General features: G+C 45.2%; 1 protein-coding gene and 1 pseudogene across 1 annotated transcript; one reads left to right on the forward strand and one right to left on the reverse strand.

The window, feature by feature from the left end:
- Positions 1 to 5,527: 5,527 nt before the first annotated feature.
- Positions 5,528 to 484,282, reverse strand: bcl9 (BCL9 transcription coactivator). The gene is made up of 11 exons (XM_078545908.1): positions 484,152 to 484,282; positions 288,211 to 288,309; positions 287,476 to 287,768; positions 252,983 to 253,311; positions 223,417 to 223,542; positions 191,602 to 191,800; positions 146,230 to 146,338; positions 112,075 to 114,355; positions 78,869 to 78,988; positions 51,824 to 52,075; positions 5,528 to 7,648 (listed from the first exon to the last, which is right to left on the reverse strand). Exons 2-11 carry the CDS (start codon positions 288,262 to 288,264, stop codon positions 6,510 to 6,512), a joined length of 4,902 nt encoding a protein of 1,633 aa, XP_078402034.1. The 5' UTR covers positions 288,265 to 288,309; positions 484,152 to 484,282; the 3' UTR covers positions 5,528 to 6,509.
- On the forward strand, positions 17,713 to 19,608 carry LOC144683087 (proteasome subunit beta type-1 pseudogene; annotated as a pseudogene).
- Positions 484,283 to 540,678: the final 56,396 nt, after the last annotated feature.

The raw sequence follows: 540,678 nt of genomic DNA on the forward strand, positions 1-540,678 counted from the left end.
AGACGGGATTTTGTCTCCACAGGGACTTTGCGGTGGTCACTCCTACCAATAGTTGTCATGGACAGCTACATTTGCAGCAGGCAGGTTGATGTAAGGAGATGACTAGAACTGCACATAGTACTCAAGTTGTGGCCTAGCTAATGTTTTATATAGTTCCAGCATAACCTCCCTGCTTTCATATTCTATGCTTCAATTAATAAATGAAAGGATTCATATGCCTTCTTAACCACCTTATTGACCTGTCATGCTACCTTCATGGATCTGTGAATATTCACTCCAAGGTCCTTCACATTCTCTACACCTCTCAGTATCCTCCCATTTATTCTGTAATCCTTTGCCTTGTTTGACTTCCCCAAATGCATCACCTCACACTTCTCTTGGTTGAATTCCATTGGTCACTTTTCTGCCCACCTTACCAGTCCATTGATATACAAAGAACAAAGAAAAGTACAGCACAGGAACAGGCCCTTCGACCCTCCAAGCCTGCGCCGATCATATTGCCTAACAAACTAAAACATTTTGCACTTCCGGGGTCCGTATTCCTCTATTCCCATTCTATTCATGTATATGTCAAGCTGCCTCTTAAACACCACTATCGTACCTGCTTCTACCACCTCCTCTGGCAGCGAATTCCAGACACTCACTACCTTGTGTAAAAAACTTGCCCCGCACATCTCCTCTATAGTTTTCTCCTCTCACCTTATATCCCCTAGTAATTGACTCTTCCACCCTGGGAAAAAGCTTCTGACTATCTACTCTGTCCATGCCACTCATAATTTTGTGAACTTCTATCAAGTCGCCCTTCAATCTCCGTCGCTCTAGTGAGAACAATCCGAGTTTCTCCAACCTCTCCTCATAGCTAATAACCTCTAGACCAGGAAGCATCCTGGTAAACTTCCTCTGCACCCTCTCCAATGCCTCCATATCCTTCTGGTAATGTGGTGACCAGAATTGCATGCAATATTCCAAGTGTGGCCTAACCAAGGTTCTATACAGCTGCAGCATGACTTCCCAGCTTTTATACTCTATACCCCTGCCAGTGAAGGCAAGCATGCCATATGCCTTCCTGACTACCTTATCCACCTGCGTTGCCACTTTCAGTGACCTGTGGACCTGTACACCCAGATCCCTCTGCCCGTCGATGCATTCAAGGGTTCTGCCATTTACTGTATAATTCTGTATTAGACCTTCCAAAATGCATTACCTCGCATTTATACGGATTAAACGCCATCTGCCATTTCTCCGCCCAAGTCTCCAACCGATCTATATCCCGTTGTATCCTTTGATAATCCTCTTCACTAACTGCAACTCCCCCAACCTTAGTGTCGTCTGCAAACTTACTAATTAGCCCAGATACATTTTCCTCCAAATCATTTACATATAATACAAACAGCAAAGGTCCCAGCACTGATCCCTGCAGAACTCCACTAGTCACAGCTCTCCATTCAGAAAAGCACCCTTCCACTGCTACCCTCTGTCTTCTATGACCAAGCCGATTCTGTATCCATCTTGCCAGCTCACCTCTGATCCCGTGCGACTTTACCTTCTGTACCAGTCTGCCGTGAGGGACCTTGTCAAAGGCTTTACTGAAATCCATGTATATAACATCCACTGCCCTTCCATCGTCGATCGTCTTTGTCACTTCCTCGAAAAACTCGATCAAGTTACTGAGAAACGACCTCCCCTTCACAAAACCATGCTGCCTCTCACTAATAAGCCCATTTGCTTCCAAATGGTAGTAAATCCTGTCACAAAGAATCTTCTCCAATAATTTCCCTACCACTGACGTAAGGCTCACCAGCCTGTAATTTCCTGGATTATCCCTGCTACCCTTCTTAAACAATGGAACAACATTGACCATTCTCCAGTCCTCTGTGATCTCCCCCGTAGCCAGTGAGGATACAAAGATTTCTGTCAAGGCCCCAGCAATCTCCTCCCTTGCCTCCCTCAGTACTCTGGGGTAGATCCCATCTGGCCCTGGGGACTTACCCACTTTAATATTCTTCAAGACACCTAACACCTCCTCTTTTTTTGATCTCAACATGATCCAGGCTATCTACACACTCTTCCCTGGACAAATCGACCGCTAAGTCCTTCTCTTTGGTGAATACTGATGAGAAGTATTCATTTAGTATCTCTCCCATTTCTTCTGGCTCCACACACAGATTCCCACCTCTGTCCCTGGGTGGGCCTACCCTTTCCCTGGCTACCCTCTTGCTTTTTACATATGTATAAAAGGCCTTGGGATTTTCCTTAATCCTGGTTGCCAATGACTTTTCATGACCCCTTTTAGCCCTCCTGACTCCTTGTTTAAGTTTCTTCCTACTTTCTTTACATTCTCCATGGGCTTCATCTGTTCCCAGCCTTCTAGCCCTTATGAATGCTTCCCTTTTCTTTTTGACTAATCTCACAATATCCTTCGTTATCCAAGGTTCTTGAAACTTTCCATGCTTATCCTTCATCCTAGCAGGAACATGCTGGTCCTGAATTCTTATCAACTGACGTTTGAAAGCCCCCAACATCAGTTGTTGATTTGCCCTCAAACATCCGCCTCCAGTCTAGATTCCTCAGTTCCTGCCTAATATTGTTATAATTAGCCTTCCCTCAATTAAGCACCTTAACCCGAGGACTCCTGTTATCCTTATCCACCAGTTCCTTGAAACTTCCTGAAGTCTACAGCAGTCCTCCTTGCTATCTACCATGCAGCCAATTTTTGTGTCGTCTGCAAACTTTGATTATTCCCCTTATGCTTGCATCCAAATCATTAACATATACCACAAACAGCAGGGGGCCCTAATACTGAGCCCTGCGGAACCCCACTGGAAACAGCCTTCTAGTCACAAAAACATCCATCAACAATTATTGCCAATGACCCAATTTTGCATCCAACTTGCTACATTCCCCTTCATCCCATGTTTTTTATTTTTTAACTAGCCTGCCATATGGGACCTTGTCAAGATTTTAGAATTTTCTCTACTACTCTTGTCAGGTTAACAGGTAGTCTGTAGTCCCTGCTTTCTCTCTCTCTTCCTTCTTAAACAGCAAGGTTTCTAAATGGGGAGAGAATTCAGAAATCTGGAGTGCAAAGGGACTTGAGAGTCCTAGTCCAGGATTCTCTTAAGGTTAACTTGCAGGTTGAGTCAGTAGTTAGGGAGGCAAATGCAATGTTGGCATTTATTTCGAGAGGACTAGAATATAAAAGCAAGGATGTGCTGCTGAGGCTTTATAAGGCTCTGGTCAGACCACATTTAGAATATTGCGAGCAATTTTGGGCCCCATATCTCAAGAAGGATGTGCTGGCCCTGGAGAGGGTCCAGAGGAGGTTCATGAGAATGATCCCAGGAATGAAAGGCTTAACATATGAGGAACGTTTGAGTACTCTGGGTCTATCCTCGATGGAGTTTAGAAGGGTGAGGGGGGATCTGATTGAAACTTACAGAATACTGAAAGGCCTGGATAGAGTGGACGTAGGGAAGATGTTTCCATTAGTAGGAGAGACAAGGACCCGAGGGCACAGCGTCAGAGTAAAGGGAAGACCTTTTAGAACAGAGATGAGGAGAAACTTCTTTAGCCAGAGAGTGGTGAATCTATGGAATTCATTGCCACAGAAGGCTGTGGAGGCCAGGTCATTGAGTGTATTTAAGACCGAGATAGATAGGTTCTTGATTGGTAAAGGGATCAAAGGTTATGGGGAGAAGGCGGGAGAATGGGGTTTGAGAAACTTATCAGCCATGATTGAATGGCAGAGCAGACTCGATGGGCTGAATGGCCTAATTTCTGCTCCTATGTCTTATGGTCTCTTATGGTTACACTTGCTACCTTCCAACAGGCACCATCCCAGAATCTATTGAATTTTGAAAAATGATCATCAATGCATCCACTATCTCTACATATATAATATGGGCAAATGTGAAATTGTTCATTTTGGCAGGAAGAATAAAAAATAAGCTTATTATCTAAATGGTGAGAGATTGCAAGACTCTAAGATTCAGTGGGATCTGGGTGTTCTAGTGCATGAATCAACTGATTGTATTTGGCCTGGTTCTCACTTGCAGAATTCACCTGACATTCACCTTAGATATTTTTTTTAATTTCATCATTATGACTCAATCACCCAAGGAGGTTTTGATTCCCCTTTTGTAGATCAGAAGCATGCATGATGCTGATGTAATAATGATGTAATATGACATGGCTGAGAAGTAAGTGAGATCTTGAAGACAACAGAAGCTCTTACCTTGTGTGGAGGCCCAAATGTGTAAATACTTGCTGTAAATAAATACATCTGGTTAAAAAGACTATGAACTCCAGCAGCATACTTTTGGGAGGCGAAGCAATTCCCAAACCCTGTCTAAACTCCTACTACATAACAGAACATCTTTCACCCTAGTCGGAACGTACTTAGCCTGTACTTGAAAAATCTCCACCTTAAACAGCACCCATTGTTCTGTTAGTTTTTCCTGTTAACTTTTGGTTCCATTTTACCCTGCCTAGATCCCTTTTTATCCCATTGAAGGTAGTTAAGAGGAATAACATGCAGAAATAGGCTTAAAAATGTAGAATGAGGAGGTTGGGGTGATATGGACATTAGGATGCAGTTGAATATCTCATTTTACTCCTATTTCCTGCCCTGATTAGATAATTAAACTGCTTTCAGTGCTGTGTTCTGGAGCAGGGCATCACACGCCTGTCCCTAATCTCTTTGACAATTTCCAGCCACCCTGTCTTGCTCTCTGAGGCTGCTTCTTCCATCAATAGGGAAGGGCATTTACCTAGGTATCAGGTCTAGGAATGCACAGCCTTACCACATTGCAAATCCATTACTGCAGTTGCTTCCTCTGTTACCACAGCTGCAAAATCCTTCAATTGACATCTTCACAATGTTCCTTTATTTCCTTAAAATAGTTCAGCTGAAATATACTCATACTACTCATGTCATCGCGCCTGCTCATATCAATTGGCCTGCAAACCCAGATGTCAGATGCAAATATAATGGTTGAGTTAAAAAGCCATTGACAGACATGTTGCAGAACATCTGGGCTTCCGATGCATTACCAGGCAATCCCACTCCCAGCATGTTGCCATGTTCAATTTCCAACCAATATCTCGATTATTAGATAGACACATTCTGTGTGGCATCAGAGATTCTGTTTTATTGGACAGTATCATGAAGTACTATTGCAATAATTAGTTAGAAACCTAGAAAGAAAAATATTTAATAAATGTTGGATATCCAAAATATAATCAGGAGATGGTGGAGGAGGTCTGTTAATATCTGAAAGTGGTTAATATTTTGGTTGTAACCCCTTCATTGGAAACAGAGATAAGCAAGTCCCCTGATGGAGTTGAACTAAGAATGGGAAGGGATTCAAAACAATCAGAGAAAATACATCAATAGGTTGAATGAACTTAAAAGATTTATAAAATGATGATATTCGGACATACAATTATATGATAATTGCATCATTATTCTGTTGCGGTTCCCAATCCAGACCATAGGATTTTAACAATTACTGTTCAGACCACAAAAGATAGGGACAACCATCATTATAAGAAACAATATATTTATTTTTCTTCCAACACCACAACCCTAGAAAGTGATTCTGCACCAAAGTTCACGGGGCATATGTAATAGTTTAAGATGGGGGAGAAGAAAATTTTTAAAATCTCAGATAAACTTGGATTTTCAATATTTGCTTTGCATTCCTACAGAAAATGCTGTTTGGGGTTTATTATAAATGATAAAAGGATAAAATATCATACTACGGTATGACATGATATCATGGCACAACCATTTAAAACAGAAAACACACCCCAACACACCACTGTCAATCTGGGATAATGCTTAACATGAGGTGCAACATTTATCTACTCCATTCTAAGTCAGGCAAGTTGCAGAGGTACCAGAGGACAAACGGCTATTCCTAAAAGTTCTCAATGTTTGCCCGATGTAGAGAACAATGGAATTTTTTTTATTTGACTTTTTGTGCTTTTTTGTTAATACTTTTCTGTCAGATATTATAATTTGGTTTAATATATTCCAGAGTTGGAAACGATTTTTCTTTAAAAATGCTGTAAACCAAACATGAACATGTAAACAAGACTGATACTTTGCAAGTCCATGATGTTCACCTCTCTCAAACACAAAATCACAGTTGAAATCCCTTTTACAATGTACTACAGCGCACAATGAGAAGACATTTCTGGAGAAATAGTCCACAAAAATAAACATGAACAGGTCCAACTTGCAATGAACTGTGATCCACAAATTACGACCACAGTTTTCAGAAGTACTCTACCAAGTTCATTAGAAATAATTAAAAACATAAAACCCACTGACCGAGTAATGCAAGCTTCATTTTAAAGGCTCTTGTAAAATTCTAAACTTTCTCAAGCTATTTCTTTTATATGAGTTTGTCTTGCTCATGCACGTAAATCCCAGTGCATTTCAAACACCTCTGTATGTATCACAGCATTAGGATAAATTTTCCAACTGTAATGTCTGTAAGCAGCTAAAACATCATATTCCCTAAGTTGCATGGTCCTTGATTAAAGTCCATGCCTACATCAGCAGCTATACCTCTAGGCCTCATTTGGGTTGGTATCATCATATTCTGCTGAGGTGCCACCATCCCTTGTAGTGACATCATCATGTTGTGCTGAGGAGATCCTACTGTGCCGGGGTGACTATACATACTTTCAGGGACTCTTTCCTTTCCATGAATCATAATTGCATTTGGATTGTTCACCTGTGAATACATGCCACCTTGTGGCGGTGACATTATCCGATGCTGAGGACCCACCATGCCTTGATGCATAAAGCCAGGTAGTCTCATGGGATTATGGCCTGGGATGGAGGCAGCATTACCCATAGCCATTCCCTGAACTCCAACAACATTAGGTCCTCCTACATTAGGTATTGGTAATCCTATTCTGCCTGGATTTGGTTCTCCCATCAATCCTTGCATATGCGAAAAACCAGGACTGGGAACTTGCAGCTGCTTGTGACCCTGAACATCATCACGGGGAAAATATTGCAGTGTCTGGCTAGGCTTCTCTGATGGAATGATTCTAGAAAGGTCAAACTCAGGGATTCCAGAAGCGCTAGTGCGGATGACGTCTTGCAATTCAGGGTCATTATAGATGGAAGGCATGTTATTTCCCATAGCAGTGAAAGAGTCTGACACACCTGGTGGCACTGACTTACAAAGATTTTGGTCTGGAGAAGGCCGAGTATTCGGACGGCCAAGCAGTCTTCCTTCTATAGAAAATGCTATTCCTGGTGGAAAGCATCCCGGTGCACCAGGGTCATTTGATGGAAAGGAAATCTGATGAGTTGGTGACTGCACTGACTGGAAAACTTGCTGTCCTTGAGAAAAGCCCATGAATCCTTGATGTAACATCTGTTGATTAGTTATTGATGGATCCTGGGTAGTATGTGGCATCATGGGACCATGAAATATCATGCTGGGTCCCATCAGGCCATGTGATGCAATGTTGGGCCCAATGGGATTTGGAGAAGACATTTGGCTTGTCAGGTGATGGGTAAGAGGATGTCCTCCAAGAACACTCATTCCCATTGGGCTTAGGGAAGGCATTTGCCCAGCTGAATGAGGGGCCGACAATCGTGCTTGGTTTAAGTGACTCACACCTGAAAACAGAAACAAAGCAAACTTTCAGCATTCACTATTTTTAAAGTGCACTCTTTATACCTGGACAGGCATGATACAAGAATTAAGTGAAATGTTTTCCCCACCATTTCTCTGCTTTACTACTTCAGTACTTTTAAGTTAAAATATCCTAAATTACTTCACGTGTTCTACTGTAGTTGAGCTGAATTTTGGCAGCATGTGATACTAAGAAGTTAATAACTCTTTAGGTTGTATTTTCTGCCCATGAGTTAGAGAAAGATAAAGGCAGCAGCAAATGCAATTGTAAGGCGAGGGAGAGAGATTTTTAGCTTCTACAGATCCGACAAATGAATTGAAGGTACAAAGCCAAGCAACAGGGGCAATAGAATGAGTGGATCACACATCAGACTAGGAAGTTGAGAAATTGGAAAAAGGATGTAGCAGGAATGAGGAAGAACGTGGATATTATTTGGGCAATTCTCCAGTCAATGGGGTTTCCATTCATCTAATGCCATCAATAATTTATCAGATTTTGTGAACATAATTTCAGCAATTTAGAACTTTCATTGGGGAAAATTCTGGCATTTTGAAACTGCTTTCAAAACTTTAAAAGCAGGCTTTCAGGTCTCCCTATGTAATTAATAAGTTAAGCTCTTCTTACAAATAGTGTTGAACATCATTTCCATTGGAAAGACAGACTAAATTAGTAATAAAAACTAAATAAAAACCTTCAATTACAAGTAACAGCAGAAGGTTTCCAAAAACCCCTAAAAGGAAAATTTTGACTGGCAGTAGTGCCTGAATATGACGTGGATTCAAAACTGGCTTAGTTGTAAGAGATAGAGGGTGATGACAGAAGGATGCTTTAGTGACGCCAGTGTCCAGCGGCATACCACAGGGATCTGTGCTCGGTCCCCTATTATTTGTCATTTATATAAACTATATAGATGACTATGTGGGGAGTAGGATTAGTAAGTTTGCAGGTGACACAAAGATTGGCCGGGTGGTTAATAGTGAGATTGAGTGTCTTGGGCTACAGGAAGATATAGACGGGATGGTCAAATGGGCAGATAAGTAGCAGATGGAATTTAACCCTGAAAAGTGAGAGATGATATACTTTGGAAGGAGTAATTTGACAAGGAAGTATTCAATGAATGGCATGACACTAGGAAGTTCTGAGGAACAAAGGGACCTTGGTGTGTGTGTCCTTCGATCTCTGAAGGCAGAGGCGCATGTTAGTGGGGTGGTGAAAAAGGCATATGGGACACTTGCCTTTATCAATCGAGGCATAGATTATAAAAGTAGGGAGGTCATGTTGGAGTTGTATAGAACCTTGGTGAGGCCACAGCTGGAGTACTGTGTGCAGTTCTGGTCGCCACATTGTAGAAAGGATGTGATTGCACTGGAGGGGGTTGCAGAGGAGATTCACCAAGATGTTGCGTGGGATGAAACATTTAAGTTATGAAGAGAGGTTGGATAGACTTGGGTTGTTTTCGTTGGAGCAGAGAAGACTGAGGGGCGACCTGATCGAGGTGTACAAGATTATGAGGGGCATGGACAGGGTGGATAGGGAGCAGCTGTTCCCCTTCGTTGAAGGGTCAGTCACGAGGGGACACAAGTTCAAGGTGAGGGGCAGGAGGTTTAGTGGGGGATGTGAGGAAAAATTTTTTTACCCAGAGGGTGGTGACGGTCTGGAATGCACTGCCTGGGAGGGTGGTGGAGGAGGGTTGCCTCACACCCTTTAAAAAGTACCTGGATGAGCACTTGGCATGTCATAACATTCAAGGCTATGGGCCAAGTGTTGGTAAATGGGATTAGGTAGGTTGGTAGGTAGGTCAGGTGTTTCTCACATGTCGGGGCAGATGGACCAAAGGGCCTCTTCTGCATTGTGTGATTCTGTGATTTACAAGCTGAGCTTATATGGGAGACTTCTGTAGTATATTTCCGATGTCATAAAAATACAGTATAAATATGCTTCTGAACCAATTGCAGTTAAAGCAAAAATCATGCTTCATTATTAAACTTTAAAGTGGAGGCTGTCTGCAAGTTACAGGCGTGTATTTTTGGTCAGTTTTTGTGTGTGTTCTTTTGTGTCAGCCATAGCTCATTTGGCAGCGCTTTCACTTCTGGAGTCAGAAGATTATGAGCTTGAGTCCCATTCCAAGACTTATAGGCCAGGGTATTGAGGTCGGTGAGCGGGGGGCGGGGGGCGGGGCCCGCTCGCCGATGCATAAAATGACGCGGGCTGACATCGGGCGGAGATCCCGACATCACCCCGCATCATTTCAATTTTCAGGTCGGCGGGGGCACAGCCAAATTGAGGATATTTAAAAACTAATTCAGCTAGTTAATGGACCTGCCCGTCCAACCTTAAGGGAGCTCTGGTGGGCTTCAGAAAAAGCATGAAACCTCATTCACAGGCAGGATGAGGTTTCATGTAGGTTTTTAAAAAATTAATAAATTTTTAATTAAAAGCAATGGACATGTCCCAACTCATGTGACAGTGTCACATGAGGGGACATATCAGGGAAATTTTATTTCTCTACATTTACCATTTTTGAATTTGGTGCGGATCTCCCTGAGGCAGCACTTAGCCTTAGGGAGATGAGTGCACTCTTTCATGCGCATGCGCAAACAAGCACACTCTCGGCTGAGGGAATCCTGGTGGACGTCACACTGTAAAATGGTGGCGCGCCCTCAATCGGAGGCACGCCTGCACGCGCCCGATCCTGAACTCCCCCCGCCAACAGGGGGAAAATTCTGCCCATAGAATCATAGAATTGGTTGCAGCACTGAAGCAGACCATTTAGCCTATCATGTTGATGCTAGGTCTCTGCAAAAACAGCTCACCTATTCCCACTCCCCTGCAGCTCTGCAATTTCTTTCTCTTCTGGTACTTATCTAATTCTCTTTTGAAAATCATGATTGAATCTGCCTCTACCACAACCTCAGGCAGTGCATTTCAGATCCTAACCACTCAACGCGTAAGAAAGTTTTTCCTCGTTTCACCATGGGCCATTCACCTTATATTGGTGACCTCTGATTCTCAACCCCTCGGCAATGGGAACTGTTTCTCTCTGTCAATTCTTCTGAGTTCCCTTATAGCTTTGAATAGCCCTATCAAATTTCTTCTCAACCTTCTCTTCTCAAAGGAGAACAACCCCAGCTTCTCCAATCTGTCCATGTAACCCAAGTCCTTCATCCCTGGAACCGTTCTCATAAACCTTTTCTGCATTCTTTTTATAGCCTTCACATACTTCAGAAAGTGTGGTATCCAGAATTGAGTACAAAACTTCAGTTGAGATCAATCTAGTATTTTTATAAATGTTCATCATGACCTCCTTATTCTTGTACTCCATGCCTTCATTTCTAAAGGTCAGAATGCCTTTTTAACAACCTTCAGCAATTTGTGCACATATACCCCCAAGTTTCTCTGTTCTTACACTTCCTTAGAATTGTAACCTTTATTTTATATTGCCTCTCTTCCCAGTAAAAATCAAGGCTACCACTCCAGTGCAGTCAAATAGAAAAGCTAGTGTCATAATTGCTGTCTTTTGGACAAGATGTTGAAGCCCTGTCTGCCCTCTCAGGTGGAGAAAATTCTATGGCAATATCCTGAGACTTCTCCCTAGTGTTCTGGTCAATATTTATCCTTCATTCAAAAAAAAAAATTCTGGTCATTATCACATTGCATTTTGTAGAGGCTTGCTGTGCTGGCTGCCACTTCCATACATTGCAACAGTAACTACAGTGAAGAGAAGTGAGATATGAAAAACAGCGTATCAGAGAACTATACTTCACATCTCATCTGCTTAATCATTAGAAATGGTTCATGTCCCAATTGTCTGACCTTTAAGCGTTTGTTCAATCATCTATTGAGGCTGCTTAAGCAATGTAAATTCAAACAGCCCTGTGATTCAAATTCACTTTTTTTTACATTATTTCAAATACAAAAGGAGCTTCCTGAAAGGTCACTCTCCTAAGAGACAACAACTACTGAAAAGTTAAACCAGGCGATGTACTGTTAGCTTCTCATTACGTCTTTCTGCTTTTGTGAATATGGCAAATGGTAATAAATTCAGGCAGTAATTTAGCCTGAAATTGACAGTTACTCAAGTGTGGTATTTACCACCATTCAGATGGATGTTTGAATATTGTAGGCCTTCTGTGGGATCTCTGGTGTATTAGCATCAGAAGTAAAGGATAATCATTATTCCCATGATACACTATTTCACTCACAGTAGTGGAGGGAAAAGCTTCAGTTTATAAGTGGACCAAATTCAGTAGGAAACTTCAGGGGAAAAACTTGTTCAGGCTCAATTTTGGGAGCAGGAATTGCAAAGTGTGATCACCCCAAGTCCAGTCCTGTTGAGGCAGGCAGAATACAAACTTAGTGCTGCCTCCTGATTTCAATTATTTCAACATGCAACTCAGTGTGAAACAAGTTGCTAACAGGCAGCGCACTCAGCAAGGGGCCAAGTAGCATGTGTGTATATAGTGCACCATGTCTAGCATGCACCTCTTAAAGGCAGCATGCCACTCTGAAAGGAGGCTGTACTCATTACACAAAAGTCGTTGCCAAAAAGAAACTGTCTGCTGCAGACTTAGATAAAAGGAGAAGCATACCAAATGGAGCAACAGGCAAGAGGGAGGCCTCCCAATTTTTCAGGTGTGGTGCTGGCAGTAACTTTGCAGCAGGTGGAAAGGAGAAGAAGCACCATAATTCCCCAGAAGGCCCTCAAAGCACACCCTGAGCAGGGAATGGGAAGAGTTCCCATTTCACCCACATTTTGCTATCTGGCATTAAGTGCGAGCTGCAGCTACAGCTTCTTGCTTCTGCAAGGGCTTCTTGCTTTCCACCCCACTCCCTTCCCTCACTCCAACCACTTCCCTGCCTTCTGAATTTATGCACTCAGATACCCAATAAATGATGCGTGGCTAGACACTGCAGCCTCATGATGAAAGACAATATCTACGCCCTCTGAGGAAGAAGCAATCACACCTGACAATCACAGTAGCCCATTCAGAAACTAGCACTTTGCAAACCTTAGGGGATAATTTAGAGTCAGTATCAGCATCTGGTGAGTCACTGGGTATGAGGGAGCTGCAGCCAGGCCAGGGTAAATGATAACTTGTGTGTCAGCTCACTGGGGGGTAATGTTGCTGACGTGCTCCGCAGAGGACTCAGATCTCCATTTTGGTCATTAATCAGCCCCACCCCCTCTCCATTTTGGTCATTAACCAGCCCCACCCCCTCTCCCACCCTTTGTCTATCCTCTTACTATTTTTTTATGTTTGATAAAGGCTTTTTGGCTCTGTTTTATGTTACCCACTATTCTAATCTCATGCATTCTCTTTGCTCATCATTCTCTTTTCCAGTTCTCCTTTATACTTTGTATTCAGCTTGTGCTCAAACAATTCACTGTAAATCAAAAGACTAAATTGTGAACTTGTGTATTGATAGGTACATTTTATTGTTATGCCAACAAATGATAATCACAGAAGGACCAATTTTATGAATGAAAATTGGCATTGACTCTCAGGTGGGAGCATCTTCAGAAAATCGAGGGCATGCTCTTCATGACTTTGCCTCCATTTCTTGGCATGCATTTGTGCAAAGTATAGGTTAAATGTTCAAAATGTGAACAAATCATTTTTTTTTTTGCGATGTACTTGCCATTGTTGAAAGTGTACTTAACCCAAGAGCATCAGTTTGAGTGGTGTATGACATCCCAACAACCTGCAGTTCATGATTGAGAGGTTGGGGTTTTTGCTAAAAAAATAACAACTACAACTTCAGTAGGACATTTTTATGTTCTTCTGGGGAAAATAAAACATTTTCAATCAAGGGTTGAGAGGCTGTGGAAAATATTCAGTTCATCTTGGCCCAGATCTTCTGGTTATTATTGATGCTGTGCACACTTCTGCTGTTCACAAAGATTTTGCCAACCGACGTTTTTGCACACATTCAGCCAGGACTTCGAATCCTGGCTGCAGCAATGATGGGGTAGCTCTGCCATCCCCACAAAAGACTGGCACGTGTAGATGATGACCGGCAAAGAGAGTGGTTGAGTGAGTGGATGAATGAGCAAAGCAGGTGATTGAGTGAGTAGGTAAGTGGGTGAGAGTGAGTGGATCAGTAAGTAGGTGAGTGGGCAGTCATGTAGTAGGATTGGGTGGGAAGTAATCGGATCGGTGGGGGGCGGGGGGGGAACTCAAGTAGGGGAGGTAGTTGGATCGGGCCAGAGGTGGTCAGATTAAGGTAGTCGAGTGGAGGTGTGGTCAAGTGAAGGTGCAGTTGGGTCTGATCAGGGAGGTAGTCAGGCAGGGGTTAGGCAGGTGGGTTGATTATAGTGCTCAGTTCCGTCATACTGGCTAATCTCTGTATTAGGGCAGGTAATACCCAGCCTAACATCCAGGTAAGACCCACATATCTGCCTCCAGTCTCTGACACTGAGCTCAGTGTCAAAGTCATTCACGGTAGGTCCTGGGCAGTAGATATCAGCCCATCGGAAGTATAAACTTCCCAGACAATTTCATCACGTGTGTGTCAGGAATTCTGTGGGGTCTTGACCTGCTTCTCCCAATTTAAGTCCAAATTTCGATGATACAGATACTGGAAGATTTGGACCAATATTTTGTCTTCAGGATATCCTGCCTTGTAAATTTGCAATGCCATGTTATCTATTTCTGTGCGTTTAAGCACACTGGAAGCGTGCAGATTGCTGGAACAGTGACCATCTTACCATCCTTACACCACATGCTAAAAGTAAAGTAAGTGGTTGGTTCACCTAAAAAAAAGGTCCACCTCAGCCTTGAAATGTAACTGAACATGCAAATCTAATGGACAAAATTGAGTGCAGTGAGGGGAAACTAGCCTGGGACTTTATAATGTTTAGCATTATAAAGTGGCTGATTTGTTCAGCTACAATTGTCCCTCCCCTCCCCAGGGCGGAATGGTCCCAGGATTGCACTAAGTGCGGTAGCAGGTCAGGAGAAATGATGTTTTACCCACTGGCCGCAGTGGCGGCAATGGCCGTATTGGCCCAACCCACCAGATTAATTATGCATTCCCGTTTCAATGGTGGGCGGGCCCTCATTTGTCAGCCACACCATCACCTCACCTCGCCGTGCGCCACATTTCAAGTGCAGCTGCGTGCACACCTCTCAGTGCTTCCAGCCGAGGATTGCTGCACAGGAAAGGATGGCCCCAAAAGGCAAATCGCTTAATGACACATTCCTCGAGAGCCTACTGGACGCAGTGGAGGCCCGTCCTGATGTCTTCTAACCCCACTCTGGCTGCAGGAGGGACAGCTGCATCAATCTGGCTTGGGAGGCAGTGGCAGTGGTGGTCAGCGCCAATGCCCTGCAAAAGAGGACAGCCACCCAGTGCCGCAAGAGGATGAATGATCTCCTCCATTCCGCCAGGGTAAGTCACTCTTCTCATCAATCTCAACTCACAAACCATCCACAGGACAGTCAATCAATGCCAGCTCAAGGGACATCACCATTCACTCTCTCACACACACCTTCATCCCATCCATGAGACCACTCACCACCCACATATGCTAGGCATACTTATCATTTAGCCTGGCAGGCTTACACTCTCTCCATCTTTATTCATGCAGGACAAGCTGGCACACAAGGGGGAGAGGTCGCAGACTGGTGGAGGAATGCCTTACATCAAGGTCCCCAGGGACTTTGAAAATAGAGCCTTTCAGCTGGCCGGTGAGGATCTGGACTGTTCCTGCACTGACAGTGAGGTCGGCAGTCTCAACGAAATGAGGACCCAGCAGTGCAACATCCATCAGGCAACGATGATGTGAGCAATGTGTCCTGTTTCACAGGCCACTGCCATGCACTAATTATCTCCCCTTGCTTTCACAGGCACATCTGCTAGACAGCAAAGAGAGTCCACGTCCCAGAGCCTCAAGCAAGCCCCGAAGGAAACTCAGGAAGGAGGTATCCACTGAAACCCTCCTTGAAGACGCATCACACTGCTCATCCACGCCCTCCACCAGCGCAGAGACACACATTGGGTAGACCTAGCTTTAGAACAGCCTCGGGGTCACAACGTGGTGAGCACATCGCACTTTCTGATCCACAGTAGATGGTGGCAGGGGCTTCTCAGGTCCTCGGCCCTCAGAACTGCAGGAGGCCAGAAATCTGCTGAGTGAGTCAAATGACGAGCCTCTGGACTCGGTCATGTCACAGTTGCTGGAGCTGCAAAGGCAAGCTCGGGAACAACAGGAAGGGATGTCCACTGCACTCCTCAGATTGTAAGGCACAATGGAGGAGTCCATCCACCTTCAGACTGAGGTGATAGCGTTGGCACCGAGGCCAACACCGGTAGGATGGCGACCTTGATCCAGGACATCGCTCCTGCAGTGCTGCGTGGGCTGAACTCCATCGCCAATGCCATAAATTGGCCTCCAACAATGTGTACATGAGAGAACTACAGGGTAGCCCGATCTCACTCCAGCTACCTCTTCTCTTCACGGAGTCAGCCAGAGGCCCTCGGACACCCATAGGAAGGAGGATCGGCAGGTGTATCCCCGGAGCCATCCATCCAGGTGACTCTGGGAGTGTTGGCCCATCCGAATCCCCTTTTCCTGTGACCTCAGCAGCTCCAGCACCACAGGCCGCAGAGGGTACCATTGCCACTGGACAGGACCCCGAAAGCAGACCGGGGCCCTCAAAGTCTTAGCCCTCCAGAGGATGCTTGCCAAGATCATCGCAGACAGGGTATAGCAGTCAGCAGGCTGCCTCCACCTCCACTGTGGATGTCCAGAGAGCACCGAGATGTAGCAGCAGGGTTAGGAAAGTTAAGATGTAGTTGCACAGCCTTGTTAATCACTTCTACACAATTGTACATATTGCAAGTAAACTCCCAAGAAATGTCTCCCTGTTCTGATGAGCAGCATTCTTGTCTCTCAGGTGTGAAACATTTCTGTACAAGATAAAGGCAGGTGTGTCTCAGTCCAGGGCCTCTTCTGTGCGCTTTGTGCAGTCTTCAGACCAAAGTGATCGTCCCTGGACACATTACTGATGCCTGCACCTCGATGGTGTTTGTCATTGCTGCCAGAATGTCGTGGGCAGGCATCACAGAGTTCCGTCATTCTGTGTGCTCTCAGCACCTTTAAATATGGGTTGGGCCCTATCTCTTCAGCATCTGTGACTAGTGACACTGTGCTCCTGAAGGGGCCACTTGCTGAAGGCAGACAAAGGATCAGACGCTTTAAAGTTTCATGGATGCAGCTCCATGATATGAGGAGGGAGGCAGTGGTATTGTCACTGATTAGTATTCCAGGTAATGCCCTGGGGACCTGGGTTTGAATCCCACTATGGCAGATGGTGAAATTTGAATTCAATAAAAATCTGGAATTAAAAGTCCGATGACAGCTATGAAACAATTGCCGATAGTTGTAAAAACCCATTAGGCTCACTAATGCCCTTTAGGGTCTGGCCTACATGTGACTCCAGATCCACAGCAATGTGATTGACTCTTAAATGCCCTCTGAACAAGATCAATTAGGAATGGCAATAAATGCTGGCCCAGCCAGCGACGCCCACATCCCATGAACGAATAAGAACAAAATCAAAGTGCAAGCAAGCTGCCCTCAGCCAGACAGGAGTCAGACATTCTCAGAGGCTGTGTGAAGATCTATGGAGTGTCCTCACTGCTAGTCGTCATCATCCTCCTGCAATCAAATGACTATTAGGACCTCCACTCTGCCTGAATGACAGGAACATTATCACAAAGCTACCCTCTGTGCACTGCCATAAGCCAGACTGGAGTCAAATGTTCATAGATGTAATGTAAGTATCCATGGTGTCTCTTCACTGCTTGTCATCATCATCCTCCACGAATCTAGCAGTTATGAGAGTCTCCTGAGCACATTTGCCTTGTCTGGCCAGTGTGATGGCCTCATCGCCGTCATCGTCACCTGCGAGGACCTCCTTACCCTCATCATCGTTGACGTCCTCCTCATCAGAGGAGGCCTCCAACTCCTGCATCTCCTCCTCAGCCAGCTCCTCTCCCCTTTGCAGCTCCAGGTTGTGAAGGGTGCAGCAGGCAACGACGATGCATGACAACCTCTGTGGACTATGTCGCAGGGCTCCACCAGACTGGTCCAGGCACCAGAGCATCATTTATATCATCCTGATTGTCTGCCCCATCAAGGTGCGAGCTACAGCATGAGCCTCATTATACCTGCACTCTGCTGCAGTCTGAGGCTGCCACACGGGTGTCATCAGCCACATCCTCTGCGGCCCTTGTCCCCAAGGACCATCCCTATAGCCTCTGTGGACCCTGGAAGACGTTAGGGATCTGTGACTGACTGAGAATGTAGGAGTCATGCACACTGCCTGGGAAACGTGCACAGACCTGCAAGATCCATTTGTGGTGGTTGCACACCAGCTGAATATTCAGTGAATTGAAGCCTTTGCGGTTGGCATAGTTGGCCCCTTGTTATGATGGCGATCTGAGGGCCATGTGAGTGCAGATGATCACATCCTGCACTTATGGAAAACCCAAGATCTGGAAAACTCCAATCGTTCTTGCATCCTGGCTCTCTTGGTCCCAGTGAAATGCACCATGTTGTGTGCCGTTGTGAAGATTTGTGATGCATTTGTGGGTGGAGGCTTGTGATTTCCCACCTGTGGAGCCCTGAAAGTGTCTGCATGCTGCATACGAACATATGAATTAGGAACAGGAGTTGGTCACTCGGCCCTTCAAGCCTGCTCCGCCATTCAACAAGATCAAGGCCGATTTGACTGTAACCTCCTGCCTACCCCCAATAACATTTCATCTTGTTTATCAAGAATCTATCCAGCTCTGCCTTAAAAATATTCAAAGACTTGCTTCCACTGCCTTTTGACGAAGGGGGATCCAAAGGCTCACAACCCTCGGAGTGAAAAAATTTCTCCTCAACTTATTTTTAAACAGTGACCCCGAGTTCTAGATTCACCCACAAGAGGAAACATCTTCTCTGCATCCGCCCTGTCAATAACCCTCAGGATCTTAAAGGTTTCAATCAAGTTGTCTCTTACTCGTCTAAAACTTCAATGGATACAAGCCTAACCTGTCCAACTTCTCTTCATAAGACAACCTGCCCATTCCTGGGATGAGTCTAGTAAACTTTTGCTGAACTGCTTCTAACGCATTTACATTCTTCCCTAAATAAGGAGACCAATACTGTACACAGTATTCCAGTTGTTGTTTCACTAGTGCCAGAGACAGCAGTACTTCAGCTCGGGAGGGAAGTGCCACATTCATACGGGTACATGGGAATACCAGCACTCAGGGCCTGTGCAGCATCGCTTCTCCCCTTACACCTTCAATGGAGGAACTGTGTTGGTCTTAGCTGGCAAAGACTGTTCCGTTGTTGCTTCAGATACACGACTGAGTGAGGGTCACTCCTTTCACAACCGGGACTCACCAAAATTCTACAAACTGACAGACCAAACAGTGCTTGGGTTCACTGGATTCCATTACCAAAAATATTTGATGCAAGATTAAAGATGTACAAACATTTAAACAATAAGACCATGACAAGTGGGGCAATAGCACAATGCTCTCTACAATTCTGTACTCTTGACACTTTTCCCCTTATTATGTTTACAAGATCATTGGTGGCCTTGATGAGGAAGGTAAGGGTGCAGTGTACAGCTTTGACCCTGTAGGATCCTATTAGAAAGACACGTACAAAGCTGGCGGTTTGGCCAGTGCCTTGCTCCAGCCACTTCGAGACAACTAGACTGGATTCAAGAACTTGGAGAATGTGGAACATGTCCCTCTTACACTGGAAAAAGCCTTACAGCTGGTAAAAGATGTTTTTATCTCTGCAGCCGAGAAAGATGTTTACACCGGCAACACTCTGAAGATTTGCATCATTACAAAAGATGGAATTAGACAGGAATCACTGTCTCTTCAGAAAGATTAAGACCAAAAACCTTTCCTGTGCAGAACAAGCTTATCGTTGATTTGAAGTAGTAATTTTCCTTTCACACCAGTGGTGTGCCTGTGCTGGCAAATCCTTTTTGTATGTTTTGTTGTAATATACTAAGAAATAAACTTTCACGCAGGTAAAAAAACACTGGAAGCATAGCCTCCCTACTTTTGTATTCAATTCCCCTCAGAAAAAACAATAACATTCTACTAGCTTTCTTAATTACTTGCCGTACCTGAACACTAGCCTTTTGTGATTCATGCACAAGGACACCCCGATCACTCTGAATCTCGGAGCTCTACAATCTCTCACTATTTAGATAATATGCTTCTTCTTTATTCCTCCAGCCAAAATGGACAATTTCACACTTTCCCACATTATACTCCATTTGCCAGGAGTTTGTCCACTCACTTAACCTATCTATAACACTGTAGCCTCCTTATGTCCTCTTCACAATTTAAAGTCACGGGGCTGAATCTTCGGCTCGGCGAGCAGGGGCGGGGCCTGCTCGCCGAGGTGTAATATGACAGTGATGTCACAGCACATCCTTCAGAATTTCAGTTCGGCGGGCACGCACCCAAGTTGGCTGCTTTCCCACCGAACTGTCAAGGGCCTATTAGCTCTCAATTAAAATAATTAATGGAGCTGCATGTCCAACCTTCAGGCTGGCGGGCAGGCGAAGAGCCCAGGCGGCCTTCACATTTTTCATGGAACCTCATCCATGGGCGGGATGAGGTTTCATGGATGATTTAAATTTTGACAAAAACTTTTATTGAAAGTAATTCACATGTTGCAGCTCATGTGACAGTTTCACATGAGGGGACATGTCATAAAAATTTTCTCGCCACTTTATTAAACTTTTTGGACTTAAAGACTTAAAGCTAATCTCCCTGAAGCACAGAGGTGCCTCAGGGAGATTTCTGCGCTCTTTTGCGCCCATGCACAAAAGAGCGCACTCCCGACTCAGGCAACCCACCCCCAGCCCATACAGGGAGTGCAGCGCATTCTGGATGTGCATCACGCTGGGCAGGCCTTAATTGCCCCGCCCACATAAAATGGCAGTGCGGACACAATCGGGAGCGCCGATTGGGTATGTGCCCGCTCCCACCCGACAGGCAGAAAATTCTGCCCATAGAGTCAGAGTTATACAGCACAGAAACAGGCCCTTCAGCCCATTGTGTCCATGCAAGCACCTATCTATTCTAATCCCATTTTCCAGCAATTGATCCATATCCCTGGCATTTCAAGTGCTCATCTAAATACTTCTTAAATGTTGTGAGGATTCCTGCCTCTACCACCCTCTCAGGCAGTGTGTTCCAGATTACAACCGCCCTCTGGGTGAAAAATCTTTTATTCAAATCCCCCCTAAGCCTCCTGCCCCTTACCTTGAATCTATGCCCCCTGGTTATTGACACCACCGCTAAGGGGAAACATTTCTTCCTATCTACACCCCTCACAATTTTGTATACCTCTATCAGGTCCTCCCTCAGCCTTCTCTGCTCTAAGGAAAACAATCCTAGCCTACCCAGTCTCTCCATTGTTGAAATGCTCCAGCCCAAGAAACATCTTGGTGAATCTCCTCTCCTCCGTGAATGTCATCAGCAAATTTAGAAACCATACCATTGGTCCCTTCATCCAAGTCATTTACATAAATTGTAAAAAGTTGAGACCCCAGAACTAATCCCTGTGGAATGCCACTTGTTACAGAATAAAACCCATTTATGCCTACTGTTTCCTGCTAGCTAGCCAATTTTCTATCCATGCCAATATGTTACCCCCTGTACCATGAGCTTTCATTTTCCGCAATAACCATTAATGTGTCACCCCATCAAATGCCTTCTGGAAATCTAGTACATCCACTAGTTCCCTTTATCCACAGCACATGTGACTCCTTCAAAGAACTCCAATAAATTGGTTAAACATGATTTCCCTTTCACAAAACCATGTTGACTCTGCCTGATTACCTTGAATTTTTCTAAGTGCCCTTCCATAACATCTTTCGTAATAGCTTCTAACATTTTCCCATGACAGGTCTTAAGCTAACTGGCCTGTAGTTTCCTGCTTTATGTCTCCCTCCATTTTTGCATATAGGAGTTACATTTTTGCTATTTTCCAATCTAATAGAACCTTGCCTGAATCTGGGGAACTTTTGAGAACTAAAACTAAAGCATCAACTATCGCACTAGCCACTTTTTTTTTTAAGACCCTAGGATGAAGCCTGTCAGTACCTGAAGATTTGTCAGCCCGCAGCTCCAACAATTTGCTCAATATCACCTTCCCTGGTGATTGCAATTTTCCTGAGTTCCTCCCTCCCTTCCAATTCCTGATTTCCAGCTATTTTTGGGATGTTGTTTGCATCCTCCATAGTGAAGAACGATGCAGAGCACCGATTCACTTCATCTCCACCTCCCTTTTTTCTATTAATTCCTCAGACCCACTCTCTATAAGACCAATGCTAACAATGTTAACTCTTTCCTTATTTAAATACCTATTTAAATACTCTTACCACCTGTCTTTATATTTCCAGCTAGCTTTTTCCTCATACTCTAATTTGTCCCTCCTCAGTAATCATTTTTTGTCATTCTTTGCTGTTCTTCATATTCTAGCCAATCTTCTGGCCTGCCACCCATCTTTACGAAATTACAAATACTTTTACTTTAAGTTTGATACTGTCTTTAACTTTTTTAGTTAATTATAGATGGTGGGCCCTCCCCTTGGAATTTTTCTTTCCCATTGGAAATCATCTATTCTGTGTATTCTGAAATATCTGCCTTTGCATCTCTATTTACCTATCAATTAACCTAATTTGCCAGTTCACTTTAGCTAGCACTACTGGGGAAAGTGGAGGCGATAGTGTTGGGATGGTCTACATCTGAACTGTACTGGGGCTGGTGTTCTAGTGAGCCGCATAAGTAGGAAAGTGGAAAGGGTTTTAAACTAAATAGTGGGGGCAAGGGAGCCTTAGCCCTCATGATTGCACTCACTTAAGTTTAAAATCAAACCAAAAAACCATAGAAAAGTTACAGCACAGAAGAAGGAGGCCATTCAGCCCTTCTTGTCCATGCCAGCCCGAGGACACCCAGGTGCCCTTTCTAATCCCACCTTCCTGCACCCGGCCCATAGCCCTGCAGCTTACAGCACTTAAGGTGCAGATGCAGGTACTTTTAAAAGAGTTTAAAGTTTCTGCCTCTACCACCAACTTGGGCAGCAAATTCCAGACACACACTACCCTCTGCATAAAAAAATTCTTCCTCATGTACCCCCCTACACCTTCTGCCACTTAGCTTGAATCTATGTCCTCTGATTCTAGAATTCTCCACCAAAGGAAACAATTTTATCCTGTCCACTCTATCTATTCCCCTCATAATTTTGTACACCTCAATCAAGTCACCTCTCAGCCTTCATTGTTCCAAGGAAAATAACCCCAACCAATGAATCTCTACTCGTAGCTACACTTTTCTAACCCTGGCAACATTCTTGTAAACCTCCTCTGCACTCTCTCCAGAGCTATTACGTCCTTCCTGTAATGTGGTGACCAGAACTGCACACAATACTCCAGTTGTGGCCTCACCAGTGTTTTATACAATTCCAACATTATATCCTTACTTTTACATTCTATAACTCTACCAGTGAGGGAGAGCATTCCATTTGCCTTCTTTACAACCTTGTCTACTTGAACTGCTGCCTTCAGGGACCTGTGTACTTGTACGCCAAGATCTCTCACTTCATCTACCCCTCTTAATAAATTGCCATTTATTGTGTAATCCCTGTAACTGTTTGACCTCCCTAAACGTGTGACCTCACACTTCTCTATGTTAAAATCCATCTGCCAATTTACCGCCCACTCCACCAACCCATCTATATCATTTTGGAGATTATGGCTATCCTCCACACTATCCACTACTCGGCCAATCTTTGTGTCATCTGCAAATTTCCTAATCTTGCCCCCCACGTTCACGTCCAAATCATTAATATATAACACAAACAGCAAGGGTCCCAACACCGAGCCCTGTGGAACACCACTTGAGTCAACTTTCCATTCGCAAGGGCATCCATCGACCATTACCTTTTGTTTCCTGTTACAAAGCCAACCTTTTATCCAGTTTGCCACATTACCCTAAATCCCATGGGCCTTTACTCTCCTGACCAATCTGCCATGTGGGATCTTGTCAAATGCCTTGCTAAAATCCATGTACACAACATCCACTGCACTACCTTCATCAACCCTTCTTGTCACTTCCTCAAAGAATTCAATCAAATTTGTGAGGCAAGACCTTCCTGACCATCCCTGACTGCTACATGCCTTTCCACATGATAGCTAGGTTTGATTCTACTAATTTGCTCACCACCGATGTAAGACTAACTGGCCTATAATTGTTTGGCATTTCCTTTGATCCCTTTTTAAACAATGGAAATATGATTGCATTTCTCCAGTCCTCTGGTACCTCCCCTGTATCTAGTGAAGATTGGAAAATCATCCTCAGAGCATCTGCTATCTCCTCCCTGACTTCCTTCAGCAGCCTCAGAAACAATCCATCTGGCCTCGTGACTTATCAACTTTCAAGGATTTCAACCCTTTGAGTGCTTCCTCTCTCTTTATGACTATCTCGTCCAATATCTCGCAGTGTTCCTCCTAGACTACTATACCTACATCCTCCCTTTCCTTTGTAAACACGGAGACAAAATATTCATTCAAAACCCTTCCCACAGACTCTGCATCTACACACAAGTTTCCATCTTCATCTCTGAAAGGTCCCACTTTTTCCTTAATTAACCTTTTAGCACTAATGTATTGCTAAAACATCTTTGGGTTATCTTTAACTTTACTTGCTAATCTTTTTTCATGCCCTCTCTTTGATTTCCATTTTTACTTCATCCCTGCACTTCCTATATTCATCTAGGCTATCTGCAGTGCTTAGTTCTTTGTGCTTATCATACGCTTTATTTTTCTGTTTGATCTTCCCCTGTGTTCCTCTAGACAACCAGGGGGGTCTAGATTTGGCAGTACCACTCTTATTTTTGTTGGGGACATGTCTACTTTGTACAATTAGGGTCTCACTTTTTAGTGCTTCCCACTGGTTTTCCACTGTTTTATCCTCCAGCAGTGCTGTCCAGTCCACCTCAGCCAAGTCCCTTCTCATTTCTGCAAAACCTGCCTTCCCCCAGTTCAAGACTTTTACTCCTGCCATATCTCTGTCCTTTTCCATGGTAATGCTAAATCTAACTGAATTATGATCACTTTCCCCGATATGGTCGCCAACTGTCACTTCACCCACTTGCCCTTCTTCGTTCCCCAAGACTAGGTACAGAATTGCATCTTCTCTTGTTGGGTTTGTCACTAATTGGTTGAAGAAATTTTCCTGGACACACGGCATGAATTTTTCTCCCTCAGTGCCCCTTATATTGTTTGAATCCCAGTTGATATTAGGATAGTTGAAATCTCCTACTATTATTGCCCTCTTGTTCTTACAAGCAGAAATTTGCCGACATATTTGTTCTTCTATCTCCTTTTCACTATTTGGGGGTCTGTAGTATACTCCCAGTAGTGTGACTGCCCCTTTTTTATTTCCAAGCTCAATCCATAAAGCCTCGTTTGTTGACCCATTTAGTATATCATCCCTTCTCACTACTGGAATTGATTCTTTAACCATTAGTGCTACCCCCCACTCCTTTTTTATCTCCTACTCTATCGTGTCTGAAGACTCTATAACCAGGGATATTAAGCTGCTAGTTTTGTCCCTCCTTTAGCCAGGTCTCCGTTATAGTAATGACATCCTGCTGCCATGTGTCTACCTGTGCCCTTAACTCATCTACCTTGTTTGTAATACTCCTTGCATTGAAGTGCAAACAGTTTAACCCCGTCAATTTCCCTTGCTGGACACTTTGTAAACTTTGCTTCTCCTGTAACTCCATGCCTATCACAACGTCCCTAGCTAATGTTCTACCTCTGAATCTGACCTATCTGATCCTACTCTTGGGATCCCATCCCCCTGCCACATTAGTTTAAATACTCCCCAACAGAACTAGCAAAAGTCCCCGCAAGGACAACGGTCCCAGTTCTGCCTGGATGCAGCCCGTCCGGTTTGTACAGGTCACACCTTCCCCAGAACCGGTCCCAGTGCCTGAAGAATCTAAATCCCTCCCGGCTACACCATCTCTCCAGCCATGTGTTCATTTGGTCTATCCTCTTATTCCTGCTCTCGCTAGCACGTGGAACTGGGAGTAATCCTGAGATTACTACATTTGAGGCCCTGCATTTTAATTTATCTCCTACCTTCCTGTACTAAACTTGCAGGTCCTTAGTTTACCTGTGTCGTTGGTACCAATGTGAACCATGACCACTGGCTGTTTACCTTCCCTCCCCAGAATGTCCTACAGCTGCTCCGTGACATCCTGGACCGTGGCAACAGGTAGGCAACGTACCATCCTTGATTCACGTTTGCGGCCACAGAAGCATCTGTCTGTGCCCCTAACTATTGAATCTCCTATCACTATAGCCCTGCCACTTGTTTTCCTCCCGCCCCTCTGAGCAGCAGAGCCACCCACGGTGCCGTGAACTTGGCTGTTGCTGCTTTCCCCCTGAGAGGTCATCCCCCCCAATAGTATCCAAAGTGGTATATCTTTTAGAGAGGGGGATTACCACTGGGAACTCCTGCACTACCTTCCTGAGTCTTTCTGTTCCTGATGGTCACCCATTCCCTTTCTGCCTAAAGGTAAAATTCAATCATATTATGATTGCTGCTACTTCGGGGTGCCTTCACTATGAAGTTATTGATTAATCCTATGTCGTTGCACATTACCAGGTCTAGCACATCCTGCACTCTGATTGGCTCCAGGACATATTGTTCGAAGAAACTACCCCAAAAACATTCTGTAAAATCCTCATCTACACTTCCATCTGATTCTTCCAATCTATATGCAAATTGACTATTGTGGTACCTTTCTGACAAGCTCCCATTATCTCATCCTTTATAATCTGTCCTACTATGAAGTTGGCAAGAGCCTTCTCATCATTTCCCATATCAACCCAAACTGCATCAACATCCTGGTTTCCTGAACTTAGTTTATCCCTCTCTCAAGTGCTAAAACCATAATTAATTAACAGAGCCACCTCTCCACCTTCTCCTAGCTTCCTGGCATCCTGAATGTCATGTAACCTTCAATATTCATGTCCAAATGTATGTCATCCTGCAGCCATCTCTCTATAACGGCTATTAGATTATATTTATTTATTTCTATTTGGGCTATCAGTTCATTTCTTTTGTTTCAAATGCTACTTGCATTCAGATAGAGAGCCTTTAGTTTTTTTGTTCCTTTTATTATTTTTGTAATGTCTAGCCTTAGCTGATGATTTATTCTTAGATTAGTACTCTCTGTCCCTTCCTGTCATGGTGCATTTATCATTTTCCATATTAGTACCTGTTTATCTTGCTTTATCTCTACTCTTTGGTTTACCACATCTTCCAAAATTTGCTCCATTGCCCCCACTATTTAGTTTAAAACCCTCTCCACTTTCCTAGTTATGCAGCTCACTAGAACACTAGCCCCAGTACTGTTCAAACGTAGATCGTTCCAAAACTACCGCCTCCACTTTCCGCAGTAGTGGTGCCGGTGCCCCACGGGCCAGAACTTACTTCTCCCACACTAGTCTTTGAGCCATGCATTCATTTCTCTAATCTTATTTCCCCTATGACAATTTGCACGTGGTTCAGGTAATGATCCAGAGATTATTACCTTTGAGGTTCTGCTTCTTAATTTGGTGCCAAGTTCCTCATATTGATTAAGCAAAGCCTCCTTTTCATTCTGCCTATGTCGTTGGTACCAACATGGAACATGACACTGGATGCTCCCCCATTGTAAGTTCCTCTCTAGCCCTAAGCAAATGTCCCAAACCTTGAAGCCAGGCAGGCAACACAGCCGCCTGGACTCTCTTTCCTGCAAAAAACAGTGTCAATCCCCCTCATTGTGCTGTCCCCAACTACTATTACATTTCTTTTGGCTCCCCCAACTTGAATGGCTTCCTATACCAGAGTGTCACGGTCATACGAACATGTGAATATATGAATTAGGAGCAGGAGTAGGCCACTTGGCCCCTCAAACCTGCTCTGCCATTCAAGAAGATCATGGATGATCTGAATGTAACCTCAACCTCACATTCCTGCCTACCGCCAATAAACTTTCACCCCCTTGTTAATCAAGAATTCTGCCTTAAAAATATTCAAAGACTCTGCTTCCACCGCCTTTTGAGGAAGAGTGTTCCAAAGACTCTCAATCCTCTGAAAGAAAAAATTTCTCCTCATCTGTCTTAAATATTTTTAAACAGTGGCCCCTGTTTCTAGATTCTCCCACAAGAGGACACATCCTCTCTATTTCCACCCTGTTAAAACACCTCAGGATCTTAAAGGTTTCAATTAAGTTGCCTCTCACTCTTCTAAACTCCCATGGATACAAGCCTAACCTGTCCAGCCTTTCCTCATAAGGCAACCAACCCATTCCTGGCATTAGTCTAGTAAATCTCTGAACTGCTTTTAACACATTTATATCTTTCATTAAATAAGGAGACCAGTACTGTACACAATACTCCAGATGGGATCTCATAAATGCCCTGTATAACTGAAGCATAACCTCCCTACTTTTGCAATCAATTCGCCTCACAATAAACAATGACATTCTATTAGCTTTCTAATTACTTGCTGTACCTGCATACAAGCCTTTTGTGATTCATGCACTAGGGCACCCAGGTCCCTCTGAATCTGAGCTCTGCAATCTCTCACCATTTAGATAATAAGCTTCTTTTTTATTCGTCCTGCCAAAATGAACAATTTCACATTTGCCCACTCACTTAACCTATCTATGTTGCTTTGTAGCCTCCTTGCATCCTCTTCACAATTTACCTTCCTACCTATATTTGTGGCATCAGCAAATTTAGCAACCATTCCTTTGGTCCCTTCATCCAAGTCAGTTATATAAATTGTAAAAAGTTGAGGCGTATGTAGCACACCACTCATCACATCCTGCCAACCAGAAAAGGCCCATTTATGCCAACTCTCTGCTTCTTGTTAGCTAGTCAATCTTATATCCATGCCAATTGGTTATCCCCTGCACCATGAGCTTTTATTTTCTGTAATAACCTTTGATGTGGCACTTTATTAAATGACTTCTGGAAATCTAAGTACAGTACATCCACCGGTTCTATTTTATCCATAGAACTTGTCACTCCTTCAGAGAACTCCAAGGTATTGGTTAAACATGATTTCCCTTTTACAAAACCATGTTGACTCTGCCTTGGATTTTACCAAGTGCTCTGCCATAACATCTTTAATAATAGCTTCTAACATTTTCCCAACGACAGATGTTAGGCTAACTGGCCTATAGTTTCCTGGGCCTGAATTTTACCCTTGGAGGGTGCACGTGATCGGCAGGCCGAGGACTGGTCGGGAAACGGGCCGCTGACCACGATTGGCCCCCGACCGTGATTTCACGCATGCTGGCAAATTAACAGGCCAGCCAGTATGAAACGCACGCTGAAAAGCTCAGCAGTGCCGGGGTGGAGGTGGGCGATAGTGTCACCGCAGGAGCAGGTTAGTGCTGCAAGAGAGCTCCATGTAGGCAGACAGCTGCCTTAGAGCTGCAGGCCTTCAAATGATCAAATAAGTGTTTAAAAAGTTGCAAAAAAGGTCCATGCATCACAATCAAGCACCTGAAAATATACCTCACAAAAGTGCTGTCCACAGGTATTTATTTTTATTTTATTTCATAATGGAGATTTCATCCCGCCCTTGAATGAGGTTTGATGAAAAGGTAAGGGCTGCTTAGCGGATTCGCCCATCTGCCAACCATAAGGTTGGATGGGCGACGAAAAATTAGAGCCAATTGCACTGTTACTGGGCTGAATTGCCCTCTTAGTCAGTGTACGCTTCCAGACTTTTGCCAAGCAAACTATCACACGAGTATGCAATGATGTCAGAGCGGTTGACCGATATCATCTTGAGCGATTTTATGCCCAATTGGGTCGGGCACGCCTGCCCGCGGGACGTAAAATTCTGCCCCTGCTTTCTGTCTCTCTCCCTTTTTGAATAAAGGAGTTATATTTGCTATTTTCCAATCTAACAGAGCATTCCCCGAACCTAGGGAATTTTGGAAAATTTAAACCAGTGCATCAACTATCTCACAAGCCACTTCTTTCAAGGCCTTAGGGTGAAGTCATTCCGGGTCTGGGGGAGTTGCCAGTCCGCAGCCTCAGCAATTTGGTCAATACCACTTCCCTGGTGATTGCAATTTTCCCCGAGTCCTCCATCCCTTCCATTTCCTGATTTACAGCTATTTCCCGGATGTTACTTGTGTCCTCACTAGTGAAGGCCAAAGCAAAATACCAGTTTAATTCATCCACCATCTCCCGACTTCCATTATCGATTCTTCAGGCGCACTCTCTATAGGACCAATGCTCACTTTGTCAACTCTTTTCTTATTTAAATATCTATAGAAACTCTTACCACCAATTTTTACATTCCTAGCTAGCTTCCTCTCTCTAATTTTCCCTTCTTATTCATATTTTTTGTCATTTTTTGCTGTTCTTTATATTCTTTCTAACCTTCTGATCTGCCACCCCTCTTTGCGTAATTATATGCTTTTTCTTTAAGTTTGACACTGTCTTTAACTTTTTTAGTTAACCACGTATGGTGGTCACTGCCCTTGGAATTTCTCTTTCTCATTGGAATGTATTTATTCTGTGTATTCTGAAATATCCCTTGAAATGTCTGCCACTGAATTTCTATTGACATATCCCTTAACCTCATTTACCAGTTCACTCTGCTTTCATGCCCTCATTTAAGTTTAAAGCACTAATTTCTCCCTCCAAATAAATGTAAATTTCAATCATATTATGATCGCTGCTACCTAGGAGGTTGCCTTTACTAGGAGGTTGTCAATTAACCCTATCTCATTGCTCAATAACAGGTCCAGTGTAGCCTGCTCTCTGGTTGGCTCCAGGACATGCTGTATTAAAAAACTATCACGAAAACATTCTATGAACTCCTCATCTATGCTACCTTTGCCCATCTGACTTTTCCAGTCTATATGTAGATTAAAATCCCCCATGATCAATGCTGTACCTTTCTGTCAAGATCCCATTATCTCTTCCTTTATACTCTGTCCTGTTAGTTACAATTAGGGGCCCTGTACACCACTCCCACAAGTGACTTATTGCCTTTTATCATTCCTCATCTCAACCTAAACTGCTACTACATCCTGGTTTCCTGAACTTAGGTGATCGCTCTCTAATGTGCTAATACCATCATGAATTAACAGAGCCACCCCTCCATCTTTTTCCTAACTTCCTGTCCTTCCTAAATGTCACACACCCTTCAATATTCAGGTCCCAATCTATGTCATCCTGTAGCCATGTCTCTGTAATGGCTATCAGATTGTACCTATTTATTTCTAGCTGCACTATCGGTTCATCTGTTTTGCTTCGAATGCTACGTGCTTCTTGATACAGAGTCTTTTGTTTTGTCCTTTTATTATTTTCATAGTGTCTAGCCATATCTGCTGATTAACTCTTAGATTTATAGTCTCTGTCCCTTCCAGTCACAGTCTGTTTATCATTTCCCATATTAATACTTGTCTCTCTTGCTTGTCTCTACTCCTTGGTTTCCCAAATTTCCAAACTCTTGCCAAATTTAATTCCTTGCCTCCACTATTCAGTTAAAAACCCCAGCACAGTTCAGGTGTAGACTGTCCCAACCGTACAGATCCCACTTTCCACATTACTGGCGCCAGTGCCCCACAAATCGGAACACACTTCTCCCACACCAATCTTTGAGCCACGCATTCATTTCTCTAACCTTATTTGTCCCATGCCAATTTGCATGTGGCTCAGGTAATAACCCAGAAATTATTACCTTCAAGGTTCTGCATCTTAATTTGGTGCATAGCTCGTCATACTAACTATGCAGAGCCTCCTTCCTCATCCTGCCTATGTCGCTGGTATCTACATGGATCATGACCACTGAATTCTCACCCTCCCACTGCAAGTTCCTCTCCAGCCCTGAGCAGATATTCCAAAGTCTGGCACCGGGCACGCAACAAAGCCATATGGTCTCTCACTCTTTGCTACGTAGAACAGTGTCAATCCCTATTTCTATTCTGTCCCCTAACTACTACTACATTCCTTTTTGGACCCCACTTTGGATGGCTTCCACAGTGCCATGGTCAGTTTGCTCATCCACCCTGCAGCCCCCACTCTGATCCAAACAAGTGGAGAGAACCTCTAACCTGTTGGACAATTGCAGAGGCTCACACTCCTGCTCTCTGGGTCTCCTTACCTGCCTCATTCGCAGTCACATCCCCCTGTCCCTGGCCACTGACCAAAACAGAATACCCTATCCTAAGTGGTGTGATTGCCTCCTAGTATAAAGCATCCAGGTAACCTACCCCTCCCTGATTGTTGCAGAGTTTGCAGCTCAGCCTCGAGCTCAATGAATCTGAGCCAAAGTTCATTAAGCCACAAACACTGCAGACATGTTTGCCCAGGATCACAATGTTATCCAGGAGCTCCCACATACTGCAGTCGTGACACATCACCTGTACTGCCATCCTTAATGTGTCTTAAATAACTACTTAATTATATTAATCACTTATTTATGTTGCTTTCTTATATATTCTATTAACTTTACCACCAAATTGTGTACTATTTTAAACCTTAGGGATAGAATAGAACTTACCCACTTCCCAGATACTCACCAAACAGCTAGCTCCTTTCCCTGTAGTAGAGCAAGAACCAATTTCTATGGGGTTAGAAAGGTAACAAATAACTCCTTATTTAAGTATCTATAGAAACTCTTACTATCTGTCTTTATATTATTAGCTAGCTTTCTCTCATACTCTAATTTTTCCCTCTTTATTAATATTTTTGTCGTTCATTGCTGTTCTTTGTATTCTTTCCAATCTTCTCACCTGTCTGCGTAATTATATGCTTTTTATTTAAGTTTGATACTGTCTTTAACTTTTTTAAGTTAACCATGGATGGTGGACACCCCCCTTGGAATTTCTCTTTCTCATTGGAATTTCTCTTTCTCATTGGAATGTATATAGTGTGTATTTTGAAATATTCTTTGAAATGTCTGCCACTGGACTTCTATTGACATATCCCTTAACCTCATTTGCCAGTTCACTTTAGCTAGCTCTGCTTTCAAGCCCTTATAATTGCTCTTATTTAAGTTTGAAATACTAGTCTTGGACACACTCATTTCTCCCTCCAAATGAATGTAAAATTCAATTAAATTATGATTGCTGCTACCTAGGGGTGCCTTTATTAGGAAGTTATCAATTAACCCTATCTCATTGCTCAAAACCAGATCTGGTATAGCCTGCTCTCTGGTTGACTCCAGAACATGCTGTACAAAGAAACTACCCTGAAAATATTCTGTGAACTCCTCATCTATGCTACCTTTGCCCATTTTATTTTTCCAGTCTATATGTAGATTAAAATCCCCCATGATCGTTGCTATACCTTTCTGGCAAGTTCCCATTACCTCTTCTTTACACTCTGTCCTGGTGTCTAGTTACAATTAGAGGGCCTGTACACCACTCCCACTAGTGACTTCTTGCCTTTATCATTCCTCATCTCAAACCTCTCTAATGTGCTAATATCATCATTAACAGAGCCATCCCTCCATCTTTCTCTAACTTCCTGTCCTTCCTAAATATCACGTACCCTTCAATATTCAGGTTGCAATCTATATCATCCTGTAGCCATATCTCTGTAATGGCTATCAGGTCATCCTTATTTATTTGTATGCTCTTGGTGTTACTGGTTGTAAAGGTCTTTCTGTGCACTGGAATGGCACTAGGGGACAGAAAGAATGTGGCCGTGTCCTGTTGCCTGCACCTTACTCCTCCTGGAATCTTGTAATTATCAGTGTGACACGGGCACTTCTTCCACATCATGCTTCTTTGATGGCATCCTTATGTGGAAGCTTACCCTCACCTCCCTCTTCAGATTCCTGCCCTTCCTGCTTTTCATCGATTGAGGAGCTCTCAGCCTCCTCCATGTCTCCCTCGGCAATGGATCCTCCCTTTGAAGGGTCAGGTTGTGAAGGATGCAATACGCTGCGACTATGTGGTACACCCTTGATGGAGAGTACTGCAGAGCTCTACCTCAACGGTCCAAACATTGGAAGCGCATCTTTAGGATGCCAATGGTCTGCTTGATGATGGATCATGCCGAGCTATATGCCAGTTGTATTTCTCCTCCAAGACAGTCTGAGGATGATGCATGGGTATCATGTGCCATCGTTTGAGGGGTATCCCATATACCCAAGCAGCCCTTTGAATATGTGAGGCACCTAGAGGTGATGTAGGATGTATGAGTCATGGGAACTCCCAGAGTACCTGGCATAAACGTGCATAATGTGCTTCTGATGATCATGCACAAGTTGGACATTCAGGGAGTGGAACCCTTTCCTGTTAATGAACATCTGGGGCTGCTGCCATGGAGCCCTTAAAGTGACATGTGAGCAATTGATTGCACCCTGCACTCTAGGGAAGGCTAAGATAGCTGCAAACCTCAGATATCTAGCAGCCAGGCTAGCTTCATCGAGTGTGGACTTCACATAATGATGAGCCTCACTGTAGAGGACATCTGTTACCTCCTTGATACATTTATGTGCTGAGGACTGTGAGATGCTGCATAGGTTCCCTGTGAATCCCTGGGAACATCCTCAGGCAAAAAAATTGTGTGCGGTGGTGCCCTTCAGGAGCACTGGCTGGGGAAGTCCTCCCAGTTCATAGGGCATTCAATCCTTCCGCAGAATGTAACAGGTATGATCCACCATTTCTCTTGACAAGCACAGATGTGCGCAGCATTGTCTGTCACTCATCTCCAGATAGGAAAGTCTTCTTCAGTAGATGCTTGGTCATGCGAGTCACCTCCATGGGATGGGCCTAACCTCCTCATCCTCTGGGTCTCCCTGGGACTTCCCTGGACCATAGGCCTCAAGCTGAGCTTCCACTTGAAGCTGGGCTAGGTGGCGCCAGGCCCTTCTCCTCTTCCTCAATCGGATCGCTGCCAATAACAAGGCACCATTGAGTGCAGGCTCCATTAGTCAATCCTCCTTCTCCCTGTGGATTGATAGATCCAACAGATTACTGAACATTGGGCAAAGATAATTGACATCTCACTCGCAAACAGAAAGCCAATGTCATGCCCCAGAGCCGTATCAGCGCTACTAGCCTTTCACTGAGATAAAAGCAAAATACTGTAGATACTGGAAATCTGAAATAAAAACAGAAAAGGCTGGAAAAACTCAGCAGGTCTGACAGCATCTGTGGAGCGAGAAACAGAGTTAATGTTTCAATTTTGAGACTCCAAGCAGTTTGAAGACTAAGAGGGCCCTTAAAGACACCCTTAGTCCAGCCCTGGGCTCCTCCCACACTGACTCAGACTCCTCCCATGCAGATTCTTTTGTAATTTTGCTTTCAAACTGCGTGACAACTTTGGGATTTCAAGATGGTGGTGATGCATTTTTATTTTGAGACCAGCTTCAACCATCCCCCTGTCAGTGTTCAGGTCTCTTAAATCTTCCTGGAGCCCCATGATGTACAGATAGTGCTCTCTCCAGTTATTCTTCAGCCTCCCCTAGTAAGCCTGTATCCCATTGTAATTGTAGTGGGCATTCTAGCCCTCCCCCCTGAACCCAGCAGATGTCACCATTCCCCGTGTGGACTTCACCCCCCCCCACCACCCGATCACCCCCCAGGAGAGCTTCAACTACAGAGGGCGGTAGTGAGAAGTGACTGAGAAGCATTCTGGGAGAAGTCAGCACAGTCACCGCAACTCGGAAGGGGATCGAGGAGGACCCACTGTAAAAGAATAGAATAGCCCCAAACATTACATTGCTGTAGTGTTTCCATCCCTCCCTCCTCCTCAAACCAAAAAAGAAGAGAGAGACTACCTTCAGGAACGCACCAGACCTGTGAGGGACACTCTTCTGAAAGTGAATTTTAAAAATAGCAGCTGATGGGTGAGTAAATCCTGGTGAGTTTTATTTCTCAATCTATTAAAGTAATTCATTGCTTAATACTGCGGTAGGAGCTAAAAAAAAAGCATAGAGTAGTACTGTACAAGTATAATTAGTCAAGAAACAAGGTTCCTAGCCAACATAAATAAGGCCCTGAGCTAGCGTATTTTTTAAGGGAGTAACTAGCTTAATCGAGAGGGACGTCTTGGCAGGAGAACTCAGACCTGTGATATGCTCCTCCTGCAGGATGTGGGAAATGAGGGACACTTCCAGCATCTCTGTTACCATATGTGTGGAAGGTGTGTCCAAATGCAGCTTCTAGCTAACCGGATTTCAGAGCTGGAGCTGCGGGTGGACTCATTGTGGAACATCTGCGATGCTAAGTAAGTCATGGATAGCACGTTTAGCGAGGTGGTCACACCATAGGTGAAGATTACACAGGCAGAAAGGGAATGGGTGACCATCAGGAACAGTACAAGACTCAGAAAGGTAGTGCAGGAGTCCCCTGTGGTCATCCCCCTCTCTAACAGATATACCACTTTGGATACTGTTAGGGGGGATGGCCTCTCAGGGGAAAGCAGCAACAGCCAAGTTCACGGCACCATGGGTGGCTCTACTGCTCAGAGGGGCAGGAGGAAAACAAGTGGCAGGGCTATAGTGATAAGGGATTCAATAGTTAGGGGCACAGACAGATGCTTCTGTGGCCACAAACGTGAATCAAGGATGGTATGTTCCCTCCCTGTTGCCAGGGTCCAGGATGTCATGGAGCGGCTGCAGGACATTCTGGGGAGGGAAGGTAAACAGCCAGTGGTCATGGTACACATTGGTACCAACGACATAGGTAAACTAAGGGATGAGGACCTGCAAGATCAGTACAGGAAGTTAGGAGATAAATTAAAATGCAGGACCTCAAATGTAGTAATCTCAGGATTACTCCCAGTTCCATGTGCTAGTGAGAGCAGGAATAAGATGATGGACCAAATGAACACATGGCTGGAGAGATGGTGTAGCCGGGAGGGATTTAGATTCTTGAGGCACTGGGTCCGGTTCTGGGGAAGGTGGGACCTGTACTAACCGGACGGGCTGCATCCAGGCAGAGCTGGGACCGTTGTCCTTGCGGGGACTTTTGCTAGTTCTGTTGGGGAGTATTTAAACTAGTGGCAGGGGGATGGGATCCCAGGAGTAGGATCAGATAGGTCAGATTCAGATCAGGAAAATTGAGGTAGAACATTAGCTAGGGACGTTGTGATAGGCATGGAGTTACAGGAGAAGCAAAGTTTACAAAGTGTCCAGCAAGGGAAATTGACGGGGTTAAACTGTTTGCACTTCAATGCAAGGAGTATTACAAACAAGGTAGATGAGTTAAGGGCACAGGTAGACACATGGCAGCAGGATGTCATTACTGTAACGGAGACCTGGCTAAAGGAGGGACAAAACTAGCAGCTTAATATCCCTGGTTATAGAGTCTTCAGACACGATAGAGTAGGAGATAAAAAAGGAGTGGGGGGTAGCACTAATGGTTAAAGAATCAATTCCAGTAGTGAGAAGGGATGATGTACTAAATGGGTCAACAAACGAGGCTTTATGGATTGAGCTTGGAAATAAAAAAGGGGCAGTCACACTACTGGGAGTATACTACAGACCCCCAAATAGTGAAAGGGAGATAGAAGAACAAATATGTCGGCAAATTTCTGCTTGTAAGAACAAGGGGGCAATAATAGTAGGAGACTTCAACTATCCTAATATCAACTGGGATTCAAACAATATAAGGGACACTGAGGGAGAAAAATTCATGCCGTGTGTCCAGGAAAATTTTTTCAACCAGTTAGTGAAAAACCCAATGAGAGGAGATGCAATTCTGGACCTGGTCTTGGGGAACGAAGAAGGGCAAGTGGGTGAAGTGACAGTTGGCGACCATATCGGGGAAAGTGATCACAATTCAGTTAGATTTAGCATTACCATGGAAAAGGACAGAGATAAGGCAGGAGTAAAAGTCTTGAACTGGGAGAAGGCAAATTTTGCAGAAATGAGAAGGGACTTGGCTGAGGTGGACTGGACAGCACTGCTGAAGGATAAAACAGTGGAAAACCAGAAAAGCACTAAAAAGTGAGATCCTAATTGTACAAAGTAGACATGTCCCCTACAAAAATAAGAGTGGTACTGCCAAATCTAGACCCCCCTGGTTGTCTAGAGGAATACAGGGGAGATCAAACAGAAAAAGAAAGCGTATGATAGGCACAAAGATAGCCTAGATGAATATAGGAAGTGCAGGGATGAAGTAAAAAAGGAAATAAGGGAATCAAAGAGAGGGCATGAAAAAAGATTAACAAGTAAAGTTAAAGATAACCCAAAGATGTTTTACCAATACATTAATGCTAAAAGGTTAGTTAAGGAAAAAGTGGGACCTTTCAGAGATGAAGATGGAAACTTGTGTGTAGATGCAGAGGCTGTGGGAAGGGTTTTGAATGAATATTTTGTCTCAGTTTTTACAAAGGAAAGGGAGGATTTAGGTATAGTAGTCCAGGAGGAACACTGCGAGATATTGGACGGGATAGTCATAAAGAGAGAGGAAGTACTCGAAGGGTTGAAATCCTTGAAAGTTGATAAGTCAGCAGGGCCAGATAGATTGTTTCCGAGGCTGCTGAAGGAAGTCAGGGAGGAGATAGCAGTTGCTCTGAGGATGATTTTCCAATCTTCACTAGATACAGGGGAAGTACCAGAGGACTGGAGAAATGCAATCGTACTTCCATTGTTTAAAAAGGGATCAAAGGAAATGCCAAACAATTATAGGCCAGTTAGTCTTACATTGGTGGTGAGCAAATTAGTAGAATCAAACCTGAGAGATAGGATTAACTGTCATGTGGAAAGGCATGAACTAGTCAGGGATGGTCAGCATGGATTTGTTAAAGGAAGGTCTTGCCTCACAAATTTGATTGAATTCTTTGAGGAAGTGACAAGAAGGATTGATGAAGTTAGTGCAATGGATGTTGTGTACATGGATTTTAGCAAGGCATTTGACAAGGTCCCACATGGCAGATTGGTCAGGAAAGTAAAAGCCCATGGGATTCAGGGTAATGTGGCAAACTGGATAAAAGGTTGGCTTTGTAACAGGAAACAAAGGGTAATGGTTGATGGATGGCCTTACGAATGGAAAGTTGTCTCAAGTGGTGTTCCACAGGGCTCAGTGTTGGGACCCTTGCTGTTTGTGTTATATATTAACAATTTGGACGTGAACGTGGGGGGCACGATTGGGAAATTTGCAGATGACACAAAGATTGGCCGAGTAATGGATAGTGCACAGGATAGCCATAATCTCCAAAACGTTATAGATGGGTTGGTGGAGTGGGCGGTAAAGTGGCAGATGGATTTTAACATAAAGAAGTGTGAGGTCATACATTTAGGGAGGTCAAACAGTTACAGGGATTACACAATAAATATACTAAGAGGGGTAGATGAAGTGAGAGATCTTGGCGTACAAGTGCACAGGTCCCTGAAGGCAGCAGTTCACGTAGACAAGTTGTAAAGAAGGCATATGGAATGCTCTCCTTCATTGGCAGAGGTATAGAATATAAAAGTAAGGATATAATGTTGGAATTGTATAAAACACTGGTGAGGCCACAACTGGAATATTGCGTGCAGTTCTGGTCACCACATTACAGGAAGGATGTAATAGCTCTGGAGAGAGTGCAGAAGAGGTTTACAAGAATGTTGCCAGGGTTAGAAAAGTGTAGCTATGAGGAGAGATTGGATATGTTGGGGTTATTTTCCTTGGAACAAAGAAGGCTGAGAGGTGACTTGATTGAGGTGCACAAAATTATGTGGGGAATAGATAGAGTGGACAGGATAAAATTGTTCCCCTTGGTGGAGAATTCTAGAACCAGGGGACATAGATTCAAGATAAGTGGCAGAAGGTGTAGGAGGGACATGAGGAAGAACTTTTTTACGCAGAGGGTAGTGGGTGTCTGGAATTCGCTGCCCAAGTTGGTGGTAGAGGCAGAAACTCTAAACTCTTTTAAAAAGTTCCTGGATCTGCACCTTAAGTGCTGTAAGTGCAGGGCTATGGGCCAGGTGCAGGAAGGTGTGATTAGAAAGGGAACCTGGGTGTCCTCGGGCTGGCCTGGACAAGATGGGCCGAATGGCCTCCTTCTGTGCTGTAACTTTTCTATGGTTCTAAGTAGCCCCCACTTTATTACATTTTCCAGATTTACAGGCTGCAGATGCCTCCCCTAACCCTGACCATTGTACCACAGCCCATTACCAAGCCAGACAAGCCCACGGCCATCGACGGTAAGAACATGAACATGCCCTGCACAGCAAGCTGCGCCTTATCCCAGTTGAGCACACAGGCCTTGGAGCAGACTATGATGTGCATCCCATGCATAGCCCTGTAGCCTGGCCCACAAATCCCCAGGACCTCCTTTTATCTCTCACCCTGACTGTGAGGTCCACAAAGCCCTGAGACTGCCTTTAATCTCTCACCCTGACCTCTTGGCCCCAGACTAGGGACTGTAGCTATCTTCCAATGATCTCTCCTGTTCCTTCTTTACTGATCACAACACAGTCTCCCGTCCCCCACCCCACCATGAGTTATTGTGCAACCCATCCCTTATGTGCAAGCTTTTCGCCTTCCCCACTTTCATGCATCTCTCTGCAACCTATCCCCCTTATGCCACATTAACACAACAGCTTCCTGCTCTATATTCTGGAGTTTGCATTCACCCTCCCCCCTCCATTTATACAGTTCAGTTCCCATCCACTTCATTCTGTGTCCACGTTCTAGTGTTCCATGTCAGTGTCCAGATTCCCCACCTTCGGTCTCCCCTCTGCCTGCCATTGTCACATTCCCCTCCAACCCCATCATAGCCCATTGTCCGCAATGTCTCTATCCTCCTTCCCCCATCCAACCCCAGCAGGTCCCATTGTCAGCCTTGCCTCCTTCTTCCTTCCCCCATCCAACCCCACCATAGCCCATTGCCCCCACGTCTCCGTAATCCTTCCCACCCACCATTACCCCTACCCCGGTGGCAATGCTGGTCTCTGTCTCACAGTTCAACCCTGCCTGAGCCTGGCAAATAAAACCCTCCCGAGGTACAGGGGAACAAGTGAGCAGACCTACCCCACACCCCCATCGATGTAACGTCTCAGTGGCATTGGTGAGAACCCAGAGCAGTGCTATTGCAGGTGGGCTTTGAATGTTACACTCACCTCAACGTCACGAGCAAAGTGAGGGCTGACATCTGCACACCACTCATTTCCAAATATGATTTAAACCAATCTAATTTCCCTCTGAAAAAATTAGGATGGGGAACGTGATTCTGGCGAGTATGGTTTTAAAGAGCATTCATGACATGATCGTTTATGCAATTGGTGCTGCTGCCATGGATCAGCGGGAAACCTGACTCGCCATGAAAGTGGTGAGGGAAAAATTCCAAATCGATTTTCCACAAGCAGAAGTGCGATTTTTGGCCTCTCTCTGCATTTTCTGCTTCTGCTCGTCACGAAATCCACCACTAGTGGGACTGGAAAATTCCGTCCATAGAATCCCACTTTGGAGGAATAGTTGTGGAAATCAGCACCTCTGAGCTTCTAGTTATTAAAATTAATGATCAGCAAATCACGAATATCACAAATCAGTTGTACTAACTTCTGCTGCTGAGATTTTGTACTGGAAGAAGTTGGGGGTGGCGCCAATCCCGCTTGGCCTGAAGGATGCCAGCCTTCATCACGTGTACTCCTCCCAGCACCAGTTTTTTGTACCCCTGGCCCAGGAGGAGTGCATCAAGGGGGGTTTTGATGTGAACTTTGATGGGACCACTTATCACCTTTTTGGTTGGCAGATGGCATGCGGTGCCATGCCTGCGAGGGGATGGGGCATGTGAGGAAGGACTGCCCCACCTCCAAGACCACCAATACTATCCAGGTGGCTGTGGCTGGCACCGCTGCTCCTCCCCCCACCACCACTCCACCTTCCTCCCCGCAAGGGGAGGTGCTGCCAGCAGCCACCGCTATCTCGGCTGCCAGTAAGGCAGGGGAGAGAGTCCCCACGCCACAAGAAGTAGCAGACAAAGGCCCGCCACCTGGAGGCGGCCCCCAGGCCCCCCAAACCCACCCTGATCTCTAGATCCCTGAAGACACTGGCTCGGGGGGACAAAAATCACCCGGCCCCGGCATTGTGAACGCGTTCGCTCCTGGGCCTGTGTGCACCTCAGCGCCATGTGCCAGGCCCAAAGTTATCCCTGCGTGGGTTCCCAACTCCAGCGGTGGTGGAGTGCACGACCCCAAGCCGGTGGATTTTCCCAAACCCCAGAGGGCAGAGCACCCGCAAGGGCTGGACAAGGCGGCGGGAGCCTCGCAGATGGAGGTCTCCCCTGTCTACCCTGGAAGAGACGCCACCCCTCGGCGGGGGAGAACCTTGTGACTTGTGGGGTCAGATGTGTCCTCTTCCCCAGTGACATGTTGGTGGCGTCTCCGCCCCGTAACTCCTTGCTCTGCACTCTGGAGAGAGCCCAAACCCCCGTTCCCTTGCTGCAGTTCCCTGAGCAGGGCCTCTTGGGGGTCAGTGAGGGTATCAACCTTGCTGTGGTGTCCCACCCCGACCCATGGTGTACCCTCGAGATTCTATCTGGCCCACCAAGGGACTGCAGCAGTCCCTTCATGGCCCCGGCCGCTGGGTCATCGGGTGGCGGTGGTGAGGGAGGCCTCCCGACTCCCTCCCAACCTTCAGCGCTGGGCGCCTCCATTCTAGGTCCGGAGCTTTTTCCAGACTCGCCGGGTGACCCGGTGCCTGGTGGGGGGGAACGGGGCTCTGACCCACCGCCACCCTCTGACCCCAATCCCCAAGAGAAGAGCAGAGAGGACCCCTCGGCCCTTGACCATGGGGGTGGGATCGAGGTGGAGGTGGAGCCAACTGGCAGCTCCAAACCAGCCGGGGAGGGATTGGATGCTGGAGGCAACGACCTGGAGGAGGATGGAGTTTTGGTGGTGAGCACCAGGGATGACTTAGAGACGTTGTCAGGTGAGGTGGTGGATCCTCTAGTGCCCCCCATTGATTCTCCCCTCATCCTTTTACAGGAGCTCCAAGGTTCTTTAGTGAGTAATCGTGGTCATCGAGACAGGGTCCAGTTGGCCCTGGACCGGTGGCATTCCTTTCCTCTTGTGTTCTGGTCAGCCCGCAAGGCCCACAAGGCCTCTGGGCTGGACTGGAATGCTAACAGGCAGGAACACATATTTCTTGCTGGGCTCCTGAAGGGGAGGAAGGATTAAAATAGTCATCTCCTTCTTACACTTCACATTAGGTGATGGCAGCACATATTTCTGACAATGAAGACTACTATAGCCAGCCTCAACATCAACAGAAGCAGGGACTCACAGCACAGGTTCCAGAACTTCTCGGTCCTCCGGGACGGGAAGTATGCGGTGTGCTTCCTGCAGGAAACCCATACCATTCCGGGAGACAAAGCTCCTGGAGTGGCGAGGGGGGGGTCTACATGAGTCACCTAGCCTCCAATTCTGGTGGGGTGGCTATCTTGTTGGCCCCACATTTTCAGCCGGAGATCTTGGGGGTCAAGGAGCTGGTGCCAGGCCGGTTGCTGCACCTTATTGTGCACCTGGGGGATGTGGCACTTCACTGTGTGAATGGGTACGCTCCCCTGGGCTCGCAGCAGCAAGCGAGTTTCTTTGAGAAAGTGTCCACTCATCTCGGCTCCATCGACGTGGGCGAGTGCATCTTCCTTGGAGGGGATTTGAACTGTACCCTCGATCACATTGCCCAGCACTGTTCATGAGTTGTGAGTAAGTTGCTGGATCTGATCGGTTCCTTTGACTTGGTGGATGTCTGGCGACATCTCCATCCTGACTCCAGCGTTTTCAGTTCTGTGTCACCTGGAGTTGGAGCGTCCAGTCTCGGCTGCCTTTATGTTTCCAAGGTGTTCGTGTCCGTCGGCTTCTGTGCAGCAGGTGCCGTGCACGGACCACAGTCTGATGTGCACAGAGCTCGCTCTGTTCTGTTCGGACGGGATCTGCGTATTGGCATTTTTGCAATCTGCTGCTGGAGGACGAGCGGTTCCTGGACCAGGAGAAGGCATTCAACAGGTGGATCACAAATATTTATTCAAGAATCTGCAAGCATTCGAGTTTGGGATGCATTTCGTCGCCTAGATCTGACTTCTGTACGCTACTGCAGTGTCTAGTTAAGGTTAACGGGTCCCTGATGGCGCCCCTTCGCTTCGAGAGAGGAGTGCATCAGGGCTGCCCCCTGTCTGGCCAATTGTATTCTATCTGCGTGGAGCCTTTCCTGCGCCTCTTGAGGAGGAGGTTGTTGGGATTGGTTCTGCGTGGAACGGGAATCGGGGTGGTCCTTTCAGCTTATGCCGTGATGTACTCCTCGTGTTCACTGACCCGGCTGACCTGCAGAGGATGCGCGAGTGCCAGGAGGTCTACTCTGCCGCGTCCTCTGCCAGGATCAACTGGGGTAAGTGCTCTGGACTCCTGGTCGGCCTGTGGCAGATGGATCCCCTACCCGAGAAGCTTAGGCCTTTCACCTGGAGCCGGACCAGCCTCCTCTACCTGGGGGTCCATCTCTGTCCTGCTGAGGAATCCTAGCCGGCGAACTGGCCGGAGCTGGAGGCCAAGGTCACCACTCGCCTGAGGTGCTGGATAGGACTGCTCTGAGTGCTGTCTTACCGGGGTCAAGTTCTGGTCATAAACCAGCTGATTGCCGCCATGTTGTGGTACCGGCTGGTCACTTTGATCCTTCCCCTGGATTTTGTCACAAAAATATGGAGAATGCTGGTCGACTTCTTCTGGGACAAAAGGCTGCGCTGGGTCGCTGCTGAGGTTCTGAGTCTCTTGCTTAGGGAGGACGGTCAGGCGCTGGTGTGCCTACGCACCTAGGTGGCGACCTTCCACCTTCAGGCCCTGCAGATATCTTTACATTGAGCCCTGTCCGAGATGGTGTGCCCTGGCGACGTATTTCTTCCGCCAGGTGTGCGGCCTGAATTATGACGTACAGCTCCTGTTTATAGAGTTGGGGGGCCTAAGTGGCTCCTTGCAGGCATTGCCTGCCTTTTACCAGGACCTGATCAAAGTCTGGAACATGGTCGCCTCGCGACGCAACTTTCCACCGTCAGGAGTAGCGGCTATTGTTAGAGAGCCGCTGCTCAGGAATCCGCCCCTCCGTCCTTTTCAGTGGCTGGCGGAGAGGAAGGCTGTGGCTGCTGGGGTGACCAGGATCAGGGACGTGCTGGGTGGTGGAGGAGTGGGCTGGATGCTCCTGCAGGAGTTGGCGCGTCGTGCGTCTGTGAGCGTCCGGCTCACGGCCAATGCCATTCAATACCTCAGGACAGTCGTGTTCGGCCCCGACGTTTTACTGGGTCTCGAGGTGGCCCAGGTGTGCGGTGGTCTTCCGCCTGAACGTTCCCCTGTTTGGATGGAATTCCACATCGGCCCCAAGCCCCGAACCCTCCCTCGGGTGCTGGTGCCCCACAATATGAGCCACCTCGGGGAAATGCCCTCCATGTCCTTTAGCACGGCGCAGAGGAGCTTCCTGTACGGACTGCTGCTGCACACCCTTCACTTCCTTGCCCTCGCCCGCCACCCAGATACGCCCTGGTGTGCCTTGTTGGCATCCGGTGGTGGAGTTCCCCAGTGGGGCATCCTCTACAGGGGTGTCTTCCCACTTTCCATCAGGGACCTGGGATGGAGGGTGTTACATGCAGCAATCCCAGACAACTGTAGGTTGTGTCGGTTCACAGACTCCCAAGATACTCCCAAGATCTTTTGCGGGCTTGTGGAATCTGTGGACCATGTATATGTTAATTGTTGTAGGCTGCACTCCCTTGTTAGTTTCTTGAAAAACCTTTTACTGTTGTTTTGTTTGCACTTCAGTCCCATGCTCCTGACCTATGGGTACCCAGTGCGGAGGCGGGCCGGGAGAGCTGGGCACCTGGGAAGTCCCTGCCTCTGCCTGCAGTGGATCAGAAAGTGCGATGTGGTCACCAGATTGTGATCCCAAGGCTACTCTAAAGCTAGGTCCCACCGAGGTGTGTATCTCTGCGCTGGTGGAGGGTGTGGGTTAGCGATGTGACGGGACTTAAAGGCGGCTGCCTTTAGATTCCTCTTCAGAGGTTTCTTCGGAGCTTCCTTGGGTCACGGACTCTGTCGGCTGTTTGGCAGATGTGCCTGTGAAAGCTAGGGGAGATAATTAGTGCATGGCAGTGGCCTGTGAAAGAGGACACATTGCTCACAGCATAGTTGTCTGATGGAAGTAGCACTGCTGGATCCTCACTTGGTAAAGCAGCACTAACCTCACCGTCAGCACAGGACCAGTCCCGGTTATCGCCGGCCAGCTGGATGGTTCTGTGTCAGAACTTTGATTTCTGGCATCCCTCCACCTGTCTGCGACCTTTCCCTCCTGTTGTGATTCAGTTTGTCCTGTGTGGATAGAGATGGGGAGGAGTGTATCAGGACTCCGGCCAGGCCAGATGATAAGTATGCCTGGCCTGTGTGGGTGGCGAGTGGTCCCATGGACGGATAAGGACAATGATGGTGTGTGTGAAAGAGTGAATGATGATGTCTCTTGCACTGGCAGTGAGTGAGGGCCCTGTGGGTGTGTGATGGGTTTGTGAGTGAGAGAGTCGGGAGTGATGAAAAGAGTGACTTACCCTAGCTGAACAGAGGAGATCATTCATCCTTTTGCGGCACTGGGCGGCTGTCCTCTTTTGCAGGGCATTCGCACTGACCACCGCTGCCACCTCTTCCCAAGCCAGGTTGGCGACATTGCTACCCATCCTGTGGCCAGAGCGGGGGTAGAGCACATCTCGGTGGGCCTCCACGGCATCCAACAGTCACTCGAGGGGCCTGTCATTGAAGCAGGGGGGCTGCAGTCTTTTTGCCTTTGCTGGCCATGTCTCCCAGACAACGGTGGTGAGCTGGTGGTGATGAGCGCTTTGCTGGCGGCTGCCTTTTAAAGATGGCGGCTAGTGTGATGCAACAGCAGGGTGATGGCGAGCGGGTGAATGAGAGCTTGCCTGCCATGGAAACGGCGTGTTTCACGGGAGTGAATATATAATGATGCGGGCTCGGGAAGAGACACCGTGAAAACCCACCATTTTCATCGGCGGGTAGGACTCCATTTTACCTACCCGCTACCCCACTTAGTGCAATTCTGCCAAAATTCTGTTCCCAGTTTGGGTTCTGTCAGGGCCACTCGGCTCCTGACCTCATTACAGCCTTGGTTTAAACATGGACAAAAGGGATGAACCCCAGAGGTGAGGTGAGAGTGACTGTCCTTGATATCAAGGCCACATTTGACCGAGTGTGGCATCAAGGAACCTTACCAAAACTGGAGTCAATGGGAATCAGGGAGAAAACTCTCCATTGGTTGGAATCATACCTGGAACAAAGGAAGATGGTTGTGGTCATTAGAGTTCAGTCGTCTCAGCTTCAGGACATCACTGCAGGAGTCCCTTAGGGTAGTGTCCTCGGCCCAACCATCTTCAGCTGCTTCATCAGCAACCTTCCTTCCATCCTAAGGTCAGAAATGGGGATCCAAAACAAAAACAGAAACAGAAATACCTGGAAAAACTCACTTGTCCCAACAACCCTTCCCCCCGCCTTAAACCAGCTTATATTTCACCCCTTTCCTATTTTTACTTAGTTCTGTTGAAGAGTCATGAGGACTCGAAACGTCAACTGTGCTCTTCTCCTCCGATGCTGCCAGACCTGCTGAGTTTTTCCAGGTATTTCTGTTTCTGTTTTTGTTTTGGATTTCCAGCATCCGCAGTTCTTTGCTTTTATCTCAGAAATGGGGATGTTCGCTCATGATTGCACAATCTTCAGCACCGTTTGCGACTCCTCAGATACTGAAGCAGTCCTTGTCCAAATGCAGCAAGATCTGGACAATATCCAGGTTTGGGCTGAAAAGTGGCAAGTAACATTGCGCCACCAAAATACCAGGCAATGACTATCTCCAACATGAGAGAATCTAGCCATCTTTTAATGGCATTACCATCACTGAATCCCCCACTATCAACATCCTGGAGGTTAGCATTGACCAGAAACTGAACTGGACTAGCTTTATAAATACCGTGGCTACAAGAGCAGATCAGATGTCAGGAATCGTGCGACGAGTAACTCACCTCCTGACTCCCCAAAGCCTGTCCATCATCTACAAGGCACAAGTCAGGAGTGTGATCGAATGCTCCCCACTTGCCTGGATGAGTGCAGCTCCCAAAATACTCAAGATGCTTGACACCATCCAGGATAAAGCAGCCCACTTGATTGGCACCACATCGACAAACATTCAATCCCTCCGCCCCGATACACAGTAGCAGCAGTGTGTACCATCTACAGATGCACTGTAGGAATTCACCAAGGCTCAATAGACAGCATCTTCCAAACCCACAACCGCTTCCATCTAGAAGGACAAAGGCAACAGATAGATGGGAACACCACCACCTGGAAGTTCGCCTTCAAGCCACCCACCATCCTGGCTTGGAAATATATAGCCGTTCCTTCACTGTCACTAGGTCAAACTCCTGGAACTCCCTTCCTAACAGCACTGCGGGTGTCCGTGCACCACATGGACTGCAGCAGTATCGGAGGCAGCTCACCACCACCTTCTCAAGGGCAACTAGGGTTGGGCAATAAATGCTGGCCCAGCCAGCGAAGTCCACATCCCATGAATGAATAAAAAGAAAACATCATGTAGAGCTGTTGGAAGCCTTCAACAGAGTTGCACGCGAGTTGGAGGTGTGCGTCCGCCTGCTCTCTGATGAATTGGTGCCCTCATGTGCACATATGGAGGTCTCCATGGGACGGATGGCAGACAGCATGGAGACCCTGGTCCAGTAGAATGTGGGGGTATCCGTAGACCTGCATTCCATCCTGGTAGTCATGGGTGAGTTCCTGCAGTGAGACTGTGAGAGGGAAACAGGGCACCTCAATGTCTCTCCAGGTGCTCCTCCCCTTCAAGGAGTCAAGCCAGGACCCTTGGGCACCCGAAGGGAGGAGGAGCAGCAGCTAACCATCCCTGGGTCATCCACTCAGGAATCTCAGAGGCTGTCCGCTCCCTCTGAGTCACCTTTGCTTGTGACCCCCCCCAACCTCATCCTCTGTTTCTCTCACCGCAGAAGGGGCAGATGGCCCACAGGAGAACAGCCAAAGCAAGCTGCGGCTCCCAAGGCCTCGACTCTCCAGAAGATGTATGCTGAAGCCATCAGAGGCAACAGGACCAGTAATTGCACATTGTGTCTCCATCCCTGCTGCAGATGTCAGGACAGTACCTAGAGGAAGTGGTAGGCCTAGAAAAGTTAAGAATTTCAGATCATAAGTGGTCGCACAGGTGAACACATTTTTCACTTTATAATCTGAAAATATATTCACCTTTACTAAATGATGTGTTATGGTGTCTTTCAGTTTCATTTACAGGCTTCGCGAGTCCTCCCCCTCTAGCAATTCAGCTTCACGCAGCTGGACCAGAAGGGATTCTGGAGGGAGAAGTTTGTGTGGCAGGGCTTTTCGGAGCCTCATGCAAGCACTCTCCCACACACACGGAGCCTTCCCCTATCACACTCATCTCAATGTCCCAAGCATGTTCAGTGCTACCTACTTGGGTTCTCTTTCAGTTGTCCATCTGAGCTGACCTACATCTCCGCCCACACACTGACCGCATTCCCATGCAGCACCTGTACCCGTCCAACATGAGGCTCCGCTCACTTTTGATTTCCACAACCATGGTAGTCATTAAGTTTCTTCTCAGCTCCCCCATCCTTTCCCCTTCCCCAGTCCCCTATATCAGTTGCCCCATCACTGAGGAACCCCCTGGCGTCACCTTCCACCTCCCCACCGTCACCTACCAGCCAGAACGCTTTTCTTTCCAGGATGTCCAGGTGAACGTGTACATTCCCTACCTCCCTGATAATTCCACCTCCATCCATGTTGACCTCCCCAAACTCCACCTTCCCAACCCCAGGGTCTGTGTCTGCCTCCGTGTCTCCACCAACCACTGTTGCCATCCATTCATCCACTACTGTTGCACATTCACCCTTCCACCCTACCGGCTCACTCTGCCCTCTCTCATATTCACCTACCCCTTCCACCATGCCCACTCTCAGTTTACTCCCCAGGAGGCAGTCATTGACTCCATAGATCCCTGCCTTGCACATTCACCTGGGTATCTCCCTCTTATTCTCTCCTCCACCATTACTCACTCCTCCACCCTTATTCCCTCCTCAAAGAACAAAGAACAAAGAAAAGTACAGCACAGGAACAGGCCCTTCGGCCTGTAATTTCCTGGATTATCCTTGCTACCCTTCTTAAACAATGGAACAACATTGACCATTCTCCAGTCCTCTGGGACCTCACCCGTAGCCAGTGAGGATACAAAGATTTCTGTCAAGGCCCCAGCAATCTCCTCCCTTGTCTCTTTCAGTACTCTGGGGTAGATCCCATCTGGCCCTGGGGACTTACCCACCTTAATATTCTTCAAGACGCCTAACACCTCCTCTTTTTTGATCTCAACATGATCCAGGCTATCTACACACTCTTCCCTAGTCAAATCGACCGCTAAGCCCTTCTCTTTGGTGAATACTGATGAGAAGTTTTCATTTAGTATCTCTCCCATTTCTTCTGGCTCCACACACAGATTCCCACCTCTGTCCCTGAGTGGGCCTACCCTTTCCCTGGCTACCCTCTTACTTTTTACATATGTATAAAAGGCCTTGGGATTTTCCTTAATCCTGGTTGCCTCCTCCAGGTCTCCTTCCTCCCTTGGATTCCATCCCGCTCCAAATGCCTTCTTCTTCCTGAACTCCTTCCTCCCCTTGGACTCCTCCCCGCCCCGAACTCCTTCCTCCCCCCAAAGTCCTAACTCTCTCTGACCTCCTTCCTCCCCCAAAGTCCTTACCCCCTTTGAACTCCTTCCTCCCCCTGAAGTCCTTCCCCCTCCAAACTCCTTCCCTTACACCTTCCTCTCCCCGTACATCTACCTCCCCACTTGCCGCATTCTCCCCATTACACCCTTCTCCCCTGTACTCCCTCCCCCCTCCCAACCTCAATCTGCCCCCAACACATTTGTTTCCCCCTTCCCAACCTCACCCTCCCCTTGTACACCTTCCTCTCCTGTATCCCCCATCACCCTGGTACACCTTCCTCTTCCACCCCTCACCGTGCATCCATAGCAACCCATGGCCAAAACCTTGATGTCCCGAAGCAGACCCCCAGACATCAACGGATGTCCCTCCCTCCCCGCTCCTCCCTTCCGTGAGCTGCTTTGCAGCAGAGCCATGTCCATGAGAATCCACTCAACATGTGACACACATGTTCCCTGGTAGCTGTAGGGCTCCAGCATCCTCTGCTCCTCAGCTGTCAGCGACCTGAGCAAGGCCCTAATGGTAAGTCCCAACTTCTGCATGTCCAGATGTGTTCTGGGCCGGTGTGTTTTCCTGCTGACGTGGGCTATAAATTTGGCCAGGGGGGACGATTCCAGTGAGCAGACAAGATGATGAGATGCAAATGCATTGAAATTAAATTCCCGATGTTGGATGATGGAAAAGGCAGCTTGCTGTTGATGGGTGGAGTATACGATCGTGTGAAACCTATTTTTGGCCTTCTTGCCATATTGTCCGCTCACACGCGCCATGATGCCTGATGCCAATGGGGCCGGAAAATTCCAGCCCAAGGCATTTAAATTGCATAGGAAAATGGATAAGATCATGGAACACCATTACATAGATTAAAATCTTGGAATCCTATACTATAAAACAGAATTTGATTTATTATGTGGATTTTCCTCTGGTGAGCAACAAGTATGCATTAGAGCTGCAGTTTACATTTATGTCCAACAAGGCTCCAAACTGGCAGCTGTGCCTTACAAAATTACTAGTCATAGGGTACCAGTGAATTGGATTATAATTTAACTCCTTCCTGAGACTGTGGCCTGCAATAGCTCACATCCACATGCATATAGAACCAATTTGGAGTTTAATAACTCTTCCTTGCTTTTCCAAAATTTTTCTATAATAACTACATTTCAGTTACTGCTTCAACACTTTCTTCCACCATGAAAGATCAGCAATTTTCTCAATCATTTCCAAGAATATAATCTGCACCAAGCAATAGACATCAAAAAAATAAGCCAGCTTCCATTGAAAACATCTCTCAGCAAAATGCTACTGTCCTGTGCATTTTTTATAGTGCAGTTGTAAGAGGATTATTGAATATTCACCTGGCACATGGTTTATGGATTGAAGGTTTGGCGATCGTGCAGGTGGTGAGTCATCATCTGAGCTGGCAACTGCCTTGATTGCATCATGGTATAATGGTGTGGAACTAGGCATGGCAAATTTTGACATTCGGGACATCATGATAGATAAGGGATTTTGGGAAAGGCATGACTCGGGGGGCACTGAATAAGGAGTGTGGGATGGAAGACTTCCAGAAAGATTCATCGAATCTGACTGCCCTGAAACTGGAATACCTGGGAGATAGGAAGAGAAAACACAATAGAAAATGAAAATTAAAGTGTTATTAAAACTAGAACTTTTAAGGTAGGTCAAAGATGGCACTGTCATTGTTCCATCTTCACATCATACACAAATTGTAAGTGTATTGCATTATTTGAGGTAAACTGCAGAAAATTTTACTTTTGTATTTCACAGGGCACTTATTGGCAAGAATGTTACACAAGGTCATAATACCCTCGGTGTGCATTTTTGGTAAAACATTTCTTGAGGGGTATCACTCATGGTACATGAACAAATTAATTGCATCAGAAGCAAATATAGCAAACACTGCATCTGTGGAGAGAGAAACAGAGCCTTTCATCATTGACCCAAAACATTAAGTAGTCGCAGCATACTTTGTTTTTGTTTCACATTTCCAGCATCCACAGTATTTAGCTTTTCCACTATTGAAATAAACCAAGTCTTATCAGTTGCATGGGAAAATGGATAGAATCAAGGAACACAATTACATTAATTAAAATCTCGGAATCCTATTTTATAAAAGGGACCTCATTTATGGAGTCCATTTTGGGTGAATTCAGGAAATTGCACAAAATGCACTTGAAATTGCACCTTTTTTTCCCGATTTGAAGTTATGGTTCAAATTCACACCTCAATTCATTTACATGAAGTTGAACTTAAAATTTCCTATGAATCAATGTACCAGCAGCATAAACAAGCATGGGCAATTATTCATAGAGTCATAAAGGCACAGAAGGAGGCCATTCAACCCATTTGGCCCATGCCAGTTCTCTGTAGAGCATCTACTCAGTCCCATTCCCTACACTCTGCCCCCTATCCCCGTAGCCTTGTTAGTTTATTTCCCTTAAACAGTCATTCTATTTCCTGTTAAAATCATCAATTGGCTCCACATCCACCACCCTCATGGGCAGCCAGTTCCAAGTTGTGCAAATAAAAACTTTTTCACATCCCCGTGCATCTCTTGCATTACATCTTCTTCTCTTCGACATAAACGTACCAAACACACAAAGGAATTGGTGAAACAGTAATGTGGGTTCCATATTTGAAGATAAGACTATATACAGATAATGTTCACTAGGAGGCTACGGATTATACATCTAATCTCTACCCTGCTGCTTGCAGATTGACTACAAACCATAGGATTATTACGTCATATCCTGTTGAGGTAGTTGGTAGATTGATAATGGTTTAAGATATGCCCCCTTAAAGGTATATGCATGTCATCATATCACAATACTGCTCAAAACCTTAAAGCTGTGACCCATAGTTTCTGTACTATCAACAAATGGAAGCAGTTTTTCTTTGCCTACCTTATCTAAACCTATCATAATCGTACACACCTCTATTAAATCTCTCTTCAATCTCCTTTGCTCCAAGGAAAACAACATCTGCTTCTCCAACATAGCCTTGCAACTAAAATTCCTCATTTCTGAAAAGATTCTAGTAAATATTCCTTGTGCCCACGTACAAGAAACACTGTAAGTTAACATGCAGGTACAGCAAGTAATTAGGAAGGCAAATGGCCTGTTGGCTTTTATTAGAGGGGATTGAATTACTGGAATAAAGAAGTCTTGCTATAATTGTACAGGGCTTTGGTGAGACCACACCTTGAATACTGTGTTCAGTTTTGGTCTTCATATTGAAAGAAGAAGGCAGTACAGTGAGCATTCACTGGATTGGTTCCTGGGAAAAGTCCTATGATGAAAGGCTGAGTAAATTGGGTCTATATTCTCTGCAGTTTAGAAGAATGAGAGGTGATCTCATTGAGACATACAAAATTCTGAAAGGGCTGACAAGGTAGACACCCCGACATGAAAACTAACTTTGCACACAACAGTGTTAACTTGCACTCAGGTGCAATACTTAATTCATTATTAGACATCTGAAAGTGATCAAGTGAAATCATTGACCTGAAATGAGTTCGTTCAGCACTCAAACCATATCAGTTGCATACATTAATTTATCTGCAAGCGGCAGCTGACATCATTGGTGTTCAACTGATATAGAATGATGCCAATTCAGCTCTCAGCTTGCTTTGACTGTGCTCAATTTACAATTTACTGCAGTGTGGTTTAACTGCAGGTACTAGCAATTATTAGAGGTGTCAGCTGTGGCTCAGTTCATAGCACCCTCGCCTTTGAATCAGAAGGTTGTGGGTTCATGTCCCACTCCCGGAAACCAAGAACTGTGAATGTACTCGAAAGAGTTACATGCGATCTGTTGATAACTCGAAAGAGTTACTAGCAATTATTAGAGGTGTCAGCTGTGGTTCAGTTCATAGCACCCTCGCCTTTGAATCAGAAGGTTGTGGGTTCATGTCCCACTCCCGGAAACCAAGAACTGTGAATGTACTCGAAAGAGTTACATGCGATCTGTTGATAACTCGAAAGAGTTACTAGCAATTATTAGAGGTGTCAGCTGTGGTTCAGTTCATAGCACCCTCGCCTTTGAATCAGAAGGTTGTGGGTTCATGTCCCACTCCCGGAAACCAAGAACTGTGAATGTACTCGAAAGAGTTTCATGTGATCTGTTGATAACTCGAAAGAGTTACTAGCAATTATTAAGGACCGGCCTCTAATGAACTTGTCTGCCTCCTAATTTTCAGTGTCACGGAAATGTACCCACCAAATCCTTGACACACCCCTACTCTCCACGACTACCCCCCAACTGACCACCTGAACCCCCACACCTTCTGAACCTTCCCCCAGAACTGCTGTGGAAACCCATACCCCTGAACCGTGCCCCCAAACACGTCCCCCCCAAACATGGACTTCAGATAGTTCCGACTTTCTGTAGAATAAAAACAGAAAAAGCTGGAAAACTCAGTTTGTCTGGCAGCATCTGTGGAGAGAGAGTCCAATATGATTCTTCTTTAGAACTGACCCACTGAGCTTTTGCAGCATTTTATTCAAAATCCACAATGTTTTGTTTTTAATTTCTTAACCCCTCCTCACGCACTGAACCCAACCCCTGAACAACTCTCCTACCCTCTTCCAGGTTGGGGCTGGCCAGAACTGAAAGTGATGTCAGGGCCAACTGGAAATGGCATTAGTGACATTTCCAGCCTGCTTGAAATCAGAAAACAGGTAAGTTTTGAACTGTGGAGACTGGGAGGCTGGAGAGGAAAAAAAAGAGGGAGAGAGAGACAGAGAGATAAAGTGAGACAGAGAGGGAGACATAGAGAGAGACAGAGAGAGAGAGAGAGAGAGAGAGAGACAGAGACAGAGAAGGGGGCTGAGGAGAGAGAGAGGGAGCCTGGGGGAAGAATATAGGGGCTGGATGGGAGAGGGAAGGGGCCTGGGAAAGAGGATGGTTGAGGGAGAGAGAGAGGGGGAGGTCTGGGGGTTTTAGGGAGAGAGAGGGGGGCTTGGGGGAGGGAGACAGGGAGGAAGAGAAAGAGGGGAGCTGGGGGAGAGGGGGGTGTGGGGGAGAGAGGAAGGAGATGGGGGGCAGAGAAAGAGAGACAGAGAGAAAGGAGGTCTGAGGGAGAGAGAGTGGTCTGGAAGACAATGAGAGAGAGAGAGAGAGGGGGAGCATTGGGGAGGAGAGAGATGGGGGCTCAGGGGAAGAGAGGGGAATCTAGGGGGAGAGAGGGCGGAGCTGGAGGAGAGAGGGGATTACTGAGAGGAAGAGAGAGTGGGGCTGGGGAAGAGAGGGGGTGGGGGCTTGGGGGGAAGGGAGAGGCTTGGATTAGGAAACACTGGACGGGAGTAGGCAGAGTATGTTAGGGGCATGGGCTTGAGGAATGGGGAGGGCAAATGCCAGAGGCTTGAGATAAAAGCAAAAAACTGCGGATGCTGGAAATCCAAAACAAAAACAAAAATACCTGGAAAAACTCAGCAGGTCTGGCAGCATCTGTGATGAGGAGCACAGTTAATGTTTTGAGTCCGAATGACCCTTCAACAGAATTAAGTAAAAATAGAATAGAGGTGAAATATAAGCTAGTTTAAGGGGGGGTGGGACAAGTAGAGCTGGATAGAGGGCCAGTGATAGGGTGGGTGTGTAGTCCCGAAGCTTGAGGGGGTGTTAGGGGAAAGCCCCAAGACTAGGGTGGTGGCTAGCACACAATCCGATGTAGGTTCATTTTTGGGGAGGGGAAAGGTCTGAGCCATGAGAGCTGGGCGCTGGATGCTGCTAACTTAGGGCAGGGCAGGGAAAGAGGGGAATGGATTACAAAAACAGAGACTTATGCTTCAGTTGTACAGGGCACTGGTGAAGCCACATCTGGAGTGTTGTGTAGAGTACTGGTATCCTTATTTAAAGAAAGATGTAAATGCATTAGAAGCAGTTCAGAGAAGGTTTACTAGCCTAATACCATGAATGGGAGGATTGTCTTATGAGGAAAGGTTGGACAGGTTATGCTTGGATCCACTGTAGTTTAGAAGAGTAAGAGATGACTTGATCGAAACCTTTAAAATCCTGAGGGGTCTTGACAGGGTAGATGTGGAGAGGATGTTTCCTCTTGTGGGTGTATCTAGAACTAGGGGGTCACTGTTTAAAAATAAGGGATCACTCCTCAAAACAGATTAGGAGACATTTTTTCTCTCAGAGGATAGTGAGTCTTTGGAACTTTGGCAGTGGAAGCAGAGTCTTTGAATATTTTTAAGGCAGAGATAGATAGATTATTGATTAACAAGGGGGTGAACGGGAATCGGGGGTAGGCAGGAATGTGGGGTGAGGTTACAATCAGGTCAGCCATGATCTTATTGAATAGCGGAGCAGGCTTGAGGGTCCGAGTGGCCTACTCCTGCTCCTAATTCGTATATTCGTATGTCGGGGAAACCTGAATGGAGGGGTTGTACTGCAAGCTTGTCATTTTTAACCATGCATTGGGTGGTATATTTTTCTTTTAAATTTTTTTGATTCATGTTATATTTTTACTTTTTTCTGATCTTTCCCCTTCAGGCATAAACTTTGCTGGGCTGTCTGGTTTTCTTGGGCAGTAATACAGCCTGGATGTTCGGGAGGACCCCGCCCTGGGCTATGGTGACTCCTCGCGGCAGCTTGTTGAGCTCCTCATCATTGAGGATGGTGAGCTGCAGGTTGTAGAGGATGATGTGAGTCTTCTTGTTGTCTCAGGTCACATTGTTCACTAGCTCCTGGATCTCGGCGACCTGGTACTCAAGAACAGCGGCCAAGTAGATGGGGGCTGTTAGGAAGGGAGCTGTAGGATTTTGATCCCAGCGACAGTGAAGGAATGGCGATATAGTTGCAAGTCAGGATGGTGTCTGGCTTGGAGGGGAACTTGCAAGTGGTATTTTCATGCATCTGCTGCCTTTGCCCTTCTAGGTGTTAGAGGTCGCGAGTTTGGAAGGTGCTGTTGAGGAGCCTTGGTGAGCTGTTAGCTTTCTTACTTCATTATATACTTTTAAATTTAATTCCATTGCACTGTTACTTTTCAATGGTGCCACATTTACTTTGTTACCTAAATTTCTGACTATCGTGTTGCCACGCAACCCCCCCTGCCAACCCCGCAAGCGAAGTATCCCTTGTTTTTCTCCCCAAGTGTTGGTGACTCTGGTGTAATTGGCAATGCAGAGGCACCAGAGAATGATCAGAAAGGAAGGGGTAACATGTCAGCTGAAATAGAACAGGAGAGAGAAATTCTTCAGAAAAATTTTGAAAATAAGTGGTAAGATTTATTTATTCTTTCCATCATAACTTTTAGAAAGCTGGACTGATATCATCCTGATTGCTGTGATGCATAATGATCACACTAAGTGCCTATAAGATCAAATAATTACTTCCAAACACAAATGATCGCTTCCACAAATTTAACAAACTGTGATGGCTTTTGTTGAGTGCTTCAATAATCTGCAATCAAAACTCATTCCAAATTACACCATTTGATATCAGATAGTACTGATTGTTTCAAGCTGAATTGATGTCAGATCTTTTGGTTAGGGACTGAGAGGTTGTTTTCACTGGCAGGGAAAGTTAAAACATGAGGAAACAGTCTCAGGATAAGGGGCTGATCATTTAGGACTGAGATGAGGAGAAATTTCTTCACTCAAAGTGTTTTGAAACTTTAGAATTATCTACCCCTGATAGTTGTGGATGCTCCATCGCTGAATTTGGTTAAGCGTGGGATAGACAAATACTTGGTGTCTCAGGACATCAGGAATATGGGGAGCATTCAGGAAAGTGGAGTTGAAGCCCAAGATCAGTCATGATCGTAACTGAAGGGTGGAGCAGCTCGATAGGCAATGTGGTCTACTCCTGCTTCTATCTAGTGTTCTTTTGTGTTCTTATGCTCCTAAAATGCGGGGACCAGAACTGGAAGCAATACTCCAGTTGCGGCCAAACCAGAACTTTATAAAGGTTCAGCATAACTACCCTGCTTTTGTACTCAATGCCTCTATTTATGAAGTCCAAGAATGCATGTGCTTTGCTAGATACTCACAGTATACACATGAACCCCAAGCCCCTCTATCCCTGTACACTCTGTGCCATTTAGTCAATATTGCCTCTCCCGAAAGCTTCTGCAAAAACGCATCAACTCACACTTCTGTATTAAATTCCATCTGCCACTTGTCTGCCCATTCTGCTAACCTATCTGTTGCAGTTGGTTGGTATCATTCTCACTGCTTACCACACTTCCAAGTTTGTTATTATCAACAAATTTTGAAATTTTACTTTGCATTCCATATACACATACACTTGATGGGTGGAATCATCCCAAATTTGCACTAATTAGGGTATCGGGTGTGGAAAAAAACATTTTACCCGGTGGCCGCAATGACGGGTTTTTACACCATATCGCCCACTTCCCGCCTCATTAATTATGCAGGCAAACACGCCGTCTCGCTGGCAAATGGCCTCTGAATCGCCCGCCATGCCGTTACATCACCCATTCCTCACTCCGGGTGCCATATATAAAGAGCAGCCACGCATACAGTTCTCGATGCTTGTAGCCCAGGACTGCTCCAGTGAAGACATGGCCCTGAAAGCCGGAAGGAGTCAGTGACCTATCATTGGAATGCCTTTTGGAGGCCCGCCGTGAAGTCCTGAGCGCAGCTCGCCAGGTGCACATGACTTATGTACAGTTGTGAAGCAAGTCGGCGGCCCGGATGATCCAACGTGGGGGGATGATTCTGACTAACAGGGCTTATAGTGAAATTTTAAATTAGGTTCCTGAAGTGTGGCGGTGGAAAACACGGCCCGCCATTGACAGGCGGAGCGGATGATCACAAAGCAAACTGGTTTCACGACAGCATAAAACCAATTTTTGTCCTTCTCGCCATATTGTCTGATCGTGCCCGCAGTGACATCTATTGCCAATGGGAGTGGAAAATTCTGACCATTGTCTATCAGTACCCAACTGTATACAATGCATGACTTCCCCTGGAAGTTAGTAAGGAATGCCATTAGTTAGGAATCCACACCCAAAATAATTTGAAATAGAACGTACAAAGTCAACAAGCAGCTTCCAAAGTCAACAAGCAGCTTCCAAAGTCAACAAGCAGCTTCCAAAGCATCCAAGGTGCTTGGGATCAAGAAACAAAATTGCCATCACTCTTCAACTACAGTGAAGCAAATGCTCTACCCAACACTAGTCAGGACACAAATTGAGTATGGCGTAGCCACTTGGGATCCATATCCTGCTAAAAACCATTACTCTCCTTGAGAAAGTTCAATACTGGGCAGCTCGCTTTGTTACAAATAATTACTTGCGAGATATCAGGTCTCCCAATTGGTCATGTCGCCAGGCTGGCACGGTCTTCAGAATCAAAATAAAATCCACAGGTTGACACCCTTCTATAAAATTTCGAATGGACAATTAAATATTTCGAAGCAGTACATCAAGCCCAAAAGTCACCAAGCTCAAAGAGTTCATGACAAACAACTCCAACTTTATACACCCAAACATGCTTCCTTTGCTGATTTATTTTTCCCAGGAACAATTAAAGATTAGAAACACCTTCCACAAACGTTAATCTCCATGCCCTCTAAGGACTCATTTAAGGAAAATCTGCTTAACTTTCTTCTAATGAATGCAACCATTGACAGCAATCATTGTGCACCTCGTGTGAAATTTCCCTAGTAGAGGACTATGTACCTTACCAAGTACCAAGTAATTATCCGGATGAGATGACTTGCCAATTCTAAACATAGTCAGTACATCCTTCCCATAACTTTGCACCCCATCCATTCCCTCTACTTTCTCCTCTTTGACTGATTTTTTATCAGCCTCCTCTTCCTTAGCAAACACTGATACAATGTACTCATTAAGTATTTTGGCTTTGCCTTGCACCTCTAAGCATACATCACCCCTTTGTCTCTGATAGACACGGCCCCACCTCTTACCATCTGCTTACTATTTACATGATGGTAGAAAATTTTTGGTTTTCATTTTATGTTAACTGCCGTTCTATTCTCATATGCTCTGTTTGCCAGTTTTATTTTCCTCTCCACTTCCCCTTTCAATGGAATATATTTGGCTTGCTCTTGCTTAAAGAATTCACCATGCATCATACAGGCTGAGATTTTCCAGCCCCGCCGTGGTGGTACCCGCCGCAGGGGTTGCAACGGCCCAACCGAAAGGTGGGACGGAATATCCGGGCGGCAGCAGGGCCAGAAAATCCCGTCCACTTTGGCTCAGAGCTGTTGAGCTGGAGTCTGAGCTGCAGACACTGTGACACATCAGGGTGGGGGAAAATTGCCTGGACACTGTGTTTCAGGAGACAGTTACACCCCTTAGATTAATTACATCAAATTTGGACTGTGGTCAGGGACAGGAGGGTGTGACTGCAAGTGAGGCAGTTATGGGGATCCAGAATTTAGCTTTGGTGGTGCCTCAGCCAGTGCCTTGCCTAATAGGTACAAGGTTCTTGCTCCCAGTGTGGACAAGGGCACAGGCTGCAGCGAGGATCAGCGAACTGACCACAGCATGGTGGCAGAGTGCCATTCAAGCGGGAAGAGAAAAGAGAATGTAGTAGTAATAGGGGATAGCATAGTTAGGGAAATAGATAAAAGCAAAACACTGGGAATGCTAGAAATCTGAAACAAAAACAAAAATAGCTGGAAAAACTCAGCAGGTCTGACAGCATCTGTGGAGAGGAATAGTTAACGTTTCGAGTCCGTATGACTCTTCATCAGAACTAAGAAAATATAGAAATGTGGTGAATGTAGTTCTGATGAAGAGTCTTACGGACTCAAAATGTTAACTGTATTCCTCTCTGCAGATGATGTCAGATCTGCTGAGTTTTTCCAGCTATTTTTGTTTTTGTTAGGGGAATAGATATTGTTGACTCCAGTAAAGACAGAGAGTCCCGTAGACTGTGTTGCCTACCTGGTGCCAAGGTTAAGGACATCTCTTCTGGGATTGGAGAGGAACTTGGAGTGAGAGGGGAAGAATCCAGTTGTCATGGTCCACATAGGTACTTACAACATTGGTAGGACTGGGAAAGAGGTTCTGCTGAAGGGCTACGAGCAGCTCGGGGCTAAATAAAAAAGCAGGACCACAAATGTAATAATCTCCAAATTACTACCTGAGCCACATGTAAATTGGCATAGGGTAAATAAGATTAGAGAGGCTGAAAGATTGGTTTGGGAGAAATAGGTTCCGATCCATGGGGCACTGGCACCAGTAGTGGGGAAGGAGAGAGCTGTTCCATTGGAACGGGCTTTATTTGAACCATGCTGGGACCAATGTCCTGGCGAATCGTATAACTAGGGTTATAGATAGGACTTTAAACGAATTAGTTGTGGGGGGAAGGCGGGTTCAATTGAAGGGAATTTTTAAAAATCAAAAAGAAACAAGAGAGCAGAGGTGCAGGGTAGTGAAGAGGCGAACAATAATCAAAGTGTGACAGGAAGGGGCAGAAAATATAAGCAGAAGCATGCAGCAGAAATTGGAACCAGAATGGGTGAAGATGGTGAAAAGTCATAGCTTAAGGCTCTTTATCTGAATGTACACAGCATTTGGAACAAGATAGATGAGTTGACGGCACAAATAGAAATATAAATAAATGTATATGACTTGATGACTTGCAGAGACGTGGTTGCAGGGTGACCAAGACTGGGAACCAAATATTCAAGGGTATTCGACGTTCCGGAAAAATAGGCCAAAAGGAAAAGGAGGTAGGGTAGCTTTGTTAATAAAGGAAGGTATCACCTACTATCTGCCTGTGAGGTAGGGCCTGTGGGGTCATTTCCTGGAGCATACAATCCAGGAAACTCTCATGCTCTCTAAGGCTCCACAGTGACTCCAGCTGCTCCTCAAGCTCGCAAATCTTGAGCTCAAGCTCACGGAACCAAGGACACTTCAACACACGTGTTCCCCAAGAAATGTACTGAAATTCCCACATGGCACAGGAATTGCAAGCAACAAGTCTTAGCTAGCCATCCATGATCTAAGATTTCTATTCCCTCTTTTGGAATCTAGTCAATACCTTGTATAATCCATTAATTTTGATTAATGGCTTTAGGCCAGCTTTGTGCGAATAGTCTTATTACTTATCTCTTCACTGTTATACTTACTTTGAGTGAAATTTTACTAATTAGTTTAATATTGCTAAAAAGAGAACCATGTTGCCAAAGCTTTTCAGCTTGCACTCATCAGGACAAATGCAAGAATGCCAAATTTCAAATGATCACAAGTAATTATACTACAGGAGCAGAGGGTGCTTATTGGTTGGGCTAGTTGACACTGATTGGTCCAGATGTTGCCATGGAAAGCAATGGGGAACTATAGATTCCCCAAGCTCCCTGGTAATTCAAAAAGATGCAAGGCTTGAACATATTCCTCTTGTTTATTGAGAACAGGTTCTTGCATATGAATGTATGTTGCTTCTAATTGAGCCACATTACAAACTCAACTGATTATCTTAAACTGGTTGTTAGTGTGGCTATGAGCACACTCAGGGTTGTTTAGTAAGTGCTGTCCAATCACAGAATCATATCTAATGACAGATGTTTTGTTTTGGGTTTTATAAGCGCAGGCTGGTTGAATCTGTACTCTGCCTATTACAAATAACCAAAGGAACAGGCTGTTTGATGTGATCAGCCAATCACTGGGATTTATGGCCTACATACCTGGCATCACACCAGCACTGGACGTTATACATGCTGTTGCTCAATTGTGTGGTAAGCAGAGTATCTTTTTGGACTGACAACTGTAGCAAAAGGGTCTGATACATCCAGGGTTAATGTGGGACTGAGTAAAATACCACCACACAGAGATGTAAGATGGCACATGACCCAGAGCTAGGGGCTGTTTGGTGTTGGACAGAGATTTGTAAAAACCTTGGATGGAGACAGTTCCATAACTGTACATTTTACTCTATATGTGTATATAGTTACAAGTAGCTAATAAAGACTTATTGTTAACATACAGAAGACTACGAAGATTTCTTCATGGTGGCAGCTCTGGCAGCTGAGAAAATTTGCCAGACAAAGCTCCAAATAGAAGAGCCTGCAACCTAAAAGACAGAGGTTTTACCGAAGCAGAAGATTCCATTGAATGTTCCTTGGAAGTCCAACTTCAGCAAACAGCTTTCACAGCCTGGAAGGGTGAGAAAAATTATTTTATTTTCCAGGGCAGCCAGCTCTGAGAAGTCCTTTTTATTAATTCAGTCAGAAGCGCCGTTTGAATGAGACCCATTGCTAATCCCAAGCCTGTTGCTGAACCTCAACGTGTGACTTTTAAGTTTAAAAAAATGTAAAGTTTAATAATTAATTTACTCAGCCTCTCGGGAACCTCACAGCCGTCCAGTTCCTTAAACAGCAAGCCTGTGGTTCTTTTAAACACTTCATTAAATCAGGTCAGCAGCCAGTTGATCTGCGCAGCCAGAGTGGAAACTTCTTCTGCCTGAAGTGTGCCGCAGCCATTTTGCAAAGCCTGCCAAAACTGGCAAGCGTGGGAAATTCATTGATCAGCAGCAAATGGCAACACCATCTTTGAAGCCTGCAAGCTCTTAAAGCTGTACCCACGCTTTTAAATTCTTCAAAATGGATCACAATTCCACACTTTCACATCACGGAGTCTCACCCAAGGCCCAGACCAGTTACAAAATTCGAGTCTTTGGAGGAAAAGATGTTTAAGATACGTTAATTCTTCAGGTTGAAATAAAAAGTCAGAAGCAGAACAAGTAAACACACTTCTTTACTCAATTGGGCCAATTGCAGCCAACATCATTGAATGACAAGCTATTGACCAGTCATCCACCAAATTTGAGGAGGTTTTAAAATCCTTTAATGTTTATTTCAACTTGAGATCCAATAAAATATTGGCGAGAATGAAATTTAATAAGAGAGTCCAACTGCCTGGAAAAACTAAGATAAAAGCAAAGTACTGTGGATGCTGGAAATCTGAACAAAAACAAAAATATCTGGAAAAACTCAGCAGGTCTGACAGCATCTGAGGTGAGGGACACAGTTAATGTTTCGAGTCCGTATGACTCTTCATCAGAACTGAGGGAATATAGAAATGAGGTGAAATATAAGCTGGTAGAGGGGGGTGGAACAGATAAAGCTGGGTAGAGGGCCAGTGATAGGTGGAGGCAAAGGAGAGATTGCCAAAGATGTCATAGACAAAAGGACAAAGCGGTGTTGACAGTGGTGATATTATCTAAGGAATGTGCTAATGGGGACATGAAGGGTAGCAAGCAGGACAAGCTAGTGGCAGATGGCCCTAGTGGGGGTGGGGTGGGGGGAAGGGATCGGAATGGGCTAAAAGGTGGAGATAAAACAATAGATCGAAATAAATTTAAAAATAGATTTAAAAATAGGTGGGAAAAGAGAAATATATAATTTTTTAAATTATAAATTATTGGAAAAAGGAGGATCGGAAAGGGGGTGGGGATGGAGGAGAGAGTTCATGATCTGAAATTGTTGAACTCAATATTAAGTCCAGAAGGCTGTAAAGTGCCTAGTTGGAAGATGAGGTGCTGTTCCTCCAGTTTGCGTTGAGCTTCACTGGAACATTGCAGCAGGCCAAGGATGGACATGTGGGCATGAGAGCAGGGCGGTGTGTTGAAATGGCAAGAGACAGGGAGGTCTGGGTCATGCTTGCGGACAGACCAAAGATGTTCCGCAAAGTGGTCACCCAGTCTGTGTTTGGTCTCTCCAATGTAGAGGAGACTGCATTGGGAGCAGCGAATGCAGTAAACTAAATTGAGGGAAGTGCAAGTGAAGCACTGCTTCACTTGAAAGGAGTGTTTGGACCCTTGGACGGTGAGGAGGGGGTAAGTAAAGGGGCAGGTGTTGCACCTTCTGTGGTTGCATGGGAAGGTGCCATGGGAGGAGGTTGAGGTGCAGGGGGTGATGGAGGATTGGACCAGGGTGTCCCGGAGGGAATGATCCCTGCGGAAAGCCGCCAGGGGGGTGAAGGGAAGATGTGTTTGGTGGTGGCATCATGCTGGAGTTGGCAGAAATGGCGGAGGATGATCCTTTGAATGCGGAGGCTGGTGGGGTGATAAGTAAGGACAAGGGGAACCCTATCATGTTTCTGGGAGGGAGGAGAAGGCGTGAGGGCAGATGCGCAGGAGATGGGCCGGACACGGTTGAGGGCCCGGTCAACCACCGTGGGTGGAAAACCTCGATTAAAGAAGACATGTCAGAGGAATTGTTTTGGAAAGTGGCATCATCAAAACAGATGCAACGGAGGCAAAGGAACTGAGAGAATGGGATGGAGTCCTTACAGGAATAGGAGTGTGAGGAGCTGTAGTCAAGGTAGCTGTGGGAGTCGGTAGACTTGTAATGAGTATTGGTGGACAGTCTATTACCAGAAATTGCGACTGAGAGGTCAAGGAAGGGAAGGGAAGTGTCAGTGATGGACCATGTGAAAATAATGGAGGGGTGGAAATTGGAAGCAAAATTAATAAATTTTTCCAGATCCAGATGAGAGTCTTCCAGATTTAATATTGAGTTCGACAATTTCAGATCATGAACTCTCTCCTCCATCCCCACCCCCTTTCCAATCCCCCTTTTTCCAATAATTTATAATTTTAAAAAAATCTATATTTCTCTTTTCCCACCTATTTTAAAATCTATTTTTAAATTTATTTCGATCTATTGTTTTATCTCCACCTTTTAGCCCATTCCAATCCCTTCCCCCCACCCCACCCCCACTAGGGCCATCTGCCACTAGCTTGTCCTGCTTGCTACCCTTAATGTCCCCATTTGCCCATTCCTTAGATAATATCACCACTGTCAACACCCCTTTGTCCTTTTGTCTACGACATCTCTGGCAATCTCTCCTTTGCCTCCACCTATCACTGGCCCTCTATCCGGCTTTATCTGTCCCACCCCCCTCTACCAGCTTATATTTCATCTCATTTCTATTTTCCCTCAGTTCTGATGAAGAGTCATACAGACTCGAAACGTTCACTGTGTTCCTCTCCGCAGATGCTGTCAGACCTGCTGAGTTTTTCTGGATATTTTTGCCTGGAAAACCTGTTGATTCCTTCATAAATGATCTCTACAGGATGGCGCAGGGTGTGAACATGATGATTTAAAGTCCAAACTCAGCTGAAACAGAATTGTGGTGGGTGTTGCAAACAATCCACTCTCTGACCTCCAGCGAACTAGAGTTAATCTTACCCTAATCCAGTTAGTTAGGCTGCCTGAGCTATGGAAGCAACACAAAACCATCCTAAGGGGAAAGAATCCAACATGGGGCAGAAACCAACCCTCAGTCCAGCTTATCAGGTGGCAAAGACACAGGGACAACCCAAGTCAGGAAAAGAAATTCCTGAATTGCCCAGCAGAGCGGCCTTGCCAGCGTTGCAGTACGAAGCGCTCTTACAGGCCTGATGAGTCTGAAGAGTAAAGGTAGGACATTCATAGAACCATAGAACCATAGAACACTACAGCACAGAAAACAGGCCATTCGGCCCTTCTAGTCTGTGCCGAAATATTATTCCGCTAGTCCCATTGACCTGCACCTAGTCCATAACCCTCCAGACCTCTCCCATTCCTCTCATCAAAAGCTGGCATGTGACTTGAGTTAGCTGATTGAATGTTTTAATGCATTGTTTTTAAGAGTAGGAGTAAAAGATCTCATTCTGCACATTGCAAAATTGATTTAAGGAACTGCATTGAGTCATAGAGTTCTTGAGGACACAGAAGGTGATCTTTCAGCCCATCAAGTCTATGCCATCTCTAGTTGATGCAATCCAGTCAATCGCATTCCCCCATTCGATCCCTGTAGATCTACAAGTTTACTTCCTTCAAGTGTCCATCCAATTTCCTTCTGAAATCATTGATTGTTTCTGCTTCCACTATCTTCATGGAGAGTGAGTTCCAGTCATTACCACTCGCTACATAAAACTGTTCTTCCTCATGTTCATCTCGCCTTTCTTGCCCAAGACCTTAAATTTGTGTTCCCCCAGTCATTGTAATGCGGATAGGTTTTCTTTGTCTACCTTACCGATCAAATCTCTCCTCAATCTCCTTTGCTCCAAAAAGAACAACCACAGCTTTTCCAACCTAACCTTATAACTAAAATTTTCCACTTGCTTCCCAGTTCCCCCTGTTTTTTTATTTATGGGATGTGGGCGTTACTGAATAGGCCAGCATTTATTGCCCATCCCTAATTGCCCTTGAACTGCTGCAGTCTTTGAGGTGTGGGTACACCCACAGTTCTATTAAGGAGGGAGTTCCAGGGTTTTGACCCAGCGACAGTGAAGGAACGGCAATATAATTCCAAGTCAGGATGGTGAGTGACTTGGAGGGGAACTTCCAGGTGGTGGTGTTCCCATCTATCTGCTGCTTTTGTCCTTCTAGATAGTAGTAGTCATGGGTTTGGAAGGTACTGTCTAAGGAGGCTTGCTGAGTTCCTGCAGTGCACCTTGTAGATGGTACTGTGTATCAGTGGTGGAGGGAGTGACTGTTTGTGGATGTGGTGCCAATCAAGCGGGCTGCTTTGTCCTGGATAGCATCAAGCTTCTGACTGTTGTTGGAGCTGCACTCATCCAGGCAAGTGAAGAGTATTCGATCACACTCCTGACTTGTGCCTTGTGGATGGTGGACAGGCTTAGGGCAGTCAGGAGGTGAACTACTTGCCACAAGATTCCGAGCCTCTCACCTGGTTTTGTAGCCACAGAGTTTATATGGTAAGTCCAGTTCAGTTTCTGGACAATGGTAACCCCCAGGATGTTTATAGTGGGGGATTCAACTATGGTAATGCCATTGAATATCAAAAGGAGATGGTTAGATTCTCTCTTGTTGGAGATGGTCATTGTCTGGCACTTGTGTGGCGTGAGTATTCCTTGCCACTTGTCAGCCCAAGCATGGATATTGTCCAGATCTTGCTGCATTTGGACATGGACTGCTTAAGTATCTGAGGAGTCACAAATGGTGCTGAACATCGTGCAATCATCAGCGAATATCCCCACTTTTGACCTTATAATGGACGGAAGGTCATTGATGAAGCAGCTGAAGATGGTTGATTCCATGAGCCTCAATTTTGTTAACCAGCTTTCTATGTGGCACCTTGTCAAACAGTTTTCCTTATCCACCTGGCAACGCAGGTGGATAAGGTGGTCAGGAAGGCATATGGCATGCTTGCCTTCATTGGCAGGGGTATTGAGTATAAAAGCTGGGAAGTCATGCTGCAGCTGTATAGAACCTTGGTTAGGCCACACTTGGAATATTGCGTGCAATTCTGATAGCCACATTACCAGAAGGATATGGAGGCATTGGAGAGGGTTCAGAGGAGGTTTACAAGGATGCTGCCTGGTCTGGGGGCTATTAGCTATGAGGAGAGGTTGGAGAAACTCGGATTGTTCTCACCAGAGCGACGGAGATGGAGGGGCGACTTGATAGAAGTTTACAAAATTATGAGTGGCATGGACAGAGTAGATATTCAGAAGCTTTTTCCCAGGGTGGAAGAGTCAATTACTGGGGGACATAGATTTATGGTAAGAGGAGAAAACTATAGAGGAGATGTGCGGGGCAAGTTTTTTTACGCAGAGGGTAGTGAGTGTCTGGAATTCGCTGCCAGAGGAGGTGGTGGAAACAGGTCCGATAGTAGTGTTTAAGAGGCAGCTTGACAAATACATGAATAAGATAGGAATAGAGGGATACGGATCCCGGATGTGCAAAATGTTTTAGTTGACGGGGCAATATGATCGGCGCAGGCTTGGAGGGCCGAAGGGCCTGTTCCTGTGCTGTAATTTTCTTTGTTCTTTGTTCTTTGTTCTAGTTTCTTAAAATTCATATAGGCAACATAGATTCCCTTCATTAACCTTCTCTGTTCCTTCATCAAAAAATTCAATTAGATTGGCCAAGTACAATCCACCTTTTACAAATCCATACTGGCTCTCCATAGCTCACTCAAACCTCTCCAAGTCGATTTTATTCTCTTATTATTGTTTCTAAAACCACTACTAATGTTAAACTAATTGGCCTGTGGTTCCTAGGACTTATATCCTTTCTTAAATACATGTGCCACTCTCCAATCCTTTGGCATCTCCCACACATCTAAGAAAGATTGGAAGATTATGGCAAGCCCTTCCACTATCTTCACCCCCTTCCTTTCACAACCTGGGATACAAGCTTTCCGGACCAGGTAACTTATGTATTCTAAGCATAACCAGCTTTTCCAGTACCCCCTCCCTTTCAATTTTCACCCTACCCCTTTCTTCTAATATCACCGCTTCTACTGAAATTTTATCAGATTCCTATTCTTTAGTAAATATCAATACAAAGTACTCATTAAGTATTCTAGCCTTAGCCTGCCCCTTTAAGCATCCATCACTGTCTTTGTCCCTATTAGGCCATACTCCACCTGTTACGATCTACTTACTATTTACATGCTGGTGGAAGATTTTTTGGGTTCCCTTTTATGTTGCCTGCCATTCTGCTCTCATAATCTCTGTTTGCCAGTCTTATTTTCCTCTTCACTCTCCTCTCAAACTATTGTGTTTGACCTGGTTCTCAATGGAAAAATTCAGCTGATGTGCATCATACACCCTGCATGTTTCTCCTGAATATGGGAGGAGTGCATGCCCAGGGCACATAATGACCCCTCAGAATGATTCAGGGCCAGAGTGCTTCTGAGGAGCTGTTACTGCTAAGTCTGTTGCTAATGAATAGGAGCAGATGATATTGGTCATATAGGACAGCAGTGCTTTCTCTCATTCTCGTTTATTCTTGCAGGATAGAACGGGCACATAATACAAAGAAGGAGCCCAAATGGAAGGTGGTGTTCCCTACATTCAGGTGGTGACCTCCAGGGAGGATTAAGTGATGGAAATAATCAGAATCGCTGACCAGAAGGAAATTGGTCTGGTAAAATGCGTGATCATGGTGGAGATGGTGATTACAAAGGGCAGTATATTAACTAAGAGGTTGCAATGTATTCCACCAGTTCTGATAGCATGCTGAGCACTAAGCTGTATTGGGAAGCCTCAGCACTGCAGAGGCTTCCGCTACATGTCTAGCTCTCATGATCATTTCTTGTGTCTCCTGCAGGTGCAGATGTCCATCCGCTGAGATCCTCCCAAGCAATGGCCAAAGCAGTAGCAAGAAACAGAAGAAACAATGCCACATCTTACAAGTGCACTGTCCACCAGTGAAGAAACCTTTAGCTCAGTGGGTCCTCTTGGTTAGAGTTTGGTACTGGGTGAGGAATATGGCACAAGTGGGCAGGAGGAGGTGCCAGAGGCAGAGAAAGCAGTTGGAAACCCTGCTTGGAGCAGGACCTGGGATAGAAGGGGTGCAGACAATGCCAAACACTGGGGCATGGGGGCCTGAGCTCATTGCTATAAATGGAGTTTCCTTTAGTCCCTGAGGCTGAGCAACCAGAGGCAAAGCTGCAGACCTGAAAGTTGGACTTTTAAGAAAATCCAGACTTTGGCTGAAGTTCTGATTTTTTTTTAAAGCTGGCCTGCCAGTGTCAGGTCAGTTTCACTGAGTTGCTGTGCTGCTGCTTCTGACCATCGGGCAGTTCCATGGTTCCATTTTTTTTTGAAAAGCCACAAAAACCACAAAACTACCCGAAGGTTGGAAGCAGCAGCACAGAAACTGAGAGAGCCCTTACTTGAAAAATAGCAAGTGAAATCTCGATTTTAGAGACAAGTGGATGATGGAGGATGGGGGGGTGTGGAGAAATGATCAGTGGAGGCTGGGGGTGTTGGAAGGATGGAGGAAGGTTGGGGTATTGGAGGGGTGGGTGGGGAGGTGCAGGGGTGGAGGGGAGGTTGGGGTATGTTAGGGAGGTGGGGTGGCATGGGGGGAGGTTGGGAGGTGAGGGAGTATGGCAGGGGTGGTGTGGGGTGGGGGCTGTCACTTTTTTTGCTGTTGGAGTTTCTTATTTATTAATTCCATTTTTCTGTTTTAGGCGGTAAATTCACAGTGCACAACATAATTTGTATGACAGCTTCTGGGGAAGGGGAAACAATCATGTTCTTGTGTTAAGGCCTCACTGAATATACGTATCATGTTCATTCTTTGAAAAATTCAGATCAAAATTTCAATCAACATTTTTCCTAAGCTGCTGATCTGATTGACAAATCCTGGGTATAATACCATTAGTGTAAAAAGTATATTGTGGGTTGGTGTCAGGGAAGTCAGAATGGTAAGTTTGTATTAGATAAAGGAGTTGAACTGTTTTGTAAATGTAGTGATTTCTTTGTAGCCTAACATCAGTTGATTGCTCTGTGATTAATTATCCTTAGAGAATCAGCATTAGGCCTCCAATTTCACCATTGCTACAGTCACACTGCCTACTGCATGCAGGTGTAATGAAAGAAAGATAAAAAGTACATTTATATGGCACCTTTCACAGTACCCTAAATTGTTTCACAGCCAATTAAATACTTTTGAGTTGTAGCCACTGGTATAATGTAGGCAATGTTATCAAATGGCAGAGTAAGTTCGAGGGGCGGAATGGCCTACTCCTGCTCCAAATACGGATGTTTGCATGTAATTCTGGATGGATGAGATGAGCTGGGCGAGATGACCTTTGTCATCCATAATTATCTTGCTAACAGACAGTGGAATCATGGCTGGAGTTCTGTTTATTTTGTTGCTTATGGAAGTTTGCTGTGAGCAGGTTTTGTGGGGTGAAATTGCTAGGATAGGAGTGCGTAATGGGCTCATAGTGAATCAGTAACCTGCTTTACACTGCACATGATTCTCAAGAATCTTTTCCATTGACTTCAATTTTGTCCCTTTGTCTACTTACCTATTATCCCACTCTATCTTGGTGCTTTTTATGAGTTTTTTGAGGTATTTAAATATTGTGATAAAGTTATTTTACAGAGTGGATATTGAAAATATGTTGTAGTGAGAAGTAGTGATAAGCAGAATCTTCAAACTTGCTGATCAAGAAAACACAGATACAATTGCGAAACAGTCTTTGTCCTCTGACCTCTTAAAAGTTGTGTTCCACCAAGACACCTGAGGGCTTCAATGCTTTTTACTAACAGTGAAGAGCATCTTTGTTCAATCATTCCACTCTGTTGCTCAGGAGTCAGTTTATCTTTGTACCCTGTGAGATTACTGCTAAAATAGAACCCAATTACATCCCTTGTATAAAATAATTACATTGAATAATATCATGCACCCAGGCAGAAGGAAGTCTTCTAATTCATCTACAGAATGGAAAAGAACTTGTGCAATTTATCTAGGTTGCAAGTATTGAATCTTTCCCCTAAATATGAATTTACTGTCACCGTATTCATGGAATATGTTAACGGGGGCTGAGGCAGTCACCGAAGTCAGTGTTATCATCTGCACAATGTTGTAAATAACAAATAGGATATTTTTCTGTCAAATTAACAATATTGCATGATGCTGATAAAGTAAAAATTGTACTCTCTTGTTTGTTTAATAGTCACGTTGGGATCATCAGTAGGACAAACTAACACTGCATTAAATCATTGCTGTTCTTAATATTAATGACCTATGCTGCATATATAGTTGACAATATTTGTAACCAGAAGCAAACAATGGGTGTTATCATTTTATTAGTACCTTTCTGTGATTGGTGAATTGATTGGTGAACCTTGAAAGGGGAGAAATATCATGCATAATAGAGGGGGAGGGTTAAGTGGGGGTGCTGGTCGGGTGGGGGGGTAGGGGTTGGCGGTGGGGCCCAGAAAGAGAGGAAGCACCAGGGGCCATGATTTCTCTCCCTGCTCCTGACTCGGAGGGGGGAGCACAGACACAGCCCAGCTCAGCTTAGCACATATGTAGGGCCTCCAGAATCACAAGAAAGGAGGCTCTACCTAGAATAGCAGTAACAGACGAGCTCCCACATGCCAGTGATGCAGTGCAAGGCTGAGAAGCTCCTCCAATTCATGTGCACCACCATGGTTCAAAGCTATGATGGCATGAGCTCCTTCATTGAGACAGTGGCCAATCTTTTGGGGAGATATATGAGGAAACATTTGGAATGAATGCAGAAACTGCTCACTGATGTCCACAGGATTCATTCCACACTCTGTAGACTGCTCAGGAATGTGAAGGGTTAATCTCTTTCTAAAATCTAGTCAAGTTTGCATTTAATATTTAACTACAATTTACTGTTAAAGTTAAATTTCTTTCAATCTTAGCCAGGGATAAACAATCCCACTGCTGGAGAGGCAGCTATAGTTAGTTAATTTGGTAGCTAATTCACGCTGGTTTCTCAAGCCAGCAGTGCCTGACTCAGCTCTGTAGAATTTCAGCTAGCATAAATACAGCTGATTTTGCCAAGCGCACAATGGAAGCAAGCACAAAGATAGCAGCTCCTGACTGAGTTCAGTTTGGGACAGAGTGTAAGCTTGGGAATTTGATAAGTGAGGGAATTTGGTGCAGTGAGGGAGCAGGTGCTGTTTTGACCTTTTCCTGAAAAAAGAATGGCCAGTGACTAGCAGCAGGATGTGAGAGCTGAAGCCAAGGAGCATTAATATGGTGAGCAGGGAGGCAAATGGTTGGTGAGTTGTAAGTTTTTTTTTCTCTATCTATAAATGGAGGCAGTAGTTTAAACTAGTACTGGGGAAATATAAGTATTGCATTAAATTTACAGCTTAAGTAGTTAAACGTCTTGATATAGCTACAGATAATCATTTAGTGGTATTTCTAAACCTAGTTTCTTAGATAAAACACAGTAAAGATGGTAGGGCAGATGACGTGTTGCAGCTGTAGCATGTGGATGCTGGTGAACACTGGTGTAAACCACAGCACTAAATTTGCAGTAAGTGTCTGCAGTTCGAGGAACTTTAGCTCAGGGTTAATTAGCTGGAATCTGAGCTTTGGACACTGTGGTCCATCAGGAAGGGAAGAAGTTACCTGGACACCTTATTCCAGGATGCAGACACACCCCTTAGGCTAGGTACTTTTAATTTGGTCTGATGTCAGGAACAGGAGGGTATGATTCTGAGTGAGTCATGTATGGGGATCCAGAAAGTAGCAATGGAGGAATCCCAGCTCTGGCCATTGTCCAATAGGTTTGAGGTTCTTGCAGGTTGTGCAGGTGAGAGCAGGGATTGCAGGGAGGATGAGTGAACTGACCACAGCATCATGGTGCAGGGAGCCATTCAAGTGGGGGATTAAAAAGAACGTAATAGGGGACAGTATGGTAAAGGGGATAGATATGGTTTTCTGCAGCTGAAAGCGTGAATTCCAAAGGAATTCTATGCCCAGTGCCATGGTTAAGGACACCTCCCCAGGGCTGGAGAGGAACTTGGACTGATATGGGAGGGATCCAGCTGTTGTGGTCAGTGTGGCTATCAACAATATAGGTAGGGTTAAGAAAGAGGTTCCGCTGAGGGGGTATGAGCAGCTAGGAGCTAAATTAAATAAAGCTAAATAAAGCAGAACCACAAAAGTAATAATCTCTGGATTACAGAGCCACAAAAAAATTGGCATTGGGTAAAAAAGGCCAGAGAGTTGAATGTGTGGTTCAAAGATTGGTGTGGGAGAAATAGGTTTCGATTTATGGGCCACTGGCACCAGTATTGGGGAAAGAGGGAACTGTACTGTTGGGATGGTCTTCTGCTGAACCACACTGAACCAGGGTATGGGTGAATTATATAACTAGGGCTGTAGAGCGGGTGTTAAACTAACTAGTGGGTGGAGGGGAGGGTTCATATCACAGAATCACAGTACAGAAGAGGCCCTTCGGCCCATTGAGTCTGCACCGACACGTGGGAAACACCTGACCTACCTACCTAACCCCATTTACCAGCACTTGGCCCATAGCCTTGAATGTTATGATGTGCCAAGTGCTCATCCAGGTACTTTTTAAAGGATGTGAGGCAACCCGCCTGCACTACCCTCCCAGGCAGCGCATTCCAGACCGTCACCACCGTATGGGTAAAAAAGTTTTTCCTCATATCCCCCCTAAACCTCTTGCCCCTCACCTTGAACTTGTGGCCCCTCGTGACTGACCCTTCAACTAAAGGGAACAGCTGCTCCCTATCCACCCCGCCCATGCCCCTCACAATCTTGTACACTTCGATCAGGTCGCCCCTCAGTCTTCTCTGCTCCAACAAAAACAACCGAGTCTATCCAACCTCTCTTCATAACTTAAATGTTTCATCCCAGGCACAGTTTCTTAGAACAATACATTCTGGAAACACCCAATGAACAGGCTATTTTGGGCCGGAGATAGAATTATTTAAATATTTCATAGCAATAGACCCTCTAAGTAAGAGTGATCATACCATGATTGAATTTAAAATACAGTTTTAGAGTGAGAAATGTGGGTCCATAACTAGTGTCTTAATCTGAAACAAACGCAAATACAAGGGTATGAAGGCAGAGTTGGCTAAAATGAACTGAGTAAATAGGTTAAAAAGGAATACAGTAGAGAAGCAGACTCAGGCATTTAAGGAGATATTTTATAACTCTGAACAAAGATATATTCCATTTAGAAAGAAAGACCACCAGAAGGATGCACCATCCGTGGCTAACTAAAGATGTTAAGGGTAGTGTCAAATTGAAAGAAAAGGCATACAATGCTGCAAAGATTAGTGGTAGGGCAGAAGATTGGGAAAGTTTTAGAAATCAGCAAAAAAAATAAGATGAGAAATTGGAGAATGAGAGAAAATTAGCAAGAAATATGAAAGTAGACAGTAAAAGCTTCTACAAGTTTGTTAAAAGGAAAAGAGTAGCGAAAGTGAGCACAGACCCCTTAGAGGGTGAGACATTTGGAATTAATAATGGGAAACAAAGAAATGACAGAGGCTTTGAACAAGTAGTTTGTATCTGTCTTCATAGCAGAAGGCACATAACGCTTCCCATGAATGGTAGAAATCAACAGGCAGAAGGGAGGGAGGGAGGAACTTAAAACAATCACTATCACTTACAAAAAAGTAATGGGAAAACTAAATGGGACTAAGGGCTGACAAGTCCCCTGAACCTGATGGCCTGCATTCTAGGGTCTGTAAAAAAAGTGGCTGCAGAGATAGTGGATGCATTGGATGTAATTTTCCAAAATTGCCCAAATTCTGGAAAGGTCCCATCACTTTGGAAAAACACAAATGTAGCAAATGTAATCAAGAAACAAGGGAAACAGAAAGTAGGAAATGATGGGTTAATTAGGGCATTTCATTGGGAAAATGCTAGACCCCAGTATTAAAGAGCAGCAGAACATTTAGAAAATTACAGTACAATTAGGCTGAGTCAACATGATTTTGTGAAAGGAGAATTGTGTTTGGAAAATTTATTAAAGTTCTTTGAGGATGTAACAAGTAGAGTGGATGAAGTAAAACCAGTAGATGTAATGTATTTGGATTTCCAAAGGCATTTGATAAGGTTAATACTTAAGATAAAAGCTTACAATGTTGGGGTAATACATTAGCATGGATACAGGATTGGCTAACTCATGGGAAACAGAGGCCAGGATTTTGTCAACAGTGTGCCATTAGGTTATGCGAGTGAGCAAAAATTTGGCAGATGGTGTATAATGTGGGGAAAATGTAAGGCTGCCCACTTTGGCAGGAAGAACAGAAAAGTAGCATATTATTTAAATGGAGAGAGACTACTGAGGGATCTGGGTGTCCTTGTAGATGAATTACAATAAGTCAGCATGCAGGTACAGCAAGTAATTAAGATGGCAAAAGGAATGTTGACCTTTATTGTAAGGGATAGGGAGTATAAAAGTAGGGAAGTCTTCCTACAACTGCACAGGGAATTGGTGAGACTGCACCTAGAATACTTGTACAGTTTTGGGCACAGTACTTAAAGAGGAACAGACTTGCATTAGAAGCAGTTCAGAGTAGGTTCACTAGGCTGATTTCTGGGATAAGAGGTTTGGCTTATGAGAAAAGGTTGTGCAAGTTGGGCCTATACTCATTGGAGTTTAGAAGAATAAGAGGTGATCTTATTGAAACATATAAGATTTTGAGGGGGCTTGTCTGGTTAGAGGCTGAGAGGATGTTTCTTCTTGTGGGGAAGCTAGAACAAGGAGGCACAGTTTAATAAGTAAGGGTTCTCCCATATAAGATGGAGATGAGGAGGAATTTCTTCTCCCAGAAGATCATTGATGTTTGGAATTCTCTTCCTCAGCAAGTATTGGAGGCTGGGTCATGGAATATATTCAGGGCTGAGTTAGACATATTTTTGATTGACAAGGGAGCCAAGAATTATGGGGGTAGGCAAGAAAGTGGAGTTAAGGGCACAATCGGGTCAGCCATAATCTTATTGAATGGCTGAGCAAGCTCGAGGCCGAATGACCTACTCCTTTATTATGTTTTTATGTTCCTTTGTAGAGGGAAACCCCCTGCACTGCTGCACAGCTAACTCTCCCTGGCACTTGCATAGTCCCAAGGGTATTTTTTTATCATTGGCTGCGTAACCCTCTGCACCGTTTAATCTTTTATGGACCCTGGGTAATTGTCTGGGTTGACCATGATTAGCTCCCACTCTAAATCCACCTCCCTTCACCTGGTTTGCCTCAGATAGTGCATGTAGCATGTGTGCCCCTGTGAAAACTCAATAATCCCATCATACTGTTAGCAAGCTTTTAATGAATTCTCCAAGCACTTTAATTGGCCTTAATAGGGGATGTGGCGTGATCACAATCCTGGCCTTCTCCCACCATGGTGAGCATAGCTACTTTGGGGAATGGCATCAGGAAACCAGCACACTGGTTGGTGCCGATATTATTGGGCCCCTCCATCCGTTCCCACCCATGGCGGGGCCAGAAATTCATTAACATTTTTGAATAATAGTTTGTCATTTCTACTTTTCTAAAGTTAAAATTTTTGTATAGTTGTTAGAGTTAATTGTTTGCACTTTTTGAATAATAGTAAGTTGCATCATTGCACCTTTACAATATTGAATACAATTTAAACATTTTTGTACTTCTATTTGTGTACATTTTTTGAATAAATCATCACACTCTTGTTGATTTGTCAATTTATAAATTTTGGTTATATAAGTGAATAATTTGTTCTGAGATGATGATAAAACTCAGAATAGCGCTGAAGAAGTCATATGGACTTGAAATGTTAACTCTGTTTCTCTCTCCACAAATGCTGTCAGACCTGCTGAGTTTTCCCAGCATTTTCTGTTTTTATTTCAGTGTAGCCCCCATTTATTAGGTGCTTTCAGTATTCAGTGGTTTTCCAGTTCCACCTTCTCTAATGGACACATTCATTGTGATTCATTTTTGGTGGGCTAGTCCTCACTTAATTTTAATGGCGTAGCCCCTTTAGGGGAAGCACTTGTCCAAATCCTACTGAGTTTAGGTTTACCTAACCCGACACTTCCCAATGGCCTATTAATGCTGTATTCATGTTTTCAGATAGCATGCTAAATTCACATTTTCTCATCTCTCCATGCCCCAGACAGTATTGAAAGCAACCTAAATGATAATTCCGCTTTGAGCATGCCCATCCCCATACCTTTATATTCTTTTAGTTCTTCTGATTTTCTCTCCACGTTCTCATTTGTTCTCACACATAATGCTGCTTCAACTCCATCTCTTTGATCGGGCCTCATTTCTAGATCCCTTGCCCTTGGTGCTGGAAAATTTTTTAAAAATCCCTAAGTGTTATTGTTGTTGCACAATTGGTCTTAATTCTCTGCAGCAGAACTCATCTGCGACCTCACCCCCCAGTAAGCAAGCAAACAAACAACTTATATTTATATAGAACCTTTAACATAATGAAACATTCCAAGGTGGGTCACAGGAGCATTATAAAACAAAGTATGGCACCAAGACACATATGGTGATATTAGGTCAGATGACCAAAACATTGGATGAGGTTGGTTTAAGTGTCTTAAATGAGGAAAGCAAGGTAGAGGCAGAGAGATATAGGGATGGGATTCCAGAGCTTGGAACTCAGGCAACTGAAGACATGACCATCAATGTTGGAACAATTATGACTGGGAATGATCAAGATGCCAGAATTTGAAAAGTGCTGATATCTCGGAGGGTTGGGTGGTTGGAGGAGATTACAGAGATAGGGAGAGGCAAGGCCATGGAGGGATTTGAAAACCAAGATGAGGATTTTAAAATCAAGGTGTTGCTTGACCGGGAGCCAATGTAGATCAACAAGCACAGCAATGATAGGAGAATGGGGCTACAAGTTAAGTCACAGGCAGCAGAGTTTTGGATGGCCTCAACTTTATGAAGAGTAGAATATGGCAGACCAGCCAAGAGTGCGTTGGAATAGTCAACTCTAGAGGTAACATACGAACATATGAATTAGGAGCAGGAGTTGGGCACTTGACCCCTTGAGCCTGCTCCGCCATTCAATAAGATCATGGCTGCTTTAATTTTAACCTGAACTCCACATTCCTGTCTATCCCCGACAACCTTTCACCCCCTTGGTTATCAAGAATCTATCTACCTCTGCCTTAAAAATACTCAAGGATTCTGCTTCTACTGCATTTTAGGGAAATGAGTTCCAAAGACTCATAACCCTGTGAGAGAAAAAAATTCTCCTCATCTCTGCCTTAAATGGGTGACACCTTATTTTTAAACAGTGATCTGAAGGCATAGATGAGATTTTCAACAGCAAATGAGCTGAGACAGGAATGAAGTCAAGCGATGTTACAGTGATAGAAATAGACGTTCTTAGAGATGGTATGAATATGAGGTCAGAAGGTCAACTCAGAATAAAACGTGACACCAAGATTGGTTTATAATCTCAGACTGTTGCCAGGGAGAGGGCTGGAGTTGATAGTTAGGGAACAGAGTTTGGAGTAGAGACTATAAACAATGGCTAGAGTCTTACAATATTTAATTGGAGTAAAACCAGTACTGGATGTCAGATAAGCAGTCAGATAATTTAGCAACAGTGAAAAGTGGTGGTGAAGTAGAATTTGGCGGCACCAGCGTACATGTGGAAAGTAATACCGGATGATGTCACAAAGTGTTGGTGGGTGGGTTAAGTGGTTAAACCATAGTGGAATATTACAATGAAGTCTCCTTACACCAGTAGCAGACAAACCTGCGCTGTCAGCTATTGTGAAGGAAGAAAAACAAGTACCATAAACAAACTACCAAGAGTCCTTGAAACAAAGTTAGGATATCTGTTATCAGCACATGAGACAGGGCCTAGTCATGTTGTCTGTCCAGATGACTAGTCGCCAGATGGACTACTCAAGGTTTTGTGTAACTACTCAAGGTTTTTGCGTAATTATAAACTAATTATAAACTATAAATTGTATGCATGCCAAAGATAAAATTTCAATGTTATGAATTACTAAGGGTCAAGCAGCTTTTGTAATTTGTATGACCTCTGTTACGCACGCTTTTACTATAACTATGTGTGTACTTCCTCAGAGTGCCGGCTAGCTCCGTTGTATGCTGCTGGGCTCTCAGTGGTATCACAATTCTATAAAGGCTTCCGAGACAAACCTCCTGGGTCTGAGTGTTCACTCCGTTTTCCGCGACACAAGGTATGTGCAGTGCCAGAATTCAACCTGGTGGCTGCAAGTGTCAGGTCAGTGTCATCAGTGGTGTGCTGCTGCTCCCTCTATTCCTCATTGAGATGCTGTAATGATGCGGACAACAGTTCTTGGATGTTTAAAAGCAGGAAATCAAAAGGGGAAGAAAAGGGTCAGGATGCGGTGGAAATCAAGAGGTCCATTGTTAAACCATGAGCAGATTGCTCATCAAACCAGGTAGAGAAGGGGCATCAGACAGGAGCATACCCTGATTCTCAATGTTCTCAGTGACACTGCATGCCATGGGTTCTGAGAGCCATCTCTTCCATAGGACTCAGAATATGTGGGCATTTTTGCCACCACCAGTTCTCTTCTGCTCTCTTCTATTGTGTGCCACCTTATCCTGCAAGAGAGAGACCAGAATGTCAGTGATTGGGTAACACTGTATTTAGGTGATACAGGTTAGACCTGTATTTAGGTCTGTCCTAGCTGCACAGCTGGAAGTATATGAAGGCAGTAGGAGGGTGTGCTGAGAGTTGGATGAGTGAGAAAGTTAGGTGAAGAGGGGTAGGAGGTGCTACTTTGCTTTTTCTAACTTTTTCACCCAATAGGAATTGGTTCTTACTTTACTACAGTGAAATAAGCTAGTTTGGTGAGCATCTGGTGAGTATCTGGTAAGTGGTTTAAGGTCTATTCTATTCCTAAGGTTAAAAATAGTATAGGAACTGGTGGTAAGGCTAATAAAATATATAAAAAAGGAAAATAGCTAATTGAATAAAATAATTAAGTAGTTAATTAAAACACCTTAAGGATGGCTGGACAGGTGATGTGTCATGGGGAAGTTCCTGGATGCCATTATGCTCCAGGGCAAACATGTCTGCAGAAAGTGTTTGAGGCTCAAGGAGCTTCGACTCAGAGTGATTGAGCTGGAGGCCAAGCTGCAGACACTTGGATACATCAGGGAGAGGGAACACTTGTACCAGGAATTGGTCACAACCATTAGGAGAGGGTTTTTTGATTTGGTCAGTGGTCAGGGACAGGAGAATGGGACTGCAACTGAGGCAGGTAAAGCGGGCAGGAAGGCAGCCTTTGTATTGTCAGACAGGCTGAGGTTCTTTCAGCTTGTCTGGATGAGAGTGGGGGCTGCAGGGTGGATGAGCTGACTGACCATGGCACCATGATACAGGAAGCCATTCAAGTGGGTGGAGCAAAAGGGAATGTAGTGGTAGTGAGGGGGTTTGACACTGTTCTCTGCAGCAAAGAGCAAGATTCCAGAAGCCCTTCTTGCCTGCCTTGTGTCAGGGTTCAGGCCATCTGCTCAGGGCTGGAGAGAAGCTTTGAGTGGAAGGGGGAGGGTCCAGTCGTTGTGGTCCATGTTGGTACCAACAACATAGGCAGGACAAGGAAAGAAGTCCTGCATAGTTGGTATGAGAAGCTAGGCACCAGATTAAGAAGCAGAACCTCAAAGGTTATAATCTCTGGATTATTGTCTGAGCTGCATGCAAATTAACGTAGGCAAATAAGATTAGAGAAATGAATGCATGGCTGAAAGACTGGTGTGATAGAAGTGGATTCCGGTTCATGAGGCAATGGCAACAGTACTGGGAAAAGTGGGAGCTGTACCATTGGGACGGTCTACGCCTGAATTGTGCTGGGACCAGCGTTCCAGAGAGCTGCATAGGGAAGTAGAGTGGATTTTAAACTAAACAACAGGGGCAAGGGATCAAATTTGGAAAGATGTGGCAGATCAAAGTGTAAAGTCAAGGAAGAGAGAAAGGTACTAATATGGGAAATTAAAAACAGACTGTGGCAGGAAAGGATAGAGAGCAATAATCCAAAAGTAAATTAGCATATAAGGCTAGAAGTTGCAAAGATAATATAAGGACAAAGTTAAAGGCGCTGTATCTGAATGCACATAGCATTCAAAACAATACAGATGAATTGATAGCGCAACTAGAAATAAATAAATATGATCTGATAGCCATTACAGAGACATGGCTGCATGTTGCTGGACATTTCTGCTGCTGGTCATTTTCCTGTGCATCATCCACTCGAGGTACAGTGGTTATGAAGGTTTCTGAAGGTTTAGCTGGTCTGACCAAAGAGCAGCGTCTGCCACCAACAAAGAAATTGGACAAACTGGTTCCACGAAGAGTGAAGACAATTCAGAGCTGAAGTCCCAGTCAAGAGTCTCTTTACTGGTGGTCCTCTCAGGAACTTGCAGCTCTGTGTAGTTGATGACCGGATGTCTTGAAGTCTTGTGTTATTTTAAGAAGGTTACAGGCATCTCTGCTTAAGAGAGAAAAAGACTGGTTGCGGGTGATGTACATGACCTTGAATATCTGCTTGTGCCCATATCCTAATGGTTCTAGGATCATGCCTATGGCCAGAAGTTGATTCCTCCAGGCCTGTAGAATGGTGTGTCTGTCGTTCATAGCCAAACATCTCTCAGCCATGGTTCCTTATCTGAGAGGATCGTACCACCGGCTCCCGTGTCCAATTTGAAGTTGGTGAGGTAACCATTTGCTGAGATGTCTGCATTCCAAAAAGACAATCCAGGATCCTTGATCTCAACCAAGAAGCACAGTTGGATCTCTTCCTGGTATGGTACCTCAATCTCATGGATTGCCTTGGGATCCTCTGCCTGTCTGGGGGCGGAATCGTCCCAGATTTGCACTAACTGCGGTAGCGGCCGTGAAAAATGACGGTTTTACCCATCGGCCGCAATGACAGATTTTCACACTGTACTATCCCCTTCCTGGCACATCCTGCCTCATTAATATTGCATTCATGGGACACTGGTGAGCAGGCTCGGGTTTGCCCGTCATGCCATGACCTCAGTGCTTCCTCGCTCTGGGCGCCATACTTAAAGTGCACCAGGGCGCAAACCTACTCATGTCTACAGACCAGGACTGCTCCAGGCAGCACATAGCGCTGAAAATAAAGAAGACGGCAGCCCCCAAATTTAGTGATGCCTCTCTGGGGAGCCAGCTAGAAGGCCACTGCGATGTCCACTACCCCTACTCCGGCCGCAGGATGTCCACCAGGGTCACCAATCCAGCCTGGGAGGCAGTGGCAGCGGCAGTCAGCACCACTGGAGCACAGAGGAGGTCAGCCATCCAGTGCAGGAAGAGGTAAGTCAAATATTTCATGCAGTGCCATGTGTCCTGCTCACACTCTCTCCACCTGTTTTCATGCAGGAGGAGCTGGCTCACAACAGCAGGAAGAGGTCCCAGACCGGGCATGGAGTGACCCATATTAGGCCCCTCACTCACTTTGAGGAGCGTGCCACCTGATGCGGATGTGGACTGTGCCTGCGGTGACGGTGAGGTCGGCAGCGAACACCCACGTGAGGATTCTGCACCACTTCATTCCTTTCTCAACGTAACTGTGAGTGCTCTCTCTCCTGCTTTTGACTCTGCTGCTATGCACTAATTATCTCTATTTTGGTTCACAGGGAGCTCTGGCCAAGTGACCAACACCCTCAGCCAGCCAGTCCCTCAGCTCCATCCATGTCCTCATCTCCAGCCAAGAAAACACATCCTCCAATGAAGAGCTGGAAATAAGCAGCCTGGAAGACCCATCACAGCGCTTACCCACACCCTCCACCAGCGCAGAGACACACGCCTCGGTGGGACCTAGATCTAGAGCAGGCTCAGGTTCACAATCTGGTGGTCACCACACAGACACATATCTGCAGCAGGAGGAGGCAGGTTTACCCAAGCTCCCCAGCACTCGGAGGACTGCTGGGGAAGAGGCATCTGTGAGGTCCAGGTTAGATAACGAGCCTCTAGATTTGGCCTTCCCACTCATCCTGGAGAGTCAGCAGAAGGCGGGGGAACATCATGCAGAGCTGTTGGAAGCCCTCAACAGGATGACACGTGAGTTGGAGGAGTGCGTCCACCTGCTCTCTGATGAACTGGTGTCCAGATGTGCATGTATGGAGGTCTCCATGGGAAGGATGGAGGACGCCATGGAGACCCTAGCACAGTAGAACGTGGAGATGAGTGCAGACCCGCACTCTGTCGCATTTGCCATGGCTGAGTTCCTGCAGTGGTAACACAATGGGGAAATGGGGCATCTCAACATCCCTCCATGAGCTCTTTCTCCTCAAGGAGTCAGGCCGGGGCACTCAGGCACCCAAAGAGAGGAGAAGCAGCAGCTGGACACCCCTGGGTTATCCACTTAGGAATCTCAGAGGCTGTCCGCTCCCTCCTTTGTCCGTGAGCCCCTCAACTTCGTCCTCTGTCACTGTAGAGGGAGCAGCCAAAGCAAACTGAGGCCTTCAACGGTTCAAGGTGATTGAAGTTATCAGAGGTAACAGGGCCAACCATTGCACAGACTGTCTCCACCCCTGCTGTGGATGTCAGGGCAGCACCTAGAAGAAGTGGTAGGCCTAGAAAAGTTAAGAAATTCTGACCACAAGTGGTTGCACGGGTGAACACACTTTGTCACTTTATAACCTGAAAATATATTCACTTTCACTGAATAATTTGCATTGGTGTCTTTCAGTTTCATTGACAGGCTTCACTTCACGAGTCCTCCCACTGCATTCCTCTCTACTAGCGGTTCAGCTGCACACAACCAGACCACAAGTAATTCTGGAGGGGGAAATGTGTATCTGGCAGGGCCTTTTGGAGCCTCGTGCAAGTACTCTCCCACACACATGGAGCCTTCACTCTCCCAAATACACGGAGCCTTCACTCTCCCACACACACGGAGCCTTCATCCATCACACACGTCTCAAAGTCCTGAGCATTTTCAATGCTGTCTGTTGGGATTCTCTTTCAGTTGTCCGTCTGAGCTGACCTGCACCTCCGCCCACTCACTGACCGCACTCCCATGCAGCACCTGTTCCCGTCCAACAAGAGGCTCCGCTCCATTTCGATTTCAACAACCATGCTCGTGGTCAGGTATCTCACCATCTCCCCCATCCTTTCCCCTCTCTGAGTCTCCCTTATCCTTTCTCCCATCATTGTGGGCTCCCCTGGCATCACCTTTCAACTCTCCACTGTCCTACCAACTTGGGCCCTTGTCATTCCAGGATTTCCAGGTGAATATGCATGTTCCCTACCTTCCTGAGAATCCAACACCATCCACATTGACCTCCCTGACCTCCTCCTTCCCACCCCCAGGGTCCATGTCTGCCTCCGAGTCCCCAACAACCACCCTCACCATCCCTCCTACTGTTACCGATGCATCCTTACCCTCCCACCCTACCCTCTGCCCCCTCTCACACCCGCCTTTCCCTCCTACCATGCTACCCTTAGTTCGTTCCCAAGGAGGCAATCATTGATTCCACAGACCCCTCCCTTGCAAGTTCACCTGGACAACCCCCCTCACTTCCTCCTTCCCCCAGACACCTTTCCCCCTCCAAACTCCCTCCTTCCCCCCAGACATCTTCCCCACTCTGAACTCCCTCCCTATACCTTCCTCCCCCTTACAACTATCTCCGCACTTGCAGCATTCTCCCCCATTACACCCTCCTCCCCCTGTATTCCCTTCTCCCCCTGTACCCCCCTCCTCCCTCCTCCCACCCAACCTCACCCCCCCCGGCACCTTTGTACCGCCCCAACCTCAGCCCCGGACACTTTGTGCCTCCCTCCAAACTTCATTCACCTGAAATCTTCGTTCCATCACCCCAAACTCACCCCCCCCAACACTTTTGTGTGTCCCCCCAACCTCTCCCTCCCCACTCCAGTACATCTTCCTCTCCCGCTCACACCTGGACCTTCCTCTCCCCGCTGTTGCCGATCATCTGTAGCAGCCCATGGCCAAGACCTTGATGTTCTGAAGTAGACCTAAAGCATCAACAGAGATCTCCCACCCTCCAATAGTTGCTTCATGGCGGAGTCATGTCTATGAGGATCCACCCACTATGTGATGCATGTGTTCCTCCAGAGTCCAGTAGCTGTTGGGCTCCAGCATCTTCTCCTCAGATGTCCGTGATATGAGCAAGGCCCTAATGGAGTAAGTCCCGATTTCTGCACTTCCAATCTGTATAACTTGTTTATGAAAGAGTCAACCAGTTCTCCAGGTTGTTGAACACGTTTGTTGAATTTTGCTCTCTCTAAAATTGTGTTGCTCCTTAGATTAAAATCGAATGATTTTAGAATTACTTCAAATTTATCTTGGGATTCGTTTACTCCTTGCCTCACAATAATATCATCAGCAATTGGACCTACTAAATAAAATAGTTCATTCATTTATTCATTTTCAGTCTTTTTATATAATCCTGAAACTATCATGTATTGTAAGAATCTTTTCTGCCAAAGGCCCAACTTATTTGTATGGTCTGGCCTTTGGATCAATCCAAATTGGTCTGGTAATGTTGAATTGTTGTCCATGGTTGTTTTAAAGTTCAGGTGAGTACAACTTTAAATGCTATGCAGACTTTAAAGGTGACTCCGCAGTAACTGTTTCAAAGAGCCTCTGTTTGCTGCATTTTCGGCAGGCTCCCATGGCGATGGCAGTCCCGGGTCGCTTTAGGGTTTAGTATTTGCAGCAATTTGTTAAATCAATGATTTGGGGCCTTCGTTGCAATACTGGGGGCTTTTCAGGTATTTTACAATCAATTTCTGATTTTTTCTGATGTTTTTAAACCTTCCGATTCTTTTTTTTTGCAACAAGCTCGGCGGCCAGGTGGTATGGTGCCTATTCTGAACCTGGGCTGACTGTGCTGCTTTCAGAAACAGGCTGCTCTGACTTTTTAACAGCACTGAAGCCTTTTAAACTAGTCCTGGCTTAGAGCTGAATCTTTTTGCTCACGCCTGCTAGGTCCTTTGACTCTGCACTCTGTGCTCACTCACAATGGGCCTCCATTATGGAGTCCTCAGCTGCACAGTGGAGTTTTTCTTCTGCCTTTCTGCTTCTAATTCGGCAAAGGAGTTTCTTTCAGGTGATCTCCCTCTCTGTCTTCACTTCAGGTGCTTTAAGTCAGGTCAGAATGCTCTCTTTTCATTTTCTAGCTTTTGAATTTCTGCTCCAGCTCCTCTGTAGTTCTGTTTTTTTCCATTAGCTGTTTCCATGTTGCATGTTGTATGATGGTCTCACAAAAAATTTCTGAGTCTTGTATGGTTGAACATTAACTGTTTATTGATAACACATAACTATGCGTATATATACAGGGTATAGCCTGAGCTATGAGCTAACTCCATGCTTGTTTTTACACATGTCTCTGTCCAGTCCACAACTGACTCTAGTCTCAAATCACTTATTTCTTCACATCACACCATGAGTGTGATTCTGTTGCCTAGTCCAACATTATCCCTTGCTATGCCAGACATCGTTACACTACAACTCAAAGGGCAATTGGCCTACTCTTGTTCCTAAGCCTGTTCCTATATCTGACATCTGTTGAAAGACCCTTTTCCAAATTAGTCAGTAATGAGTGGGGTTGGCACTGAGCCACGAATTGCAAGTTGAAAAAAAGTACACATTTCTATAGAACCAGGAGGAGTAGGATTCCTCCTGACCCCATGGGTGTCTCAAATAACTTACCTACACACCCCCACCTCAGCCAAGGAATAAACCCATAGATTCCCGGTCTGTTTGGTTCAATGGCCCATCGCAAAAACTCACTAAAGCAGTTGGGGAGATTGAAATTATGCATTTTAAACATGTTGCTGTTTATTATCAAACAATGAATGGCAGACTTAAATAATACTGGAAACTATAGGTCGGGACAAAATCAATAGTCACTTAGACAAGTGCAAAATAATTAATAAGATTCATTAATAATTAATAAGGGAAAATCATGTTTAACTAACTTGCTGGAGTGTTTTGAGGAAGTAGCAGAGCAGGTTGATAAGGACAACACTGTTGACATGGTGTATATGGTTTTTCAAAAGGTATTTGATACAGTGCCACACAACAGACTTGTGAGCAAAATTCTAGCTCGTGGAATAAAAGGGAAATTAAACACTTGGATAAAAAATTAGCTGAGTGACAGGAAAGAGAGAGTCATAATAAATGATTGTTTTCAGACTGGAGGAAGGTTTGTCTTGGAGTTCCCCAGAGTCAGTGTTGGGACCCTTGCTCTTTTTGATATATAGTTGGTTTTAAGGGCATGATTTCAAAAGTTGCAGATGATACAAAGATTGGAAACATTGTCAACTGTAATGAGGATAGTCATGAAATTCAAAAGGATATAGACATGTTGGTGGATTGGGCAGACAAGTGGTAGGTGAAGTTCAATGCAGAGAAGAGTGAAGTGATTCATTTTAGCAGGAAAAAAATGGAGAGACAGTATAAAATAAAGGGAGAAACTCTAAAGCAGGTGCAGGAATAGAGGGACCTTGGTATATATGTACATAAGTCACTAAAGATGGCAGGGCATTTTGAGAGACCAATTAATCTGAGGCTTTATTAATAGGGGCACTGAGTACGAGAGTAAGTAGATTGTGTTGAATTTGTATAAGACACTGGCGAGGCCTCATCTGGAGTACTGCATCCAGCTCTGGGATAAAGAACTGTAGCTATGAGGACAGATTGGAGAAGTTGGGACTGTTTTCCTTGGAGAAAAGTAGGGGACTTGATAGAGATATTCAAGATCCTGAGGCGTATGGACAGGGTAAATAGTGAGAAACTGTTTCCATTCAAGAAAACATCAAGAACTAGAGGGCACAAATTCAAAATAATTGGCAAAAGGAGTAATAGTGATGTGAGGAAAATTTTTTTCATGCAGGGGGTGGTTGGAGTCTAGACTGATCTTCCTGAAAGGGTGGTGGAGGCAAGTTCAATTGAGGTATTCAAAAGGGAATGGGATTACTATCTGAAAATAAAGAATGTGTAAGGTTACAGGGATAAGGCAGGGGAATGGGACTAGGTAGAATTCTCTTTCAGAGAGCCAGTGTGGGCTCGATGGCTGAATGGCCTCCTTCTGCACTATAATGATTCTGTGAATAAAATCTGCTTTAATCTTCTACACAGGATAGTGTAATTTTTTATGTTAAAAGGCATTGTATTACACTTTTTTACCATTACTATTGGAGAGCTTTACAAATAAACATACATTTTTAGTCTAGAATAGTGCTGTCCGATTGTTGCACTTGCATACTCTAAATATACAACCTGCAATGCCTAGACATGTTGGAGAGATTACTTACTCCAAGGAAATAGCCCTGTTGCAACTAGTATCTATTGTTTGATCCACTACAATCCTCATAATAGATTTATTATTTAAACCAAACCCAGTGTCTCCACATCTACAATAATTTTCAAAATGGTCAATGTATGTACAATAAACTGGATAAACAAAAAATCCCAGGATTGGCTGTATCTCCCGCAATGCTCCTTTTTTCACTCTATCCTGTGATCATATCTAATTCTAGACACGTGCCAGAGTAATGTGACATCAACTTATTTTCTGTTCATTGCCAAATTTTTCCATTGAGGAACAGATGTCCTTGATTCTGGCATCTGCTGTGTTGCAGCATGCAAAAGGCAAGGTGGGCACTGTACACCAGAGTGCCTGGGAAATCACAGCCAAGTTGGTGGGGGGGGTGGTTAATATTCTGGATCCTACCCTCCTGTGCTGCAGCTGCTATTATGTGAGGTACTGGGAATGGATAGGGGCTGTTAGTTGATCTTCTGAATCTAATATACCATTGGAGTGAGATGTCTAGGGTTGACAAGTCTGGTTGGAGGCATTCTGCGAGATTTGATCTTCTGATGATCTGACCACATGACATCTGACCATGTGACAAGTGATTATCTGACACTTAATAATATGACACCTGATCACAAGTCCCCATTCCCCAACTCCTGCCAATCCTAATTCCCCAGTCTCTCCATTTCTTTCTGAACAATCAATATCTCTCCCCATTCCATAGTCTCACTCTCTCCCCAGCCCTCGATTCCCTAGTCTCCCTCTCTCCCCTCATCACTCCATCTCTCCCTAAGCCTTCATTATCCAGTCTCCATCTTTCCCTAGCACCCATTCATCATCTCTGCCCTGCCTTCATTCCCCACTTTATGCCTCTCCCTGAATCCCAGTTCCCAAACGTCAATTCATAAACTCCCTTGATTCCTGAGAGCCCACAATTCTCGACCCAAGGCTTCAGATTTTTAATTCTCCAAGGCACCTGATGGCTGACTCCCAAGGCCACTTAATTCACAACTCCTGTTGTCCGCGGATTCCCACAGGTCCCCAACTTTGATGTTTCCCTCAATTCCTAAGCATATCCTGCTTCACAACCCTTAATTGTTCTCAATATCTGTGGTCATGTAACTCAATATTCCCCAGAGTTCTGAACTGCCAGTCTCACCCCTTTGCATTGGTAGGGGTGATGTGCTCATGCCGGAAATTACATAGTGTAGCACAGTGCAATGGGCACCTGAATGTAAACTGAAGGTGATTTAGTATGGGGAGCTCTTTGCCCAGCATCCATAGAAACCCCTCTATTGCTGTGATATAGTCATGCAGGCTTTCAGACCAGAGCTAGAATAGTTTTTTGCTGATATGTGTGCTTGGTAAGTGTTATAGACTTGATTTTCTCTACAGCAGTTACATGCTTCCATCAAGCTCCACCAAGAGAAGAAGAACTGCCAATCTAAGGTTTCCTGCGCTTGGAGCTGATTCGTTTATGTGATACTATACAACACAAGTTTTAAAGTTACAGTCACTACATTCCTCCCCTTTAAATTGATTTGTACAGTTTGTATTTACAAGGACATCTACCTTCATGACATTACAAATATATACATGGGTCATGGAATTATAAATTCAGTGTCTCAGGTGGTTTCCTGATCCGGGTGGAATGTCCTAGCTCCACAACTTTCGAATCTCTTACAGGATCCACATTATCTGGAATCGCAGCAACATCAGGTACTTCTTTAGATACAGGCAGTTCAGTGTTATCTACTCTGACAGAGGCATCTAGTATGTCTATCCTTGGTTGAAAAATTTCAACAGGGACCACGGGTTCTACAATGACTACAGGTGGGACGTCTTTTTTTATTCATCCATGGGATATGGGCTTCTCTGGCTCAGCCAGCCTTTGTTGCCCATCCCCAATTGCTCTTGTTCAGAGGGCATTTAAGAGTCAACCGCATTGCTGTGGGTCTGGAGTCACATGAAGGCCTGACTGGGTAAAGTCATTAGTGAACCAGATGGGTTTTTATGACATTCATTTTATGGCAATGGTTTCACGGTCATCATCAGACTTTTAATTCCAGATTTTTATTGGATTCAAATTCCACCATCTGTTGTGGTGGGATTTGAACCCAGGTCCCCAGAGCATTAACCCTGGGTTTCTGGTCCAGTGACAATACCATGCAGCCATTGCCTCCCCCATTTTGTTGGGGTATCTCCCTTCTTCTCAAATGATCCACATGTTTGCGCGTGATCCAGCCCTCCACTTCTACGTGGTACGATAAGGGTCCAGTCACCAAAACTATTACACCAGGGCCAGGACCTTCGGGTTAGCGAGCGGGGGCAGGGCCCGCTGACACATAAAATGATGCGCGGTGATGTCGGGCGTGCGTCCCGATGTCACCATGCATCATTCAGATCTTGAGTTCGGCAGGCGTGCACCGGAGTCGGCTGTGCGCCCGCCGAACTGTCAAAGGGCCTATTAGGGCCACTTAGATAGTAATTAAACTAATTAACTGAGCTGCCCATCCAACCTTAAGGCCCAGGTGGCCTTCGCATTTTTCATGAAACCTCATCCACAGACACTGTCACATGAGGGGACATGTCTTAAATTTTTTTTTTCTTTATTAAAATTCTCAAAAGCCTAAATAACCTCCCTGAGGCAGCTCTGTGCCTTAGGGAGATTTCTGCGCTCTTTCGCACGCAGAGTGCACGTCATGCTGGGCAGGCTTTAATTGCTGTGGGTCTGGAGTCACGCCCGCTCCCGTCCAACCACCCCCCATCCCCCCAATGGGGAGAAAATTCTCCCCCAGGTAGCCGCTCGCATCTTGGATAGTTATATGACTTTTCCTTTCTATACCTTTTTAGCTTCATTCAGCTGATTCTTCAGTTCTTTGTTTACCAGACAGGTTTCTCATGAGAAACATCACACTTTACTTACAGGCTAGAGCGGCAGTTACAGGCTTCCATCAAGCTCCACAACCGAAGAAGAACTGCCACGCTAAGGCTCCCCATGCTTGGAGCTGATTCGTTCACACTGTCACATGATACTATACAACACAATAAGTCTTAAAGCTAGTCACTACAGCAAGTGATCTACATTCCACAGAAGTCATTCCTTTCACCTGCTGCTGCCTCACATTTACCTGCATGTCTCATATTTTAAGTTTTAAGCAGGCTGCCTGTAGCATGTCATTTGCGGATGTCCAGGTTTCAATGTGTATCTCGTATCTATTGCAATGCAAAGTATTTGGGGTGTGTCTGTTTTATCCATGTGTTCATTTTTTTGGGCTATCCCTTTGTACATGTTTCACTGTTTAGGCTATCCATTAATTAAAAGCAGCAAATCTAACACATATCTATCAAATCACAGTTTTTAAATGTGTCACACCTTGGGGTGTTACACATCTATAGAGCAAAAATAGTGTTTCATGACTTTTGCTCCCTTTCCTTGCCAAAATTCTTGAATGTTTTGTCGCCTCCTAAATCCATGTCAAAACTACATGTTTCAGTGTTTCCCCGTCCCCGTCCCTGTCTCCCCACCCCTACCCCTACCCTTAGCCTTGTACTGAAACAGCTCTTTTTCTATTCATTCATGTAAAGTGGGCATCACTGGAAAGGTCAGCATTTATTGCCCGTTCCTAATTGCTCTTGAGAAGAGGGTGGTGAACCACTTTAAATACAACTGAAAGCTTGCTAGGTCATTTCAGACAGCAGTTAAGAGAAAGCTGGTCATTGACCTAAAGCCTGAAATGTATACTCTCCATAATTAGCTCAATTCGTCTGTTTAGGCAATGGCCTTATAAGGTTAAGGTGAAGTTAGTAGTGTAAAGTTACAACCATACTCTGGACCAAGGGTCAGCTTTTTTTTAAACCTGAGGAGCCTTTTAAAAAAAATGCCTAAAATGAAAACTCTCGGGAAGTGCAAGACAAAAAGAGTGGAGTAAAGACATAAGCACACTTTAAGAACAAAAAATTGTTTATTGTGAATCTAAGGAACATTATACACTTATTTGCTGCTGGAAAAAATCATTTGCTTTAACTTCTTTCTGATGCTTATGAGGATGAGCACAGTTACTATTGAATCTCGTAATTTCAACCCTGTGTATATGTCGGGCAAAAATCCAGTTTCTCATCCCAGGAACAGGTAAAAACTGTTATTTTTGTTTTCAAAGTTGGAGCATGATGTTAATCAAATCTTAAATAGGTCTTCAACATTATCAGCTTTTTCCAGGAGAATCATAATGGTATGTAAAGTGCAGCATAATGATTAGCCTTATATTCCCACAATAAAAAAGCACAGCTCCTACTTCTTCAACAAGTGAGACAAATCCCCTGTGTGCAATAGCTCTCCGAATATCATTTATATCATTTAGTAAATTCCCGCATTAAAGAATTGTTAATGCTAAACTCTTTGACATCTATGAATTGAATCATAAGATAAACTGTTAATGATGAGGGAGACCTGTACTGTTAAGGGCAATGTGAACTTTGAAGTTATCTTTATAAGAGCACAACTGTATATTTTCTGAAATAATTCCTAAAAAAAATGCTATTTTGAAGCCTGACAATGCAGAACAACATTTTTGATTAAACAAATAAATGAATAACTCAATAAGTAACTTCTTTGGTTTGTCATTTTCTTGACTTAATTTCTTCAGACTTTTTCCTTGATAATGTAATCAAACTGGAAAAGATTGGGAGCTGCAAATGAGATGTTAAAAACTGACATGCTTCTCCAGAGCCACAAGTTGCTGACCCCTGCCCTAGACACAAGATTATATGTTAGCAATTCTATGCAACATTTATATATGTTTAAGGGTGGGGCTTTACAGGAATACTCCAACATATTTTGATCAAAAGAATGAGGAGAGATAATACATATTAAATGGTAGCAATGTTTTGCTAAATCTATATCGAATGTTGGGTAAACCATCTGAGATTACTAAGTGCTGTTCTGGTCACCATATTATAATAAATATATTGAGATCTAGAGGCACTGGAGAGGGTGCAGAGAAGATTAACAAAAATGATGCCAGAAATACATGACTATTTATATCAGGAAGGGGTTGACAGCTTGGGTCTCTTGCCTTTTGAAATAAGAAGTTGGACGGCTGTCTTAATAGAGGTCTTTAAAATTCTGAAAGGTTTTGATAGAGTGATACAGAGACAATGTTCCCTATTGTAGGGGAGGTGCATAACTAGAGGTCATGAATATGAAATAGTCATCAATCCAATAGGGAATGCAGAAGAAATTTATTTACTTAAAGAGTCGTATACCACAGGGAGTGATTGAAGTGAATAGTATAAATGCATATAAAGGGACCCTGGATGAACATATGGGAGAGAAGTGAATAGAGGGTTATGATGATCGCTCAGATGAGGAAAGATGGAAGGAGGCTCGAGTGGAGCATAAACACTGGCACAGACCAGTTGGGTCGAATGGCCTGTTCCTGTGTCATATACTGTCTGTAATCTTATGTAATCCTATGTAATCCTGTGCAATATTATGTAGGCTTTTAAAGCAGGTTCAAGAAGAGAGAGAGAACTTGGGGTATTTGTACACAAATCCTTGAAGGTGGCAAAACAGATTAACAAAAGAAGTTAATAAAGCATATGGAATTCTGGGCTTTAGAAGTAGAGGCATAGCATACAAAAGTCAGAAAGTTATGCTGAATATGAAAACATAGGAACATAGGAAATTTACTACATGCAGAAGGAAGCCAGGCAACCCACAATGTCCATGTCTGTTGAAAAAGAGCTATCCAGCCTAATCCTACATTCCAGCTCCTGGGCAAAGTATTTTTTAAATGCAGGGTTTTTGCCTCTGCCACCCTTGCAGACAGTTAGTTCCAGACTCACACAACTTTATGAGTGAAAAAAATTTTCCTTAATCCCCTCTAAACCCTCTGGCAAGTATTTTAAATCTATGCTCTCTGGTTGTTGAGGGAAATCGGTTCTTCCTAACCACTCTTCCTAGGTTCTACATAATCTTATACCCATCAATTAAATCTTACATCAACCTCTTCTGATCTAAAGGAAACAACCACAGCCTGGCCAATCTTCCCTTATAGCTAAAATTTTCCATTCCTGTCTAAATACCTGTAAATTATTTTTGTGTTCTCCTTAGTGTGATCACATCCTTGTTATATTCAAGAAAGCCAGCTGCTGTCTGAATTTTACCCGAGATATCAGCCTCGATGGAAGTCCATCTCCCTGCACATAAGGCATTAAAATGTGCAGAAGAAATGGAACTAATTATAGTACCTTCTAGAACAGGAGGACTATCATACAGCATAGAAGGCAATTTGGGACTTCACCTATAGACCAATTGATAGGGAGTATATTCTCCAACAATCAGAAATGAATTCTTTGCATGAAATGCCCATACCAGGTAGTTGTCAACTTGTAATCTGTCTGATCAGCTAAGATTTTATGTAGCATTTAATCAATCACTGCATGATTCCTTTCACAGAATCCATTACTGAAAGGACTTTCAGCTGAAGTATTCATGGTGATAATGTAATATTTACGCTTCCACACGTCTCTGAACTCATCATTGACAAACACCCATGCATTGTGAGTCTAGGGAACTTAGCTGTTGTCCCAAGTCTAGTCCCTATCCATTTTTCCATCCAGATGTATGAATCAGTACATCTCAAGCTTTAATCTAATCAAATATCTTACTTATCACCCAGTGGTTGGGGCCACCTTCATAAAAGATTCAGCTCTGAAAAGCAGACCGCTGAGTCATTATGCAGAGCTGCACCGACTTTGTTTCTTCTATGTGGGGGAGCTCCCAGTCTTATAGTTGGATAAGGCCATCCAAAAACCACCACCTCAACTCTGATGAAAATAGTTAAGTCTATCCAGCCACTAGAAAAATCTGACACGGTGGAACCAACTGAAGAACCATTTTAAAGTTTGACACAGGGAGGCACCACAATCTTGAAGGAAAAACAAAATACTGTGGATACTGGAAATCTGAAATAAAAACAGAAAATGCTGGGAAAACTCAACAGGCCTGGCAGTATCTGTGATGAGAGAAACAGAGTTAATGTTTCAAATCTCTATGACTCTTCTTCAGAGCTAAAGAGAAGTAGAAATGTGATGGTTTTCATACAGTCTTGAAGGGCTCCCATAGATAACCAGCTTCCAAATAATCCATTTTCTCTCTTTATTTGGGAGGTGCTTGGAAGGGCACGAGAGTTATAGAATCATAAACAGTTCAACACAGAAAGAGGTCAATAGGCCCAGCAAGGCAATAACGGCTTTTTTTAAGGAACAATCCCATTGGTCCAACTCCCCAATTCTTTGAAGATTTCCCTGCATTTTTTTCTCCTTCAAGTATTTATCCAATTCCCTTTTGAAGGTTACTATTAAACCTATTAAATAATGGCTACTCCAATCAGATCATTGCTTGCTGTCTTTAGTGCAAATTCACAAATGGGCCTAAGGTTGCCAATTTCAGTGCTGAAAAGTGTCCAGTCCATTTCAAATTACCCTGCCATCAAGTCAAAAAAGAGGTTCTGCCTAGCACACAAATCAGTAAATGAATTTCAGTGCTGGAATGATGTCAGTTCTGTAGGCTAAACAGGCATGGTACTGACTATGCTCAGCAAACATGGGCTTGCAAAGCTTTTTTGCCATTCACTTAAAACTGTGCCCTCTGGTAATTGACACTTCAGCCATTGGTAACAGCTTCTTTGTCTAAATTCTTCATAATTTTAAACATCTCTATCAAATATCCACTGCTCCTAGGAGAACAACCCCAGCGTTTCAAGTTTATCCATGTGACCATTACCCTGGAACCATTCTAGTAAATCTCCTCTGCACCTTCTCCAAAGCCTTTGTATCCTTCCTGAAGTGTGATACCCACAACTGGGCACAATATTCTAGTTGACTCTGAACTAGTGTTTTATGTAGATTTAGCTAACTTCCTGGCTTTATACCCCATGCCTCTATTTATAAAATCCAAGATTGCATTGTATGATTTCTTAACTGTTTTGTTAACCTGTCCTGCCTCCTTCAAAAATTTCTGTTCAAACACTTGAATTTTTCTCTCATCTTGCAATCCTTTTAAAATTGTAATATTTAGCTTGTATTTTCCGTCTTCAATCTTCCTACTGCAATGCATTACCTCACAATTTACTGTGTACAATTTCATTCTCCATGTGTTCACCCATTACACCAGCCTATGTCCTTTTGAACTCTACTAATTATAATTTTTCTCAATGTTTACTACACTTCCAAGTTTTGTTTCATCTATAAATTTTGAAATTATACCCTATACTTTCAAGTCCGAGGCTTAGATATATGTCGAAAATAGCAATAGCCCAAGTACTGAAGCTTGGAGAACACCACTGTGTACCTCCTACCAGCCCAAAATACAGCCATTCATCACAAATCTGTTTTCCATCCCTCAGGCAGTTTTGTACTCATGTTGCTACTGCCGCTTTAATCTCATGAGCTACAGTTTTGCTAACAAGCCAAATATGTGGTACTTGATCAAATGCCGTTTGAAAATCCATATACACAACATAAACCTCATTCACCCTTTTTACTACTCATCAAAACGCCAGTCAAACATGATTTGTCCTCAACAAGTCTGTGCTGGCTTTCTTTATTAATCCATGCTTTCACAAATGACTGTTAATCTTCATACGGATTAATGTTTGTAAATGCTTCCCCCAACACCAATGTTAAACTGACTGGCCTTTCATTTTAATGATTTTCCTTCTCTTTTTCTTTGGAAAAAGTTGCAACATTTGCCATCAATCCAGTCCTCTGATATAACTCCAGTATTTATGTAGGATTGAAAGTTTGTGACCAGCACCTCCTTAATTTCTACTCTTAATTCTCTCAACAACCAAGCATGCATCGCATCAGAACCAAGGGGAGAATTTTCTCCCAGTCGGGCAGGCAGTTCAGAAGCAGGCGCGGATGGGCACGTAGCCAGTCGCCACTTGCCACCTGCGATTGGCTGCGCACCACCATTTTGCGTGGGCGGGCCAACTAAAGCTTACCCAGCATGACACGCACCTGGAAGCACTTAGCTGTGCAAAACAGCGCAGCAATCTCCCCGAAGCATGGAGCTGCCTCAGGGAGATTACTTTGATTATGAAAAGTTGAAAAAAAGAATGAAAAAAAAATTCAGACATGTCCTCTCATGTGACGGTGTTAGATGAGCTGGGACATGTCATTGAATTTTAATTAAAATTTTTATTAAACTTATAAACCCTTCATGAAACCTCATCCCGCCCATCGATGAGGTTCCATGAAAAGTACAAAGGCCACCTGGGCTCTTCACCTGCCCGCCAACCTTAAGGTTGGATGGGCAGCCCTGACAAGTACCTCAATTAGTTTACTAATGGCCTTAATAGTCCTTTGACAGTTTGGCAGGCGCGCAGTCGACTCTGGTGTGCGCCCTCCGCACTGAAGGTCAGAATGACGCATGGTGACGTCGGGACGCACACTCGACATCACCGCACGTCATTTTACGTGGCGGCGTGCAGGGCCCACTCCCACATGCCAAATGGAAGATTCAGGCCCAAGTGTCTGATCCATGTGAATTACTGGATTAACATAATCCAATAATTACATTATTTACTGGCTTTCAGGATCAGGTTGGGCAGATAAGTGGCAAATGGACTTTAATACAGGGAAGTGTATGTTGATGCATTTTTGCAGAGGGTTAGTAAGAGGCAATAGAGGCTAAATGGCACACGGTATGAAGGAACAGGAGCTCCTGTGGGTGCAAATGCATTGATCTTTGAAGGTGGCAGCACATATTTAGAGAGTGGTTAGCAAAGCATATGGGATTTTAGGCTTCAGAAATAGAGGCATTGAGTACAAAAACAGAAAAGTTATGCTGAACCTTTATAAAGCTCTGGTTAGGCCCCATCTAGAGTATTGTGTTCAGTTCTGGTCACCACACTTGAGGGAGGATGTAAGTATCCTTGAGAGGGTGCAGAGGAGATTTACCAGAATGGTTCCAGGGATGGGGGATTTTAGTTACATAGTTAAGCTGGAAAAGCTGGGGGTTGTTCTCCTTGGAGTAAAAGAGATTGAGGGGAGATTTGAAAGTGGCGGACAAGATTATGACAGGCTTAGATAAGGTAGTCGAGGAAAAACTGTTCCCATTGGCTAATAGTACAATGACTATGGGATACTGATTTAAGGTCTTGGGCAAGAGATGCAGGAGGAATATGAGGAAGAACCATTTCGCACAGTGAATTATAATGACCTGAAACTCATTGCACACAAGGGCAGTAGAAGCAGAAATAATCAATGATTTCAAAAAGAAATTGGAGGAATAAACTTACAAGGCTATGGAGATTGAGGTAGGGGATGGGATTGGGTGGATAACTCCACAGAAAGTCAGCATGTAACTGATGGGCCAAATGGTCTCCATCTGTGCTGTAAATGGCTGTGACTCCAGGAGAAAATCTGCATGGAAATCTCAGAGATGTGCAAAAACAATACTGGGGGACTTCAATATCCAAATATCAATTGGTACAATGTGAGAGTAAAGGAAAAGGAGGAGGATGAATTTGTGAAGATGTGTTCAGTTCAATTTCCTTGACCAGTATGTTCTCAGTCCAACTAAAAAGAAGACACTTCTGGGTATGGCACTGGAGTATGATGGGAACAAAGTGTCTACAGGAGTACATGTGGGTAAGAATGAAGATCATATTATTATGATCCCAGTGAAAACCAGAAACCAAAAAGCCAAATTTACTGAATGACCCAATGAGAAAATCAATGGACAAGATTTCACTTTTTACAACTTTTACTTTAACACTCAAATTAAATTGACATAAATTAGCCATCAATGAACAGCCAATTGCTGTCAATAAACTACAAATTACACATTAGGTAGTAGATACAACAAAGGTCGGTTTCGTGATTTTACTCGGCAGTCCCCACAACATGTACAGCACCAATTTCAGCCATAAATTCCTTCAAAGCTCAGAACTCCCGGAGGTAGAATTCCAGTTCCTTTTCTTTGAGATTTAGCCACTGATTGTCAGCTGACAGCAGCTCCTAACCAACCTGAGTTCCATGGGCACAGTCTTCACCCCAATAGCATACCTAGGTGACCTTTCTAATCCCAACTTCCTGCGCCTGGCCAATAGCCCTGCAGCTTATAGCACTTAAGGTGCAGATCCAGGAACTTTTTAAAAGAGTTTAGAGTCTCTGCCTCTACCACCAACTTGGGCAGCGAATTCCAGACACCCACTGCTCTCTGCATAAAAAAGTTTTTCCTCATATCCCACCTACACCTTCTGCCACTTATCTTGAATCTATGACCCCTGGTTCTAGAATTCTCCAACAAGGGAAACAATTTTATCCTGTCCACTCCAACTATTCCCCTCATAATTTTGTACACCTCAATCAAGTCACCTCTCAGCCTTCTTTGTTCTAAGGAAAATAACCCCAACCTACCCAATCTCTCCTCGTAGCTACATTTTTCTAGCCCTAGCAACATTCTTGTAAACCTCCTCTGCACTCCCTCCAGAGCTATTACGTCCTTCCTGTAATGTGGTGACCAGAACTGCACACAATACTCCAGTTGTGGCCTCACCAGTGTTTTATACAATTCCAACATTATATCCTTACTTTTATATTCTATACCTGTGCCAAAGAAGGAGAGCATTCCATATACCTTCTTTACAACCTTGTCTACTTGAACTGCTGCCTTCAGAGACCTGTGTACTTGTACGCCAAGATCTCTCACTTCATCTACCCCTCTTAGTATATTCCCATTTATTTTGTAATCCCTGTAACTGTTTGACCTCACTAAACGTATGACCTCACACTTCTCTATGTTAAAATCCATCTGCCACTTTACCGCCCACTCCACCAACCCAAATAGATCGTTTTGGAGATTATGGCTATCCTCTACACTATCCACTACTCGGCCAATCTTTGTGTCATCTGCAAATTTCCCAATCATGCCCCCCACATTCACGTCCAAATCGTTAATATATAACACAAACAGCAAGGGTCCCAACACCGAGCTCTGTGGAACACCACTTGAGACAACTTTCCATTCGCAAGGGCATCCATCGACCATTACCCTTTGTTTCCTGTTACAAAGCCAACCTTTTATCCAGTTTGCTACATTACCCTGAATCCCATGAGCTTTTACTTTCCTGACCAATCTGCCATGTGGGACCTTGTCAAATGCCTTGCTAAAATCCATGTACACAACATCCACTCCACTACCTTCATCAACCCTTCTTGTCACTTCCTCAAAGAATTCAATCAAATTTGTGAGGCAAGACCCTCCTTTAACAAATCCATGCTGACCAACCCTGACTAGTCCATGCCTTTCCACATGACAGTTAATCCTTTCTCTCAGGATTGATTCTACTAATTTGCTCACCACCGATGTAAGACTAACTGGCCTATAATTGTTTGGCATTTCCTTTGATCCCTTTTTAAACAATGGAACTACGTTTGCATTTCTCCAGTCCTCCGGTACCTCCCCTGTATCTAGTGAAGATTGGAAAATCATCCTCAGAGCATCTGCTATCTCCTCCCCGAATTCCTTCAGCAGCCTCGGAAACAATCCATCTGGCCATCTGGCCCATCTGGCCTTAACTGGCCTGTTAACTAATGGCGGGCGTACCTCCGTCTTCATTGTGCGCCAGCCTAGCGAAATGGTGCGTGGTGATGTCGAGATGCACGCCTGACGTCATCGCGCATCATTTTACGTTCCAGTGTGTCGGGCACGCTCCCACATGCTGAAGGTAAAATTCTGGCCATAGTAAAGTTTTCTTTACAACAGTTTCAAAATACAGCAAGTTCTTAACGTCATAAAGATTTCAACAAATAGCTTATTACATACTGTAGGTGAAATTTTTGTCATAGTCTACAATTATACGCATCATATTTACAATACCATATGGGTTCAACCAATAACAACAAGGAAATGTGACAATCAGGATTTAGAATTCAACAGTGTATCAATATTTCTGTAAATAAGACTTTACTGCTGGTGATTCACTTTAATTCAGTCTTCTTAAAAGATCATTCTTTTCATTTTACATTACCTTTACGGTTCTTTAATGATCTCTTTTAAGAGGTTGTACTTCAATTTTGTGTTCATGAACAGTGTGCTGAATCTGCCGACACATTTTCTCCAGCTTTTCCTTGAGCAGCTGACCATCCTATATGAAGTTTCTTTGCTTCTGTTCACATTGTTCCTCATGTGGCTGGTATTCAGGACTTGCATTTCTCTTTCCAGAAACCAGGTTGTATTTGGTTTTTCTTTGATGAGTAAAATTTCTCAGCTTAAGCTGTCAATACTCCATTTCTTGTCTGAGCTGAGATTCAGGCAATTCAAGTTTCCTAACTTGTGCTTCCCTTTCAGTTTTGTAATCCTCATATTGCCTTTCATGTTCTTTTAATGCATTCTTGGACTTGTACAGTGGGACATCATCATTTACAATTATATTTGTAATAATCTACTTTGGTTTTCTCCTTTTCCTGTCCAGTGATCTTCATGGTCCAAAATTTAGCACTGCTCCTACCAGTTCGTTTTGTGACTACCTTCCAAAAGCTTCATAAGGTAGCATGAAGTCTGGGCCCTGGGACAACATTCATGAGGGGTCCAAAAGTTTTACAATTTGTTTAATCTTGTCGTAAACAACATTATTGATTGCTGACAATTCATCTGGCGTCTGGGTACTGGCTGCTATGAATTAGAACCTGAGGAGAAATTCCCAGTCATATTGCCTAGAGATGAGTGCAACTCCAAAGCTTTCCCTATGAAAACATACTTTAGAAGCATAGTCCACGATTAGAACAATTCAAATTCATGGCAATTTTCTTGAACGATGTAAAATACATGCATCAAGTGTATATTCTTTGCCAAATCAGAATTACAGAATCACACAGTGCAGAAGAGGCCCTTCGGCCCATCCAGTCTGCACCGACACGTGAGAAACACCTGACCTACCTACCTAATCCCATTTACCAGCACTTGGCCCATAGCCTTGAATGTTATGATGTGCCAAGTGCTCATCCAGGTACTTGTTAAAAGATGTGAGGCAACCCTCCTCCACCACCCTCCCAGGCAGCGCATCCCAGACCGTCACCACCCTCTGGGTAAAAAGGTTTTTCCTCACATCCCCCCTAAACCTCCTGCCCCTCACCTTGAACTTATGTCCCCTTGTGACTGACCCTTCAACTAAGGGGAACAGCTGCTCCCTATCCCCCTGTCCACGCCCCTCATAATCTTGTACACCTCGATCAGGTCATCCCTCAGTCTTCTCTGCTCCAAGAAAACAACCCAAGTCTATCCAACCTATCTTCATAACTTAAATGTTTCATCCCAGGCAACATCCTGTTGAATCTCCTCTGCACTCCCTCCAGTGCAATCACATCCTTCCTATAATGTGGCGATCAGAACTGCACACAGTACTCCAGCTGTGGCCTCACCAAGGTTTTATACAACTCTAACATGACCTCCCTACTTTTGTAATCTATGCCTCGATTGATAAAGGCAATTGTCCTATATGCCTTTTTCACCACTCCACTAACATGCACCTCCGTCTTCAGAGATATAGGGACACACACGCCAAGGTCCCTTTGTTCCTTAGAACTTCCTAGTGTCATACTGTTCATTGAATACTTCCTTGTCAAATTACTACTTCCAAAGTATATCACCTAACTCTTTTCAGGGTTAAATTCCATCTGCCACTTATCTGCCCATTTGAACATCCCGTCTATATCTTCCTGTAGCCCAAGACACTCAACCTCACAGTTAACCACCCGGCTAATCTTTGCGTCATCTGCAAACTTACTAATCCTACTCCCCACATAGTCATCTATGTTGTTTATATAAATGACAAATAATAGGGGACCCAGCACAGATCCCTGTGGTACGCCACTGGACACTGGCTTCCAGTCACTAAAGCATCCTTCTGTCATCACCCTCTGTCTCCAACAACTAAGCCAATTTTGAATCCACCTTATCAAATTACCCTGTATCCCATGTGCCTTCTTTATAAGTCTCCCATGTGGGACCTTGTCAAAGGCTTTGCTGAAATCCATATAAACTACATCAACTGCACTACCCTCAACTACACACCTGGTCACCTCCTCAAAAAATTCAATCAAATTTGTTAGGCATGGCCTCCCTCTGACAAAGCCATGCTGATTATCCCTGACCAAACCTTGCCTCTCCAAGTGGAGATAGATTGTCTCCTTCAGAATTTTCTCCAATAGGTTCCCTACCACTGATGTGAGACTCACGGGTCTGTAGTTCCCTGGCTTATCTCTACAACCCTTCTTAAATAGCAGAAACACATTAGCTGTTCTCCAGTCCTCTGGCACCTCCCCCATGGCCAGAGAGGAATTAGAAATTTGGGTCTGAGCCCCTGTGATTACAGGTAAATCACATGAGTTAAGGGTGAGGATTCTATATCCTGGAATGTTGATCTGCCAATCCTGCCCCTCCCTCAACCACGTCTCATTGATGGCTACCATATCACAATTCCATCTGGCAATCCTCACCCTTAACTCATCTGTTTTACCTGTAATCCCTTGCCTCCCTGAGCACTCAGGAACAGAAATCATCCAGACCTGGAGATTTGTCCACTTTTAAGCCTGCCAACACTTCCAATACCTTGTCATTCCCTATATCAATTTGTTCAAGAACCGCGGAGTCTCTCTCCCCGAGTTCCATACCTTCATCCTCATTCTCTTGGGTGAAGACGGATGCGAAGTATTCGTTCAACACTCTACCGATGTCCTCTGGCTCCACCCATAGATTGCCCCCTTGGTCCCGAATGGGCCCTACTCTTTCCCTAGTTATCCTCTTCCCATTGATGTACTTCTATAATATCTTGGGATTTTCTCTACTTTTACCAGCTCTGGCTTTCTCATATCCCCTCTTTGCTCTTCCACTTGCTTTCTTAAGCTCCACCCTGCACTTTCTGTACTCCACTAATACCTCCGCTGATTTGCTCCCCTTGCACCTGCTAAAAGCCTCTCTTTTCCTATTCATCGTATCCTGAATATCTCTGGTCATCCATGGTTCTCTGGGCTTGTTACTCCTTCCTATCACCCTAGAGGGAACATGTTGAGCCTGTACCCTCCCCATTTCCTTTTTGAACGCCCCCACTGCTCTTCTGTAGATTTCCCCACAAGTAGCTGTTCCCAGTCTACCTTGGCCAGATCCTGCCTTATTTTATTAAAATCCGCTTTCCCCCAATCCAAAACATTTTTTTGCAACTTGTCTATGTCTTTGTCCAAAACAAGTTTAAATTGTCCCATGTTGTGGTCGCTATCACTAAAATGCTCGCCCACCACCACCTCAGCCACCTGTCTGGCTTCATTCCCCAGAATTAGGTCCAGCACTGCGCCGTCCCTTATTGGACCCTTTACATATTGACCTAAAAAAATTCTCCTGTACACATTTCAAGAAATGCACTCCATCCAAGCCCTTAACACTGTGTCTATCCCAATTAATGTTGGGAAAGTTGAAATCACCTAATATAATTAACCTATTGTTATTGTTTTTACACACCTCCACAACTTGTGCACATATTTGCTCCTCAATTTCCCGCTGACTATCTGGGGGTCTATAATAAACACTTAACAATGTGGCTGCCCCTTTTTCATTCCTAAACTCTACCCACAAATCTTCATTCGATGCCCCCACCAAGATATCATCTCTCCTTACTGCAGTAACTGACTCCTTAACCAACAATGCAATGCCTCCTCCTCTTTTACCCCCTCCCCTATCTCGCCTGAAGATTCTATATCCTGGAATGTTGATCTGCCAATCCTGCCCCTCCCTCAACCACGTCTCATTGATGGCTACTATATCACAATTCCACCTGGCAATCCTCACCCTTAACTCATCTGTTTTACCTGTAATCCTCCTGGCATTAAAGTAGAGGCCATCCAGCCTTGCCTTACTCCCTCTGACTTGATTGTTTTACTGTATTATGATGTGTTCCTATTCTGCTAACATTCTGTGTCCTCTCCCCCTGCCGAATTAGTTTAAACTCCTCCACACAATAAAAACTAAAACAAATCAAAACTCAAAAGAATTGGTTCTTGGTCATGCTCACCTTTACCCTCCAACGCATATGTTTGAAGCTTTTCTCTTTCAAATTCTAATATCTTCCTTCCAAACCTTTTTCTTTTCCCTTTTGAAATTCAAGTGTTTTTTTCATTTCTCTTTTGAATTCTAACTTTTTTTTGCTTTCTCTTTTGAATTCTAATTGAAGTCTGATTAGTTCTACTTGAGGTGTAGCAGGAACATTTTTTTCTTCCTTGAGCTTCAAGTGCTGAGACAATTCTTCAACAATCTCTGCCTTAGCTCCTTATTCAAAGCGTATGCCCATTTTCTTTGACACAGCCTTTGAATTACCTTTTTCTAACTGTTCCAGGACAATGAGAGACAAACCCTCCCTCTCCACGAAGGTCTGAGCATCAGAGGCATTCATGCTGATTCCCTAATGAATACAGCAAAAGTAAAAATGAAATCTTATCTGTTTAAATTCTGGAACTTTTCAGTGAACCCATTTCACAGACTAATTCTGATCCCAGACGAGCACCCAATTGTGATCACTGTGGAGACCAACCAAAAGAACTAAATTTACCGAAAGACCCTAAACAGAAAAACAATGGACAAGATTTAACTTTTTGTAACTTTTTCTTTTACAAGGAGAGGGTAGATAGGGAGAAACTGTTACCATTGGTGGAACAACCAGAAGGCACTGATTTAAGGTGATTGATGAAAGAAGCAGTGACGATGTGAGGAAATGTTTGTTTACACAGCAAATTGTTAAGATCTGGAATCATGGGAGTGTGATGGAGTCAGATTCATTTGTGACTTTCAAAAGTGAATTGGTTTTTTTTTTAAATTCATTCACAAGATGTGGGCATCACTGACTAGGCCAGCACTTGTTCCCCATCCCTAATTGCACCTGAGAAGGTGGTGGTGTGCTCCCTTCTTGAACCGCTGCAGTCCATGTCGTGTAGGTACACCCACAGTGCTGTTAGGGAGCAAGTTCCAGGATTTTTATCCAGTGCCAGTGAAGGAACGATGATATATTTCCAAGTCAGGATGGTGAGTGACTTGGAGGGAAACTTCCAGGAGGTGGTTGTCCCCTGTATCTGCTGCCCTTGTCTTTTTAGGTAGTAGCAGTCGTGGGTTTGGAAGGTGCTGTCGAAGGAGGCTTGCTGAGTTCTGCACCTTGCAGATGATATACACTGCTGCCACTGTGCGTCGGTGGTAGAGGGAATGAATGTTTGTGGATGGGGTGCCATTCAAGCGGGCTGCTTTGACCTGGATGATGTCAAGCTTCTTAAGTGTTGTTGGAGCTGCACTCATCCAGGCAAGTGGAGAGTATTACAACACACTCTTGGCTTGTGCCTTGTAGATGGTGGACAGGCTTTGGGGAGTCAGGAGGTGAGTTACTCGCCGCAGGATTCCTAGCCTCTGACCTGCTCTTGTAGCCACAGTATTTATATGGCTAATCCATTCAGTTTCTGGTCAATGGGAACCCCAAGATGTTGATAGTGGGGGATTCAGTGATGGTAACACTGTTGAATATCAAGGGACAATGGTTAGATTCTCTCTTGTTGGTAATTTCCTGATACTTGTGTGGTGAGAATGTTACCACTTGTCAGCCCAAGCCTGGATATTGTCCAGGTCTTGCTGCATTTGGACATGGACTGCTTCAGTATCTGAGGAGCCGTGAATGGTGCTGAACATTGTGCAATCATCAGCAAACATCCCCTTTTCTGACCTAATGATGGAAGGAAAATCATTGATGAAGCAGCTGAAGATGGTTGGGCCAAGGACGCTACCCTGAGGCACTCATACAGTGATGTCCTGGAGCTGAGATGATTGACCTCCAACAACCACAGCCATCTTTTGTTGCGCTAGGTATGACTCCATGCAGTGAAGAGCTTTCCCCCTGATTCCCATTGATCCCAGTTTTGCTTGGGCTCCTTGATGCCACACTCTGTCAAATGTGGTTTTGATGTCAAGGGCAGTCACTCTCACCTCACTTTGGGAGTTCAGCTCTCTTGTCCATGTTTGAACAATGAAAGGCAGTAATGAGGTCAGGAGCTGAGTGGCCCTGGCAGAACCCAAACTGGGCATCAGTGAGCAGGTTATTACTAAGCAACTGCTGCTTAATAGCACTGTGGATAACCCCTTCCATTACTTTACTGATGATTGAGAGTAGACTGATGGGGTGGTAATTAGCTGGGTTGAATTTGTCCTGCTTTTGTTTACAGTACATACCTGGGCAATTTTCCACATAGCCGGGTAGATGCCAGTGTTGGAACTGTACTGGAACAGCTTGGCTAGGGGCGTAGCAAGTTCTCCAACACAAGTCTTCAGTACTATTGCCAGGATATTGTCAGGGCCCATAGTCTTTGCAGTGTCAAGTGCCTTCAGCCGTTTCTTGATATCACATGGAACGAATTGAATTGGAATTGAAGCCTGGAATTTGTGATGCTGGGGATGTTTGGAGGAGGCCAAGGTGGATCATCCACTCGGCACTTCTGGCTGAAAATTGTAATGAATGCTTCAGCCTTACCTTTTGCACTGGTGTGCTGGGTTCGCACATCATTGAGGATGGGGATATTTGTGGATTCTCCTGTTCCTCCAGTGAGTTGTTTAATTGTCCACCACCATTCACGACTGGATGTGGCAGAACTGCAAGAGCTTAGATCTGATCAGTTGGTTGTAGAATTGCTTAGCTCTGTCTATCACTTGCTGCTTATGCTATTTGGCATGCAAGTAATCCTGTGTTGTAGCTTCACCAGGTTGACACCTCATTTTTAGGTATGCCTGGTGCTGCTCCTGGCATGCCCTCCTGCACTCTTCATTGAACCAGGGTTGGTAATAATGCTAGAGTGGGGGATATGCCTGGCCATGGGGTTACAGATTGTGGTTGAGTACAATTCTACTGCTGATGATGGCCCATTCTTAAGTTGCTAGATCTGTTCAAAATCTATCCCATTTAGCATGTTGGTAGAGCCACAAAGCACAATAGAGGGTATGCTCAATGTGAAGACAGGATTTAGTCTCCACAACGACTGTGTGGTGGTCACTCAAAACAATACTGTTATGGACAGATGCAACAGCGGCAGGCAGGTTGGTGAGGATGAGGTCAAGTATGATTTTCCCTCTTGTTGATTCCCTCACCATCTGGTGTAGACCCAGTTTAGCAGCTACGTCCATGAGGACATGACTAGCTCGGTCTGTAGTGGTGCTACCGAGCCACTCTTGGCAATGGACATTGAAGTTCACCCTCTCCCCCCAGAGCACACTCTGTGCTCTTGCTCCAAGTGGGGTTCAAGATAGAGGAGTACTGACTCACCAGCTGAGGGGGGCCAACGTGGTAGGTGGCGATCAGCCCACGTTTGACCTGATGCCATGAGTCTTCATGGGGTCTGGAGTCAATGCTGAGGACTCCCAGAGCAACTCTCTCCTGACTGTATACCACTGTGCCGCCACCTCTGCTGGGTCTGTCCTGCTGATGGAACAGGACATACCCAAAGAAGGTGATGGTGGTTTCTAGGACATTGTCTGTAAAGTATGATTCTGTGAGAATGCCTATGTCAGGCTGTTGCCTGACTAGTCTGTGAGACAGCTCTCCTAGTTTTGACACTAGCCCCCAGATGTTAGGAAGGAGGACGACAAGGCTGAGTTTTCATTGTCGTTTCCGGTGCCTAGGTCAATGCCGGGTGGTTCATCCGGTTTCATTCCTTTTAGATTGGGTAGCAGTTTGATACAAGTGAGTGGCTTGCTAGTCCATTTCAGAGGGCATTAAGAGTCAACCACATTGCTGTGGGTCTGGAGTTACAAGTAGGCCAGACCAGGTAAGGCCAGCAGATTTCCTTTCCTAAAGGACATTAGTGAACCTGATGGACTTTTACAACAATTGACAATGGTTCATGGTCATTATTAGGCTTTTAATTCCAGATTTTCATTGAATTCAAGTTTCACCATCTGCAATGGTGGGATTTGAATGCGGATTCCCAGAGCATTACTCTGAGTTTCTGGGTTACTCGTCCAGTGACAATACCACTATGCCACTGCTCCCCCACCCCCAACCCGCCCCCTCCCAAATATGAGAAGGGAAACTTTGCAGTGCTACAGGGAAAAGGTAAGGGAGTGGCTCTTGGTGCATTGCTGTTGCAGGGATTTGGCATAGACATAATGGGCTGATTGGCCTCCTTCTGTGTTTCACCATCCTATGATTATATGAAAGGCCTACTTCTGTTCCGACAATCTGATTGTGCTGTTGCACGTGTGTAATTCTTTTCTAACCTTTCCATTGTGCATCAGGTTACAAAACATACTCTTTGAGCCATCTGTTATTTTCTAAATAAACAGAAGATCTATTGCTGACTGGCATATGATTATTTTAGCATGTATGAACCTGACCTGAATAGAAGCCTATAATCCACCATGTTAGTGCAAGGCTCATGCCAAAACCAGTTGCTATATATCTTCTGATAAAGCCGTTGTGTCACTAGTATTAAATTAGTTTTTACTAACAATCAATGTGCCTGAAGGGATCATTCGAATTTCATTTTCAACTTTTGGAAGCACCTATACAATGGTTTCTATCTATAAATGCCAGATACTTAAAGCGCATACCTACAGCAAATGTGCATCAGTGTTGGTTATCTTCTATCCATGTGAATTCAACAAGAATAAATCTTTTCACCTTTCTCCTAACTATACTCAGTTCTGCCGAAGGGTCATGAAGACTCGAAACGTTAACTGATTTCTTCTCCACCGATGCTGCCAGACCTGCTGAGTTTTTCCAGGTAATTCTGTTTTTGTTAAGAATAAATAATTGTTTACAGGTTTAACAATTTGGTGATTGCTGTTCCAAAGCTATTAGATGCTTGAAGATAGAGTATGTATTCTAGCAAAGTTTGTCCTTTTTTTTGAATTCTCTAAAATGTTTTTCATTAAAACACAGGTGTTTATTGTTCATATGTTACAGTGTCTGTCCCTGTAAAAATGTCAAGTCCAAATGTCAATACAAGCAAAGTATTAATTCTTCTATTTTCAATTTGAAAGATTAAAATAGGTAATGAGTAACGAAAAGCAAATACCTGATTCCATAGTTCCGATCAAGGCAGACGATGTTAAACTAATAGAGGCTTTATTATTCTGTTGGATCCCTGGACTCTGGAGCCGAGATTTTGGCGATGAAGTCCTTCCAGGTGAAGGAGCTGGAAGAGATGGCGATTTGAGATGGACTGGGGAAGTAACTGCAGACTGAATAATAGGGGTAGACTTGATGGATGCTGCAGCTGCTTGACCAGGCAGAATGCCATCAAGCTGAGATGGTGCTTGTGGGGACTTGAGGTTAGTTGATGGTGAAACAACCACTGGGGACTGCACCTGTTGAATTGTTGGTGACCTCAAAGAATTCACCCCTGGAGAGTTCGCCTGACCAGAAACATTCAAATCTGATGACTTATGGCCAAGACTTTGTTGAACTGGGAGGATTGCATTGAGAGTGGTTGGATTAGTGGACAGATTTGGAGGGAGGGATGGCATGTGACTTAGCCTTGCATTGCTTCCCATATTAGCTAAATGTTCATTTACAAACTGATCGTTTGTATTGCCCGACCGTATTGTTCCTGGTCCCTGAGGCACACCAGAAAAAGGACGAGACCCCATAAATTCTTGTGGTTGATTGGTGAACTGTGATGGTAACATTTTTTGCTGGTCAGCCAACATTTCTCTATTGTTTGATTGCCTCATTTTCATGCCATCTTCAGGGCTCGCATTGTGGGGAACTTCTGCTCCAGGGCCTTGTTTTTGCAACACAGTCTGAGTGTTGGAGCTCATGCTTACCTTCAGGTTCATGTTGACGTTCATATTCATGTTCATGCTAGAGGGTATCATTGCAACTTCCAAGAGTCTGCCTGGTCCTGACTGCAATGGCATTCCTTTTGGATCAAAAAATTCCAATCTGTTAGGACTTGGAATGCCATCACCTGGTAACCTTGGAAATATGTTGCCATTTGCAGGGTCCAGATGTCTTTGTGATTGAAACAGTCTGTTCATCTCCATTCCTGACTGTACATTGTCCATTCTCATTCCCGGAGACATTCTTAGCTGCTTTTCAGCTATCCGATGGTGGAATAGATCTTCTTGCATGTTCTGAGGGTTTGGGAATCTCTCCCCACGGCCTATCCCACAAAAAAGTCCTGGCCCATGAGGGAAGTTTCTATTTTCTGGCATTTTTGGCATATCATCTGGCCAGTTAACGCCTGGAAGACCAAGTCTTGGTACTGGATTTGGGCCACCAGTAGTGCCTACATCGGGATTTAACATTCCTGTAAAGCTAGGCATTCTCTGCAACTGATTTCCACAAATCCCTGAATGGTGGGCTCGACTTTGGTGATGTATAGAGTTTGGAGGGTTCGCTCCTTCGAAAGATTCTGATTCCCCAGGTACCCATCCTTCTCCTGGATTTATTTGATAAGGTGGTGGTGACCCTCTAATTATACTTCTTGGGTCATGCTGGTGCATGATGATATCTTGTACTGTTCTATGCTGGACAGCCTGTTCCTGTTTCCTTCGTTTTTCTTCGTAAAATTCCTGCTGCAGCTTCAACCATGCTAGTTGCTCTGGAGTCATGTGATCCATGTGTTCCTGTCCCAGTTGTGAATTAATTACATTTTGTGGTGGTCTTATTTCAGCTGGCTGGAAAAGAACATCACGATGACCCAACACCCCAAATGGCTGAACTTCTGACCAAGAACTAGGTGATTTTCCTATACTTTGTGATTGCAAAATCATGGCCTTCAGAGGTCCTTCAGGCTTTTTGGATGGAGCTTTGTGTCCTCCAGTGTTCTGCATGGGACAACTGCTTGGACCTCCTGAATTTTCACTTTCGGGAAAGAGCATTCTCTGAATGTCACGCAGTGTCTGTAATGAACGCTCCCTGTGCTCTAACTGTTCCTGAGACAGACCCTCTGGATTTTCTCCCATATTCAAAGTGCGATGTGCAGGTGTCAATGGTGTTGCCTCCTTTGACTCGCTCTTTGATTCTGCTTCTGCACTGTTTGTTGTTGTATAAGCATTTTGTGTAACAGTAGTGGATGTTTGGTCACTAGATGCAGAGTTTCTACAAGCATCCTCAACAGGTAATGGAACAGAACTTTGGGGACTTGCATCAGGATACACTTTATTGTCCATGCCTTCATTGTCCTGACCAACAGTCCCATGGGAGTCGACATGCTTGGATCCTGCACCTTGCTGGGATTGGTTCTGTGGCAGTCTTGATGTCTGTTGAATGTTTTGTTCTTGCTTCTGAGGTATAGATGATTGCTGATGGCTTAGTGAAGCAATTTGGTGAACAGGTACTTGATTGTTCTGCTATAAAACATAATATGTCAAATTGTATTTAGGTATATCAGGTCGAAGTCAGTAAAGGGAATACAGTTGATTATGAATAGGCATAAATTCAGGGAAACAGTCACTGAGCATACCCAAGTAATAGAAACAAGTAAGGTCCACAAAATTACATCAACTAACTGGAATAGGCCGAAGGATAGCGCTCAGACACTACAAGTGACCATTGCCATGCCATGTGTACATGCTATGCAGCTTGCTCAACTACAGTGCCTTCTTAAACTGCCTTCTCAAAAAGAGAGACTAATTTTCCAAGTGTGCCCTAGCACTATGCACTGTTTATGCATATCAGAAAATCAATGATGCATTTCTTGTGAACTTCCAATATATGCAGCTGGTGGATAAAGCTTCCTCAGCATTTGTGCATGTCAGAAAACTGCTCCCTCACTCCCATGTCCCCCAACACTCTGGCATATTTCAAAGGGGCACAAAGCCAACGCTTCTGATAAATCAAAAAGCTTATTTTCATAGGCTCAACAGATACAGAGATAAATCTCTCTCCATGAGTAAGATGCTAACATAATTTTGAGAAAGGTTACAGGTCAAGCAACTGTTCCTTTTCTGACTTTTTGTTCAAATTTCTGCAGAGAAAAGCATCCAAAGGAGCTCAACTAAATTGTTTTAGCTCCTTTTGCCCCTTGACTGCTTCCTTCCTCCAAAGCCCCAAACACTCCTTCCAGGTGAAGCAGTGGTTTATTTGTACTTCTTTCAATTTAGTCTACTGAATTCGGGGGAGGTGGCGATGTAGTGGTAATGTCACTGGACGAGTAATCAAGCAGCCTAGGCAAATGCTGTGGGAATGCAGGTTCCAATCCCACCACACCAGCTGGCGCAGCTTAAATTCAATTGATAAGTCTGGAATTAAAAGCCATGAAACCATTGGTGATTGTTCATTCAAAACCCTTCTGGTTCACGAATGCCCTTTAGGGAAGGAAATCTGCCGTCCTTACCTGGTCTGGCCTACATGTGACTTCAGACCCACAGTAATGTGGTTGACTCTTAAATGCCCTCTGAAATGGTCTAGCAAGCCACTCAGTCATACCAAACCGCTACAAAGTCTAAAAGGAATGAAACCGGACAGACCACCTGGCATCGACCAAGCCACTCAAAACAACAATGGCACACCCAGCCCTGTTGATCCTGCAAAGTCCTCTTTACTAACATTTGGGATGTTGTACTGAGCTGTCCCACAGGCTAGTCAAGCAACAGCCTGACCGAGTCATTCTAAAAGAATCATACCTTACAATGCCTCACACACCATTCACTTGAGGTGGCAGCACAGTGGCATACAGTTGGGCAGGAGTTACCCTGGGAGTCCTCAACTCTTCAATTGCTGGCTCAGCAGCACCACCACTGACCAAATACTAAAGGTCATAGCTGCTCGACTGGGTCTGCTGCAGCAGTTGATCAAACAAACTTGACCTCGTTCTCACCAATTTACCTGTCACAGATATTTCTATCCATGACAGTATTGGTGGGAGTGACAACTGCACAATCCTTGTAGAGATGAAGTTCCATCTTCACATTAAAACCACTACAAAGTCTAAAAGGAATGAAAGCAGGCAGACCATCTGGCATCGACCAAGGCACTCGAAACCAAAGCACACCCAGCCCTGTTGATCCTGCAAAGTCCCCCTTACGGCAGGCTGTGCCAAAATTGGGAGAGCTGTGCCACAGACTAGTCAAACATTCTGTTGTGTGGAACTGCCGCCATGCTAAATGGGATAGATGGTGAACAGATCTAGTAGCTCAAAACTGAGCATCCATAAGGCACTGCGGGCCATCAGCAGCAGCAAGAATCACAACCACAATCTGTAATCTCATGGCCCGGCACATCCCCCACTCTACCACGACAGATTGATGGGGGATTAATCTTGGTTCAATGAAGAGTCAAATCCAATTCGGCCAATTACCACTTTATCATGCCTGGAGCAGCACCAGACATACCTAAAAATGGGGTCTCAACTTGGTGAAGCTACAACACAGGACTACTTGCATGCCAAACAGCAGAAGCAGCAAGTGATAGACAGAGCTAAGCAATTCCACAACCAAACTAAAATCTGCAGCAATACAACATCCAGTCATGAGTGGCAGTGGACACTTAAACAACTAACTGGAGGAGGAGGCTCCACAAATATCCCCATCCTCAATGATGGGGGAGCCCAGGACATCAATGCAAAAGACAAGGCAGAAGCATTTGCAGCCATCTTCAAACAGAAGTGCCGAGTGGATGATCCATCTCAGCCTCCTGCTGAGGTCCCCAGCATCACAGATGCCAGTCTTCAGCCAATTCAGTTCACTCCATGTGATATCAAGAAATGTCTGAAGGTACTAGAAACTGCAAAGGCTATGGGCCCTGACAACATTCCGGCAATAGTACTGAAGACTTGTGCTCCAGAACGAGCTCTAGCCATGCAGTTCCAATACAACTACAACACTGGCATCTACCCAGCAGTGTTGGAAATTGCCCAGGTATGCCCAGTACACAAAAAGCAAGTCAAATCCAATTCAGCCAATTACCACTTCATCAGTGTACTCTCGATGATCAGCAAAGTAATGGAAAGTGTAATCAACAGTGCTATCAAGCAGCACTTACTCAGCAATACCTGGTCACTGACTCTCAGTTTGGGTTCCGCCAGGGCCATCCAGCTAAAGACCTCATTACAGCCTTGGTCCAAACATGGACAAAAGAGCTGAACTCAAGGAGTGCGGTGAGAGTTACTGCCCTTGATATCAAGGCAGCATTTGACTGAGTGTAACATCAAGGAGCCCGAGGAAAACTAAAATTAATGGGAATTGGGGGAAAACTCTCTGCTGGTTGGAGTCCTACCTCGCACAAAGGAAGATGGTTGTGGCTGTTGAAGGTCAATCATCTCAGTTCCAGGACATCACTGCAGGATCTCCTCAAGGTAGTGTCTTAGGCCAAACCATCTTCAGCTGCTTCATCAATGATTCCCTCAATCATAAGGTCAGAAGTGGGGATGTTCACTGATGATTGCACAATGTTCAGCACCATTGGTGACTCCTCAGATACTGAAACAGTCTGTGTCCAAATGCAGCAAGACCCAGACAATATTCAGGTTTGGGCTGATAAGTGGCAAGTAACATTCGTCCCACACAAGTGCCAGGCAATGACCATCTCCATCAAGAGAGAATCCAACTATCGCCCCTTGACATTCAATGGCATTACCATCACAGAATCCTCCACTATCAACATTCTGTGGGTTACCATTGACCAGAAACTGATTTGGACCAGCCCTAAAAATACTGTGGCTAAAAGAACAGGCCAGAGGCTGGGAATCCTGCAGTGAGTAACTCACCCCCTGACTCCCCAAATCTTGTCCACCATCTACAAGGCAAATGTCAGGAGTGTGATGGAATACCTTCCACTTGCCTAGATGAATGCAGCTCCAACAACACTCAATGCTTCCAGGACAAACAGCCCACATGATTGGTACCCCATTCACAAAATAAACATTCACTCCCTCCACCACCTGATACACAGCGTCAACATTCTACAACATTCACTGTAGGAACTCACCAAGCCTCCATCAACAGGACCTTCCAAACCCATGACCTCTACCAGTTAGAAGGCAAGGGGGGCAGATGCGTGGGAACACCACCACCTGCAAGATTCCCTCCAAGTCACACACCAACCTGTCTTGAAGCTATACTGCCGTTCCTTCACTGTCACTGGGTAAAAATCCTGGAATTCCCTTCCCAACAACACCGTGGGTGTTCCTACAACACATGGACTGCAGCAGTTCAAGACGGCAGCTCACCACCACCTTCTCAAGGGTACTTAGGGATGGGCAATAAATGTTAGCCTAGCCAGCGATGCCCACATCCCACAATTAAAATAAAAACAAAATAAGAATTTTTAAAAATTGCTGCCCACAATGTGGTCTTCTCTACATTGGGGAGAGCAAACCCAGACTTTGTGGAACACCTTCACTCTGTCCGCAAGCAGGACCCCGATCTTCCTGTTGCTTGCCATTTCAATTCACCATCTTGATCTCATGTTCACATTTCTGCCCTTGGTCTGCTACAATATTCCAGTGAAGCCCAATGCAAGCTGAAGAAACAGCACCTCATTGTAGTAATTATGGTTTTATTTCATGTGTAATTTACCTTTGAGAATAATACTGGTTAGGAGAGATCACATGATCTGTAGTAACCAATAGGATGGGCTACCTCAGCAGACAGTTGGAATTGAAAGCACACATGTTGTGGTTGCTGAGTATGTTGTAAATAAACTTAAAGTTTCCACCCAAGAAGTGTCTGCAGATCAACTCTATCAATAGCAGCAATCTGGCTATGCTTACAACACTCATCTTTCAGGTAGGCACTTTACAGCCTTCTGAACTCAATATTAAGTTGAAGCTATATTGCCGTTCCTTCACTGTCACTGGGTAAAACTTCAGACCATGAACTCTGTCCTCCATTTTTAATTTTTCCTCAAGTATCAGTCTATATCTTGTTCTCATGTTTTTCTTCCAGACAGCTCTGATCTTTATTCTGCTATCAACAGTTCTGCTATTTTGTTTTCAGACAGTGCTGGCTTTTATTCTGCTATTCACACCAACCTGGACCAATGCTTTGTTTCTTTCATACTATCATTACCACTCCCTTTGCCTTTTTTTCTATGATATTGTTGTCATTTATTCTCACCTGCCCTCTAACCTGTTCCTAACCTTTCTCTTGCTCACCTGCCCCTCCCTCTTTTTTCAGCATCATAAACATTTCTGCCTCTCTTCAGTTTTGAAGAAGTCATATTGGCACTTTTCCAACACTTTATGTTTTTCCAGCATTTTATGTTTTTAATTTCAACTGAATCATTTATCTGTTCAACCTATTCATGAACTGGTTAAATATACTGTGTTAATTAGGTTGACTTTAACAGCTTGTTAGCATTGTTGACTTGTGAATGTTTATCTGAATAACCTTTTGGTAGATCAGCCTGTTACAAAAGTATCTGGTATGATTGAATAAACTTTGTTCTGCATGGATGGGAGTGTGGTGGAAATCCTACATATAAAAGAAATAGTTTAATTGCGCAGCTTTATCTTGTTGTCACCATCTTTAACCAGTTGGGGCACTGAAGGCCAGTGAATCCTGTACGCCATTCATGAAGTCCAAAGCGCATCATGAAATCCCAGTTAATTGTTTTTAAATTCAAGTTGATTGCCTTCTCAACGAACTTAATTGATTTCCCTCTGCATTACTGTTAACAGTCTGCCCTCAGCCTTTCTTGCCACCCTAAAATTCGGAAGCAAAATCATATTGGCGGACATCCGTGCCAGCCCATCCTGGCCACATTTTTCGACCCTCCACTATTCCCCAGCCACCACTCCTAACCCTGTCTAATAGGCCCGGTAAAATTCCAGCCCATGTTTTTGATACCAAAATCTAAATCATTAATATAAATTATGAGCAACAATGTTCCAAGCACTGGTCCTTATGGGACCCCACTTTCCACCTTCTACCACTCTAAATGCAGTTAGCTATCCATTCCATTACTTATTCCCTGATTCTGCATGGTCTGACCTTAGTTACTAGTCTATTTCGTGGCGATTCAAAATGGACAGGCTACAATATGAAAAATAAGTGAACATGTCAATGCCTAGAATGACTCCTCTAAGCTAACCTGTGCAGAACATTTTATAGTCACTCAGCTCCACCTTGGAGCCAGCTTCCGCCTTGTATGATGTCAGTAATGTTCCCATAGTTACGTGCTTCATATTCCTCTAATTCCAAGAAATGATTTTCGCCCCACCCAAAAATACTTACGCTCATCTTTCCAACAATTTCTTCCCACATAATGTCCTGCACTTTCACCTCTTCTTTTCCCCTGAATGCTCATTCCTGCTCAAAGGTAGATTCTTATTGCATCCAGAATTAAATCACTCACTCTCTAAATCTAGTGCAGCTGAATGTTGAATTCATGTAGCTGAACTCCCTGACCCCTGGGCTGGATTTTATCAGGGTCAGATGGGGGAGTGAGGGGGGGAGGGGGTGGTCTGTAAAATGTTGAGGGAAGGCAGGGGGTATATTGCCCATAATCTTCCTGATTCCTTGCCATTTCACCAACAACAGGGAAGATGGAGGATGGCCCTTCCGCCCTGAGCCAAAAGAATATAAGAATATAATATTAGTGCCACACAAGTACCGGGCAATGGCCATATCCAACAAGGGAGAATCTAACCACTTCCCCTTGACATTCAATGGCATTACCATTGCTGATTTTTTTTTTTGTTCATCCACGAGATGTGGACTTTGATGGCTGGGCCAGCATTTATTGCCCATGACTAGTTGCCCTCGAGAAGGTGGTGGTGAGCTGCCTTCTTGAACCACTGCAGTCCACATGGTGTACCCACGGTGCAGTTAGGGAGGGAGTTCCATGATTTTGACCCAGCGACAGTAAAGGAATGGCGATATATTTCTAAGTCAGGATGGTGAGTGACTTGGAGGGGAACTTCCAGGTGGTGGTGTTCCCATGTATCTGCTTCAGTTGTTTTTCTAGATGATAATGGTCGTGGGTTTGGAAGGTGCTGTCGAAGGAGTCTTGGTGAATTCCTGAAATGCATGTTGTAGATGGTACATACTGCTGCTACTGTGCAATGGTGGTGAATGGAGTGAATGTTTGTGGATGCGGCGCCGATCAAGCAGACTGCTTTGCCCTGGACAGTGTCATGCTTCTTCAGTGTTATGGGAGCTGGTGTCAGTGATAGCTCAGCTGAGCAATGCAGCAAGAGCTAAACCCACAGAACCATGGGCGGTTAGGTTATAGAGGGTGCCAGGAGGAAGATTGGGAAAGCAATAGTCATTGGGGATTCTGTAGTTAATGGCCATTAGTGCAAATCCAGGATGGTATGTTGCCTAAAACAAAAAAAAAAATTGCTGGAAAAACTCAGCAGGTCTGACAGCATCTGTGGAGGGAAAGACAGAGTTAACTTTTCGAGTCCATGAGGGTGGAGTGGGTGGGGAGGGGACAGCGTGGGGAAAAAAGATTGAAATGGGCTAAAAGGTGGGGATAAAACAATGAAAGGAAATAAATTTTAAAAATAATAATAGAAATAGGTGGGGGAAAAAATACACATATATAAAAATTTAAAAATAAATATTGAAAAAAGGGGATCAAAAAGGGGTGAGGATGGAGGAGAGAGCTCATGGTCTGAAGTTGTTGAATTCAATGTTAAGTCCGGAAGACTGTAAAGTGCCTGGTCGGAAGATGAGGTGCTGTTCCTCCAGTTTGCATTGAGCTTCACTGGAACATTGCAGCAAGCCAAGGACAGACATGTGGGCATGAGAACAGGATGAGGTGTTGAAATGGCAAGCGACAGGGAAGTCTGGGTCATGTTTGTGGACAGACACTGTCCCCTCCCCCCACCCCACCCCCACTAGGGCCATCTGTCACTTGCTCATTCTGCTTTCTACTCTTAATGTCACCATTAGCACCTCCTTTAGCCAGTATCACCACCATCGACACCCCTTCGACCTTTTGTTTATGACATATTTTGCAATCTCTCCTTTGCTTCCACCTATCACTGGCCTTCTATTCAGCTTCACCTGTCCCACCCCCTTTAAACAGTATATACTTCACCATATTTATACTTCTCTTTAGTTCTGAGGAAAAGTCATATGGGCTTGAAACGTTAACTGTCTTTCTCTCATGCTGATCATCTCTGATGCTGTCAAACCTGCTGAGTTTTTCCAGCAATTTTTGTTTTTGTTTCAGATTTCCAGCATCCGCAGTATTTTGCTTTTATCTTGGTATGTTGCCTCCTTTGTGCCAGGGCCAAGGATGCTCCTAAGTTGCTGCATAGAACTCTGAGGGGGAAGGAAGGTAAACAACCAGTGGCTGTGGTCCAATGACCTTGACAAAAAGAGGGATGAGGACATACAAGCAGATTTTAGGGAGCTAGGAAAGAGAATAACAAGCAGGACCTACAGTCATAGAGAAGGGAACTGATCTAGGTAAAATGGAGTCAAAGATTGACAGGCAGAAATGTCATGGAGTCATTCTGGCACAGAAGGAGGTCATTCGGTCCATTGAATCCATGTCAGCTCTCAGCAGAGCAAACCAGCCAGTCCTATTTTTCCTCCTCTATCCCTGTTGTCCTGCAAGTTTCTTTCATTTAAGTGCCTCTGAAATTTCCTCTTGAAGTCATTCATTGTTGCTGCTTCCACCATCTAGGCAGTCAGATCATTACCACTCGCTGTATAAAAAAAGTTCTTCCTCACATACCCTGTATACGTTGTCCAAAACCTTAAAACTATGTCCCCTAGTCCATGTGCCATCAGCTATTGGGAACAGCACTTTTTTTGTCTACCTTATCTAAACATATCATAATCTTGGATACCTCTATCCCATCTCCCCTCAACCTCCCAGCTTTTCCAACCTAACCATGTAGTGAAATTCATCATCCCAGTAACCATCCAAGTTGTGGCCTAACCAGAACTTTATAAATGCTCAGCATAACTTCTGTGCTTTTGAATTCAATGCCTCTAACTGGTTCAACTTGCATGTTTAGGGAGTACAATACCATCAAAAACTTGATTTGTGTTCCAATCATAGAATTATAGAAACATATAAGGTTTATGACACAGAAGGAGGCCATTTGACTCGTCGTGCCTTGAACAAAAAATAACTATCCAGCCCAATTCCATTTTCCAGTTTTTGGTCCACAGCTGTGTGAATTATGGAAATTCAGGCACATATCCAAGTATTCTTTAAATGTAAATCGTGCTTCTGTACCTACCACCCTTTGGATAGTGAGTTTCAGATCCCTATCAGCCTCTGAGTGAAAAAAATCCTCAACTCCCCTTTAATCCTTCTGCCAATTACTTAAAGTCTATGTTCTTTGGTATTGACCTCTCTGCCAAGGGAAAAAGGTGCTTGCTATCCACTCTACCTAGGCCCCTCATAATTCCATACATCTCAAATGCATCTCCCCATAGCTCCTTTGTTTCAAAGAAAACAACTCCAGCCTATCTAATCTTTCTCCATAGCTAAAATTCATCATTCCTGGCAATATCCACAAAAAGCTCCTCTTAACCTTATCTTGTCCAATCTGATCTTTCCTTTAAGGTGGTGACCAGAAATGTACGCAGTACCTAGTTCTGGTTTAACTAGCACAAAAGCGAATGCTGGAAATTTGAAACAAAAACAAAAAATGCTGGAAACCCTCAGCAGGTCTGGCAGCATCAATGGAGAGAAAAACAGGGTAAATAATTTAGGTCGTGACCTTTCATCAGGAGTCGGTCAAATGTTTCCAGCATTTTCTGTTTTTGTTTGTGTCCAAACTATTATTTGATGCAATTCTAGCAGCTGTAAACATCCTGGAAAATCATTACATCTGGTTTTCCTGTTAATTAACAAAACTAACTTAAATATTATGATTGACTGATTATAGATTGGTGTCTTCACTAGGTGTGAAATAATGAGCTTAAACTTCCTTGGAGTGCCACTCCAATCCTAGCTTTTTACCTCAATATTTTTCAATCCTGTCTCGCCCGACCTGCCAACTAAGGCTGAGGGAGATCTGGGCTGTGCAGTACATCCCTGGGGCCTAGCATCGAGGGCTATAAAGTTGGATGTTAGGAGCCCGCGCCCCTTTTTTATGACACTAGCTGCCATAAACCAGGTAAGTTAAAGTTCCAGCCAAGTGTAAAGGTCCTTGACAGGCCATCGAGAAGGTAAATGGGTAGGATTTGTTGGGAGGGGAATGGGTCGGGTTTTGCCTCCCAGTGCGGGGGAGCATTATCGGTGGGTTCAGGACTCGGGCAGGGGAGCTGGCGTTCGGGTTGGACCTCAAAGGGGGAAGGGGTGGTCGGGGTAGGCTCGGGTCTTAGGGGAGGGGGAGGATCGGGTTAGGCCTCAGTGGGGAGGTTGGGTTGGCAGTGGGGTGCTGGTGGTCGGGTCAGGCCTGGTGGGGGAGGGGGTGTAGGGGAAAGGGTCCCCCGGGGTTGGGGGGAATCTGTGAGCTGGGGAGTTCCTGTCCAAGGATATAGTCCCTTGGGGGTGGGGGAGTCTCGCAGGGCAGGGGTTAGTCGGGGAGGGTGGAGTGAAATCCCTGGGGATGGGGAGTCCTGAGACCCCCAGTAGTCCCACTCCTGCCTTTTCCGTGTAGCCCTGAAATGTTTTTCCTCTTCAGATAATAATCTAATTCTCTTTTAAAGATAAAAACAAAAAGCTAAAAGCTACTGCGGATGCTGGAAATCCAAAACAAAAACAGAATTACCTGGAATAACTCCGCAGGTCTGGCAGCATCGGCGGAGCAGAAATCAGTTAACATTTCGAGCCTTCATGGCCCTTCGGCAGAACTGGAGCATAGTTAGAAGAAGGGAGAAATATAAATTGGTTTAAGGTGGGTGGGGGGTGGGGGGGTGGAGAGAGAGACATTGAGGGTGTGGTGTGGTGATTGTGGAGATGAGCAGATAATCAAAAGATGTCACAGACAAAAGGGTCAAAGAGGTGTTGAAGGTGGTGGTATTTGTCTGAGAAAAGTGCTAATTAAGAATGGAAGACAGGATATTCAAAGTACAGCTCTTAGTGGGGGTGGGGTGGAAAGACTAAAGGTTTTAGTTTTAGATTTAAAAATAATGGAAATAGGTGGGGAAAGAAGAATCTATATAAATTATTGAAAAAAAAGCGGGGGGGGTGGAAAGAAACGGGGTGGGGATGGGGGGAGGGGGAGTTTAAGATCTAAAGTTGTTGAATTCAATATTCAGACAGCTCAATTTCTCTGCTCCTCTCACCCATTCTAATCTGTCTCTCTCTGAACTCACTGCACTCCGTTCTCTCAGGTCCAACCCCAACATTGTCATCAAACCCACTGACAAGGGTGGTACTGTTGTTGTCTGGCGCATTGACCTCTACCTCGCGGAGGCTGAGCGTCAACTCGCAGACGTTTCCTCCTACCTCTCCCTGGACCATGACCCCACCACAGAACATCAAGCCATTGTTTCCAGGACTGTCACTGACCTCATCTCCTCTGGAGATCTTCCTCCCACAGCTTCCAACTTGATAGTCGCCCAACCTCGGACGGCCCGCTTCTACCTCCTACCCAAAATCCACAAACAGAACTGTCCTGGCAGACCGATCGTGTCAGCCTGTTCCTGCCCCACGGAACACATTTCTCGTTATCTTGACTCCCTTCTCTCTCCCCTTGTCCAGTCCCTTCCCACCTACATCCGTGATTCCTCTGACACCTTACGTCACATCAACAATTTCCAGTTCCCTGGCCCCAACCGCTTCCTCTTCACCATGGATGTCCAATCCCTCTACACCTCCATCCCCCACCAGGATGGTCTGAGGGCCCTTAGCTTCTTCCTTGAACAGAGGCCCCAACAATCCCCATCCACCACTACTCTCCTCCGTCTGGCTGAACTTGTTCTCACACTGAACAATTTCTCCTTTAACTCCTCTCACTTCCTTCAAATAAAAGGTGTGGCTATGGGTACCCGCATGGGCCCCAGCTATGCCTGTCTCTTTATGGGGTATGTGGAACATTCCTTGTTCCAGTCCTACTCCGGCCCCCTCCCACAACTCTTTCTCCGGTACATCGATGATTACTTCGGTGCTGCTTCATGCTCTCGTCGGGACCTGGAAAAATTTATTAATTTTGCTTCCAATCTCCACCCCTCCATCATCTTCACATGGTCCATCTCTGACACTTCTCTTCCCTTCCTTGACCTCTCTGTCTCAATTTCTGATGATAGACTGTCCACCAATATCCATTACAAGCCTACCGACTCCCACAGCTACCTCGACTACAGCTCCTCACACCCCGCTTCCTGTAAAGACTCCATCCCATTCTCTCAGTTCCTTCACCTCCGTCGCATCTGTTCTGATGATGCTACCTTCAAAAATAGCTCCTCTGACATGTCCTCCTTCTTCCTTAACCGAGGTTTTCCATCCACGGTCGTTGACAGGGCCCTCAACCGTGTCCGGCCCATATCCCGCGCATCCTCCCTCACGCCTTCTCCTCCTTCCCAGAAACATGATAGGGTCCCCCTTGTCCTCACTTATCACCCCACCAGCCTCCGCATTCAAAGGATCATCCTCCGCCATTTCCGCCAACTCCAGCATGATGCCACCACCAAACACATCTTCCCTTCACCCCCCCTGACGGCATTCCGTAGGGATCGTTCCCTCCGGGACACCCTGGTCCACTCCTCCATCACCCCCTACTCCTCAACCCCCACTTATGGCACCTCCCCATGCCCACGCAGAAGATGCAACACCTGCCCCTTCACTTCCTGTCTCCTCACCGTCCAAGGGCCCAAACACTCCTTTCAAGTGAAGCAGCATTTCACTTGCATTTCCCCTAACTTAGTCTACTGCATTCGTTGCTCCCAATGCGGTCTCCTCTACATTGGAGAGACCAAACGCAAACTGGGCGACCGTTTTGCGGAACACCTGCGGTCTGTCCGCAAGAAAGACCCAAACCTCCCTGTCGCTTGCCATTTTAACACTCCACCCTGCTCTCTTGCCCACATGTCTGTCCTTGGCTTGCTGCATTGTTCCAGTGAAGCCCAACGCAAACTGGAGGAACAGCACTTCATCTTCCGACTAGGCACTTTACAGCCCTCCGGGCTGAATATTGAATTCAACAACTTTAGATCTTAAACTCCCCCTCCCCCCATCCCCACCCCGTTTCTTTCCCCTCCCCCCCCGCTTTTTTTTTTCAATAATTTATATAGATTCTTCTTTCCCCACCTATTTCCATTATTTTTAAATCTAAAACTAAAACCTTTAGTCTTTCCACCCCACCCCCACTAGAGCTGTACTTTGAATATCCTGTCTTCCATTCTTAATTAGCACTTTTCTCAGACAAATACCACCACCTTCAACACCTCTTTGACCCTTTTGTCTGTGACATCTTTTGATTATCTGCTCATCTCCACAATCACCACACCACACCCTCAATGTCTCTCTCTCCACCCCCCCCACCCCCCACCCACCTTAAGCCAATTTATATTTCTCCCTTCTTCTAACTATGCTCCAGTTCTGCCGAAGGGCCATGAAGGCTCGAAACGTTAACTGATTTCTGCTCCGCCGATGCTGCCAGACCTGCGGAGTTTTTCCAGGTAATTCTGTTTTTGTTCTCTTTTAAAGATGTCGGTTGAATCTAGCTCTATCACACTCTCAGGCAGTGCATTCCAGATCTTAACCACTCGCTGCATGAAAAAGGTTTTCCTCATGTTACCATTGCTTCCTCTTCCGATCACCATAAATGGATGTCCTCTGCTTCTCGAGCCTTCCATCAATGGGAACAATTTCTCCATGTCTATTCTGTCCAGACCTCTCATGCATTTGAACACATCAATCAAATCTCCTCTTAATTTTCTCTTCCCCACGGAGAACAGCCCCAGCTTCTCCAATCTATCTACATAGCTGAAGTTCCTCATTCCTGAAACCATTCTCATGAACCTTGTCTGCACCCTCTCTGATGCCTTTACATCCTTCCTAATGTATGGTGTCAGAATTGGACACAATACCCTACTTGATGTTCAATCAGTCTTTGAAAGAAGTTTATCATAACTTGCTTACATTTGTACTTAATGTCCCTCTTTATAAAGCTTCTCCTTGTTCTTCCTAACAAAATGAATGACTTCACACTTGTCTGCATTAAATTTCATCTGTCACCTGTCCATTCATTGCACCAGCCTGTCTATGTCCTTTGGAGGTTAAAGCTATGGGGTGGATTTTTTGGGAAGCTGGCTGCCCTGCAGTGATATTATACTGGGAGCAGCTTTAATAGATTCAGAGTGGTGCTACCACCCCATCTGGGAGGGAGTCCCCACCCTAAAGAGCTGCCAGCTGATCATGACATTCATGACTCTTCCTGCAGTCCCAGCAGTGTCAGGATCGAGTGGTGGACACATACTGCTGGGACTGCAGAAAGAGTCATGGAGCCTGGACCCTGGACTCGGAGGTAAGTCCGGTATTTTGGACATGCCTTGCTGGCGGGCTGTGGAGAAATGGGGGTGGGATGGGGTGGGGATGCTGGGTTACAGAGGCTGGGAGTGAGGGTGAAAAGGATGATCTGATCTTGGTGGAGTGCCTCCAGTGGGCACAGCGGACTTCCCAAAAAAGGTACACCACCCTCCTGCCTGACAGTAGCCTGTGCAGTGAAAGCTGCCAGGCTACTCATTGTGCCTCCACCTTCCCCTGCCACAAGTAAAATAGTGGTGGAGGTGGAAGGAGGCCCTTAAGCGGCCACTAATAGGCCTAAGGGTAGGCGAGCTTTCTAACACCTTTCCAGCCCCCATAATATAGGGGACAGGTCAGGGGTCAGCAGGAAGGTGGTGGGAAGGCCACCTACTTTATTTTATGAGCCTCCTGTCTTCAATACCCCAGCAGGAGGCCACAAAATCCAGCCATACCTTTTTCACAGTTCAAAATGCTTTTGTGTCACTTTCAAATTTTGAAATTGCGCCCTTTACATTCAAGTCTAGGATATTAATATATATGAGCAAGAGGAGGGGTCCTTACACTGAATTCTGGGGAATGTCACTGTAAACCTTTCTACAGTCCAAAAGACAACCATTTAGGACTACTCTATGTTTCCTGTTACTCGACTAATTTAATATCCATGCTGCTACTGTCCCTTTTATTCCCTGAGGTATAACTTTGCTCACAGGTCCAGAACACTTTATCAAAAAACTTTTGGAAGTACAGGTACACCATGTTAACCCTCCCTGTTACCTGATGAAAAACTCAAGCAAGTTCATAAAGAATGATTTCCCATTTACAAATTTGTGCTGGCTTTCCTTAGTCAATCCATTTTGGCTCAAGCGACTGTTAATTTTGGCCTGAATTATTATTTCCAAAAGATTCCCCACCACTGAGGTTAAACTATTAGCCCATAGTTGCTGGGCTTATGTTTTCACATTATTTGAACAAGGGTGGAACATCCAGTCCTCAGGCATCACCGCTGCATTTAAGGAGAATTGGAAACTTATGGCCATTGACTCTGCAATTTCTACCCTTACTTCCCTCGTTATTGCTGGATGTATCTCATCTGGTTCTGGTGACTTTTTAACTTTTCAGCATAGCCAGTTTTTTAAGACCTTTTTATCAATGGTTAGCTCACATAGTGTCTTAGCTACCTCCTCTAACTTGGCAGAATCTTCTTCCTTGGTAAAGACAGACTCAAATTACTCATTTAATACATCAGCTACTTCCCCTGCTTCCATGGGGAAATCCCTTTTTAAGTCCCGAATCAGCTTCACTCCTCTTTTTACCATGCTTTTACTGTTTATGTACCAATTGAAGACTTTTGGATTTCCTTTTACGTTGGCTGCCAGTCTCTTCTCCTAGGGCAGGATTTACCCCCTCTTGTGGAGGAAGTTGAAGTACGGGTGCACGAAGGCACAGCTCCGATCGGCGCCCCCAACTGGGGGCACGCCGCCATTTTACGTGGGTGGGCCAATTAAGGCCTGTGCTCCCTGTGCGGGCGGAGGGGAATCCCTAAACCCAAGAGTGCGCTCTTTCACGCATGCGCATGAAAGAGCGCATTTATCTCCCTGAGGCTAAGTGCTGCCTCAGGGAGATCATCTCTAATGTACAAATTATAAAAAATAAAATATAAAAATCCCTGACATGTCCCCTCATGTGACACTGTCACATGAGTTGGGACATGACCATAACTTTTTAAAAAACTTTAATTAATTTTTTAAAAACCTACATGAAACCTCATCCCACCCATGGATGAGGTTTCATGCTTTTACTAATGCCCGCAAGGGCTCCTGGCCTGCCCGCCAACCTTAATTAATTACTTAAAGGACTCTGTCAATGGCCTCAATTGGCCATTGACAGGTCGGTGGGCACACAGCTGATTTTGCTGAGCCCCCGCCTACCTCAAAATTTAAATGAGGCGTGGTGACATCAGGAGTTCTGCCCGACATCACCGCGCACCATTTCACGCATTGGCCAGCGGGCCCCGGCTCACCAATAGGAAAACCCTACCCATATTCTCTCTTTGTTTCTCTTATATTTTTCATCTCTTCTGAACCTTCTATATTGAGCTTTATTCTCAATCACCTGATATCTGTGACATGCACATTTTTTCTGCTTCATTTTACTCTGTATCTCTTTCATCATCCAGGAAGCTCTGGATTTGTTTGGCCTACCTTTCCGCCTTGTGGGAATGCATCTTGACTGCACCCATATAAGATAAAAGCAAAAAACTGCAGATGCTGGAAATCCAAAACAAAAACAAAAATACCTGGAAAAACTCAGCAGGTCTGGCAGCATCGGTGGAGAGGAGCACAGTTAACGTTTTGAGTCCACATGAAGAGTCATGCGGACTCGAATCTGTGCTCCTCTCCACAGATGTTGCCAGACCTGCTGAGTTTTTCCAGGTATTTTTGTTTTTGTTTTTGACTGCACCCATATTATCTCCTCTTTAAAAACAGTCCATTGCTCCATTGCAGTTTTACCTGCCAATCTTTGATTCCAATCTATTTGGGCTGGATCCATTCTCACCTCATTGAATTTGGTCCTTACTGAATTAATTATTCTCACTCTGGATTGCTCCTCGTCCTTTTACATAGCCAAATATGATACTATTATCATATGTACCCTAAATGATCCTCTACCGATACTTGATCCACTTGGCCCATCGCATTCCCAAGAATCAGTCTGATTCTCAGATCCACTGGAGATCTGTCATCTTCTTCATCTTATTCTTTTGTCTTCCAGAAAGCTCTGGGCTTGTTTGCCCCACCTTCCCCCTTTGTGAGAATATACCTTGACTGTGCCCAAACTATCTCTTCTTTAAAGATAGCCCATTGTTCAGTTACTGATTTTCCTACCAACATTGGATTCCAATTTATCTGGCATAAACCATTCTTTACCAATTGAAGTTGACTTTACCCCAGTTAATTATTCTTACTTTGGATTTTTATTTGTCCTTTTCCATTGCCAACCTAAACCTTATGTTACAATGATCACTGTCCCCTAAATGGTCTCCTACTGACAGTCGATCCACTTGACCCACCTCATTTCCCAGAACTCAACCTGACAATACCTCCATCCTCGTTGGACAGGAAACATACAGATGTAGAAAATTCTCCTGAACACACTCTAGAAACTCTTGCTCCTCTCTTCTCTTTACACTTTTACTATTTTACTATCCCAGTCTATATTAGTCCCCCATCATAACTACTGTGTAATTCTTGCGTCTTCCTGTAGTTTCCTTACGAATTTGTTCATATATCTTTCCCACTAGTTGATGACCTATAAAATACACCCAGTAGTGTAATGATAGTTCTAGTGTTTCTTAACTCCAACCAAATAGATTCTGTCCTGGACCAACCACCGCCCCCCACCCTCCCGGGGGACATTTTCACTCCAGCATGTCACGGTCTCCTTAATCAATACTACAACCTCTCTCCTTTTCTTTTCTTCCCTATCTTTCCAGAACAGCTTGTATCCTGGAATATTTGGGACCTAGTCCTGCCTTTCTTTGAGCCAGATCTCTTATCACTGCAACATCATATTCCCATGTGATTATCTGCATCTTCAACTCACTACCTTATTTGCCACACTGCACACATTCACATACATGCCGAGTAACCTTAATTTAGCCTTTATTGCATTCCCTTTTTCCCTCACCTTACATAACACCTTACTCATTCCTACTCTAGTGCTACCTGTCTCTCTTAATTCTCTCTACAACTTGCTTTTCCTCCTATTTCTTATTCTGCTTCCAAGCTAGTTTAATCCTCCCCAATAGCATTTGCAAAAGCTCATTGGTCCCAGCTCTATTCAGATACAACCCGTCTGGCCTATACAGGTTCCATCTCCCCAAAACTGGTCCCAATGTACCAGGAATCTAAAAAATCTAACCACCTTATCTACCTGTCATGCTACTTTCAGGGATTTAAGGTCATGCACTCCAAGATCCCACTGTTTCTCTGCACTTCTTAGTATCCTACCAATTATTGTGTTTCCTTTGCCTTGTTTGCCCTCCCCAAATGATTACAATTCTCCAATTTGAATTCCATTTGTCACTTTTACATAGAAACATAGGACTTAGGATCAGGAGTAGGCCATTTGGCCCTTCAAGCCTGCTCCGCCATTTAATAAGATCATGGCTGATCTGCTTGTGGTCTCATCTCCACTTTCCTGTCTGCCCCCATAATCCTTGACTCCCTTGTCATTCAAAAATCTATCCAACTCAGTCTTGAATAAATTCAATGACCCTGCCTCCACTAGCTCCTGGGTAAGGGAATTCCACATTCTGAGAGAAAAAAAATCCCCTCATCTCCATCTTAAAAGGGAGCTCTCTTATTTTTAAACAGTGTCCCCTAGTTCTCCTCTCCTCGACAAGAGGAAACAACCACCCAGCACCTACCCTATCAATTTCACTCAGGATCTTATATGTTTCTAAACTGCAATGGGTATAGGCCCAACCTGCTTTCTTCCTCACTATCAACAGGCAATGTTTTTTATCATCTGCAAACTTCTTAATCATGTACCTTGCATTTAAGTCTAAAGCTTTGATATGTACCACAAAAAGCAAAAAGCCTAATACAAAGCATTGCAGAACACCACTGAAAACACATGTCCAGTCACAAAAACACCTATTGACCATTATTTTTTGCTTCCTCCCATTGGTCTAATTTTGGATCCCACACACCACTTTCCCATGCATCCCATGCTGATTCTAATTGGATGGGAAACCCGGAGATGAAATGTTAACCAAGAGCCTGTATTAAATAGCCACTGACAGATGCATTTCACACATTTCTGGCTTTTCCACACACTATCAGGCTCCCAACCCATGATCCACCATTCCCAGCATTCCTGTACATTAGAATTCAACCCATAGAGTACACAGCAGAGAATCAGGCTATTTGGTCCAACTGGTCTATACCAGTGTTTTTGATCCACACAAACCTCCTCCCATCTCTGTTCATCTAAGTCTATCAGCATATCCTTTTACTCCTTTTTTGTCTAACTGGTGCCTTCCTAAGTGATTATTAATAATGTCTGTCAGAATTTTTCCCAATAATTTGCCAACCACCAAGGTTAGGCTAACTGGCCTGAATTATTTGATCTATCCTCCTCCCTTTTCAAACAATGGTACAAATTCAGCAGTCCTCCAGTCATCTCCTGTAGTCAGAAAGGACTGGAAAGTGATGGTCAGATCCTAACCTATTTCCTCCCTTGCTTCTCTTAGAACCCTGAGACAGTGGTGTAGTGGCCCAAGCTAATGTACTAGGCACAGGTTACAATCCCACCATGGCAGCTGTTGGAATTTAAATTCAATTAATTAATAAAAACCAGGAATTAAAAGCTAGTCTCAGCAATGGTACAGGGAGGTCAAAAAGAAAGAAAAAAATAGATAACCACATAACATTGATTAGAGCACTGGAAATGACAATGCCAAGCCCTGCCTTGTTGACCTTGCAAAGCCTTCCTTACTAACATCCGGAGGCTTGTGCCAAAATTGGGAGAGCTGTCCCACAGGTTGGTCAAGCAACACCTGACATAGTTAAAAACAAAAACAGAAATACCTGGAAAAACTCAGCAGGTCTGGCAGCATCGGCGGAGAAGAGCAAAGTTGACGTTTCGAGTCCTCATGACCCTTCAACAGAACTAAGTAGAAATAGGAAAGGGGTGAAGGGTCATGAGGACTCGAAACGTCAACTTTGCTCTTCTCCGCCGATGCTGCCAGACCTGCTGAGTTTTTCCAGGTATTTCTGTTTTTGTTTTGGATTTCCAGCATCCGCAGTTTTTTGTTTTTACCTGACATAGTTACACTCACTGAATCATACCTTACAGCCAATGTCCCAGATACCTCGATCAACAAATCAGGATATGTCCTGTCTGACTGGCAGGAGAGACCCACTAAAGGTGGCAACACTAAACAGTTGACAGGGGTGTAAACAGTTGGCAGGCAATAGCCCAAGGAGTCCTCTACATTGACCCCAGATCCCAGGAATTCTCAAGCCATCAAGTCAAACAGGGCATGGAGACCACTTGCTGATTTCTACCTACCACCCTCCCGTAGCTGATGAATCAGTGTTCTAATACTTGGAAGAATCAGTGAGGGTAGCAAGGGCACAAAATATACTCTGTGGAGGACTTCAATGCCCATCATCAACAGTGGTCTGATAGACACCACTGATAAAGCTGGCTGAGTCCTAAAGAACATATCTGCCAGGCACGGCCTGCAGCAGGTGGTGAGGGAATGAACAAGAGGGAAAATCCTGCTCAATCTTGATCTCACCAATCTACCTGTTGCAAATGAAACTGCTAAGTTTGTATTGGTAGGAATAAACACTGCAAAATCCTTGTGGAGACAAAGTGCTGCCTTCACCCATGAGCATGGTATCCATTGTGTTGTGTGGCACTACCGCCATGCTAAATGGGATAGATTCAGAACAAATCTAGCAGCTCAAAATTGGGCATCCATGAGGCGCTGTGGGCCATCAGCAGGAACAGAAATGTATTCAACCACAATCTGTAACCTCATAGCCTGGCATATCCCTCACCATCAAGTCAGGGCATCAACCCGGGTTCAATAAGGAGTGCAGGAGAGCATGCTAGGAGCAGCACCAGGCGAAAAAAGAAGAGGTGCCAACCTGGTGAAGCCACAACACAGGACTACATGCATGCCATATAATGGAAGCAGCATTCAATATACAGAGCTAAGTGACCCTACAAACAATGGATTAGATCTAAGCTCTGCAGTCCTGCCTCAAACCCTGAATGGTGGTGGATAATTAAACAACTAACAGAAGGAGGAAGCTCCACAAATATCTCCAACCTCAATGATGGAGGAGCACTGCAAAAGATAAAAGCATTTGCAGCCATCTTCAATCAGAAGTGCCGAGTGGATGATTCATGTCAGTTTCCTCCTGAGGTCCCCAGCATCACAGATGCCAGTCTTCTGCCAATTTGATTCACTAGGATGATATCAAGAATCAGCTGAAGACACTAAATGCACCAAAGACTATGGGCCCTGACAACATCCCAGTAATGTTGAAAGCTTGTGACCTAGAGCCCACTACGCCCCTAGCCAAGCTGTTCCAGTACAGCTACAGCACTGGCATCTAACTGTCAATAGGAAAAAGTGTCCAGGTGTTTTCTGTCCACAAAAAGCAGGATAAATCCAACCCAGCCAACCCAACCGCTCCATTAGGCTGCTGACAAAGTTTTGGAAGGTTTAGTCGAGAGTGCTATCAAGCGGCACCAACTCAGCAATAACTTGCTTATCAATGCTCAGTTCAGGGTAGCTCCAGGGCCACTTGACTCCTGACCTTATTGCAGACATGGTCCAAACATGGACAAAAGAACTGAACACAAGAGACTGTTCTTGACATCAATGCAGCATTTGGCTGAGTGGAGCATCAAAGAGTCCTAGCAAAATTAATCTCAGTGGGAATCGAGGGAAAACTCCTTGTTGCCAGGGTCCAGAATGTCACTGAACGGCTGCAGGGCATCTTGAAGGGGGAGGGTGATAAGGCAGAGGCCATGATACATGCTGGTACCAATGACATAGGTAGAAAGAGGGATGAGGTCTTGCATCAAGAATTCAGGGAGTTAGGCAGTAGATTAAAAAGCAAGACTCTCGGGTTGTAATCTCTGGATTACTCCCAGTGCCACGTGCTAGTGAGCTCAGAATAGGAGAATAGCACAGATGGATATGTGGCTTAACAGTTGGTGCAGGAGGGAAGGATTTAGATTCCTGGATCACTGGGACCGTTTCTGGGGAAGGTGGGACCTGTACAAGCGGGACAGTCTACATCTGAACCAGAGCGGGACTAACATCCTTGCGGGTGGGTTTGCTAGTCCTGTTGGTAGGAGTTTAAATTAATTTGGCAGGGGGAGCGGACACAGAATGTTAGCAGAATAGGGGCACATCATAATACAGTAAAACAATCAAGTCAGAGGGAGTACAGCTGCATTAAGTTTCAAGGGAGTGAAGCAAGGCTGGATGGCCTCTACTTTAATGCCAGGAGTATTACAGGTAAAACGGATGAGTTAAGGGTGAGGATTGACACGTGGAATTGTAATACAGTAGCCATCACTGACACGTGGTTGAGGGAGGAGCAGGATTGGCAGCTCAACATTCCGGGATATAGAATCTTCAGGTGAGACAGGGGAGGGGGTAAAAGAGGAGGAGGCATTGCATTATTAGTTAAGGAGTCAGTGACTGCAGTAAAGAGAGATGATATCTTGGAGGGGACATCGAATGAAGCTTTATGGGTAGAGCTTAGGAATGAAAAAGGGGCAGCCACATTGTTAGGTGTTTTTATAGACCCCCAGATAGTCAGCGGGAAATTGAGGAGCAAATATGTGCACAATTTGTGGAGATGTGTAAAAACAATAACAATAGGGCAATTATATTAGGTGACTTCAACTGTCCCAACATTAATTGGGATAGACATAGTGTTAAGGGTTTGGATGGAGTGGATTTATTGAAATGTGTACAGGAGAATTTTTTAGGTCAATATGGGTCCAACAAGGGACGGTGCATTGCTGGACCTAATTCTGGGGAATGAAGCCGGACAGGTGGCTGAGGTGGTGGTGGGCAAGCATTTCAGTGATAGCGACCACAACATTGGACAATTTAAGCTTGTTATGGACAAAGAAATAGACAAGTTGCAAAAAAATGTTTTGGATTGGAGAAGAGCGGATTTTCGTAAAGTAAGGCAGGATCTGGCCAAGGTAGACTGGGAACAATGATTTGCAGGGAAATCTACAGAGGAGCAGTGGGGGCGTTCAAAAAGGAAATGGGGAGGGTACAGGTTCAACATGTTCCCTCTAGGGTGATAGGAAGGAGTAACAAGCCCAGAGAACCATGGATGACCGAGATATTCAGGATACGATGAGAAGGAAAAGAGAGAATATTCGCAGGTGCAAGGGGAGCAAATCAGCGGAGGCATTTTTGGAGTGAGAAAGTGCAGGGTGGAGCTTGAGAAAGCAATTAGGAGAGCAAAGAGGGGATATGAGAAAGCTCTGGCTGGTAAAAGTAGGGAAAATTCCAAGATATTCTCTAAGTATATCAATGGGGAGAGGATAACCAGGGAAAGAGTAGGGCCCATAAGGGACCAAGGGGGCAATCTATGGGTGGAGCCAGAGGTCTTCGGCAGAGTGTTGAATGCAAACTTCACATCCGTCTTCACCCAAGAGAATGGGGATGAAGGTATGGAACTCGGGGAGAGGTTCTTGAGCAAATTGATATAGGGAGTGACAAGGTATTGGGGGTGTTGGCAGGCTTAAAAGTGGACAAATCTCCAGGTCCGGATGATTTGTGTCCCAGACTGCTGAGGGAGGCAAGGGAAGAGATCGCAGGGACTCTGACCCAAATTTTTAATTCCTCTCTGGCCACAGGGGAGGTGCCAGAGGACTGGAGAACAGCTAATGTGGTTCCGCTATTTAAGAAGGGTTGTAGAGATAAGCCAGGGAACTACAGACCAGTGAGTCTCACGTCAGTGGTAGGGAAACTATTGGAGAAAATTCTGAAGGAGACAATCTATCTCCACTTGGAGAGGCAAGGTTTGATCAGGGATAGTCAGCATGGCTTTGTCAGAGGGAGGTCATGCCTAACAAATCTGATTGGATTTTTTGAGGAGGTGACCAGGTGTGTAGACGAGGGTAGTGCAGTTGATGTAGTTTATATAGATTTCAGCAAAGCCTTTGACAAGATCGCACATGGGAGACTTATAAAGAAGGCAAATGCACATGGGATACAGGGTAATTTGATAAAGTGGATTCAAAATTCGTTTAGTTGTAGGAGACAGAGGGTGATGACAGAAGGATGCTTTAGTGACTGGAAGCCGGTGTCCAGTGGCGTACCACAGGGATCTATGCTGGGTCCCCTATTATTCGTCATTTATACAAACGACATAGATGACTATGTGGGAGGTAGGATTAATAAGTTTGCGGATGACATAAGGATTGGGCGGGTGGTTAACAGTGAGGTTGAGTGTCTTGGGCTATGGGAAGATATAGACGGGATGGTCAAATGGGCAGATAAGTGGCAGGTGGAATTTAACCCTGAAAAATGTGAGGTGATACACTTTGGAAGGAGTAATTTGACAAGGAAGTATTCAATGAATGGCATGACACTAGGAAAGTTCTGAGGAACAAAGGGACCTTGGCGTCTGTGTCCATAGATCTCTGAAGGCAGAGGGGCATGTTAGTCGCGTGGCAAAAAAGGCATATGGGACACTTGCCTTTATCAATCGAGGCATAGATTACAAAAGTAGGGAGATCATGTTAGAGTTGTATAGAAACTTGGTGAGGCCACAGCTGGAGTACTGAGTGCAGTTCTGGTGGCCACATTATAGGAAGGATGTGATTGCACTGGAGGGGGTGCAGAGGAGATTCACCAGGATGTTGCTTGGGATGAAACATTTAAGTTATGAAGAAAGGTTGGATAGACTTGGGTTGTTTTCACTGGAGCAGAGAAGATTGAGGGGCGACCTGATCGAGCTGTACAAGATTATGAGGGGCATGGACAGGGTGGATAGAGAGCAGCTGTTCCCCATAGTTGAAGGGTCAGTCATGAGGGGATACAATTTCAAGGTGAGGGGTAGGAGGTTTAGGGGGGATGTGTGGAAAACTCTTTTTACCCAGAGGGTGGTGACGGTCTGGAATGCACTGCCTGGGAGGGTGGTGGAGGCGGGTTGCCTGACATCCTTTAAAAAGTACCTGGATGGGCACTTGGCATGTCATAACATTCAAGGCTATGGGCCAAGTGCTTGTAAATGGGATTAGGTTGGTAGGTCAGGTGTTTCTCACGTGTCGGTGCAGACCTGATGGGCCAAAGGGCCTCTTCTGTACTCTGTGATTCTGTGATTCTGTGATCCTGTGATTCTGTGACTGATATTGGTTCAAGAAAGTGGTTCATTACCTCCGTCTCAAAGGTAATTAGGGACAAGTAACAACGTTGGTCTTGCCATCAATGCTCACTTCCCATGAAAGAATGTAAAAAACATTTCATCCAGGCCTGCTGACTTACTTACTTTCAAATATGCTAAATCCATTATCATTACCTATTACACTGTTTACCCCGTCTAGTATTTCATGCACTTTGTTGTCAACAACAATTTTTGAATTGTCTGAATTGCCTCTTTTGTGAAGGCTGATATAAAATATTAATCGAGAACCATGCTGACATCTCCACATGCAAGTTCCCTTTTTGGTGTCTAACAAGTCTTACTCTTTCCTTAAGTTTTCCTTTTGCTCTTTATGTACCAATAAAACATCTTTGGCTTTCCTTAATTTTAGTCACCAATATTTTTCTCAACAGCACAGCAACAGATCATTCTTCCCAACTGGCCTATGCCAGTGTCAATGCTCCACACAACCCTCTGCCTGTCTTGTTTTTTGTTTCAATAATGCACACAAGCTGTCAACATTGTAGATGCACTAACTTTATTGATAACACATTTTCCTAACTTAGACAGGTATCTATAGAAACTAAATTCTATCAAGACAGGTTCCAACATGTGTTATCTGACCTTCAATCCCCAGGTCAGGTGACCCCCTATCTAGTACAGTGTACTGTATAGTATCTAATACTGGAGTCCACTACCACAATCAACTATTATCATCACATTTCCCTTTTTCAAAAAAAAAAAATTTTATACAACTCAAGTACACAGTCTCTTATCTAGTCTTTCTCACTCTTTTGATCAGTCTGTTTTGTCTTTTACTCATCTCTGTATCTTGTGTTTTTTTGCACAATTCTTCCATGTTCTGAACGGTGACAGAGATGATTTTGAAGGACAAGGGGCCTTCTCCAGCTCTGTGCCACTATCACCCCTTGGATAGTTTTCAGGACACTCAGGCTTTGTCTGGTTACCTGTTGCTTCACTGGTACATTCTGGTTTTTGATCTTCAGCTACACTTTCCGTTTCAGAACAAGGTTCCGTTTCATTTGCTTTCTGTAAGAATTTCTGGTTTCTCTGTACTGTTGCCTGTTTGGAGTCTGCACTACGTAAGACCTTGGTTCTCCTGTGATTCCTGTGACAACATCAGGATTCCAGATCCCTTCATGTTAAAACCTCACTGTCTCTCCCATGTTCAGGCAGAGGTCGGCCGCCTCGATCAAAGTACAGTTTCTGCTTCTGCTGTCTCAGTTTGAGCAGGTCCTGCATGCTGTAGCTCATTGGCTATTGAAATACAGTTGGGGCGCAGTTGAAAGCTTAGTTCATAGTCTTCTCCCCATCAGGAGCTGTGCTGGAGACGATCCAATGCCCTGTGATGGAATATTACTGAAATCCAGCAGAGCCAGGCAGGGGTCTCTCCTGTCCACCTTTGCCTTCTTCATCAGGTGTTTTAAGGTCTGCACAATACGCTCACCATTCCGTTGGATTGTGGATATTTGGGACTTGACGTAATGTGGCAAAACTTCCTGCGCAAAGATGTGAAACTCAGTGCCTGAAAATTATGGATCGTTATCTGAGATGACAATTCAGGTATGCAGTGGCGAGCAAAAGTTGATTTCACTTAATTTATTACAGTGATGCTCTTACTATCATTTCTCAGCAGCACAGACTCCAAAAAACATTGAGTAATAATCTACTGCTAGAAGGTACTCACTGATGTCAAATGTGAACAAGTCCACTCCAATTTCCTGCCTTGGCCTCTCTGGAATGCTGTATGGTTGAAGTGGTTCTTTTTGTTGCAATTTACTGTATTTTTGGCACACTGCACAAGCATTCACCATTTCCACAGTTTGTGCTCACATTCCAGGCCAATACATTACTTCTCAAGCTCTTCTCCTGCATGTTTCTATGCCGAGGTGACTTTCATGTACGCACTGCAGCATTTCTTTCCTCAGTGTTACAGGAATTATGATCATTTCTCCCTTGAAAAGTATTCCTTCTGCTACGTGAAATTCCTCACGAAAGTTCCAGTACTCTTGTACTCACGAAGGTTCCAGTACTCTTGTACTCACGAAGGTTCCAGTACTCTTGTACTCACGAAGGTTCCAGTACTCTTGTACTCACAAAGGTTCCAGTACTCTTGTACTCACAAAGGTTCCAGTACTCTTGTACTCACAAAGGTTCCAGTACTCTTGTACTCACAAAGGTTCCAGTACTATTGTACTCACGAAGGTTCCAGTACTATTGTATTCATGAAGGTTCCAGTACTCTTGTACTCACGAAGGTTCCAGTACTCTTGTACTCACGAAGGTTCCAGTACTATTGTACTCATGAAGGTTCCAGTACTATTGTACTCACGAAGGTTCCAGTACTCTTGTACAACAGAAGGAGTTCTACTCCAGTGTGTGGGCCATCCAGTTTGCAAAATCAGCTGCAGTTTCCTCAGAGTCATCGTTCTTGGTCACTTCCCTGATCTCATCCAGTTACAGCCACAGTTCTTTGTCAGCATGTGAACCTGTGCTTCCGTTTCTTTATCCTCTTCCTCTGTGATGGGTAGGTATGCGCGTGACAGAGTGTCTGCGATGTACTTCTGCAGATGCATTAGTAATCTTTGGATTCTGGGTGGTGCACAGTTCAGGGGCTTTTTAAGTATAGCTCCCAAAGGCTTATAGTCAGACTCTACCTCCATGTCTTTGCCATAGACAAACTGGTGGAAGCGTTCTAGGCCAAACACAATTGCCAGCATTTCTTTCTCTATTTGGGCATACCCGCTGCTGTGTTTCAGTCATTGCCTTTGAAGTGTATGCCACTGGTGCCTTATTTTGCAAGAGGACAGCTCCCAGGCCAGTCTTTGAAACATTCACTGAGACCTTGACTGGCTGTCTGACATCGTAACACTTTAACACTGGTGCCCGGTCAGTGTTCTCTTCAGACTGGTCAAAGCTTCCTGGTGACGTTATTCCCGGTGCCATTCCACATCATTTTGTAGAAGTTCTCTGAGAGGTGCTATCAGGTCTGACATGTTTGGAATGAATTTCCCAAGATTGGTCACCATTCCCAAAAACCTCTCCAAGTCTTTTTTAATATTCTGGGGTGGGATGTTAATGACTGCTTCAATTTTACTCGGGTCTGGCTTCAGTTCGTCACTTGTTAGCCCATGTCCCAAGTACTTGATTTCATGAAGTTCTATTTTTCACTTTTCCTTCATAAACTTGAGGTTCCTTTCTCTAGCTCTGTCCACCACCTGCCTCAGTCTGTGGTTGTGTTCTTCTCGTGAGGCTCCCCAGACCAGCACATCGTCAATACAGCTATCTACGCCCTCTAACCCTTCAAACAGCTGATTCATTGTTCTGTGGAACACCTCCGGAGCTGAATTAACACCAAAAGGTAAGCGTAAAAACCTGTATTGTCCGTATGGTGTGTTGAGGGTACAGAGATAGGAGCCGGTGGGGGGGCGGGAGATTCCTTGAACTGCCTCAGGGAGATCGGCTCAAATGTGAAAAGCTGTTTAAACAATAGAAAAAAATTCGCTGCCATGTCCCCTCATGTGACACTGTCACATGAGTTGGGACATGTCCATAACTTTTATTTTAAAATATTCTGAAATTTTTCAATCCCTCATGAAACCTCATCCTGCCCGTGGATGAGGTTTCATGCCTTTTCAGAAGCCCGCCTGGGCTCCTGGCCTGCCTGCCAACTTTAAGGTTGGATAGGCAGGTCTAATAAGGTTTTCAATTACTTTTTTAATTGCCTTAATAGACCATTGACAGGTCGGCGGCCACGTGGCCGACTCAGCTGCGCGCCTGCCGACCTGAAAATGTAAATGACATGGGGTGACGTCGGGACGCCTGCCCAACATCACCCTGTGTCATTTTATGCATCGGCGGCGAGCGGGCCCCCGCTCACCAACCGGAAGAAGCAGCCCCATGTCTTGTTTTTTGTTTCAATGATGCACACAGGCCGTCGACTTTGTAGCTGAGCTAACTTTATTGATAACTCATTTTCCTAACATACACACATATCTGCAGTAATTGAATTCTATCAAGACAGGTTCCAACATGTGTTATCTGACCTTCAATCCCCAGGTCAGGTGAACCCCCCCCCTATCTAGTACAGAGTACTATATAGTACCTAATACTTGAGTCCACTACCACAGTCAACTATAATCATCACATCACTCACCTCTCTTCATCTGACCCGATCAGCATATCCCCATATTCCTTTCTCCCTCATGTGCTTATCTAACTTTCCCTTAAATGCATCCATGCTATTGACCTCAACTATGATAAAAGCTTTTGATAGAATAGATAGCGAGCGTTTTTCAGCTTGTAAGAAATCTTGAAGCCTTCAATAAATCAAATAGGAAATTCAGAAGAAACTTCTTTAAACAGAGAGTGGCTACAATGTGGAACTCATTACCACAAGGAGAGGTGGAAGCGTTAGAAATTAGGGCCTTTAATGAACTGGTATTTTCTGCATAGTGGAGAATGCTGCTTTTATGACACTACTAATTCTCTCTCTCTGAAAAGATAATTTCTAAACAGGCAACAATTCTGAACAGTCTTTGGAAACATCAGGGTCACTTGGTTCAGGCTTCCATGTTGACAATCCTAAGTTGGCAGGATGGTGTCTTGCGTACCCCCTTATCTATGTAAGTGTTAGTGAAAGGGCCAGAAAATGACCCTCATCATGACATAAACTAAGAAGCTGACCTTAAAGAAGGTGACAATCAGCGGGAGAGGTGACCACCCTGACATTTTGGGTGCCTGCACTGTATCCATTGGTTGGAAGGATTTGAACAGTTGATTGACAGTGGGTAAGCTACCAGTACCCAGAAAAAGGGTATATTAACAAGTGCTCATAGACAGGGTGCAGTGCTGGTCAGCTAGCCACCTTCTTCAGATGGAAGATGGATCAAAAGAGGAGGAGAAAGAAGGCTGAGGGAAGAGTTCCCTAACACTTTGTCTAGAGGGCAGAATGCTGCTATTGGTATCTGTGATTGGTAAACTGCTCTCAACAGTTATGGGTCATATACTGTTCTGTGATTCTGAGACATTGGTTGGGCCAAAAAGTCTTTCTGTGCAGTATATTTCATGTAATTCCACATACTGCTTGTGGTAGCAAGTTCCACATTCTTACTATTCTTTGAGTAAGGAGGTATCTCCTGAATTTCTTTCAGATTTGTTGGTGACCGTCCTATATTTATGGTCCCTAGTTTTTGCCTTCCCAACAAGTGGAAACATCGGATGGGATTTTTGCTACATCATGGAGATTCTGTGGATTTTTTTAAATGATGGGTGGGAATTCAGGGCTGAGTTCAAACAGACCCCATTTCACTGTAGCAAGGGCCATAACCCACAATATGGGAGTCATGGATTTTTAGATTGGAAATAAATGCTTGTCAAGGGGAGATAAGGTATGTAGAACTGTTGAGCAATGAAGTTAATTAAATTCCCAATTCTTTAAAATTATAAAAACAGCCCACCATTTCAGTGAGAGGTAAAATAACTCAAGCTGTGAAGTTATTTAAAACTACAATCCTTTTAAAAATATAAAAGAATGCTCGTATCAGTTCTAGCAGTTACAATAGCTATTGGTTGACATTACCTTAAGGGCTAACATTATGTCATTATCAATGCTTGACTATTTCCCACAATTTATAATTATCTCAGCAGGGGGCCCTAAGTTCACAGTTTGATTGTCAGCTTAAAGAGGTTATTAATGTATTGCCTTTGATGTGAGTTTATGAATAAAAGCCTATTTGTTTTTATAAGGAATTAAGTACCTGAGGGGATTTTTAAAAATTGAATCTGCTTTCTTGAACTGAAGCCTTTTGTTAATAGAGTAAAGGCTGTAATAAATATTTAGACCTTCATTTTATTTTATCGCAACGTGGTTCCTGAGGTATGTCCATGTTGAATTAGTATGGAGTGTGTAAGGGTGCAGGGAGGTGGGGGGGCATGAGCTGGCATGAATTGTCATTAAGTTGGCATGGGGATGGCTGGGTAGCATGGGTTGGCATGGAGGTGGTATCAGGGGGGATGGGGGTGTGAGGGGTGAGGGCTAGAGAGTGTAAAATTTGAGGAAACAACTGGATGAACAACTGGCAGGCCATTTAAACAGCCCGCTTTGGCACTTTGCAGCCCCTGTGGCCACCTCCGATCTATGGCCTGTGGTAGCATGGGCTGTGTCTTCTCATTAAATTTGAATTCATCTTTTCCTTTGTTACATCTATTATTTTATCTTTTTCAAGCTGCAGGGAGTGGGGGAGCACAGAATAGAGCCGTATAATCAATTTCAGTTTTTGAGTAAAGGGGGCAGACATTGAAGGTGAGTTTAAAAGGAATATGCAGAAACACAGGGCAGAGATGTGAAGTCATAAAGTATGGCACATGGATCACCAGTAAATTTACCCAGTTTGAAGTTCAAGAGTGGATTCAGTGCCAGAACCAACACTTTTTTTTAACTTTGGAGCTAATTAAATAAGTTGAACAGTCAATAACAAGCTACTTCTAACAGACTTTGCAATCAAAAATGGGGGAGCCATCAAATGCAGTTTAGGTTAACGGGGTATATTTTTAAAAATTATTTCACTGGATGTGGGTGTCACTGGCTAGGCCAGCGTATTTCGTGCCCATCCCTAATTGCCCTTAGACACAAGGGTAGGTTTTGTGAAATCTCCATGCACAAGCATGTTGGAAAAACATGAAAATTATTATGAAACATGTTGGTTGTATTCAAAGCAGAGATTAGTTGCAAAGTGTTTATGTCTGTTCTCTGGCTATAACTATCAGGCCAGAGAACCCAAGTGAAGTACTGATAGCATGATGCCATCAAATTAGTGAGACCAAATAGATCTCTGGGGCTACCTTCAAAACTTCACGAGAGACAAGTAGCCTTGCAAGCTTTAACCTGTTAGGAGGATACAGTTTACTCAGGTGGAGAGATAGAATCATAGAAATGTTGCTTACCAGACTGTTCCTTAGTGGACTATCCTTCTCTGTCCTTGTATTTGAAATATTCTGCATATGGAAGACAAGAATAGATTCTGCTTCTCCCTTCAGGACAGCTTCTGCAGCCCTACCATTAAAAAAAAAATCCCCTTACAATTAGGAACACAGCACTCACATTTAAAAAAAACTGCTTAGAAAATAAATTGGAGGTGATCTCTTACTGCAGATTGAAGGCTAAACCAGTTATGGTCCTGAAGGGGCAGCTGCAGCATTTTATCATTTAAACAAGAATTATTGCCAAATTACATCTGGGAAAATGTGTTGATCTAAGATTGTTTGTCCATGGAGCATTTCACATAAACTGGTAATTACGATTGTCTCCTGTCCAGGGTTTAGATTAGTATTGTTTTTTAGTTACTCCACAACTATGATTCTAATTCATGGAATTGGAGAATCAAAGGCAACTGCTGCCTACATGTGAAAGCTAGATGTCTTAAAGCAATTAAACCTATGCACTCAGCATTGTGATTGTTGATCACTTTATCAGCTTTATTCAAAGCCAAAATCTATAACAAATCAATTTAACAAAGCAGTTTAACCATTAAACAAAGCTGGTTGTGTGAAATGCGAAGTAAAAACAAAAAATTCAAGAAATACTCAGCAGGTCTGGCAACATTTGTCAATAGAAACAGAGTTAACCTTACAGGTTAATGATCTTTTGGCAAAACTGGAAAAACTTAGAGGGGAGGCGGTGGTGTTGTGGTATTGTCACATTGTCACTGGACTGGTAATCCAAATGGTGGAATTCAAATTCAATAAAAATCTGGAATTTAAAAGGCTAACAATGACCATGAAACCATTGTTATAGAAACCCATCTGGTTCACTAATGACCGTTTAGGGAACATCTCACCTACAAGTGACTCCACATCGACAGCAATATGGTTGACTCTTAAATGGCCTAGCAAATCACTCAGTTGCATCCAACTGCTAAAAAGTCGATAAGTCAAAAAGGAATGAAACAGGACGGGCCATCCAGCATTGACGTAGGCACTGGAAACGACAACAGCAAATCCAGCCCTTTTGACCTTGCAAAGTTCTCCCTGCTAACATCTGGGAGACTTGTCTCATAGACTAGTCAAGCAACAGCCTGACATTGTCCCTACAGATTACGTCCCAGACACTAGCATCACCATGTCCCACCAACGGAACAAGCATCACCGTGTCCCACCGGCAGACCCAGCAGAGGTGGTGGCACAGTGGTATACGGTCGGGAGGGAGTTGCCCTGGGAGTCCTCAACATGACTGTGGACCCCATGAATTCTCATTGCATCAGGTCAAACATGGGCAAGGAAACCTCCTGCTGATTGCCACGCACTACCGCCCCCCACGGCCAACCACCGCCCCCACCCAGCCCCCCCACCCCCCTTGCTGATGAATCAGTACTCCTCCATGTTGAACACCACTTGGAGGAAGCTCTGAAGGTGGCACAGAATGAAGTCTAGGTGGCAGACATCATTGTCCATCACCAAGAGTGGCCCAGTAGCAATACCACAGGTTGAGCTAGCTAGCCGAGTCCTGATGAACATAGTAGGTGGTGAGGGAACCAACAATAGGAAGAAACCTACTTGATCTCATCCTCACTAATCTGCCTGCCGCAGATGCATCTGTCCATGACAGCATCAGTAGGAGTGGCCACCACACAGTTCTTGCGGAGACGAAGTCCTGTCTTCACATTCAGGATACCCTCCATCATGTTGTGTGGCACTACCACCACGCTAAATGGGATAGATTTCGAAGAGATCTAGCAACTCAAGATTGGGAAACCATAAGGCTTTGTGATGGACAGCGCCAAGTGATTCCACAACCAATGGATCAGACCTAAGCTCTGCAGTTCTGCCACACCCAATCGTGAAAGGTGGTGGACAACTAAACAACTCACTGGAGGAGGTGGCTGCACAAATATCCCCATCCTCAAGGTAGGAGGAGACCAGCACATCAGTGCGAAAGATAAGGCTGAAGCATTCGCAACAATCTTCAGCTAGAAGTGCTGAGTGGATTATCCATCTCAGCCTCCTTTGGAGGTCCCCAGCATCACAGATGTCAGTCTTCAGCCAATTCAGTTCACTCTACGTGATATCAAGAAAGATCTGAGGGCACTGGATACTGCAAAGGCTGTCCTTATTCTGGCACAGTTCTGAAGAATTGTGCTCCAGAACTTGGTGCACCTTTAGTCAAGCTGTTCCAGTACAGCTACAACATTGGCATCTACCCAGCAGTGTGGAAAATTGCCCTGGTATGTCCTGTACACAAACCGTAGAACAAATCAAACCCGGCCAATCACAGACCCATCAGTTTACTCTCGATCATTCGTAAAGTGATGGAAGGGGTCTTCAACAGTGCTATCAATTGACACTTGCTTAGCAATAAACTGCTCACTGATGCTCAGTTTGGATTCCGCCTGGTTCTGACTTCATTCCAGCCTTGGTTCAAACATGGACAAAAGAGCAAAACACAAAAGCTGAGGTGAAACTGACTGCCCTTGATATCAAGGCAGCATTTGACTGAGTGTGGCATCAAGAAGCCCTAGCAAAATTGGAGTCAATGGGAATCAGGGGGAAAACTCTCTGCTGGTTGGAGTCATGCCTAGTACATAGGGAGACGGCTGTGGTTCTTGGAAGTCAATCATCTCAGTTCCAGGACATCACTGCAGGAGTTCCTCAGGGTAGTGTCCTAGGCCCAACCATCTTCAGCTGCTTCATCAATGACCATCCCTCCATCATAAGGTCAGAAGTGGGGGTATTCGCTGATGATTTCACAATGTTCAGCACCATCCGAGACTCCCCAGATACTATAGCAATTCATGTCTAAATACAGCAAGACCTGGACAATATCCAGGCTCGGGCTAACAAGTGGCAAGTAACATTCGCGCCACATAAGTGCCAGGCAATGACCATCTCCAACAAGAGAGAATCTAACCAACGCCCCTTGACATTCAACGACATTACCATCGCTGAATCCCCCACTACCAACATCCTGGGGGTTACCATTGACCAGAAACTGAACTGGACTAGCCCTATAAATACTGTGGCTACAAGAGCAGGTCAGAGGCTAGAAGTCCTGCAGTGAGTAACTTACCTCCTGGCTCCTCAAAGCCTGCCCATCATCTCCAAGGCACAAGTCAGGAGCGTGATGGAATACTCTCCACTTGCCTGGATGAGTGCAACTCCAACAACATTCAAGAAGCTTGATACCATCCAGGACAAAGCAGCCCGCTTGATTGGCACCCCATCCACAAACATTCACTCCCTCCACCATCCATGAACAGTGGCAACAGTGTGTACCATCTACAAGATGCACTGCAAAAACTCACCCTGTTCCTTTGTATGGCTCCTTAGGCAGCATCTTCCAAACCCATGACCACTACCATCCAGAAGGACAAGGGCGGCAGATACATGGGAACACCACCACCTGGAAGTTCTCCTCCAAACTACACACCATCCTGACCTAGAACTATATTGCCATTCCTTCACTGTCGCTGAGTCAAAATACTGGAACTCCCCCCCCCCACCCCCCTAACAGCACTGTGTCCTTACATCACAGGGACTGCAGCGGTTCCAGAAGGCAGCTCACCACCACCTTCTCAAGGGCAATTAGGAGTGGGCAATAAATGCTGGCCGAGTCGGCAATGTCCACATCCCATGAATAAATTTTTTAAAACTGGGAAGGGAGTGGAGCATGAAATAAAAACAGAAAATACTGGAAATTCTCAGCAGGTCAGGCAGCATCATAGAGGGTGAGACAGGATTAACTGGCAGGATTTAACGCTTCCCTGCCAACAGGTTTAAAGATGGTGTGGGGGGTGGGGTGCGGGGTGGAAGTGTACTAGTTAAATCCAGCTGGTGGCTTTCCCACCACCTACTTGCTCCCCCCACCCCGTCTCCTCTGCAATTATGTCATCGATGGGCTGATTGGGTGGCTCGTACGTCAGTGGGCCAATTGAGGCCCTTAACTGGGAATTAACTCATTCCGCAGTTGTTGGCGTTTAACCGGCAGCAGAAGTGGCCCATGTCAAGTGTCTCTGATTGACAAGCAGTTCTCTAAGGTCTCTGAGGAAGAGTCATACGGACTCGAAACGTTAACTGTCTTTCTCTCCACAGATGCTGTCAGATCTGCTGTGTTTTTCCAGCATTTTTTGTTTTTGTTTTTATTTCACATTTCCAGCATCTGCAGTATTTTGCCTTTATCTCTGAGGTGGGACCTCCTGATCCAGAAGGACAAAAGACCCGCCTTCAATTTATTAATTGAATAATTTTTTGCTGGGGAGGCGGGTGATGGTGGGGAATCCAAAGTACCCTATAATTTAGCCTTTTCATCAGAACTGTAAATAGTTTGAGATCTAACAGTTTTAAGCCAGTACAGGGGCAGGAAAAGGGATGGGTGTTGCCAGGAGAGATTAAATTACAAAAGGGATGATGGTGCATTTCCAGCACTTCTGCTCTCCACCCCTTCCCCCCCCCAGCCTGCCTAGAACCTCATCAGGATTTTTCTTGGCTTCACCTTCCATCTGACCAGCTTGCACATTCAACAGATCATCCTCCACCATTTCTGCTGCCTCCAATGTGATGACTTCATGAAACACGTTTTCTCCTCCACTTTCAGCATTCCAAAGGGATCGTTTTGGAACATACTGGTCTACTCCTCAGTCACATAAAATAAACCTCGCTCCTTTATATGGCACTTTCACATACATGTGCAAGAGATGCAATACCTACCATTTGACCTCATCCATCTCCATCATTCAAAGTCCCAAATACATGTACTTTTTGCAATTCAGTGTATATATTTGCTGCTCATGTTGTGGTCTCCTCCACATTGATTGGATGATCGCTTCACAGAACATTTCTGTTCAGTTCGCAAGCAAGATCAAGCTTGTGATCACTTGTCATTTTAATTCTCCACTCCACTCTCACTCTGACCTGCCTGTCCTTGGCCTCCTACACTGTCCCACTGCTCCTACACTGCTCAAGGAACAGCACCTCATCTTTGGGTTAAGCACTTTACAGCCTTCCAGACTCCAGAATGAGTGCAACAACTTCAGAACATGACACTGTCCCATTTTCTGCCTTTGTGTTTTTTTCTATTTTGTGTATTTTACTTTGAATATAGCAGTTATTGGGTAGTGATTTTGCATTCCACATTTACAGCTCTTCTAGAGCCATCATTTGTTTCCTTATGTGTTCTCTTGCCAAACACGATCATCCCTTTTCTCATTTAGGGTAGAAATTAGATTTTTGGACCTGCTCACGGCATTGGTGTCAAACAGCTGATTGGATACCCGAAAGTTCATGGAATGGGATTTGCCTTGGCTCTTTAACTCAGTCAGTTCACTCAATTCCAGGTTTCCTGACCAATTGAAACTAACAAGTACAATCGTAATCCACACCTGTGTGTGTAATGGTGGCAGTGGCCGTTGGGAGGGTGGAGAGGGGGATTTTGCGGGGTGGGGGTTTGGAGGGAAAGAATTTTTAGGTTGTCAGGAGGTTGCTTTAATAGTTACAAGTTCTAAAACCATGCAATGACATGGTTTCCTTCAGCTCCTTCCCTGCTCAGGTCTCTGCTGGTGGCCCATGCAGTCAGACATTCCATTTAATAGCTGAGCCATACAAGCTAAGGAGGGTACATATTTCAATTTTGTGCTTGTGTTGAATTCAGTAAATTAGTTTCTTTTCCCTCCTGCACTTTACTTTTCCTCCCTCAGCAGTGAATGGTCACATTTTAGGAATATGTGGTCAACCATCTTTCTCATTCCAGTTTTTCAAAAAGCTTCATAACATTTTATCAAATGAATACAATGTGAACAAGGGATGGAGCTAATATAATTTCAACCAGCTCCACATTAGAATAAATTGACCCACAAAATCGCAGAATTGTTACAGTGCAGAAGGAGCCATTCAGCCAATCGCGTCTGTGCTGGCTCTCTTTTGAAGCAAACCTTGTGCCATTCCACCGCCTTCTCCCTGTAACCCTGCACATTTTTCCTTTTCAGAAACAAACCAATTCCCTCTTGAATGCTACAATTGAACCTGCCTGATTGATTTTGTCCCACATTAGAATCTATGTAAATGTCACCATGACTGCTGGGATTGCTGAGGTTTAATTGCCTCTTTCCCTAACTTTGCTGAGGTAATACTGTTGTAATATGAAAAACCCTGTCATTTCCTTGTAATAAATATTAGCCATGAATTAATTATATTTAAATGTTAAATATAATTAACATTTAAGCATCTCATAACAAATTCAACTTTAATAAAAACAATTATAAATATATTTAAGCAAAGATGATTAAATTAAAAATATATTAGAGTACAATGTATGAAGTTGAACTCCACCACAATCTTTTGATGCATGCTGCAGTCTTCCTCAGAAAACTTGTTTAATACTAGAATTTATTAATACTAGAATGCACTGTGAAGAATTTAATTTTGATGCATCTCACCCACCTCACTGAGAACATGCAACTTGTGTGGTGAAGACACAAAGGGATGAATTTTTCATTCCATTGTGGTGGACGGGAGCCTGACCAGGGACTGCTCAGATTACCAAATCCTGCCCTGCCTTTGAAAGACACGCTATAATACGCAAATTGTCCAATTAACGGCTACATTTGGGTTCTTGGCCAATGGGGCTTCTTAAGGGTGTGCTACTTGCCCAATGAGCCCTAGTGGATGGGATGTCTGGGCACTATGCTGGCAGGCCATGACCCGGAAGCAAGACGTGGCCTCTCATTTAAAGGGACTTCTGGCACAGGACTCTGACATGCACCAGGGATGAGAGTATTCACGAAGGAAAATTTTCATGCTGCTAATAAATATTTTGAAGCATTGACCTGGGTCAGTGCCAATTATTTATTTGTGTATTTATTTACTGATGGGAAGATTGTAGGAACTTTGGCAGTCAAGAAAAAACTGAATGTATTTCAAGCAAAATCCTGATGATTCTAGAGAGATAGTGAGATAGGCTCATTGTCCCAAGAGAAGAGAGTGAGGTGATGACCAGGGCAGAAGGACAAGGACAGCTCCAAGTTTTAGATGACGACTCCCTGAGAGCGTTCCTCCAGGCTATAAATTCCAGGCTGGAGCTCCTCATGCAGCTGATAGTAAGACATCCCAGAGAGAAACTAATTTACTGAATTCAACACAAGCACAAAATTGAAATATGACATCCCAGTGTGATGAAACTCAAATACTTATCTTAATCCAAATTTGTAGGCCAGGAACTGGCCGCACATGCGCAGTTCATTTATTTCACCTTCTTCAGGCCAGGAACCGGTCCAGCCCACCTGTGTTGAAACAAGGAAGGACAAACGATGCAGGTCAGATGACCTAAACCAGAGCACCATTACCAAGTAGGTGTCCCAGGAAGCAGGGCACAGGAGGGGGACAGGGAGAAGGTCCCAGAAGGAAGTCCCTGATAAGAAACAAAGACAGGGATCAGTTAAGCTAAAAGAAAGGAGCAGAGAAATAGGCTGTGAGTTAAAGAATGAGCTGCAGTGAACAGACCTGAAGTGAAGTGAGCTGGAGAAAAGCCCTGAAGATTCGAGAAAGCAGCTGAAGGTTTATGACTCTGTACTGCAGGGTCAAAGCAGTACTCTTTACTCTTTACTCTTTAAAGCAGTAGTGTTCCACTTGGCACAGCCGAAGATCTGAAATCATGCTTGGAAGGTGATGCTTGAGTGTACTCAGATATCCAGGAGAAAGGAATCTCAGAAGGCGAGATTGAAACACTGCGAGGTGGGACATTGTTGAAATCGCTCGAATGAGAGCAACCTTTGGAAAGAATTCCAAGGCGAGATCTTCAAATGTGGAGATTGGAAACCCTCATGAGAAAGACAAAGCGAGATTGGTTGGCATACAATGTGTCAAATATCTGGATGGGTTGTTAAGAAATCCATGGAATCTGCTTTGGCCACACTTGTCATTTATTGGGGCATCCTCAGTATGCGTCAGAGAGAGAAGACAGGGATTTTAAACTCTCCGAGAAGGAAAAAAAACTCTCTCCATTATGGAGATGTCCATTCACAGAGGGGTGTAAGAAGGCTCCATGAGGGTAATATCTTGTACACTGACCAAAAGTGTGAGGCAGCATGATGAACTAATGCCATGAAGGGTTTTTTTTTGGGGTGGGGGGCGGGAGGGGAGGAATTGGGGCGGGGGGGTGGGGGCAACGTGTGGAAAAAGTGTGAAAGGTGTAATGGTTATTTGGCACTGCAGGTTCTTCAGCCTGTGGAGTTCTTAGAGGTCAGAAGTGTGAAGGAATAATTGCACAGGAGATTCCAAATCATTGCAATGTCGTACTTTCTTTGCAGGAGAAGAGGGCCCACAATGCACTTGAAAGATCGAAGACAGGAGGCGGTGTGCCAAACCTGACGATCCTCACGCTAATAGAGGAGGAGGCTTTGGAGCTCACTGCCAATGAATAGAGCCAGTCCATTGAGGGAGTCGAGGTAGTGTGAAGTTCCTGGGCAAATTGTCAGCAAATTGACAGATAGAGCATGGGAAATTTATGCTTCACTGTGAGAGGAGTTTTCTAGGGATTATTATGTGGTGAAAAAGGTCATTTTGAGTGCATATGAGTTGGTCCCTGAAGCATATAGACAAAAGCTTTGAAATTTAGGGAAACAGCCTGGGCAAACTTACATTGAGTTTGAAAGGCTTAAGCAAAATGGTTTTGACAGGTGGATATGAGCATTAGGAGTTGAAACCACCTGTGAAGTTCTCAGAGAGACCTTTCTCTTGGAAGAGTTTAAAAACTCTCTACCTTCTGTAATAAGAACCCACGTGGAAGGCCAAAGGGTTGCAACTGCCAAGCATGCAGCAGTAATGGCTGATGATTATGAGCTGATCCATAAAACCAAACCTTTTTTCCATCATCTCCATAAATTTGAAAAGGATGGAAAGTGGGAGAATGAAAGGAAGGTAAGTAGCCAGGGTAAAGAATGGATAGCTGGGAATACTTTGAGATCCCCAGATCAGGAAGGAAGGTACTGACATAAAAACAAAAAAAACAAAAAAACTGCGGATGCTGGAAATCCAAAACAAAAAATAAAAAATACCTGGAAAAACTCAGCAGTCTGGCAGCATCGGCAGAGAAGAGTACAGTTGACGTTTCAAGTCCTCATGACCCTTCAACAGAACAGGAAGGTACTGATGGTGGAGGTGAAACTTGAAGGCTGAAGTGTTACCACTGTAATAAAGTGGGACACATTCTTTCAGAATGCTGGAAGTTGCAAGGGAAGCCAATAGGACATGTTGTATTTCGTAAGAGTGAGTCTGAAAAGGGAACTCAAAAATAAAATGCCACGGATCAAATTGTGGCTTTAACTACAAATAAGGAACTGGAGGTAATCACTGTTGTGAATGCAGGTAAAGTGAATAAGAGATATAAAGGTTTTTTGTCTAAAGGGAAGATAACCCCTTTTTCATAAAATGATGCAGCTAAACCCATAATTATATTAAGGGATGCAGGAGCTACTCAAACTTTTTTGCTGAAGAATGACCTAGCTTTCCCTCCAGAGAGTTCAATGAAAGCTAAAGTATTTGTAAATGGGATAAGTGGAGAGTACATCCCGGTTCCATTGTGCAAAGTGCATTTGGGGTGTGATTTGTTGTCTGGATCGGTGGTTGTAGGAGTGGTTAAGAAATTATCCATGGATAGAGTGGACCTACTCCTAGGGAATGATTTGGCAGGAGTGAAGGTTATAGCTTCGCCCATAATCACAGAAAGCCTGAAAGAGGATAAAAAGACAGAGCATTTACAAGAACAGGTTCCTGGTATTTTTCCATTGTGTGGGGGGTGACCAGAGCAATGGCTAAACAAAGTCCATCACCAGAGGTCAATGTAATGCCACAAGCAGATGTTAGAGTAGCTGAAGCTTTATTTAAGAATGAGGATAATTCAAAATAAATGTTTGGTATGTCTTCCTTAATTGAGGCTCAGAAAGCAGATCCAGAGTTAAATTAAGTTAGCACAGCCAATTCACACTGAACTTGAGGCTGAAAGAGTTCTGGAGTGCTATTACTTTAAAAACGGAATTCTGATGAGGAAGTGGAGACACCCTCACAGACCTGTGGATGAGGAATGGATGGTTGTTCATCAGATAGTGGTACAGCGCAAATATTGTAAGGAGATATTGCGAGTAGCACACGAGTTTCTCATGGCAGGACATGTAGGAATATAGAAAACTCAAGCATTGATAAACAGGCATTTTACCTGGCCAAGGCTTCATAAAGACGTAGTGCAATTTTGTAGAATGTGTCATACATATCAGCTAGTAAGTAAACCTCAATATGTAATCAAACCAATACCTTTAATACCCATACCAGTTTTTGAAGAACCATTTAGTCGGGTATTAGTACATTGTGTAAGGCCATTAACCAAAATGAAAACAGGAGCATGTAAAGTAAAATGAGAGCAGACTAATGGAAAAGAGTTGACGAAACAAGTCAAGTCAAAATCCAACACATGTGATCCAGAGCAGAGTAATGGTAAAGAGGCGAAATCCAGAAGTGGAGATCGTAAACAGAGTAAAAGCCAGGTGAGAGCAAAATGGGCCAAATCGAAATCTAAAGGTCGAAAATGAAGTAAAAGCAGTGAGTGAGAAAAAATGGCCAACTCAAAACCTAGAAGCCGAGATAGAGAACAGAGTAAAGACAAAGATAGAGGGAAAAGGGACAACTCTAGAAGTACAGATATGGTAAAAGATAAAGAAAGAGGAAAACATGTGAACTCAAGAAGCAGAGACAGGGAACAAAAACACAAAGAAAACTGGGTTAAATCCAGTAGAAATCACGTTGTACATGGCAAGAGTAAAGATCAAGAAAAAAAGAGCAAAATCCAAAAGCAAGGAAAGGGATAGAGAAGCCGATGGGGTACATTTCCAAGAAACTAAATCAATACCAGAGGAAGTACCCTACAGTAGAAAAATAAACTCTAGCAGTGTTGCCTCTTCAACACTTTTTGAAGTTTATGTCTGACACAATAACAAAGAAACACTAATCTACACTGACCATAATCCGCTGGTGTTCATTGAGAAGTTTAAAACTCAAAATGCGAGACTGTTTAGATGGAGTCTATTGTTTCAACCATTCAATGTAAAAACTGTTCACATTGTTGATAAAGATAATGGGATTGTGGGTGCATTGTCCTGGGTGTAAAATACTGAAATAAGTTAAAGATGTAGGGAATGCTTAAGATTATATAAGGGGGAAAAAGAATGAATGAATATAAGTTTCGTGTTTTGTTATCCAGGTGTCACATACCTTGTGATGAAACACATATTTGAAATGGTGTTTCATCTCTTTTAAGGGTGGAGGCCTGTAAGAAACACATCTTTTTTCTTTATTTCTGTGAGACTGTGGTTTTAAAAATTGGACTGTGGCTTTAAAAACTACCATGGCTGCAGTTGAAAGGCATGTTCACTGGAACAGGATGAGAAATATGCAATGTTGCTATCTCCTGAAATAATGTGTGCCAGGTCGAACAAAATGGTGTCTGAAAGGGGTCCTGAACTAAGGGGAACTGCCTAGCAACAACATTTTAATTGGGTCCTGATCAGGCGTTCAAGGTTTTATGTGATGAGATCCTAGCCTGCAAAGAGAACACACCTAAAACCTCTCTCTCCTTTGTGTGTTTGTTTGCAGTAAATCTACAAAGTTAGCTAGCTGGCTTTTCCTTCATATCTCTGTAGCCTGCTGTCTCTGAAAAATCCCCTGTCAAGAGGAAAAGGGGAAAATCACCAGTAAAGACATTGAAAAGCAAGTTTTCATCCAGTGAAATACAGACTGAAAGTGCTGGAAGACCATCTCATGTAATTAACAACGAACTGCAAGGGATTTGGAAGACATCAATCAAAATCAACCCAACTAATCCTGTACTCCAGATTGGTGCTATTGAACTGTTTTATCTCATCCTTAAAATCCATTTTTTTATGTCTTTTGTGTGTGTGTACACGTGTGTGTGTGTTTGTATATAGGGGTTAAGAAGGGGTAGAGTTTAAGTTATAGAGTTAAAAATTAGTTCATATTTCTTTCTTTTGCCACTGGTTAAAGACAATTTGTTTAATAAACAGTTATTTACTTGTTAAGTTTACCTGGTGCTCATTCTATTAATCTAAATTAAACAGTTATGTTGAATTGGGGCAATCTGGTGGTCTAATCAAACATTTCACAGTTGTCAAATCTCGGGGAACAGTGGTACTCGATAGTCCCAGTGAACCTCTAATCTCACAGTTGTAACCTTGAATCTTTATCAAGAGACATTGCAATCTTGGCGGTTTACTGGCCTTTGGCTTTTAGCAAATCATCACCAGTGGCTTGTGGTCGGTCTTTACCATGAATCTTTTGCCAAATAGATAGATATGAAAACGCATGATTGCAACCACTAGAGCTAATGTTTTCCACTCCATGTTGGAGTGGTTGGATGGCATTACAGACAGAGATTTTGAAGTAAATGCAATCAGTTTGCATTTTTGTAGTATCCATGCTCTTGGATCTTTCTATGAGGTATCAATCTCCAAGGTAGCTGTCTCCCTAGGTTCATAAAATTGCAATGTTGATGCTTCTGATAATGACTGTTTCAGTGGTTTGAAGGGGTATTGGTGATCTTCGAGGGCAGCAAAGGCACATCCTTTCTCAACAATTCCCTTAGTGGGGATGATTTTTGACCAAAATTGGGAATGTATGGAGCAGGAAATCAAAGGGATATAGACATGTTTGAAGGTTATCCTTAACTTGAGAGTTGGCGTGGCTTTAATGTCCTCTATTTTATTAGGATCAGGCTATATGCCAGCATTGTAGGAAATAGAACCAAAGAAATTAATCTGCTGCACGTTGATGGCACATTTCAGACTGTAGAACACCAATCCCTCATTATGTGCCCTTTGAATCAATAAATTCAGATTATGGCCATGTTCTTACTTTGCTATTCCCACACAGCAGCTATGTGATGTGTGATACAGATACATCCCGATATTGTGCATGTAGTGCGGTTTATGTGAGCTTAAAAGAAATCCTGACTAATCTGAAGGGAAGCCATTGAAAATAATATCTTCTGAATGGGGTAAGGACTTCACCATGACTAGTGACTAGCTTGGCATCAAGTTTCAAGAAAAATTCTGCACCTGCAAATCTCGGATTTAACTCTTCTAATATAGGAATTTTGTAAGGACAATGTTTCAGAGCTGCGTTTAAATGTTGTGGATTGAAACATACTCTGAAACATGATCTGTCCTTTCTTGTGACACACGTAATTGAGCTGCACCAGCCTGTGTGCTCTTGTACCCTTCTAATGATTCCGTCTTTCTCAATTTTGTCTAGTTTGACCTTCAATTTGTCTTCTAAGTGGATGCTACACTTATGTGGTGGATCAATTGATGGGCTTGCATTCTCCTGCAAATATAATATTGCAGCGCCCTTGAAACTGCCAATTTTGTCAAAATATTCTGTATATTTCAATGTTATGTCATGAACTGAGGGGATAGGAGCAGTTTCTGAGGTTGATCTGCTGTATGAGATCTGACTGATTCCATGGATTGTCACTATTGTGAGGTCACAGCATGCCGGCAGGCCTGCAATTGCCAGGCCTTTCGTCTCCATGATATAGAACATCTGTGAGACCCAGGAGGATTGATTGTACTTGCACTCCAGGAGTATGAATCCTGCAGATGGAATCAGTGAACCATTGTATGCTGAAAATTTCCCAGTAGTACGTTTCACCTTGGCCTTCTATGTCTGTGGATACATAAGTTTTAGAATCCACAGAGGTAGTATGTTGGCACTTGCCCCTGTGTCAATCTTGGCCATTAATTAGTTCTTAGGGCAGGTAATTCCAATCTTGGCAAACACTTTGCACGGTGTGACAGCGTCTATGTTTTCCACAAGATTGACTGTGAAACATTTATTCACCATTATTCATCTCATCATTGTCATTGTCATTTTCTGGTTTAACAATCACCTCATGTATATGTTTCTGATAGGACACCAGATGGTCATTCTTATTGCCTGAAAATACCCATTGTGTACAGTCTGTTTAGATCAGTGCATGGATCTTTATAGCTGCATCACCCTTTGCTCTAGTGCACTGCTGCTGTCAATGGTTCTTTCTGCTAGGCCTTGCAGAATTGAAGGAAAGCTGGGTGCATGCAAAATACCACACCTTCCACATGTCTGGCTAGGTTTAGGTGCTCTAGTAAGTGTGTCAACAATTGTGGTTGTATGTAAGTGTTGTTGACCTGCGAGAATCACTTTGTACTTACATCCACCTTGATGCTATACATTTTGGGCTTGTCTAGCAGATCTTTCCGGAATGCTTCTATAGGAGTGGATGCGATCATCAACTCAACAATTTTGTCTGCTAGCTCTGTGCCTGAAAAATCACAGTAGGCACCCTTTCTCTACATCAGCTGACAAGGTGGTCTATGGATTCTGGAAGCTGTTGTCAAAATGTTATGAACTCTATTCGATGAATACGGAAGTTTAACTTTATTCTGAACAGGTCATCCAATGTAGTCCATATCTTTTGAGGATTGTTTAGATCTTCTGCTGTTAATCCTATGTGTTCAGCCTGTGTAGACCTTCATTCCCAATTATTATGCAATTTTTTATGGCTTGCTTGTCTGTTTCAGACACACCTGAATCAAGAAAGCATAGCTCTGTATGCTGCTTAAATATTTTGAATTTGGATAATGAAGAATCCTGCTTCGGACACTATGAAGAAGTCTTCGTACTCCTGAGAATACTAACATCAAGTCTTTATGAGCAACTCATAGCTATATACATATATACGGTAGAGGGTACAGTCATGGAGCTGACTCCATCCTAGGTCTTTACACTTCTCTGTCTATCTCTAGACTGACCCTAACTCTGGGCCTTCTTACACCAGTGTGTGGGTGATACTGTACTCGGCGCCACATTAACCCTGTATGTACCAGGCCCTTCCACTACACCTCCCCCAAGTCTTTATCCCATGGATATAGAGTTACTTTAATTTACTTTGAGGCTCACATTGTTATAGGTCTTATGCATTTGCCTTATTGTTACAACCTTAATGCTATTCCAACATTATCCCTATTACAGCATTAACATTTATAGCATTCTCATTACCCCATCTCCCTCCTTCAAGTCCTTAAAGTTAGAGGCTCAGGTGGTCTGGAGGCCTTATAACCCTTCTACAACTCATTCGCCATTCTGTGGGGAGAGCAGTAGGCTCTGGTGGTTCTGGTTCTTGTTGTTGGCTTGGAGATTGCTGTCACATTTGGACATAGTTTCATCAATTTCTTCTATTGCTCAATGTTAAATCATGCCTATTTAGGTCGGTGCATGGTTGCTGTAGCTCTTGATCGTTTCTTGTGGAGTGGACGAAAATGGTATTTGTCTCCTTGGAGTGCCTTTTCTTCTTTTTCCATTTAGGGCATGTGGAAGCTCTCTGAGACTGAGGAAGAGCATTCCTGTGGTGAGAAGAAAATTGAGTAGCATGTTCACCTCTGTTTTTTGTTGTTGATGGTGCGTGACTGATACCAGGTTCCAGCATCTCTTGTGGTTTTGGGACGTTGGCTGTCAGTTGCTGTATGTACACGATGGTTGGTAAGTCTACCAACTGAACCATCATCGTAGTTGAAGATAGAGGCTTCTCAGGCTGTTGATCCTTCTTTGGTACCCCATCTGCTGGAGGTGCAATGGTAATTTCATGGGCAGTAGGTTGGCCTGATCATTGGGACTCTCCAGGACCTGGAATGGTAATAGACAAACCTGCTCCACAAAGAGAGAAGAGAAATCGCAGGGGAAATCAAAGTCTGAACACCCTTTAATGTTTGAACACTCAGGACCATGCTGTTTTGGCTGGCTAACGATTGTGGTGGTCTTGACAACCTCCGCTGTCTGGAGGAGCTTGAGGGCTACACAGGCATCTCTGCTCAGAAGAGAGAAAGGCTGATTATGGATCACATACATCAACTCAAAGATTTGTTTGTTGCCATGCCTTAGTGGTTCTAGGATCATGCCAATGACTGGGAGTTGGACTCCCCTTGCTCCATAAAGTGGCGTGTTCATCGTTTAAAGCCTTGGAACCTTGGTTCCTTGACTGACAGGATTGTCACACTGGCACTTGAAACTAATTTAAAATTTGTTAGATGACCATTGACCAGGATATCAGCATTCCAAAACAAAGAGTTGCACTCTTTGATCTCACCAAGATGCATGGCTTTGGGGTTTTGGTCTCCACCTTATGGATTACCTTTGGGTTATCTGTGCAGTGCTGGGGTTTTGACTTGCACAGTTTAAAAAGTGTCCCTGTTGGTTGCAGTGGAAGCATTGGGCCATACTTGCAGGACATTGGTCTCTCTTGTGAGGGCACTTCATACCACAAGGTCGCTCTGCTGGGTGGCTCAGGGATTGCTTTCCTTGACTTGGGTGGTCCCTGTATTTCTGTGACCTGATATGGTGGACTGAGGATTGGTTTCTGTCTCATGTTGGATTCTCTCCCCTTAGGATGGTCTTGTATTGTTTGCATAGTTCAGACAGTCTAGCTAGCTAGATTGCCTTGTCTAGGGTAAGATCATCTTTAGCTTGTAGGAGGTCAGAGAGTGAATCATCTGCAACACCCACCACAATTCTGTCTCAGATGAGCTTGGACTTTAAATCATTATATTCACATCCCTCTGCCAACCTGTGGAGATCATTTATAAAGGAATCGGCAGATTCCCCAGGCAGTTGGACTTGCTTACTAAATTTCGCTCTCTCCAATATTTTGTTGGATCTCAAGTTGAAATAAATGTCAAAGGATTTTAAAACCTCATCAAATCTGGCAGTTGACTCATCAATAGCTTGTCGTGCAATGATGTCGACTATAATTGGCCCAATCAAGTAAAGGAGTATAATGACTTGTTCTGCTTCTAATTTTTTTATTTAGAAATTCAGAAATGCTGCATCTTAAAAGTAACTTCCTCAAAAGATTCCAATTCTGTGACTGGTCTGGGCCATGGGTGAATCCCAGTGAAGCTGGAAATTTGACATTGTGATTCATATTGAGGATTTAAAAGTGAGGGGACAGCTTTAAGAGCTTACAAGCTTTCAGGATGGTGTTGCCATTCACTGCTGGTCAATGGATTTTCCTTGCTTGCTGGTTTTTGGCAGACTTCTCAAAATGGTGGCAGCACTCTTCAGGAAGAAGGTTCCACAATGGAGGTGTGGGTCAGCTGGCTACCGACTAGATTTAATCAGTGGTGTAGCGTGGCGAGTTGGGAGACCTGGAAAAGAACTGCAGGTTTATCATTTAGGAAATTGTACGGTTGCGAGGTACCCAATGTTGAATAAGTTAATTATTAATAATTTTTCTTTTCTTTGCCAAACTAAGGTCGCAGGTTGAGACTCAAAGTCAGGGATCAGAATTAGTGATGGGTTTCATTCAAACGTGCTTCTAACTGACTGAATGAAAAGGGGTTTTTCTGGAATGGCTGGTCTGGAATTTTTTTTTAAATCTCATCCTGACAGGTTATGAACTCTGTTTGCTGAAGCTGGACTTCCAAGGGAGATTCCATGGAGTCTTATGCTAGAGTAAAACTTCTACCTTTTTGCTTTCAGACTCTTCTCTTCTTGAAGCTTTTTCTGGTGAATTTTCTCAGCATCTGTAGCTTCAGTTGAGAGTTTGTTTCAGTTCATAATCTGTTCAAGGTATTCTTTTTCTTAGTTTTTCAGCATTATTGTGAGGTTGAGGGTTTCTGATCCAGAGCTGCCGCCATGAAGGGTCCTGCTTCGGACACCATGAAGAAGTCTTTATAGCCTTGAGTATATTAACAGCAAGTCTTTATTAACAACTCATAACTATGTACATATATTTAGTAGAATACAGGTATGGAGTTTACTCCAACTGAGGTTTTTACACTTTTCTGTCCATCTCTAGGCTGACCCTGGCTCTGGGACATGTGCCTTCTTACATCACTGTGTGGGCGGTACTGTACTCAGTCCCACATTAACCCTGCATGTCCAAGACCCTTCTACTACAGAAAGAAAGTCAGCTGCATTCCAATTCAAACTAGGGAATTTTGTGATAAAAACAAAAAACTACTGCGAATGCTGGAAATCCAAAACAAAAACAGAATTACCTGGAAAATCTCAGCAGGTCTGGCAGCATCGGCGGAGAAGAAAAGAGTTGACGTTTCGAGTCCTCGTGACCCTTCAGCTTCAGCAGAACTGAGTAAAGTTAGGAGAGGGGTGAAATATAAGCTGCTTTAAGGTGGGGTGGGGGGGTGGAGAGAAGTTGGGAGCGGGGTGGTTGGAGAGACAAGCAAGCAGTGATAGGAGCAGATAATCAAAAGATGTTACAGACAAAAGGAACAAAGAGGTGTAGAAGGTGGTGATATTATCTAAGAAAATGTGCTAATTAAGAATGGATAGCAGGACACTCAAGGTACAGCTCTAGTAGGGGTGGGGTGGAAAGACTGACAGGGTATTACAGTTATAGATTTAAAAATACTGGAAATAGGTGGGAAAAGAAAAATCTATATAAATTATTGGAAAAAACAAAAGGGAGGGGGAAGAAACGGAAATGGGGGTGGTGATGGGGGAGGGAGTTTAAGATCTAAAGTTGTTGAATTCAATATTCAGCCCAGAGGCTGTAAAGTGCCTAGTCGGAAGATGAGGTGCTGTTCCTCCAGTTTGCGTTGGGCTTCACTGGAACAATGCAGCAAGCCAAGGACAGACATGTGGGCAAGAGAGCAGGGTGGAGTGTTAAAATGGCAAGCGACAGGGAGGTTTGGGTCTTTCTTGCGGACAGACCGCAGGTGTTCTGCAAAGCGGTCGCCCAGTTTGCGTTTGGTCTCTCCAATGTAGAGGAGACCGCATTGGGAGCAACGAATGCAGTAGACTAAGTTAGGGGAAATGCAAGTGAAATGCTGCTTCACTTGAAAGGAGTGTTTGGGCCCTTGGACGGTGAGGAGAGAGGAAGTGAAGGGGCAGGTGTTGCATCTTCTGCGTGGGCATGGGGAGGTGCCATAGGTGGGGTTTGAGGAGTAGGGGGTGATGGAGGAGTGGACCAGGGTGTCCCGGAGGGAACGATCCCTACGGAATGCCGCCAGGGGTGGTGAAGGGAAGATGTGTTTGGTGGTGGCATCATGCTGTAGTTGGTGGAAATGGCGGAGGATGATCCTTTGAATGCGGAGGCTGGTGGGGTGATAAATGAGGACAAGGGGGACCCTATCATGTTTCTGGGAGGGAGGAGAAGGCGTGAGGGCGGATGCGCGGGAGATGGGCCGGACACGGTTGAGGGCCCTGTCAACGACCGTGGGTGGAAAACCTCGGTTAAGGAAGAAGGAGGACATGTCAGAGGAAAAAAAACAGAATTACCTGGAAAAACTCAGCAGGTCTGGCAGCATCGGTGGAGAAGAAATCAGTTAACGTTTCGAGCCTTCACGACCCTTCGGGCGAAGGATCGTGAAGGCTCGAAACGTTAACTGATTTCTTCTCCACCGATGCTGCCAGACCTGCTGAGTTTTTCCAGGTAATTCTGTTTTTGTTTTGGATTTCCAGCATCCGCAGTAGCTTTTAGCTTTTTGTTTTTATCGACATGTCAGAGGAACTGTTTTTGAAGGTAGCATCATCAGAACAGATGCGACGGAGGCGAAGGAACTGAGAGAATGGGATGGAGTCCTTACAGGAAGCGGGGTGTGAGGAGCTGTAGTCGAGGTAGCTGCGGGAGTCAGTAGGCTTGTACAGGATATTGGTGGACAGTCTATCATCAGAAATTGAGACAGAGAGGTCAAGGAAGGGAAGGGAAGTGTTAGAGATGGACCATGTGAAAATGATGGAGGGGTGGAGATTGGAAGGAAAATTAATAAATATTTCCAGGTGCCGACGAGAGCATGAAGCCGCACCGAAGTAATCATCGATGTACCGGAAAAAGAGTTGTGGGAGGGAAGCCGGAGTAGGACTGGAACAAGGAATGTTCCACATACCCCATAAAGAGACAGGCATAGCTGGGGCCCTTGCGGTACCCATAGCCACACCTTTTATTTGGAGGAAGTGAGAGGAGTTAAAGGAGAAATTGTTCAGTGTGAGAACAAGTTCAGCCAGACGGAGGAGAGTAGTGGTGGATGGGGATTGTTCGGGCCTCTGTTCAAGGAAGAAGCTAAGGGCCCTCAGACCATCCTGGTGGGGGATGGAGGTGTAGAGGGATTGGACGTCCATGGTGAAGAGGAAGCGGTTGGGGCCAGTGAACTGGAAATTGTTGATGTGACGTAAGGTGTCAGAGGAATCACAGATGTAGGTGGGAAGGGACTGGACAAAGGGAGAGAGAAGGAAGTCAAGATAACGAGAAATGAGTTCCGTAGGGCAGGAACAGGCTGACACGATCGGTCTGCCTGGACAGTTCTGTTTGTAGATTTTGGGTAGGAGGTAGAAGCGGGCTGTCCAAGGTTGGGAGACTATCAGATTGGAAGCTGTGGGAGCAAGATCTGCAGAGGAGATGAGGTCAGTGACAGTCCTGGAAACAATGGCTTGATGTTCAGTGGTGGGGTCATGGTCCAGGGAGAGGTAGGAGGAAGTGTCTGCGAGTTGACGCTCAGCCTCCGCGAGGTAGAGGTCAGTGCGCCAGACAACAACAGCACCACCCTTGTCAGCGAGTTTGATGACAATGTTGGGGTTGGACCTGAGAGAACGGAGTGCAGTAAGTTCAGAGAGAGACAGATTAGAATGGGTGAGAGGAGCAGAGAATTTGAGACGACTAATGTCATGCCGACAGTTCTCAATGAAAAGATCAAGAGAAGGTAAGAATCCAGAGGGAGGGGTCCAGGTGGAGGGAGAATATTGGAGGTGGGTAAAAGGACCCATTGAACGGGGAGAGGACTCCTGCCCAAAGAAGTGAGCACGGAGACGAAGACGGCGGAAGAAGAGTTCGGCATCGTGCCGAGCCTGAAATTCATTGAGATGAGGGCGTAAGGGTATGAAACTAAGTCCTTTGCTGAGCACTGAACGTTCAGCATCGTAGAGGGGAAGGTCAGGGGGTATAGTGAATATGTGGCTGGGGCTGGGATTGGAAGATGGGGTGGGGACGGAGGGACAAGTAGGGGTGGAGGTTCCCAGATGGGTGTTGGTGTCGATGAGTTGTTGGAGCTTGCATTCCTTAGCACTTGAGAGAAAGAGAAAAAGTTTCTTGTTGAGGAGTCGGATGAGACGAAGGATAAAATGAAACTAGGGGCACGTGCAGCTTTGAAAAAGGGTGCGTCGGTGCTGCTGGAGGGAGAGGTCGAGTGTGTTCATATGGCGGCACATGGCACTGAGCGTGGATCTCAGAATGCGACGGGAACAGCAGTCCGAGAAACGTTTTATGTCCCGGAGATACTTGTAATCCTGGGTGGGTTCGAAACAAGAGGGATGGAATTTCAGTTGAAATCCACATGGGGTGAGTCGGAGACGGAGACAGTCACTGAGAAAGGAAATATGGCTGTGAAAGCGGGTTTTAGTAAACACCTTGTCAAACACCAGGAGAGAAATGGAATGCAATGAAGGTGGACAAGGCAGAAGAGACAGGCAGAAATCCTGTCGGAGAGCAGAGCAATACTTCTTCAAGGTAGGCATTTCTTCAAGAGGAGTGGCAGTCAATTAAACACAGAGATAAAAACAAAAAACTACTGCGGATGCTGGAAATCCAAAACAAAAACAGAATTACCTGGAAAAACTCAGCAGGTCTGGCAGCATCAGCGGAGAAGTAAAGAGTTGACATTTTGAGTCCTCATGACTCTTCAGCAGAACTGAGTAAAGTTAGGAGAGGGGTGAAATATAAGCTGGTTTAAGGTGTGGGGAGGGGGGGGTGGGGGTGGAGGTGGTGGGGGGTGGGGGGAGAGAGAAGTTGGGTGGGGGGGGCGTGGTTGTAGGGACAAGCAAGCAGTGATAGGAGCAGATAATCAAAAGATGTCACAGACAAAAGGAACAAAGAGGTGTTGAAGGTGGTGATATTATCTAAGAAAATGTGCTAATTAAGAATGGATGGCAGGACACTCAAGGTACAGCTCTAGTAGGGATGGGGTGGAAAGACTGACAGGGTATTACAGTTACAGATTTAAAAATACTGGAAATAGGTGAGAAAAGAAAAATCTATATAAATTATTGGAAAAAACAAAAGGGAGGGGGAAGAAACGGAAAGGGGGTGGGGATGGTGGAGGGAGTTTAAGATCTAAAGTTGTTGATGATAGACTGTCCACCAATATCCATTACAAGCCTACCGACTCCCGCAGCTACCTCGACTACAGCTCCTCACACCCCGCTTCCTGTAAGGACTCCATCCCATTCTCTCAGTTCCTTCGCCTCCGTCGCATCTGTTCTGATGATGCTACCTTCAAAAACAGTTCCTCTGACATGTCCTCCTTCTTCCTTAACCGAGGTTTTCCACCCACGGTCGTTGACAGGGCCCTCAACCGTGTCCGGCCCATCTCCCGCGCATCCGCCCTCACGCCTCCTCCTCCCTCCCAGAAACATGATAGGGTCCCCCTTGTCCTCACTTATCACCCCACCAGCCTCCGCATTCAAAGGATCATCCTCCGCCATTTCCACCAACTCCAGCATGATGCCACCACCAAACACATCTTCCCTTCACCACCCCTGGCGGCATTCCGTAGGGATCATTCCCTCCGGGACACCCTGGTCCACTCCTCCATCACCCCCTACTCCTCAACCCCTACCTATGGCACCTCCCCATGCCCACGCAGAAGATGCAACACCTGCCCCTTCACTTCCTCTCTCCTCACCGTCCAAGGGCCCAAACACTCCTTTCAAGTGAAGCAGCATTTCACTTGCATTTCCCCTAACTTAGTCTACTGCATTCGTTGCTCCCAATGCGGTCTCTTCTACATTGGAGAGACCAAACGCAAACTGGGTGACCGCTTTGCAGAACACCTGCGGTCTGTCCGTAAGAAAGACCCAAACCTCCCTGTCGCTTGCCATTTTAACACTCCACCCTGCTCTCTTGCCCACATGTCTGTCCTTGGCTTGCTGCATTGTTCCAGTAAAGCCCAACGTAAACTGGAGGAACAGCACCTCATCTTCCGACTAGGCACTTTACTGCCTTCTGGGCTGAATATTGAATTCAACAACTTTAGATCTTAAACTCCCTCCCCCATCCCCACCCCCTTTCCGTTTCTTCCACCTCCCTTTTGTTTATTCCAATAATTTATATAGATTTTTCTTTTCCCACCTATTTCCAGTATTTTTAAATCTATAACTGTAATACCCTGTCAGTCTTTCCACCCCACCCCTACTAGAGTTGTACCTTGAGTGTCCTGCCATCCATTCTTAATTAGCACATTTTCTTAGACACCACCACCTTCAACGCCTCATTGTTCCTTTTGTCTGTAACATCTTTTGATTATCTGCTCCTATCACTGCTTGCTTGTCCCTCCAACCACCCCGCCCCCAACTTCTCTCCTCCCCCACCCCCCCACACCCACCTTAAACCAGCTTATATTTCACCCCTTCCTAACTTTACTCAGTTCTGCTGAAGGGTCATGAGGACTCGAAACGTCAACTCTTTTCTTCTCCGCCGATGCTGCCAGACCTGCTGAGTTTTTCCAGGTAATTCTGTTTTTGTTAGGGAATTTTGTGGGCATTCTGACAATAATCCTTTGACCTTTCTTCTCCTACAGTACCTGGGATGAGTGTCACTGTAGTCACTTCCGTGCGCTTTTCTAGAGCTTTACCCGTAATAATTGCAACCTTCCCTGGCTCAATTTTTATGATGGTTTTTTTGTTTGACTCTTCCTCACTTGCTATCGATCTGGCCCACAACCTGGTCACTCACCTTCCCTGACTGAGTTAACTGGGGTGCTGTCCTAATCACTGAACTGACAGGCTATGCGCTGCAATCCCACCGCAAGGGATCTGTCTGCTTACCAGCCCTTTCTTTGAGCACGATCCTGGCACTGTCTTCAAAGCTCTTTCTGTGCAGTCACCACCCTGCAATTTCAACATTCTCCAATGCTGCAACTCCGTTGGGGTCTGGCTAGAATGTCGAGGGTCATCTCTTGCCATGTAGCATGCTCTCAGTCTGTTCACCATGTTGTACCTGCACTTAATCTTGCTGCCAAGCTGTTTAACCACCACTGGACAACATGTTATGTTCTTATTATAAAGGCACAAATCACTCATAACGGATTGGGTAAACACATTGTGGGTTCACTTATTCAGACTAGGCACATGAGAACAGATGTACATGGATGGAAAGCTTGAAGACATCTGTGTGTGTGTGTGTGTCATATTGCACAAAGCAGCAATGCTGCACTAATTAGGAATAACAAAAAACATCTGGTGTGTTTTAAATGCTGGGACTGAATTATTGCATCCAGGGTGTATTATTGCAGTCAATTAAACTTAATGAGGTTAAATAGCCATTAATTGATAATTTTAAAATAGCAGGTAGCCTCCTGATTTTGGAGCCCACCCACCCACTATTATTACCAACCCATGTGAAGATTTTGGGTTGCGACCTGATGTCATCACGTCGGGTATTACATTGCCACGGGCCAAAAACACTCATTTTCATAAGGTAAGATTCAGCCTAAATTTGTTGAACAGAATTTCCCCTTTAATTTAAACAAGGTTCAAAATTCTGCAGAGAGAAAAGAGCCACTGAAGTACCAGTTAAATCCATGCCAAGTAGATGCAATCATTTGGAGGAAGATGGCGGGGAGCGGGAGCTGGTGATAGCAAGAGGCATTGATCTCAGAGGGGAAGGGATCAATCACGAGGAAGGTGGTCCATTTGTGATGGAATGGAAAGGGCTGGGAGAGAATTGGTGGCCCGTTAGGGTGGGTAGCAGTTGGAGGCTAGTGGAAGAGGAGGAGGAAGAGGCATTGTGGTGGGATTGGACTCGTTGTAGAAGGCTGGAGGATGGGCAGGGAAGGTGAAGTGGCGGATATTTGCAGACATCGGTCAGGCAAGGACCTAGATCCAAGAGTAGGTGTAAAGGCACTCACCTTCCTGAATCCAACATTCAATAAAGCTGTAGGGTTTTCTTTGTTTTTAGTATTTCACGGGATGTGAGCATCACTGGCTAGGCCAGCATTTATTGCCATCCCTTAATTGCCCTTGAGAAGGTGGTGGTGAGCTGCCTTCCTGAACTGCTGCATTCCATGTGGTGTAGGTAGGCTCTTAGGAAGGGAGTTCCAGGGTTTTGCCCGAGTGACAGGGAAGGAACAGTGATATATTTCCAAGCCAGGATGGTGAGTGCCTTGGAAGGGATCTTCCAGGCGTTGGTGTTCCCATGCATCTGCTGCCCTTGCCTTTCTATGTGGTAGAGGTCACAGGTTTAGAAGGTGCTGCCAAAGGAGGCTTGGTGAGTTCCTGCAGTGCATCTTGTAGATGGTACACACTGCTGCTACTATGCGTCGGTGGTTGAGGGAGTGAATGTGGATGGGGTGCCAATCAAGCAGGCTGCTTTTTCCTGGATGGTGTTGAATTTCGTGAGTGTTGTTCGAGCTGCATTTATCCAAAAAAGTGGAAAGTATTCCATCGCGCTCCTGATCTGTGCCTTGTAGATAGTCGACAGGCATTGGGGAGTCAAGAGGTGGATTACTCCTTTCAGAATTCCCAGTCTCTGACCTACTTTTGTAGCCACAGTATTTATATGGTTGGTCAAGTTCAGTATCTGGACAATGGTAACCTCCAGGATTTTGAGAGTGGGGGATTTAGCAATGGTGATGTCACTGAATGTCAAAGGAAGATGGGTGGATTCTCTCTTGCTGGAGATGATCATTGTCTAGCACTTGTGTGGTGCAATGTTATTTGTCACCTAACAGCCCAAGCCTCAATGTTGCCCAAGTCTTGCTGCATTAGATCACGGACTGCTTAAATATCTGAGGAGTCACGAATAGTACTGAACATTGTGCAATCATCAGCAAACATCCCCACTGCTGACCTTATGATGGAGAGAAGATCATTGTTGAAGCAGCTGAAGATCATTAAACCTAGTACACTACCCTGAGGAACTCCTGCAGTGATGCCCTGGAACTGAGATGGTTGACAGAACCATCTTCCTTTGAGTTAGATATGACTCCAAACAGTGGAGAGTTTTCCTCCTGACTCCAGTTTTGCTAGGGCTCCTTGATGCCACACTCGGTCAAATGCTGCCTTGATATCAAGGTCAGTCACTCTCACTTCACCTCAGGAGTTCTGCTCTTCTGTCCTGGTACGCAGGAAATTCAGCCAAAGTTGAAAAATAGTAAGAAAGTGACAATCACTGCCTCATTATCATATTTAAAGTTCCATGTTGCAGTTTTGAGGTGGGTTTGTTGCCTGCCCAATTTTTCACCTCAGTTAAAGCCAGAGTTGGGCAGGTTGGAGGTGGTTTAGGGTCGGGAAACAGATTTCCCACACTTTGAACCCCAAACCACCCCAAATCTTTTTTTTGGGTTAAAACTCCCCCTTAATCTTTCCTGCCTTTTCTGTCCTATCACAGACATTACAGTTTGTTCTTCAACCTCCCCCACCCCTTTCCCTGCCTGTATATTTGCTTAAAATCTGTTATATCTCTAACCTTTTCAGGTTGTGATCAAAGTTCCTCTTTCCACAGATGCTGCAAGACCTGTGGAATATTTCCAGTGTTTTCTTTTTGTTTTTCAGGTTTTCAGCATCCACAGTATTCTATTTTGTATTAATGTCTAATTCTCTGCTACTTCACTTCCATTCATATCTGCCTGTCCATGTCCATCTCCAAGAAGCCCCGATTCTATCTCCAATGGAATTTTCATTTGTCTCTTTTATTTCATTGATCTTCATTTCTGTTTCCTTTCAAGTGTTTCATGAGGTATTTTCAATAATGTCCCAGTCACATGTCTTTCCTCAGCAACTGTCGCAGCTCCAACTCATTCCACGAGGATTCTAACTGAAATTCCACCCTTTATTTTTTGTATGCACTCAAGATTACAGATATTTCTAAGATGTTCAGTATTCCTCGAACCACAGCTCGCACCGAATCCTGAGATCCATGCTCTACGCTTTGCTACACCACATACATACTCTCAACTTTTCTCTCTTGTAGCACCAAGTCCATCTATTTCAAACTGACGTGTTCTAGAGTTCCATTTCATCCTTCACCTCATTTAGCACTTTAACAAAAATGTTTTTGTCTTTCTTTCAGGTAATGAGCAGTAGAAGTTTCATCAACTCATGGGTACCAACACCCATAGGTTTGACTTTCTGATCACTTTCCTTTGGCCCCATCCCTTCTAATCTTAGCCCTTGCCTTGTTTTCACACACCCCTCTGTCCTTCCTTTCTATATGAGCTGTCCTTAGCAAAGGCCTTACCTTCAACCTCTTATGCCCCAACTCAATGAATTTTAAGCCCAGCACTATGCTGAGCTCTCCTTTCTCTACCTCTGCACCGACTTATTTGGGCAGGAATCTCTCCCACAACCACATTCCCCCCACACGTCAGAGCCTTTTATCTATCTCTAATATTCTCCCTCCACCTGGGACCTCCCTCTGGCCTCTTACCCTTTCTAAATCTTCTCATTGAGAACTGCTGGCATGGGAACTGTTGGTGTTACATTGGCCATCACAATTTTTCTGCTCCTTAGGTCAGAGACTAGAAATCCTGCAGTGAGTAACTCATCTCCTGACTCCCCAAAGCCTGTACACAAAGTCTGTACAAGTCAGGAGTGTTTTGGAATACGCTCCACTTGTCTGGATGAGTGCAGCTCCAACAGCACTCGAGAAGTTCAACACCATCCAGGAAAAAGCAGCCCGCTTGATTGGTACCCCACCCACAAACATTCGCTCCCTCCACCACCGACCCACAGTGGTAGCAGTGTGTACCATCTACAAGATGCACTGCAGGAACTCACCAAGCCTCCTTAGACAGCATCTTCCAAACCCACAACTGCTACCATTTAGAAGGACAAGGGCAGTAGACGCATGGGGTGGAATTGTCCCAAGTGCAGTAGTGGACAGGAAAAAGGACATTTTACCTGCTGGCCACAATGGTATCTTTTCACACCATATTGTCCCATTCCCACCTCATTAATTATGCATTTCCAGGAAACACGCCGGGTCGCTGGCTTCTGATTCACTCATCAGCTCAGGCCTTCAGAAAACTGGGTGCCATATCTAAAGGCTACCCCTGCGCAGAACTAGCACTCTTCAAGGGATAGGATGCTGCTGGGAACTGATGGCTGCCAAAGGAAGGAAACATGCTACCCCCAGATTTAGCAACACCTCCTTCGAGCACCTACTGGACACAGTGGAAGCCCACCATGATGCCCTCTACCCCCGCTCTGGGTGAAGAGCAGCAAGCAAGGTCACCAATCCAGCATGGGGGGCAGTGGTAGCGGCGGTCAGCACCGATGCCCTGCAGAAGAGGACAACCACCCAGTGCAGGAAGAGGATGAATGGTCTCATCTGTTGCATCAGGGTAAGTCATTCTTCTCATCACTCTCAATTCACACACTCACAAACCCATCACATATCCACAGGGACCTCACTCTTCAAGGGACAACACCACTAACTCTCACACACTAACTCTCACACATACCCTCACATCTCCATCAGGCTCATATCCCCTCGAGCTCGTGTCCTCATCCTGTCCAGCAAAGAAACATTCCATGAATGCCATGCGCATGCTCACTCCCTCTGTTTTCATGCAGGAGAAGCTGGCTTACAACAGCAGGGACAGGGTCCAGAATGGGGGTGGAGTGGCCCACATTAGGCCCCTCACCCACTTTGAGGAGCATGCCATCATGTTGACTGGTGAGGATGTAGACCGTGCCTGCGGCGACAGTGAGGCCAGCAGCGAACACTTACATGAGGATCCTGCACCACATCATCAGTCTCTCAAAGCAACTGAGAGTGTTCTCTCTCCTGCTTTTGACTCTGTTGCCATGCACTAATTATCTCTAGTTCACAGGGAGCTCTGCCAAGTGACCGACACCCTCAGCCAGTCAGTCCCTTAGCTCCATCCATGTCCTAACCTCCAGCCAAGAGGACACCACCTCCATTGAAGAGCTGGAAATAAGCAGCCTGGAAGACCCATCACAGTGTTTACCTACACCCTCCACCAGCGCAGAGACACACAGCTTGGTGGGACCTAGATATAGAGCAGGCTTGGGTTCACAATCTGGTGGTCACTGCACGGACACATGTCTGCAGCAGAAGGAGGAAGGTTCAGCCGAGCTCCCCGGCACTTGGAGGACTGCTGGGGAAGAGGCATCTGTGAGGTCTGAGTCAGATTACAAGCCTTTGGATTCGGGCTTCCAACTCATCATGGAGAGTCAGCAGAAGAAGGGGGAACATCATGGAGAGCTGTTGAAAGCCGTCAACAGGGCACGTGAGTTGGAGTAGTGTGCCTGCTTTCTGATGAAGTGGTGTCCACATGTGTGCATATGGAGGCCTCCATGGGAATGATGGCAGACGCCATGGAGACCCTAGTCCTGCAGAACACAGAGATGCACTCCATCACTGCAGCTATGGGTGAGCTCCTGCATTGGCAATGTAAGAGGGAAATGGGGCACTTCGATGTCCCTCCAGGTGCTCCTTCCTCTGAAGAAGTCAGGTCAGCGCCCTTGGGCACCCGAAGGATGGAGGAGCAGCAGCTGGACACCCCTGGGTCACCGCTCAGGAATCTCAAAGGCTGTGCTCTCCCTCTGAGTCCCCTTTTCCTGTGAACCCTCAACTTCATCCTCTGTCACTGCAGAGGGAGCAACAGGCCCAGAGAAGGACAGCCAAAGCAAGCCAGGTCCCTCAAGGTCTTGTCTCTCCAGAGAACCCATGCCAAAGTCATCAGAAGCAACAGGGCCAACTATTGCCTAGGCTGTCTCCACCCCTGCTGTGGATGTCAGGGCAGCACCTAGAAGAAGTGGAAGGCCTAGAAAAGTTAAGAATTTCTGACCAGTGTTTGCATGGGTGAACACATTTTGTCACTTTATAATCTGAAAATATATTCACTTTCACTGAGTAATGTGTAACGTTGTCTTTCAGCTTCATTTATAAGCTTTGCGAGTCACCCCCCTGCATCCCACCACCCCCCCTGCAGTTCAGCTGGACTAGGAGTAATTCTGGAAGGAGAAGTGTGTTTGGCAGGGCCTTTTGGAGCCTCGTGCAAGCACTCTCCATCACGTTCATCCCACTGTTCCGAGCATTTTCAGTGCTGCCTGCTGGGGTTCTCTTTCAGTGGTCCATCTGAGTTGACTGGCATCTCCGCCCACCCACTGAACGCACTCCCATGCAGCACCTGTGCCCGTCCAAAACGAGGCTTTTGATTTCAGAAGCATGGCGGTTGTAAAGTATGTTTTGAGTTCCCCCGTCTTTTCTCCTCCCCCAGTCACCCATGTTCTGACCCCTATCACTATCACCCTATCCCCCGGAATCCACTTCCCCTCTGTCACCTACCAGCCAGGACCCTTTTCTTTCCGGGACATCCAGGTGTACGTGTATGTTTCCTATCTTCCCGAGAACCTGACCCCCATCCACATTGTTGGTGCTGCTGAGACAGGTTGGGTATCATGAGGGTGTTTCAACACAGAGGTATCATCACTGGGCTGCATAACAGACTAGAACTAAGCAAAATCTAGGCCATGAGATCCAGAGTGATGGACTGGAAACCTTGTGACCTTTCATATTCATGACCCCATCGATGGGGCATGGAACATCCTCCTCTGGTGAGTCTCCAGGCTGTCACAGGGAGACCACCTCCAATGAGCTGATGGCCTTTGCACCCAATGGGAAAGTGGAGGGTTGGTTGCTCCACCAATGTCAAAATGTTGGAGAATCATGAAATCAACCCTAATTGGGTCCTTAACGGGCATAATTGGTTGCCCTCCTCCCTAGTGCAGGAAGCCAATCTGATTCCTAGCCTGCCCCTGAAAAAGTTCTGTAGTGGCGGAAATGGGTGGGAGTGGCATCGCATTGTGGCTCTCCCCCACCCATCCCGATTTTCCCAGCTCACCTGCCTCCAAACCTGCCATCCAAGGAAATTCAGCCCCAACAGTGTGATAGTCTTTAAAGTAACAAGGACATATTATTAGGAAGTAGTTGCAATATGGTTTTCAGAATACATATCCCTGTTAAATGTAACTTGAAAATAAATCAAATTTTGGAAGAAACCTTCAGCCACTCACATTTTATTGACTTTTTAAAAAAATAATTGACCCATTTTTAAACTTATAATTCACCAGGACAACTGAGATGGCCAAAGAGTAAACGTACAGTACGCTAACCATAGAATAAACGACAGCTGAAAAATTTGCAGGACTCCAGTGAGCGAATGAAAGATGTGACTTCACCAGTGGGAATCCACTCAAGTGACTGAGCTAATAAGTAACCAGTACAAGAAGTTGTTTAAAGAAAGCAAGTACTTCAAGCACACATTTTACTTTCAAGTGTCTTTGCTAGTTGCTAGCTAAGCACAGTAAATAAGATTCCTTTATTGGTTAAAAAGTAGACTGGAATAACTAATGACAGATTATAGGCAGATTTCAAATGTAAGTAAACTGTTCGCATCTCCGTCTCTTAGAGTGTGTTATGAAATCCATTCGTTCTGTGTCTCTGTGTTTTATGTGAGCTTGTAGTCTTTGGAGCTTGTAACATTTGAGGTACAGATGTTCCACTGCTTATTACATTTGTTCCTGCCAAGTAACAAGGGTGGGACCCTCTTTGAATGTTGCGTTAGGTCACCAGATTCATTTCAAGGGCCAGTGAACAGAGCTTCTTGGGGAGTCACCTTTAAGTCAATCAGTCAATTTTAATCATAAAAGAAGAGTCCCAGGGAGAGGTCTCAAAAGGAAGTCCCAGCCAGGGGACAGAAGTCCCAGTTAAGTGAAAAGAAGGGAGCACAGAAACAGGCTAAAAGTTAAAGAAAGGGCTGCAGAGAGCAGACTTTAAATGATGAGGGCTCAGGAGAAATCCTGGTAATTGGAGACGGCTCAGAAGAAGTCCTTAAAATCGAAGAAGGCAGTCGAAAGTTGGTTACTCCCTTCTGCGGATCACTGGACAAAGATAACATTTTGGAGCAGTGGTGTTCTGCTTGACATGGCGAAGATCTGAAACTATGGGTGGAATTTTCTGTGCCTGCTGGCAACAAGTGTGATAGGTGGCGTGAATGGACAATATGGCGTGATTGTTTTCACTACAGTGGGAAGGCAGGTCATGATTGTCCACTCAGCCCGCCAACGGAGCGCCACGTTTCCCACTATCTGTTGTTGGGAACCTCATTGTAATACATCAACATATCATTACCAGGCCATCCCGCCAGGCTCTTGCACCCCTGCTGGATCGTCTGTCGACGTTGGCAGGAAAGCACATCAACGTGTTTCACAACAGCACTCGGCGGCCTTCACTTTGGGTGAACTGGAGGTGAGTGAACAGCATCGCTCTGCAGAGCTTGCCTGGGTCGCCTGTTGCTTTGCAGGCTTCAGGGGCACCGGGGAGTCGGGGTTAAGTGCCGCCCTGCCTCGGAGGCAACTTTTGAGGGTGAGGGGGAGCGGGAGGCAAGTGCCGCCCTGCCGTAGAGGCAGTTTTTGAGGGTGAGGACTGTTGTTGAGCAGGAGGTAAGTGCTGCCCTGCCTCGGAGGCAACTTTTGAGGTTGGGGGTAGCAGGGGGCAAGTGCCGCCCTGCGCACAAGTATTAGGGGTGGGAGGGGTAGGGTGGGCGAGGGAAGTGGCCGTGCATTTGGGAAACCTGTAGGAAGTGACCATTCCTCTGTAACTGAGGCAGTTCAGGCACAGCCACATTGATATGATTGGGATCGGGCTCCTAGCTTATCTGCCCACTCAAGCAATGCAGGGTCATCAAAGTGCCACCAAGTTCTAGGGAATTGGTCACTCACATCTGCCAGTTACTGCAGGATTTGGTGCCACAGGGACATGGAGGGCATCCACTGCCAGTGGCTGTGAAAATGACCACGGCGCTCAATTTCTATGCTAGTGACTCCTTTCAGGGCTCCACAGGTGACCTCTGTGGGATCTCTCAAGCCTCCACCCACAAATGCATCCATGAGGTCATGGATGCCATCTTTGCAAAGTAACACAACTTTGTGCATTTGGCCCGGGGCTAGGGCAGCCAAGATGCAAGAGCGATTGGATTTGTCCAGATCTCAGGTTTCCCACAGGCACAGGGTGCGATTGACTGCATTCAGGGCGCTCAGATCTCCGTCGCAACATATGGTGGACTACATCAACAGCAAGAGCTTCCATTCTCTGAATGTGTAGCTGGTGTGTGACCACCAGAACTGCATCCTGGAGACTTCCAGGGTCCACAGAAGCTGCAGGGATGGCTCCTTGGGGGGACATGGGCTACCCGCAGAGGCCGTAGCTGATGACACCTGTGCAGCAGCCTCAGACTGCAGCAGAGCAAGGGTATAATGAGGCTCATGCTGCAACTCACACATTGGTGGAGCAGACCATCCCGAAGCTGAAGATGAGGTTCTGATGCCTGGACCAGCCTGGTGGAGTCCTGCAATATAGTCCGCAGAGTGTCACGCATCATCATCGTCTGCTGTGCCCTTTACAACCTGGCGCTCCAAAGGGGAGTCGAGCTGGCTGAGGAGGAGATGTAGGAGTTGCACGTCTCCTCTGATGCAGAGAACATCAATGGGTATGAGGGTGAGGAGGCCCTCTGAGGCGACAATGACAGGGATGAGGCCCTCGCACTGGCTAGACGAGGCTTCCGTGTTTGGGAGGCCCTCATAGCTGCTAGATTTGTGGAGGATGATGACGACATGCAGTGTGGTGGCCCCATAGTTTCTCACATTGCATTTGTGAATGTTTGCTTCCAGATTGGCTTATGGCAGTGTGAATACCCTCTGTGAGAATGCTCCTGTCATGGAGACACGGTGAAGGCCCTAATAGTCGCTCGATTGCAGGAGGATGGTGACAACATGCAGTGAGGACACTCCATAAATCTTCACACAGCCTCTAAGAATGTCTGAGCCCTGTCTGGCTGAGGGCAGCTCACTTGCGCTTTGTGATCAGGTTCATATCATAGAAACGCAGCCATGAAACTTTAGAAGCATCTAATGCTTTGTCTGCCTTCAGCACCTGAGCCCTTCAGGAGCTGGTGCACAGCATCAGTGGTCACAGATGCTGGTGTGATGGGGGCCATCCCCTCCATAAAGGTGCTGAGAGAACATCAATAGAATGATAGAATGCTGTGGCGCCTGACCACTACATTCTGGCAGCAATAAGAAGCACTGCTGAGGTGCAGGCATCAGTAACATCTCCAGGAAGTGTGAGGCCAGACCATCACTTGGCCTGAAGGCTGCACAGGGAAGAGGCCCTGGACTGAGACACCTGCCTTTTATCTTGTCACTCAGATGTGAAACCTTTCCAGGACACTGCTCATCAGAACAAGGAGCCATAGACAGGGAGACATTCTTGGGAGTTTATTGACAATCATGAACAGTATGTACAAGTGATTAACACCCATGCCCAGGCTGTGTAACTACTTCTCCTCTAAGTTAATTTAGTTTATTGTTTTAACTCTGAAAGAGATACTTCTCCTCTAACCGTCCTAACCCAGCCCAGTCTTGGTGCTCCCCGGACATCCATAGCGGAGGTGGTGGCAGCCTGCTGATTATGACGCCCTGTCTATGATGACTTTGGCGGGCATCCTCTGAAGGGCCCAGACTTGGAGGGCCCCAGCCTGCTGTCAGGATCCTGGTGTGTGGCAGTGGCACTTTCCTCGGCCTGTGGAGCTGGAGCTGCTGAGGTCACAGGAAGAGGGAAGTCGGATGGCCCAGACACTCTTGGAGTCACTTGGGTGGATGAGCCTGGAGTGTGCACCTGCTGATCCTCCTCCCAGTGGATGCCCCGGGAGCCCCAGGCTGACTCCTTAAGGAGCAGGGGTAGCTGGAGTGAGATCGAGCTGTCCGGCACCCCTCTCATGTACACACTGTTGGAGGCCAACTTTGGCACCGGCAATGGAGTTGAGCCCGTGCAACGGTGCAGGAGCGAAGTCCTGGACCAAGGTCTCCATGGTGGCTGCCATGCTACCTGTGTTGACCTCGGTGTGTTGGCATGCTAACACTATCACCTCAGGCTGAATGCGGACAGACTCCTCCATCGTGCTTTGCAATCTGAGGAGTGCAGCGGACATCCCTTCCTGATGTTGCTGAACTTACCTTTGCAGCTCCAGCAACTGTGACATGGCCTCCAGCAATCGTCCGAGTGCCGGTCACCTGGGAAGTCCCTGCCACCACCTGCAGTTGATCAGACAGTGCAATGTGCTCACCAGGGGCATCACCATTCACTCTCTCACACTCACTGTCATTGTCCTCAGCCCATCCATGGGACCACTCAACACCCGCACAGGCCTGCCAGGCATCCTGCTTACAGTTTCTACATCTCTATTCATGCAGGACAAGCTGGCACACAACTAGAGGGAGAGAGAGATCGCAGACCAGTGACAGAATGCCCGAAATTAAGGTCTCTGCACTGGTGAAGGGTGTGGGTGAGCGCTGGGATGAGACTTCAGGGAGGGTGCCTCCAGATTCCTTTTCAAAGGTTTCTTTGGGGCTTGATTGGAGGCCCAGGGTCATGGACTCTGTCGGTTGTTTCCCAGATGTGCCTGTGAAAGCAAGGGGAGATAATTAGTGCATGGCAGTGGCCTGTAAAAGAGGACACATCACTCACAGCATGGTTGTCTGATGGATGTTGCACTCCTGGATCCTCACTTGGTAGAGCAGCGCTAATCTCACCATCAGCACAGGACTAGTCTAGATCCTCGCAGGTCAGCTGGATGGCTCTGTTTTCAAAGTCCGTGAGGACCTTAATTTCAGGCATTCTGTCACTGGTCTGCGACCTCTCCCCCTCTTGTGTGCCAGCTTGTCCTGCATGAATAGAGATGGAGAAAGGGTAAGCAGGATGCCTGCCAGGCCAGATGATAAGTATGCCTGGCCTGTGTGGGTGGTGAGTGGTCCCATGGATGGGCTGAGGACAATGACGGTGAGTGTGAGAGAGTGAATGGTGATGTCCCTTGCACTGCCCTGTGGATGTGTGATGGGCTTGTGATTGTGTGCGTTGAGCATGACGAAAAGAATGACTTACCCTGGCAGAATGGAGGGGATCATTGATCCTCTTACGGCACTGGGTGGCTGTCCTCTTCTGAAGGGTATTGAACCTGACCACCACTGCCACCGCCTCCCAAGCCGGATTGGTCATGTTGCTGCCCATCCTGTGGCCATAGCTGGGGTACAGGACATCCTGGTGGGCCTCCACAGCATCCAAAAGTCACTCGAGAGATCCATCATTAAACAGGGGGCTGCAGTCTTCTTCAGTTTCAGGGCCATGTCTTCTGTGCTGGAAGCACTGAGATGTGTGCTTGCGGCTGGACTTTAAACATGGCGCCTGGCATGATGTAGCAGTGGGCTGATGGCGGGTGGGCGAATGAGAGCACACTCATCACGGAAACAGCTTGCTTCCCAGGAGTGCATAAATAGTGAGGCGTGTTTGGGACAATACTGCATGAAAACCCACCATCACGGCCGGCACTACCGCACTTAGTGGAAATTGTAGGAGAATTCCACCCTATGCTTGTAAGTTAATGCTTAAGTGTATGCAGAAATCCAGGGGAACCTAATCTTGGAAGGGAGATTGAAACCCTGCAAGGTGGGCCATCGTTGAAGTCGTCCGCGTGGAGCGACTTGTAGAGAGAATTCCAAGGCGAGGTCTTTGAAGATGAAGATTGGAAACCCTTGTGAGAGTGAGGGAGTTTCAGTAAGATTGGTTTACTCACAGTATGACTAGCATCTGGGTGGGTTGTTGAGAAATCCATAGAACCTGTTTAGGTCACATTTGGCATTTATTCTGTAGTGTGGTGTTTTTGACCGCAATTTGCCTGTTAATTCACATTTACCTCATATTAACCCAGAATGCTAGAGTGTAAGATTCTTACTGTAAATTGTTTTACATGTTTGACCGTGTATAGTCAAGTTTATTTTCGTTTGTTCAAAATCCATGGAATCTTGGAGCTTTATTCTATTAGCAGGTGTCTTAAATTTCAAACTTTGTGTACTTTATTCAAAATGTTATAGGTCCCTAACCAGATCTACCCCACAACCCGGGGTCTAGCCTAGGATCGTAACAATTGCAAGAAGAAAATTACATGCAACAGAACTTTAATGGGAAATGATCAATTAAGGTATCACAATAGGATGATAAAAAGTCTCAAGTATATTGGAAAGACTCAGTTTGTAATTAGCAGCACTTGCAGAGCTGAAGGCAGAGGAGGCAAAAAATTAACAGGAGAAAATGATGGGAAAGGAGTCCCAATGTGCATACCTGAGTCTGCAGCCATGTGACTGAGCAGCTTAGCAATGAGTTGTCTGTTTGGGAATGTGGAGTTGAGGTTGGGAATGTGGAGTTGAGGTTACAATTGAATGGCGGAGCAGGCTCGAGGGGCCGAGTGGCCTACCCCTGCTCCTAATTTGCATGTTTGTATGTTTGACGGCTGCTGAAGTAAAGGTAATGCTGCATGAGATGGCTATGAGGAGGGTGGGCCTCCGTATAACTCCATAGAACCATCCCCTAAATTCAACATATTGCAAGCAAGTGGAGCCAAGTTTCTGGCCACAATAGTTCATCACAATCAGTAAGTTTGCTACATCTGTACTGTATGTTAGCTCAGTTGTCATTAGAGCAGACAGCATAGCCCTCCATCTTGATTTATGACAATATGCAGCCCGTAAAAATAGTTCACTTTGGTATTCATCAAATAGATAGGCCAGAGAAATGTTTGTTGAAATCTTGGCAGGTGCAGCTAATTAGGCTACTTGTTATCCTGATGTGCCCTCTTTCATGCTGCACCACTGAAATGTTGAAATGCTGTGACTGTCATCCTTCTGAGAAACACTATAATTAATGAGGCATTGGGCCAGATTTTGTGGCGCGATTCCAAACTGCATGGATGGAGCCGGGCATGAGAAAAAAATGGCAGCTACAGAACAAATCAGAAGTCCCACCCCCATTTCCATCCCTAGCTATTTTCTGCAGTGTGGGAAAGGCAGCAGGTTGGGAACACTGCAAGATGCTGTTTAGAAGTTGGCGCATCATTCTAGAATTGAGCATTCATTTTTAGTGAGGCAGCTGCATTCTTGAAGCTTTTTTAAATTATACCTGTTGAGTGGTGGCTTGACACTGGATTGGAGGTGGAAAGAATCTAAAAGTTGAGTAAAAATGGTGTTGTCCCTTTTACAGTTCATCATGAGATGCTGTAGTCTGAATTATATCTATGTTTACTAAAGTGAATTATGACAGTGCTTTCCAGTGATTGGAAAAGGTAAGTGACCATTAACTAATGTGGCTATCATGTTGTCACTTCTGACAACTAGCAAGCTGTTAATTGAAAGAACAACATTGTAGAAGTGGAAAAGTCTTGAGATGCATTAGAATGGATTATTCATTGGATAAAATGCTCTTGTGCATTGAACAATATAGAACGTATTGCCTAGTGACAGATACAGAGTTAGTCCCTCCATGGCCTTCACTAAATTTTTAAAGAACACCTCAACCACCTGTTTGGCTGTTTCAAAGCTATGACAGATGTCTGAGCTTAAGGCAGACTTTAAAGGTTCTATTGGACTCTTCATTGCTAAGTTCATTTACACAGTTGTTCAGGGGAATGTCAGTTTGATGGCTCGGGTGCCTTCCAAACCATTAATGGATACTGTACTTGTTATCTTCCTTCTATCGGGTCACTTTGCTCGGCGTACACAGTTGCACGCCTTTCTACTGATGAGTGAGTTGGTGATCAGGATGATGTAGACAAGGAGACGATTGTAAAATGAAGCACATGCTGTTTATTTACATAAGTAACAAAGCACTGACACATGTGTGCTTCTCAAACCAAAACCCCATTCTAAAACTACCGATTAACAATGTAGCCCATGCTACACAGCAATTGGGTAATACAATCACGTGGTCAATCTGCTCACATTCTCTTAAAGGTGTATTGCAACTTACCACATCCACATTCCTCCCCCTTTACTCAAAGGTACAATTTACAATCTTTACAATATATCTATTATTTACATAAATAAACTATTTACAAATTCAGTCTCTCTGGAGGCTTCTTCAAATGCGTCGAACGTTGTAGTTCTATGACTTTGGATGCTTTATCCGAGGCCTCCCTCTTAGCAGTCATCTGTCCACTAGGCTCTCCAGTGGGAACCTGTAAGTTTGTTTCTTTGACGCTCTCAGGCTCAACGGATCCCACAAGTACTTCCAAACCAAGGGAAGTTCCTTCCACATATGGTTTCGACTCAAACAGGAATGCTTGGTGTATCCTTTCTTAAGATCTGTTTTCCTTTTTCTGATCTATGTGTCTCCTAATTATCCGACCCTCAACCGATATGTGATAGGAAAGAGGCCCTTTCACTGCACTAAATTCACCTGATGGCCATTTGGGCCAATCTCCGAAGTTCTTTGCAAAAACTGTGCCTCCAACAGCGAAGTTTATTTCATGACTGTAGTAATGCTGTCCATTTTTCTGGGCTTCCTGACTTCTCTCTACCCTCCCCGCTAAGTTCGGCCTTATGAGACTCAAACGTGTCCAGAGGTGTCTCTTCATCAATAACTCTGCGGGGGCAATACTGGTGGTCATGTGTGGCGTAGTCCTATAGTTGAACAGGAAACGTGATAATCTAGTTGCAATAGAGGCTCCATCCGGTTTTTTCATTCCAGAATTGAAGGTCTGGTATGGCCTCTTCGCTAACCCATTGGATGCAGGGTGGTATGGCGAGGTCTTAACATGTGTTATGCCATTGAGACTTGCAAATCTTTGGAATTCCCCACTTGTGAATGCCATTCCATTATCAGACACTCTCATTTCCGATAACCCGTGAATCGCAAAACTCTGACACAATCTGTCTATGGTGCTGGAAGATGTGGGTGGTCTTACTTTGTATACATCCATCCACTTTGAGTGAGCATCCATGATCAAGAGGAACATTGTGCCTAAAAAAGGCCCCACGTAGTCAATGTGGAGGTGGACCCATGGCCTTCCTGACCATTCCCAGAGATGCAATGGAGCCGAAGGGGGCAATTTCTGTACCTGTTGGCACTGCATGCAGCTCTTGTCTAAGTTTTCGATTTCTGTATCCATCCCTGGCCACCATAAGTAGCTGCTTGCCAACATTTTCATTCTAGAGATGTCAGGTGAGCACTATGCAATTCGGTTAATTATGGCTTTCTTACTCTCGGAGACACAATGACACTCGCTTCCCACAGCAAGATGCCATCCTGACAGGTGAGCTCGTATCTCCTATTAAAATAGGGCTTCATTTCATCAGACTTTGTCTCATTAGACCATCCCTTGCGTGAGACAAAACTGGATCGCAGTTTGTCCACTCTCTCTTATTTTTTGGCATGTATTGGTGACGAGTCCAGAAAATTTAATAACAAGACAAGTTCTTGAGGAATTGGAACATTCGCATTGCTGTCTTTTAGAGGTAATTGGCTCAGTGCATTGGCATTTGCAATCTGGCTTCCTGGCCAGTGGATAAAAATATATACACAAGGTGCTAGAATCAGTGCCCACCTTTGGATGTGTGCAGAGGCAGTTGGGGGTATTGCCTTGTCTTCACCAAACAAGCCTAGTAGTGGCTTGTGGCCGGATAAAATGGTAAAGTGGCGACCATGGATGGATTGGTGGGACTTCTTAAAGTCAAATATAATGGATAAGCCCTCTTTTTCTATTTGCAAGTATCTTCATTCTACAACACTGAGTGTTCTTGAGACGTAACCAATGGGACGTTTGGAACCATCTGCCATCCGGTGGGAGAGTACTACCCCTACTCTATAAGGGGGTGCATCACAGGTCAAAATTAACGCTTTCTTGGGGTCGAAATGTACCACAGGGCCGAGGAATATAGCAACTGCTTTACCGTTGTAAAAGCCTCTTGACGTGGAGCTTGTCAAGACCACCTGTGGTTTTTCTTGAGCAAAACGTATATTTGAGCCAATACTGTTGACAAATTTGGGAGAAAACGGCCATAATAGTTAATCATTCCCAAGAAGGACCTGTGTTTTATGGCGTTTTTCAATGCTGGCGCCTCACGAATAGCTCTCACCTTTCCTTCTACTGGGTGAAAGCCCTGCAAGTCGACCCTATGGCCCAGTGAATCACTTCTTTTGCCTGGAAGATATATTTTTCTCTTTTCAAATGTACTCCTGCTTATGCGAAACGCTTCAACACCTCTTCCAGGTTAGTCAGGTGTTCTTCATCAGTTAGTCCTGTTACGAAGACATCATCGAGTTAAACCACAACGTGGGGCAGCCCTTTAAGTAAATTTTCCATGATCCATTGGAAAATGGCACAAGCTGATGAGACTCCAAAGGGTAACCAGGTATATTGGTATAACCCCATATGTGTTTTGATAGCCACAAAGTCCCGAAAGGCCTTTTCTAGTTCGACTTGCTGGTAAATATGCAACACCTGCCCCTTCATTTCCTCTCTCCTCACCGTCCAAGGGCCCAAACACTCCTTTCAAGTGAAGCAGCATTTCACTTGCATTTCCCCCAACTTAGTCTACTGCATTCATTGCTCCCAATGAGGTTTCCTCTACATTGGAGAGACCAAACGCAGACTGGGTGACCGCTTTGCAGAACACCTTCGGTCTGTCCGCAAACATGACCCAGACCTCCCTGTCGCTTGCCATTTTAACACTCCACCCTGCTCTCTTGCCCACATGTCTGTCCTTGGCTTGCTGCATTGCTCCAGTGAAGCTCAACGCAAACTGGAGGAACAGCACCTCATCTTCCGACTAGGCACTTTACAGCCTTCTGGACTGAATATTGAGTTCAACAACTTTAGATCTTGAACTCCCTCCTCCATCCCCACCCCCTTTCCTTTTCTTCCCCCTCCCTTTTGTTTTTTCCAATAATTTATATAGATTTTTCTTTTCCCACCTATTTCCATTATTTTTAAATCTATACCTTTTATGCCCTTTTAGTCTTATTTCACCCCATCCCCACTAGAGCTATCTATACCTTGCTTGTCCTGCTATCCATTCTTAATTAGCACATTCTTTTAGATAATATCACCACCTTCAACACCTCTTTGTTCTTTTGTCTGTGACATCTTTTGGTTATCTCCTCCTATCACTGCTTGCTTGTCCCTACAACCAACCCCCCCTTTGGCTCATGTTGAGCTTTGTACATGTGGTTCCCCCTGCCATCTTGGAGTACAATTCATCAATTTTTGGTACAGGGTACCTGTCTAGTCTGGCCACTTTGTTAACGGTCAACATGTAGTTCCCGCATATTCGCACACTCTGGTCAGGTTTTAGTACTGGAACGATGGGTGCTGCCCATTTGGAAAATTGTGCAGGTTGTAAGACTCCCAACCTTTCCAGCCTGCCTAATTCAACATCAGCTTTTTCTTGCAATGCAAAGGGGACTGGCCTCGCCTTCATGAATCTGGAGGCTGTCTCAGGATCCACCTGGACTTTAGCTCGCAGCCCTTGAATATTTCCAAGCTCTTCCCTGAAAATGGAGGCATATTTCTGTAATAATGCTTGCAGGTCTTTCATTCTGAGTTTAAAAATCTCGGTCCACTCCAACTTTATTTCCTTAAGCCAGTTCCGACCAAGTAGACTTGGACCCTCCCCTGCTACCACTATTAGAGGTAGATTAACAGATTGATTTCCATACTGTACTGGAACCTTGCATATACCTCTTACTCGTATGTCTTCACCAGTATACGTCTTTAATTAAACATCGGAATTTTCCAGATTTAATGGGTGGTCTCCTCCATTTAGGTATTTGAACATATGTTCCCCTGTAATTATTGTGGATGCCCCTGTATCCACCTCCATTCGGATGGGTTTCTCGTTGACTTTCACTGTCACATAGACTGGCGCCTCATTTTATCCATTTTTAAGTTGCATAGTGAGTAAATATCTGACTCTGTTTCTTCTGGTTCCTCTATTATGTTGATTTCACGATTTCTATCTCTTTGCTTAAAGTTTTGCCTTAATCAGTCTTTACAATGTCGCATAATGTGTCCATTTCGATGGCAGAAGAAACATAATTGAATGTTTGAAACAGAATTGGCTTTTAAATTGTTTGTCTGCAGGCTGCCTGGTTCCATTCCTGTCGTTATTATTGTAAGTTTTCCCTGTTAAACCATTGCTTTTTGCTGGTCTGTTCATGGTGGCTGCTTTCTGCCATACTGTGGAGCCCCATGCTTTAGAGCCATTTCTAACTGGTGCTTCTCTCCCGACATGAAGGACAGTGCCATGTTGTGATCCCTTGATTGCTTCTGAATCCCTGGCTGTGCTTTTCATTGCAATGGCCAACTCCAGCGCCTTGCTGAAGTCTAAATTTGTTTCTGGCATCAACTTTTTTGAATGGTGTCTTCATTAATCCCACATACTAACGTCATACTTAGCATGACGTTAATCAATGTCCCGAACTCACAATTCTCTGACAATTGTTTTAAGGCTGCAACATAGCAAGCGACTGTCTCTCCATGGGCACGAGACCTCAAATTAAATTTAAAACATTGCACTGTTACCGAGGGTTTCGGCTGAAAGTGGCTTTTCACAAGATTTACCAACTCATCAAAGCTCTTGAAATCTGGGGCATTGGGTGCTGCTTAAGTATGAATTAGATTGTATGTTTTGCTGCCACACACTAATGAGAGGATCGCTCGCCTCTTCTCCTTCCCCAGTATGTCATTAGCCAAAAAGAAGAATGCAAGGCATTCAATGCACTGTGATCAGTCATCAGTGGTCTGATCAAATGGTTCAATAGGCCAAACTGTGGCATACTGGAGGGAGATAATTTTGACAATGATGATGAAGGCTGTACTTAGAAGGCTGCGAGGTACGGCTGATTTACTTCTGTTTAATTCCTGTGGATTTCCTTGGTGTTGTCTACTGATTAACAATATAGCCCGTGCTACACAGCAATTGGGTAATATAATCACGTGGTCAATCTGCTCACATTCTCTTAAAGGAGTATTGCAGCTCAGATTACCATGGTACTGCAGGATTTGTTTACACATCTGTGCTGGGGAATGTCTTTTTGATGGTTTGGCTGCTTGGTTGGTTATTTACTACAGTGCTTATTTACGCAGGTGTTCAGGGGAATGTAAGCTTGTTAATTTTGACATATTTATGAGCTTATGAAGAGGACAATTGTTTCAAGAATCTATTCAAGCAATGTGTTTTTATTTTGAGGGATTTTCAAGATTTTTGTAGACTTCCAAATGTTATTATTGACCTTGTGAGTCCTGTTTATAGTGGATACTGCATGAGTGGGTTGGGGATGTAGGGGGTTTGAGGGATAGTAAGGGGCGAAGGGGGTAAGGATGGGTGGGATGGGTGAGGGGAGATAAGGGGGCTGAGAGGGGAGGGGTGAGGGAGGAAGGGGAGGTGAGGGTTAGGAGCATTTCCCCCTGATCTGCAGAAGTAGTTGATAGGAGGTGAGACTTTTAATATGGCTACCACGGCATAAGCCCGCCTTCTACTTAGTCTTGGGCCTGCCACCGTACAGGCCCTTCCTGCCTCCCCCAGATGCTTCCCACCACCATGATGAAAATCTGTCCCATTGTGTGTGCTGTTTTGCAATAGGACCCTCTGGTTACACTAATCATCTGTCAAGATGAGATAGGTGTGCTTGTGTTCCCTGCCTGATGAACATCAGAGCAGCTCCCATGTAGCCATGCATGTCTAGTATCCCAGCTTTGGCTGTGCTCTTCTTAAATGACATTAAATAGGGGATTCCCACTGGGAAAACCTATGAGGGAATAATAGAGCTGTGGGCAAAAAAGAAATTGAACAGTTGGCCAGAGTGAAGAAAAACAATGAAAAATGGCAAAATACTATTGTCTTAACATTATGTAGTTTTTAAACATTATGTTGTCCGTTAAATAATCTTTTATACGTTTATCACTATCTAAAACTCTATGATGTCTAGCTCACATGTTTAAAATTATAAGCAGACATCCTTTTCCACATTTTACCAGTTGAATAAAGCTCTGACTGAAAACAGGTATGCAGTTTAAATGGGCAGAGATCTAGCAACATCAATCTCTGCTCACTTTTCTGACAAGGCCTGTGAGAGATATATGATGTAGACCTGACAAGAAAATCCACATGCAAGCAGTGCAGTTTATTCAAGGAAAAGTGCACCCTGTTCGCCTAGGGAAGAAATCTGGGACGTGCTTAAAACATACAAGTAGAAAAACCCTTTGCCAGGTGTGTAGTTTGACTATAATAGAACAAATTACAAACAGTAAAAGATATTAACTGTTAAATTTACCTTCCTGTAGTAACAAATGCAGCAATCCTCCTGAGACACAACTAACAGTGAACAACCAAACAGGACTAGATGTGTAAATTATTAGTTAGTTAACTTACTTGTTGGCCATATCTGTAGAGAAGACATATACAACTTTAGAAGGGGTCTTTTGGGTGGTGCTAGATTCTGGCATCAGATTCTGGTCTCCAACAGAATGGTGTGAAAGAGTGGAAGACCTACAGGCATCTGGATTGGAAGAAGGGAAGGAGAGTGCTGCTAGTTGTTCCTGGGGCTTGACACTCTCAGCAGAGTTACAGTCTGTAATACAATACAAACAGTCAGAAAAGAGAAACATTCAAAGATAGATAAACATATAAAATCACATTTTTTACTGGGGCTTCAACAGTACTTGTGTCTGATGCAATCTCTCACCTCTTAGCATCCTTTCATATTAGTTAAAATACATATAAATAAATGTTCCGTTGAATTTGAAGTTTTCAAGACTATACAGTGTAAAGCCATACTTTATATCAATAATTATTATTTATTGGGCTGAAACCACTTTTAAAAGCAGCTTTAAAAGTCTAAACAGCAGCAATTCAGTGACTTAAAGCAGCAGTTTCTAAGATGGCTGAATATTTGCATCACCATCCTACAAATTGCACAGCCATTGTAATGAATCTAGACTGCCTAGAAGAATCCATCACAGATGGAGGAATGTAAATGGTCATCTCGGGATCCATTCACAAAGCATTTAGACAACTTCGATATAACAGGGTGTCAAACAAGCCATTAGACGTAATCACTTTGGGCAATGGGCAATGGCTGAGAAGGGAACACTTCCAGCCATTATCTAATTAAGTCTAAACCATGGACCTGGAATCAACTCGCTAAGGGTAACTTGCCAGTTGGAGTGAGGAGATTTTTTTTTTAAGAAACTGCTTTACTTCAGGCCAATGAGGGACCAGTCAGAAGAAGGAGACATCAAAAAAGCAGGACCCTGAGTGAGTACTCTTTCTCTCTTTTTCTCTTTCTCTCCATCCATCTGGCAAGCTTGAGACCTGCCTGTTGCTTGACCAGCCACTCGCCAGATGCAGCGTTTTAAAATTCAACCCGGTGGCTAACATCTCCAGAGGCAGAATTTTTAGCTTGGCGGGTGGGCGCCGCCTGACCCGCTCAAGTGTTAAATAAAGTGTGTTGACATCAGACGAGCGTGCCAACCTCAACGCACACCCTCATGATATTTCACTAGGCGGGCATGCAATGGAGAGGGAGGTGCGCCCGCCATTAATTAAGTTAAGGCCCTTGAGACACCGACTTTACATAGTCCGTGCGATTTTTAGGCTGTCGCACGGGCAAAATGGGCAGGCAGACAGGCCATAATTAGTAAAACCTCATCCATGGGTGGGATAAGAGGGGTCAGTGGCATTGTCAAAGCGATTAGTGAGGAGTGCAGGATAGCACTTGCTGCTGGCTGCTTCTGCGAACATGACAGCTTCATCTCGCTTCAGAGCTGCATTCAGAGAATTTCAAGGCTTCAGTTCAGGACTCAGCGTTGTTTCCCAGGCCCCCAGAGGTTTCACACCAAGTGGGCCCTTCCAGGTATCAGACAGCCTTCCCTAACCCTGGTGGGGATTGTGGTCTCCATTGGATGCACCTCCTCCTCTGAGGAGGAGAAGGCCAAAAGGGAGAGGAGGACAGGTGTCCCTATGCTGTTTGCAGGGGAGCGACCTGTGGGAGGAGAGGTGCAGGCACAAGGGGCGCAGGCCCAACAGGAAGTCCAAGACGGAAGGGACCGCAGAAGACGTAACTATCCTGCTGCCAGGGTTTACAGGCGGCGATGCAGCGACCTCAATATGTCCGAGGTGCAATGCTGAAGGAGGCTCCATCTCTCAAGGGAGGCAGTGACCTCCATCTGTTAGATGATCGGCCCTGAGATCAGCTCCCACTGTGTGGGTGGACACCCCATGCCAGTGGCACTGAAGGTCAAAGTGGCCCTCAACTTCTATACCTCCGGCTCTTTCCAGGGGTCAGTGGGGGATCTGTGTGGAGTCTCCCAATCAGCTGTCCACACTTGCGTCAAGCTGGTGACAGATGCTCTGTTCAGGCAGGTATTGACTTTCGTTCATTTCCGTACGGACAAGGCCAGACAGGCAGAGCGAGCCAGAGGCTTCGCAGCGATTCTGGGTTCCTACGCGCCCAGGGTGCAATAGACTGCACACATGTGGCCATCAAGGCACCAGCGGGTTAGCCGGGTGCCTTCGTCAACAGGAAGGGCTTCCACTCCATGAGCGTGCAGATAGTGTGTGATTACAGGATGCAGATTCTGCAAGTCTGTGCAAGGTACCCTGGCAGCTCCCACGATGCTTACATCCTGAGACATTCCCAGGTGCCGAGGCTCTTCAGTGCTCCAGCCCGACTAGATGGATGGCTTCTGGGTGACAAGGGCTATCCCCTGAAAAGGTGGCTCATGACGCCTCTCTGCTACCCAAGAACAGAGGCCGAGCAGTGGTACAACAGGGGCCATGCCTCCACAAAGGCAGTGGTAGAGAGAACCATAGGTCTTCTCAAGATGCGCTTCTAATGCCTGGACCATTCAGTGTCACTGATAGTGGTGACATGCTGCGCTCCACACAATCTGGCACTGGGAAGGGGGATACAGTGGAGGAAGAAGATTTTGATGCAGCTGCACAGGCAATAGATGAAGAGTCCGGTAGTGAGTCTGAGGACAAGCATGGTGAGGAGAACGCTGAGGGCATGGATGCTGACCTGGGTAACCTCCAGGGAGGCAGGGATGCTTGGGAGGCTTTGATTCAGCTAGCCTACCAAATAAGAACTACCACCACATGCCAGGGCTGCATGCTCCATACTTGATACCTGACAGGACCATTTCCTTGGTCAACAACATACATTATGTGCCTTTGCAATAAAGTTTCAGGAGACACACATCCATCATAACATCATGGCCTACCCTGCACCTACAGAGCAAATGAAACATACAGAGGCCAATTGCACAAAATAACATTTCATTTACTTGTGAAAAATGTGAAACATTGCTGAAATTAACATTAACCGGTGTTTTCAATCACGCCATGAAAAAATGTAAAGAAAAATGTGGGAACAAAATATCGCCCGTGATAAGGCTGTGTTGTGCTTAAGGTGTTTTAAGTTTTCGTTTCCGAGTGCTGCGTCTAGGTGCTCTCCCCTTGCTGGCACCGGCATTGGAGACAGCCTGCTCACTCTGCTGTCTTGTTGGCCTTGGTGACCTTGGCAGGTGTCCTCTGGCCCGTGGAGCCTGTGCTAGCCCTGCCTGGGAGGCAGCGGTCAGTGCCATGGCTGGCACCTCCCCAGTCGTCACAGCCTCATCGGATGCCATGGTCACTGGTAGAGGGGGTGGAAGAGCTGCTGCCATCATCCAGAGCCCCCTGAGAGGAGCCTGCAGAGACAACAAGCAGCTCGTGCGCCAACGTCAGGTCGCTTTGGACCTCCCTGCTCACCACTGATGGATAGGCACCGAGCTGGGATACGGGGTGTCCAATCCATCTCCCACACTGACAGTGACCATCTGAGGTCATTGCAGTGTGAGGGCTTGCAGGTCCAAGCGCATCCCCAGGAACCCCTGATTGAGTAATCCTCTCCATCAGAGTCGCCACTCTCTCCATGGAGGAGGCATTGCTTTCGGCCATGAGGGTCAAAGCAGTGTTTATGTTCCACAGGGTCTCCTCCACAACAGACGCCATGGCACACTTTCCCTCATGTGTCTCTGCCAGATCCTCCTGCACACCCTGCTGGACCTCCAGCATCTGCTGCATCAGGGACGACTCCAAAGGCTCATCATCAGCCACCAACTGAGCATGTTCCTGGCCCCAGAATTCCTCTGACTGCCAGCACCCTGGGCACTCTCTGCCTCCGCCTGCACCTCAAGCGAGTGTGAAGTGCTCTCAGCAATGTTCACCAATAAACTATACGGCGATCTAATGCCCACCGAGGTGCTGGTATCTGCGCTGGTGCCTGCTTGACAGAGAGGATGGTCCTCAGGGGTCAGGGGTGGGTCTTCAGGCTCCTCATGACAATCTCCTGCTGATGGGCTTAAAAGGGAGAAGAAGGACATGTCATTAGTTTAAGTCATGACACTGTCACTGTGCACGCCTGGCACCCTGGTGAGACAGAGATCTGCATCATGGTGCCTTCGTCTTTCAATTATCAATGGAGATTCCAGGTTCCAGGCTTACATCAATATAATGACTACACTGGAACTGACATTCTCACCTCAGTGCACTGCACTCTTACCTTCCTCTGGCACCTCAACCTCACCGCGGCCGCATGACCGAGGTACACGGCGCCTCTCTAGCTCCATGGCCTTCTGCTTGTACCGCGTAAGGATGAAAAGATATAGGGGTCCACCACCAGCCCGCGACCTCTCAACATTGTTATGGGATATTTTCTCCTGAAAGGAGAGAGGAGCATTGATTAGTCCACCTGCAGCACCACTGCAGCCTGGCCAACACCGCCTGAGGCACACCTCGCAGGGCTCAGCCAATTCATGACCCTGGAGCCACAAGGCACTCAGTCCAAGCAGCCAGGGCTCACCTCCTTGGCCAGATCCTGCCTCATTGATATTTTCCACTCACACTCTAACACCTCTGAGGTCCATGGGGGGTGATGGACAGCTCTTAACTGTTCTTAAGTGACCCATGACAACACATATGCACCCTTCCCAATCGTAGGAGATCGTTGAAGCATTTCTGGCACTGCACCCATGTGCTCCTCACCATGTCATGGTTGCTGACCCTGGTGAGGTGGGGGGCCTCCTCGTCCCGTCCCTGGGGGCAAAGGTTTCTCTCTTTACAGCCACCTCCTCCAGGGGGGCTGGGAGGCACTCATCTGAGAAATGTGGGGCCCACTGACCCGCCGACCTGTCCCCCCACCTGCCCTGTCCACCCGCAACGGATTCCATTGTGCAAACTTCAGCGTCCTTCCATGGCAGTCTTCCAGGGGCTGCCGAGGCCGCTTTTGAATTGGTCACCGGGTCGCCATTGAACCCGGCGGACATCACACCCGCACCTTTTCGCTCAGTCCCAAGCCACATATCAGGCTGGGCGGGCGTTAATTGGCCCACCAGTGTAAAATCACAGTGCGTTGCCAATTGCGGACGGCTTCCCAACTTCCCCTGCCCGTCCACACTGATCCCGCACGCCAAGGGCAAAACTTTGCCCTAGAAGAAAAGATAAATCGTCAACATCTCTAAATTGTTTCGACAGAAAATTGAGAAGAACCAGTGAGCCCAACCTGAAATCAAATCCAAGCCATCAATCTACAAGATCTGTATACCACTGACTTTTATTGAGCTTCAAAGTTACTTAAATTATCCTCCCATTTTGTAACTTATTTGTGTATGTGTGGTGTGAACTCTTGAGTGCATGTGTGTGTTAGAGTCAGAGCGTTTCTATTAGTCAGGAGTCTGATGGACTACTCCCCACTTGCCTGTATGAGTGCAGCTCCAACAACACTCAAGAAGCTTGACACCATCCAGGACAATGTAATTGGCACCACATCCACAAATATTCACTCCTTCCACCACTGATGCACAGCGGCAGCATTCTGTACCATCTACAAGATGCTCTGCAGAAATTTACCAAGGATACTTAGACAGCACCTTCCAAACCCACAGTCCCTACCATCTAGAAGAACAAGGGCAGCAGATACAGGAGAACATCGCCACCTGGAATTTCACCTCTAAGACACTAACCATTCTGACTTGGAAATATACCACCGTTCCTTTACTGTCGCTGGGCCAAAATCCTGGAACTCCCTTCCTAACAGCATTGTGGGTGTACCTACACCACTTGGGCTGCAGCGGTTCAGTAAGGCAGCTCACCACCACCTTCTCAAGGGAAATTAGGGATGGGAATAAATATTGGCCTAGTCAGTGATGCCCACACCCCATAAACAAATGAAAATAAAAATGATTTAGATTGTATAGTACAATAAATACTATTCTTTTGAAAGTTTACAAGGAAACCTGTCTGTGTGTGTCTTTTTATAATAAAAGCACCTAAACAGTTAAACAGTCACTGAATTAGCAAAAAAAACTCGTTTAAAAATTCTGTTGCAGTAAAATGAACGGTGGGAAATGAGAAGAGGGGATTTATTCAACCCCTCCTCTCCAGGCCATAACAGCGGGTTGACATTTCTTTACTGGACAGACCATTTAGTCGGCAAACAGAGTGCAGCCGACTAACTGAGTGAAGACTTGGAGTTTAGTGAGAGGAAAGTTTAGAGTGGGGCAGAAGGAATTGTTTGCTTCCTCTTTCTATCTTTCTCACTCCATAGAAATTGATTCTGCCCTACGACAGGGTGGTTTGGTGAGTATCTGGTAAGTTGGTAAGTTCTATTCTATCCCTAAGGTTTAAAATAGTGCATAATTTGGTGGTAAAGTTAATAGAATATATAAGAAAGCAACATTAAATAAGTGATTAATATAATTAAGTAATTATTTAAAACACATTAAGGATGGCAGGACAGCTGATGTGTCAAGGCTGCAGCATGTGGGAGCTCCTGGATAACATTGTGATCCCAGGGTAAACATAGCGTGCGGCTTGAGGAACTTCGGCTCAAAGTCATTGAGCTGGAGGTTGAGCTGTAAACTCTGCAATACATCAGGAAGGGGGAAAGTTATTTGGATGCTTTATACCAGGATGCAGTTAGGATAGGGTCTTCTGATTTGGACAGTGGCCAGGGACAAGAGGGTGTGACTGCAAATGAGGCAGGTAAGGGGACCCAGATTGCAGGAGTGTGAGCCTCTGCAATTGTCCAACAGGTTTGAGGTTCTCTCAGCTTGTTTGGATGAGAGTGGGGGCTGCAGGGTGGATGAGCAAACTGACCATGGCATCGTGGAAGCCATCCAAGTGGGGGTCCAAAAAGGAATGTAGTGGTAGTAGAGGACAGTATAGTAAGGGGTTTGACACTGTTCTCTGTAGCAAAGAGTGAGAGTTCAGATGGCTTTGTTGCCTGCCTGGTGCCAGGGTTTGGGATATCGAGTTCTGGCTTCTGGGGCACTGGCATCAGTATTGGAGCAAGTGGGGTCTGTACCATTCAGACAGTCTACACCTGAACTGTGCTGGGGCTGGTGTCCTCATGAGCTGACTAACTAGGGAAGTAGAGGGGATTTTAAACTGAATGGTAGAGGCAAGGGATCAAGTTTGGGAAGATGTAGTAAACTGAAGAGTAGAGACAAGGCAAGAGAGACAAGTATCAATATGGGAAATGATAAACAGACTGTGACAGGAAGGGACAGAAAGTACAATTCTAAGAGGAAATCAGCAGATAAGGCTAGATGCTACAAAAGTAATAACAGAACAAAACTAAAGGCTCTGTATCAAAATGCATGTAGCATTTGAAACAAAACAGATGAACTGACAGCGCAAATAGAAATAAATAATTTTGATCTGATAGACATGGCTATAGGATGACATAGATTGGGACCTGAATATTGAAGGATATATGACATTTAAGAAGGACAGGAAGTTAGGAAAAGGTGGAGGGGTGGCTCTGCTAATTAATGATGGTATTAGCACATTAGAGAAGGATGACCTAAGTTCAGGAAACCAGGATGTAGAAGTGGTTCGCATTGAGATGAGGAATGATAAAGGCAAGAAGTCACTTGTGGGAGTATTGTAACTACACAGTCGGACAGAGTATAAAAGAAGAGATAATGAGAGCTTGCCAGAAAGATACAGCAATAATCATGGGTGTTTTAATCTACATGCACACTGGAAACATCAGATGGGCAAAGGTAGCATAGATGAGGGGTTCATAGAATGTTTTCAGGATAGTTTCTTAGAACAGCACATTCTGGAGCTAACCGGAGAGCAGGCTATACTAGGCTTGGTATTGAGCACAAGATAGGATTAATGGATAACCTCCTAGTGAAAGCACTCCTATGTAGCAACGATCATAATATAATTGAATTTTACATTCATTTGGAGGGAGAAACAAATGTGCCCAAGGCTAATATTTTAAACTTAAATAAGGGCAATTATGAGGGCATGAAAACAGAGCTAGCTAAAGTGAACTGGCTACTTAGGTAAAGAGATATGTCAATGGAAGTTTAGTGGTAGACATCTAAATGTCTGTGAATACACAGAACAGTCCAATGAGAAAGAAAAATTCCAAGGGGAGGGCCCACCATCTGTGATTAACTAAAAAAGCTAAAGACAGTGTCAAACTTAAAGAAAAAGCATATAATTATGCAAAGATGGGTGGCAGGTCAGAAGATAGGAAAGAATATAAACAGCAAAGAATGACAAAAATATTAATAAGGAGGGAAAAATTAGAGTATGAGAGAAAGCTAGCTGGTCATATTAAGATAGACAGTAAGAGTTCTATTGATATTTAAATAAGAAAAGAGTTAAAGTGAGCATTGGTCCTATGGAAAATGCGTCTGGGGAATTGATAATGGAAAGTAGGGAGATGGCGGACAAATTAAACAAATATTTTGCTTTGGTCTTCACTATAGAGAGCACAAGTAACATTCCAGAAATTGCTGTAAGTCAGTAAAAGAAAGGGAAGGAGAAACTTGGGAAAATTACAATCACCAGGAAAGTGGTATTAAGCAAATTATTGGGCTGCGGGCTGACAAATCCCCAAGTCCAGATGGACGTCACCCTAAAGTCTTGAAAGAAGTGGCTAGTGAGACAGTTGATGCACTGATTTTAATTTTCCAAAATTCCCTAGATTCGGGGAAGGTTCCATTAGATTGGAAAATAGCAAATATAACTCCTTTATTCAAAAAGCGGGAGAGAAAGAAAGCAGGAAACTACAAGCCACTTAGCCTAACATCTGTCATAAGTGAAAATGTTAGATGCTATTATTAAAGATGTTATGGCAGGGCACTTAGAAAAATTAAAGGCAATCAGGAAAAGTCAACATGGTTTTGTAAAAGGGAAATCTTGTTTAACCAAATTATTGGAATTCTTTGGAGGAGTCACATGTGCTCTGGATAAAGGGAACCGGTGGATGTACTATACTTAGATTTCCAGAAGGCATTTGATAAAGTGCTACATCAAAGGTTACTGCACAAAATTAAAACTCATGGTGGAGGGGTAACATATTGGCATGGTTAGAAGATTGGCTAGATAACAGGAAACAGAGAGTTGGCATAAATAAGCCTTTTACTGGCTGGCAGGGTGTGATGAGTGATGTGCCACTGGGATCAGTGCTGGGGCCTCAACTTTTTACAATTTATATCAATGACTTGGATGAAGGGACCGAAGAAGAGACCCTAGAAATAGTGGATGCATTGGTGGTCATCTTCTGAGATTCTATAGGCTCTGGAGCAGTTCCTACAGATTGGTGGGTATCTCATGTAACCCCACTATTTAAAAAGGGAGGCAGAGAGAAAACAGGGAATTATAGACCAGTCAGCCTGACGTCGGTAGTGGGGAAAATTCCAGAGTCCATTATAAAAGATTTAATAGCTGAGCACTTGGAAAACAGTGGCAGAGTCAGCCTAGATTCACGAAAGGGAAATCATGGTTGACAAATCTACTGGAATTTTTCGAGGATGTAACTAGTAGAGTTCATGAGGGGGAGCCAGTGGATGTGGTTTATTTGGACTTTCAGAACGCTTTCGACAAAGTCCCACATAAGAGATTGGCGTGTAAAATTAAAGTGCATGGGATTGTGGGTAGTGTATTGAGATGGATAGAAAACTAATTGGCAGACAGGAAACAAAGAGTAGGAATAAATGGGTCTTTTTCCAAATGGCAGGCAGTGACTAGTAGGGTACCACAGGGATCGGTGCTGGGACCCCAGCTATTCACAATATATATCAATGATTTAGATGAGGGAACTAAATGCAATATCTCCAAATTTGCAGATGACACAAAGCTGGGTGGGAGGGTGAACTGTGAGGAGGATGTAGAGATGCTTCAGTGTGAATTGGACAAGCTAAGTGAGTGGGCAAACGCATGGCAGATGCAGTATAATGTGGATAAATGTGAGGTTATCCACTTTGGTAGCAAAAACAGGAAGGCAGATCTGAATGGCTAAAAATTGAGAGAGGGGAATGTACAACGAGACCTGGGTGACTTCATACACCAGTCGCAGGTGCAGCAGGCGGTAAAGAAGGAAAATGGCATGTTGGCCTTCATAGCGAGAGGATTCGAGTGCAGGAGCAGGGATGCCTTGCTGCAATTATACAGGGCCTTGGTGAGACCACGCCTGGAATATTGTGTGCAGTTTTGGTCTCCTTATCTGAGGAAGGATGTTCTTGCTATAGAGGGAGTGCAGCAAAGTTTTACCAGACTGATTCCTGGGATGGCGGGACTGACATATGAGGAGAGATTGAGTCAGTGAGATTTATATTCACTAGAGTTGAGAAGAATGAGGGAGGATCTCATAGAAAGCTATAAAATTCTAACAGGACTAGACAGGGTAGATGCAGTAAGGATGTTCCCCATGGTGGGGGAGTCCAGAACCAGGGATCACAGTCTGAGGATACAGGGTAGATCATTTAGGACTGAGATGAGGAGAAATTTCTTCACCCAGAGAGTGGTAAACCTGTGGAATTCGCTAGCACAGAAAGTAGTTGAAGCCAAAACATTGTATGTTTTCAAGAAGGAGTTAGATATAGCTCTTGGGGCGAAAGGGATCAAAGGATATGGGGAGAAATCGGGAGCAGGCTATTGAGTTGGATGATCAGCCATGATCATAATGAATGGCAGAGCAGGCTCGAAGGGCCGAATGGCCTACTCCTGCTCCTATTTTCTAGGTTTCTATGAATGGTTGCTAAATTTGCTGATGACACAAAGATAGGTAGGAAAGTAAATTGTGAAGAAAATGTAAGGAAGCTACAAAGTGACATAGATAGGTTAAGTGAGTGGGCAAAGATCTGGCAAATGGAGTATAATGTGGGAAAATCTGAAATTGTTCATTTTGGCAGGATGAATTAAAAAAATGTCTATTATCTAAATGGTGAGAGATTGTGGAGCTCTGAGATTCAGAGGGATCTGGGTGCCCTGGTGCATGAATCACAGAAGGCTCCTATGCAGGTACGGCAGCTAATTAGGAAAGCTAATAGAATGTTATCATTTATTGTGAGGGGAATTGATTACAAAAGTAGGAAGGTTATGCTTCAGTTGCACCACATTGTGTCTGGTCTCCTTATTTAAAGAAAAATGTAAATGCATTAGAAGCAGTTCAGGGAAGATTGACTAGGCTAATACCAGGAATGGGCGGGTAGTCTTATGAGGAAAGGCTGGACAGGTTAGCCTTGTATCTACTGGAATTTAGAAGAGTAAGAGGTGACTTAATTGAAACCTTTAAGATCCTGAGGGGTCTTGACAAGGTGGATATGGGGAGGATGTTTCCTCTTATGGGAGAATCTAGAACTAGGGATCACTGTTTAAAAATAAGGGGTCACTCATTTAAGACACAGATGAGGAGAATTTTTTTCTCTCAGAGGGCTGTGAGTCTTTGGAACACTCTTCCTCAAAAGGTAGTAGAAGCAGAGCTTTGAATATTTTTAAGGCAGAGCTCGATAGATTTTTGATTAACAAGGGGGTGAAAGGTTATCGGTGGTAGGCAGGTATGTGGGATTGAGGTTACAATCAGATCAGCCATGATCTTAGTGAATGGCGGAACAGGTTCGAGGGGCCGAGTGGCCTATTCCTGCTCCTAATTCATATGTTCGTATGTTTGTACGTACATACTAGTCTGGCACTCAGACATGGTTATCTGTTCAGATTATAGGATAAGACCACTCATTACCTCATTATTTATTAGGAAGACTAACATCATGGACATGACATCAACATGGTGATTCATAGGGGCATTACAAAACAAAACATGATGTTAGGTCAAATAATCAAAAGCTTCGTCAAAGAGATAGATTTTAGGGAGTGTCCTAAAGGAGGAAAGCAAGGTAGAGAAGGGTGTAAGGAGGAACCAGGCAACTGAAGACATAACTTTAAATGGTGGAGTAATTAAAATCACAGATGCTCAAGAGGCCCGAATTAGATGAGCACAGGTATCTTGTGGGCTGGAGGAGATTACAGTGTTAGGTAGGGGCAAGGCTATGGAGGGATTTGAAAGCAAGAATGAGGATTTTAAAATACTTGACAGAGAACCAATGTAGGTTAATGAGTGCAGGTATGATAGGTAAAAATGACTTGGTGCGAGTTAAGACTTGGGATAGCAGAGCTTTGGATAACCTCAGATTTACAGAGGGTTTAATGTAGGAGGCCAGCCAGGAGTGCATTAAATTAGTCAAGTCTAGAGGTAACAAATATATGAATGAAGGTTTCAGCATCTGCTTCTGAAGCTGAACAATTTTACAGAGGTGGAAATAGGCAGTCTCAGTTATATGTGGTCAGAAGCTCATCTTGGGGCCAAATATGACACCAAGTTTGCAAACTGACTGGTTTTATCTTAGACTTTTTAAAATTCATTCATGGGATATGGGCATCGCTGGCTAGGCCAGCATTCATTCCCCATCTCTAATTGCTCTTGAGAAGGTGGCAGTGAGCTGCCTTCTTGAACCGCTGCAGTCCATGTGATATAGGTACACCTATTGTGTTGTTAGGGAGGGTGTTCCAGGATTTTGACCCAGCGACAGTGAAGGAACAGCACTATATTTCCAAGTCAGGGGAACATCCAGGTGGTGGTGTTCCCATGTGTCTGCTGCCCTTGTCCTTCTAGATGGTAGTGGTTGTGGGTCTAAAAGTTGCCATCTAAGGAGGTTTGGTAAGTTCCTGTTGCCAGAGAGAGAGGGATGATACCTAAGGAACAGAGTTTGGACAATTGGTGTAACCATCCATCACCAGACATAGCTAAACCACATAAACATCTATAGGTCTTGTTCTCCTTTGCTAAAACTGTTCACTATTCAAAGGTTATCCTCGTATGCAACAAAAACTACTGGCTTCTTCACCTCAACCATTTTCTTAAACCACCCTCACATGCCTCCTCTGCCCTCACCTACAAAAAAAAATTTAAGGAGCTTGTGGACTTCTTTGCCAGGAAGATCAAGTCCATCCATTTAGCTGCCTATGCTGCTTTCCTCCCTTCTCCTTGTCTATCCCCTAAGTTTAAAGAGTTAATTCCCTCCTGCCAATATTTTTCCCTCAAAAAATACCACAAATACAGATTATCTGGCTATTATCGCATATTTTGTGTGGATCTGCTGTGTGCAAATTAGTTCTCGCATATCCTATATTAGAGCAGCGACTACACTTCAAAAGCATTTAATTAGTGGTAATTTTTTTTTCATTCATTCACAGGATGTGGGCTTCGCTTGCTGGGCCAGCATTTATTGCCCATCCCTAATTACTGTTAAGAAGATGTTGGTCAGCTGCCTTCTTGTACCGCTGCAGACCATGTGGTATAGTTCCACCCACAGTGCTGTTAGGAAGGGAGTTCCAGGACTTTGACTAAGCAACAATGAAGGAACGGCAATATATTTCCAAGCCAGGATGGTGAGCGACTTGGAGGGGAACTTCCAGGTGGTGGTGTTCCATGTATCTGCTGCCCTTGTCCTTCTAGATGGTACTGGTTGCGGGTTTAGAAGGTGCTGTCGAAGGAACCTTGGTGAGTTGCTGCAGTGCAACTTGTAGATGGTACACACTGCTGCTACTGTGCGTCGGTGGAGGAGGGAGTGAATATTTGTGAATGGGGTGCCAATCAAGTGGGCTGCTTTGTCCTGGATAATGTCAAGCTTCTTGATCGTTGTGGGAACTGCACTTATCCAGGCAAGGGGAGAGTATTCCATCACACTCCTGACTTGTGCCTTGTAGATCGTGGACAGGCTTTGGGAAGTCAGGAGGTGAGATACTCACCACAGGATTCCTAGCTTCTGACCTGTTCTTGTAACAACAGTATTTAAATGGCTAGTCCAGTTCAGATTCTGGTCAATGGTCACCCCAGATTGTTGATATTGGGGGATTCAGTGATGGTAATGCCATTGAATGTCAAAGGGCGATGGTTAGATTCTCTCTTGTTGGAGATGGTCATTGCTTGTTACTTGTGTAGCACGAATGTTACTTGCCACTTGTCAACCCAAGCCTGTGCAGGTTTTTCTGCATTTGGACATGGACTGCTTCAGTATCTGAGGGGTTGAAAGTAGTGCTGAATATTGTGCAATCATCCCCACTTCTGACCTTATGATGGAAGAAAGGTTATTGATGAAGCATAGGCAGAATCTTGCTCTTGTCAATCAGGCTCAGCAGGAGTGGCGGGGGTGATCAGGAAGCCAACTGCTGCCCGTGATCGGGGCCGGAAAGTGATTTCCCACTGGCAGGCCAATTAAGGCACACCCAGCGTGAAACACGAGCAGCAGCGCTCAGCGCTGCCTGTGCGGGAGGGGAGGGGGGTGCGAGCAGTGAAACCTTTACGCATGCACGCGCGTGCGTGCTTCATAATCTCCCTGAGGCACAGAGCTGAAGAGTTATATAATTAAAAAATAAAGAAAATAAAAATGTAATGAAACATATCTCTCATATGACTCACATGAGCAGGACATTTTATTAATTAAGTTTTAAAATTTTTATGTTATGAGGTTGAGGTTATGGGATGAGGTTTCCTAAAAAGTGCAAAGGCCGTTTGGCCTTTTCACCTGCCTACCAACCATAAGGTTGGACGGACAGCGGAAATTTCAAGTTAATTGATAATTTAATGGACTTAACAGGCCTTTTAGTTGTCAGCGGGTGTGCTGCCGACTCCAGTGCGCGCCTGCTGAATGAAATATTGTGCGACTGCGTGTTGACTTCGGGACTCTCTCTCTCTCTCTCTCACTCTCCTCCACCCTCTGTCCCCCTCCCACACACCGTCCCTCTCTCTCCCCCATGCTCTCTCTCTGCCCCACACGCTCTTTCTCTCTCACCCTCACACTCTCCCTCACAGCAACCGCATTCCATCTCGCTCTCTCACACCCATATTCTCTCTCTCTCTCCCTCTCTCACTCTCTCTCCCCCACATTCTCTCTCCCCAACACTCTCTCTTCCCCACACTCTCTGTCTCTCCCCCACACTCTCCCTTTCCCCCCATACTCTCCCTCTCCCCCACTCTGTTTCTCTCCCCCATACCCTCGTTCACTATCTCTCTATCTCTCCCCCACACTTTCTCTCTCACATGCTCTATCTCTCACCCACTCACTCCTTCTCTCTCTCTCTTACTCACCCACACACTCTCTCTCTCACACACCCCACAACTTTGACCAAGTGACAGAGAAGGAACTGCAATATATTTCCAAGTCAGGATGGTGAGTGACTTGGAGGGGAACTTCCAGGTGGTGGTGTTCCCATCTATCTGCTGCCCTTCTCCTTTTAGATGGTAGTGGTCGTGGGTTTGGAAGGTGCTGTCTAATGAGCCTTCGTGAATTCCTGCAGTGCATCTTGTAGATGGTATGCACTGCTGCTACTGTGCGTCGGTGATGGAGGGAGTGAATGTTTGTGAATATGGTGCCAATCAAGCGGGCTGCTTTGTCCTGGACGGTGTCAAGCTTCTTGAATGTTGTGGGAGCTGACTCATCCAGACAAATGGGGAGTATTCCATCACAGTCCTGACTTGTGCCTTGTAGATGGAGGACAGGCTTTGAGGAGTCAGAGGTGAGTTACTCATCGCACGATTCCTAGCCTCTGACCTGCTCTTGTAGCCACAGTATTTATATCGCTAGTCCAGTTCAGTTCCTGGTCAATGGTAACCCCAGGATGTTGATAGTGGGGGATTCAGTGATGGTAATGCCATTGAACATCAAGGGGCAATGGTTGGATTCTCTCTTGTTGGAGATGGTCATTGCCTGACACTTGTGTGGCGTGAATGTTACTTGCCACTTGTCAGCCCAAGCCTGGATATTGTCCAGGTCTTGCTGCATTTGGACATGGACTACTTGAGTATCTGAGCAGTCACAAATGGTGCTGAACATTGTGCAATCATCAGCGAACATCCCCACTTCTGACCTTATGATGGAAGGAAGGTCATTGACTAAGCAGCTGAAGATGGTTGTGCTGAGGACACTTCCCTGAGGAACTCCTGCGGTGATATCTTGGAGTTGAGATGACTGACCCCCAACAACCACAAGGATCTTCCTTTGTGCTAGGTATGAGCCCAACCTGTGGAGAGATTTCTCCCTGATTCCAATGACTTCAGTTTTGCTTGGGCTCCTTGATGCCTCACTTGGTTAAATGCTGTCTTGATATCAAGGGCAGTCACTGTCACCTCACCTTGGGAGTTCAGCTCTTTTGTCCATGTTTGAACCAAGGCTGTAATGAGGTCAAGAGCTGAGTGGCCCTGGGCGTTAGTGAGCAGGTTATTGCTATGCAAGTGCCGCTTGATAGCACTGTTGACCCCTTCCATTACTTTACTGATGATCAAGAGTAGACTGATGGGACGGTGTTAAGTTATACAATATAATGCTTTGTTCGGATCTGACCAATATTAGTGGAATCAAAGGAGACAACTAATTATAAATGTTACTTTATTATATTCACACAACTACAAGCAATAATCTCACATTCATCTGCCCGTCGGGGACCCCGCGCCGTCAGCTGGTCGAGAGATATCCTCAAGTTCCTTGGCACCGGTCGCGAACCCAGTCCAGATGAAGTCTTCATATCATTTTACACATGCAATAGCTACCATCTTACCTTGTTCAGGTTGTCTGGAAAGACTTACAGTCCAATAAAGTATTCTCACAACGGTTTTAAAACAGAAATCAGGCATTGACATGTTTTGTTTCCTTATATTCTTCTTCAAACAACATCTTATTGTCTCAAAGGTAACCCACTATTTTTTTTAGAATTATCCCAGATTCATTAACTCGGCCAAAATTGGATTTCTGCCAAAATTTGTTAAGGTCTTGAGCTTAACTTCATATTTTGGGAACAGACTTACAAATACAAAACTTGCGGCATTTGAATTAGTGCCAATTGTTGACAAACCTTTTTAAAATAAAAATTCCCTTTTGAGAACTTTATCACGAACCAAACCTCAAAATTTTAAACTCTGTAAGAAATGTAATTTACACTATCAAAATTAAACTATCTCTTTCTCATGTGTATTGATCTGTATCCAGATTAAAGGTCCCATATGTTTCTTGACACATTCTTCATCTTAGATAGCATCCTAGTTATTCAGAAGTAACCTGTTAAATTACACTGCACTATTCCCTATTTCTTTGTCCCAACTTTCGGGTGATCCCACTTTAGCTAACATATTCGCTACCACCCCAAAATGATCTGAGGCAGTCCATCCTGGCATCCGACATATACTATCACCCTCAGGGACAAAGAGATAGGAAATAGTGCAAAGAAGTTACCTTACACTATTAAGGGTTATTTGGAGGAAGCAGGCTTCCCCAAGCGGAAAGGTTCTAGTCAAGTGGGGTGGATTCCGTTTACTGCAGTGCGATATCTTACACGGGAAAATGAAAGACAGGCGAAAGAGTTGCAGGAGAGTAAGGAAAAGATAACCCGATTGCAGGAGCAGAATGTTGCTCTCACTGAAGTAGCGCAGGCTGCACAGGAGCGAGCAGGCAAGGCTGAGGATCAACAAATTCAAGTGGCTGTACGACTGGCCAACATACAGCAAAGGAGGAAAGTATGGGCATTGCTAACATCCAATTGGGACCCCGGCCGCTGGGACAGGGATATTTGGTACTCTTCGGATGAGGAGTACGAGTGGACGGATGGAGAGGAGGATGAACGGGGTCCAGAAGTCTGTCCCCTTATTACATGAAAAATGAATTGATCTAAGTTACAAGAGCTGTTTGTGCTAGACAGGGAGAGAGAGAGAGAGTGGGGATTAATGAGCAGTGACAGGCAGGAGCAGAGGAAATCTGAGCTTCAATTAGTTTGATTGCCCCTATAGGTGGAGACTCCAAGATCTCTTTATTCCACCCCACTGCTACTTGAAATTTTGGTTAGAATATTTTAAGTCGTTAAGTTCATGTTATAGGAATATAAATACATACCTTATAATGTAACGGATGGTAATTGGCCTGGTTGGATTTGTCCTGCTTTTTGTGTACAGGACATACCTGGGCAATTTTCCACATTGCCGGCTATATGCCAGTGTTATAGCTGTACTGGAACAGCTTGGCCAGGGGCGTGGCAAGTTCTGGAACACAGAACCTCTTGTTGGTTCCTTCACCACCTGCCACAGACCCAGTCTAGCAGACTGTAGGACTCGGCCAGCTCAGTCAGTAGTGATGTTACTGAGACACCCTTGGTGATAGACATTGAAGTCCCCCAAACAAAACAAAGTATATTCTTCAGTACTATTGACAGAATATTGTCAGGCCACATTGCCTTTGAAGTATCCAGTGCCTTCAGCCGTTTCTTGATTTCATGTGGAGTGAATCGAATTGGCTGAAGACTGGCATCGGTGATGCTGGGGACCTCAGGAGGAGCCAAGATGGATCATCCACTCGGCACTTCTAGCTGAAGATTGTAGCAAATGCTTCAGCCTTATTTTTTGCAATGATGTGCTGGGCTCCCCATCATTGACGATGGGGATATTTTTGGAGCCTCCTCCTCCAGTGAGCTGTTCAATTGTCCACCGCTATTCACGACTGGATGTGGCAGGACTGCAGAGCTTAGATCTAATCCATTGGTTGTGGGGTTGCTTAGCCCTGCTTATGCTGTTTGGCACGCATTGTTATAGCTTCACCAGGCGTACATCTCATTTTTAGGTATGCCTGGTGCTGCTCTTGGCATGCCCTCCTGCACTCTTCATTGGTTTGATGGTAATGGTAGAGTGAGGGGATATTACGGGCCATGGTGTCACAAATTGTATTTGAGTACAGTTCCGCTGCTGCTGATGGTCCACAGTGCCTCATGGATGCCCAGTTTTGCGTTACTAGATCTGTTCAAAATCTATACCATTTAGCACGCCGGTGCCACACAACATGATGGAGGGTATCCTCAATGTGAAGACGGGATTTAGTCTCCACAATGACTGTGTGGTGGTCACTCTTACCGACATTGTCATGGAAAGATGCATCTGCAGCATGCAGGTTGGTGAGGATGAGGTCAAGTATGTTTTTCCCTTTTGTTGATTCCCTCACCACCTGCTGCAGACCCATTCCCACAGCTATGTCCTTTAGGACTCAACCAGCTCAGTCAGTAGTGATGCTATCGAGCCACTCTTGGTGGAGGACATTGATGTCCCCCAACCAGAGTACATTCTGCACTCTTTCCACCCTCAGTGCTTTCTCCAAGTGGTGTTCAATTTGGAGGAGCACTGATTCATCAGCTGAGGGAGGGTGGTATGTGGTTTTCTTGCCCATGTTTGACCTGATGCCATGAGACTTCATGGGGTCCAGAGTTGATGTTGAGGACTCTCAGTGCAACTCCCTCCTGACTGTATACCATTGTGTCACCACCTCTGCTGGGTCTGTCCTACCGGTGGGACAGGACATACCCAGGGATGGTGATGGTGGTGTCTGGGACATTATTTGTAAGATATGATTTCGTGAGGAAGACTATGTCAGGCTGTTGCATGACTAGTCTGTGAGACAGCTCTCCCAATTTTGGCACAAGCCCCCAGATGTTAGTAAGGAGGACTTTGCAGGGCTGACAGAGCTAAGAATGCCATTGTCATTTCCGGTGCCTATGTCAATGCCGGTGGTCTGTCCGGTTTCATTCCTTTTCTGTGACTTTGGAGCAGTTTTATACAACTAAGTGGCTTGCTAGGCCATTTCAGAGGGCATTTAAGAGTCAACCACATTGCTGTGGGCCAGACCAGGTAAGTACAGCAGATTTTCTTCCCTAAAGGGCATCAGTGAATCAGATGGTTTTTTACAACAATCGTCAATGGTTTCATGGTCATCATTAGACTTTTAATTCCAGATTTTTATTGAATTCAAATTCCACGATCTGCTGTGGCAGGAATAGAACCTGGGTCCACAGAGCATTACACTGGGTCTCTGGATTACTAGTCCAGCTACCACTACACCATCATCTCCCCCTCATAGGGGATGAAGCAAAATCAGGATTCAACCATGTTGGAGCTCAAACTTCATTCCCTGCTCAATGGGGCAGTGTGCTGGCATCCCAACATGGTCATCGTCAGCATCTTTCCATCTTCTTAAGATGAAGCACATGCAGCAAATCATATGGTGCATTTTGCTGATGTTTGAAGACATCAAACCATGAGACACTGGTTCTACCACAAGCGTCACAGATGAGTTAGTTCTCAGGTGTCATTGTGGGTTGTTGCCTTCGATGTTGGCACCTGTTGCTAAGCCATTGTAGACACTCGTTGTCATGGTAGGGCAAGTTGGCCCAGGTGATGTTGCCATTTCCCTCATTAGGTGTCTCCTAAGTGCACAACCAATGTTTTGGGATTTCATGTCACACTTGAAAGTATCCTTGAAGCAGCTATTTGGGGATCCTGCTGGTTACCTGGCTCTGGCTACCTCACCATACAGAAAATCCTTGGGTATATTCTGTCTTTCATCCTGTGAATGTGCCCAAGCCAGCGAAGTCACCACTGCTTGATGAGTGCTAACACACTTGGGAGCTTTGCCTTTGAGAGCACTACCACATTGGTAATTTTATCCTTCCATGAGATTTTTAAAAATTAATTTACAGGATGTGAGTGTCGCTGCCTAGGCCAGGATTGATTGCCCATCCCTAGTTGCCCTTGAGGAGGTGGTGGTGAGCTGCCTTCTTGAACCGCTGCAGTCTATGTAGTGTAGGTACACCCACAGTGCTGTTAGGAAGAGGGTTCCAGGATTTTGACCCAGCGACAGTGAAGGGATGGCGACATATTTCCAAGTCAGGATGATGAGTGACTTGAAGGGGAACTTGCAGGTGGTGGTGTTCCCATCTATCTGCTGCCCTCATCCTTCTAGATGGTAGTGGTCATGGGTTTGGAAGGTGCTGCCTAAGGAATCTTGGTGAATTCCTGCAAAGCATCTCGTGGATGGTACTCACTGCTGTCCCTGTTTATCGGTGGCAGAGGGAGTGAATGTTTGTGGAAGGGGTACTAATCAATAGGCTGCTTTGTCTTGGATGGTGTCAAGCTTGTTGAGTGTTGTTAGAGTTGCACTCACCCAGACAAGTGGAGAATATTCCATCACACTCCTGACTTGTGCCTTGTTGATGGTGAACAGGCTTTGGGAGTCCAGAGGTGAGTTACTCGCCACAGGATTCCTAGCCTCTGTGCTCTTATACCCACAGTATTTATATGGCTAGTCCACTTCAGTTTCTGGTCAATGGTAATCCCCAGGTTGTTGATAGTGGGGGATTCAGCAATAGTAATGCCATTGAATGCCAAGGGGCAATGGTTAGGTTTCTCTTGTTGGAGATGGTCATTGCCTGACACTTGTGTGGCGTAAATGTTAATTGCCATTTGTCAGCCCAAGCCTAGATATTGTGCAGGTCTTGCTGTATTTGGGCATGGACTGCCGAGAATGCACTGCAAACAACAAAGATGAAAGTTGTTCTTGATAACTGTAAGTCATCCATGTTTCACAGCCATAAAGGAGTAGGAGTAGGCCATTCAACATCTTGAACATGCTCTGCCATTTAATAAGATCATGGCTGATCTAATAGTAACCTGAAATCTGCATCCTACCTACCCCCGATTAACCTATCATCCCCTTCCTTACCAAAAAAATATATCCACCTCTGCCTTAAAAATATCCAAAGACTCTCTTCCTGAAAAGGTGGTGGAAGCAGAGTTCCAAAGTCTTAGGACCCTGTAAGTGAAAAAAAATTCGCTTCACCTCTGTTTAAAAATAAGGGGTCACCCATTTAAAACAGTGACCTCCTGGTTCTAGATTCTTCCACAAGCAAAAACATCCTCTCCACATCTAGCCTGTCAAGACCCCTCAGAATATGTTTCAATCAAGTTGCCTCTTACTCTTCTAAACTCCAGCGGATACAAGCCTAGTCTATCCAACCTTTCCTCATAAGACAATCCACCCATTCTTGATATTAGCCTGGTAAACCTTCTCTAAACTGCTTCCAATGCATTTATATCCTTCCTTAAATAAGGAGACCAATACTGTACACAGTATTCCAGATGTGGTCTCACTAGTACTCTGCATAACTGAAACATAACCTCCCTACTTTTGTATTAAATTCCCCTCACAATCAATGATAATATTCTATTAGCTTTCCTAATTACTTGTTGTACTTGCATACTAGCCTTTTGTGATTCATGCACTAGGACACCCAGATCCCTCTGCACCTCAGAGCTCTGCAATCTCTTGCCATTTAGATAATGTGCTCCTCTTTTATTCTTCCTGCCAAAATGGACAATTTCACATTTTCCCACATTATACTCCATTTGCCAGACCTTTGCCCGCTCACTTAACCTATCTATATTGTTTTGTAGTCTCCTTATGTCCTCTTTACAACTTACTTTCCTACCTATCTTTGTGTCATCAGCAAATTTGGCAACCATCCCTTCATCCAAGTCATTTATATAAATTGTAATACTTGAGATCCCAGCAGTGATCCCTGTGACACATGATTCGTTACTTCATGCCAACCAGAAATAGACCCATTTATGCCTACTCTCTGCTTCCTGTTAGCCGGCCAATCTTCTGTTCATGACAATATGTTACCCCCTATACCATGAGCTTTATTTTCTGCAATAACCATTGATGTGGCACTTTATCAAATTCCTTCTGGAAATCTAAGTACAGTACATCCACCCATTCCCTTTTATCCGCAGTACATGTTACTTCCTCAAAGAACGCCAATAAGTTGGTTAAACATGATTTCCCTTTCACAAAACCATGTTGACTCTGTCTGGTGACCTTGGGCATGTCCAAGCATAATAATAGCTTTTAACATTTTCCCTCTGACAGATGTTAAGCTAACTGGCCTGTAATTTCCTGCTTTCTGTCTCCCTCCCTTTATGAATAATGGAGCTACATTTGCTATCTTCCAATCTAGTGGGTCCTTCCCCAAATCTAGGGAGTTTTGTCAAGGCTATCCTTATTGGCAGTATCTATGGAGTTTACTTGTGGGTCACTGGTAGGTGTCTTCTCATTGATTCCAGTTCTTCAACAAAGTTGACACCCTGTTTTGCCAGGAGGCCCACCATGGCTTTTGAAAGTGTGCCTGCTGTTGTCTAGTTTTTACCTTGGACATATACCATCTCGCAGGTGAACCTCATGAGGTACAGTGATCCAATAAGGAGACTAGTGGTTTTAATTGGTCCATTTTGATTGTGACTTTGAGGCCGATAATGTAGTCAGAAAACTCCTCAGATGTCCACATGACTGCAAGGACCTCCTTTACTATGGTGGCGTATCTTGTCTCCATATCTGACAGCCTTCTGTAAGTGTAGTACACCAGTCAGCGACTTCCATCCATTTGTTCCTGAAAAAGGACAACTCCAAGGCCAAAGTGTTTACTGCTATGGTAGTGTGCAGTGCCATAATGGGCCAGAATTCTAGTGGAGAGCACCAACATAATTTTGATGCAATTGAATGCTTGGTCTTGATGTGAGTCCAAGCACCACACTTGGTCTTTCTTAAGTAGGTCCTTCAAGAGTTCCGTGACATGTGCCAAATTCGGTAAAAACTTGCCACTTGGCTCACCATCCCCAGCTGGGGATCGGGGACTGAGGATGGGCTGGGGAGCTCACCGATAGCCTTAGTTTTTTGTGGGTCTGCCATTGTTGCTGGCAATGTGGCCCAGGAATCAAACTGATGTTTTGGAAAACACACATGTGTCATTCAGCATCAGCCCCTTTTCCTGCAGGCGCTCTAAGGCTGCTGTGAGTCTTTTGTCATGTTCTTCCACTGTTGCACCATGAACCAAGACACTATCCATGTGGCAAATGACCCTCTGAAGGCTCTGCAAAATAGCATACATTGGAATATTTCTGGCACTGACCAAATGGCAGGCAGTTGTAGCAGAATCTGTCAAAGTAGGTAATAAATGTCGCCAGGAGCTGGGACTCCTCATTGAGATGAAGTTACCAGAATCGGCAGCTTTGAAAATACCATTCTCTTCAAGAGTTTAGTCAAGCTTTCGCCCATTGAGGACATGGGATGAACTTCTCTGGCCTCTTTAAGATGTGTCAGGCCAATGCAAATTTGGAGAGACCTGTTTGTTTTTGGGAATTGGACCAGCTCGGAGCACCATACAGTTGGTTGTGTGACTTGTGGGGATGACTTCCATGATTGTGATCTCATCCAGCTGCTCACGTACCTGCTTCATGAGGGGGGTGGGAGACTTTTTGCGGAGTGAAAAGGCACACTGGTTTAGAATCCGCCCTCAGTGTGATCCTGTATGCATATTTCATATGCCCAATCCTGCCAAGAGCTTCGGGAACTCACATTTGGCACTAGGCCCTTGTTGGTTGACCTCATCAATCAACCAGGAGGTTCAGTTCGACACAGGCACTGTGGCTTCATAGTGAGCAGTCCTGGTTGTGGGCAATGAACAGTGTCTCTTGGATTGCTTTGTCCTTATAAATCAGTGTCGCTTGCAGGGTGCCTTTCACCATAAACTATGGATGGCGTCAGCCGTTGTGTCATCAGCCATGGTTCTTTGTCATACAAGACTGTCACACTGGCTCCTATATTGAATTTAAAATTTATTAACTGGCCATTGACAGAAATGTCTGCATTCCAAAATGAGAAAGCTAGGTCATTGACCTCACTCAAGAAGCTTGGCTGTGTGTCTTCTGGGTTTGTAGTCTCGACCTTATGGGTCATCTTATGACCTTACGTGCGTTTCAGAGCTTTTGCCTTGCACAGTTTGCCATACTGTCCAATCCTGTTGCATTGGAAGCATTGGGCTGCACTTACAGGACATTGATCTCACCTGTGAGGGCGCTTCGCTCCACTGTGCTAGCATGATCCCTCTGCTGGCCAGTTCGGCAATTGCTTTCCCTGACTTAGAGGGTGGAATCATGTGGTAGCAGGCAGGAAAAAGAACATTTTACCTGCCGGCTGCAATGACGGCTTTTCACTCAGTATCATCCTAATCCCACCTCATTAATCATGCATTCCTGGGAAACATGCCATTTCGATGGTGGGTGGGGTCTCATCGTCCTCGCTGATTCCTCACGCCCAGCACCATATTTAAAGTGCAGCCACATGCACACCTCTCAGTGCTTCCAGCCCAGGGCTGCTGCACAGAAGACATGGCCCCAAAAGGCAAGAAGACTGCAGCCCCCCAAATCTTTGACACATCCCTGGGAGACTTCTGGACACCATTGGAGACCATCACGATGTCTTCTACCCCCACTCTGGCAGGAAGCCCAACAGTGTCAACACTCCAGCTTGGGAGGTGGTGGCAGTGGTGGTCAGTGTCATCACTGCACAGAAGAGATTGGCCATCCAGTGCAGAAAGAGGATGAATGATTTCATCCATGCCACCAGGGTAAGGCAACCATCTCATCACTCTAAACTTGTATACTCACAAGGCCATCACACATTCACTGGCATCTCATTCACTGCCAGCTCAAGGGACAGCACAACTCACTCTCTTACACACACCCTCACATCTCCATCTGGCCTCATCTCCTCCAAGATTGCCTACTCAGCCTTCACCCTCTTGAGGCCACTTGCAGAGATAAACATGTGCCCCCACTCACATCCTATGATACCCCCGTTCCCCAGTACAGCCCTCACCCTGCAGCCTTTTCCCCCTTCCCCAAACAAGTCCTAGCCCTGCAGCCATTGAAAAGCCACCCGTTATGGTTGGTCTGGTAGCTAGAGTCCGTGAACCCCCCTAAAAGTGGTGGTGCTGCCGGTGAAGCCTGGTGCTGATGACTGCAAGTGCTGCCTGAAGCAAGGCAGGCAAACAAACCTCGAAGTCCCAAGTGAATTGCAGCTTGCTAGGTGCACGTGCTTTACAACTGAGCATGAGCGACGTCAACGTACAATCACAGCGACATGCTTGGACGATCCTGAATGGGGGCATGATTCTGGTGAGCTGGGCTTATATGCAGGTGGATTACAATGAAGTTCCTGACATGTGGGGGCAGGAAACGCGGCCCACTATTGACGGGTGAAGCGGGTGATTGCAAACATGTTTCACAACGGTGTGAAACCGATTTTTGACAATCCTGCCATATTGTCCACTTACACCCGCCATGATGCCTGACGCCAGCGGGCACAGAAAATTCCAGCCTTAGAGTGTCCCTGTGTCTTTGTGGCCTGACACGCTGGACTGAGAGTTGGCCTCTGTACTCTCTCCCCTTAAGGTTGTTCTGTGCTGCTCACAGAGTTCTGACTGCCTAACTATATGGAGTGCTTTTTCCAGGGTTAGATCTTCCTTCACTTGCAGGTCTTCTGACTTTTTATTTAAACCTGAAGTGATGCTGTATCTTTCGAATCTTTTCCTCCAATCATCCCAGTTTTTGATTGGTCTGGGCCTTGGATTAATCCGAATGGCCTTGGAAGTATGGAATTGTGATCCACGTTAAAAATTTTAAAAGTGTATGAGCAGCCTTAAGAGCTTTCGCCGTTCACTCGGAGACAACGGGACATCCTGTGCTTGCTGATTTTGGCCCGCTCCACAGGATGGCGATGGCGCTCTTCTTGAAAAAAAAAATTCACAAAGGTTGCCTGGATCAGCTACTTGCCGAATTCTTTTGTTCAGCAGTTTACTTTTTAAACTGTCGGATCGGTCGAATTGGAGCTTCTGCTTGTTTTTTAATGAACTGGACCGTCGCAATGTTCCTGAAATATTTAATTAATTCATTCGCTTTTTGTGTTTTTGATGATTTCAGAGGCCATGTGTTCAGGCTCTGATTCAGGGATTGGGTTTTAGCAACCGGTTTCTAACCAACGGCACTTATGGCAATGAATTATTATAAGGAGTTCCCAGGCCTTGCTGCAGCCTGGAATTTTAAATGATTTAGCTCACCCTTGCAGTTGTTCCGAATCTACACTCTGAAGCTGAGCTTCCAAAGGAGATTCAATGTTGTCTTCTGCTGCAGTAACGCAATTTAAATCTCAGCCTTCAGCTTCCAGGCCTTCCTCTGGATTGTTCTCTCACAATTTTTCCTCTGTGTCTCAGCTTCTTCAGGAGCTTCTTTTCAGGTCAGAATGCTTTGTTGAATTTTTCTCAAATTTCCACCATTTCCATTTGTCTCCGCATTTTAGTGGGTTCTGGGTTTTTAATCCCCTTGCTGCCACCATGTTGGGATGGTGTTGGTTACAGAATGGTCTGTCTTAAGTAAGTCTCTGTAGTCTTCTATAGGTTAACCGTAAGTCTTTATTAACTACTAAAACTACTTACACATGTACAGTAAAGGGTACTAGCTAGGAACTCTTTCCATGCTTAGGTCTATTTCTGTCTCTGCTCAACACCATACTGACCTGGGTCTGGGTCATGCACCTTCTTACATCATTGTGTGGGCTGTAGTGTACTCAGTCTCACATTAACCCTACATGTGCGAGTCTCTTATACTACATATATAGATAAGTTTCTGAGTGAACGATTAGCACAGCATCATCAGTGTAAAGGAGTTCTCTAATCAATACATGCTGTATCTTTATCTTCCCTTTCAATCTAGACAGACTATAGAGCTTACCATCAGAACTAGTATGAGGGTAGACTTCTTCCATATCTGCAGGGAAGACAAAAGTCTGGAGCATTGAGAAGTAAACATCAAATAAAGTGAGGGCTAGAACACAACCCTAAAACTGTCAGAAGTGATGCCACCAAACTGTACAGTATAGTGCATGTTGTTGTGAAAGGAGCAGATGAAATTGACGAGCTTTAGTGGACAGCCAATTTTTAGCCAAAATGTTGTCCTGCCCTGATGGAAGCGTCAAATGCTTTAGTGAGATCTACAAAAGAAAAGTAGAGGTATATCCTTTTCCCTATGCTTCCCTTGCAGCTGGTGTCTAGAGAAGGTCATGGCAATGGTAGATCTGCCAACATGGACACCGCACCATGCTTCTGGATACACTGCAAGGAGATAGAGTCTTTTAAGCATTACCCTAGCAAAGGCCTAATTCCCAATGACATTAAAGAATGAAATACCCTGTAGTCACTTCAATCTCCTCTGTCACCTTTGTTTTTGTATAATGTGATGATTTTTGAGCATGTCCTGTGAAATGGATCCCTCCTTCCAAAAGAGAAGGAGGAGGTCATGAATGTGTGGCAGTGGATGGCATATTCTGAGCAGTTCTGCCAGAATTCCATCCTCGCCAGATGCCTTTCTACTTGCTAATCAATCAATGGCCTTTTCTTGAGCCAACATACTGATCTGAGTAATGTTTTATTTTATGATTAACGTCCCCAACATTAGAAATCCTTTTTAAAATTACACTTATGCTTTTCCTTCTTTAAACTTCCATTTATATGAAATATTTTCACCTGAAGTTTTATTTTTTCAATATGTCTGTAACAAGGTTTTGTTTTGATGTTCTCTGGATTAAAGCAAGAGAGAATCTAACCATCGCCCCTTGATTTTCAATGGCATTGCCATCACTGAATCCCCCACTGTCAACGTCCTGGGGTTAACCATTGACCGGAAACTGAACTGTACTAGCCACACAAATACTGTGGCTACAAGAGCTGATCAGAGGCTAGTATCCTGTGCCGAGTAACTCACCTCCTGACTCCCCAAAGCCTGTCCACCATCTACAAGGCACAATTCAGGAGTGTGATGGAATACTCTTCACTTGCCTGGATGAGTGCAGCTCCCACAACACTCAAGAAGCTTGACACCATCCAGGACAAAGCAGCCCATTTGATTGGCACTACATTCACAAATATTCACTCCCTCCGCCATTGACGCACAGTAGCAGTAGTGTGTACCATCCGCATGATGCACTGCAAGAATTCACCAAGGCTCCTCAGACAGCACCTTTCAAACCCACAACCGCTACCATCTATAAGGACAATGGCAGCAGATAGGTGGGAACACCACCACCTGCAAGTTCCCCTCCAAGTCACTCACCATCCTGACTTGGAAATATATCGCCGTTCCTTCACTGTCGTTGGGTGAAAATCATGGAACTCCCTTCCTAATAGCACTGCAGGTGTCCCTACATCACATGGACTACAACGGTTCAAGAAGGCAGCTCATCACCACCTTCTCAAGGGCAACTAGGGATGGGCAATAAATGCTGGCCCAGCCAGCGAAGCCCACATCCCATGAATGAATTTTTAAAAAGCAAGGCTAGCCACTTCTATAAAGGGACTTTGACATCTTACTTTGAGGGGCTTATCCATAGTGCCCAATATCTAACCATACAGTAACACAATCCAGGGGTCATGCCTTTGGATTGCCACTAGATATTCATAACTTTTATACATCTATTTCTGCTCAGTTGAATTGAATACAAAACTAGGTGGGAAGACAAGCTGTGAGGAAAACACAAAGAGGCTGCAAAGAGATATAGACAGGTGAAATGATTGGGAAACAAGATGGCAGGTGGAAGTCACAGTGGCATGGCTGAGGGTATCAGCAGCAGTTAAGCTTAGGTGAGGTATTATTCTGGAGGTGGAAGTAGGCATTTTCATCATAAGAATAGAAAAGCAGAATCTTTTTTTAAAAATGTGAAACTTGTAAAAGTTGGTCTAGAACTTCCGATCTCCGTATGGCCGTACCTGATGGTACTACTGACACCACAACTCGACCCCCCCCCTCCCCCCCCCACCGATTTCCCCTCGACCCAGCTACCCTCCTGACTCCCCTCAGACACAACTACACCCCTGACATTTCAACTCTCCCAACCTCCGACTACCCCACCTCAACTACCCCACCCCCAACCTCCTGACTCCCCCCAGTCATGACTACCCCTCCGGCCCCCTGTCGTCCCACCACCAACCATGGCCTGACTACCCCCTGGCCTGACTACCCACCAACTACCCTCCCCTGACCCCCCGACTATCTCCGACTGCCTGGCTAAACCCAATGACCCCAAATCACCTTTGTGATCTCTCAACTCTCCCCAACCTGCCAACCCACTCACCCATTTACCTCCACAACCTCTCAACTCCCCACAACCCCACCCGACTACTGAAATACTGTGCACAGTTTTGGTCTTCATATTTAAGGAATGATATACTTGCCTTGGAGGCAGTACAATGATGGTTCACTTGATTGGGTATTGGGATAAGAGCTCTGGTCCTGTGATAAATGACTGAGTAAATTGAGCTTGAATTCTCTGGGGTATGGAAGAATGAAAGGTGGTCTCATTGAAACATAGAAGATTCTAAAGAGATTTGACAGGGTAGACACTGAGAAGCTCTTTCCCCTGGCTGGGGACTCTAGAGCACGGGGTACAGTCTTAGGAGAAAGACAATCATTTAGGATTGAGATGAGGAGAAATTTCTTCACTCAAAGGGTTGTGAATCTTTGGAATTCTTTACCCCAGGGGTTTGGTCTCACAGGGAATCAAGGAATATGGCGTGCAGGCAGATAAGTAGAGTTGAGGCAGAAGATCAACCATAATCATATTCAGTGGCAGGTCAAGCTTGACGGGCCATGTACTCCTGCTCCTACTTCTTATGCCCTTATGTTCTATGAGTAAATGTTTACTAAGCTGCTTTATTTAACAGCAAATGATCATTTTCATGAGAATGACTCCAGGGATGAGGAACTACAGCTATATAGATAGATGGGAGAAGTTGGGACTGTTTTCCTTGGAAAAAATAAGGTTGAGAGGAGATTTGAACAAGGGATTCAAAAATCATGAGAGGTTTGGAAAGAGTAGATAGGGAAAAAACTGTTCCCAATTGGAGAAGGATTGACAATGAGAGGGCACAGATTTAGAGTAGTTGCAAAAGAAACAATGTAGACATGAGGCAAAGCTTTTTCACGCAATGAGTGGTAAAGATCTGGACTGTGCTGCCTGAGACTGTGGTGGAGGCAGGCTTCATCAAGGCATTCGAGAGGAACTTGGATTGTTATTTGAAAAGGAAGAATGTTCACAAGAGGAAGGCACTTAGTGAACTGCTCATTTTGGAGAGTTGGCACAGAGCCAAATGGCCTCCTCCTGTGCTTTAACAATTCTGAGAGTGTGTTATGGAGCAACAGATATGATTGGATTTACTTAAGTCAGAAACAGCTTATTTTGTCATTTATCTCATCGTTTTTTTATGGGACATTCCTGCACACAAATTGGCTGCTGATTTTCCCTATATTACAACAGTGACTACACTTCAAAAGTATATCCTTGGGTGTGATGTGCTTTGAAATGTGAAAAACACTACGTACAAACACTACGGGCAGAATTTTCCCTCCTGGGCCTAAGGTGGCGGGGGCAGGGAGTGTTTCCTGCTGCTGGGGATTTGTGCTGTATCGCGTGACCCTGACCTCATTAAATATGTATTGGGGGGTTTTGCGATGTTTCACGCAATGGGGCGGACTGGATGGCTCATGCCCTGCCGTCATATCTAGGTGCCATTTTTAAAAGGCGTCTGGACATAACTGACCAACCATTGAAAAAAGATGGACCTCCAGGAACATGCTGAAGCTGGGAGTTGGACCTCCTTGAAGACACTGTAGATGGAAGATGAACCTGATAGATGCTCCCCAACCCACTGCTGTGTCCTCCAAGGTCATGGTCACTGAAGGCTTCTGTCCTGAACTCCAGAGGCAGCCCCAGGCCTTCTTCAGTTAAGTGCCGATAACATGTACATGCCACGTTGGTCCAGACGTGTTCTGGACTAGCATGATTTCCTGCTGGCTGTGCAGACGATCGGGTTGGGGAGGGGGCGATTCCAGTCAGGCCTTCATGTGCATCCTGTTAGCGGGATGCAAATCGGCTTCACACTGGCCCCTGACTGGAATTGTGAGCCGCCATGGTGGACAGGAGCAGAAGATCCCGCCGTCATTTTACGCTGGCGTGAAACCTATTTATGCAGCGCCTGCTGCATTGTTCCCCCCTGCCCACCATTAAACAGGAAAATTCCGCCCTACATCTTTTTAAAGCAAGCTGCTACGGTCACAGTGAAGGCCCTAGTTAATAATCTAATAAAAATCCTAATGACCTTTTGAGGACTCACTGAATAAGCTCTGTTCCTCTTCTTTGCTCTCCGTCCCTGAGCACCATTCAGCACCACTGTCTGGCTGACCTCTTTCTGTGACACAAAGTCGCTGGCTTCTGCTGCCTCCATCTAAATTAAGAAGTTGAGACAGAGCACAAATTAAACATTCCTGAACTATCGGAGGCATACTTTGTCACAAATTACATAGATGGTATTTAGTGCCAAAGAGGCGTCACTAGTTTAGTTTTTAAACTTTCCAAACACACAAATAATTTAGCATTAAAATTGTAAGAGAATATTAGTAGATTAGCAGCTCATTTTACTAAAGACAAGCAATAATGCAATAACACCATCGCAATAATACTCAATGTTTTGTAATTTAGGGGCATTAGGACCGTGAGAAAGTTTATGGCATTCAGATTTTCTTCAGCCTCCTGACCTCAGCTTGACGATAACTATGACAACCTGATTCAATAAACATGATAAACAGTTAAAAAGCAAAGAATCATGGAAACAACAAGTAAACAGAATGGGAAGTAACTAGACGACAAGTGATTTTGGCAAAATATGGATTTCTTTTTATTCCATCTTCTCCCACTACCCCCTCAAAAAAAAGCATGAAAATAATTTGGATAAAATTCAGCTTGAACAATCACGTAGAAATTGCAGCAAAGAAAATGATGATGTGAAACTTATAGGAATATGGACAAAAAGTGGAGCTGTGAGACCAAGCAAAAACCAAATAATTTGGAATCTAGGATTAGCAGGCAAAACCGTGAGTGAACAATGGGCTGCCTTTAAAGAAGAGATAGTTCAAGTACAGTCAAGATAAAGTACATGAAGGTAAAGCGTTGGATTGATTTAATTCACGTACTTGACTTTACCATTTCCCTCATTGCACTCATGCAGAGCTGCACAAGTTGTATCACTTTATTGTGTTTAATCCAGCCCTGCAGTTTCTATGTTGTCATGGTTCTCATTGTGAGGGCAGGTTACAAAACCGCCTTTGTTGTGATGTGACCCTGAGCAATGTCCCGAAATAAGACTTGCCAGTTGTTTATAGCCACTTAAGGGGGTGGTGGAGGTTAATGTCCAGACCTGAGATACAGGCCATAAAGAGCAATATTCACAACCCTTAGCGGTAGTATTGAACTGAGCAGCTGTTTTTGCCTAATAAAACACCCACTTCATCACAGTCACTCACTTGTAATTTGGAAAGAGGGGTTGTCCTTGAGGAAGCAAGAATCCATTTGGTGTAATGGAGTTGAGACACAAAAAGAGTATCATCATGCAACTGAATGTTCTCTTATAGGTCTCAAAATAGTGAAAGAGAGAGAGAGAGAGGGAGCCATTCTGCAGGAAAATCACTGAGTTGTACAAGTGCTAGAGAGTGAGGATCTTGGGGAATTTAGTTACCCAAATAAGAGGTTGAGATGATTTAAGAGTAAAGGGTAAAGAGAGGGAAGAATTTCTGAACTGTGTTAATGAGAACTTATTTGATCATTAGGTTTGATTGAATTTTTTGAGGAGGTGACCAGGTGTGTAGAAGAGAGTAGTGCAGTTGATGTAGTTTATATGGATTTCGGCAAAGTCTTTGACGAGGTCCCACATGGGAGACTTATAAAGAAGGCAAATGCACATGGGATACAGGGTAATTTGATAAGGGGGATTCAAAATTGGCTTAGTTGTAGGAGACAGAGGGTGATGACAGAAGGATGCTTTAGTGACTGGAAGCCAGTGTCCAGTGGCGTACCACAGGGATCTGTGCTGGGTCCCCTATTATTTGTCATTTATATAAATGACATAGATGACTAAGATAAAAGCAAAAATCTGCAGATGCTGGAAATCCAAAACAAAAACAAAAGTACCTGGAAAAACTCAGCAGGTCTGGCAGCATCTGTGGAGAGGAGCACAGTTAACGTTTCGAGTCCGAAACTCAAACAATAGAACTAAGGAAAAATAGAAAAGGGGTGAAATATAAGCTGGTTTAGAGGGGGGAAGTGGTGGCTGGGACGAGAAGAGCTGGATAGAGGGCCAGTGATAGGTGGAGATAACCAAAAGATGTCACAGACAAAAGGACAAAGAGACAAAACAAAAATCACCACCTTCAACACCTTGGTGAGGACACAGCTTGAGTACTGTATGCAGTTCTGGTCACCACATTGTAGGAAGGATGTGATTGCACTGGAGGGGGTGCAGAGGAGATTCACCAGGATGTTGCCTGGGATGAAACATTTAAGTTATGAAGAGAGGTTGGATAGACTTGTGTTATTTTCGTTGGAGCAGAGAAGACTGAGGGGTGACCTGATCGAGGTGTACAAGATTATGAGGGGCATGGACAGGGTGGATAGGGAGCAGCTGTTCCCCTTAGTTGAAGGGTCAGTCACAAGAGGGAATAAGTTCAAGGTGAGAGGCAGGAGGTTTAGGGGGGATGTGAGGAAAATCTTTTTTACCCAGAGGGTGGTGACGGTCTAGAATGCACTGCTTGGGAGGGTGGTGGAGGTGGGTTGCCTCACATCCTTTAAAAAGTACCTGGACGAGCACTTGGCACGTCATATTATTCAAGGTTATGGGTTCAAGTGCTGGTAAATGGGATTAGGTAGATAGGTCAGGTGTTTCTCATGTGCTGGTGCAGACTCGATGGGCCGAAGGGCCTCTTCTGCACTGTGTGATTCTGTGATTCTTGGCCCAACTAGAAAGGAGGAATTGATGGATCTGGTACTGGGAAATGAGGTGGATCAAGTGGACCAATTTTTTTGTGGAGATGTTGACAATGATCATAGTGTCATACGGTTTAGATTAGCAATAGAAAAAAGCAAGAACGATATAAAGTAGGACAAATGGATTGGAAGAGTAGCAATTTCAATGCAATGAGAAGGGATCTGGCCAGGATAAAATGCAACCAAAGTTTGACAGGACAAGCTACAACAGAATAGTCAAGGAAGAGATGTTTCAGGTACACACCAAATACATTTCAACAAGGAACAAAGGTAGGGGAACTAAAAACAAGGCTTCTTGGATGACAAAGAGAGTATGCTGAAACAAAGCAAAAGGAGGGTGTATGATGCATGTCAGATGAATTCTTCAAGTGAGAATCAGATCAAGTGGTGAAGAAGGAGGTGATGAAGAAATGAAGGCTGGCACGTGTTCTGTCATAATGAAATAAAGACACCAATCACTCATTAGGGATTTGGTAAACACATTGGTGGGTTCACTTTAGCGGAGCAGGCACAAGGGAACAGTTATCCATAGAGAGAAAGCCTGAAGGCATCAGAGCTGTGCTGTGTTCTGCTCACAGGCAAAAGTGAAACTAAGACTGGATCACACGACACACTTCCCTTCTAGTGATGTCATGCTGCTATCCCTTAAAGGCATATTACAACATCCCCCTTTCTTTTTAAAGATATCTTCCCCCCTTCCAAAGAAGTATAACAATTTACAACATTTGTTCATGTTTAGTTATCGGTACGTAAGTGCATAGAACTGATGAATCTATGAGTCTCTAAAACGTAGAGGTAATCATTTGGGATGCCCAGATCTTGTAATGATAACCTTGTCTGGAGGTTTCTTTAATTGCTCACAGTGATCTGTGGGATTGATATTTTGGATTCCTGGTTGCATTTCTAACCTTGTCCTTGATGCAACAGGACCGCACAGAGGTTGAGGAGCTGGAATGCATCTGATGTGTCCTCGCTTATGCCTCACCATTGCGCCTTTGTGTGTAATGACTTCATAGGTCCTTGTTTCTGATCAGGGGAGGTAATGACGTAGTGGGAATGTCACTGGACAGGTAATCCAGAGGCCCAGGCTCTGGGGACATGGGATCAAATCCCACCAAAGCAGCTGGTGGAATTTAAATTCAGTTAATAAATCTGGAATTAAAAAACGAGTTGGTAATAGTGACCTTGAAACCATTATCAATTATTGTAAAAACCCATCTGGTTCACTAATGCACTTTAGGGAAGGAAACCTGCTGTCCTTACCTGCTCTGGCCTACATGTGACTCCAGATCCACAGCAATGTGGTTGACTCTTACATGCCCTCTGAAATGGCTTGGCAAGCCACTCAGTTGTATTAAACCGCTACGAAATCTACAAAAAGGAATGAAACTGGATGGATCACCTAGCATCAACCTAGGCACTGGAAACACAGTGGCAAACCCAGTGCTATCAGCCCTGCAAAGTCCTCCTCACTAACATCTGGGGGCTTGTGCCAAAATTGGGAGAGCTGTCTCACAGACTAGTCAAGCAACAGCCTGACACAGTCGTATTCACGGAAACATACCCTACAGACAATTTCCCAGGCTCTTCCATCACGATTCCTGGGTATGTCCTGTCTAACTGATGGGACAGACCCAGCACAGTGGTATACAGTCAGGACAGATTTGCTTTGGGAGTCCTCAATATCGACTCTGGACCCATAAAGTCTCATGGCATCAGATCAAACATGGACAAGGAAACCTCTTGCTGATTACCACGTACCATGCCTCCCCTCGCTCAGCTGATGAATCGGTGCTCCTCCATGTTGAATATCACTTGGAGGAAACACTGAGAGTGGCAAGAGCAAAGAATATACTTTGCGTGGGAGATTTCAATGTCTATCATCAAGAGTGGCTCGGTAGCACCACCACAGACTGAGCTGGCTGAGTCGTAAAGGACATAGCTTCTAGACTGAGTCTGTGGCAGGTGGTGAGGAAACCAACAAGAGGGAGAAACATATTTGACCTCATCCTCACCAACCTGCCTGCCTCAGATGCATCTGTCCATGACAGCACTGTCCATGACAGTGACCACTGCACAGTCCTTATGGAGACAAAGTCCCGTCTTCACCTTGAGGATACCCTCCATCGTGTTGTGTGGCACTACCACTGTGCTAAATTTTGAATAGATCTAGTGACTTAAAACTGGGCATCCATGAGGCGCTGTGGGCCATCAGCAGCAGAATTGTAGTCAACCACAATCTATTACCTCATGGCCCGGCATATCCCCCACTCTAACATTATCATCAAGCCAGGGGATCACCACTGGTTCAATGAGGAGTGCAGGAGGGCATGCCAGGAGCAGTGCCAGGCATACCTAAAAATGAGGTGTCAACCTGGTGAAGCTACAACACAGGACTACTTGCATGCCAAATAACATAAGCAGCAAGTAAGAGGCAGAGCTAAGTAATTCCACAACCAACGGATCAGATCTAAGCTCTGCAGTCCTGTCTCATCCAGCTGTGAATCATGGTGGACAATTAAACAACTCACTGGGGGAGGAGGCTACACAAATATCCCCATCCTCAATGATGGGGGAGCTCAACACATCAGTGCAAAAGATAAGGCTGAAGCATTTGCAACAAACTTCAGCCAGAACTGCCAGTGGATGATCCGTCTTGGCCTCCTCTGGAAGTCCCCAACATCAGTCCCCAGTCTTCAGCAAATTCTATTCACTCCATGTGATATCAAGAAACAGCTGAAGGCACTGGATACTGCAAAGGTTATTGGCCTTGACAATATTTTGGCAATAATACTGAAGACTTGTGCTCCAAGACTTGCCACACCCCTAGTCAATTTATTCCAGTACAGCTACAAAGCTGGCATCTACCCGGCAATGTGGACAGCACAACTACAACACAGGACAAATCCAACCCAGCCAATTACCACCCCATCAGTCTACTCTCAATTATCAGTCAAGTGATGGAAGAGGTCATCCACAGTGCTATTGAGCAGCACTTGCTTAACAATAACCTGCTCACTGACGCTCAGTTTGGGTTCCGCCAGGGTCACTCAGCTTCTGGCTTCATTACAGCCTTAGTTCAAACATGGACAAAAGGGCTGAACTCCCGAGGTGAGGTAGCTTTTAACAGAGTGTGGCATCAAGGAGCCCTAGAAAAATTGGAGTCAATGAGAATCAGGGGGAAAACTTTCCACTGGTTGGAGTCATACCTAGCACAAAGGAAGATGGTTGTAGTTGTTGGAGGTCAACCATCTCAACTCCAGGACATCACTGCCGGAGATCCTCAGGATAGTGTCCTCGGTCCAACCACCTTCAACTGCTTCATCAATGACCTTCCTTCAATAATAAGGTCAGAGGTTGGGATGTTCATGATGATTGCACAATGTTCAGCACCATTCACAATTCCAGAGGTACCGAAGCAGTCCATGCCCAAATACAGCAAGACCTGGACAATATCAAGGTTTGGACTGACAAGTGGCAAGTAACATTCATGCCATACAAGTGCCAGGCAATGAACTCTCCAACAAGAGAGAATGTAACCATCACCCCTTGACATTCAATGGCATTACTATTGCTAAATCCCACACTATCAACATCCTGGGGGTCACCATTGACATGAAACTGAACTGGACTAGCCATATAAATATTATGGCTACAAGTGCAGGTCAGAGGCTAGGAATCCTGCAGTGCATAGCTCACCTCCTAACTCCCCAAAGCCTGTCCACCATCTACAAGGCGCAAGTCAGGAGTATGATGTAATACTCCTACAGTGAGAAGGCGGGAGAATGGGGTTGAGAAACTTATCAGCCATGATTGAATGGCGGAGCAGACTCGATGGGCCGAATGGCCTAATTTCTGCTCCTATGTCTTATGGTCTTACTCCCCACTTTCCTGGATGAATGCAGCTCCAACAACACTCAAGAAGCTTGACACCATCCAGGAAAAAGCAGCCTGCTTGATTTGCACATCTTCCACAAGCATTCAATCGCTTCGCCACCAACAATCAGTGGCAGCAGTGTTTACCATCTACAAGATGACCTGCAGAAACTCACCAAGGCTCCTTACCCATGACCACTACCCTCTAGAAGGACAAGGGCAACAGATACATGGGAACACCAGTACGTGGAAGTTCCCCTACAAGCTACTCACCATCCTGGTTTGGAAATATATCGCCATTCCTTCACTGTCACTGGGTTAAAGTCCTGGAACTCCCTCCCTAACAGCACTGTGGGTGTGCCTACACCACAGGGACTGCAGCAGTTCAAGAAGGCAGATCACCACCACCTTCTGAAGGGCAATTAGGGAAGGGCAATAAATGCTGGCCTAGCCAGTGATGTCCACATCCCGAAATGAATTTAAAAATCTCTGAAAGTGACTGGACATATTGAGAAAGTGATTAGGAGAGCAACTGGGATTTTGGGCTTCATAAATAGACTAATAAAATAAATAAATAATAACTGAGTACAATGGCAGGGGAGTTACGCTGAACCTTTATAAAGCTCTGGTTAGGCTTCAGCTGGAATATTGCATCCATTTCTGGTCACAATACCTTAGGAAGGATATGATGGTCCTTGAGAGGGTACAGAAAAAAGTTACTAGAATGGTTGCAGGGGTGTGGAATTTAGTTACCAAGTTATATTGGAAAAGCTGGGGTTTTTCATTTTCTCCTTGGAGCAAAGGAGAATGAGGGGGGATTTGATAGAAGTGTACAAGATTAAGGCAGGTTTGGATACTTTAGACAAGGAAAACCAGTTTCTATTAGTTGATAGTACAAGGACTAGTGGGCACAGATTTAAGGTTCTGGGTAAGACATGCTGATGGAATGTGAGGAAAAACTGTTTTACAGTGGTAATGACCTAGAACTCGTTAACCACAAGTGTGGCCAAAGTGGAAACTCGCTGCCCACAAGGGTGGTGAAAGTGAAAATAATCAATGATTTCAAAAGGAAATTGGATAGGTACTTGAATGAAACAAACCAGCAGGGCTGTGGGAATCTAGAGGGGCTGTAGGACCGACTGGAATCTAGAGGGGCTGTAGGACCGACTGGATTGTTCCACAGGGAGCTGGCATGGACTTGATGGGCCAAATAGTCTCCTTCTGTGCCAGAAATGACTCTACAGCTCTAGGGCAAACAAATCCGGGGCTCCCTGGATGATGAAAGAGACAGATATTAAAATGAAGCAGAGAAAATGTGGTTATGACAGATGTCAGGTAGATCATACAATTGAGAACTGGGTTGAATATAGAAGGTTCAGAGGGGAATTGAAAAAGCAAATAAGAGAAACAAGGAGAGAATATGAAAAGAGTCTCATAGCTAACATAAAAGAGAATCTAATAGTCTTTAAAAGGTATCTAAATAGTAAGAGGAGTAGTGAGGCCAATTAACAACCAAAAAGGGGACTTACACATGGAGGTAGGGGGCAGGGATGAATACTTTTTAAAAATTCATTACAGGATGTGGGCTTTGCCAGCATTTATTGCCCATCCATAGTTGGACTTGAGAAGGTGGTAGTGAGCTGCCTTCTTGAACCACTGCAGTCCATGGTGCCTTTTGCATGTGCCTTTATCATAATAGAAGATGCTGCTCAGGTCATGGTGAAAGAGGAGGTATTTCAGACACTTGAATGAATTAAAATTGATAAGGAGGTGGTACTGGATAGGCTTCCTGTACGTAAAGTTGATAATGCCCCAGGATTAGATGAGAAGCACCCAAGCATACTGAAGAAAATGAGAGTCGAAATTAGAGAGTCGCTGGCCATAATCTTTCAGTCTTCCTTAGACTCAGAGTGGTGCCAGAGGCCCGGGGAATTGCAAATGTTACACGCTTGTTCAAAAAATGGTGTAAGATAAGTTCAGCAACCACAGACCAGTTAATTTAATCTGGGTAGTGGGGAAACTTTTAGAAATGATAATTTGGGACAAAATTAATAATCACATGGACAAATGTGGGTTAATTAAGGAAAGCCAGCATGGATTTGTTATGGGCAAATTGTGTTTTGCTAAAGTTTTTTGATAAAGCAACATAAAGGGTTAATGAGGGTCATGCTGTTGATGTGGTGTACATGGACTTCCAAAAGTCATTTGATAAAGTGCTGCACAACAGACTTGTGAGCAAAGTTAGAGCTCATGGTATAAAAGGGGCAATAGCAACATGGATACAAAATTAGCTGAGTGACAGGAAACAGAGAGTAGTGGTGAACAGTTGTTCTTTGAACTGGTGGAAGGTTTATTGTGAAGTCCCCAGGGATCGGTGTTAGGACCCCTGCTCTTCCTGATCTATATTAATGACCTAGACCTTGGTGTACAGGGCACAATTTCAAAATTTGTGGATGATACAGTTGTGGATGAAGCATTGTGAACAGTGAGGAGGAGTAGAACTTCAAAAGGACATGGACAGGTTGTTGGAATGGGTGGACAAATGGCAGATGAATTTTAATGCAGAGAAGTGTGAAGTGATTAATTTGGGTAGGAGGAATGTAGAGAGACAATATGAAATAAAGGGTACAATTCTAAAGGGGGTGCAGGAGCAGAGGGACCTGGGTATATATGCGCAGAAATTATTGAAGGTGGCAGGACAGGTTGAGAGCGTGTTTAATAAATCATGGAGATCCTGGGCTTTATCAGTAGGGGTATAGAGTACAAAAGCAAGGAAGTCATATTAAACCTGTTTAAAATACTGGTTAGGCCTCAACTGGTGTATTGCATTCAGCCCTAGGTGCCACACTTTAGGAAGGATATAAAGGCATTCGAGACAGTGCAGAAATGATTCACAAGAATGGTTCCGGGGTGAGGAACTTCAATTATACAGAAAGATTGAAGAAGTTGGGACTGTGCACCTTAGAGAAGAGAAGGCTGAGAGGAGGTTTGATAGAGGTATTCAAGATCATTAGGGGGCTGGACAGAATAGATATGAAGAAAATGTTCCCAATAGTGGAAAGATAAAGAACCAGAGGGCACAGATTTAAGGTAATTGGCAAAAGAAACAATGACAACCTTTTCACGGACTGAGGGGTAGGGATCTGGAATGCACTGCTGGACAGTGTGGTGGAGGCAAGGTCAATTGAGACTCACAAAAGGGAATTGGATCATTATTAAAAAGGAAAAATTGCAGGGCTATGTAGAAAAGTCAGGTAAGTGGCACTCAGTGAATTGCTCTTTCAGAGGACCAGCACAAACACAACATGCTGAATGGACAAAGGCAAAATACTGCAAATGCTGGAAATCTGAAACAAAAACAAAAAACTCTGGAAAAACTCAGCAGGTCTGACAACATCTGTGGAGAGAAAGACAGAGTTAACATTTTGAGTCTGTATGAGTCTTCTTCAGAGCTGAATGGACTCCTTCTGTGCTGTAACCATTTTATGATTCTATACCTGCTTTGTCAGAGACTCAGCTCAGGTACGATAGGCCAAATAGCCTCATTCTTCTTGTAAATTTCTTTGATAATATGAAAAAAGCTTTCCGCCTCAACTGATCAATGCTGGTGATTATGCTCTACAAAAGCATCCTCCAATATTATTTCCCTATCAGCATAACTATCTAGTACCTTCTGCATCATGCACTTACATCACATCAACCACTTTGCACATTCCATATTCTAAGCACTATGTCAGTAAAAAAGTTTATTCTGAGTTCCCTTTTGGATTCCCACCCTATACCTAAAGCCTGTAGTTGTGATCTCCTCCACAAGTGGAAACATCTTCTTCATGTCTGCCTGATCAAACCCGTTCATAATTTAAAGATCTGTATTAGGTTAGCTTAGTTTGCTTCTTTCTAAAGAGGCACAACTGTTCAGTCTTTTCTGATAATGTTACCATCTCAGTTCTGATATTCTTGTAAAACACATTTGTACTTTCCCCAGTCCCTCTCGATCTTTTTGTAACATGAAGGCTAGAGCTGTGCACAGTATTCTATGGCCTAATCAAGTTTCCACATAAGTTTAACATACCTTTTTCAAGTCTATTCCTCAAGAAATGAACCCCAGTGTTTTGTTTGAATTTTAATGGATTTGTTAACCAGGATTGCTACTTTCAATGATTTGTAGATCTGTATGCCTAGATCCCTCTGCACATCTATCCCATTTGTATTCTTATTTTCCAAGGGGGAGAATTTTCTCCCTGAGCTGAGCTCTGGCTGAGCGGGAGTGGGTGGGCGCGCAACCAATCGCCATCCGCGATAGACTTCTCGTCGCCATTTTACGTGGGCGGGTCAGTTAAGGCCCACCCAGTGTGACGCGCACCCAGAAGTGCTGAGCACTCCCTGTGCAGGTGGGGGGAGGAGGCTGAGTTGAGGCCTGCGCTATTTCATGCATGTGCGCAAAAGAGCGCAGAAATCTCCCTGAGGCACGGAGCTGCCTCAAGGAGTTTAATTTCATTTTGAAAAATTTAACCAAAGAGAAAAAAAAATTTCAGACATGTCCCCTCATGTGACAGTATCACATGGGCTGGGACATGTCAATGAATTTTAATGAAAAAATTTATTTGATTTATAAATCCTTCATGAAACCTCATCCCACCTGTGGATGAGGTTTCATGATAAATGCAAAGGCTTCCTGGGCTCTTCACCTGCCCGCCAACCTTAAGGTTGGATGGGCAGCCCTGACAAGTACCTCAATTAGTTTACTAATGGCCTTAATAGTCCTTTGACAGTTTTGCTCCCAGCACCAATCCGTTTGTACACTTCATATGTAGTTTCCACTATGCACATTTAAAATTTTGGAGCTTACCAAGATGAGGCATGTCACTACTGTTGCGATCTCCATAAAGACTAAAAAAAAGCTAAAAAATGACAACATTTTATATTTTAGAACTTCTACCATAACAAATGACTAAAATCACATATAACTAAACACTGGGCCAGAACTTCTGGGGAATGACAATTACAGTCAGATTGCCATTCCACTCCTTTTTACTTAGCTTAGTCAGGAGCTGCACATTTCTTGCCCAACCTTCCCACTTGGGCCTGCGAAGAAACATGCAGCATACCAGCTCCTGGGTCTCTTCAGTTTAGTGCAGCAATGTCGGGGGAAGCAAAGCCATGCCCCCTTTGAACGGCACTAGCTGCCATAAACAAGGTAAGTTTAAAGGTCCCAGCTGCTTTGAGAAGCCAGGGTAAGTGTGTAAAGTAAGTGGGTGAAGGGTAGGATGGCCGGGGGTCGGGTGGTAGTCGACGGGGTCGGGTCGGGGTCGGGGTTGGAAGGGTAGTTGGGAGGTAGAGAGGTGGTGGGGAAGTAGGTCGAGGGCTGGGGGTGTAGTCAGAGTGTTGGAAGGATAGTCAGCGGGTAGGAGGGTGGGGGGTAATTGGGGGGGGGGGAGCAGGAGGGTAGCTAGAAGGGGAGTAGTCAGGGTGATTACTTGGGGTGGTCAGGAGGGGAGTCAGTGTGTTAGCAGTGTGGAGGGGTAGCCTGGAAGTCCAGTGTGGACATGGGGTGTGAGGTTATGGGGGGAGCCCAGTGGGGGGTAGGGGGTGGCAGGGCGGGGTGGGGGCATGGTCAGTACTATAGTTACCCAGGAGATGTAAGTGATTTTAATCCTTCTAACTTTTCCTGGGTTACTATTTTGCTAAGGGAATCGGAACTTTCCAAAGTCTCCAATTTAAATAGGAGTATCGAATGATCTGCAATGCAGGGTATTTTCCCTGCATGTTTGAACTTCCCGGCAATTCCCATGCAATCCTTGGATGGGGACTTCTGGTGGGGGGGAGGTGGGTGAATATCTCCCAGGTATGACCACCTGGAGATTGGAAGTTCTGGGCCATTATTTATTTTTGTCAGCAACTTATACTTTAAACTACAAAAAGTAACATGGCCCTTTTACCCATCGCACTCTCCCCAGAATTGCAGTCCTCCTTATCAAACAGTCCACAGTTGGTCCCAATCTGTTCCTATATCCCTATTTCACCGAGCAGTAACTTTGAGTCACCATCTCCAGGCATTTTCCTCAGTTTTTGGAAAGTTCCTTAAATCCACCAGCAGCATTAAAGCCTGTTCTAAGGATTATTCTTCCCCAAACCATGTCAGAACAAATATCCAAGAACTCTTAGATGACTGCAGGAAGTGTCTCTTTGGCTAGAGACCATCTCCCTCCTGCATTTGGCTGTGGTAGCTCGCAAAAGCCAAGCAAACCTTTCTCTCTACTGACGACACAGATCTTCTGCTGTCTGGCTGTGATATTGATTGATTGGTAGGGATGCCTGTAACCTGATCTCAGAAATAGTTTCCTCTGTCCTCTTCCCCATGGCAACATGAAACACATTAACCTTGCAACCAGATGGAAATTCTAATTTGCTATCATTGATCCCAACTCCTTTTCATCTTAGAACTAAATGGACAGTTTACAGCACAACTGTTTACACCCAATACCAACAACACCTTTCTGGGACTTTGGGAGACTCAGGGTCTACTCATGGTAAACTCAGAAACTGCTACCATTGTTTCCAAACATAAATACCTTACACCTTCTTCTCAGTAAAACAATCTAAGCCTTCCTTTGATCTTTAAAAACCTATCCCCACCGCCAGGCAGACCACAAAACAGCTCATACAACTCTCTTCATTTACCTTAAATTTAAAGCTGCAGTCCCAAAAAATATTATAAACCACATGATTGCAACATCTGCCCACTAAAGAATGAAAAGTCATCATCATAATGCTGAGTTTCATAAACATTACCAAAATATAACAATTTAAAATATTCTATACACTTTACCAGCTAACTTACAATTAACTTACTACACACAGTACACAGAAACACAAACAAGTAACACTTTCCCCCATGCTTTCACATTGTCCGTTAAACAGCCCATCTTGGCAGCATCATGATGCTTGACCTGCATCACATAAAATACATGTAATAGTTAGGATTTAAAATCCTTTTATTGTGATTCTTAAAGCTCTCCCTCTCAAATGACAGAGGTGTGGTTTTGTTGAAAGTAGCTCCTTTCTCATGATAAAGTCCATTTTGTTTCCATGGCCAAAATTTTCCGTTTGGCAGGCGGGCAGAGCAGGTGCTGACGTGGGCGGCCGCAGACCCGATCGCTGCCCGCAATCGGAGCCGCGCTGCCATTTTGCACGGGTGGGCGCACCTGGATCCAGTGCCATAAGCGCTTCAACAATTTGTTACGCTCTGGAAGGGTGAGTACCATGCTAGTGTTGGGTATTTAACCCAGCAGAGTAGATGTGCGATTAGCCCCAATTAGGTCTTCTCTGTTTTGCAGGAGAAAAATGCGCACAATGCTCATGAACATTTGCGCACTGGATGCGACCAGACCCAGTTGATGACATTGAGCCGTTTTGAGCAGGAGACCCTGAAGCTTGAAAGGCGCCATGCGCCCAGGTCCACAGGTGACGGTGAAGCTGGTGTGGAGCGGCCAGGTATTTGAGGTCCACAGTCACATCTGCTCTGTCTTCCCACCATCCAAAGCACTGATGATTGTTGGAATCGTTAATGTAGCAACATTGCTCATTCACAGACTGATAGAGTCAGACGTGTGGGTCATAGACAAAGGTCCCTCGGCCCTTCGAAGATGCACGTGTCCAGCACCTTCCAAAGTCGCCACTATCCCCATGGCCTTTTATGCCATGGCATCGCAACTGCACATCCAAATACTTATTGAATGTTAGGAGGGTTTCTGCCTCCACCACCCTTTCAGCCAATGCGTCCCACATTATTGTGTGCAAAAGATCCTCATCACCTCACCTGTCAATCTCATGCCCCTTACCTTAAATAAATGCCATCCCTCCGCCAAGGGGAAAAGTTGCTTTCTGTCCACCCAAACTACGCCCCTCATAATGTTATGAAGCTCAATAATGTCATCCCTCAATCTCCTGTGCTCAACGGCAAATATGTGTATGCTACGTGTCTTCATAACTCCAACTCTCCAGCCCAGCATGCATCCTGGTCAGCGACCTCTGCACTCTCTCCACTCCGATCACATCCCTCCCATGAAGTGCTGATCACAACTGAACGCAGAAGTGTAGCTGTGGCCTCGGCAGCGTTTTCTGCACTTGCAACATGACCTCCCTGTTCCTACATTCTATTCCTTGGCTAATAAAGGCAAATATGGCATTTACCTTCTTAAACGCCTTTTCTACCTGTCCCGCTACCTTGATGGGCTTGTCGACATTCCCAGCAAGGTCCTCCTGATCCTTCTTACTTTCCACGGGTCCTACTATTCCTCGTGTATTCCCGTACCTTGTTTGTCCTGCCCAAGTGCATCACCTCACACTTACCACATAACATTCTATGTGACATTCCTTAGGCCATCTAACCAGCCCGTCTGTATCCGCCTGTAATGTTTGGGCCTCCTCTTGACTATTTGCCACCCCACCAATGTTTGTCTCCTTAGGTTCTGGAAGGTTGAGTGCATTATCAGCCTCGGGGCAAAGGGATGAAGTGTGTCACTGTGTGGACACTAACTGATCCACTGTCCTTGTTGTTATTTTCAGCATCATCAGAAGCTGGCCACCAGGCTTGATTGCAGATGCCCCCTCTCACACCTGAGGGCCCTGAACTGTCACCTGCATCACACCATTTCTGCGAAGCAGGCACCAGTGCAGAGACTAGCGATGGGAATTGTAACATCGGCTAGTGTCCCGGGGCACAGTGGAGAGGGCACTTCACAATCGCTGGTGGAGATGGCACAGACAGAGAGTGCCGATGGTGCCAGGAGCCGGAGGACTGCAGGGGACCAGGCACATGCTGATTTGGGCCTTAATGATGTGCCTCTGGAGTCACCCGCGACGCAGCAGCTACAGGAAATATGGCCGGGTGTGCGGGTGCATCTGGGAGTGTTACATGAGACTATGCTTCACTTGGTGTATGTGGTGGAGGAGTCCACGCAGAGCATGAGTGATGCCATGTCAGAGCATCATGCTTCCTCCATGGAGAGAGTGGCGACTTTCATGGAGAGGGGCTTCCAGGAGAACAACCAGCTTCTCCAGGGGATACACTCGGACCTGCAAGCCCTCACAGCACCAGTGGCAACAGTTGGTCATTGGCAATGTGGGACATGGTCTGGGCACCAAGTTTCCCAGCTCGGTGCCCATCCATCTACAGTGAGCAGGGAGGTCCGAAACGAACTCACATTGGCGCAGCAGCTTCCTGTCGTCTCTGCGGGTTCCTCTCAGAGCTGTCTAGATGAGGGCAGCAGCTCTTCCGCCCCTTTGCCAGTTGCATCCGTTGAGGCTGCGACAACTGGGGAGGTGCCAGCTGTGGAACTGGCAGCTCCCTCCCAGGCGGGACCACCACAGGCTCCACGTGCCAGAGGACGTCTGCCAAGGTCATCAAGGCCAACAGGACAGCAGAGACAGCAGGCTCTCTCACAAGCCACTCTGACCGATGGGGCAGCACCAAGACGTAGCACCCGTAAACGTAAGCATAAGGCACCTTAGGGACACCATGGGTTTCTCACTGGTGCTTTTGTGTTGGCCCTAGATTAGGGAATTATTATTTTTTGCAGTTGTAAAAGTGTTTTGCTTTCATTTTGTTGGACCATATGTTGGATCAAAATAAAACCCAGATGTGTTACCCTGGCTGAGGGTGGCTCCTTTGTGCTGCATTTATATGTTTTACATACGTGTCATGAGTGTTTGAGTGAACACTGGAGGTTTATGTACAAAACCCTTAGTTGCAGCTGATGAAATGGAAGATGTAGCACTTAAGTGCCGCATATGGAAGTGCCAGGCAATGCTGGTCCTCCAGATCCATTTGTGTGGAGCTAGCTGAAGGTTCATTGGATTAAAGTCTCCCAGGTGTCCCTACCTCCTTGGTGTAGTCCCGGGTCAGCGTTCAGCCCCTCATCATCGCCCTGTGCTTCCTCATCCTCAGAATCTCTGCTGGATTCATCATGTGCAGTTGCATCCACTGCGTCAACGTCTTCATCATCCACAGCGTCCCCCCTTTCCAGCGCAAGATTGTGCAGAGCGCAGCATGCTACCATTATCACTGAGACACGATTTGAGGGGGTACTGGAGTGCGCCCCCTGAGTGGTCCAGGCATCGGAAGTGCATCTTGAGAAGACCGATGGTTCTCCACCACAGCCCTTGTGGAGCCGTGGCTCCTGTTGTAGCGCCGCTCAGCTTCTGTTCTTGGATGGTGGAGAGGCGTCATGAACTACCTTCTGAGGGGATAGCCCTTGTCACCCAGCAGCCATCCATCCAGCCGAGCCAGAGCACTGAAGAGCCCTGGCACCTGGGAGTGTCTGAGGATGTAGGCGTCGCGGGAGCTGCCTGGGTACCTTGCACAAACTTGCAGAATCTGCATCCTGTGATCACACACTATCTGCATGTTCATGGAGTGGAAGCCCTTCCTGTTGATGAAGGCACCGGGCTCACCTACTGGCGCCTTGATGGCCACATGTGTACAGTCTATTGCACCCTGGACACGGGGGAAGCCAGCAATGGCCGCAAAGCCTCTGGCTCGCTGTGCCTGACTTGCCTGGAAGTGGATGAAGGTCAATGCACACCTGAACAGAGCGTCTGTGACCTGCTTAACACAAGTGTGGACAGCTGATTGGGAGACACCGCAAAGATCATCCACCGAGCCCTGGAAGGAGCCAGAGGCATAGCGGTTAAGGGCAGCTGTGGCCTTCAGGGCCGCTGGCATGGGGTGTCCACCCACACAGTTAGGGGAGATCTCAGGGCCAATCATCTGACAGCTATAGCTGACTGTCTCCCTTGACAGTCGGAGCCTCCTTCGGCACTGTACCTCAGTCATGTTGAGGTAGCTGCTTCGCCACCTGTATACCCTGGCAGCAGGATAGTGGCGTCTTCTGCAGCCCCTTCCACCTTGGACTACCTCTTGGCCCAGCGCCCCTTGTGCCTGCACCTGTACTCCCAAAGGTGGCTCCCCTGGAGGCCGATTGTGCACTCCTGACCTCCTCCTTATTCTAACCCTCCCTTCTTCCTCAGAGGAGCTGCCTCCAGTGGACATGTCAGAACCCATACCCAGACTAAAGGGAGGCCTTCGGAAAGCTGCAGGCCCGATAAAGATTACTGACTGCAGACTGCTGAGCTGAAGGTTCAAAGTACAGAGAAAGCTGCTGGAATTCGTTCTGAACTACTACAGATCACACAGGCAAGTTTAAAAAACTTTCTGCAATAAATACTTCACAGACCAGGTTGACAACCCCACCGAGCCCTCTTATCCCACCCGTGGATGAGTTTTATTAAAAAGTAGCTTACTCACCTGCCCGTTGCACCCATGCGCTGAGCCAAAGATTGCACAGACGCCAGAAAATCGGCGTCGATTGCCGAGTTAAGGGCCTTAACTAGCCCGTTAATTAATAGTGGGTGCACGTCGCATTTCATTGCTCACCCAACGTCACCACGCGTCATTGCTCATCACCTAGAAAATTCTGCCCCATGTCTTAGTTAAAATTGATCCAGTCTGGGAAACTTTGACATGAACACTATTACTGACTTCTGATAGACCCTCTGACTTTTGAATACCAGCGAGTGTAACTGCAGACTTAGAAGAAATTGTCTGCTTTTACGCTCTGGATTCAGTATTTCCTTTTGATTTCCTTTAGAATCAGTCTGTGAATCACTTGATCCAAGTTTTAATATTTGATCTCCATTTTCTTTCACGACTACAGGTTTTTAAATGTCTAGATCCGCAAAAAACATTTGAGCTAGGCAATCATCTGAGTAGTCTTTCTCCTGTTTAACTGCAGGGTTATGGTTCTCCTTCACTGCTTTAAGAATCTTGTTGAGATTATGTTTATGTTCCATCAAAAATTCTTGATATCCTTTTTTAATTATCTCTCACAATTTTCTGCACTCTTTCTGTTTTTCATCTTCCCATTCTGTACAAGCTTTGTCCAATTCTTTCTGAGCAAGACCAACAGCTGCTTCACTTTGGAGATTAATTTTCTTTTCCAAAACTTTAATGTGGCCCTGTAATTCCAGAGCATCCTTATTAGCTACAAACAAGTTCTTATGCTCTCAGAAGTCTGTTGTATTCTTGATCATTTAGGACTGCGACAAGGAGAAATTACTTCACTCAAAGAGTTATGAATCTTTAGAATTCTCAACCCCAGAGGCTTGTGGATGCTGCATCATTGAATACATCTAAGGCTGTGATAGACAGAGTTTTGGTCTGTCAGTGAATCAAGAGATATGGGCAGTAGGTGAGAAAATGGGGTTGATGCCCGAGATCAACCATGTCTGTATTGAATGGCAAAGCAGGCTCGACGTGCCATATGGTCTACTCCTTCTGTCCTTGTGTCCTTTTGCTATCTTTCTTTGGTTGTTCATCAGCCTGGAACAGTGCTGATGTATTCTGTTTTGACATCCGCAGTTCATGACCTGCAGGCAAGTTCAAAGCAGACAAATTCAGTTCATTTGCATTTGACTTTAACTCTTTGCTGCCGATCGAAGGCTTCAAGTGCCCTTTACACACAGAAAACTGAGCTTTTGATTCTCTGGATACATCTTTAGTTGAAACAGTGCTTTCTACAGCTGGATTACAAATTGTCCGTGATTCTTTGAGTATACTGTCAATTTCGGCTGACCTGTTTCCAATCCCAGGAGATGGTAATGTCTATCATTTCCTAGTATGATTAATAGGCAATTTTGACATTACTCCTACAATAACAGACCCATAGACTAAAGCATAGTTTAAATTCACTCTACACAATGGAACAGATAAACAATTTCCATCAATACCCTATATTTATACATTTCTATTTAATGAACTCTGGAAATAAGTTCACACTTTTGCTAACATCAAGCTATGAGCCAAACCTTTGTCCCTAAAGATAACAATCATTTTGGATCCTTTATCAATCAAACATAAGCTTACTTCACCCTTGAATAAAAACTCCCATAGCCTTTCATTCTCCAAATTACATCAACTGCAAATCCATTAGGTGAGATTGTTTTTTCACTAGCCCCACCTACTGGTACAGCATTCCCTGGTGAAACACTAGAGGCACTCACAAAGGCTTTGACCTTGACTTCCAGAAATCTGCTTCTGCATACCCTGTCTTATGACAATAAAAATGCTATTCTCGTTGAATAATTTTTATCTCCTACACTGATACTTTCACTTCTCTGAGAAGGATTTGTCACCAGAAAGAGTCAAATAAACTTTGGATGTCTTTCCTACCAAAACACGTTGTAATAGGGTCATTCAAGTTTCTTGTGGCCACTGTAACTTTGAAGCAATTTTCACAAATGAGACAAAATTCATTTCAATTCCTTTGCGCTGCATATAGATACTAGGTGAATATTCCTTGCTAAATCAAAAGCAGGAGTTAAATCTGACCCATCATCAAATCTGCTTGCTATTCCCAGTTCACATAATCAAACCCTTTTTCTGTCTAATTCATATTTTTTGGCAATACAGGGCAGAATTTGAAATTGGCCCCTCCTACCTGCAGAAACTTCTGGTCCCACCGACATCAATGAGTGTAAGCGTCTCAGATTTGCACTAAATGCAGTCTCTCGGCAGTACCTCGGAATTGAGGATGGCATCTGTCAGGCTTGGTGAGACTTCAGATAACTGAGGAGCCCAATTCTGGGTCCACATGTTCTTCCGCAGTGGGGGCATGTTGTTGCGCAGGGGAGTGGAAATCACAGCCCCAGGTTGGCTTCCTTCTCCTTCCCCTGCCTCGTTGCCAAATTGCTGAGCCTCAAAGTGGCTTGCACCTTGATGGACTAGGTGGTGCAACGCCGAGCGATCGGCAGCATTCTCCTCTCAGTCGATGGTGTTAATGCCTCCATGTTTCAGGGCGACCTTGTGCGTACCTTTATGCCTTTTCCTTTGGCTGTCTTTTGAATGTTGGCCAACGGAGAGCCACAAGAAGAGAACCTGCTGAGGGAGGCAGTTTTCGGGCATGCAGACGCAATGGCCCATCCATCGGACTTGGTTCCACAGGAGCAGGACTTCAATGCTGGTAGACGCAGCTTCATGGGAGACGCTAGGGTTAGTCCGACAGTCATCGCATTTGATCCCCAGGATTCGACATAAGCACCAATGATGGAAGCTCTCAAGGGTATTAATGTGGTGTTGGTAGACAGTCCATGTTACGCTGCAGTAGAGGAGGGTGGTCAACACAACAGCCTGATAAAGCAGAACCTTTGTTGAGTTGCAAAGAACCCTGTTGTCAAAGACACATTGGCGCAGCTTGAAGAAGGCAGCATTAGCACAGTTGACTCGGTGTCGAACATCCTCTCTGATGGTAGTCCATTGGGAGAGGTGGCTGCCGAGATAAGGAAAGTGCTGCACATACTGCAGAGCCACCCCATCTACGTGGATGGTGCGGGGGATGCTCAACTGGCCCACCGACTACAATGGCGGCCTTTCATGCTGTATCGTCCCAAGCCCACCGCATTAATTATGCATTCCTGGGAAACATGCTGTTTTCATGACAGGTGGGCTCTCATCCACCCACCGTGGAATCACCTTGTTGCTTCATCGTGCCGGGCACCATATTTAAAGTCCAACCACATACACGCCTCACACGACCATTGCACGGGAAACATGGCCCCAAAAGTCAAGAAGACTGCAGCCCCCCACTTCAGTGATGCACCCCTCAAGCACCTTTTCAATGCCGTGGAGGCCCACCGTGATGTCCTCTACCCCAGTTCTGGCCACAGGGTGGGCAGCTATATCACCAATACAGCATGGAAGGTGGTGGCAGTGGTGGTCACTGCCAGTGCCCTGCAAAAGAGGAAAGCCAACCAGAATGGTCTCATCCGTTCTGCCAAGGTAACTCACTCTTCTCATCACTCTCAACTCACACACTCACAAACCTATCATACATCCACAGGGATCTCACACCTCAAGGTACAACACCGCTAACTCTTACACACACCCTCACATCTCCATCAGGCTCATATCCTCTGGAACGCATGCATGGCTCCGATCACCACACAAACATTCCACAGAGTGCCATGTGTCCTGCTCACACTCTCTCCATCTCTCTCCATTTCATGTCGGAGAAGCCTGATCACCACAGCAGGGAGAGGTCTCAGACTGGGGGCCCGCATTAGACGCCTCACTCACTTTGAGGAACATGCCATCTTGCTCACTGGTGAGAACATGGACCCTGCCTGCAGCGACTGTGTGGTCGGTGGAGAACACCCACCTGAGGATCCTACACCACATCATCCATCTCTCAACACAACTATGAGTGCTCTCTCTCCTGCTTTTGACTCTGCTGCCATGTACTAATTATCTCTACTTCAGTTCACAGGCTGCTCTGCCAAGTGACCGACACTCTCAGCAAGTCAGTCCCTCAGCTCCATCCATGCCCTGACCTCCAGCCAAGAGGACACCTGCTCCATTGAAGATCTGGAAATAAGCAGCCTGGAAGACCTGCTAACCCACACCCTCCACTAATGCAGAGACACATGCCTCAGTGGGGCCTAAATCTAAAGCAGGTTCGGGTTCACAATCTGGTGGTCACAGCATGGACATGTGTCCGCAGCACCAAGAGGCAGGTTCAGCCGAGCTCCCAGCACCTGGAGGACTGTGAGGTCCGAGTCAGATGACGAACCTCTGGATTTGGGCTTCCAATTCATCCTGGAGAGTCAGCAGAAGGCCTGGGATCATCACGAAGAACTGTTGGAAGCCCTCAACAGAGTGGCTCGTGAACTGGAAGAGTGAGTCCACCTGCTCTCTGATGAAGTGGTGTCCACATGTACATGTATGCAGGTCTCATGGGGAGGATGGCAGATGCTATGGAGACCTTGGTCCAGCGGAACATGGAGATGCATGCCAATCTGCACTCCATCGCAGGAGCCATGGGTGAGTTCCTACAGTGGCAACATGAGAGGGAAACAGGGCACCTCAACGTCACTCCAGGTGCTCCTTCCCCTAAAGGAGTCAGGCTGGGGCCCTCCGGCACCTAAATGTAGGAGAAGCAGCAGCTGAAAACCCCTGGGTCATCCACTTAGGAATCTCAGAGGCTGTCCTCTCCGTCTGAGTCCCCTTTGCCTATGAGCACCTCATTCTCATCCTCTGTCATCACCGAGGGAGCAGCTGGCCCAGGAGTAATTCTGGAGGGAGAAACATATGTGTGACAGGATCATTTGGAGCCTTGTGCAAGCACTCTCCCACACACGCAGATCCTTCCTGTTTGACAATCATCTCAATATCCTGAGAATTTTCAATGCTGCCTGTTCGCTTTCAGTTGTCTTTCTCCACCCACCCACTGATCATACTCCCATGATCTCACCCACCACGTCTCTCGTTTCACTTTCAATTTGGACAAAATGGTGCTAATTTGGTTTAATTTTCACTCCCCCATCCTTTACTTTCCCTGGTTACCCATCTCCTTTCCCCCATCACAGTTGACACCCCTGGCTTCGCCTTCCACCTCACCTCCTTGACCTTTGGGGATATCCTGGTGAACGTGCGCATTCCCTTCCTTCCCGAAAATCCTACTCCCATCCACATTAACCTCTCTGACCTTCTCCTTCACAACACCAGGGTCCGTGTCTGCCTCCGAGTCCCCACCAACCACCCTTGCCGTCCCTTCTACTGCTACGATCGAACCCTCACTCTCCCACCCTACTGCCACTCTCTGCAATCGGCCATTCTCACCATTTCTCATACCACGCCCACTCTTAGTTCACACCCCGGGAGGCAGTCATGGACCCATCAGACCCCTTCCTTGCATGTTCACATGGACATCCCTTCCTCCCGGAATCCCATCCCCCCTGGGGAACCCTTGCCACCCTCCAGACCCCTTACCCTTCGAATCGCTTCCCCACTCCAGACTCCATCCCCCACCGGAATGCATTCCCTCTGAAATCCTTTCACCTCCCATTGGTCCTCCCACCCACCCCGGGTTCCCCCACCCCAGCTTGGCCCTCCCCTTTCCTGACTCCCTCAGACACCCTTACTTCTTCCTCCATCTTTACTCCTTCCCCCTTTCTGATTCCTTCCTCCACCCTTACTTCTTCCTCCACCCCGGCTCCCTCCCCTCACCACAATCCTTCCTCCCCTCTCCACACTCCTTCCTCCCCCTGGACACTTCCCCTGTCCGCACTCCTTCTCCTCTCCAAACTCCTTCCTTAAACCTCCCACCCCCCCTTACACCTACCTTCCCAGTTGCTATCTTCTCCACTTCACCCCCTCCTCCCCAGTTCTCCCTCCCACTTCCCAACTGTCCCCACTGACACCTTCATCCTCCCCTCCCAACCTCAGCCCACAACACCTTCATTCCACCCCTCCCAAACTCGCCCCCCGACACCTTCATTTCCCTCCTCCCAACCTCAGCCCACACCTCTTCCTCTCCCAGTCGATCCTAGACCTTCCTCTCCAACTCCCTTGACCATCATCCATTGTGAGCATCAATGGTGACTTTCCAATTTCCGTGAGCTGCTTCGTAGCAGAGCCATGTCCATGAGAATCCACCCAGCATGCAATGGACGTTCCTCCAGTGTGCTCTTGCTGTCGGGCTGCAGCATCTTCTGCTTCTCGGGCTTCCGCAATGTGAGCAAGGCCCTGGCGATAACTCCCGACTTCTGCACATCTCATTTGTCAAGATGTGTTCTGCACCAACGTGTTTTCTCGCCGACGTGGGTGGACGATCCAATGGGGGGTGTGGGGAATGAATCTGGTAGATTGGCCTTATAATTATATGCTGAGGTTTCCGACGTCCGATGGCGGGCAACGCGGCCTGCCATCGACAGGCTGAGTGGACAATCGCAAACTGGTTTCAGGACGTTGTGAAATCGATTTTTAGCCTTCTCGCCGTATTGTCCGTTCATGCCACCGAACACACATACAGGGACGATTCTGTCCAATGGATTTTTGAATGGTTCGCCGCACTTTCCTGCCTGGCCCCACCACGATGGGGCCATAAATTACCACCCACAGTGCGAGGTCTTAGCCGCTCACAATACTCAGTATGTGTTTTATATGGATTACCATTCCGTATCTGAAAGTTCAAATGTTGAGCCAATAACTTAACTATTTCTGCTTTCATAGTGCCTACTTTTAACTCTATTTCCAAATTTTCTGCAACTATTTTTAAATTAAATTAAGCTTTGTTAGATGCTGCAAGGCACTCAAAGTAGAATCATTTCTTTCAATGAAAGCTTCCAAAAAAAGATACAGCCATTTTTTAACCTTTCAATGAATGAAGCTAAAGTCACTGTGCAATCTTATTAAACTATAGCAAATTCCAGTGTACTCATGTCAGCCTGAGGTTTGAAATCCCAGACAAGCCCCAATTTTTTATGACCTCTATAGATGCCAATGACGTTTAAGAGATTTGAACTTACAGTTATTAGCTGAAAGAATGATACAGCAAGATTTCATGTTTTAAATTTTTTTACTGTAACAAATAACTAAAAGCACCATTGAATAAACACTATTTTCTGTCTGTAGGCAGCTTATACTTTAAAATACAGAAAGTGATGCTCCCCTTTTATACTTATTACCCATCACACTCTTCCTGGAATTGTTATCCCTTTAGCAAGCAGTCCACAATTGGTCCCAGCTTCCAATGAGTTCCTGTATCACTGTTTCACTGAGTATTAACCTCAAGCGACCATCTGTAGGTGCTTTCTTTAGTTTTCAGAGAGTTTCTTAAATCCACCATTACCAGAAAAGCCTTTTCTGATAATTCTACTTCCCCCGGCGATGCCAGAACAAATCTCCCAAAATCCTTAGATGGCTGCAGGATGCATTTCTTCGACTAGAGACCATCTCCCTCCCATATCTGCCTGTACTAACTCCCAAAAACCAAGCAGTCTCTTCTGTCTGCTGACCACACAGACTTCTGCTGTCTGTGATATTCATTGATTTTGAAGGAAACATGTAACCTGATCTCAAAAATGACTTCCTCTGCCCTCTTCCCCATGGCAAGATGAAACACACTAACCTTGCATCCAGGTAGAAATTCTAATTAGTTATTCTTGATTCTGGACCCTTTCATCTTTGAAGTAAATGGGCAGTTTACAAAACTATTTACAACCCAATACAAATAACATTTCTCAGGGTCTTTGGGAGTTTCAGAGTCTATTCGTGGCAAACTTAAAGACTTCTGCCATGGTCTCCGAGCATAAATAACCTACAGCTTTGTCTCTATAAATAATCTACAGCTTCATTTGATTTCTACCAATCAAATCACCCAGGTTTACTGCCAAGAAGACTGCAAAACAGCTCACATAAACCATACATTTACTCTAATTTAAAGCTACAGAGTCAAAATATAATAATCAGTACGTGTAAGTAGAGTACTATCTATTTTGGACAATTGCTGCCTTTAACTCTGCTCTGCCACACCTGGATCAGCAACATATACACCTTCCCCATGCATGCGAAGGATTCCTGCTTGCAGTCAGGTTATCTAAGGAACCACAAAGACTTATTAAAAGGTATAGGGGAAAAAATGACCATGAAGGGTTTAAATGAAGGAGGGCAAAAAAATTAGATCACAATACACTTTCACACTTTCTTCTTTACAGTACTTGTGTTTTTGCCTATTCCATTGAGAAGTAGATTGTTGATGAGGATGCGGGAAATGTAGAGAAGAATCCATAAAATACAGTGTGCACAAAGTTTTTCAGAGGGTAATTAGGGAAGTGACAATTCATTTGTAGGGTTTTGTACAGTGTACAAATACAATAGTATGTTCCTTTACACAATTACTTCTGGCTAAAGAGGCTGATGGTTGTTTTTCATACTGGAGGGATATTCAATCATTGCTTTGGATGTCTATATAGGTCTGAAGGTCACAATATCAAATCTGGGAGACAACCCATAAATAAGCGCATTGTGCATGAAGAGAACTATAAGCAATTTCAGGAAGATATTACACAGATAGATGTCAAGAATATTTTTTCCATTGAGTTGGAGAGCTAGAGGGCCTAAATTATCATCAAAAGGACAAAGGGAGAGCATTTTTAAAATTCAGAAAATTCTTAGAACACAGTATGCCTTACCAGAAATGGTGGTAAAATCTGATTCTGTAATAAGGTTTAAGAGGAAGGTAGATAATTATTTGAAAGGAAATGAAAGTTGTAGGGAAAACACTGTGAACAGGACCAGGCGTACAACACTTTCTGAGGGCTGGCACAGGCACAACGAGCCAAATGATGCCCTTCTGTACAGTAAAATGTTATGATTCTAAGCAAATATTAGTAGCAGAAGATATTCTTTGCTCTTTGTAATGGAAATGCTAGCCCTGCGATTACACTATACATTCATTAGAATGTCCTCACTGCACTACTTCAATCCTCTGTAATCTACCACAGACTGGCTTGAACTTTCACTAATAGTGAACAGAAAAAATTGAAACACTGGCTTCTAAGCTAGTGTTCCAGAGTGTAATTTCAAGTTGTTTTTTTAGAATTTTTATATGTGCCCTGCCATTACATCTTTCGTAGCAGCTTCTAACATTTTCCCTATGACAGATATCAAGCTAACTGGCCTTTAGTTTTCTGTTTTCTGTCTGCCTCCCTTTTTGAATAAAGGAGTTGCATTTGCTATTTTCCAGTCTAATGGGACCTTCCCAGAATCTAGGGAATTTGGGAAAATTAAATCCAACACATCAACTATTTCACTAGCCGCTTCTTTCAGGACCCTAGGACGGAGCCCATCTGGAGCTGGGGACTTGTCAGCCGGCAGTTCCAACAATTTGCTCAGTAGCACTTCCCTTGAGTTCTTCCCCCCTTTCCATTTCCTAACTTACAGCTATTTCTGAGATGTTACTTGTATCCACTATTGTGAAGACGGATGTAAAATACCTGTTCAATTCATTTGCCATCTCCTTATTTTCCACTATTAATTCCCCAGACTCGCTTTCTATAGGACCAATGCTCACTTTGTTAATTATTTTCTTATTTAAATATCTATAGAAACTTTTACAATCCATCTTTATATGTTGCGGTCAAATGTAGAGTGGGAAAAGAGGGGAGCCATTACACCTCTCTGACCCACAATCACACCAAAAACACACCCAAAATCTGTCACCGGCCCAGCTGCAACAGCCCCAGGTGGAAGAGAACAAGTAACACCACAGATAAAAGCAAAATACTGCAGATGCTGGAAATCTGAAACAAAAACAAAAACTGCTGGAAAAACTCAGCAGTTCTGACAGCATCTGTGGAGAGGAAGACAGAATTAACGTTTCGAGTCCGTATGACTCTTCATCATGTAACACCACAGAATTGATAGAGGCTTCATCTGACACTCACAGTCACTCATTTTTTATTCATCCATGGGGATGTGCACATCGCTGGCTGGGCCAGCATTTATTGCCCATCACTAATTGCCCTTGAGAATGTGGTGGTGAGCTGCCTTCTTGAGCTGATGCAGTCCATGTGGTGTAGGTACACCCACAATGCTGTTAGGGAGGGAGTTCCAGGAATTTCACCCAGTGACAGTGAAGAAATGGCGATATATTCCCAAGTAGGATGGTGAGTGGCTTGGAGGGGACCTTCTAGGTGGTGGTATTCCCATGTGTCTGCTGCCCTTGTCCTTCTAGATATTAGCGGTCATGGGTTTGGAAGGTTCTAAGAAGGCTTGGTGAGTTCCTGCAGGGCATCTTGTAGATGGTACACACACGGCTGCCACTGTGTGTTGGTGGTGGAGGGGGTGAATGTTTGTGGATGGGGTGCCAATCAAGCAGGTTGCTTTGTCCTGGATGGCGTCAAGCTTCTTGAGTGTAGTTGGAGCTGCACTCACCAAGGCAAGTGGAGATTATTCCGTCACACTCTAGACTTGTGCCTTGAAGATGGTGGACAGGCTTTGGGGAGTCAGGAGGTGAGTTACTCATCACAGGATTCCTAGCCTCTGACCAGCTCTTGCAGCCACAGCATTTATATGACTAGTCCAGTTCAATTTCTGGTCAATGCCAACCCCCAGGATGCTGATAGTGGGGGATTCAGCCATGGTTACGCCATTGAATGTCAGGGGACGATGGTTAGATTCTCTCTTTTTGGAGATGGTCATTGCCTATCTCTTGTCCAGGCCCAAGCCTAGATATTGTCCAGGTCTTGTTGCATTTGCACATGGACTGCTTCAGTATCCCAGGAGTCACAAATGGTGCTGAACGTTGTGCAATCATCAGCGAACATCCCCACTTCGGACCTTATGATGGAAGGAAGGTCATTGATGAAGTAGCTGAAGATGATTGGGCCTAGAACACTACCCTGTAGGACTTGTACTGTACGCACCTTAGGAGCTAGTATAGAGTCCGGCTCGGCACATGTGTGAGTCACTGGGCATGAGTGGGCTGCAGCTAAGCCAGGGAGAAAGAATAGTTTATATGCCAGCTCACAGGGGAACAGGATCACACACACATTCTGCTACAGGGGTCCTGGTTGAGGATTTTAATAGGGTGACATAAAGGAGAACACTGTATACTGAAAGGTTTTTCTAGAGTGGATACAGAATGAATGTTTCCTCTTGCAGGGAAGAGCATAACTAGAGGCCATCAGTGTAAGATGGTCAGCAAGAAATCCGATAGGGAATTCGGATAAACTTCTACATCCAAAGAGGGATAAGAATGTGGAATTCACTACCACAGTGAGTGGTTGAAGCAAATGTATTTAAGGGGAAACTAGACAAGCATATGAGGGAGAAGGGACTAAATGGTTACGATGGTTGATTTAGATCAGAAAAGATGGGAGGAGGCTCAAGTGGAGCATAAACATCAGCATGGACTGGTTGGGCTGAATAGCCTGCTTCTGTGATGTGCATCCTGTGTAATGCTATGTAGATGCAAATTTTGTAGTGAGTAACTGTTTTATTTGAACAAATAAGAGGATCCTGCATATTGGTTTAAAAATATTGAATAAAATGTACATTACGTAGAAAATGCCAATCAAACCTAAAGAGCCAACAATTCACAGAGGAAAACACAAGGAAGGAACTGCAATAATACCTTTATGTTCGGATTCATTGTTGGGTGTGCCAGCATCACTTTGTTCAAAAGAGTCAGCGGAAGTGCTTCTTTCCCTCTTGCCCTTCCCTTTTATCACACTGTTTGTCCCCAGTCCTTGCCCATTTTTTAGTCCCAGGTTTCCTCCTGAACCTTGGGAAGCTTTCGAGCCATGGTTCCCACTCACGATCATTGAATCACAAGGTGAGGCCTGTGACTGACTGTTGCTACCCAGCTTCGCTTGATTAGACAGTTTGGTGTCCAGCTGTGATGAACATAAAGGAGATGTCACGGGAGATGACCGGACTGTGGCCTCCTCCTTGGCTTTTGGACTAGAAACAAAGAAAAAATAAAAAAAATAAACATACTCATAGATAACTATTTTTCCACCCTCCTGGGTGTTACTTATTCAAGAACTATTTTCCTTTGAGATATGTGTACGCTTCATTGACCATTAATATTTCACTCTTTGTCACTCTTTATGTCACTCTTTATAGTTATTTACGACCCATATAACAACTCATACTATTGCATTTCATGTTTTTGTAGGGAAATAGGAGTAGGTCATTTCACCCTTGAGCTTGTTACACCATTCAATGAGATCATGGTTGACCTACGACCTAACTCCATATACCCTTTCCCTTCATACCTTTGGTGATCAAAATTCTAACAGCCTTAGATTTAGAATGAATAATTGATCTAGAATATAACTCAGGTTTCTCTATTCCTCTGCCCTTTTAAAATTACATAATTTAGTGTGTATTGCCTCTCCTTGTTGTTCCTACCAGTGCAAATCACATTTTGTCTGCCCATTTCACCGGTCTGTCTCTGTCCTTCTGGAGTCTATTACTATTCTCAGCACTGTTTACTATATTTCCAAATTTTGTGTCATCTGTAAATTTTGAAATTATCCCATTATGAGATCCAAACTTACCTTGTCCTTGGGCAGAGGTTGGGAACTATGAGTCCCGATAGGCCCTAGGAATTTAGGCACATGTAGTTCTTCGGGCCAAGGACAAGGGCCTGCATAAAGAGAGAAATAAAAGAAAATGGCACGAAAACCGGATCATGTGACTGAGCAGCGGGGCATCATAATTGAGAAGAGTCTCGGACAGGCGACAAGGAGAGGTCCCAGTTAAAGAGAAAGGATCGGGGAAGGAGCCACCAGAGGGAGGAGACTACCGATAGGAATCACCATGAAGAGGAGCAAGGAAAGTGGCTCTACATGGTAAGAGTACTGCAGCTTGAAGACTTTAAGTAATGAGGATTTGGGGAAGAGCTGGAGCTTTGAGAAGGCAAAAGGAAGTTGATGATTCCGTGTTGTGGGCTGTTAGGGCGAAGGTAACCCTTTGGAGCAGTGGTGTTCTGCTCACTGTGGCCAAAGAGCTGAAGTCATGCCTGTGAGTTGGGGCTGGAGTTCTGTCTTAGGAATCCAGGGGAACAAGGTCTCTGGAGATGAGATTGAAACCCTCCATGGAGAGCCATCATTAAGGCAGTCCAAGTTGAAGGGACTTTTGGAGAGAATTCCAAGGCTAGATTTTCTAAGCAGAAGACTGGAATTCCTCATGACAGAGAGAGAGTTTCAACAAGATTGGTTGACTCTCAGTGTTTATTGATATCTGGGTAGGTTGCTGGGAAATCCATGGGATCTATCTTGGTCGCATTTGCCATTTATTGTGCAGTGTAGTGTGCTCGACTACAGCTTGCCTGTTAATTCACAAGCACAAGCATATTAACCTTGAATGTTTGAGTATAAGATAGATATTGTTAATTGTTTTATCTTTCTCACCTTATATAATAAAGTTTATTTTGCTAGTTCAGATACCATGGAATCTATGGCTTCGTTCTCTTAGGAAGTGTCTTGAATCTCAAATTGTATCTACTTTAAACAAAATGTTACTGCACCCTATCCAGAGCATACCAAGAATTTGGAGGTTTGGTCCAGGATCATAACACCCTTGTACACAGGGAGGATTGGTTCATAGAGTTAAAGAGATTTACTGCAAGCAAGGAGGACATTCGGCCCATGGTTGCCGCGCTGGCCAACAAGGAGTCATCCAGCTTCATCCCACTTTCTGGTTCTTGGTCCATTGCATTGTAGGTTATGCATTTCAAGCACATATCAAAATACTTTTCAAATGTTGCAGGTTTCTGCCCCTACCACTCTTTCATTCCACCTTGGGAAGGTAATGGTGAGGTGCCATCTTGAACTGATGCAGTTCATCTGATGCAATACACCTACAATGCTGTTAGGAAGGAAGTTTTAGGATTTTGATGAAGCGACAGTAAAGGAATGGCAATATAGTGTGTGGCTTGGAGGGGAACTTGCAGGTGGTGGTGTCCTTTTTGCTGCCCTCATCGTTCTAGGTGGTAGAGGCCACAGGTTTGGAAGGTGCTTTTGAAGGAGGCTTGGTGAGTTGCTTCAGTGCACCTTGTATATACTGCTGTCACAGTGCGTTGGTGGTGAAGGGAGTGACTGTTTAAAGTAGTAGATACGGTACCAATCAAATGACCTGCTTTCTCCTGGATGATGGTGAACTTCTTGAGTGTTGTTGGAGCCACATACATCCTGGAAAAATTCTCATAGAACTCCTCTGCACCCCCTACAGTGCAATTAAATCTTTCCTATGGTGTAGTGCACGCAGTACTATAGTTGTATGACCTAACCAGTTTTTATGTAGTTCCAGCATAACCTCCCAGCTTTTATATTCTATGCCTTGGCTAATAAAGGCAATTGCCCTGTATGCCTTCTTGACCACCTTATCTGCTTGTCCAGCCCCACTTTTGGGGATCTGTGAACATGAACTCCATGGTTCCTGTGTTCCTTCATACTTCTCAGTGTCCAGAAGAGCAATTCACCTAGTCCCACACTCCCTGCCTTATCCCTGTAACTCTGCAAATTTGTTCTCTTCAAATGATTAATATCCAAGGATATACAGTGTTCAGATAAGATAGGGAAGAGAGAAACAAAGAGAGGTGGAGTGATAGCATTGATTAGAGAAGACATTGTCATGTTAGAAAAAGGGGATGTCCCTGAGGGGGTAGGGACAGAATCCATTTGGTTAGAGTTGAGAAGCAAAAAGTGGTATGACATGCTATTTGGGAGTACTCTATAGGCCTCCAAATAGTGTGAAAAAGATAGAGAAGCAAATTTGTAGAGAAATCATGGTGATGTGCATGAACTAGAGAGTGATGATATTGGGTGACTTTAATTATCCAAATATCAACTGAGAAAATATTAGAGTAAAGAGTAAGGAGTAAGGGTTTCTGAACTTTGATCAGTATGTTCTCAGCCCAAGTAGAATTGCTGGACCTGGTGCTGGGAAATGAGGTGAGCCATGTGGAACAAGTGTCTGTGAGGGAACACTTGGATAAGAGCAATCATCCTATGAAAAGGTTCAGATTAGTAATGCAGAAGAGCTATGAATAAACACTAAGTTGGAAGAGGGCTAATTTTCAATGCAATTAGGATCTAGCCAGGGTAAAATGAAATCAAAGGCTGACAAGAGAAACTGTAATGGAACAGAGGATGATCTTTAAAGAAGAGATACTTCAGGTGCCGGCTAGGCACATGAAAGGTAAGGGCTCCTTGGATGAGGAGGGAAATTATGATGAAACAAAAAAGTGGGCGTATGATGTATGTCAGGTGGATTCTTCAGGTGAGAACCAGGTGAAATACAATAGGTTAAAAGGAGAGGTGAAGCGGAAAATAAGACAGGTAATGAGAGAAAATGAGAATAGAATGCCAGTCAACATAAAAGGGAACCCAAAAATCTTCCACTGGCATGTAAATACTAAGGGGTAAGAGGTTCAGTGGGTCCTATTAGGGACAAAGAGAGTGGCATATGCTTAGAGGTGAGGGATAAGGCTAGAATACTTAATGTGCAACTTGTATCAGTGTTTACTAAGGAAGAGGAATACGAAAGTATTGGTAGAAGCAGAGATAGTAGAAGCAAAGGATAGGGTGAACATTGAGAGGGAGGAGGTTTGGAAAAGTTGATTGTGTTTAGAGTAGATAAGTCACCTGAGGTCCAGATGGCCTGCATCCCAGGTTTCTAAGGGAAATGGGGGTAGAGATAGCAGAAGGGCTTACCTTCCAATCTTTCCTAGATATTGGGGGCGGCACCAGAATATTAGAGAGTGGCAAATGTGATATCCATTTTCAAGAAATGGTGTAGACAGTCCTAGCAACTACAGGCCAGTTAATTTAACATCAATTGTGGTTCAGGTTTTAGAAACAATAATCGGGGGAAAATATCAACAGGCACTTGGAGAAGTTTGAGTTAATTGGGGAGAGCCAGTACAGATTTGTAAAAGGCAGAAGGTGCTTGGCCAGTCTAATTGAATTTTTTTTGATGAAGTAACAGAGAACATAGATGAAGGGAATGCAGTGAATGTTGTCTATATGGATTTTAAGAAAGCATTTGACAAGGTACCACATAAAAGGCTGATTAACAAAATTGAGGCTGATGGAATAGAAGGGTCAGTGTCAGCTTACAGAAAAAAAATTGGTTTAAGGACAGAAAACAGGGGCTCCTGGTAGATGTTTATTTTTCAGACAGGAGGATGGTAGACAGAGGTGTTGCCAAAGGTTCAATGCTAGGGCCACTGCTCTTTTTGCTATATATAAATAACTTGGATCCTGGAATATGGAGCAAAATTTCAAAATGTACTGCAAATTTAGAGGAGCGGCAAACAGTGAGGATAATACAAAGGCTAGCAGAATAGACAGACAAGTGGGAGATGGAATTTGATAAAGAAAAGTGTGAGGTGATGCATTTTGGTAGAAGGGATAGGGAGAGGCAATATAAACATAATCGGCGGGACTTTCTGCACCCGCTTGCTGCCATGGTGTTCTGGTCCCGCCACAAGTCAATGGGCTTCTGGCTGGGGCGCCGCCTCACCTGCAGTGGGTCCCACCCGCGACAGAGCCAGAAAATCCCGGCCTATGACACAGTTCTGAAGAGTGTGCAGGAACAGAGGGATCTGCGGGTGGTTGTGCATAAACCTTTGAAGATGGCAGGACATATCGAGAGAATGGTTAGCAAAGCATCTGGGATCTTGGGCTTCATAAATAGAGGCATTGAGTACAAAAGAAGGGGAGCTATGCTGAACTTTTATAAAGCTCTGGTTAGGCCCCAACTGGAGTATTGTGTCCAGTTCTGGTCACCACACTTCAGGAATGATGTGAGGATCCTTGAGAGGGTCTAGAGGAGATGTACCAGAATGGTTTCAGGGATGAGGAATTTTAGTTACAAGGTTAGGTTTGAAAAGCTGGAGTTGTTCTCCTCGGAGCAATGCAGATTGAGGGGAGATTTGAAGAGGTGTACTAGATTATAACAGGCATCGATACAAGGAAAAATTTTTCCCAATAGCTGATGGTACAAGGACTAGTGGACACAGATTTAAGGTCTTCAGCAAGAGATACAGGTGAATATTAGGAAGGTTTTTTTGTGCAGTGTGTGATAATGACCTGGTACTTGATGCCCGCAACAAAGCTGAAAGCTGAAACAACCAATGATTTCAAAGGAAATAGGATGGGTACTTCATAAAATAAACTGGAAGGCCTACAGTAATCAAATGGGTGAGTGGGATTGACTGGAATGTTCCATGAAGAGCTGGCATAGACTCAATGGGCTGAACAGCCCCCCTCTATGCCATAAATGTCTATGTCTCTGATTGTCGAATTCTTCAGTTATCGTGAAACTGACCCTGCAGAACCCTATATATCTTCCTCTCATTCGAAAAGCAACTGTTTTCCTCTGCTTTGCATCCATGCTGCCAGTATTTATTTTATTCCATGGTCTTCAACTGTACTGTTATGTCGCACTTTATCAAATGCCTTTTGAAAGCCCATGTACATCACATCAACTGCATAACCCTCATCAACCCTCTCAGTTACCTCATCAAAAACTCAAGCAAGTTAGTTAAACATGATTTGCCCTTAAGAAGTTTGAGCTGGCCTTCCTTTACCAATGCACATTTGCCCAAGTGCCTGTTAATTTTGTCCTGCGTGATCATTTCTAAAAGCTTTCCCACCACCCAGCAGTTCAGGGAACAGTGGCAGCATGGATGCAAATTTGGCTGAGTGACAGGACACAAGGGTAGTGGTGAACTGCAGAAATATATACAGTGGGGTTCCTCAGGTGATCTCATTGCTTTTCTGACCATGGCACCATAGATGCCAATCAAGTAGGGGGACCAAAAAAATGTAGTAGTGATGGAGGACAGTATAAGTCAGCAGGATGGATGCCGTTTTCTGCACTCTTGACCAGGATCGTTGAAGGTTAAGTTGCCCTCCAGGTGCCAGGGTTAAGGACAGTTCCTTGAGGCTGCAATCAAACTTGGAGTGGTAGGGGCGGTGGGTGGTGGGGAAGGATCCAGTTGTTGTGTTCCATGTAGGGACCAGCGTCATAGGTAGAATTATTAATGATGTTCTGCCAAGAGCATTTAAGGAGTTATGATCCAAATTAAAATGCAGAACCTCAAAGGTGATCTTCTCAGTATTGTTAACTGAGACACCAATTCGCATAGGGTCAATTCATTAGAGAATTTAATATATGGCTCAAAGAGTGATGTGGGAAGGAGTTTCCATTCATGGGGCATTGGCACTAGTATTCAGGCAAGAGGGAGCTGTTCTGTTAGGCTGGATTGCATTTAAACTGGATTGGGATCAATGTCCCGGTGAAACGTTTTGACTAGAACCATCAATAGGGGTTTAAACTAACTGCAGGGTGCGGGGTGTGGGGGGAGTGGTGGTGGGCAGATTGGGTGAAGGCAGATTCAGAAACCCAAAGGGAAAAGTCGAGACAATAGTGTGGCGATGTTGGTCTGCAGACAAGCAGAGTGGGACAGGAAGTGATGGAGGGTAATAGTGCATCAATGAGTAAGATCCATGCAAAGATTAGTTACAAAAAAATAACATTAAAGACTCTTTATGTGAATGTGGCAAGCATTCTGACAGAATTTATATATTTTCTTTCGGGGCTAATTTAACTTAAAATACACACTGCCTAATTTTTTCTTCATTTGACTTCATTGGACTTGATGTAAAATTAGCAGCTAATTCAATACATTCTGCAGTTGTCTCTTGCCAAGATCAGGAAGAACCATAGAACCATAGAACCATAGAAAAGTTACAGCACAGAAGGAGGCCATTTGGCCCATCTTGCCCATGCCAGCCCGAGGACACCCAGGTGCCCTTTCTAATCCCACCTTCCTGCACCCGGCCCATAGCAAGAAGTTGTTGGTTCTAACTAATTGTGTATTAGGTATGTGCATGGAAATGAATCCATACCAGGCTTATTCCCCCCAGTGTATTAAATGCCAGGATTCAAGAAAATCTCCTGTGATTGTGCTTGTTTGACAAATTCCAACACTCAGATTAATGATCTCACATTAGGTGATGGTTGAATTCTGAGATTCTGATAAAAGATAGACATTGTTAAAGCCAAGCAGTTGGGCCCTAATAAAAATCACCAATTGAATAGTGCATTACTGAATAGTCAGTTTTCATTTAATCTCTTTGAACATTGCAGAAGAACCAATGAAGCTGCATGATGTACCTGGAAATGACTATCTTGAAAAGAGGGAATCTAACTACCTCCCATGACATTCTAATTCTATGGTATTACAATCACCAAATAATCCAGTATCAAAATCCTGGGAGTTTCCACTGACCAGAAACTCAGCTGGGTCAGCCAGGTGTATAGCTTGGCTACCAGAACAGGTCAGAGGTTGAGTATTCTGTGGTGGGTGACCTAGCTGAGATAATACTCAAAAGCTTGACACCAGGACAAAGCAATCTGACTGATTGGCAGCCCATCCACCTTATTAATCATCCACTCCCTCCACCAAAGGTACACTGTGGCGACAATATTTACAATATAGGATGCACTGCAGCAATTCACCGAAGCTTCTATAACTGTACCTCTCAAACCCAATGCCTCCATCACCCAGAATAGCAAGGGCAGCAAGTACATGGTAACATCATTGCCTCCCAGTTTCCCTCCAAGTCACACAGCATCTTGACTTCAATATATCGCTCTTCCTTCATCGTCACTGAATCAAAGTCCTGAAACACTTAAGAATACTGTAAGAAGTGTCTTCACCTCAAAGACTGCAGCGTTACAAGAAGATGGCAAATCACCACCTTGAACAATAAATTGTCAGCAACGTCCGTATCCCAAGAATGATTTTTAAAAAATGCTTATCACTTGCATGCTTTAGATATCGATGCAATACTTACTTTATTAGCAATTTAATAATCTATCATCTCAGTTCTTTTTAAATCTTGTATGAATACATTTTTGTTTAAAAATTCAACATTTGAAAGTAAAGAAAGATCCTGCATTGATATAGCACCTTTCATATTCTCAGAACATTGCAAAAATGCCTTGAAGTACTTTCTGAAGTATACTGCTATTATGTAGACAAACATTTCAGCGAATCAACAGAAAGGTTCCACAAGCAGCAATGAGAAAAAATCCGTCTTTACTGGTAAAAACTTGCCAGGACATTGGGAAAACTCCCCTACTTTTCTCTGAATATTTCCGTGCAATGGGGCAGACTTTCTTTAGATCTGTTGGCTGCTGACTGACTTGTTTTATTCTTTCACAGGACATGGGCATCGTTGGCTAGACCAGCATTTATTGCTCATCCCCAACTGCCCTTGAGAAAGTGGTGGTGAGCTGCCTTCTTGAACTGCTGCAGTCCATGTGGTGTAGGCACACCCACAGTGCTGTTAGGAAAGGAGCTCCAGGATTTTGACCCAGTGACGGTGAAGGAACAGCAATATAGTGTGTGGCTTGGAGGGTGGTGTTCCCATGCATCTGCTGCCATGGTCTTTCTAATTAGTAGAGTTCATGGATTTGGAAGGTTGAAGGAACCTTGGTGAGTTGCTGCAGTGCAACTTGGAATGGAGTGTGTCGGGGAGGAAGTGAGCAATATATCCCACACCCCCAGCCCTAAGCTTTTATTTTTGTTCATCTAATGAAGCTTTTTTTGACTTTCTTCCCATTGTTTCTTAAAAATTAAAATCTTTAAAATTGATTACTTTTCTTTCTGGCTTCCACAATCTATTTTGGAGTTGGAAACAAGTTCCCACAAACAGGGCTTTAATTGGGGGTTGATTTTAAAGTCGAACTCCAATTAAAGGAGCTGCATGGCACATCATAGAGCAGATCAGCCTTAGCGGTCACCTACATAGCTACCGGAACCCTACCAAACACCCCAGATGATGAACATGGCCATCTTCACCTTGAAGGATTAACAGGAAATGTAGCATTTATAAACAGGACAGTCTTTGATATTTTTTACATATCAAGCCAAGGCAGCTGCTAAATGATTAAACACAGCAGATACCCCAAGAGTGCAATAGTCCCTAGTAAAGTATACTGCAGTGGCTGAATTAAAACAAGATTCACAAAGAAGCCCCCAGCCTCTCTGACAATGTTCAACCCCCATGCCCCTTCATAGCAATATTCAACCCCCTCTTGCCAACATTCGCCCCCCCTCCCCATTTATTGTTAGTTCTTAACTATATACAGATCCCAGGCATTGTCATGCATGATGCTGCTGCCAGGCAGGTAGGCTGCTTCTAAGAGTGTTCGACCAGTGACTCTTTACCATGTGACTCTATACATCATACCATGGGCAATGATATTCTCCAGTCCCTCATTAACCCTTGCTCTGCCAAGCACCTTTATATTACAATGCCATGCAGGTGCCTATATCATCATACAGTATTCCGCTTTCTTCTCAAAAGAAAACTTGCCTCCCTTCCAACGGAGTATTACAATACAATCTTTACTTGATATCCCTTCTCTCCTACCTCATGATCAGAGAAAAGCTTCAACAAAATGTCTTTTATCTGCAATCCTCAAGTTCTGTACTACCAAACTACCACATTATTAAAAAAGTTGAAAAGGCAAATAAAGAAATTTCTGGTGGGACAACCCTGAACAAAGGGACATAATCTTAAAGTTGGAGCTGGGCCACTGAGGGGTGATGTCTTATTCACACAAAGGGAAATGGAAATCTATAAATCTCACCCTAAAAGGTTGTTCAGAACTATAAGATTTAGAAGCAGGAATAGGCTATTTGATGCCTTGAGACTGCTCTGCCTTTCAATGAGATCATGGATGATCTGACCTTGGCCTCAACTCCACTTTTCTGCCTGTTCCCATTATCTCTAGACACCCCTATAGTTCAAAAATCTATCTCAGCTTTGGACACATTCAATAACTCAGCCTCCACTGTCTCTGGGGTAGAGAATTCCAAAGATTCACAAGACTCTAAGAAAAGAAATTCCTTCTCAGCTCTGTTTTAAGTAGGAATCAATTATTCTGAAAATACTCCCCCAGGTCTAGATCACCTCACGAGAGGAAATATTCTCTCAGCACCTACCCTTCAAGCCTCTCCAGATCTGAAATGCTTCATTAAGGTCAACTCTCATTCTTCTAAACTTCAATGAGTATAGATCCAACCTGGTCAAACTTACATAATAAGACAGCCCCTTCATCCCAGGAATCAAGCTAGTGAACCTTCTCTGAACTATGTCCAATGTAAATATATCCCACCTTATATCAGGAGACCAAAACTGTACGCTGTATTCTAGATGTGGTCTCATCAATGTTCTGTATAGTTGTAGCAAGACTTCCCTACTTTTATACTCCACACTCCTTGCCTTGCAATAAAGGCCAACATTCCATCGGCCTCCCTAATTACTTGGTGAACCTGCATTCTAACTTTTTGCATTTCCTCTACAAGGACACCAGAACCCATTGTAGAATTTTGTAATTTCTCTCCATTAAAACATATTTTGCTTTTCTATTCTTCCTATCATAGTGGGTAACCTCACACTTTTCCACAATATACTACTTCTGCCAATATTTTACCCACTGACTTATCCCATTGATTTCCCTTTGCAGACTCTTTGGGGAGTACTTTTGCCCTGATATTGGGTGAGAGCAAAGGCGGATGCTTGCAGAATTTTGCACTGTCAGTCAGCGTGCCAGTTTCCTGGCACCCTCCAAACCGCAAGCCTTTTTCAGGGATGGAACAGCTACCCGTCCACAGGTGACAGGTAGCTAGCTAAAGTCATTTAAAGGCCAAGTAAGACTGTAATTTCCCCGTTGGACTGTGGGTCTCTCACAGGGTTGAGAGTATTGCATTTGACTGGAGGTGGCCTCTTGGTAGAAAACCTGGTGACAGCGCTCCAGGATGCCTTTGAGATCTCCCTCACCTACCTGTCCATGGCTGTGGCTGCAAACTGCCATAAGGAGGGTTTCCCCTACATAGGGGTCATGGCATCAGTGGCCATGATTTATTTCAAATGTGTTAAGGTTTCTGTGAGGGTGTCTCAAGGTGGAGATGGTCTTTCTCTCTCTCCTTTACCTGCAAAAGCAGGCTACAACAGCCTAAACCATACTTAATTGAATAGCAGAACTATGGGAACTAATTGGCCAATTCTGGCAAAATTGTCAGGTGCATGTTCCCACAGTGTGGGTTTTGGACCCCCATTTGACCTCGACATCAGATTCATGCCCAAAGCGCAAACACTTTCACTTTGTGTCTACCTCACAATTTCCTCTCCCAGCTATCTTTGTACTGTTGGCAAATTGGGCTACAATACACATGGTCCATTCATCCAAGTCATTAATATATATTTTAAATAATTGAGGGCCCAGCACTGATACCTGTGGCACTCTGCTAGTTTGCCAGATTGAAAATGACTCATTTATCCAGATTCACTGATTTCTGTAGTTACCCAGTCCCTCTATCCAAACAAATATACTATCTGCAACATAATAGGCTCTCGTGCAGTAACTATTTAATTTGGCACATTATTGAATGCATTTTGGAAAATCAAATAAACTACATCTACTGGTTTCTCCTGCATCCAACATGCTCATTACACCTTCAAAAAACTCTCAATCACTTTGTGAAACATGGTTTCCCTTTCCAAAATTATGTTGGCTCTGACTGTAATATGATTTTCTAAGTGACCGACTACTACTTACTCAATAATGGATTCCAATAGCTAATCTAACGTAGCGAGAGTTTAAAAAGTGAGTCTCAGAGGGAGCAGAGAGAGTTTACAGTGAGTCTGAGAAGGTGCAGTGAGACAGCAGCGAGGGTTTAAACAGCGAGTTAGAGAGGGAGCAGTGAGACAGCAGCAAGTATTTAGACATTAAATCTGAGCCGGAGCAGTGAGACAGTAGTGAGAGTTTAAAGAGAGAGTCTGGGCACCATATTATAGGAAGGATGTGAACACATTGGAGAGAGTGCAGAAGAGGTTTACAAGGATGGTTCCAGGGATGAGAAACTTCAGTTATGAGGATAGATTGGAGAGGTTGGGACTGTTTTCCTTTGAGAGAAGAAGGCTGAGCGGAGGTTTGATAGAAATGTTTAAAATCATGAGGGGGCTGGACAGAGTAGATCGGGAGAAGTTGTTCCCACTCATAAAAGGATCAAGAAGAAGAGGACACAGATTTAAAGTGACTTGCAAAAAAAGTAAGTCTAACGTGAAAAAGAACTTTTTCACACAACGAGTGGTTCGGGTCAGGGATGCACTGAGTGGAAGTGTGGTGAGGCAGGTCCAATAGAGGCACTCAAGAGAACATTAGATGATTATTTGAATAGATACAATGTGCAAGGGTACAGGGAAAAGGCAGGGCAATGGCACTTGGTGATAATGCTCACTTGGAGAGCTGGTGAAGACATCTTGGGCCAAATGGCTTCCTTCTGTGCCGTTAAGATCCTGGAATTCTGAGGGAGCAGTGAGGCAGCAGCAAGCATATAAACAGTGAGTCTGAGAGAGAACAGTGAGACAGCAGGAAGAGTTTCAACAGTGAATGAGAGATGGAGCAGTGAGGTAGCAACAAGAGTGAAAACAGTGAGTCTGAGAGGGAGCAGTTAGACAGGAGCAAGATTTTAAGCAGTGAGTCTGAAAATGGAGCAGTGAGAAAGTAGCGAGAGTTTAAACAATGAATCTGAGAGGGAAGAGTGAGGCAGCAGTGAGAGCTTCACAGTTAATCTGAGAGGGAGCACAGAGAGCAGCATGACTTTAAACAGCGAGTTGGGTGTGGAGCAGTGAGACAGCAGCAAGCGTTTAAACGGTAAATCTGAGAGGGAGCAGGAAGACAGCAGCGAGCGTTAAAAAAGTGAATGTGAGAGGGAGCAGTGAGACAGCAGCACGAGTTTAAACAGTGTATCTGAGAGGGAGCAGTGAGACAGCAGCACGAGTTTAAACAGTGTATCTGAGAGGGAGCAGTGAGACAGCAACGCGAGTTTAAACAGTGTATCTGAGAGGGAGCAGTGAGACAGCAGCACGAGTTTAAACAGTGTATCTGAGAGGGAGCAGTGAGACAGCAACGCGAGTTTAAACAGTGTATCTGAGAGGTAGCAGTGAGGCAGCATCAAGAGATTAAACAGAGTCTGAAAGGGAGCAGTAAGATAGCAGCAAGAGTTTAAACAGTGAGTCTGAGAGGGAGAACAGATACAGCAGCGAGGTTTTAACAGTGAGTCTGAGAGGGGGCAGTGAAACAGCAGTGAGAGTTTAAACACAGTGTCTGAGAGGAAACAGTAAAACAACAGCTACATTTTAAACAGCGAGTTTGAGAAGGTCAGTGAGTGGGATGCAAGAGTTAAAACAGCGAGTCTGAGAGGGAGCAGTGAGAGGTCAGGGTGACTTTAAAAAGTAAGTCTTAAAGGGAGCATTGAGAGAAAAGCGAGAGTTTAAACACTGAGTCTGAGAGACAGCGGAGAGACAGCAGAAAGGATGTAAACAGCGAGTCTAAGAATGAGCAGCAAGAGTACAAACAACGATTCTGAGAGGGGGCAGTGAGAAAACAGCAAGAGTTTAAACGGTGTCTGAGAGGGAGCACAGAGACAGCAGCGAGGATTTAAACCGTATGTCTGAGAACAAGCAGTGAGACAGCAACGCGAGTTTAAACAGTGTATCTGAGAGGGAGCAGTGAGACAGCAGTGCGAGTTTAAACAGTGAGTCTGAGAGGGAGCAGTGAGACAGCAACGCGAGTTTAAACAGTGTATCTGAGAGGGAGCAGTGAGGCAGCAGCACGAGTTTAAACAGTGTATCTGAGAGGGAGCAGTGAGGCAGCAGCACAAGTTTAAACAGTGTATCTGAGAGGGAGCAGTGAGGCAGCAGCGCAAGTTTAAACAGTGTATCTGAGAGGGAGCAGTGAGACAGCAACGCGAGTTTAAACAGTGTATCTGAGAGGGAGCAGTGAGGCAGCAGCACGAGTTTAAACAGTGTATCTGAGAGGGAGCAGTGAGGCAGCAGCACGAGTTTAAACAGTGTATCTGAGAGGGAGCAGTGAGGCAGCAGCGCAAGTTTAAACAGTGTATCTGAGAGGGAGCAGTGAGACAGCAACGCGAGTTTAAACAGTGTATCTGAGAGGGAGCAGTGAGGCAGCAACGCGAGTTTAAACAGTGTATCTGAGAGGGAGCAGTGAGGCAGCAACGCGAGTTTAAACAGTGTATCTGAGAGGGAGCAGTGAGACAGCAACGCGAGTTTAAACAGTGAGTCTGAGAGGGAGCAGTGAGGCAGCAGCGCGAGTTTAAACAGTGTATCTGAGAGGGAGCAGTGAGACAGCAACGCGAGTTTAAACAGTGAGTCTGAGAGGGAGCAGTGAGACAGCAACGCGAGTTTAAACAGTGTATCTGAGAGGGAGCAGTGAGACAGCAACGCGAGTTTAAACAGTGAGTCTGAGAGGGAGCACAGAGACAGCAGCGCGAGTTTAAACAGTGTATCTGAGAGGGAGCAGTGAGACAGCAGCACGAGTTTAAACAGTGTATCTGAGAGGGAGCACAGAGACAGCAACGCGAGTTTAAACAGTGTATCTGAGAGGGAGCAGTGAGGCAGCAGCACGAGTTTAAACAGTGAGTCTGAGAGGGAGCAGTGAGGCAGCAGCACGAGTTTAAACAGTGTATCTGAGAGGGAGCAGTGAGGCAGCAGCACGAGTTTAAACAGTGAGTCTGAGAGGGAGCAGTGAGGCAGCAGCACGAGTTTAAACAGTGAGCCTGAGAGGGAGCACAGAGACCGCAGCGAGGATTTAAACCGTATGTCTGAGAACAAGCAGTGAGGCAGCAGCACAAGTTTAAACAGTGAGCCTGACACGTAGCAGTGATACAGCAGTGAGAGTTACAACAGCATATCTGAAAGGGAGCAGTGAGATAGCAGCAAGAGATTAAACAGTGAGTCTGAGAGCGAGCAGTGAGACAGCAGAATCACAGAATCACAGAATCACACAGTGCAGACCAGGCCCTTCGGCTCATTGAGTCCGCACCAACACGTGAGAAACACCTGACATATCTACCTAATCCTACTTACCAGCACTTGGCCCATAGCCTTGAATGTTATGATGTGCCAAGTGCTCATCCAGGTACTTTTTAAAGGATGTGAAGCAACCCGCCTCCACCACCCTCCCAGGCAGCGCATTCCAGGCCGTCACCACCCTCTGGGTAAAAACGTTTTTCCTCACATCCCCCCTAAACCTCCTGCCTCTCACCTTGAACTTATGTCCCCTGTGAGTGACCCTTCAACTAAGGGGAACTGCTGCTCCCTATCCACCCTGTTCATGCCCCTCATAGTCTTGTACACCTCGATCAGGTCACCCCTCAGTCTTCTCTGCTCCAACAAAAACAACCCAAGTCTATACAACCTCTCTTCATAACTTAAATGTTTCATTCCAGGCAACATCCTGGTGAATCTCCTCTGCACCCCCTCCAGTGCAATCACATCCTTCCTATAATGTGGCGACCGGAACTGCACACAGTACTCCAGCTGTGGCCTCACCAAGGTTCTATACAACTCGAACATGACTTCCCTACTTTTGTAATCTATGCCTCGATTGATAGAGGCAAGTGTCCCATATGCCTTTTTCACCCACTAACATGGCCCCTCCACCTTCAGAGATCTATGGACACAGACGCCAAGGTCCCTTTGTTCCTCAGAGCTTCCTAGTGTCATGCCATTCATTGAATACTTCCTTGTCAAATTACTCCTTCCAAAGTGTATCACCTCACACTTTTCAGCATCTGCCACTTATCTGCCCATTTGACCATCCTGTCTATATCTTCCTGCAGCACAAGACACTCAACCTCACTGTTAACCACCCGTCCAATCTTTGTATCATTCGCAAACTGACTACCCCCCACATAGTCATCTATGTCGTTTATATAAATGGCGAATAATAGGGGACCCAGCACAGATCCCTGTGGTACGCCACTGGACACTGGCTTCCAGTCACTAAAGCATCCTTCTGTCATCACCCTCTGCATCCAACAACTAAGCCAATTTTGAATCCAATTTATCAAATTACCCTGTATCCCATGTGCATTTGCCTTCTTTATAAGTCTCCCATGTGGGACCTTGTCAAAGGCTTTGCTGAAATCCATATAAACTACATCAACTGCACTACCCTCATCTACACACCTGGTCACCTCCTCAAAAAATTCAATCAAATTTGTTAGGCATGACCTCCCTCTGACAAAGCCATTCTGACTATCCCTGATCAAACCTTGCCTCTCCAAGTGGAGATAGATTGTCTCCTTCAGAATTTTCTCCAATAGTTTCCCTACCACTGACGTGAGACTCACTGGCCTGTAGTTCCCTGGCTTATCTCTACAACCCTTCTTAAATAGCGGAACCACATTAGCAGCGAGTGTTTAAACTGTGTGTCTGAGTGCGAGCAGTGAGACAGCATTAAGAGATTAAACGAAGAGTCTGGGATGGAGCAGCAAGACAGTAGCAAGGGATTAAACAGTGTCTGAGAGTGAACAGTGAGATACCATCAAGAGATTAAACAGAGTCTGAGAGTGAGCAGTGAGATACCATCAAGAGGTTAAACAGAGTCTGAGAGCAAGCAGTGAGAGAGCATCAAGTGTTTAAACATTGAGCCTGAGAGGTAGCAGTAATACAGCAGTAAGACTTTAAACAGTGAGACTGCATGGGAGCAGTGAGACAGCAGAGAGAGGTTAAACAGTGAGTCGGAGAGAGAGCAGAGAGACAGCAGTGAGAGAAAAACAGCCAGTCTGAGGGGGAGCAGTGAGGCAGCAGCCGAGAGGTTAAACAGTGTACCTGAGAGGACACAGTGAGACAACAGCGAGAGTTCAAAGAGCAAGCTTGCGAGGGAGCATTGCAACAGCTGCAAGAGTTAAATAGTGAGTCTGAGAGGGAGTAGCGAGACAGCAGTGAGAGATAAACAGTGAAACGGAGAGGATGCAGTGATTCAGCAGCAAGGTTTTAAAGAGAGAGACTGAGAGGGAGCAGTGAGACAGCAGTGAGAGTTTCAACATAGAGTCTGAGAGGCGGCAGTGAGACAGCAATATGAGTTTAAAGAGTGTGTTTGAGAGGTCAAGTGAGTGAGCTGAGAGAGTTAAAACAGCTAGTCTGAGAGGGAGCTGTGAGAGAGCAGGGAGAGCTTAAATAGTGAATCTTAGAGGAAACATTGAGACCAAAAGCAGGAGTTTAAACACTGAGTCTGACAGGGAGCAGAGATACAGCAGCAAGATATAAACAGTGAGTCTGAGGGTGAGCAGCAAGAGTTTAAACAATGATTCTGAAAGGGGTCAGTGAGGCAGCAGCACAAGTTTAAACAGTGAGTTTGACAGGTAGTAGTGATACAGCAATGAGAGTTTCAGCAGTGTATCTGAAAGGGATCAGTGAGACAGCAGCAAGAGATTAAACAGTGAATCTCAGAGGGAGCAGTAATACAGCAGTGAGAGTTTAAACAGTAAGACTGAGAGAGCAGTGAGACAGCAGCATGAGGATAAACAGTGAATCTGAGATGGAGCAGCGAGACAGCGGCAAGGGGTTAAACAGTGAATCTGAGAGGAAGCAGTGAGAGAGCAGTGACAGTTTAAACATTGAGCCTGAGAGGCAGCAGTGAGACAGCAACAAGAGTTTCACAGAAGACAGTGAGATAACAGCTAGTGTTCAAGGAGCGAGTTTGAATGGATTGAGACAGCTGCAACAGTTTATACAGTGATTCCAAGATGGAGCATTGAGACAACAGCCAGTGTTTAAGCAGTGAGTCTGAGAGGGAGCAGAGAGACAGCAGCAAGAATATAAAGAGAGAGTCCGAGAGGTAACAGTGGGACAGCAGCAAAAGTTTAAACAGTGAACCTGAGAGGGAGCAGTGTGACAGCAGCAAGAGGTTAAACAGTGAGTCTGAGTGGGAGCAGTGTGACAGCAGTAAGAGGTTAAACAGTGAGTCTGAGTGGGAGCAGTGTGACAGCAGTAAGAGGTTAAACAGTGAGTCTGCGTGGGAGCAGTGTGACAGCAGTAAGAGGTTAAACAGTGAGTCTGAGTGAGAGCAGTGTGACAGCAGTAAGAGGTTAAACAGTGAGTCTGAGTGGGAGCAGTGTGACAGCAGTAAGAGGTTAAACAGTGAGTCTGAGTGGGAGCAGTGTGACAGCAGTAAGAGGTTAAACAGTGAGTCTGAGTGGGAGCAGTGTGACAGCAGTAAGAGGTTAAACAGTGAGTCTGAGTGGGAGCGGTGAGGCAACAGCAAGAGTTTAAACAGTGAATAAGAGAATCAGCAGTGAGACAGCAGCATGAGTTTAAAGAGTATGTTTGAGAGGGCCAGGGAGTGAGCTGCGAGTGTTAAAATAGCGAGTCTGAGAGGGAGCTGTGAGAGCGCAGGCAGACTTTAAATAGTGAGTCTTCGAGGGAGCATTATGACAAAAGCGAGAGTTTAAACACTGAGTCTGAGGGGCCAGAGAGACAGCAGCGAGAGAAAAACAGCGAGTCTGAGAGGGAGTACTAAGACAGCAGTGAGAGTTTCAACAGTGAATCTGAGAGCGAGCAGTGAGACAGCATCAAGAGTTTAAACAGTGAGTCTGACAGGTAGAATTGATGCAGCAATGCGAGTTACAACAGTGTATCTGAGAGGGAGCAGTGAGACAGCAGCAAGAGCTTAAACAGTGAGCCTCAGAGGGAGCATTGAGACAGCAGCGAAAGTTTGAACATTGTATCTGAGAGGGAGCATGAGACAGCATCAAGAGATTCAACAGGGAGTCTGAGATGGAGCAGCGAGACAACAGCAAGAAATCAAGCAAAGAGTCTGAGAGTGAGACACCATCAAGAGATTAAACATTGAGTCTGAGAGTGAGTAATGAGAGAGCAGCGAGTGTTTAAACAGTGAGTCTGAGAGGTAGCAGTAATACAGCAATGAGACTTTAAACAGTGAGACTGCATGGGAGCAGTGAGACAGCAGAGAGGGGTTAAACAGTGAGTCGGAGAGAGAGCAGAGAGACAGCAGCGAGAGAAAAACAGTGAGTCTGTGAGGGAGCATTGAGACAACTGTGATAGTTTCAACAGTGTACCTGAGAGGGAGCAGTGAGACTGCAGCGTGAATATAAAGAGAGTCCGAGAGTTAATAGCGGGACAGCAGCAAGATTTTAAACAGTGAGCCTAAAAGGGAGCTGTGAGGCAACAGCAACAGTTTAAACAGTGAATAAGAGAATCAGCAGTGACACAGCAGCATGAGTTTAAAGAGTGTGTTTGAGAGGGCCAGGGAGTGAGCTGCGACTGTTAAAACAGCGAGTCTGAGAGAGAGCTGTGAGAGTATAGGCAGAATTAAATAGTGAGTCTTAGATAGAGCATTGTGACACAGTGTGTATTTAAACACTGAGTCTGAGAGGGAGCAGAGAGGCAGCAGCGAGGGAAAAACAACGAGTCTGAGAGGGAGCAGTGAGGTAGCAGCAAGAGTTTAAACAGTGAATCTGATAGGGATAGTGAGACAGCAGCAAGAGTTTCAACCGTGCATCTGAGAAGGAGCATTAAGGCAGCAGCGGGAGTTTCAACTGTGCATCTGAGAGGGAGCAATGAGACAGCAGCGAGAGTTTAAACAGAGTGCCTGAGAGGACACAGTGGGACATCAGTGAGAGTTCAAAGAGCGAGTTTGAGAGGGAGCATTGAGACAGCTGCAAGAGCTTAAACAGTAAGCCGGAGAGGGGGCATTGAGACAAAAGCCAGAGTTTAAACAATGAGGCTCAGGGGGAGCAGAGAGACAGCAGCGAGAGATAAACAGCAAGACTGAGAGGGAACAGTGAGACAGTAGTGAGATTTTAAAGAGAGAGTCTGAGAGGGAGCAGTGATACAGAAACGAGGGTTTAAACCGTGAGTCTGAGATGGAGCAGTGAGACAGCAGCAAAACTTTAAACAGCGAGCCTGAGAGGGTGCAGTAGACAGCTGCGAGAGTTAAAACTGTGAGCCTGAAAGGCTGCTGTGTGACAGCAGCAAGAGAGTAAACAGTAAGTCTGAGAGGGCGCAGCAAGGCAGCAGTGAGATTTTAAGCAGTGAATCTGAGATGGAGCATTCAGACAGCAGCGAGACGTTAAACAGTGAATCTGAGACAGAGCACTGAAACAGCAGCGAGAGTTTCAATCGTGAATCTGAGAGGGAGCAGTGAGACAGCAGCAAAACTTTAAACAGCGAGTCTGTGAGGGAGCAGAGAGACAGCAGCAAAACTTTAAACAGCGAGTCTGTGAGGGAGCAGAGAGACAGTAGCAAAACTTTAAACAGCGAGTCTGTGAGGGAGCAGAGAGACAGCAGCAAAACTTTAAACAGCGAGTCTATGAGGGAGCAGTGAGACAGCAGCGAAAGTTTCAGCAGTCAGTCTTTAATGGAGCAGTAAGACAGCAGCAAGAAGTTAAACAGTGAGTCTGAGAGGGAGCAGAGAGACAGCAGAGAGGGGTTAAACAGTGAAGCGGAGAGAGAGCAGAGAGACAGCAGCGAGAGAAAAACGGTGAGTCTGAGAGGGAGCATTCAGACAACTGTGATAGTTTCAACAGTTTACCTGAGAGGGAGCAGTGAGACTGCAGCAAGAGGTTAAACAGTGAATCTGAGAGGGAGCAGTGAGACTGCAGCGCGAATATAAAGAGAGTCCGAGAGTTAACAGTGGGACAGCAGCAAGATTTTAAACAGTGAGCCTAAAAAGGAGCTGTGAGGCAACAGCAACAGTTTAAACAGTGAATAAGAGAATCAGCAGTGAGACAGCAGCATGAGTTTAAAGAGTGTGTTTGAGAGGGCCAGGGAGTGAGCTGCGACTGTTAAAACAGCGAGTCTGAAAGGGAGCTGTGAGATTATAGGCAGAATTAAATAGTGAGTCTTAGATAGAGCATTGTGACACAGTGTGTATTTAAACACTGAGTCTGAGAGGGAGCAGAGAGGCAGCAGCGAGGGAAAAACAACGAGTCTGAGAGGGAGCAGTGAGGTAGCAGCAAGAGTTTAAACAGTGAATCTGATAGGGATAGTGAGACAGCAGCAAGAGTTTCAACCGTGCATCTGAGAAGGAGCATTAAGGCAGCAGCGGGAGTTTCAACTGTGCATCTGAGAGGGAGCAATGAGACAGCAGCGAGAGTTTAAACAGAGTGCCTGAGAGGACACAGTGGGACATCAGTGAGAGTTCAAAGAGCGAGTTTGAGAGGGAGCATTGAGACAACTGCAAGAGCTTAAACAGTGAGTCAGAGAGGGGGCATTGAGACAAAAGCCAGAGTTTAAACAATGAGGCTCAGGGGGAGCAGAGAGACAGCAGCGAGAGATAAACAGCAAGACTGAGAGGGAACAGTGAGACAGTAGTGAGATTAAACAAGCGAGGCAGCAGCAAGACCTTTAACAGTGAGCCTGTGACTGAGCATTGAGACAGCAGCAGTTTAAGCAGTGATTCCAAGGTGGAGCAGTGAGAGTTCAAAGAGCAAGTTTGAGAGGGATCAGTGAGACAGCAGGGAGATTTAAACAGTGAGTCTGAAAGGGAACATTGAGACAACAGCGAGAGTTTAAAGAGAGTCTTGGAGGGAGCAGTGAGACAGCAGCGATAGTTTCAACAGTGAGTCTGATAGGGTACAGTGAGACAGCAGCGATATTTTAAACAGTGAACCTGAGAGGGAGCAGTGAGACAGCAGCAAGAGTGAGCAGTGAGAGAGAAGTGAGAGATTAAACAGCAATTCTGAGAGGGAGCAGTGAGACAGCAATGGGAGATAGAGAACAAGTCTGAAAGAAAGCGGTGGGACAGCAGTGGGAGTTTATACTGTGAGTCTGAGATGGAGCAGCGAGATGGACATCAGAGTGTTTAAACAGAGACAATGAGAGGGAGCAGAGAGACACCAGTGAGTTGCGAGCGGGCAGTGAGATAGCAGTGAGAGTTTAAACAGCAAGTCTGAGAGGGAGCAGTGAAAGAGCAGGGAGAGTTAAAAAATGAGACTCGCAGGGAGCATTGAGACAGAAGCCAGAATTTAAACAGCGAGTCTGAAATGGAGCAGTGAGGCAGGAGGGAGGGTTTAAAAAGGGAGATGGAGATGGAGAAGTGAGACAGCAACCAGACTTTAAACAGAGTCTGAGATGGAGCAGTGAGACATGCAGAAAGAAGTAAAGTGAGTCTGAGAGGGAGCAGTGAGACAAAAGAGAGTGTTCAAACAGAGAGTCTGAGTGGGAGCAGGGAGACTGCAGCAAGACTTTAAACACTGAGTCTCAGAGGGAGCAGTGAGCCAGCAGTGAGAGTTTAAAGAGAGTCTGAGTGGGAGCAGTGGGACAGCAGCAAGGCTTTAAACAAAAAGTCTGAGAGCGAGCAGTGAGAGAGCAATGAGAGTTTAAATAGTGAGTCTGAGAGGGAGGAGTGAGACAGCAGGGAGAGTTTAAAAAGTGAGTCTGCGAGAGGGCAGTGAGACAGCAGCAAGACTTTAAACACTGAGTCTCAGAGGGAGAAGTGAGACAGCTCTGAGAGTTTAAACTGTGAGTCTGAGATGGAGCAGTGAGACAGTAGCAACAGTTTGAACGATCAGTCTGAGAGGGAGCAGTGAGCCAGCAGTGAGAATTTAAACTGTGTCTGAGAGGGAGCAGTGAGCCAGCAGTGAGAATTTAAACAGCAAGTCTCAGGGGGAGAGATGAGACAGCAGTGAGAGTTTTACCAGTGAGTCTGAGAGGGAGCAGTGAGGCAGCAGCGAAAATTTAAACCATGTGTCTGAGAGGAAGCAGTGAGGCAGCACCAAGAGTTTCAAAAGCGAGTCTGAGGGGGAGCAGTGAGACAGTAGGAGTGTTTAAAAAGTGAGTCTGAGAGGGAGAAATGAGATACCAATGAGACTTTAAACAGTGTGTCTGAGACGGAGCAGTGAGACATCAGCAAGAGGTGAACAGTGGGTCTGAGACGGAGCAGTGAGACATCAGCAAGAGGTGAACAGTGGGACTGAGAGACAGCAGTGAGACATCAGCAAGAGGTGAACAGTGGGACTGAGAGACAGCAGTGAGACATCAGCAAGAGGTGAACAGTGGGTCTGAGAGGGAGCAGTGAGACATCAGCAAGAGGTGAACAGTGGGTCTGAGAGACAGCAGTGAGACATCAGCAAGAGGTGAACAGTGGGTCTGAGAGGGAGCAGTGAGACATCAGCAAGAGGTGAACAGTGGGTCTGAGAGACAGCAGTGAGACATCAGCAAGAGGTGAACAGTGGGTCTGAGAGGGAGCAGTGAGACATCAGCAAGAGGTGAACAGTGGGACTGAGAGAGAGCAGTGAGACATCAGCAAGAGGTGAACAGTGGGACTGAGAGGGAGCAGTGAGACATCAGCAAGAGGTGAACAGTGGGACTGAGAGACAGCAGTGAGACATCAGCAAGAGGTGAACAGTGGGTCTGAGAGACAGCAGTGAGACATCAGCAAGAGGTGAACAGTGGGTCTGAGAGGGAGCAGTGAGACATCAGCAAGAGGTGAACAGTGGGTCTGAGAGACAGCAGTGAGACATCAGCAAGAGGTGAACAGTGGGACTGAGAGACAGCAGTGAGACATCAGCAAGAGGTGAACAGTGGGTCTGAGAGGGAGCAGTGAGACATCAGCAAGAGGTGAACAGTGGGTCTGAGAGAGAGCAGTGAGACATCAGCAAGAGGTGAACAGTGGGTCTGAGAGACAGCAGTGAGACATCAGCAAGAGGTGAACAGTGGGACTGAGAGACAGCAGTGAGACATCAGCAAGAGGTGAACAGTGGGACTGAGAGACAGCAGTGAGACATCAGCAAGAGGTGAACAGTGGGTCTGAGAGAGAGCAGTGAGACATCAGCAAGAGGTGAACAGTGGGTCTGAGAGACAGCAGTGAGACATCAGCAAGAGGTGAACAGTGGGACTGAGAGACAGCAGTGAGACATCAGCAAGAGGTGAGCAGTGGGTCTGAGAGACAGCAGTGAGACATCAGCAAGAGGTGAACAGTGGGACTGAGAGAGAGCAGTGAGACATCAGCAAGAGGTGAACAGTGGGTCTGAGAGACAGCAGTGAGACATCAGCAAGAGGTGAACAGTGGGACTGAGAGACAGCAGTGAGACATCAGCAAGAGGTGAACAGTGGGTCTGAGAGACAGCAGTGAGACATCAGCAAGAGGTGAACAGTGGGACTGAGAGACAGCAGTGAGACATCAGCAAGGGGTAAACAGTGAGTCCGAGAGACAGCAGTGAGACATCAGCAAGAGGTGAACAGTGGGTCTGAGAGACAGCAGTGAGACATCAGCAAGAGGTGAACAGTGGGACTGAGAGACAGCAGTGAGACATCAGCAAGAGGTGAACAGTGGGTCTGAGAGGGAGCAGTGAGACATCAGCAAGAGGTGAACAGTGGGACTGAGAGACAGCAGTGAGACATCAGCAAGAGGTGAACAGTGGGACTGAGAGACAGCAGTGAGACATCAGCAAGAGGTGAACAGTGGGTCTGAGAGACAGCAGTGAGACATCAGCAAGAGGTGAACAGTGGGTCTGAGAGACAGCAGTGAGACATCAGCAAGAGGTGAACAGTGGGACTGAGAGACAGCAGTGAGACATCAGCAAGAGGTGAACAGTGGGACTGAGAGACAGCAGTGAGACATCAGCAAGAGGTGAACAGTGGGACTGAGAGAGAGCAGTGAGACATCAGCAGGAGGTGAACAGTGGGTCTGAGAGGGAGCAGTGAGACATCAGCAGGAGGTGAACAGTGGGTCTGAGAGAGAGCAGTGAGACATCAGCAAGAGGTGAACAGTGGGACTGAGAGAGAGCAGTGAGACATCAGCAAGGGGTAAACACTGGGACTGAGAGACAGCAGTGAGACATCAGCAAGAGGTGAACAGTGGGACTGAGAGAGAGCAGTGAGACATCAGCAAGAGGTGAACAGTGGGTCTGAGAGGGAGCAGTGAGACATCAGCAAGGGGTAAACAGTGAGTGCGAGAGAGAGCAGTGAGACATCAGAGAGTGTTCAAACAAAGAGTCTTGCGACATTTTATTATGTTAAAGGTGCTATATAAATACATGTTGTTGATGTGATTAAAGTCTCCTTGTTTTTTTAACATTTGCCAACAACCTACCTCATCTATCTCCTTCTCACAATTTGGGGCTGTATCAAAAGCTATTAGTAATGTAACAGCTCCTTCTCTGTTTCTTCATTCAAATCAAATAGATTTAGTCCTGGAGCTATCCATTATTTCCTTTCTACTTAGAACTGGAGGTTTTTTGTTACATTGAGTAGCATTGCTGCCTCTGAGCCAGAAACTCTGGGTTCAAGCCAAGAATATAAGTAGAAGCAGGTATAGACCATACGGCCCATCAAACCTGCTTCAACATTCAATGTGATCATGGCTGATCTTGGGCTTCAACTCCATTTTCCCACCTAAATGCATTCAACGGTGGAGCATCCACAACGCTCTGGGGTAGAGAATTCCAAAGAGTCACAATTCTTTGAGTGAAGTAATTTCTCCTCATCTCAGTCCTAAATGTTTGACCCCTTATCCTGACACTGTGTCCCCATGTTTTATATTCCCCGACCAGTGGATACAATCTCTCAGCATCTACCCTATCAAGCTGTTTCAGAATTTTGTAGGTGTCAATGAGATCACCTCTCATTCTTCTAAACTCCAGAGAATCTAAACCTAATTTGCTTAGCCTCTCATCATAGGACAACATTCTCATCCCAAGGACCAATCTAGTAAACCTTTGCTGTACTGCCTCCAATGCCAGTATATCCTTTCTTTGGTCTTCTTTATTCTTATACTCCAATCCTCTTGCAATAAAGGCTAACTTGCCATTTGCCTTCCTATTTGCTTGCTGCACCTGCATGCTCATTTTCTGCATTCCTTGTACAAGCATACCCAAGTCTATTTAGACATCAACGCTCACAGTTTCACACCTTTCAAAAATTATTCTTTTTTATTCTTGTGAACAAAGTGAATAACTTCACACTTCCCTACATTATACTCCATTGATCATCTTGTTGCCCATTCACTTAACCTGTCTATATCCCTTTGCAGCCTCTGTGTCCTCCCCATGGCTCACTTTCCCACTTAGCTTGCTGTCATCAGCAAACTTTGATACACTACTATATCACTTCATCTAAGCCATTAATGTAGATTAAAATAGCTGACACCCCAGCACTGATCTTTGCATCTTTCCATTATTCACTGCTTGCCAGCTTGAAAACATTCCATTTATACCCACTCTCTGCTTCTTATCCATTAACCAGTCCTCCATCCAAGCTAATATATTATTCCCTTCTCAATGAGCTCTAATCTTGCCTATTAACCTTTTGTGTGGCACCTTATCAAATGCCTTTTGGAAATCCAGGTATACTGCATCTCCTGGTTTCCCTTTATCTACCCTACTAGTTACATCCTAAAAAAACTCTAATAAACAGGATTTCCCTTTAATAAAACCATGTTGACTTGTTCTAATCATGCTTTGCTTTTCTAAGTGCACTGTTGAAACTTCCTTAATAATAGATCCCAGCATTTTCCCAACAACTGATGTTAGGCTAACTGACCTGTAGTTCACTGTTTTCTCCCTCCCTTCTTTCTTGAAAAGTGGTGTAAAATTTGCCAACTTCCAATTGAATGGGAATGTTCCCTAATCTAAGGAATTATGGAAAATCACAGCCAGGGCATCCACTATCTCTGCCTAGTGTGTACGCCATCAGGTCCTGGGATTTGTCGAAATTTAGTCTCTCAAGTTTTGCCAATACTTTTTCTCTGTTGATATCAATTTCCTTAATTTCCTCACTCTTTTTAGTCCCTAGGTTACTGTCTATTTCTGGTATGAAATTTGTGTCATCTACTGAGAAGACAGGCACAAAATATTTGTTCAATGTCTCTGCCATTTCTTCATTCCCCATGATAATTTCTCCTGTCTTTGTTTCTAAGGGGCCAATGTTTACTTTAGCTACTTTCTTGCCTTTATATATTTATATAAACTCTTACAATTTGTTTTTACATTTCTGGTTAGTTTACTCTCATATTCCATTTTTTTCCCCTTTTTATCAACTTTTTGATCGCCTTCTGCTTGTTTCTAAAACATTCCCAATCCTCAGACTTGCTATGGTTTTTTGCAACATTGTAAGCCTCTTTTAATCTAATAACTATCCTTAACTTCCTGAATGGACCAGGGATGGGGCTTTCTCATTGAGGTTTTGTTTTTCAATGGAATGTATTTGTGTTGAAAATTTTGAATTGTTTCTTTAAATGTCATCTTTAACTATCAGGGCTACCCCTCCTTGCCATTCTGTTTGTCTTTCTGAAATATTGTGTACCCTGGACTATTTGTTTCCCATCCTTGATCACCTTGTAACTATGGGTGGAAGTTTCTGGTTCAGGCATCGTCGTGGACAGGATGGGAAAATTTGGAGACCAGTCAAACATCAACTGGCTCTCCAAATTTTTCTGTCCCGCCCGTGAAGATGCCCACCGCTGGCAAGACCAAAAATTCCCAGCCCATGTCTCTGTCATGAGGATTACATCTAAATAATTTACCTCTATTTGTGTCACTAGTTTAACTAGCTTATTGCAGGTGCTTCATGCATTCAGGCAAATAACCTTTAATTTCAATTATTTACTCATACTCCCTGCAATGTCCTTATTTGCTGACGTACAATTTTTGTTAACCTCTTAGTCCCTTCCTGTCCCACTCTGCTGGTCTTCACTCACATTGCTATACTATTCTGATGCCTCAACCTTTCTTTTTGGATTCCGAAATCTCTCTTCACCCAAACTCCACCCCCCCACTCTGTTAGTTTAAAGCCCTGTCCACAGCCCCTGTTACACGATTGGTCAGGACATTGGTCTCAGCCCAGTTCAAGTGGATCCCATCTCTATTGAATAGCTCACTCTTCCTTGAGTACAGATGCCAGTGCCTACACCACTGTTTGAGCCACGCATTTAAATTTCTAATCTGCTTTACCCTATGGCAATTGGTAACAATGCTCATGTAGCAATGCAGAGATGATTATTTTTGATGTTCTGCAGTTAAATATGGTCCCAAACTCCTCAAATTCTCTTAGCAAAGCATCGTTCCTGGTTATACCTATGCGTCAGTTCCCGCATGGACCATGACAACTAGATCCTCCCCATCCAACTTCCTCTCCAGCCTTGAGGAGATTCCTTAACCCTGGCACCAGGCAGGCAACACAACCTGTGGAGCTCTCAGTTGCAGCTGCGGAGAGCAATATCTATCTTCCTAACTATGCTGTTTCCTTTCACTGCCACATCCCTGTTCATTCCACCCACTCCAGGGCCTGATGGCCAAGGCAAGTGTGTTCATAATGTGGCCAAACATGTTGAGGATCAATTTGTAATTCCTTCCAACATGCACCAATGGCAGTCAATAAGAGTGGGAGAGATCCCTTGTCAGCAATGTGATGGAAAGAAATTGGAGCCTCTAACATCACTATCCATTGCTCCAGCGCTACAACATGTATGCAAAAGTGTAAATCATGACAGCAACTCAGATTCCTTGGTGGGCTGGTTGGATCAGCTGGCTGGATGGACGGTGTGGATCAGATTGGAGCAAGCTGCGTGGGGTTCTATCCCGGTTCTGGCTGGGGTGGATTCGCAACCTGCCTCCTTGCCCTACTTGTGGTCAAGGTTGTGGCACTGAAGGTTGGGGTAGGGAACTGAAGAAGACTTAGAACTGTGGAAGCATCCTTATTCAATAGTATCATACCTTTTTTTTCCTTCTGTATCATTCCTGAACACTGTACTTGGTAATTAGGAATATTAAGAACACATTTCTGGTCATGCTCAAACCACTTTTCTGTTAATGAAATCATGTCAATGGAAATGATTTTGAGTATGATTTTTTGAAGATACAGCAGATTTCTTCTAGTTACATTGAAAAGTAATCAAAAATGAAACATAACATCCTTACTTTTCTAAAGTATTATTTTTCTAAAAATAGTTATTTCTCTAAAAAATAAATACAGAATATTATTAAGTTCCTATACAACAATCATCTCACTTCCTCCAAATAAAAGGTGTGGCTATGGGTAGCCGCATGAGTCCCAGTTATGCCTATCTCTTTATGGGGTTTGTGGAACATTCCTTGTTCCAGTCCTACTCAGGCCCCCTCCCACAACTTTTTTCTCAGTACATCGATGACTGTTTCAGTACCACTTCATGCTCTTGTCTGGGCCTGGAAAAATATATCAAATTTGCTTCCAATTTCCACCCTCCATCACCTTCTCATGGTCTATCTCAATACCTCCCTTTCCTTCCTTGACCTCTCTGTCTCAATTTCTGGTGATAAATTGTCCACCAATATTCATTATGAGCCCACCGACTTCCACAGCTACCTCGAATACAGATCCTAACACCCTGCTTCCTATAAAGAGTCCATCCCATTCTCTCAGTTCCTTTGTCTCCATCGCACATGTTCTGATGATGCCACTTTCAAAAACAGTTCCTCTGACATGTCTTCCTTCTTCCTTAACCAAGGTTTTCCACCCACGGTGGTTGACAGGGCCCTCAACTTTGTCCGACCCATCTCCCGCGCATCCGCCCTCACACCTTCCCCTCCCTCCCAGAACCATGATAGAGTCCCCCTTGTCCTCACTTATCACCCCACCAGCCTCCGCATTCAAAGGATCATCCTCCGCCATTTCCGCCAACTCCAGCATGATGCCACCACCAAACACATCTTCCCTTCAGCCCCCCTGTCAGCTTTCCACAGGGACCATTCCCTCCGGGACACCCTGGTCCACTCCTCCATCACCCCCAACCCCTCATCTCCCTCCCACGGAATCTTCCCATGCAACTGCAGAAGGTGTAACACCTGTCCCTTCACCTCTCTCTCCTTGCTGCCCAAGGGCCAAAACACTCCATTCAAGTGAAGCAGCGCTTCACTTGCACCTCCTTCAATTTGGTCTACTGCATTCCCAATCCGGTCTCCTCTACATTGGAGAGGCCAAACACAGACTGGGTGATCACTTTGCAGAACACCTTCGGTCTGTCCTCAAGCATGACCTAGGCCTTCCTGTCTCTTGCCATTTCAACACCCCATCCTGTTCTCATGCCCACATGTCCATCCTTGGCCTGCTGCAATGTTCCAGTGAAGCCCAATGCAAACTGGAGGAACAGCACCGCATCTTCCGATTAGGCACTTTACAGCCTTCCAGACTTAACATTGAGTTCAACAACTTCAGACCATGAGCTCTCTCCTCCATCCTCACCCACCTTTTGCAATATTCATTCTCATTTCTTAATTTTTATTTTTTATGCACTTATTTATATTTCTATTTTTACTTAAATTCATTTTATGTCATTGTTTTAGCCTATTTTCAATCTTTTTTCCAACCACCATCCCCTCCCCCGATTAGGGCCATCTGTCACCTATTCATGATGTTCTTTCCAGAGTGCTTACCCTTGTCCTGCTATTATCACACTCTGCTCTCCAACAGACCTTAATGCCACCACTAGCTCCTCCATTAGCCAGTATCACTATCATTAATATCCCATTGTCCTTTTGTCCATGACATCTTTCGCAATCTTTCCTTTGCCTCCACCTATCAGTAATCTTCTACCCAGCTTCACCTGCTCCACCCCACCTTGAACAGTATAAATTTCATTACATTTTACTTCTCTTTAGCTCTGAAGAAGAGTCATAAGGACTTGAAATGTTAATTTTTTTTTCTCCACAGATGCTGTTAGACCTGCTGAGTTTATCCAGTATTTTCTGTTTTTGTTTCAGATTTCCAGCAACCACAGTATTTTGCTTTTACCCTATATAACAATGTTTATTTCTCTTTTTTCCCCTGATTTTAATGTACCTCTGGTACCATATTTTATCAGAGAACAAAGCAGGAGCCACATTCGGTGGTCACCTGCTCCAACAAACACATCAAAGTTGCTTTGGATATTGAAACAGGTCTTGCAAAAAGTGCAATATTGTAAACCTACAGCATTTAATCAGTTCAAATGTCATTCTTGACCAAACAAGGTTTTTATTGGGATACAGAGTTTGAATTTAATCATGCACACTACCAAGGACATATGGGGGAAGTCTACATTTAGAAACTCAGATACTTATATCCCCAGGATTTTAGTATGTGAATAGAAAAATTAACTACTTAAGGTTTTTGTTAAATATGTATTTTGTAGGAATGTGTTCAATTGACCCATCGAAATTCCCTTCCTAATCCCCATGCTATGGTGATGCATGGTGTCCTATAGCCAAGCTACATTTTCCTCTTTGTCTTCCCTTTCTTATCTGTAGTCTTTCTCATGATGGACCCCACCATCTTCTATTGACGCCTATCCACTGTTTTCCAGATCAGTATGGCTGCCCAAGCTTGGTGTCACTCCTATTTATTCAAAAGCCGACAGAGTGTTTCCAGAACTGATCTCTCCTTCCACCTCAGCAATGTTATCTCTGGGAGCTCCAAAGATCAAACCTTGCCCCCCTTCTAACACAAAAATACAATTCCACCACCAAACATATCTTCCCTTCACCACCCCCCGCCCCCCTCTCCTGTCAGCATTCTCTCCGGAACACCCTGGTCCACTCCTCCATCACCCCCAACACCTCACACCCCTCCAATGGCACCTTCCCATGCAATCACAGAAGGTGCAACACCTGCCCCTTTACTTCCTCCCTCCTCACCCTCCAAGGGCCCAAACATTTCTTTCAGGTGAAGCAGCGCTTCACTTGCACCTCCTTCAATTTTATCTACTGCATTCGCTGCTCCCAATGCAGTCTCCTCTACATTGGAGAAACCAAACGCAGACTGGGTGACTACTTCACTTTCGGTCTGTCCATAAGCATGACCCAGATCTTCCTGTCACTTGTCATTTCAACACACCATCCTGCTCTCATGCCCACATGTCCATCCTTGGCCTGCTGCAATGTTGCAGTGAAGCCCAATGCAAACTGGAGGAACAGCACCTCATCTTCCAATTAGGCACTTTACGGCCTTCTGGACTTAACATTGAGTTCAACAATTTCAGACCGTGAACTCTCTCCTCCATCCCCACCCCTTTTTATACCCTTTTTTCGATATTCATTTTAATTTTTTAATTTTTATTTTTCATTTTTTCATTTTTATTTTTATCCACTTATTTTTATTTTTATTTATTTTCACTTTTATTCATTGTTTTATCCCTCCCTTTTATCCTATTTTCAATCTTTTTTCCCACCACCATTCCCTCCCCCAACCCCACCCCACAAGGGCCATCTGTCACTTGTTCATGTCGCTCTTTCCAGAGTGCTTACCCTTGTCCTGATATTATCACATTCTGCTTTCTGATCTTAATGCCACCATCAGCACCTCCTTTAGCCAATATCACTAGCATTAACACCCCTTTGTCCTTTTGTTCATGACAACACTGTCAATCTCACCTTTGCCCCCACCTATCGCTGGCCTTCTATCCAGCTTCACCTGCTCCACCCCCACTAAACAGTATAAATTTCATCACATTTTTACTTCTCTTTAGCTCTGAAGAAGAGTCATACGGGCTGGAAATTGTAACTCTGTTTTTTTTTCTCCCCACAGATGCTGTAAGACCTGCTGAATTTTTCCAGCATTTTCTGTTTTTGTTACTTAATTGTCCACTGTACAATTTTTCTGATGTCTTCTTGTATTATGTTGCATTCTTCCTCAGTGATAGTTACATCACCAATCTGGTATCATTTGCAAAATCTTATGTTGGGTTACTTATTCCTAAATCCAGATCAGCAATTTAAATTATGAATAATAGTGGTGTCAACACTGATCCTTGTGGAACACCACTTTCTCTATTCCTCCAATCTGAATAATTATCCTTGATCCTTACTCTCTACTTTCTATTTTGTAGCTAATTTTCTAATAATTCAGCCACTTGTTCCAATTCCACATACTCTAACCTCTGCCATGAGCCTTCTCAAAGGCCTTTGGAAAATCCAAGTGTAGGCTATCCACTACATTACTCTTGTTGATTCTTTCATTTACCTCTTCAAAGAATTCTATCAGGTTAGTTAAACATGATTTAGCCTTTTGGAATCCATGCTGACTTTTTCTTAAATTATATTGTCTCCACCAATGCCTGCGTTGTCATACTACTTGCTGAATTCCAGTTTTGGATGAATCACAATTTTGTTTAATTAAACTTTAGGAAGACCAGAGTCATTGCCTTCTGCTCCAGCCACAAATTCCATCACTACTTTCGTAATATTACTCACTCCTGCCTTAGCCCATCTACTGACATCTTTTCCATGCTTTTGTCACCTCCAAACTTGACTATTCTAATACTCTCCAAACCAGTCTTGATTCAACTCATTTTACAAACTTCAGCTGTATCCATCTCTGCTGCCTGTATCCTATACCACATCAAATTCACCTATGATTTCTGTGTTCATTGATCTAGGTTGACTCTCAGTCTTCCAATATTGCAAATTTATAATACTCATCTTTGTGTTTACATCTCTTCCTGGTCTCATCCTATCCTATCTCTATAACCTACTTTGGCCGTTACACTTCCCTCAGAGCTCTGTAGCATGGAACATCATGCCAGTATTGCACTGCCTCCCAAGTTTCAAAATTGGCAAGTACACATTCAGCCAGGAGTGATATTGAGGCTTCCTTTACCCAAACCTGAACCGGGCAAATAAGGAGCCTAAAATCTGTGAAAGGTTCCCGTCACCAGACTAGTTTGTCCTGAAACTACACTCTGGGAAACCAGCCATACAGAACACTGGCAACTTAAAGATAAGCTACTCCCGACCCAATATTAAACCACTCATCTTGCAAACCAAACCCTGACCTCAATATATCCGATCTCTCTCCACACCCGGACTCTGAGCCTCAATCTCCCTCACCCCAGCCCTAAGATCCCTGAATCAGACAGCTGCCAGCTGGCACAAATCACCATTTCCCCTGATTTCTCCTCTCCACCCAACTCAAAACCCAGTCCATCATTTTCACCATTCATCTTCCTGGACTCCTCCTGTAACATTGTTCCCAAGCGAGACAGGTCAAAGGCCCATTATCAGAGATTATTCGGACCTCACCATTTCTGCACAGAATATTTAGCACACACAAGGGAATTTTGTTCTGGAATTTATAAAGCTTTGACCAAGCAGCTTTACACCTGTTTTTTTTTATTTGGGCAGGTTAATGATCAGTATAGAAGAGGAGTGATCTGGTTTATCTCTTGTTTTCCATGAGTTTTTCACCCCAACTTTATCATTACATTTTTTAACATGAAAATATCCACACATACTTTTTCATTGACCCTTACCTTTGTACAGTTCCAGATGGTGAGTTCTTCATCTTTGTATTATTTGAATGAATTGAGGGAAGAGCAGTTGTTATTCCGGATGAAGAGGTTAAGTGCTTATGCGGGCTCAGGGTCTTCAGTGTTTTTAGGTTTGTCTGGGAATTTGTAAACATTTGGTCACAATCCTTTTGTTCATCTTTTTCCTTTTTTGCTCGCTCTTTCTTGTTGAAGTGGATTCGCTCTTCTTGCACGTCCAGCATTCTTTGTATTTGTGCCTGCTCCTGCTGAAAGAATTCTTGCATTTCCAAGGCACACTGTAAAATTCAAGAAGCAGAGTTCACTTTAAGAAAGAATAGATTTTGATGAATTGTTGAAAGTTAGTACAGCAGGTGAACAGGATCTAAGCATAGATTTGCAATGACCTGCCTAGCGCCTGAATTTCCACTATCCCTTCAGGCACACATAGCTCCATTAAATATAGGACTTCTTAGCTCGCAGCCTGCATTCAACAGGCTAAGCGAACCAAAATGATTTGTGCCTCCTCAGTTTCCACCTCCATTTTATTGTATATGTATTTTCTATCATTTTAACTGCAGCTTAATGGTGTTTAAAATATTCCTTCACATGTTCTTTTCATAAAAAAATAAAGCATTCCTGGAAGCTTCATTTAAAACTAAAATCATGCTAAGCAGTGGTGCATATTTCACTTTTTAACAAACAAGTTTACAGTGTAATAGATCAATCAGTTCATCATACCTGTACGTGCTCTTTACACTGCAATACCATCTCCCCATAGCCCTGTATCTTCATCCATTTCAGATGTTTATCTAATTTTGTCTGCAAAGAAGTTTTGATCTCTAACTTATCCACTCCCTCTGGCAAAACTCTAACAACCCTCAAACCTGTTCTGCCATTCAATTCGATCATGGTTGCCAATCTTAAGTATATGACCACTTGTCACTGTTCAGAGTTGCACAATCTGTAAAATTTATTTAAATTCAGTGAGCATCATTCGTGAAGTTGTAAGTGATAACTAAATTCCAGAATACTCCAATCATCTTCAACAACTCCCATAAACAAGTCATTTTTTGGCCCTTTGCCTGGATGCTTCCTGACAAAATCTGGATTAACAACTTTTCAAAACATTCCATATGGCCAGAATTTTACATCCTGCGGGTGGGCAGGTGCCCGAGCTGAAGGGACGTGAAATAGTGCAAAATGAAGTCAGGGGAGCATCCTAACATCATCGTACATTCGCGTGATATTGCGTTCGGCGGGTGCGTATGGCAGTCGGAAGCACACACGCCGACAAGAGGACAATTAAACCCATTGACAATGCAATTAACAGCGATTTTATGTGGCCCGCCAATATTTACTGTTGGTGGACGGGCCAGTCTCCCAGGCAGCATTCACACTTTTGCTCAAACCTCGATCCAGGGCTGGATGAAATCTCCATGGGGAAATAAAATAAAAAGAGAAATCTAGCTACTGTTTTTTTATGAGGTATGCTTTCAGGTGCTTGATTGCGCTGCATGGATATATTTTGCAGCATTTTTATCATTCCCTTTATTCTGTGGAGGACTGCAGCTCCATGGGGCAGCTGGCTGCCTTCAGGGAGCTCACTAGAAGTGTTCACCCGCACCCTCAGATAGGTCAGCGCCCGCCCTCTTCACGCCCCCGCCTGCATTTCTCAGCGCGCATTTCATGCTGGGTGGCCGTTAATTGGCCAGCCAGCATGAAATCGCGGTCGGGGGCCGATCGCGGCTGGAGGCCCATTTCCTGTCCGCTTCCAGACCTGCTGATCACGGACGCCCAACAATCAAAAATTCAGGCCTATATGACATCATTGCTATGTTCAAAGAGTTAATTCTTCATAAACATTTAATGTTGTGCTTTATATTTGTGCCATTAGAATCAATGTTCTTTGGCTCATATTCTAGAGAATACTAACTTCAAACTTGCATTTATCTTTATAAAAAATCTTGATTCTTTAAAAAATATATCAAATGCTTTGAAATAAAAACAGTAATTGCTGGAAAAACTCAGCAGGTCGAACAGCATCTGTGGAGAGAAAAAACAGAGTTAACATTTCGAGTCCATATGACTTTTCTTCAGAGCTAAAGAGAAGTGAAAATGCAATGAAATTTATACTATTTAAAGGGAGTGGAGCAGGTGTAGCTGGATAGAAGGCCAGCAATAGGTGGGGGCAAAGGAGAGATTGCCAAAGATGTCATGAACAAAAGGACAAAGGGGTGTTAATGGTAGTGATAAGGGCTAAAAAAGGTGCTGATGGTGGTACTAAGATCAGAAAGCAGAATGTGATAATATCAGGACAAGGGCAAGCACTGTGGAAAGAGCGACATGAACAAGTGACAGACGGCCCTTGTGGGGTTGGGGGAGGGGATGGTTGTGGGAAAAAGATTGAAAATAGGATAAAAAGTGGGGATAAAACAATGAATAAAAATGAAAATAAATAAATATAAAAATAAGTGGATAAAAAATAAAAATAAAAGATGGAAATGAATATTGAAAAAAGAGGATAAAAAAGGGGTGAGGATGGAGGAGAGAGTTCATGGTCTGAAGTTGTTGAACTTAATGTTAAGTCTGGAAGGCTGTAAAGTGCCTGATCTTCCTTCCACAGCTTCCAACCTCAGTCTCCCCTGGGCAGCCCACTTCTACCTCCTCCCCAAAATCCACAAACAGGACTGTCCCGGTAGACTGATCGTGTCAGCCTGTTCCTGTCCCACGGAACTCATTTCTTCCTATCTTAAGTCCGTTCTCTCTACTCTTGTCCAGTCTCTTCCCAACTACATCTGCGATTCCTCTGATTCCCTACATCATATCAACAATTTCCAGTTCCCTAGCCCTAAGCGCCTCCTGTTCACCATGAACGTCCAATCCCTCTACACCTCCATCCCCAGCAGGATGGTCTGAGGGCTCTCCGCTTCTTCCTCGAATAGAGGCCTGAACAATCCCCATCCACCACCACTCTCCTCCACCTGGCTGAACTTGTTCTCTCACTGAACAATTTCTCCTTAAACTTGCCTCACTTCCTCCAATTAAAAGGTGTGGCTATGAGTACCCGCATGGGCCCCAGTTATGCCTGTCTCTTTATGGGGTATGTGGAACGTGTTCCTTGTTCCAGTCCTACTCAGGTTCCCTCCCACAACTCTTTTTTTGGTATATCAACGACTGTTTCGGTGCTGCTTCATGCTCTCATCTGGGCCTGGAAAAATGTATCAATTTTGCTTCCAATTTCCACCCCTCCATCACCTTCACATGGTCCATCTCTGACACTCCCTTCTCTTCCTTGACCTCTCTGTCTCAATTTCGAGTGATCGACTGTCCACCAATATCCACTACAAGCCTACCGACTCCCACAGCTACCTCGACTACAGCTCCTCACACCCCGCTTCCTGTAAGGCCTCCACCCCATTCTCTCAGTTCCTTCGCCTCCGTCACATCTGTTCTGATGATGTCACTTTCCAAAACGGTTCTACTGACATGTCTTCCTTCTTCCTGAACTGAAGTTTCCCTCCAACTGTGGTTGACAGGGCCCTCAACTGTGTCCTACCCAACTCCTGCGCCTCTGCCCTCACACCTTCTTATCCCTCCCAGAACAATGAAAGGGTCCCCCTTGTCCTTACTTTTCACCCCACCAGCCTCCACATTCAAATGATCATCCTCCGCCATTTCCGCCAACTCCAGCATGATGCACCACCAAACACATCTTCCCTGCAAACCGCCTGTCGGCACTCCATCAGAACCATTCCCTCCAGAACCCCCTGGTCCACTCCTCCATCACCCCCAACACCTAATCCCCCTCCCACTGCACCTTACCACGCAATCGCAGAGGGTGCAACACCAGCCCCTTTACCTTCTCCCTCCTCACCGTTCAAGAGCCCAAACATTCCTTTCAGGTGAAGCAGTGCTTCACTTGCACCTCCTTCAATTTAGTCTACTGCATTCGCTGCTCCCAATGCGGTTTCCTCTACATTGGAGAGACCAAACGCAGACTGGGTGACCGCTTTGTGGAACACCTTCAATCTGTCCGCAAGCATGACCCAGACCTCCCTGTCGCTTGCCATTTCAACACACCACCCTGCTCTCATGCCCACATGTCCATCCTTGGCCTGCTGCAATGTTCCAGTGAAGCCCAATGCAAACTGGAGGAACAGTACCTCATCTCCGACTAGGCACTTTACAGCCTTCCAGACTTAACATTGAATTTAACAACTTCAAACCATGAACTCTCCTTTCCATCCTTACCCCTTTTTTATCCCATTTTTTCAGTATTCATTTCCATTTTTTATTTTTATTTTTCATCCACTTATTTTTATTTTCATTTATTTTCATTTTTATTCATTGTTTTATCCCTCCCTTTTATCCTATTTTCAATCTTTTTCTCACAACTGTCCCCTCCCCCCACCCCCACAAGGGCCATCTGTCACTTGTTCATGTCGCTCTTTCCACAGTGCTTACCCTTGTCCTGACATTATCACATTCTGCTTTCTGATCTTAGTGCCACCATCAGCACCTTTTTTAGCCCTTACCACTACCATTAACACCCCTTTGTCCTTTTGTTCATGACATCTTTGGCAATCTCTCCTTTGCCCCCACCTATCGCTGGCCTTCTATCCAGCTACACCTGCTCCACCCCCATTAAACAGTATAAATTTCATCACATTTTTACTTCTCTTTAGCTCTGAAGAGCTATACGGACTTGAAATGTTAACTCTGTTTCTTCTCTTCAAGGATGCTGTTCAACCTGCTGAGTTTCTCCAGCATTTTCTGATGTTGTTTCAGATCCAGCATCCGCAGTATTTTGCATATATCAAATACTTTGTTTTGCACAGTCAAAATTATGACACAAGGTGCTAAAAAAACTTTTTATTCGAATGATATTCAGAGTAAAATTTAAATGCACCAGTTTAACTATTCCCCTACAATGAAGCACTTCCTCAGTAATGTACTTGAAGTGGCTGCCTAGTTTATGTGTTCAGATTCAGTAGTGGGGATTACACCAAAAACCTGTTTTGTAGCTGTTATAGAATACACCGACATCAGATTATAGATTATATTTTATATTATCTTAGAATTAATTTGCTCAAAGAGTGATGAGAATGTGAACTCTTAACCAAATGGAGTGCTTGAGATTACCCACATTGAAGGGGAAGCCAGATAAGTAAATTAGGCAGAAGGAATAGAACAATGTGTGGATATGTGGAGAGAGAAAGAGAGACGAGAGTCCATTAAAGAGCATGGAGAGAGAGAGGCGAGAGTCCATTAAAGAGCGCAGAGAGAAAGACGCAAGTGCAGGGAAAGCAGCTGATTGGGGAATAGAATTGGTGAGTATTTCTAGTCTCTAAAGAAAAAGTAAGGTCTTTAGTTTGTGTTTAGGCCTCAAGTCTTTTTCTTCTCTTTTCCTAAAAATAACTTAAGCATAAAATTGATACTGGTGTGTTAAAAAAAAATTACACTAAAGTGGAAAGAGCAGGGATAGTGGGGTAATTAATTAATAAATTAAATAAAATACGATAGCGATGGCAGGACAGGTGATGTGTTGCTGCTGCAGCAGCATGTGTGAGCTGCTGGACACCAGTTTGATCCAGAGTGAACACACCTATAGTAAGTGTTTGCAGCTCGAGGAACTTTGGATCCGAGTTAAGGAGCTGAAGTCTGAGCTGCAGACATTGCGCCACATCAGGGAGGGGGAAAGCTACCTGGACACTTTACTCCAAGAGGCGGTCACACCCCTCAGATTAGTTAAATCAAATTTGGTCTGTGATCAGGGGCAGGAAGGTGTGACTGCAGGTTAAGCAGGTATGGGGATGTTCGAGGAGCCTCAACCCCTGCAACTGTCCAACAGTTACGAGGTTCTTGCAAGCTGTGTGGACAAGAGCAGGGACTGCAACGAGGATAAGCGAACTGACCACGGCACCATGGTACAGAGAGCCATTCAAGTGGAGGGAGTAAATAGGAACATAGTAGTGGTAGGGGACAGTATAATTAGGGGGATAGATACTGTTCTCTGCAGACGTGAGCATGAGTCCCGAAGACTGTGTTCCCTGCACGGGGCTGGAGAGGAACTTAGAGCAGGAGGGGAGGGATCCAGTTGTTGTTGTCCATGTTGGTACCAATGACATTCATAAGACTAGAAAGGAGGTTCTGCTGAAAGAATTTGAATGGTTAGGAGCTAAATTAAAAAGCAAAACCTCCAAAGTAATAATCTCGGGATTACTACCTGAGCCACAGGCAAACTGGCATAGGGTAAATAAAGTAAAGGAGTTAAATATGTGTCTCTAAGGTTGGTGTGGGAGGGATGGGTTTCAGTTCATGGGGCACTGGCACCAGTACTGGGGTAGAAAGGAGCTGTTCCGGTGGAATGGGCTTCACTTAAACCGTGCTGGGACCAGCGTCCTGGCTAATCTAATGCCTAGAGCTGTAGAGAGGGCTTTAAACTAAATAGAAAGGGGGAGGGCTCTGGAGAGGGGATACGTAGGCTTACAAAACAAAATGATATGGCAGCTTTGCAGGGGAGCTATTTAGGTAATGACACCCAGAGTGTGATAGAAAGGGATAGAGTGTACAAACATTAAAAAAACAGCAAATAGGGTCAAAGGGGGAAAAAATGGTAAAAAGGCAAAATTAATGGCTCATTACTTAAATGCAATTAGTATTTGGAACAAAATAAATGAATTAACGGCACAAATAGCGGTTAATGGGCATGATCTTATGGCCATTACGGATACATGGTTACAAGGAGATCAAAGCTGGGAACTAAATATTCAAGGGTATGTGACTTTTCGAAAGGACAGGCAGGAAGGAAAGGGTGGTGGGGTAGCTTTGTTAGTACCAATATAGAATAAGTATGAAAGCAAGAAATTATCTTGGACCGGAAGATGCAGAGTCCATGTGGGTGGAGGTAAGAAATAACAAGGGGAAGAAGGCACTGGTGGGAGCAGTCTTTAGGTCCCCTAACAGTAGCTATACTGTAGGACAGAAGCTAAATCAGGAGATAATGAGGGCATGTAAAAAAGGTAGTATATTAATCATGGGTGACTTTAATCTTCATGTACATTGGGAAAATCAAATTGGCAGAGGTTTAAGAATTCACTAAGTGTACTTGGGACAGTTTCCTGGAACAATATGTTGTGGCTCCAACTAGGGATCCGGCTATTTTGGACCTGGTAATGTGTAATGAGGTAGGTTTAATAAACTATCCCAGAGTAAAAGATCCCCTAGGAAACAGTGACCATAACATGATAAAGTTTAGCTTAAGAGTGAGAAACTTGAGTTGGAAACAACTGTGCTAAACTTAAATAAGGGCATTTACAAAGGAATGAGGGCAGAGTTGGCTGGAGTGTACTGGAAAAGGAGTTTAGCAGAAAGGACAGTTGATGAACAATATCAGATGTTTAAGAAAATAGTTCAAGGCTCACAACAAAGACATATCCCAGTGAGGAACAAGGATTCTAGGAAGGGGATAAACCAATCATGGTTAACCAAGGAAGTTAAGGATAATATCAAATTGAAAGAAAAAACATACGATGTGGCAAAGATTAGTGGTAAGCCAAAGGATTGGGAAAGTTTTTAAAAAACAACAAAAGGTGACCAAAAAATAAATAAAGAGGGAGAAAAAAAACTTTGAGGGTAAACAAGCAAGTAATATAAAAAAGGACAATAAGAGCTTCTTTAAATATATAAAAAGGAAGAGAGAGGCCAAAGTGAACATAGGCCCCTTCAAGAATGAGGCTAGGGAAATAATATTGGGGAACCAGGAAATGACAGAGGAGTGGAATAAACACTTTGCATCAGTCTTCATGGTGGATGACACTGATAGCATTCCAAAAGTACTAAATAATCGAGGGGCAAAAGTGGGGGGAGGAAATAAATACAATAACTATCACTAGAGAAAAAGTGCTACGGAAACTAATGGGGCTAAAAGCCAATAAATCACCTGGACCTGATGGGTTGCATCCTAGGATATTAAAGGAAGTAACTACATAAATAGTGGATGCACTGGTAGTAATCTTCCAAGAATCTTTACATTCTAGAAGATTGGAAAACTTATTCAAAAAGGGAGGGAGACAAAAAACAGGTAACTATAGGTCAGTTAGCTTAACATCTATCATTGGGAAAATGTTAGAGTCTATTATAAAGGATGCAATAGTAGAGCATTTAGAAATACATAATAGAATCAAGCAGAGTTAACATGGCTTCATGAAGGGGAAATCATGTCTGACAAATTTATTAGAGTTCTTTGAGCAGGATAGATAAAGGGGTCATATATTAGATGTCCTATAGTAGATGTCATATATTTAGATTCCCAAAAAGCATTTAAGGTACCGCAAATAAGGCTACTTAATAAGGTAAGAGTCCATGGTGTTGGGGGTAGTATATTGGCATAGATAGGCTAATATATAAAGGATTGGCTAACTAATGGAAGACAGAGAGTTGGGATAAGGGGGGCATTTTCAGGATGGCACTAGTGGAGTGCCACAGGGCAAATGGAATGTTGTGCTGGGACCACAATTATTGTTTTTATTCATTTCTAGGATGTGGGTGTCGCTAGCCCGGCCAGGCAGCATTTATTGCCCATCCCTAATTGCCCTTGTTCAGTGTCACCCATGGTGCTGTGGGTCTGGAGTCACATGTAGGCCAGATAAGGATGGTAGATTTCCTTCCTTAAAGGACATTAGTGAAGCAGATGGGTTTTTACAACAATCGGCAATGGTTTCGTGGTCATCAGACTTTTAATTCCAGATTTTTATTGAGTTCAAATTCCATCATCTGCCATGGTGGGATTCGAACCCAAGTCCCTAGAACATTACCTGGGTTCCTGGGTACCAGTCCAGTGACAATAGCACTATGCCACCACCTCCCCATTTATAATATATATTAATGACTTAGATGAGGGAAGTGAATGTATTATTGTTTTCAGACGACACAAAAATAGGTGGGAAGGAAAGTAGTGATGATACACAAAGAGTCTACAGAGGAATATAGACAGGTTAAGTGAATGGGGAAAAACTTGGCAGATGGAATAAATTATGCATTTGGCAGGAAGAATAGAGGAGCTGAATATTATTTAAATGGAGAAAGACTGCAGAAAGCTGTAGCTCAGAGGGATTTGGGAGTCCTCATGCAATAATCCCAAAAAGCTAGCATACAAGCTCAGCAGGTAATAGGGAAGGCAAATGGAATGTTGGCCTTTATTTCAAAGAGAATGGAGTATAAAAATAGGGAAATCTTGCTAAAACTAAACAAGGCACTAGTTCGACCCCACCTAGGATACTGTGAATAGTTTTGGCCCCTTTAATGAAATCAAGGCTCTCCTATTGCACTGGAAAGTCCATATGGTGTTTGGATCAGGTATGGCTGTGAATGGTCCGTTCTTAAAAGAGCACACCTTCTGATTTACAATCCCAAATCCATACCCCCTGGCCAGGGTTAAGGAGGCTAGTGTATTTTCCCTATGTCTGGAGTTGTACCAATGTTGTTGCTTCTCATGGAGGCCAGTCTCCCTGCCTCTCACCCTCTTATGGTCAGCAGGGTTAACATTAGGTTGGAGGTTCCTTGGCAGCAGAGGAACCTAAGTCTTAAGATGTCAGTCCATGAGCAGTTCAGCTGGTGAGAATCCATTAGCTGAAGGTATAGCTCAGCAGTGCAACAGGGCTGAATGCCAGTCAGAATTCTTGGTGATTAGGGTCTTTATCACCCTCACCACTCAATCATTCAGTCTCTCCATTGGCTTGTTGATGAAGAGGAGAACTGGTGAGATGGATGATTTCAGTGTTGGCTAATTTCCTAAAGTGGTCATTGGCAAATTGTGGACCGTTATCTGAGATGATTTCGTTGGGAAATCAGTGCGTATAGAATATGGTCTGTGGCACCCTGATTATTGACTCAGCTGTAGTGGTGTGGAATCTGACCACTTCCAACCATCTGGAATAGTAATCTACAGCAACAAGATATATTTTGCCCTGATAATCAAAGAGGTCAAGCTTCAGTTTCTGCCAAGGTCTGTCAGGGAAGCAGGATGCTACTAGGGGTCATGTGGGTGTCTGGCTGTTAATTCTGCAGGTGCGACAGGAAAGAACAAAATCTTAGATAGCCTGTGGAATGCTTGGCCACACACAGATTGCAATGCTCATGCTCTGCATTTTGCAATCCTCAGGTGGCCACCATGGAGCCTGTGGGGGATCTCTTCTCGCATGGACTTAGGAATGACCAGGCAGTGATCAAAAACCAAGGGGTCATCCACTATGGTTAAGTGTCTGATTGTTCGTAGTATTTACAGAGGAGCTGGTCCATAGGACTATATTTAGAACAACCTGTCAGGCAGAACTCTTATACTTTGGTACATTCCACATTTTCTTTTTGTGCTCTTCAGACATCTTGCAGCTTTCTGGTGGAGATCAGCAAGAAGCATTAAGTTCCAATAGTTGTTTAGAACTGAAGACCGAAACCTACACAGACTCCTTCAGACAGAGTTTTATTGCTCATCATAAAACTCTCCATCCCCAATAACTCATCTCAGCTGTTATCCCTTTTATACAACCAAATGGTACTTAGTTAAACAACCTAATAATTAGAAATTGAACTTCTTTAACTGTTTCCTTCCCTAACAGATTCCCCTCTTCTTACAAAGAAAGTAACCCTTAAGTTTATATAATCACACAAAAAAAATGGTAAGAACAAACATTAATATATATTTTTTCATTCAATGAATTGACCTTATTCCCCTCCTTAAAAAAGAACACGTATAGATTTGTCCGCACAAAAGAAGTACTTTTTTCTTTAAAAAAGGATGGCCCTCTTTGAGGATCTCTAATAACTTCTTGGAGCTCGCTCCTCATTTGGTGAAGCCGTCAGATAATTGGTAGCTGCTTTCAATCCATTTGATCTTGAATTATTCTCCCTATTCTCCAGCATCTGTTTTAAGCTTGCAATGTCAATTCATAATCTCTTCTCCTTAATGCACTTCGTAGAGTGAACATTTTCCCAAAGTGACTTATTATCTGCCTAACCAATTGAATTGCCCAATTAGACTTCTGAGTTCCTCTTTTTCCATTGCAGAAACTGCTCTATCTTTTTAGGAGGCCCTACCATAACTAATTGCAGTGGGATTGATGTTCTCCAAGTAGGATAGCTGACGTAAAATGAAGTGTGATCTGCTCTGCCTGATTTCCAATCCAATGCACCAAAAGCCTGACTTCCAATTTTAAACTCCTTTCTGAGCCCGTTAATGACAACTGTTTCAAATTCGCTACTACCACAAAAAATCATCTACATACAAAATCATCTTTATGATGCCTGCAAGTTTCCCTTCATGGTGCCAATAAAACATTGCTGGGTCTGCTTCCAACTGAAGACAGCCCAACTTTAACAAAACTGACCTCACTGAGAAATACCAAACTCTGGAGACATCATTTAAACCGTATACACATTTATTTAGCTTCCAGAAAGTCCCTTCTGCGTTTGGCACCTCTTTTGGTGGATGGAGACAAACTTCTCTTTGAACTTGGTGTCCCTGCAAAAAAGTAGCTTTAATATCAATGGACTTACATTCCCAAGCATTTGTAGCTAATAAAGCTAAAAAGATCTTCAGCATAACTTTCTCTGCTGTAGGTGAATCTACTCTTATATCCTGGTCATCCAAGTTTTCTTCAAACCCTCGTGCCGCTAGCCTGGCTTTAGTTTTATAAGTGCCATTAGGAAGCACCTTTTCCGTGCATATCCATCTATGAGACAGAGCTGGTTGTCCCCTATCTGGCATCTCTGTGCATACCCCAGATTCATTCCAACTATGTAGTTCTTGCTGTTTGGCATCCTTTATTCATTTGTTTGAAGGTCTCGATCACATGGGCTTCTGCCAAATTCCTTGACCTTGTTAATCTACGCCCTCTATCCTGCCTTCTACCACACTCCAGACTGTTGCTGTTTGATTTCCCTCTCCCATTTCTAGGTGTTCTTTCAACAGTTCACAATTTCTTCCTAGAGGCATGTTCACTCCCAGACCCACTGTCTGAACTGATGCTGCATTTCCGTGCCTTCCATTTTTGTATTTCATGTTCCCAATCCTCCCGTCCTATACCTCATACATTTAACCAGTTTTTATATTTTCAGATGGTCTTCCCTGCTCTACCTACAATCGTTGGATCCCACCATTGACTGGCCCCTTCTGGTAAGTACGTAACGTTAGTCTTTCCACCCCACCCCCACTAGAGCTGTAGAGTGTCCTGCCATCCATTCTTAATTAGCACATTCTCTTAGATAATATCACCACCTTTAACACCTCTTTGTTCCTTTGTCTGTGACATCTTTTGATTATTTGCTCCTATCACTGCTTGCTTATCCCTACAACCACCCCCCCCCGCAACTTCTCTCCCCCTACCCCACCCCCCACCTTAAACCAGCTTGTATTTCACCCCTCTCCTAATTTTACTCAGTTCTGTTGAAGGGTCATGAGGACTCGAAACGTCAATTCTTTTCTTCTCCGCCAATGCTGCCAGACCTGCTGAGTTTTTCCAGGTAATTCTGTTTTTGTTTTGGATTTCCAGCATCCGCAGTAGTTTTTTGTTTTTACTTACGTAACGTTAGTGTCAGCTTTCAGTTGTCCTCTGGGACAAATTGCCTCATCTTCATCCAAAATACTGTCTCCATCATCAAATACCCCGTCAATTTCAGCTACCTGGTCCTCACAATCATGCAACATATGGGCATGAGAAGCACATGGTTCCTCATCCCTTCCTACAACACTTTCCGAACCCGCAAATTTGTAGTCCGCGCCAACTAACCTTGATGAGTGTACCTGAAGAGTCTGGTTCCCATGTTGTAAAATGACTGTTTTACTATCTTCACCTATAATCTTTCCTGGGCCTTTCCCCTCATCCAGTACTTCTCTTTTGTGGTATACCATGACCCCCTGATTAAAAATAGTTTCCAATAGACGTACATTGGTGTCTTAGAACTCGCCAAATTCTTTCTGAAGCTTTAGCTTTAAGGAATGCTCTTCTACCCACATGTACTGCATTTAAATGCTCAGAAAAGGTAGGTCCCTCCCAAGCTGGGGGATGATCATTCAGGACTGAAGGAATGTTTGTGTTTCTACCAAAAACCAACTGATATGGACTGTAGACCCCAACCACCTGCAGTGAATTCTTGGCATAGACAGCCCATCCTAGAGCTGATGTTAAGTTACACCTTGGTCTATCTGCCAATATTTTATGAAGCATCTCATCTATAACTGCGTGATTCCTTTCACACGCTCTGTTACTAAAGGGGCTTTCAGCTGCAGTATTCATAGCTATTATATTCAATGTTTTCGCACATATCCTGGAACTCATCATTAGCAAACTCCCACCACAGCCTCCCCCCACCCCCATTATCAGTAAGGAATTTTGCTGGTGGTCCCAATCCAGTTCCTATCCACTTCTCCATTACCTGATCCACAATTATTTTATTTTCTTTACTGTATACAATTGTCAACTGGCTAAACCTTGTTGCCAAATCTACGAAATGTAAAATAAAAATGCTCTTTTCTTTATCCCACGCCTTGAAATCCATCGCCACAACTTCATTGAAATCCCTCGCTAAAGGTAGACTCACTATCGGCCATGATGGTGTCCTTCTGTATTTCTTACATATATCACATCTATCGCTTATCTCCTCTAAGTTTAGTGTACTCTCCATCCCTTTTTCCTGCATCTTTGCAAAGAAGGGTGGGCAAACTGCCAATGCAATTTCAACACAATTTTTTTTTTGGTCTTCCAAATTCCTGTCCCCTGACCCTAATAATACTTCTTTAATCTCCTTCGTAGAAAGGTTAGGTTTCACTAAAAGAATACAGTAGGGTCCGGATTGTGTAAATTATAAATCCACAGGTTTTCCAAATACAATGGGCTTGTCATTTTCCATGTCCAGCTTCATTTGCGCTTCCTTTATCGATGGTCTGCTCAATAGTAATGGTACTTCACTAGACACTATATCTGTGCTGATGAAATGATTGACTCCAGCTATCTTACAGATTTTAGGGTATTATCATCTCCAATTCTAAAACTGGTGGAACTCACAAATTCTTTAACCAGTCCCTGTCATTTAAGGAGTCCAAGTAACATTTTAACCAGTTTATTACACAGACTGTAGACGTGCATTCACTACCTAGCGCTGCACAGTTGAAGGGCTCTGCCACCAACACATTCATCACCAGGCTGAAACTTTCTGTGACTAATACAATGCCCTCTCTTTGGTGAATATCTCCATATTCTTCTTCTTCTGAGTCCTCTGTCTCATGTTTAATTTCAAATACCTTATATTGTTTAGGACAATTCAATGCATAATGGTATTTTGAATCGCATCTAAAACACTGATTGATCATACCCTGGGCATTTCTGGGGTTCATTCTTATGTCGTAAATTCCTAATTCTTTTCTCCTGCCATAATTGCCCTAAGTGTTTCTAATTACAAATCTCCTTTCATAATGACGCCTGTGTCCTGTTTCTAAATGATCTCGCCATCCCGTTAACATTGTATCCTACATTTTCTGTCTTACCTCTATATGGCTCATATGTGCCATGAACATTGCTGAAAAGGAATGTTTGCGGGTGAATTTTTTTAGAGCTTCTGACATCTGTTATAGCAGTGTATGTCTTTCTGCAAAATTAACTCCTGTTGGAACTAGAAGTCTGCCCATATTTGATACTTTGGCATGGTCTAGTAACTTGAATGCCAGCACCGATTGGGGAATTTCTAGGCGGAACTTTTGCAATCTTACATATAGTCTCCTGAATTCCATTGTGTAACCTTCTATGGAACTTTCTTCCAACTTGTTAAATTTCTCAAAATCAGACCATGCTTCGTAAGCACTTAATAAATCATCTTTTTGACAGATCTTATCCATAAAATTTAATGATGTTTCTGAACATTCATCCGTGTCCAAATGTTCAGGCTCCAACTCCTAAAATACTTTGCTTCTTAATTTGCTTTTGTATAGTAACAAAAGTGCCAAGGACATTCCCTGTTTTTCTTTGGCAAGGACGTAACCCATATTCACATAGCTACTTCATTCTTCCATTGCCCATAGGGTTCACTCTCAGAAAACATCGGTGGGTAATCATGCACCAAAACTCTACATTTTGATTCAGCCATTCTCCTTTTTTTTTGAGTGACCCCAAACCATTCTGCTCTTAAAATTAACTCCAAAAACAGTCTTTTGTCTGAAGAAACCTTAGTTTCAAGCTTAGTTACTTACAAGAAGCAACCATACTCTGTTACCATTGTTATGTTCCAGTAGTTGTTTAGAAATTAAGGCCAAAGCCAAGGCAGAGTTTTATTGCTTATCATAAAATTCTCCACCCCTGAGAACTAGTTTTAGCTGTTATCCCTTTTATACAACCAAATGGGTATGAATAATTAACAATTGAACTTCTTTAACTGTTTCCTTCCCTAACAAGAAATTCATTATGGTCAAAGGGAATGCTTCCACTTCAGAGACAAGTTTGAAGTCCTGGGCAATAGCTTGGTCCACTGTGGCTCTGGACCGAGCATCAGTCATGGTTTGTGATTTTCCTAGAATGCGCACAGCTGTGCACTGATAATGCATCAAGTGAAGGCAGAACCTTTGAATGTGTAGGAGCATTTTAATGATTGCCGTGGAATTCCAGAGGCTACTGAGCGGTATGTGAAAGGTCTCAATGCTGAAGGGTAAGCCCATCAGGTAGTCAGAGAACATCTCAATGGATCTTGTGACAGCCAGTGCTTCCTTTTGGATGATGGCATAACATTGCTCGGTTTCAGTTAATGGAGATAAAATATGCAGGTTTCCTCTTGCCATTCTCCTGGACTGAATGAGAACAGCCCCAAGGCCAGTTGAAGATGCATTAGTGGCCACCACTGTGGGCAATATTAAATCGTAATGTGCCAGTATATCTGAAGAGACCAGCCTTTCTTTAATACTTTGAAATGCATTGACTTGTTCAATGTGCCAGAACCACTTTTCGGAGAAGATCCCTTAAAGTTTCCATGATGGTGGCTAGGTTTGGGATAAATTTGAAAACCTGATTTACCATTCTGATATACGTAAAACATTTCGGTTGGGGTGGGTCGCTGATAACTTTCATTTTTTGAGGTCTACCATGATATCCTGTCTTTTGATGATATGCCCCAGAAACTTGATGGTGGTTTTGGTGAATGTCCTTTAAAGAGAGACCTGCCTCTTGAACCTCCTGAACCCTGTAGTCATGCTCCTTTCTTGTGGAATAATGGATAAGGACTTCATCCATGTGACAGCTGACTCCTTGTTTACCTTCTAAGGTACAGGGCATGGTTCGCTGGAATATCTCCATAGCTGATGAGATGTCAAAGGGAAGGCAGGTAAAACAAAAGTATCCAAATGGCATTAGCAGCCTGGACTCCTGGTCGTGGGCTATTTGCCAAAACCCACCATTAGCATCAAACTTTTTGAAGAGGATGCTGTTGGCAAGCTTTGCCTGGCTGTCGTCTACGTACACCATTAGGTGGATATCCCTCTCGACTGCTTTGTTTAATTGTGTAAGGTCAACACACAGCCTGAGTTAACCATTAAATTTGGGGACCGCTACCAACCCCAAACGCCACTGGGTCAGTTCTGTTTCAGGTGATATGACACCTATGTACAACTTGCGGTCAAGTTGCTCTTTGATTTTAGCGGCAGTGGAGGATGTGGTATCCTCCTGGGTGTAAATAGGCATGGCATCTGGAAGCAGTGTAATATGGTATTCATTTTTTAGCTTACCCAGCTCCTGGAAGAGCTGTGGGAATTCTTGACAGAATCTAGTCCTGTTGTCAGGTTGAAGGACTTCATCCATTTTCTTCAGGGTGACCAGTTACATGCATGCATTCATTCCTGCTGAGTAAAAAGATACTTTGATTACGCAGAACATTATGCAGGTCTCTGTGATCTGTCACCCCTTGTGGCATAGAGTGGCTGTGATCTGACCTTCCACCCGCAAATTCATTCCCCCTGCGCCTTGAAGTTTGATGCTTGATGGCTGCAGAGGAACTGTGTTGAACCATGCTAAATGATCAGCCAGTATGAAACCACCAGCACCAGAATCGAGCATAACATGGGTTTTAAAGCCTTTAACTTCCAAAGTGACAAACCAGAAGTCTTATTGATGATTTTGAACTTCTCCCTGGAAGTCTGAGATGGCATATTTTTTTGTGGTCCATGTTCTAGGCTACCTATAAGCCACATTTGTTCTGTCATTTTCTCCCCTAATTGGAGGCTTTAAATGAATAGAACCACTGGAAGTGACCTATCCTCCCACATCAGAAGCACTCAGAAGTGGCAAATAACATTCGTGCCACACAAGTGCCAGGCAATGACCATCTCCAACAAGAGAGAATCTAACTATCGCCCCTTGATATTCAATGGCATTATCATCACTGAATCCCCCACTATCAACATCCTAGGGGTTGCCATTGACCAGAAACTGAACTGGACTAGCCACATAAATACAGTGGCTACAAGAGCTGATCAGAGGCTAGGAATCCTGCAGTGATTAACTCACCTCCTGACTCTCTAAAGCCTGTCCATCATCTAGAAGGCACAAGTCAGGAGTGTGACAGAATACTTCCCACTTGCCTGGATGAGTGCAGCTCCAAGAACACTTAAAAGCTTGACACCATCTAGGACAAAGCAACCCGCTTGATTGACACCACATCCACAAACATTCACTCGCTCCACTGGTGAACAGTAGCAGCAGTGTGCACCATCTAAAAGATGCACTGCAGAAACTCTCCAAGGCTCTTTAGGCAGCACCTTTCAAACCCACAACCAGTACGATCTAGAAGTGCAAGAGCAGCAGATGGATGGGAACTCCACCACCTGGAAATTCCTCTCCAAGTCATTAACCATCTTGACTTGGAACTATATCACCATTCTTTCACTATCACAAGGTTAAAATCCTGGAACTTCCTCCCTAACGGCACTGTGGGTATACCTACACAACAGGGACTGTAGTGTTCAAGAAGGCAACTCACCACCGCCTCCTCAAAGGCATTTAGGGATGGGGAATAAATGCTGGCCTATCCAGTGAAGCCCACATCCCATAAAATTAATTTTAAAAAACTGTGCCCCCTGCTGGGAAGTCTTGCCACCTGCGCTGTTTCTTTGCACCGTAGTATACGCACTTCACGATAGCCGTTGTAGGGTTTCCCATCCTTTTGGCCAGTTTGGCAGGCTTTTGCATGGGCAGGGCTACTGCATTTGGGCCTAAACAGTGAATGGACATCACCAATGGCGTGTTGGCAGGTGAGAGGCTGATTTTGCTTACTTGGCTCAGTCTGACTAGCGCTGTGAAATAGTAGATTGAGGTGCAATCGTCTTTCAAGGCCCCATGTCTGCAACAACTAGCTACCATGAAAGAGTCGGTAAGAAGCGATTCAAAGATTCCCTGGTTTGTGGGATCTGAGATTGAAGCATGTTAGTCAAGCACCTATGTTTCATTTTAAAGTAAAATTGCATGTAAGGCTTTTAAAACAGTTTTGAAGTCTGTTCTATCTCCTGTCTAAGAAAGATCTCATTGACAATAGGCCCTACCGTGTAGAGGAACGAACTAACCAGGTGCTTCTGGTCTTTGGTAACGAGATCCAAGGCTGCTTGGTACCTCAAGAAGTTATCTCGCTACGTTTTCCAATGTCAGACTCTATGCAAGCCCTTGAGACTTTTGAACAAGCTGGGGCAGCGATTATTTCTCAAGTGCTACCATCGCTAAACTTTCCTGTTGGCCTCCTGCTTAGACACACTTGTGGGTTGTCATTCCTATCAGGGTCTGTTCCAGTTTTGGGCTGTGGTGTTCCGTCAATGGCACCAACTCTTGGTTAGATTGGTGTCACCGCGCTGCCACCATGTTTCATATATTGACAACGTGGTGTAACTTAACTAGAGAGACTGTAGCCTGACTTAGGTAGTTACTTCAAAATGGCTCATTTACTCTTTGTATACTATATAAATGGTGGCTAATGAGTATGCACATCTCCCCTTTGACTGCCGCTTGCTCTGTCTGCTGTACAGATTCTCTGGCACATAACCTCTGATGTCACTATGGTGGTTGACATCGCTCACTACTGTAACTATTCTATTGACCCATTACACTACACTCCTGCACCTCCACCAGTACAGGGACATTCACCTTAGTGAGTGCATATTCTAGATGAGGCTCAGGGTCATAATCTGGTGAGCACCGCACGTGACATGTGCCCACAGCTGATGGAGGATGTGACAGCTGAGATCCCTGAGACTCAGAGGACTGCTGGAGACCAAGCACCTGCTCAGCCCATGCAGATGATGAGCCTCTGGATGCAGCCATAAGGGACATGTTGGAGATGCAGAGAGAGGCAGGGGAACATCTGGCAGAGATACCAGAAGCAATGTGCAAACTATCGAAAGATGGGGGAGTCCGCCCAAGTCCTGTCTGTTGTCGTGGCTCTGGCATATGCAAGTGCTTGGCAGCCTCCATGGAAAGGGTGGCGGCCGCCTTGGAAAGCCAGATCCAGTAGAACACACAGTGACTGCTGAATATGCTCTCATATCTGCACTCCATAGCGCTAGGAATGGGTGCAGTGTAGCAGTGGCTAGGTGACAGGGGGATGAGGCACCTTGACCTCCTGTAGGTGCATTCTCTTCAAGGAGTCAGCGATGTGCCTTCGTGCAACGATAGGGAGGAAGAGCAGCAGTCAGCCCCGCCCCCCCGCCCCCTCCAGGGGCTTCATGCCAGGGTGCCCTGCTGCTCAACACCACCCCACCACCCCCCAGCCCCCATCATCTCCAGCAGGTCAGACCAAGGAGGGTTCATCTGTACCTGTGCAGCAGATCCTCAGCAGGCCAGAGCTGGGCCTCAGACAACCAGAGGACGGCTGCCAAGTCATCTCAAGCAACAGAGCATAGCAGTAAACAGGCTGCCGTCACATCAGCCGGGGCGTAGTAATAAAAAAAAAAGAAAGGGTAAGAAATTATAACAGTACAGAGGTGACACATGTGTCTAGTTACTGTGTATATGAAACACACTAGTAAATAACATGTCTAATTTCACTTTATGCATTTATGTTGAATTTTCATTAAACCACCAGTTGCTGCAATGGTCACATCCATTTAAGTGAGTTGCACTTTGTTCCCAATTAAGCTCAGATGATGTGAACCTATGGATATTGTGTCACATCATCAGTCATGGCATCTCTGAGTATTTTGAGATGTGTATGTTTAAACATTAGGCATCATTTGTAAAGTTGGGGCTTGGAACACGTCTGGCAACCCTGCAGGTAGTGTTCCATACAGTTATCATCCCTCTGAGGCTGCTGTCTGAGCAACGTCTGCAGCTGAGTCATTGCATGTCTCGGTGGGGTCTGCATGACAGAGTTCTTTGCAAGGCTTTGCCCCCATTTGGAGAATGTGTCAGTGGGACATGAGTGTGTATCCCTGCCAAATTACAGGTGCCTGTGGCTTCCAATAGAACATGCATATGGGTTTGCTCGTGCCAAGGGCTGCAACATTTTTCTTCACACTTCTTCACACAGCGAGTAGTTATGGTTTGGAATGTACTGCCTGGAAGTGTGGTGGAGGCAGGTTCAATTGAGGCATTCAAGAGGGCATTAGATGATTATTTAAATAAAAACAATGTGCAGGGTTACAGGGAAAAGACAGGAGATTGGCACTAAGTTAAAATGCTCAGAGAGCTGGTGCAGACACAATGGGCTGAATGGCCTCCTTCTACACCCTAACAATTCTGTGATTCTGTGACCCTTACTCTTCCTGATATATATTAATGACCTAGACTGTGGTGTGCAGGGCATGATTCAAAATTTGCAGATGATATGAAGATTGGAAATGTTGTCAACTGCGATGATGATAGTCTTGAACTTCAAAAGGACATAGACATATTGGTGGATTGGGCAGGCAAGTGGCAGATGAAGTTCAAAACAGAGAAGTGTGACATGATCCATTTTGGCAGGAAAATATGATGAGACAGTATAAAATAAAGGGGGAAACTCTAAAGGAGATGCAGGAACAGAGGGTATTTTTTTACATAGGTCATTGAAGATGGCAGGGCATGTTGAGAGAACAGTTAATAAAGCATATAGTATCTTAGGCTTTATTAATAGGAGCATTGAGTACAAGAATAAGGAGGTCATGTTGAACTTGTATAAGACAATTCTTCACACTTAGGCCTCATCTGGAGTACTGCGTCCAGTTCTGGGCACTATACTTGAGGAAGGATGGGAAGGCATTGGAGAGAGTACAGAGGAGATTCACAGAATGATTCCAGGGATAAAGAACTGTAACTATGAGGATAGATTGGAGAGATTGGGACTGTTTTCCTTGGAAAAAAGAAGGCTGGGAGGAGACTTGATAGAGGTATTCAAGATCTTGAGGGGTATAGACAGGGTAAATAGTGAGAAACTGTTCCCACTCTCAAGAGAACATCAAAAACTAGAGGGCACAGATTCAAAATAATCAGCAAAAAGTGTAAAAGTGATGTGAGGAAAAATGTTTTCACGCGGGGCTGGTTGGAGCCTGAAACAAACTTCCTGAAAGGGTGGTGGAAGCAGCTTCGAGCGAGGTATTCAAAAGGAAATTGGATTGCTACCTGAAAAGAAATAATGTGCAAGGTTACGGGGATAAGACAGGGGAGTGGGACTAGGTGGAATGCTCTTTCACAGATGGGCCAAATAGCCTCCTCCTGCACTGTAAAGATTCTGTGATTCTGTGAGTACTACAGCACTCTGTCTTAGCAGTCCAAGCAGCGAAACCTCACCTTGAGCAATCCAATAGACTGCTCTCTTGTTGCTCTTGTTGAGGCATGGGCAGCATTATACCTCTCCTCAGCTGCAGTTTGCAGGTTCGGCAATGGTATCATCAGCCAAGCCCCCTGGGTATCCCCTGTTGCCAAGGAGCCAACCCTGCAGCTGATGAGGGGGAGCAAACACTTGTGGCAACTGCGAAATAGTGAGGGTGTATGAATTGCGAGAGCTTCCTGGCTATATGCTCACACCTGAAGGATTTGTTTCCAGTGGTCCCAGGCCAGTTGTATAGTCAGAAAGTGAAAATCCTTTCTGTTAATGAATGCTGCTAGCTGATCTCAGGGACACCTCAGTGTCACATGTGTGCAGTCAATTGCCCCTTTCACCTATAGAAATCCAGCAACTGGAGAGAAGCCCACAGCTCTGGGAGCCTGACTCTCTGGGTCTGTTGTGAATCTAACAAAGTAATTTGCTCTTCTGAACATTGGTGACCTCCTTGGTACATCTGTGAGTGATTGACTGTGATATTCCACACGCCCCCAGTGGAGACCTCGAATGATCCACTGGCGTAGAAGTTCAATACTGCGGTGACTTTCAGTGCTACCACCATTGAATTACCTCCCAATCCACACTGCGGGTCGTCTTGGAGGAGCTGGCATATGTGAGTGAGGCAGCCCAAGAAATTCTCAGCCACCTCAGATGTTGCCTCTCCGACATTTGCAGGTAGCTGCACCACCTGCATAGATAGATCCCCGACTAACAAAGGAGTCGAAAGTTATCGGAATGGTAAATAGAATGTGGAGTTGAGGCCACAATCAGATCAGCCATGATCTTATTGAACGGTGAAGCAGGCTGGAAGGGCCAGATTGGCTACTCCTGCTCCTAATTCATATGCTCATATGTGTGTTCCTATGTTGATGTTCTGGCAACTGCTCTACCTGGCCCAGGACCACCCTCCATCCGTTCCTCTGCAGTTGCATCAGAGCTTGCACAGCACTGCGTTGAGTTGACCCACAATCATGTCTTCCTGAGATTATCTGTGAAAAAATTGCAGGGATCAATCTGGTCTTGTAGGCTCATGGACATTTACAGCTCAGAAGGAGGCCATTCGGCTGATCGTGTCCACTCCAGTCAACGAAGATCTGACTACACTAATCCGATTTTCCTGCACTTGGCTCATAGCCCTGGAGGCTATGGCAATGCAAGTGAATATCTAAATACTTCCTAAATGTTACGAGAGTTTCTGATTCAACCAATCCTTCAGGCAGTGAGTTCCAGACTCCCACTGCCCTCTGTGTGACAACATTTCTCCCCAACTCCCCTCTTAGCCTACTACCTCTTACCTTAAGTCTGTGCCCCCTGGTTATCGACCCCTCTACTAATGGAAAAAGGCCTTCCTATCCACCCTATCTATGCCTCTCATAATCTTATACGCCTCTATCAGGTCCCCTCTGAACCTTTGCTGTTCCAAGGAAAACAACCCCAGCTTATCCAAACTTTCCTTATAACTCAGACCCTCCAACCCAGGCAGCATCCTGGTAAATCTCCTCTGCACCCTCTCCAGTGCAATTGTGTCCTTCCTAGAATGTGGTGACCAGAACTGCACGCAGTACTCCAGTTGTGGTCTAACCAGCATTTTATACAGTTACAGCATAACCTCCCTGCTCTTGTATTCTATGCCTCGGCTAATAAAGGCAAGTATCCCATATGCCTTCTTAACTACCTTATCTACCTGCCCTGCTACCCTCAGAGATCTATGAATATGCACACCAAGGTCCCACTGATCTTCAGTACTTTCCAGGGACCTACTATTCATGGTGTAATCCCTTGCCTTGCTGGCCCTCCCCAAGTGCATTGCCTCACGCTTTTCCAGGTTGAATTCCATTTGCCACTGCTGTGCCCATCTGCCCAGACCATTGATATCCTCCTGCAATTTACAGCTATCCTCCTCACTATTTACCACCCTATCAATTTTCATGTCATCCACAAACTTCTTGATCATACCCCCTACATTTAAGTTGAAATCAGTTATGTACACCACAAACAGCAAGGGCCCCAGCACCAACCCCTGTGGAACCCCACTGGAAGCTGACTTCCAGTCACAAAAATATCTCTCTACCGTCACCCTCTGCTTCCTGCCTCTCAGCCAATTTTGGATCCAATATGCCACTTGGCCTTGGATCCCATGAGGTCTTACTTTCTTGACCATCCTGCCATGAGGGACCTTATCTAAAGGATTTGCTAAAGTCCATGTAGACTACATCAAATGCATTACCCTCGTCAACACTCCTGGTTACCTCTTCAAAAAATTTGACCAAATTTGTCAAACACGACCTTCCCTTAACAAATCCATGATGACTATCCCTCATTAATACATGTCTCTCCAAGTGCAGATATATTCTGTCCCTCAGGATTCTTTCTAGTAACTTCCCCATCACCAAGGTTAGCCTCACTGGCCTGTAATTTCCTGGTCTATCCCTTCCTCCCTTTTTTAATAATGGGACAACGTTAGCAGTCCTCCAATCCTCTGGCACCTCACCTATGACCAGAGAGAATTTGAAAATTACTGCCAGGGCCCCTGATATCTTTTCCCTTGCCTCCCTCAGTAGCCTGGGATGCATCTCATCTGAGCAGTGGATTTATCCACTTTTAAGGCCACTAAACCCTCTAGTACCTGTTCTCTCTCTATGTTCATTTCCTCTAATATTTCACAGTCCTCCACCCTGATGTCTATACCTGCATCATCCTTTTCCATTGTGAAGACCAATGCAAAGTAGTCATTGAGGATGTACCCACTTCTTCCGGGTCCACACACGGATTACCTCTATGGTTCCTAATTGGTCCTACTCTTTCCCTAGTTATTCTCTTGCTCTTTATATATTTTAAAAACCCCTTTGGGATTTCCTTTATTCCTAATTTCCTTTTTCAGTTCCGCCCTACCCTATTTATACTCCTCTAAGGACTCTGCCATAAGCTTCTCTTTCTTTCTTAATCCTAACCTTTACATCCAGGGTTCTCTGGACTTGATCTCCCCCACTTTATCTTTACAGGATCATATTTGCCCCGCACTCACGCTATTTCCTCCTTGAATGCCTCCCACTGCTCTGATACAGTTTTATCTGCAAGTAGCTGCTCCCACTCCACTTGGGCCAAATCATTTCTCATTTTAGTAAAATTAGCCTTTCCCCAGTTTAGAACTTATATTCCCGGTCCAACCTTATCCTTTTCCATAACTATGCTAAATCTAACTGAGTTCTGGTCACTATCTCCAAAATGTTCTCCTATTTATATGCCTTCCACCTGCCCGGGCTCATTTCTGAATATTAGGTCCAGAACTGCCCCCTCCCTAGGTACCTCCTCGCCAGGATGTTGGTCCCATTCCTGTTTCTAGGTACTGGCTAAAAAAGTTCTCCGAGATACAACCTAAGAATTTTGCTCTCTCCCTACCTTGCACACTAAAACTATCCCAATTAATATTTGGGTAGTTAAAATCCCCTACTATTACTGCCTTATTGTTCTTACACTTCTCTGAAATCTGATTACATATTTGACCCTCTATCACTCCCTGACTGTGCGGGGGCCCATTGTATACACCCAACGTCATGTTTGCCACTTTCATGTTTTTTATTTCTACCTATATGGCCTCACTTGATGATCCTACCAAGATATCCCCCCTCCTCAATGCTTTAATTGATTCCTTGATCAATATTGCGACCTGCTGCTCCTCTTCTATCCCCCTCTCTATCTCGTCTGAATAACCTATAACCAGGAATGTTGAGCTGCCAATCCTGCCCTTCTTTTAGACAAGTCTTGGTCATAGTTATGATATCACGTGCCTATCTGTGCCCTCAGCTCGTCTGTCTTATTCCTCAGGCTCCTTCCATTAAAATATAATCCATTTAGCTTTGCTAACCTCACTTCTTTCTTATCTAGCCTATCTTTCCTCTGCCTTCCAGGCTCACTTACTAGCGTTTTAACTTCTAATTCCATCTCAGATTCTCTCCCCTCTGAACTACTTTTCAGGATCCCATTCCCCTGCCAATTTAGTTTAAATCAGCCCCAACAGCATTAGCAAACCTCCCCGCCAGGATGTTGGTCCCATTCCTGTTCAGATGTAACTCAACCAGGTCCCACCTCCCCCAGAAATGATCCCAATGCCCCAAGAATCTAAAACCCTCCCTCTTGCACCATCTCTCCAGCCACAAATTCGTCTGCTGTATCATTCTGTTCCTATACTCACTACTGCATGGCACCGAGAGTAGTCTGGAGATCACTACCTTTGAAGCCCTGCTTTTCAATTTCCTACCTGAATCCCTAAAGTCTGTTTGCAGGACCTTATTTCTCTTTCTTCCCATGTCATTGGTCCCAACATGGACCATGACCTCTGGCTATTCACCTCCCCCTTCAGAATGTCCTGCAGCCGTTCCGTGACATCCTTGACCCTGGCACCCGGAAGGCAACATACCATCATGGAGTCACGTCTATGGCAGCAGAAGTGCCTGTCTACTCCCCTCGCTAATGAATCCCCTACCACTATTGCCCTTCCACACTTCTTCCTCCCCCACTGAGCAGCTGGATGACCCACAGTGCCATGGCCTTTGCTCTGGTTGGCCTCCACAGGGGAACTGTCACTCTCACCATTTTCCAAGGCTGAAAAACGGTTTGCGAGTGAGATGCGCTCAGGTGATTCCCTCACTGCCTGCCTGGACCCCCTCTTCTGTCTGGCGGTCACCCATTTCCTCTCTGCTTGCACTTCCTTAAGCTGCAGGGTGACCACTTCCTGAAAAGTGCTATTCATGAATCTCTCAGCCTTATGAATGTACCGTAGTGCCCCAGCTGCTGTTCAAGCTCCAAAACCCGGAGCTCGAGTTGCTCCAGTCGGAGGCGCCTCCTGCAGACATGGTCATCCAGACCGCCAGGAGCACCTAGGTTTTCCCACATAGCGCAGGATGTGCAAATCACAAGACTGAGCTCCCCAGACATATCTTAACGAAATAGAATATGGACTCTTGCTTCTATTTTACCCTTACTCCTATTTGAGTCTCGCTGTTTTAACCTCTCTGTCCTAAAGTCTTGCTGTTTTAACCTCTCTCTCCTGAAGTCTCGCCATTTAAACCTCACTCTCCCGAAGTCTCACTGCTTTAACCTCACTCTCCCGAAGTTTCACTGTTTCAATCTCTGTCCTGAAGTCTCACTGTTTTAACCTCACTCACCCGAAGTCTCGCTGTTTTAATCTCTCTGTCCCGAAGTCTCGCTGGTTTAACCTCTCTCCAGAAGTCTCGCTGTTTTATCCTCACTCACACAAAGTCTCATTGTTTTAACCTCAATCTCCTGAAGTCTCGCTGTTTTAACCTCAATCTCCTGAAGTCTCGTTGTTTTACTCTCTCTCCCGAAGTCTCATTGTTTTAATCTCTCTGGCTGAAGTTTCGCTGTTTTATCCTCACTCACACAAAGTCTCGTTGTTTTAACCTCAATCTCCTGAAGTCTCGCTGTTTTAATCTCTCTGGCTGAAGTTTCGCTGTTTTAACCTCACTCTCCCGAAGTCTCGCTGTTTTAACCTCACTCTCCCGAAGTCTCGCTGTTTTAACCTCACTTTCCCGAAGTCTCGTTGTTTTAACCTCACTCTCCCGAAGTCTCGTTGTTTTAACCTCACTCTCCCAAAGTCTCGCTGTTTTAACCTCTCTCTCTCCAGAAGTCTCGCTGTTTTAACCTCTCTCTCCAGAAATCTCGCTGTTCTATTCTCACTCACACAAAGTCTTGTTGTTTTAACCTCACTCTCCTGAAGTTTCACTGTTTTAATCTCTCTGGCTGAAGTTTCGCTGTTTAAACCTCACTCTTCCAAAGTCTCGTTGTTTTAACCTCTCTCCCGAAGTCTCGTTGTTTTAACCTCACTCTTCCGAAGTCTCGTTGTTTTAACCTCTCTCTCCTGAAGTCTCGCTGTTTTAACCTCTCTCTCCCGAAGTCTCGTTGTTTTAACCTCTCTCTTCCGAAGTCTCGTTGTTTTAACCTCTCTCCCGAAGTCTCGTTGTTTTAACCTCTCTCTCCTGAAGTCTCACTGTTTTAACCTCTCTCAACCTGAAGTCTCACTGTTTTAGACTCACTCAGCTGAAGTCTCACTGTTTTAATCTCTCTGTTCCAAAGTCTCGCTGTTTTACCCTCTCTCTCCCGAAGCCTCGCTGTTTTAACCTCACTCACCCAAAGTCTCGCCATTTTAACCCCACTCACCTGAAGTCTCGTTGTTTTAGCATGTTATTTGAGGCCCTCCCTCCTGTCCTCAGTATTTGTGCCCAATGGGAAGTCCTATACTTAGCATTGGGCAAACCCTGGCCTTCACCCACCTCAGTGTGATCAATCCCACCCTGAGGGATCAATGCTGAGATCTCTTGTTGATGCAGCCCATGTGCATGGAGACTAGACCATTGACATTGGAATTGGAAACCATGACCATGCACCCTCCCGTCACTGCTGAGATTCCCTCCACCATCCTCGAGCCACAGTTTATCATCCTTGGCTTGACCTCAGATAGGTTCCGCCCACCCCTTTATCAGCCACGACCAACTTTCAGGGAGGAACCCTTGAACTATTCCTGGCATGTTGAGATATTCACCTCCACCCCATAACCCTCAACCTGCCATCCATCATCCTTGGCACTTCCTCTATCATTACTGAACTTCCCAAGGTTACTGAATTGAAAAACAGGGTTGCTGATCCACAATGCTAACTTTACGCCTGGGCGGTAAGTTGAAACGGTATCCCAAACTCTCTCGTTCCAGCTACTGATTGCAACTTTGTGTTAGAAAATTGTATCATCAGGTCAAACATGGGCAAGGAAACCTCCTGCTGATTGCAATGTACCACCCTTCCACAGCTGATGAATCAGTGCTCCTCCATGTTGGACACTGCTTTGAGGAAGCACTGAGGGTGGCAAGGGCACATAATGTACTCTGGGTGGGGGACTTCAATCTCCATCACCAAGTGTGGCTCGGTAGCACCACTACTGACCAAGCTGGCTAAGTTCTAAAGGACATAGCTGCCAGACTGGGTCTGCGGCAGGTGGTGAGGGATCCAACAGGAGGGAAAAATATACTTGACCTCAACTTCATCAACCTGCCTGCCACAGATGCATCTGTCCATGACTGCATCAGTAGGAGTGACCACTGCACAGTCGTTGTGGAGACGAAGTCCCACCTTCACATTGAGGATACCCTCCATTGTGTTGTGTGGCATGACCACCGTGCTAAATGCGGTAGATTTCAAACAGATCTAGCAGATTAAGACTGGGCATCCATGAGGCGCTGTGGGCCATCAGCAGCAGCAGAATTATACTCAAACACAATCTGTAACCTCATGGCCTGGCATATCCCCACTCTACCATTACCATCAAGCCAGGGAATCAACCCTGGTTCAATGAAGAGTGCAGGAGGGCATGCTAGGAGCAGCACCAGGCATACCTAAAAATGATGTGCCAACCTGGTGAAGCTAAAACACAGGACAATTGCGTGCCAAACAGCATAAGCAGCAAGTAAAGGCAAGGCTAGGTGATCCCACAACCAACAGATCAGATCTAAGTTCTGTAGTCCTGCCATATCCAGTAGTGAATGGTGGTGGACAATAAAACAACTCACTGGAGGAGGCGGCTCCACAAATATCATCCTCAATGATGACGGAGCCCAGCACATTAGTGCAAAAGACAAGGATGAAGCATTTGCTACAACCTTCAGTCTGAAGTACCGAGTGGACGATCCATCTTGGCCTCCTCCGGAGGTCCCCAGAATCAGAGGCCAGTCTTCAGTAATAGGATTCACTCCAAGTGATATCAAGAAACGGCCGAAGGCATTAGATTCCACAAAGACTATGGGCCCTGACAATATTCCGGCAATGGTACTGAAGACTCATGCTGCAGAACTTGCTGCACCCCTAGCCAAGCTGTTCCAGTACAACTACAACACTGGCATCTACTGGCTATGTGGAAAATCACCCAGGTATATCCTGTACACAAAAAGCGGGACAAATCCAATCAGGCCAATTTCCACCCCTTCAGTCTACTCTTGATCATCAGTAAAGCATTGAACGGGGTCATCAACAGTGCTATCAAGCGGCACTAGCTTAGCAATAACTGGCTCACTGACGCCCATTTTGGGTTCTGCCAGGGCCACTCAGCTCCTGACCTTATTACAGCCTCAGTTCAAACATGGACAAAAGAGTTAAAATCCTGAGGTGAGGTGACAGTGACTGCCCTTGACATCAAGGCAGCATTTGAGTATGGCATCGAGGAGCCTGAGCAAAACTGGAGTCAAAGGGAAGCAGGAGGAAAACTCTCCACTGGTTGGATTCATACCTAGCACAAAGGAAGATGGTTGTGATTGTTGGAGGTCAGTCATCTCAGCTCCAGGACATCACTGCTGGAGTTCCTCAGGGTAGTGTCCTCGGCCCAACCATCTTCAGCTGCTTCATCAATGACCTTCCTTCTATCATAAGGTCAGAAGTGGGGATATTCGCTGATGATTGCACAATGTTCAGCACCATTCGCGACTCCTCAGATGCTGACGTGGTCCATGTCCAAAAGCAGCTAGACCTGGGCAATATCCAGGCTTGGGCTGACAAGTGGCAAGTAACATTCGTGCCACACACATGCCAGGTAATGACCATCTCCAAGAAAAGAGAATCCAACTATCACCCCTTGATGTTCAATGGCAGTACCATCACTGAATCCCCAATATCAACATCTTGGGGGTTACCATTGACCAGAAACTGAACTGGACTAGCCATATAAATACTGTGGCTACAAGAACAGGTCAGAGGCTAGGAATCATGTGACGAGTAACTCACCTCCTGAGTCCCCAAAACCTGTCCACCATCTACAAGGCACAAGTCAGGAGTGTGATGGAATACTCCCCACTTGCCTGGATGAGTGCAGGTCCCACAACACTGAAGAAGCTTGACACTGTCAGGACAAAGCAGCCCGCTTGATTGGCATCACATACACAAACATTCACCCCCTCCACCACAGTAGCAACAGTGTGTGCCATCTACAAGGTGCACTGCAGGAATTCACCAAGGCTCCTTCCAAGCCCATGACCACTACCATCTAGAAGGACAAGGGCAGCAAATAGATGGGAACACCACCACCTGGAAGCTTCTCTCCAAGTCACTCACCAACCTGACTTGGAAATATATCACCATTCCTTCACTGTCACTGGGTCAAAATCCTGGAACTCCCTTCCTAACAACACTGTGGGTGTACCTACACCTCATGGACTGCAGCAGTTCAAGGAGGCAGCTCACCACCCCCTTCTCAGGGGCAATTAGGGATGGGCAATAAATGCTGACCTGGACAGCGAAGTTCACATCCCGTGAATGAATAAAATAAATAAATATGCAGCCAGAGAGCATTAGCAGCTGGTACAGGTTGCTGAACAACGTGATGGTTGAATTCTTTATATTGTAGAGTCGTAGAGTCAATAACGCACAGGAGGAGGCTACTCAACCCATCAGGTTCTCTGTAGAGCAATCCAGTCAGTTCCCTTTCCTACTCTATCCCTAAGTTCATTGCCCTCAAGTGCCTGTTCTTTAGAAACCATCAATCTTCTCAGTTTCCACTGCCCTCAAAGGGACCATTACCACTTGCTGTGTAAAAAAGTAAAACATTTTTCCTCACATGGAAGAAAATGCAGGGGGGCATTTCTTGCCCAAAACCTTAAATCTGTGTCCCTAATTCTTGTACCATCAGCTAATGGGAACAACTTTTCTCTATCTACCTGATCTGAACCTGTCATAATCTTGGCACCTCTAACAAATCTCCGCTCAAACTCCTTTGCTTCAAGGGAACAACCCCAACTCCTGTAAACTAACTTTGTAACTAAAATCCCTTATCCATGGAACCATTTTGGTAGATCTCCTCTGTACTCTCTCAAGGATCCTCAAATCATTCCTAAAGTGTGGTGACCAGAACTGGACACCATACTTTAGTTGTAGCCTAACCAGAGCTTTATAAAAGTTCAGTGTAGCTCCCCTGCTTTTGTACTCAATGTCTCTATTTATGAAGCCCAAGATCCCATATGCTTTGCTAACCACTCTCTCAATATGTCCTGCCACCTTCAAAGATTTATGCACAACCACCCTCAAATCCCTCTGTTCCTGCAACTTTAGAACTATATTACCTCTTCCTATCCCTTCTACCAAAATGCATCACCTCACACTTTTCTATATTAAATTCCATCTGCCACTTGTCTGCCCATTCTACTAGCATATCTATGTCCAGTTGCAGTTGATTCGTATAATTCTCACTGTATGTAAAACCTCCAAGTTTGGTAAATTGGTAAGTTTTAAAATTGTACTCAGAATTCCAATGTCCAACTAATTTATATATGTCAAAAAAGTGGTAATCGTAGCACTGACCTTTGGGAAACATCACTGTCTACCATCCTCCAGTCTGAAAAACAAGCACTTACCACCCTAATTGAAAGAGAAACTGAATCTTCAGATATTGAGGAAAGCTAAGACTGAGACCAAAACGAAACTGAAACTTCATTTTATTGGGGGTGCAGCCCTTCGAGCAAAAGAATGGCTGTCCCGCAGACATTTAATGGCTAATTGAGTGTTAATAGATTGGATGTGGGATTCCCACCCCTCAAGGACAGGAAGTAATACCTCAGAACGTTACCAGCCAATCAGAGGCTGACACCTCTCCAGAACCAGCAACACCACTGGGAGCAATGGCCACTGCCAGTGCTACTCTTGGGGCCAGAGGAGGGATTCAGCACTGGGTAGGGACTTGGTAAGTGTTCAGGGTCTCACTGGGGTCATGATAGTGGGACTGGCTAGGTGGGTGTGGGGTCAGGGTTTGATAGTTCAATGGGAAGGAAATCTGTGTGGGTGATACCTTTTGGGGGTTCCAATAGACCACAATGTCTATTAAGGAGAGAACTCCTATACCGGCCACCAGCAGACACTGGAAAACCTGCCACATTTGCACTTGGCATGGGAGGCTCTTCCACCACCTGTTAAATCCCAGCTGAGGTGCAATGAGGCCTGAAAGTGGGCATTAATTGTTTGAGTCTATGTGACTATGAGTCCGTGTGAGTGAGTCCGTGTGACTGAGTCCGTGTGAGTGAGTGAGTCATGTGGGTGAGTGAGAGTGGTTGTGGCTGTGTGAATGGGGAGGTGAGTCAGTGTGAGTGAGTGAGCCTCTGTGAATGAGTGAGTCTACATGAGTGTGTGAGTATGTGAGTGTGGCTGTGTTAGTGAGTGGGTGGGTTAGCAGTGGGTGAGTCTGTGAGTGATTCCATGAATCTGTGAGAGTGTGTGAGTCTGTATGAGTGAGTGTGTGACTGCGAGTCAATGAGACTATGTGAGTGTGTGAGTGTGTATCTATGTGATTGTGATTGAGTGAGTCTGTGCAAGTGATTGAGGCTGCATTAGTGTAACTGAGTGAGTGTGGTTGTGAGAGTGGGTGGGTGACTCTGAGTGGGATTCTGTGAGTCTGTTTGAGCGAGTGTGTGAGTGTAAGTGAGCCTGTGTGTGAGTGTAAGTGAGTCTGTGTTAGTGTAGGTGAGTGAGTGTGGTTGCATGAGTGGGTGGGTAAGCCTGATTGAATGGAATTCTGTGGGTCTGTGTGCGAGTGTGAACATGAGTGAGTCTGTAAGTGAGTGACTCTGTGACGGTGTGTCTATGTGAGTATGAGTGAGTGAGTGTGATTGAAAGTCGGCGTGGCTGGAAACGGATGTAAAACCCATTCCTGGCTGCGTTCACGCTGTGAACGTGATCTTACGTTGGGTGGCCAATTAAGGCCTGCCCAATGTGAAATACAACTGCCGGATGTGTTTTCAGTGCACAGAGGTGGGAAGGCGTCAAGCACGGGATCCAACGGGGACCCGACGGGATGTTAAAAAATGGAAGAAGCAGCATCCTGAAGGCTGCCAGGGGTTGTGGAGGAGGCTGAGGAATCTGTTTGGAAGTAATCCAACAAATGTCCTGGCGTGCAAACATCGCCTCCGCACCTGGTGGTCATGGAAGTTGGGAGGGAAAGTTGGGTGGGTACTCTGCCCTCTGCTTCTTAGATGGGTGCCTGGGAGTGCTGGTCAAGGAGGTCAGTGCCAGGTGGCATATCCTAATGCCCAGGGGTGGCAAGAGAAGGCCGCCCCACCTGACCAAGAAGGCCTGGACAGAGGTCAATGCCCAGGGGTAAGTGGGCACAACATGGTGTGTTGCATGTGGCTTCAGTACTGCAAAAGGTTCGATGATCTTCTGTGATTAGCAAGGGTAAGTGCAGAGATTGGCATGGACCTGTGCAGAGAACTTTAGTCAGGTGCCCATTGCTCAGAATGTTCAGGGGTCTAAGAGTGTGTATGCCAACTGGCACTTAAACCTGTCCTGCCAATGCTGGGGTGTCAGCACATCTTGCCTCAATGCATTGCAAGGTGAGATGTGCTACAGTGACACGGCCGGCCTAATACCCAGGTAGGAGGGTGGGTGGGACCAGTAAAGGGCCTCAGGGAGATGGAGCATTAATAAGGTTTTCTATTTTTCTCTGTCAGGAGAAGAGCAGTCATAATGCAGCAGAGAGCAGCAGAATAGGTGGAGTCCCAAATCTGTGCATCCTCACGAAGCATGAGAGTGATGCACTGAAGCTGGAATGCCCCTGGCCAGCTCGCTCCTCCGGTCGCAGTGAAGCTAGAGCCTCGGATGAAGGTAAGAGTGCAGGTGACAGATGCGTGTGCGGTGGGTACTGGAAACATAACGGGCTCCTCTCATCAGAAACTGAACTGTCATAGCCAGAGAGCCCATTGAAGCTCCAGTGCAGATGGCACCATGCAGCAGGTCTCCACTGTCTCCACAGCCTGGCTAGCATACATAGTGACTGTGATAATTGAATGTACTGATTTTTTGCCTTCCTCCCGCAGATGCGCCATCTGCAGGAGCCGGTGACCCCGAGGGCTCTCCAATGATCTCCGAAGAAGACATCACATCTGGACATCATCAAATGTTTTGGATTGGGGGAGATTGGATTTTAGTGAAATAAGGCAGCATCTAGCCAAGGTAGACTGAGAACAGCAACTTATGGGAAAATCTACAGAAGAGCAATGGGGGACGTTCGAAAAGGAAATGGAGAGGGTACAGGCTCAACATGTTCCCTCTAGGGTGATAGGAAGGAGTAACAAGCCCAGAGAACCATGGATGACCAGAGATATTCAGGATACGATGAGAAGGAAAAGAGAGGCTTTTAGCAGGTACAAGGGAAGCAAATCAGCGGAGGCATTAGTGGAGTACAGACAGTGCAGGGTGGAGCTTAAGAAAACAATTAGGAGAGCAAAGAGGGGATATGAGAAAACTCTGACTGGTAAAAGTAGGGAAAATCCCAAGATGTTCTATAAGTATTTCAATGGGAAGAGGAAAAGCAGGGAAAGAGTAGGGCCCATTAGGGACCAAGGCGGCAATCTATAGGTGGAGCCAGAGGACATCGGTAGAGTGTTGAATGAATACTTAACATCCGTCTTCACCCAAGACAATGAGGATGAAGGTATCGAACTCGGGGAGAGAGACTGCGAGGTTCTTGGGCAAATTGATTTAGGGAGTGACAAGGTATTGGAGGTGTTGGCAGGCTTAAAAGTGGACAAATCTCCAGGTCCGGATGATTTGTGTCCCAAACTGCTAAGGGAGGCAAGGGGCTCTGGCCTGAATTTTTAATTCCTCTCTGGCCACGGGGGAGGTGCCAGAGGACTGGAGAACAGCTAATGTGGTTCCGTTATTTAAGAAGGTTTATAGAGATAAGCCAGGGAACTACAGACCAGTGAGTCTCACGTCAGTGGTAGGGAAACTATTGGAGAAAATTCTGAAGGAGACAATCTATCTCCACTTGGAGAAGCAAGGTTTGATCAGGGATAGTCAGCATGGCTTTGTCAGAGGGAGGTCATGCCTAACAAATTTGATTGAATTTTTTGAGGAGGTGACCAGGTGTGTAGATGAGGGTAGTGCAGTTGATGTAGTTTATATGGATTTCAGCAAAGCCTTTGACAAGGTCCCACATGGGAGACTTATAAAGAAGGCAAATGCACATGAGATACAGGGTAATTTGATAAGGTGGATTCAAAATTGGCTTAGTTGTAGGAGACAGAGGGTGATAACAGAAGGATGCTTTAGTGACTGGAAGCCAGTGTCCAGTGGCGTACCACAGGGATCTGTGCTGGGTCCCCTATTATTCGTCATTTATATAAACCACATAAATGACTATGTGGGGGGTAGGATTAGTAAGTTTGCGGATGACACAAAGATTGGCCGGGTGGTTAACAGTGAGGTTGGGTGTCTTGGGCTACAGGAAGATATAGACGGGATGATCAAATGGGCAGATAAGTGGCTGATGGAATTTAACCCTGAAAAGTGTGAGGTGATACACTTTGGAAGGAGTAATTTGACAAGGAAGTATTCAATGAACGGCATGGCACTAGGAAGTTCTGAGGAACAAAGGGACCTTGGCGTCTGTGTTTATAGATCTCTGAAGGCAGAGGGGCATGTTAGTGGGGTGGTGAAAAATGCATATGGGGCACTTGCCTTTATCAATCGAGGCAGAGATTACAAAAGTAGGGAGGTCATGTTGGAGTTGTATAGAAGCTTGGTGAGGCCACAGCTAGAGTACTGTGTGCGGTTCTGGTCGCCACATTGTAGGAAGGATGTGATTTCACTGGAGGGGGTGCAGAGGAGATTCACCAGGATGTTGCCTGGGATGAAACATTTAAGTTACGAAGAGAGGTTGTATAGACTTGGGTTGTTTTTGTTGGAGCAGAGAAGACTGAGGGGCGACCTGATCGAGGTGTACAAGATTATGAGGGGTATGGACAAGTGGATAGGAAGCAGCTGTTCCCCTTAGTTGAAGGGTCAGTCACGAGGGGACATAAGTTCGAGGTGAGGGGCAGGAGGTTTAGGGGGGATGTGAGGAGAATCTTTTTTACCCAGAGGGTGGTGACGGTTTGGAATGCACTGCCTGAGAGGGTGGTGGAGGCGGGTTGCCTCACATCCTTTAAAAAGTACCTGGATGAGCACTTGGCACGTTCAAGGCTATGGGCCAAGTGCTGGTAAATGGGATTAGGTAGGTAGGTCAAGTGTTTCTCACATGTCGGTGCAGACTCGATGGGCTGAAGGGCCTCTTCTGCACTGTGTGATTCTGTACCAGCATCACACTGTTTCTCTGAATGAGGCACCACCACAGATACTCAGACGTCAGTGGGCATTAGTTATTTCGCTCTGCGGGTAATGCACAGTAGTGAGGGCACAACATACTCGCACGAGATGCTGCCAGAGGCAGAGAGGTCCCAGGGGGCCGACAGTGGGAGCACAGTTGGAGACTCGGACCATGCTGCATCTGAGGCAGATGACTAGCCTCTGGAGTCATCCATCAGAGGGAGATGCTGGGTGTCCAGTGGGATGCATGGGGAGATCTGGCAGAGATCCATGAGGGTCTGCGTGCTATGGTCTCTGTCATGGAAGAATCCATGTGGAGCATGAGTTCTGCGTTGACCCTTAACACCAAGTGCACAGCCTGCTCCATGGAGAGTGGCAAATCTCATGGAGAGGTGGCTTCAGGAGCAGACTCAGGGGTTCCTGGGGCTGCACTTGGACCTGCAAGCCCTCACACAGGCAGTGAGCTCAGGAGGTCACTGCCAGCGTGAGAGATGGATGAGGCACCTGGTCTCCCTGCCATCAATGATGGTCCTGACCTCACACTGGCGGGCAAGCTGCCTGTCATCTCTGGCTTCTCTAAGGGCGCTCTGGATGGGGGTAGCAGCTCCTCCGCCCCTCTGCCCGTGGCCACTGCATCTCATGATGCTGCGATGACTGAGAAGTGCCCAGCCCTGAGGCTGGATGCACCCTCCTAGGCGGAGCCTGCACAGCGAGGCAGGGGAGGCACTGAGATGCAGCACCCACAGATACAAGTTGAAGGCATCTTGAGCACAGCAGGGGTGTGTCACGGGTGACATTATTTGCGTTAATTATTTTGACTCGTGTTAGGGATGGACACTGTTTGTTCTTTTGTTTGTTTATGTGAAGTAACATAAACGTTTATTTGACTTAAATGGGCTAGGTTAGCTGGATGGTATGAATAAGTGCCAGATGCAGCACCAGCTTGTAAATGTTTGGCAGTGTGTGGTGCTGGTGGACTGGGTTGGGTTCTCATTTACTGATTGTTAGCAAAGGAGACAGTGGCATTGGCTTGATGAGGCATTGATGCCTTAGATGCCTAGGTAAAGATTAGCTGGATCAAAGCCTTCCTGGTGTCCCTGCCTCGAGGTCCTTACCCTGCGCCTCCCAGGCTCTTCCTCTGACCCATCACTTGAGTCATCCTCCGTGACCTGTGGATCTGCCTCACTTTCCTCAGCCTCCAGCCCCCCTTGCCAGATCCAAGTTGTGCAGGGTGCAGCGTGCGACGACTATGAGGGAGAAACATTCTGGAGGATATTACAGGACAGGCCCAGGCATCTGAAGCGAATCTTCCAGCAGCCCAATGGTGCTCTCCATCACCACCCTTGTGGAGGCATGACTCATGAGTATCATTGTATCTCATTGAGACTCATTGTATCGCTCCTCATCTCAGTTAGAGTCATAGAGTTATACTGCACAGAAACAGGCGCTTCGGCTCATTGTGTTCGTGCCGGCCACCAAGCACCTGTCTATTCTAATCCCATTTTCCAGCACTTGGCCTGTAGCCCTGTATGCTATGGCATTTCAAGTGCTCATCAAAATACTTCTTAAATTTTGTGAGGATCCCTGTCCCTACCACCGCCTCAGGCAGTGTGTTCCAGGTTCCCACCATCCTCTAAGTGAAAAAACTTTTCCTCAAATCCCCCCTAGACCTCCTGCCCCTTACCTTAAATCAATGCCCCCTGGTTATTGACACCTCCGCTAAGGGGAAAAGTTTCTTCCTACCTACCCTATCTATGCCCCTCATAATTTTGTACACCTCTATCCGGTACTCTCTGAGCCTTCTCTGCTGTAAGGAAAACAACCATAGCCTATCCAGTCTCTCTTCAGAGCTGAAATGCTCCAGCCCAGGCAACATCCTAGTGAATCTCCTCTGCACCTTCTCCAGTGCAATCACATCCTTCCTATAGCGTGGCGACCAGAACTGCACACACTACTCCAGCTGCGGCTTAACTAGCATTTTATATAGCTCCAACATAACCTCCCTGCCATTATATTCTATGGCTAATAAAGGCAAGTATATACCTTTATGCCTTCTTAACCACCTTATCTACCTGTGCTGCTGCCTTCAAGGATCTATGGACATATACACCAAGGTCACTCTGATCCTTCCTAGGGTCCTACAATTCATTGTGTATTCCCTTGCTGCGTTAGTCCTTCCAAAATGCATCACCTAACACTTCTCAGGATTAAATTCCATTTGCCACTGCTCTGCCCATCTTACCAGCCCATCTACATCATCCTGTAAACTAAGGCTTTCCTCCTCACTATTTACGACACCACCAATTTTCGTGTCATCTGCGAACTTACTGATCATACCTCTTATATTAATGTCTAAGTCATTAATGTTCACTACAAAAGCAAGGATCCCAGCACTCATACGCCACTCGTCACAGGCTTCCAATCGTAAAAACAACCTTCGACCATCACCCTCTGCCTCCTGCCACTAAGCTAATTTTGGATCCAATTTGCCAAATTGCCCTGGATTCCATGGGCTCCTACCTTCTTCGTGGGTGACAGAGTGGGGTCATCAGCCACCTCTTCAAGGAATAGCTCTTGTCACCCAGGAGACATCTATCCACTCGTGCAGGAACCACGAAGAAGCCTTGGTACCTGTGAGTGCTGCAAGACGTGAACGTCATGTGAGCCCCCAGGTTAACGGGCACAAACTCGGAGAATCTGTGTCCTATGATCACAAATGATCTGAACATTCATTGAGTGGAACCCCTTTCTGTTTATGAAAGCTCCAGGCTCACCCACTGGTGCCTTGATGACCACATGAATGCAATCTATTGCACTCTGGATACAGGGGAACCCAGCCATCGCAGCGAAGCCTCGTGCTCTCTCCGCCTGGCTTTGCCTCATCTTTTCAAAGTGGAAGAATGTGCGGACGTGCCTAAAGGTAGCATCAGTCATGAGCTTGATGCAACTGTGTGTCGCTGATTGAGAAATGCCGCACAGATCTCCCACTGAACTCTGAAAAGAACCGGAGGCCTAGAAGTAGAGGGCCACTTTGACCTTCAAAGCCACTGGCATGGGGTGTCCACCCACACAGTTGGGGCGATTTCTAGACCTATCATGTGACACATTACTGTCACTGTGCTCTGGAGAGGCAGAGCCTCCTGCAGCACTGTACCTCAGACATTGAGATGTAGTTGGAGTGTTGCCTGAACACTCTAGATGCTGGGAAGTGACATCTTTGGCATGCCCTCCCGCCTTGGCCTCCCTGCTGTCCCTGTACCAACTGAGCCCGTGCCTCTCCTCTGAAAGGTCTCCCTCTGGGATGCTACTCGCACCTACCTGTCCTCCTGTCCCTCCTGCCCCACTCTTCCTCTTCAGAGGCAGTTCCACAAGCGAAATACACTATCCTCATTAGGTGGGATGCAGAGGGGCAGTGCCTTGAAAATGAAGGAGCGCTGTGCTGCAATACTCAGGGGAATTGTCCTGGGAAGATGAGGACCTGAGATGCTGAAAGGCAGGCTTGACAATCAAACCATATGCAAAGAAACTCTGTAACAACTCTGTACTCACACAGCAAAGGACTGGCAATGGCAGAGAGAGTGCTGCTGCTCCAGGGGCCTTCTATCCTGCCCGGTGGATGAAGAAATGATTAAAACATGAATTCCGCCCACCTGTTTTGCCTGTGCGATAAGCTAAAAGTTGCACGGGTAACGTAAAATTGTGGTCAATAGGCTTTTTAATTACCTTATTTTGTCCTTTAATTGTTGGTGTGCGCTGCTCCAAAATCCGCAAGCACCCACCGACCTCACTATTGCACGCATGCAAGGTGACGTCAGGATACACACACATCTTTTCACACAATATTACGTCTGTTCAGGTCGGACGTGCACCCGACCTCAGAACGCAAGATTCAGGCCTGTGAGTGTGAGTGCGTGAATGTATGTGTGTGAATGTGTGTGAGTGAATGTGTGTGTGAGAATGTGTGTGAGTGAGTGAGTGAGTGTGTGTGAGTGAATGTGTGTGTGAGAATGTGAGTGAGTGAGTGTGTGAGTGAGTGAATGTGTGTGAGTGTGAGTGTGTTTCTGTGCGACTGAGGTATTGAGTGAGTTAATCTGAGTGAGTGAGTCTGTGTGTGTGTCTTTGTTAGTATGAGTGAGTCTGTGAGTCTGAGTGAGTCTGTGTGAGTGGGTGAGTATTTGTGTGTGATGTGTGAGTGAATGTGTGGGTGAATGTGTGAGTGTGTCTGTGTGAGTGTGTGTGTTTTTGTGTGAGTGAGGCGGTGTGAGTGAGTTAATCTGAGTGAATGAGTCTGTGTGTGCGTGTCTATGTTAGTATGAGTGAGTCTGTGAGTCTGAGTGAGTCTGTGTGAGTGTGAGTGTGTTTTTGTGTGAGTGAGGCGGTGTGAGTGAGTTAATCTGTGAGTGAATGAATCTGTGTGTGCGTGTCTATGTTATTATGAGTGAGTCTGAGTGGGTGAGTGTTTGTGTGTGATGTTTGAGTGAATGTGAGTGAATGAGTGAGTTAGTGTGGATGAGTGAGTCTGTGTGAGTGTGAGTGAGTGAGTCTGTGTATGAGTAAATCTGTTTGAGGATGAGTGTGTGCGAGTGAGTGAGTGATTCTGGTGAGTGTATGTCTATGTAAGTATGAGTGAGTGAGTCTTTGAATGAGTGTGAGTCCGTGTGAATGTGAGTCTGTGTGAGTGTGAGTCCGTGTGAGTGAGTGTTTGTGTGTGATCTGTGATTGAATGTGAGTGAGTTAGTATGGATGAGTGAGTCATTGTGAGTATGAATGAGTCTGTGTGAGTGTGAGAGTACAAGTGAGTCTGTTTGAGGGTGTGTTTGTGTGAGTGAGTGATTCTGTGTGTGTTTGTCTATGTGAGTATGAGTGAGTGAGTCTGTGTGGGTGAGTGAGTCAGTGAGAGTGTTTGAGTGAATCAGACTCATCCACACTGACTTAGTCACACTCACACAGACTCACTCAACCAAACTGTGTGAGTGAGTCTGTGTGAATGTGAGTGGGTCAGTGTGGGCGAGTGAGTGGGTCAGTGTGGGCGAGTAAGTGGGTCAGTGTGGGTGAGTGAGTGGGTCAGTGTGGGCGAGTGAGTGGGTCAGTGTGGGCGAGTGAGTGGGTCAGTGTGGGTGAGTGAGTGGCTGTGGCTGTGACAGCGAATCGCTGTGTGAGAGAGTGAATGTGGCAGCGAGAATGGGGAGGATGGATGTCTGAGTGAGTGAGCCACATGAGTGAGTAACTGAGACTGTGAGTGGGAGTGAGAATGAGTGAGTGTGAGTGAGTCTGTGTAAGTGAGTGAATTGTGTAGATGAATGAGTCTGCGTGAGTGTAGTTATGTGAGTGTGTTCTGTGTGAGTATGAGTGAGTATGCCTGTGTGAGTGAGTGACTGTGAGTGAGTGACTCTCAGTGAGTGAATTAGTCCATGTGAATGTGAGTGAGTGGGATTGTGAGAGTCTGTGTTTGTGTTTGTGTGTGTGTGTGCGTGCCTGTGTCTGTGTGGCCTGAATTTTATGTTCCAAGCTCGGGCGCGTGCTCAACCTGAACGCACATGAAAGTGTGTGAAATGATATCGGGTGCATGTTCCAACATCATCGCGCACACACCAGCAATATTGAGGTCGGTGGACATGCACGGGAGATGAAGCCTTGCCCACCGACAATTAAAGGGCCAATTAAGGACATCAAAAAGCCTATTGTCCACAATTATATGTTGCCCGGCAATTTCACACTCGTCGCACGGGCAAAACGGGCAGACAGGTTGCCCGTTTTTAACAAATTGCCATCCAAGGACGATATAAAAAAGAGCTGGAGCATTGCCATTATGAGTAGTGAGGAGTTTAGGAAATAGTTTGCTTCTGGTTGCTTAGTCAAACTTGACAGCTTTATCTCTGTTTTGCACTTCAGTCTTTGCATTGCTAGCCTTCATTTCAGGACTCGTTGTTGTCTCCAATTGCTTCGGTGCTGCTTCATGCTCTCGTCTGGACCTGGAAAAACTTATTAATTTTGCTTCCAATTTCCACCCCTCCATCATTTTCACATGGTCCATCTCTGACACTTCCCTTCCCTTCCTTGACCTCTCTGTCAATTTCTGGTGATAGACTGTCCACCAATATCCATTACAAGCCTACCGACTCCCACAGCTACCTCAACTACAGCTCCTCACATCCCGCTTCCTGTAAGGACTCCATCCCATTCTCTCAGTTCCTTTGCCTCCGTCGCATCTGTTCTGATGATGACACTTTCCAAAATAGTTCCTCTGACATGTCTTCTTCTTCCTTAACCGAGGTTTTCCACCCACGGTGGTTGACAGGGCCCTCAACAGTGTCCGGCCCATCTCCGGCGTATCCTCCCTCACACCTTCCTCTCCATCCCAGAAACATGATAGGGTCCCCCTTGTCCTCAATTATCACCAAATCAGCCTCCGCATTCAAAGGATCACCTTCCGCCATTTCCGCTAACTCCAGCATGATACCACCACCAAACACATCTTCCCTTCACCTCCCCCGGCGACATTCCGCAGGGATCATTCCCTCCGGGATACCCTGGTCCACTCCTCTATCACCCCAGTCCACTCCTCCATCACCTCAACCCCCTCCCATGGCACCTTCCCATGCAACCGCAGAAGGTGCAACACCTGCCCCTTTACTTCCCCTCTCCTCACCGTCCAAGGGCCCAAACACTCCTTTCAAGGGAAACAGCATTTCATTTGCACTTCCCTCAATTTAGTCTACTGCATTCGTTGCTCCCAATGTGGTTTCCTCTACATTGGAGAGACCAAACACAGAACACCTTCAGTCTGTCCGCAAGCATGACTCAGACCTCCCTTTCGTTTGCCATTTCAACACTCCGTGCTCACATGTCCATCCTTGGCGTGTTGCATTGTTCCAGTGAAGCTCAACGCAAACTGGAGGAACAGCACCTCATCTTCCGACTAGGCACTTTACAGCCTTCCAGACTGAATATTGAGTTCAACAATTTTAGATCATGAACTCTCTCCTCCATCCCCACCCCCTTTTTTTTCCAATAATTTATATAAATTTTTCTTTTCCCACCTATTTCCATTATTTTTAAATGTATTTCCATCCATTGTTTTATCTCTACTTTTTAGCCTATTTCGATTCCTTCACCCCACCCCACCCCACCCCAGCTATCTGTACCTTGCTTGTCCTGCTTTCTACCCTTAATTAGCACATTCCTTAGATAATATCACCACCTTCAACACCTCTTTCTCCTTTTGTCTGTGACATCTTTTGGTTATCTCCACTGGCCCTCTATCCAGCTCTACTTGTCCCACCCCCCCTTAACTAGCTTATATTTCACCCCTCTTCTATTTTTACTTAGTTTTGTTGAAGTCATACGGACTCGAAACGTTAACTGCATTCCTCTCCGCAGATGCTGCCAGACCTGCTGGGTTTTTCCAGGTATTTTTATTTTTGTTCCCCTGGAGGATTTATACCATGTGGGCCCTTCCAGTCACCAGACAGCTTTCTATTTCTCTGGTAATGAGGATTATCTACTCCCCATTCCCATGGTAGGACCACCTCTTGAGGAGGAAGAGAAGGACAGAAGGGAGAGGAGGCCAGGTGCCCATAGGCAACATCCAGCAGGAAGTCCAAGGCGGAAGGAGCCACAGAAGACACCACTATCCTGCTGTCAGAGTGTACAGGCAGCGTTGCAGCTACCTCAACATGTCAGAGGTGCAGTGCTGAAGGACGCTTCATCTCTTCAGGGAGACTGTGACCTCCATACATTAGATCACCTCCAACTGTGTGGGTGGACACCCCATACCAGTGGCTCTCAAGATCACAGCAGCCCTCAACTTCTATGTCTCTGGCTCTTTCCAGGAGCCAGTGGGGGAATCTGTGTGGAATGTCCCAATCAGTTGCCCCCAGTTGCGCAAAGCTGCTGACTGATTCATTTCTGGACAGACAAGGCCAGCCAGGCAGAGTGAGCCAGAGGCTTCGCTGCAATTGTTGGGTTCCCCACATCAACTGCACACGTGGCTATCAAGGCGTCAGTGGGTCAGCCGGTTGCCTTTGAAGGGTTTCCACTCCATGAACGTCCAGATAGTTTGTGACCGCAAAACACAGATTCTGCAAGTCTGTGCAAGATACCCTGGCAGTTCCCATGATGGATACATCCTCCAACACTCACAGGTGCCAAGATTGATCATGGCTCCCAGCTTGACTGGATAGATGACAAGGACTATCCATTGAAAGGGTGGCTTATGACACCTCTCCGGCACCCGAGGATAGAAGCAGAGCAGAGGTATTGCCTCCACAAGGGCAGTGATAGAGAGGACCATAAGTTTGCTAAAGATGAGATTCAGATGCCTGGACTGTTCAGGGGGAGCACTACAATACCCTCTGATAGAGGTTGCATTCTGCACTCTCCACAATCTGGCTCTAGCAAAGGGGGACCCAGAGGAGGAAGATCTTGAGGCAGCTCCACAGGCCATAGATGATGAATCCAGTGGTGGATCAGAAGAGGAGCACAGGGAAAACCACAGTGAGGACCTGTGGAATCTTCAGGGAGGCAGGGACACCAGGGAGGCCTTGATTTAATGCTCCTTCAGCGAGGCTGCCAAGGCACTGCTTCCACCTCCTGCCAGGAGCGCTGCCTCCTGTTTGAAATGACCCATTCCATTGAACCCAAAGTCCACTCAGTACCCGTGCAATAAAGTTTAGAGCCACTCATGTCCAATATGAGATATTGGCGTGCCCTGCACCTATAAAACACATGAAGCATACTCAGGCCATTAACACAAAAGCAAAATTTATATAATGTTGGCACTCACAGAAAATGATCAAAACGATATATGGTGTTAATCGTCACACCAGTAAAGAAATTAACAAAACACCGCAGAACAGAAGATCACCCAAGAACAGTCCCTCTTGTGCTCATGGTGCCTTAAACTTACGTTTGCGAGTGCTGTGTCTCACTGGCAGCGGCATTGGAGGCAGCCTGCTGATTGTGCTGTCCTGATGGCCTTGCTGACCGTGGCAGTTGTCCTCTGGCTAGTGGAGCCCCCACCTGGGAGGGAGCATCCAGTGCCAGGGCTGGGCACTCCTCAGTCATCATGGCCTCATCCGATGCCATGGTCACTAGCAGAGGGGCAGAGGAGCTGGTGCCATCATCCAGAGCACCTGAGAGGAGCCCGCACAGATGATAAGATGATTGTGCGCCAACGTGAGGTCAGTCTGGACATCCCTCTTTGCCATTGATGGACGGGCACCTAGCAGAGATACTAAGTACCTCATCAATATCTCTCACTGGCAGTGACCTCCTAATGTCATTTCCTGTATGAGGGCTTGCAGGTTCGAGTGCGACCCCAGAGACCCCTGACTCTGTTCCTGGAGTTTCCTCTCTATGAGACTCACCACTCTCTTAATGGAGGAGGCCATGCGCTCCGAACTGAGGGTCAACGCAGTACGCATGCTCCACATGGACTTCTCCATGACAGAGACCATAGCAAGCAGACCCTCAGGAATCTTTGCCAGATCCTCCTGCACATCCTGCTGGGCACCAATCATTTGCCATGTAATGAATGTCTCCAGAGACTCATCATCTGCCTCAGACTCAGCATCGCCCTGGTCTCCAGCAGGCCTCTGACTGCCGGCACCCTGGGCACTCTGACTCCGCCTGCTCCTCATGCGAGTGTGCAGTGCCCTCACCGCTGTGCACCGACATTGTAGCCAATGATCAAATGCCCACCAAGGTGCTGGTATCTGCGTTGGTGCCTAATGCAGAGAGGGGATGTGACGCAGGTGCATCTGACGGGCATTGGTCCTCCGCCATCAAAGGTGGCTCATCAGCGTCCTGCAATCAGGAGAAAAACAAGATATCATTAGTATTAGTCATCACACTATCATTGTGCTTGCGCGGCAGGCTGGTGAGACAATGGAGATCGGCATCATGGTGTCATCATCTATCGATGAACAGTGGGGACTCCAGGTTTGAGGTTTCCATTATGGATAAGACAACACAACAATGCTTACACAAACTAACACTCTCGCATCTGTGCACTGCACTCTTACATTCGTCACAGACCCCTGTCTCTCCACGACCAGTGGAATGAGCTGGGCATCAGCACTCCATCTCTAAGGCATCCATCTCATAACTGGTCACTATGAGCAGGTTTGGAGTGCCTCCACCTGTCCTTGGCCTCCTGATGTTTTTATGGCTTCTCTTCTCCTGAAAGGACAGAGGAGTATTGATTAGCCCACTCTCTACCTGCAGCGACACTGCAGCCTGGCCAACCCCACCTGAGGAACACCTCGCAGGGCACATCCGAGTTGTGGCCCTCAACCAAAGTAATCAGGCCAAGCAACCAGAGCTCACCACCTTAGCCGGCGCTGATATCAGTGACAGTTGGCACTCAGACTCTTACACCCCTGAGCATCACGGGGACACAGCCAGCCATTAACACTTCTCCACATAGATCCGTGCCAACTCAGTACTCACCCCTGCTGAGCCCAGCAGATCGTTGAGCCTTTTGAAGCACTGCACCTATGTGCGCCGCATAACATCATGGCCACTGACCTGGGCGGCCAGCTCTGCCCACGTTTTCTTGATCAGGTGCAGTGGCCTCCTCTTGCCATCCCTGGAGATGAGGATGTACCACCTGGCACTAACCTCCTCCATGAGGATTTCCAGGCACTCATCCGAGGGCCTGGGAGCCAAGTGCCCACAGGACTTACCTTCCCACCTGGCATGCCCAGCAGGTGCAGATGCCATTGCAGCTCCAAAAAAATGTTTTGTCAAACAACTCCAAAGCTACAAAGTGTCCTCTGACAGCCTTCAGGGAGCTGCCTCTGCTGCTTTTAAATCCCCACTGGGTCACCATTGGACCCGGCGCCAGGCAGGCTCCCAACCCGGCCCGGCCCTTCCAAACATTGAGAAGACACATTTTACGCTGGGCGTCACTTACTTGGCCACCCAGCGTGGAATTGCATTGGAAACATGATCATGCCCAGAAGCAGATGAAACGTCTGCTTCAGGGCCTGCCAACTTGGCGTACATGCCAAGCGTTAAATTCAGGCCTGTGTGTCTATGTGCGTGAATGAGTCTGTGTGTGTGTGAGTGAGTGAGTCTGAGTGAGTCAGTGAATGAATGAGTGAGTCTGCTTGAGTGCGAGTGAATGTGTGAGTGTGAGTGAGTCTGTGTGAGTGAGAGTCTGAGTGTGTGACTATATTTGAGTGCGAGTGAGTCTTCATAAATACGTGAGTGAGTGTGAATGTGGCTATGTGAGTCTAAGTGAGTCTGTGTGTGGGGGTTGGTCTGCATGAATGTGCATGATTGTGAGTGAAATGTGGCAATGTGAATGGGATCATGTGAGTCTGAGTGAGTCTGTGTGATTGTTTGAGTCTGGGTGTGTATAAGTATGTGACTGTGAGTCTATGAGATTTTCAGTCTGTGAGTGTGAGGGAATGTGTCAATGTAAGTCTGAGTGAATTTGAATGAGTCTGTGCATGTGAGTCAGTCTGTGTGAGTGTGCGAGTGAGTCTGTGTGTGAGTGAGTCTGTGAGAATGAGTCTGAATGAGCGTGTGTCTGTGTGAGTGAGGCCGTGTGGTTGTTTGAGTCTGGTTGTGTGCACGCACGAGTGTGTGTGAATTTCCGTCTGTGAGCGTGAGTAAATGTGTCATTGTAAATGTGTTTGAGTGTGCGTGAGTGAACGAGTCTGCGTGAGTGAGTGAATCTGCATGAGTGTAAGTGAGTGAATCTGTGTGTGTAAGTGAGTAAATGTGAGTGAGTGTGCTTGTGTGTGGATAGCTGAGTCAGTGAGTGTGATTCCCTGAGTGTGAGTCCATGTGAGTGTGTGAGTGAGTGGGCTTGTGTGAGTGTGTGTGTCTGTATGAGTATGAGAGTCTATATATGGGAGTGAGTGCGTGTGTGAGCTTATGAGTCACTTGAATGTGTAAGTCTATGTGAGTGTGACTCTGTGTGAATGAGTGAGTTTGTATGAGTGTGAGTGAGTCTATGTGCAAGCAAGTGAGTCTATATGAGTGAGTGAGTCTATGTGATTGTTTGAGTCTTGGTGAGCGTGAGTCTTTATGAGCTTCATTCTGTGAGTGTGAGTGAATGTGAGTGAGTCTGTGAGTATGACTGAGTGAGTATTTGTGTGTGTGAGTGAGTGTGAGTTTGTCTATGTGAGTGTGAATGAATCTGTTTGTGTGTGAGTGTGTGTCTATGTGAGCGTGTGTGTCACTGTGAGCATGTGGGTGAGTGGGATTGTGTGAGTCCATGTGTGTGTGTGTCTGTATGAGTGTGCGAATCGATATATGGGTTTGAGTACGTGTGTGAGAGAGAGTGTATGAGCCACGTGAATGTGTAAGTCTATGTGTGCGCGCATCCGTGTGTGAGAGTGAGTCCGTGTGTGAGAGAGTGGGATTCTGAGTCTGTGTGCGTGTGTGGGTCTGTATGAGTGTGTGAGCCTGAGTTTGTGAGCCTGTGTAAGTGACTGAGATTGTGAGAGTCTTGAGTGTGTGAGTCTATGGCGAGTGAGCGGGCCTGTGTGAGTGAGTCGATGTGAGTGTGAGTGAATCTGTTCGTGTGCGAGTGTGTGTGTCTGTGTGAGTGTTTGAGTCTATGTGAGTGTGTAAGGGTCTGTGGAAGTCTGGGTGAGCCTATATGAGTGGGTCTGTGTGAGTATGAAATATATGAGTGAGAGTCTGTGTGAATGTGTGGGTAAGTCTGTGCGAATGAATAGTGAGAGCAAGATCTCCGAGACTGGGAGTGAGTCAAACACACACACACTCTTCCCCTCCTCGTCCCTCACTCCCCAAAAACGTGTCCACAAAGCAGGCTGTGAGAAGAGGAAATCTCAGGCAATCCCATTCCGAACATCACTTTGTATGAATTCTGCCAAGGCCAAGTTGTGGTGTGTGCCACCAGTGGCAAACGCAAGGTCAGTGTTAGTTAAACCCAACACCTTAGCTCAGCCCTGGTCCCCACTCCTTCCCTCGTGACCAGGAATTGGGTCCCAGTCCATTTCTCTAGCTCTGCTTCTAAACGAAAAGCCAACATGTTTATTGGTTAGCTCTGCTACTTGGCACTATTTTTTTATTCATTCACAGGATATGGGTTTCGCTGGCTAGGCCAGCATTTATTGCCCATCCCTAAATGCCCTTGAGAAGGTGGTGGTGAGCTATCTTCTTGAACCGCTGCAGTCCATGTGGTGTAGCTATACCCTCAGTGCTGTTATGAAGGGAGTTGCAGGATTTTGACCCAGCGACAGTGAAGGAACAGCAATATATTTCCAAGTCAGGATGGTGAGTAACTTGGAGGGAAACTTCCAGGTGGTGGTGTTCCCTACTATCTGCTGCCCTTGTCCTTCTAGGTGGTAGTGGCCGTGGGTTTGGAAGGTGCTGTCTAAGGAGTCTTGGTGAATTCCTACAGTGCAACTTGTAGATGGTAGACACTGCTGCCACTGTGGTGGTGGAGGGAGTGAATGTTTGTGGACATGGTGCCAATCAAACGGGCTGCTTTGTCCTGGACGGTGTTCAACTTCTTCAGTGCTGTAGGAACTGCACTCATCCAGGCAAGTGGGGAATATTCCATCACACTCCTGACTTGTGCCTTGTAGATGGTGGACAGGCTTTGGGGAGTCAGGAGGTGAGTTACTCATCACACGATTCCTAGCCTCTGACCTGCTCTTGTAGCCACAGTATTTATATGGCTCGTCCAGTTCAGTTTCCGGTCAATGGTTAACCCTGAGGATGTTGACATTGGGGATTCAGTGATGGTAATGCTATTGAACATCAAGGGGCAATGGTTGGATTCTCTCTTGTTGGAGATGGTTGCAGGCTGACACTTGTGTGGCATGAATGTTACTTGCCACTTGTCAGCCCAAGCCTGGATATTGTCCAGGTCTTGCTGCATTTGGACAAGGACTGCTTCAGTATTTGAGGAGTCGTGAATGGGTTTGAACATTGTGCAATCATCAGCGAAAATCCCCACTTCTGACCTTATGATGGAAGGAAGGTCAGAAACAGCTGAAGGTGGTTGGGCCTAGGACACTACACTGAGGAACTCCTGCAGTGATGTCCTGGAGCTGAGATGACTGACCTCCAACAACCACAACCATCTTCCTTTGTGCTAGGTATTACTCCAACCAGTGGAGAGTTTTCCCCCTGATTCCCATTGACTCCAGTTTTGCTAGGGCTCCTTGATGCCACACTCGGTCAAATGCTGCCTTGATGTCAAGGACAGTCACTCTCACCTCAGGAGTTCAGCTCTTTTGTCCATATTTGAACCAAGGCTGTAATGAGGTCAGGAGCTGAGTGGCCTTGGAGGAACCCAAATTGGGCATCAGTGAGCAGGTTATAAAAAACAAGACAATAGGAGTTGGAGTAGCCCATTCAGCCCTTCGAGCCTGCTCCACCATTCATTATGATCATGGCTGATCATGCAACTCAATAGCCTGCTCCCGCTTTCTCCCCATACCCTTTGATCCCTTTCTCTCCAAGAGTTATATTAACTGCTTCTTGAAAACATACAATGCTTTAGCCTCAACTATTTTTCCAGCTATTTTTGTTTTTGTTTCAGATTTCCAGCATCCGCAATATTTTGCTTTCATCTTATTTGCATAGGATTATAACCTTAAAGTCACTCCAGGGCATCAGTTATTATACTACATATCAATTACTTTACATGGCAGCGAATTGCACAGGCTCACCACTCTCTGGATGAAGAAATTTCTCCTCATCTCAGTCCCAAATGGTCTACCCGCTATCCTCAGACTGACCCCCTGGTTCTGGACTTCCCCACCATCGGGAACATCCTTCCTGCATCTACCCTGTCTAGTCCTGTTAGAATTTTAGAGGTTTCTATGAGATCCCCCCTCATTCTTCTGAACTCCAGCGAATATAATCGTAACCAACTCAATCTCTCCTCATATGTCAGTCCCACCATCCCAGGAATCAGTCTGGTAAACTTTTCCATTTAGAAAAAGACCCATTTATTCCTAGTCTTTGTTTCCTGTCTGCCAACCAGTTTTCTATCCATCTCAATATGCTACCCCCAATCCCATGCGCTTTAATTTTACACGCTAATCTCTTAAGTGGGACTTTGTTGAAAGCCTTCTGAAAGTCCAAATAAACCACATCCACTGGCTCCCCCTCATCAACTCTACTAGTTACATCATCAAAAAATTCCAGTAGATTTGTCAAGCATGATTTCCCTTTTGTATATCCATGCTGACTCTTTTTTCAAGTGCTCAGCTATTAAATCTTTTATAATGGACTCTAGAATTTTCCCCACTACTGACTGGTCTATAATTCCGTTTTCTCTCTACCTCCCTTTTTAAATAGTGGGGTTACATTAGCTACCCTCCAATCTGTAGGAACTGTTCAAGAGTCTGTAGAATCTCGTAAGATGACCACCAATGCACCCACTATTTCTAGGGCCAAAGGGTCATCAACAGTACTAAGCAAGTGCCACTTGATAGCACTGTTGATGACCCCTTCCATTACTTTACTGATGATGGAGAGTAGACTGATAGGGCAGTAATTAGCCAGGTTGGATTTGTCCTGCTTTTTGTGCACAGGACATACCTGGGAAATTTTCCACATAGCCGGGTAGATGCCAATGTTGTAGCTGTACTGGAACAGCTTGGCCACAGGTGCAGCAAGTTCTGGAGCACAAGTCTTCAGTACCATTGCCAGAATGTTGTCAGGGCCCATAGCCTTTGCAGTATACAGTGCCTTCAGCTTTTTCTTGACATCACGTGGAGTGAATTGAATTGGATGAGGACTGGCATCTGTGATGCTGGAGTCCTCCGGAGGAGTCTGAGATGGATCAACCACTCGGCACTTCTGGCTGAAGATTGTTGCGAATGCTTCAGCCTTATCTTTTGCACTGCTGTGCTGGGCTTCTCCATCATTGAGGATGGGGATATTTGTGGAGCCTCCTCCTCCAGTGAGTTGTTTTATTGTCCACCACCATTCACTACTGGAATTCACTACGTTGGTTGTGAAATCGCTTAGCTCTGTCCATCACTTGCTGCTTATGCTGGTTTGGCACACAAGTAGTCCTGTTTTAAAGCTTCACCAGATTGACACCTCATTTTTAGGTATTCCTGGTGCTGCTCCTGGCATACCCTCCTGCACTCTTCATTGAACCAAGGTTGATCCCCTGGCTTGATGGTAATGGTAGAGTGGGGGATATGCCGGGCCATGAGGTTACAGATTGTGGCTGAGTAAAATTCTGCTGCTGCTGATGGCTCACAGCGCCTCATGGATGCCCAGTTTTGAGTTGCTAGATCTGTTTGAAATCTATCCCATTTAGCACGGTGGTAGTGCCATACATTATGATGGAGGGGATCCTCAATGTGAAGGCAGGAGATCGTCTCCACAATCACTGTGCGGTGGTCACTCCTACCAATACTGTCGTGGACAGATATAGAGATATAGAATATGTGGCAGACAGGCTGGTGAGAATGAATTCAAGTATGTTTTTCCCTCTTGTTGGCTCCCTCATCACCTACTGCACACCCAGTCTAGCAACTATGTCATCTAGGACTCGGCCAGCTTGATCAGTAGTGATGCTAGCAAGCCACTCTTGGTGATGGACATTGAAGTCCCTCACCTAGAGTACATTCTGCACCCTTACTACCCTCAGTGCTTCCTTCAAGTGATGTTCAACATGGAGGAGCACTGATTCATCAGCTGAGGGAGGGCGGTACGTGGTAATCAGCAGGAGGTTTCCTTGCTCATGTTTGACCTGATGCCATGAGACTTCATGGGATCCGGAGTCGATGTTGAGGACTCCCAAGGCAACTCCCTCCCGACTGTATACCAGTGCTGCCACCTCTGCTGGGTCTGTCCTGCTGGTGGGACAAGGCATATCCAGGGATGGTGATGGTGGATAAAAGCAAAAAAACTGCGGATGCTGGAAATCCAAAGCAAAATCAAAAATACCTGGAAAAACTCAGCAGGTCTGGCAGCATCTGCGGAGAGGAGCACAATTAACATTTTGAGTCCAAATGACCCTTCAACAGAACTAAGTAAAAATAGAAGAGATGTGAAATATAAGCTGGTTTAAGGCGGGGTGGGACAAGTAGAGCTGGATAGAGGGCCAGTGATAGGTGGAGATAACCAAAAGATGTCACACACAAAAGGACAAAGAGATGTTGAAGGTGGTGATATTATCTGAGGAATGTGCTAATTAAGGGTAGAAAGCAGGACAAGCAAGGTACAGATAGCCCTAGTGGGGGTGGGGTGGGGTGAAGGAATCAAAAAAGGCTAAAAGGTAGAGATAAAACAATGGATGGAAATACATTTAAAAATAATGGAAGTAGGTGGGAAAAGAAAAATCTATATAAATTATTTGAAAAAAAGGGGGGGGGGAAATCGGAAAGGGGTTGGGGATGGAGGAGAGAGTTCATGATCTAAAATTGTTAAACTCAGTATTCAGTCTGGAAGGCTGTAAAGTGCCTAGTCGGAAGATGAGGTGCTGTTCCTCCAGTTTGCGTTGAGCTTCACTGGAACAATGCAACAGGCCAAGGACGGACATGTGAGAACAAGAGCAGGGTGGAGTGTTGAAATGGCAAGTGACAGGGAGGTCTGGGTAATGCTTGCGGACAGACCAAAGGTGTTCTGCAAAGCGGTCACCCAGTCTGCGTTTGGTCTCTCCAACATAGAGGAAACCGCATTGGGAGCAACGAATGCAGTAGACAAGGTGATGGTGGAGTCTGGGACATTATCTGCAAGGTATGATTCCGTGAGGCTGACTTTTTATGAATTACTCTTTGTTTTAAAATGATCAATTTATTGCTTTGACATTAACTTTCTTTTGAAATTCATGTTTAATGTTGTGCCAAACATAGAGACATAGAAAATAGGGGCAGAAGTAGGTCATTCAGACCTTCGAGCCTGCTCTGCCATTCAATACGATCATGCCTGATCCTCTATCTCAACACCATACCTTTAGAGTCAAGAAATCTTTCTATTTCCTCCTTAAATATATTCAGTGACTTAGCCACCACAGCCTTCTGTGATAGAGAATTCCATAGGTTCACCACACTCTGGGTGAAGAAGTTTCTCCTCATCTTAGTCCTAAATGGCCTATCCCTTGTGACCCCCCACCGCCACCCCCCCCCCTCCCACCAACTTCTCTCCCCCCACACCCCCCCACCAACTTAAACCAGCTTATATTTCACCCCTCTCCTAATATTACTCAGTTCTGTTGAAGGGTCATGAGGACTCGAAACGTCAACTCTTTTCTTCTCCGCCGATACTGCCAGACCTGTTGAGTTTTTCCAGGTAATTCTGTTTTTGTTATCCCTTGTGACCCCTTGTTCTAGACCCTCCCCCAGCCAGAGGAAACATCACCCCTGCACCCAGTCTGTCCAGCCCTGTCAGAATTTTATACGTTTCAATGAAATCCCCTCTCATTCTTCTAAACTCCAGTGAATACAGACCTAGTCGACCCAATCTCTCCTCATACGACAATCCTGTCGTCCCAGGAATCAATCTGGTGAACTTATACTGCACTCCCTCTATGGCAAGTATATCCTTTCTTAGGTAAGGAGATCAAAACTGCACACACTACTCCAAGTGTGGTCTCACCAAGGCCCTGTACAACTGCAGTAAGACATCCTTGCTCCCGTGCTCAAATCCTCTCTCAATGAAGGCCAAAATACCATTTACCATCATATCTCTGAAGAAGAGTCATACGGACTCAAAATATCAACCCTGTTTGTCTCTCCACAGATGCTGTCAGACCTGCTGAGTTTTTCCAGCATTTTCTGTGTTTGTTCCAACATATACCATTTACCTTCTTAACTGCTTGCTGTACCTGCATGCTTGCTTTCAGTGACAGATGTACAAAGATTATCAGGTCCCTTTGTACATCAACATTTCCCAATCAATCGCAATTTAAACAGTACTCTGCCATTCTGTTTTTCCTATAGAAGTGGATAGCTTCACACTTATCCATGTTATACTGCATTTGCCATGCATTTGCCCACTCACTCAACTTGTCTAAATCGCCCTGAAGCCTCTAAGCATCCTCCTCACCACCCACATTAGCACCAAGTTTCATGTTGTCAGCAAACTTGGAAATATTACATTTGATACCCTCATCCAAATCATTGATACATATTGTGAATAGCTGGGGCCCCAAGCACTCATCCATACGGTATCCTACTAGTCACTGCCTGCCACTTCGAAAAAGACCAGTTTGTTCCTTCTGTTTCCTGCCTGCTAATCAATTCTCAATCCATGCCAATATATTACCACCAATCCCATGTGCTTTAATTTTGCACACTAACCTCTTATGTAGGACTTCATCTAATCCAAATGAAAATCCAAATGCACCACATCCACTGGTTCTCCCTTATCTATTGTGCTAGTTATGTCCTCAAAAAACTCCAGTAAAACATGATTTCCCTTTCATAAACCCATGTTTACTTCGTCTAATCCCATTGATATTTTCTAAGTGTCCTGTTGTCACATCCTTCATAATAGAATCTAGCTTTTTCCCTACTACTGATGCTAGGTTGACCAGTCTATAATTCCGTGTTTTTTCCCTCCCTCCTTTTTTAAATATGGGGTTACATTTGCCACCCTCCAATCTGCTGGGACTGTTCCAGAATTTTGGAAGATGAAAACCAACGCATCCATTCTTTCCATGGCCGCCACCTTTTGTACCCTGGGATGTAGATTATCAGGCCCTGGGGATTTATCAGCTTTCAGTCTCATTAGTTTCTCCAGCACTTTTTTTAAAGTAATACTAATTTCCTTTAATTCCTCCTTCTTACTAGACACTTGGTTCCCTAGCATTTCTGGGAATTTGTGTCTTCCTCCATGAAGGCAGAACCAAAGTAGTTGCTTAATTGCTCTGCCATTTCCTTGTTCTCCCATTTTGGACTGTAAGGGACCTACATTGTATTCACTAATTTTTTTTTTAAAACATACTTGCAGAAAATTTTACAGTCCACTTCTATGTTCCTGGCAAGTTTACTCTCATACTCTATTTTTCCCTCTTAATCAATCTCTTGGTCCTTCTTTGCTGAATCCTAAACTGCTCCCAATCCTCAGGCTTGCTACTTTTTCTAGCCACTTTCCTGCCCACTCAACCAAACCATTGATATCATCCTGGAGACAACAGCTATCCTCTTCACAGCCAATTTTTGTGTCACCTGCAAATTTCCCAATCATACCTCCCACATTTATGTCCAAATCATTAATATATACAACAAACAACAAGGGCCCCAGCACTGAGCCCTGTGGAACACCACTGGAAACCGCCTTCCATTCGCAAAAACATCCATCGACTATTACCGTTTGTTTCCTGTCGCTGAGTTAATTTTGGATCCAACTTGCCACCTTCCCCTGTGTCCCATGGGATCTCACTTTTCTGACCAATCTGCCATGTGGGACCTTGTCAAATGACTGTATCTAGTGAGGGTTGGAAAATGATCCTCAAAGTATCCACTATTTCCTCCCTGGCTTCCTTTATCAGCTGGGAAACAATCTATCCAGCCCTGGTGACTTCTCCACCTTCAAGGATGTCAGTCACTCCAGTACTTCCTCTCTCACTCTGCTTATTGTATTTAATGTTTTACACCCCTCCTCATTAACTAGATTGTCTGCATCATCCCTCTTGTTAGTGAAGATGGAGGCGAAGTACTCATAACACTGCCCACATCTTCAGCATCAACACACAAGTTACTATATACATCTCTGATATGCCGTACCCTTTCCTTAGTTATTCTCTTGCACTTAATGTACTGGTAAAACATCTTTAGGTTTTCTTTGATTTTACCTGCCAATATTTTTGTATCCTCTCTTTGCTTTCCTAATTTCCATTTTTACTTCACTCCTGTACTTTCTATACTCTTCTAGGCTTTCTACAGCATTAAGTCTTTTGTGACTGTCATAAGCTTTCTTTTTCTGCTTGATCTTGGCATGTATGCTTCTAGATAACCAGGGAGCTCCAGAGTTGACAGTACCATCCTTTTTCCTTGTGGGGACATGTCTACACTGTGCCCATAGAATCTCGCATTTGAATGCTTCCCACTGATTTGACACTGTTTTCCCTTCTAATAGTTGTGTCCAGTCCACTCTCGCCAGCTCACCTTTGAGCTTCATAAATTTTGTCTTCCCTCAATTTAGAACTTTCACTCCTGTTCCAGAACATAAGAACATAAGTAGTAGGAGCAGGAGTAGGCCATTTGGCCCCTCAAGCCTACCCCTCCATTCAATAAGATCATGGCTGATCTGCCCTAGGCCACAACTCCTCTTTAGTGCCAGCACCTCATAGCCCTCAACCCCCCGATATTTCAAAAATCTATCTATCTCCTCTTTGAATACTTTCAGTGATCTAGCCTTCATTACCCTTCATTTTAGAATTGTGCCCCTATCATTGGGCTCATTACGTGCTGGCTAAAAAAGTTCTCTTGAATGCAGTGCAAGAATTTTGCACCCTCTGTGCCCTTCACACTGTTCATATCCCAATTGACATTAGAGTAGTTGAAGTCCCCTTCTATTACTGCCCTATCAATTTTGCACTCAGAAATCTGCCTACGTATTTGCTCTTCCATTATTTGGGGGTCTATAGGAAGAGTGTGGCTGCCCTCTTTTTTTTTTTAGTTTCCTTTGTTTAGATTTAGGACTCTAGTTTCAGATCAAACTACTTCACTTTCCATGAAGAATTCTATCACGTTATGGTCACTGTTCCCTGAAGGACCCCACACAACAAGATAATTAATTAACCCTTTCTCATTGCACAATACCAAATCTAGGATAGTCTGCTCCCTAGTTAGTTCCTCTACATACAGGTCTAAAAATTCATTCCATAAACAGTCCAAGAATTCATCTGCCACAGTATGGCTTGTCAAGTCTATGGCCAGAATTTTTACCTTGATGGGCGGGTGGGCCCCACCGGCTCGGCAGCGGGTGGGTAGCCAAACTCCGCCACCAAAACGGGGCCCGCCGCCATTTTGAGTGGGCAGGCCAATTAAGGCCCGCCCGGCGGCCTGCCCGACAGGAAGCGCTATGCCCTTCTTGTGCGGTGGGGGGGGGAGGGATTCCCCATCTGTCAAAGAGCACACATCTCCCTGAGACTAAGTGCTGTCTCAAGGAGATTACTGAGAGTATAAAAATCTTTAAAAATAGAAAAATAATAGAATTATTAACATGTCCCCCTCATGTGACAATGTCACACGAGATGGGACATGTTAATAAGATGCACGTAAACTTTATTGAAGTTTTTAAAAACGGACATGAAACCTCATCCCATCAGTAGATGAGGCTTCATGTATTATCAGAAGCCCGCTGGGGCTCCTGGCCTGCCTTAATTGGCCATTGACATGTCGGCAGGCAGACAGCTGATTTCGCTGTCCGCCTGCCTTCCTCAATGTTTAAATGGACCGGGATGACATCGGGGGTTCCTCCTGACGTCATCCCGCGTCACTTACCCGTCGCCCCCAAATTGCCGACGGGAAAATTCTGCCCCATATGTAGATTAAAGTCACCATGGTTACTGAATTACTGAAATGTAGCCCCTTGTGCGAAAAGGCTAGACCGGTCTGTTTTGCATTATTGGTCTCCACCGGGATCATAACAAGATTTGGGGCTTGCCTGGGATATTTCCCATTAGGCTGCATAACGGGTTCACTGGAATTTTCCAGAATTTCAGCAAACAAGATTCCACTTGGGTACCTTCAATGCTCAAGTCTTTTTGGAGAGAAGGGCTTGACTTTTGCTGCCTTGGAACAATTAACAAAAGATAATTTGAAATCTGTAGCAGAGAAACTGGGGGCTGACTTTAAAGTAGAGGCCAAGAAGGCACACACAGATTGGCTCAGAACTTGAAGAGGAACAGGCAGTTTTTACTGATTAAGTAGAACTAGAAATTTTGAAAAATTCAAAAGCAAAAATGAAAAAAATCTTGAATTCAATGAAAGGAGAAAGCAAAGAGACAAAGAATTAGAGATAAAACACAATTAGAAAGGGAAATATGGGAATTGCAAAGTTAAAAGTGCAAAGCACGTTTGTTGGAAAGTAAAGGTGAGGATGACCCAGATTTTTGATTTGGCAAGTAATATTCTCTTGGTACCTAAATTTACTGAGGAGGAAGTAGACACGTACTTTGTGTCATTTGATAAAATCACCCCAAATCTGATTTGGCCTACGGAATGTTTTCTTAGGGAATATTTTGGAGGTGTACTCAGGTAACTATGACACAGTAAAGGCTGCTGTTCTTCAATGTCTCAAATGTCTATGATTTGGTACCTGAAGCCTTCAGACAGAAACTCATAAATTTGAAAAGGAAAGAGGGCAAGAGCTATGTGGAATTTGTGAATGAAGAAAAAGGTGTTTGACAGGTGACATAGATTGATGAATGTTACACAAAGCTTTGAGAACGTTAGGGAAGTGATTCTGATGGAAGAATTCAAAAATAGTGTCCCTTGGGAATAAGGCCCCACCTGGAAGAATATTATGTTTGTAAAATAAAGGAAGTTGCAGGACTGGTGGATGATTGTGAATTGACTCACAAGCACATCAAGGCAAGGCAGTAGTGTAGTGGTAATGTTGCCAGACTAGTAATCCAGAGGCCCAGGCCAATGCTCTGAGGACGTGGGTTTGAATCCCACCATGTCAGCTGCTAGAATTTAAATTCAGTTAATAAATCTGGAATTAGAAAGCTAGTCTTGGTAATAGTGACCATGAAACCATTGTCAATTGTTGTAAAAACCCATCTGGTTCACTAATGTCCTTCAGGGAAGGTAAGAAATCTGCAGTATTACATGGTCTGGCATACATGTGACTCCAGACCCACAGCAATGTGGTTGACTCTTACATGCCCTCTGAAATGGCCTAGCATGTCCCTCAGTTGTATCAAAAAGCCTACAAACAGGCAGGAAACCAGATGAACCACCTGGCATCGACTTAGGCGCTGGAAATAACAACCGCAAACTTAGCTCTGCCGACCCTGCAAAGTCCTTCTTACCAATATCTGGGGGCTTGTGCCAAAATTGGGAAAGCTTTCCTATAGACTAGTCAAACAGCAGCCTGATATAGTCATACTCATAGAATCATACCTTAGAGCCTATGACCCAGACACCACATCACCATTCTTGAGTATATCACGCAAACCCATGAACGGGCCTAAGGCCGTCACTTTCAGTCCTGGAAAGTGCCCAGTCTACCTCTGATTACCCTGGAAGGGTAAAGTATCTCAAAAATTTTGAATAAACAGGTGAAGCTAGCTGTTTCATGCTGCTACTATGCAGTAGTAACACAAGTGATGTACGCCACTAATAGGATGCTGCCATCATGTCAAAAAGATATCCTGCCTATCACACAAATGAGTAATGTGACATATGGATTTCAGTGCCAGTGTGATGCTAGTTATATAGCTGTATGTCCCAATGACTGGTGGATCATATCAAACAGCATGTCCCTTCAGCTGTTCGTAACAGGCAAGGTACTGACCATACCCAACCAGCCCATGCTTGTAAAACTCAAAACAGTGTCCACATTAGGTGTGATTCCACAATTGGACAACGTTTTCTAAATAATCCCGAATGTACTAACAATTACGCTGATGACCAATTTAGGATTATCAGTTGGGTTTGCAGTGTGGCTCACTTATATGTGATAGAAGCTACATATATTAATACACAGGGCCCTGTTCTTTGTAGACAGAAAGAGCATGTACACACATTGCACCTGTTTCAACTGAACAAAACAGGTGACAGCCATTCTCTGGGTCATCTCCCAGGGCAATGCCTTGACCAATCAATGTCAACCTGCCTGGCTTAGCAGTTAACTGTCTGTCATCAGTTAACCGGTGCATTCTCCGTGGCAATACCTTTATCAATCAATCAGAGTCCACTTGTCAACCAATCAGTACTCTCTTCTCATGAAGTATAAATTGTTGTTCTCTTTACATTTGGTATTCTTGAGAATGTCCTGATGCGTGCAAGACAAAAGGCTTCAACATATCTATTTTCAGTGGTGCTCAAGTTCTGTATTACAAAATGGCAATTTGATTACCTGAATGCAAAGGTATTAATTCAGCACGTTGATAGATATTATCTACCCGTTCCCTTCTGTAGGGTTGATTTAAAATGTGACTTAGTCACTGATCCTGTTACTACTGTTATCATCCTTACTTTGCCTATACAAGGTGCAGATCTTTTGCTGGGAAACGTCTAGGCTAGGGATAAAGTATTGATGTCTCCAGTGGCTGCGGAAAAGCTTGCTGGGCTGCTGAAACTACTGGAAAAGTTGGCTGAATTAAAGGAACAGATTATTCTTTATGAATTTGCTGCTAAGATATTGCTGTTCTTACTAAAGCTGTGCCAGATGTATTAGAAACTTGACTTGCTAGTTTAAAAATGACATTGTACCCTCAAGCTATGGAGGGTAAATGAATGGCAGTTGAAGAAGCCTTAAAATATCTTGAACTAGAACTGCAGAAAAAGTATGAACAAGATGTGGAAAAACAAATAGCAATTGTACTCAAAGCCAATGACGAAAAATGAAAAACAAACACACTTTGAAAGAAATTGCAAAAGCTAAGTTTTATAAATACAGAACCACTTGTTCTGGAATGTAAATTAGAACTTCATAAAGAAGCAGCAGCAGTTGCTGAAGCTGTATTGGAAAAAGTTCAAGTGCAATGGAATAAAGAAAAATGAGATCAACAGAATTTGTTAACTCAATAAAAAGTATTATCAAGCTTTTTTTGCTGGGCATCAAAATAAACTCAATGATGAAGTTCCTAACGGAGTGAAAGAGGACTTGACCTGGCAAAAAATTGAGCTGCTTGCACAAAAAGAGGCAGAATAAAACCTGCATTTCCTGGAAGAAACAAAGAGAATGGCCAGCTCATGAAGAAGAACTTACAGCTGAAAATGTAATTTGAACAAGATAGGTCAGTTCCAGATGCAATTCTGGATGATGGTAAAATGCACGCACATGTGGAAGAAAATGAAGATCAGGAGCCAGACACTGAACAGAATGGTTCAGAGTCTGCTTTTGAAAGTGAAAGTTATAAGACCAGCACCAACGAGATCCTTTATGACAGCCTGGTGTTCAGCTTCAAAGAAGGACAGTGAAAATTCCTGAATTCAGATGTAATGTGAGGTTCAAGCACATGGATTACACATAAGTTCTAAAACAGGGATCTTAGATTCCACTGGCCTCAAATCATGATGAACATTAATGGGAGATCTTAACTTAGATGAAAGGATTATTAACAATGGATATTCACGGTCGATGCTCCAGATCCACCAGGACACTGTCAAGAGTTTAACCCCTGGGGCATAATTTTACGTCTCGCGAACAGGCACGTGCCCGACCCAATTGGGTGTAAAATAGTGTGCGATGACGTTGGGCGAGTGTCACCATGTCATGGTGCACTCGCACGATATTTCAGTTGGCAGGTGAGAGTGAGAGTAGGCAGCACGCCCACCAATTAAGAGGCAATTAAGCCCATTAATCAATTAATTAAGTAATATTTTTCTCTGCCCATCCAACCTTATGGTTGGTGGGTGGGCCAATTGGCCAAGTGGCCTTTGGGTTTTTTTTAAGAAACCTCATCCACTGGCGCAATGAGGTTTCCAACAGTAATTTTTTTAAAAATAAAAATATTAAACATAATTTTTAATATGTCCTTGTTCATGTGCCTGAGCCACATGTGGGGACGTTTCCCTTATTTTTAAGATCTTTATTTTTGATTGTAAAATTCTTCAGCTCCCTGAGGCAGCTCTGTGCCTTCAGGGCGCATTCAGTGAGCATTCCCCATGCATGCGTACACTTCAGCACTCGTGTTCCTCACACTCCGGCAGCGTTTGGCCAGCAAACATGAAATTATGGTCAGGGCCTGATCGCGGCCGTCCTTTTCGCGGCCGCTTCGGGGCCAGCTCACTGCATCTGCCCAACGAAGGGAAAATCCTGCCCCTGATCTCCAATCAGCCAGATAGCAGAGTTCAGTTTATGAAGCTCCCACTGCTAACTTCCCATGTCCATGTGAATCAGATTACCATTTCTCCTAGAAACAAAGAGGATCTAATGCTTCAAGTCTGTATGACTCTTCTTCAGGGCCCTGAAGAAGAGTCATACAGACTCAAAACGTTAACTCTGTTTCTCTCTCCGCAGATGCTGTCAGACCTGCTGAGATTTTCCAGCATTTTCTGTTTTTAATTTAGATTTCCAGCATCTGCAGTATTTGGCTTTTAATTTAACAAAGGGCATCTCCCTCTTCTCATGGCCTCTCAAAGTCTGGGTTGTTGTCCAGGAGGCTCACCTGGGTCTTCTGCAACTGTTTGCCCGCTCTGCTGCTCAGTGTCTCAGTCACTGTCAGAGGCTTCAGTCTGCCATACTCGTGGCCGGGGCTCATTGATGCTATGACTCACCAGACTCAGACTGCTGTTCCTGCTCCTTGCAGTTGCCCTGTTCTCCTCACTCTCTCTCTCTCTCTCTCTGGCTTCTAGCCTCCCCAACTTCTCCAGCCTGCACTCTGGGCTCCAGACTCCACCCCTTCTGTTTTAGTCCATGCTTCTGGTTCAGGTTCTGCCCCCAGCCTGCCAAGGGCATCTCTTCTTATTCCAAGGAGGCCCACAGGGGCCTACCCAAAATTGTCTCTGGCTAGTGATTTCTGCTGGCAGTAAATGCCATGCAGCAGGCGGGGCCTGGCATCCAGCCCTGCTTTGAAGCTGAAAGTCGGGACACCAAGGTCCCAAACACATCTCCCAGCACACACAGGGCAGGAGATGATATGGCTGGGAATTTCTCCTTGGATTCCAGTTCATAGTAGCCAGAACCCAGATGGATTTTTGGCAGTCAGCGATGTTGTTTTTGATCAGATTAATCGAACCAAACAAATTCCAAAATCTTTGGACTCCTAACAACTACTGTCCCAAGGCCCAGACTTCAAGCCAAGCAATGAAGATTTTGGAAGGTAGCCACAAAGTGGACAAGCAGCAGCAGTGCTAATTGTAGTACCAAGGAAATCAAAGCACAGGCAAAGAAAAGAACCAAAGAAGATTATTAAAAATATTACTGTAAATATGATATCCAGCTAATGAGATTCAAAATTAATGAGGTTCACATTAAAAGAATTTGAAAGATAACGAGGAGTAAAAAAACTGAAAAATTTTTTACTCAAAGAAAACCCCTAATACGACCTAATTTCTGGAAAGGAAAGTCTCGAATACCAGTCATGTAGGGAACAACGCAAACAGCAATACAGAAATTTCAACAAGAAGGTCATCAGCTACTGAAAAAGCTACAGGAAATGTTTCAGCAGCTTCAGCACACTGTTCATGAACACAAAAACTGAAGTACAACATCTTAAAGAAGAACCTGGAGAACCATAAAGATTATGCAAAATGAAAAGGAGGATCTTGTAGGAAGATTGAAAGAAAGTGAATCAACCAGCAGAAAAACAAATTCTTCTGGCAGAAAAATTGGAACAGTGAGAAAAACTCACGCAAGTTGATCACTAAATCCTTATGGTCATGTTTGCTTCGTTTTGTTATTAGTTAAAGCTCTTGTGATTTTGTAAGTACAATAAGTATGATTATGCTTTATGATAACAAAGATTACTTGCACAGTATGAAATAAGTCATTTGTTAAATAGTTTATGATGTTAAGAACTTGTTGTATTTCTTTACGATTGTAAAGCTTCCCTTTTCCCAAGGGGTAAAGTAGTGGAATTCATGGCTTCTAAGCAGGCCATTGGTGATGCTGAGGGTGCAAACCAATAAGAACAGAGTCATTTGTTCGCTCTATCCTCAGATCAATTCCATGGAGGAAACTCCTGCTCATTGAGCACTGTGGCTCTTTTATCACTGTCATCTATAAAGTTAGTTGCGTTGATACACCTGCTAAATTGTTCAAGTTCTCATCAACACCTTCTTCCTGTGTCTCCTACAGGGCCTGCAGCCTATGACCCACAAAGTGGAGCAGTGAGACGTTACTGGCCTCGTCAGAGATGGGGACTTCCACAAGACCAGCACAACCACATTCTACCTCCACACCATTCACCAGTGCAACATACTCAACTTGGTGGTGCCAAAATATAGCTTAGAACAGGAAGCACAGGGTAAACAGTGCATCACAAGTTAGCAGGAGAAAGGAGATGAGGCAGTCATCTGTGGGTAATCCCCTTTGGAGAATGCAGGACAGATCAGCCAAATTCCATAGGGCAAAGATACTGGGACATGGGTGTTACATGCAAGGCGGGTCATTCTTGAGCAGAGGCAGATGAAATCTGTATTATTGGTCATCTCTGAGGCATTGGGGAACCACGGACAATCAATGGAAAAGTCCATGGAGTTCAAGTGCTCTGCCATGGCTCAGGTATTTGACCGCATAAGCGCCTCTATTGAGTGATCACCCACTTGGAAAGCAATATGCAGCACCACTGTACCACAGTAGGCGCAAGAACAAATGAGCTGACAGTAACTGTGGGACTGTTCCTGTAATGCTGCATATTGTCCAGAAGTTGTCTATAAGTATTTTGTAAGTCATATTTTGATTGTGTTATTTAGTGAATGTGAAACCTATCTTATTCTTTAGTTTGGTTCATTAGTTGTCCATTAATTACCATTTGATCCAAGGTGATTTTAGCTTGTTGGTTACATTTAAAGTCTTAAAATGTGAAATCTTGACCACCTGTTTAATTCCTTTGGTTGTTTGAGAAAATTATCTCTTTTTGAAGATTGTAACATGAAAGATTAAAGAACTAGAAACACAGACCTCCCTGAGTTAGGGAGGCCAAGGAGGCCAATAATGTTGGTGCCCCATGAGCAATGGGACACTCACATTTTTTGGTGACTGCCTCAGTACTTGGATGGTACTCTAGATTGCTGGAGGAAACCATGAGCTAGGACACAACTGGAATTCACTCCATGCCTCTTTGACCTATCAACACTGCTGAATGGTCATTGCTAGAGAGTTGCATACATTCTGTGCAACAGTGCATTACATCTACTCCAAATGCTGTTGCACATGGCTGTCCATGAGGTTGGCCATTCTTATGGTAGAGTACAGGTGTTCAAAGCCCTGAGCCATGATGGTGCACAGAAACTGAATGGACTCCTCCATTTTCAGCCCAAAACCTCCCACTGCTTCAGGGGACTCTGACATGGCAGTACACATCAGTCACTTCAGGCTCAAGTAGAGCCTCCTTTCCTGTGATCCTTCAGGGCCTACACCTCTGCCCAGCTGAGCAGAACTGGGTCTGTCCTCCATCCTTCATAGAAGACAGCCCACAGCTGCCTCTGCCTCTCTCACCCCATCCTCCTGCAGACTACAGCCACCTTTTCTAAGCATGTGTGAGGATCCACTATTGTGTGTATGTGCGCTGGTAAAGGTTGTACTTGTATGAAGTGACAGTGCTGCCTCTGCTGTTTCAGAGGTTTGAGAGGCCCCGGTGAAACAATTGTACTTTCATTCTCCCATCTACAATTGATGGCTGCAGAAGGCATAAGAAGGAGATAATGAGAACTCGCCTGTGATAGCAGAAGACTGTCCAGTACTAAGGCTCCCCAATGCAGCTGAGCCCTTAGCATGCTGTCGCATAGGGATGAATTCAGCCCATCCCCTTCATCTACAGATCTTGAAATCTTTTTACCCTTGCCTCCAGGCATTCCGTGTATCCATCGCCCACTTGGTCATGCAGGGCCACCTTGGTGATTTCCATCGCTGCCTCCTCCATAGCAGTGATGATGGTGAGTGGGGACATTCCCCATCCTGTGCAAGCCCTCTCCTGCAAATTATGTGCCCCCTTCTCCTGCAATAACAAAAGAGAGAGAGAGATAAGGCACTGCCAACCTCTCTGACCAATGCCAATGGCTCAGTTGCATAAGAAGCTGCATGTGTCAATGCTACTGGGTCCTCAACAGTGAAAGGGCTCTGAGCATTCCTGATTGGTCAGTAATTACCCTGAGCATGCAGTTCACCCATCTTCGGGAGCAGCCATGTGCAATCAGGCTGCTCAGATGCATCTGCTAGAGGCTGCAGATCTGGAGGCCTGTCATGTGTATCTCAAATTACACTCACCTAAGACCAAAGAGATCATAGAGACACAAAGTCATAGAGTGATTTTGACATAGAAGGATGCCATTTGACCCATGCTGGCTCTCTATAGAGCAAACCAATCAGTCCCAATACCCAGTACTGCCCTCATAGCCCTCCAGGCTTATTTCCTTCAAGTACCCATCCAAATTTCTTTGAAATCATTCAGCATCTCCACTTCAACTAGGTCACAAGTTCTATTTGCATTAAAAAGCTTTTCCTCACATCACCCCTGCATCTTTTACCCAGGATCTTAAATCTGTGCTCCGTAGTCGCTGTAACATCAGCAAAACAGAACAGATATCCTTTGTTTACCTCATCTAAATCTGTCATAATTATATACATATCAAAATCTGTTATAATTGTGTATGTCAAATTTCCTCTCAATCTCTTTTGCTCCAAAGAGAATAACCCCTGCTTTTCCACCTAACTTTGAGCTAAAATACCTCATCCCTGGAACCATTCTGGTAAATCTCCTCTGTAGCCCCTCAAGGACCCTCACATCCTTCCTAAAATGTGGTATCCAGAACTGTATGCAATACTCTCTTGGGCCTGAATTTTACTCTTGGCAGGCGAGCGCAACCGGCGGACCCAGGACCAGTCGGGAAATGGACCGCTGACCGCGATCAGCCGCCGACCACGATTGCACGCTGGCTGGCCAATTAACAGCCAGCCAACGTGAAACGCGCACTGAAAAGCTCAGCACTGCCGGTTTAGGGGCGGGAAGAGGGCGGGCAATAACGTCACTGTGGGCGTGCGCATTGAGAGAGCCCCCTGAGGGAGCTGCAGGCCTTCAAATGATTAAATAAAGGTTTTAAAAACTGCCAAAAAATGTCCATGCTTCACAATCAAGCACCTGAAAATATACCTGATAAAAATGCTGTCCACAGACATTTATTTTTATTTTATTTCATAATGGAGATTTCATCCCGCCCGTGGATGAGTTTCGATGAAAAATGCAAAGCGTGCGTGGCCGATTCGCCCTTCCGCCATCTGTAAGGTTAGGCGGCCCAAGAAAAATCGGGGATAATTGTGCTGTTAATGGGTTTAATTGCTCTCTTAATTGTCGGGAGGCATGCTTCCAACTTTTGGATGTGAATGAAACAGTGGGAATTTGCATTCAAAGGGGAAAATATGTATAAACGACAGAAGACTGTGTGAAAGGGCAAGAATTATAAGATCTAAAACAAGTGTGAAAAGCCTCCTGCATCTAAGCCTTAAGCTGCTGCCTACAAAGAACTCAGGTTAAGAAAACTCACTTTGAATTGGATTCTTCAAGGTATTGTGCTTCTTTGCCTAGGTCTTTTAAAATCTGTGTCTTACTGTTACCTTAACGAAAGTGTAACTGGGAGTTAGATTAGGGGATTTAGAAGTTATCATAGTAGTAATTTGTAGATCTACGTGTGCGATTAAAATCATTTCTTCTGTTAACAAAGGTTTGATTTAGTTTTGTAAGAAACCAATAAGACTTGGTGGTCTTATTACTACTGAATTCAAGGCATGCATCTCAAAATTTATACAAATTGCAAAACAGTTGTAGCAGTTGTTTCAAGTTTCCCTCTGGGATTTGAGCAGTTCAGCGTTTACCATTGGCTGTGCCATAACACAATGTACTGCTGTGCATGGGTGCTGTCTCCATATCAGTTCCATCCAGCTTCTATTCCACAGACAGTCTATCATGTGACTCTCTACTTCAAAGTATTTAGATATTCACTTGCATGAATATCTATGGGCTATGGGCAAAGCGCTAGAAAATGGGATTAATGTAGCCAAATCTTTGTTGACCAGCACAGACACAATGAACTGAATGGCCTCCTTCTGCGCTGTAAACATCAATGAGTCTATCATACTGTGGTTGGTACTGTTCTCCAGTATCACATTAATGCTTATTCTACTGAAAACTCTTATCATACACCTCCCCTCAAGGTCTTTACCCAAATACATTTACAATAGAATACTTTATTTGCTACCTCATATGGACTTCCCCAACCTTTGTGATTTGGTTAGGTTTGTTGACTTTGCTTTCACTCAGGTCTGAATTTTCATTTGTACAGTGTATGACACTTTTTTCAGCCTTTTTTTCCCTTTTTCTAATTTTGCTCAGTGTTTTTTCATGATCAGGCCAGGTTCCTTGACTCTGCCTTTTTTGATCAGTTCTGGCAATGGACCTCCACGTACCCTGGTGGAGTCCTTCAGCTTCCATGTCTACAATGAAGCTTTTTATTCAGGTGTTTTCCAACTGTGTCTTCAACATCTTTCTAGGAAATCTCCTACTGTTTAATTTAGGCACACTTGCTCAGGTCAGGCTTCAGTTCTTTACTTCTTCATGCTTTGAGATTCTGGGTTCCTTCTCCAGCTTCTCTGGAATTTCTGGGTCCATCCTTCGCTGTAACCATGTTATAAAGGTTGTTTTGGTGTTTTAAAGAGCACCCTGGAGACTTGTGTGTTTGAACATAAACTATTTATTGGTAATCCTTAACTATGTATATATCCAACGTACTGCTGTGCATGGGTGCTGTCTCCATTCCAACTCCTTCCAGACTCTATTCCAGACAGCTTACTTTCCTATGACTCCCTACATCACTATGTGGGCAGGACTGTTCTCCAGTCCCACATTAACACATACTTTGCCAAAAACCCTTATCCTAAACTCCTAGCAGTAAATGGAGTTTAGACCACAATCAGATCAGTCGTGATCTCACTGAGTGTAATGGAGCAGGCTTGAATGGCTGAATGGCCTACTCCTGCTCTAAGTCCAGTGTTCCAAGACTCTTGAGGAACACCGTCTGCCATCCTGCATTCTGAAAATCAGTTTACATGATATTCTGTTTGTCTGTCCACAATGACCCTCCTATTCCATGAGCCCCAATTCTGTTATTCAGCCTTTTATGTGATACTTTGTCAAACATTTTGGGCTGAATAATATGGTAGAGGCAGATGGCATCCCCCTGCTGGAAACCACATCATTGTGGAGTCAACATGCCTACCCACCTCGCACCCATAAAGTGATACGCAGCGAACTAATGGAGGCTGGCTGGGACTCCTGCCCAAATTGGCTGGCAGCTCCATCAGCCCTGGCACCACTAGGAAGGCATCAGTGGCCACTGCTGGAACAGCTTGACAAGAAAGGATCCCAAGGCCTTGGATCCCTGGAGCAGGTAAGTCCAGAGTCTTGGGACAGGAAGTTTTGGGTAGGTTAGGGAGAGGGGCGGTGGACCGGTGGGATGGGGATGGAAGGTTTGGTGGGGATGGATTTAAGGGAGGGAGCGGGTAGGAAGGAAGGGAAGTTCAAACTAAGGGGGTGCTGCCTGCGGTCAGCAAAGGGCAGTCCCCGATGAGTGATGCCCCCTTCCTTTCTGCCCTTTAAGTACTTGAGGTAAAAAAAAATTGGGCTTCCCACTCCCGCCCTGCGGCCCACACCAAATGTGGTCTGGTGTGGGCAGTGTATTATCAGGGTCAATTGTCTTGATAACAAGCCTAATTGTTCATTTAAATATGACTGGCGATTTCAGTGCCCACCCACACCCCTGTATTATGGGGTGAGCTTAGGATTGGGCAAGAAGGTGGTGGGAAGGGCACCCACCCTATTTTATGTGCCGCCCCATGAGAAACACATCCACCAGGGGGAATATAAGTTTCATATGGACAACATCCATTGCATTCCCTTCATCAACTGTTAACTCAAAAAATTCAATTAGACTATTCAAACATCTGCCTTTTACAAATCCATGCTTGTTCTCTTTAATTAAATCAAACTTTGCCAAGTGCTGGTTGATTTTTTTCCCTGATTATTGTTGCTAAAACCTTGCCCACCACTGATGTTAAACTGACTGACCTATAGTTGCTAGGGATATCCTTGACAGATTCAGGGTGTCACATTTGGTCACTCTCCAATCCTTTGGTACCTGCCCAACATAAGTTGAAGATTGGAAGACTATGGCAGGCCCTTTCATCACCTTCAGTCCCACTTCCTTTAGCACCCTGGGATACAAATGATTTGGACCAGATGACTTATCCACAGCTAAGCATAGCCAGCCTTTCCAGTATATCCTGCTGATCCATTTTCACTGCATCCATTACTTTCTACCAGTATTTTATCAGCATCCTTTTCCTTAGTAAATACCAATACAAAGTATTCTAGCCTTGCCATGTGCCTTTGAGCACGTATCTTTGTCTCTAATAGGTCCCACCTCAATCCTTGCCACCCACTTACTAATTACATGCTGGTAGAGGATTTTGGGGTTGCCTTTATGTTAATTGCCATTTTAATCTCATATTATCCCTGCCAGTCTTATTTTTACACAATGTCCCTGGGATGAGAGGATTGTCCTGTGATGAGAGGCTGAGTAAGTGTGCCTATATTCTTTGGATTTAGAATAATGAAAGGTGATCTTATTGAAACATACAAGATCCCAAAGGGGCTTGACTGGGTGGACACTCAGAGGTTGTTTCTGTTTGCTGCGGAATCTAGGATGTGGGGGCTCAATCTCAGGATAAGGGGTCGATCACTTAGGAATGAGATGGAGAAACTTCTTCATTCCACAGTTTGCGAATATTTGGAATTCTCTGAACCAGAGGGTTGTGGACACTCCATCACTGACTATATTTAAGGTTAGAATAGGTAAACTTTTGGTCTCATGGAATCAAGGGATATGGGGAATGGGTGGGGAGTTGAAGCCAAAAATCAGCCATGATAGCATTGATGTGAGGAGCAGGCTCAATGGGCAGCACGGGCACCTCAAGTTCCTCTCTTGTGATCTTGTATTCTTATTTTTCCGCTCAACTCATTGTATTTGCCCTTGTTCACCTGGTAGAATTCCCCTGATGGACATCATACATTCTTTTCCTTTGTTTGATCACTATCTGCCTTGTAATTGAAGGAATCCTGACATTAGTTCTTCTAACTTTCACCCCTTTGAAATATACCTAGCCTGGACCTAAACCATAACTCCCCTAAAGATTGTTCTATTGGGAAAAATTAGATTATGAGAGAAAGCTAGCTGGAAATATAAAGGCAGATATTAAGAGTTTTGATAGATATTTAAATAAGAAAAGAGTTTAAAAAGTGTACATTGGTCCTGTAGAAAATGAGTCTGGGGAATTAATAATGGAAAGCAAGGAGGTGACCGATGAATTGAACAGATATTTTGCATCAGTTTTCACGATGGAGGATATGAGTACATCCCAGAAATAGCTGTAAATTAGGAATTGGAAGGGAGGAACTCAGGAAAATAATCACCAGAGAAGTGGTATTGAGCAAATTGTTGGAGTTCTGGGCTGACAAAACTCCAAACCCTGATGGATTTCATCCTAGGGTCCTGGAACAAGTGGCTATTGAAATCGTTAATGCGTCAGTTTTAATTTTCCAAAATTCCCTAGATTCAGGAAAGGTTCCATTAGATTGGAAAATAGCGAATGTAACTCCTTTATTCAAAAAGGGAGAGAGAGCAGGGAACTACAGGCCAGTTAGCTTAACATCTGTCATGGGGAAAATGTTAGAAGCTATTATTAAAGATGTTACAGCAGGACACTTAGAGGGGAATCGTCCCAGATTTGTACTAAGGGCGCTGTTTTACCCATTGGCTGCAATGGCAGCTTTTCACGCCATATCATCCCAAATCCACTGCATGACTTATGCATTCCCAGGAATTACATCATTTCCATGGTGGGCAGGCCCACTTTCGCCCACCACGCCATCATCTCACCCCTTCATCATGCTGGCGTCATATTTAAAATCCAGCAGCATGCACACCTCTGTGCTTCCAGTCCACGACTCTGCATGGAAGAAAGGGTGGCCCCGAAAGGCAAAAAAGACTGCAGCCCTCAGGTTTAGTGACACATCCCTCGAGCGCCTTTTGGACACCTGGAAATCCACCATGATGTCCTCTACCCCCGCTCTAGCCACAGGAGGGCCAGCAGTATCACCAATCCAGCATGGGAGGCGGTGGCAGCGGTGGTCTGCGCCAATGCTCTGCAGAAGAGGACAGCCACCCAAAGCTGCTACAGGATGAATGGTCTCATCTGTTCTGCCAGCGTAACTCACTCTTCTCATCTCACAAACCCATCATACATCTACAGGGATCTCACCTCAAGGGACAACACCACTAACTCTCACACACACCCTCACATCTCCAACAAGTTCATACCCTCTCGAGCTAATGTAGTCATCCTGTCCATGGCTCCACTCATCACACAAACATTCCACACAGTGCCATGTGTCCTGCTCACACTCTCTCCATCTGTTTTCATGTCAGAGGAGCCTGTTCACATCAGCAGGGAGAGTCCCAGAGTGGAGTGTGCAATCGCACTGACTGGTGAGGACATGGACCATGTCTGCGGTGATGGTGAGGTTGGCGGCGAACACCCACATGAGGATCCTGCATCACATCACTTCTCTCTCATTGCAACTGTGAGTGCTCTCTCTCCTGCTTTTGACTTAGCTGCCATGAACTAATTATCTCTACTTTGATTTACAGGGAGCTCTGCCAAGTGACCAACATCCTCAGCCAGCCAGACCCTCAGCTTCATCTAAGTCCTCACCTCCAGCCAAGAGGACACCTCCTCCATTGAAGAGCTGGAAATAAGCAGCTTGGAAGACTTGTCACAGCGCTTACCCACACCCTCCACCAACTCAGACACACACCTCGGTAGGACCTAGGTCTAGAGCAGGTTTGAGTTCACAATCTGGTAGTCACTGCATGGACACATGTCCGCAGCAGCAGGAGGCAGGTTCATGCGAGCTCCCCAACGTTCAGAGGACTACTGGGTAGAGGCATTTGTGAGGTCTGAGTCAGATGACGAGCCTCTAGATTTGGCCTTCCAACGCATCATGGAGAGTCAGCAGAAGGCGTGGGAACATCACCCACAGCTGTTGGGAGCCCTCAACAGATTGGCACGCGAGTCGGAGGAGTGTATCCACCTACTCACTGATGAAGTGGTGCCCACGTATGTGTGTATGGAGGTCTCCACGTGGAGGATGGCAGACGCATCGGAGACCCTGGTCGAGTAGAACGCAGAGAGGTGTGCAGACCTGCACTCCATCACGGGAGCCATGGGTGAGTTTCCGCAGTGGCAACGCGAGAGGGAAATGGGGCACCTTGATGTCCCTCCATGTGCTCCTTCCCCTCAAGGAGTCAGGCCGGGGCCTCCGTGCACCTGAAGGGAGGAGGAGCGGCAGATGGACACCACGGAGTCATCCATTCAGGAATCTCCAAGGCTGTCCACTCATTCCGAATCCCCTTTGTCTGTGAGCCCCTCAATCTCACTCTCTTTCACCACAGAGGGAGCAGCTGGCCAATGAGCGAGTCCGGAGGGTGTGTGGCAGGGCCTTTCAGAGCCTCATGCAAGCACTCTCCCACGCACGCTGATCCTCCACATATCACACTCACCTCAATGCCCTGAGCATTTTGAATGCTGCCTGCTGGGGTTCGCTTTCAGTTGTCCGTTTGAGTTGACCTGCATCGCCACCCATCCAAAGATCACACTCCAATGCAGTGCCTGACCTCGCCCACCACGGCTGACATTCCACGTTCAATTTAGACAGCATGGTCTGGATTCACTTTTTCGTCAGCTTCCCCATCTTTTCCCCTCCCCCAGTCACACATTTCCTTTCTGAAATCACAGCTGACCTCCCCTAGCATCGCCTTTCCCCTTCCCCCATGACCTACCAGCCATTATCATTTCCATTCGGGGATGTCCTGGTGAACATGAACATTCCCTTCCTTCCTGAAAATCCCACCCACATCCACATCCCCAACCTCCTCCATCCCACCCCCAGGGTCCATGTCTGCCTCCGAATCCCCACCAGCCACCCTCGTTGTCCCTTCTACTGCTACCTCACCCTCCCACCCTACCACCTTACTCTGCCCTCAGCCATTCTCATCATTCCCTCATACCATGCCCACCCTTGGTTCGCTCCCCAGGAGGCAGTCATGGATGCATCAGACCCCTCCCTTGCACATTCACCTGGACATCCCATCCTCCGGACCCCTTCCCCACCTGGAATCCCTTCCCCGCTGGAATCCCATTTCCCCCACCCCAACTTAGTCCTCCCACCCACCCCGGACCCCTCCTTGCTTAGTCCCCCTCCCCTTCTTGACTCCCTCAGACATCCTTACTTCTTCCGGCACCCTTAGTACATTCCGCCTCCTGACTCCTTCCTCCAGCCTTACCTCTTCCTTCAGCCTCATTTGTCATTCCAGCCTTACTCCTTCCATCTTCCTGACCCATCAACCTAAACCTTACAACAATCACTGTGTCTTAAATGTTCCCCACTGACATTTGATCGACTTGGCCCACCTCGTTTCCAAAAACCAAGTATAGCAGTGCCTCCTTTCTTGTTGGACTGGATACATAACTGCTGTAGAAAATTCTCCTGAACACGCTCCAGGAACTCTTGCCTCTCTCTGCCCTTTACATTACCATTAGTCCCAGTCAATATTTGGGTAATTAAAGTCCCCCATTATAATTACTCTATAATGTTTGCACCTCTATAATTTCTATACAGGTTTGTTACTCTACATCCTTCCCACTAGCTAGTGGTCTATAGAATACACTAAGCAATGTAATTGCATGCTTTTTGTTCCTTAGCTCTAGCAAATTGATTGTCCTTGAACCCTCAGAGGCATCCTCCTTCTCCAGCACTGCAATGCTCTCCTTAACCAATACTGCCGCCCCCTCCTTCTTTTATACATATGTAAAAAGCAAGAGGGTAGCCAGGGAAAGAGTAGGCCCACTCAGGGACAGAGGTGGGAATCTGTGTGTGGAGCAAGAAGATATGGGAGAGATACTAAATGAGTACTTCTCATCAGTATTCACCAAAGAAAAGGACTTAGCGGTCGATTTGTCTAAGGAAGAGTGTGTAGATAGCCTGGATCATGCTGAGGTCAAAAAAGAGGTGTTAGGCGTCTTGAAGAATATTAAGGCGGATAAGTCCCCAGGGCCAGATGGGATCTACCCCAGAGTACTGAGGGAGGCAAGGGAGGAGATTGCTGGGGCCTTGACAGAAATCTTTGTATCCTCACTGGCTACGGGGGAGGTCCCAGAGGACTGGAGAATGGCCAATGTTGTTCCATCGTTTAAGAAGGGTAGCAGGGATAATCCAGGATATTACAGGCCAGTGAGCCTTACGTCAGTGGTAGGGAAATTATTGGAGAAGATTCTTCGTGACAGGATTTACTACCATTTGGAAGCAAATGGACGTATTAGTGAGAGGCAGCATGGTTTTGTGAAGGGGAGGTCGTGTCTCACTAACTTGATCGAGTTTTTCGAGGAAGTGACAAAGATGATCGATGATGGAAGGGCAGTGGATGTTATCTACATGGATTTCAGTAAAGCCTTTGACAAGGTCCCTCATGGCAGACTGGTACAGAAGGTAAAGTCGCATGGGATCAGAGGTGAGCTGACATGATGGATACAGAATCAGCTCGGTCATAGAAGACAGAGGGTAGCAGTGGAAGGGCGCTTTTCTGAATGGAGAGCTGTGACTAGTGGAGTTCCGCAGGGATCAGTGCTGGGACCTTTGCTGTTTGTAGTATATGTAAATGATTTGGAGGAAAATGTCACTGGGCTAATTATTAAGTTTGCAGACGACACTAAGGTTGGAGGAGTTGCAGATAGTGAAGAGGATTGTCAAAGGATACAACGGGATATAGATCAGTTGGAGACTGAGCAGAGAAATGGCAGATGGAATTTAATCTCGACAAATGCAAGGTAATGTATTTTGCAAGGTCTAATACAGGTAGGAATTATACAGTAAATGGCAGAACCCTTAAGTGCATCGACAGGCAGAGGGATCTGGGTGTAAAGGTCCACAGGTCACTGAAAGTGGCAACGCAGGTGGATAAGGTAGTCAGGAAGGCATATGGCATGCTTGCCTTCATTGACAGGGGTATTGAGTATAAAAGCTGGGAAGTCATGCTGCAGCTATATAGAACCTTAGTTAGGCCACACTTGGAATATTGTATGCAATTCTGGTCGCCACATTACCAGAAGGATATAGAGGCATTGGAGAGGGTGCAGAGGAGGTTTACCAGGATGCTGCCTGGTCTGGAGGTTATTAGCTATGAGGAGAGGTTGGAGAAACTCGGATTGTTCTCGCTAGAGCGACGGAGATTGAGGGGCGACTTGATAGAAGTTTACAAAATTATGAGTGGCATGGACAGAGTAGATAGTCAGAAGCTTTTTCCCAGGGTGGAAGAGTCAATTACTAGGGGACGTAGATTTAAGGTGAGAGGAGAAAACTATAGAGGAGATGTGCGGGGCAAGTTTTTTTACGCAGAGGGTAGTGAGTGTCTGGAATTCGCTGCCAGAGGAGGTGGTAGAAGCAGGTACGATAGTGGTGTTTAAGAGGCAGCTTGACATATACATGAATAAGATAGGAATAGAGGGATACGGACCCCAGAAGTGCAAAATGTTTTAGTTTGACAGGCAATATGATTGGCGCAGGCTTGGAGGGTCGAAGGGCCTGTTCCTGTGCTGTACCTTTCTTTGTTCTTGTTCTTTCCTTCCTGCCCTATCTTTCCTGAACACCTTGTACCCAGGAATATTTAACACCCAGTCCTGCCCTTCCTTGAGCCAGGTTTCTGTTATCGCCACAACATCCTAAATCTGCATGGCAATCTGCGCCTGCCTATAACTCGCCAATCTTACTTACTATACTCTGTGCATTTACATACATGCAGTATAACTCTGATTTAGACTTCATTACTTTCTCCCTTATTCCAACTCTGCCTATTAACTTGCTATTCTCTATTCTAGTGCTATCTGTCTCTCCCAGTATTTTGTGCACCTTGATATTACTCTAATATTTTCTCGTGGTTCCCACACCCCTGCCGAGTTAGTTTAAGCCCTCTCAACAGCACTAGCAAAACACTCCGCAAGGAACTCGGTCCCCACTCTGTTCAGGTGCAACCCATCCGTCTTGGACAGATGCTACCTTCCCCAGAGTCAATCCCAGTGTCCCAGGAATCTAAAGCCCTCGCTCCTGCATCATGTTTCCTGCTACACATTCATCTGCTTTATCCTCCGATTTCAGTATTTACTTGCACATGGCACTGGGAGTAATCCAGAGGTTACTAATGCCCTTCAGGGAAGGAAATCTGTCATCCTTACCTGGTCTGGCACATGTGACTCCAGAACCACAGTAATGTGGTTGACTCTTAAATGCCCTCTGAAATGGCTTAGCAAGCCAATCAGTTGTATTAAACCACTACAAAGACAAAAAAGGAATGAAACTGGACGGACCACCTGGCATCGACCTAGGCACCGGAAATGATAATGGCAATCTCAGCCCTGTCAACCCTGCAAAGTTCTCCTTACTAACACCTGGGGGCTAGTGCCAAATTTGGGAGAGCTGTCTCATAGACTAGTCAAGCAACAGCCTGACATAGTCATCCTCACGGAATCATACCTTACAGATAATGTCCCAGACACCACCATCACCATCCCTGGGTATGTCCTGTCCAACCAGCAGGACAGACCCAGCAAAGGTGGTGGCACAGTGGTATACAGTCAGTAGGGAATTGCCCTGGGAGTCCTCAACATCGAATCTGGACCCCATGAAGTCTTGTGGCATCAGGTCAAACGTGGGCAAGGAAACCTCCTGCTGATTACCACGTACTGCCCTTCCTCAGCTGACGATAGATTTCGAACAGATCTAGCAACTCAAGACTGGTCATCTATCAGCAGCAGCAGAATTGTACTCAAACACAATCTGTAATGTCATGGCTCGGCATATCCCCCACTCTACCATTACCATCAAGCCAGGGGATCAACCTTGGTTCAATGAAGAGTGCAGGAGGGCATGCCAGGAGCAGCACCAGGCATACATAAAAACGAGGTATCAACCTGGTGAAGTTTTAAAACAGGGCTACTTGCATACCAACCAGCATAAGCAGCAAGTGATAGACAGAGCTAAGCGATCCCACAACCAGCAGATCAGATCTAAGCTCTGCAGTCCTGCCAAATCCAGCTGTGAATAGTGGTGGACAATTTAACAACTCACTGGAGGAGGCGGCTCCACAAATATCCCCATCCTCAATGATGGAGGAGCCCATCACAGCAGTGCAAATGATAAGGCTGAAGCATTTGCAACAATCTTCAGCTAGAAGTGCCAAGTGGATGATCCATCTCAGCCTCCTCCAGAGGTCCCCAGCATCACAGGTGCCAGTCTTCAGCCAATTCGATTTACTCCATGTGATATCAAGAAACAGCTGAAGGCATTGGATACTGCAAAGGCTATGGGCCTTGACAACATTCCAGCAGTAGTACTGAAGACATGTACTCCAGAACTAGCCAGACCTGTAGCCAAGCTGTTCCAGTACAGCTACAACTCTGGCATCTAACCAGCTATGTGGAAAATTGCCCAGGTATGTCCTGTACACAAAAAGCAGGACAAATCCAACCTGGCCAATTACCGCCCCATCAATCTACTCTCCATCATCCGTAAAGTAATGGAAGGGGTCATCAACAGTGCTATCAAGTGGCACTTGCTTAGCAATAACCTGCTCACTGATACCCAGTTTATGTTCCACCAGGGCCACTCAGCTCCTGACCTCATTATAGCCTTGGTTCAAACATGGAAAAAAGACCTGAACTCCCGAGGTGAGATGAGAGTGACTGTCCTTGACATCAAGGCCACATTTGACCGAGTGTGGCATCAAGGACCCCTAGCAAAACTGGAGTCAATGGGAATCAGTGGGAAAGCTCTCCACTGGTTGGAGTAATACCTAGCACAAAGGAAGATGGATGTGGTTGTTGGAGGTCAGTCATCTCAGCTCCAGGACATTACTGCAGGAGTTCCTCAGGGCCAACCATCCTAGGCCCAATCATCTTCAGCTGCTTCATCAATGACCTTCCTTCCATCATAAAGTCAGATCTGTGGATATTCGCTGATGATTGCACAATGTTCAACACCATTCGCGACTCCTCAGATACTGAAGCAGTCCATGTCCAAATGCAGCAAAACCTGGACAATATCCAGGCTTGGGCTGACAAGTGGCTAGTAACATTCACACCATACAAGTGTCAGGCTGTGACCATCTCCAACAAGAGTGAATCCAACCATTGTCCCTTGATGTTCAATGGCATTACCATCACTGAATCTCCCACTATCAATGTCCTGGGATTTACCATTGACCAGAAACTGAACTGGACTAGCCATATAAACACTGACTACAAGAGCAGGTCAGAGGCTAGGAATCCTGCGACGAGTAACTCACCTCCTGACTCCCCAAAACCTGTCCACCATCTACAAGGCACAAGTCAGGAATGTGATGGAATACTCCCCACTTGCCTGGGTGAGTGCAGCTCCTACAACACTGAAGAAGCTGGACACTGTCCAGGACAAAGCAATCCGCTTGATTGGCACCACATGCACAAACATTCACTCCCTCCACCACCAACGCACAGTAGCAGCAGTGTGTACCTTCTACAAGATGCACTGCAGGAATTCACTAAGACTCCTTAGACAGCATCTTCCAAACCCATGACCACTACCACCTAGAAGGGCAAGGGCAGCAGATAGTAGGGAACACCACCATAGAATTTCCCCTCCAAGTCACTTACCATCCTGACTTGGAAATATATCACCGTTCCTTCACTGCCGCTGGGTCAAAATCCTGGAACTCCCTTCCTAACAGTACTGTGGGTGTTCCTACACCACATGGACTGCAGCAGTTCAAGAAGGCAGCTCACCACCACCTTCTCAAGGGCAACTAGAGATGGGCAACAAATGCTGGCTCAGCCAGTGAAGCCCACATCCCGTGAATGAATTAAAAAAAAAACTACTTTTGAGGTCTTACTTGCTAATTTTCTACCCAGCTCCCTAAATTCTGCAGGACCACATTCCCCTTCCTACCTAAGTCACTGGTTCCAACGTGGACCACTACCTCTGGGCTGTTCACCCTCCTCCAGAAGAATGTTCTTGAATGACCAGGGAAGGAACATGCCATCTAGGAGTCCCATCTACAGCCGCAGAAACTAACTAATGAATCCCTTTTCACTATTGCTCTTCCTTTCTTCTTTCTCTCCTCCTGTATAGCCAAGCAACTCATGGTGCCACAAAATAGGCTTTGACTGCACTCCTCAGAGGATCCAATGCCTTTACCAGTATCTAAAACAGAAAATCGATTAGCAAGCTTCTATAGGCATCTCCTGTGCTACCTGCCTGGTTCTCTTGGGCTGCCTGGCAGTCACCCATTGCCTTTCTGCCTCCATGCTCTTCACCTGTGGTGTGTCCACTTCTCTGAATGTGCTACCCATGTAACTCTCAGCCTCACGGATACACCACAATGACTCCAGCCACTGCTCAAGCTCCAAAACCAAGAGCTCAAGTTTCTGCAGCTGGTGACACTTCCTGTATATTTGGTCACCTAGTAGTGTCCATGACTTCCCACATAATACAGAACACACTTTGAACATGACCAAGCTGTCCTGCCAACCTGTCCTTCCCGATGTTAACTTTATTTTACTTTGTTTTACTTATATTACTTTACACTACTGGCCCTGACTTCCCCTTATTCCTAATGTTTCCTATTCAAATTCAGGTAGCTACTTCTTTAAAAATAATACACTTTTCTAATTTACAGCTATTTAAAGACACTTCCTAGCAGCAGTTTCGTACCTGCGATGTCACTGTTTGATTTTTTTTCAAACTCAACTCCAAAGTGAGGTTTACACTCAGGTCTGCTTCTGCTGAGCTGCTCCTGTTCCCAACTTAGAATGGTTCCTATGTACACCACACATCTTTCCCCCCGTGCATTGAATTCCCATGTGAGCCTAATTCACCACTCACTCAATCTCCGTCTCACTCCAGCATAGCTGCCTGTCTCCTCATGCACCCCTTACTGATCATGCAGTTTGAAAAGCCTGTCTCTTTTACAGACCCCCTGATGAGTCACTAGCTAGTTAAGCTTCCTGCTGCTTTCAGGTGATTGATAGATAACTGCCATTCCAGCAGTTCTCTGCTTAACAAGCCAGCTGAACTTACTTATGTCAGATCTTAATTCTTAATCTATAGTCAAGCCTGAAAAATATTTACCAGAATTTATCATATGAGCCTAATTCACCACTCACTTGGTCTCCATCTCACTCCGGTGCAGTGCAGATCCCCCCGCATGCCCCTAACACTTCTTGATTAATCCTGTCTCATTGCTTATTACCAGGTCCAGAATAGCCTGCTCCCTGGTTGGCTCTAGAATGCATTGCTCTAAGCAATTGTCACAAATAGAACCACAGTACTATAGAAAAGTTATGGTGCCTAAAGTGGCCATTCAGCCCATCATGTCTACATGTCTGTGCCAGCCACTCTATGAACTCATTTTCCAGGCTATCTTTGCCAATCTGATTTGCCCAATATACATGGTGATTAAAGTTACCCATGATTATTGCATCTTACACACCCATTTTGCCCTGGCGACGTATTTCTTCCGCCAGGTGCACGGCCTGAATTATGACGTGCAGCTCCTGTTTATAGAGCAGAGGGGCCTCGGTGGCTCCTTCCAGGTGTTGCCCGTCTTTTACCAGGACCTGATCAAAGTCTGGAACGTGGTCGCCTCGCGATGCAGCTCTCCCCCGTCAGGAGTAGCGGCTATCGTCAGAGAGCCGCTGCTCAGGAATCCGCCCCTCCGTCCCTTTCAGTGGCTGGCGGAGAGGAGGGCTGTGGCTGCCGGGGTGACCAGGGTCGGGGACGTGCTGGGTGGCGGAGGACTGGGCTGGATGCTCCCGCAGGAGTTGGCGCGCCGCGCGTCAGTGAGTGTCCAGGTCGCAGCCGATGCCATCCAAGACCTAAAAACGGTCGTGCTCGGACCCGAAGTCATTTTAGGTCTCGAGGTGGCCCAGGTGCGCGGTGATCTTCCGGCTGAACGTTCCCCTGTTCGGACGGAATTCCACATTGGCCCCAAGCCCCGAACCCTCCCTCGGGTGACGGTGCCCCGCAATAATATGAGCCGCCTCGGGGACATGCCCTCCGTGCCATTTGGCACGGTGCGGAGGGGTTTTCTGTACGGACTGCTGCTGCACACCTTCCATTTTCTCGCCCTGGTCCGCCGCCCAGACACGCCCTGGCGTGCCTTGTTGCCGTCCGGCGGTGGAGGCCCCCGATGGGAGGCCCTCTATGGAGGTGTCCTCCCGTTTTCTATCGGGGACCTGGGTTGGAGGGTGTTGCATGCAGCAGTCCCATACAACCGTAGAATGTGTAGGTTCACGGACGCCCAAGACACCTGCCTTTTCTGTGGTCTTGTGGAGTCCGTGGACCATGTTTACATAGGGTGTTGTAGGCTGCACTCCCTTTTTAGTTATTTAAAAAACCTTTTGTTTCTATTTTGTTTGCACTTCAGTCGCACGCTCCTGATCTACGGACACCCGGTGCGGAAGGGGGTCGGGAAGGAGGAGGACCTCCTCGTGAACCTGCTCCTGGGCCTGGCCAAGTTGGCCATCAACAGGTCCAGGCAGCGGGCGATCGACGGGGGAGTCCCGCCCGATTGTTTGTCCCTCTTCCGCGGCTACGTTCGCGGCCAGATGTCCCTGGAAAGGGAGCACGCGGTGTCTGCCGGCACCATCGAGGCCTTCCATGCCCGGTGGGCACCGCGGGGACTGGGGTGTTTTGTTGACCCCTTTAATCACATCTTAGTTTGATGTTTGTAAGGTTCCTTTAAAGTTTTTCCTTGATTTTACAGCTGACCTGACTTAGGGGCTGTGCTTGATTTCTCCCTTGTTTTTGTTAATTTAGTTTATTGTTTTGACTCAAAAGAGTTACACACCCATTTATTTCTTCCTGTATACTCTGTCCTACCATGTAACTACTGTTAGGTGGCCTATCAACTATTCCCACAAGTGTCCTCTTATCTTCCCTATTTCTTATCTCCACCCAAATTGGGCAGATTCTACATCTTGCTCTTTCGAGCTAAGGTCATCTCTCACTACTGTACTAATGGCATTCTTGATTAACATAACTACCCACCACCTTTTCCTAGCTTCCTATCTTTTTGAAATATTAAATATTCTTCAATATTCAGGTCCCAACCTTGGTCACACTGCAACCCTGTCTCTGTGGTGGCTATCAAATCATACATACTTATTTCCCCTGTGTTAATAATTCATCCATTTTGTTTGCTGTGTGCATCCAGTTAGAGTCTTTAAATCTGTCTTTTTGCCATTTTTACAACATCCGACCTTAAGTTTGTACTCTGTGTCCCTTCCTGCTATAGTCTGGTTACCATTACCCAAATAATTACCCTGCTCTATTACCTTGTTGTTTCCCTTTGATTTCCTACATTTCCTCTCACATGATCCATTCCCCCCACTATTTAGTTTAAAGCCCTCTCTACTGCTCTAGTTATATTACTTGCCAGAACACTGGTCCCAGCACAATTCAGGTGAAGACTGTTCCAAAGGTACAGCTCCCACAGTATTGGTGCCAGTGCCCCATGAATTGAAATCCATTTCTCCCACATCAGTGTTTGAGCCACAGGTTCGCTTCTGTAATCTTATTTATCCCACGTCAGTTTGCTTGTACCTCTGGTAATAATCCAGAGGTGATTAGATTTGTGATTCTGCTTTTTAATTTAGCCCCCAGTTGCTCATAATCTGTAAACAGAACCGCTTTCCTAGTACCATCACTGTTGTTGGTACCACGACCACTGGACCCTCCCTCTCCAACTGCAAGTTCCTCTCCAACCCCGAACAGATGTCCCAAACCCTGGCAACACAGCTGTCTGGATTCATGCTTTTGGCTGTGAGAACTGTGTCTATCCATCTGACTATATTGTCCCCTACGACCATAATGTTCTTATGAACTCCTCCCGCTTGAATGACTTCCTGTGCCATGATGCCATGGTCAGGTCACTCATCCCTCTTTCCTAGACTACCCTTTCAGCCACACATTCACATTCCTGATCTGTCTAACTGAGTGTCAATCAGCTCATGGCTTGTGTAGTAAGCCCAAGGTTATCACTCATCAGATCCTGCTTCTTAATTTAGTTCTATGCTTCTGATGTTCCCTAGGACTTCCTCCCTTGTCTTTTCCATATCATTGGTCACAATTTCATTTTGTTATGGTCAATGTGATATGATAATGTTGATAGTTCATTCAGTAGCAGCCTTTCCTCAGAGTCAGGTGGCTGTGGGTTCTGGACAGTGTAGATAAGGAAAATGTTCCCATTGGTGGAAGGATCAAGAACCAGAGGACACAGACTTAAGGTAATTGGCAAAAAGGGCAATGGTGACATGAGGAAAAATATTTTTACACAGTGACCATTTAGGATCTGGAATGTATACCTTAAGAGTGTGGTGAAGGCAGGTTCAACTGAAGCATTCAAGAGGGAATTGGATTATTAGCTGAAAAGGAACAATATGTAGGGCTACAGGGTGGTGGGGAGGGTGGAATGCACTGGTGGTAAGTGGCTCTTGTTATGAGAGGTCCCCGGGCGGAGGTCCCCCACTTTGTTAACTTCCTGAACAGGATCCCAATTTTGTTATGCTCCTGAGTGAGGAGGAATGAGCTGGCTCCCCTTCTTTATTCAACCCCCTCAGTTGGTTGCAACATGGTTAATTTAAAAGGGATCCCTTCCCCCATGGATACCTTTTCCCAGTCTAAATGTATTTATTTTTTAGAAGGAGTCATTTTAACCAGGCTTTCTTGAGTCAAAGAAAGGGTAGGTTCATTAGTTGCTAAAGCCCAAGAAAAATAATAAAAACGCAATACACATACACACAGATCAGAAATGCAAAGTTAAGAATCCAAAATAGAAGTTAAGTAAATATATAAATCAATCTTTGGCTTGTCCTTGAGGTGTAGTTGGCAGTGCATTATGGTCGTTAAGTTGGGTGATTCAGGTAGAGCTGACTTTGGCAATGTCGCAGTTAGCTTGAAGACACTCGGTTTTGCAGGGTGACTGAAAGGCTATCCTATTTCCTTTAGATTGTGGCTTCTGCTGAGCTTTGCCACCAGCAACAGAGAGAGAGAGAGAGAGAGATCTTTCGCCTATAAGCTGCACGGGGGTGACTGACTTGTTCTTTTGCTTGCTGTCACACCCAGTCACACACTGGCTTTTTAACTGATTTTACCCTGTGTATTCTGGAAGGGAAAAACTATGACTCGCACCCAGAGTCCACGCTCTTTTCGTCTCAGACTATTTAAACATTCTGAGATATAAATCAACAGGAGATGGATTTCGGATGTCTGCTGAGGTGTGCAAATCAGTCTTTTGTCTCTGCAACCACATGAGATTAAAGTCCAGTCTTTCATTTTTCCTATCTCTCTTTTAAATGTCTCTGTTTGAAGAAGGCCATGAAACCATTCAGGTGCGACATTCCATGTCCTCTCAAGTCAAGTATAACCCACATAGGAATTTTCTAAAAAGTGGTCACTTTACATTATCAGTCATCTTTTTCTCAATGTCTTTACTTGCATTTCTTTTTAAAAAACATACAGGTTTTCCTTAAAAAGTTCAAATTGCCTGTAGGTAATTGGTAACGTTAGTCCACTGTCGTAACAATTCCCCTAACAACGCAAATGAATGAGATTCATTACGGGGGAAAATAATATAAAACACAAACAGACATGACCACATTCATTTTCCTAGCCTTGGTCAATATTATCTCTTCAGCTCTAACTGGGTTTCTTTAAGTTCTGGACAGGCATTTGCAATCACATTTGATTTCTCGGCAATGTGGGTGGTTTTTCGGTGGAACGGTTAGGGAAATAAACTCCAACAGAATAACCTGACATTCTGTGTCTTAAACTTTTCCGCAAAGGTTAAAGAATTGTGGTCAGTATAGACTATGGTCTCTGTATCCATTTCAGACATATATGTCAAAGTGTTTGAGAGCGAGTAATAAACCCAGAGTTCCCTTCTCCACTGTGGAGTACCGTTTCTGATACTTGTTTAGTTTTTTAGAGAAGTACCCGATTCATCTCTCTATCCATGATTCATCTTCCTGGAGAAGGACAGCCCTTACACCAATGTCACTCATGTTGATGGCTTCTTTAAATGCTTGGTTAAAAAACGAAGCTGCAAGCACAGGCTCACCTATTAAAATTGCTTTCAGCTTTTCAAAAGCTGTCTGGCATTCCTCAGTTCATACTACCTTTGTTTTTTTTTTCTGTAGTTGGTCTGACAGCAGGGCTGATACTGTTCTGAAGGTTGGGACGAACTTGTTTTTAATTCATTCTCGGGATGTGGGCTTTGCTGGCTGGGCCAGCATTTATTGCTCATCTGTAGTTGCCTTTGAGAAGGTGGTGGTGAGTTGCCTTCTTGAACCGCTGCAGTCCATGTGGTAAAACCTTGTAGTAGAACCTACACATTCCCAAGAACCTCATGATTTCCCGTTTCATTGTGGGAATGGGGAACTGTGCTCTTGCTTGTATCTTTGCAGCTGTGGGCAGTGATTGTCCTTAATCCACTACGTGTCCTAGACAGGTCACCTGAGCCTTAGCGAACTCGCTCTTTGTGAGATTGACCACTGGGTCAGCTGACTGTACTTTCTGGAACAGTTGCTCTGAGTGAGTTTCCCAGGTGTCGCCGTACACCAGGAGGTCGTCCAGGTGGATAAGCCCGCCGTTGCTTGGTTCATCAGCCTTTGAAAGTTGGCTGGGGCATTTCGGAGTCCAAATGGCACTGCAATAACCCATCTGGATTTACAAAGGCAGAGACTTCCTTTGCGTGGGCTGTCAAGGGAACCTGCCAGTATCCTTGGAGTAAGCCTATCTTTGTAATGTAGGCTGCTTTACCTAGCCTATCTATACCGTCTTCCAGCTGAGGTAACGAGTGGGAACCGGCTCTGGTCACTACATTAACTTTTTGGTAGTCAATGCAGAACCTTGTGGAGCTGGCCGGCTTGGGCACAAGCACAAGTGGGGAGCTCCAGCTACTGTTGCTAAGCTCTATTAGTTGGTGCTCCAGCGTGTTGTTAATCTTTTCCCGAACCTGGGCCAGCTTTTCTGAGCCTAGACGGTAGGGACGTTGCCTTATGGGAGGGGCCTCTCCCACATCCACATCACGTAGAGCTAGGGTGGTATGGCCTGGATTTTCTCTGCATAAGCCTTTAAATGCAGTGAACAGCCTCATCAAGTCTGCTCACAGTTCTGCACTTAGGTGGGTGAATAAGGAGTGTAAATTGGCTAGTATCTCTGTGTTGGTTAGCTGGGTAGTAGGGGGCTCAGTGTGGGCCTCACCCATGTCTCCCTCCCCCCCACTGCTACCCTCGTCCTCTAGGTCAGTGGCAATGGGACAGACTGTATCGTGCTTGTTCCCTTCTTGGCTATGATATCGCTTTATCATGTAGACATGACACAGCCTTTGCTTTTACCCTCGATCTGGGGTCTCAATTAGATAGGTTACTTCCACGAGCTTCTTTGCTACTGCCATTGAACCAGACTTTTAAGGGTTCACCTGGTATTGTTAGGAGCACAAGCACAGTCTCCTGGCTGAAAGGTTTCGGGCCTTGGCATGTTTGTCTGCCTGTTTCTTCATAGCTGTCTGGGAGATTTTTAAGTGACCTCTGGCCACATCACAGGCTTTCTTGAGTCGCTCTCAGAATGCTGTTACGTAGTCTAACATGGAGACTTCCTCCTTCTGTTCTAAAAACCTCTCCTTGATTAGTTTCAGAAGCCCTTACACTTGGTGCCCGTAAACTAAATTCAAATGGAGTAAAATCAGTGGACTCACTGGGTGAGTCCCTGGCAGCGAACATAAGAAAACCTAGTCCTTTATCGCAGTACATGTGGCAGCATGCCCTGATCATTGTTTTTAGGATCTGCTGGTTCCATTCTAGCATCCCCTGCGACTGCGGGTGATAAGCTGAAGATTTCAGCTGGTTCATGCCCAGGCCACCCTTGACTTTCTGGAATATTTTGGACGTGAAATTTGAGCCCAGATCAGACTGGATTTTGGTGGGCAGCCCATACCTGGTAAAGAATTAGGTTAATTCCCCCCACCACGGTTTTGGCAGATATGGTTCTCAGGGGAACAGCCTCCAGGAAGTGGGTCCATGATGGTGAGGATATACTGATAGCCCCCTTTTTCTTGGGCAGGGGCCTCACACAATCCACTAAAACTTTGCTGAATGGTTTCCCCAAAAGCCGGCACGGGGATCATAGGTGCGGGTTTTATTGCAGGCTGGGGTTTTCCCACAAGCTGACAGGTGTGACAGGTTCTCTAAAACCTTACTACATCCATGTGGATGTGCGGCCAGTAAAAATGGCAGCTGATGCATACTTGGGTTTTGCATATACCGACATGCCCAGCCATCAGAATTTCATGAGCCATCCGTAATATTTCCCTCAGCAGCACCACCTCCTGATGGAGCACTGTCAACTGGACATTTGCAGGTCTGTGAGGAGTCTCTACTTCCTCATTAGCACCTTATTTTTAATGTAGTAGCATTCAGGGAGTGCTTTTGCCTCAGCTTCAGTGTGTGCAGCCTGAGATAATGTTTTTAACAGTGGGTCAGCTTGCTGGGCCACTATAAGACCATAAGACGTAGGAGCAGAAGTAGGCCATTCTGCCCATCGAGTCTGCTCTGCCATTCAATGAGATCATGGTTGATCTGATAATCCTCAACTCCATGTTCCTGCATTTTCCCCATAACCCTTGATTACCTCACTGAATAAACATCTGTCTACCTCAGCTTTGAAGATACTTAACGACCCAGCCTCTACAGCCCTCTGCGGTAAAGAATCCCACAGATTCACTACTCTCTGAGAGAAGAAATTCCTCCTCATCTCTGTCTTAAATGGACGACCTGGTACTCTAACACTATACCCTCTGGTCCTAGACTCTCCCACAAGTGGAAACAACCTCTCAGTATCTACCCTGTCAAGCCCCCTAAGAATCTTATATGTTTCAATAAGGTTGCCTCTCATTCTTCTAAACTCCAATGAGTACAGACCCAACCTACGCAACCTCCATACCCGAGATCAACCTAGTGAACCTTCTCTGGACTGCCTCCAATGCCAGTTCATCTTTCCATAGATAAAGGAACCAAAAATGTTCACAGAATTCTGGGTGTGGTCTAATTAGTGCCTTGTATAGTTTTAGCAAGACCTCCCTATTTTCATACTCCATTCCCGTTGAAATAAAGGCCAATATTCCATTTGCCTTCCCTATTACCTGCTGAACTTGTATGCAAGCTTTTTGTGATTCATGCACGAGGATCCCTCAAATCCCTCTGTGCTGCAGCTTTCTGCAGTCTTTTTCCATTTAAATAATATTCAGCTCCTCTATTCTTCCTGCCAAAGCGCATAACCTCACATTTTCCCACATTATATTCCATCTGCCAAGTTTTTGCCCACTTACTTAACCTCTGTAGATGCTTTGTGTCATCCTCACCACTTGCCTTCCCACCTATTTTTGTGTCATCCGCAAACTTGGTGATAGTACTTTCACTTCCTTCATCTAAGTCATTAATATACATTGTAAATAATTGTGGCCCCAGCACTGATCCCTAACTCCACTAGCTACAGGTTGCAATCCTGAAAATGCCCCCGTTATCCCAACTCTGTCTTCTATTAGTTAGCCAATCTTCTATCCAGGCTAATATACTATCCCCAAAACCATGGGCTCTTCTCTTATAAGAATATAAAAACATAAGAAATAGAAACAGGAGTAGACCATTCGGCCCCTCGAGCCTGCTCTACCATTCAATAAGGTCATGGCTGATCTTCTTGTGTTTCAATTTCCACGTTCCCATCTAACCCTGATAACCTTTTGTTCCCTTGCCTAACAAGAATCTATCTACCTTGGCCTTAAAAATATTCAATGACCCCCGCCTCCACCACCTTCAAAGTCTCACAACCCTCTAAGAGAAAAAATTTCTCCTCATCTCTGTCCTAAAAGGATGACCCCTAATTTTAAAACAGTGCCCCCTAGTTCTAGACTTGCCTACAAGAGGAAACATCCTCTCCACGTCCACCTTGTCAAAGCCATTCAGGATCTTGTACACTTCAATCAAATCACCCCTCACTCTTCGAAACTCCAGTGGAAACAAGCCCAGTCTGTCCAGCCTTTCCTCATAAGGCAACCCACTCATTCCAGGTATCAATCTAGTAAACCTCCTTTGAACCGCCTCCAATACATTTACATCCTTCTTTAAATCAGGAGACCAAAACTGCACACAGTGTTTGAGGTGCGGTCTCACCAATGCCCTGTATAACTGAAGCATAACATCCTTACTTTTATGTTCAATCCCTCTCATAATAAAGGATAGCATTCCATTGTCCTTCTTAATTACTTGCTGTACCTGCATACTAGCTTTTTGTGACTCGTACAAGAACACATAGATCCCTCTGCACCTTAGAATTATGCAGCCTTTCTCCATTTAAGTAATACTCTGCTTTTTTGTTCTTCCTGCCAAAGTGAACAACTTTACATTTTCCCACATTAAACTCCATTTGCCAGATCTTTGCCCACTCACTCAACATATCTATATCCATCTGTAACCTCTTCGTGTCCTCTTCACAACATACTTTCCTACCTACCTTTGTGTCATTTGCAAATTTAGTTACCACGTCTTCACTCCCCTCATATAAGTCATTGATGTAAATCGTAAAAAGTTGAGGCCCCAGTATAGACCCCTGTGAGACTCTACTCGTCACATCTTGCCAATCAGAAAAAGACCCATTTCTGCATGTTCTCTGCTTTCTGCCAGCCAGTCAATCTTCTATCCATGCTAATATGTTATGCCCTACATGATGCACTTTTATATTCCGTAATAATCATTGATGTGGCATCTTTTCAAATGCCTTCTGTAAATCCACGTACAGTACGTCAACTTATCCCCTTATCCACTGCGCATGTTATTCCTTCAAAAAACTCCAATAAATTGGTTAAACATGATTTTGCTTTCACAAAACCATGCTGACTCTTCCCTATTGCCTTGAATTCTTCAAAGTGCCCAGCTATAACCCCCTTAATGATTGATTTTAATAATTTCCCTACAAGAGATGTCAAGCTAACTGGCCTATAGTTTCCTGTTTTCTGCCTCCCTCCCTTCTTGAACAGAGGGGTTATATTTGCTACTTTCCAATCTGATGGAACCTTTCCAGAATCTAGCGAATTTTGGAACATTAACGCCACTACCTCATTAGCCACCTCTTTTAAGACCCTATGATATAGTCCATAGGAACCCGAAGACTTGCCGCCTGCAGCTCGATCAATTTGCTCAGTACCCTTTCCCTAGTGATTTAAATTTCACCAAGTTCCTTTCTCACGTTCACCTCCTGATTTGCAGCTATTACTGGAATGTTTTTGTATCCTCTATAGTGGGCACAGAAGCAAAATATTTGTTCATTTTGTCTGCCATTTCCTTATTATTTACTATTAACTCCCCACTGTCACTCTCTAGAAGATCAACCCTCATTTTACTTACTCTTTTCCTTTTTAAATACCTGTAGAATCTCTTGCTATCTGTTTTTCCATTTCTAGCTAGCTTCCTCTCATACTTCAATTTCTTTCTCCTGATTAAACTTTTAATCATTCTCTGTCATTCTTTATATTCTATCCAATCACCTGTCGTGCCACTCATCTTTGCAGATTTGTATGCTTTTTCCTTAAGTTTGATGCTTTCCTTAACATCTTTAGTTAACCACAGATGATGGGTCCTTCCCTTAGAATTTTTCTTTATAGTAGGAATGTACTTATTCTGAATACTCTGAAATATCCCTTTAAATGTCTGCCACTGCTGCTCTATTGATCTATCCTCTATCCTAGTTTACAGGTTCAAGTAGCCTTATGTGTGCTACCTTATTGAGTGCCTTTTGGAAATCCAAATATATTACATCTACTGGTTCCCCTTTATCTATCCTGCCTGTTACCTCCTCAAAGAATTCTAATAAATTTGTCCAGCACCTTTTCCCCTTTACAGAATCACAGAATCACACAGTGCAGGAGGCCCATCGAGCCTGCACCGACACATGAGAAACACCTGACCTATGTACCAAATCCCATTTACCAGCATTTAGGCCATAGCCTTGAATGTTATGACGTGCCAAGTGCTCATCCAGGTACTTTTTAAAGGATGTGAGGCAACCCACCTCCACCACCCTCCCAGGCACTGCATTCCAGACCGTCACCACCCTCTGGGTAAAAAAGTTTTTCCTCACATCCCCCCTAAACCTCCTGCCCCTCACCTTGAACTTATGCCCCCTTGTGACTGACCCTTCAATTAAGGGGAACAGCTGCTCCCTTTCCACCCTGGCAATGCCCCTCATAATCTTGTACACCTCGATCAGGTTGCCCCTCAGTCTTCTCTGCTCCAATGAAAACAACCCAAGTCTATCCAACTTCTCTTCATAACTTAAATGTTCCATCCCAGGCAACATGCTGGTGAATCTCTCTCTGTCCTAAAATTCTCTCTCTTCTCTCCATGCCTTTCCTGTCTTTCCTCTCTCTTTGCCTTTCTCTTTTCACTCTTTCCCTTTCTTTTTCTCTTTCCTGAAATTTTAATTTCCACTGCTCCAGTTTTAATCCCTCTACCACTGCTCTGTTTCATCGTCTTCAATTTCCACCTGTAGACTGTTGGCCACCCCTTTTTAAATTTTAGGATGAGAATTTTGCCAGGAAACCCAAGTGCCTCACTAGCTCTTTTAACTATTCGAGGGACAGAACTGTTAAATTTTCATACATAACTTCCCTTCTGTCTGTAAAAACACTGACATCAAATGTTGACATTTTTACACTTAGTAGGGCAGACTCAAGAAAACCTTTTTTGCGGTTTTTTAAAATTGGTTTCAAAGGAACAAGTTACATCCCCCACTCTAATTCCTTTGTTTTGTTTGCGGGAACTATCTCGGCATGAGCACCAATTTGTTAGGACTGGTCCCCAGGCGAGGTCCCCCAATTTATTAACATACCAGATGAGCCCCAAATTTGTTATGACCAGTCCCTGGGCGAGATCCCCCAAGTTGTTAGCTTCCCAAACAGGACCCCAATTTTATTATCTTCCTGGGTGAGGAGGAATAAGCTGGCTCACCTTCTTTATTCAACCCCCTTGCAACAAGGTTAATTTAAAAGGATCCTTTCCTCCATGGATTTTTCCAGTCTAAATGCATTTATTTTTTAGAAGGAGCCAATTTAATCAGGCTTGAGTCAAAGAAAGAATAAGTTTATTAGTTTCTAAAACCTGTGAAAAATAATAAAAATGCAACACAGATTAACACAGATCAGAAGTGAGAAGTTAAGTGTCCAAAATAGAAGCTAAAGAAATATATGAATCAGTCTTTGGCTTGTCCTTGAGACGTAGATGGTAGTAGGTTGCGGCCGTTGAGTTGGGCGATTCCGGTAAAGTTGACTTTGGCAGTTAGTTTGGATACATTTGATTCTGCAGGGTGGCTGAAAGGTTGTCCTATTTCCTTTAGATTGTGGCTTCTGCTGTGCTTTGCCTCCAGCAACAGAGGGAGAGAGATCTTTTGCCTGCAAGCTGCAGAGGGGTGACTGACTTGTTTTCTGCTTGTTGTCACATATGGTCGCATGCCAGTACACCAGCTTTTTAACTGATTTTTCCCTGTTTATTCTGGAAGAGAAAAACTATGACTCGCATCAGGAGTCCATGTTCTTTTCATCTCAGAACATTTACACATTGTGAAATATAAATCAACAGGAGATGGATTTCAGTTGTTTTCTGAGATGTGTAAATCAGTCTTTTGTCTCTACAATCAGAGGAGATTAAAGTTCAGTATTTTGCATCTTTCCCATCACCCATTCAAGTGTCTCTGCTTGAAGCCGGCCTTGACACCTTTCAGGTGCGACCTTCCATGTCCTCCCAGGACCAGTCAATCATGTATTATGCGCATAGGAATCTCCCAGAAAGTTTACATCATCAGCTATCTTTTGCTCAGTGTTCTTACTTGAATTTATTTTTTTTTTAAAAACACACTGGTTTTCATTAAAGAGTTCAAATTGCCCATGGGCAATTAGTTAGTCTGCTGTCATAATGCTCTCAGTGAATTATTCCTCAGAGACCCAGCACAGACACAACAGGCCAAATAGACTTCTGTGCTAGAACAGTTCTAACTGCCCTGCTGTTGAATAATCACAGAATCACACAATCTTAATGGCAAAGAAAGAGGCTATTTGGCCCATCATGCCTGCACTGGCTCTCCAAATGAACAATATGACCTAATGTCATTGCCCTGCCTTTTTACCGTACCCTTGCACTTTGTTTCTACTCAAATAACCATCTAATGTCCTCCTGAATGCCTTGATTGAGCCTGCCTCCACTACACTTCAAGGCAGTGCATTCCAGACCCGAACCACTCGTTGTCTAAAATAGTTTTTTCTTACGTCACACTTGCTTCTTTTGCAAATCACTTAAATTCTGTGCCCTCTCATTCTTGATCCTTTTACGAATGGGAACAGCTTCTCCCTATCTACTCTGTCCAACCCCCTCATGATTTTGAACATATCTATCAAATCTCCTCTCAGCCTTCTTCTCTCCAAGGAGAACAGTCCCAACCTCTCCAATCTATCCTTATGGGTTTCCCATCCCTGGAACCATTCTTGTAAACCTCTTCTGCACTCTCTCCAATATGTTCACATCCTTCCTATAATATGGTGCCCAGAACTGTACACAATATTCCAGCTGAGGTCTAATAAGTGTCTTATATAAATTCAGCATAACCTCCTTGCTCTTGTACTCTATATCCCTATTAATAAAGCCTAGGATACTATAAACTTTATTAACTGCCTTCTCCACCTGTCCTGTCACCTTCAATGATCTATGCACATATGCACCCAAGTCTTTCTGCCCCTGCACCCCCTTCAACATTTCACCCCTTATTTTATATTGTCTGCCCATGTTCTTCCTGCCAAAATGCATCACTTCACACTTCTCTGCATTGAACTTCACCTGCCACCTATCTGCCCACTCCACCAAATTGTCTATGTCCTCCTGAAGTTGCATACCATCCTCCTCAAACACTCCCAAGCTTTGTATCATCCGCAAACTTTGAAATTGTCCCCTGCACACCAAGATCTAGACCATTAATATGTATCAGGAATAGCAAGGGTCTGATACCGACCCCTGGGGAACTCCACTACAAACCTTCCTCCAGCCCTAAAAATATCCATTGGCTATTACTCTCTGCTTCTTATTTTTCAGCCAATTTTGGATCCACGTTTTGTGCTGTCCCTTTTATTCCATGAGCAATAACTTTCCTCACATGTCGGTTGTGTGATACTGTGTCAAATGCCTTTTCAAAGTCCATGTACACCACATCAACAGCATTACCCTCATCGATCTTTTCCATTACCTCTTCAAAAAACTCCAGCAAATCAAACACGATTTCCCCTTTAGAAATTCATGCTGGCTCTTCCTTACCAACCCATATTTTTCCATGTGACTACTAATTCTATCCCAAATAATTGTTTCTAGAATCTTGCTCAGCACTGAAGTTAAACTGACTGGTCTGTAATTGCTAGGCTTATCCTTATGAACTTTTTTGAACAAGGGCATAAAGTTTGCAATTCCCCAGTCCTCTGGCACCACCCCTCAGTCTAGGGAAGACTCAAAGATTCTAGCCAGTGCCTCTGCAATTTCTACTTTCACTTCTTCAACATCCTTGAATGCATCTCATCCGGTTCTGGTGCCTTGTCAACTTTAATTACCGACAGTCTATCCAACACTTCCTCCTTTTCAATTTTGACCTCTTCTAATGACAGTTTCCGCATCTGTGACCACGGACTGGGTAGCATAGACTCAGACCCAGACGTCTACAGTGCAGAAGGAGGCCATTCGGCCCATCATGTCCACGCTGGTCAACAAAGATCTGACTACACTAATTACATTTTCCAGCGCTTGGCCCATATCCCTATGGTAACACAAGTGAATATCTAAATACTTCTTAAATGGTACAAGAGTTTCTGGCTCAACCACCCTTTCAGGCAGTAAGTTCTAGACTTCCACCACACTCTGGGTGAAAAAAATTCTCCTCAACTCCCCTCTTAGCCTTCTACCTCTTACTTTAAGTCCATGCCCCCTGGTTATTAACTCCTCTACGAATGAAAAAAGTGCCTTCCTATCCACCCTATCTGTGCCCCTCATAATCTTATACATCTCTACCAGGACACCTCTCAACCTTTATTGCTCCAAGGAAAACAACCCAAGCCTATCCAATCTTTCCTCATAGTTCAGACCCTCAAGCCCAGGCAGCATCCTGGTAAATCTCCTCTGTACCCTTCCCAGTGCAGTCACATCCTTCCTATAATGTGGTGACCAGTACTCAAGTTGTGGCCTAACCAGCGTTTTCAACAGTTCGGGCATAACCTCCCTGCTCTTGTATTCTATGCCTCAGCTAATAAAGGCATGTATCCCAAATGCCTTCTTAACCACCTTATATACCTGCCCTGCTACCTTCAAGGATCTATGGATATGCACACCAAGGTCCCTCTGATCTTCAGTACTTTCCAGGGTCCTACCATTCATAGTGTAATCCCTTGCCTTGTTAGCCCTCCCCAAGTGCATTACCTCACGCTTTTCCAAGTTGAATTCCATTTGCCACTGCTGTGCCCACCTGACCAGTCCATTGATATCCTCCTGCAATTTACAGCTATCCTCCTCACTATTTACCACCCTACCAATTTTCGTGTCATCCGCAAACTTCTTGATCATACCCCCTACATTTACGTCCAAATCATTTACGTACACCACAAACAGCAAGGGCCCCATTACTGAGCCCTGCGGAACCCCACTGGAAACAAACTTCCAATCACAGAAACATCCCTCTACCATCACCCTCTGCTTCCTGCCTCTCAGCCAATTTTGAATCCAACATGCCACTTTGCCTTGGATCCTATTGTCTCATACTTTCTTGAACAGTCTGTCATGAGGGACCTTGTTAAAAGCCTTACTAAAGTCCATGTAGACTGCATCAAATGCATTACCCTCATCAACACTCCTGGTTACCTCTTCATAAAACTCGATCAAATTTGTCAAACACAACCTTCCCTTAACAAATCCATGCTGATCATCCCTGATTAATCCATGTATCTCCAAGTGCAGATATATTCGGTCCCTCAGAATTCTTTCTAGTAACTTCCCCACCACCGAGGTTAGGCTGGCTGGCCTGTAATTTCCTGGTCTATCCCTTCCTTCCTCCCTTTTTTAATAATTGGACAACTTTAGCATTCCTCCAGTCCTCTGGCACCTCACCTGTGGCCAAAGAAGATTTGAAAATTAATGCCAGGCCCCGTGATATCTCTTTCCTTGCCTCCCTCAACAGCCTGGGATACAACTGATCTGGGCCTGTGGATTTATCCTCTTTTAGGGCCGCTAAACCCGCTAGTACCTCCTCTGTCTCTATGTTAATTTCCTCTAATATTTCACAGTCCTCCACCCTGATGCCTATATCTGCATCGGCCTTTTCCATTGTAAAGACCGACGCAAAGTAATCATTAAGGACTGCACCCATGTCTTCCGTGTCCACACAGATTACCTCTACGGTCTCTAATTGGCCCTAGATTTATATATTTAAAAAATCCCTTTGGGTTTTCCTTTATCCCACCCACAAATGCTTTCTCATGCACTCTTTTAGCTTTCCTAATATCCTTTTTAAGTTCCCATCTACACTTTTTATACTCCTCTAAGGACTCTGCCAAATTGAGCCCTTGGTATCTGCCATAAGCTTCTCTTTTTTGCTTAATCCTAACTTTATGTCCCTTGACAATGATGGTTCTCCAGACTTGGTCTCCCCCCCCACCTTTGTCTTTATGGGAACATATTTGTCCTGTATTCTCGCTATTTCCTGCTTGAATGCCTCCAACTGCTCTGACACAGTTTTATCTGCAAGTAGCTGCTCCTAGTCCACTTGAGCCAAATCGCATCTCGTCTTAGTAAAATTAGCTTTTCCCCAGTTTAGAACTTTTATTCCTGGCCTAACCGTATCCTTTTCCATAACGATCCTAAATCTAACTGAGTGATGGTCACTATCTCCAAAATGCTCCTCCAAAAGGTGCCTTCCACCTGCCCAAGCTCATTTCCGAACATTAGATCCAGAACTGCCCCCTCCCTTGTTGGGCTTTCTACATGCTGGCTAAAAAAGTCCTCCTGGATACAACTTAAGAATTTTACTCCTTCCCTACCTTGCACACTAAAACTATCCTAGTTAATATTTGGGTAGTTAAAACCCCCTACTATTACTGCCCCATCATTCTTACACTTCTCTGAAATTTGATTAAATATTTGATCCTCTATCTCTCCTTGACTGTTTGGGGGCCTATAGTACACACCCAACAGCATGTTTGCTCCTTTCGTGTTTTTCACTTCTACCAATATGGCTTCATTTGATGATCCTTCCAAGATATCATCCCTCCTCACTGCTATAAGTGATTCCTTGATCAATATTGTAACCCCCCTCCTCTTCTATCCCCCTCTCTATCTCATCTGAATACCCTATAACCAGGAATGCTGAGCTGCCAATCCTGCCCTTCTTTTAGCCAAGTCTCATTGATAGCTATGATATCATACTCCCACGTGCCTATCTGTGCCCTCAACTCAACTGTCTGATTCCTCAGATTGCTTGCATTAAAACATATTCTATTTAGCCTTGCTAAACTCACTTTTTTCTTATCTAGCCTACCTTTCCTCTACCTTCCAGACTCACTTACTAGCATTTTAACTTCTAATTTCATCTCAGCTTCTCTCCCCTCTGAACTACTTTTCAGGATCCCATCCCCCTGCCAATTTAGTTTAAATCCACTCCAACAGCATAGGGAAACCTCCCCGCCAGGATGTTGGTCCCGATCCTGTTCAGATGTAGCCCATCTAACCTGTACAGGTCCCACATCCCCCAGGAACAGTCCCAGTGCCCCAGGAATCTAAAGCCCTCCCTCCTGCATCAACTCTCCATCCATGCATTTTGCTCTATCCTTCTGTTCCTTTACTCACTACTGCATGGCATCTAGAGATTACTACCTTTGAAGTCATGCTTTTCAATTTCCGACCTAACTCCCGAAAGTCTGCTTGCAGGACCTCATTTCTCTTTCTTCCTATGTCATTGGTCCCAACATGGACTACGACCTCTGGCTGTTCACCCTCCCCTTCAGAATGCCCTGCAGCAATTCCGTAACTTCCTTGACCCAGGCACCAGGGAGGCAACATGCCATCCTGGAGTCACATCTATGGCTGCAGAAGTGCCTGTCTAATCCCCTCACTAATATATCCCCTACCACTATTGCCCTTCCACACTTCTTCCTCCTGCCCTGAGCAACAGGACGTCCCACAATGCCATGGCCTTTGCTCTGGTTGGCCTGTACAGGGGAACCATCACTCTCACCGTTTTCCAAGGCCGAAAAACGGTTTGCAAGCGAGATGCACTCGGGGGATGCTCTCACTACCTGCCTGGTCCCCTTCTTCTGTCTGGAGGTCACCCATTCCCTCTCTGCTTGCACTTCCTTAAGCTGCGGGGTGACCATATCCTGAAATGTGCTATCCACGAACCTCAGCCTCGTGAATGCACCGTAGTGCCCCCAGCTGCCGCTCAAGGTCCAAAACCTGGAGCTCGAGTTGCTCCAGTTGGAGGCACCTCCTGCAAACATGGTCATCCAGACCGCCAGGAGCATATGGGATTTCCCACATAGTGCAGGATGTGTAAATCACGGGACTGAGATCCCCAGACATATCTTAGAATATGGACCCTTGCTTTTATTTTACCCTTATTCCTACTTGAGTATACATGCTAGATCCTCTAGATAGACTAGATCCTCCTAGGTGTTGCCGACTGCCTGTCCCAGGGTCCTCCTTTCACACTCTCTTGCTGCTGACTGCCTGTCCCAGGGTCCTTCTCTCACACTCTCTTCTACCTCCATGGTAAAGATGGACACGAAGTATTCATTTAATACCTCAGCCATGGCCTCTTCGTCCATGTGTAAATTCCATTTTAGGTCCCTAATCAGCTTTACTCCTCCTTTTACCACTCTTCTACTACATATTTGCCTATAGAAGACTTTGAGATTCCGTGTTATGTTGGCTACCAGTTTTTCTCATTTGTTTCTCCAATATGATTTTTCACCTCCCCTCTGGACCTTCTGTATTCGTCTTAGTTCTCAATTGTATATTCTACCTGACACCTGTCATAAGCTCACTTTTTCTTCTTTATCTTAATTTCAATCTCCCTTTTCATCCAAGGAGCTCTGGATTTTTTTGTCCTACCTTTCCTTTTCAATGGAATATACCTTGACTGTGCCCGAAACAATTATTTTTTGAAGGTAGCCCATTGGTCAGCTACAGTTTTTCTCGCCGATCTTTCATTCCAGTCTATTTGGCCCAGCTCCGTTCTTGCCCGAACGAAGTCAGCTCTTGTCCAGTTAATTATTTTTACTCTGGATTGCCTATCGTCCTTTTCTATCATCATCCTAAAACATATAAATCAATGATCACTGTCTCCTAAATGCTCCCCCACTGACACTTGATCTAATTGGCCCACCTCATTTCCAAGAACCAGGTCCAACAATGCATCTTTTCTTGTTAGATTGGAGACATACTGTAGAAAATTCTCCAGAACACAATCTAGGAACTCTTTCCCCTCTCTGTCCTTTACATTACCACTGTCCCAGTCTACATTTATGATACTTGCAGGTTTTATATAGAACATTTTTTCAAGTTTGTTAATGATATTTCAGGTAGTTCACCTACTAATAGTTTATGACTCAGTCACTTATTTCACTCTGTACAAAATTTATAAAAAATGAAGCATAATCAGAGCACTTTGCTTCTTAGTTTGCTGTCTGTGGGAATTCTTCAATGTAATTGGCTGCTTAACCTGCTTGATGACATCACTGTTGCTGAACATCGTGAGGTTGCCAGATTCAAATATCATTGGCAAAGGCAAAATCCACACCACAGAGATCACGTGGTCTTTATACGCAGCTTTCTTCAAAGTCAGCAGTGAATGCTAATGCTTCACTGCTGACTGCAATTTCCAGACCAATACCTGATGGGATCTCCAATAAGGAAACATTCCATCAGTATTGTATTCAGTGTTGGCCTAAATTGTTGGCTATTTGAGCTCAGGAATTCTGAACATTTGGAACAGCTGATGTCACTGCAGGGCATACGGGAGATTGAAAGTTTCTTGGACTGCACTTTCCATGAGGTGATCATCTCGCAATCACAATGCATTCTGGAGGAATGTAAATGGGTAACCATCAAGCATGGTGTGAAGAAGAGGCAAGCAGTACAGGAATCCTCCATATGGTTTGCAGTGCTCAATATCAATGAGAGTGACAGCACTTTGAAGGGCTGCAGTTTAGAATAAAATCATAAGAAAAATGGCCACAGAGAAGAGAATTTGGCGGGTTGGGGGTGGTGGAGCAATATAAAGGTTTAGAAATGCAGTTGTCAAATGAGATTCGATTGCTAGGGTGAAGGGGATACTGCAACCAAGGTTTCTGCAACCAAGCACTTGAATCCCACATGTTGTGTTGCCTCCCTGGTCCATGGTAGAGGACAACACAAAGGGGGAAAACCATAGGAAGGAAAAAGGTTGTGAGCTCACATACAATTTCATGAACAATACAGTAAACTGAGGAGCAGGACTACAAAGGTGATAATCATTGGATTTTTCCCAATGCCACATAATGGTGAGGGTATGAACAGAGAGATAAAGCAGGTTAATGCATGGCTGAAGATAGGAGGGAGGGCTTCATATTTTGTGACAAAACTGACTGACCTGTACAAGGTGAATGGATTACAGCTGAACAGGGTTGGGACCAATTTCCTTGTGAGTAGGTTCACTAGCACTGTGGGGGAGAGTTTGAACTAATTTTGCCAGGACGAAGGAACTGAAATGAAGCAGCAGGGAGGAGAAACAAGGTAGGAAGAAGGTAGGAAGAAGGAAAGGGAGAGAAAATGCCATTAGCATGAAGAATAATCCAGAAATAAGGGAATAAGAAAGGTTAGAAATGCAAAACAGACATGGGGTTTGGAGTGCAAGTACTTAAAAGAAATAAGGTCGTAAACTGCAAGTTACAGGTTGTGTATGCCAGCAAGAATGGAAATTTGGCTCAAACAAGTGCAGAAATGGGGAGTGAAGGGGAACTACAGAAAGAAAAAGAGATGGATGTTTTGTACTATTAATAAAAGATACTGCTACAACCCTGGAAAAAATGCCCTTGAAAATTCAAAGGCAGAATCTGTTTGGTTAGGTTTAAGGTGCAGAACAAGAGCTGTTATGCTGCTGGCTATATACTATAGTCAACCAAAGAGTGGGAAGGTGATTGAGGAGCAAACCTGCAAGTTTATTTCAGAAATATGTAAAAATAATAAAGTAGTGATAATGGGGGACATTAGTTACCTTGATGTGGATTGGGGGAGAAACAATATAAAGGACAAGGAATGGGGGGAAATTCCTGAGATGTATGCAGGTCAATTTTCTTGAATAGTAAATTTCCAGCCCAAATTCGGGGGAAGTAGAGCGGGCAAGTGCAGCATGCTTCAGTGGGCAGGCATATCTTTAAGGTTACATTACGGAAAATGACAAGAAGCAATCAAAAGTGAAGATACTCAACTGGAAAAGGGCTGATTTTGGTAAGTTGAAAGGGATCTAGTTCAGATGGATTGGAAGATTCTCAGGAGTAACTAATAATTAGCAATGGGGAGCATTGAAAGAGATACAGGCTGGACATACTCTTATAAGGGAGAAAGGAAGATCATCAAAAGCTAGAGATACCTGGATAATTAAAGGAATCAGGCTGGAGATGAAACAGAACAAGGAACTTATGTGTCTCCATAGATCTCTGAAGGCAGAGGGGTATGTTAGTGGGGTGGTGAAAAAGGCATATGGGACACTTGCCTTTATCAATCGAGGCATAGATTACAAAAGTAGGGAGATCATGTTGGAGTTATGTAGAACCTTGGTGAGGCCACAGCTGGAGTACTGTGTGCAGTTCTGATCGCCACATTATAGGAAGGATGTGATTGCACTGGAGGGGGTGCAGAGGAGATTCACCAGGATGTTGCCTGGGATGAAACATTTAAGTTATGAAGAGAGGTTGGATAGACTTGGGTTGTATTTGTTGCAGCAGAGAAGACTGAGGGGCAACCTGATCGAGGTGTACAAGATTATGAGGGGCATGGACAGGGTGGATAGGGAGCAGCTGTTCCCCTTAGTTGAAGGATCAGTCACAGGGGACATAAGTTCAAGGTGAGGCGCAGGAGGTTTAGGGGGGATGTGAGGAGAAACTTTTTTACCCAGAGGGTGGTGACGGTCTAGAATGCGCTGCCTGGGAGGGTGGTGGAGGCGGGTTGCCTCACATCCTTTAAAAAGTACCTGGATGAGCACTTGGCACATCATAACATTCAAGGCTATGGGCCAAGTACTGGTAAATGAGATTAGGTAGGTAGGTCAGGTGTTTCTCACATGTCGGTGCAGACTCAATGGGCCGAAGGGCCTCTTCTGCACTGTGTGATTCTGTATGTTCATAATACAGTGGAGAATCAAACAGAACATGGAAAGTGCAGGGTATTGAAAAAGAGAAAGAAAATATTAGTGTGAAATATAAAAAGGAAATGCATGAGAAATGCATCAGGAATAAAGGGATAGTACTGTGGAGTACTGCGTGCAGTTCTGGTCGCCACATTATGGGAAGGATGTGATTGCACTGGAGGGGGTGCAGAGGAGATTCACCAGGATGTTGCCTGAGATGAAACATTTAAGTTATGAAGAGAGGTTGGATAGACTTGGGTTGTTTTCGTTGGAGCAGAGGAAATTAAGGGAAAAGATGAAATTCTTGTAAAGGCCCCTGCTCAGCTCTTCCCTCCCACATGCTGTATCAGGGCCCTGCTCTGCCCATTCCCCTATAACACAGAGCACACACCCCTGACTCAAAGTCGCTGTGAGGCCCGTGGTCTGATCCAACCCCACCCGCCAGCTTGAAGTTGCTGTGAGGCGTAATGTCCGAGGAACCCCATCCCACCCTGGCTCGAAGTTGTTGTGAGGCCCAAGTTCCAGCCTGAACCCTACCCACCCCGTCCTGGCTTGAAGTTGTTATGAGGCGTGAGGCCCAAGGTCTGGTCTGATCACCCCCGCCTGGCGCAAAGCCACTGTAAGGTGTGAGGCCCAGTCCGAGCCCCACCCCTATTAGCAGCCAATGCAGGGAGGGACCAGCCTGTCATTAGATGAGCAGGCTCACAGCATTTTTCAAATGTATGTCAATCAAATCTTCATTACTGACCCCAACAACGTGGCAGGCCAAATCACAGAATCACAGTGCAGAAGAGGCCCTTCAGCCCATCAAGTCTGCACCGACATGTGAGAAACACCTGACCTACCTACCTAATCCCATTTACCAGCACTTGACCCATAGCCTTGAATGTTCAAGCTCGCAATTTCCTACTAGAGGGACAAAAGGTCTTTGAAAGCCAATCTAAAAATGGCCCCAATCAGGAATAGGCTCTTGCAAGAATTCACACCATTTTAATACATCCTCTATTTTGATCCCATACAATTTTTCTACCCCCATCCTCCTCCTTTTCTGTGACTTTGGCATGGCCTTCTTTAATACAGACAGAGGCAGAATTCAGCACCTCTGCCTTTATTAGGACTGAGATGAGGAGAAATTTCTTCACCCAGAGAGTGGCGAGCCTGTGAAATTTGTTACCACAGAAAGTAGTTGAGGCCAAAACATTGTATGTTTTCAAGAAGGAGTTAGATATAGCACTTGGGGTGAAAGGGATCAAAGGGTATGGGGAGAAAGCGGGAGCAGGCTATTGAGTTGGATGATCAGCCATGATCATAATGAATGGCGGAGCAGGCTCGAAGGGCTGAATGGCCTACTCCTGCTCCTATTTTCTATGTTTCTATGTGTACATTCATGCGAGAATCCATTAAGTCTTGGGCCTACATTTAAGTTAGTCTGAATAGCCATCTGTTCCTGACAAAGGTGCGTAACAAGGGAAGGAGGATCAAACAATCAAACGCCATGGCTACTGGACAGAAGCTACATGCACACTTCAAGCCTCAATATTCCCATCGTAATGGTCATGACTTCAAGGCACCATGCTTTCAGTTAAAGCAAAATACTGCGGATGCTGGAAATCTGAAATAAAAACAGAAAATGCTGGAAAAACTCATCAGGTCTGACAGCATCTGTGGAGAGAGAAACAGAGTTAAGATTTCGAGTCCATATGACTCTTCTTCAACCTTAATTAACCTGCTTTGTGAATGCGTAATGTCTGAGGGGGATGCGCAGCCACCTGTGGACTTCCAGCATGTTCTTCACCTGCCATGGGGATGCCATGTATAGACTGAGGGCAAGCCAAGGACTGGACACTGGATTCCTGGCTTGGATATGGAAGGAGAGCATTCAGGGGGAAGTTGAAATGATGTCTCATTCACAGATGTAAGGAGTGGGGAATGCAGGCTGCAGGCAACACTGCCTTGTTGCTAGCTGTGATTCAAATGAGAAGAAGAATGTGCAGCATTGTGTCTCTCTTCAGCAGCACTTTGTGGACAGTAAATGGGCATCATCAACCAAGTCTTCTGGGGGTACCCCTTGTCCCCAAGGAACCAGTTCTGTAAGTGCCAATGACCATCAAAGACCTGTGACATCTGAATGTGTCAATCTGTAAGAGTCCTGAATCCATCACTGATTGGCACAGGTCCAGGAGGAGCATCAGCCTGAGCTGCAAGAGCCTGCGGGGTCCAGGAAGCTCCAGATACACCCGGGGAGAGGCATAATCCACGAAGATGTATGGCGCGACCAAATGTATACAGAAGACGCAGGTCATACATGGAGATAAGCGAATGACAATGCCACAGGCCCCTTTGCTTGTTTAGGGATATGGTAGCTCACATTTGCCACTTTCTCCATGTGGAATTAATGCCACAAGGACTTGGAGGGCATTCCATGCCGGTGGCTTTGAAGGTGACCATCGCACTGAACTTTTTTGCTAGTGGGTCCTTCCAGGGCTGCACTAAGGACCTTTGCGGAATCTCCCAATCGGTGATACATAAATGCATAAGGGAGGTGACAGATGCCCTTTTCAATAAAGCTCACCAGTATGTCCAGTTCCACATTGATGACGCAAGCCAGGCTGCCAGAGCTGTAGGATTCGCAATGATCTCAGGTTGCCCACGAGTGCAGGGCACTATCAATTGCACACCTGTGACCTTGAGAGCTCTCTGAAAGCAGCCAGTGAGATTCATAAATTAAAAGGATTTCATTTTCTGAACATCCAGCTAATTTGTGGTCACAGAAAGCCAATCCTGCAAGTTTGTGCTAGATACCCAGGGAGCTCTCAGGACTCTTACAGATTGACACATTCAGATGCCACAGGTCTTTGATGGTCATTGGCACTTACAGAACTGGTTCCTTGGGGACAAGGGGTACCCCCAGAAGACTTGGTTGATGATGCCCATTCACTATCCACAAAGTGCTGCTGAAGAGAGACACAATGCTGCACATTCCACCACCAGGTCCTCGATAGAGTAGACCATTGGTCTCCTGAAGATGCGTTTCTGATGTTTGGAATGGTCAGGCAGGGTTCTCTAATAATCACCACAGAAAGTGTCCTGCATCATCGTTGTTTGCTAGCCCTGCACAACCTTGCACTGCAAAGCGGGGTGTGTTGCCTGAGGGAGAAACTGAGGAGCGAGGCATCTCCTCGGATGTTGGGGTCTTTGAAGGGGATGGCTCTGAAGAGGGTGAAGATGAAGCCACATGAAGAGGCCATCGCATGGGAATGACACAGTGCCCATGACAGCATGATAGCTACAAGATTCCAGGATCCAGGTGCTGACAAATTCTCACAATTGATATTTCTTTCAGCCTTCACTGCATGGAAGACCCCATCGCCTTCATTCTCAGCTAGAAAATCTCACGGAAGTTCAATGCTCTCATAATGATTACGGAAATATCATTACTTACTGTATGCCCTAATGATGGGATCATCTTTGGAAGGGATGACAGCACGCCTAAATGAGTAGCCTTGGGAACATGTGGCCATTGTGGAATCTGATTAGCACTTCCTTAAGCAATTCCACATAGTATAGTCCTTTCATAGATGGCCTCACCAAGTCAGTGTGCATGGCAGCTTTTAAGCGGCTGCAATTCCAAATTACATAGGGATGCACTCATGTCAGTATGGTACCAGCTCAATAAGGCTGCCTAACCACACATATCACTCTTTCATGCATAACCGCGTGGATGGCACAACAGAGAGCAGATCATGAGAGCACCATATGACCCATTGCCAGCTGTCAGCAATGCAGAATGTTGAGGCATCAATCACCTCAATTGCCGTTTGCACATTAGGAAACAGTAACCATTAACATCTAGATCATGCAATAGAGTTTCGAGGCTTGTTTACATTGTCCTCATAGGGAGTGCCTCACAAGGACAATTGTTTGCTGAGGTACGACCAGTCGGCACCCTGCAATTGTCTAAGCCAATTGTCTGTGTCCTGGATGACCTTTGCATTTGGGCAAAACCTTGCGCAGTCATTATTGACTGTAATGACCACATCTCCCCTTCATAGACCCTGCTGAGGCCTTAGGGGATTTGCAAATGCATCACTTTGAGAGCATCACAGTCCTTGACAGGGTACAGCACACAAAGGCCATTCCTTTATAGATACCCTAAGTCAATGTCATGCAATATATTCCAGATTGAGTTGTGTGCTGTGCCTTTGCCCAAGGAGCACATAAAGCTCTGCAAAGCAGCGGTGCAGGTCCAAGGTAAGATCGTCGCAGGTAAGGAGAAGGCTTCATCTAGATGAGCACACACCACTTACATCACACACTATAACCCCTCTTTCAATCAAGTGTAAGGTTCCCGATTGAACCTTACTTGTCTAGTTCAGTGTCATTTTGTGGAGAGAGTGGAAACTCTGCAAGGAATGATGTTCAGCTTTAAACATGGACACTTCACCTTCCTGCAGAGTCATGGAATCCTATGGGCTTCAAAGTTGTACAGTACATTTTTCATAAACTGATTCTCATAAAGTGAACACCATTACAAACAGCACATTGGAAGTACAAAAATAACGTGAGCCGTGACAACTAATGGTGCCATCCACAAACAACAGGCATCAGTGAAGGATCAGTGCAGACCTGCTGAGTTTTTCCAGGTAATTCTGTTTTTGTTTTGGATTTCCAGCATCCGCAGTAGCTATAAGCTTTTTGTTTTTATCAGTGCAGGATAATTCACCTTATTCAAAAAGGGGGGAGGCAGAAAGTAGGAAACTATAGACCAATTAGTTTAACGTCTGTCATTGGGAAATTGTTGGAATCCATCATTAAGGAAGTAGTAATGGGGCATTTGGAAAGTCAAAATGCAATCCATCAGAGTCAGCACGGTTTTATGAAGAGTAAATCATGTTTGACTAATTTGTTAGAGTTCTTTGATGATGTGACAAGCAAAGTGGGTAATGGGGATCCTGTGGATGTAGTATATCTGGACTTCCAGAAGGCCTTTGATAAGGTGCCGCACAAAAGATTAATACACAAGATAAGATCAAATGGAGTTAAGGGTAATATATTAGCTTGGACAGAGGATTGGCTAACCACCAGAAAGCAGAGAGTCGGAATAAATGGGTCTTTTTCTGGATGGCAAGCTGTAACTAGTGGGGTGCCACAGGGGTCAGTCCTTGGGCCCCAACTATTCACAAGCTATATTAATGACTTGGATTCAGGGATAGAAAGTACTACAGCTAAGTTTGCAGATAACACCAAAATAGGTGGGAAAGTAAGTTGCAATTAAGAAATAAGAAATTTACAAATATATATGGACAGGTTAGGTGAATGGGCTGAAATTTGGCAGATGGAGTTTAATGTGGATAAGTGTGAGGTTATCCATTTTGGTTGGAAGAATAAAAAGGCAACTTATTATTTAAATGGAGAGGAACTTCAGGATGCTTCAGTGCAGAGGGATCTGGGTGTCCTCGTGCATGAATCGCTGAAAGTTAGTATGCAGGTACAGCAGGTAATAAGGAAGACAAATGGAATTTTGGCATTTATTGCTAAGGAAATAGAGTATAAAAATAGGGAAGTGTTGTTGCAACTGTACAAGGCATTGGTGAGACCGCACCTGGGGTACTGTGCACAGCTTTGGGCCCCTTACTTGAGGAAGGATGTAGTTGCATTGGAGGCGGATCAGAGGAGGTTCACTAGATTGATTCCAGAGATGTGGGGCTTGTCTTATGAGGAGAGATTGAGCAGTTTAGGCTCACACTCGCTAGAGTTTAGAAGGATGAGAGGAGATCTAATTGAGGTATGTAAGATGCTAAAGGGGATAGACAAAATAGATGTGGAGCGGATGTTTCCCCTTGTGGGGCATTCTAGAATGAGAGGCCATAGTTTTAGGCAAAGGGGTGGCATATTTAAATCAGAGATGAAGAGGAATTACTTTTCTCAAAGGGTCGTGAATCTGTGGAATTCACTACCTCAGAGTGCAGTGGATGCCGGGACGCTGAATAAATTTAAGGAGGAGATAGACAGATTTTTAATTAGTAACGGGTTGAAAGGTTATGGGGAAAGGGTGGAAAATTGGAACTGAGGCCGAAATAAGATCAGCCATGATCGTATTGAATGGCGGGGCAGGCTCGAGGACCTGAATTGCCTACTCCTGTTCCTAGTTCTTATGTTCTATACTCACTAACTTTGATGAGCACTTCTCCAGGGCCCAAAAAATATCTGCCTGAGAAATTAAGCAGACAGATTAATTGGCCAGGCATCAGTGTCACAAATTATGTGCATTTCCTGATGTTGCAGGCGGGGAATTAAAGGCATGTGGTGAAATTGCGTGAGAATTTATGCAACTGGAGACCCAGATGGAATTTTACTGGGGTGCTACATTTTGGAATCTTAAATGACCTCAAGACTTTGAAGCAAATTGAATATAAATGGAAATGAGACTTGGAGAAGGATAGATGCAACATATATTTACAAAAATGAAAAGTCTATACAATAAGTGAACACCCGTGCCATCAGTGTGCTTTCAATACTTAATCTTTCTAACCCTACCACTACATCTAGGTACAGCCCGAGCAGCTGAGCTGGAGGCAGCCTGCTGACTGCAATGCTCTGTTGATAGAGAGGACTTTGGCAGGCGTCCTCTGGTGACCTGAGGCCTTGAGGGCTTGAGGGCCTTGGCTTGCTAAATGTCTCCTGCTCAGGTGCAGGCCCCCTCAGCCTGACCTGCAAGAGGTCACTGGCAGAGGGGAAATGGATTGGCAGGGCACCCTTGGAGTTTATCCTCTGAGGATACTTCTGCTTCCTGCTCAGAGGTGGTCTGTGGGATTGGGCTGAGATGTCTGGAGGATGATGTCCTCCCCCTTTTCTTGCTGGTACCTGGAATAGAGAGAATTAGTAACTAAGCAGGCTCATAATTTAAATATCACTCAGTCCAATGTCCGCATATATACAAATGTATATGGATGCATCCTCATTGGCTTGTTCAGTGAGGCTGATCCTGCCCTTTCATGCAGGAACAATCTCTGTCCTATCCAGTGAGCTCTGGCCTGCTCTTCAAAACTGGATAGGGTCCGGATCTGAGGAGTGCCCCCTCTAGTCATGGCTCACTGTCATCTATTATTAGCAATTTTGTCCTGCATAAAGAAGAAGGATTGACTGTGAGCACATTGTTTGAAGGAGCAGTTCACAAGCATGCACGTTATTACCTTTGCTGAGCCTACCTCAGTAAGGTATTAAAATGCTGTTTGTACAGGAACTTATATGAGGTGGTGAGTTTAAATTGGCTGTAACATATTCAGTGCTGATGATTCATCTGTCAGTCCAGTGTTTTATTCCTGTGGACTCTAACCCTTAAGCTGCCTGATTCGCTTATGAGAGTGTGAGTTCACTAAGTAGAAGCTTCACTTGCCCTGGCGGAGTGCAACAGATCATGCATGTGTTTCCCGCATTGCATGGCGGTCCTTTGCTGGGCACCACGAGCATCAACCTCCCCAGCAACTTCCTCCCAGGCCAGTGTGGTCAGGTGGGAGGGCCTCCTGCTCCCATCCCTCGGAAAGAGGACGTCCCACCTTTTCTCGATGGCATGGAGGAGAATCCCTAGCGAGGCTTCAGAGACCCATGGAGCCAAGGATTTCCTGTGTCTCGGAGCATCATGCACTTCTTCTCCACAGTTCCTGGCCTGCAGTGTGTAAATGTCTGTCAGGATGCCATTCAAATATGACACTAGGGACTTTGATCCCTTGTGGTAACAGTCAGCCCGCCGACATCCTGCCTGCTCTGCCACGAGATTCACTGTGCTGCACACAGATGCATAATTAACTAACTGAAAAGCTGAACATCGCACTTGTTCAGCTGTCCTGCTACCCAATGGGAATCACGCCAACTTTCCAGCCCACCACTGGACTTAGTCTCCAGAACAGTCTAAGAATCATAGAATAGTTATAGCATAGAGGCTGCTGTTCAGCCCGTCGTGTCTGTTTCTGCTCTCTGCAAGAGCAGTTCACATAGTGTCACTGCCCGGCCTTTTCACTGTAGCCCTGCAAATTCTTCATCTTCAGATAATGACCCAATTCTCTTTTGAAAGCTATGATTGAATCTGCCTCCACCACTCTCTCAAGCAGTGCATTCCAGATCTTAACCATTGGCTACTTCAAAGGTTTTCTCTCATGTCGCCATTGCTTCTTTTGCCAATCACCCTAAATCATTTCACACTTGTCTGCATTAAATTTCATCTGCCACTTGCCCACCCATTCCACCAACCTGTCTATGTCATTTTGAAGTTTAAAAGTATCTCTCTCACAGTTGACAACACTTTGAAGCTGTTTAATTTGTGCCCTGTATGCCCAAGTATAGTCCATGAAGATATATCAAAAATAACAGGGATCCTAACACCGAACACTAGGGAACCACATGAATACAGATGTTTGGTCCAAAAGCTGCATGGTAGATTTTCAGATTTCCACCCGGAAGTTGTCCAGTTGGAAAAACAACTGCTACTGCATTACTCTCTGTTTTTTGTCACTCAGCTAATTTCGTATCCATGTTGCTACCCATGTATCCATGTCCCTTTTATTCCATGTTCTCTAATTTTGCTCACAAGTCTGTTAAGCAGCAATTTATCAAATGCTTTTGAGAAGTCCATGCACACCATAAAAACTGTCTTAACCTCCCTGTTATCTCATCAAAGAACTCAAGCAAGTTAATTAAACACAATTCATACTGAACAAATTCATGCTGGCTTTCCTTAATTCATTCACATTTGCCCAAGCGACTGTTAATTTTGTCCTCAACTATTATTTCTAAAATCTTCTTCATCACCAAGGTTAAATTGACTGGCTTGTAGTTGCTGGCCTTACCCTTACACCCCTTTTTGAACAAGGGTGTAACATTTACAATTCTCCAGTTCTCTGGTACCACCCCTGTATCTAAGGATGATTGGAAAATTATTGGCAGTGCCTCCACAATTTCCATTCTTACTTCCCTCTGTATGTTTGGATGCATATGCACATACAAAATAGGAGCAGGAGTAGGCCATTCAGCCCCTTGAGCCTGCTCCCCCATTCAATAAGATCATGGCTGATTTGATTGTGCCCTCAGCTCCACATTCCGCCTACTCAGGTAACCTTTGACTCTCTTGGAATCTATCTACCTTCACCTTAAAGATATTCAATGACCCTGCCTGCACCACTTTCTGGGGAAGGGAGTTCCAAAGATTCACAACTCTCTGAAAGAAAAAAATTCTTCTCATCTCTGTCTTAATTGGGAGATCCCTTATTTTCAAACTGCGTCTCCTAGTTCTAGACTCTCCTACAAGGGGAAACATCCTTCCAGCATCCACCCTGCCAAGTTCTCCCAGGAACTTATATGTTGCAATAAGATCATCTCTCAATCTTCTAAACTCCAATGGCTACTAGCCCAGTACATGCAACCTTTCCTCATAAGATAACACCCCCATCCCAGCTATCAGTTGAGTGAATCTTCTCTGAACAGCTTCTAGTGCATTTATATCCTTTATTAAATAAGTAGACCAAAACTATACACTGTACCCTAGTTCTCTCACCATCATGTACAACTGTAACAAAACATCCATGCTTTTATATTCCATTCCCCTTGCAATAAACAACATATTCCATTTGCCTTTCTAATCACTTGCTGTACCTGCATGCTACCTTTTCCTGACTCATGTACCAGCACACCCAGATCGCCCTGTACTTCAGAGCTCTGCAGTCTCTATCCATTTAAATAATATGCTGCTTTTCTATTCTTCCTGCCAAAGTGAACAAGTTCACAGTTTCCCACATATGCCAAATTTTTGTCCACTCAATTAATCTCTCTTTGTCCCTTTGCAGACTCTTTACGTCCTCTTCACAACTTACTCTCCTATCTATCTTTGTGTCATGTTCAAATTTAGCAACCGTACATTCGGTCCCTTCATCCAAGCCATTGATGTAGATTGTAAATAGTTGAGGCCCCAGCACTGATCCCTGTGGCACTCCATTCGTCACATCTTGCCAACCCGAAAAAGACCCATTTATCCCTACACTCTGCTTCCTGTTAACTAACCAATCCTCCATCCAATATGTTACCCCCTACATCATGAGCTCTTATTTTGCTTAGTAACCTTTGATGTAGCACCTTGTCAAATGCCTTCTAGTAATCTAAGTATAGCACATCCACAGGTTCCCCTTTAACCACATTGCTTGTTACTTCCTCAAATAATTGCAATATATTAGTCAAACATGATTTTCCTTTTAGAAAACTATGTTGACTCTAAGTCCCCCACTGTAACTTCCTTACTAATAGATTCCAGCAATTTCCCTATGACAGCAGTTAAGCGAACTGGCCTGTAGTTTCCTGCTTTCTGTCTCCTTTTCTTTTCCAGTCTGATGGGGATCTTTTCTGAATCTAGGGAATTTTGTAAAATTAAAACCAATACTTCAACTATCTCAGCAGCCACTTCTTTTAAGACGCTAGGATGAAATCCATCAGGACCTGGGGACTTGTCAGCTTTTAGATCTAATAGTTTTTTCAGTACCCGTTTCCTGGTGGTTGTAATTGTTTTAAGTTCTACTCTTCCTTTCACCTCCTGATTCACAATTATTTCTGGGATGACAGATACAAAATATCTATTCAGTCCATCCACTATTTCCTCATTTTCCATTATTAATTCCCTATTCTCACTCTCTAGGGGACCAACGCCCACTTTACTTACTCTTTTCATTTTTAAATACCTGTGGAAACTCTTACTATCTGTTTTTATATTTCTAGCTAGCTTTCTCTTGTACTCTATTTTCTCCTTTCTTGTTTATCTTTTAGTCATTCTTTGCTGTTCTATATATTCTGTCCAATCTTCTGATCTACCACTCATCTTTGTGGAATTATACACTTTTTCTTTCAAGTTGACACTATCTTTAATTTCTTTAGTTAGTCATGGATGATGTACACTTCCCTTAGAGTCTTTCTTTTTCACTGGAATGTATATTTTCTGAGTATTCTGAAATATCTCCTTAAATGTCTGCCATTGTATCTCTACTGACCTATCCCTTAACCCAATTTCCCAGTTCACTTTAGCCAGCACTGTCTTCATGCCCTTATAATTGCCCTTCTTTAAATTTAAAACACTAGTCTTAGATCCGCTCCTTTCTCTGTCAAGCTGAATGTGAAATCATCTGGTCCTGGCGATCAACTTTAAGTACAGTTAGCCTATCTAGCATCTCAACTTTATCAATTTTAACCCATCAAGTGTTTCAGCCACCTCTCCTTTCACTAAGACCAGTTAGCACCTTCTTTCTAGATAAAGACAGATTCAAAGTACTCATTTAGCACCTCAGCAATGTCCCCTGTCTCCATGTGTAAATCTCCTTTAGGTCCCTAATCCCTTTTATATTAGCTGCCAATCTCTTCTTATACTCTCTCTTTGCTTCTTTTATTTATGTCACTTCTCCTCTGAATCTTCTATATTGAGCTGCATTCTCTATACATTATCCACCTGATATTTACCTTCACTTTACTGCTTCATTTTACTCTGTTTAGCATTTGCCCTACCTTTCCCCCTACTTCTCTCTACCCTAACTACCTTCTGTTCAAGGTGACCAAGGGTGGTACTTGAATTTTCAAGGTTATTTGACATTTTTGAAGGACAGGAAGAAAGGAAAAGGAGGTGAGATAGCTCTGTTAATGCAGGGTGAGATCAATACAGAAATGATGTTGGCTTGGAAGATCAAAATGTAGGATCAGTTTGCGTGGAGATAAGAAGTAACAAAGTCTCTGGAGGAAGTAATTTATAGGCTCGTAACTACTGTGTAGGACAGAGTATAAAGCAAAAAATCATGGGAGCATGTAAGAAAGGTCTTTCAATTATCATGGGTGATTTTAAGCTTCATATCAGTTGAAACAATATGTTCTGGAACCAGCCAGGGAGCTGGCTATTTTGGACCTCGTATTGTGTAATGATACATGGTAAGTGAGAAATTAATGGGACCTGATGATTTTCACTGCAGAGTATTGAAAGAGGTGCCTGTAGAGATAATAGATGCATTGGTGTCATCTTCCAAAATTCTATAGATTCTGGAACAGTTCCTGCAGATTGGAAGGGAGCAAATATAACCCCACTGTTGAAGAAAGGAGGGAGAGAGAAAATGGGGGACTTCAGAGCTGTTAGCCTGACATCAGTAGTAGGGAAAGTGCTAGAATCTATTATAAAGGATGTAGTAATTGAACAATTAAAAAATAATGGTACGATTGAGCAGAGTCAACATAGATTTTCCAAAGGAAAATCATATTTGACAAACCTGCTAGAGATTTTTGAGGATATAACTAGCAGAATAGATAAAGGAGAACTAGTGGATGTGGTCTATGTGGATTTTCAAAAGGCTTTCGATAAGGTCCCACACAAGAGGTTAGTAAGCAAAATTAGAGCACACAGGATTGGGTTAATTTACTGGCATGGATTGAGATTTGGTTATCAGCCAGAAAACAGGTATAAATGGGTGATTCTCAGGTTGGCAGGCTGTGACCAGTGGGGTACCACGAGGATCAGTGCTTGGGCCCCAGCTATTCACAATCTATTTCAATTATTTAGATGTGGGGACCAAAAGTAACATTTCCAGGTTTGCTGATGACACAAAATGAGGTGGGAATGTGAGTTGCGAAGAAGACGAAAAGAGTTTTCAAGGGAATTTAGACAGGCTACGTGAGTGGGCACGAACATAGCAGATGGAACATAATGTTGAAAAATGTGAAGTTATCCGCTTTAGTAGGAAAAACAGAAATGCAGGGTATTTCTTAAAGAGTGAGAGATTGGGAAGTGTTGATGTCCAAAGGGATCTAAGTGCCCTTGTTCATAAATCACTGAAAGCTAGCATGCAGGTGTAGCAAGCAATTAGAAGGCAAATAGTATGTTGGCCTTCATTGCAATAGGATTTGAGTACAGAAATAAAAAAGTCTTGCTGCAATTGCATAGAGCCTTGAGACTGCATCTAGAGGACTGCTTACAGATTTTGTCTCCTTACCTAAGGAAGGATATATTTGTCATAGAGGGAGTGCAACAAAGGTTCACCAGACTGATTCCAGTGATGATGGAACTATTTTATGAAGAGAAATTGAGGCGATTGGGCTTATATTCTCTAGAGTTTAGAAGAATCAGAGGTGATATGAGAGTGACTGCCCTTGACATTTGGGCCGCATTTGACCAAGTGTGGCATCGAGGAGCCTGAGCAAAACTGGAGTCAATGGGAATCAGGGGGAAAGCTCTCCACTGGTTGGAATCATATCCAGCACAAAGGAAAATGGTTCTGGTTGTTGGAGGTCAGTCATCTCAGCTCCAGGACATCACTGCAGGAGTTCCTCAGGGCCAACCATCCTAGGCCCAACCATCTTCAGCTGCTTCATCAATGACCTTCCTTCCATCATAAGGTCAGATGTGGTGATGTTTGCTGGTGATTGCACAATATTCAGCACCATTTGTGACTCCTCAGATACTGAAGCAGTCCATGTCCAAATGCAGCAAGACCTGGACAATATTCAGGTTTGGGCTGACAGGTGTCAAGTAACATTCACACCATATAAGTGCCAGGCAATGACCATCTCCAACAAGAGAGAATCTAACCATTGCCCTTTAATGTTCAATAGCATTTCCATCACTGAATCACCCACTATCAACATCCTGGGGGTTACATTGACCAGAAACTGAACTGGATTAGCTATGTAAATGCTGTGTATACAAGAGAAGATCAGAGGCTAGGAATCCTGCAATAACTAACCTCCAAATCCTGTCCACCATGTACAAGACACAAGTCAGGAATGTGATGGAATACTCCCAACTTGCCTGAATGAGTGCAGCTCCCTCAACACACAAGAAGCCTGACACCATCCAGGACATAACGTCCCACTTGATTGGCACCACATCTACCAACATCCACTCCCTCCACCACCGATGTACAGTAGCAGCAGTGCAGGAATTCACCAAGGCTCCTTAGGCAGCACGTCCCAAACCCACAACCAGTACCATCTAGAAGGACACGGGCAGCATATAGATGGGAACACCACTACCTGGAAGTTCCCCTCCAAGTCACTCACCATCCTTACTTGGAAATATATCGCCGTTCCTTCATTGTCGCTGGGTCAAAATCCTGGAACTCCCTTTCTAACACCCCATGAACTGCAGCAGTTCAAGAAGGCAGCTCACCACCACCTTCTCAAGGACAACTAGGAGTGAGTAATAAATGCTGGCCCAGCCAGTGAAGCCCATATTCCTTGAATGAATTTTTAAAAAATCTCATTGAAGCATACAAAATTCTTACAGGGTGTGACAGGATAGATGCAGGAAGGATGATGTTCCCCCTGGCTAGGGGTTCTAGAACCAGGGGACACAGTCTCAGAATAAGAGGAAAGTCATTTATGACTTAGATGAGGAGAAATTTCTTCACTCGTAGGGGGTTAAATCTTTGTAATTCTCTACCCCAGAGAGCTGTGAAGGCTCAGTCATTGAGTATATTTAAAACAGAAATTGATTTCTAGATATTAATGATGTCAAGCAATGTGGGGGTAGAGCAGGAAAATGGCATTGAGGTAGAAGATCAGCCATGCTCTAGCTGAATGGCAGGGCAGGCTTGAGAGGAGACTGCTTCTCCTATATTCTATATTCTGATATTCCTATGATCCATTAATAAATGCTTAGTAATGAATCCTGTTGGTAAAAGTGATCATAACATGATAGAATTTCACATACCATTTGGGGGAGGGAAATGTGGGCCTGAAACTAATGTCTTAAAATTAAATAAGGGCAATAACCAGAGTATGAAGATAGAGATGAGTGGAAAATTAGTTAAAAGGTAAGACAGTAGAGGAGTAATGGTAGACATTTAAGGAGATGCTTTGTAACTTTCAACAAAGATATATTCAATTGAGAAAGCAAGACTCTATGAGAAGGATGCACCATCCATGGTTAACTAAGGAAGTTGTTGTGACCCCCAAGAATCCAATAAACCAGAAGAACCAAATTCACCAAAAAATCCCAGTGAGAAAACCAATGGATAAGATTTCACTCTTTATAACTTTTACTTTAAGGATCAAACTAAAATCAACATAAATTAAAAACTAATTAACAGGCAAATTGTGCTCAATATAAACTCATTGAATAGCAGATGCAACCAAGATAGGTCTCACAAATTTACTGGGCTGTTGATTTAGTATATATGGCCACTAATTTCAGCCACAAAGTCTTTCAAAGCTTTGTACTTTCTCTGGTAGAACTACAGCTCCTTTCCTTTGAGGATATAGGGTGGAATTTTTGACTCCGGACACTAAGTGTTGTGGTGGGCGGGAAAGGTGACTCATTTCCTGCCAGTCGGCGTGGCAGGTTTCCACACCAGATCGTCCACTCTGCAGCTCATTATACAGTCATAAAAGTGCAACATGTCATATCTCAGGCGGGGTGGTCTGGGATTTGTCCACCCCGCCATAACCTCATTGGCTCATCTTTGCCGGCATCATATTTAAACACAGCCCATGCATGCATTCACTCTCTGCAGCCCAGGATTGGTCTTTACAAGCAATGGAAAGGCCCCAGAGGAAAGAAGCTGACTACCCTGAAATTGAGTGACAATGCACTGAATGCACTTCTCGACACAGTGGAGGAACAATGGGACATACTTTTCCCCCATGATAGGAGCTGGAGGTCCACCAACCTCACAATGTTGGCTTGGGAGCAGGTCACCAGGGCAGTCAGTGCCAATGCTGCTCAGATGAAGACTCCCATCCAGTGCAGAAAGAGGATTAATGATCTCATCTGCTTCATCAGGGTAAGTAAACATTCTCCTAATTCTCAGCTCACACTCCCACGAGCCTATCAGACATTTGCAGGGTTACAGTCCACAGGGATCTCACACCACATCACCACTGACTTCTCACACACATATTGACATCTTCACCTCTCCTCACATCATGTGCAGTTCACATCATCACCTTACAGAGTTCCACTCAGCACCCATAGAAGGGAGGCATCTTTATCATCTGTGTTGGCATCTGTCCTGCTCACAGTCTGTCCATATCTTATGCAGGAGAAGATCACCAGAACAGGGAGAAATCCCAGACCAGAGTGGGGAGCTCACTATATATGAAGAGTGGGTGTCAGAGCTGGCCAACAAGGATCAGGACCATATTTGTGCCAAGGATGAGATCAGCGTCTCACAACAAGCCAGTGAGACCCCATTAACAGCTTATTGGACACCTGTCGATTTGTAATTTTGATGACTATGCAGCCAATCGCTCAGTATCTCTTCTCTCTTTGACAGACACCAGCAGCAAAAGGAAGAGTGCCACTGATCGCCACTCCATCAGACCCAGCCTCACTCCAGGGTCAGAACTTTGTCCTTGTGGGGGGTGTTCTGGGGGTGGACGGGGAGGGCGGTGTCAGGAAACCGACCACCGCCTATGATCTGCACTGCACTGTGAGTTCATGCTGGTGGGCAAATTATGGCCCGCACAGCATGAAACACAAGTGACAGTGCTGAGCGCTGCCTGTGCAGGGGCAGGGGAGGAGGGTGAGCGGGCCGAGCGCAAACTTTGCACATGTGCGCGAGTGAGCACTTCATAGTCTTCTTGAGGCAATGTAAATGAAACGTGTCCCTTCATGTGACTCTGTCACATGAGCAGGGACATGTAAATAATGAACTATTAAAGTTTTTGTTTTATTTTTATTTGCTTTTGGACACCTTATCCCACCTGTGGATGAGGTTTCCAAAAAATGCAAAGGCTGCTCGGCCTTTTCGCCAGCCCACCAACCGTTAGGTTGGATGGGCAGAGAATAATTTGATTTAATTGGTTACTTAATGGCCTTAACAGGCCTTTTAATTGTCGGCAGGTGCGCTGCCAGTTCCAGCGCACGCCCACCGACCAAACTATCACGCGACTGCGCATTGCGTCAGCATGCTCGGCCGACGTCAACACACGTCATTTCACGCTCAAGCGGGAAGGGCGCACGCCCACCCGCTGAGTGAAAATTTCTGTCCCAGTTATGCTGGGGCCCTTGGGCACCCATAGCGAGGAGGTCCAACTGCTGGACACCCTGGGGCCATCCAACAAGGTGGCTCCAAGAGTGTCCAGCCACTCACAATCCGTCTGTCTGCGACCTCACCAGCTCCAGCTCCACAGGCCGAGGAGGGTGCACCTGTCCCTCAGTAGGTGACCCAAAGCTGGCCAGGGTCCTCCAGGCCTCAGCTCTCCAGAGGACGCATGCCAAGGTCATCACAGACAAAAGGTGTATCCGCCTGCAGGCTGCTTCCACATGCTGTGGATGTCGGGGAAGCACCAAGTCTAGCGGTGGGGTACAGACACATTTAATGTTTGCTTCTTCTTCTGGTTTTATGGACCAGATTATAGCATGGGTCAGGTATTCTATAGAATTAATACACTGTTGAATTAAAACTGATTTACCAATTTCAGAAATACCTCAACCCAAAAGTAATACATATGAACAAGGTGCAGGAGTAGGCCATTCAGCCCTTCAAGCCTGCTCCGCCATTTAATAAGATCATGGTTGATCTGATAGTAACCAGAAATCTGCATCCCACCAACTGCTGATAACGTATCACCCCCTCGCTTATCAAGTATCTATCTACCTCTAAGAAATACTAGGAGCACAAAGGTAGCATGGGCGTTCACAACCTGTGTATAATTTGCACAAATTTAAATAAAATTTGAGTCAACTTCTCATCTAGTGTATGCCTCTTCTATCTGATAATATGCTCCATGGTCAGTGAAGTGTCGCAAATGACCCCCTCCTCCTAGATGTCCCATCAACTGCCTCAGCTCTATGGTGTCCCGAGCCATCTCATTACAGTGTCTGACAGTTCTCTATACAGTACTGACATGAGTGAAGCCTCTAGCTCTAATAACTGGTGGTTGGGCAGGGCATCTCTGAGACCTGCTTCAGAGGTTCATGTAATGTTGCCTCATGAGTTTAGGAGCTAGAGACTGCTTTAGTCTCCTGATGCTTCTGTGCTCAACAGTGCTCAATCTGGATCTTAGAGGATTGAATGTCAATGCACATTGCAGTGAATCTCAGTCGGTACATTTTTCATTGGCCTCCATGTAACTTACTTCAGCTTTGGCTGTGCCTTACATATGCACGAAAACTCGGAACTCTTATGTGCTCCTGGGGGGCCTGCAGAATTATCTCATGTCTGCGTGTACATCTAAACATCACCCCAGTATTAGTACCCACCTTCCCGCCTCCATGATGCAGAGATATTGACCTTGCTGAACAATGCTGAGCCTTGTGATTCCTGCTAGATGGTTAAAACTACGTGATATAGGAGATGTGTGTAAAGGCCCCAGATGCCGGACTTTGACTTGGGAGGATGCTGCACTAGGCCAGAAGGTCTGGATAGTGTCTCTTGACATTAGCCGTGTGGCCAGCTCTCAGATGGTCATTTGATATGGTTATGCGCTAGTTACAATGGCACCAGTGTGTCCGGTTCCCATATGCATATGTCAGGCTGGTGGAATTAAAATATGGAGGCCTCAAATGGGATCAGAGCAAAGCTCCAATGCATCTGATGTGTGCTCTTTAATGCCTAGATGGAGTGTCAGCATTTTCAAGCCCACAAATGCCAAGGCACTGGAGATTCCAAATGGAGCCATGGCCATGAGCGTTTGACAGAGAGCAGACTATGCTGCAGCTTTCATTGTCCACTGAAAGGTGAGCTGAATTACAGGCTCGCATCAATTACTGAAGGTTACAGATGACTGCGTCCTGAAGATAGATTGCATGCTGGGGACTCAGTATGGTGATGAGGCTAGAATTCTTGTCTTGCATGAACAACTGGCTGTGCGGAGATACCACAGACCAGATTCAGATCAGACTTCAGACATCGAGGCGAGAACCACTGAGTGATGATTTGCCTCCTTGAGGCACCTTGTGACACTGCAGGCATACTGCCACGAATGCACTGAGGATTGCATTGCTGCTCCTGCCTCTTGAAGGCTCCCGTAGGCATTAGGATGTTGTTGAGATGCTTGAAGAGGCTGCGCCATCTCAATTCTGCCCACAAACGTCGTTGTTGCAGTTATTGTCCCATAACAAAGGGCCACATTCAGCAAAGGCTGTCTTATCTTCCAAGGATGAGGATATTGTGAGGCTCATTCAGTGCTTGATGTGCTTCAGTAAGATGATGAGGATTGCAACGAAGGTGTTAAGGTGGACCCAGCATAGAGGGCACTGATGAAAGAGGCTTGTGTGGGTTAGTAGTCATCATCCTCCAGGAATCTTGTGACTATAAGCTTTTGACAAGGTCCCACATGGGAGATTTATAAAGAAGGCAAATGCACATGGGATACAGGGTAATTTGATAAAGTGGATTCAAAATTGGCTTAGTTGTAGGAGGCAGAGGGTGATGACAGAAGGATGCTTTAGTGACTGGAAGCCAGTGTCCAGTGGCGTACCACAGGGATCTGTGCTTGGTCCCTATTATTTGACATTTATATAAACAACATTGATGACTATGTGAAGGGTAGGATTAGTAAGTTTGCGCATGACACAAAGATTGGCCGGGTGGTTAATAGTGAGGTTGAGTGTCTTGGGCTACAGGAAGATATAGATGGAATGGTCAAGTGGGCAGGTAAGTAGCAGATGGAATATAACCCTGAAAAGTGTGAGGTGATACACTTTGGAAGGAGTAATTTGACAAGGAAGTATTCAATGAACGGCATGGCACTAGGAAGTTGTGAAGAACAAAGGGACCTTGGCGTGTGTGTCCATAGATCTCTGAAGGCAGAGGGGCACGTTAGTGGGATGATGAAAAAGGCAAATGGGACACTTGCCTTTATCAATCGAGGCATAGATTACAAAAGTAGGGAGGTCATGTTGGAGTTGTATAGAACCTTGGTGAGGCCACAACTGGAGTACTGTGTGCGGTTCTGGTCACCACATTATAGGAAGGATGTGATTGCACAGGAGGGGGTGCAGAGGAGATTCACCAGGATGTTGCCTGGGATGAAACATTTAAGTTATGAAGAGAGGTTGGATAGAGTTGTTTTTGTTGGAGCAGAGAAGACTGAGGGGCAACCTGATCGAGGTGTACAAGATTATGAGGGGCATGGACAGGGTGGAAAGGGAACAGCTGTTCCCCTTAGTTGAAAGGGTCAGTCACGAGGGGGCATGAGTTCAAGGTGAGGGGCAGGAGTTTTAGGGGGGATGTGAGGGAAAACATTTTTACCCAGAGGGTGGTGACGGTCTGGAATGCACTGCCTGGGAGGGTGGTGTAGGCGGGTGGCCTCACATCCTTTAAAAAGTACCTGGATGAGTACTTGGCACATATAAACCACATCAACCACACTACCCTCATCTACACACCTGGTCACCTCCTCAAAAAATTCAATCAAATTTGTTAGGTATGACCTCCCTCTGACAAAGCTATACTATCCCTGATCAAACCTTGCCTCTCCAAGTGGAGGTAGATACTCTCCTTCAGAATTTTCTCCAACAGTTTCCCTACCACTGACGTGGGACTCACTGGTCCGTAGTTCCCTGGCTTATCTCTACAACCCTTCTGAAATAGCAGAACCAGATTAGCTGTTCTCCAGTCCTCTTGCACCTCCCCCGTGGCCAAGAGGAATTAAAAATTCGGGTCAGAGCTCCTGCGATCTCCTCCCTTGCCCCCTCAGCAGTCTGGGACACAAATCATCTGGACCTGGAGAATTGTCCACTTTTAAGCCTGCCAGCACCTCCAATACCTTGTCACTCCCTATATCAATTTGCTTAAGAACCTCACAGTCTCTCTCCCTGAGTTCGATACCTTCATCCTCATTGTCTTGGGTGAAGATGGACGTGAAGTATTCATTCAACGCTCTAGAGATGTCCTCTGGCTCCACCCATAGATTGCCCCCTTGGTCTCTTATGGGCTCTACTCTTTCCCTGGTTATCCTCTTCCCATTGATATACTTATAGAATATCTTGGGATTTTCCCTACTTTTATCAGCCAGAGCTTTCTCATATCTCCTCTTTGCTCTCCTAATTGCTTTCTTAAGCTCCACCCTGCACTGTCTGTACTCCACTAATGCCTCCGCTGATTTGCTTCCCTTGTACCTGCTAAAAGCCTCTCTTTTCCTTCTCATCATAACCTGAATATCTCTGGTCATCCATGGTTCTCTGGGCTTGTTGCTCCTCAAATCAAAATGCCTCTGGAGCCACAGCTGGCCCATGCACCAGCTGTTGGACAAGCCTGGTGTAGGGGTCAACATACTGACATCGATAAAGGATTAGTTGGCTAACGGGAAGCAGGGAGTAGGGATAAATGGGTCTTTTTCAGGTTGGCAGGCTGTGACAAGTGGAGTGCCACAGGAATCAGTGCTGGGTCCTGAACTGTTTACTATGTATATCAATGATTTGGATGAAGGGTATGGTAGCTAAATTTGCCCTTAACACCAAGGTAAGTTGGAAAGTAAGTTGTCAAGATGAAATAGAGAATATGCAAAGAGATAGGGGCAGATTAAGTGAGTGGGCAAAAATTTGGCAGATGGAGTTTAACTAACTAGGAGCAGGGGGAGGCAATTCAGCCCCTTGAGCCTGCCCCGCCATCCAATACAATCATGGCTGATCTCATTTCGGCCTCAACTCTAATTTCCTGCCCTCTCTCCATAACCTTTCAACCCATTATTAATTAAAAATCTGTCTATCTCCTCCTTAAATTTATTCAGCGTCCCAGCATCCACTGCACTCTGAGGTAGTGAATTCCACAGATTCACGACCCTTTGAGAAAAGTTATTCCTCCTCATCTCTGATTTAAATATACCACCCCTTCGCCTAAAACTATGGCCTCTCGTTTTAGAATGCCCCACAAGGGGAAACATCCGCTCCACGTCTACTTTGTCTATCCCTTTTAGCATCTTACATACCTCAATTAGATCTCCTCTCATCCTTCTAAACTCTAGCGAGTATGAGCCTAAACTGCTCAATCTCTCCTCATAAGACAAGCCTCGCATCTCTGGAATCAATCTAGTGAACCTCCTCTGAACTGCCTCCAATGCAACGACATCCTTCCTCAAGTAAGGGGCCCAAAACTGTGCACAGTACTCCAGGTGCGGCTCACCAATGCCTTGTACAGTTGCAACAACACTTCCCTATTTTTATACCCTATTCCTTTAGCAATAAATGCCAAAATTCCATTTGCCTTCCTTATTACCTGCTGTACCAGCATACCAGCTTTCAGTGATTTACGCACGAGGACACCCAGATCCCTCTGCACTGAAGCATTCTGAAGCTTCTCTCCATTTAAATATTAAGTCACCTTTTTATTTTTCCAACCAAAATGGATAACCTCACACTTATCTACATTAAACTCCATCTGTCAAATTTTGGTCCATTCACCTAACCTGTCCATATCCATTTGTAAATTTCTTATTTCTTCATTGCAACTTACTTTCCCATCTATTTTGGTGTCATCTGCAAATTTAGCTATAGTACCTTCTATCCCTGAATCCAAGTCATTGATATAGATTGTAAATAGTTGGGACCCAAGGACACCCTGTGGCACCCCACTAGTTACAGCTTGCCATGCAGAAGACCCATTTATCCCGACTCTCTGCTTTCTGTTGGTTAGCCAATCCTCTATCCAAGCTAGTATAGTACCCCTAACTCTGTGTGATCTTATCTTGTGTATTAATCTTTTGTGCGGCGCCTTCTCAAAGGCCTTCTGGAAGTCCAGATATACTACATCTACAGGATCCCCATTATCCACTTGTCACATCTTAAAGAACTCTAGCAAATTAGTCAAACACGATTTACTCTTCATAAAACCTTGCCGACTCTGATGGATTGCATTTTGACTTTCCAAATGCCCCATTACTACTTCCTTAATGATGGATTCCAACAATTTCCCAATGACAGACGTTAAACTAATTGGTCTATAGTTTCCTACTTTCTGCCTCCCCACTTTTTTGAATGAGGGCATTATATTAGCAGTTTTCCAATCCACTGGAAAATGCATCCACTATCTTCGTTGCCACTTCCTTTAAGACCCTGGCCATCAGGTCTTGGGGTCTCGTCACCCTTTAATCACAATAGTTGGCTCAGTACTTTTTCTCTAGTGATGGTGATTGTTCTAAGCTCCTCCTTCTCTATGCCCTCTGCACTACCTGTTACTAGTGTACTAGTGTCCTCCACTGTAAAAACGGAGGCAAAATATTGATTAAGCGTCTCTGCCATTTCTGCATTCCCCACTATTAACTCTCCAGTCTCATCCTCCAAGGGACCAACATTCACTTTAGCTACTCTCGTTCCTTTTGTATACTTGTAGAAGCTGTTGCTATCAGTTTTTACATTTTGCGCTAGTTTTCTTTCATAACTTACCTTTGCTCTTTTTATGATTACTTTAGTAACCCTTTGTTGATCTTTAAAAGTTTCCCAATCTTCCAGCCTGTCACTGACCTTTGCAATTTGGTATGCCTTAGTTTTTGCCTTTATGTTATCTTTAACTTCCTTGCTTGGCCATGGATGCTTTTTCCCCCTCTTACCATCTTTCTTCCTCTTTGGAACATATTTTGTTTGGGAGGAATTGAATATCTCCTTAAATATCTGCCACTGATTATCAACTGTCCTACCTTGTAGTCTTCCTGCCCAGTTCACTAGGGCCAAATCTGCCCTCATACCTATGTAGTTATCTTGTTTAACTCCAGAACACAAGTGTGGGACTCAAGTTTCTCACTCTCAAACTGAACTTGAAATTCTAGCATGCAATTATCACACTTCCCTTGAGGATCCTTTACTATGAGATCATTAATTAATCCCATCTCATTACACAAAACCAAATTCAGAATAGCCTGCTCCCTGGTTGGTTCCACAACATATTGCTCCAAGAAACAATTTCTAATACACTCTATGAACTCTCCCTCGAGGCTACCCTTGCCAATTTGCTTAGTCCAGTCTATATGCATATTAAAATCACCCATGATTATTGCCGTGCTTTTCTTACATGCTTCCAGTATTTCTTGGTTTATACTCTGCCCTACTGCTGAACTACTGTTTGGGGACCTATAGATTACTCCCACCAGGGACTTCTTTCCCTTGCTATTTCTTATTTCTACCCAGACTGACTCTACCTCTTGCTCTCCAGTGCCTATATCATTCCTCACTATAGAACTGATCTCTTCCTTTACTAACAAAGCTACACCACCTTCTTTTCCTTCCTGCCTATCCTTCAGAAACACTGAGTACCCTTGGATATTCAACTCCCAAACCTTTTCTCCCTGTAACCACAACTCAGTAATCACCACCAAATCATAACTATTTATCTCTATTTGCGTTGTTAACTCATTAGTTTTATTCCAAATGCTATGCGCATTCGGATTCAAAGCCTTTAAGTTTGCCCTGTTGTCAATTTTCCCTCCTCTTATATGATTCTTTGGCGCAATATAGTGTTCACACACTCTGTCCCTTCCTTTCACTTTTTGATATCAATCAGCCTCATTACCAACCTGCACTCTTACTCTCTCCTTAAACTTTGATTCTTTATATTTCCATGCAACTGAACCCTCAGAATGTTAAAATTTTAAGTGACACAGTGGCTAGTCAATCGTTAATGTTGTGGGATAGTGGCATTTGTTGTTCAGAGGGAGCTATGCAGGAACAGGTAATATTTAGTGGGGTTCATGGAGATGCTGAACGTATTCCATTGTGGAAGGTAAATTTAAAGAGTAAATGGAAAACAGGTGAGGCGATTGTTGGAGTAGTGGAAAAACTGCCCATTGCAGGGGTTCGATTTATTCTGAGTAATGATATAGCTGGATCACAAAGGTGGATGTTACCTATGGTAGGTGAGATGTGTTTTCAACAGAAGTGTTGCAGAGAGAGCATCCTGGATTGTTTCCAAATTGTTTGGTAATGAGATCACTTGCTCATAGGTTGAAACAAGAACAAGAAGTTTAAAGGCAGGGAGAAGATATGGAAATCCAATCAGCTGACACTGTGTTTGATAAGGTTGTTCAGGAAAAAAGACTGGAAGAAAATTCAGCTGAAGTGTTTAACTCTAGGAGGTTAGTGGAATTACAGAAAAAGGATTTGCAAATAAAATACTTATATCAGGCAGCTTACTCAGAAACAGAAGCAAAATGTATTCCAGAATGTTAGTACCTTAAGGGTAATGTTTTAATGAGAAAATGGAGACCTTATCATGCTTCAGCAAATGAAATCTGAAGGCATCAGATTGTACTACCATTTGGATATAGAAATGAAAATATGAGGATAGCTCATGAAATTCTAATGGGAGGACATTTAGCAATTGGAAAGACACAGGTAAAGATACAAAAGCATTTTTATAGGCCTGGATTACATAGGGATTAAGTTAAATTCTGTAGAACATGTCACATATGTCAGGTGATAGAGAAACCACAAGCAATGATTAAGCTAGCATCTTTAAGCCCAATTCCAGCATTTGAAGAACCTTTTGCTAGGGTCATGACTAATTGTGTAGGACCCCTCCTGAAGATAAAAAGTGGAAAAGTACTTACTGACAATAATGGATCTTTCTATCACGTTTCCTGAAGCAATACCTTTGGGAAATATTACAACAAAGAGAACTGTGGAAGAGCTAACTAACTTTTTTTTACAAGATTTGATTTACCTAAAGAAATACAATCAGACCAGGGTTCAAATTTCAGTCACAGCTGTTTAAGGAAGTAATGAACAGTTTGGGAATAAAACAGTTGAAATCAACAACTTATCATCATGAGTCGCAAGGGGCTTTGGAAAGATAGTATCAAACTCTAAAAACTATGATGAGAATGTACAGTCAGAATTATCCACAGGATTGGGATACGGAATTCCATTCTTGTTGTTTGTTATTAGAGACACTCCTAATGCATCGACTGGTTTCAGTCCTTTTGAACTAGTTTATGGTCATGAGGTAAGGGAACCACTGAAATTGATTCATGTGAAATTGGTGGGTCAAAATTCAGAAACTACTCTTCTGGATTATGTATCAAACTTCAAAGAGAGATTGGACAGATCATTAGAGTTAGCTAGGGAACATTTAAAGATATTAGAGCAAGTGATGAAAATGAAAGCAGAAGGAAAACTATAGCTCGTAGTTTTGTTGCTGGGGAGAAAGTGCTTGTTCTGTTACCAGTACTGGGTGAATCATTAAAGGCAAGGTTTAGTGGGCTTCACAGAGTTGAAAAGAAACTGAGTCAAGTAAATTATTTAATAAATACTCCAGGTAGAAGAAAGAAGCAGAAGGTGTGTCATGTAAATATGCTTAAAAAGTACTTTGCCAGTGTAGAGGACCAAAAGGGGGTGTTAGTGGTGGTAGATAATGAGAGAGCGGTAGACATGCAGGATTCTGAAATTGATTTTCCTCTATTCAAATTGGATAATGAGGGTGTACTTGAAAACTTAAATGTAATATTGAGTTACCTTCCAGAAAATGTCAAAGTGATTTGGAAAAGCGATTGCGGTCACACAAAGATACTCGTGGAAATAAGTTGGGGAGGACAAATTTAACTACACATGATGTATCTGTAGAAGTTTTATCTTCGCTAAGGCAACATCCTTATAGATTAAATCCAGCAAAGTTAATGCCAGTAGAGAAAGAAATCCAATTCACGCTTCAAAATTATATCATTAAGTCTAGTTGCAGTAACTGGAGTTAGTCTATCATGCTGATACTGAAACCAGATGGAACACAAAGACTGTGTGTGGGCTATCGAAAGATGAATGCAGCGACAAAAGTGGATTTATATCTTATACCATGGTTGGAAGATTGTATTGAGTAAGTGGGACAATCAAAATTTATCACAAAGATTGACTCGTTAAAAGGATATTGGCAAGTACTATTATCGGAGAGAACAAAGGAGATATCGGCTTTTGTGATGCCAGATAGACTATTTCAGTTTAAAGTCATGCCATTTGGTTAGAAAAATATACCTGCAACATTTCAAAGCCTGACAAACAAGGTACTTGCAGGTCTAAGCAATTGTGCTGTTTATGTTGATGACTTGATAGTTTTCAGTCAGACGTGGGATGAGCATTTACAAAATGTGGAAGAATTATTTATTCAGTTACAAGAAGCTAATTTGGTAATGAACTTGGCCAAAGGTGAATTTACAGAAGTGCAATTTACATATCTAGGCCATACAGTTGGGCATGGTAAGGAGGCTCCAAAGATGTGAAAGTCAAGGCTTTTGTGGATTTCCCCATGCCTACAGCAAAATGAGAAGTTTTGAAGATTCTGGGCATGAGTAGGTTTTATCGGAAATTTGTATCTGATTTTAGCAGTGTTGTTGCTCCACTGACTGAACGATTAAAACAGAACAAGAAGTTTCAATGGACACAGGAGTGTCAGAAGGCATTTGACAATTTGAAAATTGTATTAACTACGACACTAGTTTTGGCAGTGCCCAATTACGCCAAGCAGTTTAAGTTGGCCATTGATGCAAATGATATAGGCATTGGAGCCGTAACTGTTACAAGATGATGATGCTGGAATTGAAAAACTGATAGGGTATTTTTCGCGGTAGTTGAATGTACAGCAGAGAAGATATTCAATGGTTGAAAAGGAGAGTTTGGGCTTGGTGTTAGCATTACAGCATTTTGAAATTTGTGTTGCAAACAATTCAACAAGAAAATAATTGTTCATACAGATCACAATCCTTTAAAGTTTCTGGACAAATTTTGAGACAGATGCGCAAGGCTATTCAGATGGAGTTTATTACTGCAACCATTTAATTTACAGATTATACATGTAGCGGGATGAGAAAACCTAATTGCAGATGCATTATCAAGAGTTCAAGCTTAAAAGGAAAGTTGGACATTTAAAACCTGGACACTGAACTGAAGTCATTTCTGTTGATATGGAGAATTTGTATATATATTATGTTAATGCATGCATCTGGTAATGTAATAGTGTAAGTATATAGATATAGGAAATAGTATAAGATGGGTTAATAAAAACGAAGCAGTCTTTTTAAATCATGATGGTTCATTCTTTAATGAGGGGAGGTGTCAGGAAGATATAATAATGTTATCGCAATGATTGTAAAATAGTGGTATCTGTGACTATATATATACGTGTGTGTATGTGTGTGTGTGTGTGAGACTTAATTGGAATAAAGGCAGCGGTCTGTACGCTTTGATGTAAACATGGTAAACATCGGGGAAGTTTAGAATGTAAGGTGCAAAAGGACATTTGCATTTTTAAAAAAACCGGACTAGATTGTTTTCAAAAGAGGAGTGAGATGCGTCACCAGCCAGGTGAAGATTAGAAACATTGAGTTTATTTTTCCCAAAGATTACTGGTAAAACTTAGTGCTATGAGACATTTTTTATTATCAGAAAGGTAAAGTCCAAAGGCATAGTGAAACAATGGGAATTTGCATTCAAAGGGGAAAATATATATAAAGGAGTGAAGGCTGAGTGTAAGGGTAGGCATTTTAAGATCTAACGAGTGTGAAAAGCCTTCAGCATTATGCTTCAAGCTGCTGTCTTCAAAGAAATGAAGTTAAGAAAACTCACTTTGAATTTGGCTGGTTCAGAGTATTGTGTGTCACTTTGCCTGGGTCTTTTAAAATCTATGGGCTGCATCTTCTGGTTGGCGTGCAGGGGCGGGCCTGCTCGCCAATGCGTAAAATGACGCGGGGTGATGACGGGTGGGTTGGCTGCATGCCCGCCGACCTATCAAGGGCCACTTAAGGCCATTAATAAAGTAATTGAATCAATCAGTGGACCTGCCCGTCCAACCTTAAGGTTGGACGGGATGAGGTTTCATGAGGGTATTAAAATTGTAATAAATGCCTACATAAAAGAAATTGACATGTCCCAGCTCATATGACAGTGGCACATGAGGGGACATGTCAAGTAACTGTTTTTCTAATCTTTATTGAATGTGTCAAACCTGAGTCGATCTCCCTGAGGCAGCACTTTGCCTCAGGGAGATCTGTGTGCTCTTTCGAGCGCATGCGTGAAAGTGCGCACTCCCAGCTCACAGAATTCCCCCCTCTGCCCGCACAGGGAGTGCATAACGCTTCCTGGTGGATATCACGCTGGGCGGGCCTTAATTAGCCCACCCAGGTAAAATGGTGGCGTGCCCCCAACTGGGGGTGCCGATCAGGAACCCGCCCGCTCGCGCCCGCTCCCGCACAACTGCCCCTGGCGGGGGGAAGATCCTGCCCAATGCCTTACTGTTGCCTTAACGAATGTGTAACTGGGAGTCAGGTTAATTAGAGGATTTATAAATTATTATAGTAGTAATTTGTAGACGTATATATGTGCTTAAAAGCATTTCTCTTACTAATAAATGTTTAATCTAGTTTTGTAAAAACCGATAAGGCTCGGTGTTCTTATTACTGTTGAATTCAAAGCCTGCATCTCGAAATGTATACAAATTGCAAAATAAGTTGTGGCAGTTGTTTCAAGTTTCCATTTGGGATTTGAACAGCTTAGCATTTACCATTGGCTGAGCATAACAGATGCCTCAGTGAATCAGTGCTCAATATGCAGAGAAGGTAAGACAATAACTTAGCCTTCTCATCTGAAGTCTATTAGTAAAGGTGCAGATTTTAATTTGGATTCATGGCAAGATAAATTTCCACTCATCTGATTCTGTTCCCTTTTCTTCCCAAAACATGCACACCTCACAACTGCGAGAAAGGAAAGAATGGAAATGTGGTCCCTCATGTGAAAAGGCGGGGCAAGAATACAAAATCAGGGACACTCCTGACAGATGGGCATCAGGTCTAGGCTACTCCACGGCGCTACATCAGGTAAATGCCAAAGGTCTCACTGAATCAATGTGGTGCACAGAAGGTAAGGCAATAAGTTTGTCTTCTCGTATGCACTTTGTTCATAGTGATGCAGATTTGTGTTGTTTGGAGTAACAGCGAGCTAAGTTTCCATTCCCCTGAGCCTGTTTGTTTTCTTCTCAGAACTTGCACATCGGCCCCAAACGAGAAAATTTGAAATGTGGCCCCTCAAGTGAAAAGGTTGGAGAAGCCTGCGGCCTCTTGTCCGCCAGGTCCAATGGCGACCCGGCGATCAGTTCAAAAGCGGCACAGGCAGCCCCAGAGAGGCTGCCCATGTTGGAGTTGCAGCAGTGACATGGCTGCAAACGAGGATGCAGAGAACAGGTGGGAGGTGAGGTCAGCTGGGCATTCAGCCCCCCATTTTTTCGACGAGTGCCTCGTCGCCCTCCTGGAGGAGGTGGTTGCCAGAATGGACACCCTTGTCCCCAGAGATGGGAGGAGGAGGCCACCGCACCTCACAAAGAGAGCACTGGAGGAGGTGGCAGCCCGGGTGAGCAGCCATGACATGGTGTGGCGCACCTGGGTGCAGTGCCAGAAGCGCTTCAATAACCTGCTGCACTCGAGAAGGGTGAGTACATTGTTGGCATGGGTCAGTGTGTTGAATTGTTTTGCGCTGGCCATCCCCTCAGGAGTGTTAGAGTCTAAATGCCAGCTGTCAATCACGCCAGAACTGCCCAAGGGGCTGAGTCCTGGCTGCTTTAACTGAGTGCCTTGTGCCTTGAGGTCCACGATGAGGTGCTTCTCAGCTGGAGTTGGCCAGGTTGCAATGATGCTGCAGGTAGAGAGGAGACTAATCAATGCTACTCTGTCCTTTCAGAAGAAGACATCCCATAACAATATTGAGAGGTTGTGTACTGGTGAATGACGCCACACCTCCTCATCCTCTCCCAGTACGAGCAAGAGGCCTTAGAACTCAAGAGGCACCATGCACCTCGATCAACCGGCCACGGTGAGGCTGGGGTGTCTGCACAAGATAAAAAGAGGTGTCTCAGTCCAGGGCCTGTGCTCTGTGTAGCCTTCAGACCACAATGACGGACCGGCCTCACACTCCCTGGAAACATTACTGATGCCTGCACCTCGGCAGTGCTGGTCATTGCTGCCAGATTGTAGTGGGCAGGTGCCACAGAGTTCTCTCATTCTCTCTGTGTGCTCTCAGCACCTTTAAGATGGGGTGACCCCCATCACACCAGCGTCTGCGACCAGTGGTGCTGTGCACCAGCTCCTGAAGGGCTGAGGTGCTTAAGTGGACACAGCATCAGGTGCGTCTAAAGTTTCGTGGCTGCGTCTCTGATATGGCCCTGATCAAGCAGCGCCAGCGAGCTGCCCTTGGCCAGACAGGAGTCAGACATTCTCAGAGACTTCTCAGAGGCTATGTGAAGATCTATGGAGTGTCCTCACTGCATGTTGTCATTATACTCCAGTGATCGAGACTATTAGGGCCTTCAATGCATCTCCATAACAGGAGCATTCTCGCAGAGGGTATTGGCGCCACCATAAGCCAGACTGGAGACAAACATTCACAACTGCAATGTGAGAACCTACGGGGCCTACATGTTGTCATCATCCACCACAAATCTGGCAGCTACGAGGGCCTCCCCAGCGTGCCTGCCTAGTCTAGCCAGTGCAAGAGCATCATCCCTGTAAACGTCACCACCGAGGACCCCCTTACCCTCATCCATCGGCGTCCTACTCATCAGAGGAGAGGTGAAGCTCCTCCATCTCCTCCTCAGCCAGCTCCTTTCCCCGTTGCAGCATCAGGTTGTACAGGGCACAGCAGACGACAACGATGCGTGACACCCTCTGCAGACTGTATTGCAGGGCTCCACCAGACTGGTCCAGGCACCAGAACTGCATCTTCAGCATCTCGATGGTCTGCTCCACCAAGTTGCGAGCTGCTGCGTGAGCTTCATTATAGCATCACTCTGCTGCAGTCTGAGGCCGCCACACAGGTGTCATCAGCCATGGCCTCTGCAGGTAGCCCTTAGCCCCAAGAAGCCAACCCTGCAGCCTCTGTGGACCCTGGAAGACTGCAGGGATCTGCAAGCGACTCAGGATGTAGGCATTGTGCACACTCGTGGAAACTGTGCGCATACCCGAAGGGTTTGTTTCTGGTGGTCGCATACCCGCAGCACGCTCAGTGAGTGGAAGCCCTTGCGGTTGATGAAGTCTACCTAGTGCAGCGACGGAGACCTGAGTGCCACATGAGTGTAGTCAACTGCACCCTGCACCTGTGGGAATCCCGAGATTAGAGCGAATCCAACGGTCCTTGCATCTTGGCTGTTCCGGTCCTGGCGAAATGCATAAAGTTGTGTGCCATGGAGAAGGTGGCATCTGTGACTGTGGCAGATTGTGAAATCCCACAAAGGTCACCTGTGGAGTCCTGAAAGGAGCCACTTGCATAGAAATTGAGCACTGTGGTCACTTTCACAGCCACTGGCAGTGGATGCCCTCCATGTCCCCATGGCGCCAAGTCCTGCAGTAAGTGGCAGATGTGAGCCACTAGGTCCCTAGACATACGCAGGAATGACAGGCGGCGTCTATAGACCCTGGGTGTCACTAGGCGCCGACCAGCCACTGCTCGCTGTTGCTCCTGGGCATTGTGTGCGGGAGCCCCTGCTGCCCCTTCTTCATGAGGCTGCTGCTCCTGCCTTTGCACGGCCAGGAGCATCAGTCGCTCTCTCCTCCGTGTTCTACGGTCTCTGTAAACTATCAGGCATATAGCTAGGTCACCAAGATCCGTGATCCTGGCATGGTCGTCCTGCAGCATGAAAGATAGCAATCCATGATTATCATGGCTGTACTTAGCCTTTCCTGGCCCTGTGTGTCCGCCCCTTAATGCTTCCCGGAGAGTGCTGGTCACCCCTCAGATGGCCAGAGATGAGTGCACTGTATGGCTGTCCTGTCAACCTGCGACATGGGGGACACTGGTCCAAACCAGGATGCTGAGATTACAAGGGGCTGTGGGCGCCTCCATCAGTGACTGTTACATGGCCAGCATTGGCAAGGAGATTGTACAACATGTGCAGTCCAACTGCTCCACAGTCCAATGAAGTGGTGGCACCAGCGGGGAGGGGGGGGAATTGTGGAAAGGTATGGAGCACTTGGTGGCCCTTTGGTGCCTCTGCATTGCTTGCATGGGTGGGCAGGCTAGGAGCCCGACCTCAATCATATTACTGTGGCTGCGCCTGATCTGTCTCAGTTGTAGAGGCATAGTCAGTTTATACAGGTGACGCGAATGAGTGGCCACTTCCCTTGCTTACCCTGCCCCCCACCTCGATTGCCTGGCAGGATGCAGTGCCAGGGCAGCACTTGACCCCCGCACCCCCAACGACAACGGTCACCTCCGTGGCTGGCCATGACTTGCCCCCAAACACGCCCCGCCCCACTCAGCAGTCGCCTCCGAACCTGGCCAGCATTTGCCGCTGGTCAATTCCACCCCCCCCACCCGCTCTCAGCAGTCACCTCCAGGGCCAGGTATCAGTTGCACCTGCCCCCCAGCACCCCTGAGGTCTTTAAACAACGGGCGAGCTGTGGAGAACGCTGCTGCTCACTCACCTCAGTTCTCCCAAAGTGAAGGCCGCCAAGTGCACATTGCCTGTGTGCTGTTATGAAACACGTTGGCGTGCTTTCCCGCTGATGTGGACAGGTGATACAGCGGGGTTCCAATAGCCTGGCAGGATGGTCTTTTAATTATATGCTGATGTATTACAATTAGCTCCCTGCCAACCGATGGCGGGAAATGAGGCACACCATCGGCGGTCTGAGCAGCTGAATGCAACCTGCCTTCACGCCATCATGAAGCAGGGCCCACCATATTTTCCGCACATGCCACCTATCACGCCAACCACCAGCGGGCTCGGAAAACTCTGCCTAATGGCACCAAGATGCAAATCTCCATTGCCTCACTAGGGTGCCTGGCATGCACAGTGGCAGTGACTTAAACTATTGACATGTCCTTCTCCCTTAGATCTGCCACCAAGCAGCAAAGTGCAGGAGCTCCAGGAGCTTGACACCGGAGGACCACCATGCTCCCCAAGCACCTGATTCAGATTGCGGAGAGTGCAGCATGCAACCACTATCAGTTACACTTGCTCTGGGGAGGAATTGCAGTGCGCCCCCTGACGGTCCAGGCACCGGGAGCACATCTTCAGAAGACCTATGGCTCTCTCTACGACCGCCCTTGTGGAGGCATGGCTCTTATTGTACCACTACTCCGCCTCTGTTCCTGGGTGGCGGAGGGGCGTCATGAGCCACCTTTTCAAGGGATAGCCCTTGTGACCTAGCAGCCATCCATCCAGCCAGGCTGGAGAACTGAAGAGCCTCGACACTTGGGAGTGTCTCAGGGTATACATGTCATGGGAGCTGCCAGGGTACCGTGCACAAACTTGCAGAATCTGCATCCTGTGGTCACACACTATCTGCACGTTCATGGAGTAGAAGCCCTTCCTGTTAACGAAGGCACCGGCTGGCCCGCTGGTGTCTTGATGGCCACATGTGAGCAGTCGATTGCACTCTGGGCATGGGGGAACCCAGCAATTGCTGCAAAGCCTCTGGCTCGCTCAGCCTGGCTGGCCTCGTCCATACAGAAGTGAATGAAAGTCAATACCCACCTGAGCAGAGCTTTTGTCACTAGCTTGACACAACTGTGGACAGCTGATTGGGAGATTCCACACAGATCCCCCACAGACCCCTGGAAGGACTCAGAGGTATAGAAGTTGAGGGCACCATGACCTTCAGAGCCACCTGGCATGGGGTGTCCACCCATACAGTCGGAGCTGATCTCAGGCCTAATCAACTGACAAATGGAGGTCATGGTCTCCATGGAGAGACAGAGCCTTCTTCGGCATTGCACGTCGGACATATTGAGGTAGCTGCATCGCCACCTGTAAACCCTGGCAGCAGGATAGTGCATCTTCTGCAGCCCCTTCTGCCTTGGATTTCCTGCTAGCCCTGTATCCCTTGTGTCTGTGCTTCTCCTCCCATAGGATCCCCCCCCACCCTGGAAGCTGCATTGGGATGCCTGGTCTCCTCTCCCTTCTGCCCCTCCCTTCCTCCTCAGAGGAGGTGCCTCCAGTGGAGACCACAATCCCCATTACCAGGGTAAGAGAAGGCTATCTGATACTTGTAGGGTTTACGTGGTCCGAATCCTCAGGGGGCCTTGAAGACACCAATGAGTCCTGAAATGACATGTGGAAATGCTAAGAATGAAGCCCCAATCAGAGATTAAGCTGACAAGTACCAATGAGTAACCAGCTACAAGTTATCTCCAAAACTCCCCACTACTCACATTGATAATGCTGCTGACCCTTTTTATCCCACCCATGGATGAGATTTTGCAAATTATGGGCTGTCCGCCTGCCCGTTTTGCCTGTGAAACAAGCGGAAAATCGCACAGACAACGTTAAATCACCGTCAATTGGGTTGTCAAGGGTCTTAACTGGCCTCTTAATTAATGGCCAACATGGCTCTGACTCCCGTGTGTGCCTGCCGACCGAAATATCGTGCAAGTGCGCAATGAATTCAGGTTGCTCGCCCAACATCATTGCGCGTCATTTTACACTTTGGGTTGAAAAAAAATCAGTGCTTGTAGTTTCAATAACTGTTTGTTAACATATCCCTATGAGCTATCATTATAATATTATTACTGCTTGACTGCTTCCACAACCTATCATTATCACGTTTGGGGCTGGGGGAGGTCTGTAAATTCACAGTTTGATTGACAGCTCCAAGAGGCAATTAAGGGATTAGCTGCCTTTGATGTGGGGCTATGAATACAAATGCTTGTTTTATATGGGATTAAGTACTTGACAGAATTAACTTTATTGTTGTTGAATTAAATTTATTGAATGGCCATGTGTTTTATATATATATATATATATATGTGTGTGTGTAATGTATATTATATATAGATATATAAAGTGAAGTCAGTAACATATTTTATCTCATTTCATCTCCAAACGGTTCCTGAGCTCTGCCCATGGTGAATACTCAGTAAACATAGATCCCTTCTCCCTGCCACACCAGGGCAATTCTTCTAGTTACCTTTGAAAGTCCTTCATTCAGCCCTCGAACCGACTTCCAGCAGCAAAGTCCACTCTGATGACTCCTAGTTTCTTAAGTCTCGAAAATATCTGTTTTGTTGACATTTTTCTGAACAGAAAACTGACTCTTACAAGCATTCTGCTCTCACAGCAGTAGCTTCTCTGTTTTTCACCCAGCAACACCATTGGGTGTTGGCATGAATTGACACTATGTTGACATATGTGCTATAGGGGGCCATGTGGATGATAGGGGGATATAGGTGGGTAATAGGGGCCATTGTAGTGGGTGGAGGGTCATAGGTTGGAATGGACGGTATGAGGGACCATCGGGGGTGGGTGGGGATATGGTTGGCATAAGTTGGCATGGATAGATCATGGGGAGTGGGTGGGGGTGTGAGGTTTAGAGGGCCTAATATTCAGCCATACAACTGGGACAAAGGCCCAAAGCACCCAGGCAGAGGTTTTAACCAGCCTGGCCCAGCACTAGGCAGCCCTTTTGGCTGCCTCCAAACTGTTTCAATGTATGGCGGGCCTGACAGCAGCCCCCTCCACAATATCCCTCCATCCTTGAACAAAGATCCTGTTATTTCTGGCACTTGTTCCTGAGCCAGAAAGTTTCCCAACTCTGCGTACCCACCTCGGGAGCGAAATTTCATGCCCTCAGAGTCAGAGTGACCCAGAGTGAGAGAGGGAGATATGCTGGGTGAAAAACAGAGAAGCTACTGCTGTGAGAGCAGAATGCTTGTAAGAGTCAGTTTTCTGTTCAGAAAAATGTCAACAAAACAGATATTTTCGAGACTTAAGAAACTAGGAGTCATCAGAGTGGACTTTGCTGCTGGAAGTCGGTTCGAGGGCTGAATGAAGGACTTTCAAAGGTAACTAGAAGAATTGCCCTGGTGTGGCAGGGAGAAGGGATCTGCTGAAAAACTTGGAGAGGTATGGTACTTAATCTACAAGGGTACCTATCAGCTGAGGGCATGCCGTAATTTATAAATAGGTCATTAAGTATTTTTGGCTGGGCTAATTAGTTCATGGGGAAGTACCTTTTCTCTATTTAGGTATATTAGTTGCCTATTAAATAATACTTAATCTATGTTAAATTTAGTTTGTTAATACAGTAAAAGTCTTAAAATCTGAAATCTTACTGTGTGCTTCTTTTCATTGGTCCGTGGGGGAACTCACATCTCTTTTTAAAAGTTATCAGTCTCTACAGGGATCATGAAAAGATCAACTGTTAATTTTGAGTTAACCTAATGGATGTGACTGCCTCCTGGAACAAAGTGTCCACATAACTCTTGCCCTCACTGATGTTCCAAAATGTCTTCAACTCAGACTCCAGCCAAGCAACTCTGAACCAAAGATGCTCAAGCTGCACACACTTACCACAGACATGGGAGTCTAGGACCTGCAATGCATTCCACAGATTCCCACATGTTGCCATCACGACACAAAGCTATCCCTGCCATGTCTGTCTAACCTTATTTATTTGATCAGCCAATTAATTATTATTTAGTTTGGTGAATTATTAGCAAGTTTATAGTTTCTTAGTTTGTATATATCTTAACTTGAGTATTGCTGAAAGGAAGAGATATGTCGAAGCTTTTCATCTTATACTCATCAGAACACTTTGCAAGAATGCCATAAGAGGAAAACAGCAATTGTATGAGAAGGTGCTGATTGGTTGGCAAGTGGACTCTGATTGGTAGAGGCATTGCCATGGAGAGTGCACCAGTGATGGTGGCTAACAGTTAACTGCCAAGCATTGCTTAAAATTTAAACTGGGTAGCTTGACCCTGATTGGTCGTGTTGCCCTAAGGAATGAGTCAGTGAATGGTTGTTACTTATTTTGTTACCATCTTCAAAGAACAGGGCCCTGTGAATTATATATGTAGTTTCCAGTACACACAAATACACCACACTGCAAATTAGACTGACAATTTTAAATTGGTTGTCAGCATAATTCTTAGCACACTGAGGATTATTTAGCAAATGTTGTCCAATACGGAATCACACCTAATGTTGGACACTGTGCTTTGAGTTTTGCAAGCAAAGGCTGGTTGGGTAAGGTCTACCTTGTCCATTGCGAACAGCGGAAGGGACATGCTGTTTGATACAATCTGCCAGTCATTGGGGTATATGGCCTACATACCTAGCATCACACTGGCACTGAAATTCATACACCAAATTACTCTTGGGCTGTTTGTCAGTTAAGTGTCAGTCACCATCATTGGTGCATTCTCCATGGCAATGCCGTACCAATCATAGTCCATAGAATCACAGAATTTTTACAACACAGGCCATTCAGCCCATCGTGTCTGCAACAGCACTCCAAATGAGCATTATGACCTTGCGCCATTGCCTGCCATTTCCCTGTTAGCAGGCACAATGTTTCTATTCAAATAATCATCTAATGCCCTCTCGAATGCTTCGATTGAACATGCCTCCACCATACTTCCAGGCAGTAAATTCCAGACCACTTATTGTGTGTGAAAAAGTATTTTCCCATGTCACATTTGCTTCTTTTGCAAATCACTTTAAATCTGTGTCTCTCGTTCTTGATCCTTTTACGAGTGGGAACAGCTTTTGAACATTTCTATCAAATCTCAGCTTAGCCTTCTTCTCTCAGTGTAGAACAACCCAACCTTTCCAATCTATCTTCGTAACTGAAGTTTCTCATCCCTGGAGCCATTCTTGTAAATCTGCACCCTCTCCAATGTGTTCACATCCTTCCTATAATGTGGCGCCCAGAACTATACACAATACTCCAGCTGAGCTCTAATGAGTGTCTTATATAAATTCAGCATAACCTCCTTGCTCTTGTACTCTATGCACCTATTAAAAAAGCTCAGGGTGCTATATGCTTTACTAACTGCTCTCCCCACCTGTCCTGCCACTTTCAATGATCTATGCACATATACACCCTAGTCTTTCTGCTCCTGCACCCCCTTCAAAATTTCACCCTTTATTTTAAATTGTCTGTCCATCTTCTTGCTACCAAAATGCATCACCTCACACTTCTCCGCTTTGAGCTTCATCTGCCACCTATCTGCCCATTCCACCAACTTGTCTATGTCCTTTTGAAGTTTTTCACTGTTCTCCTTGCAGTTCACAACACTCCCAAACTTCATATCATCTGCAAACTTTGAAACTGTCCCCTGCATTCCAAGATCTAGATCATTAATATATATCAAGAAAAGCAAGGGTCCCAATACCGACCCTGGCGGGGGGGGGGGTGGGGGGAGGGTGTGTGGAAATTCCACTACAAACCTTCCTCGAACCCGAAAAATATCCATTGGTCATTACTCTCTGCTTCCTATTTTTCAGCCAATTTTGTATCCATGTTGCTACTGTCCCTTTTATTCCATCAGCAATAACTTTTCTCACAAGTCTTATGTGGCAATCTATCAAATGCCTTTTGAAAATCTGTGTACACTACATCAGCAGCATTACCCTCATTGAACTTTTTTGTACCTCTTCAAAAAACTCCAGTAAGTTAGTTAAACACGATTTACCCTTTAGGAATCCATACCAGTTCTTCCCTATCAACCCATATTTTTCCATGTGACTACTAATTCTATCGAGAATAATTGTTTCTAGAATCTTGCATACCACTGAAGTTAAACTGACTGGCCTGTAATTGCTGGGCTTATCCTTACAACCTTCTTTGAATAAGGGCATAATGTTTGCAATTCTCCAGTCTACTGGCCCCTCCCGAGTCTAGGGAAGACTGAAAAATTATGGCCAGTACTCCTGCAATTTCTACTCTCACCTCCTTCAATATCCTTGGAAGCATCTCGTCCAGTCCCGGTGCCTTGTCAACTTTAAGTACCAATAGTCTATTCAACACTTTCTCCTTATCAATTTTTAACACTTCTAGTGACAGAGTTTCCTTGTCTGTCACCATGACCTGTGTGGCATCAACTCCTTAGTAAAGACGGATGCAAATTATCCATTTAATACCTCAGCCATGGCCCCTTTGTCCATGTATAAATTCCCTTTTAAGTCCCTAATCGGCCCTACTCCTCCTTTTACCACCCTTTTACTATTTATATACTTAGAGAAGTTTTTGGGATTCCCCTTTAAATTGGCTGCCAGCCTTTTCTCATAATCCCTCTTCGCTTCTCTAATATGCTTTTTCACCTCTCCTCTTCTTCTGTATTCCTCTTGGCTCTCAATTGTATTTTCTACCTGACACCTGTCATAAGCGCACATTTTCTTCTTTATCTTAATTTCAATCTCCTTTTTCATCCAGTGAGCTCCATATTTGTTTGTCCTACCTTTCCCTTTCGATGGAATATACCTTGATTGTGTCCGGACCAATTCTTTTTTGAAGGTAGCCCATTGTTCAGCTACAGTTTTTCTCGCCGATCTTTCATTCCAGTCTATCTGGCCCAGCTCCATTCTTGCCCCATCAAAGTTGGCTCTCGTCCAGTTAATCATTCTTGCTCTGGATTGCCTATCATATTTTTCTATCATCATTCTAAAATATACAATACAATGATCACTCTCTCCTAAATGTTCCCCTACTGACACTTGATCTACTTGGCTCACCTCACTTCCAAGAACCAAGTCCAACAGTGCATCTTTTCTTGTTGGATTGGACACACACTGCTGTAGAAAATTTTCCTGAACACAATCTATGAACTTGCCAATTAATCAGCACTCTCTTCTCATACAGTATAAATTGTTGTCTTCCCCTTATATTGGTAGTCTTGCGAAGTGTCTTGATGAGTGGAAGATGAAAAGCTTCAACATGTCTCTTCTTTCAGCAATACTCAAGTTCTGCACTACCAAATGACTACAACTTACCTTAGTAAAATTAACTTTTCTCCAAATGACAACTTTTTATTTCTGATCTATCGACCTATCTTTTCCATAACTACCCTAAAGCTAACTGAATTATGATCACTTCCACTGAAACACTCCCCAACTACTACCCCTTGCACATGTCCAACGTCATTCCCTAAAACTTGTCCAGAACCGTACCCTCTCTTGTTGGGTTTGCTACATACTAGCTAAATAAATTCTCCTGGATGCATTTTGAGAATTCTGCTCCTCCTGTGCATTTCATACTAATTCTATCCTAGTTAATATTGGGGCACTGTACTGAAATCCTCCACCATTGTTTTTGCAATTCTGAGAGATATTCCTACATATTTGCTCTTCTTTTTCACTCTGACTGGGAGTTTGGGAGTATATTGTACACCCCCAGGTGTGCAATTGCCTCTTTTTCTGTTCTTCAGTTCAATCCATTTAACACCATTTGATGATCCTTCTTACCATATTGTCCACCCTCACAGCTATAATTGTTTCTTTAAACAATATTGCAACCCCACTTGCCATTTTATCCCCTTATATCGCATCTGAAAACCCTGTAACTAGAAATGTTGAGTTGCTTTTCCTGTCCTTCTTTCAGCCACGTCTCAGTAATAGCTATGTTCTGAGCTGATGAATCTCCGTACTGCTTCTTCCTCCCTGGCTTTAATGCCTCAATCGCTGCACTCAGTCTCCACCGTGTCCAGCACTGCCGCTGCTATCAGAAAGTTTGTTTCCATAGAGGTATATCTTGCAATGTTATTCCAAATTATATCAACTATAATTGAGCAGAAAAATTGCAGTCAAAAAGATAATTTGTTGAGTACCGCTGACACACAGGGTGAATTTTCCCATCCTGCCTGTGGCAGGTTTCGTAGCGGGCGGGAGCAGAGAATTTAGCTGAAGCCAAAAAAGCAGAATTCCACCGGCATAAAAACAGTTTGCAATTCTCCCGATGGCGGGTCGGATATTCCACTAACTAGTGGCATGAATGTCATTTGCATTCATCATCATGTCAGGAATGCTCTTCAAATTAACTGCTTGCTGGAATCACGTGCGCCCTACCAATCTTACCAGTGGGAAATCACATCGGTCTGAATCTCATTTGAAAAAGAGTGGTGTGTTGCAATCAGACCTCACCTTGCTCGTGACTTTGAGAGTGGGAGATTCATAGCCTACCTGCCACAGCACTGCAGTGATTTTGTTGCGATGCCAGTGGAACGCCACACTGCTGGTGGTCTGCTCCGATGGCTGCCTCCTTGGTACTGAAGAACACAACGGTGCAGCGGTACTCAGGCTGAACTTTCAGACAGAGACCAGCATTTTAATCAGTGGTGGGGTAAGGATCACGGAAACACAGGTGGCAAAGGGGAAGGAAGGCATTGCAAGGGGCAGGTGGGGATGGGTAAACACACGGGGGGCAAAGGGGAAGGAAGGCATTGCCAGGGGTTGGGAGGAAGGGGGAATGATGGAACGCAGAGAGGCTTTGCAAGGGGTGATGAAGGAGGGGGAACGATGGCCGGCAGAGTGGGAAGCTGCAGCCCGACAGGGAAACTGAAATGCTGACAAGGGGTGAATGGAATACCATATGAATGAATGGGAGGAGATGCATGCAGGCTTCAAAATAGGAAATGGGGAGGATGTGTGTTAATGTGGCACAAGAGGAATGGGTTGCACTGAAACTCGTAAAGGGGAAGGGGGGAAGGGAGGCAGTCTAGTGTTCATTCCTGAGGGCAATGGGGAACTTATTGAAAGTCAAAGTCCTTAGTCTGGGGCTAGCAGCTTGGAGTCAGAGAGACTCCTGGGACTCTCAGTCAGAAGCCAGAGAGTAGAGACAGTCCTGGGACTCTGAAAACCTCACAGTCAAGACTGAGAGTACAGACAATCTTGGGGTGCAGGGGCCTATGCTGCATGGCTATGCACACTCCAGGGGCGCAAGAGCTTTGTGCTCAGTTGGTATAATGCACAGCTTGCTGTGCAGGGGGTTTTCACAGTCACAGTCCATGGGCTTGTCTGGCTCTTTACTGGGCTGCAGATGGGATGTTAATGGATAGGAGAGGCATCTGCAGCCTGTATTTAGGGAAAACATAATAAAGCTTGGTTGGGGGGTGTGGTATGTGAAGCTTTTATGTGGCGGGGTGTGGTTTCCTCTTTCGGTGCCCGTGCACAAAGCCTCTAGGTGGGGAGGATACAGGTCCACATGGAGCATTGGATATCAGCAGTGATGGGCTCAGGGTGGAGGGTAGGAATGTCGACCACAACAACAATGGGATCCAGTATTACTGGGGAGGCTGAAGAATAACAGGAGGGATCTCTACTTTCATATCATGAGGTTCCATGTAAATTTCTGGGATGCTGAAAGTGAGAGATAGAGCGTCAAAGCTGGTCTCGAAGTAATAGTGGAGAACCATCATCTTGCACTCTCAAACTAATGGCACAGCTATAAATCGAAAATAGAAGCAAATCTGCAGGGGAGTGTCTGAGGCAGTATGGGAGGAGTGCACTGCTGGAATAAGGGGCCCTTTCTGGGGTGCCGCCTAACTTGTTGGTGCCTCAACATTAAAATGGAGTCAAAGCTGAGAGAAAGGAGGAAGACCTCCTTGAGAAGCTGGCCATTGGAGCCCATTCCTTTTGCTGTGCTGTAACACGGAAATGTAGGAGTCAGTGGTTTAACATCACATTAATCACGGTTGCTGCCTTTCAACATTAACACAAAGGAATGAGAAATTTGGGTATGCAGGCGACCATTAAGGAGGCATAGGTGCTGCTTTTATGGCACCCCATCAATGGAAGACTTTCATGTGCTTCCTTTTTTATTCATACAGTGCAGAAGAGGCCCTTCAGCCCATCGAGCCTGCACCAACACATGAGAAACACCTGACCTATCTACCTAATCCCATTTACCAGCAGTTGGCCTATAGCCCTGAATGTTATGACGTGCCAAGTGCTCATCCAGGTACTTTTTAAAGGATGTGAGGCAACCCACCTCCACCACCCTCCCAGGCACTGCATTCCAGACCATCACCACCCTCTGGGTAAAAAGGTTTTTCCTCACATTGCCCCCCTAAACCTCCTGCCCCTCACCTTGAGCTTATGTTCCCTCGTGACTGACCCTTTAACTCCCTATCCACCCTGTCCATGACCCTCATAATCGTGTACACCTCGATCAGGTTGCCCCCTTAGTCTTCTCTGCTCCAACAAAAACAACCCAAGTATATCCAACCTCTCTTCATAACTTAAATGTTTCATCCCAGGCAACATCCTGGTGAATCTCCTCTGCACCCCCTGCAGTGCAATCACATCCTTTCTATAATGTGGCGACCATAACTGCACACAGTACTCCAGCTGTGGCCTCACCAAGGTGCTACACAACTCCAACATGACCTCCCTACTTTTGTAATCTATGCCTCGATTGATAAAGGCAAGTGTCCTATATGCATTTTTCACCACCCCACTAACATGCTCGTCCGCCTTCAGAGATCTATGGACACACCCAAGATCCCTTTGTTCCTCAGTACTTCCTAGTGTCATGCCATTCATTGAATGCTTCCTTGTCAAATTACTCCTTCCAAAGTGTATCACCTCACACTTTTCAGGATTAAATTCCACCTGCCACTTATCTGCTCATTTGACCATCCCGTCTATATCTTCCTGTAGCCCAAGACATTCAACCTCACTGTTAACCACCTGGCCAATCTTTGTGTCATCCGCAAACTTACTAATCCTACCCCCGACGTAGTCATCTATGTCATTTATATAAATGACGAATAATAGGGGACTTAGCATAGATCCCTGTGGTACGCCACTGGACACTGGCTTCCAGTTACTAAAGCATCCTTCTGTCATCAACTTCTGTCTCCTGCAACTAATCCAATTTTGAATCCACCTTATCAAATTACCCTGTATCCCATGTGCATTTGCCTTCTTTATAAGTCTCCCATGTGGGACCTTGTCAAAGGTTTTGCTGAAATCCATATAAACTACATCAACTGAACCACCCTCATCTACACACCTGGTCACCTCCTCAAAAAATTCAATCAAATTTGTTAGGCATGACCTCCCTCTGACAAAGCTATGCTGACTATCCCTGATCAAACCTTGCCTCTCCAAGTGGAGATAGATTGTCTCCTTCAGAATTTTCTCCAATAGTTTCCCCTACCACTGACGTGGGATTCACTAGTCTGTAGTTCCCTGGCTTATCTCTACAACCCTTCTTAAGTAGCGGAACCACATTAGCTGTTCTCCAGTCCTCTGGCACCTCCCCCACGGCCAGAGAGGGATTAAAAATTTGGGTCAGAGCCCCTGCAATCTCCTCCCTTGCCTCCCTCAGCAGTCTGGGACACAAATCATCCGGACCTGGAAATTTGTCCACTTTTAAGCCTGTCAACACCTCCAATACCTTGTCACTCCCTATATCAATTTGCTTACGAACCTCGCAGTCTCTCTACTCAATTTCAATACCTTCATCCTCATTCTCTTGGATGAAGACAGATGTGAAGTATTCATTCAACACTCTAGCAATGTCATCTGGCTCCACCCATAGATTGCCCCCTTGGTCCCTTATTGGCCATTCTCTTTCCATGGTTATCCTCTTCCCATTGATATACTTATAGAATATCTTGGGATTTTCCCTACTTTTACCAGCCAGAGCTTTCTCATATCCCTTCTTTGTTCTCTTAATTGCTTTCTTAAGCTCCACCCTGCACTGTCTGTACTCCACTAATGCCTCCACTGATTTACTTCCCTTGTACCTGCTAAAAGCCTCTCTTTTCCTTCTCATCGTAACCTGAATATCTCTGGTCATCCATGGTTATCTGGGCTTGTTACCCCTTCCTATCACCCGAGAGGGCCAATTCAGGAATTGACATTCATAACTGGCCAAAGGTCATTGAGCAACTTGTTGTTAATTAGCATGCCAGATTAGAGATTGGCGCACTAAAATAGGTCAGGTCATTCAAACCTTCTCCAACCATTTGGGATTGAGATGTCAAGTCTCAGGGCTGGCATCTTGGTTGCCTCAATGTGTGCGTTAGCGCTTCAGATACAAGGCTGCATCAGCAAGAATGCAAGTAAGGCAGAAACCACTATGGACCATTACAGTTGCTTTTGCTTCAAGATTGTAAGATTCACTGTGATGAATTCAATCCATCATTTCAGAGAGAAGGATAAAACAATTATGGATCCAAGGCTCAATGCTGCCTTTTTGAGGGTCCTAATACAATGGAGGAGGAGGAGAAGGGACAGGTGATGCTCAAAGCAGCTTCAGGAGGCCAAGCCTGAAGTCCAGGGTGCAGGGGAGCCACAGCAAGAATTTAAGGATCAGGATGGCAGACCCAGACCATGGAGGCTAGACCTATGGTATATCGCAGAGGAGGGCTCTCCTATTTATAGATGAGTGAGACATAATGTCGCACATGTCTGTGCTTGTCCCGAGCTCTGGCGGATCATATTTGCCACATTCTTCTTGAGGAACTAATGCCACTGTGGAGTGGGACGCTACCCTGCCAGCAGCCTTGAAGGTGACCGCCACGCCCAATTTCTTTGCCTATGGATCGTTCCAGGGATCCACAAGGGACCTGTGTGGCAACACCTAGATGCATCAAGGAGGTCACAAATGTCCCTCACAAGGCACATCACTACGTAAAGTTTATTCTCAAAGAAAGCCTGGCTGTGAGATTCAACGGCTTTGCAATTATCCCGGGCTTCCCAAGAGTGCAGGGTGCAATCGACTCCACTCCTGTGGCTTTAAGGGCTCCATGGCAGCGGCCCCTAATGTTTATCAACCGCAAAGGCTTTCATTCCATCAATGTTCAACTGGTGTGTGATCATCAGAAGTACATAATGCACCTTTGTGCCAGGTAACCTGGGAGCTGTCATGACGCATACATCCTGAGTCACTCCAAGATGCCTCAGATACTCAAAGGACATGAGCATCTACAGGGATGGCTTCTGGGGATAACGGGCGGGTACCCACCGAAACGCTGGCTCATGACACTGGTTGGCCTCAGAGTGCTTTGGAGGGGAGGTGGAACGCAGCTCACAGCTCCAAATGGTCCCTAATCAAGCAGGCTGTTGGCATTCTGAAGTTGTGCATTTGATGTTTGGATCGCTCAGGTGGGGCACTGTAGTAAGCTATCTCATATCATTGCGGTTGTTGCGCCCTTCACAACCTAGTGCTGCACAGGGGAGATCCCTTGCCAGAGGGAGAAATGGAGGAAGATGAGAGCTCCTCAGAGGATGAAGAGCAGGACAGCCAGGAACCTGAAGAGGTAATGCAAGTCAGCTTCCACAGAACGAAGCAATCAAGGAAGCAAGGCATGGAAGCCATGCCCATGCCATTTTAATTGCTACAGATTCCAAGAGGAGTAAAGCGAAGGCAACAGGAGATGGCCACATTCCTTCCGTCCCTTATGCTTTTCTATTCCATTGAAAGAGATGTCCAACCAGTCACATCGAGAGCAAGTTCATCATTCAGACTTGCACTTTCCAGCCTTATGATTCCCCAGGCCATGATCTCTAAGAAGGTCAGCTGTTATGGCACAGTAGATGTGAATGCTTAGCTGCTCAAATCCCAAAGGGAAACTTGAAACAACTGACTCAACTGTTTTGCAATCTGTACATTTATTTTGCGATGCGTGCCTTGAATTCAGTAGTAATAAGACCGCCAAGTCTAATAGGGTTTTTACAAAACTAAATTAAACATTTATTAATAAAAGAAATAATTTTAAGCACATACATAGGTCTGCAATGGAGGTGATGACATAGTGGTATTGTCACTGGGCTAGTTTCAGCGACCCAGGTTATTGCTCTGGGGACCCGGGTTCAAATCCCACCGTGGCAAATGGTGAAATTTGAATTCAATAAAAATCTGGAATTAAAAGTTTGCTGATTACCACAAAACCATTGACAATTTTCATAAAAACCCATCTGGTTCACTAATGCCCTTTAGGGAAGGAAATCGGCCATCCTTACCTGGTCTGGCCTACATGTGACTCCAGCCCCACAGCAATGTGGTTGACTCTTAACTGCCCCCTGAACAAGGGCAATTAGGGATGGGCAATAAATGCTGGCCTAGCCAGCGATGCCCACATCCCATGAATGAATTTTAAAAATCTATGATAACTCCTAGCTCCCCTAATTAATCTAACTCCCAGTTACACCTCCGTTAAGGCAACAGTAAAAACACATGGGGCGGAATTTTACAGTCGTGTGGTGGCAAGGCGGGACTATAAAATGCAGCAAGCCATTCAAAAGTCCATTGACTTCGGCGGGACCAGAAAATCCCGCCAGCCAGAGGGGCTGTAAAATTCCGCCCATAGATTTCATAGATTCTACCCAGGCAAAGTAACATGATACCCTGAACAACAAATTCAAAATGAGTTTTCTTAACTTCAGTTCTTGCAGACGGCAGTTTGGGCACAGAGGCTGGAGGCTTCTTCACACTTGTTAGACCTTAGGATCCCTTCCCTTGCACACAGCCTCCTCTCCTTCATACACATTTTCCCCTTTGAATGCAAATTCCCATTTTTTCACTGTGTCTTTGGACTTTACCTCTCTAATAATAAAAATCTCTCATAGTACCAATTTTACCAGTAATCTTTGGGAAAAATAAACACACTGTTTAACTTCTCCTGGCTAGGTGAAACATTTCACCCCCGCTTTTGAATTGAAGTTACTCTGGTTTATTTAAAAATGAAAATATTCCCTTTACACCTCACATTCTAAAACTTCACCCATGATTACCAATTTAGCATTTCAAATCTAGCTTCTCTTCTTACATCAAAGCCTTCAGACCAGTGTCTGTAATTCAGTTAAGTCCCACACACACAGACACACAAACATACATAGACACACACCTCACTATTACTCTACTGTACAATAAATTCCAAATAACATTATGAAAATTATTATATCTTCCTGAGCTCAGTGGTGCATCCTCTACGTGTTCACTCCGGGAAGTGAAAGTCAGCACAACAGTATGAACGCTGAGGCAACTTACTCGATGCAGTCATTGCCACATTAATGAGAAACTACTGCGACAAGTGAAATGAGGACTCGTTTGGGGATATCATCCTCCCGTCCAGGTCTTGTCCTTTGGCACTACCACTGAGGAGACACAACTGCTGCTAATCCCTCAAGGCTGCTGAGCTTCCCTCACACAATGGTGTGCCGTGAGGAAAAAGGTTTACAAGCGCATTAAGCACAGATTTCCATGACATCACACAAGGGTGCAGTGAGGTTGACATCACATGAATGTGAATCGCACAAAGGGAGAATATCACTGAGTAGGAGAATGACTAAATCTTGAATTCAGAGGATTCATGTGTACATAATCACAATGCCTTCAGCTAACCAAGCCATTCATATAAACATCAAATATATTAACAAAAGTGCATATTTATACTGCACACCCATGACCCAAAAGCAATTTCAATATTTCTTAAATTTTCAAACCCTACAATCATGCCTGAGTACAGCCCTGACATCCACAGCAGAGGTGGAGGCAGCCTGCTGACTGCTACATCCAGATGCCTGTGATGATCTTGGAGGACATCCTGTGGTGGCCCGAGGCCTGGTGGACCCCAGCCTGATAAGGACCACCTGCTCAGGGGCAGATTCACCCTCCTCGGTCTGAGTAGCTAGAGTGGATAGGGTCATGGGCAGAGGGAATTCCAAGTGGCTGGATACCATTGGAGTGTCCTGAGTGGAGGCCCTGGGGTGTCCGGCTGACACTCATCATCTGTGTGGGTGCCGGAGGGCCCCTCCTGATTCCTTGAGAAGAAGGGGCACCTGGAGGGAGGTCAGGATGCTTCGTTCCACCACTCGGCTAGATGTTGATGGTGCCTGCCAGGGTGTGTGGCCATGGAGTGCCGGACCGAGCACATATCCGGCAAAACCTGCTGGACCAAGTCTCCATGGTGATCGCCAGGCTTCCCATGGTGACTTCGAGGTGCTTGCATATCGGAGCCATGATATCAGACAGAACGGGGATGGCCTCCTCCACCTTACGCTCTGATCTGCTGAGTGGCTGTTGAATCTCGGCCTGATGTTCCGCCACCTGTTGTTGCATCTCCAGCATTAAGTTGGCGGCTGCTCGTAGAGACTCATCATCTGACTGGACTCAGAGGGTGGTTGGTCTCCAGCAGCCCTCCGAGTGCTGGAGACCTGGGTCGTCCCTGCCTCCGACTGCTGCGGGGATGTGTCAGTGAGGTGTTCTCCAGGTGGCCTTAAGCTAGAGCTATGACCCACTGAGGTGTGTGTCTCTGCGCTGGTGGAGGGCATTGATGAGTGCAGTGATGGTTTTTCCTCAGCTTCCTCATCCGACGTGGTCTCAGGATGGGGGCTTATGTTGGCCATCATAGTGTGCCTAGTTTTCCTGGTGCCTATAAGAGAGAGAAAAGAGTTTTAGTTCATGAGCAGATAGAATACAAGGTTGCATGTCACTCACTGTGAATGTCAGGACGTGATGAACTCATGGAGCTGTGATCCGTACTAGGTTGCTGAGACAATCCGATCTCCCCTTCCTCACAGGAGCAATCCCTGTCCTCCCCAGTCAGCTCGGCGGCATCCTCTTTGAACAATGTGAGGGGAACGGGATCGGCCATCCCTTCCCCGGTCTGGGAATTCTCCTGTCTGTTTTGGGCCAGCTTGCCCTGGATGAAGACCAGAGAAAGGAATGTGATGACAAGTGATGGAGCTGAGGTTGGGAAACGTTCATGCCTCTGGTGTGGTGAGCACTCCCCAGAAGGGGCTGAGGATGGAGTGTGAGCAGCATGATAGAGGAGATGATGATGATGTGAAAGTCTCCATGAGACAATTAGTGGTGATATGTGTCCCCAGCTAATGGTTGTGTAGGACATCTGAAGAGAGTGGCCCTCTGAGTACATGATGCCATGATGTCATGAAGCTAATAATGTATATATTATTGGAAAATATTTTTCTTTTAAAATAGAGGTTTAGTCTGTGGGTGTGTCTTAATTGGATTAAAGCCAGTTAGTCTGGGTGCTTTGATATGTACTAGTTTTGATATGTAAGAAAGATAGCATGCATTTGCATTTTTTGAATGGAGCAGTCAAGAAGTGGGGTGCAAACTGACACCTATCTAGCAGATACCAAACAATATGTTTATATTACTAATAAAATTGGTACTATGAAAGGGGTTTTATTGTTAGAAGAGGCTGGTGATACAATGAGAATTTACATTCAATGAGCGGTGGTAGATATAACTTCAGCAGTTTTTGGATGTGCAGAGCAAAGGCAATGTTAGATCAAAAGGCAGCTGTAAGCCTCCAACTGTATCCACAGGAACCAAAATGAAAAGAACCTTATTTTGAACTCGTAAGGTGAAAATGCTGCGCCTGGTATTTGGTTAAGTCTATGAGTTGCTGTTGCCTTAATGGAGATTAGTTTGGCAATTTGTTACAAGTTATGATAGTAGTAATTTGAAGCCATATGTATGTATATTTTAACTTGTGTAAATTAATAAAATGTTTCATTTAGATTAATGTAAAACCTTGAGAACTGGTGGTCTGATTCCTGAATTTAGAGTGGCATCGCAAACTTAAAATTATAAGTTATGACAGTTGTTTAAAGTTTCCCTCTCGGATTTTTAAATCACTCAGCTTTACCAACTGCTTTGGTAAATGATGAAAGTTTGATATTGGAGGGAGTTGAAAGATGATCTACCCTGGTGGAGTGCAGGAGACCATTCATCCTCTTTCTGCACTGGATCGCGTTGCGTGTACGGTGGCCAGCCACGCTGACCTCCCCTGTGATAGCCTACCAGGCCACAGAGGTGAGGCTGGTATGCTTCTTGCATCCATCCCTCGGGTACAGGACATTCCTATGCTGCTGCACTCCTTGTGTCAAGGCCTTGAGGTTGTCGGGGCTGAAACGGGGGGCAGCCTTCTCCTTGTGGCTTGAAGCCTTCCTGCTCTGGTCATCGGATATTTCTTTGCCTGTCCTGAAGAGAGCTGGTCTGGGAGAGTGAGATGTGCATGCTAAGGTGGCATTTAAATATGATGCCCAGACCTACAACCCCATCAGGTAACGGCGGGGAGGACAAACGAGCTCCCAACCGACTAAGTGATACGGCGAGATGCTCATTTGTGCATAATTAACGAGCTTCCAAACGCTAAATCGGGCGCCACTTCCAACCAATGGGAAACATGCCCCAAAATCCCCCCCGCCACCACACTTAGTCTCAGCTATGGAAAATGCTGCCCACATGGGTTGTGTTGATATTGAAGTTAGCAGTCAAGTTTCAGAACTGCGCGAATGCCAAAATATTTTTCCAGGAATTCTGTTGTTTTATGTAAATCAAGCAATTTACATTATCTGATTCAAAGACTTGCAGTCACATGAGACCAACACTTTTAATCGCAAAACATAAATTAAGCAAAAAACGACTGATAAGGTGAGAGGGAGAAAGGATTTTGAATTCAGGAAGTAGTAATTTAGTATTATTGTTAAATTATGGATGGCAAAAAAGGTTGCAATTAAGCACATTTTGGAGTAGTATAATTTGTCACATATGTTTCCATATTTAAAAAGCAAATTAGCTGCAGAGCATGGCAGGAGAAGCTTACAACAGGGCAGACAGTTGGCAAAGTAACAGAGTACCTGTACGGTGGCCTATCTCAGGACCTGGTATTAACAGAACCATGTAAGGGCATTACAATGAAAAGTGTTTTGTGAGTTCCAATTCAGTTTGTAAACAGTACTTACGAACCAAGATTCTGCTGATTTGGTTCGTGGAAGAAAAAAAATCTAAAGCTTCAACAGAAGAACAATGGAGTAAAAAAGTATGCTGTTTGCTCAGGATCCTATCAGTTACTCTTATCTTTTGTGTAACCTTCAGAAATAAAATCTGTGGGGTAAATGATCCACATTCTTCTAGAAAAAGTAGCTGCATAAATACCAGAAAAAGAAAATTCTCCTCCTTTCAACTGTCTCATCTTTTTGAATAAATGTTGAAGCTCCTCATAGCCCAGGCTTTCCTCATGTCCTTAATGTGACAGAATTGCCTCCAATGTTGAGCAGAGTGGCAGCAATAATTGTGCAAAGTAAACAACGAATGTTCTCACATGAGCTTGTCTTTGCTTCTGATCAAACTACCATGCTTAGTACATATAAATAACTTGCTTTGATTATAGCACTTCGTCACGACGTCAATGTCCCACACTGGTCAAAGATGACAAAATCCCATTAAGCTCACAAGCATTTTATTGGAACATAGAAGCATAGAAAACAGGAGCAGGAGTAGGCCATTCGGCTCTTCGAGTGTGCTCTATCATTCAATATGATCATGGCTGGGCCTCTATCTCAACGCCATACTCCCGCCCTCTCCTCATACTCCTTGATGCCTTTAGAGTCCAGAAATCTAACTACTTCCTTCCTAAATATATTCATGACTTTGCTTCCACAGCCTTCTGTGATAGAGAATTCCATAGGTTCACCACCCTCTGAGTGAAGAAGTTTCTTCTCATCTCAGTTCTAAATGGTCTACCCCCTATCCTGAGACTGTGACTCCTTGTTCTAGACAACCTTGTCATGCCAGCAAACAGCCTGGTGAACCTTTGCTGCACTCCCTCTATGGCAATTGTATCTTTTCTTAGGTAAGGAGACCAAAACTGCACCAGGTGTGGTCTCACCAAGGCCCTGATTAGCTGCAGTTAAGACATCCTTGCTCCCGAACTCAAGTCCTCTTGCAATGAAGGTCAACATACCACTTCCCTTCTTTCAGTGATGGGTGTGCAAGGACATCCTGGTCCCTTTGTACATCAACATTTCCCAATCAATCACTATTTAAATAATATTCTGTCATTCTGTTTTCCTACCAAAGTGGATAACTTCACAGTTATACACATTATACTGTATCAGCCACATATTTGCCCATTCACTTGACCTGTCTAAAATTGCATGAAGCCTCTTAACACCCTCCTCACCACTCATATTCTCACCAAGTTTGGTGTCATCAGCAAACTTGGAAATATTACATTTGGTTTCCTCATCCAAATCTTTGATATATATTGTGAATAGCTGGGGCCCAAGCACTGATCCCTGTGGTCCCCCACTAGTCATCGCCTACCACTCTGAAAAAGACCCATTTATTCCTACTCCCTGTTTCCTGTCTGCTAACCAATTCTCAATCCACGTCAATATATTACCCCCAATCCCATGTGCTTTAATTTTACACTTTAAACTCTTATATGGGACTTTATCAAAAGCTTTCTGAAAATCCAAATACACCACATCCACTGGTTCTCCCTTACCTATTAGGCTATGACCATAAGACATAGGAGCAGAAGTAGACCATTCGGCCCATCGAGTCTGCTCCGCCATTCAATGAGATCATGGCTGATCCTCAATTCCATTTTTCTGCCTTTTCCCCATAACCCTTGGTAAAAATCTGTCTACCTCAGCCTTGAATATACTTAATAACCCAGCATCATTAGCCCTCTGTGGTAAAGAATTCCACAGATTGACTACCCTCAGAGAAGAAATTCCTCCTCATCTCTGTTTTAAGTGGGTGCCCCCTTACTCTGAGATTATGCCCTCTGGTCCTAGACTGTCCTACTAGGGGAAACCTCTCAGCATCTACCCTGTCGAGCCCCCTAAGAATCTTACATGTTTCAATAAGGTCGCCTCTCATTCTTCTAAACTCCAATGAGTACAGGTCCAACCGGCTCAACCTCTCCTCATAAGAAAATCCCTTCATCCCCGGGATCAACCTAGTGAACCTTCTCTGGACTCCCTCCAATGCCAGTATATCTTTCCTTAGATAAGGGGACCAAAACTGTTCACAGTATTCTAGGTGTGGTCTAACTAGTGCCTTGAATAGTTTTTAGCAAGACTGCCCTATTTTTATACTCTATTCCCTTTGAAATAAAGGCCAACATTCCATTTGTCTTACCTATTATCTGCTGGACTTGTATGCTAGCTTTTTAGGATTCATGCATGAGGACCCCCAAATTCCTCTGTGTTGCACCTTTCTTTAGTCTTTCTCCATTCAAATAAAATACTCTATTCTTCCTGCTGTTAGGGGGAAATAAGGGAATACAGTAATGGTCAAGGGACTTAACTTAAAATATCCCAGCATGCAAAACCATAATTGCTTAGTAGTTAACATTTAAAGTTCAGGTTGGGACAGAGAGAATACTGAACCTTGCACATTCTCAGGGCTTGTGAGCATTAGCAAGGCCACATTGGATGAAGAAGAATGTAAATATGATAGAAGAGTTAGACTGGAATGGTAATAACATAGATTAAGCGTACTCTTCAACAGATAGAGGAAGAACAGATGGTCCCAGCTTAGATAGGAAGGCAGGTCTCTGCCTGGGTGTAGGTGGGGCTAGATGATGACTGTACCTTTGTACCAGAGACTTGTCTGTTTAATGTAAACCTATATGTTGACAAGATCGAAGTCTGGGAACTGTTCTTGTATGTGACCAATAATGTATAAATATGATGAACACTTGTAATTTAGCAGAGTACTGTCTCAAGCTGCATTGAGATGGTGACCTCCTTGCAATTGCTCGAATAAACAATCGTAACCTGTACCTGAGTCTCCTGTGTTCCGTTCATCAACGACACCATAACAATTTGGCCCTGCGAGCAGGGTACTTGGATCGGATCCTCGGGACGGCTCTGCAAAGTGGGTGAGTATGTTCATTTACCACCCATAGTTAGAGCAGTAAGCCTACCCGAGAACAGTCCAGTCAAGTATCAAAGGATCAAGAGGAGGACTCAGGACAGGAGATAGGAGGTGCCAGGGGTAATAGGCGGAGCCGTGCAGGCGGGCTAGCGGAGCCAAAGCCGTGCAGGAAGGCCAGACCATTACCCAGTTGAGAGGAGGCAGAGCCGTGCTGGCGTGGGTAGGGTTTGAGATATAACCTTAGCTGAAGCTCCGCAGGTAGGCAGGACCCCTAAGAAGGAGGCGGAGCCGTGCTGGCGTGGGTAGGGTTTGAAATATAACCTTAGCCGAAGCCGCGCAGGAAGGCCAGACCCCCGTTAAACCGCATATACATATATCTCAGATAACTAAGTTGTTAGGACCGTGCGGACGTACCGCGCAGAGATAGATGAAAAAATAGGAATCGAATGCCGTCAGGGAAGCAAAATAGCACTATGAAACTCGACTGGGGAACCGCGGACTCCATTACGAGGCTCATAGCGGAGCAACAGCCAAAATTAATTACTAAAATGCAGAAGGAGGGGTGGAACCCACAGGGAACTCCCGGGGGACAAAAGAGGTGGTGGTCAGAGCAAAAAAAAAAGGATAAGGAAAAGAAAGGGATGATGGTTATTATCACACTGTACTTACAGTTATGCAGAAGGGTTAATACTAAATTCCGGTCAATTAGAGAGACAGAAACAAAGTCAGATCCAGGACAAATCAGAACAGTGGCAGCAGCAGTCTGCAGTGACACTGATTAAGAGGGAGAAACCTATGAAGGAGTTCCGCCCTCATATGAACCAACCGCCCCATTGTGCCCGTTGAATCCTATGGCCCCCATGGCAATAACCGTTAGGAAAAGTAAAGTCAGGAAAGGTGAATTAAAAAGCGAAGAGAGTAAGGGGGCCCAGGGGTGGGGATGGGATGAGGAATTTGAGAGGGTTATAGAGAAGGTTAAGCACGTACTATTCAGCCCGGGGATAAGCAGGTTTTGCTTAAAGAATTGCCGAGACTTAAAACTCGGCATAACAACCCAGATTTTTGGACCAAATTGCGGGAAATGCAAAATTTCCATGCAATGCACCCCCTTGATACTCACGTACTGGTGAAGGCTAAATGCCCAGGGGATATTTGGGGAAGATTACCCCTACAGTTTAGGAGTTGAGTCTGGGCGAAACTTGGGGACGTCCCAGATCGGGAGAAGGCGACAGCCCTGCACAGGGAGTTTGAGGGGGCAGTCAAGGGAGCCTTGGGGGAGAGAGGAATGAATTGGGGGTGTATAATGTCCCGTGAGGGATGACGAGATTTTCCTGAAAATGTGGAAGGATGATTGGGACCTGAAAGGCCCGCTACTCAATTTTCTGTAACTTAAAAAAATGAATTGATCTAAGTTACAAGAGCTGCTTGTGCTGGAGAGAGAGAGAAAGAGAGAAAAGGGGTGTACCCTTAGGTCAATTAATAAGCACTGACAGGCAGGGGAAATGTGAGCTTTCGTCAGTTTGATTGTCCCTATAGGTGGAGCCTTCAAGATCCCTTTATTTCCCCCACTGCTACTTGAAGTTTCATTTAGAATATGAGAGTTTTAAGTCATTAAGTTAAGGATACAGGAATATAAATACATACCTGGAAATATATGTTTGTTTGTGTGCAAGGAAGCATTCGTATGTGAGCTTTAATGTGTTTTCTTCCGTAAATTGTTATTTGTGTGTGCAGTTCAGCACTTTAGGGTTGAAAGCCCCATGTTAGATTAAAGGAAAAGTATATTAAAACATTCCAAAGTTTTGAGTATGAGGTTTGAGTTGAGATTTCTGGCAAAAAGGGTCGCAATTTGAAGGTATCATGAAGCTAGACAGGGTTAGATGAACCAACCTTTGTACCACCCCCTTTGCAGACTAGCATCACCAGCTTCCAAGCTGATTGGGATTGATACATATGAGTTACATTAACTCATATGAGTTGGTATTCTAAAATTTTGAGGGGAAAAATTACCTGAAGTTCAAGGATTCTAGGAGAACCAAAAGACATAAACACAAGGCCTAGGTGGTTCCAATGGATAAAAAGGGGTTTCTTATGAAGAGATGAATTAAATATGAAAGGAAATCTGCATCCCAACAGCACTGTTATTTGAATTTGGGACAAGGCTTGAGGTGTAAAGTGCAGTGTAGTTTAGAAGATTACTTTTGAATCACTAGGATGCTATCTAAGATAAAGAATGTGTCGATAAACATATGGAATTATAACTTGGATACAAATCAATACACATAAGAAAGAGGTAGTTTTAATTTTGATAGCGTAAATTACATTTCTTACAAAGTTTAAAATTTGAGGTTTGGTTCGTGATAAAATTCTCAAAAGGGAATTTTCATTTCAAAAGGTTTGACAACAATTGGCACACATTCAAATGCTGCAAGCTTTTGTATGTGCAAAGTCTGTTCCCAAAATATGAAGCTAAGCTCAAGACCTTGACAAAGTTTGGCAGAAATCCAATTTTTGGCCGAGTTAATGAATCTGAAAGAAACGGTTCAGACACAAGATGAAGAAGCAAAACATGTCAATACCTGATTTCTGTTTTAAAACTGTTATGAGAATACTTTATTGGACTGTAAAGTCTCTCCAGACAACCTGAACAAGATAAGATGGTAGCTGTTGCATGTTTAAAATGGTATGAGGCAATTAGGAGAATGAGTTAGAAAAAGAGGACACAATACACAAACTTTTTAAGGGAAGTGAATTTGATAATCTGGCCATCAACTGAGACATTGGAAACGCACAGGGGGAGATAAGCAAAGATCTAGAGACAGAGATCCTCATTGACAATAGAGAAACTGAACTCAAGAGAATCTTAGGATGATCATGGTCAGGGGAAAAAAATGTAGAAGTAAAACTATGTGGAATCTGTAGTTCAGGAATTGAAATGTAAGGAGAAATAATACTTAACAGCAATTTACCACAAGATGTATATAGGTAAAGGGAAAGCTGGAAAAAGGCTAAATAGATGTATTACTGATTGTATTAATGTGTCTGCGAGCTACAAAGAGTAAGACCACAGGATTAACACTATGATGACAGACAGCAGCTCCTAGAGAGAACCGCCACTGGAAGTGAAGATACTGAGCCATTGAAAGATAGGATAAGAAGGTGCATTGTAGAGTTGTTTAAGGAATTGAGGTCTGACATGAGACAGCAGGAGGAGAGAGTAAACTGGAAGGAGTGGGGGTGCCTACCCAGATGGATTCAGATCAGGGAACTCATTTCACAGGAAGAGTTAAATAATAACAGAAATTCCACATTCCCTACCAGCCACAGAGCTCGGGGATGGCGGAAAGGATGAACTGAACTTTAAAAAAAAAATCAATCACAAAAGCAATTCAAGAGACAGGGAACAGCCCAATATTCTAATGTGCCTTAGGGCTACCCCGAGCAGGATCACCAGGTTCACCCCATTTGAAATAATGACAAGGGGAGCAATGCAGTTACCCGAGGGAATCATAGTAGTCGTGGGAGATGTAGGACCACTAAAAGGAAGGATGCGAGACTATGTGAGGGAAATAAGTAAGCAATTGCATGAGTTAAGGAAGGAAGTCGGAGACCGACAGATGATTAAGGATATGGAAACAGGCAAATCCAAAGAGCAACAATGGACCATACGAGGTAATTATGACAGGTGATACGTGCGCACTTGTAGATATGAGAACGGGAACTAAATGGAGGTATTACACACAGTGAAAGATCCATGGCAATTGACCAAGCGGTAACCCGGAGAACGGGAGCCGATGTTAATGTCTCCACAGATCTACGATTCTGGTCGTATCAGTCCTGGCAACAAGGTCGGGGATCATCACTGCTCATCCCGCACCGCAGGAGGAACTTTGGCACAGCACAGTCAGTGCCGAATGCGACACACAGTGGGGAATGATAAATATAAGTCGGAAAACAAGTGCTCTTGAATTGTAGTAAGGGTTTGCTCCAAATCAGGCGCGGTAGTATCCGAGGCCTGACACATGCGAGAGATTGGTGGGGGCTGTTTGTGAAAGTTGGCACTTCTGTCAAATTCCCAAATTTAACTACTGTGTGTTTTAAGCATAAGGAATGGGCTGGGCAGTTCGAATTTGTCTGTGAGTTAGAGAGCCATGTTTATGTAGCGTGTTTAACAGTGTATGAAACCATGGTTACTCATTCTCACGATAGCGATTCTAAATGGAACATTTGTAGCCCAAATAATAATGATATACCGACTTGGGGAAACAGTGACCAGAGGTGGATATGGGAGGTCCGCCCAAAAGAGGAAATTAGTACTACTACCCAACCACCTCCCACAACTAGCCCCACAAGCCAAGTTGAGGCAACCATAGCCTCTCGAGCCACGCCACCTTGTCCGGTCATGTACCTAGGGCCTACAAATGGTCTCGTATTGATCAATCAAAGTAAAGTTTTATATGATAATGTATACCATGAGCTGGTACCCGTAGTCTTGAACGTATCCGGTGTCGCCCTGCCCCAGTGGTGCCCAACCCACACCCAAGCACTGTGTATGGCTTTGACCAGCCAGTTGATGGTTGAAGCGGTCCAGTTTGACAGGATGCTGTTAGGCCCAGAGGGGGACTGAGCTAAGCGCAGCCTAATGAATGACGCTGCCACGTTATTCAATACAGGGACATCAATCGTTAATTTCATCGACCTAGCAAATGTAGATCAGAAGGTCCGTACCCTGAGCTTTAAGCTTAAGGAGATTTTGGGGCGGGGACAGGGGATCCAGGATACACAATTAGATACAGACTAGGATGTGACACGGTTAATCCAAAGCCTGGCTACCATGCTCGAAAGCTATGCAGGGACTATCAATAAATTAATTGAAACAGGGAAAGATATTTCAGACGAAGCGAGCAGAAATGATGTTTGCAGCACCTATGGGTCTTGGGCACTGGACAAGCCCGAGAGAATTTAAGACAGGGGAGCGGACACCACTGTTAAAGGAATACAGTAATGGTCAAGGGACTTGACTTAAAATATCCCAGCATGTAAAACCATAATTGCTAAGTAGTTAACATTTAAAGTTCAGGCTGGGACAGAGAGAATGCTGAACCTTGCACATTCTCAGGGCTTGTGAGCATTAGCAAGGCCACATTGGATGAAGAAGAATATAAATATGATAGAAGAGTTAGACTGGAGTCAGGGAATGGTAATAACATAGATTAAGTGTGCTCTTCAACAGATAGGGGAAGAACAGATGGTCCCAGCTTAGATAGGAAGGCAGGTCTCTGCCTGGGTGTAGGTGGAGCCAGATGATGCATGTACCTTTGTACCAGAGACTTGTCTGTTTAATGTAAAACTATATGTTGACAAGATCGAAGTCTGGGAACTGTTCTTGTACGTGACCAATAATGTATAAATATGATGAACACTTGTAGTTTAGCAGAGTACTGTCTCAAGCTGCATTGAGATGGTGCCCTCCTTGCAATTGCTCGAATAAACGATCGTAAACTGTACCTGAGTCTCCTGTGGTCCATTCATCAAAGACACCACAACACTGCTAAAGTGCATAACCTCACGTTTTCCCACATTATATTCCATCTGCCACGTTTTTGCCCATTCACTTAACCTGTCTATATCCCTCTGTAGACTCTTTGTGTCATCCTCACCACTTGCCTTCCCACCTATTTTTGTGTTATCTGCAAACTTGGCGATCATGCATTCATTTCCTCATCCAAGTCATTAATATATATTGTAACTATTGATGGCCCCAGTACTGATCCCTGTGGCACTCAAGTTACAGGTTACCAGCCTGAAAATGCCTCTTCCCACCCCCCCATATCCCAGCCCTCCGTCGTCCATTAGTTAGCCAGTCCTCTATCCATGCCAATAGACTACCCCCAACACCATAGGCTTTTTTATCTTAATTAGCCTGATGTGTGGTACCTTATCAAATGCCATTTGGGAATCCAAATATATTACATCTAATGGTTCCCCTTTATCTATCTTGCTTTGTTACCTCCTCAAAGAATTCTAATAAATTTTTGTCAGGCATGATTTCTCCACCACGAAGCCAAGCTGACTGTGTTTGATTAGATTATGCATTTCTAAATGCTCTGCTATTACATCATTTATAATAGGCGCCAACATTTTCCCAATGAGAAATGTTAAGCTAACTGGCCTATAGTTACCTGTTTTTTGTCTCCCACCACTTTTGAATAAATAAATAATGTTACATTGGCAGTTTTCCAATCATCTGGGACTTTTCCAGAATCTAAGGACTCTTGGAAGATTACTACCAGTGCATCACTATCTCTGCAACTATTTCCTTTAATATCCTAGGATGCAGCCCATTAGGTCCAGGTGACTTATCAGCCTTTGGCACCATTAGTTTCCCTAGCACTTTTTCTCCAGTGATCGTTATTGTATTTATTTTCTCCTCCCTTTTGCCGCACTATTATTTAGTATTTTTTGTATGCTATTAGTGCCTGATGCAAAGTATTTATTCAACTCCTCTGCCATTTCCTGGTTTCCCATTATTATTTCTCCAGTCTCATTCTCTAAGCAGCCTATATTAACTTAGGCCTCTCTCTTCCTTTTTATATATTTAAAGAAGCTCTTATTGTCTGCTTTTATATTATTTGTTAGTTCACCCTCAAAGTTTATTTTCTTCCTCTTTTTTTTTTGGTCATCTTTTGCTGGTTTTTAAAACCTTCCCAATCCTCTGGCTTAACAATAATTTTTGCCGTATTGAATGTTTTTCTTTCACTTTAATACTATCCTTAATTTCCTTGGTTAACCATGGTTGGTTTATCCCCTTCCTACAATCTTTCTTCCCCAGATATATCACTGGGATATATCTTTATTGTGAGTCATGAACTATTTTCTTAAACATCTGCCATTGTCCATCAACCGTCTTTTCTGCTAAACTCCTTTCCTAGTCCACTGCAGCCAACTCTGCCCTCTTTCCTTTGTAATTACCCTCTGCCTTCAGAGATCTATGGACACACACGCCAAGGTCCCTTTGTTCCTCAGAACATCCTAGCTTCCAGCTGTCCTCCGAATGCTTGGATGTCCCTGCCTCCATCTGCTGTGGACCAGATTTTGTGCTGTGCTCACCCGATTGTGAGCCTGAGGCTGCTCTAGAACTATTCAGGATAGTAAGGGTTAATATGTGACTGGGGAAAAGCACCACTCCCAGGCAGTGCAAGGAAAGATGTCAATGTTTTAGAGACTGTACAAATTGAGATTTACTAGAATAGTTTCAGGGATGAGGAGTTCCAGTTATGTGAACAAACTGAAAACATGGGGTTGTTTTTGTTGTAAGGTTGTTTGTAGTCTCATGAAGAGATCTCAAGGCTTGTGAGATTGAACATTAGCTGTTCATTAGTAACACACAACTATATACATACAGTATATAGAAGATGTAGCCCTGACTAGGTTCTATCTTCATGCCAACTTCTACCAGACTCTCTGGGGGGTGTACTGGAGTGCTCCGCCAGATCTGTCAAGGCATCAGAATCGCATCTTCAAGATGCCAATAGCGAGCTCTACCATTGCTTGGGTAGCGGCATGGGTAGCGGTGTACCTTCTCTCAGATAGATTTTGTGACCACCGCATGGGCATCATCAGCCATGTCCTTTGTGGGTACTCTTTGTCACTGTGGAGCCAAACATGGATCCTGCGTGATCCCTTGAAGATATCCGGGATCTGCAATCTACTCAGATGTATGAGTCGTGGCAGCTTCCTGGGTATCTCACACAAACCTGCATGATTTTTCCTTGTGGTCACAGGCCAGCTGCACAGTGAGCGAGTGGAAACCTTTCCTGTTGATATATTGAAATTCCTGTTGCCAAGGAGCTTTTATAGCCACATTAGTGCAATCGATGGCACCCTGCACCTGTGGGAAACCCAAAATTGCTACAAAGCCCAGTGGTCTGGCATCCTGGCTTGCTTGATCTCAAGCATAATTGCCTTGGCAAAAACGATATCCGTTACCTCCTGTATGCACTTGTGTGTGGAAGCTTGCGAGATCCTGCAGAAGTCACCAGTGGAGGCCTGGAATAAGCCACTCGTGTAGAAGAACGGTGGCGACTTGCAGAGCCACTGGCAATGGATGTACTTCCAGTCCCCGTGGCATCAACTCCTGGAGAATGTGGCAGATGTGAGCCACCAGATCCCTAGACATACAGAGACATTGGCAACACTGTCTCTCGCTCACCTGCATAAAAGGCATGTGTGTGCTGTACAACCTCTGTCTTGAGAGCCGCCTACGTGCAACTTTTCTTTGAGCCTCATCCTCTGCGCCTAGAGGGGGCCCTGCTGCCCTTGCTCATGAGAGTGAAGCTCCTCTCTTTGGCGAGCTGGCACCACCGTCGCAATCTTCTCCTGCCTGTATGCGATTATGCAGGCAGCAATAAATCTAGCCTCCATCTTCCTGAAGGTCTCGTCTGCAGTATCAATGAGAAAATGACATGAGTCAGCATGAGCCTCCAAAGGTTCTATCACTGTCAGTTACTACTGTGGGTTCAAGGGCTTGGTTCCAGTGTCAACACCTATTCATCACTGAGATCCTGGCCAGTGTAACGCACATTTCAAGGTGATCCTCCCCATCCCCACCACCCCTTTACATGACCAACTGCTATGAGATTGCGTGGGCCAGGTGGTTGGATGTACTGCTTTCAGGCACTCACTGCACTCTAAAACTACACACTTTGGAATACATCCAAGGGCTAATGTTTAGTGAGGAACTGAGATTATTTGAGGGGGAATGGGGTGGCGGGGAACTGAGGCTTCTCATCTGTGAACCTGCCAGCACCAAAATTCTGAGCTCCTGTTTTTAAACACACATCTGCAGCTTGACCAGTCGCCCAATTGTTCCTGACCTCGTTAGCATTCTGGGGAATTTGGGAACAAGGGGTTAATGCAAGGAGGTTAATTAGTGCCACTGTTTGCAATTAGTTTTGCATGAATGCACTTCATTGCTTTACTCTCCCAATTTCTACATTGTCATTGAAAGGCTCCTAACACGTCTCAGCTGTTCACCTCTCCTCATTTGGGAATGCACAGTTCAGTTGGGTGCCCTTTAATCGGTCCCCCAGTGCAGTGCACTACTTCTTTAAATGGCCTTCAGAGCCCTCACCAGCTTTGTTCCCTGGTGTAATTTTGCACTGTGCCATTTCTCCAGATTGCAAGATGATGGTGCTGAGGTTTCACTACCAGACCCTCCCTATGTGACTGTGAAAATCCCTCCCATCATCCTGGAGAAGCATACTGTTGAGGTTTCCCTCCCTCCAATAACCCACAAGCCTCCCCCTCCAAACCCTGATCCCATTGTGATTGTGGTGAATATCCCTGTGTCAACTGAGGTGGATGTGCCTATGCCCCATGTGGACCTAATCCCTCCCCATCTTGAGGCATATTGCACTGTGAAATATCGGGATCCCCACCACACGTGACCTTCGAATACCCCTACACTATCTTTTCCACATCTACATCCTGCAGAGAGGCCTCCCTGACTGTGAGTGTGCCACCTGCGGCTCAGTTTTATGCCAGAAACCCCCACCGGACCAACGTGCCTGATGCTACAACCACATCCTATGCACAACATATTGGGCACGATAGACACTGGACTGACATGCCCACCCCCACCCTGGACTGAGACAAGGACAGTCTTTGCAAGACAAAAATAAAAATACCTGGAAAAACTCAGCAGGTCTGACAGCATCTGCGGAGAGGAATACAGTTAACGTTTCGAGTCCGTATGACTTTCCAGGTATTTTTACTTTTGTTTTGGATTTCCAGCATCCGCAGTTTTTTTGCTTTTATCTTAGTCTTTGCAAGGTCAGGAATGAAAACTGAAACAGTTCTTCACTCTGTCATTTTCCCATTCTGGCCCCAGCCCTCCTCCCTCTGTAAGAGACTCTTCCCCATTCTGGCCCATAGGATACTCCACCCCACACTCCTTAGTCAGGTGTCTGAGTGCAACCTTCACCACTCTTGGTCCTCCCCTAGTCGAGCCCCTGCCCTGCAGCACATTCCCTTGCCTCTGTCCACTTTCGCCCCCTCCCCTAATCGAGCCCTACTGCACATTACAAGCCATCCTGCCTCAAAGCTGGTCTGGTAGGTAAAGCCTTGACTGTGACACCCCACTAAAAGCAAGGCGGTGCTGCTTGAGAAGCCTGGTGTTGATTCCAACAATGCTAGGTTGGCGAACGAAGCTCGAAGTATGAGTGAAGTGCAAGTCGCCAGGTGCACTTTGCTTTTGTATACTGTGAACATGTCGGCGTAATTGGATGTCGACGTGGCCTACTGATCCAGTGGGGAGGTTGGGGGTGCTGATTCCTGTGAACAGCCATCATAATGATAATGCTTGATATTCAAATGCATTAAAATGATGTTCATGACAGTGCGCATTTCCCACCACGCCATGTCATTGAAGTCAGAAGCGGACAATCAGAACTTGTTTTCCCACCGATTTTTTTGCGCGTGATATTTTCCGCTCCCATCCACCATGACGTCCATCGTGGACAGGAGCAGAAAATCTCGGCCAATGGGCTGGATTTTTATTTTTGAGGTGGGAATCAGGAGTCAGGAGATTTCCTGACATTACAATCCTGCCTCCAAAACGGCAATGCCCGCCTATGCTATGTCTGTGCTGAGGAAGCGGGGTCGGGCTGAAGTTGAGCCTGCCGCCACCCATGCCAGGCCAGAGGTGTAATCAGGAGCAGGAATGGATGCAGATGCAGGGGCAGGTCTATCCCCATCCTGGAACCAGTAAAAGGCCTGCCTCTGCCAGTTCGCTGTACTGCAAAAATTGGAGGAAATGTTGTGAACAACTCATTAACCGTGCTGGAACTGTTGCTAAAATTTGATCTGTGAATACTTTTTGTCTTTGCCAATGTCATTCCTGGATAATAGGCTGTTGCTTCTGTGAAAATCTGTCCAGTGTGAAGAGACCCTCAGTGAACTCTCAACCCATTGTATTGTCCATTCCTGTCATAATACACTGCCTGAAAACACGCAGCTCTGAGGAGCCTGCTAGCCCAGCTTTCTCTGCTCTTCCCTGCAAGTGAAGATTCAGTACAGTACAGCTCTACAAGTGTGCACAGCGGTCCAACTTAGGGACTGCATCTCACACTCAAGAGCTCAACTCTACAGCCCCCTCACACTACCCTCTCCCTACAATCTGGCCAAGTACTCCTAACCTTACTTCATCCCAAGGTAGGTATCCTCTCAAGGAGCTCTGGCCCCTTTAAACATTGCCAGAAATTTCTTGGGGGAAAGCTTGCCCACAGCAATTAGTGATGCAAATATTTTACTTCATTCTCTCACACAATAAAAGCCTCCTACAAGAAATCAGTTCAAGGTCTATGAATCTTACCTGCTGCCTCAGTGCTGTATTTTAAATCCAGAAATTATTTTAAATCTACCTGCAGGTTTTGGCGTCTAAAAGAAATGTTAATCTCCAAATTCAAATGAGACTCCATCCCACATTAATTCCGATCGGTGGGCAGCTTCCTGTGCTACTCACTGATTGGGTACTTCACATACCGTTGAGCATTGGCTTTAAAAGCTAGGATGCACTGAGGTGAGTTCATTTCTGCTTTCTCCAGACAAGATGAACACCAGGTCAGGTGAGATTATGCCATTTACGGCCGAAGAGAAAAACTGGTGGTTTAATAATTTGAATGAATGTTCAGTATAGTAAGGTCGATGCAAAAGTGAATTTATTCTGCACGATTTTAAGGCAATGCTCTTGAACTTTCTTGTGCATACTTTCCAAAATATGGCTCCCTCTACTGATAATATGCGTATGTCCACTTCCTTGATGATAAGGGGGTCTACAGAATTGTCTCCAGCAAAAAGGACAAAGAAATTTGACCCCAAGGCGCGCCATTTCACGAAAGTATACAAGGTCATGTGGATTCAGGCAAGCAACGGCAGTTCTGATGACTATGACAGTGGTGCATATCGCCAGCAGTGGGGGAGGATGTGGTCTGAGGATCTTTACTTTAAAGCGCAGGTTGCACTGCTTGCAGGTAATGGAAATGCTGGTCATTTATGAAATTTGGAATTGCTTTCGAGAAGTTGATTAATTATTGCTCCTGTCTCCAAGCGTCCTCTAAGGCTGTAAGAGCAAAAAGGGAGGGGGCAGACTTCTGCTACCTCGTGTCGTGGATAGCCGTGTGGAGGAGAGCTGTGAAGAAGATCCTGGCTCAAGTAGGCCAACACTGCAGAGGGTGTTTGATGCTACTAGTGTGGCCAGAGAGGTTCTCTCCATCAGCAACTCATATTGTTTCATCACATTATAGTTAATATTGTCTTTGCACAGGACTGCACGGGCATTTCTGTGAACAGTATGCCAACTGTGTGTGGTCAGTGCCAAAACCGTTCTTAACCTCTAAATTTTCATATGTTGATAGAAGGAGAACACCCAGACATCAAGTACCCGGCGAAACCAGCTTCAAAGCCTTCTGTCAGAGTGGCTAGAGGATATGTGCAGCGCTCCAGAGACCATTATGCAGCCAGAGGACGTGACAGACACCTCCTCTATCTCATTAATGGAGGACGAAAGGGACAGCCCTCCACCAAGGGTGGCCAACCTGGAGTCCTGGGAAAGGCCACACGGGCACGTCCAGAGGCTGGAGAAAGAGAACAAAGTCCTCAAGCAGAAGGTGGAAGACCTCACCCATAACAAGGAAGAGGCCACAAAAGACGCCAATGCCTCCAGGATCGAATGGACAAGATGCAAGACCTCAAACTAGTACCTGCAGAAGCAACTAAGGAGCTGCCTACTGGGTAACATTTTTGTTTTCATAGCCTAAATGCTAATGTAAATTTTGTTTCAAAGGTGCAGTGCAGCATCCATGTCACAGTGAGATCTGAATAATGAGCCAACCTTTTTGCTTTGTGTTGCAGCATGAGAAACTCAACAGGCCAGCCAGGCCATGGGTGTCTCTAAGGCCAGCACCTTCCAGATCGATGCAGCTGCATGAGGATGCATCCAGATCAACTGCCACAGAGCCCAGCGTCCATTAATTTACTCCCATTGATGGAAAGGTAATTTTTCTCACAGCATACCAAGAAATCCAACCTGACTCTTTGGATGATCATCTGTATCTAAGTAGCATCTGTTCATTCATAGTTCGTTCATGTTCACAATTTCTGGATTGGATGCTGACATGTGTTATTCCCCTACAGGATGGTGTAGTCCTCACAGAGCATCAGTAGTTGGATGTAGTATGTTCAAGGATGAACTACATGTTTATAAAGACCCTGGTTTCCGCTGTATGGGGTGTGGATATTCTAAAATGTCGCTCTATTTATGGCAGATAGTGCGCCTGGTTCGTAAACACCGCCTCACCTACCCCAGCAAAACCTCCGCTTTCACCCATTAAGCTGAGCGCCATTAAAGGCAAACATTAATGGTTTTCTCCCATCACCTAGATGCCCATTCTAATGCCTGCTAAAAACGTCATCCCTGATCTAGCTGAATGCTCTGTCTTCAGCTGTGACTTATCTTCTCCTTCTTTTCTCCCATCTGTAGCATGCTACACCCATCACCTTGAGAAGAAAGGATTGAGCACGGAGGAGGTGGCCAAGGAGCATGCCCGTGTGCACAACTATATAACAGAGAAGATCATGTACCTGAACCGGAAGGAAAAGACAGCCCAAGCAGCACCAAACCAACCAACGGTTTAGAGTCACACGTGGATGTTGCCGCGTTTGCCGGGTTTTGGAATATGCATTTCTAAAAGCATTTATATTCTTTTTCCAGAATCAATTTTCAGATACTGTATGTAAATACCATAAGTCATTTGCATTGGTTCTTCAATATAAGAAACAGTGTTTAAAAATGTAATGACTCCTCTGGCTCAATGTGTTAATTAGATTCTCAGCCCTCGGCACCTTTACCCACACAAACACTGGAAGGGGACCACCTTTGCACACTTTAAATTAAATATAACCATCTTAATCATGATATATTCACAATATTTAAATATAAGTAAACATAAATATAAATAGCTATAAATTTGAATGGAATTATAAAGGAATACATAATATGGCACCATTCGATCCATGCAGTAGAGAACTGGGGAAAAAACCCAGTTCGTAACTTGTGATAACCTTGCCTCCCATGTTAGCTGTACTGGTGCCACACCAGTAATACTGGCGCTATGCCCATTGACTCCCACTGGTACTACTGAGCCACATCCCTCTTTCCACCAGCTGGAAACCGGTGGCCAAATCCTGTGGTATACTGGTCAAACCTGGTACCAGTCCAACTGGTTTTTCACCAGTGGACCACATGGATGTCGGGTAACCAAGACTGGTTTAATCTGGGTTTTTTTTGTTACACAAATGGTCACAAGATGCCAATATTAAATATACAATTTCTTTTCTACTCGTCATAGCAGCTGCTGAGTTCTGATAAATTCCACACAACTGAAACACTTGCCTTCTCTTTACAGATGCTGATGGACAAGCTGTTCTGGCATGTTCTGTTTCTATTTTACTGGCATCCAAGAATAAATTCTTCAACTCTGTACTCCTGGCACATTCTTCTCATGCTGGTATTGCAGAGCAGGAAAATATGCATACATTCAATGATTTTCACGATGAAAAAGGAAAATAAAACCAGTAAGCTCACGCTCTGAAGTTTTGAGGTTTTTTGGTTACCTTCAGAGCTTTCAATAGCTATTGAAAAACTACAGGCCAGAACTTGCTTAGCCTCTTTTCCAAACACAACGGGCTGTAATTCACGGCCTGCTCACACCATTTCTGATGGAGGTATGGCATACATAATTTTGAAGATCCCACATCATTAAAATCACACAAAATTAAAATTGTAGCATGGGGCCAAGTGGATCTCACTCTCCTGCCCTTCTTGTAGCTCTGCTGGTTGCTTCTGTGATCAAACAGGAGGCGAAGCAGCGTTCGACTGAAAGACTTGGGGGTGAATTTTTCGCTGAGTGGGCGGGTGCACACCCGACCTGCTCTAGCGTAAAATGAGCACCCCAACATCATCATGGTTGGCAGGCACGCGCCAGAGTTGGCAGCGCGCCCGCCAATAATTATAAAGCCTATTAAGGCCATTAATGATGTAACTAAATGTTATTTTTCGTTGCCTGTCCAACTTTATGGTTGGCGGGCAGGCGAAAGGGCCGAGTAACCTTTGCATTTTTTAGGAAACCTCATGCATGGACGGGATGAGGTTTCCAACAGCAACTTAAATTTTAAAATTTTTATTTCATTTCAATTGATAACATGTCCCTGCTCATGTGACAGTCACATGAGGGGACATGTTTTCTAACATTTTAGAAACCTTTAATTTTTATTTTGAAAAATGTTCATCTCCCTGACGCAGCTCTGTGCCTCGGAGATCTTCAATCACGCATGCGCAAAGTTCGCACCCCCCACCCAGGCAGTGCCTTAATTGGCCAGCCAGCGTGAAATCACGGTCCGGCCCTGATCGCCAGCAGCAATCGACTTCCCGACCACCCCCCCGCCTGCTTGACGAGGGAAAAATCTTCCCCTTAGATTAAATGAACAGGGGGGGTGACAGTAAAGCTTGAGATGATTCAAGATTGCCTTGTGGTTTTGATTTGACAAAGAGTAGTCACTTAGTGTCCAAATTCAATGAGGAAGGAGATGAAATGTATTGTAGCATTTTGAGAAAATTGCCACAAAATTGCAGTGGCCTCAAGGAAATTGGACTATCTTACTGCAGAGTATGTTCATAGGGAAAGCTTTAGAGTTGTATTCATCTCGTTCAGATGAACAATCTGGTGACTATGACACAGTGAAAGCTACTGCTCTCAATGCCTATCAGTTAGTGCCAGAGACTTACAAACATAAATTTAGAAATTTAAGAAAGCAACAGAGTCAAACTTTTGAGGAATTTGATAGAGAAAAGGAAATATAATTTGATAGGTGGTATAGGTCTAGATTTTGAAAACTTTAGAGAGATATTGTTTATGGAAGAATTTAAAAATAGTCATTTGGGGAATAAGGTCCCACTTGGAAGACCACAAAATTCCTAAGATAAGGGAGGCTCCAGTAATGGTAGATGACTATGAGTTGTCTCAAAAGCATGTTAGTAACAAGTCTTTTTTTGTAAACTCACAGAGAAACTGGAGTGATTTGAAATCTGATTATAACGATACCAGCGTGTTATCTTTGTCATAAAAAAGGATATGTGAAGGATGGCTGTTGAAAATTAAAACGCCAAACTGTAGTATTTGTCCAGAAAATATTGTCCCAGTGAGTAAAGATGATGAAAAATCTGTCGGTTCTCTTGTATTCACTACTAAGGTGGTTACAGGGTGCAGGAAATTATGTCAATTTGTGAAAATATTCCATAATACAATTTAAATTGTAAACTCCAGATAGTTCCAACACAATAGTTACCCAGAAAAAGTTAGAACAATTAAAACCACTTCTAGCTCCTGGGTGACTATAGCATTAGCCCACCCTGAACCCCCCCACAGGACTCCCCCCACCCCCTCACTACCACCCTTTGACACCCCCCCACCCCCACCCACCCCCACCCCCCCATGGGACAGCTCCCACACCCCCATTACACCTCGACCACCCTTCCTCCCTGACCCGAAACCCCCGCCCTCCCCCCTCGCTGCTACCGCATCTGGCCTGACACAACCCCCCACCCCACCACCCACTTTGACCAGAGGTCCAACCACCCCAAGCCTGACCTGAAACCCCCGACCTCCCCAAATCCTACCCACTTACCTTATAAATTTATCTTCTCCCTGGCTTGTCAAAGTGGCTGGGCCTTTAAACTTATCTGGTTTATGGCAGTTAGTGCTGTGAAAAAAAAGGGGCTGCATGGATTACTTACCTTCAACTCTCCTGGACTCGACAGTAGGCCATGGGAACCCACTGCACTGGAGTGGTCCCACCCAGCCAAGTCCGAATGTCGGGCACTCAGGTTGGGTGAGATAGGAATGGCTTCACTTTAAGGTAAAAAAACTAGGAGCAGAGTGGTAATCTCACTCAGTTGCCGCTCGACCAGAAGTTATGGGCCATTATTTTTGTCGTAAGAGAGGACATCTGAAGACAGATTGTGGGAAATTTAAAGCCAAAACTATAGCATTTGTGGATGCTCATAACATGATGCTGAAAAATATTGTACCAGTAAGCAGCACTTGTGACAAACTAGTAGCTTTGAATGTACTTACTATCAGAAAAGACCAGTGCACAGAGAGTTATAAGGATTTCGTGTTCAAGGGTGAAGTCCCTACATTTTTGTCCAGTATGGTAGGAAAACAAATTACTATTCTTAGAGATATGGTGATAGCCCAATTGCTGATGGTGGTAGGTGAAGTTTTGCTATCTAAGAATACATTGACTAGGGTTATTAATGGAGTTGTATAACAGCTCCATTGCATAAAGTCAATTTAAAATGTGGCCTAATTTCCAGTACTGAAGTTATGGGAATTGTGTCAAAGTTGCCTATTAATGGTGTTGATTTCATACTTGGAAATGACCTAGCTGGTTATAAAGTACTGCCATCACTAGTGATGTCATACAAGTCTAGTGAAACTGCTGAAATTGAAATTATACAAAAGAAATCAAAAAAGCATACAGAAATCGGTGACCATCTGTAATCCAGCTGCAGAAATTACTGATTCAATTAAAGATGTGTCCACAGAGTAATCGCTGAAGTCTCAGTATTTTTTAGAGACACTGGAACACCAGACTGACAAAGAGTTAATAGCAGCTGGAAATGAATTAACACTGTGAATTAAGCCTGCATGCAGACCCTAAGCAAGAAGTGTCAAAACAAATAACAGCAGCACTCAAAGCTGATGATGGAACAAAGGAAACTTTAAAACCAAATGACTTTACTGTAACTACTACTGATACGATGGAGCTACAAGGAAGGCTTGGTGTTCTTGAATGTAAATTAAAACTTCATAATGATGAAGCTATTGCTCTTGCGAGAGAAGAATTGGAGAAAGTTTGTGCTGAATGTCAAAATGAATAACAAACAGAATTTTTTTTTTTAAAAAGGTGAACTTGCTGAAAAAGAATATCAGGATTTTTGACTGACCATCGATGTGACCTTAACGAAATTGGCAGAGTGGTAATGTCACTGGACAAGTAATCCAGAAGGTAAGGATAATGGTCTGGGAACAGGGGTTCAAATCCTACCAGGCAGTTGGTGGAAGTTGATTCAATTAATTAATTAATTTAATTAAAACTTGGAATTGATAGCTAGTCTCATTAATGGTGCCATGAAACTATCATCAATTGTTGCAAAAACCCATCTGGTTCACTCATGCCCTTTAGGGAAGAAAATCGATTGTCCTTACCTGCAATGGCCTATGTGTGACTCCAGACCCACAGCAATGTGGTTGGCTCTTAATTGTACTCTGAAATAGCCAAGTGAGCCATTCAGTTGTATCAAATCACTATAGAAAAGTCAAAAAGGAATAAAAGCGGATAGACCAACCAGAATCAACTTAAGCGCTGGTAATGACAACGGCACACTCAGCCCTGTTGACCCTGCAAAATCCTCCTAATTAACATCTGGAGGTTTGTGCCAAAATTGGGAGAGTTGTCCCACATTCTAGTCAGCCTGCCATAGTCATACTCACAGAATCATACCTTACAGACAATGTCCCAGGCGATCACCATCACCATCCTAGATATGTCATGTTCCACTGACAGGACAGATGCACCAGAAGTGGTAGCACCGTTGAATACATTCAGAAAAGGGTTGCCTAGGAATCCTCAACATTGACTCCAGCCACCATGAAGTTTCATGGCATCAGATCAAACATATACAAGGTTATCTCCTACTGATTACCACCTTCTGCACTCCTTAAGCTAATGAATCAGTACTTCTCAATGTTGAGCAACATTTGGGGGAAGCACTGAGGGTGGCAAAGGCACAAAGATTATTCTGGGTGGGGAATTCTAATATCCATCACCAATAGTGGCTTGATAGCACCACTACTCATTAAGCTGGCCAAATCCTGAAGAACATATCTGCCAGGCTTGGCCCATGGAAGGTGGTGAAGGAATCAACAGGACGGAAAATCCCACTAGATCTTGTCCTCACCAATATACCTGTTGCAGCTGCATCTGTCCATGACATTATGGGTAGGAGTGACCATCACACAGTCCTTGTGAAGCCAAAGTGCCATTTTCACATTGAGCATATTCTCCATCAAGTTCTCTGACAAAACCACCGTTCTAAATGGGAAAGATTTCAAACAGGTCTAGCAACTCAAAACTGGGCATCCACGAGGTGTTGCAGCCAACAGCAGCAGAATTGTATTCAACCACAATCTCTAGCCTCATGGCCTGGCACATCCCCCATTCTACCTTTATCATCAAGCCTGGTTCAATGAAGATGTCAGGAGAGCATGCCAGGAGCAGCACCAGGCATACATAAAAATGAGGTGTCAACCTCGTGAACTCAGTATTAACTATTCTTGGATACGAAGTATTCTGAAAAAATAGGATAGGAAGAAAAGCGGGAGATTGGCGGGATTGATTAAGGAGAACATTGCAGTGTTGGAGGGAGAGGGTGTCCCAGAGGCATCAAGGACAGTTTCTATTTGGCTACAGCTAAGAAACAAAAGAGGTGCAATTAGATTGCTCAATGTGGTCGAGGCTGCAAACTGGTAGGAGAGATGTAGAGGAACGAATTTGAAAGGAAATTGCAGAAAGGTGTAAAAATGAGACAGAAGTTATAATGGGAACTTTAATTATCCAAATATCGACTGGGATAGTAGTAGTGTAAGGGGCAGAGTTCCCAGAATGTTTTCAGGAAAATTTTCTACAGGAGTATGTTTTCAGTCCATTGAGAAAGCAGGAACTGCTAGACCTGGTTTTTGGAAATGAGATGGGCCAAGCAGATTAAGTGTCACAAGGGGAACAATTAGGGGACAGTGATCATTCTTTTAGGTTGGCTATAGAAAAAGACAAAGAACAATGCAAAGTGAGAATAATTAACTAAGAGGAAAGCTAACTTCGATTGGGTAAGAGTGGATCTGGATCAGACAAATAGTAATCAAAGGTTGGCAGATGAACTGTAACTGAACCTTTATGTTACCATGAAGGGGAAAGTTAGGGCAAACATATCCAGAGTTTCTTGGATGATCAGGGAGATAGCGAGTAAGATGGAGAAAACTGTGCTTATGACAGATAATGCAACCAAGAACAAGGTTAAATATAGAAAGTTCAGAGGGGGAGTGAAAAAGCAAACCAAAAAAGGTGGCTTATGCATGGAGGTAGGGAACCTAACTGAGGTATTAAATGAATACTTTGCACCTGTTTTTACCAAGGAAGAATATGCAGCTAAGGTCATGGTGAAAGAAGAGCTAATTCATACATTTGAAGGGTTTAAAATTGATAAGGAGGTAGTATTGGATGGGCTGTCTGAACTTAAAGTATATAAGGCACCAGGACTAGATGAAATGGATCTAAGGATAATGTGGCACTTGAGTGGAATTTGCAGAGGCAATGACCATATTTTCCAGTCATCCTTAGATTCAGAGTGGTGCCAGAGGGCTGGAGAATTGCAAATGATACACCCTTGTTCAAAAAAAGGGTGTAAAGATAAGCCCAGTAACTACAGACCAGTTAGCTTAACTTCAGTGTTGGGAAGCTTCTAGAAACAATGATTTGCAACAAAATTAATAGTCACTTGAGCAAATATGGGTCAATTAAGGAAAGCCAGCATGGATTTTAGGGCAAATCATATTTAACTAAAATTTTATGAAGAGGTTGGTTAGGGTAACACTGTTGATGTGGTGTACTTCCAAAAGACATTTGATACAGTGCCGCACAACACACTTGTGAGCAAAGTTATAGCTCATGGAATAAAAGGGAAAGTAGCAACATGGATATGAGTGACAGGAAACAAAGTAATAGTTAATGAATGTTTTTCAGACTGGAAGATTTGTGGTGGAGTTTCCCAAGGGTCAGTGTTAGGACCTTTGCTCTTCTTGATATACATTAATGACCTAGGCCTTGGTCTACAGGGTACAACTTCAAAATTAGTGAATAATATGAAACTTGGGAGCATTGTGAAATGTGAGGAGAATAGTGCACAGGGGCATAGAGTACAAAAGCAATAAGTTTAAACTTGTATAAAACACTGGTTCAACTGCAACTGGAGTTCTGGGCACCAGACTTCAGAAAAGATGTGAAGGTATTAGAGGTGGTGCAGGAAAGATTCATGAGAATGGTTGCAGGGATGAGGAATTTTGGTTACGTTGAGAGATTGTAGAAATTGGGAATGTTTCCCTTGGAGAAAAGAAGATTGAGAGGAGATTCAAAATCATGAGGGGACTGGGCAGAGTGCATAGGGAAAGACTTCCCATTGGTGGAAAGATCAAAAATGAGAAGGCACAGTTTAAGGTATTTGACAAAAGAAGCAAAGGAGACATGAGGAGAAACATTCTCACGCAATGAGTGGTTAAGATCTGGAATGCACTGCCTGAGAGTGTGGTGGAGGCAGATTCAATCAAGGCATTCAAGAGGGAATTGGATTATTATCTGAAAAGGAAGAATGTGCAGGGTTATGGGGAGAAGGTGGTGGGGGAATAACACAAAGTGAATTGCTCATTCAGAGAGGAGGCGCAGACACGATGAGCCAAATACATTCCACCTGTGCTGCAACAATTCTCTGATTCTGAAACCACATTAAAATTTGGGATAGATGCATTCAGCCAGGATCTGCAGTTTGACCAGGGCAAAATGGCCAAACACTGATTCAAGGCTAACGTCACTGCAATGGAACCTGTCATTAAAGCCATTAGATACAAGAGGGATCCAAGCGCGAAAGGTCTGAATGCGCTAAAACCTTGCTTGAAGTCCAACAGGCTGCTAGGCTGGTTAGGACTCTACCAGAATTTCCAGATGTCTTTCTACACAGGGAATGTCAGGGGCACGTGTGAAATCAAAAAGGTAACAGGTCCATCGGCAAATAAATTAGCTCCATTTAAAGCAAAGGCAGAGGAGGTCATTACTCACTGCAATAAACAGTTGGAGACATGGGTGTAACACTACCTTGATTTGTACTCTAGGGAGAATGCTGTCACTTAGGAAGCTCTAGACACCATAGAATGCTGCCCAAAACGGAAGAGCTCCATATGGAACCCACTGTGGAGGAGCTTAGCAAAGCTATTGACTCGATTGCCATGGGCAAAGTTCCAGGTGCTGATGCTACACTGCCTAAATTCATCAAACACGAGCTTCTATGTCTCTGCTGGGGGGGAAAGGACCAGGCCCCAGGATATGCATGATGCAAAGACTGTGATGCTGTTAAAGAACAACGGTTACAACAGCAATTGCAATAACTATTGAGGCATCTCCTTGCTGAGCATTCCCTGAAAATGCACTTTAACAAATCAATATACAGCAACTCACAGCACAGCTTTGCAAGTGGGCAAAGCAGTCCAGCTCAGGTGAAGCACCCCAGACTAAGACCTGAGCTCTACTGCCCCTCACCAGTTCCCTCTGCTTACAACCTCAACAGAGGAAGCCAGACACTAACCAATCCCCTGGCTCTTTCCATCCTTACCTCATCTGAAGGTATTTGTAACCCTCAAGGAGCTCTGGCCCCTTACAATATTGCTGCACCGTGTCAATGCTTGCCATCCTGCCACTTGTACAGCAATGATGAAGACACCAAGCTTGTGCATGGCAAACCCATCACTGATATGTCTGACAGTATAACACCATCCCCTCACTGTCGTAGCATCCTGCCAAAATAATGATGGGTAATGTACAATACACAGACTGACCTATGTATCTCTTCAACTCCAATGCCAGGATGGCTGAAAGAGAAAGCAGCCAAGCCACCCAGGATATGCCAGCACCAGGGTTTTCTGACCAAGACCTCGACATCCTGGTCGACAAAGTGAACCACAGAAGGGACGTTTTCTTACAACAGGCCACAAAGAGGATATGGGCACAGATAGCCAAGGTGGTGAACGCCTTGGGGGAGCACTGGAGAACCTGGCTGCAGTGTCAGAAACAATTTAGTGATCTTCTGCATCCTGGCAAGGTGAGTGAGACTTCTCTAATTCATATTCCCCTCTGCTACTTAAATCACAATATGTAATATGGTGAGATGTGATGGACACAGAGCGCACGCTGCTCCGCAACCTTAGAGGAGTGTGTGTCCAAGTCAATGACGCAGCAATCAGTGCTAAGGTCCAAGGATAATAAAGAGAAAATGCTGTTACTGACCAGGTGGAGGGGACTCACTTCTCCACGAGGACAGAACCATCTCATCACCTTTTTCTTCTTATCAATGCAGGTGCAGTACTACACCCAGGTAATAGAGGAAACGGAGTAGTGGGACCCCAATGCTGCGATCCATCCAACCAGTGGTAGGAGAGGGCCAGGGAAATCACATGCTTGCCATCCAGGGAATGTGTGGGTGACAGCAAAGGAGCACAGGGCCGTGGAGATGACATTCTAAGGAATAGTGCGGTGTTGTTGATGGCAGATCCTGGACAATGGCCCTGTTGTGGGAGTGGGAGGAGTGGTGGTTTCTGGATGGTGGAAGGATGTCACTGAATGATGCTAGGGAAGCCTAGACTGACAGCATGCCAAGCACTGGATGCAATGTTGAGAAACACCAAAAAGGAATGATGAGGTTCTCCATGATTTCCTCTCATAAGTGTGGTCCCACACCCAGAAACAGAGGAACACCTCAGAAAACATGAAGAGGGAACTGTGTCCAGGAAGTACCATCACACCAGAGGAGCTCACCAGGCTCAAGCAAAGGTATTTGCCCACTGGTATGTACATGCATGGAATTAGATTCAGGAACACTGAATGAGGAGCACAGCACTAGTGTGCAGGCGAAGGTTTCTGAGACAGAGGCATCCGTAGATAGACCCACTTGGAGGGGGAAGGGCAGACACAGTGATGGCCCACAGGGCAGAGAGGTAGTGCCTCAGGAGTCTCAGCTCAGGGCTCAGTATTTGAACCTGCAGCAGCAATGTTTGGCCAGCTAGCAGAGTTCCCTGAGAGCTCATAGAAACTAGAAGCAGGAGTAGGCCATTTGGCCCTTTGAGCCTGCTCCACCATTCATTATGATCATGGCTGATCATCCAACTCAATAGCCCGCTGCCGCTTTCTCCCCATACCCTTTGATCCTTTCACCCCAAGAGCTATATCTAACTCCTTCTTGAAAACATACAGTGTTTTGGTCTTAACTACTTTCCGTGGTAACGAATTCCACAGGCTCACCACTTTCTGGGTGAAGAAATTTCTCCTCATCTTAGTCCTAAATGGTCTATCCCATATCCTCAGACTGTAACCACTGGTTCTGGACTCCCCCACCATTGGGAACATCCTTCCTACATCTGCCCTGTCTAGTTCTGTTGGAATTTTATAGGTTTCTATGAGATCCTCTCTCATTCTTCTGAACTCCAGCGAATATAATCCTAATCGACTCAATCTCTCCTCATATGTCAGTCCCACCAGCCCAGGAATCAGTCAGGTAAACCTTCACTGCACTCCCTCTATAGCAAGTACATCCCTCCTCAGATAAGGAGGCCAAAACTGCACACAATATTCCAGGTGTGGTCTCACCAAGGCCCTGTACAATTGCAGCAAGACATCCCTGTTCCTGTACTCGAATCCTCTGGCTATGAACGCCAACATACCATTTGCCTTCTTTACCGCCTGCTGCACCTGCATGCTTACCTTTAGCGACTGGTGTACAAGGACACCCAGGCCTCACTGCACATTCCCCTCTCTCAATTTATAGCCGAACAGATAATAATCTGCCTCCCTGTTTTTGCTACCAAAATGGATAACCTCACATTTATCCACATTATACTGCATCTGCCCACTCACTCAGCTTGTCCAAATCACACTGAAACAACTCTGCATCATCCTCACAGCTCACCCTCCCACCCAGCTTTGTGTCATCTGCAAATTTGGAGATATTACATTTAATTCCCTCATCTAAATCATTAATATATATTGTGAATAACTGGGACCCAGCACCGCTCCCTGCCGTACCCCACTAGTCACTGCCTGCCATTCGGAAAAAGACCCGTTTATTCCTAATCTTTGTTTCCTGTCTGTCAACCAGTTTTCTATCCATCTCAATACACTACCCACAATCCCATGCGCTTTAATTTTACACGCCAATCTCTTATGTGGGACTTTATCGAAAGCCTTCTGAAAGTCCAAATAAACCACATCCACTGGCTCCCGCTCATCAACTCTACTAGTTACATCCTTGAAAAATTCTAGTAGATTCGTCAAGCATAATTTCCCTTTCATAAATCCACACTGACTCTGTCCGATTCTGCCACTGTTTTCCAAATGCTCAGCTATTAAATCTTTTATAATGGACTCGAGAATTTTCCCCACGACCAACGTCAGGCTGACTGGTCTATAATTCCGTGTTTACTCTCTGCCTCCCTTTTTAATAGTGGGGTTACATTAGCTACCCTCCAATGTGTAGAACTGTTCCAGAGTCTATAGAATCTCGGAAGATGACCACCAATGCATCCACTATTTCTAGGGCCACTTCGTTAAGTACTTTGGGATATAGATTATCAGGCACTGGGGATTTAATGGCCTTCAATCCCATCAATTTCCCCAACACCATTTCCCTACTAATACTGATTTCTTTCAGTTCCTCCCTCTCACTAAACCCTGTGTTCCCCAACATTTCTGGTATGTTATTAGTGTCCTCCTTTGTGAAGACAGAACCAAAGTATGTATTTAGTTGGTCAGCCATTTCTTTGTTCCCCATTATAAATTCCCCTGTTTCTGACTGTAAGGGACCTACATTTGTCTTCGCCAATCTTTTTCTCTTCACATACCAATAAAAACTGACTGTAAAAGTTTCTACATTCCCTGCAAGCTTATTCTTGCACTCTATTTTCCCCTTCTTAATCAATCCCTTGGCCCTCTGCTGAATTTGAAACTGCTCCCAATCCTCAGGTCTGTTGTTTTTTTTTGGCCAATTTGTATGCCTCTTCCTTGCATCTAATACTATCTCTAATTTCCCTTGTAAGCCATAGTTTGGCCACCTTTCCTGTTTTACTTTTGCGCCAGACAGGAATAAACAATTGTTGCAGTTCACCCGTGCGCTCTTTGAATGTTTGCCATTGCCTATCCACCGTCATCCCTTTAAGTAACGTTTCCCAATCCATCATAGCAACTCGTGCCTCATACCATCGTAGTTTCCTTTATTAAGATTCAACTACATCACTCTCATCTTGATGAAGAATTCTATCATATTATGGCCACTCATCCCCAAGGGGCCTTGCACAACTAGATTGCCAATTATTCCTTTCTCATTGCAAAATACCCAATTGAAAATGGCCTGTTCTCTCGTTGGTTCCTCAATGTACTGGTCCAGAAAAACATCCCGTATACACTCCAGGAATTCCTCCTCTATGGTAATGTTACTAATTTGATTTGCCCAATCTATATGCATATTAAAGTCACCCATAATTGCAAACGTTCCTTTATTACACTCGTCTCTAATTTCCTGTTTAATGCTATTCCCAACATCACCACTACAGTTTGGGGGTCTATATACAACCCCCCACTTACGTTTTTTTGTCCCTTAGTGTTTCTCAGCTCTACCATACAGATTCCACATCATCGGAGCTAATATCTTTCCTCACTATTGCGTTAATTTCCTCTTTAATCAGCAATGCAACTCCATCACCTTTTCCTTTTTGTCTGTCCTTCCTAAATACTAAATACTGTTCAGTTCCCATCCCTGGTCACCCTGCAGCCATGTCTCCGTAATCCCGACTATATCATACCTGTTTACATCTGTTTGTGCGGTTAATTCATCCCCTTTATTGCGAATGCTCCTCGCGTTAAGGCACAAAGCCTTAAGGCTTGTCTTTTTAACATTACTTGTCCCATTCCCACTATTTTTCACTGAGGCCTTGTTTGATTATTGCCCTTGATTTTCTGACTATCACTTTGCTTATTCCGCTTTAAATCTTTTGTTCTTGTCTTTGATTTTCCTTCCTCTGACTCCTTGCATAGGTTCCCATCCCCCTGCCATTTTAGTTTAAACCCTCTCCAACCACTCTAGCAAATGTTCCCCCTAGGACATCAATCCTGGTCCTGCCTGGTGTAACCCATCCAGTTTGTACTGGTCCCACCTCCACCAGAACCGGTCCCAATGCCCCAGGAATCTGAAACCCTCCCCTTCACACCATCTCTTCAGCCACGAATTCATCCAATATATCCTCATATTTCTACTCTGACTGGCACATGGCATCGGTAGTAATCCTGAGATCACTACCTTTGAGGTCCTCCTTTTCAACTTACTTCCTAACTCCCTATTTTCTGCTTTTAGGACCTCATCCCTTTTTTTACCTATGTCGTTTGTACCAATGTGTACCACAACCACTGGCTATTCACCCTCCCCCTTCAGAATGTCCTCTAGCCGCTCTGAGACATCCTTGGCCCTAGCACCAGGGAGGCAACATACCATCCTGAAGTCTCGGTTGTGGCCACAGAAATGCCTATCTATTCCCCTTGCAATTGAATCCCCTATAACTATTGCATTCCGACAGTTTTTACTCCTCCCGAGCAGCAGACCCAACCGCGGTGCAATGAATTTGGCTGTTGCTGCTTTCTCCCATTCCCCCCAACAGTATCCAAAGCGGTATATCTGTTTTGCAAGGTAATAGCCACAGGAGATTCCCGCACTGCCTGCCTAGTCCTCTTGCTTTGTTTGGTGGTCACCCATTCCCTTCCTGCCTGTGGACTCTTAGCTTGCGGTGTGACCACCTCTCTATACGTGCTATCCACGATACTCTCCGCCTCGCGGATGTTCCACAGTGTCCCCAGCCGCCGCACCAGCTCCAAAACCCGGGCTTCCAGGAGCTGCAGCTGGAGACATTTCCCGCACACATGCTGGCCCCGGGCACTGGAAGTGTACCCGGCTTCCCACATAGGGCAGGAGGAGCACACCACGGATTTGAGCTCTCCTGCCATGACTTACCCCTTTAATTAAATTAAATCTTTTGAAAGATACTTATTATCAATTACTCTCGGGCCCTTCTTCCCTGCTCCTCGTTGTTAAAGAATATAGCCCCTACAAACGACGAACCACAAAATAAGACCTTAAAAACTATAAGCAATAAAAGTAGTAAATGCTTACCCAGCCGTACTCACGGTACTCAAAGGATCACCTGGTTCCCTCCCCACCAAACTCCCACAGTCACCCCGGCTATCCCAGCTCCTCTTCAACTCCCGACTCCTCTCCCAGCTCCTCTTCAACTCCCGACTCCTCTCCCAGCTCCTCTTCAACTCCCGACTCCTCTCCCAGCTCCTCTTCAACTCCTGACTCCTCTCCCAGCTCCTCTTCAACTCCCGACTCCTCTCCCAGCTCCTCTTCAACTCCCGACTCCTCTCGCGCTCCTCTTCAACTCCCGACTCCTCTCGCGCTCCTTTGTCATTGTCATGCTCTGTGAATGGAGCAGTACATGGCTTTGATGAGCTTGACCATGTCTCAGGCTTTGAGCGCATGAACTCCACCCATGAGAAAGTGACCAACCACATGGAGAACAAGAGCAAATGAGATTTCGTGTATGGTATGCATGTCTCTGTATCTGGAGTGAGTGCAGAACTAATGACCATGAACAGAATAATCTTGCAAATGGCCCAAAGGTGGCTGGAGGGGATGCCAGCTGTTCCCTGTCACATAGGGAGATAATGCCGTTGTGGTATTGTCACTGGGCTAGTAATCCAGAAGCTCAGGGTAATGCTCTAGGGACCAGGATTCGAATACCGCCACAGCAGATGGTGGAATTTGAATTCAATATAAATCTGAAATTCAAAGACTAATGACAACCATGAAACCATTGTTGATTGTTGTAAAAACCCATCTGGTTCACTAATTCCCTTTAGGGAAGGATATCTGCCGTCCTTACCTGGCCTACATGTGGCCCCAGAACTACAGCAACGTGGTTGACTCTTAAATGCCCTCTGAACAAGGGCAATTAAGAATGGGCAATAAATGCTGGCCTAGCCAGCGATGCCCACATCCCATGAGTTAATTTTTTTTTAAATTCCCTTCAAGCAAGTGCGAGACCACACCAGGGGCTGAGGAATCTTCAGAGGAGGATCAGGCTTCCATGCGCTATCAGGGAATTTCACCATCCTCAGCTTCCTCTACCTCTCTGCCAGGGGGTGCATTTGTCAGCTGGGCTCAATCAATGAGATCTATCTCTGCAGATATACAGGCAGTGTAGTCTCACGAAGGGCCCCAATAGCTCCCAGGGCAATAAGGCCAGCTGCCGCAGTCCTCACGGCCATACTGCCAATGACATGAACAGGCTGCCTCCAAATCTCCAGAGGCAACAAGGCAAACACTACATAGGACTGAGCGTGGGGGACACCACATTAGTAAATAACTGAATGGGTCACTGTGGGGTATTGAACCACATAGGTAGAGAAGACAACTGCTGGAAACATTTGTAAATGAAAGCAAAATGTTTTATGCAATGGTATGCATGCATTTAGAATAACTGTTAACCATACATTAGACAGAGTATGGAATCAATGAGCCCCAGCAAAACTGGAGTCAATGGAAATCAGAGGAAAACTCCCCACTCGTTGGAGGCATACCTAGCACAAAGTAAAATGGTTGTGGTTGTTGGAGGCCAATCATCCCAGTCCTGGGACATCACTTCAAGTGTTCCCCAAGGTCCTAGACCCTACCACCTTCAGCTGGTTCATCAATAGCCTTCCCTCTGATCAAAAGGTCAGAAGAGGAGATGTTCACTGATGATTGCACATGTTCAGCACCATTCATGACTCCTCAGATCCTGAAGCAGTCAGTCTCCATATGCAGCAAGGCAACACTCAGGCTTGGGCTGATAAGTGGCATGTAAAATTTGCACCACACAAGTGCCAGGCAATGACCATCTCCAACATGAGAGAATCTAGCCATCTCCCCATGACATTCAATGGCATCACTATCACTGAGTCAGCAACCTGGGGGTTACCACTGACCAGAAACTGAGCTGGGCCAGCCATATAAATACTATGGCTACAAGAACAGGTCAAAGGCTGGGAATTCTGCGGTGAGTAACTTATCTTCTGACTCTCCAAAGTCTGTTCACAATCTTCGAGGCAGAGCGTGATGGAATACTCTGCACTTATCTGGATGAGTACAGCTCCAACAACACTCAAGAAGCTCAACTCTATCCAAGACAAAGCAGCCCACTTGACTGGCACCCCCATCCACCACCTTAAACATTCACTTCCTCCAGCACCAATGCACAGTGGCAGCAGTGTGTACCATCTACAAGATACACTGCAACGAACCAAGGTTCCTTCGACACATCTTCCAACCCAGAAGGAAAGAACAGTTCAGACCAGTATTCTTATTTCCCAGTTTTTACTGGTGTTCCATTTTAAGGTATACAAGACCGGTTTGGACCAGTATTCTTATTTCCCAGTCTTCACTGATTTTACATTCTGGGAAATCCACAACCACTACCACTACCACCTAGAAGGATAAGAGCAGCAGATACATGGGAACACTACTGCCTTCAAGTTCACCTCTAAGCCACACATCATCCTGACTTGGTACCTTCACTGTGGCTGGGTCAAAATCCTGGAATTCTCTCAGAAGGAATAAACAGTTCAAAATTGTAAAAATCAGTAATACTGGCACAAATCATGCTGGAGCTCCATTTTAAGGCCTACAAAACCTGTTCAGGAAAGTTTTACTGGTGCCCTGCATTTCCAAACATTTTTTCCTTTTGTGTTCCTAACAACGTTTTACCTACACCACACAGACTACAGCAGTTCAAGAAGGTGACCTTCTCAAGGGCAATTAGGGATGAGCAATAAATTCTGCCCTAGCTAGTGATGCCCACATCTCATGAAAGAATAAAAAAAGCTGTTCAATCATAACACCATGCTCTGTTATCATTAGCAGCTTGCAGCCTTTGAGAATTAACAGTAACAGCTTTATATGTGGCCCTTGAGGAACTTTGACCCACAAGTACACAGCTTATGAAGAATCACAGAATCTCACAGTGCAGAAGAGGCCCTTCGGCCCATCGAGCCTGCACCAACACATGAGAAACACCTGACCTATCTACCTAATCCCATTTACCAGCACTTGGCCCATAGCCTTGAATGTTATGATGTGCCAAGTGCTCATCCAGGTACTTTTTAAAGGATGTGAGGCAACCCGCCTCCACCACCCTCCCAGGCAGCGCATTCCAGACCGTCACCACCCTCTGGGTAAAAACGTTTTTCCTCACATCTCCTCTAAACCTCCTGCCCCTCACTTTGAACTTATGTCCCCTCGTGACTGACCCTTCAACTAAGGGGAACAGCTGCTCCCTATCCACCCTGTCCATGCCCCTCAATCTTGTACACCTCGATCAGGTTGCCCCTCAGTCTTCTCTGCTCCAACAAAAACAACCCAAGTCTATCCAACCTCTCTTCATAACTTAAATGTTTCATCCCAGGCAACATCCTGGTGAATCTCCTCTGCACCCCCTCCAGTGCAATCACATCCTTCCTATAATGTGGCGACCAGAACTGCACACAGTACTCCAGCTGTGGCCTCACCAAAGTTCTATACAACTCCAACATGATCTCCCTACTTTTGTAATCTATGCCTCGATTGATAAAGGCAAGTGTTCCTTATGCCTTTTTCACCACCCCACTAACATGCCCCTCCGCCTTCAGAGATCTATGAACATACATGCCAGGGTCCCTTTGTTCCTCAGAACTTCCTAGTATCATGCCGTTCCTTGTCAATTTACTCCTTCCAAAGTGTATCACCTCACACTTTCAGGGTTAAATTCCACCTGCCACTTATCTGCCCATTTGACCACCCCATCTATATCTTCCTGTAGCCCAAGACACTCAACCTCACTGTTAACCACCCGGCCAATCTTTGTGTCATCCGCAAACTTACTAATCTTACCCCCTCCCACAGAGTCATCTATGTCGTTTATATAAACGAAGAATAATAGGAGACACAGCACAGATCCCTGTGGTACGCCACTGGACATTGGCTTCCAGTCACTAAAGCATCCTTCTGTCATCACACTCTGTCTCCTGCAACTAAGCCAATTTTGAATCCACCTTATCAATTTACCCTGTATCCCATGTGCATTTGCCTTCTTTATAAGTCTCCCATGTGGGACCTTGTCAAAGGCTTTGCTGAAATCCATGTAAACTATATCAACAGCACCACCCTCATCTACACACCTGGTCACCTCCTCAAAAAATTCAATCAAATTTGTTAGGCATGACCTCCCTCTGACAAAGCCATGCTGACTATCCCTGATCAAACCTTGCATCTCCAAGTGGAGATAGATTCTCTCCTTCAGAATTTTCTCCAATCATTCCCCTACCACTGACGTGGGACTGACTGGCCTGTAGTTCCCTGGCTTATCTCTACAACCCTTCTTAAATAGCGGAACCCCATTAGCTGTTCTCCAGTCCTCTGGCATCTCCCCCGTGGCCAGAGAGGAATTAGGTCAGAGCCCCTGCGATCTCCTTCCTTGCCTCCCTCAGCAGTCTGGGACACAAATCATCCGGACCTGGAGATTTGTCCACTTTTAAGCCTGCCACTCCTCCAATACCTTGTCATTCCCTATATCAATTTGCTCAAGAACCTCAGTCTCTCTACCCGAGTTCCATACCTTCATCCTCATTCTCTTGGGTGAAGACGGATGTGAAGTGTTCAACACTCTACTGATGTCCTCTGGCTCCACCCATAGATTGCCCCCATGGTCCGTTATGGGGCCCTACTCTTTCCCTGGTTATTCTCTTCCCATTGATAGACTTATAGAATATCTTGGGATTTTCCCTACTTTTACCAGCCAGAGCTTTCTCATATCCCCTCTTTGCTCTCCAAATTGCTTTCTTAAGCTCCACCCTGCACTGTCTGTACTCCACGAATGCCTCCGCTGATTTGTTCCCTTTGTACCTGCTAAAAGTCTCTCTTTTCCTTCTCATCGTATCCTGAATATCTCTGGCCATCCATGGTTCTCTGGGCTTGTTATTCCTTCCAATCACCCTAGAGGAAACATGTTGAGTCTGTACCCTCCCCATTTCCTTCTTGAACGGCGCCCACTGCTCATCTGTAGATTTCCCCACAAGTAGCTGTTCCCAGTCTACCTTGGCTAGATCCTGCCTTATTTTACTAAAATCCACTCTCCCCCAATCCAAAACATTTTTTTGCAACTTGTCTATTTCTTTGCCCATAACAAGCTTAAATTGTACCATGTTGTGGTTGCTATCACTAAAATGCTCCCCCACCATCACCTCAGCCACCTGTCTAGCTTCATTCCCCAGAAGTAGGTCTAGCACTACGCCAGCCCTTGTTGGACCCTCTACATATTGACCTAAAAAGTTGTCCTGTACACATTTCACGAAATCCACTCCATCCAAGCCCTTAACACTACGTCTATCCCAATTAATGTTGGAAAAGTTGAAATCACCTAATTACCCTATTGTTATTGTTTTTACACACCTCTGCAAATTGTGCACATATTTGCTCCTCAATTTCCCACTGACTATCTGGGGGTCTATAATAAACACCTAACACCTATCCCTAAGCTCTACCCACAAAGCTTCATTCGATGCCCCCTCCAAGATATCATCTCTCCTTACTGCAGTAACTGACTCCTTAACTAATCATGCAATGCGTCCTCCTCTTTCACCCCCTCCCCTGTCTTGCCTAAAGATTCTATATCCCGGAATGTTAAGCTGCCAATCCTGCCTCTCCCTCAACCACGTCTCTGCGATGGCTACTATATCACAATTCCACATGTCAATCCTCACCCTTAACTCATCTGTTTTACCTGTAATACTCCTGGCATTAAAGTAGAGGCCATCCAGCCTTGCCTTACTCCCTTGAAACTTAATGCAGCTGTACTCCCTCTGACTTGATTGTTTTACTATATTAGAGAAAACCTTTCTAATTTATCACACCAGCAATTTCCCTCTAACACAGGTCCTGTATATCCACAGAATCACAACTTGTGCCAAATCATACTGATGAAAGAATGTAATTGGATTATTGTAAAGGCTCGATGGTGTCACACTAAAAGGTTTGAAGACTTGTAGGTTTAAACATAAACTATTTATTAACCCATAACCATGTACAATCCCAGGTACTGTCATGCATGGGTGCTGCCTCCATGCTGGCTCCTTCTAGACTACTCCACAGTCTACGATCATGTGATTCTCTACATCAGATCACAGGTGGTAATATTCTTCCTGGTATTAACCCTTGCTCTGTCGAATATCTTTATACTACAATGGCATGCTACTACCTCTTAAAGGCATACAGCATGGATAATGTTTTATCTATTCAGGAAAAGGGGTTGAGAGAGTATAAATATTCAATCTAAACCTCTTCAATACTGCAGTGGTGTGCTTTTGCACATTACTTTTTTTGAAATCATTTTACCCAATTATCTGTATGGCAATAACTTTAGACCTGTTTATGGGGAGATGTGATGCTGTGTTGCAGACTCAGTAATTTAATTTGGAGAACTGTCTGGCACATACTGCTGGACATCTCTGAGACACTCCTGTTAGATACAAATAGTATGTGTGCATGTCGGAGGTTGCATGCAAAGGTATATTAGCACATCACAAGCACCTTATTTTTCATTTCCAGAGCAGTAATCAGAGTCAGTGGGTGGTGTAGGATTTCACAGACACAAGAAAATTAAAGAGAAAGTGACAGAGAGAATAAGGAATTCATCAGGCATTCACCCAGGATTCATGCATTCGTTGTCAATTTATAATGGTAATGTGACTGTGTCTAAATATCATTGAAGGTGACTATCAGTGATAGCAAGGCCAATTTGCAACTCGGAAATGATGATCAAATTTTACCACAAACTCAACTTCTGCCAACGTAAAAGAAAGCATTTTAAACTCTTCAACTTTGTTGTTTAACTATCTGACTCTGGCTATATTTAGAGCATGACTAATACACTAATGACTAATGAATACAAATGGTAAAAACAATTACATTCAGACTGTGGTTTTCAGTAAAGTTAGTGACAGAAATTATTTTGTGCTAAAGGCAGTCAGAGACACAAATGCTGGGTTCACATCTTTTCCTCTCTGCTTTGTCTTTCACATTACAAGTTCTGACGTGTCTTATGAGAAGTGGCTAATATCTAAAGTATTGATTGGCATATTAAAATATAACACTATCTGCTCTAGACTTAAATCTGTTTTTTAGAATGAGAGTAGGAATGTATCATTCAAATACAGCTGGTCTAAATCTGTATTGTGATTCCAGTGTAAATTAGCTATAGCACAGAATAGTAATAAATAAAAAGATGCAAGTCAAAGCTTGGCAAGAAAACAAGCAAGTTAGTTACCCTAACTGGAAGTTTACATTTTGTTTACAAATTCAAACTAATGGTTGGTTGAGTATTTGATCTATGGGCAATAACACATTTTTGTAGAACAACTGAATAAAAACTTCAGAATTGTGATAGCTGCAACAAGACCAATTACAAATAGCCAGGTGTTCTTTGTGCCTCAAAAATACAAATTTTAAACTAAAAATTAAACTTTTCCCCATTGTTAATATCATCACAGTTATTAAAATAAACAATACTTTTGTTAAAAGAAAAGGTATACTTGTATTTGCTCACATCACACCCATTTGACTCCAGTGCAATATAATCATTACAACCACTCAAGCAGTCAACACCCTTCACAGAAAGAATTGTACAGCATTCTGAGGCCTGCAAGGAGCTATTGTGTTGCAGAAAATTGGCCAAGCCAGACTTTATAGCATTTTTTCAAGAGTTCCAGCTGCAAGAGGTCATCTCAGCCTTAGGCACCCTGTAGGAAATTCAGCAGCATACTGACTGCAGTGATATGTTGTTTAAGGGTAAGTATTTGATGGTGCAAACATTAGGTAACATATAAATCCAATCAGTACAGAAACAGCAGACAACCTTTACTGAAGCACTGCTACAGAATGCAGACTGCGGACACTTACCTTCTGTGATTACTTGAGGTTCAATGCAGCCGAGAAAATGAACACAAAGACCCTTTCCAGCAAACTCTGTCCCCCTTAACATCAAGACACCAGAGCAGCATCAAAGCAATTTGGGGGGAACACTTTGTGGCTTTTTATCTGGTCTGGACTGATCCTTTCCTCCCCCTCAGGGTGTGAGAAATGGTTCAGCCCTACCTTCATGCCAAGAAGCTTTCACACGTGGCAAAGAACCTTGTCTCAAGCAATTGCTGACAAGTCATAAACAAGACAGCATCTGCAGAATGCAAACTCATTCCTGACAGCTAGCTGAGCTCTTCAATCAGGCTCCAGGCGGCTCAACTGCCATTCAGCTTATACTACATTGTGTCTGAGGAGGAGGGACAAAGCTGTTCATCCAGTCAATTTGAACCTCAGGGCTGTCAATGGGGACTTTTTGAGGAGAAGCTGAAGGAAAGATATAAATAAAGGAAGAAATAATTTTAAAGCATACCCTCTCTGACTGTTTAAAAAAAAACTAAACTGCAGAGCCCTGCCTTTTCTAAAGTGAATTAACAGCGCTTAAGAAAAGCTAAATCATATGAATGATCAGGTGAAAATCTGGGAGTGCTCTTGAGTTCCCAGTTTTTCATTCAAACACAATTGTTGCTGGATATGGGAAATATTGTTCGAATGAAAGGATTGTTTAAAGAAAGGGCATAAGTCTTCAAATGAAAATCATTTCAAAGGCACAGGCTGTGCCAAACTGTGAAAACGAAAGGACAATTCAGTGAGGTTTTTTTTCATAATTCCCTTTGTTACATTCTGCTTGCTTCCAAACCACAAATGGGTGACGATGACTTCAAAAAACACTAAACAATATGTGGAATGTCACTGGTCTGCCAGTATGTAGATTATCGTTAGGCTGAGGAGAAAGGGGAATTAAGAAAGGTTCAAGAATTTCGGCAGCTCCAAATATCACATTTTCAGAGGCCCTCCCCGGTGGAAAAATAAACTGTGGGGGAATGGGAACCAATTACACTCAGAGGAAACATTTGTGCAGTCTAATTATTCAAGGTGAATACTTAATAGGAATCCGAAAAAATATGAATTGGTTATTTCACAGTGCATCAAAACAACCTGTAGCATTGATTCTCCAACCCCTTGTGCTGTTCAGTTCATATTGTTAGCCACTGTTAAAATAATCCACTACTACACCTCCAGAAACAGACTTAAAAGGCACTATTAATTTAATGCATCAATCTTCCAAACCTTTCTTTCAAGAAATGATAACCTGTGGAGCTGAGTACAGTATTCAGACAACCAGCTATCTCAAAAGCTAAATTAAAAAATCAGAGACACAAGGATTTTTAACAGTGACCTGTTTCTGCAACAACTTCAACAGAGCCATCAAAACTATATAGCACAAAAGCCAACCCTCAACTTCTTTCTGCCTCCAACCCATCCCCCATTTTCTCGCATGTGCCTTATGCACATATGCTGAGGAGAGGAAAAGACACTTGAGGAACTATTCTCCCATGTTATTTTTAGATGTAAGGCCCTAATGCACCAACAACATAAGAAGGAAAAAAGTCCTTTAGGAGTAAGTAGTTAAGTATAAACCTGCATATAGTGAAGAATGTAGCAAATATATATGATTGTAGCAGGGTGATTGAGGACCAGTATGTCAGACACAGTCTCATGAGGGCCCTGATCCCTGTAAGGGGTATGGCCCTTTAAGGTTCCTCAGCTTTAAAAAGCAGTTGGAGTAGGGGGAGACTTTGCCCAGGCATACAAAAGCAGATGCGGGAAAACTGCAATAAAAATAGAAAACACGAAAAATACTCAACATCTGTGGAGGGAGAGACAGAGTTAATGGGTTTTTGTTCCCGAGTCGAGTAAAGGTAGTTGAGAAATCTCACGGCTCGTTGCGCCTGCCTCAGGAGAGACTCACCTGAATGGCAGGATCTTTTTTCCGGGGGGATGGGTGCAGGATAGAGTCAGACCCGCCGCCCCCCGGTGCAGATTGGAGACAGCCACAGGGGCTTCTAAATCAGGTTGGTTAAAGGCCTGCCTCAATTCTCTGGGATTTCGTCCCAGTTGTTCTGTTAAATAATAGGCCCTCTAGCCCTCATCCCTCAACTACCTATGCCCCATCCATGGCAACTCATACCAACCATGCTATCCCACCCACCCACAATGGCACATCATACCCTCCATGCCAACATACGACATGCCAGCATACCAAATGGTCCCTCATATCCTCCATGCAACCCATTCCTCCACCAACCCCCATGGTCCCTCATATGCTCCATGCCAACAAGTGCCCCCCAAAGTACCCCCAACGTCCTCTTATACTCTCCATATCAACCGATGACCACAGCCACCCCCAATGGTCCCTCCTAACCTCCATGCCCTCCACCCAGCCCAATGGCCTCCATACCATCCATGCCATTGATGCCTCCACCCACCCCCAATGGCCCTTCATAGACTCCATGCCATCACATGCCCCCCACCCAGCCCCATGGCCCCTTATAACCCTGTGCCAAATTAACACCAACCCACCCAGCACCCTTTGTCCCTATACCCTCCATAATAAGTAGCCCAGGAGTGGGCAAACCACAGGAGCCATGTTGAGATGAAATAAAATAAAGTTCTAAATATCTGTTACAGCCCTGCTCCATTAAAAAGCACTCCCATTCATGAAGGCATGTTAAAAACAGTTAAATCCCGTCAAGTAGTTAATCCCTTATAAAAAAATCAGCAGACTTGTGTTCATAATCACAACAACTTATACTACAAATACAAAGCCACCTTAGACTACACCTTCCATCTAAAAGAATAAAGGCAGCAGACACATGAGAACACCACCATCTGAAATCACCCTCCAAGCCACTCATCATCCTGACTTGGAAATATATTGCCATTCCTTTACTGTCGTTGGGCCAAAATCCTGTAATTCCCCCCCCCCTAACTGCACTGTTGGTGTAACTCATTTGAGTCAACCAAGTAAACTAAATGAACAAAATTAAGGACAAAATAAAAGGGAAACTGCAAAAACAAAGACAAAAGTTTAAGAAAACTTGCAAACATTAAACCTCAAACTCCTCGACCCTGGATTTCTGCCTCTTTGTCGACCCCCTCGTGTACTCCTGACCGAAGATGCAGACGTGAGCCTTGCCTACATCCCACCATAGCCTCAAGAAGGGGAAGCCTCCCCACTTCCTTCTCCAGCCAGCCCAGAAACGACGTAACGAGCCCAGGAACCACTCGTCCTCCAGCAGCAGGTTGTTAAAGTGCCAGTACGCGGAGCCCATCTGAGCACAGAACGGAACGTGTTTCGCCCATAACAGACAGTGGTCCATACGTGGCACCTGCCGCACAGAAGTTGACGGAACACAGAACACGAACACAACCCACCCAGCAACATCAATCATTCAATCGGACATCCGTCTACCCACCCAGCAGAGTCAGTCCATCAGACAACCACTCACCCAGCAGTCAGTCACCCACCCAGCACAGTCAGTCAGTCAGACACCCAACCACCCACCCAGCGCAGTCAGTCAGTCAGAGACACATCCACCCAGCACAGTAAGTCAGGCACCCACCCACCAAGCACAGTCAGTCGGACACCCAGCAGTCAGTCAGACACGCACCTTCCCAGCACAGTCAGTCAGACACCCAAAAAAAAAGCACCTGTCAATCAGACACCCGCCTACCCACCCAGCACTCAATCAGTCCATCAGGCACACAGCACAGGCAGTCAGTCAGATACCCATGCCACCCACCCAGCAGTCAGTCAGACACCCAGCCAGCACCGTCAGTCAGTCAGACACCCAACCAACCAACCAGTCAGTCAGTCAGAGGCACAACCACCCAGAAAAGTGAGTCAGACACCCACCCACCCAGCACAGTGAGTCAGTCAGTCACCCACCCAGCACAGTGAGTCAGTCAGACAGACACCCAACCACCCAGTCAGTCAGAGACACAGCCGCCCAGCAAAGTGAGTCAGTCAGGCACCCACCCACCCAGCACAGTGAGTCAGTCAGATACCCACCCACCCAGCACAGTGAGTCAGTCAGACACCCACCCACCACAGTCAGTCAGTCACCCAACCAGCACCGTCTGTCAGTCAGTCAGACACCCAACCACCCACCCAGTCAGTCAGAGACACAGCCGCCCAGCAAAGTGAGTCAGTCAGGCACCCACCCACCCAGCACAGAGAGTCAGTCAGATACCCACCCACCCAGCACAGTGAGTCAGTCAGACACCCACCCACCACAGTCAGTCAGTCACCCAACCAGCACCGTCTGTCAGTCAGTCAGACACCCAACCACCCACCCAGTCAGTCAGAAACACAGCCACGCAGCAAAGTGAGTCAGATATCCACCCACCCAGCACAGTCAGTCAGGCACCCACCAACCCAGCACAGTGAGCCAGTCAGACACCCGCCCACCCAGCACAGTCAGTCAGGCACCCACCCAGCAGTCAGACACCCAAGTCATCAACCCAGCACAGTCAGTCAGACAACCAACCATCCAGCACAGTCAGTCAGACACCCTCACACCCAGCAGTCAGTCAGACACCCTCACACCCAGCAGTCAGTCAGACACCCTCACACCCAGCAGTCAGTCAGACACCCACCCTGAACAGTCAGTTAACATCCATGCACCCAGCATCACCAGTCACCCATCAGTCATCATCATCAATCAGGCACCCTCGTACCCACCAAGCAAAGTCAGTAAGTCCATCATTCAATCAAATACCCAGCCACCCACCCAGCAGTCAGTCAGACACCCGCCTAGTCACCAAGCACAGTCAGTCAGACACCCAGCCACCCACCCAGCACAGTCAGTCAGACACCCAGCCACCCACTCAGTCAGTCATTCGGTCAAACACCCGCCTACCCACGCAGCACAGCGAGTCAGTCCATTAGTTAGACTCGCAGCCACCCACCCACCACATTCAGTCAGACACCCACCCAATACAGTAAGTAAGCCTGTCAGAAAGCCACCCACCCAACACAGTCAGTCACACACAGAACCAAAGTCTGTCAGACACCCGCTACTCACCCAGCACAGGCAGTAATTCAGGCACTCAGCCACCCACCCAGCAGTCAGTCAGACACCCGCCTACCCAGCACAGTCAGTCAGACACCCAAAAAAAAGCACCAGTCAATCAGACACCCGCCTACCCACCTAGCACTCAACCAGTCCACCAGGCACCCTAGGAAGAAGAAGCATACTAAAGGGAGGATGAGGCAACCATGGCTGACTAGGGAAGTCAGGGACAGCATAAAAGCTAAAGAAAAAGCATACAATGCGGCGAAGAACAATGGGAAACCAGGGGATTGGGAAACCTACAAAGACCAAGAGAGGACAATTAAAAAAGAAATAAGGAGGGAGATGATTAAATATGAGGGTAAACTAGCCAGTAATATAAAAGAAGATTGTAAGAGTTTATTTAGATATATAAAGGGTAAGAGAGAGGCAAAAGTGGATATTGGGCCACTGGAAAATGACGCTGGAGAAGTAGTAGTGGGGAACAAAGAAATGGCAGAGGACCTGAATAGGCACTTTGCGTCAGTCTTCACAGTGGAAGACACGGGTGATATCCCCAAGTTCAAGAGAGTCGGGAGGCAGAGGTGAGTATGGTGGCCATTACCAAGGAGAAGGTGTAGGAAAACTGAAAGGTCTGAAGATGGATAAATCACCTAGACCAGATGGATTACACCCCAGAGTTCTGAAGGAGATAGCTGAAGAGATAGTGGAGGTGTTAGTGGTGATCTTTCAGGAATCACTGGAGTCAGGGAGGGTCCCAGAGGACTGGAAAATCGCTAATGTAACCCCCCTGTTTAAGAAGGGAGAGAGGCAAAAGACAGGAAATTACAGGCCGAATAGCCTGACCTCGGTCGTTGGTAAGATTTTAGAGTCCATTATTAAGGATGAGATTTCAGAATACTTGGAAGGGCATGGTAAAATCGGGCAAAGTCAGCATGGTTTCATCAAGGGGAGGTCATGCCTGACAAATGTGTTAGAATTCTTTGAGGAGGTAACGAGTAGGTTAGACAAAGGAGAGCCAATGGATGTTATCTACTTGGACTTCCAGAAGGCCTTTGACAAGGTGCCGCACAGGAGGCTGCTCAGTAAGATAAGAGCCCGTGGTGTTAGAGGAAAGGTACTAGCATGGATAGAAGAATGGCTGTCTGCCAGGAGGCAGAGAGAGGGGATAAGGGGGTCCTTCTCAGGATGGCGGCCAGTGACTAGTGGAGTTCCGCAGGAGTCAGTGTTGGGACCACAACCATTCACTTTATACATTAATGATCTAGATGAAGAACTGAGGGCATCCTGGCTAAGTTTGCAGATGATACAAAGATAGGTGGAGGGACAGGTAGTATTGAGGAGGCAGGGAGGCTGTAGAAGGATTTGGACAGGTTAGGAGAATGGGCAAATAAGTGGCAGATGGAATACAACATGGGGAAGTGTGAGGTCATGCACTTTGGTAGGAAGAATAGAGGCAGAGACTATTTTCTAAATGGGGAGAGAATTCAGAAATCTGGAGTGCAAAGGGACTTGGGAGTCCTAGTCCAGGATTCTCTTAAGGTTAACTTGCAGGTTGACTCGGTAGTTAGGGAGGCAAATGCAATGTTGGCATTTATTTCGAGAGGGCTAGAATATAAAAGCAGGGATGTGCTGCTAAGGCTTTAAAAGGCTCTGGTCAGACCACATTTAGAATATTGTGAGCAATTTTGGGCCCCATATCTCAGGAAGGATGTTCTGGCCCTGGAGAGGGTCCAGAGGAGGTTCACGAGAACAATCCCAGGAACGAAAGGCTTAAGATATAAGGAACGTTTGAGGACTCTGGGTCCATACTCGATGGAGTTTAGAAGGATGAGGTGGGATCTGATTGAAACTTACAGAATACTGAAAGGCCTGGATAGAGTGGAAGTGGGGAAGATGTTTCCATTAGTAGGAGAGACTTGCACCCGAGGGCAGAGCCTCAGAGTAAAGGGAAGACCTTTTAGAACAGAAATGAGGAGAAACTTCTTTAGCTGGAGAGTGGTGAATCGATGGAATTCATTGCCACAGAAGGCTGTGGAGGCCAGGTCATTGAGTGTATTTAAGACCGAGATAGATAGGTTCTTGATTGGTAAGGGGTTCAAAGGTTAAGGGGAGAAGGCAGGAGAATGGGGTTGAGAAACTTATCAGCCATGATTGAATGGCAGAGCAGACTCGATTGGCCGAATGGCCTAATTTCTGCTCCTATGTCTTCTGGTCTTATGGCACCCAGCCACCAACCCAGTGCAGTCAGATACCCATGCCACCCACCCAGCAGTCAGTCAGACACCTAGCCCCCTACGCAGCACAATCAGTCAGTCACCCAACCTGGACCGTCAGCCAGTCAGACACCCAACCACTCACCCAGTCAGTCAGTCAGAGGCCCACCCACCCAGCACAGTGAGTCAGTCAGGCACCCAACCAGCACAGTGAGTCAGTCAGTCACCAACCAGCACCGTCAGACAGTCAGACAGGCACCCAACCACCCACCCAGTCAGTCAGAGACACAGCCACCCAGCAAAGTGAGTCAGACACCCACCCACCCACCCCAGTAGTCAGTCAGGCAATCATCCACCCAGCACAGTGAGTCAGTCAGTCACCCAACCAGCACCGTCAGTCAGTCAGACAGATATCCACCCAGCACAGTGAGTCAGTCAGACACCTACCCACCCAGCACAGTGAGTCAGTCAGACACCCACCCAGCACAGTGAGTCAGTCAGTCACCCACCCAGCACCGTCAGTCAGTCAACACCCAACCACCCACCCAGTCAATCAGTCAGAGGCACAGCCACCCAGCAATGTGAGTCAGACATCCACCCACCCAGCACAGTGAGTCAGTCAGGCACCCACCCACCCAGCACACAGTTAGTCAGTCAGACAGACAGACAGCCACCTACCCAGCACAGTCAGTCAGACACCCACCCTGAAGAGTCAGTTAACATCCATGAACCCAGCATCACTAGTCACCCATCAGTCATCATCAATCAGGCACCCTCGTACCCACCAAGCAAAGTCAGTAAGTACATCAGTCAATCAAACACCTAGCCACCCACCCAGCAGTCAGTCAGACACCCGTCTAGTCACCAAGCACAGTCAGTCAGACAACCAGCCAAGTCAGTCAGACATCCAGCCACCCGACCAGCACAGTCAGTCAGACACCCAACCAACAAGTACCAGTCAATCAGACACCTGCCTACCCACCCAGCACAGTCAGTAAGTCAGGCACTCAGCCACTCAGCAGTCAGTCAGACACACGGATACCAACCCCACACAGTCAGTCAGTCCATCAGTCAATCAGACACCCAGCTGCCCACCCGGCACAGTCAGTCAGTGAGAACCCCACCCAGCACACAGTCAGTCAGTCAGTCAGACAGCCAGCCACCCACCCAGTGCAGTCATTCAGCCAGACAGCCACCCACCCAGCACATTCAGTCAGACACCCAGCCACCCACCCAGCGCAGTCAGTCAGACACCCAGCCACCCACCTAGCACAGTCAGTCAGTCAGACACCCACCCAGTCCAGTCAGCCAGACACCCAAACACCCACCCAATCAGACACCTGCCTACGCACCCAGCGTAGTGAGTCAGTCCATTAGTTAGACACGCAACCACCCACCCACCACATTCAGTCAGACACCCAACCACTCAACACAGTAAGTAAGCCTGTCAGAAAGCCACCCACCCAACAGAGTCAGTCATACATACAAGCAAAGTCTGTCAGACACCCGCCTACCTACACAGCACAGGCAGTAATTCAGGCACTCAGCCACCCACCCAGCAGTCAGTCAGACACCTGCCTACCCAGCACAGTCAGTCTGACACCCAAAAAAAAGCACCAGTCAGGCACCCGCCTACCCACCCAGCACTCAATCAGTCCATCAAGCACCCAGCCACCAACCCAACACAGGCAGTCAGATACCCATGCCACCCACCCAGCACAGTCAGTCAGTCACCCAACCTGCACCGTCAGCCAGTCAGACACCCACCCACCCACCCAGTCAGTCAGTCAGAGGCACAGCCACACAGCAAAGTGAGTCAGACACCCACCCAGCACAGTGAGTCAGTCAGACAGACACCCACCCAGCACAGTGAGTCAGTCATACACTCACCTAACTAGCACAGTGAGTCAGTCAGACACCCACTCAACCAACACAGTGAATCAGTCAGACACCCACCCACCCAGCACAGTGAGTCAGTCAGACACCCACCCACCCAGCACAGTGAGTCAGTCAGACACCCACCCACCCAGCACAGTGAGTCAGTCAGACACCCACCCACCCAGCACAGTGAATCAGTCAGACACCCACCCACCCAGAACAGTGAGTCAGTCAGACACCCACCCACCCAGCACAGTGAGTCAGTCAGACACCCACCCACCCAGCACAGTGAGTCAGTCAGACACCCACCCACCCAGCACAGTGAGTCAGTCAGACACCCACCCACCCAGCACAGTGAGTCAGTCAGACACCCACCCACCCAGCAGTGAATCAGTCAGACACCCAACCACCCAGCAGTCAGTCAGTCAGACACCCACCCACCCAGCACAGTCAGTCAGTCAGACACCCACCCACCCAGCACAGTCAGTCAGTCAGCCAACCACCCAGCACAGTCAGTCAGTCAGACACCCACCCACCCAGCACAGTCAGTCAGTCAGACACCCACCCACCCAGCACAGTCAGTCAGTCAGACACCCACCCACCCAGGACAGTCAGTCAGTCAGACACCCACCCACCCAGCACAGTCAGTCAGTCAGACACCCACCCACCCAGCACAGTCAGTCAGTCAGACACCCACCCACCCAGCACAGTCAGTCAGTCAGCCAACCAGCACCATCTGTCAGTCAGTCAGACACCCAACCACCCACCCAGTCAGTCAGAGACACAGCCAACCAGTAAAGTGAGTCAGACATCCACCCGCCCAGCAGAGTCAGGCACCCACCCTCCCAGCACATGGAGTCAGTCAAACACCCACCTACCCAGCAGAGTCAGACACCCAAAAAAAAGAACTAGTCAGACAACCAGTCACCAACCCAGCATAGTCAGTCAGACAACCAACCACCCAGCACAGTCAGTCAGACACCCTCACACCCAGCAGTCAGTTAACATCCATGCACCCAGCATCACCAGTCACCCATCAGTCATCATCATCAATCAAACACCCGCGTACCCACCCAGCACAGTCAGTAGGTCCATCAGTCAATCAAACACCCTGCCACCCACCCAGTCAGTCAGTCAGACACCTGCCTTGTCACCAAGCACAGTCAGTCAGTCAGACACCCAGCCATCCCCCCCAGCACAGTCAGTCAGACACCCAGCACAGTCGGTCAGACACCCAGCACAGTCGGTCAGTCAGTCAGACAAATACCCACCTACCCAGCGCTGTCAATGAGACAATAAGACACCCATCCAACATTGAGAGTCAATCAGGCACCCACTCACCCACCCGGCACAGTCAGTCAGACACCCACCACCTAGCACAGTCAGCCAGTCAGACACCCACCCATACAACAGTCAGACACCAAGCCACCCACCCAGCACAGTCAGTCAGACACCAAGCCACCCAACCAGCACAGTCAGTCAGACATCCACCCAACCAGCACAGTCAGTCAGACATCCACCCAACCAGCACAGTCAGTCAGACATCCACCCAACCAGCACAGTCAGTCAGACATCCACCCAACCAGCACAGTCAGTCAGACATCCACCCAACCAGCACAGTCAGTCAGACATCCACCCAACCAGCACAGTCAGTCAGACATCCACCCAACCAGCACAGTCAGTCAGACATCCACCCAACCAGTACAGTCAGTCAGACATCCACCCAACCAGCACAGTCAGTCAGACATCCACCCAACCAGCACAGTCAGTCAGACATCCACCCAACCAGCACAGTCAGTCAGACATCCACCCAACCAGTACAGTCAGTCAGACATCCACCCAACCAGCACAGTCAGTCAGACATCCACCCAACCAGCACAGTCAGTCAGACATCCACCCAACCAGCACAGTCAGTCAGACATCCACCCAACCAGCACAGTCAGTCAGACATCCACCCAACCAGCACAGTCAGTCAGACATCCACCCAACCAGTACAGTCAGTCAGACATCCACCCAACCAGCACAGTCAGTCAGACATCCACCCAACCAGCACAGTCAGTCAGACATCCACCCAACCAGCACAGTCAGTCAGACATCCACCCAACCAGTACAGTCAGTCAGACATCCACCCAACCAGCACAGTCAGTCAGACATCCACCCAACCAGCACAGTCAGTCAGACACCCACCCAACCAGCACAGTCAGACACCCACCCAACCAGCAGTCAGTCAGACATCCACCCAACCAGCAGTCAGTCAGACATCCACCCAACCAGCACAGTCAGTCAGACATCCACCCAACCAGCACAGTCAGACACCCAGACACCCACCCAGTCAGTCAGTCGGTCAGACACCCGCCTACCCACACAGCACAGCGAGTCAGTCCATTAGTTAGACACACAGCCACCCATCCATCACATTCAGTCAGATACTCACCACAGTGAGTAAGCCTGTCAGAAACCCACCCACCCAGCACAGTCAGTCACACACATAACCAGCAAAGTCCGTCAGATATCCGCCTACCCACCCAGCACAGGCAGTAAGTCCATCAGTCAATCAGACACCCAGCCACCCACCCAGCACAGTCAGCCAAGTCAGTCAGACACCCAACCACTCACTCAGCATAGGCAGTCAGTCAGACAGTCACCCAACCACCCAGCACCAGTCAATCAGACACTTGTCTACCCACCCAGCACAGTCAGTAACTCAGACACCCAGCAATCAGTAAATCAGACACTCAGCCACACACCCAGCAGTCAGTCAGACACATGTCTACCAACCCTGCTCAGTCAGTCAGTCCATCAGTCAATCAGACACCCAGCCGCCCACCCAGCACAGTCAGTGAGAACCCCACACACCCAGCAGTTAATCAGACACCCGCCTACCCACCCAGCAGTCAGTCAGACACCTGCCAATCATGCAGCACAGTCAGCAAGGCACCCAGCCACATACCCAGCCCAGTCAGTCAGTCCGCCCACCCACCCAACCAGCACAGCCAGTTGGTCAGTCAGACACCCACTCTTAAAGCACAGTCGGTCACTCATGCACCCAGCCACCTAGCACAGTCAGTCAGTCAGACACCCCACCCACCTAGCGGTCAGTCAGAAACCCACCCACTCACCACAGTCAGTCAGTCAGACATCAAGCCACCTAACCAGCACAGCCCCAGCCACCCACACAGCACAGTCAGTCAGTCGGATGCCCAGCAGCACAGCCCCAGCACAGTCATCAGTCAGACATCAAGCCACCCACCAACTACAGTCCCACAAACCAAGAACCGTCAGTCAGTCACTCAGACACCAAGCTGCACACCCAGCACAGTCAGTTAGTCAGACACCTAGCCACCCTCCAAGCACAGACAGTTAGGCACCCGCCCACCCACCCAGCAGAGTCAGTCAGCCACTCACCCATCTAGTGCAGTCTGTCAGACACCCACCCACCCAGCACAGTCAGTCCGGCATCCATCCATCCAGCACAGTCAGTCCGTCCATCAGTCAGACACCCAGAAACCAAACACAGTCAGTCAGACACCGACCCACCTAGCACCAGTCAGTCAATCAGACACCCGCCTACCCACCCAGCAGTCAGTCAGTCAGTCAGACACCAAGCCACTACTCAACATGGTCAGTCAGATACCCAGGCACCCACACAGCACAGTCAGTCAATCAGACAACCCCTAACCCAGCGCAGTCAGTCAGGCACCCAGCACCGTCAGTCAGTCAGTCAGTCAGGCAAATAACCACCTACCCAGCACCGTCAGTGAGACAATCAGACACCCACCCACCTAACATTGTGAGTCAGACGCCCACTCACCCACCGAGCACAGTCAGTCAAACACCCAGCCACCCACCCAGCACAGTTTGTCAGTCAGTCAGACACCCAGCTACCCACCCAGCACAGTCAGACAGGTAGCCACCCACCAAGCACAGTCAGTCATACACCCAGCCACCAACTGAATCAGACACCTGCCTACCCACTCAGCATAGTGAGTTAGTCCATTAGTTAAACACGCAGTGACCCACCCAGCACAGTCAGACATCCACCCACCCAGCACAGTCAGTCAGACACCCAGCTAGTCAGTCGGTCAGACACCCGCCTACCCACACAGTACAGCGAGTCAGTCCATTAGTTAGACACACAGCCACCCACCCACCACATTCAGTCAGACACCCACCAATCCAGCAGTGAGTAAGCCTGTCAGAAACCCACCCACCCAGCTCAGTCAGACACCCACCAATCCAGCAGTGAGTAAGCCTGTCAGAAACCCACACACCCAGCACGGTCAGTCACACACACAATCAGTAAAGTCCGTCAGACACCCGCCTACCCATCCAGCACAGGCAGTAAGTCTATCATCAATCAGACACCCAGCCCAGCACAGTCAGCCAAGTCAGTCAGACACCCAGGCACCTACCCAGCAGTCAGTCAGACACCTGCCTACCCACCCAGCAGTGAGTCGGTCCATTAGTTAGACACGCAGCCACCCAGCGCCGTCAGTCAGTCAATCAGGCAAATACCCGCCCACCCAGCACCGTCAGTGAGACAACCAGACACCCAACCACCTAACATTGTGAGTCAGACACCCACTCACCCACCCGGCACAGTCAGTCTGACACCCACCACGTAGCACAGTCAGCCAGTCAGACACCCACCCACACAAAACAGTCACTCAGACACGAAGCCACCCACCCAGCACAGTCAGTCAGACACCAAGCCACCCACCCAGCACCGTCAGTCAGTCAGATAGCCATGCCACCCACCCAGCAGCCAGACACAAAGCCACCCACCCAACCCAGTCAGTCAGATACCCAGCCACCCATCCAGTACAGTCAGTCACACACCTGCCCACCCACCCAGCCCAGTCTGGCGCCCAGGTACTCAGCCAGCCCCAGAAGGTCAGTCACCCACCCAGCACAGTCAGTCAGTCCATCAGTCAGACACCCAGTAACCCACACAGCACAGTCAGTCAGACAACCACACACCCAGCACCATCAATCAGACACCGGCCTACCCACTTAGCACAGTCAGTAAGTCCATTGGTCAATCAGACATCCACCCACCACAGTCAGTCAGTCAGAGACCAAGCCACCCACCCAACATAGTCAGACACCCAGACCCAATCCAGCACAGTCAGACAACTCCCAACCAGCACAGTCACTCAGAGACCCACCCACACTGCACAGTCAGTCAGACACCCAGCCACCCACCCAGCACCATCAGTCAGTCAATCAGACAAATACCCACCTACCTAACACCATCAGTTAGACAATCAGACACCCACCCACCCAGCATAGTGAGTCAATCGACACCCACTCACCCTCCCGGAACAGTCAGGCAGGCACCTACTACCTAGCAGAGTCAGTCAGTCAGATGCTCAGCCACCCCTCCAGCACAGTCAGTCAGACACCTGTCCACGCACACAGGCACTCAGCCAGCCCCAGTCGGTCAGTCAGATAGCCACCACCCAGCAGAGGCAGTCAGGCACCCAACAAACCAGCACCAGTCAGTCAATCAGGCACCCACCTAGCCACCCATCAGTCAGCCACCCACCTATCCATGCAGCATAGACAGTCAGACACCAAGCCACCCACCCAGCACAGTAAGTCAGTCAGACACACAACAAACCAGCACTAGTCAGTCAGACGGACGCCTACCCACACTTCACAGTCAAACACATAGCCACACACCCAGCATAGTCAGTCAGTCATGCACGCAGCCACCCACCCAGCAGAGTCATTAATTCAGACACTCAGCCACCCTGCACAGTCAGTAATTCAGACACGCAGCACAGTCAGTCAGACACCCATGCACCCAGCACCATGAGTCAATCAGGCACCCGCCTACCCACCCAGCAGAGTCAGTAAGTCCATTTGTCAGTCAGACACCCAGCCACCCACCCAGCACAGTCAATCAGACACACAGCTATATCAGTCAGATGCCCAGGTACCTACCCAGCACAGTCAGTCAGATACCAAGCCACCTAACCAGCACAGTCAGTCAGGCATCTGCTCACCCACCCAGCACTGTCAGTCAGACATTCACCCAGCACCAGTCAGGCACCCACACATGCAGCACAGTCAGACATCCACCCACCCAGCACAGTCAGTCAGTCCGTCAGTCAGAAACCCAGCAACCCACGCAGCTCCAGTCAGTCCATCAGTCACCCACCCACCCAGCACAGTCAGTCAATCAGTCACCCACTCACCCAGCACCGTCAAACAATCAGTCACCCAAACACCCAGCACCGTCAATCAGCCACCCAGCACAGTGAGTCAGTCCATTAGTTAGACACGCAGCCACCCACCCAGCAAGTCAGTCAGTCACACAACCACCCACCCACCACAGTCAGTCAGTCAGAGACCCATAAGCCCAGCACTGTCAGTCGGTCAATCAGACAACCAGCCACCCACCCAGCACCGTCAGTCAGTCAGACACTCAGCCACCCACTAAGCACAGCCGGTCAGACACAAAGCCACACACCCAGCCACCCATGCGGCACAGTCAGCCAGACACCCACCTAGCACCAGTCAGTCCAGTCAGACACCCGCCTACCCACCCAGCAGTGAGTCAGTCCATTAGTTAGACATGCAGCCATCCAGCCAGCACAGTTTGTCAGTCAGTCAGACACCCAGCCACCCACCCAGCACAGTTTGTCTGTCAGTCAGTCAGTCAGACACCCAGCCACCCATCCAGCACAGTTTGTCAGTCAGTCAGTCAGACACCCAGCCACCCATCCAGCACAGTTTGTCAGTCAGTCAGTCAGACACCCAGCCACCCACCCAGCACAGTCAGTCAGACAGGCAGACACCCAGCCACCCACCCAGCACAGTCAGTCAGACATCCAGCCACCAACCCAATCAGACACCTGCCTACCCACCCAGCATAGTGAGTCAGTCCATTAGTTAGACACGCAGCGACCCACCCAGCACAGTCAGTCAGACACCCAACTAGTCAGTCGGTCAGACACCCTCCTACAGCACAGCGAGTCAGTCCATTAGTTAGACACACAGAAACCCACCCACCACATTCAGTCAGACACCCACAAACCCAGCACAGTGAGTAAGCCTGTCAGAAACTCACCTACCCAGCACAGTCAGCCACACACACAACCAGCAAAGTCCGTCAGACATCCGCCTACACACCCAGCACAGGCAGTAAGTCCAGTCAATCAGACACCCAGCCACCCACCCAGCACATCCTGTCAGACACCAAGCAACCCACCCAGCACATTCTGTCAGACACCAAGCAACCCACCCAGCACATCCTGTCAGACACCAAGCAACCCACCCAGCACATCCTGTCAGACACCAAGCAACCCACCCAGCACATCCTGTCAGACACCAAGCAACCCACCCAGCACATTCTGTCAGACACCAAGCAACCCACCCAGCACATTCTGTCAGACACCAAGCAACCCACCCAGCACAGACAGTCAGTCAGACCCCCAGCCACCCACCCAGCACAGTCAGTCAGACACCCAACCACCCAGCATAGTCAGTCAATCAGACACCTGCCTATCCACCCAGTCCAGTCAGTAAGTCAAAAACCAAGCCAGCCACCCAGCACAATCAGTAATTCAGATACCCATGCCACCCACCCAGCAGTCAGTCAGACACCTGCCTACCAACCCAGCACAGTCAGACACCCAGGCACTCAGCAAGCTCCAGTCAGTCAGTCAGACAGACACCCACCACCCTGCAGAATCAGTCAGGCACCCAACAAACCAGCACCAGTCAGTCAATGAGACACCCGCCTATCCACCCAGCAGTCAGTCAGACACCTGCCTACCCATGCAACACAGTCAGTCAGGCACCCAGCCACACACCCAGCACAGTTAGTCAGTCCACCCACCCAACCAGCTCTGTCAGTCGGTCAGTCAGACACCCACTCTTAAAGCACAGTCGGTTACTCATGCACCCAGCCACCCAGTCAGACTCCCACCCACCTAGCAGTCAGCCAGAAACCCACCCACCCACCACAGTCAGTCAGAGACCAACCCACCTGACCAGCACAGACCCAGCCACCCACACAGCATAGTCAGTCAGGCACCCGCCCACCCACCCAGCACAGTCAGTCAGCCACGCACCCATCCAGCGCAGTCTGTCAGACATCCACTCATCCAGTACAGTCAGTCAGCCACGTACCCATCCAGCGCAGTCTGTCAGACATCCACTCATCCAGTACAGTCAGTCAGCCACGCACCCATCCAGCGCAGTCTGTCAGACATCCACTCATCCAGTACAGTCAGTCAGTCCATCAGTCAGACACACACTCACCCAGCACCAACAGTCAGTCAATCAGACACCCGCCTACCCACCTAGCACAGTCTGTCAGTCGGACACCAAGCCACCCACCCAGCACGGTCAGTCAGACAACAAACCAGCACCAGTCAGACAACAAACCAGCACCAGTCAGACAACAAACCAGCACCAGTCAGACAACAAACCAGCACCAGTCAGACAACAAACCAGCACCAGTCAGACACCTGCCTACCCACCCAGCACAGTCATTCAGTCAGATACGCATGCCACCCACCCAGCACAGTCAGACACTCGCCCATCCACCCAGCACAATCAAACACACAGCCACCCACCCAGCACAGTCAGACAAACAACCCAGGCACCCACCCAGCAGTCAGTCAGACAGCCGCCTACCCACCTAGCACAGTCAGTAAGTCACCCAGCCACCCAACCAGCCCAGTCAGTCCAACGCCCAGAAACCCACCCAGGCATGCAGCACAGTCAGTAATTCAGACACCCAGGCAGGCAGCACAGTCAGTAATTCAGACACCCAGTCATGCAGCACAGTCAATAATTCAGACACCCAGTCATGCAGCACAGTCAGTAATCCAGACACCCAGGCATGCAGCACAGTCAGTAATCCAGACACCCAGGCATGCAGCACAGTCAGTAATCCAGACACCCAGCCATGCAGCACAGTCAGTGATCCAGACACCCAGCCATGCAGCACAGTCAGTGATCCAGACACCCAGCCATGCAGCACAGTCAGTAATTCAGACTCCCGGCACAGTCAGCCAGCCAGCCAGCCACGCGCCCAGCCGCCCGGCACGGTCAGTCAGTCAGTCAGCCAGCCAGCCACGCGCCCAGCCGCCCAGCACAGTCAGTCAGTCAGTCAGCCAGCCAGCCACGCGCCCAGCCGCCCGGCACAGTCAGTCAGTCAGCCAGCCAGCCACGCGCCCAGCCGCCCGGCACAGTCAGTCAGTCAGTCAGCCAGCCAGCCACGCGCCCAGCCGCCCGGCACAGTCAGTCAGTCAGTCAGCCAGCCAGCCACGCGCCCAGCCGCCCGGCACAGTCAGTCAGTCAGTCAGCCAGCCAGCCACGCGCCCAGCCGCTCGGCACAGTCAGTCAGTCAGTCAGTCAGTCAGCCAGCCAGCCACGCGCCCAGCTGCCCGGCACAGTCAGACAGTCAGTCAGCCAGCCAGCCACGCACCCAGCCGCCCGGCACAGTCAGTCAGTCAGTCAGCCAGCCAGCCACGCGCCCAGCCGCCCGGCACAGTCAGTCAGCCAGCCAGCCACGCGCCCAGCCGCCCGGCACAGTCAGTCAGTCAGTCAGCCAGCCAGCCACGCGCCCAGCCGCCCGGCACAGTCAGTCAGTCAGTCAGCCAGCCAGCCACGCGCCCAGCCGCCCGGCACAGTCAGTCAGTCAGTCAGCCAGCCAGCCACGCGCCCAGCCGCCCGGCACAGTCAGTCAGTCAGTCAGTCAGCCAGCCAGCCACGCGCCCAGCTGCCCGGCACAGTCAGACAGTCAGTCAGCCAGCCAGCCACGCACCCAGCCGCCCGGCACAGTCAGTCAGTCAGTCAGTCAGCCAGCCAGCCACGCGCCCAGCCGCCCGGCACAGTCAGTCAGCCAGCCAGCCACGCGCCCAGCCGCCCGGCACAGTCAGTCAGTCAGTCAGCCAGCCAGCCACGCGCCCAGCCGCCCGGCACAGTCAGTCAGTCAGTCAGCCAGCCAGCCACGCGCCCAGCCGCCCGGCACAGTCAGTCAGTCAGTCAGCCAGCCAGCCACGCGCCCAGCCACCCGGCACAGTCAGTCAGTCAGTCAGCCAGCCAGCCACGCGCCCAGCCGCCCGGCACAGTCAGTCAGTCAGCCAGCCACGCGCCCAGCTACCCAGCACAGTCAGTCAGTCAGTCAGTCAGCCAGCCAGCCACGCGCCCAGCTGCCCGGCACAGTCAGTCAGTCAGTCAGCCAGCCACGCGCCCAGCCGCCCAGCACAGTCAGTCAGCCAGCCACGCGCCCAGCCACCCGGCACAGTCAGTCAGTCAGTCAGTCAGCCACGCACCCAGCCGCCCAGCACAGTCAGTCAGTCAGCCAGCCAGCCACGCGCCCAGCCGCCCGGCACAGTCAGTCAGTCAGCCAGCCAGCCACGCGCCCAGCCGCCCGGCACAGTCAGTCAGTCAGTCAGCCAGCCAGCCACGCGCCCAGCCGCCCGGCACAGTCAGTCAGTCAGTCAGCCAGCCAGCCACGCGCCCAGCCACCCGGCACAGTCAGTCAGTCAGCCAGCCACGCGCCCAGCTACCCAGCACAGTCAGTCAGTCAGTCAGTCAGCCAGCCAGCCACGCGCCCAGCCGCCCGGCACAGTCAGTCAGTCAGTCAGCCAGCCACGCGCCCAGCCGCCCAGCACAGTCAGTCAGTCAGTCAGCCAGCCACACGCCCAGCCACCCGGCACAGTCAGTCAGTCAGCCACGCGCCCAGCCACCCGGCACAGTCAGTCAGTCAGCCACGCGCCCAGCCGCCCAGCACAGTCAGTCAGTCAGCCAGCCAGCCACGCGCCCAGCCGCCCGGCACAGTCAGTCAGCCAGCCAGGCGCCTAGCCATTCAGCACAGTTCAGTCAGCCAGCCATGCACCTAATCAGCACAGCCAAACAGACACCCACCCACCCAACAGTGAGTGAGTCAGACACCACCCAGTAGAGTCATTCAGACAGCCACTCACCCATGTAGCACAGTCAGACACCGACCCACGCACCTAGCACAGTCAGTCAATCAGACACCCACCCAGCACAGTCAATCAGACACCCACCCACCAAGCACACTCAGTCAAACAGATCCCCAGCTACCCACCCACCCAGCACAGCCAGTCAGACAGACACCCAGCCACCCACCCAGCAGAGTCAGTCAGTTAGCCAGCCACCCAGCAGAGTCAGTCAGTCAGCCAGCCACCCACTCAGCAGTCAGACAGACACCCACCCACCCAACATAGTGAGTGAGTGAGTCAATCAGATACCCACCCAGCACAGTCAGTCAATCAGACACCCACCCACCTAGCAGTCAGACACCAACCCACGCACCTAGCACAGTCAGTCAATCAGACTTCCACCCACTCAGCACAGTCAGTCAATCAGACTTCCACCCACTCAGCACAGTCAGTCAATCAGACTTCCACCCACTCAGCACAGTCAGTCAATCAGACTTCCACCCACTCAGCACAGTCAGTCAATCAGACTTCCACCCGCTCAGCACTGTCAGTCAATCAGACTTCCACCCACTCAGCACAGTCAGTCAATCAGACTTCCACCCACTCAGCACAGTCAGTCAATCAGACTTCCACCCACTCAGCACAGTCAGTCAATCAGACTTCCACCCACTCAGCACAGTCAGTCAATCAGCCTTCCACCCACTCAGCACATTTAATCAATCAGACACCCACCCACCAAGCACAGTCAGTCAATCAGACAGCCACCCATCTAGCAGTCAGACACCAACCCACGCACCTAGCACAGTCAGTCAATCAGACTTCCACCCGCTCAGCACAGCCAGTCAATCAGCCTTCCACCCACTCAGCACATTTAATCAATCAGACACCCACCCACCAAGCACAGTCAGTCAATGAGACAGCCACCCATCTAGCAGTCAGACACCAACCCACGCACCTAGCACAGTCAGTCAATCAGACTTCCACCCGCTCAGCACAGTCAGTCAATCAGACTTCCACCCACTCAGCACATTCAATCAATCAGACACCCACCCACCAACACAGTCAGTCAATCAGACACCCACCCAACACAGTCAGTAAATCAGACACGCACCCAGCAGAGTCAGTCAAACAGACACCCAACCACCCACGTAGCACAGTCAGCCAATTAGACACCGACCCACCCACATAGCCCAGTCAGACACCAATCTGTGTCAATCATCAATGCTGTTGATGTGGTGTACATGGACTTCCAAAAGGCATTTGATACAATGTCGCACAACAGACCTGTGAGAAAAGTTGTAGCTCATGGAATAAAAGGGGCAGTAGCAATGTGGATACAAAACTGACTTAATAGGCAACAGTGAGTAATGGTTAATGGATATTTTTCGGGCTGGAGCAAAGTTTGTAGTGGAGTTCCTCTGGGGTTGGTATTGGGACCCTTTCTTTTCCTGATATATATTAATGATCTAGATCTTGGTGTGCAGGGGACAATTTCAAAGTTTGCACGTGATACAAAACTTGGAACATTGACACAGTCCTCCCCACTTTTTACAATCTTCAAAAGGACATAGACAAGTTAGTGGAGTGGGTAGATAGGTGACAGATGAAGTTCAATGCAGAGAAATGTGAGGTCATTAATTTTGGTATGAAGAACATAGACCCCTTATTTTATATTGTCTCCCTAACTCTGAAGTGTGTACAGGAGCAGAGGGACCTGGGTGTATATGTGCATAAGTCATAAAAGGTGGGAGGACAGGCAGAGATAACAGTTAATAAAGCATCCCGTATCCTAGGTTTTATTAATAGGGGTATAAAGTATAAGAACGAGGTGTTTATGCTAAACCTGTATAGGACACCAGCTAGACCTCAGCTGGAGTTGTGTACAGTTCTGGGTGCCACACTTTAGGAAGGACGTGAACACTTTGGAGAGAGTGCAGATGAGGTTTACAAAAATGGTTCCAGGGTTGAGAAACTTCAGTTATGGAGGTAGATTGGAGAAGTTGGGACTGTTCTCGTTGGAGAGGAGAAGGCTAAGAGGAGATTTGATAGAGGTGTGCAAAATCATGAGGGAGCTGGAGAGAGTAGATAGGGAGAAACTGTTCCCGCTCATAAATGGATTGAGAATAAGAGGGCACAAATTTAATGTGATATGCAAAAGAAGCAAATGCGATGTGAGAAGAAACTTTTTCACACAGCGAGTGGTTTGGGTCTGCACTGCCTGGAAGTGTGGTGGAGACAGGTTCAATTGTGGGCATTCAAGAGGGCATTAGATATTGTTTCTATTTAAATAATGTGCAGGGTTACAGGGAAAAGCCAGGAGAATGGCACGGAGTCATAATGCTCAGAGAGCCGGTGCATACATGATGGGCCGAATGGCCTCTTCTGCAAAGTAACAATTCTGTGATTCTGTGACAGCAGATGTGCTATCAAGAATACGAGTGGAAGGCGTCAAATAGGAAGGTTTAAATTTTACTGAAGTGGAAGCATATACATAGCTCATTGCTAAATACTTACCAGCCATGCAAAAGAAATTACAAGAGATTGACAATAGCAGAATGATGAATGCATCCAAATAAATGAGTATTGCCAGACAGATATTGCCAGATTATACTCCTAACAGCCCAGTACTTCAAGCAGAATCAGTCAGTCTGGTGGCCAGGCAGCAGTCGCTCCATTGAAAACTTAATCATGAATTGCCTTACGTGTGCAGTGAATAGCCAACAGCAGAGTAAATCACTTTCACACTCCACTTTTCCTTCAAGGCCATGGCAGTGTCTGGGAATGGATTTACTTGAGTTTATAGGCAAAGTTTTCATCCTCGTAATTGATTGCTACTCAAAATGGTTTGAAAGTCTGTACAACACCATGATGGAGGCAGTCATTACTTCACTAAGAAGAATCATTGTAACAGATGTCATCGCGGATGTTGTGGTGTCAGACAATGGTCCTCAGTTTGTTAACAAGCTGTTCCATAACTTTGCTCAGGAATATGGTTTCGTGCACGTGGCTATTTCGCCTAGATATTCTCAATCGAAAGGAACAGAAAGGGGAGTTCAAACAATCAAATTATTGATGAAAAAGAATGAAGATATTAACTTAGCCCTTAGCTACAGAACCTCAGCTAAAAAATGGATTCTCGCCACCTTAACTATTGATGGGAAGATGGCTGTGAACACAGCTTCCAGCTATACAACAAACAATACAACCTAACATTACCTCAGATGATCATGAGAGAATTAGAAAGCATGAGGAGCAACAAAGGGATGGTCAAGCTCATAATTTCAACTTCAGGGGCAGAGCACAAGATTTGAAAGTGCTACAGCCCAGGGAGAGAGTGTGGGTACGAGATCAACAGAAAGAAGGCATTGGAATAAAAAGAGCTCCACAGCCGAGATCTTATAGAATTGAAATGACCACGGAAATATCAAAGGAACCAAGTTGAAACTCTACAACCACCCAGGTGGAAGATTGAACAATGAGAGAGTGCAGTTCATCCTCAACTTCAAAATGAAATCAGGACCAGATCAGGGAGATTGGTCAAGGCACTACAGAGGCTAACCCTGTGAAGTCTGAGGCTTTGGGCATGATGTAGGAGGATGTATCTGGTTGTGATAAAGATTTGGGGGAAGATGTGGTGTAAAGGGTTTACGTCAGAAGGACCTGATACTGATGTGAAAATGATGCAATGTCACATGATTAACTGAGATCTGGTGGGAAACAGAAGTACAACCTCGTGTAGAATACGGAGATGTATGTTGATCTGTAGATAAACAAGAGTGGTTTCATTAAAGCCATTCTTAGGTTAACAGGCAAACCCTAAAGAAACCCCAACTAGGCCCCAAACTCATGATGAAATAAGGGAAGGCAGGAAAGTTGAGTTAAGGCCATAATCAGATCAGTCATGATCTTATTGAACAGGCTCGATGGATCGAGTGGCCTACTCCTGCTCCAATTTCTTATGATCTTATGAAATATCATTTCAATACAGTGAGCAGGTATCCACAGATATATATTTTCAACACTGACATGGTGTCCTTGAGAGTGGAAGCATTCTCCCCAAAGCTTGGGTTTGCTTAAGTGGAGAAAATTGAGAGCAAAATTATTTTCATAGAGAACTCAAAGATAATTAGGAGGTCAACTGTTGTAATTACAATTTATACTTCTAGGAGGCAACCATGGCTCAAATATAAACAGCATTTTTTTTTCTTTGTTCTTTCAGTGGGTGTGGGCATCGCTGGCAAGGTCAGCATTTGTTACCCATCCCTAATAGCCTTTCAACTGAGTGGCTTGTGAAGCCAGTTAAGAGAGCAGTTAAGAGTCAACCACACTGCTGAGAGTCTGGAGTCACATGTAGGCCAGACCAAGTAAGAATGGCAGATTTCCTTCCCTAAAGGACATTAGTGAAGTAGATGGGTTTTTATGACAATCAGTGATAGTTTCATGGTCACCATTACTGAGACTAGCTTTCACTTCCAGATCTATGAACTGAATTCAAACTCCACCAGCTGCCATGGTGGGACTTGAACCCATGTCCCCCAGAGCATTAGCCTGGGTCTCTGGATTACTATTCCAGTGACATTACCATCACGCCACCATCCCTCCCAAAATGTGAATAAAAAAGAGCAATTTGAAAATGCTTGTTCAGTTGGCTTATCAACTGGTGAAATCTAGGTCAAGCTGTTAGCATGCTGTTATTCTCAGAAATCTAAAGGACAGAATTCTCTCGTGACCCCCCTGTGGTAACTTTAATGGCAGGTAGGGGAGGGGCAAGTTCCGCGGGAGGTCCAAACATTTATTTCATGCTGGCGTAAAATTATGGCGGGATCTTCTGCGACCACCCACCATGGTGGGCCACAATTCCCACCAGAGGACAGTGCGTAACCAATTTGTGTACCACTAAAGGGATGCAGTTGAAGGCCCAACCGGACCATGCCGATCATCTGCAACGCCAGTGGGTAATCACACCAGTCCAGAACATGTCTGGCCCAACATGGCGTGTAAAGGTCGGGACTTACCTTAAGAAGGCCTTGGGTACTTGGGTAGCTCGTGGAGATGCAGGACAAGATGGAGACCTCCAGCGACCGGACCCTGGAACACCCAAGTGCAGCAATGGATGGGTGGAGCATCAAATATGTGGATCTTCTCCACGCAGCACATTCCAGGAGGTGGTTGTTCTCGGGACAGCAACTTCACCCCGACCTTCATCCAAGGACTCGGATCCTTCAGCTGCAGGAGGTCCTGTTGGGTAGCAAGGGTCTGTCCTCCGGGAGGGGGTAGGGAAGGAGTGAGGAAGTGGGGCGCTCAGGCCTGGTGGGGGATGAGGTTGGGGGTTCTGGTAGAAAAGGAAATCAGAGGGGGTCTTGCAATGCATCAGCTGAAATGGAGTGGGACGTGGGAATGGGCATATTGGGTTGTGAGTGATGGGGGACTTCTGGAGGTCTGAAGTGACATGGGGGGGGTGTAGATGTCAGAAGAAGTTCACAGGGATGGGTCGGAGGAGTTAATGGTGGAATCCTGGGGTGCAAACTGAGGGTAACCATGGTGAGGCTTAAAGGGGAAGTGGGACCCAGTAGGATGGGAGGGTGAGGGTGCAACAATGTTGCATGAAGGGGCGCCGAGGGTGGTTAATGGGACGCGAAGATGGACATGGATTCGGGGAGTGGGCAGATGATGGTGGGCAAGTCTATATTAATGAGGGTGGGATTCTCGAGGAGGAAGGGGACCTCTACATTAATCTGAGTTTCTCAAAGTGATTGGGAAAGGGTTGAAGGGTGACGATGGGGAGTTTGAACATTATACCGCGGGGTGTTGGGGGGGGCGGGGGCGTCAATGGTTACGGAAAAGAGGGTGTGGGTGACTGACCCGGGGAGGGGGGGAGGGGAGAGTGACAGAACGAAGATAGAAGTTCACTACCACCATGGCTGGGCTGGGCGCAACTATGCCTCATGGTGGAGATCTCGAAATGCTGCATGGGATGGAGTCATTGGAGGTCGGTGGAAAAGCAGGTCACCTCAACTGGACAATTGAAGAGGAACCTCAGCATGTAGATTTCACAATGCTGGGGCTCTAAGACGCATGAGAAGTTGAAGGCCAAAGGCTCCGTGTGCGCGGGAGAGTTTTTAAAAATTAATTTATGGAATGTGGGCATTGCCGGCTAGGCCAGAATTTATTGCCCATCTCTAATTGCCCTCGAAGGCAGTGGTAAGCTGCCTTCTTGAGCCGCCACAGTCCACGTGGCATAGGTACACCCACAGTGCTGTTAGGGAGGGAGTTCCAGGATTTTGACCGAGCAACAGTGAAGAAACGATGATATATTTCCAAATCTGGATGATGAGTGGGTTGGAGGGGAACTTCCAGGTGCAGGTGTTCCCGTGCATCTGCTGCCCTTGTCCTTCTAGATGGTAGTGGTCGTGTGTTTGGGGCCTTGGTGATTTCCTGCACTGCATCTTGTAGATGGTACACACTGCTGCCACTGTATGTCAGTGGTAAGGGAGTGAATGTTTGTGGATGGAGTGCAAATCAAGTGGGGGGTTGCTTTGTCCTGGATAGTGTCAAGCTTCGAGTGTTGTTGAAGCTGCACTCATCCAGGCAAGTGGAGAGTATTCCATCACACTCCTGACTTTTGCCTTGTAGTTGGTGGACAGGCTTTGGGGAGTCAGGAGGTGCGTTACTGATCGCAGGATTCCTAGCCTCTGGCCTGCTCTTGTAGCCACAGTATTTATATGGCTAGTCCAGTTGAGTTTATGGTCAATTGTAACCCCCAGGATGTTGATAGTGGGGGATTCAGCAATAGTAATGCCATTCAATGTCATGGGTGATGGTTAGATTCTCTCTTGTCAGAGATGGTCATTGCCTGGCACTTGTACAGCACAAATGTTCCTTATCCAGGCTTGGGCTGACAAGTGACATCGTCCAGGTCTCGCTGCATTTGGACATGGACTACTTTGGTGTACGAGGAGTTGCAAATGGTACTGAACATTGTGCAATCATCAATGAACATCCCCACTTCTGAGCTCTTGATAGAAGATTGCTGATAAAGCCGCTGAAGATAGTTGGGCCAAGGGCACCACTCTGAGGAACTCAGGGGTGATGTCCTGGAACTGAGATGACTGACCTCCAGCAACCACAACCATCTTCCTTTGTGCTAGGTTCGAATCCAACCAGTGCAGAGATTTCTGATTCACATTGACTGCAGTTTTGCTAGGGCTCCTTGATGCCATACTCAAAGTGCCACTTGATAGCACTATTGATGACTCCTTCCATCATTTTACTGATGATCGAGGGTACACTGATGGGGCGGTAATTGCCGGATTGGATTTGTCCTGCTTTTTGTGTATAGGACATACCTGGGCAATTTTCCACATTGTCGGGTAGATGCCAGTGGAACAGCTTGGCTAGGAGCGCGGCAAATTCTGGAGCACAAATCTTCAGTACTATTGCCGGAATGTTGTCTGGGCCCATAGCCTTTGCAGTGTCCAGTGCCTTCAACAGTATCTTGATATCACGTGGAGTGAATCAAATTGGCTGAAGATGGTTGAGCCTAGGACAATACTCTGAGAAACTAGTGCAGAGATGTCCTGGATAACTCTTTCAAAGAGCCAGCACAGCCACGATGGACCAACTGACCTCCTTCTAGACTGTATGATTCAATGGTTCTTTAAAGAGCTGTAAGGCTAACTAATTGCAGGACAGATAATCCAGAAAAGAACTGCTTCATTTTTAAAAATATAAACAAGGAAAAGTACTTCAACTTGATGTGAAAGGGAAAACTAAAACTGCTGATTCCACGAGTTTATATTTCAGTATTTTCTGCCTGATTACAATAGGTTTTTCTTTTATCACAACTCTAAAATATACAGCAAATTCAAACACCACTATTTAATCATCGACCTGAAACACAGGGAGGAATTTTCCAAACCTAGTCCCTCGCCAATTATTGGGACCATTTGCTGGCTGGGAACCAGTTGATGACTGGAATGGGCTTTGCATCTTTACATCAGCCACAGCATTGGAATCTAGCCTGCAAGTTTCCTACATAATCAGGGAGGGTGGGCGGGATGATATGCTGTACATACCAAGTGGAATTCTATTTAATGGGGCTATGACTTGAGTTAGAATGGCTCACCTATACTTGAATTTTGCTGCAAGAACTATAAGAATGGAGAAAACACCTGGGAAGGCTGATCCCCAAATCTCTCACTTTTCCCTGGGGATCTTGCTGTAGGGTCTGAGGGGCTGCAGTGTGATGAGCTCTTCGAAGGTTGAAAGGAAGAAGACTGTCTCTCCAATCAAGCAGGTGTGGAAGTGGTCCAGAAAATATTCAGCAGAAGTGATGTCCCTCCAACATGGAAGAGGGCACCAAGAGGGTTCAGGACCTCAGGAGAGCATGACAGCTGAATGTCAATATACTTTCAGAAGCCAAGCCCCACACTTTGACTATCCCAGCATTCTCTTGCACAGTACTCCTTAAGGCAACACACCTCTCACCTACTTTCATTCCTCTTTTTCCAGGCACCTTTCATCCCCACCTGAGTACCCCTCACCCTATTGCCTTTTCACACCAATGCCTCACATTCATCATCCACAAATATTGTCCTTCCCTCTTCTCCATACAACCCATTGTGAACACTCACACTCTGCTTTCTCTACTTACAGGATAAGTGAGCACATAGATCGGTAAGCCAAAAGCTGTGTGGGATATGATTTAGTGGCAATAACAGAAACCTGATTTAAAAATGGTGAGAGCTGGGTGCTTAATGTACAAGGATATAAAGATAAAAGAAGATAAAGAAGGAAAAAAGGGAGTTGGGATGGCAGTACTGATAATTGCAGTGTTGGAAAAAAGGGGCAGAATCAGAAACCATTTGGTTAGAGTTGAGAAGCAAACAGGGTATGATCATGCTACTATAGATCTCCAAATAGTGAGAGACAGATAGAGGAACAAAACTGAAGGGAAGTCATAAATATGTGCAAGGACAATGGAGTGGTGATATTGAGGACTTTAATTACCCGAATTTCGATAGGGATGTTAAAGGGTAAGGAGCGGGGAGGAATTTCTGAATCGTGTTCAGGAGAACTTCCTTAATGAGTAAGTTCTTGGCCCAATTAGAAAGGAGGCATTGCCAGATCTGATCCTGGGAAATGAGGTGGGCCAAGTGGACCAAATGACTGTGGGGAACACTTGAATGAGCGTAATCATCATATCATAAGGTTTAGATTAGTAATGGGAAAAAACAAGGAAAGCTATACAGTAAAACAGCTAGATTGGAAGAGGGCTAATTTGAATGTGATGAGAAGGAATCTAGCCAGATAAATAGAAGTCAAAGACTGTCAGGAAGAACTGTAATGGGACAATGGATGATCTTTAAGGAAGAGATGCTTCAAGTACAGCTTAGTTGCAATCCAACAAAGCGAAAAGGTAGGGATGGCATGAGAGATAGAGATTATGATGCAACAAAAAAAAGGTGTGTCATGCATGTCGGATGAATTCTTCAAGTGAGAACCAGGTCAAATACAATAGGTTGAGAGGAGAGGTGAAGAGGGAAATGAGACTGGCAAGGAGAGAATATGAGAATAGAATGGCAGTCAACAAAAAGGAACCTGAAAATCTACTGGCATGTAAACAATAAGCAGGTAGTAAGAGTGGGCTCTATTAAGGACAAAGAAGGTGATAGAGGCACAGGACACAGCTAGTACACTTAACTAGTACTTTGTGTCAGTGTTTACTAAGGAAGGGAAATCTGGCTAAATATTGATAGAAGGGGAGATAGTGGAAGCAATGGATAAGATGGACATTGAGAGGTAGGAGATACGGGCTTAGGATAGGTAAGTCACCTGGGGTGGATAGTTTGCATCCCAGGTTGCTGAAGGATGTGGGGGTAGAGACAGCAGAAGGGCTTGACATAATCTTTCAATCTTTAAGGATACAAGAGTCCTTGAGAGGGTGCAGAAGAGATTTACCAGATTGTTTCCATGGATGGGTAGGGGGATTAGTTACAAGGTTAGGCTGGAAAAGCTGGGGTTGTCCTCGTTGGAGTAAAGGAGATTGAGGGAAGATTTCAAAGATGGAAGTGTACAAGGTTATGACAGGTTTGGATAAGGTCAACAAGGAAAATCTGTTCCCATTAGCATATAGTACAAGGACTAGGGGGGCATAGATCTAAGGTTTTGGGCAAGAGATGCCAGGGGAATGTGAGGAGAAACCTTTCTTATGCAGCGAGTGGCAATGACTGGGAACTCACTGCCCACCAGAGTGGTGGAAGCAGGACTGACTCAATGCTCCCTGGAGCTGGCATGGACTTGGTGTACTCTAAATGACTCCATGGACTATATTTTACGGGCCACCTAGGGCAAGAAAATAGATGGGTGGACAAGTAAAATAGGGTACAAAAACAAAAATTGCTGGGAAAACTCAGCAGGTCTGACAGCATCTGTGGAAAGGAAGACAGAGTTACTGTTTTGAGTCCATATGACTCCTCATCAGTTCTGGTCATCAGTGATCATGGGTTTGGAAGGTACTTCCTAAGGAGCCTTGGTGAGTTTCTGCAGTGCATCTTGTAGATGGCACAAACTGCTGCCAATGTTCGTTAGTGGTGGAAGGAGTGAATGTTCGTGGAAGGGGTGTCAATCAAGTGGGCTGCTTTGTCCTGGATGATGTCAAGCTTCTTGAGTGTTGTCGGAGCTGCACTCATCCAGGCAAGTGGAATATTCCATCACACTCCTGACTTGTGCCTTGTAGCTGGTGGACAGGCTTTGCGGAGTCAGGAGGTGAGTCACTTGTCGCAGGATTCCTAGCCTTCCACCTGGTCTTGTAACCACAGGATTTATATGGTTCCTCCAGTTGAGTTTCTGGTCAATGGTAACCCCCAGGATGTTGATAGTGAAGGATTCAGTGATGGTAATGCCACTGAAAGTCAATGGTTAGATTTTCTTTGCCGTGAAATCCTAAGCTTCCTGAGGTACTGGCGCTCAGACATGTGGACGGAGCAGTCCCTTTGCCTGTATTCCCTGTTTGGGGATCTTGCCACCCTTCAGCTGGATCTTGGCATCCGTCCCCTCTGACTTGTAGAGCAGCATGCTGCTGAGGAGAAAGCAGCTGGTATTCCTCCTGGTGGTTCTGCATATGTTGCTTCAATGTCATGGTGAAGGCTGGCAGAAGAGGACTGCAATGGGTAAAGTGCTAAACAGCTGAAGTGCCTTTCAAAAAGTTGACATCCATCTGCCAAGAAGAGATCGCTCTCTCTGGGAGTGGGAGTGTTTTGAACAGCAGCCTCTCACCTGGCCCATGGCTGAAACACTTTCAGTTTCACTGATCAAAGCCTGTTTTATTTGTCAGTTTCAATGAAGAAGCTCTTTCTGCTCTGCACTCACTTAGTACATCTGAGGAGACGTTGACATAGAAAAACAGGTAGCCTGGCTGTTACATACAGATTTTAGAGTTAAAACAGCACTTACAAATGGCTAAAAGCAAAATATTGTGGATGCTGGAAATCGGAAATCTGAAACAAAAACAGAAAATGCTGGAAAAACTCAGCAGATCTAGCAGCATCTGTGGAGAGAGAAACAGAGTTAAAGTTTCAAGTCTGTATGACCCTTCTTCAGAGCTGCTTCAGCTGTCTTTGAAGCTGTCTGATTTTCCCTTTTCCTGATAGGGAATCATCAATGTAACCACTGCATCCCAAATAACTTATTGTATGAATGAATCTTTGTTCCACCATTATAGTGTGTAACTTCTTGCAGATGCAATGTGTTATGCTACCATGCTAAAATCATAGAATGGAATCATTATTACAGCACGGAAGGAGGCCATTTGCCCGTCATGTCTATGCTGGTTCTCTGAAGGGGCAATTCATCCAGTCCCTTACCATCATCTCCCCGGAGTTTGTTACAGTTTTTTTCTCTCTTCCAGGAGGAACTGTTGTTGACTTCCTCCTCTCTCGGGCTCAGACCATTGCACAAGCCGATCACTGGCCTAGCTGAAACCAGTTGACTCAACACAGAGCAGAGATCAAACTTGGGGTCTTCCTGCTCTCTATAACTCAGTTCCACACTTGAGTCTCCAATGATTCTATCCACTTAAATATTTCATAAAATTTAAGTTTTCACATTCAATTAAATATTCGTGTACCGGAACCACAAACACAATGGCCATCCAATTTTCACTGAAGTTACAAATGCTCTGTAACTTCCCCCTGCCCTGGGAACAAATGAAAACCGGGAGTCATTGTGGTCTTTAAAACTTAATGCCAGACTATACAGTGTATTTACTCACTGGCTCATTAGCAGAGTGCCCAGGGTTGTAGAACTTGGTCTGAAATATTCCTGTAACACATTATATTTCTTCAGTGTTTAGTATAATTTCAGAGAAATGTTATTATTTATTTCCTTACTGCATTTTTACTGCAACTTTATGCAAGAAAATGTAAATAAAAAGAAAATACCCTACAGGAGAAAGTTGAGCAAACAACATAGCAAAAGAGAACGTTTTACCATAATCTGGGAATCCTCTAGCCACATCAGACTGCATCTTCCATTGAAAAATAGATCAGCAAGAATGATCTGAAAATATAACACCTGAACAATGCAAAACTTGGTAAAGATGTTAAATGCACAATGTTAAGTTCGCTTAGATAGCATTCAGGTGTCCCCACTCCCTCCCTGCTTTTCTCTTCCCCCTGCCCCCACCACCCTAGAATCTACTTCAGTGATGCTGCCAGCATGGCACTTTTCATGTGTCTGCCTGGGCCACCCTAACAAATGCAGGATTAGACATGGGACATTGAACCCCAAAATTGGACTCCTTTGGTCCATTTTTCCATGTAGAAAACAGTTGCAATAAATACTAATTTCCATGCCACAATTGAGTTATCTCATGCACCACTACAACCTCTTTCAATCATGATTGAAAAAAATATATTTGCTCAATAAATTCCAGTCACTCCTATTACCAGATGTATGCTAGCCACTACCCAGGCAACTCCTTCCACCCTTACTGCCAACTTCCATTGGCTGACTCACGTGGCCAGGTTTTCAGCCTCAATTCGTTCACCTGTTCACACTCAGTCAATGTATAAGCAGCTCACCAACTGTATTCTAATGAGGCCGGTACATTGATAACTCCAAGTATATTTTGAGAATTTTCAAAAATTACCCTCAAAGTTGAAGATAACAATTAAAGCACATTTATCCTCTGCCCTGGAGAAAAACAAATCCCCTTTATATTTATTATTTTGATCAATACACTTTCAAAGCTTAAAACCTAGTGAAATTTACTACAGCAGATCAAGATATTTTAGCAATAGAGTCCTTCAGTCTACTGGACCTAATCATAGCTTTATTACTGGGCACAGCATAAAAACTGTATCTATTTGTACCCTCTATTCATTCACAAAACTGGGGGCAAGGTTCAGTTTTGCAGCACTACCTCCTGTGACCAAAGATGCGGAATGCTGAATGCATAATGTTATGTTAGCTTATTCAGCATTCAGGTGTACTCACTCCCTCCCTCCCTCGTCGCTTCCTACCCCCATTTGGACTGTCCCGTAATTCGAAGTGTTATCCCCTGTCTCAGATTTCTTACCGCCTGGATAACCTTTATCCAGTTATTGTGGACCAGCAACCTGAAGGCTGCTTGTGAGTCTCCTCTTGACCCTGTCCAACCGCCTTCCCCAGCACGCGCAGTACTCTCGCCTTTAGGCCCACTCACTTGGTCACGAGGAGGAGCCGGTCTGATCAGGATTGAGCTGTCGAGAAAAAGCACGAAAATCAATTTCTGTTTATTAAACATATTTTATTTAACAACATTGAGCCAGGGCAGACACAAGGTAAATGTATTTGAGGAAAACTTCTTACCAATGCTTTTTCTCGACTTTCTTAATCTTAATTGTTGTGTCAGCGGCCCTGCCAGCCTTCCTCGTGCCCGCCCAACCCGATTCTCCGAGCCTGCTCCAGGCCCCATGCTCGGTGTCCCCCCCTCCACTTCCAGCACCGTCTACTGCATACGGGGGTAGTGGGTGATGCGGATGCTACGAGATGACAGACAGTTTCATTACTGAAATATTTTACCCTTTTCAAATGAATCAGCAATCTAACTGTCAAACATCTGACCCAGGCTGATACATTCCTTAAAGCTTCCTTCCACTAGAACTTTGGATCAGGTTTTTGACAGACAGACAACCACCAGATTACTGGTACATTTGAAATGGGTAATTAATAATCAAACTGTCTGTCATCTAATACTATCCCCACCCCCGCTGTATTTGCCCTCTGCCCCCAACTGTCAGAACTTATCTTTGCTGTTTTCTTAGCATATATTACATGGAAGAGGGGCAGGGTCTGTTGACTGCAGGCGTCTGAAGTAAAAGTGCTTTAAAATATTATTGTATTGTGTCCTTATCTCATTGTGGTAAACAATTTGATTTGAAGTATTATTTTACATTAAAATCCCATCTCCCTTGTACACAATAAGTTTCTAAGGGTATTACAATATTAATCAAGTATACAGCTGGCACTGACTGAGACATATTACTTCAGTAAGGGCAGTATCTAATGGTCCTTTTATCATTGCTTTCTGTGGCTGAATAATTCAGTAGGGACAATAAAGCAAAAAAGATACAGTGCAAAGCAGCAATTTCTTGATCTCATAGACTTCAGTTGGCAAGTTAACAGCTGATGTAGCATTTTAGATTGCCCTTAATCATTATCTCAAATCATGTAAAAGTTGGCTGAAGTGAACTGGAAAAATAGATGAAAAGATAGGACAATAGAGAAGTATTAGCAGATATTTAAGGAGATACTTCATAACTCTCAGCAAATATATCTTCCATTGAGAAAGGAAGACTATGAGAAGGATGTATCATCCATGGCTAACAAAGCAAGTTAAGGATAGTATCTAACTGAAAACAAAAGCATGCAGTACTACAAAGATTAGTGTTAGGTCAGAAAGATTTCAGAAACCAGTCAAGAATGAGGCTTGGCTGAGAGCCCATTAGTCTGTTGAAACAGGTACACACAGCTTTTTATTTAAGATCTATTTTCTTAATTGCTCAATGTTTACTTACACAAGATAGCAAGGTATCAAGTGCTTGTAATTTCTGCTATTGAAACTTTAAAGGACTGCTTGATTAATGATTTTATAGGGTTATAGTAACATCAGGTTTTTAAAGAAAGTTATGAATGGCTGTTTTTCAAACATTTCAGCACATGGCATTGCTACTACAGGGTTCATTCCTTCTGTACAGAATATATACTGGTGAATGATTATGGCAGTGCTTTGAGTTGGCACGGAGAGTATGAGGAGCCATTGGGAACGGGTGGGGAGCATGAGTTGGCATGGAGCATGGGTAAGAACTTTTAATATTATCTTTCAAAAGGTTCCCTCATTCAGATTATGGTTCATGACACCTCTGGGGAGCCGTGAGCTACCAGTCCTTGAGAAGCTGACCTGACTTCACGAAAGTTGTGGGTTCTAGGATGTGTCTGCCTCTGCAATGGAGCCAGGTCAGGAATCACTACCTGCACCCTTCTCCTGCACTAGGGAATCCTAGAATTAGGAACTGGCTGCAATTTTTAAAGGTATTTTTTATTCTTTCACAGTGTGAGATTTATTGACATCCCTAATTGGCCTTGAGAGGATGGGGGTGATCTACCTGCTGAAACCATTGCTATCTATGCGGTTTAGGTATACCCACGGTGCTGTTAGGAAGGAAGTTCCAGGATTTTGAAACAGTGACAGTGAAGGAATGGTGATATGGTTCCAAGTCAGGATGATGTGTGGTTTGGAGTGGAGCTTGCAGGTGGTGGTGTTTCCATGCATCTGCTGTCCTTGTGCTTGGTGGGATATGTCGTGGGTTTGGAAGGTGTCCCGAAGGAGCCTTGGTGAGTTGCTGCAGTACATCTTGTAGATGGTATATAGTGCTGCCTCTGTGCATCAGTGGTGGAGGCGTTAAATGTTTAAGATGCTGGATGGGGTGCCATTCACGTGGGCTGCTTTGTCTTGGATGGTGTTGATCTTCTTGAGTGTTGTTGGAGCTGCACTCATCCAGGTAAGTGGAGAGTATTCCATCACAATCCTGACTTGTGCCTTGTTGATGATGGACAGGCTTTGATGAGTTAGGAAGTGAGTTACTAGGATTCCTAGGAGGATTCCTAGCCTCTGACCCGCTCTTGTAGCCACAGTATTTATATGGCTAGTCCAGTTCAGTTTCTGGTCAATGATAACCCCCAACAGGATGTTGATAGTGGGGGATTCAGTGATGGTAGTGCCATTGAATGTCAAAAGGAGATTAGCTGGATTCTCTCTTGTTGGAGATGGTCATTGTCTGGCACTTGTGTGGCATGAATGTAACCTGCCACTTATCAACCCAAGCTTGAATGTTGTCCAGGTGTTGCTTGCACATGAACACAGACTGCTTCAGTCCATGGAGTCTCCCCAACTCAGCAGAACTCCAGCCCCAAGAGTCTAAAGAGGACTTAGATATGTTAAGTGAATGACAAAAAAATTTGACAGATGGAGCATAATATGAGGAAGTGCGAACTTGTCCACTTTGGCAGGAAGAATACAAATGCAGTATAGTATTCAAATGGAGGGAGACTGCAGAACTGTATGGTACAGAGGGATTTGAGTGTCCTGGTACATGAATCACAAAAAGTTAGTGTACAGGTACAGCAAGTGATTAGGAAAGCAAATTTAATGTTAACGTTTATTGCAAGGGGAATCGAGTATAAAAAATTCTCTTCCCCAGATAGCAGTAGAGTCACTGTCCGCTATTGGAGCGCAGGGTCGCAGGTAAACAGTCAGAGTATCTGTCCACTATCAGAACTCAGGGCTGCAGAGAAATGGTTAGCATCACTCTGCACTATCGGCGTGCAGGGCAGTGGGGAAACAGTCAGAGTCACTGACGATTACTGGACCGCAGGGCGAAGGGGAAACGGTCAATGTCACTGTCCGCCATCGGAGCGCAGGGCCACAGGGAAATGGTCAGAGTCACTGTCCGCTTTCGGAGCACAAGACCACGGCGATATAATCAGAGTCACTCTCCGCTTTTAGAGTGCAGGGCCGCAGGGAAGCCCATCAAGGGGCAATGGTTAGATTCACTCTTGATGAAGATGGTCATTGCCTGGCACTTGTGTGGCGTGAATGTTACTTGCCACTTGTCAGCCCAAGCCTGGATTTTGCCTAGGCCTTGCTGTATTTGTACATGGACTGCTTCAGCATCTGAGGAGTCACAAATGGTGCTGAACATTGTGCAATCATCAGCGAACATCCCCACTTCTGACCTTATAATGGAACTAAGGTAATTAATGAAGCAGATGAAGCTGGTTGGGCTGAGGACACTACCTGAGGAACTCCTGATGTTCTGTAGCTGAGATGACTGACCTTCAACAACCACAGCCATTTTCCTTTGTGCTAGGTAGGACTCTGAACAGTGGAGAATTTTCTCTCTGATTCACATTGACTCCAGTTTTGCTAGGACTCCTTGATGCCACACTTGGTCAAATGCAGCCTTGATGTCAAGGGCAGTCATTCTCACCTCACCTCACCTCAGGAGTTCAGCTCTTTTGTCCATGTTTGCATCAAGGCTGCAATAAGGTCAGGAGCTGAGTGGCCCTGACCCAAACTGGGTATCACTGAGCAGGTTATGGCTAAGCAAGTGCCGATTCATAGCACTGTTGATGACCCTTTCCGTTACTTTACTAATGACTGATGGGACAATAATTGGCCGGGTTGGATTTGTCCTGCTTTTTGTGTACAGGACATACCTGGGTAATTTTGCACATAGCCAGGTAGATGCCAGTGTTGTAGTTGTACTGGAACAGCTTGGCTAGGGGTACGGCAATTCTGGAGCACAAGTCTTCAGTATTATTGCTGGAATATTGTCAGGGCGCGTAGCCTTTGCAGTTTCAAGTGCCTTCAGCCGTTTCTTGATATCATGTGGAGTGAATTGAATTGGCTGAGACTGGCATCTGTGATGCTGGGGACCTTCGGAGGAGGCCGAGATGGATCATCCACTTGGCATTTCTGGCTGAATATTGTAGCAAATGCTTCAGCCTTTTGCACTGATGTGCTGGGCTCCCCCTTCATTGAGGATGGGTATATTTGTGGAGCCTCCTCCTCCAGTGAGTTGTTTAATTGTTCACCACAATTCACGACTGGATGTGGCAGGACTACTGAGCTTAATGAGACAAACTGCAAAATGCCCTGTCAAAAACCACGGATAAATATCATCCAACATGCAGCAGATTTATTCGAAACAAAACATGAGGTAGCCATCCACACAAGCTACAAAACCCATTTGTTTCCAGGACAGTGCATCAACAATCTTTCTTCCCAAGAACAATTCCACAGTGGAACAAGCTGCCAAAGGAATTAGTCACAGCCCCATGACGTGAAATCTTCAAGACCCATCTTCAGACTATTTTGATTCACTGTTTAAGTTTTTGATTATCATAGGTAACGTCAGGTTCAGCTGGCACTAACAACATAAATGTTGTGGAATACGGATGCTCGCCTGATGCCAGCGCAACCAAAGCAGAAGCGGCGCAGAATTCAGAGGGAGCAGCGCAGAGAGGTGAGTGAGCAGTGTGAAGAGTCAGTCGAGAGAGCAGTGCAGAAGGTTGAGGAGGCAGACTGTAAGTAAAGTATATTAAATGTGGAATGTTGCAAGATGCCTAGTTCTGTAGTTCTAGTTCTGAGCGATTTCCAATTGTCCCAGGAACTGTCTTTCAAGCATGTCACCTTTGTTCCCTTAACTTTAGGGAATGGAGCATTGAGGGAGCACTGCAGAGTGTCTAAGGTGTAGCACAGAATGTTGAGGGAGCAGCTCAGAGGGCCAAAGCAAGAAAGGAGCGCAGACGGTCGAGGGAGCAGCCCAGAGGGCCAAGGTGAGGGAAGAGTGCAGAGGTCTGAGGGAGCCATGCGGAAGGATGACAGAGCAGCACAGTGTCAAGATAGTAGTACAGAGCATTGAGGGAGCAGAATGCAGAGCATCAAGAAGACAGACTGTAAGTAAAGTGCATTAAATGTGAAATGGTGCAGGTTGCCTAGTTCTGTAGGTTGATTCCCAATCGCGCTAGAAACTCTGCTCTGCAAATGTGCACTCGATGTTCATCATTATTATTATTACTTGATATTGTAACTACATTGTTACTTCAAACACATCCTCTATGACTGAATAACTGCATATATGCATCTGGTGTATAACTACACCCAGCACGCCCCACTCGGCAGCCCCCATCACCACACCCAGCTCTCATTTTTCCCCTCAGAGTTGGCCACCCTGTGATACTCTGGTGTAATGATGTATCAGTCCAGTAGTCTCAAATGCAAGAAATGCACTCAATGGAGCTCCAGAATTTTGAGTATAAGTGTGATTATTTTGAACTTCTGGGAACCAGAAGACATCACACACAATACACAGAAAACACCAGCATGTTCATAATGAAACAAAACTTTCCAGCCATTTTTTTTGGTGTAAAATATTAAACTTCTAGGATGGAGAATCATTCACATATCTACTTCAGTGAAGCTATGCAGAGTACATTGATTCCTGGGGGGACAGGAAGTGCCATGGGTCACCACTTGCATTGCCTGCATGGTGTTCTTAAATTATTTAAGTATTTTTCCCTTCACAAACCCAGATCAAGAGAATGGACAAACAGATGCTGCTGGACTCCAAATAATGCCATTTGGAAAATAGTTGCAAGGAGATATGCAGGAATGATTGTTCTATAGAGTACATTGTTTCATATAATGACTTACAGGGTAATCTATCTTTAAATACATTGCAGAGTTTACAAAAGCAGTTTCGATTGATGGACCATTTACTTACCAATTTATGTGCATCAAATTGCTATTTAAAGTAAATTGAGTGTATTTCATTGTTAATTTGATTTTTAGGAATGAGAAATCAATGATCTGGGGATAGAGTGCTTCGTGAATTGAGCATTAAGTTGGGAATTTGGTGCAGGTCAAAACTGAATGCAGTGGGGAAGAAGGTGCTGCTTTTTATTGCTTTTCTTCTGTCTGCAAGCTAGGAGACTAACTTACTATTACTTTAGCTAAGTAAATTAATAACTAATTGACTAATTAAATAAGTAAGGTTAGACATTTATAGCAGAAGTGGTGGTGTACCGTGACTGCGACATATGGGAACGTGTAGAATGCATTACAGTCCCGGGCAATCATATTTGTGGTAAACCTCTGTGGTTTGTGTAAATTCAGCTCAGAGTTGTTGAGCTGGACTCTAAGTTTCAGACTTTGCGGGGCAAGAGGGAGGAGGAGAGTTACCTGGACACTTTTTTTCTGGGAGGCAGCCTACCCCTTCAGTTATGTAGAACATTATAGATGATCAATGGTCAGAGACAGGAGGCTTTGACTGTAAGTAAGTCAGGTATGAGGATCCAGAATGTAGTGATGAAAGAGCTTCAGCCCTTGACTTGACATACAATTATGAGGTCCATGCTAGCTGTGTGGATGTGAACAAGGACTGCTGGGTGGATGAGCAAAGTGCCCTTGGCACCATGGTGCAAGAAGGCATTCAATGGGGGTGGCAAAAATGAATGTGGTAGCGATGGGACAGTGTAGTCAGGGAAATAGATAATATTCTCTGTAGCTACAATGGAGATTTCTGAATGTTGAGCATCCTACCCGATGTCAGGGTTCAGGACATCTTCTTGTGGCTGGAGACAAACTTGGAATGGGAGAGAAAGGACCAGTTGTCATGCTCCATGTAGGAAAAAACTACATAAGTAGAGCTAGGAATGATGTTATGCTGGGAGAATTTGTGGAGCTAGGGTCCAAGTTAAAAAGCAAAACTTCAAAGATGATAATCTCTGGATTTTTACCTGAGCCAGGCACCAATTGCCATAGGGTAAATCAGATTAGAGAATTAAATGCATAGCTCAAAGAGTGATGTGGGAAGAAAGGGTTTTAATTCAGGGGGCACTGCCACCATTACTCAGGAAAGAGGAATCTGTTCCCTTGGGATGGGCTCCACTTGAACTGGGCTGGGACCAGTGTCCTGGCAAATCATATAACTAGGGTTTTGGATAGGATGTTAAACTGACAGAGGGATGGGAGGGTTCAGGTGAAGGGAGAAGTGTGTCTTGGAGGGGAATTTATAGGTAGTGATGTTCCCATGCAGTTGGAGCCTTGTTGTAGAGGTCAGGGAGTTGGAAGGTGCTGTCACTGGAGCCTTGGTGAGTTGTTCTCATCCATTCCAGTGACTTATCAACTTTAGGTAAAGCCAACCTTTCTAATACCTTCTCTTTATCAATTGTTAGTCCCATCCAGTGTTTCAACTACTTCCTCTTCCGCTATGACATTGACAGCATCTTCTTCCTTGGTAAAGACAGATGTGTAAAGTATTCATTTAGTACTTCAGGCAGAGACGTGCAGACTAACCTTAATGAATCCCCTCTTATTCAACCTCACTTGAGTACCATAGCATTCCTTATTCTAGTGTTAATGTTATGCCAATTATATTGATAAGGTTAAGGATAAACCAGTGGAGGGTATCGATTGATTAATTGTCTTTGAGTACATATAAAAAGGGCCCTGCAGAGGGAGGCCTTCCACGATCGGTGGGCACTGCGAGGCCTGGGGTGCATCATTACCCCCGGAAATGATATTTTGGTTTAGTTAGTTAAATTTACTTTCACATTTTTGTTTTAGTTACAGTGCCACATCAAGGACTGTCATCCCTTCTCATTTATTGATTTTTATTGAATTTATTGATTTTTTTAGTTTTGAGTATAAAAAGGGACTGCTGGGACACCGGGGTGTTTGAAGGGTAAGAGGCAGAGATCTGTAGTGCTGCATTCTGTGAATAAACCTACTATCAAGAAATGGATCTGTGTCTAGTTTCATACTTCACCATCTAGCTTCGATCCATTAAACATGATAGCAGAGGATGGTTGCTTAAAGATGAAGATTGCACACTCAAGAAATTTTTGTTCTGGACGGAAGATTGTAATCTGAGTTATTTTTGAGAAGGATGGCTGAAACCAAGTGTAAGGTGTCAGGGTATGATGTTCTCTGAATCTGAACCTTACGACCAATGGAAAAATGAAGTTGATATGTGGATGTGCGTTACGTCCTTATCGGAGAAAAAACAAAGTATGGCCTTGGCACTGTCGCTTCCCAACAAAAGCAAGATCAAGTGCAAAGTATTTTCTGAGCTAGAGGCCCATCAGCTGAACACTGAGGAAGGTTTGGAGCTTCTATTAAGCTTTATGGTAAATATTTATAAGAAAGATGATCTATTAAATGCATACAAAACATGGTCACACTTCGATAAATTCAGAAAGATGAATTTAACAGACTATATAAAAGATTGCAGATATTCTATTTGGAAATTCCTTGTTCAGTGCTTGCTTTCAAATTGTTGGATTGTGCTAAAGTGTCGCACATAGATAGGCTCCTTGTCTTAACTGGATTCTCCGAAAGAGATGTTTTTTTTGATCAGATGTCTGATGCTTTAAAAAGAATTCCTGGGAAATCAATCATTTCCATCAGCCCTCATAGCACAAATGGGACATTTAGTGGCATCTCAGAGATGCAGGACTCAATGGTGACAGCATTCCGAGATCGTTCCGATATTGGGTGCAGGCATCAATACAACAGAAGAATCACAGACAAAAGAAATGAAAATGGAGATCTTTTTGGCAAATCTGGCCGATGACAGGAATGGAGTAATAAGAACAGCTGAGTAAACCCTAGGAATATCCGAGGAGTTACTAACAGGTATTTCAGATGTGATTTGAAATATCATTGTGCTGTAAATTGTCCAAAATCAGAATAACAGTTTTTGAGGCAATGCGTGATGCAGAAGATTCAGAAGTGATGGGTTGGTGGAGTGGGCGGTAAAGTGGCAGATGGATTTTAACATAGAGAAGTGTGAGGTCATACATTTAGGGAGGTCAAACAGTTACAGGGATTGCAAAATAAATGGGAATATACTAAGAGGGGTAGATGAAGTGAGAGATCTTGGCGTACAAGTACACAGGTCCCTGAAGGCAGCAGTTCAAGTAGACGAGGTTGTAAAGAAGGCATATGGAATACTCTCCTTCATTGGCAGAGGTATAGAATATAAAAGTAAGGATATAATGTTGGAATTGTATAAAACACTGGTGAGGCCACAACTAGAGTGTTGTGTGCAGTTCTGGTCACCACATTACAGGAAGGACGTAAAAGCTCTGGAGAGAGTGCAGAGGAGGTTTACAAGAATGTTGCCAGGGTTAGAAAAGTGTAGCTATGAGGAGAGATTGGATTGTTTGGGGTTATTTTCCTTAGAACAAAGAAGGCTGAGAGGTGACTTGATTGAGGTGTACAAAATTATGAGGGGAATAGATAGAGTGGACAGGATAAAATTGTTTCCCTTGATGGAGAATTCTAGAACCAGAGGACTTAGATTCAAGATAAGTGGCAGAAGGTGTAGGGGGGACATGAGGAAGAACTTTTTTACACAGAGGGTAGTGGGTGTCTGGAATTTGCTGCCCAAGTTGGTGGTCGAGGCAGAAACTCTAAACTCTTTTAAAAAGTACCTGGATCTGCACCTTAAGTGCTGTAAGCTGCAGGGCTATGGGCCGGGTGCAGGAAGGTGGGATTAGAAAGGGCACCTGGGTGTCCTCGGGCTAGCATGGACAAGATGGGCCGAATGGCCTCCTTATGTGCTGTAACTTTTCTATGGTTCTAAGTGGAAGATGATAGTGATCAGCCTGAGGAAATTGCACTGATCACAAGAAGCTTCAGTCCAGTTATGAGTATACTTGGAACAAAAACAAAAAAATGCTGTGGAGAGAAAGACAGAGTTTTCCAAAATTTTTTGTTTTTGTTTCAGATTTCCAGCATCCGCAGTATTTTGCCTTTATCATGAGTATACTTAGATTCATTTAATTGCGCCTTGTTGGACAATGATTGCACATCCACAGTATGTGAAATTGGATTGGAGAAAAAAAGCATATTGTCTTAAAATTACATTGACAATTTAATCATTCCTCTTAAAACAGATTAAAAACACTTCTAAAGGATGCAGGGGTAGTTGATAATGAGCACACAAAGATTATTGAAGCGATTAGTGAAAAATAAGTATCCAAGGACACCATCACAGCCTATTATGCCTCACATTCGCACAAGACTTTAATGAAGTTGTAGCTATGGATTTAAAGGTGTTGGACATGGATAGAAACATTTAAATTTTGCATTTCATTGACATGGCAACAAGTCTTTCTACAATAATATGTGACAAAGAAAGAAGAGTGATTGTAGATAAAATCACAGAAAAATGTATAGGAACTGGACTGGGGGCACCGGCTAAATTCCTCACTGAAAGTGGAGGGGGATTTGCCATTGATGAGCTTAGAAAAGTGCAAAATTATGAGCATTGTAGTGATGAACACTGCAGCTGAATGTCCCTCCAGTAATAGACTCTATGAAAGAAATCACACAGTGATTGATGAGCAGTGTGAGCAGTCCATGCAAAGAATTTGCTTCAAATGGTTGGAGGCTATAGTCCATATCATTTGGTCTGTGGAAGGAATCCCAAAATGCTTTATGTTCATTCCCTGGCCTTCAAAAGGCCTACATTTAGTTCCACTTTTTCTGCGCACTTAAATACCCTACATGCAGGAAGAAGGGCATTCATCCAGGCAGAAATCTCAGAGAAAATTCGGCGAACATTACTGAATCACATAAGATCAATAGAGCTAAAATTTAACCCTGGAGATTTAGTATACTATAAAAGAGAGGGTCAGAGAGAGTGGAAAGATCCAGGTAAAGTGTTGGAAAGAGAGTAATTCTCCAACATGGTAGTCATCAAAGTATTCGAGCACATTTATTAGTTTAATCAGAATTGAATACAAACTTGCAGAATCTGAGTAGAAGACAATGAGGCACCCTGTACTTCACATACCCGTATGTTTGATAGTTATGAGAAAATACAGTAGATAAGGGGCTGGATGACAACAGGTAAAATGGGACCAATGCACAGTATAGGGCTATTTTACCCAAAGGACAACTGCCTCAACTCAGAAGATTTGGACTTTGACTTTCTCCTTGCACAGATGCTGCCAGACCTGTTGCGTTTTTCCAGCCCTTTTTGTTTTTATTCCAGATCTCCAGTATCTGCAGTATTTTTCTTTTATTGCCTAAAGTCAGTACTGGAATAACGTACAGAAGGGTCCAGTGAATGGAGGGATGCGACCATTGTAGGGACAGCAGGAAAGCTACTGGTAAGATCAAATGTCCAAGTTGATGGACAAGAAGTAAGATTTATGATATAGCAAAATGAAGTGAAACAGTAGAAAGCAAGAAAATTCATTGTGACTCCCCATAGTGGATCTGGAGGTTACTCAGGCACTAGGAAGCAATCACATCCTGACAACAATCACATCCCTGATCATGGGAGGGAGAGATCCTGTGGCAGTAGTCCAGAAAGAGATAGGAAGGCAAGTAGAGGCCATAGTTTGACTAGAACAAGGACTACAAAACAATCTAGGAATATCACTAGAAGTAAAAGCCCTTATGATTGGGAAGTTTTGGTGGCTGCAAACAAATTAGAAAACAAATCAATGAGATCCAAACAAAGAATTGGATAGTTGGAAGAAATTTGGTGCCTACTCTGAAGTGCCACATAGGAGACAGCCAGATAGGAGAGACACAGATGGATATATACAGAAAAAGTATGTCCTGATGGGATACATAAGGCTAAAGCGAGACTAGTGGCTCAGGGTTTTGAAGAGAGACTTGGTGATCAAGAAGTTAGAATGGATTCTCTCATGGCAGGAAAAGTGATCTTGAAGATTTTCTTAGCTCTTTCGTACACATACTCATGAGAGTGTAGATCGGTCGATGTAAAAGCCGCATTTTTGTAGGGTGAAAAATTTCAAAGAAAAGTGTTCTGATGAGCCACCTAAAGATGTGGTTGATGTAAAAGGGAAGGTCTGGAAATTAATAAATGTGTTTATGGATTGCATGATGTGTCAAGCGTATGGCATTTCTTGGTTCTACTTTCTTGATGAAATTAGGCTCTATTTGGCTGAAAGCAGATCCAGCAATGTTCTACTGGTATCACAAAAAGAACCTCACAGGTGTCTTTGAGACATATTGATGAGGTTCTGCAGAATTTGAGTAATTTCTTGAAAGATAAAAGGCTTCAGGGGCCTTCAAATATTTGGCTTAGACGTTCATCAGAATAAGTTGGTAGGTACCTTGAAACAACATTCATAACTAGAAAGTGTTAATCGTCTCCTGATAAATCAGTCATCACAGAAAGACAATCTTACACCCAAAAAAGAAACAGCAGTTAAGAAGCTTGATCGGAGAGTTAAACAGGCTACATACTCAGGTAAAACCCAACGTCAGTTATGTTGCAAAAACAGAAAATGCTGGAAAAACTCAGCAGGTCTAACAGCATATGTGGAGAGAGAAACAAAGTTAACGCTTCAAGTCCATATGACCCTTCTTCAGAGCTATGTTGCGTTTGAACTTAGTACCATGGTGAAAGACGCTACAATTAACGTTTTGAGGGCAAGCAAAACATTTAAAAATTAAATTCAGAGAAACATCTATTCAAGTTTCCAGCAGTGGGTAACCCAAAGTATGTGAAATTAGTCATTTTTAGTAACGCTTCCCATGTCAAGCTTCTGGATGGGTATTTGAGTACAGCTGGGTTTATAATATTCTTAGGTAAAAATGAAAAGTGTTGTCCTTGGCCTGGGAAGCCAAGAAAATTTTAAAAAGGTAGTTAAGAGTAGCCTAGCTGCAGAAACACAGGCTCTGGTAGAAGCATTAGATATGGGAGTTTACTTACCTAATGTATTGAAAGAAATCCTATACAAGGGGCATTCGGAGAAACGTTTGCCCATTGAATGCTATGTAGAGAACCGTTTTCTGTGGGGTAATGTATATGTGACAAAAGTGTGACGGAGAAAATGCTAAGGATTGGCCTTAAAAGAGAGGCTGGAGAGAAATGAGATCTCCAAGATAAGGTGGGTCAACGCAAGCCGCGAATTGTCAGATTGTTTAAAAAAGAGGAATGCTTGCACAAAGATGTCATTGGAGGTCCTAGAAGGTGCACATCTTGTTTGTAGTGTGATGTATGAAATATGGAAAATCATTTGTTTATTTTTCTTTGGTTAGTTTTGAAAGATTGTGTGTCATAAAATTTTAATTTAAAGATGATAGGGGAATCTATTAATGTTATGTCAATTATATTGTTAAGGTTAAGGATAAATAGATAGAGGGTATTGATTGATTAATTGTTTTTGAGCAACTATAATAAAGGGACTGCTGGCACCCTGGGTGTTTGGTTGTTTGGAGCAGAGATCTGTATTGCTACATTCTGTGAATAAACCTACTATCAAGAAAAGGATCTGTGTCTAGTTTCATACTTCGCTAATCTGCCTTGGATCCATTTAACATCAAGTGCCATCTGTCTCTCCTAATCATTTGTGTACTCTGTCTTTCCTTTCTAATGTTACATCCTGGTTCCCGTTCCCCTGCTACATTAGTTTAAACCCTGCCCAATAACATGAACAAACTACTTTGCAAGTACATTGGTCCCTGGCTTGTTGAAGTGTAACCTTTCTGGCAGGTCCAATAACAATACCTGACTTACCAAAGTCTCATAGATTTAGCTATAAAATATGTAGTCAGATATTTTCAAAACTGTTTAGATTAGGGAATTGCACTTCTGGATTCTCATAGTGCAAATGTACTTCTACTATTTAAACTTGGTGGTGTAGCAAACAGTGAGATTGATACCAGTGGACTGCAGAAGGACATATATAGGCTAGCCCAATTGGGAAAACAAGTAGAAAATGGGATTTAATTGCATGGCTAGCGAGAGGAAAAATGGACTTAATGACACAGTTCTAAAAAGCTGGAATGCGTCAGGTAGCCAACCGGATGGGCTATTTTCTAATTTTGCTCCTGGTCCCACCTTCTACCCCATCTCTGCAGGATTGGGAAAATTCGGCTCACTATTCTATCACAACAACCAGGTTTTATTATAAAACAAGATGCGTCTCTCCTAGGACCTCCAATAACATCTTTGTGCAAATATTCCTCTTTTTAAAACAATCCGACAATTTGTGACTTGCATTGACCCACTTTTCAAACAAGATGCCCACTTCACATCATATTCTTGAAGGAAAAGGTTGCACACAATCCAAGGTAACAGACTGCTGTTATGATCCCAGCTGATGTTGCTACTGGACAAACCTGATCCCAGGGTGGAACCCAGCTTGATAGATCCTAACTTTTATTTGTTTGTTTAGATATGTGGAAAGTAGCTACTGAACAGAGTCACAGAAATTAGCTGATGAATTTTTAACAAAAGAATAAAACATTTATTCAGCAAGAAATGATGAACTATTTTACAATATTCCTTCACCCATAACTATACCTTCACAGATTTGTAAGGATAGCACAAGTTACAAAAACTATCTTATACTTTAATGTTCACAGTAAGTACAGTCCACGTAAACCAATTGGCGACCTGTGGTCAGACACACCACGCTCTGAAACCAAGTGACAGGTGCCACCCCAGACAAATGCTATGGATCCCTCCTCAACTCCCCCCAGATGCTTGTTACATCATGAGCCAACCAGTCTCATTGAACTCCACCTTTCACACGAGGGTTTCCAATCAACACTTTCCAAGAACTCGCTTTGGAATCTCCTCCCAAGCTTTCCTTCAGATGCCTTCCACAAGGGCTCCAGGGTTTCGAACTCTTCTTCCGATGTTCCCCTCCCTTGGGTCACCACATGCATTGAAGCTTTCTTCCACGCACTCTCTCTCACTGACTCAGCTATCAACAATACATCGATGCTTCACATGTCCATAGCAAAGAGTTACAGAACTTCAGTTGTCTCTTTGAACCTTCTGACTTCTCACAAGCCTTTAATCACTTTGACCCTGTTTCCTGCAGCTTGGAGCTTTAAGCTTGGAGCCTTTCACTGCCCTTCACTCTTAACTTCGCTTAACAGAACCTTTTTCCGGGTTCCTGTCCTTCCTTTGACTCGAAGGTCTGCTTGAGATTTTCTCCTGTTCCACTCCCCTGGATTTTTGGGGACTGTCTTCTTTAGCTTGGGACTGGCTATCTGTCCCTTTTGCTCCAGTATCTCCTGGCAGCTGCCTTCAAAACCAACTGAATGCAAACAGCTTCGAAATCAAACTGCTGCTTCTAGTTTCTTTTGTGTGTGCCTATGGGAGGGACCTGCCTCTCTGCACCCTTGTTACTAGGCAACAGCCCAGTTTCTCTACTCTTATCTGTTTGATTTGCCTGCAACCGTCATAAAAGTCTCATTAGAAATGCAGGCACCTTTTCAAGTGAAACTGAAACTCAATGACCTTTTCACACACATACAGAAATACAATCAAACTTAAACATTAAAACTAAAACTCATTTCTGACGGCCACACATACAAATATAACTCAACTAACCTATCTCTATTTTCTAACACGGCCACCAGAAGGTGAAGAGCCTTTCTGCATACTCTCCTGTAGCGGACAGAGAGACATGGGGTTGCACGTGCATAGTTTTTTGAGGACATATCGAGAAAGTAATTAGGAAAGCATATGGGATTGTGGGCTTCATAAAGAGTGATATTGAGTACACAAGCAGGGGAGTTATGTTCAATCTTTATAAAGCTCTGGTTAGGTAAGAATCTTGGGTTGGCTACCTGACACATTCCAGCATCTTGCCGGAGGAGGGGTGAGCAGGGCAGAGGATATCTGCCTGGCAGTGGCAAGTAGCCAATTAAGCCCCTTTGGCCCAACGTTGCCTATGTTTATATTCCATTAAAACTTCCTCACATCTCTTCTCAGCTAAATCTACCATCGCAACCCACTGTTGCCTGCTCCCTGATATGATTATCTAGTTTCTCCTCAAATGCCATTTATATTATTTGCTTCAACCACCCCAAGTTCCACATTCTTTACACTTTCAGTGAAAAAGTTTTTTCTGATTTCCTGTTGGATTTCTTGGTGACTATCTTATATTAATGGACTGTAGTTATGCTTTCTTTCCTACATGTGGAAACATTCTCTCTGTATCCAATGTATCAAAACCTTTCAGAATTAAAGACTTGTATCATCGCTCAGCTTTTCTTTCTAAGAAAGAAGAGACCCATCCTGTCAATCTTTTCCTGATATGTATATCCCTACATTTCTGGTATCATGCTTGGAAATCTTCTCTGCACCCTCTCCAGTGCCTCTATATCTGTTTTACAATATGATGACCAAAATGACACACATCACACTTAAGTGTGGTCCAACCAAGGTTTGATACAGGCTTAGCATATCTTCCCTCCTTTTCAATTCTATCCCTTTTGTAAAAAAGTCTAGTGCTTGATTTGTTTCTTTTTTAATAGCCTTGTTAACATGTGGTACAACCTTTAGTGATTGATTTACTTGTACTCTGAGATCCCTTTGTTCCTCTACCCCAACTGGACTTGTGCCATCCAAGTAATAAGTGACATCCTGTTCTTCCTACCTTTGTATCCTACTTCATATTTATCTGTGTTGAACTTTATTTGACAATTATTTTCTCACTCTGCAAGCTTATTAATGTCCTCCTGTAATTTGATACAGTCCTCCTTGGTGTTGATTTAATTCAGGAATGCACCAGTGATGGTGACTGACAGTTAACTACCGAGCATTTTTTGAAATTTAAACCAGGCAGCTTGACCCCGATTGGATTGAATCATTGAAGGAATTGGACCCTGAGGATTGAATCAGCGAATGGCTGTCACTTATTTTGTTTAGCTGAAACAGACATAATGTGCGTACATTATTTCTGTCTGCAAAGTACAGGACCCTGTGTATTAATATATCTAGTACTCTCTTCACATACAGCACTCTCTTCATACAGTATAAATTGTTGTTTCCCCCTTATATTGGTATTCTTGCAAAGTGTCCTGATGAGTGTAAGATGAAAAGCTTCAACATGTAGGGGGGACATGAGGAAGAACTTTTTTTTTCGCAGAGGATAGTGGGTGTCTGGAATTCGATGCCCAAGTTGATGGTAGAGGCAGAAACTCTAAACTCTTTTAAAAAGTACCTGGATCTGCGCCTTAAATGCTGTAAACTGCAGGGCTATGGGCCGGGTGCAGGAAGGTGGGATTAGAAAGGGCACTTGGGTGTCCTCGGGCTGGCATGGACAAGGTGGGCTGAATGGCCTCCTGTGCTGTAACATTTCTATGGTTCTATGGTTTGATGTCTCTTTTTTCAGCAATACTCAAGTTCTGTACTACCAAATGACTGTTTACATACAGATTTGATTTCTTTTCATGCCTTATTGACATAACACCCTCAACTCCTTTGTAGATCAAAAGTCTGACTAACTCAACATTGAATATATTCGATGACTCCACCTCCACTGCTCTTTTGGTAGAGGTTTCCAAAAATTAATGACCATGGGAAAGATGCAATTCCTACTCACCTCTACGTTAAATGTGAGACACCTTATTCTGAAATTGTGCCCTCTGGTTCTTGATTCCTCCACGAGGCAAAACATCCTCTCAGCATGTTAATCCCCCTGATTCTTATTTATTTCGACAAAATCACCTCTCATTCTTCTAACCTCCAATGAGTATAGGCCCAACTGGCTCAACTTTTCCAAATATGACAACTTCTTCAGCCCAGGAATCAAAGTAGTGAACCTTCTCTGAACTGTCCCCAATATATGTAGATCCTTCCCTTAAATAAGGAGACCAAAAGTGTAGAATTCAAGATGTGGTCTCACCAATGCCCTGTACAGTCTAGCAAGACGTTCCTACTCTTCTAATCCATACCTTTACAATAAAGGTCATTATTTCATTTGCCTTCCTAATTACTTGCTGTTCCTGCATGTGAACCTTTTGTGATTCATTTATGAGGACACCCTTTGTATCTCAGCGTTCTGTAGTCTCTCTCCATTTAAATAATATTCTGTTTTTCTGTTTACCTACCAAAGTGGACAAATCTCACATTTTTCAATATTATACTTCATTTACCAAACCTTTGCTCACTCACTTGACCTATCTATATCCCTTTGCAGACATTTTGTGAGGGGTTTTATGGAGCCTGCAAGAGAGCAGGAAATATGGCGTGCAGGGTGACTGAATTAGGCGGGATCCGAAATTTCAATTTTCCGATGCGTGGTTGAGACATAGAGATAAAGTCAGCAGCATTTATCCAGTGTGTTGAGCCTCATGTCGCTCTGTGGCAGGTTCATTCATGTGATATATTTGCATGAATATGTGATGAATACTCATTAGCGTGACAGACGCCCTACCCTTAGGATAAAGTCAGTGGTGCATGAGAATCTTGTGGCTTATGGTCATTTAAATGTGCTGTGCACCAGTCAGCTTTGTGCAGTTGTGTCTTAAGGTGAGCAGTTGTCCATGTTGACATAAGGTGGGGGGCTGCGGGCTGCGGGTGGAAAGGTAGACGTTCAGGTGCAGGGAGATGCGGAAGATGGAGGGAAGCAAGGATCAAGGGAAATGTTCGGGTGCAGGGAGGTATAGAAGAAGGACAAAATGAGGCAATTGGGTGCTGTGAGTTGTGGAGTGGAGAAGGGCCTAGCATCCTGGGTGTGGTCATTCTGTAAAAGGGTGTTCCAGGCAGGGATATTAAGGTGACTAATGGGACTAAAGGACGGGGTTGGTGCTGTCAATGTTGGGGTATTGTGCGTCAAAATGAGAGTGCTGCATGGCGGAGGCAACAGTCACAATCAGTACGGTACATCTACAGACTCCCCTTTATCCACAGCGCAAGTTAGTCCTTCAAAGAAGTCCAATAAATTGGCTGACCATGACCCTCTTTCACGAAACCATACTGACTGTTCCCAATTACCTTGAGTTTTTCTAAGTTACAACTTGCTTAATGTTCGATTAGAGCACCTTCCCCACAACAGATGTCAGGCTAACTGGCCTATGGCTTCCTGTTTTTTGTCTCCCTCCCTTCTTGAATAAAAGAGTGATGTTTGCTACTTTGCAGTCTAATGGAACCTTTCCAGTATCTCAGGAATTTTGGAAAATTAACATCAATGGATCTATGCGTTAAAGATTGATGGTGGTGCTTCATTAAATTGTGTTTTGATTTGAAATATGGGTTTTTTTTCTTGATTTGTGGGATATTGGCATCGCAGCTAGGCCAGCATTTATTGCCTACCCCAATTGCCCTTGAGAAGGTGGTGCTGAGCTGCCTTCTTGAACTGCTGCAGTCCCTGTGGTGTAGGCACACCTACAGTGCTGTTAGGGAGAGAGTTCCAGGATTTTGACCCAGCAACAGTGAAGGAACTGCGATATATTTCCAAGTCAGGATGGTGAGTGATTTGTAGGGTACCTTCCAGGTGGTGGTGTTCCCATGTGTATGCTGCCCTTGTACTTCTAGATGGTAGCAGCTGTGGGTTTGGAAGGCGTTGCCTAAGGAGACTGGGTGAGTTCCTGCAGTGCACCTTGTACATGGTACACACTGCTGCCGCTGTTCGTTGGTGGTGGTGGGAGTGAATGTTTGTGGAAAGGATGCCAATCAAGCGGGCTGCTTTGTCCTGGGTGGTGTCAAGCTTCTTGAGTGTTGTTGGAGCTGCACACATCCATCTAAGGGGAACAGCTGTTCCCTATTCACCCTGTCCACGCCCCTCATAATCTTGTACAACTCGATCAATTCGCCCCTCAGTCTTCTCTGCTCCAACGAAAACAACCTAAGTCTATCCATAAAAACAAAAAGCTAAAAGCTACTGCGGATGCTGGAAATCCAAAACAACAACAGAATTACCTGGAAAAACTCAGCAGGTCTGGCAGCATCGGCGGAGAAGAAATCAGTTAACGTTTTGAGCCTTCATGACCCTTCGGCAGAACTGAAGCATAGTTAGAAGAAGGGAGAAATATAAATTGGTTTAAGGTGGGGGGTGGGGTGGGTGGGGGGTGGGGGGGTGGAGAGAGAGACATTGAGGGTGTGGTGTGGTGATTGTGGAGATGAGCAGATAATCAAAAGATGTCACAGACAAAAGGGTCAAAGAGGTGTTTTGTCTGAGAAAAGTGCTAATTAAGAATGGAGGACAGGATATTCAAAGTACAGCTCTAGCCTTTCCACCCCACCCCCACTAGAGCTGTACTTTGAATATCCTGTCCTCCATTCTTAATTAGCACTTTTCTCAGACAAAACACCTCTTTGACCCTTTTGTCTGTGACATCTTTTGATTATCTGCTCATCTCCACAATCACCACACCACACCCTCAATGTCTCTCTCTCCCCCCACCCCCCCCCCCCCTCCCCCCCACCCACCTTAAACCAATTTATATTTCTCCCTTCTTCTAACTATGCTTCAGTTCTGCCGAAGGGCCATGAAGGCTCGAAACGTTAACTAATTTCTTCTCCGCCGATGCTGCCAGACCTGCTGAGTTTTTCCAGGTAATTCTGTTGTTGTTTAAGTCTATCCAACCTCTCTTCATAACTTAAATGTTTCATCCCAGGCAACATCTTGGTGAATCTCCTCTGCACCCCCTCCAGTGCAATCACATCCTTCCTATAATGTGGCGAACAGAACTGCACACAGTATTCCAGCTGTGGCCTCACCAAGGTTCTAAACAACTCCAACATGACCTCCCTACTTTTGTAATCTATATCTCGATTGATAAAGGCAAGTGTCCCATATGCCTTTTTCACCACCCCACTAACGTGCCCCTCTGCCTTCAGAGATCTATGGACACACACGCCAAGGTCCCTTTGTTCCTCAGAACTTCCTAGTGCCATGCTGTTCATTGAATACTTCCTTGTCAAATTACTCCTTCCAAAGTGTATCACCTTACACTTTTCAGGGTTAAATTCCATCTGCCACTTATCTGCCTATTTGACCATCCCATCTTTATCATCCTGTAGCCCAAGACATTCAACCTCACTGTTAACCACCCGGCCAATCTTTGTGTCATCCGCAAACTTACTAATCCTACCCCCCACATAGCCATCTATGTCGTTTATATAAATGATAAATAATAGGGGGCTCAGCACAGATCTCTGTGGTACGCCACTGGACACTGGCTCCCAGTCACTAAAGCATCCTTCTGTCATCACCCTCTGTCTCCTGCAACTAAGCCAATTTTGAATTCATGCACGAGGACACCCAGATCCCTCTGCACTGAAGCATTCTGAAATTTCTCTCCATTTAAATAATAAATCGCCTTTTTATTCTTCCAACCAAAATGGATAACCTCACACTTATCCACGTTAAACTCCATCTGCCAAATTTTGGCCCATTCCAGCTAACCTGTCTATATCCATTTGTAAATTTCTTACTTCTTCATTGCAACTTACTTTCCCACCTATATTGGTGTCATCTGCAAATTTAGCTATAGTACCTTCTATCCCTGAATCCAAGGCATTACTATAGATTGTAAATAGCTGGGGCCCAAGGACCGAACCCTGTGGCACCCCACTAGTTACAGCTTGCCACCCAGAAAAAGACCCATTTATCCTGACTCTCTGCTTTCTGTTGGTTAGCCAATCCTCTGTCCAAGCTAATATATTACCCCTAATTCCGTGTGATCTTATCTTGTGTGTTAATCTTTTGTACGGCACCTTATCAAAGGCCTTCTGGAAGTCCAGATGTACTACATCTACAGGATTCCTATTATCCACTTTGCTTGTCACATCTTCAAAGAACCGTAGCAAATTAGTCAAACACAATTTACTCTTCATAAACCCATGCTGACTCTGATGGATTGCATTTTAACTTTCCAAATGCCCCATTACTACTTCCTTAATAATGGATTCCAGCAATTTCCCAACGACAGACGTTAAACTAACTGGTCTATAGGTTCCTACTATCTGCCTCCCCACTTTTTGAATGAGGGCGTTATATTAGCATTTTTCCAATCCACTGGAACCTTTCCAGAATCCAGGGAGTTTTGGAATATTATAGCCAATGCATCCACTATATCCACTGCCACTTCCTTTAAGACCCTGGGATGTAGCCATCAGGTCCTGAGGACTTGTCACCCTTTAATCCCAATAGTTTGCTCAGTACTTTTTCTCTAGTGATGGTGAATGTTTTAAGTTCCTCCTTCTCTATACCCTCTGCACTACCTGTTACTATTGGGGTGGTACTAGTGTCCTCCACCGTGAAAACTGAGGCAAAATATTGATTCAGCGTCTCTGCCATTTCGGCATTCCCCACTATTAACTCCCCAGTCTCATCCTCAAAGAGACCAACATTCTCTTTAGCTACTCTCGTTCCTTTTATATAATTGTAGAAGCTTTTGCTTTGAGTTTTTACATTTTGCGCTAGTTTTCTTTCATAATTTACCTTTGCTCTTTTTATTATTTTTTTAGTAACCCTTTGTTGATATTTAAAAGTTTCCCAATCTTCCAGCCTGTCATTGACCTTTGCAATTTGGTATGCCTTAGCCTATGCCTTTATGTTATCTTTAATTTCCTTGCTTAGCCATGGATGCTTCTTCCCCCTCTTACCATCTTTC

The sequence above is a fragment of the Cetorhinus maximus genome, chromosome 7, assembly GCF_964194155.1.
Source record: "Cetorhinus maximus chromosome 7, sCetMax3.hap1.1, whole genome shotgun sequence".
In the NCBI taxonomy this organism is placed as follows: Eukaryota; Metazoa; Chordata; class Chondrichthyes; order Lamniformes; family Cetorhinidae; genus Cetorhinus; species Cetorhinus maximus.

Bases quoted from the DNA above. Each gene is read 5' to 3' on its own strand.
- bcl9 (XM_078545908.1), bottom strand. From the start codon at position 288,264: ATGAAGATACAGGGCTATGGGGAGATGGTATTGCAGTGTAAAGAGCAC. The intron at 146,339-191,601 runs GTAAGTTAACTA...TTTTAATGGTAG, and splicing joins TCTACAGATATGGCCAACAA to GGCTGCAGAAGCTGTCCTGA. The intron at 78,989-112,074 runs GTATTTGCTTTT...AAAATTTTCCAG, and splicing joins GATCGGAACTATGGAATCAG to CACCAAGGGCAAGGGATCTA.